At 38.2% G+C, this 576716-nt stretch overlaps 8 protein-coding genes and 2 long non-coding RNA genes across 13 annotated transcripts; 8 read left to right on the top strand and 2 right to left on the bottom strand.

Annotated features, from left to right (window-relative positions):
* Positions 1-13900: 13900 nt before the first annotated feature.
* Positions 13901-14832, top strand: LOC135074284 (uncharacterized). The gene is made up of 3 exons (XR_010257799.1): positions 13901-14033; positions 14167-14333; positions 14670-14832. It is a non-coding gene; the product is annotated as an uncharacterized LOC135074284 (long non-coding RNA).
* A 208-nt stretch (positions 14833-15040) lies between these two features.
* Positions 15041-17970, top strand: LOC135074281 (dynein regulatory complex protein 11-like). The gene is made up of 12 exons (XM_063968563.1): positions 15041-15074; positions 15642-15813; positions 15891-16025; positions 16135-16246; positions 16331-16479; positions 16587-16746; positions 16821-16988; positions 17067-17215; positions 17287-17440; positions 17524-17627; positions 17697-17842; positions 17903-17970. Exons 1-12 carry the CDS (start codon positions 15041-15043, stop codon positions 17968-17970), a joined length of 1551 nt encoding a protein of 516 aa, XP_063824633.1.
* A 147-nt stretch (positions 17971-18117) lies between these two features.
* LOC135074282 (IQ and AAA domain-containing protein 1-like) lies at positions 18118-19860 on the top strand. Its single transcript, XM_063968564.1, has 6 exons — positions 18118-18272; positions 18496-18598; positions 18745-18868; positions 18953-19072; positions 19403-19475; positions 19646-19860. The coding sequence occupies exons 1-6, from the start codon at positions 18189-18191 to the stop codon at positions 19847-19849; spliced, it is 708 nt and encodes a 235-aa protein (XP_063824634.1). The 5' UTR covers positions 18118-18188; the 3' UTR covers positions 19850-19860.
* A 1585-nt stretch (positions 19861-21445) lies between these two features.
* On the bottom strand, positions 21446-31542 carry LOC135074049 (meiosis-specific nuclear structural protein 1-like). Its single transcript, XM_063968356.1, has 9 exons — positions 31389-31542; positions 31131-31307; positions 30493-30723; positions 29954-30183; positions 29073-29237; positions 28067-28145; positions 27782-27985; positions 26588-26772; positions 21446-25324 (listed from the first exon to the last, which is right to left on the bottom strand). The coding sequence occupies exons 1-9, from the start codon at positions 31389-31391 to the stop codon at positions 25093-25095; spliced, it is 1506 nt and encodes a 501-aa protein (XP_063824426.1). The 5' UTR covers positions 31392-31542; the 3' UTR covers positions 21446-25092.
* A 323-nt stretch (positions 31543-31865) lies between these two features.
* Positions 31866-92262, top strand: LOC135074048 (myc box-dependent-interacting protein 1). Its single transcript, XM_063968355.1, has 10 exons — positions 31866-32063; positions 71509-71644; positions 72466-72656; positions 76353-76457; positions 77056-77226; positions 80297-80456; positions 82696-82899; positions 86883-87032; positions 88997-89139; positions 89849-92262. Exons 1-10 carry the CDS (start codon positions 31995-31997, stop codon positions 89927-89929), a joined length of 1410 nt encoding a protein of 469 aa, XP_063824425.1. The 5' UTR covers positions 31866-31994; the 3' UTR covers positions 89930-92262.
* A 7657-nt stretch (positions 92263-99919) lies between these two features.
* Positions 99920-100588, top strand: LOC135074047 (uncharacterized). Its single transcript, XR_010257737.1, has 2 exons — positions 99920-100069; positions 100278-100588. It is a non-coding gene; the product is annotated as an uncharacterized LOC135074047 (long non-coding RNA).
* Positions 100589-118376: 17788 nt separating this feature from the next.
* Positions 118377-163609, top strand: LOC135074041 (fatty-acid amide hydrolase 2-A). Its single transcript, XM_063968348.1, has 11 exons — positions 118377-118567; positions 140746-140914; positions 144264-144489; positions 147786-148003; positions 150501-150612; positions 152489-152667; positions 157812-157934; positions 158525-158626; positions 159254-159421; positions 160457-160636; positions 161718-163609. Exons 2-11 carry the CDS (start codon positions 140747-140749, stop codon positions 161805-161807), a joined length of 1566 nt encoding a protein of 521 aa, XP_063824418.1. The 5' UTR covers positions 118377-118567; position 140746; the 3' UTR covers positions 161808-163609.
* Positions 163610-165453: 1844 nt separating this feature from the next.
* Positions 165454-169337, top strand: LOC135074040 (inner nuclear membrane protein Man1-like). 2 transcript variants are annotated; one of them, XM_063968345.1, is made up of 2 exons: positions 165454-165570; positions 165833-169337. In XM_063968345.1, the coding sequence occupies exons 1-2, from the start codon at positions 165522-165524 to the stop codon at positions 168157-168159; spliced, it is 2376 nt and encodes a 791-aa protein (XP_063824415.1). In that variant the 5' UTR covers positions 165454-165521; the 3' UTR covers positions 168160-169337. The 2 variants fall into 2 exon arrangements, with proteins under 2 accessions (XP_063824415.1, XP_063824416.1); XM_063968346.1 differs by lacking the exon at positions 165454-165570 and adding an exon at positions 165595-165751.
* Positions 169338-173030: 3693 nt separating this feature from the next.
* Positions 173031-186023, bottom strand: LOC135074045 (2-oxoisovalerate dehydrogenase subunit beta, mitochondrial). Its single transcript, XM_063968354.1, has 8 exons — positions 185638-186023; positions 184906-185042; positions 184643-184786; positions 184078-184233; positions 177505-177676; positions 174733-174878; positions 173770-173856; positions 173031-173213 (listed from the first exon to the last, which is right to left on the bottom strand). The coding sequence occupies exons 1-8, from the start codon at positions 185759-185761 to the stop codon at positions 173073-173075; spliced, it is 1107 nt and encodes a 368-aa protein (XP_063824424.1). The 5' UTR covers positions 185762-186023; the 3' UTR covers positions 173031-173072.
* A 12315-nt stretch (positions 186024-198338) lies between these two features.
* On the top strand, positions 198339-572649 carry LOC135074043 (terminal nucleotidyltransferase 5C). Of its 3 annotated transcripts, none has more exons than XM_063968350.1 (4): positions 198339-198428; positions 228969-229406; positions 569832-570781; positions 571087-572649. In XM_063968350.1, exons 2-4 carry the CDS (start codon positions 229041-229043, stop codon positions 571340-571342), a joined length of 1572 nt encoding a protein of 523 aa, XP_063824420.1. In that variant the 5' UTR covers positions 198339-198428; positions 228969-229040; the 3' UTR covers positions 571343-572649. The 3 variants fall into 3 exon arrangements, with proteins under 3 accessions (XP_063824420.1, XP_063824421.1, XP_063824422.1); XM_063968351.1 differs by having other exon boundaries at positions 198339-198543; XM_063968352.1 differs by lacking the exons at positions 198339-198428; positions 228969-229406 and adding an exon at positions 549560-549631.
* The last annotated feature ends 4067 nt before the right edge of the window (positions 572650-576716 follow it).

Raw genomic sequence — 576716 nt, 5'->3', positions numbered from 1 at the left:
GTCTCAATTAAATATTATTTAGTATGAAGGTGACAGAATTGTTATACTGAGAACAGGTTTGCCTGAGGGCGTTTTCTTTCATATTGAATACTCCAAGGAACGATGAATAACTTAGCTTCTGATGGTTAGTTCTTAGCAAAATCACACGCAATCATCTTTGCTAGTTTATTTTGTTAGGCGTTTGTTTGGAAAGTATAACATTTGCTATTGTGATTATTAGGAACTTAATATTAGAAATTCTGTTGATAAATAAATGATCGGATCTTTGTCATTCATGTTATTATGACATAATAAGGAACAAAGATAATATGTATATTTGCATATTTAAAGAGTTCATTGAACGAAGTTACACCTCACAGCTCTACATTGAACTAAATATGCTTTCCTTTTAGTTACAGCATATTAAATTCTGAATCATGGGTCCGTACTCAGGCAATAAAACACGATGGGCTTACTGCAAGATCGGGTTCAAAGAGTGTAGGGTCAATCCGGGGCCGGGGCGGCGATATATCAACGGCCCGATCTTTAAAGGTTTTAGAGACAAATATCAATTATAAAGTACCGTTAGTACTTACTAGAATGTCGAACAATGAATGTAACCTGTCTACATTTCAACGCAGTATTAATAGCACCGTAGATTAAACATAATAAACTCGATCTTGCCTTAACTATCCAACTAGCTATGTACTCAAATATGAAGCATCCTATTAATATTATAAATCCGAAAGTTTGGATGTCTGGATGTTTGTTACTCTTTCACGCAAAAACTACTGAACGGATTTTGATGAAACTTTACAGTATCATTGTTTATAACCCAGAATAACATATAGGCTATAATTTATGACGATCTGTGACAAACTAAATTTCACGCGAGTGAAGCCGCGGGCAAAAGCTAGTTATCTAGTTAAGCTAGCTAATCATAAAATAATAGAAACTATTTTCGTTTCCTAAGGTGTAATGCTATGCGTAATTTAAAGCTCTTTATATCAATAAACTAGTTAGTTACCTACATGTCAAGGTAAATGGGACAACAACATTCAATTCCAGGAAATTTATTTACAGTTACATTGCAGTGGGCTCTACAAAATATGGCAAGCAGTCATTGCATGTCAAAAGCAAACTCTTCGCTATCAATGTGAAACACCGATTACCAAGAACGTATTTTTTCCAAGTTTTCCATGTTACGAGCACTAAACCCACATAGAACCGAATAAAACCACAAGAGCATGGCGTTAACAACATGGTGAATATTCATGAAGGAGTAAATAGTGTTTACGCGCTCGTGAGCAATGATAAAGAAACTTGTCGCCATGCTACGTTTTATATTACAGGAGATGGAAGGTGGGCACGCAATTTCCACGACCTATATTCAGATAAACATGTTGTTTATATACGACTCCACAGGCATTTGACCGCTAAATTCCATTTGAACTTGTTAAATCAAGGGCAAACTCCGCAAGCAAACGTTGCGTTGTGGTAGAAATCAGTGATTAAAAATCGTGGGTTCAATTGGCGCCTTAGGCAGTTCGATTTTTTCAAGTTATTTATAATTTTCAAGTGATTAAAAATGTTCAAGTATATTAGGTAAACATAATATGTAAACTCTATCAAGGGTTGTGATATCAGGACCGTTTTGTCAGATTTATGAGTTTAACCAACGCTAACTGATACAAATACTCGTTCCACCTGTACTACTGATGAGTTACACTTTTAGTGAATTATTAAGGAAAGTCACAATAATAAAAGTAGAAAGAAAATTAATTTTAACCGAATATATCGATCCAACATTATTAACAGAATCAATTTTCACACAGGTCAAAGCTGCATTATCATTAATATTTTTGCAACGAGTGTTAAAACTATGCAAACGCAAAAAAACATAACTAATGTCCACACTACAAGAACACGGACATCAGTAACCCAAATCGCCCCCCTTAGGGGGTGAGTATACAGTGCAAGGTGTCAAGTGGGGAATGAATTTGTCAGATTGTGATTCTTCGCAGCCTGTCGGGCAATATATCACCCGGAGCACTGCGCCTCGGTACGAGAATTGGGGAGGTTTTACCTTGATAAGAGAACTTACCTGAAAATCTAAATCAAAATTATCTTTACTAATTAAATTAGTACTTACAAATCGACAAATGCTCTTAAGGAGCCTATAAATGTCTCATTCTTTTTTCGCTACCAGCGCTTCGAGACAAACATTTGACAAGTGCTGAGAAGAAGCGCCGCAACAAGCTCAGTCACCATTGTCTGCCAGCTTAACCATTGTTCAATATTACAAAACAACTTCTCTTTACAAACATCTAATTCTATCCTACTATTTTCTACTCTATCTTGAAAAATTGTTTTCTCAAAGTCAAATCGTTTGTTCTGCACTTAGTCCCTGGGCCAGGGCGCTTATAATACACGTCCGAAATATAGCTTGCCCTACCACCTTCTGTTTTCTGAAAAAGATTTTTAATGACGTTGAAACCAATGAATAGTCATTTGAGTTCGCGAAACAGAGACGTCATAGCTTCCTTCCGTTACAATATTTGTGGTAGAGTCGCGTTATAACAGCTCATAATAGTATTCCAATTGACTAGCCTACTTGGGTACACCCACTCACTATGATAAGTTTTTCTGTAAATGGGTTTCTCTACAACACTAAATGCAACAAAACCGTTTCTAGTAAAATATTTAAAGGCTACAAGTTTAATACGGTGTTCCCAATTCTTGAAACGCGGCACACGAGGGTGCGTCCGAGAGATTTATCGCGTGATGAACTGCTTCCTTCATAGAACGAGCCGACACATCGCCCGCCCCGGCTAAAAAATGGCACTCGAATGTTTGGGTGACCGCGACCATGCGAATATGCTTCAATATTAATGCCTGTGGCGTATATGCAATGGTTGGTTATGTATGACAAGCTTTGAGTAGAGATATTGAATTTTAGTATCTTAGCTATGAATGAAATGCTAGTGGATGCAAGTGGAATTTCGACAATATGGCTCATGAATCTGACACCAGTGTTGATTTCAATTGATACTAGAATACAACCCACACGATAGAACCGTAGTTAGACAGAATATTTCTTACACAGATTGAATTTAGGCACAGGTCTACTTTAAGACTGGCTTGCACCATCTCACTTTGACTTTGACAAACGTCAAAAATCGTTCAAACTCCATACAAAATACACGCTATCGTTATAGTACGGTCAAAATTAGGTAGTGCAACTCAGCCTAAGTCTAAACTCTACACAAGGATAATATGTTTTGTATGCAGAAAATCTAAAGTCTAATGACGCTTGCTGTGCGCTCTACAAAATTCACCCACCCCTTATATTAAAATCGCGGAAAACTGCTAACCCAACATTAACCGCAGCCCATTAAAAACCCCGTAAATATCTCAGAAAGCGAAATCCATCAGCATACATCAGGCGGCCGGCTAATCTGGCGTCCCGCTCGCGCGCATAACTCAGAGCGAGACGACGTTTTTACGGGCTCTTAATCAACAAATATAGGATTGCACCGACGATTAAGCGCGCGATTTAACGCTAATGCAGTTGTAGGTTGATTCACGGCCGCAGACGCTCAGCAGGCTTGGGGTCTACGTCCACATTTGTTACACATTGACGGCTTGACGACGCAGTGGCCTGATGGATGCCGGGAATAGCAAAATTTATCTTGACGTCAACTATCTATACCATAGAGATATAGAGAGATGCCAACTAATGCGCTGAGTTGGAAATTCAGCCCCCCTAGACAAAACGCACTTTTTGATCGAATCGAAAATCGAATCCGTCAAATTCCATACAAAAAAGGGGCTTTTCGACCACTTTTCGACTGGTTTGCGATTATAATGGCACTTTGTCTAGACCCACAGTGTCGCATTAGAAATTCACACACACAAAGTTATCAAAATATGTGCTCATTACTTATCCACTGGTGGTGTCAGTACTCAACGTTCGAATAATTTTAGTAGGTACTTAAACCTACTACGCAAACAAAGTAAGGGTTCGGCCAAACTAACGCGATCTCACCGCGATCAGCCGGCGTGCAGCGATGGCGACCAGACCTAAAGGTTCGGACAAACCAACGCGTGCAGCGATGGCGATGGCGATGGCGACCACTGCGCGTGCAGAAGTTGTTTCACACTGCCGCGACCGCGATGGCGAACACTGCGCGTGCAGGTTGTCACTGTCACCACAACTGTCAAGCATATTGTCACTTTCGCTGACACGCCTATTCGGCAAAATGGAAACTGAATTACCTAAATGATTATTGTTTGAAGCTTTTGATGCAATTGAGACAGTGGAAACACTTTTTCACTCAAGTTTATTCAATCGGCCATATATTATAGAATAAGACAGGATTACATGCGGTATAGGTAGTATGTATTGGTTACTCATAACCAAGCTTTATTTCTGGCTTCGTTTGTAGTCCCTAGAGCCCTAACAATACCTTTTAATTAGATTTAAAGAAAGGTTTGGTAGGAAGGAGGACTGCACTAAGGCTTTCTTGGCCTCAGTGGGGGAAATGAAACACAACGCGGACGGTTGATATCTGGTTTATTACTGTTATGCTATTGCTATATACAAGATTTACATAATGTACACAATTCAATGTGTCCAGTCCAATGTGCCGTCGGTGTAGAGTGCCGCCTACGGTGCACGTTCGTTCAGGGTTCATGGGCCAGTCGGCTAGCATGTTGTAGGTCGCGGTCGATGCTGACGTGCTCGTACAGTATCCTTGTGGGCAAGTAAGATTATAACCAATTCATCTTTTGAGGGAAAAAATTTGCCCCCATTACGTTTTACCATTGTCGTTCTTATCGTTAAATCGCACAAAACTACACAGAACTCAACACAACATCTATCAAAATCAATTATTTTCATTTTAATTTTTGGTGCAACAGTCATCTTGACATTTACTTTTTTTAAGGCAAAGGAAATTACATTATAGGTCCAAAATACTGAACTGTCCTATGCATGACATTGACAGTGGGGCGCCACCGTCAATACCGGATCGCTGGTTCCGATTTTTGCCATGTTGGAAACCATATAGTTGAACGATGATAGCGCCCCCCTGTCATTGAGTTTGGTGGGACAGTTCAGCGTGGGTCATCTATATGCATGCACCCAAACCACAGAGTACCTACATAATAGTCCAAATATCTTTTTTGTCTTTAATAATAACCCAAAAATACAAAAAGACATCAGTTTTGGTCAACTAGGTATTTCTAGTGGCACTAAATTAATGACTGAGACGTTTGATGACTTTAATTAGGTTTTTATTTATGGCATACTTAGAATTGCTCTAGGGCCTTTGAGAAAGCTGCAGACATGTACATTCTCAATTATTTTGTTCTGCAGATGATAATCGTTATCTCAATTTTATTTATGAAGTTGGAGAAGCAGGTTCTCGAGAAAACTAGAAAAATTTGTTTATTACATAAAAATAAATTCTGATATTGATACTTTTTTCTAAAACCTTTTTTATTATTCAAGTAGGTCAGACTAGTGGTATGTTATGAATAATTCATTTTTATTTGTGTAAAAACTTTTTAACAGATCCTACTTACTATTTATTACATCGATTTTAAAAAACAGAATCGGGACAGTGACAAATTCGCGATTATCGCTGATCGCTGCGTGCAGACGCTGCATAGATCGCCGCGACCAATGACAGGACGCGTTGATGTGAACTCATCGCTACAAATTCATACACGCTGTCTGGTCGTCATCGCCATCGTCATCGTGCACGCCGGCTGCACGCGTTGGTCTGGTCTAACCTTAAATGCATTGATCGCCATCGCTGCACGCCGGTTGATCGCGTGTGATCGCGTTGGTTTGTCCGAACCTTAAACTGTTTACATAATGACGTCGCTGCTGTCATCATTGCTTTCACGAGCACTTCCCCCCTTGTCACATCTCCCTTTAGTTTCTGTGATCTGTGATCTGTACACATTCTTAGGTTATACTACGAAAAGGGCATACTAAATTAACGCCTTTAGCTCAAGATTGGCTCAACAGGATCAGAGCCACATCCACATTTAATTTTGTTACACATTGACGGTTTGCAGTGGCCTGATGAATACTTGTTATTCTTTATTCAGCATTATTTATTTGCTAAGAAGCATCCGCATTGTTCCAGCATCTAAAATTCCCTTGCCTTAACCAGACAAAAGTGACTATATTTCACAGGAACATTCATAAGGAAATATTACAGCCATAACAGAAGCTAAAGCAGTTTTCCCGCCCTATAACGTTGAAACAAAACTGTATTCAGAAGCCGCGGCAATAAAACCTCGGAAGAAAGAAAACTAAGCACATAAATTGTTAGAGTGCACATTGTCCAACAGCGCCGGAGGTAATAAGGTGCACCTAGGGGCTGTATATCACCGCCCACCCCGCAGTAATACTGCTTTTCGGACTTTCTTGCTAACAATTTAGTCAGCGAAATGTTAAGGTCAGGGTTTGAACGGGTGAAGAATTGCTCAACTGTAACATCCAGGAGCAACAAGAATTCTAATTTTTAGGCTTCAATTTAGTATAATTAGTATGCCCTTTTTGTGGTAAGACCTACGTGATAAATTCGTCCAAGCAATCATAACGCTACAGCATCGGCTAGTCTGTCAATGCGTAACAATGTGGATGTGAGCTTCAGACCTGCTGAGCCAACAAGTTTCTTAAAAGCGTTAATTTAGTATGCCCTTCTCGTAGTCTAATCTTCGAATGTATTATAGAAGATGTCATGATAAATTCCGCCGTTCCTGACATTCATCAGGCCACTGCGTCGTCAAGCCGTCAATGTGTAACAAATATGGATGTGAGCTTCAAACCTGCTGAGTCAACAAGGTTCTAACTTGAAGGCGTGAATAGTATGCCCATTTCGTGGTCCAACCTACGAATGTATTATATGACGTCATGATAAATTCCGCCATTATGTAAGTAGTTATAAATTGTTTTTTGTTAACGCAAAAAAAAAACAGTTTGTAAATAATTTACAGCTAGTACATATTTACTCCTGCAGACTGCCACTGCAACCACCGTGTCTCTATCCGGTTCTTAAGCTTTTCATTTTTTGATAATACCTTCAACTGCTGTTCACTAAATCAAAAGCTAAGTAAATTCCTCTAAAAGCAGAATCAGAAGTAAGGCCAAATTTGTCGGCGGGTGATTCGGCTGACGGATGCCCGGCCCGCCTCGCATATTTCACGGGGCCGGCGCCTTCCAAATTTACGAGCCCGGCAAAAATGTGGACTCCCTTGGAGGAAATTTCACCAGTTTTATTCGACCGATATTTTATTTGGGGGAAATGACGCGTCGAGAGGCCGATGACTGTGGGATTTATCTGCCAGATAAAGGATTGGTGGTTGCCGCTCGCCTTAGTATCGAGTGTCATCTTGTTACAGCTGTTTTTATGGTTGTTAGTTACTGGTGCCAGAACCGATTTGTTATTTGAAGTGATATTAAAAATTGTATCCGCGATTAATGTTTTAGATTTAAGCCTGACCGTTCTTTTAGTGCAAGATTGTATCTCGCACTTGCTTGGCGCGTTTTTATAACTCCTTTTACACAAAAGCAAACCGCACTTACCTACCTAAGTTACTTAATAATACAAGCACCTACATTTCACTATCATGTAGGTACTCTGCTCTAAAGTTCCTCCTCTATGAAATATGTATTCGCGGTTAGAAAGAATTCCCTCTGGTGGCTGCCTGATGTAAAATATTACCTGAAAAAGGTTATTTAGTACTTTCTCCGTGTGTTCGGGAGCTACATGATCTTGGGAAGTTTGTGAGTTATCGTGGGAATATGCTCAGGTATACCAGAATGTAATTGAAATCTAAGACCAACTTACATCGTAAATAGGTCAACAAATACGTAGTCGAGTGGACAGAGCAATCACCTGGCAAAAGAAATAATGTGTGTCAAATCCTATCTGAAGCAGGCGATATTAAAAATGAAGAAAAGAATAGAAATCCACTGTCCGTAATCCAAAAACTCGATATCAATTTCGACTGCATAATACGTAATCTCCTCCTGAAAAAAATGGTCTTATTGACAGATAGACGAACCACAAAGTGATCCCATATTGAAATACAATACGGAACTCCGAAAATATTTGCCATCAATTTGCCAGAACACCGAACAATTTGCAAAACAAGCCGATCCTTAATCCGCAAGTGGAAGATGGAAGATTTATCGCGATACCCATTAACGCGTTGAACGGAGCAAAACAACTATAAATGACAAAGATACGGGCGCGGACGCATAATAATATTTCTTCAAAAACGACTTGCCAGACAGTAGCCGTTCTCGGCTAATAAAGCAGATAAGGAAAGCTATATTTCACGGTTCGCGCGGGCTCCGCGAACGACCGAAATGAGGCGTCCGACGTGGGAAGTGCCACAATTTATACACAGCGCCCGGGTATGAGGTGGCGCAAGTTGCAACCGCGGTTGACAAATTGGAACCAGATACCGCACTGATAATGCGCGGCATAATAGTTAGAGTTAGTAGAATTTAGCCGTCGTCGCACCGAGTGGTGAGAACTAGAAGTATCTTTCATTGTATTGTAGACCTGTTTATAAGGCTACTTTTATTTCGTACCTAAGCTACTCATCGACTCAAAACATAGTTGGGTGACCATATTCTTTCCTATATAAAAGCTGATAGAAGCATTGACACAAAAGACATCACTATATTGTAACTTGGATCTATTAAAGCCTTCCTCTATAACATGCAGTATACGCAGCGTTCATTTGCTCCCTGAGCGGATTCATTAAAAGGACTTTCTGTAGTCATGATTATTCATAATCAAGTTTCAGGAGGCTCAAACAAAGAAAACCAGTTGCAACTGCAGTTTGGGCGAGAGACTTTCAGATTGAAAACTTTTTACTTTTAACGTTGTAATCCACTACTGGATAAAGATTTCCAACGCCTCAAAAGATCTTCGATATTTTCGACTACTAGTTTCCCTAATTCATCTTGCTGGAAGGCGGAGACGTTGTAACCTCTCGAACCCTCCCGCTACATGTCCTCCCTTACGCCTCTCCGCTAGTTACAATATTTTACAACGAGCAGACATTTTTATAGGTATTTAGCGAAAACGTCTCTCCTACAGGCAATTTGCAACTTGTTTGCGTGGCTTATAAATCGAGGAGGGCCGCGAATTATGGCCTTTATGGCAGTGACGTCAGCGCCTTTTATTTCAATTATTATTTTGGATGTCGCCCGTATTTTTATTTAGTTTTGGCGATCGTATCTTAAAGGTTGGCCGATTAAGTGTGGTGAAGATGTGAATTTATTGAGGTGAGGTTAGGTTACAAGGTGTTAGGGACAGGTGGGCAAAAACTAAAAATATAATCTGTTTTCACAAAGTTTAGTTACTTGTAATTTTAAATAATATTTATTAATTGAGAAGTAAAGAAGATGTTTTTTTTTTTTCACTTTAACCCTTGTAATAACTGTTAAAGTCTAGCCACTTGTACTACACATTCTTTGTAATGCCTGTTAATAACAGAAATGCAAATTTCACATCAATTAGTTCTCAAACTCAACTGAACGTAAGCACTCGATGATCTTACTACTACGACTTATTTTGTTTCATGCATGCTACGCGTGCTACGAGTCTACGAGCATGGGTCGTAGCAATCGTAGCAGATATTATCAGCGCGATTTATGCTTACACACAACGCCATCTGTTGTCCAGATGGATGGTTGTATTTACTACTGCAGTACACTTTTTATCACCGCAGTTCTGGCTACTTTATTATAAAGGTCATCGCATTTTATACTTGTTAATGTGTCTGCGACTAGATAGGACGATAAAATACAGTCGTCGCACGCACTGAAGGTTTTACTGGCAATTCCAAAGCCAACTATACCAACTAAATGTATAACGTATTATCAGATTAAACGTGAGATTAAGTAGTAAGAACTTAACACCCTTAGAAAAAGAAATAAAATCAACAATCTCACCCATAACCCTAAACTACACAAGTTTTAAAATTAAATGCTTTAGTAACAATAGATGTAAAGCATACTGACATTTTACACAAGCAAATGTATGTCAACAGCCAGGTCATCAACGAAATGACCCATTTGGAAATGTTACTATGCACCAAAATAGATAACCTACATTTTCAAAGATCAAATTTTAATATGCTCACACCTACAGCGTATGAGTATGAACCACGTATCTTTCTGAATATTTCACGCTAACACCGTTAACATACCATCTATTATTTACCGCACTCGCGTAGACATCTTCACATTTTAATATCCCTAAAAAACACTGACGTATTTCAAATTTACACCGGGTTGTTCCCACTACGGCACTCGAGCGTTGAGCCTCGGCTATATTTTTGGGCAATATCACATTATGAGGCCCAGTGGGACGGTGCAACTCGATACACGCGCTTCAAGCTCTTAGCGGGGCGAGAGGATCGCGAAAAATCACTCGAGAGTCGCCTTGGTACAGGGTTTTCCAAACTATGGGTCGCGACCCATTGGTGGGTCGCGAGCGAACATTGAGTGGGCCCTGCCTGTAGAACGACACACCACCCTACCGATCCAACCGGGCAGCGGGCGAGAATTGTACTGAAACTTTGTTATTTGAAAAGTCCTTTATTTATGTATATTGGTAAGGGTTAAATTTCCTATAGGTGAGTCCCGAGTTTGGGAACTTGTGTTAGATGAGTCGTAGCCCAGACAACTTTGGGAACCACAGCCTTGGTAAGAAGAGAGGCCTATCTCCTTCTTGTCGTGTCAACAACACACCTGTCACCTACACGGTGTCAGCCCAAAACCTACAAGATTAGCGTTGTCAGGAGCATTCATTAAATCTTCCTGCGTGCAGTTGTTTGAGCACGCAGGGCACAACATCATGTGCTTCATCGACTGGGGAACACAACCACACTTGCACTCCAAGTTTGAACCATCTGAGAAATCTCACCTGAACAGATGGCAGATGGATGAACTGATGATGCCTATGATATTTTGCCTTCGTTTAAAATAAATACTAAGCAATAGACATCTTGAACTTTGCCTTACTTGTTGAGCCTTTATTGGCGGACAAGCTAGATTTTGAATGCTAGACAGTTACAGCGGTGGAAATAATAGCGGGAATTAATAGACCCGTAGGCTTATTGAAGACTATAATATACTTAGTAAAGTCTATTCAGCGTAAGAAAGTGATTATGACACTTGTTTCTATTTAGTGAGGCGCTTCTTTTAAACCTAATCGATATTTTTTAGAATCGAGAATATTTTCTTAAGAAATCTAATCGACTTTATATTTATTTGATTTTTAATTTTATCTACGAAAAATCAAAATTATATCTACGAATTTTAATTATCTGGATATGGAATAAACGTTTTTACACAATAAATCACAAAGAATTAAATATTATGCATTTTATTCTATAAAAACAACAAAAAACAATGACATACAACTCGTGGAGAAATCGCATAAAACACAACCGGCCATACAAGGCAAACGCACACGTACTGACTGACCTTTGACCTGCCTGAGAGAATAATTGTGATTCGATGGTGAGATGACCACCATACCGATTATAATCGGAATCACAATTATTCTCTGCAATTATTGATTGGTTGCGATAGTTCTTGTCCATCCCTATGAGCAAAAGTTCCGATTAACGCATTATGCATTTCATGTAATATTTTTTCACAAATTTTAATAAATAATAAACGAATAAGTATTTGAAATTCTTGTTTAGGTTAATTGAGAAAGATTATTAATTGTATTTTGGAAGGATATAATCACAAAAAAGTGATTGATTTTTACACCTTAATATTTTTATTCTTAGGAAGTTGGATTCATGAAATGAAATGTTTCATCTGTCTAAATCACCATCATAAGCTGAATGAACTATAATGAATGATAATCGTCTCTTGAATAAACTTATTAACATCAATTGTGGTGACAGTAACAACTAGCCTATTGCTTCTAAGCTTAGAGCTCTTAAGGTCTAGGCTAGGCAATGACTCTATCTAGTAAACCATCTTATCCCCCTCACAGGGCTTTCAACCCATATTATTGCCACCGTATTTTGAACCTTGCTACCTTGGTTTGATAATGAAAAAGTGTTTGTTTTAAAGTATCAATTTTATGATAAGAATCGATTAATATGCAACTACTTTATAAAAATCTTATTTAAAAACTGTTCCAGACACAATTTATTTCTTTGGAATATTTTCACAGTAAGAATGAATATTTCAACAGAAGTATGCCAAGTTTAATATCATAAAATATTTTAATACCTGTCATTTTATTCCACTGCAAAACTTATTACATCACGTGAGCCACTCACAAGAAAATTGAATGAAATATGATATTACTAACCCGATGAAACCTTTCGAGCATGTATCATTCCACATAATATCGGTTGATACGACATAAAGTAATTTCAAATTCAATTCAATCGCGGTCGACAAGCGAAGACATTTTCCAAACACGTCGGCATAACAAATTTACGGCGAGCGAGATCTCTCCCTCGCTCGTTTTACATAAGGGCCACAATAGAATAACAACATAATTCGGAGAATGGGTAAAATAACGTGACAATATTACCCTGACGTCGGCTGTCACGCGTCAAGCCCTTCAATGCCGCTGTTTGATGTAAAATAGATTTTTCCCGCCCTCCCGGCTCCCCGTATCGAATTTTTATAAGACCCCTTATGAGCGGTAGGTTTTCCATTACAGTGTGTCTCAGAAGCCTTCGGGGATGAAGGCGAATTGAAATTTTTAAAACGTTCGGAGCTCTATATTGTGTTACTAACTCGATTTAATACTTAGGAAGGAAGTGACAGGGATATAGAGAAGTGTTATAGGCTATTATCGGAAAATTTAAGTTAAAAATGTTGCCAGTTTTTTTTAAAAACAATGCCAAAGTCGTCTAAGTGCAGACGAATGTTTCTATTAATTTAATCATAATTTAAGTAGGTAGATCCAAAAGTGCCTATGGGTACAATGAAGCTCACTAGTCCCCCATTTTCCATTACAGATCCAACTTAACTCTACATTGAAACATCCCTCACCTACTATTACAACCTACTTCGCTTAAATATTCCCGCAAAATACAAGGTGGAACGACGAGCACTCCGCATTACGAGTACTTCCTCCATTATAAAAAACCCCATCAAGTTAGGAAGCGGCTAACAAAGCGGCCACAAACCGACACGAAAAAAGCTAACAACATTCGTTGAAAATAAAAAGGCTACGCGAAACGCCGACGACACATTCGGAGCGCGCCGACAGGCGGCGCTGCGGAAGGCTTTACTACTTCCGGTGACAAGATGGCCGGGCATTCAGCGCGGCCGGAAACTGTGGCGGGCGCCCAAACACGATAAAACACGTCCCTTTCAAACGCAAAACTCGTTCTACCCTCCGTTTAACTCGCAACCTTACCGCCTGCAAATTAAAAGTGAGATTTGAAAGTGTTGAAACGCAACGAAAGGTGTTTCGTCCCCCAAAGGAAAGCAATGAGAATACGCCGTTCCCGTCAAGTGCGATCGGTTATTTCCCCATCGGGTATGATGTACAGTTTTCCGCTGTCAATGATAACGCGTAATGGGCGCCGTTTGCCCTTTCATGACCGAATGAACAGTGACTAAACAGTAACACAGATTTTAGTGGGCCATCGAGTGGGGGAGATAATTTTGGTTTATGAAACGGCTGAACTTGTACAAATTCAGTCAACGATATTGAGGTCTAGACATTAAGGTTTCCAAACACGCTGAATTATATTTTTCTCTTCAAGCTTTTATAAAAGAGCTCGACATTTAGGTACGTTCCATCAAGAAATATTTTTACCGTTGAAAAGCGTTTACCAAGTAGAACCGAAACCAACTTGATTTCATTGCACACAAGTAGGTAAATGTATTATTTACGCAGTAATTTATTATTTTCTAATATTTTTACAAAATTACAATGTCGTGTGATTATTATTTTATGCAATGGAAAGAAACCCTAAGGAATTTGAAGAGTTTAGTTCTACTTGATCATGAATATCAGGTAGGGGGGTTAAAAATAGCCGTACAATAAGTAACGAAATGAGGTAACAATACCAATACCCAAAGAATAAGAAGACCTCAGGGACAAAAATAATTTTACACTTACACCGTTTATTGGGCTTGTTTTGTTATAGATAACCAAAGCCAAAGACAAGAAACTGTGTGATGCGGTCATACGGTTATGTGGTATGCTCGGAGAATACATAGTGATCTACAATGAAGCGCTGGACTGCTTGCAGCACAATCTACAAGTCCAGAAGACACCGTACCTGCTTGAAATAGTGAGAGCTGTTATTAACAGGTATTATCTAATTATGATCCATGCTTAGACTAAGAGTGAAACACGATTTTTTTTTGTTAAATACTTACATGTGTGATTTGTCTCCATAGTCACAATACGTCATGCTAATTCTTTCCATTACACTGTCATTGATTTTCTTTACTCACAACTTGTTTGGCTACCATTATGCAAGAATGACGACATACATTTCTCGAAATAGCCCTTTGAACTCTACCTAAAACAGGACATTTAGGTATTTCGATTTTCATATAATAATATGAAAATCTGATAGTATTAAGAGAACATTCAAAAAGCTTGAAAGATTGTCTATTTCAGTGACTGGCATTAACTTTACAGAATCCTAGAACTGAAACACGAGCTAAAGAAACTGGAATGCACCAACGTACAGTTCCTAAATCATGGGTTAGCTAATCATAAGTTGACCACTTACAACGTTGAGCTAGACGATGTCCTAATGCATATGGAACGACCGAATAGTGTGAAAACAACTATCACTGAAGCTTTTATAAACGCTGAAAAGAAAAAGGAGGAGCTGAAAACAGGTTCATCATCATCATCATCATCATCATCATCATCATCATCATCATCATCATCATCATCATCTCAGCCATAGGACGTTCACTGCTGAACGTAGGCCTCCCCCCAATGCTTTCCATGCTGTCCGGTTGGTAGCGGCCTGCATCCAGCGCCTTACTGCTACCTTTATGATGTCGTCGGTCCACCTTGTGAAAGTGAAGACAGGTTAATTTATTAATTTATTATTTAATTGCGCTGTTAATGTACATAATTATAAGATGCTCCCTCTTATAATTATGCAGATAGAGAAACTTACATAATAGTGTCTCGGATGGTTGCTTATTAGGCAGTACCTACTCAGCACATTGAGTAATAACCTACCTGAAATAACCAACAACGCTGCTCTTCAGGGTAGAGACTGTACGTGCCACTTCATTTATTCCACAATCTCTGTAATGCTCATTAGTTGCCACGGAATTACCTACTAGCTCGACAGTAAATCAATCGTAATTATAATTCTACTCGTACCATCTGCCACCAAGTTATAATAATAAATAATAAATCTTTGGACAATTTCACACAGCGCCAGCTAGCCCCAAAGTAAGCAACTTAATGCTTGTGTTATGGGTGCTAGCTTAACGGATATACTACTTATATACTTTTTTTTTAAATACATACATCTTATACATAGTCACACCCAGACCAGAAGTTATCACTGACATTATAAATGATACATACAGCAAAAGAGCATAAAATATACTTGTAGGTATATGTATTAATCGTCATTTATAGCTGAAGAAGAGGAAGAGACAGAAAATACTCAAGAAGGACCAGTCCATAATTGGTGGGATGAAGATGTACTTGAAGAAGAGCTTGGTGAAAAAGACGATGAAGAGCCTGAGACAGAAGAAATGATACAAACTAGACTAATGGCTTCATTAATTCAAGCACACGAGAGATCTAGGTGAGATTCTTACTTTTGCTAGCCCTTTTCGCCCTGAATATAATTGATATTGGTACTTAACTAACACATTTCGACAGACAAGTAATTCGTCAAATAACACATAACAAACAAAAGAGAGAGTTATGGGAAAAGGACTTAACAGGAACACTGAACCCACCAGCCCGCTTGGAAATACGTGAACGAGCTGCTAAAATAATACAAACAGTTTGCAGGTAAAGTATCTAATATGATAAATTCCTATTTAGTGGCAAACAAAAGTTAGCAAAAGATAGAAAGCAAATAAGTTTCGAAATTAACTTTAATTCACAACATTTACTGTAGAGCTTATTTCGAAATTAAAAGAAAAAAGAAACTTGAATGCAAACAAGATGAATTATTGGACATAAGACTATGTGGAAAAGCAAACGATGCTCATATGAACAAAACTGCAGAGGTACCTATCTAAAATACATAAAACGAGTAGGTAATCAAAGTAAATTGAATTTTATGTAAACTACTTAAGATGTTATTCTTTTAGCTTAAGCAATTGACTTCAGAAAAGCGGAAAAATTTTGAGAAACAATGGCAAGAATCACGTGAGAAACTCAAACAAGATTTCATAAATCGTAGAGGAGATGATCTTGCGGAAGATTATCGTGATTTGGTTCGAGAATGGCTAAGAAAATGGTAATGAGTAAATTAATATCTTCTGGTTATAAGTTATCCTACAATACCTATTGAAACTTGCGAAAACAAAAATCATAAAATCAAATCAGATCAATTTATCCATACAGGTTTGATGATATTCAGTATTTCTACGATATACCCAATGACGACGAGGGTGGATCGATATTAATTATGAAAGAAGAAACACCGGAGCCCACTGAATGGTGGGAAACGTACAAAACCTATTTAGAAGAGAAAAAAGCTAACAAAAACAAATCTTCTTATCAGGTATACATAGAGGGCACTTAACTTGAAATCTTTCCTAGTATTTAATTTCATATGAGTAATGATTTAATTGTCAGCTAAAACAAGCAAAATTACAAGAAAAGCAAGAAGAGATGATGAGAAAAAGAGAAGAACTAATTAAAAAAAAGATTGAAGCAGAACTGATGGCAAAGATTATGAAAAATCCGACTATGCATCCAGGATTCACCTATCCCGAATCCAAGAAAACTGAACACATATTAGAGGTACTTGATATATTTACATAGGTTATGTAAAGTTACGAGTAATTTTATGACAACTCATCTAAATTTTGCAATTTTAAGGTGATTGAACAGTATCGCAACAATTGGGATGAATTAGATAAATCAGAAGCGTTAGAAGTTAAAAAGTTGTTTGTGATCGATGTTGATAAAAATAACGTATACGCAGACGTAAAACTGGGTATTATGCGGACTGTTGATGAAGATATGAGGTAAGGATTCTGATATAAAATACTCGTAAAAGAGAAACTAATTTAAAATAATGAATCCTTTTTATAAATAGACAGGAGTTGAAGGTGTTGAAGAAAGCGCTGAAAAAAGACTATGAAAACAATGGCGAAAAATTCCCAGAGCCGATGAAGAAAGCCAAAAAGCGACAGAAAAAGAAAAATAAAGTTAAAGCGAAAATGAGCGAGAGCATCGCTGAAAAAATGGAAGTAAGACACACAGAAAATATTTTTTAAACAAATCTAGAGTAAGTCATTCGACTGAATAGTCTTTGATACTGGTTTATTTATAGGACTTGGCTTTCAAAGGAATTCTGAAAGAATATCCTCCTACACAACTTGGTGATTTTCTAGGAGATCACAACTATGTTGGGGATGATCAGCGATTTAACTTGAAGTAAGAATAATTGATTCCTTATTAACTTGGAAATTAATTCAAGAATAAGTAAACCATGTCCTTTTTTAGACGAGCCCTTCAATTTTGCGGCGAAGCAAGAAGCATTTGGTGGGAGAGGTGCCGAGAAGTCACACACGGCTACCACAAAGTACTTCTTGTAGGACCCAGGCATAGCGGAAAGACTTTGCTAGTGCATATTTTAGCTACAATAACAGGTAATACAGTTAAGTTTGTTGATAACCATAATAATATACATATAAAATGTTCAACGTCAGTGTTTCTAATATACAAACGGGTTGTACCAACTGAGGGCACAGTCCAGATGTCCAAATTCGAGCCTTGAGCCACCATAAGAATCAATATCAACACAAATAATATAAAACAAACAAATTCAACAACCTTATGGTTATCAAGCATTGTATCAAAGAAATAGGAAGGCTCTATGTCAACAACGGATCGCTAAAGATTGATAATTTCTTTTTTTCAGATGCTATATTGTTTGAGCTGGACCTTTCAAATATCCACAGCTTATCGCTAACATCGGCTGAGTTGGGACGACTGATGAGTTCAATTATAACATGCACAAGAGTTTCGCAGCCGTCTATCATTTACATTAAGCACATTCATCGGTTGTTCTATAGAAAAGTAAGATGCATGACTCTTAAGAGACTCGTCCATCCTTTAGCCTAAGGCTGATTGTATAATCTACATTCTACATTAAATCACAAAGGGTGGTGTAGGTAGTTAAAGAATTTCCGTAATTAGAAGACAAAAATGTAAAATAGATTTTATGAAAAAAAAATCCATTTTACAGTTTTACGTACTATGTAGATCAAAAATGCTTCTGTACCAAATACAACTCTTCCAGGTACCACAAGAAGATTCTAATATGAAATTAGACGTGATGAAGCGTTTGATAACTAAGAAACTGTTGAAGAGGATTAATAAAAGTGACAAAATAACAGTCGTGGGTAAGCAACAGCATTTAAAACGACGAAAATCGGCTAATAAAGACAAATAGTAGAGCCGATATATTGTAGCATAGCAACAGAAAAAGCCTAGAGAATAAGGAATGAGTATCAGACATTTGAAATATTAAAAGTGACTCTCTTACCAGCCAGCTGTGTGGATCCGTGGCTCACGAAGAGTGGCCCTCTTCTGAAGCTGTTCCCGGTGGCTGTCTTGATCCCGGACACTTCGTACTCTGCTGTCTTCAGACTCCTGCAGCGTTGGATGAATGAGTATACTGCTCACACATACTAGATTAGATTGAATGGGCAAAGAATTTGTCATGATAATGATAAAACATTGTTCACCAATTGCAGCAACCAATCAGTTCCTCGAGACCTGGATATCCATAGCCTAGCCTACGTTTTGCGAGGGTACAGCTATGGACAACTTAAAGAGGGTCTAGAGAGCTTCTTGACTCCCGAACGAATAATCAAGTTAGTAACTTACGCCCGTATTCACAAACATTAATATGAGGTCTGACAGTGCGCGTGAACGCACAGGGTGACATATGAACCAATAACAGAGCTCTATTCAACGCTGTGCGTTCGATTTTCTGCTTCACTTAAGCAAACATCGTTTGTGAATACCGGCGTTAGAATACAACTAAAACAGAAGAGAACGCAATAAAAACAATTGATTTTTAGAACTCGAGTAGGTACCTAATGTAGTTAGGTAGGTACATGATGAATAACAAAATAATTTCACAACTTATTACTCTATGATGTAAGCACCTACTCGTATTATTATTACTGAAATGTTTTCAGAATTGCCGCTCGTGGACTTCTCCCTATGGAGATTTACAATTTCTTTTTAGAAGACGAAACTAAAATTAAAGTTGTGAGTACTTTTAAAATAGTAATAAAATAAGTAGGTATGTGAGGAAATTTATAGAGCAAGATCTAAACAAAAATTATTAACTCAGTTTAGACAGTATAAAGAAAAAATTATGAACACTATTTGATTCGAAAGAATAAAGAAAAATGTTACCTACTTACATTACCTTCCAGGACTACGAAAAGTATCTGAAATGGTATTCGGAGAAAACGCAATGGGGCAAGAAAGAGACGAAGCACATAGCAGAACAACGCGAGTTCAGACTGGCGGCGGATATGTATGCGCAGAGAGCAGAGAAGAAAAAGAAGGAGGCAAATGTCAGAGCCAAAGACGAAGAAACCCTGGAAGAAACGGATGAATCTGATGATGATGAGTAAAGACGAGAGATTAAAATTGTGTCTTCTATAATATGTTTGTTTGATTTGCACTCTAAAGATTCAGCCATACCAACGCAATCACACGCGAATCAGCCGGTGTGCAGCGATGGCGACCAGACTTAAAACATTGAGCGCCATCGCTGCACGCTGGATCAGCGCGTTGGTTTGGCCGAACTTTAAGAAGAGATTTATTCGACTTCTGCTGTCTCATTCAGTGCATTCTTCATGAATCGAGAGAGAGTCAAGAAACTGGTATCAAACCATTAAATAAGGATTCGACCTACTAGAACTTTGCTAAAGTTTGACTCTTTCGACTCTCTTTTCTCGGTTCTAGATTCGATTCAATTAGGTAAATTAGGACATTGCGTACTAAAATTAATCTGGCCATCTGAAATATGGGATTTCGAAATCAGGGGTGGACAACAACTCAACAACAGGACTGCACCGAAATATTTTATGATTCTGTCAAATAGGTAAGTGTCTAATGACGGTTCATTGCACCTGATTCTAAAGTGAACTCATTTGTTAAACAACGCGATAAAATAAAAGAAGATGCAGTCCTAAAATGCAGTGCTCATGAATAAATTAACTTTTTCCAATACCCGTAAACCACCACCTACCATTTTCGTGCAGATCCCTATCTTTAATAAACGACAGCGCAGGTCGATCTAAACTCGTAACCAAACATGATTTTTATGCTGCAAACGGCAGATAAGCCCAAAATGGCGGAGGGCAAATAAAGAGGAGTGGAGTGTCGATGTTACCAGAGATATTATCAGGCTGAGCGCTGGCGTGTGTTCGAGGACCGCTGAGCTGGCAACTTTTATTTCTTTATTGCGTAAAAATGCTAACTTTCACGGGCGGGGTAGGGTGACTATGATTTTGGGAATGCAATGTGACATTTAGGATATTTCTGCTTTTTCTTGTCATCGTAGGTATTATAAAATATTTGTTTACTTTTCCACGACACTTAACGACTGCAGCGTAGTTTTTGTGGTGCAGAATTAGACTGAAATTACTACCTACTTCCAAGGGCAGGCAATAGTGCAGCACATAGTTTGTAAACTAGGTAATTAATACTGCAGATGAGCACGAAAATCACGTACCTACATAATAAACTCCATTACTACGCAGGCCATTCTGATCTAAATCATATAATTATCCTCTTATAACGAGTTACTGACGAGCGACAGCTTTATCACAAAATTGCCGTATGTGATGTTTACCCAGGCCATTTACTATGTTCCCAAACTTTTATTACTAAGTTTAAAGCACTATAAACTAAGTTCCCACCAAATTCCTACCACTTGGTCACCCCACCGTCCACCCCTTTAATATTCGAGCGGCGTATTTGGAATTAATTTCAACCGTTTAAATATTTTCTGCGAGGGAGCGGACCTCTAATTATTGTTTGCCTTTCACTCCACGTCGGGAGGTTTGTCTAACCTTTATTGAGGTGTGTTTGGGTTGGTACTGATTAATTAATTACTAAATTATGCATGTGTTATCGTAGTCATTATTTTGTGTATTACACGAATATAATCTAGTTTAATTGCTACTGGGGAATAATAGTGTGAGTAAATTAGAAGAACGGATAAAGGGTATTATTAATTTATTTCAAGAAATATTTTTAATACATGCTACATTTAAGTACATCACAAAATAGGACGGATTTTAGAATAATACTTGTTAAAATAACATACAAATACAATAGTCAGTCTTACACATTTGGCTTAGAATTTCACATTTGGTTACCAACATTCGGTTACATTTTAACTATGAATAGTTACATTATATTTTACGAACATGTACTAATATTAACATATTATAATAATCCCCTTTCTGTTTAACGGTTATAAAACTCAACCTTGGATATTTGAAGGGTTAAAAAGAAATAAATTACAATTTAAGTATTGTTGTAAAAAAATTCACAAGTCGTCACTATAAAAATAAAAATGGATACTTCGTCGGCTACGGGGCCCTGGTTACTTACCGTTAGATCCAATGGCAAAGTGGGACCTATAAATACTCTCTGATGATGCTGCACTGCGTATTACAATTGTGATGGGGAATAGTAGGGACTTACATTTGAGCTTCATGGAAAAGTGGGGCCTATTAATACTCCCTATTAATCCTGCACTTCTTGTTCACTTCGGATGCGTCTTAGCCTTCCGCGCCGTCACCAACGAAGCTACATCTAATGTCTTCAGCTCGTCATGCTGTTTGTTATTAATGCTCCCTGAAGATGCTTCACTGTTTATTTCACTTTTGGTAACATCTTGGTGAGGCGCTACAGAAAAATGGTGCACTTTGGGTGGGTCATAGGACGGAGTAATAGAAATGCCGTGCCTATTAGTACTCCCTAATGATCTGGCACTCTTAATTACACTTGGGATGAGTCTTGGTAAGGCATAACAGAAAAGTGGTGCATTTTGGGTAGGTCATGGCATGGAGCAATAGAAATGTCGGACCTAATAATGCTCCCTGAAGATGCGGCACTACTTATGACACTTGGCAGGGAGTAGCTCTTATGACAAATGAGAAAGAGAAGCTAGTTAGTCTTGCAAGGCTGTAAATTGGTCTTCTTTGGAAAAACCGGGCCTATTAGTATTCCCTGATGATCCTGCACTGCTTGTTGCACTTCGGATGCGTCTTAGCCTTCCTCGCTGATACCAAGGAAGCTACATCCAGGGTCTTCAGCTCGTCATGCTGTGCGGCGCCGCGCTGGACGGCGGGCAAGTCCTCGGGCTTGACCACGCCGGCCTGCAGGCAGCCGAGCAGGTAGGGACGTGATAGAAGGGACCTAATAGCACTCCCTGATGGTCCAGCATTGCTGGTTAAACTTGAGATGTGCCTTGGTGAGGCGCAATGGAAAATTGGTACGCTTTGGGTGGATCTTGGCATGGAGCAATAGAAATGTCGGGCCTAATAGTACTCCCTAATGATGTGGCACTGCTTATTGTACTTTGGGTGGGTTGACAAGGACCAATAGAAATGTCGGGCCTGGTAATGATCCCTGAAGATGCTTCACTGTTTATTTCGCTTTTGGTAACATCTTGGTGAGGCGCAACGGAAAATTGGTGCACTTTGGATGGGTCTTGGCATGGAGCAATAGAAATGTCGGGCTTATTAGTACTCCCTGAAGACGCGACCCTTCTTATTACACTTGGGATGTGTCTTGGTGAGGCATAACAGAAAAGTGATGCATTTTGGGTGGGTCATGGCATGGAGCAATAGAAATGTCGGGCCTATTAATGCTCCCTGAAGATGCTTCACTGTCTATTACGCTTTAGATAGGTCTTGAGAGACCCCTATTACCAATGGGAAAGTAAACCTATTTAGGGCTAATAATGCTCCCTGAAGATGCTTCACTGTTTATTTCACTTTTGGTAACATTTTAGTGAGGCGCAACGGAAAATTGGTGCATTTTTGGTGGGTCATGGCATGGAGCAATAGAAATGTCGGGCCTATTAGTGCTCCCTGAAGATGCTTCACTGTTTATTTCAGTTTTGGTAACATCTTGGTGAGGCGCTACAGAAAATTAGTGCATTTTTGGTGGATATTGGCATGGAGCAAAAGAAATGTCCCTATTAGTACTCCCTGAAGACGCGGCACTCTTTATTACACTTGGGATGTGTCTTGATGAAGCATAACAGAAAAGTGGTGCATTTTGGGCGAGTCTTGCTTGGCATGGAGCAATAGAAATGTGGGATCTATTAGCACTCCTTGAAGATGCCCAATGAAAAAGTGAGGCTTGTTAGTATTCCCTAATGATCCTGCACTGCTTGTTGCACTTCGGATGCGTCTTAGCCTTCCTCGCTGACACCAGGGAAGCCACATCCAGGGTCTTCAGCTCGTCATGCTGTGCGGCGCCGCGCTGGACGGCGGGCAAGTCCTCGGGCTTGACCACGCCGGCCTGCAGGCAGCCGAGCAGGTAGGGACGTGATAGGGAGGGACCTAATAGTGCTCCCTAATGATCCGGTACTGCTGGTTAAACTTGAGATGTGTCTTGGTGAGGCGCAATGGAAAATTGGTACGCTTTGGTTGGATCTTGGCATAGAGCAATATAAATGTCGGGCCTAATAGTGCTCCCGAATGATCTGGCACTGCTTATTGTACTTTGGGTGGGTTCACAAGGACCAATAGAAATGTCGGGCCTATTAATGCTCCCTGAAGGTGCTTCACTGTTTATTTCGCTTTTGGTAACATCTTGGTGAGGCGTGACGGAAAATTGGTGCACTTTGGGTGGGTCATAGGACGGAGCAATAGAAATGCCGTGCCTATTAGTACTCCCTGACGACGCAGCACTCTTTATTACACTTGGGATGTCTTGGTGAGACGCAACAGAAAAGAGGTGCATTTTGGGTGAGTCTTGGCATGGAGCAATAGAAATGTGGGCCCTATTAATACTCCCTGATGATGCCCAATGAAAAAGTAAGGCTATTTAGTATTCCCTAATGATCCTGCACTGCTTGTTGCACTTCGGATGCGTCTTAGCCTTCCTCGCTGACACCAGGGAAGCCACATCCAGGGTCTTCAGCTCGTCATGCTGTGCGGCGCCGCGCTGGACGGCGGGCAAGTCCTCGGGCTTGACCACGCCGGCCTGCAGGCAGCCGAGCAGGTAGGGACGTGATAGAAGGGACCTAATAGCACTCCCTGATGGTCCAGCACTGCTGGTTAAACTTGGGGTGTGTCTTGGTGGCGCAATGGAAAATTGGTACGCTTTGGGTGGATCTTGGCATGGAGCAATAGAAATGTCGGGCGTAATAGTATTCCCTGATGATCTGGCACTGTCTATTGTACTTTAGGTGGGTTGACAAGGACCAATAGAAATGTCGGGCCTAATAATGGTCCCTGAAGATGCTTCACTGTTTATTTCGCTTTTGGTAATATTTTAGTGAGGCGCTACGGAAAATTGGTGCACTTTGGGTGGGTCATGGCATGGAACAATAAAAATGTCGGGCCGATCAGTACTCCCTGAAGACGCAGCACTCTTTATTACACTTGGGATGTGTCTTGGTGAGACGCAATGGAAAAATAGTGCACTTTCGGTGGGTCTTGGCATGGAGCAATAAAAATGTCGGGCCTAATAATGCTCCCTGAAGATGCGGCACTACTTATGATACTTGGCAGGGAGTAGCTCTTATGACAAATGAGAAAGAGAAGCTAGTTAGTCTTGCAAGGCTGTAAATTGGTCTTCTTTGGATGGGTCTTGGCATGAGGCAATAGAAAAACCGGGCCTATTAGTACTCCCTGATGATCCTGCACTGCTTGTTGCACTTCGGATGCGTCTTAGCCTTCCTCGCTGACACCAGGGAAGCCACATCCAGCGTCTTCAGCTCGTCATGCTGTGCGGCGCCGCGCTGGACGGCGGGCAAGTCCTCGGGCTTGACCACGCCGGCCTGGAGATAGCCGAGTAGGTAGGGCACGTGTTCTTCGACGATCTTCTCGCGTTCTTGGGCTACTTCTGAACGCCTGTAAAAGAATATTTGGATTTGAATGAAGGATGTTTATGTGTTTTGATACCTTAAAATTGACAAAAGAGCCAATTTACTTTTTTTTATGCATAACAAGGCGGGTATTTGACCACAATCGCACCTGATGTTAAGTGGGATGCAGTCTATGATGGTACATAATAATATCTGCCCTGTAAGTGCCTAGTCACTTCACGTGGTAATTGAACCCACGTCTTTTGGTTGGTTTTACAGTGCATTTGCTTCTGACTACTGAGTGAAAGAGACATAGACATAAAAGTTTCGGCAGAGTAAACACCTTTACGAGATGCACGACAAAGTATCTTTCCGTGCATTGTAAACAAGACTAATATGCGAAAATCGCGCGGGAAGTGTAGGCCATATCCTCAATTAGCTATAATTAGCAACTACCTACTGTTATATTGTTATAGAAGAGCGGGGCTTCCTAGCACAAGCAACATCTGTTGCTTAACAGGAAGCTCCAACAACTAACTAGGCTAAGTTAAAGAAATAAACGAATTTAAATTAGGTTTAAATTAATTTACTGCTTGTACTACCAGCGCCCTCTGCGCTGATTTTGGGTAAATTCTCTGATTTGACGAAAAAACTACGCTAGCATACAGAATCTATAAGAGAATCGCGGTTTAATAGCTCATTGAATCATATTACATAGCTAGTGGTATCAGCTATAGTCTGGTTTGTGAGCACGTAGAATTTTGTCCAATGACCCCAAGCTACCCATCCTTATTGCTCGCGGGTAATTATGTTGCTGTCGCGCTCGCACACTCACTGCGGGCGCGCGTCGCACAGTCGCGACAGCAATATAATTATGCGCGAGCGATAAGGATGAGTAGCTTAGGCGGTTATCACACTGCGCCGCGCTCCGCCGCGGAGCGCGTGATTTCATATAAAAAATCACGCGCACGGACGCGTTGTCAGTGTGAAGTGCCGCGCGTGTATTCTATACAAACTGAGGTACTGGCATACAATTATTAAATCTGTCGCCCCGCACTCCGCGACGGAGCGCGGCGCAATGTGATAACCGCCTTAGGGTCATTGGACAAAATTCTACGTGCTCACAGACCGGGCTTTAGCTAACTTATTCCCGCAGGTAAGTACTCACCAGTTCTTGTCGTGGTCCCAAACTTGCTTGGCGCGGTTCTCCTCCAAGACGCGGTCTTTCTCGCGGCGCGCGGCGTTACTCTGAATCTGTTTCAGTAGTTCGGTGGAATAAGCTCGGTTCTTTTCTCACTATGGTACTCACCAGTTCTTGTCGTGGTCCCACACTTGCTTGGCGCGGTTCTCCTCCAAGACGCGGTCTTTCTCGCGGCGCGCGGCGTTACTCTGAATCTGTTTTAGTAGTTCGGTGGAATAAGCTCGGTTCTTTTCTTTCTTCTTTCGCTGTTTTTCGCGCTCTTTCTCGTTTTCAGCGGCCATTTTTGCTTCGCTCTGAAATGAGGAATTAATCTCATAAAATTTTAATATTTATTCCTATGGCATGGAACGACTACGCTCAGCCGAATGAATACTAAAGCCTGGTCCGTGAGCACGTAGAATTTTGTCCAATGACCCCAAGCTACCCATCCTTATCGCTCGCGCGTAATTATATTGCTGTCGCGACTGTGCGACGGGCGCCCGCAGTGAGTGTGCGAGCGTTCTACGTGCTCACGGACCAGGCTTTAACATCACAAATATGAGGTCTCACAGTGCGCGTGGATGCACAGGGTACACACGAACCAATCACAGAGCTCTATTCAACGCTGTGCGTTCGATTTTCTGCATCGCTTAAACAAGCATCGTTTGTGAATACGCGCGCAAGTGTTACTGATTGAATACTATCATACCACTAGGCCCGGGTTTTTGTGAATGAATCCCCACTATTTTTACCCACTTTTTCTCTTACACTTCTAAATAAAGTATCAACTCCTCTATCGTCTTACCTCCTTCCTAAATACAGCTTCTCTCTCCCTCTGTTTTTGCACCAGTCGCATCCTGGTATCCATCTGAGCTGTAAGAGCTGATTTGGTATCCGTTCGCACTCGCTCCTGCTTTTATCACCAGTAGAAACAGTATTGCCAGCCTAATTCCTCTCACCTGACACCAGTGTTGTTTCTCTCACCTCCTTCCTAAATACAGCTTCTTTCTCCCTCTGCTCCGGTCGCTTTCTAGTATCCAATTGCGCCGTAAGAGCTGATTTGGTATCCGTTCGTACTCGCTCCTGCTTAGTTCGCACTACTATTTTGCCTGCTTCTCTCACTACAAAATAGTGTTGCTAGCCTTGTCTTACCTCCTTCCTAAACTCAGCCTCTCTCTCCCTCTGTTCCTGTGCCAGTCGCTTCCTGGTATCCATCTGAGCTGTAAGAGCTGACTTTGTATCCGTTCGCTATCGTTCCTGCTTAGTTCGCACTACTATTTTTTCTTCTCTTACTAGAAAATAGTGTTGCTAGCCTTGTCTTACCTCCTTCCTAAACTCAGCCTCTCTCTCCCTCTGTTCTTGCGCCAGTCGCTTCCTGGTATCCATCTGACCCGTAAGAGCCGATTTGGTATCCGTTCGCACTCGCTCCTGTTTGGCACGCGCGGCGATATCGTCTTGGACGTTCTTTTCTAAGAACTCTTGTTCTTGAAGCATCTTTATTATGTTCTCGCGGTCTTGACGGGCTGCCTGAAGAGAAAAGAAAGTAGTCAAGTTTGAGTCATATTGCTATAAGTATAAGCACCTTAAAATATGTTTGATAGGATTTACCTCATCTGCTAATATTTTGGCAGCAATTTTCTGGTTCAGTTCTTCCTTCATACGCATCTTGCGCTCCCTTTCGGCAATTCTGACAAATTAATAGAAGATTGTTTTGTAATTAATAGAATTGATATCTCAATTAAATTCACTCACACAATCAACTGGAGACGAAACAAGAACTATTTTTGATTATCAAACCATCAGACAATCTTCTTCTAACTTATGATATCATGGTCGTTTACGCTTCTAATATCGCTTGTGGTATCTCTTAAAATTTAGTCAGAAAAATGATGATTTGATCGCTTCTTAAGTAACTTATTCAGCATTCCCTGCTACTCAAGAGAGTAAGTAAGGAAACAGGAGTTTCCTTCTGAAAATTTTAATATTTCTTAGCTCCATTTCTAGAAACTCCTTAACAAAAGGTAGCCTACCTTATTATTTTTACCTTTGACGTTAATGTTAAAATAGTGCTAAAATAGTGTTTTTTTTTTGTTTTTTTTTTTTTGTGTTGATGATTTCTGCAATAAGTCGTCAGACTATAATCAGATTTGTTGAGTGTCTATTTATTATTAAAGAGCAGGTGGCCTATGCCAAGCTGTCTTCTTAAATTACGTGGTTCTTTTTAGCCTCTTAACCACGTTGTCATTCTCCAGTAATCCGTAGGCGAGTGGATTGGGGTGATGAGTAAGGCCCAGAACAGACGGTGAAACGCAACTGCAACTGCTAGTTACTTTTGAGTTGCATCTAAGTTTCTGCCATAGCGTCCGTTGAGAGACCACACATGACGCGACCAGTTTCAGTTTCATTCATCAGAATCATCACAAAGTTGCAGTTTCGTTGCAGTTGCGTTTCACCGTCTGTTCTGGGCCTAAGACGTTCGATGTGCAGTTTCTTATGGCGCTCTATTTCTGTGGCCACGGTTTCAATGTTCAAGTACTCATGTATTTCATGATTCCATGGGGCATTCGCAATAAATATTCGCAAAATATTTTTGGTTTTGAACACCAGCACTTACATAGCAGAGCTTCTGTCAGCAACGGCCTGCCTCTGCTGCTCGATCTGCCGCTCCTCGATGACGACCATCTGCTTCTGTTTCTGCCGCCACGCTTCTCTCGCCTTCTGGAAAGTCACCATCTCGCGCCGCATCTTCTCCATTTGGTCGTGCTTCTGTTGGAGTTCTCTGGAATTTATGTGAAGTGTTTTGAGGGTTAATAAAAACAAAATAAATATAATAAAAAGCAGGCCGCCACCAACCGGCCATTGTGGAAATCATTGGAGGAGGCCTATGTTCAGCAGTGGATGTCCTATGGCTGAAATGATGATGATGAAAAACAAAAAATCCTCTTATGCTAAGGAATGAATTTTTGCGCCCTCAAACATGTACTTTTAACAGAGTAAAAAATAAGGATTTCATTCATTTACATCAGCTCATTTAGTCTCTCTAAGACTAGGCGCAGACCACCAATTTTTAGTTGGCCGATAGTTGTGCCCGATTTTAAATTGTATGAAGAATCGGCCAAATCGAATCGGTGTAATGGCGCACTTCCATATATGCCCATATACTGACTGATCAACTGCCCGACTAAACTATCGGCCGACGAAAAATCTATGGTCTGCGCCTAGGCTAATGTACCAGAAGCGAATGGAGATTTTGGACTACACTCCCCATTTTGGCTGATAGTGGTTTTGTTAAGAAATCTATTCAATAGTTTTGTCTTAAAAACGTAACAAAAGAAATAAGCTGTTGCTTTGGCATTTATAACATTAGTTTCAATAAATTTTGATAATAAATGCAAAAGACTATAAGAAGAAAAGATAAATAAGACATCTGTATTAATGATGTTATCACAGAATGATACAGAAATGTAATTAGCATCAGCCAGTTTGACCCATTACCTCTTATCCTCATCAGATATGGTCCTCATGATCTCATCCAACATCTTCTTCTCAATCAGCGAGTCTTCATATTGGCACTGTTTCTGGCGCTGCCTGTTGACTAACTGCTGCTGTAACTCCTTGCAGTATCGGCTATTTCTTTCCATCTTCTCTCTTTCTTCCCTCTCTTTAGCTTCGTGATCGTTGTACAGAGCGTTGCGGAGAACGAAGTTGGCGTGTTGTTCTTCTGCCTACAGTTTAAGTTACCAGTAAGAACTGGACTGGGCAATAGTGGCAGTTGCAGTAAGATGCAAAAAGAAACTATTTTATACATACACAGAAAGTTCAGACAAAAACAATTCAACTTACCACTATCCATCTTGATAGGAAAGCATTAAAATATAATAAGTTTATTTACTATCACAATTGGGCATGGCATAAAAATAGACTGAAATAACCAACCACTGCCAGATTTATCTTTAAAATGATAGACCAAAACTGTGTTTTTATTCAAAATAATCTCCTAATTTAAATGTAAACTATATGATATCATAACAAACCTTGTCCTGCAGTCTCTTGTACTCATTATTCTGAATCTGCTGTCTCAGATCTCGGCAGACATATCCAGCCTGCAACTTCTTAAACAGCTCCCTCAAGCTGGGGTCTCTCTCCCGCAAGTAGTGCCTCCGTAGGAGTTCGCAGGCCTCCTCCCGACGGACCTTGGCTACCTCGATGCCGAGGGCTGTCTCTTTTTGTGCCCTGGCATTGACTATTGCTGCATGGTCAGTTCTCTGAAATGTTTCAATACTAACTTGAACTATAAACCAAACATGAACAACACACCATGGAGTTGGGGGAAATCTTAAGCTATATCTCACTTGACAAATCCACTAAGTATGACTCCTTTGCTATGACTTATACTCATTTAATTTTGTAGTTGTAATATTTATGGCATAGAGCTGCATTTTGACAGTGAAACATTCTGATTCTTTACTTTACCCAGTCAAGAAAGGGGAAAGAAGTGTTGTCCCTATTATTATATTATAGATATTGGCTAGCCTCAGGGCACTCATGTCAAATACCTTACAGCTTGCCGACTCTACTTTGATATCACTACTGTTTTGATGTCCAAAGGTGATGAAAACGGAATTCATTACCGTTTTAGCCCGTCACATCATAGCCAATAAAAAGATTTCACCTCCTGAAAATCCTTCTCCATCTCAGCCTCGCGTTGTATGAGAGCCAGGCACCGGCCCATCCTGCCGTCTTCCATCCGGCTGTTTAGCCATTGGATGTCCAGGGCTCGCTGGAACGACTCCAGCTCTTTGCGGCGGGCTTCCGCGATGAAGTTCCTTTGTAACTCCGTTTTTCCCTCCTGCCAAAAAGTTATAAAACATCAATACTCCATCCACGATGATACGATTGGTGAATTTAAGTGTTACTCGTAAAAACTTACCATCGCTGTATGATTAAACAACAAAAATTGATACTATTGAACAGGATCGAGAATTAGGAATGTAAACCGCTTGAAAAAACTATGTAAAATTATGTAAAATCTCTGAAAACGCAAATTCTGTGATTACAAACAAAAGTAACAAAAGACAACAACAATGGACACAGGACAGCTGACACATTGACAGTGACAGATAAATGACAAATCAGAAATCAATAAAAAAAAATGAAGACTGGAGAGGACTGCATACTTTTTATTGTTAATTTATTTTATTATAACGGATTTTGATTAGTACCTACCTAAATAAATCTTTTAAAATAAATAAAATGTATTCCACTAAGTAATAAAAACATTAAAAACAGTAAAAGGAAAATAACTTCATAACTGCCATCTATTGCGTAATGACTGTACTACGTTGCAACAAACTATCACAGGAAACCGTCAGCGGGGCGCTAGTGTCCGATTCGCCTGTCATTCGGTGAAGTTCGGCACGGCAACAGCACGCATTTGGAATTTGACGTGTGACGTCTAACAGCTGCAGCCAAAAATTCGGTTGCAGATTGGTGGTGTATAGAAATAAAGACAGTCGGTAATGAAATAGTGATTAAAATGGCAGAAAGTAAAGGTGCGTTAATTGCGAAATCAGTGCAAAAACATGCCGGACGAGCGAAGGAAAAGGTATTTATAGTTTTTCAAATTTGTTGTTTTGAGTGCCCCTACTCGAAGGTTTTGGTGTTTTGAAAACCCTGGTCTGCGAAGTACTGTGAAAGTTGATCTGAGACGGTCATGGGACACTCCGTGTTAGTTCCTCGGACTCATTTATCCGGTTTTCGTGCAAGTGGAATTTCACCTGTTGCTTTTTAATTCCGGGCAGGTGACCTACCTGTATTCGTCTGACTATTTATCTATAGTTCCTCTACTTCTGATAAGCACGAGTACTAATTTTAAATAAGAATCCCGCGCTTCATGTTCCAGGGTAATCCTGATAGCTATTAATAGTCTTTAGCAGATAATTTTGGATTGAACTGTGAATGTTAAAGGTTTTAATGACATAATTACTATTTTCTTGTCCGCACTGTCTGAGCAGTCACCTATTAATTTGCTACAGAGGCTGTGTTATAATAAGAAGCATTTCTAGGGAAGTGGCAGGATTTAAAAATAACACAGCCGGTAGAGACAGTGAACGGGGACACCCGAACACCGTTCTACTTTCGCAGAAATAATGTTTGTGATTTAAACCCATCTATTTTTATTTAAACATGTCTTTGGCCACAATATTTTAGACCTGCAATTTGTCATTGAGGGGAGATCCAAATATTTTATCAAAAAGTTAGATAAAGTTGTGTAGGAATTCAGTGTTATTTTAACAATTTGAAAACAATTTAGTTTGTGATTTCCTCAAAAGATTATTGTCCTCGTTTGTTGGCAGTATTTTCCTTTAGATTAAAACCCATTGAATCAGCCACCAGCTGGTTTAAAACTGATATCAATTTACCTGAAAACAATAATTTAAATATTCACTCTTAATATTTTTTATCTGAATAATTAATTGATATTAAACACTATTTGTTTAATGATTCAAAATTTAATTAAATTAGGTTAATGTTTTTGTCAAATTCCAAATGTTCTCAGTGTGTTTATGCACAGAATAAATACTTAACTACTTTGTTTAAGAAAAATGATGTAAGTACCTACCTACTAATGTTACTCTTCGCAGTATTATTTAATGTTCTTGTTCTTTAGTTTAACTTGAATTTCAAACAGATTTCAATTTGATGAAAGAATAATCCATTAAGTTTGCAATTTAAATTTAATCAAAAAATTTAAATTTTTGAACACTATTTACACAAAAACTGTTGTAGGTAATTGTGTATTCTGTGAATGTAATTGAATTGAAAACAATTGGTTACATATTTCCTACAGTTTGTAGAGTTTACTTGATGGAATCTTTGGAAACACATCCTAATAAGTTTTAAAAACAATTTGTTTTAAATTCAACAATAGGAAATAGTACAATACACCCACGGTTTTCTGACCTATGTCATTAAATTTAAAAGGTCAAGACGCCCTTTTAGCAATTGTTCTTAAGCAATCGCCGTCTTGCAAGTGTCAGTTCTGTTCCATAGGCATAGACAGACATCGCGTGCGTGTTTTTTCTTAATTCAGTAAAAAAAGTTACCTAACCACGCGAACGGAGTCGCAAGCCCAGCCAGTACCGTCCAATTGATTCACACAACCTGTTGTAGTGCAGTGGGCTAATGACCCACGTTGGCAGTGGGCCATTCGCCTCCGGAACGCAGCATTGGTATTAAATGCTCCACCTTAGCATTCGGTGTACACTCAAACCGCTAATTAGCTGGTTTATTGCTCCTTATCCTGCAGTAAGGGCTATATTTGGCTGGAGCAGAAATGCCCTTGGATTTCTGGTCCAGAAAAACCTGACGAAAGGAATCGAGACATACTATTCGGTGTCCGTTTCTTCGCCATTTGACAATGACCAATGACCCTTTCTAAACCATTTCAGTCAATTTAGAATTTGGTCGTCTTTTTTCTGTCTATTTTCGGTCTTTCTGGCAATATTTTGTGTGTGACAGATGGATCGGAAACATTTTTGGAACAGTCTCGTTTCGAGTCTCGAAATTTTCCTTGAAGTGCCTCTTCCTTCTTTCGGCTCTATGTAATCCTTACAAACTGACTAATTTCTAAACACTCCATCCAAGGCCAGCGGAGAGCATGTAACCTTCTATTGTTGCACACATTAGAAAAGAGGACAAAGTATCGCTCTTATCTGAGGCACCTGCTACAAACTCATTTTGCAGAGGCCACCGATTTATCGAATTTAACCATGTGAGCTACAAAGTAAATTTTACTAACACCACTACAATCAAAATTCACTAAAATTCTAATGTCTTCATCACCATCTGAGTAGTCATCATCAGTCTTTACCTGTCTAAACCAAACGGTATTACTTATTCTGTGACCAAACTGTGCCTATAGCTCGATATTCAGCCAATATTTCCTGCCTGAAACTTACCTCCGTATTCACTGATTTTCCCTATTCTTTAGAAAATTTTCTCCTAACACCTTTAAAGTAATAATTTATGACTTATTAACGCACCTTTCGAAGATTTACAGACCAGTTAAAAACCTGTACGGTCTCTCAACAATATAACTTTCCCGTAGACCGTAATGACGTTATAAATGTCGTCAATATATCTATTTTGCGCAGTTGTAAGAATTTCATACTTTAATGGCCGAACCTCGCCGACCATGCTCATAAACAGACGCCAGAATTCCACATGGCGCAAATAATAATATAAAATGTACGATGGCATAACTGTTTGTTTACATGCGTCCATGGCCCAGTATTTCTAATCGTTCGTTGCTGTAAGTTGCAAGAAAACCTCATAATGTTTATGTAAAAATATGTATACCAAACTACACACTGTGTCAGAGGTCCTCAGTTCAGTTTCATTCACGCCCATGAACTTTTATCCTGGTTAAAAAATCTTGAACCGCAAAAACATTGTTTTTGACAAATTGCTTGCATGTATTCATAATTATTTCAAGGCATCTTAGCATTGTATTAAGTAACACTAAAAAACGTAATTCGTATTATTAAAGAGGACTATTCAAGTAACACTGCCACCAAATCTAGGTACTAGACTTTTAGCTGTATTTCGTAGTTTGTTGGAGTCTTTTCAAATTTTTTCTTTCTTTAAAAGGTTCTGCAAATTTTGTAAATCAAATATTTGCTCTTTCACAGCCTTATACAGGCGTTCCTTAAAATATTTCCCTGTACTCCTATCTAATCTAAAAACAAATACTGTGACGTTTTTAATTAAAACAAAATTGTGTACATGCAAATTGATAACATTTCCAATTGTTTCATTCGTATCAGTTCTGTGTGTTCTGGTCGCTTTAACCCAATAAATGGCCCTGTTATCATTTCATTTAGTCTGTATAACCAATAAAAATGGTTCAATGCCATTATTATGATTCATATTAGTCGTAAAGTGTAGTTTATAAGATTATTAGAGCTATAGTCGTACTTTGACCTCACTAACACTAATCGCTAAAGAAGGGGTGTTAGTTTAAAGTTCACACCATTTAATTTTGATGAATAAAACACCGTTTGCCCGGCAGGCAATCCCTAGTTGCATAAGGCCTCTGCACGCCCCTGATATTCTAACTAGCTCTTCAAATAGCAGCCTACCATTATTGTGTCTTGTTCCTTGGCTGACTCCACACTGTTTCAATGAAGTCTGTCAAGTGAAACTTACACGGCTATGATATGAATTACATGGCTATTTTCGAAAATATTGTTTAGTAACTTTCCAATAAACATGGTTTATAGCAGTTGTTCGCCATCACTTTTATTACCGTTTTCACCTATCGCCGAGATGCGGTCAAACATAAAGTTGTTGTAAAAAAGTAGGATCTAGGTTAGTAGTAGTACACACCACTGGCAAATAGAGCTGCAATATAATACTTGACGAGCATACCGTGACAACGACGGAATCGTTATGAGTGTTATTAACACTGATACGGCAGTTAAAGACATAGTAATAGACGTTAAATTAACTATCACGCTTACATGACTTAGTTTGCATTTTTTATTACAACATTTAACATTTTCTACCTTTGACGCCTCCTTGGCTTACTTGACAAGTGAATTAAATATCAAGGTTGCTTCCAGCGTGACTAATGTTGCGTAGCGACATCATACCAAGAGTAAATTCATTGTCAGTCACTCCAAAATTCACTCGACCCATAAACGTACTTTCGGGATGCAGAAAACACAAAAAGTATAGAAAAGAAAAAGAATCAAGTGCATCTGTCACGATTCTAATCGGTATAAGATTGACCACAGTCCTAGAACTGGTAAGTTCAGTTACCTACCTACATTTGAAGAGATCATCTAAGCACTATAACTGTTGAGACAACCAGACTTGTTTAAACAGAATATTCGAGTCAACTTGTTAACTCCTAAATTCCTAACTAACCCACAGCTGAAACTATAATGAACGTTTCTTTAAAAACTGCCATTTTTGTGTTGATTAGTCACGTTTACGAACGAGATGGATAATTTTCTAATTAGATCTGCGAACTAAACCCACAAGCTTGTTTTCTATTCCTTATCCGACTTTATAGTTCTTCTTGTCTTTGGTTCCGCGTTGATATGTTGAATTGAGAAACGATCAACTTTTTGTTGTTGAAGTGCCGGTTCAAGACTCTTATCACATTTATCAGGTATGTTATCTCTCTTCTGGTCTAAGTTTAATTAGTTTCCTACGTCATAACTGTGCCAGTTACCACCAATTTAAACAATATGAAGGTCACGAATACCTACAAACACAACTTTGTGATGTTTCATTGCGCTCAACTAAGTACAATGCTCTAAATCTTATTTCCTCTTTTACTTTTATCTTTCTAAGTAGTACTGCTTAGTCACAAATTCACAATAAGCCCTCCAAAAAATGTGGCAATTACCGTTTTCTGTAACTACATATATTTTTATATCATGTATCAACAAACATGGTCTTGGCTATGTGAACAGCTATAAGATTTTGTATCTTGCTATTTAAGGATTCTGTAAAATTCCTTATCGCTGCCAATAACATTTGTTTGTCCGCCAAAAAAGGCATTCTCCCATTGTGGTGACCAGATAAGAGGTGTGAAATTGGCAATCATCACGTCATACGGTACCTCAGACCGTTAGTAACAATTAAAGAGAAAAAGTGATAGCACCCGACCGGCGAGCGGTATCCATTATTTATCTTTATCTTACCCACTCAATGACTTGAACCCTTCTCTGACCTCGGACCGGTTTCCAAGCATTCCTTGGTCAACTAGTTCTTCCCGCATTTATCAAATATGGATAATCGTGTTATCATTAATATTAAATCCTATGCTAATCCTATGAGTTACGTGAAGAATGAAATATCTGCGTCTTTATTTACTTATCTAATCGTGAGGCTATTTTTATTGCTATACACTATAAAGCATCTTCAAGTTTGCTGTCGACCCGTAAATTTTGCTTTTCATATTTTAAATATCGATGTGCGTTATGCATTCCATCAAATCCCTCAAACAAATGGTTGATCACGTGAACTATACCAATAGCACCTATGTTGCGGAGTACGTACACAACAGTTCAATCTTCGTTAATCTGCATACGGCAAGTGCAGGATGCACCTCCCATTAAATGGGTAGCTCTGATCTATCTGATAACATAACCTTGACTCGAACTCCGACGCGTTAGATTGGTTTGTTATTTCCTTATTATCATTTCGAGTTGACGAGAAATACATTTGAATACCTTTTTATTTCTTAAAATGTTTGAAGATACTTACTTTTACAGTAAAAGTTCCGTTACATTATCTTTAGATGTATTCCTTGTTGTTGGTGTGCCTTTCCAATTTAAATCAAAATAACCATTCATGTGTTGTTTTTATTTCCTACCGTATATTTGGTTTCATGTTTCTAAATTACCTACAACGAAGTTGGAATCAAAGCATAAACAACCTTTTTTCACGAGCCTGTAATAAAAATTACTCTAGACAACTTGTTTACTTACGTCCATCAACGTCGGACGTCGGAAACTTGTGCCATTTAACCAGAATAGAATTACCTAAACGGCCCTTTTTGCTTCTCCCTCCTTCGAGGTGCATCGATGTTTTTCATCGTTTGAAGCACATTATCTCGTCGCTTACTTACTTCTGATTTATCTTAATTTTCAAAGTCAAATAGAGATAACTTATTTATCTTTGTTGCCTGTAAATTCAATTTCCTATTAGATTCTGTCTGATCATAACTACCTACTTTTATCTTTGAGATAGGTGAGTCCTAAGTACGACAGATAATTACTATTTCTTCAACGCATATTGTGCTAGGTAGTAGGTATCTCAAGGTTGACATCTGTTGATCATCAGAACCTTTGAACCTCCAATGAATGCTAACAACGCGCCTCTTCCACACCAATTATCTCAACTCGTTAGCTTATCTGCCAGCTAAAATTCACTGTTTCTACATAACAAAGTTGAGTTTTGTATGCCCTACAAGTTAGGAGGTTGCGGAGGTCGGTACGTGACAATGCCGACTACAAACAGTTGTGCTAACTGTGCAGCCGTCATGGGAACGCCTCTGAATGCACCAACGACATCTATAACTCGTGGTTTTGTTTGTCTATCTGCTGGAATGCTATGATCGGCCTCCGTTGTCAACACACGCACCATTAATTAAACTGCAGCCGAAAGAGTTTTTCTTTAAATCCGTAGAAATATCACATGACGAACATTCTATTGTTAGCCAGGCAAAACCACATTGTTTAGACAACCAACGAATAGAGTAGAATCGAAAGTGGTCACTCTAATAGTATCTTCTTACATTTGTAATGCAAATCCACACCTACACCGTCAATGTATGGTCATTTTTAGCTTTGTCAAGATGAGAGACTTTCTATGTCCCCGATGCGTCGACGGGCCTCGACTGCCAATGGTCAAACAAATGCCACACATATGTTAATTCAGCCACTGTTTTACTTTGCGTACAGGACGTTTCTAATCTATATCCTTTTGTCCCGTGACCCAGTCATTCCCATCAGTCACATGGTGTTTTGTACCGCCGCTGACAGCTCCGCGCCTCTCGCTTTATCTTTCAATTGCCGTCGATAAATCAAGGTCGAACAATGGTCCCGTAATATTACAAAACGCGAGTAACATCATTGCAGCCGTGAACAGATGTTCGGAACAATAAATTAGACGTTTGGATGCCCCGGTTTATTTACATAGCCCATGAATCACCTACCATTTTGCTGGAGTCTCGGTCTGTCGTCGCATTCGTCTTCACGACTTCGATGCATTAAGATTCTTTGGGAGAAAAAACCTGTTGTTTTAGCATACGCATTATCAGTTTAGAAGCAATGTCGAGTCAAAGGATTACCGTCGGTCGTGAATAACATTTCGAGGATCTTCGACCGGTGACATCATGGCGATTCCGAATTTGTAAATTTTTAATATAACGCGTCGCTGGTTGTGCCGTGGGTGTGTCGTCCTTGACAGCTTATGCACCCACATTCAAACGGCTTCGTTCCTGTCCCACGCTACGCCTACCACTATTATGGAGCCAGCACTTTCATTTAATCAGATTGCTTAATAAAACTGTGATTTATGTGGGGAAACCGATGGATGCATCTCACTTGAATCCAAATGGCGATTCCAGTCTATAACGTTGGATTATGTTTGCGTGAATCTGGAAATATTTTGAAGTATCTACCATTTATCAGTAATCTACGATCATCACTCAAAATTATCTTGAAACCAGCAAGGTTATCTTAACCAGAAGTCTCCAACTGAAGTGTGGTTAAATTTTAACCGTTATCTAAAGGCTTCGAAAAATATTTCTCTTGGCACACTTGATCGAATCACTTGTTGTTTTGTAAAATCGATTGTGTGTTACAATAAGTATAAATAGCGTGTGCCACAATAGTTCGGCACACATTTCGCCACAGCTCGTCGCCAGCTTCCTCTGGCGCCTGCCAATTGTAACGCTTTTCAATGCCTACGATACCGTTTCGCCCCATTATTACAAATATATCAAAATCGATTACACGTTGCCCCCGATTCACCATTGCGTGAACCACGGCATACTTTAGGCCGAATTTCTTAGTTACCAGAGAATTCAATTTAGTATGCTTGTTCATAATGGATTTTATGATCGTTTCTTCGTAAGAAGTCACATGTGCAATCTGCATCAAAGGATGTTATTTTAAGTAAGAAGCTTTCCTTACATGATTATAATAAATTAAGACTATAACAGCTAACTCGTAACTTGCTAATCATAAATAATCACTGCAGCAAAAAATAGAAGATTTATTACTATCATAAACAAGTTCATTTCACTTTCGATTTTTTATTACCAGATCTAAAGAATTCTGTGCATTTTCAAGCGAAACCTTCTGAGATAACTGTGACCGACTCGAAGATTGATGATACGGTCAGCAAAATAATAATTTGTGAAAGATTTTTTCTTCAAAAGAGGCCGACGATTACCGAATACTTCCGAAAAGGCAATCAAAAGCCGATGATTTGGCACCGACTCCTGCGCACCGTCCGCGCTAAATTCCGATTTGACCGCGGGGCGTGTTCTGCCTCCACGCACTTTCTTCTCACTGCTTGTACTTTCTCGCGGCTTTGGACCGGACACGTCGCCTTATGTACTGCATCGAAAATAAGACCTGTTTGATATTGAATGGGAAGTATTCCAAAACTCTGACTGGTTGACTTGACAAGCCTCAATTTTCTATAGAACTTCTCTTGAAGATCTTTTACTGTATGTGAAAGAAAATGATCCCACAATAGCCATCGACGTCGTTTTGACAGTTAGAGTAGGTAATGATGAATGAGTAGCCAATTTCCCCTTCGAAAGACATTCCGACACAGTTGTTCCTCGTGTAAAAATTTTTACGATAGGTATAAATCTCAATGGATCAAACTACGGAATGATGTAACCTTTTAAATCTGACCAAGTAAAGTTGTGCATGTAATCTAGCAATAATAAGCAAACCAATCATCTTAAGGTGACGACTGTCATTCATTACCTCATCTTCGATAAAATATGACCTGAAATATCAATGACCATGATATGTATAATATTCTGTGCTAATAAACAGTTTTTGTACTTATACATTTTTCAATTGTTATCTTTACTTACTTGTATCTTTCAAAATGTCTTTAAAACATCGTGTTTATTTTCGCAGGTACGTTCCTCAAGGCCATTTGCTAGTTTTGCAGCGCGTAAGTTATTTTATATTACCACATTGTTCGTACTCTGACGTAGGCATCTCATCTCTGTGTTTTTCCTGTTTTTATCTGATAATATCAGCGTGACACCCGTATCGAGGCGCCCCAGCTTCACTGGTTTGCACACGTTTATAATTAGCAGTGGAAGTTATTATTTCTAAACACACGAGTATTATTATAACCATGCATAACGTTGTTGCGCTTCCTACTTTTGTATTCATTATTCAAAGTTTTGAAAGAAAATTCCTCTTTTCCAAGCCAAACTATATACACGGAATTTATGGAATTAAAATTGTAACAGAATCTGCGAATTTGAATGCATAAGAAAATTATTATGTTGTTTAAATTGCTTGTGTTTACACATCTATGACTAATTGGATGTATCTTTGCATTTACAAATAAATTCAATTCAATGCTAATTAGTAGGAAAGACTTTACGTTTTTAAGTGCCAACGAAAACATTTTATGTGAAATGTTTCATAAATTAATGGCTTGTTTCATTAAAATGGCGAAGGACATTGCAATAGTTATATTTGACATTGCGATAACACTATCTCGCATGTCACCATTGCTCTGGGATTCTGTTTGTTTTCAATACCCTACTGCACTCGGCATTTCTTTGTTCATATTACTATCTAAATAATATTATGCATTGTTTGTATTGTTCTCTTTGCTTCTGTTGACTGACTGTAGTGAAAAGTTTCGAAGCAGTTTGAGTAAAATATTTTTCGTCATTTAATACGGTATTTTTAAACCATTTTACTGTCTCAACTTCTCAAGCCTACAAATGTAATAATTTCAATTATCTTTCGTAGCTGAGCCTGTAATTCTCTCATCTAGGTATGTTGAAATGTCACTTGATACTTCATTTCTTATCCTAAACCAGAACGGTTTACTTTCGATATTTATGTTTCCTGCTTAGTTATAGGAATTCCAAGTACTAGACTCTCAGTACTAACATAATTTAAATTAGCTCCGGTGGTTGAAATTGTTTACGAGACTTGAGAGTAAATTATTTGATTTGTATATAACTTATTATTCAGTGCAATATATTCATATTCTGATATTAGCTTTCCGCCCGCGGCTTCGCCCGCGTGGAGTTTTGTCTGTCACAGAAAAACTTTATCACGCGCGTTCCTGTTTAAAAAAACCGGAATAAAAACTATCCTATGTCCTTTCCCGGGACTCTAACTATATCTATGCCAAATTTCATCAAAATCGGTTCAGTGGTTTAGACGTGAAAGAGAGACAGACAGAGTTACTTTCGCATTTATAATATTAGAATAGTATAGATTCCTTAGTCAATGTATGATATCTTTTCAATTAAAATTCTGTCTTAAATATTCTTGGCGGTTAAATCAGGAATGGAAACTCATCCTTCTGATTCCACAGTGAGTCAAAAGTCGGACTTCATTTGACTAAACAGCAAACCAGGGTCTGCAACGATTTGAGAGGGTCTGCAGGTGAACGGCCCCATAACCCACGCACGTTTGCTAAAACTGCTCTACGCTTCTAAATATGGTGGTCCCTCTGACCACACACTCCCGCTCACCGATATGGCAATTACCGCTTAGACTTGATCAATATCAAGGATCTACAACAGATTAGCTTGAATTCTTCGTATCTGCATGGACATGTTTATCGTAGCCCTAGGTTAAAACACTAATCGTAAAATGTTACGGCACCTCAACCGTATCTCTTTAACGATTTGCGAGTAAAATTTTCATGATTACACAAGGTTTTGGGACGAATTGTGAAATAGTTGTAACGCAAGTGGCCAGTTCCTAATAAAGAAATCACGAACGGCTGACGAAAATGGGTATATCAGGCATCAGTTAGATACAAAGTGCTAATGTGTTACAAACCTTGTGGTTAAAGAAAATTGAGATATCGAAAATTATTTGTTGACACTGAATCTATTTGAATACAAAGGCTAGACAGGAAGCCGATAGTTAATAGTACTTAATAGAGTAGAAATGGATTAATATCAGAACTATTTTTAAAGTACTGACTGAAAATCTTCGTTCTGATCGTTTTTTTCAAGTCGGTGACATTAACTTGTTTTTCAACCGACTTCAAAAAAGGAGGAGGTTCTCAATTCGACCCGTATGTTTTTTTTTTTTTTTTTTTTTTTTTCTATGTTTGTTACGCGATAACTCCGCCAATTATGAACCGATTTGAACAAATCTTTTTTCGGCTTATAGGTAATACCTCAAGGGTGGTCCCATTTAAATTTAATAATAAAAAAAACAACCCCCAAGGGTGGAAAATTGGGGATGAACTTTTTTATACGCAATATCTCCGCCGATTATAAACCAATTTGAACGATTATTTTTTTGTTGAATAGGTATTATCAAAAGGGTGGTTTCATGCGAATTTGAAGAAAATATTTCACCCCCAAGGGTGGAAAATTGGGGATAAACTTTTTTATACGCAATATCTCCGCCGATTATGAACCAATTTTTTTTGGTCTCAGTGTACTGCCTACCTTCAGTGGTAACATCAAGGTAATAATTAGTTAACTAAAAAGCAAGAAATAAGTAAAATTTTATAAAAAAAAAAAACCGACTCCAAAAAACCTACACTAAAACGTAGAAAAATAATTACTAATTACCTACTTATTTATTAGGACGAATTATTAAATTTATGTAGGTATACCATGATTGATACTTTTGGAGTCGGTGCAGGCAAACTTTACATGTTTCATAATCTTGGCACCGACTCCAGAAGTATCAATCATGGTATACCTACATAAATATTAATAATTCGTCCTAATAAATAAGTAGGTAATTAGTAATTATTTTTCTACGTTTTAGTGTAGGTTTTTTGGAGTCGGTTTTATTTTTTTTTATAAAATTTTACTTATTTTCTGATTTCTTAATGCTGTTTTCCGGTAAGACGATCAGCGCACCGTAGCCACAACATTCCAGCCTTTCTCTTGCAGCTGTTTTCCCTTCCACAACACAGGTTGTTAGCGTAGGTTCTAATATGTATATCGTAATCTCAAATATTTCAAGTAAAAAATATGTCAATGGAACGTTAGTCATCTCTCTGGATTCGTTTCAAAAGTTTTAACGAAAATAAAATATGCCATCCGTTTCGCAGAGCGACCCATTATTTATCTTTCAGTTTTATCGTTTCTGTTTCCGCACTAAATATAACGAAGGAATACACACTTGGTATGAAAATCAACATTGAAGTCGTAAATCACTTCAAAACGATCCACTTTAACCATGTGAAATCATCCTAGAAATGGCACGTTAATCACATTAACCTTGCACTTCCCTCTTACCTTTGATTTATCTCGGAAACGTTGGAAGAATAGGTAATAATTCTTCCGGAAGCATGCCTGTGACGTATCGAGTTCATCGTCAACTAAATTACGTAAGGATAAGCGCAGACGCAACTTATATCTGTCTTGAGTCACTCACGGCGCCCCATCTCCTCGTACACTTCACAGAAAAATGAACCTAAAAACTAATATGCAAGATTGAAAGTCGCGTAAGGTTTTGATCGAGTTGGAACTTTTGGGAGTTGTTTCAGACATGGCCGACCGCCAGGCCGGGATGATGTGACTATTCCCGTCTGGTACTGGATACTGTGTCTGTCCGAAGCGCGAACTTCTTTTTGGCACGTGTCATTCAATTCTAGCGCCGTTCTAGTGTCTTTGACACTCAATGTGTAAGAATTTTGTAAAAAAAATAAATTTTTATACCGTTCCTTTACTACGCTTGTTTATTTAAGCCGCTGCGCTGTGACGAATCACTCCACATCGTTTAATGGTCGTGTCTCAATTTAATATGAGCCCGTCCGCGTCAAAATAATGATGAGCATAATCGAATTAGCCGTCATTCACTCCTAAATTGTTCTCATAATCACTGTCATGTAGCGAACTAAATCAAATGTAAAGTGATCTTTATGCGTCATTACCAGAATTAATTTTGGCGCTCTAGCGTGCTCATTAAATTCTTTGTAGCTGTAAATGGTTATGTTTGTTTCAAGTTTTGGCATCGTACGTGTATCATTGTTTTAGTGATCAATAGGTTGACATCATTTAGTGTAATAAAAAGACCTGCCTCTTATAAATGTGTCGTTAGTCCTTTCTAGACGATATGGCCCATAAAAGGGCGGTACTCTCTATCTTTCTCGAGATAAACAAGTTTATTGATATTGCTACCTCGGACCCGACAAAAAGCTTTGGAACCAGCCTTTGCTAGAATCAACACGGCGCTTACCTGATCCAACCGAACAAGTTTTGTTGCTGCATACCATTTTTACTATGCGTCGTATGCGTTACTTTTTATCGTCGAGACATTCTCTAATATCGAATCCTAATGGTAATCCACACACGGATCGTTTCTATAAGAAGAGTATCCCGTGGCTGTAGTCTCAGGTGGTCGCTTTATTTTAATTATACCTTTACGACTGCATACCATGGCTTTTGGTTTTTTCATTTTGCTAGTTTCGAGAACCACGCCTAGTCCGTGTTAAATCAAGATGCCTCTGTTAAACTCCTCCGCGTTCCACATTCCATCATTGCGTTAAGGTTTAATAACGAAGCTTGAAATATAATCGCTATCAGTTCTAAAGCTGTTCTGTACACAATAATTTCAAGCGGAATTGCGATGGCAGTCACATCGCGTAAATCTAATATTGTGGCCGCTTTTAGGTCAAGAACATCTTCAGTGAAATATTTAACGTTAATAAACTTATTAACTGACGTCAGCAAAAAGAAATTAGTAAAATTATTGTTACTTTCATTCAGTTGTTGCTTCTAATTATTCTTGAAGTAAACTGGGTCATTCACTCTACTAATTATGTGGTACTTTGACGAATCATGTAGATAGACACCTAAATGGTTGTGTAATATTTCAGTAATCCTATAACATTCTTATTTGAATTTTATTAACGGGTAGTGTTACTTGTGTTATTTACGTTGACTATGTAATAAAATTTTAATGTGTTAATGATCGATTCACCGGCACCTACTTAATACTGCATAATTATTGGAAAAAAAAAGGCAGGAACTTGATAAAAATACAGTGATTGCAGAAATGACAAGTTTATAAGATTGTTGATATCGAATGAATTATGAAGAACATCAGGGCTACAATGATGTTAAAGATCAATCAAATCAAATGATTCAGTTCAATAGACCCCGGTTTCACTTTTGACTGCCGTGTCAAAGTTTATGGCATTGTTAGTTTATTATGTCATTTGTCTCGTCCGATGAACTGAGCGATCCACAGACAAATGAAAATGAAAACAAGGTCGCCACGGAGACTGAGTATTTGGGGTATCGTAACACCATTGTAATCCATCTAATCTGCTCTTTAATGCTCTTCAGTCGGCCTCGATAACCTCAGCATATTGCATTAATGGTTTAAATCCCGGATTTGTAAAGTCAGATTAGAATAAATTATTTTTCGGATCTGCTTGAACATCTGAAAAATCTGACCCATTTACCTTTACCTTCCCGCCTTATTTTTATTCTGTTTCTAAATTCGTATTAGCAACAAAAGCGACAGTTGTCTAGCATTACTCACGACCCGAAAAAGAAATGAGGTCAAGAGCTACTTTTATTTATGGACTATCTACTCGCATTTCGATGCGGATGATCTAATAGAGTCGATTCAATGTCGTTTTAATAAATGTTATCTTCGACGGTATTAAATTATTCTTAGATAATTTCAATTAGCGTAATCAAAACAATCTCAGTTCCTTGTACATAATTTGTCGTTCGCGAGCGTCTGTTTTCGCAACAACATTCCTAGGAATGCGGCAAGTGAACGTCAGCGTGGCTTCAGGCATCCCGAGCAGTGCCTTTGCCTCAACTATGCACCTAAATGTCATGAAGGCAAGCGTGACCTCCCACAGCTGTGGCGAAACAACCCATTGAATAATTTGAATCATTTGTAAGTAACGTCACATTGATAGTACTTGTATGTATTATCAGCTGTGCAAACGTTCTCTGTTTTGCAATTCATTAACTCAATTAATAATCAATTTTGTTTAATTTGGAAATAATTTATCTTAGTCTTTACGTTTCCTATTATTTCATTATGTACCACCAGTCTTTGCGTAAACGTTTGTTACAGTCCTACGTAATTGGATTCGTCTACTATTGTTCAATCAATACAAACTTCTTCATCAATCGTATCGATTTCCTAATTACGCAGTCCATCAATACATTTCTCTATCTCATTGGAAAGCCAGATGTTTATGTGTGGATCTCGTTAGACTGGCCACTGCCCTGTCCCTTTTCTTTTTGCGTCGAGTCAGTTCCGTCGGTGTTTTATCTCTTTCGTTCCCCTCCCCGCTGCCCGCGATTCACCTGCGCCCGCGTCGCGACACACATCTCGCGTCTTCCATCCATTGCTTTCTATTTTCGCTGGTCGCACTCGACTTGTTTTTGTGTGTGTAATTTTTACACTTACATTTATATTTGTCTGATTCTTTTCCTCTGCAATCAAATGGTTATTAAAAGGCGCTAACGAAAATAAACGCTGCATATTATTATTCGCCGTGTCAAGTTTACGGTCGGGCCGGCCATTGTCTGGGTTTGATGCTTTCGCGAAAATTTTCCCATGTGTCTAATACACCATTGTTTTCAAACTCTTACTGCGCATGATTAATCACTTCAACATGATCTTAACTTTTATTTTTAATAACACCGTTTACTAATTTTCTCACCTCAATTTATTTATAATTGCCTGTAAAATAATTATATTAGAGTATAACTGGTTGTTCTATTACAATAGACAAATGCGAGACCTTGATCATTCTCAAGTTCACCTGTAGTCTTATTTGTATATTATGTACCTACCAACTTTGCACTGTCTTCGCATGAATAAGTAGGTACGAGTATGTATAAGCATTGTATTTAGTTTAGAAATAGTTTCGTGTCCAGAATTTTGATCTTGATTAGTTTAAAGAAACATTGTGTCAGCATCTTTTTCTTGTGTTCCTTAGATATCATGATTTTGTTTAAATTGACCTAATATCTTAGTATTTGCTATATTTTCATAATCTAGTCCCCTATTAAAGTCATTAATCAATAAGGGCGTAATCGCTTTCGAATGTTAATTCTGTACCCCCAGTGAAAAGGGATCTAACTCGACTTAGATCAAAATCGACTTTATAACATAATGTGAATCTCTGAAAAATTAGCTATTTTTGTATCTAATCGGTATGTTTCTACGACGTATAGAAAAGAAAATAATTTTGTGCCAAATGATACAAGTAAGGCTTTGTGAACTTTTCTTTCGTGTATATTGATACATGTCTACTTTTAACAAAGTGTACCGGAGGCTTCTTTCACTTTTTTGTTGTGTCAAGAGGTATCACTCGTGTTACTACTTTTTACACGATTGAAGTTGTGCAGATTGAATTTGTGATTAACAATATAAGATGACGTGTAAAATGTTGTAAGTTACTTAGATCAAAAACATTTGAAAATCGCAACTAATAATTTGGTTAATTATTTGGTGTAAAATGATACAACTTAGCCCAAACGTCAGATTAAAGGAAAAAATAATGTTGTAGTTTATAAATCAAAGAACTTTAGTTAATAGTTTTAATAAATCTACTAGTAAAACATATAATTGAATTCATAGTGCCTAACGTTGTCAATAAAAGTACTTAATAAGTGCATTATCGAATTTACAAGAGCTCCAACTACCAGAAATCTTTATAAACAAAACTCATCACCTTTGACAACAAATTGAACTGGGCGAGTCATGTCGAGAACAAAATAAAAATGGCCTGTATAGCATTCCATCAGTGCAAGAGACTCATTGTATGGCCCTCTTACACATATTATTATGGATCACTTGTGTGGTGGCACAGAACACAACTATCCACAGCAAGATCAAAACTCCAAAACCTGCAAGCATAGCGGGCACTAGTTGTATGAGAACCACTCCATCGACATCACTTGAGTACCTTCTGAATCTTAGATCTTTAGACCTCTTTATTCAGGAGGAAGCGCAAGCAGCCGCCCCAAGACTTAAAGGTAAGAACGGCATATAAAAGCAAAACAAGGAGACAGGACATTCCACGATCCTGCACAAAACCCTAATAAAAGAAATACCTCTCACCGAGGCACCCATCGACAGAATTCCCTGTGTTCACATCTTCGACTGGAGATATAATATCCAGCTTACAACGGAAACGCAAGATTGCTCTGGAATCAATGAAGTTAGGATTATACACTGACAGCTCCAAAATCCAAAAAGGTATGGGAGCTGGTGTCTTCTCGAATTACCTAAATATACTAAGAATATCTACAACACTAGATACACACAATACAATTTTCCAAGCAGAATGCAATCAGAGCAGCACAGGCGATTGCAACCATAGACATCCGAGGTCTGAATATAAAAATAATCTCAGATAGTGCAAGCAATACAAAGCAACTTAATATACTACATTATAATACTTATATTGGAATGCCATGACGCGCTTCTAAGTTATTGCAGACGCAAATGGCGTTACCCTGCACTCCTGAAGTGGATCAAAGGGCACAGTAACTCCTTGAGCAACGACGCAGCAGATGAACTGGCCAGAAGGGGATCGTACAGGACGGTATTTGGTCCGGAACAATTATAATGCCGATACCATAAGCACAGATCAAGACCTGGCTGCGCTCCAAAATAGAAAAATAACACCACACAGAATGGAAAGATTGTGAAAGATGCAGGCAAACAAAAGATGCAGATATATCGAAAAAGTTTTCCCGCAGCCTCATAAAACTAAACATGGACAAAATCCGCAAGGTCCTAAGTGTAATAACAGGTATGTTAAAAAAACACCTACACAATATAGCTGTTACAGACAGCCTACTGTGCAGAAGATGCATGGAGGCAGAAGAAAAACCGCAGCACGTGCACAAGGAGTGCACAAGCGTAGCAATCAACAGGCTCAAATTCTCCAATCACCAGGGTTGCTGCAGAAGGCCTGTAGCGACCTAGATAGGCTGCTGCTACCTGGAGGGATCTGGAGCGGTTGGAATAGGAAGATAAACTACAAATAGCGCACAATGGTCTAATCAAGAGGCTAAGTGCAATATTCGATTGCCCTGAAAAACTAACTACGAAAGTCCTTATGAATGGATACTATGTATAAAGTAAATAATTATGTAAATGGCATGTGTTGCTGGACTTTATCTGCTTAGTTCGCAAGTATAACATGTCTTGTTAATTCATGTCTCTATTGATTTAAGAAGATTCCCGCCGTAGGCAGTTCAATATTTTTTCAAGTAATTTATGATTTAAGAATAGGCTGACAAGGGTGGCTAAATTTATGTCCCAAAATAATTGTAGGGTTCAAGTTATACTAGGACGTGTTAAAGGGCTTTTTAAAAGCCTCTTTGTTGAAAACAAATGCATTTTATGACTTTACTTTTATATTATCCTTCTGTAGCCAAAAGGCAATCAATATTGCTTGACATCACCATCTCTGGTCCAGGGTTTGATTCTTATTAGGGTAATTGTAGAAAACAAACTTTTCTCTGTCTCCTGTCTAATTAGTTGATGTGAAACCATTGTTGTTTCTGGTCTTTACTACACAATTGCTTCAGCTATACTTACTTTAAAATAGGAGATAATGTATGTGATTTAGGCCGATATCATTCATGGTATATGGTGTAATAATTAATAAAATAGTAGTTTCAGATCAGAATAAACATTTAAGGAGTAAATAATTAGAATTCAGTCTCAAATTCTAGCCTTATTCCTTTACAGTCGCCACTTATATCACTTTACACAAAATTATTAGGATACTTAGATCGCTATTATGTAAGTTAGATCAGTTTACACATTTTATTTCTCACCACAAAATTGGTGTTTATTGATATAAGAAATTTTTTTTGGACTATTTACCCTAAATGACCTGAAATAATGATTCCTCATAGTGTAATTACTTATGTTTGTTTTACAACTTTTTCTAAAATTGAAGAAACAAAAAAATATCAACAGAAATGGCGTAAAATGTATCACTTTACACTTGTTAGCGAGTGGTCAATTCAGTGTGGTGTAAAATGATTTATGTCCCATTATATCACTTTACACGAATGTAAAGTTGTCGTGCATGGTGATATAACTAGGTTTTTATTTAATTACGAAAAAACCACATGCTATATTTCCCAAACTGGCACACTGCCTAATCATATCTAATATTACCTTTCACCTAAAAAATATTTCACCCAGTTATCTCTAATAGCGACGAAGCAGGATTTTTTTTAACTTCAAATGCGATTTCCCAAAAATCACCATTTTCGACTTAGCTCCCTTTTCACTGGGGGTACAGAATTGGAATAGAAGTGCGCGCGCGCAGCCAACACTGAATCTAAATTCATTTATTCGTCAAATCAGGTTCAATAATTTACGGGTTTGCTCGCGGCTCCTGTTGATTAAAACTGCTAGTTTGATGGGTTTCCGATTTGTAATAAATAAAGTATCCCCAGGCAAATTGATCGGTCTGTTTTCTTCAGACCCTACACACTTTACTCTAAAATTATTTAACTTTTACATTGACAACAACATGAAATGATAAACTCAGAACAGAGTTACAATTAGGTACCTACTCATTGCCTCCGAAAAGTTCCTGATAATAAGCAAACAACAATCAAACTCCGGTTGACATGGAGATGAAGCACTAGTTCCATTGGCAAAAAGATAAACTTTCTGATGATATTGAAAACAATAATAGCGGGTACATAAAATCGGCCTGAACTTTACCCACAAATGTGTACTTACGTACGTACATTCTTGTAAACATTTCATGAAATTCATTTAATAACCCTGCATTGCAGACAGTGTTAATCACGCTGCGCTGATTAAAAGAGTTTTGTTTTTGTTGGAACGCTTCTTGAACTCATAAAATTTTCATTGACTGTCTAATGTCTTGTAAACATTTTTCGAAACACTCATATTGCACACTCACTTCAACCAAAACGAAAATAAAGAGCAATGTTCAATCGCCAATTGAGTAATCCGTGCAATTTTAACCGTGCATGTTTCGCTCATATTTTGAAATAGCGCTAAATGTTTTTGTGTTTTGTGCAAATTACACAAATTGGATCGTGTTAATGTTGTAACATATTAACATAACACGTGAGTAAGATATAATATGGGAAAATGTGTGCTTGTATCATGTTTCTCGTAAGTAGGTACTTGTATGATGGAATTGTTTTCTTTGAAGTTTGATTATGTTTCTTCAGTTTTTTATACAACATTAATGTTTTAACTTACAAAGAAAAACAAATAGCTGAAGCTGCAAGCGGCTCCCGCAAAACTTGTTGAAAAATTTGTAACACACATCTTTAGAAAATTTCAATTTCACAAAGATAATGTTACTACCATTATAAGCAGTATTTATGCTCCCTAGTTACCTATTCAGTTTAAAGTGTATATGTAAGACGTAACATCCTTTGTGACTGTGAATGTCATGCAGTTATAAGTGTAGGTGCGCGATAACAGTGCATCTAAATTGTCCGTCAGTCCGTAACCACTCAATGCTCTATACAAGTCCTTAACAATGGCTGATCTCAAAACGAGTCTGAACCATTTTGAAACAGGAAACGTTTTAGTTATTGTAAAACCAAAATATGATTAATGAGCTTTGCTTCAATAGCAGATTTACAGGCAATTCAACTCTGATTGCTGTCAAGCGATGAATCATTGCTAATTACTTACCTCAACTCTAAGTGGAAATTGAGTTTTTCCAAATAAGCTAAATTTTATGAAGCCGAAAGGAATATTATTATGTCTAATTTTTACAAAATTGAATCTTGTCGCTGAAAGAGGTGATGAAACGGTTACATTAAACCCATTCATCCCCTCGTCATCCTCACACTTATTTTCATCGCTCTTAACAGACACATGATGTTTTTCATCCATTTCTCCTGTCAAAATGAGACGTCATGTCTATTGTCCAGACCAAGATAGACAATTTCCTTTCATATTTTCTCGAAAGCGACTGTGATGGACCGACGTCTGGCTCTACGTCACACGTCTTATAAATATATATTAATGTTGAGTAAAGAAATTATTTAAATACATTATCCGGTCAAGCGGGTCAACTTTGAAAATATTGGATCAAGGTCTCAAGGTTGTTAGTGTATTCAAGACAGAGTCCATTTGAGTTCACTCACCTGATGGTTTACCTCTAAAGTTTACCAAAATTTTACTTCCGAAATTGTTCGACAAAGATTTTTAATAGAGTAGGCGCCACTCCTTACATTATCCATAATCATAATTCTGTAAAACATAAAAACACAGTGAGTTTAAAGTTAAAAGAAAGTCCTGATTTGAATGCCTGTTTAGCACCTCTCTCTATTAATACTAAGATCTTTACCAACAACTTTACATCCAAATGTAAAAGTGACTTTTGTATTATATTAAACCTCAGCGAAAGTGAACAAGAAAAACGAGACCGGACAACGAATAGCTATTTGCATAGAAACAAAACGTCTAGTTACAGAGACGGCTACCCTTGGCTACCGGCGTCGGGTGACCGAGCGCATCCCTACAAATGCGATCTCGATGCAACTCGACCTCTTTGTCAACAGACACTGCGTACACCTGTGTTGCAGTCGGGTTTTACTTTTAGTTGTCTTATGGATATTGCAATAGAGGCGGAAATTGATATGCTGATTTTTACTGCAGTATTGGCAAGACGTTCTAAAGAATTTATTAGTAGTAGTTACGAAGACGCATAAAATATTATAGCCAATGATAAAGTTGTAACAGAAGCTAATAAATCATTCACGAAACGTAAATTTCCGCTGTAAATTAATCATCAAATTATGCACAATTGTCAGTCATAATAACTTTGCGGCAGTCGGCGAAGTTAACGTAATTACACAGGTAATCTATTAATATTCAAAAACTGGTCATTAAAATTCCTTAAAGAGGATGAACAGTAAAGCTAAATCAGATCTAATAAAACAGCAGGATGGAAATATTAATAAACCCTGTTAAAGTAGTTTATTTCTAAATTTAGCCATTCAAAATATTATAAACCAAAACAAAGTATTTTTGATGAATTAAATATTGATACCCTCATTTTTCAATTTGCAAAATGTAAACCATTACGGATGAACGTAGGTATAAAAATAACAACTTCGTTGAAAAAAAAAACAAGTCTAATAACGCCATTAAAGCAATGGTGTCTTGTTACGAGACTACTAACTTCATCTTTATCTCATCAGCATACCTCATTAACCTGATCATCAATTACTAACAAGTGTGGTTGCCCTCATTCTACGCAGTCTGGAGCAGGGCTTCCAATCCCAGTATCTTTTACGAGATTTTTGTCGATTCGATCATAATGTGGGTGTGCAAGATAAGATTTTCAAAAAACAATTTCCCTAATATGTTTCTTAAAATATGCAATTTCTCCATCTCGCAAATTCCGGAATCCCATGAGAAGAAAAAGCCTCACAAAACCAGAATATAAATTGCGGGATTGGAAGCCCTAGTCTAGTAGTAGTAGTACTAGTAGTAAACCGAGAGTATGTAATTGGTTGTTTGGTGTAGCACAACGTACGCTTCGTAATGATCAAGGTCGTCATGATGACGCAGCAGGTGCACGGTGTTTTCTAACAGTGGGCGATGTGTCTATAATTCCAATAATAGATGCAGTTTGTGATATTATTAGGACATTTGCAGAATATTTGTAAACTGACTCATTTTGGAAGAAATTGCTCCAAATTAGATGCTGAATGCAGGCCGCTACCAATCGATCAACGTGAAAAGCATTAGGGGAGGCCTATGTTCAGCAGTGGACGTCCTATTGCTGACATGATGATGATGATGATGATGAGATGCTGAAATTGCAAGTTCCAAAAATGCTTGAAATTCGAAAATTTAATTACTGCATGGTATACCATTTAAACACTCAGATTGTAGCTGTGAAAAACATATATGAAATTAAAAAATCTTGTACAGTCAAGAATTTAGAAGAAACCATGTGGAAGAGCACATAATATGATACGAGGTAATTCTACAACAGTCATTAGTCATTTCTTAAAACAAAATGCAACTCAGTGTACATTCAAGAATCTACAAAAACCATGTGCTCTTCACGAGGTAAATCTAAAACAATCGCTGGTCATTTCTTAAACAAAATGCTTCTCAATCGACGCGGCGGTATAATAAAGCGCGTTTAAAAAAGACAGTAGTTTTGGCAGCACGCCGAGTCGAACAGATTCCGCGGCGCGCGCGCAAGTCCGTCATGTCATGCGTTCAGCATTCGCGATTCGCACGAAAGTTTTATAGGACAAAATGATTTAGACCAAGATTTGCAAAGAACATTAACTTTAAAAAAAAAAAAACCGACTTCAAATGCGTGAACACAAAAAAAACTAAAAATTAAAAATATTGCGTATAAAAAAGTTCATCCCCAATTTTCCACCCTTGGGGGTGAAATATTTTCTTCAAATTCGCATGAAACCACCCTTTTGATAATACCTATTCAACAAAAAAATAATCGTTCAAATTGATTTATAATCGGCGGAGATATTGCGTATAAAAAAGTTCATCCCCAATTTTCCACCCTTGGGGGTTGTTTTTTCTATTATTAAATTTAAATGGGACCACCCTTGAGGTATTACCTATACGCCGAAAAAAGATTTGTTCAAATCGGTTCATAATTGGCGGAGTTATCGCGTAACAAACATAGAAAAAAAACATACGGGTCGAATTGAGAACCTCCTTTTTTGAAGTCGGTTGAAAATAGCAATCTTATCCCAATTTTCAGAAGTTTCAGAATTTATTGGAATAACTAAATACAACAAAATTCAAATCGGGTCCAAAAACATTGAATTTGGGACAACGAACGTTAGATTAAAAAAAAAAACAAATTTGCTTTTCCTAGAGATAAACATAGATCTGTTAGAAAACTGTACCATGTCATTGTCATGTCGCATTAACGTCAATATACTGACTGTTCCATCCACGCTGCAATACGTTTTAATTTTCGATCACGAGATCGTGACCTTTTTTTCGTCTTGAGATCTAAATTCATGTAACGTAAAAGTAAATCTTTACAGGCGTAATATTGTCAGGCATAGTTTGGAAAACTGTACTGCAGTATAGTTACGTCAAATATAACATCAACCTTGGAGCCTGAGATAAGATGATAAATGCTGAGTCAACAAATTACCAATGTTGTCATGCGAAGTACAATTTTGTGACAATAGAATTGTGCCTTAGACATAGGTTAAGTTAAAATAGGTGAGAAAAATACACTCGCGAGCAAAACTATGGAATCACTTACATGAAGTTGTTTCAACGCGAACTTGTGTACTAACGAATTTGTTAGTAACAAAAAAAGTGGCACCAGTTTAAAGATTAAACTTTTATCTTTAAATTGATACCAAATTCATTTAAATCACACCAGTATTAAAAAAGATATCTCGGCTGATGTGAAGAAGTAACGAAAAGGACATGTATGAACTGTTTGATACGTCGCGAGTTGCGGCCTATTTACCCCCTATAAAAGCACGCGTTTTCGGATTTTTGTTTTCACACGTTGATTCATACACATCTCCGCTTCTTTTGACACTTTACCTGGGATTCTACAGCTTCAGAAGCAGCACATATCGTTGCACTATTGCAAGAAAGGCTCAGCCAGCGGGCTGTCGCACGTCATCGCCACATAAGCCAGTCCTGGGTTTCGAAAGATTCAAGACGCTTTCGGGAGACTAGTGGCTTTATCCCGAGACCAAGTTCTGAATAGCGCCGGTGCACATCGCAGAGGGAAGACCGTTTTTTCATGTTAACCTCTCTATGAAATCGTCATTTGACTGGAATCGATGTCCATCAAGAGATCAGAAATGTTCGTAAGATAGCTGTTAGCGAGTGGACAGTTCGTCTAAGATATAAGCAATAGAATTTGACTCCAAAAAGGCCTGCCACAGGCTCGAAACTGACGGCAGGTCACCGATAAGCACCCTTTCAATTTGCTCGTACACATCTCGATGGGAAGGCGAGTAATGGAGGCGAGTTCTGTTCTCCGATGAATGCAAACTGTGTTTGCAGGGCAGCAGTCGAAGAGATCGGGTTTATAGGCGGCCTGAGGAGTGATTTGTGCAGTGCTGGTTGGCTGAAACAGTGGCTTATGGGGGTGGCTTGCTCGAGATGTGTACGAGCAAATTGAAAGCGTGCTTATCGGTGACCTGCCGTCAGTTTCGAGCCTGTGGCAGGCCTTTTTCTAGTTAAATTCTATTGCTTATGTCTTAGACAAACTGTCTACTCGCTAACAGCTATCCTACGAACATTTCTGAGCTCTTATTGGACGTCGATTTCAGTCAAATGACGATTTCATAGAGAGGTTGACATGAAAAAACGGTCTTCCCTCTGCGATGTGCGCCGGCGCTGTTCAGAACTTGGTCTCGGGATAAAGCCACTAGTCTCCCGAAAGCGTCTTAAAACTTTCGAAACCCAGGACTGGCTTATGTGGCGCTGACGTGCGACAGCCCGCTGGCTGAGCCCTTCTTGCAATAGTGCAACGATTTGTGCTGCTTCTGAAGGTGTAGAATCCCAGGTAAAGTGTCAAAAGAAGCGGAGATGTGTATGGATCAACGTGTGAAAGCAAAAATCCGAAAACGCGTGCTTTTATAGGGGGTAAATAGGCCGCAACTCGCGACGTATCAAACAGTTCATACATGTCTTTTTCGTTACTTCTTCACATCAGCCGGGATATCTTTTTAAATACTGGTGTGATTTAAATAAATTTGGTATCAATTTAAAGATAAAAGTTTAATCTTTAAAATGGTGCCACTTTTTTTGTTCCTAACAAATTCGTTAGTACACAAGATCGTGTGGAAACAACTTCATGTGAGTGATTCCATACTTTTGCTCGCGAGTGTATTACATCGTTCGTTATGCACGGACCTACAGGAACTCTTATTATTTGCAAACTATATGTCTTAAACAACACCTGTTTGTGTATGTGCTTGTCGTTCACCGTTAGAGCCCTAAGTGAACCGCGAAGACGGGAGTCCGTTTGATTGATGGCTGCATTGTGGACTCGACAATGGACAGTGCTGCGTGCCCACACGCCAGTTACAACAGCCAGGGCAGATCTACACGGGATAGGATATCTTCATGACATTGGATATTTAAACGGCAAATATTAAAATTAGTCTTCCTTTCGCATGCCGGTATTCGATGAAGTTCAAGAGAAAGACAATTTCAGTGCTGAAAATTATCAAATCAGGATTTAGACACTTAGAGGACTTGACTTGGACTCTTCCAAACTGAGATTTTGCTCATCTTCTTCTTGTCGTGTCGACAACAAACCTAAACAGCGTCAGCCCAAAACTCCGCCACAAGAGTGGCGTTGTCAGTAGCCTTCATTAAATCTTCCTGCTTCTTTTTATTCATTATGATTCGATTTTTCAATGATACTCCATTACCCATTCAAGTGCTGAACGCAGTATGCTATGTAGTAAGTAAACTACATTTACTGCGTTCATCACTTGAATGCCCAAGCTAGAGTCTCAGTTGCGTGACTATCATGGTACAGATTGGTTCCTTGCCCTTTACGAATCAAATCCATTGCTTATGCATGCCTTTTATGACGCTAATGCATGCTTCTGAACTGGCTCTAATCTTCAGCCTATGACATAAGTAAGACATTATCGCGAACTGCTGTTCAGAATTTGAATACACAAATAGCCTTTTAAGCCGCTGCTCGTGTTGAAACTTTCGCCTCGAGGAGCGATAAGGTTCGTTGGAAATCGGGATTGTTGTATTTGTAAAATTATGTAACCCTCTGTAAGTGTTCCGAGTAATGCTTGTTTGGAAATCTTGTAATGCTTCAGACTTTGTAACGCAGTTTTACTCCAAAACGCATGTTCGTAGAGTTGTTTCAGGTTCATTCACGCCAACAGCATTCAATTGACCCTAAATTGTAGAGTCATACATGTGTTTCTGTAAATTACCTTTGAAATTCTGTATTTTTTTTTCAAGTAGGTCCCTTTGATGTATGCGACCAAATCAATTTCACACGTGATTTATTTACGAATTTTAAAATCCTCAGAAAGATTCATCCATTCATTTTTTTTAATATTTTTACATTATTATGTAAAGTAATTAAATTATTGATTTATTATGCCTGAGTGACTCTATTGTAAAATTGTTAAAACAAACAAGACAGTTCAACAAGAATGTTTCGTTTGCAATCGTTTTAGAATCTTTGAAATTCAATTCAGTACATTCATTGACCCACAGTCTTTGTTTTTGTAATCTCTTACCCCATTGCAGTAATTGTGTGGTTTTCTGTAAGGTGTAACGTTATTTGCCAAGATACCTTCACCAATTGATATTGGATAACAATATCGTATTCTCGCAATCGCTCGTGTTTACTAGCGGTTGCGGTCGGACTTGGTACGAGTAATAGCACATCCAGGTAAACAGCATCTTATGTGAATGCAATAGGTACTGTTTTCCTACACATAGTATAATCTGATGTTCCGTCGACTGTACTGTACTGACTAGTGACTACTGAGCACTTGTATCCTGAGATCTGGAAATATCTAGCTGTTATTATGAAACCTAACCGAGCGGCGGTCACGTTTTCAGTGCTGTATTTGTATTGAAATGAAATGAAATGAAAATACTTTTATTAAATAAACACTTTACAATTACAAGATATGTGCCGCTCTCGTATAAGGTTAACCTGTGTAACGAGAGTCAGGCTCCTCCTCAAAAAAACATAAGACTAAAATTTAGTGTTTAGATTAAATTTTATCTTTTAATTTAAAAAATAATTTAAATAGAAAAACAAAACAAAAATGTGTGTATGATAGTGTGAGTGTGATTTTGTGTGTAAGTGTGATTTTGTGTGTAAGTGAATAAGTGTGCTAAGAGAAACTAGTAATTGTCTGGATTAACATTTCTAAAGTGTCGTACGTATATTGTTCCATCCATTTTATAATAAGTTTTTTAAACGTTACCGAAACAAGTTGTGTGATGTCTTTACTTGTTGCAAGTATTTTGTTGTACAGTCTAGGGGCCATGTGTGAAAAATGCCGTTTCATGAGTCCTGAGTGTGTTATGGGAATAGTGAACCTAGGGACTCTCCTTTTGTCTAATGTTGTATGTGGGACTATTTTGTTGTGGAATCTACATAAGGTTAATAGTATGTATAATTTACGGACTGGGAGAACCCTAGCTTGCTGATACAGATGCTCTGTTGGGAACCGATAAGGAAGACCTAGTGCAACTTTGAGAACGGCTCTTTGAGCTCTTTCCAGCAGAATCATATGAGTCTTCGCCGCGTTACCCCAAACACATAGACAGTAAGTAAGGATGCATTGACAAAGAGCTTTGTAAGTTGAGACAAGAAGATCGTGATCTGCTGCAATACGTAACTGTCTGAATGCAAATATGAGTTTGCGCGCCTTAGCGGAGACTACATTTAGATGTTGCTTCCATTGGAGGTTGTCATCGACAGTAACACCCAGATATTTGATTGTCTGAATGCGGGAGAGAGTAGGACAATGACAGGGTGATTGTATGTTCTGGTTGCAGGGGAATGTGTGTAACGTTAGGCATAAATTGTTGTCTGGACTTTTGGCTTTTGTCTTGCTAAAACAGAGGAATTTGGTTTTTTGGGAGTTAATTGTTAGAAGATTGTGCTCTAACCAGGCTGTTATATGACTTAGTCCTGTTTCTGCTATATGCTTCGCCTCTTCCCATTTTTTACTATGGAATAAAACCACAGTGTCGTCTGCAAACATGATGGTGTCAGCCCCAGGAACACTCAGATCACATAAACTATTTATGTAAATTAAAAATAGTGTTGGACCGAGTGTACTGCCTTGCGGGACACCGTAGTTGCATGGAGCAGACTTGCTGTGATACTCATCCACTCTCACGATTTGACGTCGACCTGTCAGATAGTCCGAGAACCAAGAGTGTACTATGCCCCTAACACCTGAACTCTCTAGCCGTGCGAGTAATATCTGCGAGTAGTAATATTACGACTACTATTTGTGTGGAGTGATGTGTTCCTTTGATTTGCGCCTTAATACCAAAGATAAACAAAACTGATTGATTATACAAATTCGCAAGATTCATCTGATATTTTCTTTCCTAATTATTTAACTTGAATTAGTAACTTAAAGCACACGTAGATACAAACTACAGACCCACCACGTTCATCACGTGTAACAGCGTAACAAAAAAAACAATATCGACAGTCATTAATTAAATATTAATTTATTAACTTCGCAATTTAATTACAGTTAAGGTATCACTTTATTTCCACCGATAAAAATAATAATACGTTTTCGTAGTAGTAAATTAACATCCGCAAAACATTTTATTGAGAAGTTACTTGACGTTTAAAATTAACAGCAGCCCCGGCAATAGTTTCTCCAAGTGATTCATGCAAGTTTAATAATAAGTCATCACCGTTTGCTGATGAGGAGTCGAATTAAAATAAATTAATATCTACTATGTATATTCACTTTGACAAACTACCCATCCTCAAATCGCTCTTCTTTAAGCTCAGAAATGTATTGTCTACCACAGATTCATGCTTGGGCATTAAGCATTGCTGGAAGCACCTGGATGCAGGGTGCGCAAGACAGGTCGTGGGAATCCTTGGGAGACCTTTGGGGAAAAGATGACGTCTTTGGGTTGGAACGACAAAAAAGCTTTCTTGTGAGGAAGGTAGTTGATAAAGTAACTGAAACTTTATTTTTGCTTTCCTTACTGCACAAAAGATGTATTTTCAATCCACCTGTTCAATTTGCAGTTCAAATTGTATCACGCCTGTTGCTAGTGCGACGTCGCGACCGCTTGAGGTCTATTCATGCCGCGGGTTTTTATTGCATGATTGTCGTCCGTCAACTGCTGAGCACTGCAATTACGCGGTCGCCTCGGCCGTGTAGTGACAACCTCTGAGCCATCTTGCCAAGACACAATACGCAAAGTATAGGTTTGCATATTCCACTGAGGTCTGGGATCTGTCATTTTACGCAATTTGCGGAAATGACAGGATTATAGCTTGATTTGAACGTTTGAAATAAGATTTCAATAATGTGACGGAGAAAAGGCTTGAAAATGTATTTATTACAATACAAAAATTTTGTAAAACTAGAAGTAGCGTCACAATCACAAGCAAAAAAAAGAATAATATTGCTGTGTGCATTTATTACATTCATTCAGTCAACAGTACTAATGTTGAAAAGTATGCAGGTTGGAATTTGTGAAAGTATTGTCTCTAAGTAAATGTAGTCGATAAGTAGGTACTAACTAATAAACGTTTTCAACAACTAACAAATTATTTGATGAAAATGATACGATTTTCATCAAATAATTTGCAGTGCTGATTTTTCCAACCCGTAAAATGAAACAATATCTTACCCGTGTAGTGCAATAAATATTCCTCTAATGGAAAGCTATTGCGCAGTTACTCATGAATTATAGCTCCTTTTAAGAAGAAAATGTTCGTATGCAAACAACACTTATTGCATTTGTCTTCAAGTAAATCATAAGACTGGAATAAAAACGTGAGAATGCGAAATGATAATTGCTTGGCTTTCGTGCGTTGAAAGATGGGAAAGCGAGCTTGACCCTGTCTTGGAAGGAAGCGCAATTACTAGATTTCATACACCCGTCCGCTTCACACCTAATGCATTTAATTATGATTGGTCTGTTCTTTGTGTTCCTTCCTAAAACAATCGCGTTAATAGCCTTTTCTAATACAAGTTAATCGATGTTGTCGGTGTCTTGTGAAGATTTATTGAATATCCTGTCAAAACCAGTCGTCCAATCAAGCGTGATTGGTAAAGGAACTGCAATTCTTCGACCCTCCAGTACACGTGCACGCGTGTCATTGCATAACCTTTGCGATGATTCACAAGATATTTCAGTGTTTTGTTTACTGATATGCGTTAGCCCCTTGTTTCTTATATTAGTGTCCTTTGATCCAGCTGGAAGGACGATATATTGTGTTTAATGTTTTGTTTGTGGCAACTGTTATATTGGGTACGTCCGCCCACTTTTTGAAATCAGTAATCGCTTGTTTACATGTGGCTTTGATTGAAGTCAATGACTTTATTCAATTCATTCATCTATCGGATCTGTTGGATCAAGTTTTCGTTCTAACTTCTTTCCAAATATTATCGTTTAGTAATCCCAGAAGCTTATAATCAAGAGATCTGTGTGTTTAGGAATCGTCAAGCTAATGGATTCGAAGTGTAGCAATAAAACATGCACCTTTGTAGTCCATTCTGTTATTAAAGCTAATCGTATAATAATAATAATAAATAATAATAAATAATCTTTGGACAATTTCACACAGCGCCAGCTAGCCCCAAAGTAAGCAACTTAATGCTTGTGTTATGGGTGCTAGCTTAACGGATATACTACTTATATACTTTTTTTTTTAAATACATAAATATTATACATAGTCACACCCAGACCCGTCACAGAAATTAAAATTCATCATTTCAATTTCTGCCCGGCCGGGAATCGAACCCGGGACCTCTCGGCATAGTAGTCCGTTCTGAACCACTACACCAAACGGCCGACAATTGAAGTGTTCTGTCCACTAAAAGGATTATTTGGTAATCCGACCGGTGCAGGTAAGGTTGCGACTTGCGCTCACGCACCGCTCATACGTGCTAATGCAATGGAGGCAGTGAACGCTCTATTTCTCCTTCCTTGTTGGATATTTACACTCTTGATCAATACTTGCAAATTGCCACATAGGCATTAAGTATCCAACACTTTGGACAGGTCCTAATTGAAAATTCTGTTGGAAAAAAGTGACAGCTGGTTTGGAGTTATCGCGATAGCGAGGAAAATAATAACCTATTGTATCGTGCTGTTTCGACAAGACACGCAGTTTCTAAATGATGAATCACGAAAGAAAGAGAACCAGAAAGTCTATCTGTAAAGTTGTTACATAGCCTAAACTCCTTACATCCTAGTCTACTCTCTCAACCCACTATGTTATCTTCTAAAACGAGGAAATCTTTTGTGATAATTTTCCAAATACTACTAGAATTCAAGTAGTAGTAGGTAGGTACCTAATATTTTATCTGTTTATAGCTTTCAACTTATCTCGGATTGCAACATGCATTATAAATCAAAATGTACCGTTAACACGATTTTATTTACTCTAATCTGTACAAAATGTAAGCAATAAAAGTTAACTATTACCATAATACCATAAACTGCAGCCAAGTTTTAGATAGAATCGGCACAAAACGCGCATAAGAACTATCTGTATGAATATGTAGATGAAGCCAAGAAATATCTATTCAATTACCAAGTATGAGATGAGGGAGAACATAATTTATGGATCCGTGTCGATAAATTGATAATTGTGTTCATTTATGAGATGAAAGAATGGAATAATTAAATCACTGTTCAGCCGATGTAAATTATGTGTCTGACATTCTAGCTAGAGTTTATAAAATCATTTTGAATTAATTTATGTCCCTTTATCTAGGGCGATGATGGCTTGAGGCGACTTTTATATGCTCCATCCAGATTCCAGCTTCTGATGTTGAATTTTTTCTCCTGGGTGGCCAAGTGGCACTTTTTCTGAAAAGCGTTTATCTGAAACTATGTATTTGTGGACACTTTGATGTGTGATTCATATTTTTAGTCACACAACGTGATGCGCATGTGTTTTTACGATTCGAGAAGACATGTGCCAATCGTACATTTACCTACACTTGTCAGTTTGTCTGATGCAGTGCTCAAGATAAACAGTATCTCGGTCTTGAAAGATAGGCAAAACAAGCAAAGCGTAAAAATTCGAATGTACCAGATAGAAAACAAAGCGGGTTATCGATGTGTTATTTTTAGATAGCTACCCGCATGTCCTAAGGCCACACAGTTCAGGAATGCAACCCAGCAACTTATATCTGTGACATCACGAAATATGAAAATACCTCTACCTGATTCGACTCCCACCTTAGGCAGTTAGATTTTTTCAAGTTATTAAAAATGTAGTTTAAGATGCGGCTTTTAACGCTAGGAAATTTTAATAGCTATCTCTACCTGACCTACATTTCTTCACACACAACTTACTCTATTCACAATGTGGTGATCTGGCTCTGTATTGCCAACATCAAATTGCATAACAGATTAAAATTATAAATATTGATCTATTTAAATCCATTGTGCTATCATGGCCATTATTCATAGTTTAATATTAGTGTCAGCCGCGCAGTTCTAATAATACTGCTACCTTATGGGGCAATGTACTTCTGTAACCTTGCCTCAATTGAATCGAACATTAACATGTCAAATTCTCATATCGTGAGTCAGCTTAGTAAAAAACATAGACGTGTCTCGCCTCAAATGATCATTAGCTATGTTGTTGACTTACTTTATGTGCTCTTTTTGTTGTTTAACGTTAACTTTTTGCTCTACTTTCATGTTGCATTTTTACCGAACATTTGAGACACGTCTATATATCTTTTTTTTTTTCAAGGTGTAGAGACAGAATTGAGTCTGTCAGTTGTCATGGTTATCAGAATACGTTGGTCTATTGGATTATTGCTATTGCTTGCAATCAAGCAATAACTTACCGTTGGTTTTTTTTTACTGCGGCATGGGTGCGTAGACGCACCCACGCATCACATGCATAGCACGCATGTGATTTACATATTCATTTGTCGTCCGGTCGTCTGGTCATGTCACTCGAGGTAACTCTACAATACTTAATAATAAGCTTTTTATTTCAAAACTAAGTATAATAATTGATTGCATCGTATGTGTAAGTGCTTACAACATAAAAAAGTGTACTGAAGACCTCTACATTATTGTTTACATAATATACCGAGATATCGATGCACTGGCATCGAGTCACGCAAGTAAATAGTGGTTTTGCTTGATGTTCTGCCATCCGTATTTAAGGTGTTGTTAATAGACCCTGCCTGTTAAGCTCTGAATATGACTTGGAATCAGTTGGAAGGGTTAAATTAACTCTAGAACTGAAAATAACTCAAAACTCAACTTTCAAGCATGTGGTTGAATTAATTTAAAGATATTTAAATTCATTCATAATCATACTGTAGTATTGTTTGGAAGGACTCCTCTATACTCTACAGTTTATGAATAAAAATCCAAAGAATGCCATTGCCGTCTATTAACCCCGTAGTAGGTGTGCGCTATGCGTGAGATGCCGGCGGATGCATAGAAACTTAATTGTGATTCTCGTTCGTATCGATTTATTTTTTCCAATTTCCCGGTGATGGGCGATTAGCTAGGTTTGGGTTGCGCTTTCCAAATATTAATTAGGTATTAAAATATCAATGAATAGCTGATTTCAGCCTATGCTCTTGAAGTTTTTAGATCCTAACGACAGTCCCTCACCGAAAGCATTCTCATGTAATGTCAACTATGCAAAATTGTGTAAAATGTAATGGTTATTATTATGATAGGTACCTACCTACATTACATTAAAATTTATATAGAATAGAATATAGAATGTTTATGTAACATGAAATTAGTACCAATAAAAGTAAAGTATTAAGTCGGACATCTACAAAAGAAATAAATGGAAATTGTATTTATAGCAACGTGAAAATATCAGTGAAAATGACAAATCATTTAATTTATAAATCTGAGTTTAAAGTGAAAGTATGTCGTTACGAAATCGTCTCCAAGTTTAAACACATATTACGTTAGTAATATTATCTCTACGAATATAATTTTATTTACACACATCTTACAATAGTTGGACACGTCCAAAATGGTGAGAGAAACGCAAACAAAGTTCTCAAGAATGGCCGTTTTCTCATTGTTTAATTACATTCCGTTTCTAAGATGTATGCAGATATAAATGCTGTAGACATTATTCTTGCATCTGTGAAAGAATCTTTACGCAAAGCTAAAATAATAAACAACATAGAATCAAATTTTGACTCAGCGCAATTAGCCCAAAACAGCCTTCAATATCTTTGATATCCCTTAGATGGAATCTATCTTTGGACATTCTTCAATTTTTTCTACAAAACATAGTTAGCCGACTTCATAATATACTCGAGCGTTTTAGTGTTTCATGTTTCATAAGACTTACAAGCTTAATTGGTATGCATGTTAAAACGTAATAACTATACTATCAAATGCTATTTATTGATCTAGATACTAATCTAAAATATTTTTAATGCACATGCTTATCTTGATTACATATTGAAAGAGTCATTGAACTAAAACAATTAAATTAAATTACGTGTAATCCGCATATCTGATACCTCCAATAAACAAACAATGGCAATCGACAATGATCCTAATTGACAGGGCGATAAGAATGATGGCGATTACGTTGGAAACATTTCGACGCGTGCGCAAAGACAATGGTTGCCATTAGTGATGCGTAACTATCTGTAACCTTGTAAATCACATCGACAGTTCTATCGACGCATGATGAGAAAATCCGTTATACAAATGAATTTTCTTGTTTGGCATGCTATTGTCCTTAGGCATTTGCCGTTGGCTATACTTTCCTTGCATTGTGGAAATAAATTAGGTTAAACTAAATAATAAATCGATTCCTCATTTTTAACTGTCCATGATCTTTAATTTAATCCATGTCATGTGTTTGCCATACATATTCTGTCATACATCGAAATCCATGCGGAATATTTTATTTTGAACGAAACCCATTAAATCAGACTAGCGTATCGACATTAATCTCGAAAGACCAGCAATTTCCCACAACACTACGTAATTAGAGGCCTCGGTCAAAGACAATCGAAAATGAAAGGAAGCGTGCGAGGATGTGACGTCACGGTCGTAATGGAGGCAACGACGTTCACCTGATAGCAACTTCCGAAAATGAGGCAGCTCGTCTTAAAATAGATATGAAATGGACATCATTAGCAATTAGCGTAATCACTTCGCATACATCCTGAAACATGTTCATTGTAGTAAAATATTCAAATACAGTAAATGATAAACATAACGCATAATTATTTACCATTTGAAAAAATTGCATAGCAACATCATAGTTTTAAAAATAGTTAAATACTTCCATTTATAACTGCTGAAGAAATCCATGCGCTTCCCCGTAAAGCAGCGCTCGCGCATCCGTTCGTGGGATCCATTATAATATCGTCCACATACGCTTGAAACAATGGCTCGGGCGATGACACAGCCATAACCCCGTGTCCGAGCCATTCATGGATTAGCGTTATGAATTTTACTACTAGTAACATAGTATAATGTTAGAAAAGGTCGTCAATCCTTCACTATGAGGTATTGTTCACGGTTTCCAATTTCTGTGCGGTGGTTGTTAATTAACTTATGGGCAAATGTATCCATGGATTGAGTGAAATTGTGTAAATATCGTATACTCGTATAAAATTAGTCTGCTAATCACGAAAGATAAAACGCAACACCAAAATCAATCTTTCTAATCTAATCTTTCTAAAAAACTAGCATGTTCTTACATAAATAAACATCAATTCTGGAGTTAAGTGAATAATGTGATCAGACCATCTGTAATTTTGTTGTTGTCAATTTTAGTTATGCTATTTCAGAATTTTATTATCCATAATAATATACTTATTTCTCATTACTAAATGAACAAAGGTAGGTCCCGATGTTAGTAGAGTATTGAGTAGGAATAGTTCTAGAAAGGAATGAATTGTTTAAGATTCACACACTAATAGTTTTGTTGAAGAATTTATATTATTTAAACTATCGTCGTTTCCATCCATTCTGCGAATTGATGACGGAAGTACTATTCAAACCAGTCGTCATTTAAGTGTAATGTACACACGTCATGAATCATGATGGATAGCTATAAGGGTAACTTTCTATACAAGTTTCTACCGTTCCGAGGATGACACCAATAACATTGTAATCTTCATCTAACCATACTTATCATTAGTTTCCGTGCGAATTCTCCAACTGGCTATGATAACTGGACTTCAAATGAATGAGTTTAACTTTAACTCCATTCCAGATGGCGGGAAATACAGTCTGTAATATGAATGAGCTATGGAAATTGTGTAGGAATGTGCAAGAAATAAGTCGCCAAATTATTCGCAAGTATGAGTTTAATAACCGCTTTTCCGTCTGGAGCATGCCAATAAAAACTAGAATTGTTTGCTGAATAACTTCCCCCAGACTATAAAATATAACCTTGTTTTACTTATTAATGTTAAAGCTACTTTGGTAATTTTCATTCTCGCTGAACTGGTCTCTCGTTCTTTCTTTGTTAAGCTCTAGAAAGAGCTTTCCACGTACACTTATCTTATTCGCTTCTTGTCATGCATTAAATGAAAGTCAAACGTCTGTTTCAAAATTTGCGTAACCACGTAGTACCCTCATCGCGTACCCATTCTATCCATTGATGGGAGTGTAACAAGCCGTCAGCGGAACAGCAATTTCGTAAGGCGATCCGTCAACTGGCGACCTTGGAGCAGACAACCGAGGCCTATTGTTCGTATACTTGTTGCACCTGCAAAATGTATGGTTCAGATATTAGAGAATACCAGGATCTTTTAATTCGTCGAAACTCAAAGTTTGTGACCCCATTCATAATAATTCACTGCCAGCTTTAGGAGCTTCTGCGCATGACGACACTTATTACTGTACATGCAAATCTTTATGAATCTATGGCCTTTTATTCCTGAATGTAGGTACCTATGCGTAACCATTGTAATTGACCTTTTTTGACCAAATTGACCAAAATAACGTACCTACCTTTAATTGATCGTATCGATTTAGTAAAAATTTTAATTGTTGTTGTTGGAACAGGTTGGGATTGGACCGCGTAGAATAGAAACAGCATGACGGGGTAATCTAAGTTATCGAGTATCTTGCAATATCCCACCAATTTCGCAATTGGTATTATTGTCTTTAATTTTTGGGTAAAGTAGCAATACCTGAAATTTTAGCAAAATCGTCTGATAAATAAAATTTTTTATAAACATTGTCATGTCAATCAGAATTTCAAGCCACTATATTACTGTTTAACAATGTCTGCGATTGCTAATGGAAACCTGTTCTTTCTATCTGCCATTGCCTTGAAACGACAGTCACTGAAGCATTTGTCCACAACAGACTTCAAGACCTTTAGAACCTCACCGTTATGCAAACAGTTTCTTCCAAACCCCGTTCACAGTTTAACACGTAGGTGGCACAACTGGCAGTCGGCCGGCCACTTTCGCTGCTTCCCACGTGTGGTCTAATCATGTAACGCACCGGGTGACAGATCTCAGTGTTACGTATGATTGATTAGGATCTAATTAGTGTAGTGCTACCTTGATGCAGTCCACTGAGCTGGAACAGTTAGTAAATTAAATTGGACATGTTAAAGTGTTAATTATCGTGTAGTTAGTTATGTTACTTATTGAATAACATTTCTGAATAAGGACCTCATGATAATAATAAAATAAATCCAGTCTTTGAAATCTACGACCACTCCATACTTACCTTTATTTAATGGGCTCTTAAGTAATATCTTCAAAAATGCTTCCAGCATAATAAGATCCAATGACAGGAAAATTCTGTTAGGAATTTGATATGTTTAGTTCTTTTTTTGCACCTGAAACAAACTGATTAGGCATTGGACTCAAAACAATAACATTTTGCAATATACCTACACGTTCCCGGGAACTCTATATTTATCAAGCCGGAACATAGCAATAAAGTTGCAATTGTTAGATTAAACTGTGCCCTGTACACGGTGCATTGAGATGCGTTGTTGCACAGTACAGATTGACCACAGGGCCGTGTTAAATCGGACCATAAAACTTCGTTCTACATGCATTTTAATTTTCCTATTACCCTTTATTTACTATAGCACAACTGTTCATATTTAGAAGGCTATTAATTCAATAACTTCCCCAGTAGCTATACAAATGATATATCAGCACCTAACGTTAATATGTCAGCAGCACCAAATATGGAATTCAATAGACTCCAATGAAATGAGCCCTTGAAGGAATAAAGGGCTGAAGTGAAAGATCAGACACAAAAGCTGGCCGTAATTCATTGGCTTGAATACCAAATAAATTTGCCGTCGCTTGACGTTGTACGCATTGTCTATGGGGATTTCCTATGCCATCAACATCTAAAATACTAGACACCTTTAAGTTCTAAGTAAATTTACAGATCACGCTAAACACAATAGAAAATCCGCTATCTCCATTGACTTATTCGCCATCGTTACGGATGAAACACTCATAGAATCATACTCGTACTCTCAATGTACGACTATAAAGGCCTTGACAATAGAAATTGGTCAGCTCAGAACTATCTATTGTCATCTCAATAGAAACCTTATTTCTATCGTACTAACAGTTGATTCTCTCTTGTTCACAGCTCCTCCAGAACCTGGGCAAAGTGGACCGGACTCTGGACGACATCTTCGAGGAACACCTGCAGAACTTCAACCGACAGCACCAGCAGGCCACAAGGCTACAGAAAGAGTTTAATAACTACATAAGATGTATAAGAGGTGAGGATCCTATTTATTAGCCCATTTACACTAAAATAATACTAAATTACTATTACTACCATTTCCGGTCATGTCGTCTCGTTCTATAGCAAAGAATCGCCATTTGATCAGAGCGAGAGAAAAAACCGAAATGGGTATAGTCTGGTCCGGGAGCACGTAGAATTTTGTCCAATGACCCCAAGCTACCCATCCTTATCGCTCGCGCGTAATTATATTGCGAGCGCGACAGCAACATAATTACGCGCGAGCGATAAGGATGGGTAGCTTGGGGTCATTGGACAAAATTCTACGTGCTCCCGGACCAGACTATAGCTGGCTCACTGTAGTTTCCTATCCGGTCCTGAAAAATACATTAAAAAAATATTATTGTAGGTATTATTGGAATAGCTGATTCATCATTTATCTACAATTTGACGTCACCACCAATAGTAGTAAACCTATAAAACTCCTGTGAATAACAAGATAAGGATAAGCCTGCTTCCTAATTAGATACTAAGATACTCTTTATTGCACACTACACAAAACTGACAAATGATATAAGTAAATACTATTATCAAACGGCAAAATTAGGCAGTCTTAACGCTAATAATTGTGCATCCAAGCAATTTTACATAGTACAATGTATAGTGTATAAACAGCTGCTGCGGCAGTATAAATCACTGACGACTATCCTTACTTACTTGAATTGTCATATTGAAGGAGAGCACGGAATTTGAATTCCTGATAATTACATAGAAATCGTCACAATAGTCCAGCAGTGGACGTCATTTGGCTGAAACGAACGAACGAACGTCACAATAATTTGATCTCTCAATTTCCAGCGGTGCAAACAGCGTCCAAATCCCTGATGGAAGCCATCACAGAAGTGTACGAGAGCGGTTGGTCGGGCCACGACCTGCTGTACGTGCAAGCGCAGAACATGGAGATGCTGTGGCAGGACTTCTCGCACAAGCTCGGCGACCAAGTGCTCATACCGCTCAACACGTACACCAACCAGTTCCCTGAAGTCAGAGTGAGTGTTGACGCTTTGACTTCTATAACTACTGCTAGGTGTGTTGCCCCATACGTCCAGGCTCAGAACCTGGAGATGCTGTGGCAGGACTTCTCGCACAAGCTCGGCGACCAAGTGCTCATACCGCTCAACACGTACACCAACCAGTTCCCTGAAGTCAGAGTGAGTGTTGACGCTTTGACTTCTATGACTACTGCTAGGTGTGTTGGATCCATATTTCTAGGGTCAGCAAAACATGGAGATGCTGTGGCAGGACTTCTCGCACAAGCTCGGCGACCAAGTGCTCATACCGCTCAACACGTACACCAACCAGTTCCCTGAAGTCAGAGTGAGTGTTGACGCTTTGACTTCTATGACTACTACTAGGTGTGTTGGCCCATACGTCCAGGCGCAGAACATGAGATGCTGTGGCAGGACTTCTCGCACAAGCTCGGCCGCCAAGTGCTCATACCGCTCAACACGTACACCAACCAGCTCCCTGAAGTCAGAGTCAGTGTTGACGCTTAGACTTCTATGACTACTGGTAGGTGTGTTGCCCCATACGTCCAGGCTCAGAACCTGGAGATGCTGTGGCAGGACTTCTCGCACAAGCTCGGCGACCAAGTGCTCATACCGCTCAACACCTACACCAACCAGTTCCCTGAAGTTAGAGTGAGTGTTGACGCTTCGACTTCTATGACTACTGCGAGGTGTGTTGCCCCATACGTCCAGGCTCAGAACATGGCGATGCTGTGGCAGGACTTCTCGCACAAGCTCGGCGACCAAGTGCTCATACCGCTCAACACGTACACCAACCAGTTCCCTGAAGTTAGAGTGAGTGTTGACGCTTTGACTTCTATGACTACTGCCAGGTGTGTTGGCCCATACGTCCAGGCTCAGAACATGGCGATGCTGTGGCAGGACTTCTCGCACAAGCTCGGCGACCAAGTGCTCATACCGCTCAACACGTACACCAACCAGTTCCCTGAAGTCAGAGTGAGTGTTGACGCTTTGACTTCTATTACTACTGCTAGGTGTGTTGGCCCATACGTCCAGGCTCAGAACATGAGATGCTGTGGCAGGACTTCTCGCACAAGCTCGGCGACCAAGTGCTCATACCGCTCAACACGTACACCAACCAGTTCCCTGAAGTCAGAGTGAGTGTTGACGCTTTGACTTCTATGACTTCTGCTAGGTGTGTTGGCCCATACGTCCAAGCTCAGAACATGAGATGCTGTGGCAGGACTTCTCGCACAAGCTCGGCGATCAAGTGCTCATACCGCTCAACACGTACACCAACCAGTTCCCTGAAGTCAGAGTGAGTGTTGACGCTTTGACTTATATAACTACTGCTAGGCCCCATACGTCCAGGCTCAGAACATGAGATGCTGTGGCAGGACTTCTCGCACAAGCTCGGCGACCAAGTGCTCATACCGCTCAACACGTACACCAACCAGTTCCCTGAAGTCAGAGTGAGTGTTGACGCTTTGACTTCTATTACTACTGCTAGGTGTGTTGGACCCATACGTCCAGGCTCAGAACATGGCGATGCTGTGGCAGGACTTCTCGCACAAGCTCGGCGACCAAGTGCTCATACCGCTCAACACGTACACCAACCAGTTCCCTGAAGTCAGAGTGAGTGTTGATGATTTAACTTCTATACTTTTAGTTTACGGATCTCCTCATTTCTGATTCGATCTCGTAAAGAAACGCCGAGCATAGCCCTCTCCATAGCACGCTGTGCAACTTTCCACTGTGGGACGTCCACCCACAAGGTGGACCGACGATATCATAAAGGTAGCAAGAAGGCGCTGGACGCAGGCCACTACCAATCGATCAACATGGAAATCATTGGGAGAGACCATGACCGTGGATGTCCTATGGCTGAAATAATGATGATGATGAAACTAAATTATAAAGGCATCTTACCTAAGGTTAACATAACAACAATGTTACCTTCACATTCTTCATTAGTAGTTAATAAATTCAGGTGAAGCTCACTTCCGCTGGCCTGATCATCACCTATCTGGTGAGATGCAGGCCAATAGCTTCTCCTTCTGTAATTTGTACAACTAGGTGTGATAATCCATCCGTAACCATTTTTTTAATAAGGGTGCCACTTGATTGCCACACATTTATGTCGATAGATTGATTGATTGAGTCGAGCATTTTGAACACCTAATATTTAGTCAATTCGAATGTTTGGACCCTTGAATTTTACCTAAAAAATTTACAAATAACCTGTCATCGGAAACGACTTTTCAACCGACTTCAAAAAAGGAGGAGGTTCTCAATTCGACCCGTATGTTTTTTTTTTTTTTTTCTATGTTTGTTACGCGATAACTCCGCCAATTATGAACCGATTTGAAAAAATCTTTTTTCGGCGTATAGGTAATACTTCAAGGGTGGTCCCATTTAAATTTAATAATAGAAAAAACAACCCCCAAGGGTGGAAAATTGGGGATGAACTTTTTTATACGCAATATTTTTAATTTTTAGTTTTTTTTTGTGTTCACGCATTTGAAGTCGGTTTTATTTTTTTTAAAAGTTATTTTGGACCCGTATAATTATTAGAGATGGGCCGACTAGTCGCCGACTAGTCGGGAAAGCCGACTATTCGGCATCATTTGTAGTCGGCCGACTAGTGACGACTATTCGGCAAAATCTGCCGATTATAATCGGCGCATTACAAAATTAAATATGTGAATGAAATAAAACTCATATTTACCAAGATGATTATGAGGTAGACCCAGGGCGTTTGACTGCAAAAAATCAGTAAAAAGTGGTTTCACCTGATTTAAAATTTTGGCAATCAGTCTAAATTCATACAAAGTTAAGATTAGTTAAAATTACCTGGAATCATCAAAAATGTGTAATAATAAATAAATAATAATGAAAACCCCTGAATCTCATTTCTCAAGAAGTTATAGGTATTTATCTCTTTAGAAATCTAAATAATTATTCTTATTTCTTTGAGAAATCTAGATATTATTCTTCGGACAAGTAGGTAGGTATTAGAATGATCGGCATTGCCGACTAGTCGGCCGACTAATCGGCAATTTGAAAACCGATTAGTCGGCTAGTCGGTTAGTCGGCAAAGACCATAGTCGGCCCATCACTAATAATTATCTTATTATTAGCTGCTTGCTGTCTTAAACCCACTTGCTTATCATATTTTTAACTTAATATTGCAAATGATTATTTCCAAGGTTAATGCCACTTTCAGGACTGCCCTCATACAATTATAACCTTTGAGTCTTTGTGTAGGTGTACTTCAAGTTACAAGCACTTTAGTAGTCCAATAACCGGCAGCGATAGGCCATCGCTACCCACGTATTGATCGAAAGTGAACGGGCAATTCGGAACCTATGTCATGGTGTAATTAACTACCTTTTAATCGGAACGTTTTCAGCATTAAGTACCTATACCTACGTTTATCGCTAATGCTGTATGACATCTCCCAGTAGGCCGATAACCGACCTACACCTTTACTAAAACGTATAAATCTTGAAAACTATACCTTAGGTAGGTACCTACTACAATTAAACCGTGAAAAATCAGTAAACTACACGGCATTTAGATACGATAAAGCAATGACATAATCAAATAACCAGTTATGACATTAACATTCATAGTGATAAACTTTAGGTACAATCTGTTGTGATCGCAGCTTTGTTTACATTATTTTTGACATAAAATGTAAATGTTATGTTACAGAAAAAAGTAGAGAAGCGAGGGCGCAAACTAGTGGACTACGACAGCCAAAGGCACAGCTTCCAGAACCTCCAGGCGAACGCGGCGAAGAGACGGGATGACGTTAAGGTAACATTAATAAAAATAATTTAATTGTGACTTAATCACAGGTATTAAACAGGCTACAATAAAATATGACCTGTTTTTGCCTGAAGTTTTGACCGTATTGCACACGCCGTAGTCACATGCTGATCATGCTGTCTGGCCAGACAGCCTGTCGTTAATGTATAATATCATCTTTTATTGTATGTATTATGTATCAGTATCAACCCAGGCACGCCATAATGACCAAAGTAGCTGAACAACTCATTTTATGTAGAGACGACGTCATTAAAGTTCTTCAAAATCAAATTAAATTAAATTAGTTATAAAATCTAATATTAGTTTCAAAATCTTTTATGCTGGTAGGGCAAAAAAAGATTGAGACATGTATAGGCTCCTTAAGAGCATTTGACAATTTGCAAGAACTAATTTAATTAGTCTAAACAAATAAAGAAAATTTTGATTTTGATTTTTTGATTTGATTAGCCAAACACTGTAGCGTCTCACGTGTTTGAAATAGGTGGGAATTTCCAGTAAATATGGATTGTCTACTGCACCTACCTATATTTTGGAATAAAAATTGGATTCGAAAGTGTATTTCAAAAGACCTACGTTTGCATTCCAGGTGACAAAGGGCAGGGAACAGCTAGAAGAAGCCAAGAGGACCTACGAAGTTCTAAACTCGGAGTTGCACGACGAACTGCCAGCGCTGTACGATTCACGCGTGCTGTTCTACGTCAACAATCTGCAGACGCTCTTCTCAGCTGAACAACTTTTCCACGCGGAGAGCTCCAAGGTAGGCTGATTGAAACTAAGCTCTAAATCTATCTAAGTAAGCTATGTTTTACGTAAACAACCTGCAGACGCTGTTCTCGGCTGAGAAGCTGTTCCACGCGGAGAGCTCCAAGGTAAGCTGACTGGAAATAAACTCTATAACTATGAAAGTAAGGTGTCTTATAGCGTAACTCAGAATTGCACGACGAACTGCCAGCGCTGTACGACTCGCGCGTGCTGTTCTACGTCAACAATCTTCAGACGCTGTTCTCGGCTGAACAACTTTTCCACGCGGAGAGCTCCAAGGTAGGCTGATTGGAAATAAACTCTATAACTATGCAAGTAAGGTGTCTTATAGTGTAAAGACTGAAGGAGGCATAATGAATGAACATTGAACATCGGGCATCCCCAAAGTAGTGCGTGCTGTTCTACGTCAACAACCTGCAGACGCTGTTCTCGGCCGAACAGCTGTTCCACGCGGAGAGCTCCAAGGTAAGCTGACTGGAAATAAACTCTATAACTATGAAAGTAAGGTGTCTTATAGTGTAAAGACTGGAGGAGAAATAAGTGAACATCGGGCATCCCCCAAACTCGCGCGTGCTGTTCTACGTCAACAACCTGCAGACGCTGTTCTCGGCCGAACAGCTGTTCCACGCGGAGAGCTCCAAGGTAAGCTGACTGGAAATAAACTCTATAACTATGAAAGTAAGGTGTCTTATAGTGTAAAGACTGAATGATAATTAAGTGAACATCGGGCATCCCCAAAGTAGTGCGTGCTGTTTCTACGTCAACAACCTGCAGACGCTGTTCTCGGCTGAGCAGCTGTTCCACGCAGAGAGCTCCAAGGTAGGCTGATTGGAACTGAACTCTATAACTATGAAAGTAAGGTGTCTTATAGCGTAAAGACTGAAGGAGAAATAAGTGAACATCAGGCAGGAGTTTGGGAGATCAAACTCGCGCGTCAACAATCTCCAGACGCTTCCACACTGAGAGTTCCAAGGTAGGCTGACTGGAACAAAACTATAGCTATAACGGGACTTATCATACCACAACAATCTGCAGATGCCGAGAGCTGAAAGGTAGGGCTTGGAGTATGACTGTAAGACTATTTGCCACCTCTCGTTCCACCACTCCAACTCATCTTTAATGAATTCAAACCAATGAAGGCCAAGTTTATCATCGGGAAAAGTGGTATACTATCATTAGACCGGCATCAAAATAATCAGAAGAATACAGGAAGAATTCGAACAAAACTATAGACAAATGGCGATTGTAGTTTTTATTCTTCCTATATCTGGTAAAAGGTCCTAATAACTCGCCTAACGTGTCAACGTTACATATCACTCACAATCGTAACACTGATTGGTAAAATAATAATTATATCAATTACAAGTTTTCACTTCCATCCAGACAACGTATAAAGAATTGTGTACCTATTTCCAGTCACTTGTCAATGGGCATATCGCAAAGGACATTGGGAACTTTAATATGAGAAAATGCCCCACGGCGGACAAAGATGAAACGTATTTTATTTCAAAGCTTTATACTTGTAGGTATATTCACTTAAGGCGCTATGTTGTGAGATATGGGAATTCTGAGATATGACGAGTCTAAGTTGAAAATATATTTGCCTAAAATGATTTGATATTTTTACATGTTATGTTGTTTAGCATTGCAGAGTAACCAATAAAAGTAAATAAAATAATATAAATAAATAAAAAATATAAATAAAATAATATAAATAAATAAAATATTATAAATACTTAAATTAATATTAGACAACATCTCATATATTACTCCAACCCAAAATAAGTAGCTAAGGCATTTGTGTTATGGAAATCGGGAACGACGAACCACAACACACCCAAACCAGAGACAATGTGAAAAGATCGTTTTCTATATTGTCCCGGCCGGGAATCGAACCCGGGACCTCAGGATTGGCCCGGCACACCTTGAAAACCGGTGTGTGCGCCTCTCCGCCACTGAGGTCGTCAAAAATATTACCTAAATGTAAAATAAAATAAAATATTAAAACTTCATTTTCTCAATATTCCCATATAAGAGAGAAAAAAAAATGCACGGAAATTCATCGGATATTAGTATGTATCATCTGTGATAGGTTTCGTTTGTGTCCGCTACTTTTCGAAAAGTGGGGCAAAAAGTTCCCAATGTCATTTGTTTAAATTGCGGTTATAAGTTATTTTTGCTACGATTATGTCAGTGTCCATTGAATGTCCAATGAATCGTCAAGTCCTCGCGATTCTTTCCTGTTTTGTTGATTTTGTTCGTAATAAAGGAACTTTAGCAAATCTTTCTATGAAAAGCTGAAGTCTACGTACGCGACGTGGAAATCCTGCGTGGCAAGTCTAGGCTAAATCCTCAACTTGCCTGAGGTAAATCAGAGAGGGTAAATAAACAAAATGCAAATAAACATGTTGAAAACAAGCGAGAAAATTCAAAAAATGTACATGGTCTGATTAACTTATCTTTCTCTCGTACGTTTCAGCCGAATGACGTCCACTGCTGGACAAAGGCCTCCCCCAAGGATTTCCACAAAGACCGGTCCTGCGCCGCCCGCATCCAGGCACCTCCCGCGACCTTCACCAGATCGTCGGTCCACCTAGTGGGAGGCTACGTCTGCCAGCTCGTGGTCCCCATTCGAGAACTTTTCTGACTCGGCAGTCATCAGCTCTGCGAGCTGCATAGCTCATTGCTACATGGCTAATTTCTTTCGATTCTGCGGGCTATTTCAGTCACTACTTCTCCTGCGGATTTCCTCTCATCTACAGATATCTCTCGATCCCACATGAATGTCTCATTCCAAACATATAAACCATACCATACCACAGAACAGAACGGTTACCAACTATTTTTGGTTCTACCCCCGAACTGGAAAAAAGTGTATTTTAATATGTAATGTAACGTAGTTTTTATTTTATTCTTAGTGTTTAGATAAGTAACAAAATACCTAGATATAGAAGAGCCTCACTTCCTGGCACAGGTATATTTTTTACCTAAAAGGTAGTTTGGTCAAATTTTTTAATTATTTTAAACCGTTTTATATTATGAAATATATTATTATAAACTTCCAGGTGTTCGCTGAACTGGAAGCGATCACAGACAAGCTGGCCAACGACTGCCAGCGCGGGTCGTACAGCAAGAAGGCCATCGCCAACAACGTGCCGCAGACAAACAACGCCAACGTCAACTCGCACAACGGAAACGCGCCGTCGCCCACCAACACCGTACAGAGTGAGTTAGCCACAGTGGCCACGAAATAAATAGGAGCAGAAGGCAATCTACATACACAGTGGACTCACGATATTGCCAATCTCGCTCGAAGTGTCGCAAACCAGTCTTAGGTCCGGTTTCCACCAAGGCGGAGCGGAGCGATATTCAAAACATTTTCTCGGCTCCGCTCCGCCTTAGTGGAAAGGCCTAAGGCTAAGAACTCATGGCGCGATTTTCACCCGCGGCTGTTGCAGGCCCGCAACTTCTGTAGAATGCAGATTCTGATACTTATGTAAAAACTAATGCACAACCCACGACGCGGTTTTCGCCCGCAGCGGGCGCGGTTGTAATCGGGTCCCGCTCGGCGGTTTTCGCCCGCGCGAAAACGCCCGATCGGCGAGCGACCATTTTGTACCAGTGACTTAGCACGCGTTGCGATTTAAAATCGCGCCGTGAGTTCTTAGAATAACCGCTCCCGTGAGTTTTGAAATAAAACCGCGATTTCACAACCGCCGCGGACGCGGGTGAAAATCGCGCCGTGAGTTCTTTACCTAAACCAGTGCGAGCGCGAATGAAGCCCCCGTGAGACACGCGTATGCAAAATGAAGTTCATACAGGTGATTGTCTTCTGTATCTATCTATTTTGTGCAGTGGCTATGTTATAATGCGAGTGGCTATCGTGTTTTGATGTAGTGCAATGACATTAACAAAGCCCCAACCGATGTTTTTGAAGTTTGAGTGGGTTAGCCATAGCGGCTGATGATGCGAATGGCTATGTGTTTTGACGCAGTGTTAACATAAATTTTGTGTAAGTTGCGCCCTTGCATTGCAAACTGACTCCGTATTGAGTGTGAGTGGTGTGATTGGCTGTTGTGTGAGCGTCTAAGAATTAAATAATTATTAATTAATTTGGCCTCGATACTGACAATATTTGGAATATAAATATGATGTTAACGTGAGTACTGAGTAGCTACTTGCAATTATTATTTTTTTGATAAATTATGTAATGAATGTCAATGGCCTTGCAAAACAAATTGCAAAAAGTAATTATTCAGTCTTGACCTTTTAACTTTTTAATATTTTTTGTAAATAATTATTGTGTTTTTGTGTCTATATGGAAAGTACTGGTTGTTGATGTTTCCTTTATTATTATTACCTATTCACCGCGAGGATAAACTATAAAAATAAATAACCTTTAGTATTCAAAGAATTCCCATTCTAACTCGGGTACCAAAATGAGTTCAGTTGGCACGGAAGCAAATACCTCAGCCCAATAAATCTGGCATATTGAGTGCAATAATGTGGTGCACTCGAATTAAAAATGCAATTTGGCATACTTATAGAGCATTAGCTTATCGCAATTGAATGTAAACATGTGCTCTGTACTATATCTTTTTACACTTTCTATCAATATTGTTTTGATCATTTGTAAAAGTTAGGTTAAACAGTCCAATAACTCATTAGTTTTGCGTCTTAATATTTGGCAATAAGGCGCAAAATAATGTAGCACCTATATTTCCATTGCCTTACAAAGCAACTAACGCCCGTATTCACAAACGATGCTTGCTTAAGTGAAGCAGCAAATGGAACGCACAGCGTTGAATAGAGCTCTGTGATTGGTTCCTGTCTCACCCTGTGCGTCCACGCGCACTGTGAGACCTCATAGTAATGTTTGTGAATACGGGCGTAAGAATATTTTGCCTTTCCATTTTTAACTACCTAACTTATTACCCGACTGCGCCAGAAGGAGGGTTATGTTTTTTCTTTAAAGAATAAGTAATCCGCGTCAACCTAAATCTATACTGATATTATAAAGAGGTAAAGTTTGTGTGTTTGTATATTTGTTAAATTGTAAGGGGTAATCTCGGGATCTACTGAACCCATTTTAAAAATTCTTTCACCAATAGAAAGCCACATTATTGCTTAGTTCCTTAGGTTATATAAAAAACCGAAAAATTCCACTTACATACTTATCTATCTAAAGCAGTGGTTAACCTTTAAGTCATAAGGGACCATTTTACTAAATTTCTGTCTTGTCAGGGACCACCTCATAATCGGTCAAAACCAGTTAGACTGCAAAAATCAGTTAAAAGTGGTTTTGACCAAGGTGTGCAAGTGCACTTCGTGGACCACTTGGAATGCTTCCAGGGACCACCAGTGGTCCGCGGACCACCGGTTAAGAACCACGGATCTAAAGTTTAACTAAAACATCAACGACCAGTAACTCCCTCGCATGTAGTGAGCATGACCGTGTGTGTAGCGCCTCCCTCGCCCGCGCTCAACGGCGACGGGCCCCCCAAGGTGGCCCCCGAGGCCCCCTCTGCCCCTGTGGCCCCCGAGGCCCCCGCAGACACGCCTCCAGATTCGCCCGCGCCCGAGGCCCCCGCCCGACAGAACTCCGAAGATAAGACAAACGACGAACACAACGATAAGAAGGTGGAGGAGTTGTACGATATACCCGTCGGTGAGTATGCGAGCCTGGTACTTTTAGATGGGGTAGGATTTTAGCTAGTTAACTCTAATCTCTGGTTTAAATTGACTTTTAGTATGGAAATGTCATTTTAAACCAGTGTTAGTCCTGGGTTTAACTTTTTTGTAATAAGGCTCTACGGCTTATGTACAGTTCACATGTAAAGATAAGAGGCAACAGGTTTCATGTCCAGTAAGAATGTACAGTTTATACTTGGGCTGTGGTACTGAGAATCTTATACCCGTCGGTGAGTATGCGAGCCTGGTACTTTTGGATGGGGTAGGGTTTTAGCTAGTGTTAAATCTTGACTTGCAATGTGGTATTTTATGGTGAATTTGTAGGTCTGTGTAGCTAGAAAGGTTCACTGTCTAGAAAAATATAAAAGTCTAATTTTTATGTACAGCTAAAGCCCGGTCTGTGAGCACGTAGAATTTTGTCCAATGACCCCAAGCTACCCATCCTTATCGCTCGCGCGTAATTATATTGCTGTCGCGACTGTGCGACGGGCGCCCGCAGTGAGTGTGCGAGCGCGATAGCAACATAATTAGGCGCGAGCGATAAGGATGGGTAGCTTGGAGTCATTGGACAAAATTCTACGTGCTCGCAGACCAGACTATAGAAATATGTCAGTTCACGTGTATAGACAACGGGCATCAGGTTTCATGTCCAGTAAGAATAACAATTGTTATGTACAGTTTTTACCTATATGGGCTGTGGTACTGAGAATCTTATACCCGTCGGTGAGTATGCGAGCCTGGTACTTTTGGATGGGGTAGGGTTTTAGCTAGTGTTAAATCTTGACTTGCAATGTGGTATTTTATGGTGAATTTGTAGGTCTGTGTAGCTAGAAAGGTTAACTGTCTAGAAAAATATAAAAGTCCCATAAAAATGGGTAATATTTCTAGCTGTACCTACATAAAAATGTACAGCTAGAAATATTACAAAAATACAATTTTATGTACAGTTCACGTGTATAGACAACGGGCATCAGGTTTCATGTCCAGTAAGAATAACAATATTGCTATGTACAGTTTATACCTATATGGGCTGTGGTACTGAGAATCTTATACCCGTCGGTGAGTATGCGAGCCTGGTACTTTTGGATGGGGTAGGGTTTTAGCTAGTGTTAAATCTTGACTTGCAATGTGGTATTTTATGGTGAATTTGTAGGTCTGTCTAGCTAGAAAGGTTAACTGTCTAGAAAAATATAAAAGTCCCATAAAAATGGGTAATATTTCTAGCTGTACCTACATAAAAATGTACAGCTAGAAATATTACAAAAATACAATTTTATGTTCAGTCTACGTGTATAGACAACGGGCAACAGGTTTCATGTCCAGTAAGAATAACAATACATTGTTATGTACACTTTATACCTATATGGGCTGTGGTACTGAGAATCTTATACCAGTCGGTGAGTATGCGAGCCTGGTACTTTTGGATGGGGTGGGGTTTTAGCTAGTGTTAAATCTAGACTTTCAATGTGGTATTTTATGGTATATTAGTCCAGTCAATGAATGCCTTAACGACGGTGTAGAGAGAAATCCGTGGAACACAATTTCTGACCTCGGGACTTTATTTAGGTTAGTTAGGTGGTGAACATAGCAAAAGTCCCCACCCTTAGCCCTTGAGCCGGCGGGGAGAGGGGGGTTTTAAGGTACCACTTTTCGGTTTTTCGCTTAATCCTCGGAAACTATGCGTCCTAGTGACATGACTACTATGAACCAAAAAAAGCTTATTCAATTTGCTACAGGTGAGACCGTCAAGTTTTTCTATATCTTGTATAGTTTTTGCGGCATCTGCTCTAGAAGGTCTGTAAAATTGGAAATTTTATTGTTGTCTTACATGTTCCTTTCAGGAGAAAATCGACTAAATCAACATTGAGCAAACACTATAGACATGCGGGAGCATGTTAAGCCTAGTTCCAGGGAGGGGACTGCACCGTGCGTATATTTAGACGATCCAATTAGAGCCACTTTTGACTCCTCATCATTCAAAAACTGCTGTGCATTAACACTTCAAATTTGGCTCATGTATTGAGACTTGCAAGATATACATCAGCTTCAAATTTCATAAATATACCTCAAACGGTTATTTAGGTATTGACGTTCAAAAATCGATATTTAGAGCACTAAAATCTATCTATCACATGTGAAATGTTAAAATTTACTGGTTTTTTATTTGTTCCTATGTATTTACATAACTACCTTTCTGGATGCCAAATTTGAACCTTCGAGGTCATCTGGAAGTGGTTAGAATTTGGTCTATAGGTCAGACATGTAGATTTTTGGACGTCAATATCTAAAGAACCGTTTGAGGCATATTTATAAAATTTGAAACTGATGTATATCTTGCAAGTCTCAACACATGAGCCAAATTTGAAGTGTTAATGCACAGTAGTTTTTGAGTGATGAGGAGTCAAAAGTGGCTCAAAGTGGTTCGTCTAAATATACGCACGGTGCAGTCCCCTCCCTGGAACTAGGCTTAACATGCTCCCGCATGTCTAGAATGATTGCTTAATGTTGATTTAGTCGATTTTCTCCTGATGGAAACATGTAAGACAAATATAAAATTTCCAATATTACAGACCTTCTAGAGCAGATGCCGCGAAAACTATACAATTTATAGAAAAATTTGTCTATCTCACCTGTAGCAAATTGAATATGCTTTTTTTGGTTCAAAGTAGTCATGTCACTAGGACGCATAGTTTCCGAGGATTAAGCGAAAAACCGAAAAGTGGCACCTTTAAACCCCCCTCTCCCCGCCGGCTCAAGGGCTAAGGGCGGGGACTTTTGCTATGTTCACCTCCTAACTAGTCTAAATAAAGTCCTGAAGTCAGAAATTGTGTTCTACAGTTTTCCATCTATAATGCTTTATTGACTGGACTATATTGTATTTACGTGTAGCTAGGAAAGGTGCACTGTCTAGAACTAGAAAATTATAAAAGTCCCATTTTCATGTACAGTTCACGTGTAAAGATAAAAGGCAACAGGTTTCATGTCCAGTAAGAATAACAATGTTATACCTATATGGGCTATGGTACTGAGAATCTTATACCCGTCGGTGAGTATGCGAGCCTGGTACTTTTGGATGGGGTGGGGTTTTAGCTAGTGTTAAATCTAGACTTTCAATGTGGTATTTTATGGTGAATGTAGTACGTGTAGCTAGAAAGGTTCACTGTCTAGGAAACATTACAAAAATACATTTTTATGTACATAAAAACACGTTTACAGTTCACGTGTAAAGTTAAGAGGCAACAGGTTTCATATCCCAAAGAATAACCCTTCAATTGTTATGTACAGTTTATACCTATATGGGCTGTGGTACTGAGAATCTTGTACGGCCGATGGTGAATTATTGTGGTGCCGAGAATCTTATACAGCCAATGGTGCATTTATAGATTTTTCTACAAAAATCCATAACACTCATATTCTAAGCATAACATGTGTATGCACGCTAGGCTGGACTAATACGTTATTGTCAAGTAGTTAGAAGCTTGATGTTCCGTATCCGTTCCTACAAATATGTATGTACCTACCTATTTCTAATACTCGTAAAAGGCTGATTGGAGAGCTTGCTAGTTCGAATCCTGTCAACTTCTAGACATTTTTAGAACCCAGAAGGATTAACAAATAAGTTAGTACATAGGTAATTGGTATAACACAAATTGACCTACAAAATAAATCACAACACGGAAGTAACATTATAGAATGCGGTGCCCGTAGCACGATACTAGCGGCTTCTTTTGTGAGGATTTCGATAAAGCCTTTGTGCTCCCTTTAACAGTCATAACATAATCAAAATTTTGATTGTTTTTGAACCTTAACCTATGCGAATAAGTATGGTTCAAAATATAGTGGGAAGTATATTCCCACAGCCTTTCAAAGGCTTCACAAGTTTGTGCGTGAAGTACACAACATTCGCGGTTATGCGAATGCACACGGCCGTCGACTGTAAACATTCTCGCACCAAAACAGGGACAAGCTCGCCCGTCGCGCCAGAGAAGCTCAATAATAACGGCGAGGAGCGCCCCGTAGTCGAACCCAAACGGGAGCCGCGGGACAAGGACGGAGATAACAAGCCTGAGGGAGCGAGCAGGACGGACGAGGTCTATGACATACCTGTCGGTGAGTGGATGGATAAAAGCCTGTTCATGCTACGGTTGGAAAAGGGGATTTAGAGATTATTAATAAATTAATCTTATTTATTTTATTGTCTCAATAAAATTCTAAATAATATGATGTTAATGTTGTAAGGATTAGGACACATTTTACGTATTACAATGATAAAATTAATATTAGTAAAAAACGGGTTCTTTGCCGATTTTCTTTTTGGCCGATTTTTCCATCCCAAATTAGTTTTTATTTTGTATTTATTGATGTATTTTATAATGAAAATTCAAAATTATCTATATTGGAGAAAAAATAATTTAAAATAATTGCAGATGTTTATAAAACTATGGAATCGTATTATTTTAAAACCTAGGTGTATTGAAATGAATTTGAATAATTTACCTTAGTTTGAATGGGCTTTTAAAACATAGCATCTGTTATACAGTTGTAACAAATAATATGTTATTGTTATGAGAGAAGCAAATACACAGATGCTTTGAATATAGGTTATACTAATAAATTATAATAATTAGGTAAGTTTATTGTATTAATAGAATAATGTACTACATACTTATTTCATTCTATTGTAATTTATTTTCCTTTCTTATTGTAAATATTTATATTATTTTAATCATGTATGCTTTTTTATGTCTATTAGGTAATTATGCTTGCCAGGAAGGTATGATGTATCTCTGTATGTATTTGTAACGCTATGTTTCGCTTTACTAATATGTGAAGTTTGATTTGCTTTGCTTTTTATGGTGTTCTAACATAATATTTTTTCTATTTTACTGTTCTATTGAATGAAAAGTTTTAAATTGTATTTTCCTGGTTTTGTTATTTATTATTAGATATTTATAATCTTATGATTGTATATTATTCGGTTTTGTTGGGCCTTTCCTACTCTAAGGGACAGATGAATACTGGTTGTTCTATAAATTGCAAAGAAAAAACATTATCTGTACCTTGGAAAGATAAGGCATTTACGTTATTATTTTACACACTAAAATAAAGTAAAAGTAGCATATTGTCAAGTTCAATTTCGCGGTTGCTTCGCTACGTCTTTTTATACGTAGGTAATAACTTTGCTACGTTTAGGCCCCTCCCTTCTGGAGGGTGAGACCCACATATCCCGTTGCAACTCAAAAAGTACTGACATTTCTATTCGTACCCAAAAAAAGCTTTGCTACATGAAGCGATCGTCAAATTGAATTCATGGACGTCACGAATATTGTTTTAGCTTTCTATGGGGTATACCTATGTCCAGTAACTATCAGATACTCGTATAGACCGTTGATCGTTTTTGTAACGTTTTGGCCAGTAGTCATTTTTATCCCGAAGCAGTGGGTTAATATTATTTGGCCAACTTACCGAATCAGCCTATTAAGGTCATAGCAGGCTTATCAACTCGGAAAGGGATCAACACCGTATCGCCTTACGCGAGGTGTCATCGCCTTTCGCACGCTGTCAACTGCGAGGCGAGGCGTTTATAGATGACCTAAACTGAACTGTCCCACCTAACTCATTGACAAGGGGACGCCACCATCGTTCTACTGTAGTTTCCAACATGGCAAAAATCAGAACCAGCGATCCGGTATTGACGGTGGCGCCCCGCTGTCAATGTCACGGATAGAGTTCAGTATATTGGGTCTATACCTACGTTACGGTGCGGATAAATGTGCGTTGCAGTATGGAATTTCATACAAAGAATACTGACCGCCTCGAGTTGATACGGTTACGGTCCCTTTCTGAGGTGGGATTGTGTAAAGCAATCGTAATCATTTGACAGTTCATAACGTACGATTATTCTGTCAAACGCTTTGTTTAACTGACTTTATCGTACGTTATGAACTGTCAAATGATTACGATTGCTTTACACAATTCCACCTCTGGTATGATAAGTGTGCTACGTCCGTTATTCGGCACTATTTGGCCTACAGTTTGATTTGAGGAGGTGTAACCAAAGCGTATACTTGCAGGGGCGACACTGGCCGGGCTGCCCGCGGGCACATTGTACCGCGTGCGCGCCACATACCGCTACACGCGCGAAGACTCCGACGAGCTGTCCTTCGACGTGGGTGACGTCATCCGCGTCGTGGAGTACGACGACCCTGATGAACAGGTGAGATGTTATTACAGTCTGTCGTTAGACATAATTCCGAGATCAAAGTAAAGCTATTTCAATCACAAGAGTTGTTAAACAGTCTGTTGTTCTCGGTTGCAAACTGAGTTTTTTAGTTTTATGACTCCGATTTTCGCCTGGCCTTGGTTTGGTTTACAGGCGTACTATGCCAGAACCAGAGGTCATGACTTCCATTATTTCAACTGAATTCCTTCGAATGCTAGACCGAAGCCTCTTCACGGATTTTCACAAACCGGTCCTCCGCTGCCCGCGTTCTGGTGCTTTCCGGGACCTTTACCAGATCGTCGGTCCACTCAGTAGGAGGTCTGCTTGCACTAAAATTTCTGGCCCGTGAACACTCAAGAACTTTTACCCAATTCCCCAACGACCGTCAGTTCGTCTCTGTGGGCTATGTCGGTCACTTCGGTTCTCCTACGGATCCCGATTGAAATGTTATTAAAGGTTTTATGAAAACTTTATGAACAAGTTTCTACAGTAATAATTCATATGAATCTGATCAACACGAGGTCCAAATGCTGCATGATTGGTTATTTTTGACATGACATTGACAGATATGTCAAAATCCACCAATCATGCAGCATTTGGACCTCCTGTCTACGTATTTCCATCTGGCGGATTTTTCAATCGCGAAAACCCTCATTGTGTTATAATGTGTTATCGATTCTTATTATTATTAACACATTTACAGGAGGAAGGCTGGCTAATGGGCATCAAGGAGACGACGAACGAAAAGGGAATGTTCCCGGCCAACTTCACGCGGCCGATATGAGCCACCGCGAGCCAACTCCGCCATGCCCCGTAGGAGGCGCTTACGAGATGCGAAACGTACACGTTAGTACCCGATGTAAGTAGATGACTTGACGACCACACTTCAAAGTAAAATTGCATCTGTGTAATGGTAATAAGTGCGATTTTGCTACCGTCGCTGTACCATCGTTCTGGTTAGTCACTTAATGCTGCAAATTGAACCTTAAATTAACTAGAATTTAAAACTCAATCAAATTAATGTATGGGCGTCGTAGAAACGCCTTTAAATGAGCAATAATGTTAATCTTAGGCTGAGTTGCGCCACCTAACTAGTCGACGATAACCGGTGGTTTTTTTATGGCGTTTGACAGATTTTTGACGTTTGTCAAAGTTAAAGTAAGATGGTGCAACCCAGCCTTAAAAACTAGAAGCGTACCTTTGGCATCTCGTCTAAGCAGCCTGCCCCACAAAGGAAGTGTTCCGCGATTTCACCAACACTATTCCCGCCAAATAATGACACTATCATTATTCCCAATAATGACACCGGGTGTCATTATTTAACTATAATGAAACTATCATTATTCGACGCTAAACGCCCAACACTTCAACTTTTTAGTCTTTAGTTGTTGAATGTTAATAGAAATCTATTATTTATTATTATTTTGTGTTGTATCGCAACGAATTATGAATAATGTCTTACCCGTTATTTAACAATTTTGAAACGATTTATGATTTTGTATATACAGACTATACAGTGTTTATCAACAGGTAGCCACTACGCCAGGTGTAGGGAAACATTGTAAATCGATTTTATTTATGACTTCATTTCGATCAATTTTAATGAGCAATAATTGTGTTTAACGAATGTGGCTTAAATCAATCATAATCAGGTGACTCGTTTCGACTTTTATGACATGTTATTATAAAAAATAAAATGTAATTTATATTTGAATTAACGCTCAATGGCTTATGATAGATTTAGTCAATGTTATGACAATAAAACATTTTGTTCGTTAATGATTTGGGCGAAATTTTAAAAGTAAATGCTCACCGAATAAAGATTTTTATATTATTGTAATTGGAAAAGTGACCTTATCATAAAATATATGAGCATATTTCTGTTGTAATTTCTACCAGTATTATATTTATCTGACACTTTTGACGACTTTCAACTTCAGTCATATAATATACAAAAATCAACTTTAACATACGAAAAATAGTTAAGTATTGTATTTATTTAACTAATACATTGTTTCTTTTTCAATCTAAACGTATATTCGATGCGAGAACAATCATTAACTTGTCGAAATTCAACCTTCTGTCTACATTTCCATCGATACATTGCATTTCATTATGAATAGCGATTATAAAATATGCATTTCGAAAATATCTTTTAAACACATTATCTAGCTGTAGATACGTATCCAAACCCCTAACAATGACGTCTTTACCAATTTCATTATCATTAATCAGCTAAGTTTCAATGTATATAAATATCGTAGAGATTTTTGTTGACCCTTATTTTTATTGTTAATACATTTTAACATTAGTAAGTAAAATAATTCGAATATATTATTATACTCCATAGAACAAGTTTTGTTTATGTAAGCATATTATAATTTTTTTGTTAAATTTTAACCGTATTATTGAACCATTGTACTAACTTGTACTGTAAGTATGCTTTTGATTAACGTCAAAAACAATTTTAAGGTTTTCCAAATTAATAATATCGACACAAATCATTGCTTGCTTGCCGAAAAGCTTAAATATAAAGTACAATAAGTCGAGTTCTGTGGCAAACAATAATCATTTTATATTAAATTCCGTACTTTTCATCACTATTACGAATTTATTGATTTGGAAAACCTTAATCCGAGTGATTAAAATGATTGTGCCCAGAAAACGATTGATATTACAACGCCTGTGTCAAAAACGGTGCTTTGAGATGTGTACATAATTTATATCGCGTATTTTACATTTTTACTCCATATTAGAATAAGGAGCGATTCAATCGTGTGTTCTGTATTTCATTCAATTTTTTCCAAAACATTATTTGTGCCTGTTACTGGTCGTAATAGCTGACCGGTAATCGATTTTTGAAGTTCTTTTAACATATCGCTTAAATCGATTCTAATTGGAATTTAATATCAATTGTTAATATCAAAAATATTGACTGATGTTTTGTAGAAAATGTTGAAAAAGTAAGTTGCAACATAGTTTAAGATACTGTCCAATGTATTGAGAGCTGTGGCTTATGTCAGCTGTGCCATGCGAAGGTCCATAATATAATGTTAATTTATAAGTTTGTTAGGACTTGTACAGTTTTTACAACTGCAAATAAAATGTTTCTCACAACTTGGCGATTTTTATTTTATTCCTTCGCCAATATAATTACGCGCGAGAGATAAGGATCATTGGACAAATGGATCATAAGAGCTTGGGGTCATTGGACAAAATTCTACGTGCTCGCAGACCAGACTATAGCTATTTAAGCTGCCCGTGCATGGAGGGGGCCTTAACAAGATGAGGGCTGCACTGAGCGAGCCGAAGTCAAGCAGGGAACGCGGACGAATGCTCCAGGCAACAGTCAATGGCGATGTCCCGCGTTCTCCACTCATTATAAGGCTCATGGCGGAAACAGTCAGGTTTTTAGTTTGTTAGGCCCTGGTAGGGAGGGCCCCATTTTTTAGGGTTCCATAGCCGAATGTCAAAAAACGGAACCCTGTCTGTCTGTCCGTCCGTCAGTCCCTCCGTCCGTCTGTCTGTCTGTCCGTATGTCACAGACACTTCCGAAACTAGAGCTATACTGTTGAAACTTTGTTAGATGTATTTTGTGAACCGCATTAAGATTTTCACACAAAAATGGAAAAAAAGCAATAAAAGACAATGCCGGAAATTGGCGTCTTTTTTTTTTCGCGCGGCCATCAACCAAACCTTGCTTTTTGATTACAAAATAGTGTAATAAACCAAACTTACTATGACATGTATATCTCTAAACTCAGTCTGAACTGAGTTACGAGCATTAGAAGTTTGATGATTTTCATACTAGATTTTGCTTTTTGCGCGCAAGTTTTGTAAGAAATTCCAACAAAATAGTGACATTGTATGTGTAAACAAACAATACCATCCATTAAAGGCTCCAGACATCAGTGTGGAGCAGAATCAGCGCAAAAAAAAAATAGCGCAATATTTTGTTGCAATTTCTTGCAAAACATGCGCGCAAAAAGCAAATCTAGTATGTAAAATCATCAAACTTCTAACGCTCGTAACTCAGTTCAGACTGAGTTTAGAGGTATACATTTCATAGTAAGTTTGGTTTATTACACTATTTATAATAAAAAAATAAAGTTTGGTCGATGGCCGCGCAAAAAAAAAAAGATGCCACCTTCCATACAAAATCTGGCATTGCCATTTTAGGGGTACCTACTTAGAAATAAAACTAAAAATTTTTTTTTCACCAAACCCACGTATGGGGTAGATAGGTCTTCAAAAATGATATTGAGGTTTCTAATTTCATTTTTTTCTAAACTGAATAGTTTGCGCGAGAAACTCTTCCAAAGTGGTAAAATGTGTGTGCCCTGTAGTTTTTTTATTACTAGCTAATTGCAAAGGTTACCAGTGTTGTCTTATGGTTCGGAAACGTGGCCTCTCACTATAGGCCTTAAACAGAAGCTCAAAGTTGCACAGCGTGCTATGGAGAGGGCTCTGCTCGGTGTTTCTTTACGAGATCGAATCAGAAATGAGGAAATCCGTAAACGAACTCAAGTCGCTGACATAGCCCAACGGATTAGCAAGCTGAAGTGGCAATGGGCAGGGCACATTACTATGCATTACTACTACTGCGTACTCGCAGAACTGACGGCCGATGGGGCAGCAAGGTTCTGGAGTGGAGGCCGCGTACCGGAAAACGCAGCGTGGGACGTCCACCCACAAGGTGGACCGACGACATCATAAAGGTAGTAGGAAGGCGCTGGACGCAGGCCGCTACCAATCGGGCAACATGGAAAGCATTGGGGGAGGCCTACTATGTTCATGTTCAGCAGTGGACGTCCTATGACTGAGATGATGATGATGTATTGCAAATGTCGCTGCGGTAACGTTTTGCAGATTTCCATATTATCTTCGGAAAGACTTGATGGACAGATACGTTTTTTTATTAGCAGGTGGCATAGGCAGGTGGATTAGTGCCGCCCATTAGTGTCATAGTCATTATTTCAAAAAAACGTATGGCATATGAATTAGATGGGTTTCTGTGAAAATCTAAAATAGCCTCTAGCTCTTCAACCGCATAAGAAAGGCACTAACATTTCCATATATGCACATCTTGATCAGCGTCACCATGTCGCTGAGGTAACGCACACAGCATATTCACCTGGGTGAAATGGTTCCGAGGTGAAATGAGTACAATAACAAATCTACTTTGTTCACCCAGGTGAACAAAGTGGAATAAATCCCTTTAATCGCCACCAAACAATAAATGTAAAAAATGTGACCAATTTGCTCGAAAAAGTAGTTGACGATAGGACCATAGATAGAGTAGGTAACTAATAGGGATAGTATAGTCAACATCCTGGTTACTCCACAGTTGAGCCATCCTTAAGCCCGTAATCATTTTTAAGCTTAAAAATGGCATTAGAATATCTTTTAAATAAAATCAATAATGAAAATCTATTTTTACATATTTGATTTCGTTTCAAACTTTAAATAAACCTCTAAAAAACACCATTTACAAACAATAATACTGTAGTTTCATCAAAATCCGTTCAGTACTTTTTGCGTATTTTAGGTTTGGTTTGGTGAATATACTTAGGTATTAAGTTAATTAGCCAGTTCCTCCGTGGTTGAGGAGGTACTACTATTATTTATTCTGTGGTTGAGGATTTCGGGTGAAGCTCGCTTCGACCTTCGGCCTGATCATCACTTACCTACCATCAGGTGAGATACAGGCCAAGAGCTTCTTCGTTGTGGATAAAAAAAAACTGTGTGCTCCTCCTCCTACACTCGTAAGATGGAAAAAATGAGTAAGTACTTATGAAGCTATGCGGTTTGTATTAGCGGTGTTTCCGGACGGATACGACCTGCAAGCTTTCAAGAGAAGAGCGTATCTTCACCTTAAAGGCCGGCAACGCATCTGTAACGCGGGTCTGCGGGTGTCTATGGGCGACGTTAATCACTTACCATCAGGTGATCCGTCTCCTCGTTTGCCTCCTGTCACATAAAATAGGCGTTTTTTTAAGCAAAAGGCAGGTATTTACCTGAACATTCCTTTCTTCTGGGGTTCAACGTGTCTCACACACTCGACTACAAGCGGCGTCTTCCACATCCTCAAGCGTGCAGCGTGCAAGCGTTCAGAATAAGCGTTAATGTTAATGTGCATTTCCATCACATGAAAGCGTTCAAACTCTTGCAGGTTCCGATGTTTGCGAACAAGAAGGAAATGCGAATAGATGATAGCACAAGATGATAATACAATTAAAATTATAAATAAGGTTTTACAAATTTGTAAAACCCCGCATCTGAAACGAAAATACGCGTGTCAACATCACATGTGAAACGGTTCATTAGATTACAAAAGCCGCTTAGGGATCCAAATACTTACGAATACCGCTACGTAGTCTTCAGCATCCCTAACCCTCAGCCAAATGCATAATCATTGAAGTAATATTACTACGTATAGAACAGACATCGCGAACAAAATATGTACAGTGCGGGGTGCGGGGCGGGAATTTGACGGACAGCTGTCAGTCAAATCCATGACTATCAAGTTTCATATTTATGGCGATAAAATCTGCACCAGAAAATGTCGTACTTCATTGACAGGATTGAACGAATAGTAACGTTCCTGCGGTCGCCTCATAGAGTTATTAACCAACCAGTAGGCCTAAGATGCGAGCCGCGGTAAGCGGTTATCACGCCATTTTATCGATTTTGCCCATACATTTTGACGTCGATAAAAATTATCACGGCGCGCATCTTAGGCCTACAGGAGTAGCAGCGCGCGTTTATTTCCATACAAAAAATTTCGCCATTTCCTGAGGGGGACGAGGTAATGACCATAGAGAAAAGTAATACATAGGAAATAGAGAACCCTCTCTGTCAAATTTTTGAGCCTACTAATTGACAGCCTGGTGTTAAATTCCCTGTACTTACCTACGTACGTAACGCTCACATACATACATAGTACACGCACACATACATACATAAAGTCCACGCACACATACACATAGTTCACGCACACATAGGCCCTCATAACCTTCAAAGAATTATTGTTTTTATGATGTACAATGTAGAATTTTTTCAAATCCATTATTTTGAAAATATTTATCTTTATGGTGTACGTATTGTATTATTTTCAAAACAATGGATTTGGAAAAATTCTACATTGCACATGGAAATGCAAATAAGTAAACAAACACTTTTGAATTTAATAATTTTACTTTATTTATGAACACACATATTATACACCAAAAGCGTCTTTTCGCAAAGTTTTCAACAACACTAAAAAAGCATTTGCACAATTTGAGAAAACTCAGATCACTTGTGAACATAACAGAAAGTTTCTTCGCGATTCACGAAGGAACGAACAAAACTCCGATGAACCAGAACAGCAGCAGGTACGAAGGAATGAACTTGAATTTGACTCGACGACTCTTCAATACTTTAATAGGGCCACAGAAAACTTAAATGATGGCTAAGAAAACAAGAATGCATTTAACACATAACAAAAACAACACCGGCCATTTTGGAGGAAAAACAATGTTGCCATATGTTAAATAGTAATTTCTACTACTCTATTATGTAAATTATAACAGAAATATCAATGTTCAGTTTTAAATTAAAACAAATTAATTTCATTTAAAAAAAGTTTTCACATTGTAATTAACAATATTCTCAAATATATTTTAATTAAGAAAAAAATGAAAATATGAAGGAAACAGGAGCAGCGACATCTAGAGCGTTTTAGGGTAGTTAAAAAGTATTTGAATTTATTCACCGATGTCGCTGTTTGGAAGCAAGTTTCACTTCGATGACCGTTGTATGGAAGTTTCCACACCCTGGTAATGACATTTGTGTAACAGCTGATGGCGCTGGGACACTATCGATATTTTTGTCGATGAGAATCATTGCTCTATGGTTCATAGTCTATGGTTTTTGTTTTAAATAATATGAATTAATTTATTATCATAAGGAAGATTCAATGTTTCAGATCTCTATTTACAGGAAAATACGCAGAAGTTTGGCATTTCTTCCTTAGCACCAATACGAATTGTGAAGTTTATGAGTTACATGAAAAAAAAAAACTAACAAGCCATTTATTTATGCAAGTAGGGCTTTTAAAAAGCAATTTAAAACGTCCTAGTATTAACCCTACCACCATTACCCTACTACCCATGAAATAGGTACCTAATATTTATACAGCGTGTAATCTTTTGATATCCCATTACTTTAAGGGTTTATTCTGTACATAAAAATAATTTATAATGTCCAAGAATCATGTGTCCCAAAATGCATATTTTCGAAGATATTATCATCATTTTTAGTTCTTAAACTGTCACCGCTATGACTGGTTTTTATAATTGCGACGTTTAAATAATTACACTAGTACAGACCACAGTACAGTAAGTGTAACCGTTCCAATGCAATATGCGCTTTTATTTTGTAGGATATAAAGACGATTTTTAAGTCAACATGTCGTGAGGTTTATTCTTTGTTTGTATTATTCATAATTTAAAAGAAATGTAACGGTGTTTTACATAATAGTCGTATTTTTGGCGAATGAATTTGCATGAAAAATGAAAAAGAAATAATGAATTGAAAAATATTAAATATGCCATTCGATCCTATTATGTGGTCGTATTAATACCCTAGAGTTATGGGATATCAAAAAGAAATATTTAATTATTTATATGTTTAACTTCTTATTTGGTTTGTGAATTAGCTATTTCGAAGAATTTACTAGGAGATTTAAATCAGGAGATAGCAATACTACAGTCCACACTAAAAAGAGAGGTCGGCCCACAGAAAGCGAGATAGAGATAAGTAGGTATTTGACTCAAGTTTTTGTTCCAAGTCTGGCCTCCATTTTTATCTTTAGCTTCATGGGAGCGGAGTGGCGATGAGCAAATAAGGGAATCTGATTGGTTATTCAAAAACTTTTCTGCTCCGCTCTGCCTTAGTGTAAACCGGACCTTAGAGGATGAACAGGAGGTGGTATTTGGAGTATTAATTCTCTTTCAATATTCAATATTGAATTTTGACGTTGAGAAGGGTAGCTCAACGTCGAAATTCAACTTTAAAAGATGGTATGGAACTCTGTTTCAATTTTCTTTTGTTCGGTTTATACGTAAAATTATTTACAGGAGAAGTGCGACTCTTACATTTTTCTAACAATACAATCACCAAGTCGATGTCGATATCGATATTTCATATTGTGCTGTACCACACTAAAATTTCCGCTGGGTGGCCAGCGTATTGAAATAAAAATGTACACTTTTGGGTTACCAAACACTGACCGTACTATGTAATAATGAAATAGGCAGATTCGACGAACATTATTTTATTGTATTAATACAAACGTTTGGACATAGGATTTATTTACATTAATTAATTAGGATATTGACCAAATAAAAAAAAACTTTCTTTTCCAAATACTTACTTCCTGCCAATAGGTAGGCAGTATCAATTTTTTAACATAGAATCTCGATTATATTCGTAAGTACACAATTCTTAAAAATATTACAAAATTAGGAATTTGTGCTTTCCAGTGGCAACACTTCTTGAAATTTAGTTTTTTGCAAATTTAGTGTATTAATTAATGTAAAATAAATAAAATAATATTTACTGATGGAAGGTAATATTGTCCTTTTCAAGATTTGAAGTTTCAGATCTCTTTTTACAATAAAATACACTGCAATTCACCATTTTTGTCTCAGCACGTTACTCTCTATGTGACGTTACTCACACGGGGTGGAAACGCCATAGAGTTTGACAGCTCCATAGAGAGTGAATTTTTTTGACAGTTCCGAGAGGAAGTGACTTTTTTTATAGTTGTCCTTTATGCGACAATGGCAATGGTCTTTTGCGTGTCTGGAATCAAGTTAGTAAACATTTTCGAATTACAACTTCAACTTTTATTTATAAATTATTTTATTGAATCTATTTGCATTCTATAAATGAAATGTTTATTTAAAAGTATATTAATTCAAAGTCGTAATTTTCACTTTAATCAATTTAGTTCCGTCTCAAGTCTGCAACTGTGACATTATTAAAAAAAAAAACGTCAAAAATTTTCATCGAAAAAACGTGTTTTTCTTTAAACAAATTTTATCTAAAATCAATAATTTCTCAATCAATATTAATAAGAACTACATGTGCATGGATTGCCAGTTGGATTGATGTTTGTTTTAAGAAGAAATATCTCTCAAGTAAGATATCCACTCGAGAAAGGTTATTGCAGCTTGCAGCAACATCATGTTTTATCAAGTATTGAACCACACAAAGGATTAAATCTTCATTACAATATCATTCATAACTCCATTTAAATCAATGGAAACTAAATATGGATCGTTTCATGGAGTAACAACATACTTTGGAGTTTGGACCCAAAATACAATACACGTAGGTACATTGCAGGCATAGATTGCAGGACACAGTGAATGATGATACGTGTTTTATACAGTGAATCTAAGTACCTATTTGTTTCAGGTTAATATCAAACTTATAAGGTGTTAAGCTGCAATTACAATAAAAGTGCTTGCTATGGAATCACCGGTGCTGATCATTATTGTCAACTGTTACTTAAAATCCAGATGAACCAACCTTTACTTCCTATTCAAATAAGTTTAGAAGAAACCTATATAAGTAATAAAACCAGACCAAGAATGCTTGATTACAAACGATGAACTCATTTCATTTGCAAGTTATGCCATGACATAAATGCATTAAATTAGGAAGATTTGTATTAGATGAATATTAACTTCTGTTAATAAGAACATTTGGTAAGTACCTTTAAAATTTAAAACACCCTCAAAATGATTCTAACACTATCCTCTGACGCTTTTCGACTAGGATCAAATAAAAGTTAATTATTTAATTACAGATTGGTGGAATCCAGATTCTGTGAATGTACATGTAATTGATTGACAAGTACACATTTGACAAGGTAAATTAATTTTATTTAACAAAGTAGTGCAAATCTAGAAACAAAACAGACAGTAAGATAGGTATGGTAGATAAGACAGATCACTTGTTCATCTGCTGTACTCTTTATAATATTAGTGTAGAATGTAGATGATGTAGGAGATTACAGTCTTACGGTGACATGCGCATCTTTTTGCTCTTAATTTACAAATATTTCATATATTTTACAGGTGGTGAGAAACGTGTAGATCTGGCCTGCTTACAGTGGCTATTGGATTGGACAGAACCAAAGTGAGAGTGAACGTGTGAATTTATGGAGAACATTAAAAACTATTTTACTATAAGTCATAACGCAACTTATTTTGTATGAGTTACATACAAATGTCAAGCCGTGAGTACATTATGTAAAAACTAAAACAATGTACCTACTGTAATCACAACAGTAACTGTAATCTTTTAAAATCCAATAGTTTTAATGCTTATTGATTTTCGTAAACAAAATATTTCATGTTATATTTCATCAATAAAGTTTCATTTGATACTTCAGTAGTTTTATTTTTAACCGCAATACATGAAAAGGAACGGATCATAAAAAAGTATGACAGGTATATTTAATCTGTGGGCGGCAGGCGCCATATTGTATTCAGCGCCACCTACTGGACAATCTAGCTCGGTACCAGTTTGTTTATCGTTTAACCAATACTAGGGCCGTTTCCTATCTGTCTTTAGACATACTCTCTAATCTGTGGTTACTCATCAATAGTGACATTTGGAATATGTCATTGGTGGTGGCGCTGCAACTAGTTTTTATAAACTGAGTGAACCACTGGTCCACTCACATTGCTAGAGGGGATTGCCTGTCAGTTCCACTCCTGGGTTAATAACTCTATGGGTCGCCTCATCATAGACATTGTGAATCAATTGTGAAAATAAACAAATCGGCTAAATTGTGTTAAATTTTCATGGTGCTCAATAGCAAAAAGGTTCAGCTACTTACATTATTTTCTTTTATTATATTGTGCGTTTCCTGTAATGTAATCTAAGCACCCCTCCCTTAGACTAAAATTATCCCTCCTAGACAAGTGACAAAACGTGGCAGTTGAAACATTCGAAATCACTTCGCTCTGCCGTTTTTTGGTGTTAGTTACTTCACTCTGTGAATCGATTTAAAAATTACAACTGGCGATTCCGAATTCACAACTGAGGGGACTGAGGCTAATCGTGTTTCTTGTGCTACAAGTGCGTATGGGCTTCATACTGATGCTTAAGCCATTAATTATTTTTCGTCCCGATTAAAATCTAATGTAATCGATAATCGCCTTGAGAATCGGTAACTGGTGTTTTCTAATTCGATTATCAAAATTACCCATCTCTAGTTTAAAACTGTCATCTAACAGCGCACGAAATACTATGAGTTATAGATAATGATACCATTACAGAGGCGACACTTCGTTTACGTTTAGTTTCTGCCTATTGAATTGGATACTGTAAGGAAACATCATCATCATCATTTTTAGCTACTGGACGTCCACTGCTGAACAAAGGCCTCCTTTAATGATTTCCACATCGCCCACGCGTCTTCCTGCTATCTTAAGTCAGTCCATCTTGAGATTTTAGAAAAATTTCCACTCGTCACGGTAGGAACAAAGCTAGGGATGACCCACGCCTTCACTCCAGAACCTTTCTGACTTTCAGTTATTTTATTGTCTCTATTGTTAACTATCTCAGCGGTTGAGTACACGTATAATAGCTGTGAGGTAGAAGTTACGGGACTAATCCCACCTCTCCTTTCCACCGCTGCATCTCCTGTGTAGCTAGCACCTAGATTAGTTGATTTAAAGCCAAGGTATTATATCAGTTTTTATGTAATGACTTAGTGCATCTAAAAATTTAAAACTTTCTAGTTTTTTTGTAACATTGAAAAATCTAAAAAGAAGCATCATTTTTTTACGTTCAAATTTAAATGGAAGCTTTTGGTAAACTTTTTGATGACAACGTATTGCTTACTTTTTCAGCTGACGAACGAATTCACTTTTATACTCATAGGTCCTGTACATTGGTAGATTTGGTAAATAAATGAATCCATCCGGACTCAGAAACTAAAAAAATTAAAATAGCTGTAATTTTTTAATAGTGGATTTGTCGATTAAATTGATCATATTACTGCGCCCTAACGGGTCGGACACTGGTGACCAGACACACTGTACAATTATTATAATTTTAGCCTATCTCGTGAGCTAGGTGTCAATAATTAGGGTGATTTACTAACTAACCAGTTGCATACGAACAACAGCAGTGAGATTCAAACAAGTTTGATCTATGATGCCGCACGACTATTGTGTGAGCCCACCCGTAACCCAAGCTTATTTAGCTTAACACGAGGGGCTGGACGGGACTATTAGTAATTTGTGCAATACAAAGTGCTTATAATCTTTAAAAAAATCTTTTTATTGCTGTATTCAACCTTCCTTTCGTTATATTAATTTATGCGTCAGTGTCAAGTCTGCGATTTTTATTCTTTGAAATTTTCGTAAAATGGCTGCCGCCGCGGTGACGCCTTGTAATTAACAAATTAAAATTAAATTAGTATTTTAAAGTGCATAAATGTACAACTTAATGGTAAAAAGTCATTCCTTGATTTTTACTTAATATGTTTCTGGAGTTATTTGAACAGTATTTTCGTCTATAGGATGGCATATTTCAAAAAACAAAACTGCACTCAAGCGTGTTGTCACAGCAACCGCTGAGAACTGCTGAGAACAAACTAATTGAAGATCGGTCCGTGGACCTGTTTGCGTGCCAGAAACAGTCTAGTTGACATGTCTTCTCTAGTACGTAGTACATTATAACTCACAATGTGCATAATCTGGGGGCACGGCAGTGCCCCCACCAAGTCGAGCAAAAAAGCGGCACGGCCGTACCATCCTTTTCTCGAAGCAACTCAGGCCATTTTCGACCGCCTGTAACTTCGTTGTGGATAAAACTAGAAGGCTGAATTTTCATTAGCTATGCAGGCATTGTAAAGACACGGTATATTTAAAATTTCATTCAATTTGAACCAGTAGTTTAAGAATTATAACGGGTCAAAGTTACTTAATTTTGTCACTCACTGACTGACTCACTGACTCACTGACTCACTGACTCACCGATCATCAAAACTCTAAGGCACTTCTAGCAGACCTAGAAGCTTCAAATTTGGAATATAAGTAGTGTTTGGTGTATGAATCAAGGAAAAACTAAAATATTTGGGGGCACGGTGGTGCAACCGCCAAGTCGAGTAAAATTTTTCAATTTCGGTCCAGTTTTCTAGATACATAACTGCTGTCTACAAAATACAAAAAGAAATGATATTTGGGGGCACGGTAGTGCAACCGCCAAGTCGAGTAAAATTTTTCAATTTCGGTCCAGTTTTCTAGATACATAACTGCTGTCTACAAAATACAAAAAGAAATGAGATCCCATCAAAAACAATACTTGTCAAAAAAACCAAGTCTCGCACCTCAGTTGTTCTACGGTAAAAAGTTGTGAGATCCATGTAATACCAAGTCCAGGCCAGGAAATCTTTAACGTTTTACATAAATATATTGACTTGGCCATCGCATGAAAACACGTGTAAATTAAATTATTTAGTGCGATGGCCAAGTCAATAATTTATGTAAAACGTTAAAGATTTCCTGGCCTGGACTTGGTATTACATGGATCTCACAACTTTTTACCGTAGAACAACTGAGGTGCGAGACTTGGTTTTTTTGACAAGTATTGTTTTTGATGGGATCAGGAATTTCTGAAAGAGACGATCACATGAAGCATCAAGTAGGAAATAACTGGAAATAATGGAAAAATATCAATCCCCGAAAATAAATAATTTCTCTGAGGGGAACTTACCTCATGTGTGTTTAAATAATTTAAATCGTATCTAAAAAATGGTCTTCGATGCATTTTGCATCGCACGATCCAAAACGGAATCCCGAAAAACTGTTAAAATGCGGCTGCGACTAGGGTTGCCAGGCGTCCGGCTTTAGCCGGACATGTTTGGCTTTTTAGGGACTTGTCCGGCCTGTCCGGCTTTTGTTAGGCTTTTTATTTGGTTGCCGCGCCAGGCGAAAGTCGAGCCACAGAATCATGTGAAGCGCACGCATCACGATGTTGGTTAGCAACCGATGATGATAGTACTCACTCATGAGCGGACACTAATTGCACCCCCCCCCCCCGGTCACATGTCCGGCTTTTAGGGTAAAATGTCCGGCCAAATGAAGCACAAAGTCCGGCTTTTGTGATTTTGGACCTGGCAACCCTAGCTGCGACCAGTATTTTATTTTTCAATGTAATTTGACAGCTCCCACGACCTAATAAAAGCTCTAAAATTTTTTTGGTGGGTTTATGACAAATACAAAAACATACGAATTTCCGAACGAAAGTAGAACTACGTTCCGTTATACGAGCTTAACATGCTTTGGATTGATACCATTGTTATTTTTATGAATATTTTATTTAATAATAATATATTATGAACAAAAATGTTTACCAAATCAGAAAAAAAACTTAAAGAGTATTAAAGAATTAAATGAAATGTTTAAAAATCAATTTATCAAAAATTTATTATTTCCTAAATTTTTATTGCATGTGTAACGGAACGTGGAAAATTTGATTGATTTGTGTTTTGTTGGGTAGATTAATTTTTGAATGAAGTGCAAAATTGTGTTTGTTTATTGTATTTAATTATGCTTTGGCAATTAAAATCTGTGTTTTCTAGTACAAAAATATCTAGGAAGTTGTTCTAATTGTTATTATTGAACTGAGTGCCATGTTATATGTGCTAAATCCTTGAAGATAGGAGGTAAGTCTACTTCGGTTTTTCACTCATCCTTTTCACATCTTAGTTTTTCTGAAAAAAATCAGTAACTCACTATATTTTTTTGCATTTTAGGGAGCTTTGGTCAGCCATCAACTATAAAGAAAAGTGAGTTTCTTTTTTAACTTAATCTGTATGTCAGAAAAATTGGTAGTTTATTTGTATTACGTTTTTGATTTTATTTAAATTTCGGCTCTTCATTTTTGTTTTATTTCTTTTTCAGTGAACGATCATTTAGAGATGTTTCCAGTAGCTTGTTTTAGTTTTGTAAGTATTTTATTTTCCCACAGTTATTATTTTATTATGCTTTTTGCTTTTTTACAGTTTTAGTTTTAATTTGAAACCTAGTACTATGCTGCCTCTTCTTTGCACAACTATCTTCCATTGAGTTATAATGTACTACGTACTAGAGAAGACATGTCAACTAGACTGTTTCTGGCACGCAAACAGGTCCATGGACCGAAATTCAATTAGTATGTGCTCAGCGGTTGCTGTGACAACACGCTTGAGTGCAGTTTTGTTTTTTGAAATATGCCATCCTATAGACGAAAATACTGTTCAAATAACTCCAGATACATATTAAGTAAAAATCAAGGAATGACTTTTTACCATTAAGTTGTACATTTATGCACTTTAAAATACTAATTTAATTTTAATTTGTTAATTACAAGGCGTCACCGCGGCGGCAGCCATTTTACGAAAATTTCAAAGAATAAAAATCGCAGACTTGACACTGACGCATAAATTAATATAACGAAAGGAAGGTTGAATACAGCAATAAAAAGATTTTTTTAAAGATTATAAGCACTTTGTATTGCACAAATTACTAATAGTCCCGTCCAGCCCCTCGTGTTAAGCTAAATAAGCTTGGGTTACGGGTGGGCTCACACAATAGTCGTGCGGCATCATGGATCAAACTTGTTTGAATCTCACTGCTGTTGTTCGTATGCGACTGGTTAGTTAGTAAATCACCCTAATTATTGACACCTAGCTCACGAGATAGGCTAAAATTATAATAATTGTACAGTGTGTCTGGTCACCAGTGTCCGACCCGTTAGGGCGCAATAATATGATCAATTTAATCGACAAATCCAGTATTAAAAAAATACAGCTATTTTAATTTTTTTTGTTTCTGAGTCCGGATGGATTCATTTATTTACCAAATCTACCGATGTACAGGACCTATGAGTATAAAAGTGATTCGTTCGACATCTGAAAAAGTAAGCAATACGTTGTCATCAAAAGCTTCCATTTAAATTTCTTAGAAACACTTGAACGTAAAAAAAATGATGCTTCTTTTAAGATTTTTCAATGTTACAAAAAACTAGAAAGTTTTACATTTTTAGATGCACTAAGTCATTACCTAAAAACTGATATACCTTGCCTTTAAATCAACTAGTCTAGGTGCTAGCTACACAGGAGATGCAGCGGTGAAAAGGAGAGGTGGGAATAGTCCCGTAACTTCTACCTCACAGCTATAATACGTGTACTCAACCACTGAGATAGTTAACAATAGAGACAATAAAATAACTGAAAGTTTCTGACTTTCAGTTATTTTATTGGTTCTGGAATGAAGGCGTGGGTCATCCCTAGCTTTGTTCCTACCGTGACGAGTGGGAATTTTTCTAAAATCTCAAGATGGACTGACTGAAGATAGCAGGAAGACGCTGGGTGCAGGCCACTATCAACTGGGCGATGTGGAAATCATTAGAGGAGGCCTTTGTTCAGCAGTGGACGTCCAGTAGCTAAAATGATGATGACGATGTTTCCTTACAGTATCCAATTCAATAGGCAGAAACTAAACGTAAACGAAGTGTCGCCTGTGTAATGGTATCATTATCTATAACTCATAATATTTCGTGCGCTGTTGGATGACAGTTTTAAACTAGAGATGGGTAATTTTTTTATCGAATTAGAAAATACCAGTTAACGATTCTCAAGGCGATTATCGATTACATTAGATTTTAATCGAGAAGAAAAATAATTAATGGCTTAACCTTTAACCGACGACGTGCGGTCTCACAGACCGCTCCGGTTTTTGAAATTTCTGGATTGCAATGTTCTACTTACTCCCGTGTCCCGAGCGTCTCAGTACCTTCGAGTTTAGTTGCCCAAACGCCATTACAGGTAGTGGAAACATCGACGAGGGCAGTTTTAATAAGATAATTCGATTTAAAGTTCAACAGCGGTCTGTGGGACCGCACGTCGCAGACTACGTGACATTTTTGTACCATACTGAAAATTGCGTTTTTGTTTTAGACGATTCATTTTTCGTAAAAATGATGGATCCTGGGCCACCACAACCTAGGAAAAGACAATTCCTAATGATATATTGATATTTGAACATAATATTATGTAAAAGATGGTAGTCTGTAAAAAAATACCGCGAAATGAGTGTTAAAGCAAACAGTGACATATATTCTAGGCTCTGACATACCAAATCAGCCTGATGTCATTGCACCAGCTGCAAAAAAGACGTACATTTTAGTCCATCTAAATTTAAAACGAAATTATCTTACAGGTGTTACCTATGCATACCGAAAATGCTTGGTATGCGGTAAAAAAAAATGTCCTGATTGTGCCTAAAGTTTACCCTACGTCAAATTTTTATTTTATTCATTATGTTCAGTATATTTAGGAAGGAGTATAGTTTTTCTCGATTTAATTAAAATTTACAAGTTAAAATTGTATTGTAATTTCAATGAAATTAAGGGTCAAAAAAGTTTTAGCCATATTTAAATAAAAAATATACATTGATTCCTCGCAAATTATACGTATGTTTATTTGTAATACTATACTGTTCTCAAAAAATATGAAACCAATACACTTTTATGCATAAAATGATTACTTTTTGAGCAAACAGTATAGCGGTCCCACAGACCGCACGTCGCAGACGGCGTGACAAAAATATCACGTCGTCGGTTAAAGGTTAAGCATCAGTATGAAGCCCATACGCACTTGTAGCACAAGTAACACGATTAGCCTCAGTCCCCTCAGTTGTGAATTCGGAATCGCCAGTTGTAATTTTAAAATCGCATCACAGAGTGAAGTAACTAACACCAAAAAACGGCAGAGCGAAGTGATTTCAACTGCTACGTTTTATCACTTGTCTAGGAGGGCTAATTTTAGTCTAAGGGAGGGGAGCTTAGATTACATTACAGGAAACGCACAATATAATAAATGAAAATAATGTAAGTAGCTGAACCTTTTTGCTATTGAGCACAATGAAAATTTAACACAATTTAGCCGATTTGTTTATTTTCAAAATCGATTCACAATGTCTATGATGAGGCGACCGCAGGAACGTCACTATTCGTGCAATCCTATCAATGAAGTACGACATTTTCTGGTGCAGATTTTATCGCCATAAATTATGAAACTTGATAGTCATGGATTTGACTGACAGCTGTCCGTCAAATTCCCGCCCCGCACCCCACACTGTACATATTTTGTTCGCGATGTCTGTTCTATACGTAGTAATATTACTTCAATGCTATCTTCTTACATTTTAATTATTTATTTCATTGATGTTCAAAGAGTGCAACTTGTTGCATAAAGTCTTGTATAATGATTTTATTAGTGATGCTGTTTGGTTGGTACTTCGTAGTTTATATTTCAATTATTATTCTAGCTCATGAAAATATCAACTAGATAATTTAGAGTACCTAGTATAGTTTGCACAACCTTATTATTAAATCTTACACAACCTTAGATGTGACAAATGCGACAATAGTGAATAGACCAATGGTGTTGGGCCATTCTTAATATTGTGCCAATTTTTTTTTAAAAATTAAAGATTTTTTTTTAAAACTTTTTGCGATGTTTATCGAAAGTATAAACCAAAAGCATACTTTTGATGTATATGGACAACCTTAAAGCCCTCGGAAAGGAAACAAAATAGCCTACGTAAACACGGCTGTGACACTGCATGACACGGATGTGACAGTTTTACATTTTTACTGTAAATAATAATATTTATGTTGTTAAATTTATATCATAATAGTTTAAATTGATTAACAATAAAATACACTAAATTCGTTTCATCAACAAAGGTGTTATTTGGTAATAATTATGTACTTTTTTCTGAACATCCAAAAATTTAATTAAAATTGAGATCAAAAATACCGTCAGGTAGTTAATATATCTACTAGATAATAAAAAAATAGACTTTTTATTATTGGCACTATCTGATCATGCTTCCGATATGCTACCTACATGGTTTCGATATGATATGCTTAAGAAATTAGTAAATCTTAAACACAGTACCTAATGAGTATCAAATGATATTTCTGTAGGATTCACATAACAGTTGGTTTTGACAACTTAAACATGTTTCATAGTCACCGTACCACTAAAAATATGGTTAATAGCAATTCCTTTTAAAACAACTCCGACTACCTCTGCAGGGCCTTTACCGGGAGCTGTCTCAGTAAAATTTGATATTACTGCAGAAATGAGAAAGTGCAATAATTTTTCCTTCGTGGCATCTAGAAAATCATACTAGCGAAAAATAAGTATACTTACTAAAAGGCTACTCCTAAAAATTGCACAATACACAAAATAATTTAGCAGAACAACAAAAACTATTAAAATAATAAAAATAGAATGTCACAACCACGCGTTGTAACGTCACGACCATGTACTTAAATAGTTTGCGGTAGTGACACATTTTTAATACCATGGCCGTGACAATTTGGAACGTGTCCGATATATCCAAAAAACTATCTGTGAATTAGCAGATCTAGTACAATTATCTGAAACTATACTGCATGAGGTACATAATTATGTTTTATACAATAGCGTGACATTGATACCTACCTTTAAAAACCGTACACGGGATGGACGTGTTATGGTTGTCCCTTTTTTTCAAATAAATAGGAAATATTTTTTTGCGGCTCACTCACTACGTTCAGCCATTTGCAAATCTAATAAGATGACAATGTTACTGTTCTAAAAAAACTTAGCAAGGGATGTCAATATCAAAGATAGTTTTTTACCGAGTTACGCATATTTAAAGTGGCGCACGTGGTTGTGACACAAAAACTGCTCACACAATGTTTGGTGTTCAAAATCAAAAATGGTAATTATTATTGATATAAATGTTTAAAAGTCTTATATAACATGTATTAATCTTGCATAATTACTGTAATATTTATCAAAATAACATAACATCTCTTCAGAAAAAAATATTGTATGTCCAAATCCGGGAATCTCACACTACACGGTCCGTGACATTTTGGACTTGCAACTTTTTTTTAATATTCTTCTAATAGTTTTATGATAAAAATGATATTGGGCCTAGTTAATAGAGGTATTTTACTAAGTAAATTAATATACAGTGCACTGATTTTCTTTAAAAACATATGCTATTCTTACATCTCACACAAAAATGCGTAAGAATAAGAATGGCCCTGTTAGTATCGAACTGCCCATTTAAGATCTGAGGATAGCTGGTTTTGAAACACATAAACTGCCGTAAAAAAACTGGTAAAACCATTCCAAACAAGCATAGCTTAGCTGAAGGAATTATCAGGAAATTACCAGGGAATTAAGCTTTGGTATAAAAAAAGGGGGGTAACAAATTTTTCATATAAAATATCTTGTAAATCTAACCACTAAATTCATCCATTGCAAATGCATGCAATAAGTCCATTTATTTCTAAAATGCCAACATTACTATCTAGAATACAACCAACAGGCTAAGAGCAGAAATTAGTTGAGCTTTCTGCCATTTTTATATTTTTATAGCTGCGCCAGTGTGACTTCATATGTATGAAAATCCTGTATTGTCACCCAGCGTTATGAAAAATAGTCAACATCTTACTGAAAATACACATACAATTTCATGAGAATCGGTCAAGCCATTTGGAGGAGTTTTATCTCTAAATAGTAGGAAGTTGCTAGTTTCTTTAAAACGATATTATAATTTTTATTTGGGAAGCACTTACTGATCAGTGTCTGATAACATTTTCATTAAGGATACAAATCGCGAAATCTTTCGGTTGACATTGATTTGATAGCAGAGCGAAGTCTTGCGACTACAAATGCAATAAAGCACTGAAGTATAACCGAATACTTGGCTACACACATTGCGACAGCGAGAATCTTCGGGTTATCGCGATGTGTGTGGCTGGCTCATCATGGGTTAGTTAGACAATTTGGCTTTTGATGGACGTGCGCTGGTAGTTTGTCCAGCTTCACTAGAGGTTGCGCCATGGTGTTGGACAGTTTTTTTTTAAAGATTATTAGTAATTACTCATATCCCAAGTAACATTTTACTCCATTTAAGAGTTCACATTTAGTTCCAATGTGTACTTAAAGCATTAGTACAGTTCACTCGTGATGTATAAGCTGTATTATTGCAATTAATTACACCTATACCTGTCTAAGGGACTTATAGGAGTGTAGACTAGTGTAGAGTTATACTTTTATACGATTGTTGGTGTTATAATACTCTAACAACTATCCTTTAGTCAGCCATCTGACTAAGAGCATTATAGGAGGGTAGAGATACGGCAACCGCTGTTTAACGGCCTACTTGTACGATGTTATAGAGCTAGCATTTTAATAGAACACACGTGGTCATTTATAAAGCCAAAGGCTGTTATGTTTACTTGTTTTAGACTGTTATACAGCTAGTAGCTGTAGTAGGACTTGTTTGTGATAATTAAAATAACCTTTTTTTACTATCTGTACAAAAGTGTTTCAATGGTTCGCATGTACACTGTAGGCTGTTAAAAGGACTATATGTGTTGTCCATCAACATCAATAGCAGTTTATTTGTCCACAAGTACTACTCTTATTTGCTTTAAGCTGAACACGAATGTGAATGTGATATTCTATTACACATTTCCCCAAGCCTGTTTTTAGTTGTTCATGGTGGTTCTGTACATGATGCAGAGGAAAATATTATGCCTGAACCTGAAATTTCCCTTCAAAATATACCAGATATCAGAGTGTGATGATTGCAGTTCTTGTGATAGTGAATACCATTTTGATTTGGACAATTATTTAACCTTTCGCAAAAAAAAATAAGAACATGGGCTATTGAAAATCGTATTCCTCATTCCGCTTTGAATAAATTGTCAAGCATAATAAACGAATTTAAACCGGGAACACTACCGTCTGATGCTTTAGGTATTCATACTTGACTATTAGTACCTGGACTAGGCGATTTAACGGACATTAATAATTTTTATTGCGGATCTCTAAAATTTCAGTATTTGAAAGAATTAAAGATACACAATTGACCTGAACTAGGTACATCTTAAAGCTGTACATAAGTTCACATTAGAATAAATTTATAGACATTAGCGCTGTAGTGGTACAAATGTGGAACTTCATATAGATAACAGCATTCTAACAGAACACATGTGAACCTAATATACGCTCACCGCATTAAATTGGAGTTATAACAGTTCACATAGCCATTTTCATTTCCAACATTTTGTTCTACATAACCTAAAATATTTACCAAATAAATCTCCAAAATTAATGCAGATTTATCACAAAATTCGCAGATAGAGCGATTGAGTTTTGGTTTCATGTTATAATTAATTACCGTAATATAATTATAATGCCAATCCAATATCAAAAACTGAAAATTGTAGATTTCCTCTCAGCCAGTTTTAAATATTTTAAAATGAATATCGCGTTTTTACAGAGGCGCGTAAATATTTTAGCTGTAAATATGTATACATTTCACGATAAAGTTGCATTCCCAATGGCATTAACATTATTAAGTATTTAAAACCCATGTTATTATTTGCATAAATGATTATCCGCCCGAGTTGTTTCCCTCTTGGCACTCACGTACAAATACCAAACTAATATTAAAATGTGGAAATAATTTAAGACACACGTGAACTTTAGGTAGCATTGGAGTACTTTTGTCGGACTTTATAACTTTGAAAGCTGTGCATTTAGCCACTTGTTACTCTTTATTGTCCTCACGTACGTTGTATGGTTCACACTGCGTCCCATATAGTGCCGTAAGTCAGCCTTAAGTACGATGTTACTACTTAAACTGCTATTATAATGCTATTATACTGCTAATGTACAGCCATAGTGAACTTAAAGCTGTCTAATTTGTGCCCAAACTGGTTCTATAAAAGCATTATAGCAAGCTATACAGCTCGTATACAGCTGACATACACAGCTTGTGGAGTACATGTGAACGACTATTGAACTCTTAAATGGAGTAAAATGTTACTTGGGATGTACTCCCGTTAGCCCCTCGTACTAAGCTAAATATGCTTGTGTCACGAGTGAGCTCACCACAATAGTCGAGCGGCGGCGGGGACCGATTCCGCGTTCCCCGGATCACGAGTCGGCCAGTCCGACCCCTTCACCTTTCGGCTATCGTGGTTTCAAGTTGAAGTCCAGCCTTCGACAGGCCCTCTCTAGTCGGACGTGGGCCCGATCGCGCTCAAGTTAACCCTACACACGTCTATGGCCCACCTTCCAATGTCATTCTTTATGGAGGAAACTGTGAATGGCGGGCGGTTCAGTCCTGGATCTGTCAATAGGCCGTATAGGCCGCGGCCTAGGGGCGGCAGCGTCATAGGGGCGGCAGATTTCAGATGACGCTTACTCGATTTCAGAAGATATAAAAAAACTACATTTTGTAACATGCATTGCACTGATGGGATAGAAAAATATTAACTTTTTAAAAAAATAAAACCGACTTCAAATGCGTGAACACAAAAAAAAACTAAAAATTAAAAATATTGCGTATAAAAAAGTTCATCCCCAATTTTCCACCCTTGGGGGTGAAATATTTTCTTCAAATTCGCATGAAACCACCCTTTTGATAATACCTATTCAACAAAAAAATAATCGTTCAAATTGATTTATAATCGGCGGAGATATTGCGTATAAAAAAGTTCATCCCCAATTTTCCACCCTTGGGGGTTGTTTTTTCTATTATTAAATTTAAATGGGACCACCCTTGAGGTATTACCTATACGCCGAAAAAAGATTTGTTCAAATCGGTTCATAATTGGCGGAGTTATCGCGTAACAAACATAGAAAAAAAAAAAAAAACATACGGGTCGAATTGAGAACCTCCTCCTTTTTTGAAGTCGGTTGAAAAGTTAAATAAATCCAACCCCACCCCAGCCTACGGGCGGCAAAACTGTAAATCCGCCACTGGGGCGGTTCGTGTGAGTTGGTCAACTCTTTTGATGTGGGGTACGATTTACCGCGTCAACACGACCCAACATCGTCAATACACGAACTACTTACCTCTTCACACTTGAAAGGTTTGACAAACAGTTGAACTGTTGGATTCAGAGCCGGTATTAGACCTCAATTATTTAAATGGCCAACTCCTTAGTGCCGAACCTCTTGTGTACAAACTGCATAGGACATGGAAGGAGAGTGGATCATACCCTTCATACCTTCGGAAATTCCTTTCCTGCCGCTTTAGCCACTTAGCTTTGATGATCGGAATGTAGGGTGGCTAGGCCCAAAACCACAAAAACCGGACTCGGTACTTAATTTGACTGGACATACCTTTTTTAAGCATCAATTATTCACTTGTCGTTGGTTAAGTAACAGTATCGCAGCAATACTCGTAAATGAATGAGAAAAAAATAAAGCAATAAGTAAGTCTACCTAAGTAGGTAATCCAGTTAAAAATTTACGTTTTTAATCTCTGGCCCACTGGGGCAGGGTAGGGTCAGTCTCTTGGTAATTTCGTTGCTCTGATTACATTTTCCTTAATATACCTTTGTTATAAACAATGACTGAAAGACGTGAGAAGTACACATCTTGAGGGTTCCTTATGCTTGAATGTAATGAAACTGTATATTGAAAATACAATTGAGTCTCTGTCTCAGTGAAGACTCTTTTAATTCTTAATTATGTGCCTTCTACTAACAAATAATTCCAATATGATGATTAATACCAACTAATGGTACACCTTCCTATTAATCTTTTAAATTTCCATAGCTCATTCCATTTTTTATTAATTAAACCATTAACGTAATGACCGCGAATTTGCCGCAATTAATAGACGGGTTAACGATTACCATAAAAATCTTCCGTAACGTAACGAAGAAACTTTTCTTGTAATGGAGTAATGATTAATAAGTTAATTGCCAATAATTTTAAACGATTTGACTAATGATACTCACTGTCCTTGCTCTGTAAGCATGGTAATTAGGAGAAGGTAGCGCTTTTGTATATCAAGTGACTAGCTTTTGCCCGCGGCTTCACCCGCGTGAAATTTAGTTTGTCACAGATCGTCATAAATTATAGCCTATAATGTTATTCTGGGCTATAAAAACCGTTCAGTAGTTTTTGCGCGAAAGAGTAACAAACGTGCTAACAGACATCTAAATTCTAAAAATCCATACAAACGCATTTATAATATTAGTAGGATGTAGATACTTGTAAGTAGGTTCATTAAATTCCAGTTCTAAATACTTGTGTGCCCGCTACATACTCGTAGATTAGGTATCTGTTACGTATTAGTTTCAGAATACTTCAACAAATTCATCACAAAGGTAAAACCCTTCCCGTATTTCCAAGGGTCTAAAATGTTTCAGGTCTGAATTCCTCCTGAAATCTCTCCATATTGCAACATTAGCATAATGTAGGCAGGTGAATGAGCTAGAGTTGGGAAACTGTCGATACTTTATCGATTCTTTACCTTTTTAGTCAAATCACGTTTCGGTCATTCTAAATATAGCAGTAGTAATAGTTATTTTATTGACGCGTGGCGATTAAAAGTACACTGACCTTAATTGTACTTACTCGCAAGTTAAGTAATACAATATAGGTACCATCACAAAGACGTGTGCGAAACTTTCTTTGTTATCTTTTCCTCAGTGCTAAGGATCGTGCGTGACTCCATAATTTGTTTACACTTTCAATGAGCTCAGTTTACGCCACAACTCCTTGTCCAAAGCTTTCACCTACACTACAGTATGATGTATCATCGTTAGAATAAAGGAAAATAGCTTCCTAATTTGTAACTGAGGAGCTATCGTAATCGTTTTCATGGCATCTTATCTTATTTGCTGTCTCTACATTCATTGCTGCGTCATGCAAAACACTGCACAGTCAAGTCTGTTTTTATGATTCGACGAATGTTGAACTAGACCAAACAAGGATTTAACGACTGCCTGCGAAATCGTAAGACAGTGATAGACGTGTGCAATGTGCATGTATTGCCATTTTGAATGCGTTTGTAATGAATGTTGATAAAACCATTAGAGCTCCAATCTGACTAATTATTTTTTTATTCGACCACCTCCTAATCTCCTATTTCAGCGATTAATTAAATACAGTTAACTCTACCCTTAATGTAGTCTAAGACACAAATTACGAAACAAATCCCCAATTCAAACTCAATCATAGATTCAAGCCTGTGATTGATTGAATTTCAGTATCTAGAACAATCACAGACTCACAGACCATCTATCCTTGAGTGTTCCCATAAAAGGGCCTCGGTTTATCGACATTACGACCATTGGTGGCCACTTTCAGAGGTCGTAAAAACATCGATAAACTATTCCGGCGACACTAGAACGTGTGATATTGCCCGGGATCGTTTGCAGCCGTTCGTTGCACTCGCGAAATTACTATAGGGACATAAATATGACATATTTTGCCATTTCATGGCTGTGATTGAACTAGCTGTAATCTGCATGTTGTCAAATAATTTTCAAGCAGCATTTTTTAAATTTTGAAGCGAATTAGAGACTAATTTGGCGTGATAATGTAGTGGTGCTAGTTAGTTGCTACTTGCTACAGACCTACGCCCTACGCATCGCTTGCAGTCTGGCGTACAAATCAATAAAAACTCGATTGGTTATAAACTACACCGATGGTAAACTTCGCCTCGTGGATCCATTTAATTAGTTGTAACGATGTTTGCTAGAGTAACATGTTTGTCGTTTTTTATATTTCAATGTTTGATCGTTTTATAGACGCCTCTATATATGCCTCTATTGTTGATGAAAAATACTAAAATAGTAAGACACGGGTCTGCTTGTGACCACGGCTGCAGCATAGCAGCCGAAACGTCAAGCCGTGAGTACATAATGTAACTCATTAATAAACGTCGCGTTAAGACCCGTGTCTTACTATTTTAGTTGAAATGGTACGCGAAAGTATAAAATGTGATGGAAAATAGGTACGTTGCTTTTTTTAGCTATGTTCATGATTAGAGTTAATTACTATTTTTGAAAGCTAATGATGCAATTATAGTTAATGTAATGACATCATACAACAATTTTTTTATCCAAGACAAGGCAGGTATTTGACCACATTTGCCCCTAAAACGTAATTTGAACCCGCAACTCTATGAGATTTTAGCCTGGAATACTGTATTCCGAATACGAACCTCGGTACAAGTCCGTTAGAGCCCTCGTCTTATTTGGCATTAAAGCCAATTATAAGAAAACAGGGGAAATGGGAATTCCTTGTTTTCATGATTGCTAATTCTATTTCTTTTCCTATTTAAAAATACATTCATTTACTACGCAAAGAGCTTGCCTTTGCTTTATTTTGATTAGCTTTTCCTGTAAAACTGGTTTATAATGTTTTTCTTTGTAAAAACTAAAATTAAAATCCTCTGTGTACCGAAAGCAATATCCCACATAACTCAAAGCGCAATTTCATAAAGCACGCGTACGATCTCATTCGCGTATAAATTGAAAGTTTAAAGGAAAGCTCGAGTTTTCCGAGCGCGTAGATAACTCGGACCTTTAGTCGTCAGTCGGCTCGTAGCTACGGGCGAACGCGCGCGTTTATGTTTACGCACGTAACGTAACGACACACGGTTACAGACTCTCTTGTTTTTGTAAAGTTCAGGAGCAGTTCGTTTGTTTTGGTGACGTAATAGAGGACGCGTAATGTAAGTTAATACTTGGAATACATTTTTGTGGTCGTTTTTGGCAGTAGGTAAGCTTGCTTTCAGCTGATAAGAAAGTTCGCAGTGCTTAAGTTGTTTCTTACGTTTCAAAAGCAGGCCTAAATAAAATAATTAAATCAATGAATTTATTTTGATGAATTTTCATTATTGTTAAATGTTTGATTAAGCTCTAAAGATTCATATAGCTTACCTTTGAAGTATTTATAATTGTAAAGTTAATAAAACTATGAACATTTTATTGTGTTTTTAGAAAACGACTGTTCCAGAATGATTAAACATTTTAGGGACGCGATGAAAACTTTCCATTACGAACCAAAATCCACGTGTGGGCGAAGTTGCGCATAGAATTTAGTATAGGTTACTCTGTCTCTTTAATTATCACATTGAATCAAATATTAATTTAAATTCAAAGACACATTGTATCTTAAAAAGCATAGGCTAATTGCTCGCAAAGCGTATCGAAGGGGATGAAACAGGGCTTAATAGGGGATGCAAGTTATTATTGCAACGATGACCGATATCAAAGGGCGGTCGCGCCGCGCAGATAACCTGTCAGATCTCAGTCTGTCCATCTGTCTGTGAGTCCGTCAGTCGGCCCGCGGACGTCGAGCGAGCGAGTGGTTTCGACTGCGTGTTACCAACTTGCTGTTTACAATACATTCGGAGTTTTTGTTTTTATTGTTTTCGACTGCGTGTTACTAAATAGTTTACTTGATATACTTTCGGACTTTTGTGTGGTTATTGGAGCTTCATTTGTTTTGGTGGACGTAATAAATAGTAGCGTAAGTATTATTTTCATCACCTAACTAACTGTTGCTTTTTGGTTTTATTAGCTTTTTGGTTTTTTTTTATTGATGGACGTTTAAGTTTTCTATGTTTGATAAATTTATCATGTTTTTTTTTGCAAAATACGCTTTGTAAATTAATTTTTATGTGTAGGTAACTTTTTATTTTAATACGAAAGGTTTGTTTAATGTGAACCCATATAGTGTTGTCGTAAATATGTATAATATTTATTGCTCTTTTCAGCTACATATTATAACTGTGGTAACATTTGTGGCATACCATGAAAATAGCATTTCACATGAAATTGTTTTCGTATGTGAACTTTTCAATTTAATTTTATTCAAGTTTACCTGTTTTTTTAAAGTGTAGAGTTATTGTATTATCATTTTAAGCAAATCCTTTTCATCCTAGTTCCAGTAAATCTAATTTGCTCTGATTATGCTTATTCCTACAACTTTTCAACAATTCATTTACCTTCTGCTGTGAGTCTAGAATCTAGATCTAGGTAAACTAACTACAATCTAAGTTATCACTTAGTTGCCGAGTGACCTATTTCAGCTGATTGAAAACATCCATATTTTGCATTGTAACGTAAACTTAACAGAACAACTAGTTGTAGGAATCGTTTATTGAATCAACATAATTAAGCTCTTTTTCTTTCTGGAAAATTTCCGTAGAGCGATATGAGTAGCTTTGGCACGGAATGGAAAATATTATTTTCTTTTACAAATGTGCGTAGATCTGTATTGATCGCTGCCCACTTGTTGAGTTCCAAACAGTTGTTTTTTAATATCGTTGCTGATGTGATGTGTCATAATTGTTTGGTTGTTACATAAATCGTATTATTACATATTTAATTAAATATTATTTCCTCTAATAAGCTATACCAATGGTCACCAAATAATTTTATTACAAAAAGTGTGGTACTTTTACCTCATCTTCTGTTAATTAAAATATTTTACCTTTCTCAATTTTTCACTAACTGCTTCTATGACCCTTGTTTGTTTAATGTTAAGCGTCATTACATATTTTCAAGTGGCTTTGAATGGAAACAAACATTTTTGTCATGACCACACTAATTCTTTTATACTTTGTAATGTATGACGCTAAAAATGATTAACATGTTTTATGGTTTCGCTTTGTTGACCCTTTGTGTTAACGTTTGGCTCATAACAAGTTGGACATCCTCATAGCTTTTAGGATCGTATCACGAAATGATTCTCAAAATTCGGTTCAATCTTAAGAAACACTTTGATGAATCTATTATTTAAAGTATATTCATATTTGAAGATAATACAGCCCGTAGGCCCAATTTCAGGCTTCTTTTTGAGGGATAATCATTTATCGTGAAAGAATCTATGCTTGAATTTAAATTTGGGCTTAAAGTATAGAGTCACCAGTCATCGAACTTTCATACCTTGTCATCGCGAAACGAAAAATAAGAATTGATTGTACATTTTCACACTCAATATGAATTCATCTGAATGCGCATTATAAAAACATTTCAATATTTCATTCACTGAAAATTCCCATTGTTCTCTAAAAATTGCAGCAACAGTTCGAATAGAACTCAAAGCTCGATCGGCGATGGAGAGAAACAAAGGGAATTTAACATTGCCTATCTACATAATATACAGCTTGGCTAGATTGTGTTACACAGATCGATACGGCACGTTGCGATGCGTTGTCCTGCACAGCCAGACAGAATTCGTGTTTATGCCTTCGAGCTTCGGTTCATTGATCATTCACCCTCTATTCACTCCGCCCAGGTAAACCCGGATATGGATTATGCGCGGGAAATTTGAAAAATTGAACCGTGCATTCGATTTTCCAATCCAGCGTTCCAAGCGGAAATTCGCAGGTTTTTAAAATACAATTTTAATCACGTCCTGGCGTTTTCCGCCCTGCCAGGATGCGGGGCGGGCGAATAGGTTTTTCTTTTGCTTTTACCTTTTTTTTTCATATTTGCTGTTGCGGCCAGTCCCGTTTCTGTTTATTTGCGTTTGTTCCGGAGTAAAAACAAATTGAAAACTTGGATCATATTTTTTGTAACAGTCCATTAACTGAATGTTGTAGATTTGAGCTTTTAAAAGATTGCTTTGTAAATATAATGTTTCTTTTTTCTTTGCCAGTGAACATAGTAGACATTATTATGGTTATCATTTTGGTTGTGTTTGTGTCTGCAAGTCTGGGTTCATTGTACGTCTCTTCCCAGGGGACATAAAGGCCGCCTAAGGACATAAAGTTTGTTTCTATGAAAATACAAAAATAGGGTGTGCCATCTGGGGCTAATCTATCTAATAAATTAAAATTTTAGAGACTCCGGTTAAAAAATATGTTTATTTGTTATGATGGATACAAAATGTTTTGCTTGAAGCGACAATGACATTAGCCTTCAAGCTTTACATCAAATATCGAGGCAAGCCAATTTCAATAAACCTGTATATAATTTGATTAAGGTCAAGTTTGCATGCATCTAGAATGTTAGCTCTGTAACCTTGACAAAAACACATTTCATTAACTATGCCTGCGACTTCGTATGCGTAAAAATTGTTTGGTAGTTGGTTGAGGTTGATCAAGCCTATCATAATTATATTCATTTAACGCTGCATCCAGCAAAGGGCTCAAGCTAACATCTGTCAAAAGATCTTTCAAAATTAAAAGCATCTTAGGGACCTTGCCGCATTTCAAATTTTTCGCTAGCTAACCTCGTAATTAGAATATTAATCCGTTTGGAATTAAAATAAAAAATCCACTATAACAGCTTATAAAGACCTTACCTTGATAATCACAAGTCTGTCACAAGTTCCCAACCTCAGGAAAGATTGTAGAAACATGATGGAGTCGTTTTGGACTACGTCGCGACGTTGCATACTTTCAATGTAAGGTAGTACTAATAAGTAAATGTCAGCGAAAGTAATATCGCCCGTATTCACAAACGATGCTTGCTTAAGTGAAGCAGCAAATCGAACGCTCATCGTTGAATAGAGCTCTGTGATTGGTTCGTGTGTCACCCTGTGCGTCCACGCGTACTGTGAGATATCATAGTAATGTTTGTGAATACGGGCGTAAATGAATATGATAGAGAAAGATTATTCTTAGTAACTCTATAATTTTTCAAAGCAAGCTAATCTTATCTTTTCGTGCATTTTTCTGCAGTTGCAGTGTGTTGAAAAATTGTTTAAAGGTAGAGCTTTATCACGTTAACGCTTGCTTTTTCAAGTGAAAATTAATAGTCATCTACTGTTTCAAACTAAGCTATTTGTTTACATGTTTTCCCAATGAAGTTAAAAGGAATTAAATTCCTTTCCAGCGTCTGCCTTGATTAAAAATTCAGCTTAAACAAACTGATTGTGATATAAATTGCTTTGTTTTGCATTTCTTTAAGCTAGAGCAGTACCAGGATTTTTTGATTGTAGTTCAGATCCGAAGTATTTAGTGCCTGCCTATCGTTCGTTCATGACGTCCACTGTTGGACAAAGGCCTCCCCCAAGGGTTTCTAAAACGACCGCCTGCCTATAGTGTAGTCCATATCTTGCAAGACTTCTCAAATTAATACTCGTCCTTGAGTCTCAATATAGTAAATTAGTTTTCCTCCCACAGTGTCACAGAAAAACGCGCGCGTCCACGTTTAAAAAACCAGGATAAAAACTATTCTATATACTCTCCCGGGACTCAAAATTTCATCAAAATCGGTTCAGTGATTGAGGCGTGAAAGCGACAGACAGAGTTACTTTCGCATTTATAATATTAGTAGGGATTATTTTCCGAAGTAGCTTCTGTTATTCACATACACAATATACAAGCATGCAACGTTTATTTTGTATGAGTGACGTTAATATAGGCAAATAGCTGCGGAAAATACAACACACGTCTGATGGAGATTGATTCGGATTAAGGCTTCTATGTTGTATACTAGCATGTAAATACCATAAGGCAGTATAGTATCAAGCCTATCAATACAAGGCTTGATTTTTTTTTTGAAAAATAAACCTGGGTAATGTTCATTTTGCAAAAACAAAAATGTGGCATGTCTGCTGTTGACTGTACAACAACAAAAACCGTGTTAATTAATTAAATGAACACCACAAATAATGATGTTAATTTATTTTATTATTCGTATTTTTACATCCGTTACCAAGTTTTAAATTAATGTCAGTCATCACACCGGTACACTTCGCTCGCGGTATAATGTGAACTTGCTAACTAACTGAACCAACAATGACATTTTGTGTAGGTATTAACTAAAGTTTTGTAATAAGTTGGTTGTTCTTTGATTTAATGAAATCTGCCATAATTTTCATCGCAAATCAAAATTAAAACAAGACAGTAAAATATTTTAAAATAGTAGGTATTATAGTTTCTGAGGTGATAGTAAAGTATTCTAAATAGGTTTCCGAGGTCATTGTGATATCTTTTTCTATCGTCTCAGTACAAAGCTATCTTTATGGCAAACTAGAGGTTTTATGCAATCGTAAAAACTACCTCATTAGTAAATGAGGATGAAAAACACTAATGTAGAGTAGGTCATTAAAAACAATAAGGAATAATTTTAAAATTATGCCATTGATTGATATTTTTCAATGATTGCATTGTTCTCTTTTTTATTCAGTTTTATTATTTGACTCATTCGGCGAATTAAATTATTATTTTTGTTGTAAGAATAACTTTGATTAAGAGGGACCATCTACTATTTGTATTTAGCTCAACCTTTGATAAGTTAATCTCTTTTAATTCTACAATTTTTATTGTTTAATTTGTATTTTTTATACGTAACATCACAAGTCCTTTTTGTATCAGCACAAGTAAGCATTATCTGACTAAAAGCATCAAGCTTCCTTCGGTGTTTTTCACCTAAAATAAACTTTTAAATGGATTCACTAAATCCCTCGTGTAGAGTGAATTAATTTAGAAGTTTACAGTGCAAAATTTTATCGGGCTGGACATAGCAAAAACTGACCCGAGCTTCAAAATCCAATTCGCATTAAAATTGGTTTATCCGTTCCATCCTTTCATGCCCTTTGCAAACACAGATTAAACTTTGTAGAGCTTCTAACGTCTATGAGAACTTACCAATTTTTAGTACCTCGGTTATGTCGAAATAACAGCTTCTTTCAATGCGCATATCAAAGTAATATTTCCGGGTGAAGCTCGCTTCCACCTTCGGCCTGATCATCACTTACCATCAGGTGAGATACAGGCCAAGAGCTTCCTCGTTGTGGATAAAAAAAAATTACGTCTTCATCATCATCATCATTTCAGCCATAGGACGTCCACTGCTGAACATAGGCCTCCCCCAATGACTTCCACATCGCACGGTTGGTAGCGGCCTGCATCCAGCACCTTCCTGCGCCTTTCCTATTTACGTCTCAGCAAAAAACATTATTTTAACATTGATTATTTTAAGCTGATGTCCTATTTTGACGAGATTGTCGAATGTTAGGAGTAACTTGGCTATTCCCATCCTTCGTTTCCACTTCTGCAACTCCTATGTAGCCAGGATCTACAGCTTGATTGCCAATAAAAACTTAACCAGTCAAGTAACTCCATGAAAGATACGGTGACGGAACATCTAGATCCATGCGGGCCCCATTGGCTGTACATAAAAAACATAAAACTGTCGCTTTCGCGGGCAGTTTCCGCCACCAGGCAACTAGGTGTTGGAATGACTTGCCCCCCCCCTCTTAGACGCATTCATTGTAAGAACACCTTTAAATCAAAATTTAAAACAATTATACTTGATGCACAAAAAGAAATGACGCGGATTAAGTTGCCTAAAGCACTTGTGCCTGGGAGGCGGAGTTAGTCTGTGGTGGCTTGAGTGGATATGATTTAATTATTTTATTATTGTTATTAATCATAAACATAGATGTGGGTATATCATTCATTATCATACACCTGCACACTGAATGCCTCATTATTTTGTATTTGTTATTTATGTAAAAATATTATATTATATTCATCGTCATCATCATTTTCAGCCATGTAAAATTATTGTGGATATAAAGTAGGTAACTAAATTCTCCATTTTACACTATTAAGTCTCATACTCCTTTTCATAGACAGATAGTATATGTATGTATAAACCATATAAGGACAATAGTTATAGTTATTATATTTCCCTAATTTCTGATATTTATGTAGGTTTACAATATTACAACATTTTCACCACCTTATTCTCTACCATACACGTGCGTCTTCCTTCTTTTTTTTCCTTCTTTTTTTTTTTCAAGCAAGAGCTAAAAATCAGTGTTCTGCTCATTTCAGAGCAGTGTCTACACTGAGCTCTCTGCTTTTTTGCATCGCTGCGGCACACTTATACCTTAGCGCAGGATTTTCTTTCTTTCTCTTTGTAATGTACTATATCTTTCCTGCTACTCCTGTGTTTATTAATCTTACGTTTTGCTTCTTGTGTGTCAATGTGTTTTGCAAATAAACCATTTATCTATCTATCTATCTATCTAACTGGGCTGTTTTTTGTAAAGATTAAGGGTAAAACTAGAACTCATAATTATATTGTGAACACATATCACAATCCGAGACAGAAAAGCCAGCCATGAAATATGGTATGATGAAAACTAGATGTTTATTTGATCTGCTACGAGGGCGAAGCCGATTTCTCATCCATTAAACAACTAAATCGAAAATCGCGTGCATTTTACATTGCAATTTCATGCCCGAGGCATATCGTAAACTTTTACACCTGGCAGCATAGTGTTTCATCAGTGATTTAAAAATTTACACCTACACTGGAATGGGGATGTCGGGTCTAGAATTTGATAGTCTATGAACCAACGTGACAGTGAATACGAACGAGTTATTATTAGGGATGTGAGGACGGTATTAAACCATTACCTACTACTTTAAAAACATACTTTTATGCTGGCATAATAAGTATGTTTAGAACACTGGGGAAAAGGCAAGTGCTTAAGTTCAGGATTTCTGATACAAATCATTAAAAAAATACTGAGAAAAGTAACGAATGAGTATGTCCAGTGATGAAGCTTTAAGCTAGGGAATAAGTTTAATTGCAAGTGACGAGAAGTACAAATTGTATGACTCGTCTGAAATACTAAATTAAGAAAGTTGAGCTAAGCTAAATGTATCTACTGCAACTTTTATACAACCATTAGCCAGGATGGCATGACCGTCTATTATACCAGCGGTTCCCGAATGGTGGTCCGCGGAACCCTGGGGTTCCGTGGAAAGGCCGCAAGGGTTCCGTAAAAAATATTATCCCACGTTTCGTGACCGACGCGACGTTGTTCGCTCGCACCGACTTGTTTACGCACAAGGGAGGGGCAGGGCGTGCGGGCGGAGTAGTACGGGGGTTCCGCTAGGAAAAGTATAATCAATTAGGGTTCCTTGGCAAAAAAAAATTGGGAAACCCTGTATTATACAACTCAGTGATCCAGGGTCTCAAGTGTACCCTAGGATTCTAGCTATACTGTGATAATAAGTAGAGCTGAAATATCGGAATTGTTTGTAGCGCAAAAGTTATATTAACCTAGCAACCCTGGAGCAAGGTGTGCCTGAAACGAAGGCGTGCCTCAGTGTTTTAGCGAAGATTTGACAGCTAATCAACAAATGACCTAGTTAGTTTCCCACCCATTTTCCCATGTGACGTAGCTACTCTTCTCTGGTATTTACCAGGAACCGGTATACAGTATTTACTCGCTTTTGGTCCCTTGAGATGAGCGATAGTCTTCCTGCAATAAATTCAAACCCCAGCGAATCCTTCGGTCCTTCGAGGAGGCGAGTACATAGTTCAAATCAAAAATGGTTTTCAGACTTATAACTGATTTCACGGGCAAATTATTGTTCCACCCAGTGACCCAGTAGGTAGCTATCATAATTAAATTTCATTGTTTACGCGAAACCAAGTGAATTAATAAATTGGCACATATTTTATTCATTATCTGCTATTGTTTGTTGATGTAGGCACCAAATGCCAATCAGTGGAATTATCAGAAAGAGAAATTCTGCTAATAATATTGTTGTATCTCTATAAATCAATACCAGCATCCTGCTACGGTGATAGTCACGTACATGGATATTTTTGAAATACATTTCGATAGGTTATCACGAGATCCGTATGGGTGACCTTTACTTTTCGTTTAATAATATGCTCGTATTAGATATCTATGTCTTAGTAAATGGAAAGTTTCTTTAGGCCCGGTTTCCACCAAAGCGGAGAGAAGAGTTTGAATAACCAATTAGGTTTCTGAACCGAAGCTGAGCGGAGAGGTGATGTGGAAATAACGAAATCTGTTTTTTTAAAATTCACAACGAGGAAACTCTTGGCCTGCATCTCACCTGATGGTAAGTGACGATCAGGCCGAAGGTGGATGCGAGCTTCACCCGGAATCCTCAACCACGGAGGAACTGGCTATCTTACCTCTAACTGTCGTAACACAACAATGCTGTTAACATTGTTGTTATGGCGACAGACTTAGGTAAGATAGTGGTAGCTAGCCAGGCGGACTTAGAACAAGCCTTAGGGGGCGTCCATAAATTACGTGAGGCTTTTAGGGGGGGGAGGGGGTCAACGAAAACCTCACTAAATCTCACGTGGGGGAGAGGGGGGGTCTCGGAAAATATCACGTAATTTTTCCCGCAAGAAATAGAGTAAAATTGCCAGAAAACTGGGTTATTGAAGTAAAAAAAATGATTTTTTTTATGATGATTATGACAATTTATTCCAAACCGTCTAATCAAATTAAACTAAAAATGGCTCCATCTGCATTTGTGAACACTAAAGATGCAGAATAAATGTCGAAATTAAGAAAATTCGAAATTAAAAACAAAACGTCATCGGCATCGCTATTGCGTAATAAATTGGCCAAGTGCGTGTCGTCCCACGCGCAGTGTAGGGTTTCGTAGTTGTCTGTCGTTACCACAATATATTTCAGAAGCAAGCAATTACTTCATCTAAAGTCACTTTTCATATTTTCTTCTAAGGAATTTTTACTGGTTAAGAAATTGTGTAAAAGATACATGAGTCAAATGACTATTACTATTAAACTAAGTAATGTATCTTAACCGTTATAGTTTTCCTTGAAAAAAATCATCCCCACTTTACATGCAGGGGAGCTACCCTAGAAATTTTATTTTACCGTTTTGTCGGCGTGATTAATATACATACCTTCAGTACCTTCACAAAATTACAGCTCCCCAGTGCCAATAGTTTTCAAGCGAAACCTCGGACAGACAGACAGACATATCGAAACTATAAGGGTTCCTTGTCAGGACTACGGAACCCTAAAAATGACATTACATAAGTATGAAAATATTATGTATTCGTAGTTAAAGTAACCAGTCAAATTTGACAGATGTCAAATGACAAGTGGTTAATTAACAGAAAAAAATGTTTTTTTAACAATGTTTAACTTGACTTTTAGTACATTTTTTAACTATTAGTTTACATTTTTCATTAATATTTAACCATTAGTAGCAAAATTTAACAATTACTTATTTTAACTATGAATCAAAAAACTGGTCTTAGGTTAAAGTAATTGCTTGTCTTACTAAACGACGGGAAGCTACGGAACCCTGCACTGCGCGTGGCACGACACTGGGTTACTGATTTTTTCATATAAATCTAATATACTCGAAGCATAGACATTGCAAAATAGGCATTTTATTAAATATCACGTGAGATTAGGGGGGTGGGGGAGGGGGTCAGGCAAAATCTCACCAAATCTCACCAAGGGGGGCGGGGGGGTTGAAAAATGTCCAAAATTGTCTCACGTAATTTATGGACGCCCCCTTACCACCAACCAAACCGAACAGAAAAATCTGCCCCCACTGAGAATCTAACCCGGGACCTCTGCGTCTGAAGCAGGTGGTCTTACCACTAGACCACTGATTGGTTATTCATCAAACACATCTCCTTTCCTCTCCTCTCAAGTCTTCTCTACTTTTGTGGAAACCGGCCTTACTGACCCGCAAAAAACAAATTGTTCTTTTGTGGCAATGGTCGTACTTATATGACCATTTTGTGACTTTTGGAACTTCGATAAAATATGTAACTCGTACATCAAAAGTAATGTCACGATAAGAACAATTTACATAAAGTGAGCGATGGTGAATATGTCGTCTGCGACAGGTTATATCGATCGGGCGAGTTGTATAATCTTTGGTATGGTATGGTGGCCTAGTTAGACGATACTAATTAGTGGAAGAATAAATTATTATTGACTTTCTATTTATGGTATTTTGTAATCAATGGACACTATCCTGTTTTTTTTTGAGTCACAAAAAGTTTACTCGAGAATTTTATTTCTTTCTGCCTTTCAAGCACATGAGTAAAGATCTTCACTCATGTGCTTTTGCTTTGTATCCTGTCTTATCACGAATTAGAGAGCAGATTGTTACATTCGCATTTTATATTAATAGTTGAATTTTATAAGCTATGACGACATATAAAAAAATCTGCATTACTTGCGTACTTAATTCTTTAACATCTTGTGTCTATATCAGCTCATAATTGGTTAGTTCAACTTATGCAAAGCCAATTGCACTCAGAAAGTAAACAAATGCAACGCATCTTAACGTAAGTGGGGTAATTTTACCATTGTCTCGTCGCTCACGTACAATCTACATATCCTTCGTTCATTCGAACAGTTTATCACTGTCCACCTGGGGGCCACAGCTGAATAGGAATCAATGGGTTGCGCAATGGTAACACTTAAACACTTAATCAACCATAGATGGAAAGGTTGAGAGGATAATGTTGCCATTTTAAAACTCTAATAGCCTACATGTGGAACTTAGAAATCCGGTACTTTAATTGATACATATTATAATAAAAATAAAGGAATGTGCTTTTTAGCGATGCGTGCATAACTGGTAAAATTAATTTAATGTCCGGGTCAAGTCCAAATGGATGGCCCAAGGCCAAATATAACGGGACGAAGACTGTGTTTATGGAAGTAATAATGATGGTAGTAGGTAGAGACAGTCGACAGCACATCAGATCTACATTTTGATTGCAATATGCATTACAACAGCATTTTTTGGCCCCAAAGGTCCTTGCTGTGGCACCTTTAATGTCACGACTAATGCTGAGCCTGGGACCTTTTTGGCACAGGGCACTCAAATCTATTTTAATTTTAGTTTAATTGTGTTAAGGTTTTTTTTTTGTTCATTTATGTATCTATTCATCTTCTATTGTGTGCTAAATAAAAATATTCTTTTATTACAATAATAGAAGATTCCACTGGGGTTTAATCCAATTGATACGCTTCTCTACATCGAACTGTCAGGCTAAAACTGTGTTAGTTGCTAATCAACCAAAATGTAGAGTCTGATTGTAGGCTTAAAAACTATAACTGTAAATTAACAAAGATATTAGATGCGTAAATCTAAGGTTACCAACTAGTATACTTACTATCGTGGTAATTGAAATGAGTCACCGCGCGTGCTTCGCATATAAACGGCGAGATTATTGATTGAATGATGTAAATACGGTTTTGTGGATGGTCGTTACGTTTTATCACGTTGATTGAGTTTTGAGGCTTTTGTTGAATGATATCTTATAACTGGTTTATTATACCACACATCTGGTTAAACAATGTGTTTATGTTTGTAATAGGCGCGAGAATGTAACAAATATCTCAAGTTCTGGCAACTGACGCCCGCATTCACAAACATTACTATGAGGTCTCACAGTGCCGGTGAACGCACAGGGCATGACACACGAACCAATCACAGAGCTCTATTCAACGCTGTGCGTTCGATTAAACAAGCATCGTTTGTGAATACGCAATACGGGCGTGTGCCTCTTATTATATTTACTAGCTTTCGCCCGCGTGGTATTTTGTGTGTCACAGAAAAACTTTATCGCGCGATCCCTGTTTCTAAAACCGGGATAAAAACTATCCTATGTCCTTTCCCGGGACTCAACTATCTCTATGCCAAATTTCATCAAAATCGGTTCAGTGGTTTAGGTGTGAAAGCGAGACAGACAGACAGAGTTACTTCTGTGCCATAGGATTTCGAGTGTTTGGCAAGTGCTAAAAAGTAGTAACAAGCTCAGCTACCACTTAGCGCTACTTGTCAAACGGTGCAAAACAATTTTGTGGTATGACGTTTGAGTAAATATACATAGGTCATTCACTCAGAAGTTATATTCTTGTTAAAAGTCTCAGCGGACCTTATGATTACTTTAGAGCAGTGATTCTCAAACTTCAAGTTCTATGTGCCCTTGTTTTACTGCAATTTTTATTTAATAAAAACAAAAAGATTAGTTTCTTGCCCCAAATTGAACCTATTTACAGATAAATTTTCGTCCGATACTTACCGTGCATTCAAGAGCTTACAACTCAAACGTTTCCCTTGTCACGAATCCTTTACGACCACTGGTGAAGGCGAGCCCCTGGGTTTCAAATACCCCAGTTTAAGTAACACTGCCTTACATAGAGTGTCTCGACGCCACGTTGTTGAACTCAAGGGAATTGCAACTCAAACAAAAGAAACCTGTTTGCGTGTCACTAAGTTCACCTAGCCTACTTAATTTAAATTAGGCTAGACGTTATTTTCAGACTAAATTAGGTACGCCACCGTGCATTTCGAGAGCTTATTAGCAACTCACACGTCACAATCACAATATTATGTCAAACGTTCATCTTGTCACGAATCCTTTATGACCACAGGAGGCTAAGATGCGCGCCGCGATAAGCGGTTATCACGCCATTTTATCGATTTTGCCCATACATTTTGACGTCGATAAAGTATATCACGATGCGCGTCCTAGCCCGGCTGGCAAGGATAAAACCCTGGGGGTTCATTTCCAATACTCCAGTTTTAGAAACCCTGCCTTACATACAGTGTCTCGACGCAACGTTGTTGAACTCAAGGGGATTGCAACTCGGAATCAACCTGTTTGCGTGACACGAGGTTAGGCAAACGATGCATGTTTCACCATACGCCTGGGAATTATTCAATTTGGAATTTAAGTACCAAATGCAGCCGTTTGTCTTCCTGTCTGTTCTAAAACAGATACTTGAAGCACTCAGGAGGATTCACTGTGAAAGAATCTTCTCGAAGCAATATTGCTTTGACCAGTTTCTTATCTCAAAGAAGATTGTTCGAACAACTTTGAAACATTGTATCACGCGTGTGACACGGAATTTTGCATGTATTTCTTTGCTTTGTCCCCCTCTATGGTGAACTTCAGAAGATTGAAGACCTTTGGGTTGACTTTTGAAAATTGACTTTTCGTCTTCAAGGCGCGAGTGAATAGTCACACTTATAGTGCATGTACCATACTATACTTTCACCTAATATCAAATACCTGCTTTGTGCTGCATAAAAAACCATAACTTTATTCTACTCGTCATACTAAACAACTAATATTCTTTTACGTTGTTCATACGATCAAAATCCTGATCCTGGAGGCAAGATGACGATATTTGTTTGCCTGGTTCGAACCTGAGCAAATAACCAGTGTTTACCTACTGTTTATGCCTGGCTTGTTGGAAGTGACATCATGTAACTTTACTGTCGTCTTAGAGCTGCTCAAAAAATTTAATGCTAATATCATATCACGAAGTAGGTACTTTGGTGAAGTTGCAGCCGTAAGGTCAAGGAGAAAATCTTATATCGTTTTGATCCTAATTTTAAATTTTACTCAAATGATAGTCTTTGACTAAAATAATTTAATGCTACCATAAAGTTTATCTTTAAAATGGCTCAGTCTCTAGAACTTTCTCGTTACAATCGGAGCACCTTTTTAAATTTAATTAATCAACATTAATTGATGACTAAAGTGAACCCATTCGGATAATGTGCCTCGACAAGAGCTTGTTATATTCTAATTTGATTAATAGAGAGCGATAGTTTGTGAGATATTACTCCATCGTAAGCTACATCTGGTGCTAAATCCAATGATCTATTTGTTTATACAATAGCGCGTATTAACGTGATAGATCTCTACCGTTCTTATTATTGTAGATAAATTACGACGGATGATTCTGACCAGTGCAATGTTATTTCTTAATAATGGATTACTTATTTATAGCATACCTCACGGTCAGCGTTAAATAGTTCGTGCGTGACACCCAAAGTGGCCAAAATGTTGACAACACAACCTTGCGACCTTTTTGGCTACTTTGGGTGTCACTCTATTTGACGCTGATTGTACATCCATATAGCTGTCAACGTAAAATTGTGAACTCTGTCAGTTTATAATATAACGCGTTAGATTGTAAACTAACAGTGAGTTAGGTTAGGTTAGATTGTAATTTGGGGTGCGATGGTGAGGGACCTCCTCGTGGTGCACCCTGGGCAACGTCCGCGTGGTCTGTTCACGCGGGCGGCTAACTTCTCACCTGCGCGGCAGGTCACGTCAACTCGGCGGGCCTGTCGGGCAACCCGTAACCCACAATTGAGTGGGCCGGGGGCCGTCGAGGCATTTGCCCGGGCCACGATGCAGGGGACATCTTTAAAAACCCCCACAGGTGGGGGCTGGCGGGGCGTTTGCCCGGGCCCATTCTTTGGAGGGCCGCTCTCGGTACCTCTCTGATCAGCAGAGCTGACCGAGCAGCGGCATAGAGCAGACCGTAACCCGCTACGGCGGGCCGGGGGTCCTGTTTTACCAGGGCCGCGAGGAGAAAACCTCTATAAAAAACAACTGGAGGAGGGGATTGGGGGTTCCCTCGAAGCCAGAGAGGCTTGCTCGTGAGCGAGCCTCTAGCCTGAGGCGGAGCTGCGGACGAATGTCCAACCAGGACAATAACACGCGGCTCCGTTTCTTTGGGCTCTGGTGGAAACCGTCGGGTTTTAGTGGGTAGGCCCCGCCTTTAGTGGGTAGGCGGGGAGAGTCCCACATAACCCACTGGCCGTCCCCATAGACCAGTGGGTATGCGCAAAGCAGCATTCCCCGACGAAAAAAAAAAAAAAAAAAAAAAAAAAAAAGGTTAGATTGTAATTTAACTACGTCAGATTATAATCTGACGGAATTCACAATTTTACGGTGACATAGCCAATAGCTAATTAGCGTATGAAACATGAAATATTTGTCTGTGTTGGCCAATATTTTTGCCAAAGAAACATAATGACTTCTATTTATCCTTTTATGTACAATTTAGTTTAATCACTTGCCCGATTAACTTTTAATGCTATTAATCTTGTTATTTCGCTTACTAAGCTCATTTGCCGGCATAATACATCAGTGTTTGTTGACCCCTCGTTGTTTATTCTGTGTAATTGAGGAACAAAAAGTCGTCGTGCGGTAGTTGTTCGGAGAGCACGTATATTTCAATTCTCCGTCGATTTTAGTTCAAAGTGGTAGTAAAAAGTGATCATATATCGTTTAATTTCCGAGTAATACACAGCCAATTAAGTTCCCCATTGTCTGAAAAAAACCGTTTTTCGATATTCAATGTCGTTTCGGAGTAATAGAAGAATTAAGTTTGAATTATTTTAAAAACGGCTACCGATCGCTCGTCGGCGCAATAACAACAAGCGCGCTGCCGATGAGTCACCGTCACGGCCGTCACCGCCGCCGATTCAAGCGAGCGGCTAGCCCGTGCTGCGTTTACACAGACTGGACGGTCACCGTGCTTCGTTCAAGTGTCATTTTTGTGCAAGTCAAACTGTACTCTAATTGCTGTTTGTGCTATTAAGTGGACATTTATATAGAAGAAAAATGTCTCCGAAATGCAGTATATGTACCAAATGTCGACGAAAAATCGAAAACCGACGTTTCCTGAACTGTACATTATGCAAACAAACATTTGATATTGAGTGTGCAAACGTGTCGGAGAAGCTGTTTTACCTTATGGACCATTCACGTAAATTACTATGGACATGTGAAAAGTGTAAACAAAAAAACAAACCTACAACCAGCACACCAATTGACAAGCCTCATCCACATAAAACAACAAGGACTTCTATTGCAAACAAGAAGCCTGACCAGAAGTCGGGAACGGCCGCTAAGTTGTACAATAAAGGTCTGATTCTGAAATCTGGTGCAGACAAAATAACTGCAAACAAAAAATCAGCAAACATTGAGCAAGAGTCGACTCTCAACAAACCACTGAGACGGCCATCTTTGTCTCCTTGCCGACAGCCTTCACCTGGGCTGCCAACTACTTACCTGGAGGAAATGGCCTCCCGAGAAGAAACATCAGTTATGGACATCTGTCATGTTCGAGAAGTTTCATCACCTACAGAACTACGTGAGTCTCCACTTGTGGCCCTGTCATGTGCTCCCACATCACCGCGTATTACGGGCTTAACATCCGGGAGCTCTATGCCTCACTTGTTGCCATCCACGAGCCCGACACCTACCTTGACTTCACCCACATGCGCTGAAAACCAAGGGTCTGATTATTCTGTTTTTATTACACAAAGAAGAAAAAGGAACTACCTTGAAACATCGCTACCAAATATTGAAAGTGCAGATTCTTCTTCGTCCGGGTCGGAGTCTAGTGGGCTGGCAATGAAAAGCTTGCCGGACTTATCAACACTTCAGAATCACGAAGAATTGGTAATCATGAAAAATCAAATAAGCGAACTAAAGTTGAAACTTGAAGCTACAGAGAATGAAATGAATAATCTGATGTTGGAAAACAAGACTATGGCTACAAAAATCAAAGAACAGGACCAAAAAATCAAAGACTTAATAACTATATGCTCAACTCCTTTAAATAACAAAAACAAAAATAATAAAAAATACGGAAAGAAAGATAAAGCAAAAAACCATAAATCGCATCGTAGCCTACAGGATCATGATTTAAGTGAACACAACACAAATAGTGCAGATAAAAGAAAAGATCAGGGGAGACCATTCGAGCTTAAGGAAGAGACTGAGACAGTGACAGCTATTCCAAGGAAAATAAAAGTTGTGGTAATAGCTGACCAGCAAGGACGAGGCGTACAGCGAGCATTACAACGACTTCTGAATACAAACTATATAGTGACATGCTTCTGGAAGGATGGCGCGTGCCTAGAAGAAGTTCTAAATACCTGCAAAACCGAACTGTGTAGTCTTACATTGCATGACTTTGTTGTAGTTATGGGAGGCTTAAACGACAATAACCCACTTAATTTAAAAATCACACTTTTAAAATGGTTAAGTTTAACACGACACACAAATGTTGTTATGTGTGGCCTGCCTTATAAAGCGAATTTAAGTAATTATCTTAATAGGGAAATAGAACTTATATGTAAGGGCTTCACCTATTGTACTTTTGTGAGACCTAATTATAACAGATCTCATCTTGGCTCTAAATATTTCTTGGACTTATGTTTTGGTATATTCCGAGACATTATACATGTATCCTATCGCAATCATGAACCATTCTTGACTGACTTGCGAAATCATGGGGATGTAGTGGATCACCTACAATCACCATATTCACCAAATCCATCAATATCAGAGGCATGTCCATACCATGAAACAGACCTAAGATCCGACACACTTCCTTTTTTATAAAAAATGACTCGATCTTAATCATGCACCAAAACATAGCTGGTTTTCTTAGTAAGAAAGAACTTATAGAAATAACTCTAACTGAAATGTCGGAAAATTACGAAATCCCGGACCTGATATGTCTAACTGAAACGTTTGTCAAAAGACATTGTGAGTCAAACATAAATCTCAAAGGTTACAGGTTGGGCGCTTCGTTTTGTAGGTCAACGCAAAAACGCGGAGGTTCCTGTATCTTGCACAGTAGAACACTTACAACAAAAGCCCTTCCTTTTCTGAATGAATTGGCATCTGAACTGACTTTTGAATGTTGTGGTTTAGAACTAGTAGAATATAAAATAATCCTCGTGTGTATTTACCGCACACCAACAGCAAACTTGAAAATATTTTTTAATAAACTTAATCATCTTCTTGACAAATTAAAATCATTTAAAAAACATATAATTATTACAGGGGACTGGAATATTGACACCCTAAAGAAAAATAGTTTATCGGACGAATTAATTGAAACACTTATTAGCTACAATCTGGATTTGCATATAAAAACTCCTACTCGAAGGGAGACTTGTATAGATCATTTCGCAAGCAATATCAGGGAAGCATGCGGATATACCAAATCCATATACTTATCAGACCATAATACAGCCCAATTATTGACTGTACCAGTTGAACTACGTAAACCACAGCTTGAATCTTGGTTTGAAATGAGACGTGATTACAGTATTGACAACCTGAACAAATTTAAATATGTTTTGACGAGCTACCCGTGGCGAAACCTAGTTGAATTCAGGGATGTAGATATAGACTTCACGCTAGTTCATAATGAATTGATCCTCTTGTATGATTTATGCTTTCCTCAATATAGAATTAAAATGTTTAATACAGCACATAAAAAATCTAACTGGCTAACCAAGGGCTTAAGAACATCATGTCAAACTAAAAGAAAACTACGTTTATCCTATTATAAAAAATATGCACCTAATAAAAAAAAGAAATACCGACAGTACTCTAAAATTCTTAAAAAATGTATACAATATTCCCAAAAAATTACAAATGAAAATTACGTAAATACAGCTAGAAATAAATGCAAAGCAACTTGGAATGTAATAAATAACAAAGACAATACTAATAACAAACATGATATAGACTACTTGAAGATAAATGACAAAATAATAGATAATCCCTTAGAAATAGCAAACTCTTTTAATAATCATTATATAGACTCAACTAACATTCCTTGTAACTATAGAGGTAATCCAAGTAAACTCGAGTTCATTGATAGTACTTCGGTATCACTATTCTTGAACCCTACTGACGAAAATGAAATAATTAAAATCATAAAATCTCTTAACAATACAAATTCTACAGGCTATGATGCGATATGCACTAGAATAGTTAAGGCTTGTGCGAAGGAGTTAGCGCCATTGCTAGTACATTTTGTAAATCGTTGTTTTGTGGAGGGTAAATTTCCTAGCACTCTTAAGCTATCCATTGTCAGGCCACTATTTAAACGCGGAGATAGGTATGATATAAATAATTACAGACCTATTGCCCTTATCTCAGTTTTGTCAAAGATTTTTGAAAAGGCAATGCAGGCCAGATTAATTTCATTTCTAACAAAACATGCTATAATTAGGGAGGAGCAATTTGGGTTTCGCAAGGGAAAGTCAACAACACTGGCGTGTTACTCTCTTATTAAGAATGTATCGTACCATATGGACAAGAAGGTTCCCGTTTCCACCATTCTTTTCGACATGAGTAAGGCCTTTGACTTTGTCAATCATAAAACACTCCTGAACAAGCTCGAACGATATGGTGTACGGGGAGCTGCCTATGGTTGGATAGAAAGCTATCTCGGTGGGAGGACACAGTTTGTAGAAATACCTAAACTAGATAATAGGTTCCAGAGCGTGACGTACAGATCAGAGAGTAGGTTAAATACTTCAGGTGTACCTCAGGGCAGTATATTGGGTCCATTACTTTTCATCCTTTACATTAATGACCTTCCAAATTGTACGCAATACCCGGTCACACTTTTTGCCGACGATATTTCTATAACAATACACAAAAAATCGAATATTGACTATAATGATGAAATAAATAATGAAATAAGAAATATAACAAATTGGTTGGAATGTAATGACTTAAAAATTAACACAAATAAAACAAAATACATACAATTTTACAACAAAAATGGTAAACCTCAGCAATTATTAGTGCAGCATCGCAACAATCCTATTGACATGACTACATCGGCAATCTTTCTTGGTATTGTAATCGACTCCAAACTTACATGGCAAAATCATGTTGACATTGTGTGCCAGAAGATTAACAGGTTTGTTTTCGCTCTGTATCGTCTTACGAAATTGTCTAACCTTAAGACAGCTCTGATGGCATACCACGGATACGTAGGCTCGGTGTTAAGGTATGGGCTAATCTTGTGGGGAAACTCGACTCACGCAAATCGTGTCTTCATTCTACAGAAGCGATGTATAAGAGCTATGTGCGATGTTGGACAGATGGAATCATGTAGGCCTCTCTTTAAAAATCTAAAAATCATGCCATTACCCTCCTTATACATATTTGAAATCCTAATATTTACGAAAAAAAATGCAAACCTTTTTATAAAAAAGTCTGATATTTGTAATCGTGGTGATACGAGAAGATACCCTTGGAAGCTATCAGTACCCCCAGCAGCCACAACTTGCTTTACTAAAAATTGTTATAGTATGTGTATACGATTGTTTAATTTACTTCCAAATCACATTCAAAATTTACAATTCAATCTCTTTAAGAGAACTATTTTCCGAATTCTCACTGAAAACTGTTTTTATGACATAGATGAATTTATAAAATTCTGCCGTGGTAACCATATGCGAATTGCTAATTTATGACATTCTTGTAATTTTGATACTGACATTGTATTCTCACATTTTACTGTGATCATAAAATTGTTTAATTTATTATAATTTATGTGACATCCTAAATTTTAATCCTTACCTGAATTACCTAATTGTTTTAATTGATATTGTAATTGCATTGTAATAAATATTTTTGACATTTAAATTCTATTGGAGGTAGATCATGTAATATTAATAATGACTATTAATAATTTAATAATAATACTGCATGACGACTAAATGTTTGCATATCGCTATGTCGATGAAACATGTTGTTCTCGTAACAAGATAATAACTGAAATGTACCATGTTTTATGCAAATAAATAATTTTGATTTTGATTTTGATTTGATTTGAAACGCCTTACGTTACTATGAGGTGAAGGAAATTTCCACTGTTCCTGAATATACTTATGTAATCAAAGCTTAGAAAGTTCGTACTGTAAATATTGTTAGTGTACGGGGCCACTTTCCACTGTTGACCAGTTTCTTGCTAAAATAAAGTCCACAGAAACAGGATTCATTTGCGTAAAATTCAGGATTTTATTTGCGTAAAATTTAATTGAGAGAAAGCACTTTCACGTCCTTTAGCAATAACCCTTAGTTTAGTTACAAATGGGAAATTCGCAATTGGACTTCTTATTGGAGTAAGTACTCCAATTAAATAGCACCAAGTTACAAAATAGCACACTCTTCGGGTCCTAATGTTAGTAGGTATTCTTCATATCGAAACATACCTTAACCAACAACTGATCAGTGTCTGTTCTCCAGCTGCTGCATACGAAAAAGCCTTTAAAAAGAGGCTGACAATAGTGTGTGAGTTTCTTGCGTTGCTTCTTCTCAGCATTGGCCCATTTATTGTCTTGAAGCAGTGGTAGGGTTAATACTGGGACGTGTGAAAGTGCTTTTTACCCGACTACGGCAAAGCAAAAGGAGGGTTATGATTTTGACAGGCTATGTATGTATGTATGTATGTTCATCTGTTCCCTCGTAACTTCTAAACTACTTATCAGAATTCGACAAATGACATATCATTAGAAGCGTCTTAATTGTCCGCTGGTTATAGGCTATATGGGGTTTCACAAAATCTAATGTGGCGCCCTTTAGCGGACAAAACATACAGAGTAAAAAAATAAAGTTAAGATAAATATGCCGTGTTTGGTATCATTTGAAAGCGTTTTACTTGTACATTTCGAATATATATATATTACTAGCATTTGCTTGTGACTTTACCTGTATTCATGGGCTGATTGCATATAATTCACATGTTTTCGTTCATAGCTTCTTTACTACTTATTAGTTCATCAATTTAACGTTTGTTAATATTATGCGCCACTAATACACTTTAACACCAAAATAGTACAAATAATAAATAAAAATTTAAAAAAACTAAAACCCAACTACGACAAAAAACGACGCTGAAAAAGTATAAAACAAGATTTTCAGAATACTGAACTGAACAAAGTTGCTAATGTAGTTGCATAGTAATTTTCATGTTTGGAAAGGCGTAGTCACACGTTACATATACCTACCTACCGTAGCACTTTGACAACGTGTGACTGCGGTTTTCCAAACATGAAAATTACTATGCAACTACATTAGCAACTTTGTTCAGTTCAGTATTCTGAAAATCTTGTTTTATACTTTTTCCGCGTCGTTTTTTGTCGTAGTTGGGTTTTAGTTTTTTTAAATTTTTTAAAAGCCTACTTGCATAAATTAATGAGTTTTATATGAGTTTTTATAGTTGAGGACTATCTTTTTAACACACTCAAAAAGCGTCAATGCGTGCTAACGCAACCATACCTCTTGAAAACAACTGACTGGTCTCTTCTCTTCCAGCATGGAGGTGGGAGTCCGGCTGCTGGGCATAGTGCTGCGACTGCTAAACTTTCTGCTGGCACCGCTCTTCTGGTTTCGTACTCGCAACCGCCGCGCTGTGCCGCGCCCACCGCACCCGCTGCTCTTGCGGAGCGCGAAAGAGCATGCCACCGCTATACGATCGGGGGAGGTGAGTTGTAATAGACACTTAGATTTAGAAACCAGGCTTCTAAAACTTCTTGTGGACAATAATGTCGGTTAATGCTGGCTGAGTGAGCAGTTCAGGAAATTAAGACACTTGAACTTCTGGCAGCGCGAAGGAGGATACCACCGTTATACGATCGGGGGAGGTGAGTTATAAAAGTCATTTAATTTTTACAGGTCTTAAAAGACCTGCCACATTAAAATGCTTCTTTACTCCTGTATTGTGGGCTAATGCTGAGTGAGCAGTTCAGGAAATTAAGACACTTGAACTTCTAGCAGCGCGAAGGAGCATACCACCGGGAGAGGTGAGTCTTAAAAGTAATTTATTTGGGAGTCCGGCTGCTGGGCATAGTCTGCATAGTGTTGCGCCTTCTCAACTTTCTGCTGGCGCCGCTGTTCTGGTTCCGAACCCGCAACCGTCGTGCTGTGCCGCGCCCGCCGCACCCGCTGCTCTTGCGGAGCGCGAAAGAGCATGCCACCGCTATACGATCGGGGGAGGTGAGTTATAAAAGTCATTTAAACTTTGCAAGTGGGCTTTTAATACTTCATCTGGACAGTATTGTGTGCTAATGCTGAGTGAGCAGTTCAGGAAATTAAGACACTTGAACTTCTAGCAGCGCGAAGGAGCATACCTCCGGGAGAGGTGAGTCTTAAAAGTAATTTATTTGGGAGTCCGGCTGCTGGACATAGCATAGTGCTGCGCCTTCTCAACTTTCTGCTGGCACCGCTGTTCTGGTTTCGAACCCGCAACCGTCGTGCTGTGCCGCGCCCGCCGCACCCACTGCTCTTGCGAAGCGCGAAAGAGCATGCGACGGCTATACGATCGGGGGAGGTGAGTCTTAAAAGTAATTTCTTTGCGAGTGTGTTAAGCGCGAAAGAGCATGCGACTGCTATACGCTCGGGCGAGGTGAGTTAATAATGTAATTCGGGATATTGCTTCGTTCGTTCTTTCGTTTCGGCGAAATGACGTCCACTGCTGGACAAAGGCCTTCTCTGGATTTCCACAACGACCGGTCCTGCACTGCCCACATGCAAACAGTGGAAGGCGAAGAAGCAGCGCAAGAAACTCACTGTTGAGTTTCCCGTATCATTATTAGTTTCTTCTCGGGATTTTTGACGATATTGTGACAGTGTGTGGTTTAGTAGAGGGTTGTGGAAGTGAAGTGAATGACTTTTCATAAGTATGCAAGCGGAGATTAAGTACTAAATCTAATTTTCCATATTTTTATAAGAAATTTTTTTTATGCATTCTTCACTGTCTTCCACTTAAATAACTAAATTAGATATTCTATTTTTGTGTTCATTTAGAAATGCGTCTGCTTTTGATATAATTTCACTGATGAATAGAGCTTACCCTTGCTCGGAAAACACCTATTCACTCGGTATTCGGTAATTGCCGCTCTTCAAGGATTCATCAAGAAATTTCTAGATTATGAATTATGACTATTATTAAATTGTTATTTCGTCGCTTCACGACACGCTTAATTAGCCACCAACGAATATTACGAAATGGTTGTCAAGTGATCGTTTAATCACCATTCCTGTACTGTATAATTCATTATTAATAAATTTTTAGTCTGCATTATGTATGCATATAACTGTGGAAACTTTGCTGGTTTCCGTCCTATTTTTTGTGTGACTGTTTATCAGTGTATGATTGAAAATTGACCCTAATATTGATAAATAAAATAATAAATAAAATTCCTGCTTGTGCCAGATAGGCAACGGCTGTCCAACCATTAGCGATAAGTACGCAGTATTAGCAAACTTGCACGGCAAATAATGGCATGGGTTTCTCACAAGCACGCCGGTTGAAAGCAAATAACAGGATTCGAGGAGCTAAATATGATGGTCTGCAATCTGCAGTGTCTAGAGACGCGATCCTCTCAGAAGATAGGTTTGCCCGGTCTGAAAATCAAAAGTAATAATTTTCTGTAGTAATTCAACAAGTAAACTATTCACAGCTCGCAAAGTCACAACCGCAAAAGTCATCTATCTATATAAATAAAAATGAATTGATGTTCGTTAGTCTGATTAAAACTCGAGAACGGCTGGCCCGATTGAGCTGATTTAGGTTTTAAAATGTTTGTCGTAGTCCAGGGTAGGTCTAAACGGTGAGCAAATACGCGCGCGATATTGTTTTTCTGTGACAGACAAAATTCCACGCGGGCGAAGCCGCGGGCGGAAAGCTAGTAAGAAATAAAAAGGGTGCCATAATACGGGCTAAAATATGACCACGTTTATGTTTTTATCAAACTAAAAGTCACAATAATACGGACAAGTGACTAAAAATTCTTGTCCTCTTACTGGTAGAGCAAGGGTCCAAAGTCAACAGTTTAGCGTCAAAAAACCAAACCCTTAAATCTCAAACGTATAAGAAAAATGATTACCTACTTTTCAACCGACTTCAAAAAAGGAGGAGGTTCTCAATTCGACCCGTATGTTTTTTTTTTTTTCTATGTTTGTTACGCGATAACTCCGCCAATTATGAACCGATTTGAACAAATCTTTTTTCTGCGTATAGGTAATACCTCAAGGGTGGTCCCATTTAAATTTAATAATAGAAAAAACAATCCCCAAGGGTGGAAAATTGGGGATGAACTTTTTTATACGCAATATCTCCGCCGATTATAAATCAATTTGAACGATTATTTTTTTGTTGAATAGGTATTATCAAAAGGGTGGTTTCATGCGAATTTGAAGAAAATATTTCACCCCCAAGGGTGGAAAATTGGGGATGAACTTTTTTATACGCAATATTTTCAATTTTTAGTTTTTTTTTGTGTTCACGCATTTGAAGTCGGTTTTATTTTTTTTAAAAGTTAATTATCTTTCAAATATAAGCGACTGGGTAACTAAGGTATCAACAGGTTCGCCAGCTTGTCATATTTAATTTGTAATTTCAGTTGCGTGAGATTTACTTGCATTGCTATTTTAAACACTACTGTTAATGTTAGTTAATGGTGTTGACGCCTGCCCCTTCGGAAAATTTTGAAATGTTTAGAAATTTCTGCCAGAACAGGTTTAACCAGTATTGCTGTAGGTAACGAAGTTCTTTAATTATGATTATAATTTTAACCAACTTCCAAAATGGAGGATAATCTACTTATGTTCTTCTGTATTTTATGTTTTCGTTGTGGCTCCAATAAACGTCCAGTGATAGTTTAATTTTCTCTCGAGACAAACATGGCCTTCCCTGATTGGGGTTTTTATTGGTGGTCAAGGTGTAGTTCCTAGCTACACAGGAGTTAACAGGGAACGAGAGGTGGAAATAGTCCCTTGTTTTATTATTTACTTGCCAACAATCAAATTAAAATATTAATTCCTTTTCTCAGATAACCAGCGAAGAACTGGTCATCGCCTACATAAACCGAGTCCAAGAAGTGAACCCGCTCCTAAACGCTGTGGTGGAAGAACGCTACAGGGCAGCTTTGGAAGATGCGAAAGAGGTGGACCGGTGCTTGAATGAGGCGATCAGGACTGGCACCTTGGAAGAGCTGGTCGCAGCGAAGCCTTTGCTTGGAGTTCCTTTCACGGTGAAGGAAAGCTGCTCGCTTGCTGGTGAGTGGATTTGCACGAATAAGCGCTTTCGTTATGTCGGTTTTAAAAAGTATACAGGGTGTCCCAGAATGGGTGAATCAAACTGCTAGGGGAGGTAGCTGTACTAATGTGCCATCCCTAAAAAATATGAAAAAAAAAATTGAGTTCGGAATTTTTTTCAAAATAAAGTGCTCTAAACTCGAAATCTAGTCATTATTTTCAAAAGTTAGTTTACAGATAAACGAAGCGATCATGTACAATTAATATTAGTAAGAAAAAAGTACAAATAAACTCCAAACGCAGCAATTATAGCCAGATACTTAGGCAAAGCTGATATATTTTCACTTAAAAAAAAAAATTTTTTTGTGTCCTTATGCGCTTTATTTTTTTTTTCATATTTTTTAGGGATAGTACATTAGTAGAGCTACCTCCCCTGGCAGTTTGATTCACCCATTCTGGGATACCCTGTAGATTGAGCGATGCGATCTCATGATCCTTTTAGAGTCAAGCTACTTCTATGACCGCTGAGCTACTGAGACGTTTGTATGTTAGTGTAGTTTAATGTTGTTCTTGTGACTGAGCCGTTTTACCAACGTATACACTTGTGTTCGCAACACAAGTTATTATAATTACTAGTTTTATCATCGTCCGTGACTTAGTGCGTCTCCTTTGATGAATCAGTAAGCTAATATTAGATTAATTAGATTAGAAATAGCTAATAATAGTTTTATTCCCCTTCGGATCGAAGATAAATTTTTATAGCCTGTTATTTTTGTCATTTTAAGATTAACACTATGTTGCAATAATAAAACGACACTGTCTCACAATGTAAAATACACTTGAAAAGTACCAATTGCTTTGTTTCCGTTATTTATTACGAGTCAGAAGACCTGTCAGTATAGAAATCATAATACGAACAGTGTGCTTACCATGAGTTTACACACACTCACATGTTCACACTTAGGCCCAGAACAGACGGTGAAACGCAACTGCAACGAAACTGCAACTTTTGAGTTGCATCTAAGTTTCTGCCATAGCGTCCGTTGAGAGACCACACATGACGCGACCAGTTTGAAACTTTCAGTTTCAGTTTCATTCATCAGAATCATCAGAAAGTTGCAGTTTCGTTGCAGTTGCGTTTCACCGTCTGTTCTGGGCCTTATCGTGTGCTTGCTAGCGACTGCGGCAAAAAAATCTATGAAGATTTTAGTTCTTGAAAGTAGCCGCTAAGGGCGCTGTACAATTTGTTATTCATTGTAATTTTTTTACGTAGTCGCTAGCGAGCACACCTAACGTAAACTCATGGTAAGCACACAGATATTTTGCATTCGAATTACGCGGGAAAGTTAATGAAATTGAATGCCAGGCTTGACACGTGTTTGAATTTTCAGAGGATCAAATTAGTGCGGATTTTGTGCTAGACTTGACATACCTGGTAATAGCCGATGGCAGTAATCCGTACCCTGATAAACCAATAACGTCGCCTGCCAAATGCAGTTATGTTACCGGCGTTTACCTGGGCAAAGCTTGTTTGCTTATTTGGTTTGCAATACCTAAAACATTATGTACGGTAGGTAGGGTATTTACCTTAACAGTATTTATTCTGTGCCTTAACTGCCTTTTCGAGCAAAAACAGTGAACATTTTATGGTATGTTTTAAGTTTAACACGTTGGGCGCCACGCGCTCAGCGGTATGCCTCGAGCAATATTTCTATTGTGTCTTGGCAGTCAACGACTTAACTTGTGATGTTTTTTTACTATATTAATAGACTTATTGAAACAAACACCATGTATAACGCTCTTATTCTTATTTAAGACTAGCGGCCGCCTGCGACTTCGTACGCGTGGATCCCGTTTTACCCCCTTCATCTATCTTACGCGGTTTAGATGTTTTCATACAAATGTTTTTTCACGCTAACTCCCGTTCCCGTGGGAATTTTGCAATATCCTGTTGTAACTAAGCTTTAAGTTTACTAAGATACCTGCATGCCAAATTTCAAGCGTCTTACTTAAGCGTTTTAGATTTTTTCATACAAATGTTTTTTCCCGCTAACTCCCGTTCCCGTGGGAATTTTGCAAGATCCTGTTGTACCTAAGCTTTAAGTTTACTAAGATACCTGCATGCCAAATTTCAAGCGTCTAACTTAAGCGGTCTAGATTTTTCACACAAAAGGATTTTCCCGCTAATTCCCGTTCCCGTGGGAATTCCTAAGTATACTATAACCTGCCCAGGAGTATGAAGAATAATTGTACCAAGTTTCGTTAAAATCCGTCGAGTAGTTTTTGTTTCTATAAGGAACATACAGACGGACAGACAGACAGACAGACAGACAAAAATTTTACTGATTGCATTTTTGGCATCAGTATCGATCACTAATCACCCCCTGATAGTTATTTTGAAAATATATTTCATGTACAGAATTGACCTCTCTACAGATTTATTATAAGTATAGATAGTGTTTTAACACAATGATGATCATATATGAATCTGTTAGAAATCATCACTTTTATAGGTGAACAAAAGTGCCAAGTACCTCATACAGCTTAAGTAAATCTAAACAAAAGTTTTCATACTTAACAAGTTTTCCTTATGACGCATATTGAAGTTTTGGACAAAACAAACCCTTTATACTTACATAGCCACTCGTCGCTTGTATAAACATTACGTTCATAACACGCACCGGCGAAAAATAGCGACGGCTCACTAATTAATTTATATTTAGCCTAAAATAAAACAGTCCTAGACCACCCTGCCTACTACCCACCTAAACACCTTTAGCTTTAAAAGGTTCACATTCATTGCCGTACGTTAGTATAATAAAGAGGATAGATTTGATTGTTTTACGGGATTAGGCTCCTAAACTACTGGAGCGATTTTAAAAATTATTTCATCATTCGAATCAATTTTTTTGCTGAAAATTTATTTTTTTGCTAAAAACTTCGAAATTTACTGCTTAATAAATAAAATATTAGGTATTTTCTCGGCCATTTTCGTCAATTTAGTACTTCATAGACTAAGAGCTAGTCTGTATGATTGCAGGCATTTATGCAAAGACTTACCCAAGAGCAAACAAACTTTTGTTCAAAATTTTATAAGGGAGCTATTTAGAGCAACAACGCATTTTTGAAAATAAATAGAATTGCAATCGATGCAATTCTCTTTCTTTTCAAAAATAAAGGATTTTTTTTTCTTTCAGTAAAATTTTCTATGTAGGTACAGTATTAAGAGTACTTTTCCTCCAGGTGGCATTACAAAATTCCACCCTGTATAATACAGTTAGATGATGTAACTGAATGTAATCCAAATTCTCTTCCAGGTCTTTCCAACGCAGTAGGCTGCCTAGAATACGCCGGCCGCAAGGCGACAGAAGATGGCGGCGCAGTCCGTTTGGTTAAAGAGGCTGGTGGAATTCCGCTCTTGGTGTCCAACACGCCGGAACTATGCCTGGGCTGGGAGACCAACAACCTTCTGAAGGGGACCACCAACAACCCTTACTGCTTGAGCAGGACGCCTGGTGGCTCTTCGGGCGGAGAGGTGAGTCGAGACGATAGTGTTATCATACGGCGGTGCTGTCAGATAAGTGGGGAGATGTCAGAATTTTAGATGGTGGCACAGTCGGACTAGTGAGGAGAAGTGAGCTGTATTAGACGGCAGTGCACTCAGAATAGTGAGAACAGGTGACATATATCAAGGCAGGCGGCATTCCGCTCTTGGTGTCCAACACGCCGGAGTTATGCCTGGGCTGGGAGACCAACAACCTTCTGAAGGGGACCACCAACAACCCGTACTGCTTGAGCAGGACGCCCGGCGGCTCTTCGGGCGGAGAGGTTAGTCATTGTGATAGTATTGTCATATAGCGGCTCAGTCAGACTAGTGGTGGGATGTGAGAATATTAGATGGTGGCGCGCGGCGGTGAGAATATTAGATGGCGGCACAGTCGGACTAGTGAGGAGAACTGAGCTGTATTAGACGGCAGTGCAGTCAGAATAGTGAGAACAGGTGACATATATCAAGGCAGGCGGCATTCCACTGTTGGTGTCCAACACTCCGAAGCTATGTCTGGGCTGGGAGACCACCAACCTTCTAAAGGGGATAGTCAAAATGATAGAATTGCGCTATGATTTGGTTATAAACAAGGAAAAACAAATAGTTTACACTTTATTTTCCCTCCCAACTTCGAACTCCTCCTATGTTCTTATTAATTTCGTTGCGGGTCCAGTGACGGTTTAACTGTCCCTGGGGACGAACTTGACTTTCACTGGTTGGGTTTTTATTGTCAATCAAGGTGTAGATCCTGGCTACACAGGAGTTGCAGCGGTGGGAACGAGAGGTGGGAATAGTCCCGTTCATTTTCGCTTTAATAAGGAAAAACATTCGTTTTCATTTAGCTCCCTTTTTATATTTAGCCATTTTGAATTGAGGGACCAACCTTTTTTAAACACGTTTTGTTTTTGAAACGGCCATTTCTTTTTCGTAAGAACTTTTCTGTTTACGACAAACAAATCTATTATTAGGATGTTGATGTTCTTACATGGATTCCTCGAAATACAATTTAAGTCTTTCCAAGTAACTTAATAATAGTTCGTGCTTGTGGACATAAATAACAACACGATTGATTACAGTAATAATTTATGATAGTACAGCTACGAAGGTAGTTCTGATTTTATCAAAACCGATTGTTATAGAATATCTATAGAATCAGAATCACACAGTACTTGAATATTTCGCAGTTATATCATAAGTAATTGTTCAAACTTATGGAACAGACTTGGCAGATTACAATCACACATCGCTGTTTGCCACGGGCACTCCGCGCTCTCGTGCTAACTGCCCGTTTGTTAGCTTTGTTGCATAACGTGTGCCTGAGTACAAGGTTCAACGATTTTTACATGTATAAATAAGCCCTGGAGTACCAGACTGTGGACAAATATGATGTAACAATTATTTTAAATAATTATGCAAACATCATCAGGCCTCACTGCGTAAGCCAAATCGTCTATACATAAATTACCTCTGGTAACTCAGACAAGTTCGAGCTTCTGCAGTCTTGATGATCTGTGGACTGAGTGTGAGTTTACATCAAACGCGCTCACTAGTGAGTGCGTTTAAAAAATGTATGAAAATGTTAGTTTTTGAACGTTTTCCGCTAGGGGCGCTGTACAATCAGCCATACATTAAATGAAATTTTTTGACGCGCTCACTACTAGTGCGCGTTTGATGAAAACTCACACTCAGCCCTCTGAAGTTGATAATAATACAGAATCTATAGAGTCGTGTGCGTTGTGAGCTATCAAAAGCTCATAAAAAGTGAAGTAATGCCAATGTACAGCAATGTCACAGATCTAGCGCCTTAATCAGTACCTGAGGTAAAGGAGAAATGAAAGTGAAATTTGACATAGATATTGCATGAGTCCCGGGAAAGGACATAGTATAGTTTTTATCCCGGTTTTTAAAACAGGGACGCGCGCGATAACGTTTTTCTGTGACAGACAAACTTTCTATATGTAGATGTATTCAATGACAATCCCTCCTCTATGTCCCAGAACAGACGGTGAAACGCAACTGCAACGAAACTGCAACTGCTAGTTACTTTTGAGTTGCATCTAAGTTTCTGCATAGCGTCCGTTGAGAGACCAGATAGATTTTTTTTTACTGTATTCAGTCTTTTTTATAATGTGTCAATAAAACCTATTCTATATGACGCGACCAGTTTGAAACTTTCAGTTTCAGTTTCATTCACTTATATTAATTCTAGTATGTGAAATGAAATTTTAGGGTTAAATTAGATTAATTTTATTTTAATTGAATTGCAGATTGTGTGAATTTTAATGTCTAACTAATTTTCCTATACAATGTGTTTTGTTTTTGGAATGAATAAATTGAATTGAATTCATCAGAATTATCAGAAAGTTGCAGTTTCGTTGCAGTTGCGTTACACCGTCTGTTCTGGGCCTTAGTCTTTCTATATGTAGATGTATTCAATGACAATCCCTCCCTATGTGAACCCTTATAATTCCTCAACGTGTTTCAGGGTGCGCTGCTGGCGTGCGGCGCTTCAGCGGTATCAGTGGCATCCGACATCGCGGGCTCAATCCGCGTACCAGCCGCTTTCTGCGGCGTCTTCGGACACAAGCCCACGCCTGGTAAGTGCTGCGAAAATAACTTTATAAGTGTTTTGGTAATAACTTTTCTTTTTTTTATGCATAACCAGGCAGGTATTTGCCCACAATCGCACCCGATGTTAAGTGGGATCAGGGTTGCATGATTTAAATCAAGTTGATTTAAATCACGATTTTTATTGCATGATTTTTTTAATAAAAATCACTTATTTAAATCAATTTACTAAAATGGAATTAATGCAACGCTGGGAGTGCATATTAATCAACTGTAATGTTCAAAACAATGTTAATATTAGGTGTTCAAGTATAAAATAGACGTTCTGTATGGAAAATTGGAAAAAAATATTTTTACTATAGATTTTTTGCGAAAAAATAAAATTGATACTTGTAAAAAGATATTGGTGTTTTTGTAATGGAAACAGACACCACTTAGGACGAGCTGTTTTTGACGAGTTTTTTCTTGTTTCAGTAAAAATATGACATACCATCTTACATAATTTAACTTTTTTGGCTTGTTCCCAGTACTATACCTCAATTGGACCTAAATAAACATGTTTTCCGCATGAAAAACTAAGGCAATGATTGCAAAATCCAAAAAATCAATATAAATTAAATAAAACGATTTATTCAAAAAAATCTGATTTTTTTTATTAAAATAAAAAAAATCATGATTTTTTTTCACCCTGGGTGGGATGCAGTCTAGGAATTAATAAGGAATAAGTCAACTGTGCGAATCTAAGGTGGGTGATGTACTCGCTGTTGATATTTATGCCGAATCTGCTCCAATCCAGAAGCTTGAAGACATCTTCCAGGGCGGTGGTAAACAGTTTCGGAGATATGACGTCTCCCTGTCTTACCCCTCGCTGCAGCTGGATAGGTTTCGAGTCCCGATCCTGGAGGCGGACCGACTTTGTGGCGCTTTTGTACAAACCGAAGTCTTGAACACTTCGATATATCGATAGTCAATTTGGCAACTTTGGAGAGACTGTAGCACTGCCCAAGACTCAATCGAATCGAAGGCTTTCTCATGATCCACAAAAGCGGCTGATTATACTTCGTAAATGACCGTATAAGTGCCCTAAAATAAGAACTGGTAGAACTGACTTTTGGGGCAGAAAAGTTCAGGAGTGGCGACCAAGCACCGGAAGATTTATGTAGGCAGGCCTCCTACTCGGTGAACTAATGAACTAGCAAAGTTACCGAGGACTTTGTCCAGCTGTAGACATGTTTTAGTAGAAACGAACGAAGTACATTGAAACGGGACTACATTTAGCATAGCGTTCAGAGTTTGATTGAACCTCTATTTTCAACCGACTTCAAAAAAAGGAGGAGGTTCTCAATTCGACCCGTATGTTTTTTTTTTCTATGTTTGTTACGCGATAACTCCGCCAATTATGAACCGATTTGAACAAATCTTTTTTCGGCGTATAGGTAATACCTCAAGGGTGGTCCCATTTAAATTTAATAATAAAAAAAACAACCCCCCAGGGTGTAAAATTGGGGATGAACTTTTTTATACGCAATATCTCCGCCGATTATAAACCAATTTGAACGATTATTTTTTTGTTGAATAGGTATTATTAGAAGGGTGGTTTCATGCGAATTTGAAGAAAATATTTCACCCCCAAGGGTGGAAAATTGGGGATGAACTTTTTTATACGCAGTATCTCCGCCGATTAAGAACCAATTTGAACGATTTTTTTTTTGTTGAATAGGTATTTTGTGTTCACGCATTTGAAGTCGGTTTTTTTTATTTTTAAAAGTTAATTATGTAACACCACTATAAATTGTAACATGCAATAAACGTTTTGAATTTGAATTTAACCGAGATATCAATCTTGAATATCCTCTGCTCAAACTACTATTTGCTCAAATGTTCAACAGAACTTTCTCCTTACAGGCATAATCCCGATCGATGGGCATATCCCAACGCTCAGCGATCCGAAGTTCCCAAACTTCCTGACGGTGGGCCCCATGGCGCGGCGCGCGGAAGACCTGCCTCTACTTATGAACATCATGGCGGGAGACAACCGGCATATGCTCAACTTGGACGAGCCTGTCGACCTTAGCACCTTGCAGGTAAAGCCTATAAGAGTAGAATAGAATAGAAAGTATTTATTTGTCTCAAAACAAGTTTCTTTTACAGTTTATCACAGATACAAAAAAGCATAAGAGACAAAAAGGTCTATGACTCAGTGATTGCAGGAGACCCACAAACCCTGTTATTCTGCCATAGCCAAAGTACTGGGTACCTAAATAAGCCACCAAACTTTGCACCTTATTCATTTACCATGAGGTCGAAAAACAATGACTTTTCTAACAGCGTTTCTTATACGAGCGTACGCGAACAGCCATGGGCTTGTCAGCGATCGTAAGGACTCGCTATAAGATTTACCATATGACAAACACACATAATGATATGATGACATAGCAACAATACGATGCACGACAAGAATTTAGGCTGAATACTACACAAACATCATAAAGTTTCGAACGAGATCGCTATTAATAATTTCTAAGTTCAACCAACCGTTGAGTGATAACACCTGAGGGCCTAGTGTGAGTTTAAATCAAACGCGCTCACTAGTGAGTGTGTCAAAAAATGACGTTAAATGTATGACGGAATGTACAGCGCCCCTAGCGGGAAACGTTCAAAAACTAAAATTTTCATACAATTTTTAATCGCGCTCGCGCGTTTAATGTAAACTCACGCTCAGCCCATTGCTCTCAATTTAATACTGTACAAGTATTTACAAGAACAAAGTTCGTAAAACTACCAATAGATGGCGCTGTGCTTACTTAGCTCTCGCAAGTGAAGTATTCGGAGGGCCCTTTATATAGTAAAATCTGTTTGTATGAAATCTCTTTGGAACAATATACCGTTGTTTGCGAAGTTGGCTTTTATTTAGCCTAGCATTCCCTCGACTGGACCTGGGGTATGTACAAATACGGTATTCTTACCCTGGGCGTTCTGAGGTTAATTTGAATACTGTAGACGATGTAGGTCGATGGGTGAACGATGATGATACGTGAAATGAAAGTCCAGGTAGGTACGTTGAAAATGAAGGCGCGTCCGGGTGTGCGCACTAGTACGTTCGCAGAGGGTGAGAGTTCGACGACGACTGGCGGCTCTCGGCCGCGTGTGCGGCGCGGTGAGCCGCTAGAAGCTTCGATAACCATAAAAGGCGAGAGGCCTCCGGCCAATCAGCGGGCCGCACTGCTAACGGCTAGCTCGGAATGTTCTAGGCGCGCGATAATAATATTACCTACGCGCGCACCCAGATTCGCTTAATATTTTAATTATCCAAAATCACATACACACAGTGTAAGTTCGACATGTTCAATTTACAATTGACATAGTTAAATATATTATTATTACGGTGCAAATATACCTATTCATTGATAGGTACATAGGTACACACACATAGATACATAGTTAGTTTCAGGTTAAAGGCAAATTAGATTCATAAGTAACTACATTTACATAATTAACAATACGTAGGTCTATCAACTACCTACTTCTGGTGGCCATCGTCAACATCCTCCCCCCTAGTGTCGCTTTGCGACACTCATAACCAAAATTATACTATGCGCGTCACTGGTCACTTCATCACAGCCATAGCTGTTGGTCCCAGACCTTAGTGCCAGTTGGCTCAAGCACGGCTAGCGTTGCGCGGTTCCAACAAGTTTCCATAAGTAGGGGGGTATTAGGATAGGGCAATGTCGTAAAAACGCATACACAAAATAACATTGTCAAAAGCACACAGGTAAATTATTTTAACAATTAATATTTAAATGAAATAAATCAACCTTTACAAAATAATCACTACTCGTCAACTTACTACAGACAATTAACTTTCAAATTTCAATTTAAGTCAACTTTCAAATTCAAAACGGATTTCAAAACAAGCATTTGGTAAGAGCCATACTCTCTAATCTGTGGTAAGAGCCTGGCAAATCAATGACGTCACGCGTCAATGGCAAGCCTGCGGTCTAACAAAGACCGTCAAACAGTTTACCTAAACTTTCTAGAATGTTAATTACAAGTAAATCATCCTTATGTTTACACTGTTTACTAATTATTCCTATCGATTCCAAAGACAAATAATTGTGCACTAACTCTTGCAACTGTAGCAAATCATGTTCATATTGATCGTGTTGTAAACAAAATAAACTTTTATTATTAACATAAAATTTAGTGGATTCGACAGAAGGTTTATTTAGTACGCGCGGCAACGAACTTTCCATTCGTACATTTGGTAAATAAACTAGTTGGTGAATTCTCTACATTGCCTAAAATCTCGTCACAAGTAGGAACGAGCGCGCGCGCCGCCGTAGGTATGCAAGCGGCGTCGGCAGCAGCGTGGGGCCCGAGTGGGGGCGGCTCGCACGCACCGAGTGCGAGTGAGACCGCGGTATCGGCCAGCGCGTCGCTATGCGCGCGGGGCCCAAGTGGGGCCTGTTCGCACGCAACGAGTGCGAGCGGGACCGCGCTACCGGCCAGCGCGTCGGTATTATTACAACAGGCAGCGGCGACGTTTTGAGTTGGTTCACGGGATTCATAACACAAGTTTGTGGTAAAGCAAACAGATGACTTATTTACCTTTTTCGTTGTCCCGTGCACGCACCATCCTAGGCTCGTTTTCGTCATGTATGGCTCACCTGGTTTTCCCCTTATGCACTCAATAGGAGCGATTAGGTCGCAATTATCTTGCCCGATTAACAACATAGGCTGGGCATTACACTTACACAAATCGATATTTACACAATTATATTTACAAAAATCAAGATTATGTACACTTTGCAATGGCAAATTGAGTTTAGCAATCTTTCTGGCTTCTAAACTAAAACGCTTATTGTCTCTATTTGCGATTTCAAAGTTCACTATCTCGGTCTCACACGATAGTTCATTGTCCCATGCACCACGAGCGCGCATGGTATGAGGCGCTCCGTGCAGTCCAACCTCATCCGCGAGTCGCGACGCGATTAACGACACGGTCGAACCGTCGTCTAGCAAGGCGTGCGTGTGAATACTGCCTTTCGGACCGAACACTGTTACCGGCACTATTTTCAGTAGTACTTGGGGCTCGTTGCACTGAAGCGCGGTAGTGTGGTTTACGTTTTCACATTCACTATCACTGAGACGCTGTTCGTCGCGTTCTGATGCCGTCTGCAGCTGGGGTCGCGGGTTCGACCAATGTAGAAGGCGATGGTGGCCGAGCCCGCAACCTTCGACGTCACACTCGGGGGCTGTGCACGTAGTATCGGCGTGTCGTGGTAGTAGGCATTGAAAACACAGTTTCTCTGTACGTGCGAAGCGCCAGCGATCTTTACGTAGGGCTCGCTTGAACTTTAGGCATTGTTCAAGTGAGTGTGTTTGTGTTTTACAAAACTTGCACTTTTCGTTGTTCTGCTCGTTGTTCGTAAACACAAGTACATTGTTGTGTGAGCTTCTGATGTACTCTGGCTTACGTCTGGGCTCCGATTGGTTGTTGTATACGAAGCTAACACCGGCCGCGGCTACTTTTTGTGCTTCTAGGTATAGAAAGTCCGATAGGCACTCTAACTTGGGGTTTTCGTGTAACTCACGGTTGGCGTAAGCGTAGTCAGCCCACTTGGTCACGAGTAGTGTAGGTAACTTTGACACGATGATGTTTACGAGTTCGGGGCTCTGTAGGTACTCGCGTTGCTTTATCGCTCGGGCGGCTGCTACGTGGTTTTTGATGGTTATTGCGAACTGCACTAATTCGGTGTGGTAACTTTCAGGTAGTGGTTTTACTTTCTTTAACTGTGACACAATTTTGTTCATTATAATTTCGGGTCGGCCAAACCGAAGCTCCAACATATCGATTATTTCGTTTGGTGACGTGCAATCGATGAGTAGCGAAGATACTGCGTCTTTAGCTTCGCCTCGTAGGCATTTACGAAGGCGCCACATGTTCTCGGTGTCGGTGTATTTACAGATCTCGGTGGACTCGAAGTAGGCATTCCGGAACTGTAACCAGTCGAGGGGGTCACCGTAGTAGATTGGCAAGTCTTTGGAGGTGGCCAATCTCGACAACAGTTGGTCGTTTTGATTAATTGCAGCGGCGTTGGAGATCGCAACTGTGAGTGCAGCCGCCAGCTCTTGAATTTCAGTACGCTGCTGGGGCGCGGTGTTTACTTTCTCCTCCCGATGTGTCGTTGCAATGTGGGATGTGTCAATCCAGGCCTCAACTTTCTCCGACGATGATATCACAGACCTCTCCGAGCCGAGCTCGGCAAGGTCGGCGTTCAGCTCAATGTCAATCAGAGACTTACGGATCGCCGCCTTCTTCGCGGCGGCTTCCGCGGCGGCTTTCGCGGCGGTTTCTGCGGCTGCTTTCCTAGCGGCTTCTGCGGCTTCGATCGCTTCGATCTCAATTTCCGCCCTCTTACGTGCAGCTTCAATTGTGAGTCGCCGTGCTGCAGACGATGTGCGCGTGGACTGGCTGCCCTCACTCTTCAACACTTCACTAGCGACTTTCACTTTGTTTGTCTTGTCTTCGTCCATCATTTGTCGGCGTGTTTTAACAGCGGCGCCGCGGGGGGAGCGAAGCAAAGACATGTTGGCGGATCACTGTGTTCACAATTCACAATCGATGATTCGGCTCGTAGGACCACTTTGTAGACGATGTAGGTCGATGGGTGAACGATGATGATACGTGAAATGAAAGTCCAGGTAGGTACGTTGAAAATGAAGGCGCGTCCGGGTGTGCGCACTAGTACGTTCGCAGAGGGTGAGAGTTCGACGACGACTGGCGGCTCTCGGCCGCGTGTGCGGCGCGGTGAGCCGCTAGAAGCTTCGATAACCATAAAAGGCGAGAGGCCTCCGGCCAATCAGCGGGCCGCACTGCTAACGGCTAGCTCGGAATGTTCTAGGCGCGCGATAATAATATTACCTACGCGCGCACCCAGATTCGCTTAATATTTTAATTATCCAAAATCACATACACACAGTGTAAGTTCGACATGTTCAATTTACAATTGACATAGTTAAATATATTATTATTACGGTGCAAATATACCTATTCATTGATAGGTACATAGGTACACACACATAGATACATAGTTAGTTTCAGGTTAAAGGCAAATTAGATTCATAAGTAACTACATTTACATAATTAACAATACGTAGGTCTATCAACTACCTACTTCTGGTGGCCATCGTCAACAAATACGTTCATTATTTTCTTGCTCTACAGGTATACTACATGACCGAGGCGGCGAAATCCCTGGCTCTGTTGAACGTGGACAAGTGCATCAAGGACAAGATCAAACGGGCTGTCAAGTACTTAAGGACGGAGTGCGGATCCAAAATATGCAAGGTATGGTGATAGATAATAATATGGGAAAATCTTTATTCGTTGTTCACTCTATTTTGCTTGTTATTCTACTGCTCCTTAAGAGAAGATATATCCAGCAGTAGTCTGTTTTTTTTTATCCATAACGAGGAATGCTCTTGGCCTGTATCTCTCTCACCTAATGGTAAGTGATGATTAGACCGAAGGTGGAAGCCATCTTCCACAGAGTTATTAATGCCTGTTTTCACCATCAATCCCTAATTTTTGAGTGACCCCTATGAAAGCATAGGAGTCACTTAAAAATTAGGGATTGATGGTGAAAACGTGCATAAGTGTAATAATTTTGTGTTCTCACTAACATAACATAACCCATCAAAAACAATACTTGTCAAAAAAACCAAGTCTCGCAACTCAGTTGTTCTACGGTAAAAAGTTGTGAGATCCATGTAATACCAAGTCCAGGCCAGGAAATCTTTAACGTTTTACATAAATTATTGACTTGGCCATCGCACTAAATAATTTAATTTACACGTGTTTTCATGCGATGGCCAAGTCAATATATTTATGTAACGATAAATCGCTGAAATATTTTCATCCATTTATTGTTGTTTCAGGAAAAATTTAAGGACTTAGAAGACTCTGTAGAAATGTCAGTTTCAGTGTTCTTCTCGATGAAAGACATTCCCAACATGCTGCAGGATCCCAACGACCCTAAAGTGAGTTAGCTTAAATATATTTTATCTTCCAACCCAAGAAATATTACTTAGAAGTCTCGTGGCTCTTTTCAAACTAACTTTTTTGGTCATAAACAGTGAAAACGAGCTGAAATTCTCGAATAGTGCCGATTCGAATTCGCCACTATTAGTAAAAATACAAGTATTTTTAAAAAAGTATAGGCACTATAATGCATTAATTTTTTACTGTTCAAAGTTACTCGGACTGCCGGACATTCAGTTCAGATTACCCAAAGTAACTGTATTTAAAAGTCGCCCTTTCCTTATGACCTGTACCTCTAGCACGAATAACTTTCGACTTCGAATCGTTTGCGTATTCGAATCGCCACCAAAAGATTTAGTACGAAAACTAAAACAGCGCCCATGTGAACGTGTCGTAAAGTGAACTTAGTATGAGAAATGGTTGCACGAAACTTATTTTGACAATCAAAATTGTCACGTTATCGTTAAATTCGAGCTTGAGTATCGAATATTGTCGAATACGCAAACGATTCGAAGACGAAAGTTGTTTTTGCTAGAGGTACTGAGCCTGACTCTAAGGTCCCCTGACCTTTGGTCACGTGATTATAAAACCTGTATTGATTTATCGATATTTCCTCACATTCACAGCTCAACAAAAGCCTGTTCGTGGAACTAGTGAAGACAATGTTCGGCGGTGCCGCGCGATCGCTGCAGGGACTCGGCTTTACCGTCATAGCGCGGAATAATCTCTTCATCCCTGCGGCAAGGCGGGAGCATTATGAAGAGAAGGCGGCGAGGCTCAAGGAACAACTCATAGTGAGTACCTAATGCTTCTTCGAACGTCGTATGGATGAGAACAATACCTCACAGTTGGTACTCAGTAACTACTCAATAAAACTCGCCGGCGAAAGGTGTTAGTTACCGTGAGTAGGGCTGACATAGCGCTACGTCAAAAATCTGTCAAACTCCATACAAAATACACTGGTTGTCGTTAAAGCTACGGTCAAAGTTAGGTGGTGCAACTTAGCCTGAGTCTTCAGATAAAAGTTAACCGACTATTGAAAAATCAGCCGTTAGGCGACAAAAGGCAATATTTTAGCGTCTTCTCATTATCCTTGGGTATACCTAGGTGTCAAAACTCGACTTCAGTTATATTATTATTATTTTATCACTTATAAATCCACCACTCAGAGGAGGACTAGACAGATTGGCTATGTATTTTCAGGATGATAATGTTTCACTCGATGTGTATACCGCACATTTACACAGCTACCCATCCTTATCGCTTGCGCGTAATGAGGGCTATCGTTTTTATACTTAACAGTTGGCACCCCTGGCGATTGACAGGACTTTACTCTACAGTGGCGTCATCTTGATGAGTGCAAATACGATAGTCCTCCTACCACTTTAGCGCTCACAAGTTGGCGCCACTGTCTTCGCTACTAGCAAGTGACAGGACCTTACTCTACAGTGGCGCTAACTGGTGAGCGCTAAAACGATAGCCCTCATTATATTGCTGTCGCGACTGTGCGAGTGCAACAGCAATATAATTACGCGCGAGCGATAAGGACGGGTAGCTTGGGGTCATTGAACGAAATTCTACTTTAGCTGATAATATTGAACGACAATAGGCTAGTTTCCTAAAAAAATTTTTTTAGTCCGTAATGTTTAATATCAAAAAATATTGGACACATATTTTTATTTGTCAATCTAACAAATAATTACATAGTTATGCGTGTGTGTATATTACGCGTGAACGATAAGGACGGGTAGCTTGGGGTCATTGAACGAAATTCTATGCGCTCGGCGACCGTACTTTAGCTGGTGATTGAACGACAATTTTGTTCCCAGGAAACGCTCGGCGACAAAGGCGTGCTGCTCTACCCGGTGTTCCCGGGCGCGGCGCACGCGCACGGCCGCGTGTTCGTGCGCGCGGCCGGCGTGCTGTACTCCATGCTGTTCAACGTGCTCGGCTGCCCCGCCACCGCCGTGCCCGTCGGCACAGACGGCCACCTGCCCGTCGCTATACAGGTTTGTATATCTTTCGTTCGTTCGTTTCAGCCGAAAGACGACCACTGCTGGACAAAGGCCTCCCCCAAGGATTTCCACAAAGACCGGGCCTGCGCCGCTCGCATCCAGGCACCTCCCGCGACACTCACCAGATTATAAATAAATAAATATCCTTGGACATTTTACACTTCGCCGCTAGCCCCAAACTAAGCAAAGCTTGTGGTATGGGTACTAGACAACGGATATAAACATACTTAAATACTTTTTTTTTTGTAAATACATACATATTATAGATAGAAAACACCCAGACCCGTCACAGAAATTAAAATTCATAATTTTAATTTCTGCCCGGCCGGGAATCGACCTCTCGGCATAGTAGTCCGTTCTGAACCACTACACCAAACGGCCGACAAAACCAAATTGTCGATCCACCTGTGGGAGGCCTGCCCAGTCCCACGCTACGTCTTCCTCGTGGTCGCCACTCAATAAACAATATCAATACCCTGATAATAAACAAGTGACGTGACGTGATGAGTCGAGTCAACACAATGCAAACGGCGCACAGTGGGCGAGAAATCGACCTCCCCTTTCGGATCGGATTTTGAAAAAAAAAAGTGGTCCCTGACAAGACAGAAATTTAGTAAAACGGTCCCTCGTGACTTAAAGGTTAAGAACCACTGCCCTAGCTGAACCATAAAGTTAATATTCCTTTGGAATAGAGCAACAACCACGAGCTGTCAAACGAAATCAATTTTGGATGACACTGGATGGCATTTGTGTGTCAGTGATCAGGATTGACTGTTTTGTACGAATTTAGTAACTGACTACACCAGTCACCACGTTTCTGAAGCACTATTTCTCATAAACATCCATTCATTTCACTCACGTAAAATGTGAAAAAATCTTAGAACTCATATTTTCAGCGTACCAATGAGTGACTAACGAGTCCGTCTTAAAAATAGACTCAAGTCTCGAAATGAAGTCTAAAAGACTCGCGTCTTCGATAAAGTCGATTAAAAATCCTCGTCTCCAGTTCTTTTAGTCTGAGCAGGACTGAACTTTTTACACGGTGGTTATTAAATAATCTATTTGATTCTTCCAGGTCATAGCCGCTCCAAATCAAGACAGACTGTGCTTAGCCGTGGCCAAACAACTTGAAATTGGTTTCGGCGGCTGGTGCCCGCCACAGTAATCCATCCCACTGCGAAGGTCGCCGCGATGGACTAACCTATGACGTCGGCAACCACAATATGATGACAATCTTCTCACCATTCCTCGTGACCTAGTATAAATATTGGGACGTGCTAACGGCCAAACGTAGGTTACTATTAGGTCAGAGGCTTTCAAACTCTTCTATGTACTTGGTGTAATAAAAATATCTTGCATTTAACTCTACTGTGGTGACTAAGACTAGGTTAAAAATAAATCGTTGACTGATCTTTTATCGATCACAGGCATCTTTTTTATTATAATCTTACTGCTGCATAGCCAGTGTAGACGTAGAAAGAAACATATTTTTGGTCCGAAATGTACATTATTATATCAGCCATACTTAACTAATTTGATCAGATAAAAATACTCTTTGGAATGGAAATTTAAATAGAAATTTTAAGATTGTGTCCCCCTATACATACAAAACTTTTGGATACGGTAATAGGTTGATCTATTGTATTTTCTAACATTTTCATACTATTTTTTGTGAGACGGTAATTTAGTTTGGGAACCGCTGTACTACTATAAATATTACGTATAAGTAACTCTTAAATTATATCTGAGAAAGGAAATCTGTCTATCTGTATGTTAGATTAGCCTAAAATTTTGATGAATTTTGGTGTAAGAAAGGTTGGATTGGACTAAAGAAGGACAAACATTGTCGCAAAAAATTTAGTAGGGTGAAATTTGAAAGGGGCAAATAAAGTGTGATAAGGAATCCATAATTCGTAAAGAAATGAAAATTAATATCTAGGCTACTGATAAAAAATTAAGAGTGCTTCTGAATAGTTTAGATTTTATAGCCATTGATCCCAAGACGCGGGAGAAAGATTCAGAAAATATTGAAATTCACACGAACGAAGATCAGAAGTTCATTCCAAATATTATATTACAGTAGGTTAAGTGTATATCAACAAACCACATGTATGGCGTGGTTGATTTTCTACCGAGGAACGACTACTTAGTATCGTAACTAGGCTATTTTAGAGTTAATAAATGTTTTGTACGACTGTATTTCAATGGTCGCATCAATGAAATTGGTGTCTTATAATAATTGATGTGTAAATTAATAAATGTTGTTTTATTTATGATGGTCATCGGCGCACGCCATTTAATTTTTTATTATAATTCGCTCAAAACATCTTGCTATTTATTGTAATAAATATTTCTATTGGTTAAGGACAATTTCTGTGATTGATGTTATTTCATTTATTCAAATAAATGTATACTTTATAGTAATATAATCGTTAATCGTTAGCCGTGTGGTGACGGCAGAGTAGAATACATTTGTCACCAACCCCTACTCTTCCCGCGGGTGTCGTAAGAGGCGACTTAGGGACTACACATCAAACAGAGAATGGGCAGCAGCGCTCTCTGAAAAACATCAATCTTTTAAACTGCGATCTCCAACCCGCCTGCCAAGCGTGGAGATTATGGCAAAACCCTCCACTATAGTGGAGGAGGCTCATAGTCCAGCAGTGGACTGTAAAGGGCTGTTGATGATGATGATGATGAATCGTTAAAGTGTGTTAGTTACCATTTTAAACTTAATGATAGCTAAAAATAAATGTTATAAAAAGTCAAGTTGATAAAATCTACTTACCTGATTGTTTAATTTCAAATCACCTCACAATATGCTTTGTTATGGAATATTTAGTGTAAACTGATAAATCAAATCATGTCCTCCTTCAATTCAGTTTGCAGGTAGATATTTTTTATAAACATGCTGTTTATTATGTAATTTTGTTGAATGACACAAATAAACGATGTTGTACTAATAAATTGTTTTTTGTTATTCCTTTCGTACAAAGATAATTTTGTTTCTTCCTTAATTTAATTAATATATTGTAACTACTTTATTAACTTCATATAAAGTTTATATGAAGTTAATAAAGTAAGTAGATAATGTAGTACAAAACGAAAGCTTCCTATTTCGAGACAAAATGACGTAGGTACTGCGAGAAAAGTACGCGAACAAAGTTTAAAATTTCCCGCCAAAAGTTAATGGTTTTTTTTCTGGTTATAATCTAGGGATGCCAGCCTAAAAATTGGAACTGCTTTTCGGAAACATTAAAATCCTATTCACAACAACGTTAAATTAAAAAACGTTAAAATTTATTATTTAATAATTTATTGCTTAAAGTCCAAAATAAAAGATCGATTCCACATCCACTTTGAACAAATTATTTGGCACTCGTGCATATTCCATGACTATCGCGAGTAAAATTTTTTTTAAGCTCTTAGTGTTAAAAAGCACGTGGGTATTTCGCCAAAAATGGTCAATTTTGCCTAATTTCCTTGGTATGAAATATATTTTTGTTTTTAACTATTTTTAGTTTCCCATTGTATTAAGTAGCAAAAACTAAGCTAATATATCTAAAAGGGGTGTCATAATTAGTTTTAGAAACAAAGTTATAAGGTCATGAATTTTTGGTAGCCAAGGAAATTATTATAAATATTTTTTTCTCTAAGTTTTCTTCTGTGGTTTGCTTTTTTTTTGTTCGACCCATTTTTGTGTACCTTCGCAAGCAAACATACCAATGAATATTGTATCATTACGACCTTTTTACACAACTAAGAAAGATAAATTCAGTAGATTGAGTTAAGAGTTAAAAACAAGTTGTTCTATATCTATTCTGATACCCATTTCTTAAAATGTAAATTTCAAACTTATTCCAATAAAGAAATACTCAAAATTTGACTTTATGCCGAATTAAAAATGGTCTTTTATAATTTCCTAGGCCATTTTATGCCACGGAAAACAAGGAAATTAGGGCCAAAGAAATTAGATTTATGCCTAAAAGACACCACAGACAAAAACCTATTTACCCTATGCATTTACTATTTAAATCATGGGTTTACCCCTACAGACACTACATCTGTGTAAATAAACAATAAAATTAATCCATTGTTTAGCTGCAAAAAACCGTCCAAAGAAATTGACTTTTTAGTAAACAAAAACCCAAGTAGGTCCCCTACTTATGCGATTTTTCGCGAAACTGATCAACGAAGCACTGTCCTGCCTCGATGGCCTCTTGGGACGAAATGGTCGAGTGTAACGGTGCAGTGCATTACATTCTAAGTTCTTTCGTTTCGTTACTACAATGGTCGAAAAGAAGACCCAGGGAAATTATACTTTTGACTCGGACAAGAACTTAACTTCACTTTATTTCCTTCGTTTAAGTATTAGACATTTAAAGTTTTCATTTTCCGATAGCCAAACGTTTCTCAAATATAAAGAGAGTGCTATTAGAATGAAATTACGCTTCAATTTGTTATAATGTGCCTTCATTTTGGCAAACAACAGTAATGGACATACCAAGGAAATTAGAAAAACGACTTTTGATTAAGTTTTTCTACTGTATTATTTGTAGTTTCTGCTATTGTAATAGCAAAAACAAATAAAACTTTTGATTAACTTTCCCATAAAAATAGTTTTATACATATAAATATAAAAAAAACATGTGTTCGCCTGGCTGGACACAGAAAATTTACTGTTTCGGCGAAATACCCACGTAGAGATTTGGTAGAGATGTATTAAAAAAATGTTAATTGTCAATTTTGATGACGTCATGTTTAATGTGCTAAAAGTTTATGCAATATTGTGTAAGTGTGGTGAAATATTTTATATGGGTCCTCCGACTGATCTTTGTTTTTAGGCTTAGGGATTGTAACATTTGTAACAAGTGAGGCTATGTGTTATGTTACGCAAAATTATTTTAAAAACGATGAGAAAATGTCAGGTAAACATTAACGAGTTTGTACAAATAAATAACGTTATACCGGTAAGATATAATATAAAAATTTGAATAATTCTTATATGGCAACACTAAATAACGACGTTCTTGCAAATGCGTGCGACATGACGCGCCGGTGAATTTTTATAAATTTGACGTAATTTTTCTACATTGACTCCAAAATAAGGTGGATTACGTTCGATACTCGTGTTTATTTATTGTTTATAGTGTGTGAATTCGTGAATAACCCGTGCAATCGTTCTTGCAGATTTCACAATGGCCGATCAAGTCGACTCAATGTCAGATGCCGAGCTTCGGACAAAATTGGCCGAGCATGGATTCCCTGTGATGCCCATAACCGCTTCGACGAGGAATCTGTTAGTGAAGAAGCTGAAACTGGTGCTGGACAACAAAAGTAAGCCGCGAAACAGTGTAGACAACAAGGTGGAGAGCAGGCGGACACTCGCTCAGTACTCGAGCGGCGAGGAGTCGGATTTGGACACAACCAACAATGCCAAGGAGCGGCGGGGCCGTCGTGCCACTACCGGCGGCGCTATGCTGCCGCCCGTCACCAATAAAACGAAGCGCCAGCCGCCTCCGAAGAAAGGATCGCCAGCGAAACGCGATTCTGATAAGGGGTCCGAGTCAGAGGAAGAGAAGTCGCCCGTGCGCACTCACGAGGAGGTGGAGACCGTGACGACCCGCCGCGTCACGCGCACCTACGCCGCCAACGACCAGGACGACTATGAAACGGGCTCGGACAGTGATGTTGACTCGGGGAAAACAAAAAAGACCTCCTCTCCGTTCAGAAGCAGCTCACGTTCAAGTGACTACATTTCTAGCACGCTCCCGACCGTGGACGCCGCCACGAGCCCGCCTAAGACGTCAATATTCTCTCGTCCGTCGATATCGCCAGGTTTCTCATCTTCTCTCTCTTCCTCTGATCACCTCAATTCAATCCGTTCACGTTTGGGCTTGACGTCCACTCTCGGTGATCGCCCATCAAGCAGCACATACACGCCTAACTTCACACCGGCTTTCCAGCCATCGACTTCCAATGTGGATGAGATTGAGTCTCCATATCTTAGCAATTTTACACGTCGCCTGTCAGCGCTTAAGGCCGATCCCAAACCTACTTCGTTCATAGACCGTGATGCTAACAATGGAACCACTGTGCTGCCGCGCAGATCATACATAACTGGTGTCTCTAGATCTGACGTAGTGGACTATAAAACTGCTAATGACAGGAAATTCTTGAAGAATAACCTGGTATCTCTGACCCTGGTGGTGTTAGTTGCACTTTTTTTTTTTTGCTTATTTTTCATGTATATAGTTAAGAAAAACGACATCACTTCAGTGGTGGACGATCAGAACAGTCTCATACCAATATGCCAATTAAACATACCGGGCAATAGGCCAGGGATCAACTGTGTGCCTAAAGAGCAAGTAAGTTATGCTAAGGACCTTTTAAAAGTTATTCACCCAGAGTTGACAAGTAGAGCTGCCGCATTCAAGTGTAGCAAGCCTGGAGCGCTGCCGTACCTGACTGAGAGGGAGATTATTGACATCGCCAACGCCAAAGCTGGGTCCGTAGACATCAGCCAGTGTCGCACCGATCTTAACAACTTACAGGTGTTGATAGTCAACAACCCCCGCTGGGGACTTAGTGTGGTCCAGCTAAAGAACCTTTACACCAAGGACGCTGATTATGTTCCCATCACAACAACAGATGCGGTCGTTCAACAACGCAACAAGGGAAGTGTAGCTCTGGTCCTCAGTGATCCATCAACTCCAATAACCTGTCTCTTAGTCAACACTATGTATTCAGCTGGCTCTACTCTAATAGTTGTCGGCGTTATGTCTTTACTGCTTCTCGGGCTACAAAGAGCCTACAAATACTATGTGACATATCAGAAACGTAAGAGTGAAGAAGTCTACTCAATGGTGGAGCAGATTATTCAAGTGATTTCTCAGGAGACAGAGGACAGCGGCGAGCCGTACATATCCGTAGACCACGTCCGTGACACACTAATATCGCCGCAAAACAGGGAGAAAATGTCATCAGTTTGGGACGCCGCTGTTAAGTTCATTCAGAGGAACGAAAGTCGAGTGAGGATGGAGGTTCAGTCTGTCGACGGGGAAGACTGCAGGGTGTGGCGCTGGATATCGCACAACAGCCCCAAGCGCACCGCGGCCTGGCAGGGACAGGCTTTCGAAACCCAGGAGGGTTCGGTGAACAATCTGACAGTGTCGCCGACGCCCTGCCTTAAAATCCGTAACATGTTCGACAAGAATGACGCGAATCCGAATCTGCGGTCGGTGATTCAGGAGGCGATCGTCGAGAAGTGTGGGGACGTTTGCAACATCTTGCACGTCGACATCGAGAGGACGTCTTGCTGCGTGTATGTGAAGTGTGCGTCGCCTTCTGACGCGGGAGTGGTGTACCGCAGTCTGCACGGCTGGTGGTACGAGGGCCGCCTCATCACCGTCAAGTACCTGCACTTGGAGCGCTACATGCAGCGGTTTCCGAACTCTCCGTCCATCGGACCCTACCTGAAGTCGAACCGCCAGCGACGAAGCAACTGGGAAGAGTAATTTGCACTAACACTGAGACATTATTCAGTAACTTGATTGAATAATTTGGTGTACTTTCATAGACGCTTGTGGATTATTTATTGCAACTAATTGTTATGTCAAGTAATGAAATAGTTATCAGACTTTTATCAATTTATTTTATAATTTGTAACTAAAGTATTTCTTGTAGCAACTGAAGCGAAACACGCACGTTTTTTGTTCATAATAAGATTTAGCATAATGTATGTCTTTGCCCGATTGTCACTTCAGCTCCATTTTCGTCCCTTAGTTCATAAGTGACCAAGTTGAAGCTACATAGTTTTGTTCAATTTGAAACTTGTAATGTTTTTATGGTTTCCTCAAGGTATCATTAGCTTGGACATATCGTCCAATATGTTAGAGAGTATGTTTTTATTCCAATTTATTTGCAGCACTATTTTAATACTTCTGTGTATTCAAGTACTTAAGTTTAACAGTATAACATTATTTCGTGACAACTTAGCGATTTTTTCTAGATATTACTAAGAAAATGGTTGCTTATTTTAATCCATTGTTGTAAATTTGGTGGGTGAAAGCTATAGATCGTATTGCCTGTATTGTTGGCATTTGATTTATAAATTTCAAATTATATTTAATGTTTGTATAGTCATTGAGTCACACTGCCCTGGCTATTGTAAACTAGGTAATGTATTTTAACACAATTGTGGGCATTTTAATGTAAAATTTCGTCTTAGCGACTGATCTGATTTCTCCTGTCGTTAGTAAGGTGCTGGACTATGTAATGATTGCCTTATTGTTTTGAACACTTGAAATTTTAGATTTTATATGAATAAAATTCTGCTCAGTTTGACATTTTGTAAATACCTGACATCACAAGGGTCGTAATAATTATCACTAAAGGTAAGTTAGTTGTAATGGCTTGTATTTGTTACTGAATTTTACTAAAATGTTTTGAACAAATTGTTGAAAGAGATAGACGAGTAAGACTAGCGTAAGTTTCATAGGATATTTCCGGTAATGTACATTTTATTCACATAAACTGTTCTTATTTCGTCGGCACAACTTAACGTTATCTAAGTGTGTTATAATTTCTTAAGATTGACATTTATTTTAAGCATTTCTGCTAACAATGTTCTTAATTTCTAGCTTTGATTTATAAGGTTTGATTTTCATTTTTTTTAATAAATTGATGTAAGTAATCTCAATTGTTTTTATTTGTGTAGAACTGTAAATCCTGTAATATTAGAGTAGTACCAGTAGTAGTCGCAAATCTTTATTTATTTGTCAAGTTATTTTCTATGTCATATCTAGAATAGTTTTTGAGTATTATTAATAGTATCTCATTTTTGCATATTTTGTTCATAAGAACAAGGACAACATACGATAACAAGATATAATACATTTCAAGAAACTGGTATCCCATCAAAAACAATACTTGTCAAAAAAACCAAGTCTCGCAACTCAGTTGTTCTACGGTAAAAAGTTGTGAGATCCATGTAATACCAAGTCCAGGCCAGGAAATCTTTAACGTTTTACATAAATTATTGACTTGGCCATCGCACTAAATAATTTAATTTACACGTGTTTTCATGCGATGGCCAAGTCAATATATTTATGTAAAACGTTAAAGATTTCCTGGCCTGGACTTGGTATTACATGGATCTCACAACTTTTTACCGTAGAACAACTGAGTTGCGAGACTTGGTTTTTTTGACAAGTATTGTTTTTGATGGGATCTCATTTCTTTTTGTATTTTGTAGACAGCAGTTATGTATCTAGAAAACTGGACCGAAATTGAAAAATTTTACTCGACTTGGCGGTTGCACTACCGTGCCCCCAAATCTCATTTCTTTTTGTATTTTGTAGACAGCAGTTATGTATCTAGAAAACTGGACCGAAATTGAAAAATTTTACTCGACTTGGCGGTTGCACTACCGTGCCCCCAAATATTTTAGTTTTTCCTTGATTCATACACCAAACACTACTTATATTCCAAATTTGAAGCTTCTAGGTCTGCTAGAAGTGCCTTAGAGTTTTGATGATCGGTGAGTCAGTGAGTCAGTGAGTGACAAAATTAAGTAACTTTGACCCGTTATAATTCTTAAACTACTGGTTCAAATTGAATGAAATTTTAAATATACCGTGTCTTTACAATGCCTGCATAGCTAATGAAAATTCAGCCTTCTAGTTTTATCCACAACGAAGTTACAGGCAGTCGAAAATGGCCTGAATTGCTTCGAGAAAAGGATGGTACGGCCGTGCCGCTTTTTTGCTCGACTTGGTGGGGGCACTGCCGTGCCCCCAGATAATATGCCTAGAAAATTCTATGAATTCCTATCAAGATAGTCTGACCCATAGTCTGATCAAGTGAAACATTTGAAATTTTGAACATATTCCTCCACAACATCAATCGTCACTGCGTGAGTGCATGGTAGCAGCGCCAGACTTTGGACAGGTAGAAGAGCTCGAAGTCGCCTGGAAATCGCTTACTTCTAATGAGAGCTACCGATCGTCGCACCATTGACGATTGAATTGAAATGACCCTACTGTACAGTGGCGCCATCGCGTCTTTCCGTTCTATACATGGCCAGAACGCACCCATAGGAAACTGCTCGTGTATATTTTGGAGTGCTCCTTTGTAAATCTGTTCCTACAAACTATACACGAATTTTGCGTACTGGCTGTGTATAGTTCGCATTGTGGACGCTTGCGGCTTCGATCCAAACTATACTACACTACTTACACTTGACATAAATAATATTATGAATTTAGTTTGATTTTGATGTAGTACCTAAAATATGGAATTCTATTTAAAGTGAAATGTATTTCATGTAACACATTATTATTTTACTGAATCAATATGAAACTATTTTTTTAACACTTGTAAGTAGTTTTTAACCAACTTAAAAAAAAGGTTTTCAATTCGATTTTTCTGTATGTACGTTACCGCAGAACTCCGTCAATTATGAACCGACTTTCAAAAATTTTTTTTTGTTCTATAGGGTATACTCTTGAGGTGGTCCCATTGTCACCAAGTCAGGGTCTGATAATGGGATCCTAGGGAAATCGAGGGCAACCCTCAAATTTTATAGGCACGTATATCATTTTTCATGTTTTATCTTAAGTCCTGAAAATCATCATCTCATATTGATGAGCTTCACTTATATTTACCACTTTTTATAAAATTAATTATGCAGAAACCACAGCAGAGAAGAACACTTAGATTATTGTCTGTCATTCGTTGCACTGGTCTGGCCTTTCGAAAGAGCGCATGTCACAAATCAATTGAAATCCAACCTTATCAAAAGGCAATATGATTTAAAGCTAAAATCTTGTTTTACTTACATTATTGTACTGCTACTCATCACTAGGTGACACTAAACACATGATTCAGTGTATACAACATCTAATGCAAAGTAATAAGGACCATAGTTGAAAATCACTGGGCAAATTACAAATTCCGAAGTAATAATTCCGCTACTCTACAGTAGATGTCACTAAAAATTTAATAGATTAAATTGATTATCTATTACAAATGACTTAAGGTTCATAATTCAATGATCTCGGCGATAGAATGAATGTTGGGGTAATACACTTTATAAAAGGAGTATCGATATTTTACAAATACTATTTTGTTTGCTATTTTAGATAAGTATTGAGCTCTGTCTAAAAGAGTTTTCCATTTCCTTTAAAATTATGTTAAATAATAGGCCTGAAATTATTACTGCAATTTAATTGTCTGGATCTACGTATGGTCGAAAAATCGTTTGCAAGTTTTGAAAATTTACATTTATACGTACAAACGAATAGTGAAAGTTAAATAAAAGCTATTAATAAAAAACTTAACATAAAAAAGTTCAACGTAATAGGAAATGATTTGAATATAAATTTATAAGACACAAAAATTGAACTAGGAAAATTTATCTTTTAAGTCTGTCGTTACATTCTGAATTCTTATTCCTCGCTCATTTTGCTACTGCACCATAATAATTAAAATACATCACTTTATCGATAATTTGACGGGATCTACTTTAGGACATCCCTGGCTGAGTAGAGTAGCGAACGAAGCAGAAGTAAAAAAAATTTACATGCTTATCACATTTTTTAAGATAGTCTATTTCTAGTGAGTTAAGAGAAGATTATTTTTTAAACGTGTGTGTAACACACTATTTGTCGTGCTTCCTTTACTAATTTTAATAAAACAATAAATTTATTATGTTCATTTATTTTTTACATTTATTTTATTTTATTACTACCTACTTATATTTATTTTAAACTTGTATGCACATAAAACAGTGTACATAAGGCGGACTTAATGCCTTTCGGCATTTTTAACTAAAAACCCTCTATCAAAATAACGGCACGTGCCGAAAGATGATTCAGTGTTTAAAGAAGATACGCGGATATTAATTACCATGTAATAGAAAGAGAGGTCAATAAATCAAAATGTCGAATAATACAACTACATACTCACATATTGTAATAGCGCACTCATTCCAACATTTTACGTCACGCATGATCAGTCCGTATGCGTACTGGCTATGTATATTACGGAATACGATCATTTACCTACGTCACTACAAACTATACACGGGATTTTGCGTACTGGCAGTGTATAGTTTGGAGGAGCTTAGTAAAAAAAGTATATTCCAAACTATACTCGATTAGTTTCACACCCTTGCGTTCTGGCTATGTATAGATTGGAAAGACGCGGCGCCATCCGTCCAAGGTGCCAATGCAAAAAATAGTCTTCTTGCCACTTCAGTCTTCAGTGCTCACCAGGGCGCCACTGTCTTCGCCATTAGCGAGTGACAGACAGTGGCTCAGTAACTGCAACTGGTGAGCGCATCGGGAAAGCCTATCCATCGTCCCATGAAGTAAGTAAAACCACATTTGAACATAATTCTAGTTTATTCCTCCACAGTAATCAGTCGTCAATAGTCAACCAGCTGCGTGAGCGCGTGGTAGCATCGCCAGACGGTGGGCAGGTAGAAAGGCTCGAAGACGTGCGGGAAGGGCGCGTCCCAGCCCGCCACGCGTGCCACCGGCGCTTCCAGGTGCAAGAAGCATTCGTCCTGGGGAAGAAACGTTAGATTGAAAGTTTGCTTTTTTAAAATAGAGGGCACCATTGGAGCCTCCAGAGCCCCGATTACGGTAACTTTTATAACGTCTACAATCCAGACGCGTTTCTGATTCTGCGATACGATTGGTCAAAACAGCTGACGTACGCTGTTGAACGACCAATCGTATCGCAGAATCGAGAAGCGTGTTTGGATTGTTGACGTTAAAAATTACCGTAATCGGGGCTCAGGTCATCCAGGTGTAAGAAACATTCGTCCTGGGGAAGAAACACATTAAGACTGATCACTGGCTTCAATAAAATTTATTTATCTTTGTGGAGCTTCCTGAGGATAGATGGATGTTTGAACTCTCACGCAAAATTACTGAACGGATTTTAATAAAATGTGTGGCGCAGTGAAGCAACTCAAGAAACTCAGTATTGTATTCTTTTCAAAATTATGACGCATCCATCCACCAACGGGTGAAGTCCTACAGGATAACTGAATGCGGAACTAAACAAGGCATTCAAAAGAAGTCCGAAGACTAACAAACTTTAGATTATGTATCTACCTGTATAGTGGCGGCGAGCTCGGCGCCGAAGCCAGCTGTGAGCGGAGCCTCGTGCGCGATGAGGCAGCGGCCTGTCTTCTTCACCGACTGAAATAAAATAATAGAATTTCATCATCATTATCTTAGCCAATGGACAGTTCACTGCTGCACCATAGATTTTTAACAAAGCAGACAGTTGAAGTGGAATATTGTTTATGCAACACAGCTTTTCTCCTCTCAGCCATGATGGAAAACGGGTCTTGTTGAACAGTTTTTGTAAATAAATTCCCAGTTGCTCTGAGAGGGCGATCCTTGAGGGGGTAAAGGGTATAAACCAAAGTCGATAACGTTACAGCGCAGGCTGAATCATCATCATCATTTCAGCCATAGGACGTCCACTGCTGAACATAGGCCTTTTTTTTTTTTTTTTTTTTTTTCGTCAGGAAAATACATTGATTTGTATACCCACCAGCCGCGGGGGCGGTTAGTGGGTTATGTGGGGTTCTCCCTGCCAGAAGGGCAGGGCCTACCCACTAAAAACCTGACGTTGCCCTCGGTAGCCATATGAGTCGGGAACGCGGGCCATCACTATCGGCATTTTGCCTCAAGCATTCGTCCGCGTTCCCTGCTCGGCATTTCACTCGCTTAAACCAAGCCCAGCCTAACCAAGGTGTTATTACGCCTTCAACCTCCTGCGAGCGGCACGCAGGACACGTGCTGCGCCGTCGCGGGCTCTTTGCTGAACATAGGCCTCCCCCAACGCTTTCCATGTTGATCGATCGGTAGCGGCCTGCGTCCAAGCCGCCAGGCCTGGTGCGGCAGGCTGAATGGTATTTTGAAACGTGGTAAAGACATAATAATATATTGGGACGTGTAGAAGTGCTTTATATAAGCCTATTTGCAAAAATAAATGAGTTTTATGAGAGTTTTTAATCATGTGACGTAACAAGTTCAAAGAACTAAATTGTCTTCAAAGCTACTCACATTGCAAACGGTCTCCTCGTCCCACGGCAGGATGGACATGAGGTCGATGACGTCACAGGCGAGGCCGAGCTTGTCCTGCGCCAGCTGAGCCACTTCCAACAGCACGTGGATCTGCGTGCCCCAGCCGATCAGGGTGGCCCCGTCGCCTGGAATAGACGTCATGTTGACACCACCAATCAATTGACGTACTTTTTAAAACTGTCAAAACGAAACCCATAGATTTTGTATGGCACTACAAATTTTGTCAACTCAATGAGGGCTATCGTTTTAGCGCTCACCAGTTAGCGCCACTGTAGAGTAAGGTCCTGTCACTTGCTAGTAGCGAAGACAGTGGCACCAACTGGTGAGCGCTAAAGTGGTAGGAGGACTATCGCATTTGCACTCATCAAGATGGCGCCTCTGTAGAGTAAGGTCCTGTCAATCGCCAGGGGTGCCAACTGTTAAGTATAAAAACGATAGCCCTCATTGAGTAAATGGCGACATATTAATGAGGGTTTTCGCGATTGAAAAATCCGCCAGATGGCAATACGTAGACGCGAGGTCCAAATGCTGCGTGATTGGTGGATTTTGACATATCTGTCAATGTCATGTCGAAAATAACCAATCATGCAGCATTTGGACCTCGCGTCTACGTATTGCCATCTGGCGGATTTTTCATTCGCGAAAATTCTCATTGGATGAATTTGTCAAAATGCGACTGCCCCATAGATTTTGTATGATGACAAATAATGATTCAGTAGTGGTAGTCTTTTAATGATTTTTTTGTCATTTAAGTCAAATGTAATTTTTATACCGCCTACTTTATTTTCAGTTTGGCCCTAAGGTTGACTGGAGGAAAATGCTGAAAAGCATTAAGTCCGCCTTATGTACACTGTTTTATGTGCATTCAAGTTTAAATAAATTTAAAAAAATAGATAATCTACATAATGATCGATTCCGTGAAGGGTAGTTGAACGGAAAGCATGGTTGATCTGTTTTTTTGTGTATAGTGTATTATTTAATGGACTGTGTACAAATAATGGTGTTGTTTAGTGTCATAACGTCGTTTGTCGGCCGTTTGGTGTAGTGGTTCAGAACGGACTACTATGCCGAGAGGTCCCGGGTTCGATTCCCGGCCGGGCAGAAATTGAAATGATGAATTTTAATTTCTGTGACGGGTCTGGGTGTGACTATGTATAATATTTATGTATTTAAAAAAAAAAGTATATAAGTAGTATACCCGTTAAGCTAGCACCCATAACACAAGCATTAAGTTGCTTACTTTGGGGCTAGCTGGCGCTGTGTGAAATTGTCAAAAAAAAAAAAAAAAAACGTGCAGTGAAGTGATAAATAATAGGGATGATGACTGGGTAATGAAATCGAAATTCTATTTAGTCCGTCAGACAGATAATTAGAAAATATTAGACTCATATTTTTTATATTTTTCCATAATCGAATAATTACAGTATTATATTGAGTTAAAAATGTCGCGTGACGTCACTTTTGTAGTCCGTCCGACGGCATAGTAGTCCGTTCTGAACCACTACACCAAACGGCCGATGAGTCTAATATTTTCTAATTATCTGTCTGACGGACAAATAATTGAAATTTTGTCATCTAGCCAATTATGAACATTGAAAGACTTCGATTTTGAGCGCGCATCGAGTGTCTAGTTGACCTTCCCTCAAGATCAATGATGGAATGAAATGTGCCTGGCATGGCATCTCCCTGCTTTCTCTCAATACCGCACGGGTACCGGATGGCCCACCTTCCTTCAGCACCAATGATGATGCTATGTAACAATAAGATGCCCCACAATCTCTCATGGTTAATGATGACGCTATGTGCCAAGAAGATGCCCCACCTTTTCTCAAGATCATGATGACGCTATGTGCCAAGAATATGCCCTACCTTCTCTCAACAACTGCGCTTTCCCCAGAGGCAGCGTGTAGTCCTCGACTGGGACTTCTTCGGCCGCGGCGCGGTACAGCACCTTGGGTTCTAAGAACACGCACGGGTCGCGCTCGCGCACGCACGATAGAAGCAGGCCCTTGGCTGCGATAAGCCGCGAGGCACTGATGATGTGACGAGACAGATGTTCCACCTTCCATCAAGATCAATGATGCTATGTGTCAAGAAGATGCCCCACCTTCCTTAAGATCAATGATGCTGCAATGTGCCATAAAGTTGCCCTAGATTCCCTCAAGATCAATGATGCTATGTGCCAAGAAGATGCCAAGACCAAGCTGTTTGTTGATCCTGGCTATACAGGAGTTGCAGTGGTGGGAAAGTTCCGCGTAAATTATGTGACGAGACAGATGTCCTACGTTCCCTAAGATCTATGATGATGGTAGGTGCCAAGAAGATATCTTCCCTCAAGACCAACAATGATCCAGTATGCCAAGATGATGGTCCACCTTTCCTCAGCACCAATGATGATGCTATGTAACAAGAAGATGCCCCACAATCTATCATGGTTAATGATGATGCTATGTGCCAAGAAGATGCCCCACCTTTTCTCAAGATCATGATGACGCTATGTGCCAAGACAGATGCCCTACCTTCCCTCAACATTTATGTTGCTAGTATGTGCCATAATGCCCCTTCCCTCATAATCAATGATGAAGTGTGCCAAGAAGACGCTCCACCTTACCTCAAGATCAATGATGCAATGTGCCAAGACAGATGCCCCAATATCCCTTAAGTTGGTATGTGCCAAGAAGTTTCTTCCTCTCCTCAAGATCATGATGACGCTATTTATGACTATGACTATGTGCCAAGAATATGCCCTACCTTCTCTCAACAACTGCGCTTTCCCCAGAGGCAGCGTGTAGTCCTCGACTGGGACTTCTTCAGCCGCGGCGCGGTACAGCACCTTGGGTTCTAAGAACACGCACGGGTCGCGCTCGCGGACACACGATAGCAGCAGGCCCTTGGCTGCGATAGGGCCACGCGGTACCACCACCTGAGACAAAGTGAGTCACTTAACACCAGTACATAATACCCTATTTAGGCCTGATTCGACCAAACTTTTATCCGAATAACTCCTGGTAAAGCTGACACATTGACATTTTCAGTATGGGAAATATGACGATTTATTCTGAGATTAATATTTACTCTTGTTTGGTCGAATCCACCCTTAGGAATTTGAGACGACAATATTATGTCAACGTCGGTGAAGGTGTCGAAATGGCCGACTAGAGATCCGAGGAACGCGAGTTTGAACTCCGTCGAAACTGGACTATTGTGTCGAACCCACTCTTAATACATACAAGCATTATTACTTAAGGCTTGGTATTTCTGCTAAAGTATGTATTTCGCGCTGTCAAAATCTGCGCGCGCAATACTTCGCCGAAGACAGCGCGCCAAAGAGCTCTCGCGGCTACACAGTATAGAAATACGCAGTTGGTTAGGTTAGGTTGACTTCCTTCCGTTCAAATTAAAACAACTTTCAAAATTTTTGGGAATATATTTTAGAATCGAATAAATATAGAATATAACTGCCAAAGTAAACACGGTTCAAGAGGCGTGGCGTCACCCGACCTTCCGGAAGTTCCGCGCCGGCTAAAAGAATTTCAAGATTACGTCACCCGACCTATCGGTAGATCCTCGGGAGCTTGAGCGATTGGAAAAACATTTTATGAATAGTTACTCGTAGTAGCGATTATTTAGAGCTTGGATAATAAATTATAGTTGTTGCAATTCACAAAGCTTTGCATGTGGTTAATTACATTAATCAGTACACGCATCAATTTTGTTCAGTCTTTTTGTTTATTAATAAATAAAAATATCATACTAAAATTGCATACATATTTGTTTGTATTGGTCTGGGTGTTTTCTTTCCATAATTTATGTATAACGTATGTACGGGGCTCTGTATCGAAAATCACTATGAGCAATGAGCATCACACACTGTTACCTGGAGTGCATTACCGCAGCAAAATTTTTATAAATGTTGTGCTTTACAGAGTCGAGAGTATAGCAGATAATTAGTCCATCGTGAGCAGAAATTTGTCCACTAATAGCAAAATTCGTTCAAATTATAGTTTTAAAGTTATTGGCTAGAAGATTATTTTATCTTGCTGCTTAGACCTTTAGCTACAGACCTTAGACAGTATTTTTGAAACATTCTTACGCATGGTGGAGGAAGGGACGCTCTAGAGCAGTGGTTCTTAACCGGTGGTCCGCGGACCACTGGTGGTCCCTGGAGGCATTCCAAGTGGTCCACGATGTGCACTTGCACACCTTGGTCAAAACCACTTTTAACTGATTTTTGCAGTCAAACTGACTTTGACCGATTATAAGGTGGTCCCTGACAGACAAGGCAGAAATTTGGTAAAATGGTCCCTCATGACTTAAAGGTTAAGAACCACTTCTCTAGAGACTCAAAACTACAAGGATACACATGAACTCCAGTTTTAAATCCGTTGATATCTGCTGCATCTGCCATGTTTTTGGCTATAAGATTCTTCTATCTTACGGCTTAGACCTTTAGCTACAGACCTTAGACAGTATTTTTGTGAAAATTCTTACGCATGGTGGAGGAAGGGACGCTCTAGACACTCAAGTCTACAAGGAGTCACATCAACTCCAGTTTTAAATCCGTTGACATCTGCTGCATCTGCCATCTTTTTGGGTAGAAGATTCTTCCATCTTGCAGCGTAGACCTTTAGCTACAGACCTTAGACAGTATTTTTTTGAAAATTCTTACGCATGGTGGAGGAAGGGACGCTCTAGACACTCAAGTCTACAAGGAGTCATATGAACTCCAGTTTTAAATCCGTTGACATTTGCTGCATCTGCCATCTTTTTGGGTAGAAGATTCTTCCATCTTGCAGCTTAGACCTTTAGCTACAGACCTTAGACAGTATTTTTGAAAAATTCTTACGCATGGTGGAGGAAGGGACGCTCTAGACACTCAAGTCTACAAGGAGTCATGTGAACTCCAGTTTTAAATCCGTTAACATCTGCTGCATCTGTCATCTTTTAGGCTAGAAGATTCTTCTATCTTACAGCTTAGACCTTAGACAGTATTTTTTATTATTTATTTGTGTCAGTGTGCTCTTCTAAAGAGTGTAAGACGATTGTATGTAGGTCCTATTAAAATGTAATTTTAACTCATTGGTTTTGTCTCATATTTGAGGAATGTACTATGTATCATGAGTAGAGTCTTCGTTTAAAAGGATGCGAACGATTTAAATTTCAATAGGTAGACAAAATTGCTTTCAAACAAATTCTTAATTATCAAAAATTTTAGCTTTCTCCAGTAACACTGATATTATTATACTGTGACTCATCAAAGTCATCATTGTCAAAAATATTGACAAATCGCGAACTGTCACGACCAAAAAACTGACACGCGTCCGTCCTCCGTAAGCGCCACCGCGCGACTGATTGAGATTGTCCAAGCCGTCATGGACGATTTTTTCCACATTTTTTAACATAGTAACTAAATAAGACGCAATATAAAAATTTCATCCGTTAAAAGCCCTCAAGTTATTTCTGAACTTTAGTTTAGTAAAAGATTTAGAATTTCAAATCGCTTATTTTAAAAATAAAACCATAAATAGAAAACGAATAGAGGTAACTTTGGGAATATATTCTATCGAGTCAACTTCATCAAATCGTGTTTCCATCCGTTAATAGCCCTAGAAAATATCCTCAACTATGCCCAATAAAAATCTTAGCCTTTAATTTTACTGTTTAGTACCTCAAAAATGAAAAATGAAAACCTCATTTTCGCCATTTTCTCTGCTACCCGGCCTTAACATAGCATGAGGGGTTCACCTAATAGATAGAACCACGTCTATATTGGATTATGCTCATTTACTTCCCTTGCAAACTCAATAATCATCTTGTATGAGTAACACTTGGTTAACTGATTAGGTAACAATTATTATTATTGAATCTGAATCAGTTTTCTTATCACAACAATATTAGCTTACTTACATAATTTTAAATCTAGATAGTGAAAAAGATAAGTAGTACACATTCGAGTATAATGAAGACGGAGGTGTGTCTCATTATGGATTTTATTATACTTTTAAGTGGATTTTAATAAAAATTATAAAGCATCAGCAGTGGTACAGCAGATGAGATGAGAGAAAAACAGGTTACCTTGAGTCCGGCATCAAGTGGCAGTGGGCGAGGCACATAGCTAGTAGAGACGGTGGCCGTTGGGGCAGAAAAGTTCTCGAGTGACGACCACGGGCTGGGAGACGTAGCGTGGGCAGGCCTCCTACTAGGTGGACCGACGATCTGGTGAAGGTCGCGGGAAGAGTGGATGCGGGCAGCGCAGGACCGTGAATGAATAGGGATGATGACTAGATTTTGAAATCGAAATTCTATTTTGTCTGTCAGACTTTTCTAATTATCTGTCCGACGGACAAATAATTGAAATTTTGTCATCTAGCCTATTGTGGAAAACCTTGGGGGAGGCCTTTGTCCAGCAGTGGACGTCATTTTTATTTAACCGCCTCTGTGGTCTAGTGGTAAGACCACCTGCTTCAGACGCAGAGGTCCCGGGTTCGATTCCCAGTGGGGGCAGATTTTTCTGTTCGGTTTGGTTGGTGGTAGGGCTTGTTCTAAGTCCGCCTGGCTAGCTACCACCATCTTACCTAAGTTTGTCGCTATAACAACAATGTTAACAGCATTGTTGTGTTCCGGCAGTCAGAGGTAAGATAGCCAGTTCCTCCGTGGTTGAGGATTCCGGGTGAAGCTCGCTTCCACTTTCGGCCTGATCGTCACTTACCATCAGGTGAGATACAGGCCAAGAGCTTCCTCATTGTCAACCGACTTCAAAAAAGGAGGAGGTTCTCAATTCGACCCGTATGTTTTTTTTTTTCTATGTTTGTTACGCGATAACTCCGCCAATTATGAACCGATTTGAACAAATCTTTTTTCGGCGTATAGGTAATACCTCAAGGGTGGTCCCATTTAAATTTAATAATAAAAAAAACAACCCCCAAGGGTGGAAAATTGGGGATGAACTTTTTTATACGCAATATCTCCGCCGATTATGAACCAATTTGAACGATTATTTTTTTGTTGAATAGGTATTATCAAAAGGGTGGTCTCATGCGAATTTGAAGAAAAACTGGTCATGGTAGGTACAACTCCTTAATGCTTAGGAGTTGTAGGATAATTCTTTAAATATTATAAGTACAAATAGACCAACAGTTGTATTCTTTCATGTTTTTAAGGTGGGCTGACGGTTTAAGGTCTTTTTAGGTTTCCTATATACAAAATACAGGTTACCACCTGTATTTTGTAGAGAATATTATTTTACACTAGACATGAAGAATATGGTCTCAATGTACTGCCTACCTTCAGTGGTAACATCAAGGTAATAATTAGTTAACTAAAAAGCAAGAAATAAGTAAAATTTTATAAAAAAAAATGGTAGAGCCTCCCGTGGCCCACGGCGCTGCAGGCGCGCGGACCGTGAGCCCGCCGCACTCGAGTGGCCCCCGCGGGCTGTGGCCCCTAGTTACCTTGAGGCCGGGCGTGTGTGCGAAGTAAGCCTCGGGGCTCTGCGAGTGGTAGAGCCCCCCGTGGCCCACGGCGCTGCAGGGCGCGCGGACCGTGAGCCCGCCGCACTCGAGTGGCCCCCGCGGGCTGTGGCCCCTAGTTACCTTGAGGCCGGGCGTGTGTGCGAAGTAAGCCTCGGGGCTCTGCGAGTGGTAGAGCCCCCCGTGGCCCACGGCGCTGCAGGGCGCGCGGACCGTGAGCCCGCCGCACTCGAGTGGCCCCCGCGGGCTGTGGCCCCTAGTTACCTTGAGGCCGGGCGTGTGTGCGAAGTAAGCCTCGGGGCTCTGCGAGTGGTAGAGCCCCCCGTGGCCCACGGCGCTGCAGGGCGCGCGGACAGTGAGCCCGCCGCACTCGAGTGGCCCCCGCGGGCTGTGGCCCCTAGTTACCTTGAGGCCGGGCGTGTGTGCGAAGTAAGCCTCGGGGCTCTGCGAGTGGTAGAGCCCCCCGTGGCCCACGCCGCACTCGAGTGGCCCCCGCGGGCTGTGGCCCCTAGTTACCTTGAGGCCGGGCGTGTGTGCGAAGTAAGCCTCGGGGCTCTGCGAGTGGTAGAGCCCCCCGTGGCCCACGCCGCACTCGAGTGGCCCCCGCGGGCTGTGGCCCCTAGTTACCTTGAGGCCGGGCGTGTGTGCGAAGTAAGCCTCGGGGCTCTGCGAGTGGTAGAGCCCCCCGTGGCCCACGGCGCTGCAGGGCGCGCGGACAGTGAGCCCGCCGCACTCGAGTGGCCCCCGCGGGCTGTGGCCCCTAGTTACCTTGAGGCCGGGCGTGTGTGCGAAGTAAGCCTCGGGGCTCTGCGAGTGGTAGAGCCCCCCGTGGCCCACGCCGCACTCGAGTGGCCCCCGCGGGCTGTGGCCCCTAGTTACCTTGAGGCCGGGCGTGTGTGCGAAGTAAGCCTCGGGGCTCTGCGAGTGGTAGAGCCCCCCGTGGCCCACGGCGCTGCAGGGCGCGCGGACAGTGAGCCCGCCGCACTCGAGTGGCCCCCGCGGGCTGTGGCCCCTAGTTACCTTGAGGCCGGGCGTGTGTGCGAAGTAAGCCTCGGGGCTCTGCGAGTGGTAGAGCCCCCCGTGGCCCACGCCGCACTCGAGTGGCCCCCGCGGGCTGTGGCCCCTAGTTACCTTGAGGCCGGGCGTGTGTGCGAAGTAAGCCTCGGGGCTCTGCGAGTGGTAGAGCCCCCCGTGGCCCACGCCGCACTCGAGTGGCCCCCGCGGGCTGTGGCCCCTAGTTACCTTGAGGCCGGGCGTGTGTGCGAAGTAAGCCTCGGGGCTCTGCGAGTGGTAGAGCCCCCCGTGGCCCACGGCGCACTCGAGTGGCCCCCGCGGGCTGTGGCCCCCAGTTACCTTGAGGCCGGGCGTGTGTGCGAAGTAAGCCTCGGGGCTCTGCGAGTGGTAGAGCCCCCCGTGGCCCACGGCGCACTCGAGTGGCCCCCGCGGGCTGTGGCCCCCAGTTACCTTGAGGCCGGGCGTGTGTGCGAAGTATCCCTCGGGGCTCTGCGAGTGGTAGAGCCCCCCGTGGCCCACGGCGCTGCAGGGCGCGCGGACCGTGAGCCCGCCGCACTCGAGTGGCCCCCGGGCTGTGGCCCCTAGTTACCTTGAGGCCGGGCGTGTGTGCGAAGTAAGCCTCGGGGCTCTGCGAGTGGTAGAGCCCCCCGTGGCCCACGGCGCACTCGAGTGGCCCCCGCGGGCTGTGGCCCCTAGTTACCTTGAGGCCGGGCGTGTGTGCGAAGTAAGCCTCGGGGCTCTGCGAGTGGTAGAGCCCCCCGTGGCCCACGGCGCTGCAGGGCGCGCGGACCGTGAGCCCGCCGCACTCGAGTGGCCCCCGCGGGCTGTGGCCCCTAGTTACCTTGAGGCCGGGCGTGTGTGCGAAGTAAGCCTCGGGGCTCTGCGAGTGGTAGAGCCCCCCGTGGCCCACGGCGCTGCAGGGCGCGCGGATTGTAAGCCCGCCGCATTCGTACAGTCCTGCTGAACGGTAGCGGGCTTTGGCTGCTTCGTTTACTATCTGTAATCGTAATTAACAATATTAAGGCTGGGTTGCACCATATTAGTTTCACTTTAAAAACTTCAAAGATCTATCAAACTCCATACAAAAAACACCGGTTAAAGTTACGGTCAATCAAAGTAAGTTGGTGCGACTCAGACCCAAAACTTAGCAAAGGTTAATATTATGACTAAATAGCAGACAATATAAAAATTAAATAAATAAAATAGTTAAAAAAAATTAAAGTACATAAAGATACAAATATGATAACAATATCACTACTACACTTTGGTATCTCATCTTGAGCCATCAGTCCAGTCATCAGTACCAAATAGAGTGCTTTGGAATGACATTTCAATGGCAAACCTAGCATTATGTAAAAAGTGCATAAAACATTTTCTAAGAAAACAATGTAATCTTAAAAAGTAACCTGATCAAAAGCTGGGAATATGTAGTCTGCGAACTGAATTTCAGCTATTGCAGTGGCTCCTGCTGTAGCCAGTCCAATTCCAAAGCCAGCGATGCCTTGTTCACACAGTGGAGTGTTGAAAACTCGATCTTTGCCATATTTCTCCTGCAAAAATACAAAATATTTGTAATCACATGTCCAGACCATACAACAAAAATGCCAATTAGTTTATTAGTGAAAAAAATCTTAAATAAAAAGTTAAATACTAATAATTATCTGCTTACTTGTAAGCCTAAAGCGCATCTGAACACTCCACCGAATCCTACATCTTCACCGAACAATACGGCTGTCGGATCATTCTTCAACGTGATGTCCATCGCGTTGTTGATGGCCTGCATCATGTTCATCTTTGTTGTTTCCCCTGTAATAGATAAATACATTTTCTAAAATAAATATAGCACACTAAATCATTTAAAACGGCTGGTCACTGCAGGGGTAGATCACCATCAATTAAAAACCAACAAAATGATAGGGAATGGTGGAAAATGATGGAGGAGGCTTTTACCCAAATGGGGCCACAAGGGAAATATGGATTAATGAATAAAACTGTTTAAATGTGGAATGTAAAGCTATAATAAATAAAATAGTAAAATCATTTAACATGACACCACAAAATTATTAGTTATTTACCTAAATATGTTAAATATCTTATAAAGACCTTCTTATTGAAATAACATTTTGTAACTTATGAATAAGCAGTTTTTTTTTATTTTAAATCTATGAATAGATCTATCAATGAAAATATGTTTCTAATGATATCTTGCAAGTGATAACATTTATGGATTAGCTGTGTTTTTGAACTGTTACAATGTTCATGTATCTGACTATGAATGGGCATTATTTACATCATAGCTGAGCATTGAGCTGTTCATAAGTTAAAGGGCAATAAACTACAAAATGAACTCATACAAATAACCTGCTACGGTTTTATGAAATATTTACATCTATTTACTTACCATTTACAGGTTTTTCATTGTCAGGATAGTAATTGAAGTGCGAAGAAAGTCTTTTCGAGTAATTGTTCACATGCTTTATAAGTTTTGTGAGTAAAATTGTATTTTTTGTAATTACGCTCGACATTTTCTTGAAGAGCTCGCGACGTAAATGAAGCGCCGTACGACAACTGATTTAAAAAACACATCTTATCTGCAATTGTAATTAGCAACGCTGTGATTACGTTTACTGATAACGACTGTGACGAAATTGTTTTCTTGATAAATTCCGGTTTTGGGTTCGTTCTTCTTCTTCTTCTTCTTTTTTTATGGCAACGGCTTGGTTTTGAGAACCATGATTTCGCCAATGTCACGTAAACAGTTTTGACAAAGTAACAGGGTTTACAAATAAACAAAATATTTAACGTTTCTAATAATAAGCAAAATTATTAATTGTGTACCTATAACAAAAAAGACAACACAAATTGAGACACCACAAATAGATACATAACATAGAAATTAAAATGTAAGGAAGGGGGTAGGTGGGACGAAAGATTGGGAGAGGAAAGAAAAAAATTCGGTTACCTACAAACGAATTTTGCGGGATTGAATAAGAGGTTAGAATTTTGTTATTTACTAGCTGTCAGTGTCAATGTCAAAACTGACAATCAGTTTTACTTTTTATTTTTCTAGGAGAGACTATAGTCTTTTTCACGTAAGATGATCCGTATGACACTTCAAGGTTATCCATATTACGCATACTACATATGCAGAATATTTTTGAAAAAATATTTGTATGTTATTAGCAATATAATAAAAAAACCATTAACTACTTGTCTTGAAATATATAGTAAAATCTGAGTCTATTGATTATATTTCGATTAAATACGATGTAAAAATATTTTTTGTTTAATGTACGCAATGTGTGAAACGGAATAGATTTAGTGCTGGGGTATTTCTTGTATGATAAAATCGATTATTTCCGCGGTTCATTAATCGATTGCAGAGAATACTTAGTTATTAGAAGCATCACAAAAATCAACTATATTTTTCGATTGTTGACTTTAATAAACGCATTGAAAATAAATTAGTAGTTTTTAATTTAAAGAAACGGAACCAGTACTTTTAAGGAATCGTTTTTTTTGAACACGAAGTCCATGGAATTTGAATATTATCAATAAAAAATTGTTACAATAATATTTGTAATTAAAAAAAAACATGTTTTTTGTTAAATAACACCTATACAAAATATTTCTCTAAAAGTAGGTTTTACTAACTCTTCGAAAAAAATCGATAGATAAATCGCTATGGTTTAGTTAAGTGACATCTCTAAATCTTTCAAACTCGAAACGTCATACGGATCATCTTAGGTGAAAAAGACTATAGGATAAAAACAGAATTAATTATGCGTTATAATACAATAACGTTATGACGGTGATAACTTTTAGGAATTTAGTCTCACTCAATAAATCAATAAAACACTTTCTTGAATATTTAGCTACCTATATCTTCAAGCACACCCAGCGCCAAACCGACTTGGAGTCGAGATGGCCATGACCAAATCGGTCGTGGAAAATACCTCATAGCACTAGTGGCTTCGGGACCACTTAGCCAGTTTTATAAGGCTTTGGAAACTTAAAGGCGTTAATGTAGACAACTGTATCTTCATTGTACTCCTAAGTACATAACAAAAAAATAACTAATAAGTGCAATTTTCGAATGCATTAATCTCAAATGTTGAATCACCGCAGTTGTAATAATTTAATTGCGTTATTTTTTAGTGCCGAATGCAATTTATTACTTGGGCAACAAAATACTTACCTAAGTTATTTGCTTTTGGAAATCTCTTGCAATACTTACTTAAGTTGGCTAAACATTTGAAAGCATGCTATGTGTTTTCATGAGTAGGTATATAATATATTAAAAGTAGTTGAGTAGGTAGTATCTCGTCATGCACCCGAATTCGAACAGGACCTGCATTAAGTTATTTTTAAACAAATATTAACTATAATATAAACAATTCCTAGGTCTACTTGCAGTCTATAACTGTTAGTTTGTTTGAAGTTGAGCTAATACTGAACCAGCAGTCCTCAACATGTTAGACGCAGAGGGTCCGTTATATCATGAAATTAATGAAAGGCTGACCTTTAACACTAAAGAGTACAGTGGCGTTATTCAGACTCTACGTTATTCTATTTTTTGCTATTAACTACCTCGACTTTCATCTCGTATGATAAGAACAACTGAAGTAATGTTTAAAAAAGTACATATGAAAACAATTGCGGTTTGTTAAGTTTCGCCACTTAGTGCAAGCGATTCGTACTAAGTAAAGGGCTACTTCACTAAAGGATGAGCTCATGAACCATTATTACCTAACACTGCAAGTTTAGTACAAATTAGGAGTAGGCTACGTTTATTAATTTCCATGATAAAGTAGGCGAGAAGTTTGAGATCCTCTGTCCTAGACTGTGCAATGGATTGTTTGCCAATATCTGCAGTATTTCACCAGTGCATCGTCTGCAGTCGGTCGACGGTGACTGTGCTGCATTCCGATCTCACGTAACGCCTATAAATCTGCGCTTGGGCCGTTACTCGTGCGCAGGCGGCTGCGGTCGCCAGCCTTTTGCTGGGACAAAAAAGATTCACTAAGTAAGAAATCGTGCAATGAACATAAGTATGTAAGTAGTACCTAGTACTTTTTTGTAGTAAAATTGAATTGATAACATGTCAAAGGTGGCGTGTAAACCTCTGAGGGTAGTTTCTTAGTTAATTAAACATGAGGACATAATAATTTACATTACTTTTCCATACAAAATGTAGGGGAGAATAACATTTGTCAGCTCTAAAAAGTATGTCAATTGACTAGTGGACGAGAGTAACTAGAGGTGGCTAAAACACGGTTTCCAAAACGCAACAATTTTTCCCTTTAATAAAAAAGAAGTGATTTATTATTTTTTACTACCTACCAGTTTTATAAAATTTTGCCAGCCAGATTTAATGTAATTTAATTTTAGAGAACTTATAAAAGGTGATTTTAATTCGAACGTTCGAATCACGGTAATATCTCAAGGCTGCAAGTCGTGTGGTCGCCCCAGTGGAGTCGTCGGCCGCTCGTGATCAAAAGTAAAAGTGTCGGCGGGACGAGGCTCACGTGGGCCACGTGCGTGTCCCACTGAGGCTGCAGGCTACAGTCTGGGACGAACGACATCCCTAACATTTCAAGTGAGTAGCTAACCGATCTTTTTTCTTGTAACAAGGTTTAACTACAGATAATTTTATTGTAGAACGTATCTACAATTCAATTTTCCAGCCTGCAGTGAGACCGTTTGGTATCTGTCTGTAACATCAATGAGTAAGCGCACACCGTTGATTTTTCATCGGCCGATAGTTTAGTCGGGCAGTTGATCAGTATGGGCATGTATGGGAGTGCGCACACTACGCCGATTCGATTTGGCCGATTCTTCATACAAATTAAAATCGGGCACAACTATCGGCTAACTAAAAATCAACGGTGTGCGCCTACTCTAAATGAGAAACTAACCCCTCTTTTTACCTGACAGCGCTAGAAGGAGGGTTATGTTTGTCGAGTATATTATACACCTAAGCTTGTCTAAGTGATGATACAGGTTACTTTTCATTGAATTCCCCATGACTGAAAGATTAAGGAAAACGCACCACTTAGTTAATTAATTTGGTTCGTTTTTTTTACCTAATTTCAATAACAAAATCGTAAATTACAAAGAAGAAGGAAAAAAAATGGTTTAAACACAGTTAATTCGCATCTGTTAAAAGTTAAGTTTAGCCTTTAGTTTAAATAACAAGTTGAAACACATTCTGTAACAGACACTAAACTATTTTGTATTGTCTTATCTAACGAAATGACAAAAGAACTTAGGATTAATAAAGCAAAAGAAAAACAATGATTGATAGCACGTAGTCCAGTAATCCCCTTTACAACTCAATTGCAGTTCAAACGAACCAGTTCCGACTAACAATGTAGAATTAAAGGCTGCAGCGTGTCATTAGCTCACTGCAGATGTAACCGGAGTGCATCCTCACCTTTCGAAACGAGAACCAGTTGCTCGTGACCTTTAGTGACCTCGCGTCTTTTACTTTCAAAATTGCGGGCAACTTGATCGGAAACTTTGATAAGCTTTTTTTTTCTGTCTAACGCCGACTGGCTTGTCGAGCTATTAGCAGACAGTGCTAGTGTAATGAGGATCTAAAAAGTTGACTGAAGGTTTTAGACGCACGGCTTATTGAAATTCAACCAATCATAAGGCTTGAAACTGTGTAAATAAGTTTAAGTAAGTTTCAATAGTGCTGAGCTTTTTTCTTTTCGTACTTTTCTGTAACTTACTTCGCTCCATGAAACGATTGCAAAATTGAATCTGTTACGAATGTTACCCATTTCAGTATTATAAAAACCTTGGATTTGATTATTTCAATTAATCTGGGCCCTAATTTTACATTTATCACGATCGCTTTTCCATATGAATTTATCTAAAACAGGATCACTTACTACCTAACGAAAAATAGGTATTGTTTTAACAATTTTCGATAGCATTTTGAAATTACTTTAAGTTGGCTAACTATTTAAATCATTACTATTAACGAGATGTGATTGATTACAACTTATTACATTTTTTTAATTACATGATTTTTGACAGGAGATCTGCTTTAACATTACACACCTGTCACGGGTTACCCAACAGTTGACCTTTTTTGGTATAATTTCTCAACAAGTGAGATGTTACTGTTTGTATTTGTGTAACCGCGAACTTTTCATGTGTAACTTCTATTTAATCTTCAATTCAAAATTAGCGTCAATGGTGATGACGTAAAGTAAATAATAGAACGCAAATTTTTGGCAATCAATTGGTAGGTAACAACATTGCTAAAAATTGTGATAAAATTAAATATCATGCTAAAACGTTATTTTATAGTTTTCTATTTAAAACCTAAATTTTTTAGAAATTTAAAGAATATAAACATATATTTTGTTCCAAATACTCTCCTGATCATCAAATAATTAAGATCTTCTAACTAATAACCGTGATTAGATAACCAATAATTACGTACTTTTTATTACCATAAAACACACTTACTTTAAAATCTACGAGAGTACCTACAATGTGCATAAATCATGTTGCATTAATTTGTCATCTGAGGGTCTATGCTCGTTTCACCATCAATCCCTAATTTTAAGTGACCTCTATAGTACCGTAACACATAACAGGAATTTTGTTTACATAGGGGTCACTTAAAAATTAGAGATTGAGGGTGAAAACGGGCTTTTTAAAAATGCGCTAAGTCCAAGTTACTCAGAACTTAACAAACCTACTTACAGAACTCCCGTTCCATTCTCTGCAACTCCTGTACCAGGAACTTTTTCGCCAATAAAGCCTTATCAATAAATAAAGTAGGTTAGCCATTAATTAGTTATTTAGTAAGGTATTTCACGGTAGTAATGCCGGCGTAATTCAAACAGCGTGAGCGATCGCGATCTCAAATGGCTGTATTAAAGATTATGTAAACCTTTTTAGTTTACACGTTTTAATGATCAACACTCCTGTTATTGGCTGTTAGACGTGTCTTTTAATAGTCATTAAACTTAAAAGCTGTGGGTTTTGTTAATATTGAAATCAAAAGCTCTGAGGGCCCTTTCTCTGAAATATAACCTAATTTACTTGAATTCTGAAACAAATTTTGCCTTATAGTTAAAGCTTGTATTATTTTTTAATAATACCCCAGGATCTAATAACAAAACCGCACGTTGAACACTTGCTTAAATTTACATTTAACACGCTGAGAAGTCATTTAAACCAGTGTTCAACGCGTTTAACTTGTTTGTAATAAGGCCCTAATAGTTTTATGATTCTTCTTAAAAAATTAAAATAACATTTTGCGTATTAGTAGTTCACTTATGAAATCAAACTTGAACCTTCGTAGCTTTATGATAATAACAGAGGAAACAATTCAAACAATACATTTGATGCGCATCGTAACGACAAACCGACAACTTCAATCCGCGATGACCTCAGACCGCATAATAATATCTTCGGATTCGACAGCGCATCCGCGATGCAGTTTTTGCAATGCTTTTTGCAATTTTTTCATACTTAACAGCTGTTAATACGTGACATTGTTTTTGAGTCATGCAAAAGTCCGCCCACCATTCAGAGTCGCAGCAAATAGGATGTTTTTTTCCACACATTTGTATGTATTACTTAACAAGTTAAAATGTTCACTTGTTTGTAAAAATACTGTAATTTCATTTCATACTGTTTGACATTTTATAAAATTGACATTGTATTTATTTGACATCTAGAAATTAATGTATAATTTATTACTATTTAATTAATTTTTAGTCTGCACTCTGTATTAATTTTAACTGTGGAAACTTGCTGATTTCTGTCCTATTTTTTGTGTGATTATTTGTCTGTATATCAAAATTGTTTGTTTCCCTAATATAAATAAATAAATAAATAAAATAAATAAATACTGTTATTCAATTTGTAAATAGAACTAGGAAACAAATCACGTTCTATAGATGTCCGGGTTTGTTGATGTCCTGTGGTTGATTGACAGAGAATGCCACCCGGCATTAAGGCTGAGTGGCACGTAACCACCTCATTTTAACAATAACAATAACCGGTGCTTTTTATAGAGTTTGTTTGACAGATTATTGACGTTTGTCAAATTTAAAATAAGATGGCGCAACTCAGCCTAAGTACGCCACTGTACAATAATTTACTGCAAAAAGTTGAGTAAATAAATTGTTCCTTTAGACAAGTTTCAGCCTGATTGTGAAATACTTAGTTAGGTATTCTTCTGAGCACTTACAAGGTAGACTCAGATTGCGCTATGTCAAACGATACTTGCTACTTTCATCTTCGGATGTGAACTTAGGGAAAGAAAAATACTTAGGGTGGGTTACACCATCTTACTTTAACTTTAAACAAACGACAAAAATCTATCTAACTCCATACAAAAAACACCGGTCATCGTTATACTAGTTACGGTTAAAGTTAGATGGTAAAACTCAGCCTTATACTAGTCCGAGGTGTGGGGAGTGCAGACGTATATTTATGCTGAAATTGAAAAATGTTTGTGACGCGATATAATTCGTGAAAATAATGAATTTTCCCATTGATATAAGGAGTTTTACTGTAGTTTTACCATCTCCATCTGTTATTATAGTGTAAGCTATGTGCAAATTAATTCGCGCGTGCTCTTATTTTTGATCTACATTAACGACCTCCCCAAAATCATGGAGGAGCCGTGCGTTTTATTTGCAGATGATATTTCAGTGTTAACGTCTTGTAGAAATAACATTAATGTAAAAGATAAACTAGATAAATTATTTATTAATATATCCAATTGGATGGAAGCACATAATCTGGAAATTAACTTTGAAAAAACTAAACTCATGACCTTTAATCCGCACCAAAAGACACCACTTACCCTTAACTATAATTTTAACAACATTAAAATGGAACAAGTTAAAGATTTTAGTTTACTCGGTTTAACAATAGATACACACTTAAATTGGAAGATACATATACAAAAAATTAAGTCCAAACTATCAAGCTTTGCATACGCTCTTCGAGAGGTTAAAAAAACAACTAATTTAGAAACAGCGCTTGTGACCTATTATGCCTACGGCTACGCCTGGCTAAATTATGGGATTATCCTATGGGGCAATAGCACCGACGCTCCCTCACTATTCATCAAACAAAAAAAACTAATCCGTATATTAGCCAATATTAAGCCCAGAGACAGTTGTAAGCCTTACTTTCAAAAGTACAAAATATTGCCCTTGCCTTGTATTTATATTTTAAATATTTGTAATTTTGTCCGTTCCCACTTTGAGTTTTTTACAAAACGTGAAGAATCATGTCCACAATACCATTTAAGAAATAAAAATAAGTTAATGATACCAACCATCCGCCTAAATTTATCCTCTTCAAGTACTTATAATATGGCCATAAAGATTTATAATAAATTGCCCAATTATCTATTGAAAGAAAATAATGATAACAAATTCTCTAAAGAACTAAAAGAGCTTTTAAGTACAAAATGTTATTACACTATAAAAGAATATCTAGATGATAAAATAAGATGAGTCTATTAATCTAATAATTAAAAAAGCCTCCTCTCTTATATTTTATATTTTAAATTGCAGCGCCCAACAGGGTCCATAATTAACTGTATTATCACACTGTAACACCTATATTACCTACTATGTATTATGGAAGCAATAAACATATTGAGTATTGAGTATTGAGTTAGAATAAAATCTATACTAATATTATAAATGCGAAAGTAACTCTGTCTGTCTGTCTGTATTTTCTTGCTTTCACGCCTAAACCACTGAACCGATTTTGATGAAATTTGGCAAAGAGATAGTTTGAGTCCCGGGAAAGGACATAGGATAGATTTTATCCCGGTTTTTGAAACAGGGACGCGCGCGTTAAAGGTTTTCTGTGAGACAAAACTCCACGCGGGCGAAGCCGCGGGCGGAAAGCTAGTTGGTAAATAACGGGATTTTCTATGCAGGGCCAGTAACAGCAACAGCATAAAATTCCCATAATATTTGCAGAATTCAAATGGTGCAGAATGAAGTAAACGCGTTATATTAGTATCGCTCCGGGTGATTATTACACGTCGAGCAAGTGATCTTTAAAAGTTTAGCTGCATACCAGTGTTGCCATAGCACGCTCAGTTTACCCATGGGGTTCTACGCCACGTCTCTAAGGTTTCTTTGGAGAATTATAGATTAATAGATTACTAGCTTTCCGCCCGCGGCTTCGCCCGCATGGAATTTTGTCTGTCACAGAAAAACTTTATCGCGCGCGTCCCTGTTTCAAAAACCGTGATAAAAACTATCCTATGTCCTTTCCCGGGACTCAAACTATCTCTATGCCAAATTTCATCAAAATTGGTTCAGTGGTTTAGGCGTGAAAGCAAAACTGACAGACAGAGTTACTCTCGCATTTATAATATTAGTATAGAAGTATAGGTATAGATTTCAGGTTTTCCCGGATAGAAAGGACGAAGATATTACAATGACATTGGTCAATTTAGTACGGATGTTAAATGATTGTCAAAATGCTAAACGGTTACATTTTTTGGCTACCATTTTTCATTTTGGGGAACGAAACGGGAAACGTCTTTAGCTGGTGGTTTTCAAGTCTGATTTAATAAGATGTCTTGTCTTGCAGAAAGTTATTTTTTAATTCATTAGCAGCTCAAAAGTTCAGTGATATATTTTTCAGGTGTTTTCTTCTGAAAACTAAATCTTCTTGTAAAGAATTTAGCTTCTAACAAGTTTTTTTAGTTTTGATAGCTCTTCCAGTTACTAAAGTTCAAGAATTGTTTTTAATTTCGTTGTGAATAAAACATTTACAAGACTTAGTTACAAAATACATAGTTGTACCCGACTACCCGACTACCCGTGTCACCTTAATTACCCCAGAATCCGGGGTAAATCTCCCCGAGCGAGCACACAGCGTCGCCGCGATTAGCATATGGCTTTATCGTGTAGCTCACAGGGACACGGTTTCGCAATAACAAAATGTAAGAGAAACACGCCTAGTATCATGTTCAATGGCGCTGGATTTAGGAAACACCTACCAATAAAACTGAGTATTTTATTGTGTACCTAGTCTGCATTCTTAGAATGTTGCTTGAATGATGCTCCTATCTAAAAGGAAACTCAAGTTGAAAAACCAATTGTAATGCTTGAATCTATAACTATTTAAAGTCGAAACTTTTATTCAGTTCGTTTATTCGTTCGTTTCAGCCAAATGACGTCCACTGCTGGACATAGGCCTCCTCCAAGGTTTTCCACAATGAACGGTCCTGCGCTGCCCGCATCCAGGTTCTTCCCGCGACCACCACCATACCACCAGACCACCACTTAGGAACAACATTTATGGGCTGGTGCTGAGAAGAAGAGGCGGAAGAAACTTAGTCACCCTTGTCAGCCTTGTCTTTTTCAATTAGGTACTTACAGTAAATACTTTTATTTACCATCAGGTGATCCGTCTGCTCGTTTGCCTCCTGTCCCATATAAGAGAACAATATACAAGATATGTAATAATTATTTACGAATTTTATGGAACTACCTATGTGCTTTCAATTGTCTTCTTGTACCTTATATTGTTAAGAAATATCCAGTCGGAAAGTACTTTACTGTTTCCAGTAGGACTATATCTCAAAATAGAGCCTTCCTTAAAGTTTAGCCCACGTATACTTATCGGAGGTAGAGCTGTCTAGCTTTCAAAGGCTTTATCTAATTGTCTTGCCGAACTTGCGTGTAGGTATAGTTTGAGTTGACTTAGGACTTGCCCGAAGAAGGTCGACCAAAAGTAGGGCCATTAGTCTAATAAATGGCTACATAAATTCCAGAGATTTTTCACTCTTGTACATGTAAATTCTTACCAGTTTTCATTTCGTTGGATCCACCTGCTCCAATTTCTTACTGGGATTTTAATTTAAAGCAAGTCGAATGTCATATTAGTTAGGTCTCATTAGTTATTTCAAAACGAATTCGATTATCCATATAACCGATAAACGGTTAGTTGGTACTTGTGTTAATTACGCTAAGTAATGTTTTTGTATCCGATAACTCATATTTTTCTTTTATTCTTTCAGCTAATGTTCGATTATTATGAATATCAAATGGGGAAAGTTGATCGTAAAGATTTTCCGTTGCATAGATACTTGTATTTAGAATTAATATTTATTGATCAGTAGATACAGTTATGTTAACAAACCATTATTAATATCCTACAAATACTCATGTTTATCAGTATCAAACTGTTTCTAACCGTATCTCGTACCTACTATAAGAAACTACGTAGTGTTTAATTTTTCAACTAAGTTGAAAAGCTCATCTCAGGTTTTCTCTAGAGATTTGTTATTTATACTTATTACCAACAACTGTGTTAAAATTCAATATGTGCAATCTTTTGATTGAATCAATCCAAAAATAGTACACTATCAAAAAATAGTTTAAAAAACAAATCTTGGGTAAAAAAGATTCTTCTAAAGCCCTGTTGTTTTTGCTTTAGCAACAAGACTCAACGGATTCCACGAAATAATCTCATGGAAGTTTTAGGTTTTATGGTAAACCCGGGCATGGTCGGTGATATGTATCAAATCCGGAGTGACTTTTCATCAAGAAACTTGAATATTCATAGCGGCGACCATTTTTGTTGTCGCTGGGAGCGGATAGCTGAGCTTGGAAAAGTTCTAAAAATATTTGATAAAGCTCTATTTTACAGTCGTTTAATGAAGAACTAAAAAGCAAGCTTTAATTAAAAGTCACTTATTTATGTACAGTTGACTGATGGTCAATTGATCAAAAAATTACAAGTTTCACCAAGAGTAGGCTCTTGTTTTCATTAATTTAAAAGAGGTTCAAATTCTAAAACTATTTACTAGCAACTGTTACTACATATTATCGAATTCTTTGTGCTTACAATTTAAGATTTTGGCAACAACCTTAAAACCTTATTTAAAACTAAACCAACTACAAGGTAGATAGAGAACTTTTTCAATCTCATCGATTTTCGAAATAGAAAATGCATATGAAAATGCAAAACATTAACTTTTGAAGATATAGAACAAAGTTACGAAAACTCAAGATATAAGCAAATAAATGGTTCTGATTCGGATGTGAAAAACCATTTAAACGCAGCAGGAGAAAACGTTCTGGCAGATAGACAAACCATGGAACAAAGACTAAAGCCATAGTTCCTTTAAGTAAATATACTGGGAACCCCATTGACGTGGGAGGTGTGGTTGTGTGGGAGGAATTTTTCAGCAGAGACGTCCGAAGGCTTTGTATGACGGAGATGAAGCCTTTAGCCATAATAAAAGCTGAAAATAGAGTGTTAATACGTCATACAATTTTAGTCTTAAGAAGGTCCAAAATATGCCTTTTCAGAGAAACGAATAATGACGCACCGGAAAAGGAAATAATGAGGTGTCAGTTAAACTCCCTGAAGACACCTCTAAGCAAGCATTTTCTTAAATGACTACGCGTACATGAAGTTCTGGAGTTTAAAATTCTTATTCGCATTTTCCCAAAGGCATAATAAGTAGCTAAAATTCACCTGCTCTTCCAATGCGTTGGTTTTTTATTGATCATGATTGTTGAGTTTCTTGTCAAAGGGAGAAGAATTCAATAACTAAAATGGGATGAAGAAAAATTGTACCTATCTCATTACGATAATTGGCTGGCAACTGAGAGATTACATGTTGTGTGTGATCGCTTTGCTTATCCTTAAATTGTAGGTCAAAAACAGTAGGTAGATGCCGACTTAAGAAATTGATTCTGTCATGAAAATTGCAGTGTCTACAGGAACTGCTTTGGAAAAGTAATCCCAGGATTCCATAAGTGAGTGAAAAGTGCCGATTAAGAATGGGCAATCAGATAACGGCCTACTGACGTGCTCGTACTGGGTAGGTACGTTCTGAGCACTCGAGCTAGCTTGACGCGGCCATACGTGAGCTTTCAAGTCCCAAGGCTCGCTCCCGTCTCCCGAATCGTGACATCGATTAGAGTCGAACGGCGCACAGTAATCGAGTAGCACGCTTACGAAACTATAAAATATTATGGAGTTAAGTTACGTTACGTAGGTAAGTATCCGAGTTGCGAATTGTCCGCTCGCCGCGTAGCGTCGACTCGCGGCTCGTAGCCAGTACCGCGACGGGCGTCGGACGGAGCACACGCGTGTTGTGCGGCAGTCGCTACCACTCGTGCTACCTGTGAACCTGTGTCCTGTGTTATACCTCTAAAAGTACGTAAACAAATCACATTAACTAGCAGTGTTGTCAAGTGTGCCGTGAGTGAGCAAGCGTAAGGACGGGCGCACACCCCGGCTAGCCGAGTGATACTTAATCCGTTGCAGTCAGGTGTATGCTGGTTCTTTATTAATTGAAAAGTGATTGTAAAACGGTCACGGCCGCGGCACATATGTCCGGCCCAGTTTTCACGATCGTTGCCTCCGTCTTGAGAATTCCAATGGTTGTTTCTTTGTTTACCGCACGGGAGATCCCGCTGGATGCACTTGTTGCTTCGGGCGATTGCACGACGAGTCGCCGCTTCACACTTTTGCTTTCCCAATTCTTCTGCGTTACACTTCATTAACCAACACTTGAATCTCATGGTGAATCTGCCCTTCTGATATTACGCACTTAACATTTCGTAACACAAACGTTAGAAATGACGACGCACCAAATTCAGAACTCATCGCGTAAAGTGATTGAAAGTAAACCGTTCTTGATGAATTTGTGAGCAACGTTATTTCAATTTGAAATCTTATTTAAGACGCTCATTACGCTTTCCGTTTAAATTTTAGCGAAGAACCCGCGACGTCGTACAGTCCTCGGCTAATGAAACCGAAAACTATTGGACCTACATAAGCCGGGAATTCCCCTCGAAAGTCTTATTTGCCAACCTCAATAGTTCAGCCTAATTCAGTTACTGAAACGTAATATCTAATGGATGTGATGAGGTTTCAAGCGGTTGGAATTGACTAACGAAGTATCCATAAAGTTAGGGTTGATTATGTTTACATTAGTGAAGGATTTCGTGCAATACCTACCTACCCGCCATATACAATCGGTAAATTCTGTTCATACCCTTTCTTTTAAATTAAATGAATGAAGCTTCTTGTAGAAAAAGAGGTTGCTTTGTATCTACTTAGTCCGTGGTTGATCTAAAGCACGACGCATTTAGAACCTCCGGCTTCTGGTGATGTAATCTTATTAATTAAAAAAATGCTTTTAACGATTCGCGTTATTATGTTAATATTTGATGCGTACCTGCAGCAGGTTCTTACGGAATTACGGCTTCTAAGCTGCAGACGTTCAAGAATTATTATTGCACTGCCTTTTTTAAACATACGGCCAGCTGTAGACTGGTTCCCCTGCAACTATGTGTATGTGACTCTAAATTGCGTCGCGTATCCTTTTGCCGTGTGAAAGTCGTTCTATGGACGCTTATTGTATAAATCGCGACAATGTCTCCATGTTATTCTTACATCTTAAGGTTGTTTTCAATACATCACAGAATAATTGTCGACGACTCGACGACACTTCCTCTCGAGCAAAGTGTTATTACTAAAACATCTAGTGTCATGATGACGCTGCCATGATTTTTCGAGTCGGCCTGCCCCTCATTACGACACGCCACTTTGATTGTCTTGGGCCTAACTTGCACGTTTTCTGCGACATTTTGTGTAGAGCCAGAGGTCCGAAACTTTGCTTTCTCTAGTCCCAAACTAATTTGGTTACAAGTTACACGACCTACTCCCACGATTCACCCTTTTTGGGGTCCTTATTTTATTATCCCATGAAACTATTCTGTACCATGTAATTATGTTTGAGCAGTGTGATACTGCGATGGAAATAGAAAGGATGCATCCCATACATGTTCCAAACGAGTTTTAAATAATTGCGTATTAACTTGAAATGAAGATGCGGATGCTGCAATAATTATGGAGGTAATGTTACGTGCGCTTATTAGAGATAATTTTAGAGGCGATTACTTTAATGTCAGTGCTGTCAAATCATTGTCATTGGACGATACATTTGACAGAAATAGTATTGTAACGTTAATCAAAACATAACTGGATAGAACAATAATATAATCTTTCAACGTGAAAGCGTCTGGAGGATAAAATACCTCGGCTCAATTTATGTACTTTGCGGGTTTTGTTTGAGATAGGAGCACTTATTTCAACGTTTTCAATAGATCCTTTATCGTTTGTGGAGATAGATCAGATGTTATTGTGAAATAAAGACCCGTGCGTCGTAATACGCGGGACGACGTATAATCCGTGGATATTCCGAGGCGCTGGGAAATGTGGATGAGTAAATTAGGTACTACGGAAATTTTGATATTCGGTACACTTTGATATTTCTAGAAATTCCATTTAGCTGATACCTAGGTTGATTGAAGTGATATACAAGACATCTCGAATGAAATGGTATTACTTTCGAAGGAAACCTGGATATTTTATCAATAAGGTGTAAATGGATATCTTCCATTCGTCTGGATGATTTTAGATATTTTCACCTCGGTTGGTGTGTGAATGCATGTTTTATAAATGTGTCTTCATAAATAAAATATTATATGCCCCCGCTCTTTGCACAGTTTTGATTATTGACTAGCATTCGCTAGCGGCTTCAGCCGCATTCAGTTAGTTTTCTAAATAAAATAGCTATTTTATAACATTCGTTCGGATGTATTCTAGCTTTTAGTTTTTATTTTTAAAATTATTGATGGCAATTGCATATTAATCAATTATTGTGAACGCGTGCGCACACCGTTCGATTCCTTACATTTTTTCAATTAACTTCGCGATTTATGCAGTTTCTATGGCACACAACTTTAGCCTTTCACGGTTATTAGGCCTTTTATTTAGCTAAGTGTTTATTGCTTATGAACTTCAATATTGAACAATGGTGGATTCGATCCGCACATATAAAAAATAATAACAAATATTAGAAACATTTATTACTTATATTTAATTTGCCGATGATATAACGCACTACAATTATTATTGAGAAGGTCGTTTTAAATTGCATTCGTAGTTTTATTTTGACCGAGTTTTTCTTTGTTTTATCATAGATTCTTTTTTCTTTTGTATCGTTATTTTTAAATTACTTTGGCACGCTTATGTAATAGGCGATAAGTAAAATACTTGCATTTGCCTATTTGTTAAAGTTATTTTAGAAAAAAACTAGAATATTTTAAATATTGATTGTATGAAGATGGGCATAGGGGTCCCCTATGATCATCATACTAAAATATTCACTGGTTGTTTAAGCTATGCTCGAATGTTGTAGACTTTTAATCACAGAATTTTTCGCAATTCCAAATAGGGGAGAAATTCAATTCGACAATCCAATGAGGAATAAGAGCATAATGGCTCTTACACTTTGTGATAAATGGCCGGTTAAATATACCACATGCTAAAAATAAGACTAAAAACTTAAATTTATCAGAAAAGATAAACAAATAAGTCATCAGCGGCCTAATTTGACACAACCTAATCCCCAACTTGATTCGACGTCGAAAAATAGATTTGTACAGTCGATAGCACATCAGACTCTACATTTTGTTGCAAAATAGCTCCTAATACAACTAATTAAGGTGCCAGTGTTTAGTTTGATGTGCAGTCGTTACGGACATTAGTCGTTTGATTTATGCAGAGTCGATGCGACCGATAAGCACCGGCGACAATCGAGAATGCGAGGCGATTGCGTTCGTGTTGGCTACAGCTGTGTTTTGTGCATTAGGTGAAAATTACCAAGGATTTCTGTTTTAGATAATTACTATTGTGATAAACTAGCTGTGCCCCGCGGTTTTACGCGCGGTAAAACGTAGCCTATGTGTTAATCCAGGGTGTCAGCTAACTCCATACCAAATTTTACTAAAATCGCTCGAGCCGTTTAGACGTGAAGAAGTAACAAACATACACACTTACAAAGTTTCGCCTTTATAATATTAGTGTGATTAAGTAGGTACCTAACGAACTTATCCTGGCCACCATGTGACAAAAAGTAACGAACATCTTCCACAAGTTTTTTTCCACTAGGAGTCCTGGACTTTGACCTTCACTGGTTGGGTTTTTATTAGTAATCAAGCTGTAGATCCTGGCACAGGGAACGGGAGGTGGGAATAGTCCCGTTCCATAGTCTCCTGTACAGCCAGGATCTACAGTTTGCCCGCTACTCATCAGTGAAGGTTGAATATAATGTTTTGGAATCTGCAATGAATTACGTCAAGTAATGGCTTCTTCCATCCTTGTCTTTCTGTTTCCAATCGCTTCCAATCACCCTGGCTTGTCATTGTTCCACCTTACTCGAGAACATTCCAGAATCAGGTTAGGCTGCTTTCTTCAATTCAGAATTTGTTGACATTATGACAGTACTCAGTTCCACAGTTCTCAGTGCTCAGTTCCAGTTCTGATTATTGTTAGGCACTGCGTGATTGTGTTATGGTACTAGAGAACTTTCCAACACCATTTTTAGGAGATACTCTTCTGTTTGTTTCCTTAATAAAGAAAAATAAAAATAAAGCCAATGGAAAATCATCATTATTTATTAGATAAAGCATCAGTAAAGTATGAGTAAAGCTGTTCTACTACAAAATTAGTCAGCCTTGGGGAAATGTATTAAACTTCCCATACCTATAACCATACCATGGTTTGATATGAAGTTGGTAACCATAATACAATATTGTAATACTTAATAATACAAATAAGGAAACAATATAATGTAAATAGGTACGAGTATCAAAGTGCATGGATTTTACTTCCACGTTAAATATAGTTGTCAAGATAAATTAAGGAAGGCGTGTCTAAGCGCCCTAATAAGGACGAAGTAGATATGCTAATATGGTATTCGAGTTACAAAACAAAGACATCTTTAAAATGACCAAAATACTCCAAAAAGGACCAGTTTTGCGACTTCGTAAGATTTCGGCAATTACAAAAGTTGCGTAACCGTAAGTCTGGTTCACTGACCCCGCGTAAGTAGGCTCGCTACAAGCGCAGGCGCAGATCGCGGTCGATACGGCGTGGGCGCAGATCCCATCGGTGGCTAACTATTTATCGGTACAGATAAGAGCTAGTCTCATTTTTCCTTATGAATACTAAATCAAAGCAAGAAAGAAAGAAAGAAAGAGAGAAACATTTATTACGATGAAAATCACTTAGTTAAGGACAAAGAAGGTAGAGAAATAGCACATAATTAAAAGAAAGTAAAAAGTGAACTGAACAGTGCTACCCTGTCGCAACAGCGATGCCCATCGCAATGGGACTAGTAGTAATGTGTTGTACTTTAAGGAATTTAATAACTTGTAAGATACCAGTAGTTCTGTATTATTTGAAAGAAAAAAAAATTTTATTTGGCACAAAACAAAAAAGAAAAAGAAATAATACAAAAAAGATCTCAATAAAATGAATAAAACAAAATAAATAATGTGTAGTGTGCCAAAAAGGTCCTTGACTCAGCATTTGACAATGTATGCCAGTGTATATTTGAGTAAAAGTTATACTAAATCGAATAATAAATGAACTCAATTTTTTTCTGTATGTGCAGTGGGACGCATTGAAACATTTTGAAGGCTTCCCGGGTTGTAATCCCGGTGGCGTCAATTTATACAAAAGCCTTATTTCTCTTGGCCTTGGTTTCTGCCAGAATTGTCCTGACTATACTGGTAGTAGAACATAAAACATTGTAAGAAAAATACTTATTGTTTAGGTATTTCGCTAAGTAAGAGGTCAAGAGGTGAACTACTTATTCAATATTTAAAGAACAATATTATACCTATCGCAATAAATACTAATTCTATTGATACATGTTTTATTGTATTGTGATATTGACACTTGTGTTAATATGTGAGTAATTTTCTTTATAACCTAGAAGACTACAATGTCCTACTAAGTTTATACTTAGGTACAACTTGTATGAAATAATTGATTGTTTTATTTTTGCAAACAAAGAGAAAAGAACAAATGTAAGTTACTTCCATAGGATATTCGCTTCCATTTCACTATTGAGTTTAATTGTTAGGTAATTCAAAATTATTTGTGGTAACCTACTAATTATAAGCTTAGTTCCATTTCACCACAATACACTTTAAAACATTTTGTGCGCAAATGGTAAAGTTGAGATGGTTTTTTCTGTCGCTAAAGCGACACAAAGCCACATCATCACAAATATCAAACCACTGATTGGTAAGCACTGTTTTATTGCTCATAAGCAATCGAACACCTTATTTTCTAATAATATTCTGAAATTGGTTTTCAGTGGGGTTAAACCAAACCTGAAACTTCGCAAGAACCCACTAGTTATTTGTTAGTACAGTCAGTGTCATATAATTGTTACACCCAAAGTAACCAAAAGTTCGCAACACTTCTTAGGCTGTGTTGCACCATCTTACTTTGACAAACGTCAAAAATCTGTCAAACTCCATACAAAAAGCACCGGTTATCGTCATAGTTACGGTCAAAGTTAGGTGGTGCAACTCAGCCTTAGTGATGTAGTGTTGTCACTTTTTGGCCACTTTGGATGTCACAAACTATTTGACGCTGAGTGTACTATTTCTTAAATATTATGCAGTGTGTACATTCTGGCCCTTAGGTTAGCTCGGCTCCCGAATAGTGTTATGTATGATAAGATCAGCTGGACAATTATTTTGTCACCGCCCACTCATCCATTTTGTCACTCACTACTTCCCGGCCGGTCTATAAAAGCGATACAGATCTTTGCGGACTTATTGGTTTTCCTAACTGAGTAAATAATAATACATAGACTTTTATATGATGAAGTTTTTCAAGCACCTTTAAATCTACTTTTGATACTTTTTAACATTGATCTTTATGGGACACCCTATACATAGGTAATTATAAAAACTTCATATCAGTAGAAAATAACCTTAAGACATCTTCAATGAGACTTTTAGTCCTGAAAACCTTGTTAGTTTTCCATTTGCCGTAAAAGATAATTAATTTGGAATGAATAAATAAGTATACTATAGTTCGTCAATTGAGTTCGCGCACTAGTAACTTCATTTTTACCTTTCCACACAAGATCTAAAGTCGCATTTTCCTGAACAAAAGCTGATATAAAGTGTTCTAAGTGTATAAAGCTTAACTTTTCCCGGAAAATTAAACCTAAATAATTCCGTGCAAGCCGCACATCACGTAGGTGAACGTAAAGTTGCCGTTAACTCGTTAATTACAGGTTTGGCATATTCTCGGTGCGCCATCCACTTCTTAAGCTGGGTCCACACATGTTGACACATGTAAGGCCCGATTTCCACCATAGCGGAGAGGCGAGAAGGTATATCAAAGACTTATCTCCGTTTTGCTGGAAACCGGGCCTAACGTATAACGTATCGTTTAATGTAATGTAGGCTGTATTTAATGTTACATGTTGCACAGAAGCACTCGTTGTGGAAATCCTTGGGGGAAATTTTGTCCAGCAGTTTCTTGGCTGAAATGATGATAGAGATAGACGGTACTGAAAGAAAAAAAGAAAAATATTTTATTTGTTTCAAACATAGTTTCACACAATATCAGATTATGTTTACTACGAGCACCTTTGTGTTGTGAAAAACTGGCAACCGACTCTCTCTCCGACCCTCCACACGCAGGGTTCGCGTCCAACCTTATATTTTTTTTTTACATTACGCATTACAAACGTCTGTTCCCGGCCTTACATATTTTGTTTCTTTTTACCTTACGCGTTACACACATCTGCGGGCCTAAAAAGGCCGCTTTGAGCAATTCTTATTAGATTCATAATATGATTCAGATTTAAAAACACAAAATGGCCACTTGTCGGCAATTCATATTATGATTCGGATACAATTCATATTCGGCAATTCATTTATTTGACAGTTTTGTATGAGAAATCGTAAAATGGTCCACAAAATAGGAATTGCTAATGTGTCAATTAGCAGAATCATAAGAAGTTACTCGAGAGCAACATTTTACAATTCAGCTAGTTTGTAATTTCAAAAAATAAATTAATAATGGAAGATTTAGGCCTTTATGTAAACTTTTGGGAGCACGCCCGTATTATGGAAAGTGTTTTACATCGTCTAGGCTAGTATGGGGTGTTTGCAAAGGGTGCTTTTGACTTAGAATTGAGTAATATAATTAGAAATAGAAATGCAATAAAACTTCAAAATATTTGTCGAAAAATGTGTACCTATACATCGACTGAGGTATAGTCTTACAAGTATTAAGTAGGTACCTACCTAATTTAAATCCTATAGTAAATAACTATCAAGGTATGAGTCCACGATTTAGGGGGAGGGTTGAGGAGGGTAGGGAGAGGGTAGCTATATAAAAGCAAAAAATTAAACCGACTCCAAAAAACCTACACTAAAAGGTAGAAAAATAATTACTAATTACTTATTTATTAGGACGAATTAATATTTATGTAGGTATACCATGATAGTTCGTGCCAAGATTATGAAACGTGTGAAGTTTGCCTGCACTTGCCTTTTTTTAAATAAAATTTAACTCATTTCTTGCTTTTTAGTTAACTAATTATTACTTTGATGTTACCACTGAAGGTAGGCAGTACATTGAGACCATATTCTTCATGTCTAGTGTAAATAATATTCCCTACAAAATACAGATCGGCAACCTAAAAAGACCTTAAACCGTCAGCCCACCTTAAAAACATGAATACAGCTGTTGGTCTACTTGTACCTATAATATTTAAAGAATTACCTCCAACTCCTAAGCATTAAGGAGTTGTACCTACCATGTTCATCATGATGAGATGGATGCAAACACTTGAATAACTTTAGTAACTATACTTATCTATAAAATTAAAAGAATTATCCTCTAACTCAAGCATTAAGGAGTTTTGCCTTCTATCATCAGCTCATCAATATGAGATGATGATTTCCAGGAGCAAATACTTAAATAACTTATGAAAAAGTTTGAAAGACGATATACGTGCCTATAAAATTTGAGGGTTGCCCTCGATTTCCCTAGGATCCCATCATCAGATCCTGACTTGGTGACAATGGGACCACCTCAGAAGTGAACCCTATCGAACAAAAAAAGAATTTTGAAAATCGGTCCACAATTGACGGAGTAATCGGTGAACATACATAGAAAAAAAAAACATACAGTTGAACATAATATTATAACCTCCTCCTTTTTTAATTCGGTTAAAAAAATATAATTAGCTGGATCACTATTCAATATTAAGAGGATATAAGTATTTTCTTTTATGTTTGAGTTCTATTTTAAGATAAATAAGTGCATAATTTTTTGAAGGACACTGAGTTTCCACAACAAAATGCATAAACGAAACCTTGCACAATCCCTCCCTATCACACTAAGCGAATATTGTTTCTTTTGTCAATAACATAAAATAACGCTTGGAATGTATGTCAACCACTTAAAACCTTGATTTATCGCCTAAATCATAAGAGTTTAGTTCAAGCATAATATTCCGTGTCTTATACAATGGTATTGTTTACATTAACTTGACCTTCATTATGTCGACACCTAACTTGTTGCCAGTCGTAAATAAAATAGTGAATGATTTTTCATTTCTCATTTTTGGCTTCTAAACTATAATATTTTGATGTTATTAAATTACTTTTATTAATTTAAAACAAGATATGAGGTAATTGTTCAAGATTTTCAGTTTAAAATGTAAAAAAGTCGTAGAAATGATAACCGGTAAAGTACGGTTTTTATTATTCACATGTGGCAACATAGACGCCGAATATGAATCTGCGGATGAATTGAATTGCGGCAATTCTGCCAAAATGTAAGACCATTTTATGAAAATTAGAGGAATTGCTTATGATCTGCTATGAATTCTGGAAATGAATTCCTTTTAGCAATGTTGCGTGATTTGGCCTTTTTAGGCCCGCTGTACTTAGCTTTAGAAAATCAATGGCGGGCGCTCCGAAGGCTGCACGATAAGGCCGATAAAGAACGCCCACGCCGGCCATTATCAACGTGTAAGCCTTTATATTATCTCTGCTTTTATATTGCGGGTATTGGGGACAAACTGTATCTATGGCGAAAATATTTGCGACTCTTTTACAAAATCATATTCACACGATTAAAGAATTATTGGGTACCATTTACACCACCATTTACGATTCATAGCGAACTTTTTTTTAAAAGGAAACACATAAAAGCCCTAAAGGAGAATTCTCCTGTGATTTCGAAATTACTGTAAACAAAAATATAGATTTTCAGTGGCAGTTTCAGGATTGAAATCAATAGATTATACCTAGTCAATTGAACACGTGACGTCTTATTTTCCTATTACTATAAAAAAAAACCAATTTTCAGTTAAAATATTTTCCTTTTCAAAAAACCTTAAACATATTTCTGCCTCTACTTTTATTGCTTTTAAAAATTCGAATTATTAACACTGAATTAATGAATGAATTGAACTTTTATATGTATGCAAAAGTGATATTTTGACTTTACAAAATATTAATTAAAATTTTCCTGTTAAACTTCTCACAACTGTATGACGATAATTACACAAAGTCACATTAAATCCCATATACGGAGAGTCTCAGACACTAAACGATTGCTAAACGACCGGCCAGTACATTGTGGTAAAAACTGCACACGAAAGTGTGCCGCAGAAGACATCAGTGCATAATCGTCATCTGATCGTGACGTAATCACGGCGCGTTTGTTTCTAAGGCTCAATGCGCTGAGAAGTAAGAATAAACCGACGTCAGATTCTAAGAATGCATTTTGAATTCACAATTTATTAGATGACTAGCGACCGCCCGCGACTTCGTTCGCGTGGATCCCGTTTTACCCCCTTAGGGGTGGAGTTTCGTAAAATCCTTTCTTAGCGGATGCCTACGTCAACATCTACCTGCATGCCAAATTTCAGCCCGATCCGTCCAGTGGTTTGGGCTGTGCGTTGATAGATCACTATGTCTGTCAGTGAGTCAGTCACCTTTGAGTTATATATGTATATTTAGATAACTGACTGAAGTGATGTTGCTTAGCTATGATAAAGGTGCATTCTTCTTCTTCGACGCTATACTCTTGGCAGAATGATCGTGGTCGTCCCACCTGGTTTGGTGGCAAGCTTCACACGCGCGCTCTTGTGCCTGATAAGGATGATAAGGTGCATGCATAGTTCATTGAATCAATTCAGGGCATTTTTGCCACTGAAATGTAGGTCAAACGCGCTGAAAAAACTTACTGTTACTTGAATCACAAGAAAAGTACACACGTTGTTGTTATATCTAGATCAACAGACAGAGGAACCATTTTGTATACTAAATTACATTAAATGTCGACAAATATTTGGTTGCCTATAATAGCTATTAAATAACATAACCACCAAACTAAAAAGCTGTTACCTTGCATAATTTAGTATAACAATAGGAAATTCAAACGCAAAGTATTACTGGGATATTGTTTTACTTCGATTTGACAGAAATTCCATTTCAGAACTTAATAAACTCGAATAATTGAAACCGATATAAATGAACAAAGAATTCGACAATGACGGTTCATTGTTTACGTTTTGATCTCAAATTAAAATCCATACTTTTGTGCGGAGAATTGAAAGGGCAATGCTACCTAGTAATAATAAAATCTTTAGTACTATTTTTAATACGCACTTCATTAAAACAATAATATTAGACAATAAATGAGCAAAAGAATGTGCAAGATTTTATAAATACCTAGTAAAATATGTGATTTTGAATGTTCACCTACCAGGTGTGACTCTTTCCTTTTAGTTTGGTGAGTTAATCTTAACTATATTTACGTCTCTGCTTTTGTCTATCCTCCAGAATTAATATAAAATGTAATAACTTTATTATTTTCTTCCTTCTTTCTTGGAGAGTAGGTAACTTATTAAATGAATCTGCTAATTGGTCATTGATTTAAGATAATTACGTTCAGTTCAACCCGTTTGAATTCATCCAGCAAAAATGTTGATTAGTCCTATAACCAAGCACTGAAAGAGGCCTTCTTCAACTTATGAAAGCTGTTTTTCAGCAGGTCGTGAAATTAGTTTTATTCTTTCACAGTTAAGTATTTGAAGTTTCTTTTCCTACTGTATGATTTTACGATTGGGAAAATGAAAATTGAATTTATTCACAAACATTATTATGAGGTCTCACAATCCACTTGGACACACAGGGTAACACACGAACCAATCACAGAGCTCTATTCAACGCTGTGCGTTCGATTTGCTGCTTCATTTAATCAAGCATTGTTTGTGAATACGGGCGTAAGAATATAAATTACACGCACTTCTAATTCTTGTATCATCATGAAACTTGGCAATTTTTCAGATTAGATGACAATACAATATTATGGTACTGGAAGGTACTCCTAAACGAAACTGCGGAATCACATCGAGTTTGGGTTCATTGAATTTGTCTTTTCGAGCACTTTAGTGCTATCTAGATGATGTCTAGGATCCTGCCTTTTAGTGCAGTGATTAAAAGCTTTTAGTTTTTAAACTATTTGGACTTATTAACAAAGTATTTAAGTATGTTTATATCCGTTGTCTAGTACCCATAGTACAAGCTTTGCTTAGTTTGGGACTACATAGAAGCGTAGTGTATGATGTCCAGGGATATTTATTTATTTATTCTCCCATAGACCGGTGATCGTGATAGACCTGTCCTGTCACTGTAAGTAGGGCACAGGGCTACCTGCAGACGGGAGCAGTCAGCTGGCCGGTGCACTTTCACCGTGGCGCAACGCTGCCCGCGCGTTGTCTATGCCGAATGTGGGATACAGATTTGTTATGCCGTTTCCTACTTTTCTACATTCTCTTTGGTCACATTTTAAAGACTTTGTAAAAGTATCTGAGTAGGTAGGTTTACATATTTTTGTAATTAATTTGTTACTATCTTTTAATGCTTTCTGCTTACTTTATAGAATTTTCTAAATATGTGCGCATTTTTATTTGACGCTTGTTTGTAAATTCATGATTTGAAATGCTTCGCGCGTTTCTTATTATTAGCTCATTGATTTATTGACTCGTCAATGGATCTCATTTATTGCTACAAAGTATGACGTCACATGTAATAAATGTATCCTTTTTACGAACGTTCCTATATACCTGTCTTTGAAGACACTCGCTCAATCATTTTATATCATTATTATCGTCCACTTCTGATTTCAGCTGTAGCTAGCTCGATAAATTGGTGATATATTGTTTAAAGAACTATTTATTGTATCAAATTATGTATAACATTTAACAAATACATACTAGGTTTTTTGAATTGAGTGTCATCTCATCCTACGCTTACAATTTTAAAGTCTGATCGGTATTTTAACTTGCCATTAAAATACCACAAAACTTGTAACCAGCACGCCTAAAATTCCAAAAAACGCAACTTAGCTCCAATTTAGATCGTATCTGCACAAAATTAAAACTGCTAATTCCAATTTGTTGTAAAAAACACAAAAGAATTTAACACTCATGATTAGTTCGATTTCAAAATGTCAATCAGCACTGCCCTAGTTTGTGTTTTGCGGCGTGTGTTGACGATTTTCAACTTTTTGCTGACAGGCATAAAACTGTATCGAGTGCAGACACTAGTTTGTAATTCCACAAATCAGTATTCATAATAAATAAATGGTTATATACAAAAGTGAGTGTTGCAAGGCTAACCGGTGACCACGTTATCTGTACAAATTTTGTGTTGGTCTAAACTGGTCTTTATTTGTTTGCGGTTAGATGTTAGGCGTATTTTGTTGTTAGTACTTTTTGTGTGTAACACACCACTGTGTTACCGTTTATAGAAGTGGCTTTCCTTGCTGCTTTGTCTACAGTTTGATTTATGGTGCCGTTCTATAAACCTTATCACGAATCATTGGGATTCGGTTTTGAGCGATACGTTTTTTTGGGGGCAATTTACGAGATACAAAACGGGGGTGTTTGGGAATATCGCGTTTATTTATAGCGCTGTAAATTCGGGTTTACCGTGGAAGTTATTTATTAACACTTTTAAGGTTCTTGCACTAAATACTGTATACGGTTTATAGTTTGACTATTACGTCTAGTTTGTGGACAGCAAACGTGTTAAGATTACGATCCCTTCACAAACCATATACCTACCTAAAATACATACCTTACACAATATAAAATTCGTGGCACGTCCTACTAAAATACAAAAAGTGGCCGGATAAATTACTCAATAAGTTAAACATATAGATGCTAAAACTCTAATAGGTATAGTACCTTTATTTAACAAAAAATAAAGGAGGAAGAGAAATTTCTGGTTAAGGTTTTCAGCATTTAGGAAATTGAGTAATAAAATGGAGGTTCATGTTTCAAAGTGGTGAAGTCGGAAAATTTAGACTTTTTATAAGGTAGGAGGTAGCTTACTTTTTTCCTTCGCGACAAAGAAAATTTTAAGTGTTAGTTTTGTTCATAAAATAATCATGATTGCTTTCTGTTCATTAGAAACTATAAATTATATTACTGACATTTATTTCGGTTAGATAACATCCGCTATTAATATTAAGAACAGCTGTATTTAATGGATCGAAGTTGTCTATACTACACTCTTATTGGATAAATTAGTTCGTTTCGTTTATGACTTAGAGCCTAGAAATAAACTTAGAATTAACTTGCAACGGCTGGACTTTTAAGCTGTGACATAATAATCTGTAAGTTGAGAAAGACAGGTGTCAGTAAAGCAAGAACACTAAAATTTATTAAACTTATTATACGGACAACTTATTATGGTCGACTACACATTTCTATGGCAGCCACAGTTATAGTAAGTATTGCAACTCTACTTACGTAATAAAGAATTTGGTGCAGTCCTGTTGTCCCCCCTGGTTAGCCCCCCTGGGGGAGCTAACAGGATTTCGAAATCCTATTGTCCCCCCTGGCTAGGGCAATTTGGCATTCATTCAGGTATTCCAGTCCTTCATAAATGTTATAAAAATATATGGCTTTTAAATGTTTGCCAGGAGGGACAACAGTCCTCAAATCATTGAATAAAAATCCAGCCCTGTTGTCCCCCCTGGCTAGGGGATTAGGATTTCGAAATCCTGTTGGCTCTTTGTTGGGGGGCCAACCAGGGGGGACAACAGGACTGGACCAAGAATTTAGGATTTTTCTTGTTTGCGATAACAGAAACTGTCAATTTTGTAACATGTAATGTTAAATTTCGTCTGTATCAAAGATTTAAATATGTCTGAGTAAGTGTCTCTTGCATAGCTAACACTTTGCAACTAATATGAGTTGGCAGCAGTTGCAGTTGAGCAGTTATAATATGACTAGGTTAACTCAAACCTCCACTATAAGTCTAGGCGCAGACCACCGATTTCTTGTTGGCCGATAGTTGAGTCGGGCTGTTAATCAGTACGGAGATGTATGAAAGTGCGCACATTACATCAATTTGGTATCGGCCGATTCTTCATACAAATTAGAATCTGGTCCAACTATCATCCAACTAAAAATCGGTGGTCTGTGCCTAGGCTAAAGGTGACAATGTTAATCAGGTTTATTATTTTAGAAAAATTGTCAATTTCTTTTACCGCGAACCATGCTTGATCTGCCATCGTCCATACAAGACTGGCACTAATCCCTACTAATATTATAAATGCGAAAGTAATTCTGTCTGTCTGTCTGTGTTGCTTTCACGCCTAAACAACTGAACCGATTTTAATGAAATTTGGCATAGAGATAGTTTGAGTCTCGGTAAAGGACATAGATATACTTTGTGTCCCGGTTTCTGGAACGCGATATAAATGGACGCGCGCGATATTTTTTTTCTGTGACAGAGAAAATTTCACGCAGGCATAGCCGCGGGTAGAAAGCTAGTTTTGTATAATTTTATTATGCCATCGTATATAGAACTGATAGAACATCTAATACTGTCTCGTGTGACATCCGACTAAGTAAAACCACACGATAACTTAGTACCACGACGCGGAACAAATCCACTCGCGTGATTCGCCCGCGTTCATCAAATGTAAATGGAAAATAGAAATGAATCGATAAATATTATCAGTTTCTTGTGATAGATATTAAGTGGGTACGAAGAAGTTATGGCGCCTTTACGAGTTGATTGTTTTGTGATGGTTTTACTGGCTTCAGTCGACCTTCAAAATATTTCAAGCGTTTCGTTATTATCAATGTAGGTAGGATGTATTTTGGAGCCATTAGCCATTATGTACAAATTCGTATAAATGGCAAATATGACGAACAATTCTAAATCTCAACTTTTCAAGTCCTGAAAACCAAATAGATTTTTATTTTAAAATCAATAAATACCTACTACTCAAATGGGTCGAGGAATAAGTTACGTCATGGGCATGGGCTTATGTTGCAAAATTTTCGTAGGGGATGTCATATGATTGGATGATCTCATCATCGTCTTACATACAGTCAAGTTGATAGAGTCACCCTTTTTATTTTCATTGCGAGTTGTGTTGTAAGTTTTTCAATCCTGAAACGAAAACACCTTGCAAATTAGTCTAAACCTAATCAACTTTTCTAAATTAAAACATAATCGCGATCACAATGTTATCGTTATTACTGATACGCCGCAGTCGCCCATGACAGCGATTATGTGTTTACAAAATGGCCGCGGTTTAAAAAATACTAAATATGGCGGCCGGCAGCGTGACGCGTGGCGAATGGACACGTGCCGCGCGATGCGACCGCTCTTTGGCATTCAATCATCTTCAATAAGTAACGAATTAGTTGCTAACTGGAAAAAGAGAAAATTCTACGTTACTTTCGTAATTAGATCGATCGCGGGCCGCGGCAATATGGCTCCTCAGTTACTTGAATACTCGTAGAGTTTTTAGATTGTCAAAGTCAGACGAGGACGGTTAATGACATCCTGGTCGTCTGTCCATCGGACAGGAAATAGCCTCGTTTACCACTAGCACCATGCCCGTTGGCATTTTAGTTTATTGTAGAGTTTTTTTAAACTTCCTTCGTTCGATACTAAGTAGGTAAATGATAGTGAATTTATTAGTACTAAATCCTCTATGTATCATATATGTAGGTAGGTAGTATGATTAGGATTCAAAATGATTCCTAAGTCATTTTCTTTAAAGACTGAAACTCACAGGCAAATTGGTTAAATGGATAAAGCCCAAAAAATTTTTCTTTTTTATCCACAACGTGGAAGCTCTTGGCTTCAACCTCATCTGATGGAAACATGGAAAGTGATGAGCGAAGGTGGATTTTATGTTAAATTATCTTGAGATACATTAGGTACGTACACATTAAATTAATCACGTTTATGGATTTAAAACTCGTCCACTGACCTTTTGGACAAAGTATTGTTTGGTTTTCGAAAGAATAACATTCACGGTAAATTGATTTTGTCCTTGTCAGTTGAATTGTTGTTATTATTTTTATATTATTTAGTTGGGAGTCTACAGCCGATGGCAATGTCAGTAGGCTTTATCAGACACAGTATTTCCAAACGTCCGACATAGCTATTTAAAACTCAGTTTGTAACTACCGTGCCCTTTGATCAGTCAGTCTGCCAATCAGTATTAGTTTCAGTGGTTAGTTCCATGGATTTTTTCAACAAATTGTAACTCAATATTAGTTTAGATGTTAAGACATGTCTTTTGGATTCGATTCGTGTTTTTTCGAGCACCCACGCATCGTAACTTTCAGTGCGAACTTTGTGTTTCTTGCTGAACAAATCTAGCGAAGTTTATCCCGAGCTCCACATCACAAGTTACATACTACGTACGTTAGGGTTCCTACATACATAAGCGGGCCGGCATTAATCCATATAGCAATCATCATCCGGGGCGTTAAAATCCTATTTGCTACTAATAGTAAAACGCGAAAGTTTGTATGGATGTTTGTTACTCTTTTTACGCAAAAACTACTGGACGTGATTTGATGACACTTTTTTATACATCAAAATAACTTAAGGCTACAATTTATAACGACCTGTGACAAACTAAATCTCACGCGGGTGGAGCTGTGGGCAAAAGCTAGTCGAATTCACACACACTAGCCAATGTATTACCGAACAAGTGGAGTAATTTTTCGCGTTGACTTTGTTGTTCAACCAACACTGCTGACAATGCCGCTTACGTGTGTACTAACCCTTATTCCGCAGTAACATTTCATTTGTAATGGAACGTTACGCGATATGAGTTTTGTGAGCAAAATGTGACGTACCGTCCTTAATCAAGGGAATATGGGAAATACGTGTTTTGGTCACGCGCTTATTGCGTATCTTTATTTCAATTATAGCGTGTCAAAAAAGAAGCATAGAGCTCTATATTTTGTTCGTCATCATCATGATTTCAGTCATAGGACGTCCACTGCTGAAAAAGAAGCATAAAACTCAATTTTTTTGTTCAAATTCTCTAAATGAAGTTCTCGCTCAATTTAAATTTGTCATAATTTGCAATAAATAACCATCAAGCTCAATTTTAGTTACTTAATTTGAATCTTATCAAAATTTGCATCAAACAGTCATTCGAGTCTACATTCATTTTGTTTGTAACCAACTTGATGAAGTATTCATCGTGAATCTTTACATTAATAAAGTCATAACACAAAAATCTGCAAAATTTAGTGGATTTTTAGTTGTCAACTAAATAACGGTAATTGGAACATATTATTTATAGTGGACTAGCGATTGATTGTGTTCATGTACTGAATCACTTTGTTTAAAAAAGATAAAAAGTTTTTGGACATTTTATCACTTTTAAATGAACTTAATCTATCTATACTTCTTGTAATATGACGCCAGCGATCTCTTGGCTTCCTTTAGGAGGTATAAGTTAGCTATATTTATGACTCAAATATCAATTTACTTACCAAAATAACCTCTAAGTTTGGCCATTCGGAGAGCTAGCGCTGTTATTTTTCTGGGCACTATTAATATCACAAAGGAGATGAATGATGTACTTGTTTTATACACTCCATTTAGTCTCTACTACAGAGCACATCCCTCTAATTTATCAGGGGAAATAGAGTAAATGGTCTGCACTTCCCACGCTGGTACTTGTTTGTAAATACCATCTCATCTGAAATCAACATTTTCGCCAAAAGATCATAATTGGAGAGCCTTTCAACTGATCCCAATAGTAACGGTAAGAAGAACCAATTTGTTTACAGTAATTCAGAAAGGTCTGAACAAACAATGGACCGTAATGACCACTCCGGCAAATGAACTGTACGGCTAGCACGAAAAACTTTCGAGTTCGAATCGTTTGCGTATTCGAATCGCCATCAAAAGATTTAGTACAAAAACTACAACAGCGCCCTTGTGAACGTGTCGTAAAGTGAACTTAGTATGAGAAATGGTTGCACGAAACTTATTTTGAGAATCAAAATTGTCACGCTATCGTTTAAATCGAAGGTTAAGTATCGAATTTTGTCGAAGACGAAAGTTGTTCATGCTAGAGGTACTGAAGGTTCGCATGCTCCCGAGGGCTCCGATATGCTTCAAATTAGGGACTGTGTTGGGTGGGCTTTATAACTGGATGTAAACTAAATCCCATCAAAAACAATACTTGTCAAAAAAACCAAGTCTCGCAACTCAGTTGTTCTACGGTAAAAAGTTGTGAGATCCATGTAATACCAAGTCCAGGCCAGGAAATCTTTAACGTTTTACATAAATTATTGACTTGGCCATCGCACTAAATAATTTAATTTACACGTGTTTTCATGCGATGGCCAAGTCAATATATTTATGTAAAACGTTAAAGATTTCCTGGCCTGGACTTGGTATTACATGGATCTCACAACTTTTTACCGTAGAACAACTGAGTTGCGAGACTTGGTTTTTTTGACAAGTATTGTTTTTGATGGGATCTCATTTCTTTTTGTATTTTGTAGACAGCAGTTATGTATCTAGAAAACTGGACCGAAATTGAAAAATTTTACTCGACTTGGCGGTTGCACTACCGTGCCCCCAAATATCATTTCTTTTTGTATTTTGTAGACAGCAGTTATGTATCTAGAAAACTGGACCGAAATTGAAAAATTTTACTCGACTTGGCGGTTGCACTACCGTGCCCCCAAATATTTTAGTTTTTCCTTGATTCATACACCAAACACTACTTATATTCCAAATTTGAAGCTTCTAGGTCTGCTAGAAGTGCCTTAGAGTTTTGATGATCGGTGAGTCAGTGAGTCAGTCAGTGAGTCAGTCAGTGAGTGACAAAATTAAGTAACTTTGACCCGTTATAATTCTTAAACTACTGGTTCAAATTGAATGAAATTTTAAATATACCTACCGTGTCTTTACAATGCCTGCATAGCTAATGAAAATTCAGCCTTCTAGTTTTATCCACAACGAAGTTACAGGCGGTCGAAAATGGCCTGAATTGCTTCGAGAAAAGGATGGTACGGCCGTGCCGCTTTTTTGCTCGACTTGGTGGGGGCACTGCCGTGCCCCCAGATATTTTTCCTCATAAAGGTAAATCAACAAGAACATTTTATTGATGAAGAACCATTTATCTGCCTTTTTGTAAATTAAATCGCTTTTGGTATGTTTAAAAAGGGTTGGAAGTTTCAGTCTTTTCTTCAGTAAAAGTAACACAGTTTACAAAATTAGGTTGTAAAACCGAAAGCGCCCTTCTGTATAAAAAAAAAACATGCAACTTGGTACTTTTATCAATCTTCTGCTTTTTTTAATTGAAATGTATTTTTTCATAAAGAAAAGTCTGAAATGAGCTATTTCCTAAAAATAAAGCTAGGATGTGGGTCGCCGCAGACCCGCCTGATCGCAGCGTGGGCGCTCAGAGGAACGTTTTCTTTGGCTTCTAGCTAATAAACTCGCTTCTTTAAAGCACTTATAATAACGGCATGAAAGGCCCTGAAGTACCCCTGAATTGCCTGCCGAAACAAACTAATTGGAAATACTGTCTGGTTAGCTTTACCTCAAATTGATTTCGCAAAGAGGATTCCGCGGAGTCAATAATGTTGAGTACTTATTATTGGCCCAGTTGATTGAACAGGTAAAAATAAAACATAAGTTCTAATCAACCGTTCGGCATTCTTGACGGCTTTTATAATGTTAAATAATAATTATAAGCTTAGAAATAATTTTACTACGTAATAGAAAGGCACAGTTGACTACTTATCAACTAAACAGATTTATATGACAAGCTTAAATTGAAAATGAATAGCATAAATTATTATTACTTAATAATTAAGTCGCTAATCTATAATCCTGAACATTTTAGCAGTTTAGAAGTAGCTGGTTTTTCAGCATTTAAGAATTTAAATTCAGCACATTTCTCAATGATCTAAATACCATACCACTCACTGATTAAATTTGGCAGGTAGGATCCATCCTTATAGGGTGTAGACATCAGCTAAGAACGGATTTTACGAAAATCCATCCCTAAGGTGGTTAAAAGGGGTTTAACCAACTCTACGCGTAAAAAGTTGCGGGTGGTCGGTAGTATTCTCGTAAACGCATTTGTACTATTTTTCAACGAATCTTTCCCACAATACCACTTGTAGTATTGAACGTCGTATTTACACAAGCTCGAGTGTGCACGAAGTTTGGAAAAACTTGTCGACCCAACTCTAGCGGGCACATTATGTGGGTTGCTGAGAACTGGTTACAACTTGTATTGCGAGCAGGTGGACGAATCGACCAGACCAAATAAACTGTAGAGTTGGTTACTTATTGGGGGAGATGACAACTCTTGTATAACTTAGCTTCTATATTTAGAAACAAGTGCGAGTTACAATGGTTTTCTTGTAGAGTGGTCGTTTTAAAACATCCTTCTTTTTTGAAGTCGGTTAAAAAGAGTTTCAAAGACCTTTTGTGCTCATTATGCAAAGTACAGACTAAAGGAGTGAATGAGAAAGTGAGAAATAGGAATATTTGGAGTGTCGATCCAGGATAAATGGGAATAATGATATCAAAATTTTGAAAATGGCAATCGCAATTGAAATGCTATTTGCGACCGTATTATGTATTTGTTTAACTATCTTTTTGCCACTTGTGGATTTTGCTAAGTAGCTATTTAAAAGTAGCTCGCTTTGGATTTCGACATCACATTATGGGCATTGTGATCTTTGATCCTCTTTCTCACCTTTGTTTTTTGTTGCTATATTAGTTAACTCACTTTTTGTATTTGTTATTGCTTTTTTGACGGTAGTTCCTTGTAGTGACGTCTAAATTTAATCGATACGGTTCATATTACAACGAATTATGTTAGAAGATTTAATTTTGGTTATCAAATCAAAAATAAAAATCGACTACAACAATTTAGTTAATTTTAACCCTAAAAACATGCACAAAGAAATAGTTAAGCCATCAAGATTTCATGGCACCTTACAAAATAAGACTCTGTTCACACATAGCCACAACCGCGCGGTCTCTGGCCAGGTTCTAATTGACTTTTGTATCATAAAGTAACCGATGAGCTACCGCCACGCGATGACAACTCAGGAAGCGCTCGATCATCCGCGTCTGAACAACGCCTAATTTTATTCTCCACCCGAACTAGTTGCATGTGGTGGGGTGAATGAATTTGCTACAACTGGCGCCGCGCCAGCCTCAACAAGTGGCTTTCGTGGGCGTTTTTGTGTTCAAGTTCACGGGTGTTTATAGACTTATGTCGTCTGTCGTGCCGTTTATGGCCGGCTTTATTTGGGCTAAGAGTGCCGTTTTATGTCATCCTCATTTTATGTATATTCTTGTCAGATGTAATTACTTTTTACCTTTCATTTGGAATACTTATGTGCTGTGGCGCTTTGGTTGGCTTCCCAAAGAAAGAAAATTGTTACTCTCTCTCTTTTATTACCTTTTCCTCGATTCTCCAAAGATTCGATCTCTCTCTTTTTCCATTCATCCACAGCCAGCTTCTTCTTAATGTTTCTTCTTCCCTCAATCGAGCACTCGGTGAGAACCTGTTTACACCACCTCCGTTCGTCTTGTGACAGATATGATCTTTTGCGGAATAAACTCGTTCTGTATTTTATCTTTAAATCAGTGTGAAAAAATCTGCTTCTTCAATCGAACATCGCATCATCACGACTTAAAAAAAGCAGGTAAATAATTCTAAACATGCTATTATCACTTCGTAAATCTCCGCATCGCACTACAGAATCTAGAGATCTAGATTCTGTGATGTAGTGCGATGCGATGCTGTATTTAGATAAATACAGGTGCAAAATCACCCGCGAAAGCAGTCTTTAGCACTTGTCGATTGCATCGTGGCTCCGTGCCAACCGATGCGTTCAAAACGTGCTAGTTTACCAAATGATCTCTATTGTGATCGTGGTAGAGTTCAATGAGATATGTAGGGTAGTTCCACGATTAGTCGTTTGTTGCCTAAATGACAACGAACTCGCTGGCCGATCGCCAAGTGCAGTGGACAGGTACAACTATTGTATCCTATTGTTTAATAGGTTACAGCTAGCCGGTATGGTCAAACGATTCTGAAACCTCAGGTGGTAAAAATCGGAACAATTGACCCAGGATTGAAAGTAGCGCCTGCCTGACAATGTCATAGCTGGGACGGCTCAGAGTTGAACAACTATCTGGGGGCACGGCAGTGCCCCCACCAAGTCGAGCAAAAAAGCGGCACGACCGTACCATCCTTTTCTCGAAGCAATTCAGGCCATTTTCGACCGCCTGTAACTTCGTTGTGGATAAAACTAGAAGGCTGAATTTTCATTAGCTATGCAGGCATTGTAAAGACACGGTATATTTAAAATTTCATTCAATTTGAACCAGTAGTTTAAGAATTATAACGGGTCAAAGTTACTTAATTTTGTCACTCACTGACTGACTGACTGACTGACTCACCGATCATCAAAATTCTAAGGCACTTCTAGCAGACCTAGAAGCTTCAAATTTGGAATATAAGTAGTGTTTGGTGTATGAATCAAGGAAAAACTAAAATATTTGGGGGCACGGTAGTGCAACCGCCAAGTCGAGTAAAATTATTCAATTTCGGTCCAGTTTTCTAGATACATAACTGCTGTCTACAAAATACAAAAAGAAATGAGATTTGGGGGCACGGTAGTGCAACCGCCAAGTCGAGTAAATTTTTTCAATTTCGGTCCAGTTTTCTAGATACATAACTGCTGTCTACAAAGTACAAAAAGAAATGGGATCCCATCAAAAACAATACTTGTCAAAAAAACCAAGTCTCGCAACTCAGTTGTTCTACGGTAAAAAGTTGTGAGATCCATGTAATACCAAGTCCAGGCCAGGAAATCTTTAACGTTTTACATAAATATATTGACTTGGCCATCGCATGAAAACACGTGTAAATTAAATTATTTAGTGCGATGGCCAAGTCAATATTTATTTATGTAAAACGTTAAAGATTTCCTGGCCTGGACTTGGTATTACATGGATCTCACAACTTTTTACACCTCATGTAATACTCATGTAATACCAAGTCCAGGCCAGGAAATCTTTAACGTTTTACATAAATATATTGACTTGGCCATCGCATGAAAACACGTGTAAATTAAATTATTTAGTGCGATGGCCAAGTCAATATTTATTTATGTAAAACGTTAAAGATTTCCTGGCCTGGACTTGGTATTACATGGATCTCACAACTTTTTACCGTAGAACAACTGAGTTGCGAGACTTGGTTTTTTTGACAAGTATTGTTTTTGATGGGATACATTATACATAGAGCGATTATAAAGAACGAGTTTTTTTTGCTTTGACCTACGTTTTTGCAAGTTGCATAAGCCTTCATAACTGAGTCGATACCTTCTCTTGCGGTAGTGGAGAGGTGGAACGGCTAAGAAACATCTAATCTATAACATAAAAATGAATCTCAAAATGTGTTGGTAAGCGCATAACTCAACAGCAACGCCTGGACCAATTATACCAATTATTTTTTTATAAATGTTCGTTGAGGTCCAAGAATGGTTTTTACGGCGAGAAAAATTCGTATAATTTCCAGGAAAATTCTAAAAACAGAACTTTTTTCACGCGGGCGAAGCCGCGGGCGGATAGCTAGTTATTAATATTATTCTTGAGTACCTATTTAGTTATCAGAGAAAAAATCTAAGACTGAAAAACTAGAATAGTACCTCTAATCCTCTTCGATTATTTCGTTTCTTTACAATCAATGTGCCTAGTGCCTACCCTCTTAAAGATTAAGGACGTCTGCGAGTCATTTGTGTTCTCGTTCCTTTATAGACATCGAACGTTCTCGAAAATTCCGATAGCTGTGCCCTTGTGGAACTTTCCTTGGGACTTTCATCGCCTGCACAAAGACCGTCTTTACACGAGACGATTCATTGTATTTTTCTTCAAGAAAAGTAGAATTAAACATGCGTAGGTGTATTTTCCAATTCATCAATAGCACTTTGAATGGTTGAAAGAAATTAAATTACATTTCTATCTTTCTCCTTAGTGGTTGAAAACAAACTATTGAAATGAGTGGAATTTTATTATTAATTTTTCTTTTTGTACTCGTATTGAGTGGGTTGTAGGAACTGAAGAAGAACACCATCTAATTCAATTTTCCATTTGTAAACCATTAAAGACATTTAAATATTTATAAATAACTAGCTAGACCCGTACCTTCCTCCTGAAAACTGCATTAAAATCCGCTGCGTAACTACGCACACAACAAAAATCTCACAACTTAGATATTTTTAGTTAAAAATCTTTTTAACTACGCAACAGTAGGAGCGACGCGATGTAAAAATAAATAACATTTAGAAAATTACCACTAAGGTTCGTAGTTTTTCAATTTTCAAAGACATAATGTAATGAAACTTTTAATGACAAACTATTTTATTTATCGTTTGGGATAACAAACAATTGCGCAATATTGCAAATACCTACAACTGCTGCATACATAAGTAAACATACTACCTACTACATGTAGTGGTTAAGTGGAATTTTAATCTTGTTGATTGACCTCACACTTAACCAGCGTATATTTAGTACACCGCGGTTTTAACCATTTGCATGACACACCTGGTTAATTAACCCTTAAATGCATGATTTTTTATTTAGTTATGAAAAAAATATTTCAATTAGATTTTTAGTCACAGATAGGGGGAAAAATAATAAAAAAAATCTTAGTACGAAAAAAAAGTATATTTTTGAAAATTAACAGTATGTAGCCAAATGTCTACACCATGCGTTTGTATGCCGTAAAATTGTTCTATGGTTTGTTTATTTGGCTTTTCTTTTCAGCATGTTTGGCTCGCTATCTGAAAAGGAAATTGAGGCAGCTCTTGCTGCTTTAAATGATGGTGCAGTCTCAGAAGATGATGAAAATTTAGATGATGATAACATCGATTATTACCCAAACGTACGGGATTTGTTGCATGATCGGGATGAGGAGTCCATAGATCATAATCTACCCTTGGAACATAACGAAGATCTGATCTAATATATGCTCCTCTTCATAGACTATGGGAGGGTTATGTTCCAGGGTCTTCGTTATTTTTCAAGGGTAGATTATGATCTATGGACACCTCATCCAGATCATGCAATAAATCCCGTACGTTTGGGTAAAAATCGATATTATCATCATCTAAATTTTCATCATCTTCTGAGACTGCACCATCATTTAAAGCAGCAAGAGCTGCCTCAATTTCCTTTTCAGATAGCGAGCCAAACATGCTGAAAAGAAAAGCCAAATAAGCAAACCATAGAACAATTTTATGGCATAAACGCATGGTGTAGACATTTGGCTACATACACAAAAATCAAGTCGAAGGTACATTCGGGATAGATTACCAAAAAAATAAGTTATAATAATGAATTCTTACATTATTTCTAACACGTATGTATTTTTTTCCAATCGTTTTAGCAATTAATTCTCACTGAATCCGAAATTCAAATACCACAAATTTTAACACTACCAATTTTTTCTCTTTCGCAATCGCTACGTCAAATATCGGTTAATTTTTTTTCAAATCTACCTCCATTTGCGTTTTTTTTATTTTTATTATGATGTTTTCTATGATTTTAGCGTACGTTCAAAAACGCTTATAAAATGTGTTACTTTTTATAATTAAAAAAGTACTTCGTAGACATATGGCAACATTATGCATTTAAGGGTTAAGGCAATAAATAGAGAACACGCAAGATTTATTGGTATGTAGTAATGTTAAATTTACCAGTGTACTAACAAGCTATTAATGGCAATCAAATTTCTGAGGCTGTATTGCTCAAATTGTAATAAAATTTTCGTTTAATGCGTGCGATAAATTTCACCAACCTTTGTACGAAATAAGTTATTATATACCTAAGTAATTTTATTACCGAGTTATGTCCTTTTTAGGAAGTCACACAATCTATGATTTATACCAAAACAAAGCGTATTGTGAGGATGGAGGGATGTTTAATACTCCTTAACGCAAAACCTACTGAATAGATCTTAATGAGACTGCCCAATCTTATGGCTTACAATTAGAATATTACATGATTTATCAAGTTCACGCACTTGCGTGAAATGCATGGAATGCGTGCATGAAAGCCTCTGAAAATTTATTTGTTTCATAAAACCCGTGACTTTTATCTTTCCCAATGTAAGTGTAAATACTTTACACAAGGCTTTCCCCAAATAGATAGAAATTGGTGACGTCTCTACCTTTGAAGATAAATCAACAGCCATATTAACATACAGATCCAGCTTTTAAGGTCAACTCAAGCGCCCCAAGTCGTTCCATGCAAACGCTTCCCCATGCAACAAGTGAGCCAGATATGGGCCAAGGTCATCGCAACAAGTGGGTGTCGCCCCCTGTTTTCGTCTCTCATGGCGTTCACTGCGCGCGCTTCGTTGTTATGGTAATTCCTGCCACGGTTCGATAGCTTTTGATGTACGTCGTTCGATGTTTACGTTGGTTTTATAACTCCGTGTCACTCATTCCATGTTTACGGTATTGCTATTGTAGTTTGCCTATGGGTCAAACGTAAAAAAATAGCAGTTTTACTCAGGTTTAACCTTAAATTTTTGCCTCAGAACTAGATCTTACTTACTGGTTTTTTGAAGAAAATATGCAAAATATATTTTTTTGCCACAATCCTCATATAAAATATATTTTTATGCTTAAAAAAATCTTTAGTCTATTTTGTGCCAAACGATGTTTTCTAATCCTTTCAATAAAATTATTAGATTCAGATAAAAAACACGTGCAAAATCTACAAAAGATTGCAAAAGCCTATTAATGTAAATAGCCCTCAAGTCCACACCCATTAATTCGGCAAATATAGAATCGATTGATGCGTTATATCATCCTCAAATATTTGGTCCGAGATTGGAAACCAGTCGTCCGGGTTCTCAGGTCAGATAGGCCCGTATGTATACGGCGGACAACGTTCACTTGGTTTGAGTTCTCTTGAAAATTGTTTTTGGACTTGCGATTCAGTCACTAACCTGCCTGTCGTTTTAAAATTTATCCATATAGCAATGGGCTGTAGCTTTGAATCTGTTTTAAGATCTTAAAAAAAATGCAATGTTTTGTAGAAATACTGCTAAAAGTTCGAAGGACTATTAATGATGTCTATTGTTACATAACAATTGGTTTAGATTTAATAAATTGTATTCAATCAGTAATTAATTAATTACCTTTCGAGCCTTTGAACCTTTTGAGTTACTAGTTATTTTACTTATATCAAACATATAATTTTTGTCGGACTTGAGGACAGGGAACGGGCCAAGGATCGGTTCAGTGATAAGAGCCTCAGTAGTTACCTGCCGAATGAGAGCGAGAGTCAACTTCGATTTCGTTTCGGCGATAGTGCAGCGCCCTTACCGAGGTCTACACAACATCGCCATCGATATTTAATTTTATGTAACAGTGCCTTTTTTGAACCATTTGACCGCAATCTCTTGAGTTCGTTGATATAAGTGATGGTTTGTTTATGTAAGGAGGAATATTACAAAGAAAGTTATTGTAACAGCTTTACGGTACTAATCTTTCTGCGTAGCTTTGTCTACTTGGTATTGAGAACTTTTCTAATTACTGTTTTATTTAACACGGTGATTAAATTTGCCTGATGCCAATAACAGCAATGCCTTGTGTTATAGATAAATGTACTACTAGATGATATTCTTACAAAGTATCATATCGTGTGGGTGGGCAGTAGATAAACCTAAAGACGTAGCTAAATTAATTATAATTTTTGAGATAATTACGAATCTATTAACTAATACTGCAAAATACAATGATTTCCTAAAATCGTATTTGAAATTACTTATTTGAAAATCTGGTCTTTATTTTATCGCAGTTTTTTTAACAATACCGAACAACCCTAGCTTTAAAAATATCTGAAGTTGTGTGGTGTCGACGGCTGACCCCGGTATCGACAGAACTTTAGGAATAGTTGAGTTATTTTGTTGAAAACTGCTCACAACTGTGTGGATATAGGATGTAGAGGAAGGAAGTAAGAGGTACAGAAACAGTAGGATAAAAATATACGTTAACTTTAATGTTACACTAGCTTTCGTCGGCGACTTCGTTCTTGTTGATTTCTATAAATAGACGAAATTAAAGCTTATGTGCTACTCTTTCAGATGTATAAAGTGAAACAACTCAGAGTCTATCTAGTAAAGTGGCGCATAATATCTAAATACCCACATAAAATACGTGTAGACACATTTGACCATTATTATCCACGACTTTATGCAAAGCTCTATGCGTAATGGAGGTCCTGAAAGAACTTTTGTCTATGCCTTAGAAACTTTTGCCATTGGATTATTATTTTCACATGTTTACAGCAAGTTTACTTTTCAGTCTGTAAAGTAAATAGTTGACGACAAAAAATAATTATTAGTTATACAAAAATAAATAAATAATCTTCAAGAATATTTTATTTTATAATAACCTTCTTGAAAAGCGGATCAAATAGCGTGCTGACGTTTGACGTGACAGATTGACAGGTCAATATCAGCTGTCAATAGGTACAGGAAGCTGAAAATATTTTCTGAAAGTGTTTTATTAATATTTCCATGAAAATCGTATAATGTAAACAATCAGAAGTATATTCTTTGACCACTGGTATGTTCCAGTTAATAATTTCAAAGGTTTGATTGTGAAAATATAACATATCCAAGTCTACAGTGTTAAGTCCAAACACCAAGATTTTGTGTATTTCCTGGGAACCGAACTCAGCATCTTCGTTCGAAAGACCCCATGATTCGTGTTGTATTTGGGTATGCCTACTCAGTTTTCTCTACTTTCATCGTAGCCTTCGAGCCTCTAGTACCTACTTAAGTCAGTCTCAAATGAAAAGCCAGGCTGTTAGCAAGTGGGCCAAGGACTCCGAGAACTAATCTAGAAAATAAAGAATCTAGTTTTTACGTAATTTACCTTTCAAACTTGTCCTTTTTTGTTACGAGAAAACTGATTTGGACTGGAATAATTCTTCACCTTTTCACCCTTTGTTTATAATAGTAGATACCTTATAAATTCTAACTTAAATTTATTTCACTTTAGTCAAAAAAATGCTTATGAATGGCAATCTTTTGTTTACACCCCCATTTAAAAACTTTTCACGTTTTCTTTATCCTTTCAAATCTTGAAAAGCTTTTGTTATATTGTTGGTGAACCATCACGTTTATCATAAAAGTAGTACACGCACGTTTACTTGACAAATTTTTCCATACTCATATTTGCAATAACTATTGGAATTCTTATAAGATTGGCCACCTGTTTCTTTCTGTAAACGAATGGGGTTTCAAACATGGACATAATGAAGTGTTCTTTTAGAGAAGTGGTGTAAAATAATAATAATGGTTAATAGTATTACTTATCGACTGGAATATTTAACTTTAAGTGAAGTTTACTACTTTTCTTCTTTTGTCCCAGATTGTAGGTTCAATTCCAAAAAACTAACCGTTTATTTTTGTTCACAGGGCGCAAACATTCCAGATCGAACAGCATGTAGTGATTTGCGACTGCGAACAAGTGTGAACGCGTCCAAAAACATGGCCGACCTGTACGAGAACGACGCGACCGTCGACGACGATGTCGGCTACGAATACGACACTACAAAGATCCCGGAGATCGTCACCCCGGATGAGATGAACGAGTCTGGCTACCAGGAGGGTTCGGAGCAGAGTTACGGGGACCGCCGCGATTCTAAGGAGGGTTTCGGTGGGGAGGTCGATTCGGACAGTGGTGTGGATGGTGTGAGCAGTGGGTGTAGTACCGCTGATGACTGCCCGGTGGTGTCCATCAACGATGTGGTGGCGTACTACGATGACATACGGCCTCGGAGGCGGTATGTGCCGCAGTTGAACTTCTACAGTGTGGACATCGAGAGGATGGCGCTGGACGTCGCTATTGCTCAGGTAAGTCTTCTTTCGTTAATTAGCAAAGCAGGTGATGGAGATATTGTTTAAGTTATTTTACAATTTAACTAACATTGCTCCTTGCGAGTTTGAATTGCATCCGCTGTATTTCGAGAACACTTAGGTCCGTATTACAGAACGACGCTCAATATTCGACTCAATCTCGTCATTGAGGCTTCTGATTGGTTGAATTTCAATGTTTAGATTTCAAACCGATCAGTTATGATATTGAGTTGAGTTTTAGAGTTGTTTTGGATACGGGCTTTAGTCCACAAATAAGACACTATAGTAATACGATATAGCGTGTGATAAAGGGACTGTTAAACCGCTATAAGGTTTAAGACTTGTAAGAGATCTTTATTAAGATGTGGTGCTAATAAAAATTAAAACGAACACTTAACTCAAGTAAACACTATGTCATAATAACGCAGAGCTGTGGAAGTTGTTATTTTTGTTTACTCGGAGTGTTAAAGTGTAATGGTAATGGTTTTTAATAAATCCCCCGGCAATAGTCGAGGAATGTAGAATTATTTCGTAGCGTCATTGTATAATAAGCTTAGGGCTGTCAACTCCATCATGACTCAAGTTACCTGGAGGTACTTATCTTGTTTTACCAGTAAATTAAAAAAAGATCTCACATTTTTTGTGGCAATCATTTGAAGCAAATATATATATATGTATACTCGTATGTTTTTTTATAAAAACAGTGCGTCAGCAAATGAGGTGTAGTTTGAAGTTGTCAAGACTATACTTACATCAAATTAAACGTTTTTATGAGAGTATTGAAGTAGACATACCTACAGTCAAAAAGACTATCTAAGGGTGGCTCAGACTGGCTTCTAAAGAATTTGGGACTTCATTGAATAGTGAAAAGCAAATGACAAGAATAATCTTTTCGGTTTTGAAAATTCAAAAATAGTTGAAGATATTCCTTAGAATAGTTACTTATAACTGGGTACTTTAACAAATTAAAAATTTGATTTTCTATTCGTAGAAGTAAGATGTATCAACGTTTCTGTGAAGGATAAAATTTAACATTTCTATAAAATTGTTTAATAGCGTCAACGACCCAAACAAATATTTGGAGATCTTAGTAACTATCAGGGTTCTTACAAAAAATAAAAACTTATTTTCGTATAAGTAAGATACTCGTATTTCGGCGTCTCTTTGAAATGGTATAGATCGTTTCATCCACGAAGACGCGCCCCACCACTTTTTGGTCGAGGGAAGCGTGAGGTGCGGGCAGTTTGATCCAAGCAATCCAAGCGTCATTATTGTAGTGTGCATGTAATGACCAAAAAGTGGTGGGGCGCGTCTTCGTGGATGAAACGATCTATCCTACCAACCTAACCTGCATGAAAATGAAAGGATAATTTCTTCATATTCTATTAAACTGGCAACCCTGAGTGAGCTTTAAGCGGCAGAGTGGCGCTAGATTCCTTTCACTGTTAATTTTACAGATAATTTTACGTAATTATTGGGTTAATGTTGCACCCAGCCGGTAGCGGCTTGGGCAAATTTGATTAGGAACCGGTACGGATCTGAGGGTTTCGTAAAGTGCCTAGGTTGTACTTAGGAAAAAACTACAGCTTGATTAATGAAGGTAGTTAATAATCTTATGTTGTTTAAAGCCTATACCATATTTTTGCGTCTTTTAAGAGTGTATTTTTTACGCTTCATGACATAACTATCAATCGATTAATACTTATGGTTCACAGTTTGATATTATCTTGATGATAAAGTGCATACAATCTTCATAATCTCATGTTGCTTATAGCCTTACTATACATATTTTTCGAGTTTCACACATAGAGATATCAAGAGAGATGTCAACTAATGCGCTGAGTTCGAAACTCAGTGTCGCATTAGAAATTCACACACAAAGAAATCAAAATAGGTCCTCATTATTTACTGCGGTTTCAGTACTCAATGTTCCAATAATCTTTAGTACTACGCAAGCAATGTAAACTGTTTACATTATGACGTCGCTGCTGTCATCATTGCTTTCACGAGCAATGTGTTCTGTTTTTGGGCATATTGCTGCGACACTGGCCCCGCCCCCTTGTCACATCTCCCTTTAGTTTCTGTGATCTGTGGGTTCACAGTTAGACATGTTTTTTACTAAATATTCTTGTAATATAACAGCACTATTTACTAGAAAATAATGTCCTGCTCTGCAAAAGAATGCCAATATAATCCTTCTTTATTTAGTCCTCACAAAGACAAAAGCCAGAGGGAAACGTCACGAGGAAAGGTTCGTTTGTTGACAAGCAAGCACGGGGAATGGAAAAGGCCTTCATTTATATTGTTTTCGACGGTATTCATTTGTTTCAGTCGATGTTCATTTGTTATTTACCAAACAATAACGACTACTTACTTTAGATAATAATGCCTGCTTTAAATTTTGAGGAAGTGTAAATTTTTATGTGTGTTTTATGTCCGATATAATAATACTTTATAGTGTTTAATCAAGACAAAGACCTTATAGTAAAAGTGAGAACTACTATCTATTTAAAGAGATGAAATGCTGCCAGCTGAATCACTCGTTTAATAAACTTAAGTAATGAAATTTCGCAATCATTCTAAAAGTAGGTACTTGAGTTTGAATAACGGAGCGAGAGAAACTATGATCCACTCCTCGCAACAGCTTAAAGTACAAGAAGTTTTAACAACCAGATTTATTGTTATAAGGATAAGTTTCGCTTTTGATACAAGATACCTTCATTGGGTACAAACGAATAGCTAAAATTGACTTGAACAGGAAAATGCGGAGCGAAGGGCCAGGGGCGTATGAAGGGCGGGGCAAAAGTATCAGGTTACATATCGATAAAGTTGATATCGATATGACCGGAGCTTTAGAAGACTTTCAAGAAAGTATTTTTATTCGGAAGTATTTGGTTGGATTCTCGGAAAGGCATGCTAAGTGTAAATGTAGGTATTTGTTCCCAGTTTGATCAAAATAATTGGAAGGGTGAAGTTGTTACCTTCTGTAATCAATGTGATAAGGCCAAAGAGATAATGACTTTAATCGACTGACTGAAGTGTTAACTTTGACCTTCGAAAAGTATAGATTGGGTTAGCCAAAGTAAAAATAGTTGAATTAACAATTTTGAGATCCTCGTAACTCCATTATTATTACTTAAGTTTTGTATTAGAAAACCACTCCAAATTCGATTCGATTAGTTTCAAATTCAATACCTAGACTAATCATAGAGTTGGAACAAATATTTGAGGTTCGTTGCAAAATATTGGCCTTAAACTCTAAAAAAAAAGGTGACGAAGATGTTATGCAAGTAGGTAGTATGTTCTCGGCATGTAATTTGCTTTTGCCTAATAACACTGCGTTACAAATGGAAAAGAAAATTAAGTACCCGCTTTGAAATGTCGCGTTTTCTTATTCATTCCTATCGTTTGGGGATATTTTCACATGGATATTTTCTTCCCATCACGTCTCATTTTTTTCCGTAAGGATGTGCCAAATTATGCTTAAAACTGAAAGAACCGAACATAATTTAAAGAAATCTAATAAAATATACCAGACTTTTATACATCAATCGAGTTAATTTTTTATCATTTAGGTATAAAAAATATAAGAAAAATAAATTCATACAATTTAAACCAAAAATACCTTTAAATTTTTACTTTGTCTTTTGTGTTTTGAAAAATCTTCTCGTTTTAGATGCCAACAGTAATCGCCTAGCATAGTTGTGTACCAACGGCCTTGAAATCGTTCTTAAAGCTTCTTTACATCTTGGTGGAACTTCTCTCACCCTGCTCATCACTGACAGCACCAAGATTAGATTGAAAGAAAGAAGTGGGAATGAAGAAAGTGAATTTTTAACCTCATTCTACAACCCAACTTTTCGTATGCTTTTAACATGTTGTTAACTAGCTGTTCAGCATTTTCGGCTCTATGGTTTCCTAAAAACCCTTTTACAACTGCTTTCAGTGATGACCAGGCATCAAGTTCCTTGTAAGTAAGCTTTTTGTCAAAATTTAGGTATTTCATTAATGTGCGTATTTGTGGTCCCATGAATGTCCCTTCTTTGAGTTTTGCGTCACTTAACTTTGAAAAAAACGTCTTCAAATATATAAATCCATCTCCCTCTTTATTCTTAGCCTTAAAATTTTCTTTCAACAGACCAAGTATTATGTGGAGTGGTGTTTACCACAAACAAAACTTATTTGGTGCATTTTTGCAGTTGCGACGGCCACTTACTTCAGTAGTCATGATGGATTTTCAAATAAATATGCTCAGAGATATCGAGGTTATCGAATGGAAACGATTTTATATGAAATAAAACAATGAAAAAGTATAATATCATCGAAAACCTCAACTGTTCTTATACGCCTAAAGTGAGGGTAGTTAAAATAATGATTGACTTGTACCTCGAGAACTAGACGTGATGGATACCACATATATTTGGAACTTTTTATCTATGACTAATTACCTATTCATTCCAGCTATCAGTTTAACGGGTACCAAAATCGTGTAACGCAGTGTAATTTGGTTAGATTTTATCTTAGTCCGAATATGGCGCGATAACTACCTTAATTGCGACTTTGATCGAATCAAATTGAGGCTAAGATGCAACCGACAAAAGAAAACAGAAAAAATAAGATATTTTATGTTAAGTAACACTTTTGGTATTAGGACGTGTAATGTACATAATTTTAGTCAATTAATGTTAATCGTTTTTACCTTTTCAATTAATTGAATAATTGCATACAGATTACCGTTTTTATTTATATTAATTACTTTTGAATTACGCATTACTGTTTATTCGTAGTCGTGATTCGTAAATTTTGTGTCAGACTTAATATGCCTATAGATACTTCAATCGTCTCAATCTATCAAATTTTAATGTTTAAATTACCTTCAAACTAACCTGAATCATCCTTGTAATATAATTCCACACTGGGTGTCCAGTCATAAATCTAACTCAGCATCCTGAGTCAGGCCAGTCAGGCGGTGTAAAAACAGTTTTAAAACCGGTTCCCAAGTCCGGCCCTGACAACGCGAGCCGGTTAAGTGCCCCTTTATCCCGGTGTCGTGGAAAAATACCTGCGATCCGCTGTACAACAGGCTAACTTACGGCTTGGAGCCTGCGCTGTCGTCTTACGTAAAGGTTAGGAATTTGCAGGGGCAACTAATCAGCTAGTTAACTGAGAATTGGACAGTAGAAACTAGAATAATTAAGTAGTTTATCTTTTTACACTTCCTGGTTGAACCACGTAAAAGAACATTTACAGTGGCCCTAACAATGTAGGTAGTTTAATACGTATTACCACAGAATAATAATAAGTACTACGTACAGAAGTTTTACTTCGCGAAGGTATTTAAAAAAATGTATGCTCAATGTCATTAACAATATGGTGTAATTTAGCCTGTCTCAAGAGTCAAGCACCGTTTTGTTGACAAACGTCAGTGATCGGCACTGCGCCGAAGCTATAGGGCTGACTTCGGTAAAATGATGTGACGTGAGGTGCCAAACTGCGGAAAATGGCGGAGGAAATACATGATTTAGCATGAATTATCATGAATAATATTAACTACTTATTTACCTCTCAGTGTCTTGAGGCAACTTAAAAAAGTAAATTCTGTGTTTTTATTATTATTTAGGCAGTTAAATACTGCACAGTATTTAGTACACCATTTTCTTTATTATCTTCCATCATACACAAGAATACGCGTGCGTGAGTCAATGTTCGCTCGTATGTGAGGGCTTGTCGAATAGTATCCTGTAGGTGGGCCATCGTGCGTGTTTTGTTTTCGATGTAAACTCGCGGAGATGAACAGGCCTGGTATTACCTTTAACGTGTCGCCTTTAATATGTCGTCAATGGTGGTTAAAAACCCGTGGAGAGTGTAGGCCAAACCCTCCCCATTTATGCCTTTGGTAAATTGGAGATGGTCATGTGCCTGCAGTGGAGACCAGAATGATATTTTAATGATGACGCGTACGTAATATTAAGGTATTTTCATAATATAGTACGATTGTTGTAGTTTGACATAAGATAACTTTGTGGTATAGTTTCAAACAATGATTTTAACGATCTATAAGCAGTCACGTGTCTCACTGTTTCTCCTAACAATACAATAAAACAAAATCAGTTCATATTATACTGACGGTATTGAGCCGTTCGAAAGTTAATATTAAGACAAACAGTTGTGCAACGGATAACTTTGTTACAAAACTTAGCAACCACTGGATGGTGCACCTTTCTCTTGCGTATTTATAAATAGGATCTCGGTTTAGAATACTTATTAATGGAAACGGATTCAAGATATTGTAAAAGTTCTAAAACTATATTTCAAAATCTATTTTATTTATTTACAAGTTTTCTAGTTCGCTTAAAGTTTAATGTCAGTTTTTTTGTTAGCTTAGACTATTTAAGTTCTGTTATGCTTAGAAAATAAAAATGTAAAGAAAATGTTACCCTTAAAAAGTCTTTTTGTCCTGTTAAAGTTTATATTTGGCAAGTGTTGAGACTGGGAGGGAAAAGCTAGCATGTCGGGACAGCCTCCGTCTTTGTGTGTAAAAGCACTTTTTAAAAGTAAAAAAATAATAATGAGTTGTCAAAATAGGGCTAGTTTTTTAATATGGAGCAAAAGAGGTAAAATTTTGCAAATAAAATACTCTTAAGTGTCGACTACATCGAAATGGGGACATTTAAAAGAGCTTAGGCATCCAGAAACCCTGTTCTGGCGCAAAGAGAATGCATTGTGCAGTGAGCACACATTCAGTTCCTAGTCTATGGTTCGTTATTTACCTTGTTTAAATACGTTAGAGTTTCTTACGTTAGATAATCTTTAAGTTTATTTTTCTTTATTTAAATACTGACCTGATTGGATGTGAAGAAAAAGTCCGCTAGTTGAATGAACTATAGTAGAAGTTTGGAGCTAAGGAATTAGGGTAATAGTCGGAACTATTAATTACAATTACTTTGCAATGAAACAATACTGCAATATCATTCTGCTGTCATCAATAGAGTGTAATAAAGATTTCGTCTCTATGTCATACGAAACTTAATTAAGATAATGCTAATGTAACCTATACTTATTGTGTTTTATTTTGTTAAAAACAGAACGTGGGCCATAAAATGTATACTAGAGATCTAAACTGGATAATTAATTAAATAGATGACAATTGATAAACACAATCGAAATATTAAAATAATATTTAAAAAATATTCACTCTTATAAATCGTTGTACTCTCACAAAGTTAAAAAGATAATGTTCCATAAAGTGCATTAAAAGTGCACAACAGATTTGATCCGAGCTCGTGGTAAGAAAGCCAAGTCAAATGCAATTATTCAGATTTACTTCGCTAACAAGAAAGCAGTGGAAAAAGAACGGTCATTGCAAAGAATCTAACGCCCGTATTAAAACAGCATTACTATGAGGCATAAACATTACTATGAGGTCTCACAGTGCGCGTGGATGTACAGGGTGATATACGAACCAATCACAGAGCTCTATTCAACGCTGTGCGTTCGATATGCTGCTTCACTTAAGCAAGCATCGTTTGTGAATACGGGCGTAAGCTCGTTAGGTATTTACTTTAATTGTGCGTAAATTATCGATAATTTTATCAAAATCTTAATACCTTTTTTATGAAACCTGTTTTGAGACAAATAAATGCTATCTATCTATCTATTAATAACATTTTCTGTTGCCCGAAAAAGGGTCTGTTTACTATCTGGTAAGATAGCGACAACTTTGTGCTGGCGATTCTTCTTGCGCTTCTCAGATCCGACGGACAATTCACTTTGGTCTTGAGTAATGCATTCGCCGATCGCTCGCTTGCGCAACTCCTGCGCATCATTACTATTACTTTTGCGTTCTTTTATGGTTCTTTGACGACTTATTATGTTGCTCATAGAAAAATATTTGCGGCGATGACTCTGGCCGTATTGTTTTGTTCTTTGAAATAGGTTTATGGTGTCTGTGTGAGTGGTTATTACAAAATAGGTTTAAAGATGGGTTTAATTGCTTTCAAGACACTTCAATTAATAGAATAAAACAGAAATTGTTGAATTACAACTCGTAATTAACTGTATCCTTTCTAGTATTAGCCGTAAACTTTTCGTGCAATTAAGTAATTCAAATCCTACTTTGTTTTGTAACTGAAAGAAAGCTCTGAATCATCTGAAAGTTAAATTCTAGGATTGGCTCACTTTTCCAACTCAGAAATAATTGACAATGGCTACAGATTACAGTTTAGGTTTCAAATTCAAGCTTTTTTTATGTACCTACCTATTTGTAATAGGTTTTCACTACATAGGCAGTTTAATCAAAAGTGTTGTTAACTCTATATGTACATATAAGTATGTGAATTTTTTATAGATAAAGGAACTCGGAAGTCGTGAACAACTCTCAATCTCAACATTGACACTCTAATATCACTATTATTGTAATAGTGACGTAATCTTGTTATCTCAATCAAGCACCTCTCGTTTTTGGATCTCAGCAAACAGACGTTGAGCTCTCAGTTGTAAGAGCCAAAGCACACGATGCGTTGCGAAGCGGTGTCGCTGCGTCGTCTTAGGCTGATTTTCGTGTCACGCGGACCGTCCGGTGCGGACCCGCTCCGCACGGCCAATCTGTATGAACTTCTAGGGAGGGTTTTAGAGTAATGCGGTCCGAAGGAACCGCTCCGCTCCCTAGCAGTTCATACAGATCGGCTGTGCGGAGCGGGTCCGCAACGGACGGTCCGCGTGACACTAAAACCAGCCTTACATAGAAATAACTGTGGCGGGTACATGAGCAATAGGGCGAAATACACAGCGAAATACGCAGTGCGGCGCCGCAATACATCGTGTGCTTTGGCTTTAACCTAATATTGCTTGCTGTAACATACCTTGCTGTTACATTCACGTCAATGTGCCAATCACCTGATAAGGTGGTCGTTGCGATATTCAGAAGTTCAAATGTCAAGATACAGTTTGGTGTTAGGGCGTTTGCACACTCAAAAAAATCAAGGCTGAGTAAACATTAAATTAACTCGTTGTCGTTGTACGATATTCAATTTTAACAACATCCTTTTTTTAGTCTTTAAAATTTTGTATGCAACTTGTCCACTATTTATACAAGTCGCTAAAGTAGCACCTATTACATACAACGATATTTGATGCCTGTACATTCGAATTCAGAGTGCTTTTTTATGTTTTTATCAATCAATTCACTATACTTTAGTTAGAACATAAACTATGCACGGCTCTATTAGAGTTAAAAGTATTAAAGCGTCTCAACAGATTATCTCTTTCTTTCTGTTCAACTAACCTCCACAAAATTATAGCCAGCCAGCTACCACAGATCAGAAAATCAATAAAGAGTATCCCAAGCCCCAATTCATATGCTAAGGAGTTTGCCAAAGTAAAAACTTCGGCTTCTTTTTGAAGTGGGCTAAGTTGTACACACACCCTAAGTGTAGGCGCAAATCACCGACTTTTAGTTGGCCGACAGTTGGGTCGGGCTGCTAAACAGTATGGACATGTATGGAAGTGCGCACATTACACCGATTTAGTATCGGCCGATTTTTCATACAAATTAGAATCGGGCCCAACTATCGGTCGACTAAAAGTTGGTGGTCTGCTTAGTCTCGGCTGAGGCAACTAAACGCCTATTCTTGACAATTTCCTAAATTAGCCCATCGTCACAACTCCGCGGCTCTGACGCCAAATGTGCGAAGCTTTGAACAAATAATATGAAATTGTCGATCGCAGCATGTCGTCGCGTCTAAGTCGCGTCGCTGTCGCTGTCGCGTGTCGCTTAGTGTGCGCCTACGCTAATGTCATTACTTTCTGGCCTAAAGTTGTGGCATTTCAGCCGATTGTTTGCGTCTGAAATGTAAAAGTAACCGCAAGTTACACAACGCAGCGTTAATGCTTGAGCCTTAGACCCTGCAATGTTAGCTTAAAGTTTAGCACTAAGAACAGTTAAGTGAGTAATGCGTGTACATAAATTAACGATTTATCTTTATAAAGCACATTGAAGATTGTTTTGGATTGACTCTATTTCATATTAGATTTCTTTGACAAATAGTAATTTGTTTCTTTACGAAATAAGCCGTTCTTCGACTACCTAAATCCATATTCCAAAGTTATCCTCCTCATATGTTCTTCTGATTAATTTCGTTGCGGGTCCAATGACAATTCAACTTTCCCCTGGTTGGGTTTCTATTGGCGGTCAAGCTTTAGATCCTGGCTACACAGGAGTTGCAGTGGTGGGAACGAGATAAGGAATTCCTAAGTTATGAAATTTAAAAATTATATTTAAGGCATTTCAGGTATTTCATATTCGATGTTATTTATTCTTTACGGTGCAGAGATATGTAATATTATCCAAGAATCCGTTTATGAACCTGATTTTGAAGTGTCATATTGCACAGAAAGGAATTTTTAATAGGAATTTCATATTCACACGTTACACGCACATTATGGGAGTGATAAAATAGTGCCACATCTTCAATGTAGCACGGTGCACGAATACCTTCTTATTTACCTGACTACGCCAGAAGGAGGGTTAGGTTTTTAAATCCCTCGAACTAATGTTCTAATCCTTGCTTATTGTTTTTAAAAGGTAGAAGCTACTTGCGAAATATGTTGAGACTAATCTAGCAATTTGCTAATTTACTTTACATTTTTGAAATTGTACCAGAAACATAGTGTTCAGAACATAGTTTCGTTTTCTTTATGCAACAGCAGGTGAATCATATCATATTCGTTTTACACCAGTCAGTTTAACCTACATAAGACTTGTACGTATTAATACTTTGCTCCCACTTAACTATATTGTTATTTACGCGTTTATAATCTGTTCTATTGTCAACAAAAGCTTAACGGATCTAAAACATTGTTGGTAATCCTCACAGGGCACGGATTTGCTTAAGCCAGCGATTCTCAAATTTGTTTCATAGTATCGTGGATATTCAGATTCTAACAGTTGGTTCACTTGGGCGATCTCAATATAGTTCAGTCGATATTAGCACATCACTATGCTTACAGTTTTGTTGCAAAGCAACAGCTATAAGATGAGATGAAACTGTTAACCTTGATTTATCGTTTGTGATTATTAGGGCAATCGATTTATATTAACCGGCAGACAGTGGTGACTGAGTTTGTTGCGGCGCTCCTTCTCAGCACTTGCCAAATGTTGGTCTTGCAGCGCTGGTAGGGTAAAAAGATTATGAGACATGTCGAGGCTCCTTAAGAGCAAAATATTTGATTATTTGTAAGTACTATTTATTAGACTATACAAATAAAGAAATTTTGACTTTTACTTTGACACCTTTTAAAGTGCTTACTTTTACACGTGCTTAAATATAAATTCTAAACATGAACTTCTGCCCAGAGACTGTAAATGGTGTAAAAGAGCATTTAGATCTATGCGATTTTATCGACTCTATCGAACTAGCGATTTCACCTCAACTTCATTTGGAATCGATTGTTCACTCTTCGATTCGCCATTCCTAGTCCTATTTTGCTAACGATATCACGTTATTGTTGTTTAGAAAGGATCCGCCATTTAAAATGATTACAGAGCAGATAACCAGGATTAGGTACAAACTCCAAAACTACTTCAATTTTAATCACAACTCGCTATTTGCTATCATTAACCCTGTTATAACAGTTTGAGCTGACCCTTGCTTTCATGAAAACTAAGAGTCAGTAGTTTTGTTTTATTGAACACAAATTCAAATAAACCAACGGAAGACCGCGATTTTGGGTACATAAAGTAAACTGACATCAAAATCTGTTCCTCTTTATAAATTACAGCCTCAGAATACAGAACAAACCAGAAGGAGTGTTCGATAACATTTCTACGCGGCAACTTGTGTCCAAAATACTTCCCCTCCCGCGCCCCTCTACCCCCTTTAGTGTTACTAGCGCCGTGTGACACCCCCATTTTTGGGGTAAAATTATGTAATTTTTTAAAGAGATGTTAAACAAGTAAAAAATAAGTAAGTGAAATAAGTACACACGGCCAGTGTTAACTATCCATTTCCGTTTTTGCTCTCGCTCTTATCAAATGGTGATTCTTTGCGATAGAACGAGACGACATGACTGGCCATAGGCATAGATAGTATAGTAGTAGTAAGCAATAATTAATTACTTAAAATTATTATTAAATATACAAATATTGCTGCTGCTGATCTGTTGATACCAATGCCTTACTTTTGAATAAATTCACGATAGTAATTTATTATCTCCTCATTATTAGGGAGTAATATTATAAATTAATTCAATATATTGAAATCAAATCAAAATCAAAAATATTTATTCAGTTTAGACCACAAGTGGCACTTATAATTTAATTAATCAGGTTGTCATGTCATGGATGAAATTACACTAAAAACTAATTAAAACAAAAAGGATGGGGAAAATATTCCATTATTCTGTGGTAACGCTAACAAAATTAACGCGTGAATTTTTTATAAGTAGACAAATGTAATTCAATATAAAAAAGTAGGGTAAAATATTCCGTTGACCTGTGGCAACACTTACAAAATACAACCGTGATTTTTTTTGAAAATTATTATTTAATTAAAATGAATTGGAAATGTGCTACTTACGGATAAAACATGATCCCATGCACTTTCTTCGTAATTCCAGTAGCATTCTTACATGTTGGAACGGCACAAGACGGCATAATTTAATTATAAAGTGTCAATCTGACGGATATGTAAACAATGCGCGCGCCGGCCATTGACTGATTGCTCTAAAGTCAAAGTAGTGCGATTTGGAGTACTTTATATGAATACACATTTACGCCCGTTGACGGTTTCTGGTTTGTTCCGTATTCTGAGATTACAGCTTGTCTTTCTGTTGTAAAAGTGTGTTTCTGTAAAGTTTCGTCAACGTTTTTGTGATAAATGTAAGTTGTAAACATCAAGATAATAAATAATTATACAATGTGGCTTCTTATGTAAGATAATAACAGCCATATTACAACAAAAAATATAGTCTGATGTGTATCTATTGCGTGCGATGTGTGACGTATTTATAGACAGCTCATTCACGATCCATTATTAGATAAAAAATGTTTTATAAGCAAATAGATTGTTCCAAAGAGTTCTTTACGCTTATATTTACCATTCAGCATAACTGCTTTACACTTAATTTATACCTATGTAGGTACTTTTGTACAGAATCCACCAGCATTTTAATCTTAGGTAAACAGGTAAACGGTGGGCTTTTCACATTTTCGATAGTAGGTTAACTGTGTATAAATTAAGGCAAATATAGTTAGAAAACGAAGCATTACAAAATATTATGCGTATCATTAAATCCACAGAAGAAGCGTGGCGCCTCACTATTAGCGGTTTAATAGTGAAAATTCTTCGCCTGCATAGTTCCAAGTAAGAACAAGCATTGTAGTTCATCAAAATTCGTGCAGTAATATATGAAGGCTTATATGAAGGAGTAAATGTCTGATTCATATGTTTCATACATATTATATTTTGTTTATTTAATAGATTAATCTATTTTTTCAGGGAAATTGTTTAGTTAGTCCACTTTTGAAGTCCAAGCAGACTATTTTGGAATAATATTCTTTATATTGCATGCTATAACGGCCAAATGTAGCTAACTCAAATTATTTAAAACTCTTTTACCTTAATTTTGCAATTAAAGCACATGAATTTGATACAGCTCGCAGTGAGCCCTCTCCTCGTAGAGCAAACTCGATCACGATCCGTTGACGTAATGTAAAAATCGTGATCCGCGCCGTCGCCGAGCACACGTTTATTTTATTATATGTGTATAATCCACCATTATTTTAATAAGCGGTAAAACCTATACGCGACAAAGGATACACCTCAAACGAAAATCGCACACATTCTCCAAGACTTAAGCTACAAAATTTAATGACGCGAAACCGCGTAAAAGATTTATATGTGTTTTTATTGAAATACATTACTCGTGGTTACCGATTCTTTGACTGTTTTCTAAGAGCTTGTTATACCCGAGATTGTGGTTACAGTTGATCGGTATTTATGTTTACCGTCATAAAATACAGTGTGCAATGCGGTCATATACCACTCCTAATATGACCACAAAAGTATTGGGCAACGATAGGAGTGTTGCAAGTGAATGAGCTGTTTAACAAAGACTCTTTATTTGTAAACTAAAGTTAAAAGTTACAGGTTTATAAAATATAAAATTTACAGTACCTAACTAGGGTATAGTAAGTAGAAACTTCTCAAAACTTGCGTCTTGAGTATAGTAGAGTCGTAAAAGTTCCGATAATTCAGGTTTTTCAACCGACTTCAAAAAAGGAGGAGGTTCTCAATTCGACCCGTATGTTTTTTTTTTTTTTTCTATGTTTGTTACGCGATAACTCCGCCAATTATGAACCGATTTGAACAAATCTTTTTTCGGCGTATAGGTAATACCTCAAGGGTGGTCCCATTTAAATTTAATAATAGTAAAAACAACCCCCAAGGGTGGAAAATTGGGGATGAACTTTTTTATACGCAATATCTCCGCCGATTATAAATCAATTTGAACGATAATTTTTTTGTTGAATAGGTATTATCAAAAGGGTGGTTTCATGCGAATTTGAAGAAAATATTTCACCCCCAAAGGTGGAAAATTGGGGATAAACTTTTTTATACGCAATATTTTTAATTTTTTTTGTGTTCACGCATTTGAAGTCGGTTTTATTTTTTTTTAAAGTTAATTATGTTCGTTACCTACAGACGCTGACTGAAAAACATACCTTTAGAATTTGAAATATGAAATTAAACAGCTAATAATTTAACTATTTAGTCAATGTAAAACCTTTCTAAATCTATTTCTCTGATGAACTGTTCTGTGTACTGCATATAAAGTTCAATTTTATTGTTAGTCGCCTTATTTGTTTCACGCTTGCCAGTCTTTTAGTGCAAGCTTTACTCGTAGCTAAAGACAGATTTTCTAGAGCTGTACCTCTCCACGTAAGCAAAATGCCAATTTATGTCATCAATTATAGTAGGCGCACACCGTTGATTTTTAGTTGGCCGATAGTTGTTCCCGATTTTAATTTGTATGAAGAAACGGCCAAATCGAATCGGCGTAGTGTGCGCACTCTCATACATGCCCATACTGATCAACTGCCCGACTAAAATATCAGCCGACGAAAAATCAACGGTGTGCGCTTACTCTTAGGTAGAATTCGCGTATGTGACCTAGTGAGTAGTAACCAATTTATGTCAGTAGATGTCATGGGCCAAAATGCGATAATAGACAACAAATCTTGAAAACGCACGTGCGACCTCTGTTGCTAATCTCTACGAATCATTACACTGCCAAGGCTGACGCTTGTAGGTTTTCTCCAAATTGACAAGCAAACGAAAATTATACTTATTGATTAACACAATTTTTTCTCTACTTTTTCTTTAGTCAGTCAGCAGTACGTAGTAGTTACGTTCATTATATTTTTGCATGAGGTTCTTTGCAATTGATTAATTAAATAAACAATTAGCGATATCTTTTTAATGTATACGTAACATTAAAATTGAAATGTCAACGGGTACGTCTGTACAAACGAAACGACACATCCATTTTTATGTCCACTCACACAATAATACATGTTCGTTGTCAATCGGCCTATTGTGATGGCTGACGTGGTGTCAGTTGCAAGTATTTCACTTTGATGTGCGATCAAAGAGCATAATATAATATACAATAATGTTTTATTACATCGAGAGAGAGCTGTAGTAGGGAATTTAGTGCAATGATTTGTATGGAGACCCCTCCACTTTGGTATAGAAGGCTCATTTTTGCAACAGTGTTTCTTTGGGTGCTCCTGAGTGGATTTCCGTCGGTAGACATCGGGAGCCCCCCTGTGGTAGCAGGGGGAGGGGGGGCAAGTTTCCTTCCGCCGCGCTTCACTTTAAGGCCCATATCTTCAAAACTATGGGTATTAGGGCAAGTGTGGTATCATTTTCGGATAATTAAAGGATGGCGAATTCATTTCTAGAACAAACTTTTTGCCTTTTCATACAAAAAAAATTGAAATATTGAGTAAAATTCACAAAAATCAAAAAGTATTTTTTTAAATAAACGTCGTTTACTTTTAAACCACTGGAGATAATCTAATAAAAAAAAATATGACCTGAAAGCTACATTTATCAGGATTATAAAAATATAACATTGTATGGTACTATTTTCGCAAAAAGTAGGTGAAAAAAATTTTTTCTTCAGGACACACCGGGCGAATTTTATTGCGCATCGAAAAAAAATATTTATTTTATCCATGAATTCATACTATTTGGTTCATAAGCAAGCAAGAATTATTATTTTAGAATTTATTTAGAGTTGCTGGCACATCAATCTACCATGATTTGTATTTTTTCGTCAATTGATTTTGAACTCTATGTGTGAGACATAAGGTTGAAAATAATTTAAATACATTTTAATATTGAAAATATCATAAGAAGAAAGCACTAAATAAAGAACTTTAATTTGTCTAAACGTCTTAATGATTATTATTATTTTAATTAACACTTTTATTTGTACATACTATTGTACCAGTGATTTAACGGAAAGGTAAGTGTGAGGAAAATGAGGTTTCACAATCATAGTACGGGAGATATTTTTAGCACAAAGGTTACGGCTGTGACCTATTTAGTTGTTTTTTTTCAGACAGCACCAGCTTCTGCACTACTTCTTGCACTTACATCTCACCATTTCCAGGCAAGCCTCGGCAGCTACGGGCAAACCGGTCCATGTAGGCTCCATCTTGCTATCGGCTCTGGTCCACCCCCAACCAGTCGGGTAAAGGGAAGACTGAGTTGGTTGCTTGCAACTAATCCTATACGCGAACCCCTTGGATTGATCTAATAAGTAAGTGGATAGATCTTGAACAAGGGACGACTAGAAATGAGGACCAAAATCCCAACAGAACAGCCTAATCTGGTTTACTGATAGCTCAAAGATGCAGTAGCGGCGTAGGGGGGGGGGGGGGGGTGCCAAGCATCAGAGGGTGACACATGTCGCACAGATAAGTACTCACAGGCGCATCTGCATAGCAAGTCTGCGGTCTATGTCATTGTCTTTCAATCTTGGAATCGGTAGGTAACCCCAAAATCGTGGGGGTTACCAGGGGGTGCCTTAGGACTTACGCCGCCACTGTAAAGATGGCCTTGGGAACGGGAACGGGCGTCTACTGTAAACACTTCGAACATAGTGAACGCTTAAGGAAGTTTGCTACAATGTTTCAAGCTGAATTCTACGCTATAATATGTGTGCACTAAAGAACAGGGGTGTAAAAAACGCAATATTTACATCCTGATCCACAGCCAGGCAGCACTCAAACAAAAAGCCATCGCCTCAGTGAAGGTTGAGTCTAGAATTATTCTAGGTGCAATCTTAAAGATGAACAAACTCGGAAGGCATGAAAGTGTCCCTGATGTGGGATACCTGGACATACACGGATCAAATGCAATGGGAGAGCCGACAGTCTAGCGAAACTAGGGTCAGAGGCGATACCTATTGGGTCAGAACTGATACTTACCTTTATCTAACGGCATACCTCATGGCCATATCCAAGAAGCACAGTGCTGAATGGGAAAGCTCCAACGATATAAGATAAGCCTCTCCAAATCATTCCTAAAGGGAAACACAGGGTCATGGAGAAAACTCATTAAGCATTAAGGTATCTAAGCCCAAGCAATTACTGGTACGCAAACTGGGCATTATGGAACGAACCACATGTCCCACAAAATGGGCCTAACAACAGAAGACAGCTCTCGAGCATGTGGAATACATGTGGGGTCCATGAATCAATACTGTAAGGATGGGTCTGCTTGGGTCAGCATATCCGGCGTCAGAAGACTTAGAAGGCTTTCACTCAGACGCTTAATTCACCTAATGGATAGGATTTTTTTGGACGATAGCGAATAAAAAATGGAGCATAAAGATCCTAATGGGTCGCTGTGGACTACGCTTAGACCTAGCTTAGCTTAGGCCCTACATAAGATAACCCAGACAGCAGCAGCAGCTTTGTATCAAGGTGCAAGCAACCGACTCGAGTCTTCCCTTTACCCGACTGGTTGGGGGTGGACCAGAGTCGATAGCAAGATGGAGCCTACATGGACCGGTTTGCCCGTAGCTGCCGAGGCTTGCCTGGAAATGGTGAGATGTAAGTGCAAGAAGTAGTGCAGAAGCTGGTGCTGTCTGAAAAAAACAACTAAAACGGTCACAGCCGTAACCTTTGTACTAAAAATATCTCCCGTACTATGATTGTGAAACCTCATTTTCCTCATACTTACCTTTCCGTTAAATCACTGGTACAATAGTATGTACAAATAAGTGTTAATTAAAATAATAATAATCATTAAGACGATTAGACAAATTAAAGTTCTTTATTTAGTGCTTTCTTCTTATGATATTTTCAATATTAAAATGTATTTAAATTATTTTCAACCTTATATCTCACTCATAGAGTTCAAAATCAATTGACGAAAAAATACAAATCATGGTAGATTGATGTGCCAGCAACTCTAAATAAATTCTAAAATAATAATTCTTGCTTGCTTATGAACCAAATAGTATGAATTCATGGATAAAATAAATATTTTTTCCGATGCGCAATAAAATTCGCCCGCTGTGTCCTGAAGAAAAAATTTTTTTCACCTACTTTTTGCGAAAAAAGTACCATACAATGTTATATTTTTATAATCCTGATAAATGTAGCTTTCAGGTCATATTTTTTTTATTAGATTATCTCCAGTGGTTTAAAAGTAAACGACGTTTATTTAAAAAAATACTTTTTGATTTTTGTGAATTTTACTCAATATTTCAATTTTTTTGTATGAAAAGGCAAAAAGTTTGTTCTAGAAATGAATTCGCCATCCTTTAATTATCCGAAAATGATACCACACTTGCCCTAATACCCATAGTTTTGAAGATATGGGCCTTAAAGTGAAGCGCGGCGGAAGGAAACTTGCCCCCCCTCCCCCTGCTACCACAGGGGGGGCTCCCTATGTCTACCGACGGAAATCCACTCAGGAGCACCCAAAGAACCACTGTTGCAAAAATGAGCCTTCTATACCAAAGTGGAGGGGTTCTTGCACTAAATTCCCTACTACTGTGATACAAATTAAATAATACGTTATTTAGTTGCAGTATGTCTGTCGCCCGTACTCACGAATATGGAAGGAACGCACAGCGTTGAATAGGTAGAGCTCTGTCATTGGTTCGTGTGTCACCCTGTGCGTCCACGCGCACTATAAGAACTCATAGTAATGTTTGTGAATACGATGTGTGTCATTTTGTCAGTGTTTGTCACTTTATTGTTTTGCTTTTCCTCTATCCTTGATTCCAGAAGTTTGTGTCTTTGTGGGGTTGGTCACCTTTTAGAGGTTAGTTTTAAAGATAATAATGATTTAATTTACTTAACATGTGTAAAGTGTGGGATAAATACTAACCTATCAATATGTTTTAATCAATAATTGTCACAATCAAATTCTAAAATTCAATTACTATGTTGCTTTTTTTTTACAATATTGGAGTACAGTGAGTCATAATTTGAATGTATATTGTCCAAAAGAAAAGGAATTTATTCAATCAATTAGTCACCTTTTCGAATTACATTTCAATTGGTTAGTCAGCACTTGAAAACATGCCGGAAATAAATTTCCTCATCGTGCGTAGTTTCTTTGTACCACGTTAATTTAATTAACTGCTTCAGATGTCTTAAAAGCTAGTAAACAGCCCTCGTTTTGTCTGCTTTTTCATCTAATACATAAAATTCTCTTGTCACAGGGTTTGTTACAAAACTCCGAAACGAATCGAGCGATTCTTATGAAATTTTGTGTGCATATTCAGTACTGAAAATAGGACGTAAACGATTTTTCATACCCTTAGGTGCAAACAACGTTTGATGGGTCAGATAGTCGCTAGCTAAATAATAATTGTTCATTAGGTCATTACATAATAACATGACCTAAATGACGTTTCACAATATTTTAATTAAAGACATAAATGTAACTTCAAACTTCTAAAAAAGTTTATTTGTAAAACCTTACAACTTTTGTCCTTGTATGGTGATACAAGAGCAATTCTCTCTTAGGAATTTCTGTAACAGGATTCCCACTCTTGACGACCTGTCAAGGATCCAAAAAGCAAATATTGAAGTTCAACCAATAAGAGTTCGCATAAACACTGCTGCCCTTGAGGGAAGACATCCGCTAACGCAATATCGATTTTCCATGTACAGTCAGCTCATTAAACTAGCTATTTTTGCTGCAAAATAGAACCTATTAGAACTACATAAGATTCTACAATGCTTAGCTTGTAGTTGTCTGTACATAGATTCGTCTACAATAGGGCTTCTTCGTCCACAACACCTTTGTGAGGCATAACAGATGGCGCTGTCAAAGGAAAATAAACTTTATGTTTACGTGAAAAGATAGTTGATGACTTGAAACGAATTGTAGTTGAGACGGTGTGTCAGTAGGCTTTTGCCAAGTAGCGGCGAGTGGCAGTAATTAAGTATGTGGGCATTAGTATAGCGACCTTGTGCGAGATTCGATTGCTATGACGTAGTAGGTAAATGGAAGACACGTGAGACCGTTGAACCTCGAAATCTTCGTTAAAATAGAAATATATTAATTTACTTGTTGAAATATGGTATTTATAGATGTTATAGTGCAGCGTAGAGTCTTCGTATTATATCAAGGTAAAAAACTTCTGTGACTTTCGACTTTTCAATCACCATAATACAGTGTGAGTCACGTTAAAGTGTACATATGAAAATAGATGAAACTAGACCTATTTTTATCGACAAAAAAGAGGTCAAAAAAATTTTAATATTTTTTTTTAATTTTTTATAGAATTTTTTTTCTTCCAGTTACTTATTGTAAAGAAAACGTAATAACTTTTAAACTAAGCGGTATATCCTGATAAAATAAAAACAGTAATAATGCTAAATAACAGGCGATACTAAAAAAATACATAAAATACACAAAAAAGGCCACCAAATAATAAAAAATGATACTTTTTGAAAAAAATCTGCTTTTAAATTCGTGTTTTTTTGGTTATTTGATAAATTTCTCCAAAAAATGCCCCTATAACAGGTGGTTTTTATTACTTTGTATTATTCTCTATCGTATTATCTTTGTAAAACCAAAAATCGTTTGTCTCTATCCCTATCACAACATTTGCTATGAGCGTTTGAACAAAGGCCTGCCACAACATTATTCTCCGCTGCAGGTAGAGAAAATTTTAATTTTAACTAAAATGCTTATTTTACTTCGAAATCTTTTGTTTTTATTTGAAATTTAACTTGTCTTTATCTAAATTACAAATCTAGAGCCATTTTCAGTTTCGTTGTTAACGAAGCGTTGAATAGCGCGCCCGGAGAGGCTTAGTTCAAACGATCATTGCAAATGTTGTGATAGGGATAGAGACATGCAATTTTTGGTTTTACGAAGGTAATACGATAGAGAATAATACAAAGTAGTAAAAATCATCGGTTATAGGGGCGTTTTTTGGAGAAATTTATCAAATAACCAAAAAAACACGAATTTAAAAGCAGATTTTTTTCAAAAAGTATCATTTTTTATTATTTGTTGGCCTTTTTTGTGTATTTTATGTATTTTTTTAGTATCGCCTGTTATTTAGCATTATTACTGTTTTTATTTTATCAGGATATACCGCTTAGTTTAAAAGTTATTACGTTTTCTTTACAATAAGTAATTGGAAGAAAAAAAATTCTTTAAAAAATTAAAAAAAAATCTCAAAAAATTTTTGACCTCTTTTTTGTCGATAAAAATAGGTCTAGTTTCATCTATTTTCATATGTACACTTTAACGTGACTCACACTGTATAGTGTTATTATGACTGAGGTATTTGTAATCTAAATACGTCCAATAGTTGGGAAGGTGGTATTTTTGACAAAGATCATGTAAGAAAGAAAGAAAGAAATAGACTTTATTGAACACAGAATCACAAATTATAAAACAATAACAACACAAAACGAATAAAGAAAATAGTGGGCCACTGTGTCAATAGCCGCTCAGCATTTATCCTGACATGCTCGTAAGGGCATGTTGTAATTGGTTGGTGCGACAGGTCTTTCTATTAAGGCAGTCCATAAAGCACCGGGATTATTTTAGTGGATGTGCCTCATCCTGCCGATGATGATTATGCCAAATAACCTGTCCTGTCCCCAAAGGGTACGTATGCAATTTCATGCATATTTACCTCAAAAAAAAACTTACAATCTGGAGTCTCAGTAGTCACCCAATTCACTTTTAAACCCACTGAGAAAGAAATAAGCTACAAAAGTTCCATTCATTCAAACGCAGCTCCTCTAAAAGGTGTTCGATGAATGTTGTGAATTTTGTTTTGGCTTAACGAGAGTTAAATTCCATCTCAGCGCTTCCATTCGGGCTCATTCGAGGAGGAATTATCAATATTTTCACACCTGACGGTTTTGAACAGAAATTAAAATGAAATTTCAATATTCAGTCGTATTTAGCTGAAACAGATGCCAGTCATGTTTAGCAGACGTGCTTTAATTAAAATAGGAATTTTATATCACTGATGGACTACCTATAATCCAAATTAACTGTGTTATTGTGAAAATCTTTTTGATGGATAATTGGACACTAACTTTTGCTTATTGTTTAGACACATACATAAACCTGGTGATGGAATAATTTTAAAACTGGGAACACCCAGTTAGTAGTGAACAAAATTATAACAAAACTTTCCCTTTCATTACATCAAATTCTGTGTAATGTCCATCTCTACATAATAAAGATTATTTAAAATACTCGTAGATTATAATATTTCTTAATAATATTACGAGTTAAAACAGACTTGCCTAATTAATGCTGATTAAATTATCGAATTTGGACATTTGCTCCTTGGATTAATGTCATAAAGATAAACTTAAATAGAACTAATGTAACTAATTCAGCGAATGATTTCACCATTCTAGTAAAAGAGGAAAAGTCATGGGCGCTACATAATTAAAAGTTGTGGGTCGATCAGTAACGAGAATTATAGCAAACGTTTGCGATCGTTTTGTCCAAATGTCAAGGGAACTTCCTTTGGTGACGCTGGTCCAATAGGTAGCACGGCCTTTGTGATTGAGGTTTTAGAAAGCTTATGTACAAGCATTATAAAACGTTCTTCTTTATGAACTTACATTTGGGTCCCTCATAAACTGTAGCTGTGAGGAATGTCCCGGGAATATATTTGAATCTTTCAAAAGAAGATGTAAAATTATGTCAATACTTCCTTATTGCAACGAAGCACTAATACTTTTATGTGGTTTATCTGGTTTACTCATTAGATATTTTATACGTGGGGTTTTAAATCATTTTACAGAATTTGTGATTTATGATTTACATTAACAAATAACCAAACATTTGCTCTTTGACATAAGTATCCCTTTCAAAATTAATTACGGGAAAGATGTGCGCAAAAACAACGAATCCTTTTTCGGTTAATTTTTCGTTTTACTGTGACCCTCGTCACGCGAGGCTGCCTTGGTGAAGGACGTAAGTGAAAATTTTCCAATTTTAAGTTTGAAACCCACTCACTGTCCATAGAGTTATTTAATTCATATGAGTATGTACGATGTACAGGTCACGTTTATTTACATAGTTACATGTTATGTCAATTATTATTTAATTTTATTTGAAAAAAAAAAATTAAAGTCATAAAAATAACAATTGTTTAAAAAATCACACTAGCTGTGATTTTGGAAATTTTCTACTAACCAAAACCACAATTACAGTGATATCGGCCACTTATAGTCAATGAAATGACAGTAACGACAGGCTGATGAGTTGATGACGGATGTGACGCGCGCGCACAAGGACGACAAATGTCGTCGCTTGACGAATTTTACGATGTCACGATGCGTGGAGGAAAAGTTAAAAGTGTATTGTTTTAAATTAATTCTGACTCAAATGACGACATAAAATATACCCTACAATACGACGCCATAAATGACGTTTTCAACAAATTTTCCGAGACATGAAAAGTTATTGTGATTGTGGCATTAATTGCACAAGTAATTGGCTTTGCATAATGTGGTCCTATTTAATATTTAAATTATGATTTCTAAAGTAGAACTTTACTGTAAAGTAAGTCATAATTTAATCCCTCTTTCTAAGTTGATATAACATTGATTATTCTTTGAAACAAGGTCCAACTTATTACATATTTCTATCTAATACTAGCGGCCGCCCGCGACTTCGTACGCGTGGATCCTGTTTTACCCCCTTTTCCCGAATTTTCTTTGCTATAAACCTCACGGAGCCCGAGACCTTTCCAACGAATGCAAAACCGTGGAAATCGGTTCGTGCGTTCTGGAGTTATAGCGTCAGGGAGGAAAACCCGACTTATTTTTATATAGTAGATTATTACGATTGGTGAAATCGTGGGTATATTAATTTCTAAATGAAAACACACTGAGAAAAAGAACAGTGGTAATTATTATATAAATACGTGCATTAATTTCATGTTCTTGTCGATGACTATATTATAATTATGCATGTCAATCGAATTGCATGACAGTCGTTCAGTCTCGTCGCATTCGTACAATTTAGCAGCACTGCACATGTATACTCGTATCTTTAGTAAAACTGTCAACCGTAGCATTATATCAACTCTAGTCATAATACGAAAACCATAAACTAGAAGGCAATCCCACGGGTCGAAACTGGTTTAGTAGCGTTGCACAAAAAAGTTAACACAGCAAAAACATGAGCCCATTGACAGTTAACATGATGTTGTGTTGTAGAGGCGGTTGTAGACGTGCTGGCAGCTGTTAAGTAAGTGCCTACATGAAATTATGACCTCTAGAAAATGTTTTTAAACGTTCTTATTATAATAAGTCTGACTCAATAGTCAGATTATTCTATACCAATTGTTTGAAAATCATTATTTTTTTTCACCCATTGTATTTTGCGGGTTTTTTTGACTCGATTTTTGTTCGAAAAGTACTTTTCCAGCCCCCCTACAAGCATTTTTAATTCCGAAGTAACTACATCTAAAAATATAGTAGCAAAAGCATTTCGAAATTACAACTGTCATGTTTTACCACTTAGCTAGGGGGCAGAACTCTTGTTTATAATATACACCATTATTTGTTACGCCTCTTTTATCACGTTACATTCTTGAGAGATATGTATGTGTTCTGTTCTCTGGGTCATTCATTCCTAGGACTAGAAAAACTAGAAAAACATTTTTTTTCATCTAAGAACTCTAAAACACAAATTGTTGCCTCGTGTGAGAGATGGTACTCGTAATAATATAGAGTTACCTCGCACGACATGTCATTGTACAGCTGTAGTACAGCGTCGCTGAGCATTGATTACGGAACCAAAACAATGATTAAACCGTGGTTTATTCCACACTATCTGTATGGGTATTGACATGCCATCCTGCTGGTATGATTAGCCTTGATTGACACATTGTAAAAGTGGAAATTGTACTGTGTAACTAAAATAAGTGTTATTAACTTAATTGACATAACATGACAAGTGACAAGTTATTCATGTTCAGTTACTGCCTTTTATGTTTTCACCATCATTTCAGTCTATAGCACTGTTACTGTGGACTGTGGACATAGGTCTTCCTTAAGGAGCGCCATAAATCATAATTTTGCGCTCTTTCATCTTCGGCTAGCAATTTTCTGAGATCTACTATTCTGATTAATGCTACTTTACTTCGACACAGAATCATGCACATTGTCTAATTCACTTTGACCCATAGCACCACGTGCGTGCTACAAATCACCAAGGGACACAGAAGACAAATACGCCGGTGCGGCCGCATAACGAATGTTTAGACATAGTAAAACCGACCGCCTTTCACGGAACTGGGCGCAAGGCCGTACGACGCTGGCGTCGTATTGCCGATAGGGTTGCTCGTTTTTGGTAATTTTACACTTATACTGTTTGTGCCGTCGACCTTTTTTAAGCTAACGGCTTCTGTAGTTTTGGGATAGTATTATTTGTGTTTGGTCGCCGATTTAGGTGCAGTCTGTAACAGTTTATGATGCATACACCTACGATTAACGCTATACATGGACATAGACAAAAAAAAAGCATAGTCTTATGTTGGAATTGGACGTTTTCAAGTCTCAGTCGCCACTGGAGAACCGTTCATCCCTAAAGAGTTTTGTTATCTCTGCCCAAAGGTAATTCGTTTAGCGAGCGATTTGGCTTGCTCGCAGAAAATATGAAATGATATAAAGATAAAATGGCAGCCCTAAATATGTTGCGTGCGTGCGCCGCTCTCGCCGCGGCGGCGTGCCCGCTGTAACGTGCAATTGTTTATGTTTTTACTGCGTCTTTAGTTTTGTCCATTCGTTTTTTAGGTATTGCATCAAAATATACCGTTATCGACTCATGATTTCTCTGTTGACCGTTCTTATTAAGTGGTGGAAAAAACGAGAGTTTCATTAATACCGATTAAGAGCATTTTTATAGGTTTTATGGAATTTGATTAGCAAGGGTGCAGTTTTAGATGAATAATAATCAGCATGCATCTCTTGAAATAGCCAAAGAAATGTTCCATTAATCTCAATCCTGCTTCTGTTAATCGCATGGTTTTATGTTAATCCTGTCCTTTTTAATCACATGGTTTTAAACTGATTCTGAGAGTAGAAGATCTTGCATTTCAGACAAAAAATCAGCAGAATATTGTGTCTACTTGGTGATGTTCGCTGCCTCAGTAATCGGTTTAGCATTTAACTCGGCGCGCTGTCGTTAAAATCAAATATAGATTTAATGATTGGCTTTGGCTGCTGTCTACTTGTAAATTTTAATTGTGCAACGCTACTGTTACAATACCAATGTCTCTATAGACGTTTGTATTTGAAACTTTCGGTTTGAAAGTAGCAATTATAAATTCCAAATAAGGAGTACTAGTGTATCGAAACCGATTTTAATTTGGTATTTAGAGGATTGTTTTCGTAATCTTTGATGTTTTATTTAAGTAAACTAGTTTTTATTATTCTTTATCGTGATCATTTTTCATTGACAAAATTGAAAAATTAAACTTGAAAATCTTCTTAAAACGTAAGCATGGATGTGTCGTGTGTGATGGAGTGTCACCCTCAATCAAATCAAATCATTTATTGCATTACAATTTTTCTTTATCCAATTAAAAACGATACCACTAACATTAAATAGTATGTGGAGTTAAATACAAGGTGAACCGACGACCTCACAAAGGTAGCAGGAAGGCGCTGGATGCAGGCCGCTACCAACCGGCCATTGTGGAAATCATTGATGGAGGACTATGTTCAGCAGTATAAAATAATCTCTGCACTATGTAATTTTTTAAATGCCACAAACTTCTTAGAACTTTTTATACTACTCTAAGCTAAAGGGCAGAGCTTGAAAAATAAACTAAGACCTTATTTCGATGAACCTGTTTATCAACGAAGCGCGATGCGCAGGCGTTGAACGTACTATTGGCACAGTACACTGAACTAAAACAGTAAATTGTGCCAGAATTCAGCCAAGAAGACTTTAGCCACTGGTAAATCAGAAATGGCTCGTGCTCCTGTAATAGAGACAATGATCTGATGATAGTGATCCTAATTTGTAGCACGTCATGTCCAGTACAAAAACATTGCACTTTTGTGGGATTGTTCTTAAATGGATTTAACTTGTAAGTTGTTACCAGATTAATTAAGTAGATGAATACCACATGTATTCAATCATTTTGCCTTTGTTTAGCTTATGAAGATGCCCTGTTGTAAGATTACTGGAGCCAACGTGAAATACCTAGTATTTTGTTCTGTCTCCTTCCGAGCTCTTGCTGTAAGTTCACTGTCCTACAAACGAATGATGACGCTTCAAAATTATTTTCAACTGTTAATATTTCAGGGCAGTTAAAAAGTGAAAATAGAGTATAAAATTGGACAATTAATTTTTTGCACATAACACTAATGTCACTAATTCATTCACTCGTGTTATTTTTAGTAGTTGTCTTACTGTTAACCAATCTGCGCTGTGTCGGCGCTATTAGTGTGTTCGCTAGCGTTACAATGCCAAGGTCGCGATGAGACACGATCCGATTGTTTTGTCATCTGTTTGTTTTGTTCAATTTTAACTTTCGGTTTTGTTTCTAACCACACATTGAGGTTAGTTGTTGGTGACTCGTTAACACCCTAATCAAGCTTAAAAAAAGTTATTGTATCTTATCGTATCGTATGGTATCGCAGTAGTATCGTATCTTCACAGCATAAAGTTCAAATGGGCTCTATGGCTACCAGAGCCTGGTTAAGGATTAAAAGTGGTTGTATTGTATAGTCGCCAGCATATCAAGCTAAATACAGTGGCTCTTATCTCGGTGTAATACAAGCTATTTTGCAATGAAAATGTATAATCTGCGTACAATGTGCCTTGCCCATTGACAGTTTATCTTGCTAATCCGTCGGGCTATGTCAGCGAATTTAGTTCGTTTAGGTACGGGTCTCCTAATTTCTGATTCGATAGGGCAGCAAGGTGGACCGACGACCTCATAAAGGTAACAGGAAGGCGCTGGATAGGTAGAAATCATTGGGGGAGGCCTATGTTCAGCAGTGGACGTCCTGAAGCTGAAATGATGATGTATAAATAAATAGTCTGCTGTGCTCTCGATTGAAAGTCACATTAGGCTATACATTTTTGCTGCAAAATTGAACCTATTATAATCACATAAGATGCCACAGTGGTTAGCTTGATGTGTCATCATGCGTCGAAAGTTTATGTCTAATACACTTTACTATTCTAAATACGTAACGGACAATATAATGCTCTTTACTAATACCGTCACACCTGATGCCATCTATCTTGTTACTACGCCTACATAACTTTTTCTACTTAAGAAATGGTATTGAATTGAGACCCGATCTATCATTAAGATGACCTTTACAAAAATTTAAATTAGTGAAACGAAAACAAAAAGATTCATAACTATATTATACTCCACTAAAGAGGTCACTGTAAAAAAGCAATAAAAATGATTTCAAGGATTTTCCAACGAAAACTGACCGTCATTGAAAGAGGTAAATAAATATGCATAAAACTAATATTATTGTAACAACTTGCGTATAAAAAACACTTGCAAATAAGTAGGTATGTGATCACACCAATTTTTATTCTGTGCGCAACACAATTTCGCTATATTTCGAGCGGTATGATTTGTTCAAATAGCATAATCGTGACGCGCTAAATGCTCTGTTTGCGACTAGCTACGTAATTGGACCTTTGATCAGTAAGGGGCATGACTAAAAGTCGATATCGATTTAGTTACGATAAAATAAAATAAAAAAACAATCATTTTTAGGTTAGTAGAAACGCTAGGGAAACGATGGGAGAAAATAGAGTGACACTCTCAATTCGGAGGTTCTAAATTAGATCAACAGCGTCATCCCATTTTCTGTAAAAGAAATAATATGATCCCGGCTTCGGAGAGCACGTTAAGATATCGGTGGTATGAGTATGAATGTACACATATATTACCATATCACACTTATTAGGTCTGCTGTCTGACACAGAATATGGAAGAAGGGCATTAGGAATCAACTGAAAATAATCATTTCGCTATTTGCTTTATTTTATTATTTGATTTATTTAGGTAACCTTGAATCGTGACTCATTCACTGACCGTCAACACAGATAATAGAACTTTTCCATTATTTTCGTACGGACCAGTGCTCATCAAGCTGTGTACTAGTATTCTATGTAGTTGCTATGTTTTCAACAAAAATACACATAACATAAGACACATAGTCTTCTATACAGTACGAGTAACAGAAAAGCACGATAAAAAAGTATGGAGTCTACACGCAAATACACCTCAAATTTGACAGGGTTGAACGAATGCCGCATTAACTGAAAAGTGATTGATCGATATTCATAATATCGATAAAAATCTGCACAATCGATCGCCCCTACCTGTCCGATGTTGATTCAGCAAACACCAATAAATGATGATGGACTCGCGAATAACGTTGTTTGTTTTTTATTTATGATTATTACAGGGAATAATAATCTGAATGGATACAATGAAACCACGTTAACCACATTTTCCTTTTTAAACTATATTCTACTGTAGGCATATTTGCGTGGTGTCAACAAGGCGCACGATTCGGTTAGTTGTCGCACGTGGCGGTCAAAAACGTGATTCAGTAGAAAATAAAATTATCTTTAAAAATATTTCTTCACTGAAAAACTGTTTTTTTAGTTCTTGTCATTTTTATGTGACCTTTAAGCGAAGCTGAGTATTAACTCTGTTAATGCAGTTATAGTCATGCCATTGGCGATTAGATGTCGGATAATCATACTTAGGGCTGATTTTTCAATCGTCGGTTAAACTATTAACTGAAGAATAAAGTTTAGCATATTGACAGTTTTAACCGCTTGAGTCCCAGACGGCATTAATTAATGTCATAACAATTGATTATTATCTATTGTGTCTAGATTCGCGGGCCTTGAAGGATTAATATAGAAAATGTGTCAAAATGGCAAGTTTATTCTTCAGTTAAAAGAAATCTGACGATTGAAAAATCAGCTCTTAAAATCATAAAACATATGAAACATTATCCTGTAAACGTCCATAGCTAAGTCATAACACTTTTATTTTATTTATACTGTGCATCTTCACTGACAGTATCCTCGGCTTATCAATTAGTACAAGAATAAAAAATATCACACTAAGTACTGATATGAATGGCCATTTTTTAATGATCAAAATCAAAATTATCTTTATTTGTTTAGACTAATTAAATTAGTACTTGCTACTAGTCAAATGCTCTTAAGGAGCCTATACACGTCTCTTTTTTTTTGCCCTACCAGCGCTTCGAGATAAACATTTGGCAAGTGCTGAGAAGAAGCGCCGCAACAAACTCAGTCACCACTGTCTGCCGGTTTAAAAATATAATTGATCCTCCGCTCGCCTAGGTATAAATAATGTATTGTATTTTTTGTTTAGATTTTTTTTAACAATCATGTACCACTAGGCGCCTTTTAGTATTTTTTGTTAAGTACTGCTACTAATGTAATGTTGAATGCGTAGTATCGCTAACTCAGGAAATCAGTAAAAACAATCTACGCAACCATAGTACATCGTACATACCACTGCGTACTTCGACGCAATTGTATTTTTCTCCCAGAGCGTATCAGAAAAACTAGAAATAAATCATTAACATAGCGAAGCTAGTGATAAGGCATATTATACTTCATTAAACAATTGAAAACGCTCAGCATTGAAAACATAGTTGGACGGAATTCTACAATGATATCATAGTATGCAATTAACAATCTAAATAACTATATCACGAACTGTTTTATGTTACGATGCGTAATTAAATTTGAAATGTCAACTATGCGTGGTTCAACATTACTTGAGGTTTAATATTTGAAGCTATTTGTATTGTTTCATTGTGGGACTTTTTGCACGTTTTTAAGAATAACGAGTTTGTTTTTAACAGAAGTATTTTAATTAAAGTACTGACAAGATTGAATTCTTTATATTTATGTGACATCAAAAGGATCGAATGACAAATTGATAAACTTTTAGTACATTAAAAAAATCTTGATCACGTACAAGCACAGAATAATAATAAGTACTACGTACAGAAGTTTTACTTCGCGAAGGTATTTAAAAAAAATTATGCTCAATGTCATTAACAATATGGTGTAATTTAGCTTGTCTCAAGAGTCAAGCAAGTTTGTCAGAAGTTTTGTTGACAAACGTCAGTGATCGGTACTGCGCCGAAGCTATAGGGCTGACTTCGGTAAAATGATGTGACGTGAGGTGCCAATCTGCAGAAAATGGCGGAGGAAATACATGATTTAGCATGAATTATCATGAATAATTATTAACTACTTATTTACCTCTCAGTGTCTTGAGGCAACTTAAAAAAGTACATTCTGTGTTTTTATTATTATTTAGGCAGTTAAATACTGCACAGTATTTAGTACACCATTTTCTTTATTTTTTTCCATCATACACAAGAATACGCGTGCGTGAGTCAATGTTCGCTCGTATGTGAGGCCTTGTCGAATAGTACTCTTGTTGCAATCGTGCGTGTTTTGTTTTCGATGTAAACTCGCGGAGATGAACAGGCCTGGTACAAGTATTGAAACACTAGAATTTAGTAAATGTCAAGTTACCACAGCTCCATTGAGAATGTGCGAGCAGTTCTCTGCTTCGTCAACAGATGGCGTTACCTATATTGGATTGAAGTATATGACTCTATGTTAAATACAAACCTTGTTAAAACAATGAAGAAAAGGTACAAATTAATATGGTAATAATTTTGCACAGTTCCAAGAAATAAATAATATTAAGAAACAGTTGAAAATGAGAAAACCTTAGTTGCGCCCTTTTGCGCAGGGGTCGCTCGTGACAAATTGGGTAATTTTCAGCGAAGAGTTGATACAGTAAATATTAATTGGATTCGAGTTCCGGGCGTGACACGCATACATTTGTGAAATATTTGTTTTAAACGTAAAGAATACAAAATGGGTTTTTAATTTTTAAAGCAATTTCTGGGCACGCGCGTGAGGCAATTAAGGCCGTGAAAGAAATATGTTTTAAAGAAAATACTTCAAAATCCGTCTGTGTTTTATTTTATTTCTTAATTACCAACAAAAACGGAAAAGCTGTAGGACTGTAATAAATAAACAATTGACATCAAGAATTTTCAGAATAGTTAAGTAAAACTCCTGTGAAACAAATAATTGATGAATAGGGAAAACGATTTCGTCTCTATATTAATCACAGTAACTACTTAAAGGCTTTATTAATGTTGATGACAGTATAAGGTATAAATGAAAGCTGTTTAGAGTTCAACTAAAATCTGAAAAAAAAAAAAAGAAATCTCTTAACCATTTATGTCCATTGAAGTAATATTACTACGTATAGAACAGACATCGCGAACAAAATATGTGCAGTGCGGGGTGCGGGGCGGGAATTTGACGGACAGCTGTCAGTCAAATCCATGACTATCAAGTTTCATAATTTATGGCGATAAAATCTGCACCAGAAAATGTCGTACTTCATTGCTAGGATTGCGCGAATAGTGACGTTCCTGCGGTCGCCTCAACATAGACATTTTGAATCGATTGTGACAATAAACAAATCGACTAAATTGTGTTATTTATAATTTTCATGGTGCTCAATAGCAAAAATATTCAGCTACTTACATTATTTTCTTTTATTATATTGTGCGTTTCCTGTAATGTAATCTAAGCGCCCCTCCCTTAGACTAGGTAATAATTAGCCCTCCTAGACAATTGACAAAACGTGGCAGTTAAAACATTCGAAATTACTTCGCTCTGCCGTTTTTTGGTAGGTATTAGTTACTTCACTCTGTGATGCGATTTTAAAATTACAACTGGCGATTCCGAATTCACAACTGAGGGGACTGTGGCTAATCGTGTTACTTGTGCTACAAGTGCGTATGGGCTTCATACTGATGCTTAAGCCTTTAATTTATTTTTCTTCCCGATTAAAATCTAATGTAATCGATAATCGCCTTGAGAATCGTTAACTGGTATTTTCTAATTCGATAAAAAAATGACCCATCTCTAGTTTAAAACTGTCATCCAACAGCGCACGAAATATTATGAGTTATAGATAATGATACCATTACAGAGGCGACACTTCGTATACGTTTAGATTCTGCCTATTGAATTGGATACTGTAAGGAAACATCGTCATCGAAGATTTTAGCTACTGGACGTCCACTGCTGAACAAAGGCCTCCTCCAATGATTTCCACATGGCCCAGTTGATAGTGGCCTGCACCCAGCGTCTTCCTGCTATCTTTAGTCAGTCCATCTTGAGATTTTAGAAAAATTCCCACTCGTCAAGGTAGGGACAAAGCTAGGGATGACGCACGCCTCCACTCCAGAACCTTTCTGACTTTCAGTTATTTTATTGTCACTATTGAACAGAAACCATCTTAACGGTTGAGTACCTACTCGTATAATAGCTGTACCTCAATTCTATACAAAGTGAGGTAGAAGTTACGGGACTATTCCCACCTCCCTCTTCTCCTTTCCACCGCTGCATCTCCTGTGTAGCTAGCACCTAGATTAGTTGATTTAAAGTTAAGGTATTATATCAGTTTTTAGGTAATAACTTAGTACATCTAAAAATGGAAAAAAGGTAAGTTCATTTACTAGTTTTTTGTAACATTGAAAAATCTAAAAAGAAGCATCATTTTTTTACGTTCAAGTGTTCCTAAGAAAAAATGGTAGCTTTTGGTAAACTTTTTGATGACAACGTATTGTTTACTTTTTCAGCTGTCGAACGAATTCACTTTTATACTTATAGGGCCTGTACATCGGTAGATTTTGCTAAATAAATGAATCCATCCAGACTCAGAAACTTAAAAAATTAAAATATGTAAGCTGTAATTTTTTAATAGTAGGGATAAAATGTTTTATCGGTGGATTTGTCGATAAAATTGATCATATTACTGCGCCCTAAGGGGTCGGACACTGGTGACCAGACACACTGTATAATTAGAGATTAAACGAACTTACCTGTAAGTGAAGTTCTATCCTAATTATACGAAGGCTTCGTTCGAAGAGATTAGCATATTAAACACTTGTAGTAACGTGTAGCACTCACCATTCCACAACACTATTTGAGAATTTTTATTTCACACTTTTTTTTTTTTTTGTCGGGTAACTCGATTTTTCCCTTCCCAATAACTTCATTCCGCCATTTTCATCATTCAGTTTAGAGTTATGCCGTTTATATTTTACGACTTTAAAGGGTAAGAGAGACAGCGATTGGGTGGGAGGGTTGCTAATCTCTTCGAACGAAGCCTTCGTATAATTAGGATAGAACTTCACTTACAGGTAAGTTCGTTTAATCTCTAATTATACTTCATGCTTCGTTCTCGAGATTAGCATATTAAACACTTGTAGATATTTAGAGACATAGTCGTAAAATATGTAAATGAAAGGCTATATATAATCATTATTTATGTTGAAACTTTAGAAAACAAAAAACAATTAGTTTACTTATTTGTTGAATCATTCAATATAGTTCTGGCCATACAATTATCTGACATATTATTAACAATTGGCCTATTATAAAACTTGGCAAAAGTATGGGAGCTAGGGCTCCAACCCGCAGATTTTCTGATTTGATCAATATTAATTCCAAGCCTTTTTGCCGCTGATGTCGCTGCGTGTCGGGTGCTATGCGCAGTGAACGTAGAAGTATCAATTCCACTTAAGGATAAGACATCCTTAATCCATCTAGATAGGGTTTGTGTACCAACGGGATTATGAGGTCTATGAAGACTTAAAAACAGATAATCATGATTCTCTCTATAACAATTAGTTAATTCAATATAAGAAAGCAAACTTTTTGCGGGACAAATCTCTGGTCGTTCATTAAAAAATGGTAAGACCAGTAACGGTTGAGCTGATCCAGGCTTGGATGTCTTTATCAAATCTGGGATTTTGATTTTGATTTCCTGTTCATTTACATGTATGTTACTAATTTTAATTTTAGAAAATGTTTGCACTCTATGTGCAGTGACAAGGGCTAAAAGAGTAATAAGCTTTTTTGAAATTTGTGAATTATTCAGTCCTTCGTTAGGGTACCATTTACCAAGATAATTTAATACCAGAGATGTATCCCAAGTTTCGTTATATTTAGGTTTTGATGGCCTAGAGCGGAAAACCCCTTTGAAAAATCTTTTAATGCATTGATTATCAGAAATGTTATTTTGCATTATTAATGCCAAAGCTGACCTATATGAATTTAATGTACCGTATTGAGCTCCCTCATTGTACACGACAGTGAAAAATTTAATTATATCCGGAATCGATACTTCATAAATGTTCAACTTATTCTCATTACAATAAGTGAACCACTTTTTATAGCACCCTTCGTATTGTTTACACGAGTTTTCTGACAGAGAGTTTAATATAATGTCCAATGATTCAAGTGGGATTCCTCTTCTTATCATCGCCTCCCGGACAAGACTCCTGCCACCAGGGTAATCGTTGTGTGCATGGGGCGGCGGCGACTGCAATCATTTGATATAATTAAATTCTCTGCCGCTTTGAATACTATAAGTTCTGACACTAAAAGTTGTTTAAAAAGTGGATACCACGGTTGCGCAGGCCATTGCGGTACAACCATTATACCCCTGGCTTTGTCAGAAATGATCTTTCTTAAGGATTTTAAGATCATTGTAAAGGGAGGAAACGCATAAAAATAATAACTTGACCACGAAATTGTAAACGCATTTATGGCGTACGCATCCGGGTCTCTATGCCAAGAGGCATAGATGGCACATTTTTTGTTAGCTCGACTTGCAAATAAATCTATATTTGGGGTGCCTAATTTATGAACTATTTCATTATATGCATAGTCTGCAAGTTGCCACTCAATGTCGGGATGGATTCGCCTTGACTCTGCATCGGCGATTACATTTTCCGATGAGCGAATGTATGAAGCAAACACAAACAAACCATGGGACTCGCACCACTGCCAGAGTTGTTTTGTAACTTCTGTCAAGTGTGGAAACTGGATACCTCCCATACGGTTAATGTAGGAAATAGCAGTGGTATTATCAATGCGAAGGAGGATTTGACAGTTGGAAAGATGTTTGGCAAATATTTTTAGGCCAATAAAAGCGGCCATGATTTCTAAGAAATTTATGTGCTGCCTGCTTTCTTCTAAACTCCAAAGACCGCTAGCTCTCTGATTACCACATGCTATACCCCACCCCGTTGTTGAGGCATCCGAAAAAATTTCCAGGTCATACTTGTCAACCTTAATTTTGCAACTCGCATGGTGGATAGAACATTTCCACCAGTCAATATCCGAATCTAATGTCCTTGGTATGGACATAATTTTATCATAATTAAGTGTATTTTTTAGATTAAGATATTTACATCTTTCAAAAAGTTTCGTATAAAGCCACCCATATTCTACAGCTGGGCAAGCTGATGTCAATAGTCCTACAAAACTGGCAAAGGTTCTAATTTTACAGCATTTAATCTTTGAAAATTTTGTTAATTCCGATTCAATTTTTAAAACTTTTTCTTTTGGCAAGGTGACCTGGAATTTTTTTTGTATCTATAACATATCCTAAAAATGTGCAAGTCTGTGATGGTTCTTGGCTACTTTTTTCATCATTGATGATAAAGCCCAAAGCTGTGAGCAGACTTTTAGTTTCTTGCAAATTTTCAAGACATGTCCAAAAGTCATGTCCTATTAAACACAAATCGTCTAAGTAAATGGTTGACATATGTCCAGCGGTTCTCAACAATTTTACAACCGGTTTCATGACCTTCGTAAATACATATGGAGCGGTGTTCAATCCGAATGGAAGAACATTAAATTCAAATAAAGAATCTTCAAATTGGAACCTGAGGTACTTGCGATAATCCTCATGTATTTTGATTAAAAAGTACGCGTCCTTTATGTCGATTTTACATAAATAACTATCTATTGACACAAGTTTTAAAACAGTCCTCAAGTCCTCCAATTTGAAATGATTCGTATCAATAAATTTATTTAAAGACTTCAGATTCAAAATAAATCGCATTGTGCCATTTAGCTTGGGTATTAAAAAAATATTTGATAAATACTGGTCCTGATGGGCACAGCACTTCGATATTGCTCCTGTTATTAATAACTTATCAATGGCCTCAATAAAAAGAATTCTTTCCGACTCGGAATATTTCCTATTAGATCGGTTGGAAAGATTGAACTGGAGGCCTCGAAAAAGGGATTTCGTAGCCATTAATATATGAAAGAACGACTGGATCTTGTGTAACCATTTGCCACTGATCGTAAAATGCGCTTAGTCTACCTGCGGTTTTTACCGAGTCTAGCGACGATTGTAGCCCGGTCGCTGCTGATGATGCTGCGACGGCTTTGATGAGCTGTTGGGCCGACTGTGTGTCGAGGTCGATGCAGGCTGCCTCATCCTTGGTGGACCCGTTGGCCTGCGGCTCGGACCCGGGTTCTGCCAGTTTAAATTCCTAGTGGAATTAGAGGTCGTTGGTTTCTTAATAGGGTTCTTAGGTGCAGGTGGTTTTAAATCTGTACCAGTTTTGCAAATTGTTTTTGCTGACTTCAAAGTTTCGGCTAAATTTTCGCCAAAAAGAAACTTGTCTATATTGGTGTTTTGCAACTGCTCTTTGATTTCTTTTTTAAGACCACCCATAACAAAATTTCTTCGCGTGGCACTGTCACTATGTTGGCATTCACAAATTATTCGAATTGCGTCCATCAGCAACTTTATAAGATTGGTATCCTTGTCTTTAGATGGTAAAAGAAGCGTAATAGCTTCTCCTAGACAGACTATAGCAGAGGTAAGTACCTTCTGTTTAGCTTCAATAGCCTTATCACGCTTAACATTGATGTCAGAAATAGCAGCTTTCATTTCTGCATTCAAAATTGGTGGATCAATCAATTTGCAATTTCCGGGCGTTAAATATCTATCTTTTAACTCCTTTTTAAGGTCCTTGTCAAGACCAACAGTGGTCCAATGTTGTAATCTAACGGAAAGATCTTTGTGTAAATCTTTACCGTATTTCTTATCAGTGGTGGGATCAATCCCCAGTATGTCCAATAGATCGTTGTCTAAGTTGGAGGAGTCTTCGACTGCAACTGCCACTGGTTCGGCTGACGTGGAAGGTTCCGTAGTCGTCGAAGTCGATGGAACGACATTATTCGATGGAACTGTTACGGCAGAGGGTATTGACGAAGTCATTTCAGTTTTGTTCTCATCACCAGATTCTGGTGGCCTTCCATCGGTTTCCGACTGTGGCGCGGGTAGATCTACATACGCATCCTCATCATCAGTCAACCTGATGTAGTCGTAGTCTGAAAAGACATACCACTTCTAAGCCACTGTGCTGAGAGACAGTCCCCAGTTAAAGTAACACGTACTGTCCGCAGAGCACGTAAAGCTAAGTAGGTAGAATTCACGGCAAGAGACAGTCCCTAGTTATTTATAACATGTACTGTCCGCAAACCACAATTAATATATTTAACAATTACTATTTCGCAGTAAGAGACAGTCCCAGGGCATAGCAAGTACTGTCCGCAAACTGATATTTCATAATATTATGTACTTGTAAGAAAATAACCTGTTAAAAGTAAAGAGACAGTCCCACTGTACTGCCCGCAGTACTAATATTTCAGGCATTTAATGTAAATGTACATTAATAATAAATTATTTTTATATGTAGGTAAATTGGGTAAGTCAAAATATAAAATATCATAATATTGTATTACGATAATAATTATAAGAACTACGTATATTACTGCATAATTCAAAGGTCTATCATACTTGTTTCGACGTGAATAATAGTAGTGTAAGTACCTTGTTTATTTAACGACGATCGACGTGATGAAGAAGATGACGATAACTCCTCATCGGAACGGCTATGACGTCGACGGCGCCTTTTGCGCGCTAATTTTTTCTCCAACTTCCTAATTTTTCGTTGTATGCGATCACAATCGTTATTACTTTTACGTTTCGGCATATTTTTCCGTAATAAACAAATGAACTAATTAATACTAGTGGTGACGTGTATAACTTTCACTTTTAACTTTCACTTTTTATTACGACGAGCGCGTGTGGAACGGCAAAGCACTGGAACACGAATGATGAAAATGGCGGAATGAAGTTATTGGGAAGGGAAAAATCGAGTTACCCGACAAAAAAAAAAAAAAAGTGTGAAATAAAAATTCTCAAATAGTGTTGTGGAATGGTGAGTGCTACACGTTACTACAAGTGTTTAATATGCTAATCTCGAGAACGAAGCATGAAGTATAATTATTATAACTTTAGCCTATCTCGTGAGCTAGGTGTCAATAATTAGGGTGATTTACTAACTAACCAGTCGCATACGAACAACAGGAGTGAGATTCGAACAAGTTTGATCCATGATGCCGCACGACTATTGTGTGAGCCCACTCGTAACCCAAGCTTATTTAGCTTAACACGAGGGGCTGGACGGGACTATTAGTAATTTTTGCAATACAAATTGCTAATAATCTTTAAAAAAATATTTTTATTGCTTTATTTAACCTTCCTTTTGTATACTAATTTATGCGTCAGTGTCAAGTCTGCGATTTTTATTCTTTGAAATTTTCGTAAAATGGCTGCCGCTGCGGTGACGCCTTGTAATTGACAAATTAAAATTAAATTAGTGTTTTAAAGTGCATAAATGTACAACTTAATGGTAAAAATTCATTCCTTGATTTTTACCTAATATGTTTCTGGAGTTATTTGAACAGTATTTTCGTGTATAGGATGGCATATTTTCAAAAAACAAAACTGCACTCAAGCGTGTTGTCACAGCAACCGCTGAGCACATACTAATTGAAGATCGGTCCATGGACCAATTTGCGTGCCAGAAACTATCTAGTTGACATGTCTTCTCTAGTACGTAGTACATTATAACTCAATGTTTATGTCATTAAATACTTCCCGCAATACTTGCCCTCAAACTTGCATTGTTAGTTCGTTGTAGATGGCGCCACGATCGATATAACCTGTTGCTAAAGATGGCTGCTCCACTGACCTGAAACTCTGGCAGCGACACGCAAAAACAACTCCTAACACGACACTAATAAAATTGAATCTTATGCGACACCTCCCCTGGGAGCGTATTACAGCATCACAACCAATTTTATACTCTACTGCCCTTTAAATAGAATTTATGTTCAATAGCACGCAGTTATCGTAATACGGATAAATAGGAGCCGTCTGGAGGGAAAATTGTTCAAATATGGCGGAGGATTATTTTTTTATTTGAAGATCAATTTTTTTCTAACACTGCAAACACGGGAGGAAAGTAAATTAAAGGAAAGTGACTGAATCATTGTGATGCCTTTAAGCCTATGCTGTAAATGGACAAACAAATAATAATAAAGGAAAGGAAAATTATAACGAAATGTAGTTCGAAGTCGTTTACCTTCTCAGCTCTTTGACTGATTCGAATGTAGATCCTGCAAAGGTTAATTAGAGAAGTTTTGATAGCATTGGGTTACAATGACCCGTGATCATCGCTCACTGAAATAACTAAGAGAAAATGGCGTTACCACGTTTCATAGCATTCAACACAAGTACCAGTGCTTGTGTATTAGTGCGAATTTGTGTGAAAATGCCGGTCCGTCATGGCCCGATGGGAAAGCGTGCGTGTGCGCGGTCTCATTAATGCTCGCTTACGTCATTGGACACAGAGATTCGATACGCACACCCTGATGTAATGGAAATAGATTACAAGAAAATCTTTTTAATCAAAACTGTGAGTAGTAGAGTTCAATGGAAATTCAGTAGCATGGGTCTTTCAGTATTGTGTTTGAACGGGTTTGACGCAGACCATCCCATTCGCAAAATGGTAATCAATCGAATCACACTCAGATAAAAGTAAGCCTACCAATTTTGAAACAATAGTTCAACTTTTAGGTTGAAAATGTTAAACAACTTTTACCTGAGTGTGACTTTTTTGCGAATGGTACACAATGATTTTTTAATTCGTGACAAAATGCGAATGGGATGGTCTGCGTCAAACCCTTCCATTCTGAGAAAAATCTTATCTGATACAATCTCGTCAATAATTATAATTACTTCAGATTGCTCTACTAATTGATCTAGATTGATCCGTAACATGCAATCAATACTTGCATTGGATCTTGCCCTGCAAGGGGGTATAAGCTACCAAGTCCCTGCGATTTCTTTTTGATAATGAGAATATATTTGTACTGGAAAAATATTAAGGACCCAATTAATTGAATGATTTATGTCTGATCTTCTGTTTTCCTATCGATTTCATTACTAGCTTACATCCTAAACACCACATGTGAAAGTTAATAGATGATGGCTTACGTGGCTAAAGGACTGCAATGTACTTTTGTAGAGCTTCGAGTAACACCCATTAAAACTCAGTTCGAGAAAATCAGTTTCGACACAAGCCCTGGCGCTCTCGATGTATGCTTTATGATGCCTTTTTAACCGACTTCAAAAAAGGAGGAGGTTATATGTTCGACTGTATGTATTTTTTTTTTCTATGTATGTTCACCGATTACTCCGTCAATTGTGGACCGATTTTCAAAATTTTTTGTTCGATAGGGTACACTTCTGAGGTGGTCCCATTGTCACCAAGTCAGGATCTGATGATGGGATCCTAGGGAAATCAAGGGCAAACCTCAAATTTTATAGGCATGTATATCGTTTTTCAAACTTTTTCTTAAGTTATTCAAGTATTTGCTCCTGGAAATCATCATCTCATATTGATGAGCTGATGATAGAAGGTAAAACTCCTTAATGCTTAGGAGTTGGAGGATAATTCTTTTAATTTTTTAGATAAGTATAGTTTCCAAAGTTATTCAAGTGTTTACATCAGATATTCATCATCTCATCATGATGAATTGGTCATGGTAGGTACAACTCCTTAATGCTTTGGAGTTGGAGGATAATTCTTTAAATATTATAAGTACAAAATTAGACCAACAGTTGTATTCTTTCATGTTTTTAAGGTGGGCTGACGGTTTAAGGTCTTTTTAGGTTTCCTATATGGTAACCTGTATTTTGTAGGGAATATTATTTACACTAGACATGAAGAATATGGTGTCAATGTACTGCCTACCTTCAGTGGTAACATCAAGGTAATAATTAGTTAACTAAAAAGCAAGAAATAAGTTAAATTTTATAAAAAAAAAAAAAACTGACTCCAAAAAACCTACACTAAAAAGTAGAAAAATAATTACTAATTTCCTACTTATTTATTAGGACTAATTAATATTTATGTAGGTATACCATGATTGATACTTTTGGAGTCGGTGCAGGCAAACTTTACATGTTTCATAATCTTGGCACCGACTCCAGAAGTATCAATCATGGTATACCTACATAAATATTAATTCGTCCTAATAAATAAGTAGGAAATTAGTAATTATTTTTCTACTTTTTAGTGTAGGTTTTTTGGAGTCGGTTTTTGTCAGAGGCAGTTATCTATCCACTTGTCTATTTTACCTTTTTCCGTTTTTTTCTCTCGCTCACATCAAATGGTGATTCTTTGCGATAGAACGAGATGACATGACCGGAAATAGGTAGCTGGAACTGTGGCCGATACCTATGTCTTGCTTGCTTGTATACCTTTCTGTCAAGTAAAAAGGTTTCTACTCTATTTTTAAACTGTCAGGTGCTTCTTGTCAAGCGAAGACGACATTATTTCCTTTCTTCTCAGTATTTAGGCTGCTAGCACAATGACTTTCAAAGGCAACTCCTTTGTTTCGTCGCCTGTCGCAAGGTCGCCGGATTTGCATGTAATTGCCCTTTTTGCTTGATGTCGTGCCTGTAATTAATTATGTTTTTGCCATCTCCCATACACGTGGACGGCTCTGTGGTGCTGTCGTATGGCTTCGCGAAACGGACGCCTCTGTAAACAGGTTTTGCTGGTGCGTTTAATATTTTCTTTGGTATACAATTACCTGGCTTTTACCTGGTATTGCAGTTATATCCATCTGTTTTGGGTGTGTTTTATCTTGCATTCCAGAACGAGGGATTTGGTAGTGTAATAGCTGTCTAAAAATAATTATAAGGAGACCACCTTTTCTCACCTTTGTTTTCATATTTTCAGTATGCAAACAACTACTTTGACGGTATTTTATAAACCATTTTTATATTTTGATTTTTAGTTTCAGTTTTTTCTAAGCACTAATACTACCGCAATAATGATGAAAGTAGAAAATAAATCACTTTTAATTAATTACACTAGTTTACAAGGTTTTTTACCCAGAGATGAAACTGATATGTATCGTTAGAGTTATTAACCCTTACTTAAAAACTGAACATAGAAAAAATTTAGGACGTCAAATTTTGTAAATATTGATAATATTATTTTTTATCATTTTAATACATTTATCTCTAAAAACAACCAAAAATGAGTCGTGTTACTCCTTCTTTTATACTAGTTAGTATCAGTTTCCCTTATTATAGACCAGCAGCAATCCGCTAACATATTTTTATCCCCAATTCCTTAGTATCTTTTCTCAAAAATCTTCAAATCCTGGTGAAAACTTTCGCCATGCTCAACACTCACGCTTCCCAGGTTCTCAGGAAAAAAATCCAGATGAGAATGTAAAAAATGAATTTTTAACGACTTATTCACACCCATTCTTTGGTAATCCTCAATAATTTGGAAACAATTTCTGCATAATTCTCAGATTTTATAGTTTCCCAGGAAACTTTTCACTACTGCTTTAAATGAATACCAAGCATCTTTCCCTTACTGGAATTGCTGGGTAATGACGGATAAAGAACTCCTTCAGATTGCAGCACAGGTTTTGTGACTGATGCAACATCAGGATTGTATGTTCTTGGTGTTTGTTGATAAAACCTGTAGTTTTAATGAGGCAGAAGTAACAGTCATTAGTGAGATTTGTTGGTTCTCTCCATAACATTGGGGTGCCGAATCGTATATGTTTTCTTTTTCCTGCAGCCTAGTGCAATAATATACTTCTCAAATTTTCGCACACTACACCAGTAAGGCCTAAGATGCGCGCCGCGATAAGCGGTTATCACGCCATTTTATCGATTTTGCCCATACATTTTGACGTCGATAAAAGTTATCACGGCGCGCATCTTAGGCCTACTGGAACCCATTTTTTATCAGGTTTGTTACCGAAATTAGAAAGTAATAGAAATAGGCCCGTTTTACGGCCTTAGTGATTGGTCTCTTCTTTTTTGACAATAATAATATAATTTGACCACAAACTTAGCAAAAGTTATTTGGGCATAATTTACACTGCCTTGGTGACATTTTAAAACAAGTAAAAATGTTAAAATAATACTTATACGCAATTAAAATAAAGTAGAAACTCTGATACGGCTAACAAGACAGCTTACTTAGGTTAATGTGGATATCTCAAAAACTTGACGTGATAAAAATATAAGACATATATTTTTGTAATAAGGGGGCTTGTAGAAAACACATCCAATATGAATTATCTTTGGGTAAAAGAAAAACTTTTTTTTTGTAAACTAGTGTTATTATCATCATTTTATACATTGACACATTAAAAAGTGCTTGAAAGATTTATAGGTTTTCTGTTATCTGATAAAAAAGTACAAAACATTTTCCATATTTTCTCCTTGGATAACTTCTGAGCTGCCGTACATAATCATATCACGATTATCATATTAAACCTACGCAGGATTAACAAGTTAAACAGAGCGTAATAAATAAGCACGTACGAGGACATCACAATAATCAGGCGATCAGGTGTGAAATATTCAAGACGTCATCTTTCATGTCACGTGACCTCAAGGCCTGCTATAAACTCGTTTAGTGCCCCCCCACCCCCATTTTGTTATTATATAAGACACACGTCCTACCACAACAAATGCAAACACAGACAACCAGTGTACCTTGATCCCGCTACTGTTAACGCGCCGCAATCTCGGTAGATCTAGCAGTTTGGCTTAAGATATTACTTACGAGTTACTTACACTTGTCTAGCTGGATTTTAAACCTTGTGCGGAGGTGTTATAGGTTGTTTAGTGCGTAGATGTAATTTGGCGAGCGTGGGTGGATGCATCGTGCGTAAGATCGCAATCCTTGATGCGTGAAGTATGTAAATGGAACGGTACGTTCGCGGAAAGTTATTAGTTGGCTATAGTTAGTGCCACGTCGGATAATAGAAAATATCCGATAATTTTAGGCTGAGTTGTACTTTAACTATAAAAAACATCGGTTAAGTTATAGTTACGGTTAAAGTAAGGTGGTGCAACTCGGCCTCAATTATTCACAATCTTCATAGTTCGCACGTGAAAGTTTGTTGTCTAATTTGGCAAGAAAAGGTAAAGTTTCTTGATACTTGATGCGGCTACAAAGTTCGACGAAGATCTAATTCAGGTTAAATATTTCAGAACTTTACGAAGTTTCATCATCGTAAATCGAATCTTGTGCGGTATTAAACTTCAATTGTTATAAATAGATATTTGCAATCGCCTCAGCCAAAACCCGAGCTTAGTTCTGTGCTAAAAATAAATAACAATAAACAGATTGCGTAGGCAAGAACAATGCCACTGGAGATATTAGTATCTGAATTTGAAGTTGAATTCTTTGAAAAGAAAAGGCGGTCGGAATATGAATCGCAAAAAAATATACATTTAGAGCTGTAATAACGAGTATTTAATAAATGCCTTCTCGTAAAATCTAGTGCAAAGCAATCAATCAATTAAGCATGAGTAACTGTTTGCCAGTAATCGTTTCGCGCCATTTACCTACATTGTAATTTATAATCTTCGAATAAGTAAAGATATACCTAAAGCTCAAATATAGTGTCCATTTCTTCGACATTTTTAGTTAGAATCTCCCGATCTCGATCTCCTGCCATCTCTCTCTATTGGCAGACTGTCTGGTGCAGCAACACACATACGCCGTCTCCCACTGCTGGATTTAACTTGGTCGGTCCAGCGCATTGGTGACCTGCCACGCGATCGGGTTCCTTCGACTTTTCCTTTGGACGACCAGTCGTTCTATGGTTAAATTACTTGACTGTATTTAACATCAGGTGTGATTACGGTCAAATATCTGCTTTTTTCTGCAAAAAAACCAGAGATGATCGTACAGCTAGATCAAAATATCGATTAGTAAAGTGGTACCTTTGTCGGCTTATATGATTGTTTAAACGCCCACAGCCTTGTAAATGATTATCTTACCATGTCATAAAATCAATTGATCAAAACTTTGACGTCATAATAACAACGATAAATATTGTATTTACCTAAGCACTATTAAGTAGAGAACATATAAAACTGGGGTCAGATATAAACTATTTTATTACTACGTAAGTACTATTAGTTATTATGTTATATTACGCGTATCACACACCCATTATATTATAGTACTTCATTACGTAATGGATGGATTTTCAGCCTTCCTTCAGCGGTATCTGTTTATTTCACTTACCTTTGGATAAATTCATTTTTGACGAGTATTTTAAAAGTTACATTTAAGATTATTTCTCACTCAGTCTCAAGTCAACGTGTGCTTTGTATAATGCATGTATTTTTTTATTATCATATTGATAAAACTTCATTAAAAATACATAATTATCAGTTTAAGAAAGATGAAAGAATTAAAAATAAACTAACATTTACTGATTGTATTAAATATCAAAATATCCTTAACCTCTCACTTGCCGCTCTCTATTACACCAGACGTCGATTGTGACTAGGGTTGCCGCCATTTTTGTGCCATTAAAATACATTGGTCATTAGGCAAAATAAAAGAAAAAATGTATTTTATCGCTGGCGAGTGGCGCTATCGATTCACCACCAATCGATAAATTTTGTTTACCGAAAAAAATACTTACGAAACTTTTCAAAATCCCGAAGAAATCTCAAATGTGAGGTCTCAAATAAGTAAACCTGAAATAACGTACTATCAGCCACACTACAGCTGCCCATTTCCGTTTTTTCTCTCGCTCTCATAAAATTTAATGGTGATTCTTTCCGATAGAACAAGACGACATGACCGGAAATTGGTAACTGGAACTGTCACCGATAGTAGGGACAATACTTTATTATAAACGGGTGGTAGCCCTAAACGTGACCTGCCGCCATTTTTGTTGTGCGATGCGTTCACAATGCGCCGACGCAACGCATTCCGCACGTCCGCAGATCATGGATCAAACCTCAGAAAGATCAGACGTTCGCTGCCGCTTTACAATGGAAATGTTAACACAAATGTTTTCGTTGCAATATATAACCTACTAGCGGCCGCCCGCGACTTCGTACGCGTGGATCCCGTTTTACCCCCTTAGGTCTGGAGTTTCGTAAAATCATTTCTTGGCAGATGCCAACGTCATAACGTCTACCTGCATGCCAAATTTCAGACCGATCCGTGCAGTGGTTTGGGCTGTGCGTTGATAGATCACTATGTCAGTCAGTCAGTCAGGCAGACTTTACATTTTTGTTATAAGGCACCACAGTCCATAGTTTGATGCGTCTTCGTCTGTCGTACAGTCGGCGTCAAAATTCGCTACACCCGAAGTGGCCAAAGAGTTGTAAGACAACCTTATTCCAATTGTAACAAAGACGTGTTGCGAACTTATTGGCTACTTTTGTGTCATGAACTATGTATTTGACGCTGATTCAAAAGATAGTTGTCGAGATTAGGCGTCAATTGCCACCTCTCAAAGAGCACTAAAGTAGACTTGCTTGGGGGCTCCAAAATGCCTCGTTTACAACAGAATATAACAATAATTGCTCGTCACGAAAAGTGGACCAGTGTTACTTGGCAACAGTGTAACACGCGCTATATTATGTAGAAATATGAGTCTCTTTTTTCTGAAGGACTCTTTAACAAAATGCTATATGCCTATAAATAGATATTATATTCTATTACATTTTGTTACGTTTCATTGGGTTTTTACCTTATGTATTTGCTACAGGCCTTAATAAATTCATGATATAAAATATGACACAATAGGTAGGTCTTTAAAAATATGTCTTTTAGGTATTTAACGATTAAATGACGGCTGCAAATTTCCCTAAACGTTGATGACTAAGCAAGCCGATTCATTGTTCGGATGATCGTTTGGAATTATTTACAATTGGTTTCAACTAGTGTTGTTTGGGATTTTTGTCGATATTTGCTGCTATTTTCAAAGGAATACAGTAACCGCTTGAAAATGTTTGGGATGTTTAACTGCCTAGCTCGCATCAATATTTATAATATAACTATGTATATTTTAAAGACTGTAAACCCTTGAAAAAGAGGCTGACAATAATGACTAAGTTTCTTGCGCTACTTCTTCTCAGTACTTTTAATGTCCCGAAGCAGTGCGTAGGGTTTACAGGGGCATGTAAAAGTGCATTTTAAAAGCTTACTTACAAAGTAAATGAATATCTAATAAGTTTTTTCGTGAAATATTTTTAAATAATTTCTAATTAAAGGAATAAGAATCCTATTAACACGATCTTACCTAATCAAAGATTAGCTCTTATTTTCTCTTAGAGAGCGAACTTTCCATAGCCGTTTAGCATCAGCCCTAATTTAGATTGGCATAATATAACTTTTTGTGACGCTGCTTAAGTAATTCTATGCCCAGGTGGGACACACAAATTGAAAATGTACATTGTTTAATCCTTTCAATTTTTACTAAGAGCAGGCACGAAGTAATCTGTCTGAAGAATAGCTACATTATGTTTTACGTGCTGAATAATAGGTTTTGAAGGGCTAACAGTCTACTCTGCCTTTTATTTAATAGAAAATGTTTGCATTACCAACTATTTTTTTCTAAAATATGTAGAGTCGACCTATCATCGATCATTTTAACTGTTGATACGACTGTGACAGACTAACAACACTAACAAGGCGTGTTACCACATTGTCTTCACATCACTTGTAGTGGACGTAAATAAAGAGGGTCCGCTCCATCAACTATGTAGACCGTGTCAATCCGTGTAACTGAAGTTGTGCTGAAATACGGCCCTGAAAGTTTGACTTAATGCACTCATAGTATTTTAAAGTACACTGTGTGTACTCACTATACGTTAGGAGATATTAAGTGACAATTTGGCGTACTACTGACTCTATATCTTAGTTTAGTAACTTTTCTTAGACATTGTATAATATTTTAAATGTATCTGTCACCGTAAAATTGTGAATTCTGTCAGATTATAATCTGACGTAGTTAAATTACAATCTAACCTAACCTAACCCACTGTTAGTTTACAATCTAACGCGTTATGTCATAAACTGACAGAGTTCACAATTTCACGTTGACATATCTATGCTACTTAATATTATAAAGCTGAAGAGTTTGTTTTGCTGGAACGCGCTAATCACAGGAAGTTCTGGTCCAATTTGAAAAGTTCTCTCTATGACAAGTAACTATTTCACGCGGACGAAGTCGCGGGTAGAAGCTAGTTTTGTATAACAAGCGAAACAGCCTTTTATGCGTTGTGTGTCTCTAATCTCTACAGGTGTTAGGTAAATGGGTATATGTGCCGACACTAGCCCATGTTAACATATGCATATAAATGGTATGGTGAAGTTAGTGATATCATCATTTCAATTTTTTAAATGTTCATACAAAATAAAATTTATAAAATCAGATTTGTATGAAAATTAAAATAATTAAATTGATTATATCAATTTTCTGACTTCACCATACTGTTTATATGCATATGTTAACATGGGCTAGTGTCGGCTCATATACCCATTTACCTAACACCCTGTATACTGTGAGTAATATTGTGCGTGAACATACTGGATGCATCTCCTATGTGTGCATTAATGTTATACCAATAAACTTGTGGCCATAAACGCGTTTTGAAATACCTATTACTTCTGTAATAAGGTGAATGTCGGCAGTGATGATGTCAGACGATGGATATTGATTGAGACATGCTCTTTGGATTGAACAGTAGACACCCAAATTGTTCAATTACATTATTTTAGACTTCACATGTTACATTAACGGGTAGTTAACACAAAGAGGTTTTAGCTTACTTATTTTTTACTTAAGAGCTCTGTAATTTACTGCCCGCTCTCCTCGCCATTTAATTTCGAAATGACAGTATGCAGTTCAATATTCTCGTGATTTTCATCATTATTATCATCATTATTTTGTCCCTTAATGAGATCTGAACCATTGACCTTTCTAGTGCTTGAAGTACCTAGTCGGTGGGCTTGACTCTTATGCATACATTAACTAGCTTTTGCCCGCGGCTTCACCAGCGTGAAATTCCTTATGCACCAGAAGGATAAATTATAGCCTACTAGCTTTCCGCCCGCGGCTTCGCCCGCGTGGAATTTTGTCTGTCACAGAAAAACTTTATCGCGCGCGTCCCTGTTTCAAAAACCGGGATAAAAACTATCCTATGTTCTTTCCCGGGACTCAAACTATCTCTATGCCAAATTTCATCAAAATCGGTTGCGAGGTTTAAGCGGGAAAGCGTAACAGACAGACAGACAGACAGAGTTACTTTCGCATTTATAATATTAGTTGGGATATGTTATTCTGGGTTATAAGTTATAATACTGCAAAGTTTCATCAAAATCCCTTCAGTAGTTTTTGCGTGAAAAAGTAACAAACATGTTAACATCCAGACATCCATACAAACTTTCGCATTTATATTATTAAGTAGGATAGCCATAACACAGGCCATAATGTAAATAGCTGATTTACGACAGCACTAACCAGCAAAAAATAAAAGCAATAACCAATTAAAATTGTCACGAAGCAAACACCTCGAATGATATCCAAACAAAAATGAAACGCAACTGCAATTACAAATGAAATATGAAACAACAATAAATGAAAAATGGCCGCGTTTTCAGCGTGATTTAAACGCCCTCTGGCGGTGCGGGCCATACATCAGGCGTATCTTATTAGTTCTCTTTCCTATATGGGGCAAACGTTTTGCCGTTTGATAAATCGTTTGCAGATATGAAATAGTTCTAGATATTGTCATATTTTCCCAGCAGTGGGTCGACAGACGACCCATCGCGCTACACGTGGTCAAAACGTAACATTCAGTCATTTGTTACAGTTGAAAGAATTGGTTTACTATCAAATTACATTTTATTAGTTGGACAACCACTACTCGTTAACCTGTACGTGTAATCGTTCTTAGCTGAGATAGATTTCCTTTCAAATTTTACCATTTTGGCGGCATATTCATTTAAAGTTTTATTGTGATAAATCAAAATATATATTTTTTGGCTTGAAATGTACAACCAAATTATAATAGCAGCTGAAATGAAGCCAGAAGAAACTTTAAAATTGTGTCGTAAATATTTCGTTTTGAGTTAATGTAGTCCAATGAGCATCATTCATCACAGAGCACATTATTTATGCAGGGACATTTTCAAGAACGACGAACGAACGGAATGGCGTTTTCAGTAGGTACCTCTAGCACGAACATTCGTCTTCGAATCGCCATCGAAAGATTTAGTATGAAAATATAAACTTTAACCAGGCTCAAAAAAGGCGTTGGTTTTCAATCTTCACAGCATAAAGTTCAAATGGATGTGTGCTCTATGGCCACCACAGCCTGGTAAATGGTAAACAGTGTCCCTACGGTCGCACAATTGTGACATTTGCTTTCGTATCGAGATCAAATAGTGAACGTGACGAACTTAAAGTGAACTTGAGAAATAGTAGCATGAAGCTAATTTTGACAATCGAGATCGTCACGTTATCGTTGAATTCGAAGGCTGGGTATCGAATTTTGTTTCACCGTCAATGTTGTAGTGACAAGGTTGAATAGAATACGCAAACGATTCGACGACGAGTTTTCCGTGCTAGAGATACAAAAGTACAGATGATATTTTTCAATTAAGCCTTCCAAGTTATCTTTAATTACGACCATCGGGCAGTGAGAGTTATTACGTTCCTCAAAGGAGCTTTTATTCAATTCTGTATTAAAGTATATTGAACGGCTAATTTTGTACGAGCAGCTCTATAAGTAGTAATTTTCTTGGAATGCGGCATCAAACGATGGAATCAGATACGTATTGGTTATAGATTAATTAGATGATAATAAAATATGGCTTTTGATAAAATTTATCTCAATAGAAGGTTGGTAGGGGTCGTGGGTTCGGTTTTAATTAAAGTTAGTACCTATTTCAAGTGAAAATATTTATCAACTAGCTTTTGCCCGCGGCTTCACCCGCACGAAATTAAGTTAGTCACAGATCGTCATAAATTGTAGCCTATACGTTATTCTGGGTTACAAAGAATAAATAAATAAATAAATAAATAATCTTTGGACAATTTCACACAGCGCCAGCTAGCCCCAAAGTAAGCAACTTAATGCTTGTGTTATGGGTGCTAGCTTAACGGATATACTACTTATATACTTTTTTTTTTAAATACATAAATATTATACATAGTCACACCCAGACCCGTCACAGAAATTAAAATTCATCATTTCAATTTCTGCCCGGCCGGGAATCGAACCCGGGACCTCTCGGCATAGTAGTCCGTTCTGAACCACTACACCAAACGGCCGACAAACAATAAAATCTAGAAGAAAAATACTGTAAAGTTTCATCAACATCTTTTCAGTAGTTTTTGCGTGAAAGAGTAACAAACATCCATCCAGACATCCAGACATCCAAACTTTCGCATTTATATGATAGGCCTATCTTAGATTTTGAACACGAGTAAGATTTTTTACACTCGCTGGGGAATCAGGGATGTTATATGTTTGACCTGTACCCCTATTCCACATATCCCTATTGAGATATCCCCACCGGTAGGGATTGATTGATTTTAACTAAGATGTTTATCCTTTATCATACCAAGTTCTAGTATCCTAGACTGCATCTCCCTCAACACCAGGTGCGATTGCGGTCAAATACCTGCCTTGTTATGCATAAAAAAGTAAAACACTCACTGGCATCTTATGTTAGTTGTAATAACTGTTATGTGTAGTTTAATGTGTTAGACTGAAAGAATACATAAATTACTAGCGTTTGCTTCTTCCGGGACTCGACGCCGCATCTTTAGCTGTCGTGTCAGTCCAATATGAGAACATTCACAAAATAAAAACAATAAGGTGCTCAATAATATGATTACTAAAAGTAATTAGACTTGAATTATTGTGGTGTGGCGTGTAAATAGCCACACCAGGAATATTTGCGGAGAAGAGAGATGATGCGGGGGTCGGCTGGTGACTCCAAACAACTCAAAAATACAGCTGCATAAAACGGAAACCACCAACCTGCGGATCAGGGGACGGAGACCAGGCTTCGAGGGTCGATATTTCTTGCGGTTTGATTATTTCAGTCTAAATTCAGCGGATTTTTCACATTTGACAGACGTTCAAAGACAACGAGTGAATAAGAATAAGAATAAGAATAAGAAAAACTTTATTTGACACAAAAAGGGAAAAATAAAAAAACAGAACAAAGGGACTTAAAACTATACACGCATATTTTGTGCCAAAAAGGCGCCCGCTCAGCATTAATCGAGCCACGCGTGCATGCACGCGTGCCCCGACGCTGGTTTTCAGCGGGTGCCTCTCCAACCAACATTATAAATTTAAAAAAAAAAATAACATTAAACAAAACAAAACAAAACATTGACAAACATTGACAACATTGACAAAGAGGGCGCCACTAACTCACCGCACAACATTAATAAGAAAATTAATAATATAGAATGACGTTTACCGCTACAAAATTATTTTGATCCACATTCAGACTAGCTATAAATTTACCAAATTATCAGTTTTATCGGAATTAATTAATTATCAAATCGAGTCACACGACATCGCTCTGCGTCTCAGTGCGGTTTTTCTTCATAATTTTCTATTGAGGTTTCTCGCTTGACACTTAACACTGGCCACTTGGCTCCTGCGAAGGTGCTGGCCCCGAATCCGATAAACAGATAGGCGGGATAATTTTGAGAGTTGGAGCCACCGAAGAAAAGGAAGATAAGAAATTTGGGCATAGGCCCAACCATATTGTATGTCTGTTTAATTTCGTTTTGGTCCCACGGCTGCTCGCAATCTTCCGGGCCAACAAAACCTCGTAAAGTAATTTAAACTTGTGTTTGCTGGTCTATTATTATAGTGCCATATCCTTGCATTATTATTTAACTCCGTCTATTATGATCCGTATCACTGCAATCTAACCTTTGGGGTTCCTGCGCATCCAGACCCGTATTACCGAACAGATCCTGTTTTTAGGTGCCGCGTAAACATACTCTTAGATTGTATTTAATTTTATTAGTTTACGTTTTTTTAAAATAATGTAAAAATACATTTGTTTAACAAGATTTGACAGTAAAATTATCATACTGGAGATGACACTGCTTTTTGATTATTTATTGCTAATTCTATCACAAAATATGTAACCATAATTTATAAGCCGTTTCATTATTACTTAAAATTATGTAAATACTAATATATTTGCCTTATGACTAATGCTAAGTTATACAAATAATATCCATTGATAATTTGTTGTAAATCATGATGCTACGTTTTTTTTTTTTTTTTAATTTATTTAGGAAAACAAACAACTGAACAATACATATTTTTTCTGAAGATAGTTCAATAAATATACAGACTAATTGGACAGTCAACACCGTTATCCTAGTTTAATAAAATGAACATGCAATGTACGTACCCTACAGATACTTAATAAATTACCACTACTAATAACATAAATGCGAAAGTGTCAACAAAACGCAAAGGCCACATGGAACTTCATGATACCTTACAGAACCAACTGTAAACGATCTGCGGCAAACAAGAGAGTACCAACACTAAATCGGACAACAACAATGAAACCCCACGCATTCAAGTGTCTAATCTGTTTCTCTAGTTTTCAAATTCTAGTCACATTAAGTAATTTTATCGTAATCGTAAGCATGCATATTACAGACCCACTCCAAAGTTTTAGTACACAAAATAATAATAATTAAAGTTTTTCAATAATTCGCTTTTTGAATGCGCTCGGCGTTAAGGAAAACATATCCTCCTCATAAAGGTAATGATTATACAACGACATCATTCTGTAAAACGGCGCACGTTGTCCTGCATTAGTTTGTGTGTTTTTTAAATAAAAGAGCTTATGCGGACGCATACTACGTATTCTCTCAGAGCGGCTCGGAATTTGGTAATATATACCATTTGTTAACTGACAACAATCAAAGGAATTATGAATGATTTTATATAGGGTCATTGAACCAAGCATGATCCTGCGTGTCTGGAGACTTTGCAAAGAGTATCTATTTAATGAGTCACTATACGAACATTTTGGCAGCCGGCATTTGTAATTAACTCTTCTTAAACGTTGGTCCTTGTTAGCTCGTTATATTTAGTAAACGATGTATCAAAATTAAACCTTATTTTATATAGGATGTCTGTGTCTGAAAATCCAAGAATTATTGTGAGGTTATTACACAATATTAAAATCACAATACACAATCTAGAAATCATTGAGGGAGAGTTTATGTTTAGCACTGGTGAGGTGACTGATTAATATCATTGTTAGATGCTCATGTTCAGCAGTTGCTGAAATGGCGTAATGTAGCTGAAATGATGATGATTAAACTAAATAATAAATCTGTCATCATGTCTATTACCTTCGTGCGTACATCCACTCTCATCCGGGAGCTTTGACTTGACGTGGGCGTCCCGTAGGAAGGACGTGCGTCAGTCGCTGATAAGATGATAATGGGTAATCTGCCTAAGTACACGTTGTCTGTGCGTAATATTCTCGCAAAAGAATTACTAACTTACGCCCGTATTCACAAACATTACTCTGAGGTCTCACAGTGCGCGTGGATGCACAGGGTGACACACGAACCAATCACAGAACCCTATTCAACTGTGCGTTCGATTTGCACTTAAACAAGCATCGCTTGTGAATACGGCCGTTAGAATTTATATGTGTAGAACACTACAGATGGCTCATTACATATGAAAGTTTTTTTTATGGTTCTACTTACTGAGATTTAAAGGATTTTGGTTATTATTTTGTCCTTGTAATCAATGTGTCGATAGATCAGTGGCTATAGCAGCCGCTTGATTCGCGAATGAATATGGATTTGTTTCCCACCTAAGGCAGTCACTTTTTTAAAAACAATTTTCTCCTAATACACTCAATTTTCTTGGCGCGTATTTAAAGTACTGGCTTCATAGATTAAAAGTAAATTAAAACTGTATCGGTATTTCAAAATTCAAACCGGGAGGGGTTCTGTCATTTCTGATCAATTTCGCAATGGGTTCCTAAGTTCCAACTCAGTTTAGAGTTTAGCTTTCCTTCGGGACTATCTGAAGTTTGTCAAGTTCAATCAATCGTGTTCCGTATTAAATTGGATGGGAAAGCCTTCTTTTAGAAGATGATTCTGCTGCTCTAATGCAAAACTTTTCCCTTGGGGCCGACGCCGTAATCAATTTGTTTTCACTTTCATGGTTACTAAATGTTTAGTTGTTTTTTATGGTTCCTCAAGGAAATGAAATAAATATGCGTCCAATGAAAAATGTTTTATACATCGCAGTAAAATAAAAATCTTTATGAAAACAACTTAAATTTATTTTTATTTGGTTCGTCTACATACTGGTCTTGATTTATTGAAGTCATCGCATACTTAATAATTACCTAATTCATTATGAAAATGACATAATCTTATTAGTTTATGAATAAAAAAGCCATTTTGAAGCGTTAATTGATTTACTTCGCATACAAAGGTCAAAATCTGCATTTTTGCGATTTCGCACATAAATTCCAAATCTTGTACTACAAAAATGCTTCTAGTGCAATAACTCTATAATGTACTCATTAATAACCAAATAACTGTTATCATTTATTCCTGACGACCGACCGACGACCTGATAAAGGTAGCAGGAAGGCGCTGGATGCAGGCCGTTACAAATCGATCAACGTGGAAAGCATTGGGGGATTTTAAACACCATGTTTAAAACCCAATTTACAGCTTCGGGCTGGAATTGAACCCACGACCTTCCGCTTGCCGGGCGACTGTTCTTCCAACTGAGCTACTTAGACACTGGAACCTGCCGATTTTTAAATCTTAATATTTTTTTAAATTGTAAAAATATCATGCTAGTATACAAGCCCGGATTATAAATACGGGTCCAGGACCGGCTCGCGGCAAGTAGCGCGGCTCGGCGCCGGCGCAGGCATTGTCTGAACGCACGCGCCGCCACGCGCCAACACCTCGCGCTATTCTGTTCTTTATGGTCCAACTGGACTTCCTTTTGAGGGTACTTTTTGCTTGGGTTTTGTTGGCGCCACATCACTTATTCTTCTATTTTTAATGGACTTTATCATCATAATTTCACCCACAAGACGTCCACTGCGGAATGTGTAGGCCTCCCCCAATGGTTTCCAGATTTGCTGGTTGGTATTAGTAGGTCCTCCATTATGGACTTCGTTCAAGGCAACTCTATTTTAACTTCAGTTGTTGAAACCTTAAAAAAACGTGGATCTTTGACCTATTTATTACATTGGCGGTCGAGATTATGACTGTAGTTTGTAGTTACCTATATCACAGAATAATAATAAGTACTACGTACAGAAGTTTTACTTCGCGAAGGTATTTAAAAAAATGTGTGCTCAATGTCATTAACAATATGGTGTAATTTAGCCTGTCTCAAGAGTCAAGCACAATATTGTTGACAAACGTCAGTGATCGGCACTACGCCGAAGCTATAGGGCTGACTTCGGTAAAATGATGTGACGTGAGGTGCCAAACTGCGGAAAATGGCGGAGGAAAAACATGATTTAGCATGAATTATCAAGAATAATATTAACTACTTATTTACATCTTATAATAGATTAGCCTAGAGTTTAAACTGTCAAATAAGATATTCAATAAAGAATTTATTTATTTTATTTATTTATCTCAGTGTCTTTAGGCAACTTAAAAAAGTACATTCTGTGTTTTTATTATTATTTAGGCAGTTAAATACTGCACAGTATTTAGTACACCATTTTCTTTATTTTCTTCTATCATACACAAGAATACGCGTGCGTGAGTCAATGTTCGCTCGTATGTGAGGCCTTGTCGAATAGTATCCTGTAGGTGGGCCATCGTGCGTGTTTTGTTTTCGATGTAAACTCGCGGAGATGAACAGGCCTGCCTATATGGAGTTGCAGTGATAGCACGTATATGGACTAAATCCACACATTCTCGGCTGTATATTTTTTCTTGTATCAATCAGCTAATAGCCTGAAAAACCCTGATCTTCAAAGGGATGTTGAATCAATTCGCGCTAAATCTGCTCCAACATGTGTGGGTTTACCATATCGACGTATGGGCCGGGCAAAACTGCGATTCGGTTTGGCGATCTAATGGACGCCCGGCTTAATGCCGAGCCAATCGGCCGATATGCCATTTGGCTAAAAGCAGGCTCGGATCATTCGCTCCGGAATTGTTTGCGCTCAACAAAAGTGTTTACTGTCACATTATGTTAAGGGGTACTTCTGCCCTTATTGGCGGTTGACAGTAGTTCTTTGTGTGACACACTATATTATTGACGTTTGTTATCACAGGCATAAATGATATCAGGATCAGTATCTTTATAAACATTAAATACACAGGTTTTCCCCTTTCTGATAGCTGGCTAGCAGTGGTTGTTAATAAATAATGATTATGCTCAGTGTCGTGCATTGGGGAAAGCCCGAAATGGGTTATGCTAAAAAAAAAGGTTTTCCAAAAAAACGTAGCAGATTTGTTTTTTTTTTGCTAATTTCTAAGAACGTCTCTAAGTTTGACTTAATATTATTTTATTCTACAATAACCCTCTGTATAATCATATTGATATTTCACGCAGAGAATCACCAGTATGCCAAAGATGTGCGCCGCGATAATCGGTTATCACACCATTTTATCGATTTTGCATATACATTTACAATTTATAGTACAAACTTTGCTTAGGACTAGAAGCGTAGTGTAAAAAGTCCAAGGATATTTATTTTGACGTTGATAAAGTATATCATGGCGCGCATCATTGCCCGGCTGATGCTGCATCGCTTTATTTGAACATTGCTAATCTACGATACGATGCTCAAAATAGTCCACTATGACCCTTAGAGAATATGCCTTGCTATTATATCTGCCAAGCTATCGATTTGAGTGCACCACAAAGACCCTTTGTCCGCTGTAGCGAGGATCTACAAACAGACGGGACGCGGGCATTTTCAGCTATTGTATTTTTATACAGCATTCAATGGAAAGTGAAGCGACAATCTTCTGACGCATTCTGTGTAGATAATATAGAAACACTATTAAGCTTGTTTAGATTCATTCAGGTAAGTATTGAAAGAGTGAGGTGTCTTTTATTAGTAGTTGATCTTAAAACTCTGGCAATATAAATAAGATCGGAATTGTTATGTACCTACCTACTTAATATCATATCACATACATAATAATATAGTCGACATTACCTATAGGTATATTTTGCTTATTCTTAGCACACCCAGAACCTAGTGTCTGAAAAAATTCATTGACAAAATATGTACACACACTGTGCGTTTCTGATTTCATTACTAATTCATTACTAACACGCCACTGGGTCATTAGGTTGTCAAGATTGATGATTTCAATTTAAATTACATATTATACAAAACACTCCTGCCCCTTTCAAGGAATAAGAGCTAGTTTTCCATCATTATGTTTAATTAACCACCACTTACGTAACAGGGAAACCATACAATGTACACTTCAGCCTTGCGACAGTTAAGGGAGAGTCCGCTAATTTGGACCAGTTTTTTTCAATCCCATTTTACACATAGTTTTCTTTTGTTTTTGCTAATGTCCATGGTATATAACAAAAGATACATTATTCAACTTACTATTTCATAAGTATTAATTAATATGATTGTTGTATATTTAGCACAAATCCACAAAGTACTAGTTCAGAGCTTCGGTCCAATTTAGCCAACCGGTTCGATAATTTGTACCACAGGGTTACTAAATTGGATTTCAATAAATTTCAAGCCTATAAAAAAACTATGGCAAAATATTATGCGATACATTCTTAACAAATTAGGAAACGAAAAGGAACAGTAGTTAATAACATAGACAATCGATATTGTTTTACACGTTATCACGATTTTGAGTACAAGTTTTGTAATTCCAATTATCGTAACGCACACTTGTACCTAATCTACTTTGCCAGTCTTTTGCTTTCATTTATTGTTAGTCAAACATAACTACGCTATTATAACTTCAAAATATGATTTACTAAAAAAAATTTCAAAATCCTTTCGTAAAGTTCCATACAACTTGATGTGGTACAATTTAGCCGACTAGGTGATAGTGCTTTTAAAAAATAGGTAAAAAATATAGCTTATAAATACCGAAAAATGTTTCAAATAATTGTAATCCACACTAATTTACGCTTCTAAATAATATATTAGAAACACCCTGTGATTAAATTTAACAAAATTACAAACTAAACATGTATTGTCAAAAGTTACTTGAAAACAATGACAAAATACTTTTCAAAATAAAACACACGTGTTTGTTGTCACGGCAAAAACCACATGGCCGATATTAATTGATTTTAGTTGTGTATTGCTGAGTGTTGCAATTACAGACATTCAATGAATACTTTACGAAATATGAGGGTGGTACAATTTACCCGGCGGTACAATATACCGAACTCTCCCCTACAACACGTTTGCAACTGAACGCGCACTAGATTCTTTAACGTAATGGTTTTAGATTTTACTTTTTGGAACTGGTACTGAATAAGTTTAGTAACCGAGGTTTCTATATCTCATGTAAAAATTTGATTGCAACATCAGTTCTACGATCATTCTTATTGTTTTTGTAAAATGGGTAGAGAAAAGAAGTGGTACAACAGAAGAGAAAATAAAGGAGCATTTTCGCAGAAACAGACATGAGTTTAAATGTTGAGATGTTTTCAATAAATTAGTCAGTTCAGACGAAGTCTGTATATGAAAGGAATCACAAAACTCAATTCAAACTCAAGCATGTGATCTTCTTTATTACATCTTTATTGTCCATTATTAATCCATTATTGTGTGTAGGTTTATACTTCAGAGTCGTTTTATAATACGGGTCACACATTCTGGTACAAAAGGTTTCTAACCTCAGTTAGAGACTAAAGAAAATAATACAAAATTCGTATTAAATCGATTTCTTCTCTCAGATTATTATCGATTCGCCAATTTTTCCAAGCGACCCTTCCAAGTTGTTTGTGCCCAATGTAAAGGTAACAGGAAAAGAAGTGACTGATTGCACAACAACAGCCGTGACAGAAGTTCGTTTCCCAAACTCAATGTTGTTTATGACGATTAATAATGTAGGTAAATACGGTTTTTTCTCTACAAAAAATGTAACGGATGTTTTTATTGTTTTTATATTTAATTCATGCCTTTGTCGGCTTAATTAATTACGCACTTCGTATTGTATTACGGAAGTAAGAAGACTTGGGTTGTACCAAAACATAATAGACCGTTATAATCATATTACGTCCATCATGTTATAGTAGGTAACATCAACTAGCGTCAAAACTATTTGATATAGGACTCCATTATTGTTTATTATGTTTGGCAAGACAAAATAGAATAATTTGTAAGTGACAAAATATGCGGTGATCATTATTTACAAATCCTGATATTTTTACCTGAAGCCTATCGATTTTTTGGACACCCAAAATAATTGTTCATGCACGTGTGCACAATTATTATGCTTCCTTCCGTAAATTTTGTGAAAGGAAAAATAAAGCTTGTCTTGGATAAGTTACGAATATTCCTGTAGGTAATAATAAAATAGGAAAGAAAACTGAATTATTTTTCTTGTCAGCATTTTCAGAGACTGCCTTCATTATCATCTTAGCAAGTATATAAAATAGAGATATATTTTAATAGATTTTCTAAATAATATGAGAATTGGCTTATCATTCGTAAGTACGAGTAATAGTAGAGGTGACAGATCGGTTAGCCCGCGGCATAGATACTGCGTGACCGCAGGTATCGAGTGACAGGTGTGATCGTGTAAAATTCCGACAGTGAACCAATTACTAATACATACCTACTTTACTAAGTAGTTATTGGAAACCTCAAACTTTTTCTTAGATAGATAGTTAGTTATTAAGTCGTATACATCATCATCATCAACAGCCCTTTACAGTCCACTGCTGGACTATGAGCCTCCTCCACTATAGTGGAGGGTTTTGCCATACACATATCAAGTTGTAATGTTACATTTAAGTCATACCTAATATACTTATATCAATAATGTGGTACATGTACTAATCCAAACCTTTTTTTGTTACAGGTAAGCTTTACTCTATGGCTCTACTTGGTAAGGAACTACGATTTTATGTTCGTTTATTACTACTTAACGTTATTTCGTTTACGTTAGTGAAAAGCTCCAGCCTCAAGTGAGCTTAAAGCTTTTAGAATAAATAATAATTACACAAAGTTATTAAGGCCACCGCTTATTAAAAAGCTCTTTAAAAGCTATCCATTGGAGTTGAACAATCACTTTTAGAAATTGGAGTTCTGTTTGTTTCGAATGCATAGGTTTTGAATATGTTTGCAAAATGTTCTCGTACAAATGGATAAAGTTTTGGACAGAATGTACAAACAAACTTGCCGCGAGATGCATGAGTTTGTTTTACGCTTCAATTGTTTTCATATTTGTAAGTAAATGTGTTGATACATAATAATTAAAATAATGATTTTGATTTAGAGTTTATTGATCACTAATAATAATACTACTAGGGCCTTTTGTAATTGCTTTTATTCCTTCATATGTAATGTTATCCCACTCACTGCTTTGAGACAATAAAATATAAGCATTATGTAACATCGAATGTAGCACATTCTGCAAATAAATAATTTTCATTTTCAAGCCAAATACTGAACTTTAGCTTAAAGTAATCATAGAAATTATGCTAATCCCAAAACTATTTTGTTGAAAAATACCGAGGGAACTTTAATCTTAATTTGGAAACTTATTAAAGAAAACACGCAAAATTATGCAGGATTCATGAAGGGTCTCTTCCTAGAGGTATTCTGAAACTCACAGAGACAGGTGGTAAATATTCATGGAATTTGAATTAAAAACTGTAATTCGCTGCACGGCCGCCTGATCAAAGGCTCGATCAACGTGAAAACTGAAAACTCCGCGAGGCTGAAAACATCTGGTTCGCAGCAATGGGATTCCCATTATTTATATTTTGCTGGCATTCAGCCCAAGATTTTTTACAGTGAAAGGCCCAGTTTCCACCAAAGCGTACCGAAGCTGAACGGAGAATGATAATTGATGTTGAAATAACGAAGTATTATTGGTTATTTAAATTCTTCTCCGCTTTGGTGGAAACCGGGCTTTATTCTCGCTAAACCCTCTAAGTTAAGCTAAGCTTGATATTGTACCTACATGCCTGTGTTAGAAGTGGGCTTACTACAATAGTTCAGCGGTTGACGGTTAATTTTATTTATGATGTTTCGATAGAGGCTGACGTACCATCTGTTTGTGGTATTTTATCTTTCATCTTATCTTTTTATGGATGAAATAAATTAAGACGTTTCACAAATTATAGAAACAAATTAAAAATGCATAAGTTACAAGGCAAAATTAACCCCTACCACCTATTCCTTCTCATTTATGCGCTATACCCGTAATGTAATGTACAATACATATTGTATACACTTACTTATACTCGTAGCTACGACTTGAAATCGCCTATTTCCATTCCGACCAGTTTAATCCCAGGGGATATTGCGGGCCATTTTCGTCAGTACGCCAACATGAAAATAATAATTTATCATTCCGTCAAACGTGGCAACAAGATTAGGGTGAAGGCTGGCAACCCTGGCCACTGATTACACGCTGGCGTAGGAGGCCCATTGTGTAGGGTAGGCTAAGGAATTCTGATCATCTATTTTCATATGGATACAATTTTATAAATGTAGTGTGTTATTTAGTATGACATACTTCAAATAAACTTTATGATAGCATAGGTAAGAGCACCTTTTCAAATATTTTAAAACACTTATTAAAGATGATAATTTATAAAAATATAAAGCTATTTTTTGTTCACAAATTGTGGTACACAAGAGATAAAAATATAACCGTGGTCTTTGTTAGCGTATTCATTCGAATCACATAATAATTAACATTACAAATTAGATATGTAGCAGGTTTATAAAAAGGATTATAATTGTTTGAATAATTTGTTTATAAAATCAAGTTAAATTATGATATAAACATAATTATACAAAACTATTTCAGTTAATTAATTACATATTTATTTTAATAAAGAAGTTTGACAACTTTTGGCTCAAGTAAACTGTAAGTGGCTTCATACATAATAAAACAGTATGCGTAACGCATTCTTTCCGCTCACTTCCCATACCGACTCCCATGCTACGAAATCGGCTACGAGGCTACGGCCGACTACGACGTTTGGACGGCAAAACGGCGTCGTAGTTAGGCGCCGCCCGCCTACGCGCGTCTGTAGCAATATGGTGAACGTTTTATGTGTGTGTGTTACAGACAAGCTTTTGGGGTTAATTTCCATGAAGTACTGACAAAGTGCTAGAGGAGTATTGTGAATGAGGTCGGTGTCATTTCAGTCATGAAAGGTCTATTCAGTATTTGGTTTCGTAAAAGCTTTTTGGTTTACTATTTTATGTGTATTTTCAAAAAGCTAAAAGGCTGGTTGAATAAACTTTTGTATAAAGGATGAAATTAAGGATTTGTAGTAGTTTAGTAAATGACAGAAATATCTACGAGTTTATTAACCGATCCATAGTTACAAAGATAAACAATTTGTTAAATGAAGTAACTAATACGAGTTCGCGCTCTGTATATCTTTTCTTGTTCAATAAATTTGGCATTGCTAACTTTAATGGTTCGTAAAGATGTTTAATTGTTATAGAATAAACGACGCTGTCAAAATACGAGTAGAAACGCCACAGACTAATAGAGGTAACTCCCTCGAGCCACACTATAATGTGCCTAAGATGGACTGGATCTAGTTCGTTAACGTCTCGTGCCGCAACCCAATCCAAACTCCGGAGCAATTAGCGGTCGGAACGCTTCACACGACACACTGTGTATGTCCACATCTAACCATCTTGTATATTTTATACGCACTTACTACACTCGCGAGCAAAAGTATGAAATCACTCTACTTGTTCCGAGCGATCGTGAGAACTAAATGACTAATAGAAGATAAATAAAAATGTTACCATTTTAAAGGTAATATTTTATACTCTAAATTGATACTATAGATACATACATAGTCATTCGGTTGTTAAGATGGCTTGGAACCAAACACAACGGGATGATTCCATACTGTTGCTCGTAAGTATAGATCAGATTATGGTAATATAACAAAAGTAATAATAATAAAGGTAAAAGTAGCATGTTTTTTTTTTCAATCTGCTCATGCATTTCTTCCTGGAAAAATTATGATTTCATGTTTACGAGGGGCTCGATTAAAAGGTTTTTGATTTATTTTTTCAATATTATGTATTCGTTTTAGCCTAAAGCCGTCTGCTGGACAAAGGCTTTGAAACCAATAAAAAAATTCGATTTATACTTTTTGATCTAGATACCATATCATCAGCAACAAATAGAACTACTCAAACCGATTAGGAATCTCATATAAATGTTGGTGACTAAATGAAAGTTGTTGTTCCACACAAAAAAGTGTCTATTGAATTGATTACTCTTATTACGGAGATCAAAATTCAAAGAATCCTTTTCAGACTGTAAAGGCGGCAATAGAAATAGTTGAAGACAACGGCGTCATCGGCCCGGCGAATCAATTTGATTGCAAACGATTTGCTCAGAATTTCATTTGAAAGCCTCTTTGGAATGTCTGACGTTGGTGCTAATCTTAATGTTGTACTATTAATAGTCGGTAATTTATTATTTGCTTTTTATAATATTAATACCCTTTTCGAAAACCCAACTTTTCATAACCTAACTCTACTAAAACCTAACCTTTGAAAACTCTTTGAAAACCTTACGAGTTTTTTTTTAATCAAACTTAGGTAGGTAGATATTTCAGTCCATTGATTGGTAGTATTTACCAAATTCATACCTAATTTCACTTGTCGTAGGTGAAACCAATAATTTTATCTTCGTTCTCATACTTATTAGGCTGCTAAAATTGGGATAACATTTTGAAAATTTTCATCAAAAGGTTTACACACTTGAAAATCCTTTGAGCTAGCATTAACAGCGAATATATTCACATAAATTTAAAAACCTGCCTTCGTACCTCTCACCTTACATCGCAGGCCTACATTGCGAAAACAATAAGCGTATAAAAGTGTTTTCCTTCAAAGTGGATCAGGGCCGCAATCGCACACCGCGCGCGGGTGTCCGGTGTCATTTAGACTCGAGAAGAAAGCGTATCGACAGTACTTTACTGTACTGTATCTACGAGTGTGAAGTTATTACGTCATACATACTTAATGTTCATTTAAGTTAGTACGGGAATTAACACGATTCTATTAAGTTTTGGGAGTGAGTAGTTAAATAGTTAAACCCGTCTGGCCATCATGGGGAGTGTAGGCCAAATTCTGTATTTGCCTCTGGTAAATTAGAGAGGACCGTTGGACCGTGGTCTACTAAACGACCTGTAGACGTTAATACTGAAGATTTACAAGTAAAATGACCTTTAAATCAGGGTTCGAAAATATCCGATATTTATGATATATATCCGATATATATCGGATATATATCATAATATCAGATATATATCCGATATATATCGGATATATATCATAAGGATATTTTCGAACCCTGCTTTAAATTGACCTGCTCTACATATATGTAGCAACACATATCGCGAAAACTTACAAGTAATTTATTATCTTAATTTAAGCTAACAGCATGTGTATGTATAACCTAACGGAACCCAGAGGTTTTATTCTATAAATGTCTGAAATAAATATTCTCTATTACACTCGAAAGCAAACAGATATAAAATAAACGGTTGGCGCAGAACAATTTACGTTGTCTTTATACATCATTAAATATTCATAACTGTTTTTGTACGGGATGAATAGCGGTAAAGTGTATATTTTTAATATCCGTAATGAAAATCGGCTGCTGGCACTACCTTACGGATAATATGGCATATATTTTATAAGTAAGTAAATTTCTATCCTCCGCTAAAATAATTTTGGCGGTGTAAATAAGTTTTTCATTGCGTAAAGCGGTGTTAAGTGAAAATTAATTGTTTTAGCTTTTTTCAACACTATTAGTAGTAAATATAGAACTTCGCATGATTTTCCGTCTATTACCTAACTGTTTAACGAGTGAACTCTTGAACTTTGCTCTTTCAAGTACACTGACACTGAGATACTGTTTTCATTGAGCGAAGGAAAACGGCAGTTAATAAATCATCCTGTTTTCGTTTCTGGGTTAGAGGGTAGTGATATTGATTGCAGGAGACTAACCTAAATCCTTGTTTCAGTTATTATTCAGTCCGAAATTAATTCTTATTTCTTATTGATTAATAATAAAACTAAATAGACAATATGGTAGAATATCAGCGATGTTTAGTTCTCCTGTCACTTACTAAAAGTGGTTAGTCTAATCTTAAAATAACATATACAGTGTGTCCGGGCAATTAGTGATCAAACTTTAAGGGCGTGATCTATGGACAATTTTCTCGATGAAAATACGTACTTTAAATCAGGGATTTGGCTCACTAATTTCCCGGATACATTGTACAAAGTGTGCGATTCGTTTTTGTTTATTACTTAGGTACTTTTTCGGTCATGAGACTTAATTTTGTTTCATAGAGCATTCAGATAGACGCAGGACTGCAACGAACGGAGTCTCCTACTAGATTCTTTATTTTCAACTTTAAGGGACCGACTAGGGAGGAGGGGGGCAGCCTCTGTCACTTTATTAGTTGCCAATAGTCCCTTGCACCCTGTATAAAGTTGTGGCACTTTGCAGCACGTTGTCTGCAATATAGCGCGCGCGGCGGGGCGCACCATTTTTCATTCTAATGAAACGGCGGACACGGATCGGAGGAGTTCCCTTTAGTAAGACTGAATTTTAACCAGGGCCGTACTGCGTTTAGAGGGCCCTGGGCTAATACTACCTAGGGCCCCATCTACTTAATTGCAAGAATGAAACAGTAAAATATTTGACTTGACTTGAATCCACAAGGCCCTGGGCTGAAGCTCAAAAAGCATTAGGTAGATTCGGCCCTGATTTTAACGCCTTGCTTGCTTTTGAAATAGAATATGTATAAATCTGATAAATAAAAATATCTTTATCTTTATAGTGGAATTTTAAGATGATGGTGAAATTATTTTGTTGTTTGCATCCAGGGTCGATAGCGGGTCCTTTTTATGAATGAAACAGCCTTAGTTTTTCAGCCACTTTGAATCAATTGAAAGAGATTTCACCCTTATAGTAATCCTCATCCACTACCTCTCATGCACTTTGCAAAACAATAATAGTAACATTACCACGGAACCATAACAATGTCTTTTTATGTAAAAAGGGGGCAAACAATCTTGAGGCTCTCTTCTTGGTAAACGACCACCTTTATTGATATTCGGAAAAATTGTAACAGTTCCTGTCGGAATCGTTTTAAAAACAACACAAAGCGAGTGAAAACATTACTGTCACTAGCCTAGAATACTGTCACTTCTAAGAAACTAATTATGTTTTGGCTTATTATCCTACCGGTATGACTGATACTGAAGGTCAACTACTGATAGTATCAATAACAAATATCTATGTTACTTTCAAGACAGACCTCAGTAATCCTCTGTCTATAAGAAAAACAAAGTCTCTAGCTACTAAAGAAGTACCAAACTATTCGATTGGTTTGTCACTTCTCAGAAAGACAGACCATCGTCGTCACGCGTGCGCCGCGTGAAACGCGGTTGGTTCCGCCGCCTGCCCTGGTCACGTGGACGCGGAACTAACTGTGATTGAACATTACTATTATCTATGCCACAGTAAAAATGAACAGTGTGCTTATCAGTTCGTTCAGTGCAACCCGATCGAGGTAACTGCGCACCCCGCTGTAATACGACTCTCCTTCGCACTAAAAGTAAAGTGCCCCATAAGGGCTACATTTTTTTATTTACTTTATTTTGACGTTCATAAGTGCCACCAGTGCTCTAAATTGAATAAAATATTTTTGATTTTGACTTGATTTGAACTCACCCGTATTCGCCACGTGCGTACCAGAGCGTTGATAAGACGTCATGGCTGCCAGGTGCGCAAGTAACTTGATTGAGTTGTAAATATTTTCGCTAGCAACTGCGTAAAAAATGACATGACATGTATGACAGATTGTATAGCGTCCCCAGAGCGGTTATTGTCAAGAATTTTGAGACACTCGTTAGCGGTTACTTAAAGTAAACTAAAGCGATAAAACGCTCCACTCAACCGTTATTATCTCTTGCACATTGAACTTACTATGTTCTTTTTACTGTGTCAAAAATATCTATGATTAAGCGTTACAATTACTTATCTTTGGTTATGTTAACTTCATTGATGATATTCATAGCTAACTCATTTATAAAATCATTTTCTGTGCGTCATTCGAAAATTATAACATAGGTACCATAGAGCAAAATTGTCTATGATGAGTCAACGTTAGGAATAATCTCTATTCAAATTCACTTAAATTGTATTTTCTTCTTAAAGACTTGTCCTAAAACTGCTACTACTCGTATACCAATATACGAGTATCTTTAGAATTATCTAATCTGACGTTATACCTATTATGGTCGACAGACGAAAACGGTATATCGCAAAATATACTCAAACGAAAATAAGAAGATTATATTCCTATTTCTGTTCGTAGCGGTGAAAATTCCCTGCAACATGATATTTATAAAGACCTAAGAATAGACAGAGTTCATCAACTGACCAACGTTAATAGACTAGTATTTTCTGAACAATAGCAACGACTCCCTATTAAATGTATAGTATACAAAGAACTATGAAATGACATAATACTCTGCATTGTGGGATACACATTATAAAAGCAGTTTTCAGTACAGTCTGAAGCAAAAATTTCTGTATTTACAGCAAATTTTATGCTCTTGAATATATTGCCTAAAAGTCAATATACTTTTTTGTCCGTAGTTAGGTATTGGGTAGGTATTCAGTATTGTAGGTGTGCTTCCGCCCTTAATCACAAACGATGCTTGCTTAAGTGAAGCTGCAAATCGAACGCAAAGGGTTGAATTCAGCTATGTGATTGGTTCGTGTGTCACCCTGTGCGTCCACGCGCACTGTGAGACCTCATACCAATGTTTGTGAATACGGGCGTTAGAATCGCAAGGTACTCGTAGATCGTAGGATTTATTGTACGTATTATGTGTAGTTAGTTAATCTAAATTATGTAGCTGTGATTTGCAGCCAGATTGGGTCCTGCCAGATTAGACGATGACATAATAAGCACGAAGCCTGATTGCCTGCTATAAGTCCTATCTATCTATTATAGCAGCTTTTGGGGTTCGTCTTCGAACATAGGCCTCCTCTTCAACCTTCCACCTACCGACTTCTGTCCCTGGCCACTTACGTATCCAGTTTATTCCAGCTTGTTGCCTGATGTCTTTCCCCCGGGACAAACTTGACCTTCATTGGTTGGGTTTTTATGGCAGTCAAGCTGTACATCCTGGCTACACAGGAGTTGCAGTGGTGGGAACCAGAGGTGGGAATAGTCCCGTTTGTTGCCGGATGTCATCTGTCCATCTTTTAGGCGGTCTTCCTCTACCGCGGGTGTTATTGTGGGGTCTCCACTCAAGGTCTTTCTGTATTTATGATGTAAGTCCTATATCTTTGCGATTGTATCTCTTTTCCCATTGCATTCTTTAAAGTTCCACCTCCAATGTATTCATTGATACTTTATTAGTTCAAGTGTACTGTTTGTTATTGTGCCGTTATGCAGCGGACAAAAAAAGAGCGCATGAAACTACCTGCGACAACTTCGTGTGGTTTTGTCCGCGCTAAATGTACTGTGTTAGTTTAATTCCAGAAAAGTTTGCTCTTTTTAATGCACATTCCCAGTTGTGCTGTTTCTCCGTGGAATGAAGATTTACAGTATTTTCTACTTTTGTAGAGCTTGGTTCATTGAACACGAACCGGCATGTTTTCGATATAATATGCCAATAAGTTAGGTGATAAATAATAATGTACCTAATTCATTTACCAGTGACTGAAATTATCTAGCGGCTAGATCTGCTTACTTTCAGGCTAGATTCTAGCCTGAAAGTAAAACAGAGCGTGTAGGTTCTACACATAGCGACTGATAACGGATACATATATTCACATCTATCCTAAACATGCTATCATCGAACGACAATATGGTCCACAAACGCTACTGTGATACCAAAATAAAGATTAGATCCTGGTAATGATAACAAAGGATACCAGGCAGGTTGATGAATAACAATGCATGACATAATTTTTTCAAGTAGGCTGACAATAACTTCTGTTAGAAGTTCCATGTTCTGTTCTACATATTATTGAAGGTTCTTGCAAACACAAAATCATCACCGCCAATTGTCCAGTAATAACGGTAAGTGCAGCAGCCCTGAACAAACACCGGCTTCTGTGATTGGACGACTCGGTTGACATTCCGGCCACCACAGGTGGGCTACACACCTGGGTCCTGGGTGGTGGGACCGTACATAATACCAGAAATAGCCATTTTTTTGTAGTTTCGGCCAAATCCAAATAATTGTTCCAAGCTTAGCACAACTTTTCTGAACGTGTGCCATGGAGCTTGTCTTAGTATCGTGACGTGTAGGTCACCTCTCGTACTGTAAGATTTTAAACTTTCGCGTTCCATTAAAATTAAAGTAGAGAAAAATGGGTCTGAATGCGAGATTTTTATATGAGTGACACACACATAGTAGCAACACTGATGAAACGTCAAGCTTTGAGTATAACTCACATAAAAATTTTCGCTTTGGGTCCCATGTTTCTTTATTTTAGCCGTACATTAAAATTGTGTACTGGTTTAACAGAACTCACTATACACTGTTGTTGACACAGTAATCTAAAATGAGAATCAAAATGGATATTGAGAAATAATTAAGTTACAAGTATTTTGCTCTGAGCTCTCTAGTTGTGAATTTTGGAAAATCCATAATCTAATCTCCAGATTACTTAGTTGCCCACGCTTTTGATACAAACCTTTATATTAAATTCGTGGGCAAAGCAGCCTATTTTGAAACGAGAAAAATCATTTAGCTGTCTATTTTTGTCAGCACATTTGCTGATCCCTCAGACAATCAGTCATGCCAAAATGACTTTACAATGAATCAAACGTCTCTCCGTGATATTAATGTTACAGTTCGCAGCTTTAGTGTGTAAGCTCCCTGCCATGTGTGCCTTCGCCGAAGTGTTGACCGAGTGTAATCCAACTGGTCTAATGACTACCGAAGCACTGTGCTCTAGTTAGTACATTGGTATAGCTGTAAATACAGGGTGGCTATTATGTCATTTGCCATAAGGGGTGAATTCGCCTGAAAATGTATAGTAAAATTACCTTTGTGTTTTTTAAAAGTCAATCGACCTTCCACGCTCTTCACACATTAAGTATCGTCTTTCTTTCAGTTGTCAGGTCAAGTTATATTTAAGTAGTTTCGGTAATAATAGATGGTCTTCTATCTGACCGACTTGACAGTATAAATGTTTCTAACCTTGTACGAAACTTAAAACATATTAAGTTACACAGTTTAGATAAAGTCTAAGGTATATTTGGATAGTCTAGATTTAATTTCTAGTCTCTAAATTTAAAATAAGGTTTTTTAAACAGAGTTAGGGGTAACCTAAAAAGGCTACACGGCACGTGTACCAAAAGAATCCATTGTAACAGCTGGAGACGAATTTTCTAGGTCGTGAGTGGGTTTCGTATGAACATAGCGTCTGAAAATAGTCACAAAAGGAAACATTTTGGCTTCAGCGTAAACACAATTAAACTCCACGTGTAGGCCTTCGTGTAAAATAACCGCATAAATGATGGTAAACAGTGAAAAACTGACATCGGGCTGGTGTTATTCAGTTGAACAAATTTCAATGTTTGCCGTGAATTGCGCACGTAATCCAAGGTGACATTGCCGGTTCAAATTGGCGAATTTATTGAGGTTGAGGAAAATAATCGGCTCACGAACCAAATATTGATTGATCTTGTTTCGGAAACATTTGTGATACGTTGTAGACCGTTTAGGCCCTATTTTTTGCATGAACACGTTATTTTATGGATTTGTCTCGTACGAAACTTTCGGGGTAGTTAATTAAGTTGCCACCAAATCATATTACACAATTTTACATACAAATAATGCCAATTAATAGTGACACAAAAAGCCTTTTAGCTGTAATGGAAAAATCTGAGAGGTGAAAACCACCAAAACATTTCATCATCATCATCATCATTTCAGCCATAGGACGTCCACTGCTGAACATGGGCCTCTCCCAATACTTTCCATGTTGATTGATTGGTAGCGGCCTGCGTCCTGCGCTTCCCTGCTACCTTTATGATGTCGTCGTCGGTCCACCTTGTGGGTGGACGTCCCATGCTGCGTTTTCCGGTACGCGGCCTCGATTCCATAAACTTGGTGCCCCATCGCCCGAAAACATTTATTTTGGCAAAAATTATATTATCTGTAACAAAAGTCAGGCAAACATATTTAAATTTCAATTCAGTTAAATTTGAAACTTGCCAGGGGTTGTTTTAACCTTCAGTAAAATACAGTAGATTGACGCCCTGTATGATTTTCATATCGTTTACACTATAATTAGTCCACCAATCAAGCAACCATGACGCATATTGGCTCAGATCGTGGGAGTGGCAATCATCTCGATGAGCCTGACGTCACTCAGATTACCCATAAACCTAACGGTTTAGGTATTCCAGTTAGAGCGAAGGCGAGAATACCTAAAATTAGGTGTTTTCTGAGAATACGTGTCATATCTAAGATCTCACCATCCCTTACCATTAAATTATATTTCAGTTTAAAGTCGATCTGCACTTGACTGTCTGATTTGGATCATCGTTATATTTATATTTGTATTATAATGATGTAGTTTAACTATTAGTTTTCATGATGAAATTTCTATTATTTTGATGAATGACTATTTCCTTAGGTCATCGCATCACGCGTAAACGGCTGGACCGATTTCTCTCATTCTTTTTTTGTTGTTTTTGTTACTGTCAGAAGAAGATTCTTATGTAAAAATATAACATAACGGTCATATTAACTATTCTTACAACAGGACAACCAGTTAAATATAATAAAGAAAAATTCATAGTCAGCATTTAACTTTCACAAAGAATATTTTGCGAACGAATTATTCAGATGTATATAAAATTCTTTTGTGCTGTTAGTTTTTGAGCAAACCTCGTTATTTTTGCATTCCGTTGAACGAAATTGCTTTCTGAAATTTCAATTAGGGTATGTCCTGAAATGCAGTTTTGTTGGAAGGAAGTTTTATAATGAAAATTGCTAAAGCATCTTTAGTTACTTTATAAAAAAAACTGACTCTTTATTTATTTATGTGGAATGGCAAGTAGCCTATTTAATTAACTGAATAAAATAATGTACGTTGTACCTTTACTAGTGGCATTGCCCTCTTCCTGAAGCGCTGAAAGTGAATAAGAAAAAGAGAAAAGATAAAATGATTAAGATGTCCTTGTGTCACGCACGTTTTATATCAACCATATTTGTTTATAGCCTAAGTGACTGTAACACATTTTAGGGCGGGCGGCGTCGCTGTCTGTAGCGCTGGTGGCAACAGCTTTTATAGAGGAGGAAAAGTTATGGCGTAAATTGTTTAACATTAGGAATCTCGTGTTTATTTAGGAAAGTAAAGTATAACTTAATAACTTTATCAAATGAAAACAATAAGTAATATATAATCCAGTAAAATGAAAATTTAGTGATCATTTACTTAATTTCCATCTACGACTTATGTATTTCAATAGCTCTAGCTAGATTATGCGAGTAGGTAGTATTGTAACACCGGCCTCGGCGTCTCTGAAGGTGTTATTTTCTAAATTGTGCTATCAAATCACATAGTACAATTTGATTTCGACAAACAAATGAAAGAAAACTATTATTCAATAAAAATAATTTGTTATTTCTAAGTAGTCCGTCACACTCGATTAGTCCAACATCTGTTCCTAACCCAAATGTCTACCATGTTGTCGAGTTGGGCGGCTTGGGCGGGCGGGATCGCGCCGGTAGCAACCGCCCGCCGGCGCCGCGCCGCCGCCGCGTTGATTACAGGCGCCGACACTAGCCGGTAGGTATAGTACATCAAGATAAACACTGTGGTGTTCTGTGTAATGGTAATAGGCGTTATATTGCGCCAAAAATGTGGTCTGATGTGCTGTCTCTACCATTCTCGTGCGTCTTCCTTCTTTTTTTTTCAAGCAAGAACTGAAAAACAGTGTTCTGCTCATTTTTAGAGCAGTGTCTACACTGAGCTCTCTGCTTTTTTGCATCGCTGCGGCATACTTACAACTTAGCGCAGGATTTTTTTTTATTCCTTGCAATGTACTATTTTTCTTGCTACTCCTGTGTTTATTACTTTTACTTTTTGCTTATTGTGTGTCAATGTGTTTTGCAAATAAACCTTATATCTACCTATCTATCTGTCAACTGGCAGATAAGCTTCAACATTCTGGCATCTGATGTAGTTGTTGTTGTTGCTAAGTTGCAACAAATTTGTTTACAGACTCGGATTTTTTTATAACTTATTAAATACACCACTAAATTTTTATCACCGAAAAAATTTTAACAGGTTATGTAGAAACGTGTGAAAAATTAAAAGCAAAAGAAAAATAAATGTTTTTCATAAAGTTTTTTTTTTTATTAAATTTTCTTTAGTCCATATTTTACGCGTCACAGCTGGGTCACTCCGCTGCTCGCTAGAGTAATCGTACGCGCTCGCACGTTGCATCGATCTGTCTGTCTCGCTCACGCCTCGATCACGCTTCCAGTGTTATTATTACATACTTTGCTAACTTAGACCCTTTTGGAATTCTAATAAGTGTTACATTATCGTACGTAAATAGTGCTAGCGACGCGTGTGTCAATAAATTACCAATTTTAGGAGGATATTTTAAGTCACTTTATTTTACTCTTTTTTTTGCACAAATGGGATCAGTATCAATAACTCATTAACCAGAATTTTTTTTTTCGGTGATTAAAATTTAGTGGTGTATAATTTTATTTAGTTAGGGATAAATTGGTTTTCTTAGTTTGTCAAGTAATAAGAATTAGAGATAATAAAAATTAGATTTTATACCCGAAAATATAAATGACGATAAGTATTTATCTTGCGTGAGATAATTTAAACAACAAGAAAAATATTTCTGCTAAATAATCGAATAAACTTTCTAACGACTACAAAAACAGAGCTATTAACTTATTTCATTTGTTTATCAGGAAGTCATTCCAGTAATACAAAAGATAGCAATATAATTAATATTTGAAAGTAATGAATGAAAAAAAAATTTTTTTTACTGGCTTAGATACTAAATCAACATATAAATCTAATTTTTAGTCTGACATATTGTAAATTTCCTGATAAGGGCGCCATATATTTCCATACAATGACACATCAATTAGGTCGCGGGTAAAATTAACACTAAGGCATGAAACCGAAAGCCTGTCGGGTGTAATTGAGGCTGTCGCGACTATTCGTAGCTCAAATACAACGGGCATGCTTTTGGTTGTTTATTTTTCATCACACTAACTAATAGTGATGCTGAACCTCCTAAGGTGTCTGTTGGGAACCGATACGTGGACCAACCTCTTTTGATATTTTTATCTATGTTTTTGTACTTTTTTTACTCTTTTTGATACCTTTTGTTCAGAGGATGTTTTTGATAGCCGTTGTGGGCATATTTTGCAGGAATACATCTTCATTTTAACCGAAGGTTTTTCTTATTTCCGCAAGCCCGAGCGGCTGTCCGCCACAGTGTCCTAAAGAAGCGTCTTTTTAGTAAAGAGAGCTGATGTGATTTGTTACACAGACTGATGATGACATAATTGGAACTATACTAGCAAAATCGTGATTTGATCATTAGAGATTAGTATTAAATTAATTTGGGCAAGTGCTCAAGATCGCGACGAAAAAAATGGATAGTAATACCATGTTATATTGTGAGCTGGCTGTTACATTTAGTCTGTATTTGTATGGAACGGTCACAGTGTAAATTATATGCCAGTCGTTTGTATATGACCTCGTTTCGTATGGACAAATAATTGAGTTACGCAGAGACTATGGGTAGGTACACGGTAGACTATACTCGAGACTTGCAATGTTACCCAGTTTTTGGGGATTTTTTTAACAGGTTTTACTATTGTAAAATATGTGATGAGTTGACTATATCGATGAACGAATCCTTAGCATAACAAACTTGACAAAAAAATATATGCCCCAAACTTTGTGTCTGTGCTGAGACGAACTACCAGTCCGGAAATATTAAGAAGCGCCTTTACCCAGCTCTATCAATTAGATCAAGGTAAAAATGACTAGACCGATTAACAAATTGTAATGTAACGAGTGTACAGATTAATTGCGCATTAAAATAAACCATTTAGTCTCTCACGGAAGCGCCGCGTGCCGCCGGAAGTACAAGTACGTCCATTATAAAACAAAATGGATAGCGCTAGTTTCCTTTTCCCTGTTAAATTAAAGCTAAAACTCGACCATCATCATCGTCATTTCAGCCAGACGTCCATTGATCGACGAAAGCCTCCCCAAGGATTTCCACAATGATTCTGCGCTAATCTAGGTACTTCCTACCAGATCATCAGTGAGACATTTTGACATAATTTATATCAAATCTCACAATGTCTTCATCATCATCATGCTTTAGCCACAACACCCTACTGCTGGACATAAGCCTCCCAATCATTCATTTTGCCTGTATTTTGCTTGTAGCATTTTGATTCTGCCAGCGTTTGGCTAGTGCCACTCTACGATGCTAATATGTTAGGTGGAAAAATGCTACTTAAAATATTGTATGAAAACTACATACCGAATTTCATTTAAACCTAAACCTAAGTAACAGTAGGTATAAGCATATTAGTGATGATTTGAATGCCAAGGTCGATGCGCATACGCCGCGAAATATACCATTTCCAGTAATGATGCGGTTTAGTGATCACCACCCGTGACTCGAATGTCATAGTACGTGTTATGTGAAATTACCATACGTACCCATGGTCATCATTAAACTTACTTATTATGGGTTTTGTTAATGGTTATGTTAACTATAAAGAAAAAAGTTCTCGAGTGACGACAATGTACTGTAAGACGTAGTGTAGGCTGTAGGCTGCTCCCATTAAGTGGACTGATGATTTGGTGAAGGTCGCGGAAACCACCTGGAACGGGCAGTCCAAGATCGATAGCTATGGAAATCCTTGGGGGAGGACTTTGTCCAGCAGTGGACGTCATTTGGCTTAAACTAACTTCTTCTTTTTCTTTTCCCTAGCCCCTTTTCCCATTATTTGGGGTCGGCACTCCTGTTCCGAGGCGCCAGGACAGTGTCCTGGGTTGTCGAAACATTTGTCAGGGCACGCTCCAAGTCCTTGAAGCTGAAACGAACGAATATAAAAACATATTTTTTAGAAATAAGTCAGTACTTACCTACTGGAACATCATCTGAAAGAGTTAAAAACTGATAAAACTTATTTATATTTGCAAGTGGGCTTCTAAAAAGCACTTTTACACGTCCCAGTATTAACCCTACCACTGCTTCGGGACAATAAATGGGCCAGTGTTGAAAAGAAGCAGCGCAAAAAACATGAGTAGACATGCAGAAGACAAAGGAACTATACGATACTAGCGGCCGCCCGCGACTTCGTACGCGTGGATCCCGTTTTACCCCCGTTTTGGAAAATGCTTTCTTAGCGGATGCCTACGTCATAACATCTACCTGCATGCCAAATTTCAGCCCAATCCGTCCAGTGGTATGGGCTGTGCGTTGATAGATCACTATGTCAGTCAGTCAGTCACCTTTGAGTTATACGTATAATATTAAGATTTGCTTGTCACATGGAACTTTACGATATACTCGTAGTCCACCATGATTACGCTATCATGGCTTTGATCCCTATTAGTATCTTTCCGTGTCTATTAACAACCGCCCGAACAAATAAACATTACTTATCTCGCTATGGGAGGCAAAGGCAATAAAAATTAAGTGCCTCGGACAGAGCCTTAATGGACTCGTCGTTGGTGTAAAAACTAAACGTTAGCCTACATTTGACGGCTGTTATTTATTTGTACGACTGTTTTAAAAACATACATTGATTTATTAGACTGACAATCTAAAAAAATATTGAGTATTAGCCAGTAATTAGAGTCGCCATTTGTTATTCCCTTTGGTAATAACTTTTCTCATCAGTTCTTCTCATCTATCAGTTAACCAACGCGATAACAATTTTATTTATTTATATTAAGGAAACAAACAATTTTGATACACAGACAAAAAATCACACAAAAAAATAGGACAGAAATCAGCAAAGTTTTAAAAGGATTTTAACATAAAGTATGGTTGACCATGACCAGTGCTTTAAATTACGTATCTAGGTACTGCCTTTTCTCTCGACTTATATTTATAGCCTTCGTGCTATACTGATCCTAAGCTTTAACATCAAAATCTGTAGGTTATCTCGTGTACAACTTGCTCTTGTAAGAGTCAATCAATTTATATCAATACATCAACCGGCATTAACACAAAAATGTAAGAATAAGAGAAAGAGCCAAAGAAAAAATGATTATTAATGACCAGTTTAATAAAAAATACTTTGTTATCGCTTTATCAATGAATTCCTTTACGTAACGGCTATTGATCGTTATAATATTATCTAATAGTGTACAATCGTAATATATTCCGATATTACCACTATCGTTTAACACTTTTTAGTCCACTTTAAACAAGTTTTTTAATGAGTTATCAATCTCTCTAATGTTTTTTTCGGGTTTTGTTAATGAATTTAACGAGGTACTAAGTATGCCTATATTTTATACGAGGACTCGACAGTGAATATTATTTAACTAAGGCTGGGTTGCACTATCTTATTTTAACTTTAACAAACGTCAAAAGTCTGTCAAACTCTATACAAAAACACCGGTTATGGTTAAATAGTCACGGTTAAATAAGCCTTAAGAGTGGTTTTATTCTACGTGCGATCTAGGGAGCTAGGGTGGCTAGATCGAATGGCCCTCGGGAGAAAAAACAATTGTAGGGAATTTTGGGACTATTATTTTTCATTGTTGCATGATTTATTACCTCATAAACCATGATAATATGAAGGTCGTTCTGCTTAAACCGACAACTTTACTGTGTCGTCTTATGCACTTCTAATAAGAGCGATATTGTGACAGAAATAAGGTCTAGTATCTGGTGTAAACTGATTTAAATATTCAATTATGGCTAATGGCTCTACATTGCATAATGTGCTCCAATTACGTACGATTGTATATCAATAATGAAAAAATAATAATTACCGCAAACCTGTATGTCCACTGATAAGCAAGTGCTAAGCGACACTTACGCTGTAGGTCAAGCTTAGAATTAATTAAGGTCAATTATTTTAATTTATTGGATCTGTGAATAAATTACAATCATAGTTACGTTATGATTTACCTGACCTGATGTTTGGATGTGAAAAGTCAACTGTCCAATTTTATGTAAACGTCAAAGGTTGGGGGTCCCATAAAACCCTTATTCTATAGGACGGGAACGACTTATACCTAAAATCTTATAAATCTTATAGGGAACGAGATACCGTTGTCAAACGTGACTGATGGTCGCGTGGTCAATCTGTAGACCCTGGCTACACAGGAGTTGCAGTAGTGGGAACGAGAGGTGGGAATAAACGTGACTGATGGAATTCAATGGGGAGGTTACTTAAAAAAAAATCAAAAATATTTATTCAATTTAGACCACAAGTGGCACTTATTAACGTCAATAGAAAATAATAAAAAAAGAAAAGGTAGCCCTTATGGGGCACTTTACATTTGTCTCCTTATCTTTTGGGCCCTACCAGCGCTTCGAGACGAACATAATATATGGCAAGTGTTGAGAAGAAACGCCGGAACAAACTCAGTCACCACTTATTGCCAGGATTATCCTAGACCTAGCCAGATCCAAAAGAAGAAAATGAATATGATAATCTAAAAACTGGGTCAATACATTCTGATTATTAGAGGAGAATCAAGGAATTCTTTGAAATGAGAGAAACTAGCCTTTGAAATGAGCCTTCACCCAATGAAGGCTATTTTTATCATCACTCCACATATCATACTCGTAGCTTTCTCTACTTAGTCGCCCTTATGTCGGCGAGATGACAAACACATGCTTGTGCGCGCGCGCAGGATGCGCACCAAATACCAAGGCCGCTCCGAGGCCGATCGCTACGATCACGTTATCGATATTTACTTATTCGATTGTTATTGCAGACGATTTGTTGTTGTTGTTGGAGATTGTTTATGGAGTTATGGACGTCAAATCGAGATAGATAGAAAAGTGTACCTCTTTATTTGATCACACAAATTTTAATAATAAAAGAAGTACAAGTTTGAAAAGGCACATCTCAGCTAGTCGTTTCGTTATGCTCTTGCAACGAAAATGTTACTGTACAGTCTAATTTTTTAGAAATCAGCAGAAATGTCATCAAAAATGGCCAACTGACATAAAAATATTTTTAGTCTGTGAACTAGTGATGCGACAAAACTTCTCGTTAATCGCGAAGTGAAATTATTGTAGTACTTGCGTATCATCGCCGGGTGATCGTCAAAATACTAAAAATATGCAACAAAGTCGCAACATTGAATGTGAACTGATTATGAAATTTTCGAGAACGGAGCCCCGATTACGGTAACTTTTAACGTTTCCAATCCAGACGCGCTTCTGATTCTGCGATACGATTGGTCAAAACAGCTGACGTACGCTGTTGAACGACCAATCGTATCGCAGAATCGAGAAGCGTGACTGGATTTTAGACGTTAAAAATTACCGTAATCGGGGCTCAGGAAACAAACTGTATGCACAGATGTAATCAAAAAACACACTGGACAGTAAAACAATCAATGATATCCGTAAAGTTATTAAACTTCAAATAGTTGCAAAAAGTTCTGTTTGACAGTGTTGCCACTAGTGACATCTCGCTCGCTCGGTTCTTTGTTGCTCTATTCCGCTAGGGAGGTAATTTAAGATGCTATCAATGAGGGTTTTCGCGATTGAAAAATCTGCCAGATGGCAATACGTAGACGCGAGGTCCAAATGCTGCATGATTGGTTATTTTTGACATGACATTGACAGATATGTCAAAATCCACCAATCACGCAGCATTTGGACCTCGCGTCTACGTATTGCCATCTGGCGGATTTTTCAATAGCGAAAACCCTCATTGAAAGAAGATTTTTATTTTCTTTTATTTTATTTACTTATGTAGGAAAATAAGCCATGGAACAATTCGTAAGCATACTTGCATAAAAAAGTAAAATAATTTCGTTTAAATAAAACCGACTAAAAATTAAACTGACTCCGAAAAAGTATACACCAAAAGTAGAAAAATAATTTTACGTTTTCTCCAATATTGTCGAAGTTATCGCTGGAAAACTAAACAAAGTATTGTATATTTTTTATTTAAAATTAATCAGTAATCGGAATAAGTGAATACTTAAAATAATATCGATTAAATTTACAGATTATTGTCTATGACTCACAGGTTACAGCACTGATGTGTCAGAGACATGTCATAGACAATATGGAGATAACACATGATTTTAAACGTCAAGTCAATTTGACAAGTCTCGCAAATTTTCATCGTCCACGTATTTTGCTAAAATAATTTGTTTCAAAGATTGATTTCAAACTTGTATAAACGTGAAAATAAAGTTGGTTTCATGGGCTTGTTAAATAATGTGTATGATATTATGAACACGTAAGTGATTATGGTGTAATTGTGTATGAAAGTGTTTGTTTACATCTCTGCTAGATTCTAAAAAATCAAGGTATATGTGTGTTGTAAACTATGTATGTAATGCGCCAGTCTCATGAAAAGGTCATCACTTTTTTATGTTGACTGTGATAAATATTTTTTAATAACGCGTTTTGAATTTGTTTTACACACTGTTGGGCCAATTCCAGTTTAAGCTTTCTAACTAATATAATCGCGTGTCAATGTGACCAGTCGTTAGAATTTTTATTTTTATACATGCCATTGTCACAAATAAGTGAAAGTTCTAATTTTTGTTAAGAAGAGTCTCGAAGATTCCAGCCGAAAGTCACATCCGTGTGTGAAACTTGCAGTAATTATAACTTGCCTCGCTCGGGAACCGAACTACCGAACTTACTTCGCGAAGATTACTCGAGTTTGCCGAGTTATCGTCTCGGTCGTGTTCTTGAATTTGATACCTTCAACGCTGCATTTTGAGCAATTTGTTCTTAGTAATAAATAAACCTATGTTTTAGAATTTTATAATTTAAAAAACACTTTTGTCAAATTTACTATCGGGACTATTCCCACCTCTTGTTCCCACCGCTGCAACTCCTGTGTAGCCAGGATCTACAGCTTCATCATCACCATCATCATTTCAGCCATAGGACGTCCACTGCTGAACATAGGCCTCCCCTAATGCTTTCCACGTTGATCGATTGGTAGCGGCCTGCATCCAGCGCTTCCCTGCTACCTTTATGATGTCGTCGGCCCACCTTGTAGGTGGACGTCCCACGCTGCGTTTTCCGGTACGCGGCCTCCATTCCAGAACCTTGCTGCCCCATCGGCCGTCAGTTCTGCGTACTATATGCCCTGCCCATTGCCACTTCAGCTTGCTAATCCGTCGGGCTATGTCAGCGACTTTAGTTTGTTTACGAAGACCTTAATAGAGTTTCCCAACAGGTAGGCCTGAGGATGAACATGGACAAAACGAAGCTTATGTCGAATGTCCATGTTGCGCCCTACCCAGTTTCAGTTGGGAGCTCAACTCTCGAGATCTACAGCTTGACCGCCTTAAAAACTCAACCAATGAAGGTCAAATTGAGTATCTATTCAATTTCCTATATATATCTAGGTATTTACATTCTTCTAAAATAAATTGGTGCAGTAAGTTCAGGCGGGTGAATGTTTTAAAACAATGCTTTTTAAACTTATCCGCACTTATAACTTAAAACCGGTTTGTCCGGTTTCTCTTAGTCGTAGCTAACTATAATAAAAAAACTTTAACTATAGATATTAGAGCAACTAAAATAAGCGAGGCTTGTATTCTGGGTGACTACATCAGATAGAATAAGAATACAAATACCTATAATACCGTTCTAAATGTTCATAGAACACAATTTATAATGAACAGTCTATTTTAAGTGTCTATCAACTAAACTAATCATTTTAACTCAATTAAGCATCGACCCACTTGTGTCACCGACATTGTAGTATGCTAATTCGGCGGCTTATATGCCGTAAATTATATGCTTGTCAGTTTACAGGGCGAGAAGTTGTCATATAAATATGTAAACGCGAGCAGTTTGTGCCAGTTTAACAGGTATCAATATTTCTTTACAAATTTTGTACGCATTAGGTTACGAGTATTTAAGTAGTTGCATTCAGAGCGTTGGAATCTTTTGCATTGACTCTTTTGCTTTGACAGACTTTTCAAGAAGCAAAAATTTTATTTTTATTTTAAAAGAAATTTCAGTCAAATTCGATTCACGATCATTTTATGTAGCAATAAGTTTAGTTGAAATAGATGTAAAGTCAAATTCGACTCAAGGGACTTAAACATTGTATTCTTTTGCTGCATTTTGTCTAATGTTTATAAATCTACTTTTTTTTTTTAAGTATAACCTACATCTTTCTTGAGAATAGTTTAAGTTTTACTGATCTCCATCATGTAGCCTTGACGAATTTTTTTAGAAGTTTACCGTTAGTAAGACACTTTGTGCAATAGCTACTTTTAAATATGTATAATAAGTTTATAAATAAATAGGTAGGGGAGGTGAGCCCAAAGCGGGTATACCGCCCAAAGCGGGTAGCCTTCGTTATTCACGTATACAAGCCGATTGGGCACATGTGTGCGTTTCGTGGCAACGCCCGAACTCGTTTCGACACGAATCAGTTTGGCCGAAACATCGGCGACGCGCGGCGGAGCTCCGAGACGCGAATGTTTTTATTTGCCTGTTTCACAAAAAAATATCAAGATATGTGAATATGAATTACTCATTCTGTTTAAAGTTGTGTTGAATCTGTTACTTGTGTATTATTCTGCATTAAAACAGCGTAGAATTCTTATTGTTTGAGCAACATTTCTGATAAAGATTTTGAAATTATTTTACAAAACGTGAAAAAGTATCTTTTGGGCAAAGCGGGTATGGGTAAAACGGGTAACCGCTTCTTATTCTTATTCTAATTATATATGGATACAAAAATGGTACTTTCATAGGTAATTTTTGTTGTTTTGGCTGAACAAGAATATGAATTGATAGAAGTCTTGTTTCACATGGATAATCTTTTTTTTTGGTCTGACAAAATCGGATTTTTATCTCACGTATATCAATATGCAGAGAGCAATAGAATTCCGCACCCTTTCAAAAATCAAACTGCTGGAGAAGATTGGTGTAAAGCCTTTGAAAAGAGATATAGAACTAACATTAAGAAAGCCAAAGCCAACGTCAGTACCTCGCCTTGCCCAGTCTCGACCCGTTTTGCCCCAGCGGCCATACCCGCTTTGGGCACCCCCTGCGGGCAAACCGGGTAAAATGACCGACTGATTAGTTCTTAAATTTTTGAAGTGATTTGTTACAAGAGAAGTGATTTTTAGTTTTTATTACAAAGTTTAATACATACTTGTACGAATTATTAAAAATATATAACTTTGCAACTGCAGTAACGTCTTTTTTATTGACACAAACCTTAAGTTACCCGCTTTGGGCCCATCTCCCCTAGGTACGTAATTGTACTCATATCTCTCACGTGTAAACGTGTTAACGCCTCATTGACTCCTCCGAGTCCATGATACAGTTTAAGATAATAACAATAAATAAATACACGTTATTGCACTAATTTCGTTAGCTGCAACCGGAGGTTCCAAGAAAAAGCAAACTTTATTTAATTAAATTTAATTTAAAAGAAAGAAATTACAAAAAAGTAAAATTAGGTAAGCTAGTGATACCGTCTCGAAGTATGAAACAAATATGATTATAAAATAATTAGTAAAATTAATGAAACGTCGCCGCTGTCGTCATGAGAGGCGCATTTTGCTGATGCTGCTCCTCGCGGTCCATAGTGCAGTTAGTTGCAATGTTGATTTGGGTAAAATGGGTCAGCGTCGATGCAGCGATCTTCATAGATTAGGCGTACGTATTAGTGTAACAACAATAAGTGAGTGAGTTGAGTGATTTGTCTAACTATGTTTTCTTTTTTACAGGTATGTTCTGATGAAAAATGGAGTTCGGAGTTCACAAAAGGTAACTTTTTATTTCGTAGTTTCATCGGTCTTTTTTTCTCCGAGACTTGTGAAACCAATTTATCTGATAGATAAGTTCATGATACGCTATCAGAGACTATTCGTAACGCGTTAAACCGGACCTAACCCTCCTGGATTTGTGTGCTTTATCGTTACCTCAAAAGTTTATAGATAGACTAGCGGCCGCCCGCGACTTCGTACGCGTGGATCCCGTTCTAAGGGGGTACCTTAGGGATTGAGTTTCGTAAAATCCTTTTTTAACGGATGCCTACGTCATAACATCTACCTGCATGCCAAATTTCAGCCCGATTCGTCCAGTGGTTTGGGCTGTGCGTTGATAGATAACTATGTCAGTCAGTCAGTCAGTCAATCAGTCACCTTTGAGTTAATATGTATTTAGATTTAAAACTTTTTGTAAAGGCAGATTTAAGACAGTCTGATAAATTTAAATTCACATCTGGAAATCAATTTGTCATAATAATCATGATAAACATTACACTAGCTATAAACTGTTATCAACAAGTTTAATACCAATAATATCATTAAATGCATCGTTTATTAGCATTTAATGTACTATTAAATGATTACTTAGATACCTATACTATGCCATTAAACCATCCAATTATTGCATTGAGCATAAAATTTAATGCAATCTAGTAACCATGTCTTAAACCAACCATCACTCATTAACTTAATGTAAATTAAATACAAAGAAAATAATTGAAATACCTTGGTTATATGGTTACTTATTTTATGTAGTAAGTAAATTAATCCCGGTTTCCACCAAAGCGGAGAGATGGTCTAAAATACAATGCGGATTTCTCTTAAAATGTAAAGTACGTTAATATTGGAATTGAACTGTTATAAATGGTGGTGCACATAACGTTTCTATTTAATAGACTAATTTTAAAAAGTCCTAATAAATATCCAGATTTTACAATAAAACACAAAAATAATACCTTTCAAAAGGTAATGTTATGCATTAAAATAACTTTAATAAAATAAAAATAGCTTTTTAAATTTTCACTATACCTACATACGATCTTATCTTAATTAACATCTTATTTTTGGTGAAACATCTTATTTTAATTAAGCTCTATTCTTATTTGTATCGAGATGGACTAATCTTTTCTTCAACATTTCTTTCACAAATATCCAAAGTCAGATCAATCATCAGAAATAATATAATTCCCCCCCAATAAACACCCCATTAGCGGGGAAAGCGATCGGGCTCGCTCCCCGAGGAAATACATCAAGATATGTTGCGTATTTTGTAACCATAACACAACTAGATACAGTAGTCTCACTGCGAACTATGAAGCGACTCTTGTCTGATCTTCTTTTTTTCGTGTCGACAACAAACCTACACAGTGTCAGCCCTAAACTCCGCCACAAGAGTGGCGTTGTCAGTAGCACTCATCAAATCCTCCTGAGTGCAGTTGCTTGGGCATTCAGGGCATGGCATCAGGTGCTTTATCTACTGGGGAACAAAACCGCACCTGCACTCCATGTTTAAGCCATCCAAGAATCCCCACCTGACCAGATTGTCCTTACTACGGCCAACCTGGGTCCGAAGTCTATTTAAAGACTTCCAGGTAAGCCAGGGGAGCTCTTGTCTGATAGTGACATTATTTTTATTTTCAAACGAAGCAACGATATGATCAAAAAATCATATTGTTAAAAAATGCTAAATTATGTAGAGTAACAGAAGTTAATTTGAACCACTGCACTTGGACAAATAATTTTAATTTGAGTCACCTCTTTCAAATAACTGATCCTAAAGTGGAAACATTTACGTTAATGATTCTGTTTTACCTTTGGTTTTGGTCTCTTATCGTTGTTGATCTTGAACTTTATTGTATTTTATATAATAGTTAGGTAGGTACACCAACAATAATTAATTAAAACAAAACATGAAAATAAAAATAATGTTTTCTCTTATTGGATGTGTGGGCGCGGGCGGTGTGTGGGTGGGTCTTCTGCATCAACCTTTCGTACTCAGCATGGTATATAACTGAACTCCGAACTAATTTGATTGCTTAATTAAAGGAACATTACAGTCAAACATCACTAATTGGCTGAACAAGATGACACGGCGGTAATTTCATGAGCGAATTACACAACTTAATCTAATATTATATTGTCGATTTAGCTGAGGCAATATATTACGTATTATGTATTATTAAGTCGTCGAAGAACCAAGGTTGTCGAGGTTAGCTTAATGGATAAGCTAACTAAAGCGAACCATTCATTAGCTATTTTATGATGAGCTAGAATTAGTTTGATGTACAATATTTATTTAATATTTTAGTCGAATCACAAATGAGGAGATCCGTAGGAGAACCAGGGTGGCTGACATAACCCGCAGAATCGCTAAATTCAAGTGGCAGTGGGCGGGGGGACATGACTCGCAGAGCTGACGGCCGCTGGGGCAGGAAAGTTCTTGAGTGGCGACCACGAACCGAAAACCGTAGCATGGGCATTGGGCAGGCCTCCCACTAGGTGGACCGACGATCTTGTGAAGGTCGCGGGAGGGGCCTGGATACGAGCGGCGCAGGATCGGTCTTTGTAGAAATCCTTGGGGGAGGCCTTTGTCCAGCAGTGGACGTCTTTCGGCTGAACGAACGAACAAACAATATTTTTAGGAGCTACTGGTTACAAGTTGTAATAGATTTTTTGCGTAGGTACTCAATAGATAGAGAATCCTGTATTTGACAGCTCTGAAATATTATTCTTACCCAATAGGTGGTATAAAACTTGATATAATAGATAACATAGTAGTAATAGCAATAGTGATAAGTTGAAACCGTATGACTTGTATGTATATTCTTCTTATTATCTGTATTTGTATTACTACAATACCAAAAAAATAAAACTCCTGAATACTTAGTAGTCGTCGCTTATACTGATTTCATTCCAAGGTTTTTAGAAACATTGCTGTGACCAAAACTTTGGGACTACGAAAAACTAGTAAAGAGGCTCGTGATTAATTACGTTCTTGGTATAAATTTTTAAATTTTCCGCTTTTAGGAAAATAGTGGTTAAGAAGTCAAAAGAGTACATAAACAATACACTATTTTCAATACAGTATTTGTTTTGGCTCTATGAAAGGTTGGAGTCAGAAATCAAATTATTTAAGTTCAGTCAAAATTATTTGTAATGTTATCAACATCAAACATCAGGTCATTTAACTCCATTGCAATGGCACGGGCCTCTCTAACTGTATGTACCTATTTTTTTATGCATAACAAGGCAGACCACAATCGCTTCTGATGTTAAGTGGGATGCAGTCTAGGATGGTACATATCTAACCTAAGTCTGTCGCCATAACAACAATGTTTACAGCATTGTTGTGTTCCGGCAGTTAGAGGTAAGATAGCCAGTTCCTCCGTGGTTGAGGATTCCGGGTGAAGCTCGCTTCCACCTTCGGCCTGATCGTCACTTACCATCAGGTGAGATACAGACCAAGAGCTTCCTCGTTTAGGATAAAAAAAAAAAAAAATATCTGCCCTGTAACCTCTATACACATAGGCTTATTTACTAAATGGGTTGTGATTTACTCTATTATTTTCCGTGTTCGCTTACTCGCTCTCTCATTACTCGACCCACAGTCCAACAGCCACGACTATTGATGTGTAAATTAAATGAAATAATTTTCCTCGAAGCGTTTTTGTGTTTTCTCTAAGTTCAGATGAGTTTGCAGAAACTTTGTTGGTATTATTAAAACAGGGCCGTATAGTTAGTGGATATAATTATACGCCATGACGGTAAATACTAGAATTATCGTTTCCGATTGTGATTTCTAGGTATTTTTGATGATGCAAAGTCTACATTCAAGGTTTCCAGTGAAGTCCAAAGTATGATTTCAATCAAGGTCAATGAAAACGTCATCATAACAATGAGCACCAGAGATCATTATCATCGGTGCTACTCTAGGAAAATCACTTTGTATTTATGCAGCACTGCATTTAAAAACATACGTATTTGAGGTGTAACTAACTAAGGTCCGATTAGACCAAACTTTTATCAGAGAGTAACTCCTGGTATAACTGGCACATTGACAGTTTCAGTATGGGAAATATGTCTAAAACTGTCGATTTATTCTGAGATTAATATCTGTTTGGTCGACACCCTAAGGCGTTTTTGCCATACCGCTTTTATAATTCACGACATAGTTCGTGATAAACCCCCAATATTACCACCATAAAGGCTAATATTACCCATGTGAATCCTGAAAGAGCTGATGGAATTAGATGTGGGAAAGGGATTCAGGAATCGATTATATCCTCCATTTGTGTGATTAAAACAATATTTGACATTAATTTGTAATGTAAAGACTACACGTAAATTAATTATGACAGTGTACAAGTTATTCATGAAGCTGAGGTTAATGCGATCGATGAAAAAGATCATTTACGTTTTGAAGACGACTAGTAAATTCTGAAACAATTTTGACCTTCATTATTCAATCGTTTAAAGAAAACTGAAAACATTGATTGCAATAGACAATTTAAATATCAATAGACTACTATTGTTAGAGTCATCTTTTCACTATGCATTCAGCATTGCAGACATGGCAGATGGCATAGTTCTATTACAGGTCCCGTGATGTGAACTAGCGCCACCTAGCAACTCTGTCACATGTGAAATACTTGGCAACGGCCCGGTATCTTTGGATTGCTTGTATATTTAGGACTTTATTTGTATAGGAATAGGCACTTCCATAAGTGATAAGAGGGGCTTCTTGATAACTCTTACGGATGATTGACTTGTTAGTTTTAAGCACTTTTTCAATTAGACTGTAGGGACACATTGTATTTCGTTGAGTTTGCAATATTGTACCTATTTCATGCGAGTCGCATTCTGTGGCGCCACGCTCGCCAGTCGTTCTCTACATCGCAATTGTATTGCCCATTGTGAGATCAAGCATATATTTCTACAGTGACCGGACTTTCATTCAGTAAACGTTCTGATAGAGTAAAGTAACACCCGCCCATAGACACAGATATAACACACTACACAGCTGCCAACTGGTGATACACAGGTGCCACAGAGGTGACAGTAAGGTGTTACAAGACCATTTGAGCTTGACGTTAGTTGTTTGCAGGAACCATACACGAAAAATTTTGTCAACTGCGTTGAAATAAAAAAATACAATTACCTACCAATTTTACCTACTTTACGATCTTGCAAGCGCACAGATTACGTCCTGCTAAAAACATTTAATTTGAATGAGTCCTAAACTCTTGTTTTCGAGAGAATACTGAGATTAAAAAATATTAATAACTAAAAAATCTACCTGATAGAAAACAGCTCTAGGTAGAGAAAAGCATTTTATGAAACTTATCAAGGTGAAATTCTTCAGAGAATTTGCGACCTTTGAGAGGATCAGATACCTTATTTTTAAAAGGAGGTAACAGTTTTAGTCTGTAATTTAACTGAATAAAAAGATCTCAGGTTAAAGATAATAATAATCTATCTATATAAATTAAAATGAATTGATGTTCGTTAGTCTGATTAAAACTCGAGAACGGCTGGGCCGATTGAGCTGATTTTGGTTTTAAAATGTTTGTCGTAGTCCAGGGTAGGTCTAAACGGTGAGCGAATACGCGCGCGATATTGTTTGTCTGTGACAGACAAAATTCCACACGGGTGAAGCCGCGGGCGGAAAGCTAGTAAATAATAATTATATTTCTTTATTGCACAAAATTGTTATTTAAATATCATAAACATAATTTATTCAACTCGTTTGGTTCTTGTAGCGGGATAACTTGTACTAATAAAAATGCATAAGTTTAAGATTTATAAAAATTACTAACTCTACCAATTAGCATTTTGATCGGAGGTTGTTATTTACGTTTATAAACATAATTATTCTTATGAAAGTGTAAATTGAAATGGCTTTCATGTCATTTGGATGTTCCATAACGTGATACTAAACTGTTATTACACGCAGTAACTCGGCCGGTGCTAAACTTGTTACAATGTAAATGAAGTTAGCTTCAAGTTGTCATATTTTGTTGCGTTTACGATACCTTTCGATGCTGTAATCAACAAACAGATTATATCTTCTCGTAAAGACAGTTAATTTAATTTTGACTACCTATTGCCTGTGCCTTTGCCTGCGTAGATTTCAAATAGTCAAGCGTCCTCTCATCGAAACACTTTTTTGTTATAATTTTTTTCATCCTTAAGCATTTCCTCTACTCCTATTTTGGTGTCTTAAAGATCTAAGTTTTTGGCTTTATCAAAATCCGTTGAAATTGATTCGGTGGTTTAGGCGTGAAAAGGTAAAAACAGTTAAAATCCAAATAGAATTACTTTCGCGTTTTCATACTTAGGTCACATGAGTTTATAAGCTAAAACTAATTGTTTATGTTTAATCCAAGCTGTCGATAGTTCACACTTAGTATTTTGTCTTAACTCAGTTCAATGTTATGTATTGCTAACTTTTAACGAACACTAGCTCCGCCTAGCTCCACCTATTGACAACAAAGTTGTGAGTGTGACCATTATTCAACTCTAGTTTCTATTTCAATAGTTTCTTCAGATCGCCCCTGGCTAGTTTGAAAAATATTTCACTCGCTCAAAAACTAAATATTTATCCATATTTTACAATATTTATCGATTCAGTATAATTTTTATGACAGTAAATAATCAAGTTAGATAAACGGTTAAGGAAAAAGTGGTTATATTTGGCGCTATCAGAAAATCAAATCAATTATTGGTTAATTACTTGTTTCAAAACGGTTCATAATTTAGTTTGAATTTTCTAAATGGCTGAATCCTTTTGTAATAGAGCCGCTGTAGTTAGTTTTTAATGTGTATTAGATGTACCTAATTCAGATCTTAAAGCATAACTAAAAGGATTAAAGAAAGAAAGAAGAAATGTTTATTCACATCCTCGACAATTAACGATTAACGATCTCTATAAGTAAAGTTTAATGTAGAGATGCAGCTATGATGTTCAAGACTCCCCGCAGACAGACTTTTTGTCTCCGATAGTTTAGTCGGGCTGTTAATCAGTATGAACATGTATGACAGTGCGCACACTACACCGATTTGGTATTGGCTGATTCCTCATACAAATTAAGCCGTCCAAACTATCGGCCGATTAATCGACTAGGTATCGTAACTGCATCTCTTCATCAATTTTATCGAAGGAGATTATGAATGCTTTTAGACAATATTACGATTCGTTTTAGGTTACGTTAATCGTTATCATTTCGCTTATTCTACTCTCAATTTTAGCATAAACTAATTTCAGGTTTGTGTAAATGAATGTCACATTACCCATTTCCCTAATTCGTCACATTCAAACATAGTAACATAGTAATCAGGCCTGTATTTATACAACGATAACTCGATTATTCGACATGTGATGAGTTGAATACAGTGATTAAACCATTAGAAGGTAGAATTCATGCTTGATTTAGTCTTGTTTGGAGCCTTTTTCAAATATTCGTAATTTGTTACTTAAATTACAGTCAATAGCATGCATCCTCTGTAAAGGAGAGTCTCTAAAAGGAGTCGTAATTACATAATTCGCCGGACTCGTAAATCCAATGTGAGAACATGTGCTTTGAAACCTAAAGCAATCCGACTACATCTAGACATTAATATTAATCAGCCCATCTTTGAGCGGAGTAAATAAGGAGTTCTAGGTACAATCAGCCGCTTAAGCGTTGACGCTCGTATTCAAAAATATAACTATGAGATCTCACAGTGCGCGTGGACGCACAGGGTGACACAAAAACCAATCACAGACGAAACACACCAGAATTCAACGCCGTGCGTTCGATTTTCTGCTTTACTTAAACAAGCATCGTTTTAAATATTTTTTCTTCCAGCAAATGGGCCCATTTTAAGATTCTAGAGTAGATTTTTGTTGATTTGGTGTTTAATTTATTAATTACATTGAAGGTGGACCCAGTTGCCGGAATAAAAAATATTTTAAATTCAAACCAGTGACCCGTGGTCTGTGGACCAAGCTAAAAGTAGGCCAAGTAGCTGGAAGACTAAGCGTTAATACAATTTGATATACCTAATTGAATGAAAATGCCAAAACTGCCTGGTTATTCTTGACTTGTCTTGATAAATATGTATGTGCCAGAACTGCCAGATAACGAACGTTTTTCATATTACCAGATGTTATTTTCTTGGCTGGGTCTGCCTTTTGTTGTTATTTGGTCATTATAATACAGTCAAAGGTCAGTGCACCATGTTGTCTTCAAAAACCTCTTATGTGATGTGTCTGGATAATTACATCATTTTATTTAACTGGCATTTGTGTGACTTTGTTCAATTATAATCCAGAAGTGTGTTGAATATAAAATACTGTTTAGTATGAGAATAAATACACAAATATTAGGTAATAAGTAAAAACGAGAAATACCGCTGACAAACTGCTGTGTCAATTGTACTCTTTGTTTGATTGTAAATAAACCAATAATATTTTTGCACTAATTGGTCACAGACGCAGGCTTTTTAAAGACAACTTATGACTTGAACAGTTTATCTAACTGACTAGTATTTTAACAGCGTAGATTAAACATTAAACGTTGAATGTTTTTTCGCAGCTGCTTGTACAACGTTGAAAGCATACTTCACGAGTTGATTCGGCCAGATTAGGTACACTTGCGGCCATTCTTTATACACTTTATTTAATAAAACGTCTATTAATATTAAAGTTTAGTTACATTGCGGGCTGGTTGCGTATTCCGACAGATCAGATATTCAGTGGTCATATCTAACAGTTGTTAACAGGCTCAGATATGGCAGTATCGATCGTAAATAGCAAATCGATATCAATCTTGGCCTGTGGAGTTATATCATTAGATTATCAACGTACAAAATGGGGTTTGGTAGAGCAACGCCTTGTGGTAACGGGCAGTTAGTAATTGTGTTAATGTGTCCCTTTTGGCAATCTATATAGTATCTTTTAAGCAAGGTCTTGACAGATTAAAGCCAGATACACCGAGGCATAGATCGGCTTTAATAAGATACGGAACAACGCAAAATCTACGCGAACTCAGCCAGTTTTTCACGAGTCAGTGTTGCGAGTTGCGAATCACGCGTAGTGTTAAACTCTAGATTGAGTGACTTTCCTAAATTTCCATATCGCCCAGTTGGTAGTGGCCTGCATCCAGCGCCTTCCTGCTACCTTAATAGGTCGTCGGTCCACCTTGTGGGTGGACGTCCCACGCTGCGTTTTCCGGTACGTGGCCTCCACTCCAGAACCTTGCTGCCCCATCATACTTAAAATCAACTTTTATATCTAGATTGGTAAAATAACAAATGATCGTAATAACTTTCAGCAAACAACTTTCAATGTAACGAACACAGCCTAAGTTAAAGCCTTCGAGTTACTAATTAGTGTCGTAGTTTGCGCCGACACATCCTCCCCCCTCTGGGTTAAACTCGCTAGTTTAACCCCTCGAGTCCCTATTGTCATTGAGACGAAGACTAAGCCTAAAGGCCTATTCAGACCTAAGCGGTATTCGCTACCGTCTGCGGCAGAGAAAACCCAGTGGGTATGCGGTAATAATACTGTTCAGACCTAAGCGGTATTCACTACCGCGTGGTATGTACCTCTACCCACAGGGCAGCGAATATCGCTCAGGTCGCTCTAGCCGCGATACTTGATACAAATACCTAAGCGAAACCCGCGCGGTTTGTACCTCTACCCACAGCGGCAGCGAATATCGCTCAAGTTTGAATAGGCCTTAAGCGCAGACCACCGACTTTTGGCCAATAGTTGGGCCCGATTTTAATTTGTATGAAGAATCGGCCGATACCAAATCGGTGCAATAATGTACGCCCTTACATTATGTCCATATTGATTAACAGCCCGACCCAACTATCGGCCAACAAAAAGTGTATAGTTAAGCATAATTTGAATTTGGTTGGCAGTGAGTCATCTACATATAACAACAGCAAAATACACTAATGTATTGCCAGTATTCTTGTAATTGTAAAAAAGTTAACTTTAAAAATAATGGTCTATTATTATGCCGGCTGCGTAATCAGCGTTTCAGCACCCAATATTTATTAATAAACAATACCGGTTTGACCAAGTAAAAGTGGTATTAATGGGCGAATCATAGTAACCGGTTTCTTCACTCGTGCAACTTTTCGACGCGCGCAAAAGGGTTAATAAAAAGGCAGCGTTTTTACAAAGTCATCAATCACAATATCATGCGTTCAGTGAACTTTCTTTAAGGGTGTAGGGTTGACACTACTGCCATGTATGTATAAATGTATAATTAGACTAGCGGCCGCCCGCGATTTCGTACGCCTGGATCCCGTTTTACCTCCTTAGGGGTGGAGTTTTGTAAAATCCGTTCGTAGCGGATGTCTAAACACTATATAAGGAACCTGCCTGCCTTTCAAGTTTGTAGTGAGTGGTATTTCGCGTTTAATAATATAGAAGAAAAAGATAAAATGCACCCACGCACATAAGCCTTTGACTCTGACCAAGTGGTCAGTGTTTCGTAGCATGGCTCAGTCTCAGTATTTTAATTGAATACTGGATGCCAGTGTATATTTAGCAATTTAGATAAAATGCTCTAGTGACCCACCCCGCAATTGCCCGGGTCGTGCCAATATCTGTCTTAGCCTAGGCGCAGACCAGCAACTTTTAGTCGGCCGATAGTTGGGCCCGATTCTAATTTGTATGAAGAATCGACCGATACCAAATCGGTGTTATGTGCGCATTTTCATACATCTCCATCAACAGCTCGACCCAACTATCGGCCAACTAAAAGTCGGTGGTCTGCGCCTAGGCTTAAGCTGACATTGACGTAGTATGAACATAATCCAAGTTCATCTGAAATATTTGAAAAAGCTTTCACTACCATAATAGTGGTTCTTATACATATTACTATCATTAATTAACTACCTGATATGCTAGAACTATACCTACCTACCATTAAGCTCCTTTGTTAAGCTCTCATTGCAGCATGGGAGTTAAAGTTGCCCAGTTATAATGCAACGTGCAGCGTGTAAAACGGAACGTTGCATACGCTGCCCGGGGGACGCCGTTACACGCTCATTCAGATGCAAAATATAAAGGCCTGTTACACCACTCGCTGATACAGCCTCTGTAGCTTGAGCACGAATAACTCGTAATCGTATAGCAGTTTCTTGTACTTAGCGGCACTGTTTTGGTATCATAAAAAAATAAACTATTACCATACCATAACGATTATATCGATACTAGCTTAGCTTAGCCGCCCGCGGCTTCGCCCGCGTGGAATTTTGTCTGTCACATAAAAAACTTTATCGCGCGCGTCCCTGTTTCGAAAACCGGGATAAAAATTATCCTATATCCTTTCCCGGGACTCAAACTATCTCTTTGCCTTTCATCAAAATCGGTTCAGTGGTTTAGGTGTGAAAGCAAGACAGACAGAGTTAATTTCGCATTTATAATATTAGTATAGATAGTAGTAAGATTGATTCATGCGTCATAATGATAGACAAGGGAAGGAACTTTGTCTGTTTACTCGTAGATAGTTAGAAACTTTTGAGAGTTTTAATTCGCTTTGCTCCGCCTGTATTGCACCTACTTAACTAATTCGTTCTACTGAGATCGCTCGATTTATCGCGAAATTTTTGGTCTCTAAGTTTTTCTACAGAGTCTTCGGTCTGACTATAAATCGAACTAATAATAAAATGTTATAACTGTATAACCTGCTTTAAATGCTTTGTATGTTATGGTTGTATCCCTATTTTGTGCACCAAAAAAATTGTCGGCACATCAGATCCTACTCTTTCTATATATCATGAGCTGAGTGCTATATTGATATCCTATTCTCGCGTTTAAACAAACAAACATTAGGCACAATTCCGCATAAAATTCTCGCTGTCATTCGCAAATACCACATAACAAATTCTCATACAATAACCATGAAAACGTTCCTCCCACGCGATATAAAAACAATAAGAGAAGTGTGCCGATGTCTGTCTGTGCCCCACTCGATACTAATAAGCGGTTATCTAGTGACGTCACTCAGCTCCGATGATCATTTACCAACCTACTGGGAGGTTTTTCAATCAACTGCGAGCTAGGGATGTGGTGGTTACTTTGTCGATACGAACTTTCTGAGCGAGGCGATAATTTCGTTACTATTTTCCTGCTTTATATTCGATTAGTGTTCCTTAGAATTTTGTCCGAAGTATTTGGTGGATGGCTCGTCTGAGCCTTTAATGGTGTCAATTATTATAATAGGCGATGGTTGTCTAAAGTTATTTACTGTATGATATGATATGCAAATGTTGTTAACTGAATTCATTAAACGTAACTGAGTAAACGATAGTACCTAATTATTCCATATAACATTACCCCTACAAAGTTTGTGATATCGATATCCAGTAGTTAAATCTAACCACAAGTTGCAAAACTAATATACGTCCATCAACGCCACTGTTTGCGTATCTACCCTGCTTACCTATTTCACTGTATTATATCCATCTTTCTCTCTCACTCGCTTTGCATTTCTGGTATGAGTGAGCAGGATGAACTAGTCGATACAGCGGAATCGTTTTAAGAGTAGATTCTCACCGCAGCGTAGACGTTGTATTGAATCTAATGCAGTACAAATCTCAGAGGAAATTTGGTTAGTTGCGGCGGGGACCGACTCTATTGGCTGGTTACAGCGTTCGTGAGCTAGATCGAGTGAGTGAACTCAAATGTAATGGACGTAACATTGTTATTTTGAGTAAGATAATGTTGTTGTTGTATTGATGCTGAATTTGCTAAATTATGTGAAGGGGATAATGTGGCGTAAGACGTCCACCCACAAGGTAGACCGACGACCTCATAAAAGTAACAGGAAGGCGCTGGATGCAGGCCGCTACCAACCGATCATTATGGAAATTATTGGGGGAGGCCTATGTTCAGCAGTGGAGGTCCTATGACTGATATAATGATGATGATTAAGTACCAAATTGAGTTAACTAACAATAATTAGTTACATAAGTTTTATATTGCTATAAAATAAATAACATAAAATTGATCGGAAAATCTCGTTTTGACATTCGTAAAATGTATTTTAGGTAATTAATTTGATGTCAACTACTCAAAGGAATATTAGATTAGTATCTTAATTAAAGATATTTAGTCCAGTCAATGAATGCCTTAACGACGGTGTAGAGAGAAATCCGTGGAACACAATTTCTGACCTACAATTATACAATTTATAGGAAAACTTGTCTATCTCATCTGTAGCAAATTAAATATGCTTTTTTTGGTTCAAAGTAGTCATGTCACTAGGGCGCATAGTTTCCGAGGATTAAGCGAAAAACCGAAAAGTGGCACCTTTAAACCCCCCTCTCCCCGCCGGCTCAAGGGCTAATGGCGGGGACTTTTGCTATGTTCACCTCCTAACTAGTCTAAATAAAGTCCTGAAGTCAGAAATTGTGTTCTACAGTTTTCCATCTATAATGCTTTATTGACTGGACTATTACTCTTCAATCACCAAATGAATCAGACGTTGAATACACATAATAAATGCTATCGTTGCCAACAATTTGTCTGAAAATTTTAAGCTGAAATATCTAGGTCGTCGGTCGCTGTAAGTGTGAAAAGATGATAGATGAGAACTTTGGATTATTTCGCTTTTTTGCGAAATCTTGCGAGAAAGGCGACTGAGACGATCTGTTACTGGACATTTTCTTTTATGAAGAATATTACAATAGAATTGATATTTATTTTCATAGTATAAAATGAAGAAGTGTATAAATATGTACTTTAAGCTACACGTGAAAGTTATCTAATACTACAAGATTTTAGTGTAGACTATTTCATAGAACCTGCTGAAAATGATTTAATAGTTCTATAATGTAAGGAAAATATATTTGTTAATGAAGGTGTTTAATCAATATCTGATTTATTTGTAATACTTATCGGAATTATTGTTTGTGTACAAAGAGGAATATTGTTTTTGTATTAATTTGACTTTACTTATCAAAATTTAAACATGCGTGTAAAGCACATCCCTACATGGACGCCATTATCGGGTCATCGAACTTTCGAACCTTCTCGTTTGAGATAATCATACGCATACGAGGAAAATACCCTTCGATGCAAGCGATACTGTAGTTTTGTGTCTTCTCTCTTTCTACACTAAAATCGGTATAAATCTCTTTGAATGAGTGCAACTTGACGCCTCTTTTGTATAGTAGTTAGGGGAACTATCTCTACTTACCTACACAAAAGTTCTGGATTCGATTTCTAGATGTGTCATATTGCAATTAAATAGTTTTGTGTGTATGTTCTCAGGTTGGTAACTAACTAACTACATTACCGGCTAAATAAATAAGTAAATTCATTGTCTCTATTTCTAGCTTCATTTCATTCAAAAATGTTATTCTTTAAGTTAGAGTTTGGTGGATAATAATTTGTTAGTAATGGTTTATTTAATTACTTCACCGTATTAAACTGTACAAATAATGAAAGCTATTTCCATAATCGTCATTGTATATTTACCCTATAAGGAAATCCTAAATGCCAAAGGTCAGTCCCAAAATAATTTGACTAATTTAACATCTTTTATTAGAACTCTGAATACAAGGTAAATACAAAAATTATACCTACTAGTAAAACGTAGCGTGTGATTACAGAAACAATGGAAATTAACACAGTACTGGGGTCTGTAATTTTCAGGAATTATAATCGAAAGCTGTAATTTACACCCGTAATGATATTACTGTTGCGTAATTCAAATATAATGATGCCTTAATTGAGGTGGTTTTTATGAACTTTGTAAGCAGTTTTTTCTTTTGTTAACAAGCCTTTTATTTATCACCATTACTTTCATGGTCCACTATTAGAGTAGGCGCACACCGTTGATTTTTAGTTGGCCGATAGTTGTGCCCGATTTTAATTTGTATGAAGAATCGGCCAAATCAAATCGGCGTAGTGTGCGCACTCCCATACATGCCCATACTGATCAACTGCCCGACTAAACTATCGGCCGACGAAAAATCAACGGTGTGCGCATACTCTTAAGACTTACTCCCGTATTCACAAATGAGGTCTCACAGTGCGCGTGGCCGCACAGGGTGACACACGAACCAATCACAGTTCTATTCAACGCTGTGCGTTCGATTTGCTGCTTCACTTAAGCAAGCATCGTTTGTGAATACGGGCATTAAACTCTTTCGATTCTAAGTTTATCTGAGCTACCTACTGCCAGTTGGTACAAACTTGGTGTCATTATCATCATTCGCAAGTATTGTCAGCTACTTTCTTGAGCCATCGGTCCATCGAGTGGACGAGCGTCTTTCACTATAATTGCTGACGTGGTTTTTCATTTTACTCTTGATTTATCTACATAAAATTTACGATTATGTAACTTTTGACCTGACCACTAAGTTACAGAGACATTGATATATCAAAATGTTCAAGTGTATTTGCGCTACATGCTGTCGGCTTGTCGGTTTTCTAAATATCAACGTTTAACTGTCATGTTTTGTTGCATAATTGAATATTGGCAAATTTAATAAAACCTCCGTTTGGGGTGACGGTTATCTAACGGAGTAGCGGAGAACGGAGCGTCAGGTCCGCAAGATGGCTCCCGCAGCGCGCCACGGGGGGCAGTTGTATAAATCCTGTACCTCTAGCACGAACAACTGTCTTCAAATCGTTTGCGTATTCGACAAAATTTGATACCTTTCGAATTCAACGATAACGTGACGATCTTTATTATCAAAATTAGTTTCGTGCTACAATTTCGCGACTAAGTTCACTTTACGTTTACAGGGGCGTTGTTTAGGTTTTCATACTAAATCTTTTGATGACGATTTGAAGTCGAAAGTTTTTCGTGCTAGAGGTCCAGACGACAGCACGTCAAGCTAAATTCTGCGAGATCTTGTGTACTTGTAATAGGTACTATTTTGCAAGGAAAATGTGTAGTCTGATGTCCTGTACTTTCACAGATATACCAATGCTAATAAATACCAATGACAAACGAAATCACGTTTATTGAAACTTAGGAGTTGAATAAAAAGATAGCGTCAGTTAAGACTTGGTTGAATAGTTTTAGAATTAAAATAGTAAGACACGGGTCTTAACGCGTGGCCATGCATGCAGCATCGCAGCCGAAACGTCAAGCCGTGAGTACATAATGTAACTCATTAATAAACGTCGCGTTAAGACCCGTGTCTTACTACTTTAATTGAAATGGAACGCGAATAGTTTTAGAATTATCTTTATTTTTGTGATGAGACTCGAGTCAACTTCTTCTGATTCCGTAGAGAGCTGGTGAACCAACTCCTAACCCAAGCATGTACATTTAAATTGCTTAGCTGAAGAGAGAGAAAGAATTAGAATTACCTTCGAAGACTCTTACAAAAACAAATAAGTCTTCAGCTTTAAGAACATTAATGCAGTTTAAAAGGTACTAATTTGAAGTGTAACCAATAGTTACACAGTGTTTCGAATTTTTAAAAACCCAATTTTCTTCGTATCCGACCGTATTGTGGATTTCAGTGTGGTTATAAAATAAACATTCTAAACCTAAAAGCACTAGCGGAGGGATCGTCGGAATAATACCGATGTTTCGTTTTCGGTCCACGTTTGAACAGGTCCGATTAAAATCTCATGCGGGCTTTAAACAAACGGGTCTATCTACATCTATTTTGTTTAAAAAGAGCAATATATTCGCCCAGAGATTATTCAGCTCGTAACAGTTCGATTTACTGGGATTGAGGTAATGTATATTATGTAGATAGCATTTGTGTCGAAGTTGCCGTAACAAAAGGCACTTTTTTGGGGATATTGAGGTTGATCGTATAAACGTTGACAGTAATTTGACGTGTATGCTTCCTATTGCTACAAATTAGGTTCAATAAAAATTTATTATGAGCTACGCACAAAGAACTAGACTTTTCGGGTTTTGATAAAAAGGTAATAATTCCACAGTAAGTATTACCAGGCATAAAAAGGATTTACTACAAATTAATGTTTGTTTACTATGAATGTCACTTTAAACGATTAGGTGTGTTAAATGATGTTCATCATAAGGTACAAATCACAACAAGTTCGTACCTATATGCGATGGCGGAACGAACCCACCGAGTTGACATTTGGCGTCAAATGTCAGTGCGTCGACGTCAAAATAAAGTACCCGAGCAACTGCACTCAGGAGGATTTAATGAATGCTGCTGACAACGCCACTCTTGTAGCGGAGTTTTGGGCTAACACTGTATAGGTTTGTTGTCGACACTAAAAAAATATCTACTACATCTTGTCTCGCTAATTATGTTACAATATTTTCTTGTCTAGATAGGCAGATGTCCTTGTCACACTTGCCAGTATTACGGTACGAGTGAAAAGGATGAATTGATCCAGAAATTTAGAAACGGCTGTCTTTAAAGCGAAACGAAGGACCAATTTTAATTGTTTACGATCAAGGATGGGTCGATTGCTACCATCGTAACTTTCCAACTTAAAGCCTTAAATAAAAAGCCAAAATAAACAAGGCGACAGATTTACGTGATACCAAACTTAATAGCAGCAAGTAAACAGCCCAGGGACACTGCCCGGACGGCCCGGACGGCGGACGCTGTCCGGTCACGTACGGACCTTAATTCGTACGGGGTCGGAAGAACGTTTGTACGTTACGATCAGAGTTAAATAAATATACGATCTAGTTTTGCTCTGACTTATCTAGATAAGATTTGATATATTCTTTCTTGACTTTGTGACTTGTAGGTACTCGTACCTCCTTGTAGACAATTGAATTTTGATATCAATTTCGTGATCGCTTCGCTACGTCTTCAAGCTACATCTATGTAATTTACCTTTATCGAACGTTTCATTTTCTATTGACACTGATATATAAAATGATATGTAAGATTTTTTCGTTGCGCTTTAATTATAATACTTAAGTATTATGGAGTAAGATGTTTCTCTGTATTTTTATGTGAGATTAAATACCTTTTTGGCTTCTAATCCTATTCTGAAATCCTTTTATAGAAAGCTATTTAAAATCCAAATGTCCTAGGACGGCTAGGACCTAAACTAACATTTAAAATAGATCTTTTGTATTTATTTAGTAGACTTTTTTTAAAGCGAATTTGAACAATACATCCCACGTAATTTATGACAAACCAACTTGTCCAATGACAATAAACGACAAAAAATACAAAAGAGTATACAAAGATCTTACTTAGCCTAGGCGCAGACCACAGACTTTTAGTTGGCAGATAGTTGGGTCGGGCTGTTAATCAGTATGGGCATGTATGAAAGTGCGCACATTACACCGATTTGGTATCGGCCGATTTTTCATACAAATTAGAATCGGGCCCAACTATCGGTCAACTAAAAGTTGGTGGTCTGCGCCTAGACTTACTTACTACAATGGCGATCAAATGTGTGTCATGGCCTCCGATAGGTGATTTTTTTGCCATATAAAGATCTAATTATATCAAAATAATCATCATTATCAACAGCTATTTACAGTCCACTGCTGGACTATGAGCCTCCTCCACTATAGTGGAGGGTTTTGCCATAATCCCCACGCTTGGCAGGCGGGTTGGAGATCAAAATAATAGTACAGTGTAAACCTCACTTCAGTACCGCACTTCTAATGTGTAATGGCGACAGTCGACTCGCGGCCAAATTATGGGCGAAATGTTTATTTCATTTGCCAGTCCCTTTCATGGGGTGCTATTTTTGTGCCCCAAATGAAAATCTCTCACGCAATTCCTTTTGTGCTTATTCCCATGGTGATGATGTGTTTGACATTCGATAAGAGCACAAATCTATCCTGTGAAAACGAGGAAAATGGAAACTTGGAAAACAAAATTAATTTGATTTGAAACAGTAGCAAATAAAATTTAATCTGTTGATTTCATATTGATAGGATTGACGTGATGCACCATGAATTTCGGCTGTCACAAAAATATGTTTAATTTTATCGACTTTTAGATTTATTCTTTGAGAAACCTTTCATTCATGGAACAACAAATTCAATCCCTATTCTCACCTTCTTTCCTAGAAGGTCGTGTCTTAAGCTCTATCTATCTTTAGGTATACGGAATTCCATCAAAATTGCTACAACGGATTAGTTGTGAAAAGGTCAGGAAACCGACAAACCGTTACATACGCATGAAATTGAGTTCGCCGCGGATGTTATTGTACCCACACCCATCTTTCTCCCTACTTTTGAGTTTGTCACTCTTTAGTGCCGCACCATTATTATAATCTAGCGAATAATCCCAACACATCACTAGTATGAAACAAACGCTGCACTTTAGCAATACTACCAATGCTCAATGTGCAATACTCTCAAATCAAAAAGGAACTCATCGCTGATTCAGAAACAAGAACGCGAAGGCCGAAGTTTTGAGCAAGAGAGCATTTTGCACGGGTTTGTTGACGTGCTATATTGATGCTTATTGCGATGTAATAAGGTGGATGCGCACGCGCATGTCTCCTGAAATCGCGGCGAGGCCGGATGGCAGAGCGCAACGCGGCCTCGCGAGGTTGCCTTTCTTCTTCAAACGCTGCTGCGACACTGCGGGCGAAGATATACTATGAGATAAATTGACTGATAGTCCAGTCATTATAGTAAGTTCACCTCGGAATTCGAGATACCCAGCTGTAAGTCTGTAAATACGTGTATATTGACACCCTAAAAGTTGTCTCAAAACCTACATATGGTAGGGTGTAAGCAACTATTAAATTTCAAGGTCAACGGTCACAAAAATCGGTTTTTTGCGCTTTTTTTAGAAATATCTCATTTCCTGTGGGTTTTTTGCTATTTGTATTTATTATCAATATTGTAGAATACTAAATTCTCTACAAATTTTGTTTAAAAAATTTTTTTATACGGTGAACCGTTTTCGAGATAGAGGGCGGAGAGCGCGCGGTCACTGCATCACTTCAGGTCTACTTAAGCGGTTTAGATTTTTCATACAAAAGGATTTTCCCGCTAATTCCTGTGGGAATTTCGGGAATTCCTTGTTGTAACTAAGCTTTGAGTTTACTAAGGTACCTACATGCCAAATTTCAAGCGTCTAACTTCCGTTAAGCGTTTAGATTTTTCATACAAAAGGATTTTCCCGCTAATTCCTGTTCCCGTGGGAATTCCTAAGTATACTATAACCTGCCCAGGTGTATGAAGAATAATTGTACCAAGTTTCGTTAAAATCCGTCGAGTAGTTTTTGTTTCTATAAGGATCATACAGACGGACAGAATTCTATACATGAAATATATTTTCAAAATAACTATCAGGGGGTGATTAGTGATCGATACTGATGCCAAAAATGCAATCAGTAAAATTTTTGTCTGTCTGTCTGTCCGTCTGTATGTTCCTTATAGGAACAAAAACTACTCGACGGATTTTAACGAAACTTGGTACAATTATTCTTCATACACCTGGGCAGGTTATAGTTTACTTAGGAATTCCCACGGGAACAGGAATTAGCGGGAAAATCCTTTTGTATGAAAAATCTAAACGCTTAACGGAAGTTAGACGCTTGAAATTTGGCATGTAGGTACCTTAGTAAACTTAAAGCTTATTTACGACAAGTAATTACCGAAATTCCCACGGGAATTAGCGGGAAAATCCTTTTGTATGAAAAACCTAAACCGCTTAAGTTGACCTGAAGTGATGCAGTGACCGCGCGCTCTCCGCCCTCTATCTCGAAAACGGTTCACCGTATAAAAAAATTTTTTAAACAAAATTTGTAGAGAATTTAGTATTCTACAATATTGATAATAAATACAAATAGCAAAAAACCCATAGGAAATGAGATATTTCCAAAAAAGGCGCAAAAAACCGATTTTTGTGACCTTTGATCTTAAAATTTAATAGTTGCTTACACCCTACCATATGTAGGTTTTGAGACAACTTTTAGGGTGTCAATATACAAGTATTTACAGACTTACAGCTGGGTATCTCTAATTCCGAGATTCTTACCTAATTTAAGCTTAAATGACTGGACTATGATAATAAGAGAGATAAGATATTGATGCAATTACTATAAAGGGTTCGCAAAGATAGTGCACTTATTATAAAAAGTGTTTGCTATTGCCATTTAAATGAGTGGAAATAGGATCGCAGGTAAAAGTCATAAACAATCATTTACATTTCTTTCTTTGACTGTAAGTAGGTACTTCGCTTGTTAGACAGCGAGCTACCGACTCTACCAAAATATGGGTAATTGTGTAGTATTGATAATTATTAGTAGTTTTGGCGAATGTATTTAAACCTGAATTACTCGTACTTTCATTCAGAATTACCGCACCACTTCACTTTAACCGAACAAAACAAAACTGAAATAAAATTAATGCACTATGTAATGCTATAAATTATGTCTGCCGAAAACAATAATTTATGTACTTCAACCTTGATTTTTATTTTAAATTGCAATTATGTTTCGTTTTAACTTATTGGTTTCATTGTTTCAAAATTGGATATCAGCTAATTGGCGTATTAACAATGCAATATTTAAGTATTTAATAATGATTTAATGACTGATTTTACGCACCGCTGGGAATCTTTGCCTAATATTTGCCTCATTTTGATTTGTAAAAGATAACACTGAGTAATATTTTGCACGCTGCACAATGTCCGTTTGCACATTGGGTTTTCTTCACGCAGATGTAATTATCATGTTTCATTTTGATTAGTAATATTTTACTCATCCTAAAATATTTTGATATAATGTGGTCGAGTTATCTACTGCAATACTAGCGTTGCATCAATTCTTTACATTTCACTTCTCTTCATTACCTTTGTCTTTACGATCTTTGCTGAAAGACTCCAGTTTCAGCAAAGAAACTTCTAATACAATAGCTTAGTCTAACATTTTTACCCGCACATTTTTTCTGATGCACATTTCTCTATGTTATGGACGAAATAGCGCTAAAAAACTGTCTCTAATGCCCCAAATTTCGTGCTTTCAGCTCCACGTGAGCAATTTAACTTATGTAATACCAGGCCTGGCTCACTCCGCGCGGTACATCCGATAATTACCTACAGCGAAGCGCCCCGCCGGCGGGTATTATATCAGTCGAGTGTCACGCGCGCGCCCGTCAGGACGCTGACGTGCGTTGTAGTATGATTATAATTCTATGATCGAAGTATTATTTAAAAATGGACATAAAGAGAAAGAAATATTGTGCGGCGCTCGGGTGTTTAAATTCGAAAAGAAATCTACCGGATTTATCTTTTTTTTTCGCTTCCCAAAGATGCTGAAAGGTATGTTGGCCATGTAGGTAATCAATAATTCTTAGGATAGTATAGGAACCTAACCTACTATGACTACTGCTCAGAATGCGTTCGTCCGTTTCAGCCAAATGACGTCCACTGCTGGACAAAGGCCTCTCCCAAGGTTTTCCATAATGAATGCATACTTACCTACATACGTATCTCATTAAAAATAAGTAGATTTATTATTTTTTCACTAGACAGCAACCTTAACAGCGTAAGAAGAGTTCAGAGGCACGCGATAGAAAGAGACAAAACTTGTAGGTGAATAAAATTGTAGGTACTTAGTGCTGTGCGAGCTGAATTCCACTGTATCGCGTCGCAGCAAGACTCGCATTTATTTAAATCGTCTTGCGGAGTAATCCTTCTGTACCTGTACTATTACTTATTCTGTGGTAATACCACTACAGCTTTATCAAGCTTAGCTTCCATAGGACCTAAGCCCTGTCCATCTAATGGGTGCCATTTATAGCTCCGAAACAGTCCAGCTTCTGGTTGGTGGCGATTGGCCACGGCGATACATTCAGCATTGTCTCAAACATCCGTAACTCGGACAAAGAAATGACAATGAGTTTCTAAAACTGCACACCCGAAAGTGTTACGCGATGTCGCAAAATCACAGTCAGTCTGGTGTATAATAAGTATTGGATAACGGAATTAACTACGTCTATACCACCATACAATTAGTTTGGGTCGTGCGTGCATTGTCTTAATCAAACTGGTAATTGATACACAACGTGATCTTTATAAGTCGTGTTAGGCCCAGAACAGACGGTGAAACGCAACTGCAACGAAACTGCAACTTTGAAAGTTTCAAACTGGTCGCGTCATGTGTGGTCTGTCAACGAACGCTATGGCAGAAACTTAGATGCAACTCAAAAGTAACTAGCAGTTGCAGTTTCGTTGCAGTTGCGTTTCACCGTCTGTTCTGGGCCTTAGAAGTGTGTCTTACGCCCGTATTCACAAACATTACTATGAGGTCGCACAGGGTAACACACGAACCAATCACCGCTCTATTCAACGCCGCGCTGTGCGTTCGATTTGCTGCTTCACTTAAGCAAGCATCGTTTGTGAATACGGGCGTTAATCTAGGATTTGAAGTTAGGTAACATGTTGAGGGATCTCTTCCGCAAGACAGATATCATCTGCCATAATGTTATACTCTATCCTACCTGAATTTTGGTCCAAATTTTGTTTATTTGCCGGTAATGGATACCTACAAATTTTTTGTGCATAGCCTTTAGGTATTTTATTTTCTCGGATAGTTTGGTGACCAGCAACTAATATTTCTTAGATAACGCTATCTTTTTCTTTCTCTTTATCCACCCAAAACTTAACGGAAACTGTTGGAACTGGCTCTTTATTGCGTGATCCTTAAGTATCAAAATCTTTTCATCCCCAAATTCATAACAACATTTTGAAGACTTAACAACATAACGATTATTTATTTCTCTGTCCCCAAACCCTGTCCATTCTGTCACAACACGGGCGCTATTCGGGTCACGCGCGTCCTCCAGGAGTCGATCCCGCGCTCGTCACGGCTGACAACGCGGGTAATGCTGTTATAAGACTCAAATCTGTGCTGTGCGTCACTGGGAGTAGGGACAAACAAAAATAGATTTGACGCGGAACTATGAATTTTTCACTTTACGCCCCTATTCTAAAACATTGTCAAGAACGGAATCAAGTTAATAATATGATTTGCTTCATCATCATCATCATTTCAGCCATAGGACGTCCACTGCTGAACATAGGCCTCCCCTAATGCTTTCCACGTTGATCGATTGGTAGCGGCCTGCATCCAGCGCTTCCCTGATACCTTTACAATGTCTTACGATGTTACGATGATGATTTGCAAACTAAAAATTTATGATTACGCAATAAAATTCACGGCCCGGAAGACATAGTATGGGTGGCCCCCCACTAAGTGGACCGACGATCTGATGAAGGTCGCGGGAAGAATCTGGATGCGGGCAGCGTAGGACTGGAATAGAAATCCTTAAGGGAGGCCTTTGTCCAGCAGTGGACGTCATTTGGCTGAAACGAACTAAAATTCTATAACTGAATCAAATTTTCGATCTTAAAGTCAAGTCTGTGAAATGTTGAAATTCAACCAATCAATAAAATCTTGATTTGATTCTCAGTTAGTAAATTAATTTGTTCTACTCGGTACTATTCCACACAATGAAGGAAAGGGCAAATAATAAAACTGGCACGTGTAACTTTTCCTCAAAAGAGGGTCAATTTTCGTGTTAAAACGACTCTCCGAACTTAAGGATTAATTTTATACATTTAAAGGTAGGATTAGGATATTTTGTTAACTTTATTCGTAAACAATAATTTTGTACACTTACTTATTACAAGCCTCTAAAAATAGTTATAAACTAATACTAGTGAGTAAACTAAAATAGTTTGAAATATTAAAATTTCTTAGCGATTAGAGTCGTGGGTTTGATAACCTGCCTTAGGCAGTTCGATTTTTTCTAGTTGTTTATATATAATTTAGTTTTAAATATGTTTTGGTTTCATCGCAACATTTAGAAATATATTTCTGGGCGTGCCTACAAGTAAAACTATTATGAAACAAAATAAATACGTGTACATTTTCAGAAAAAGAATAAAATAATGGCCGCCACATCAACAACCATCGGCGACGCGAAACAAGCGCCCTCCCGCGGGAAATCTGTGGGCGACGGGATTCAATCAGAACGCAATTCTGCCCAGTTTAGTGCAACTATTTATTTATTATTTGGACGAAAAAAATTATGATTTAATCAGGGCTTTTCAGTTCTTTGAATCTGTTGAAAGCACGTGTTTTGGGTCTACGGTTCAGAAATTAGGAGTTATTAGACGTTTTACTTAGTTAATTTTTGGGTTGAGGGTTTTGGTACTGAACTGATATTAAATAAAATTAATGCATAACGTATTTTATAATTTATTTTATTTAAAAAACGATGAAAATTATAAAATTATTTTCTTGAACCAAAATCATATTCTATGTAAATTCCTTACAAATGTTGATTTGTTGGAATCGAATTGAATAATCATCATCCAATTTTAATAAAAAAAGCCTGTCTCCAATCATGTCTTAAATGGGTGTCTTAATCACATCAGCATATTTCCAATTTGCCTCCAATTTAGTAGGTACTATATTTGGCTAAAATTCGAAATAAATTTTTATCCCTCGAAACAACTTGAGTCCTTCAGAGCTGAAACGCATGGAAAATATGGTAATCCATGGCACACGCAATCTGATTATGCAAATATTAATAAAAAGAGAAGTTAAGCGAAAACGGAACATGAATAAAGTATAACCTCTTTAGAACTGGCTGCGTCAAGTGTGAGGGCATCTTGGATAGTGCTATGCTGTGAGTGGTTAAGGCATCTTGGAGTTTGAAGAATATGCAATGAGCAGAGGTTGCAGGGAAAAACAGATGTATTTATTGATTACCAAAAATCAATGAAATGAACAAATAATAATTATCAGCAGAAAAGCTGCTAGTACTCGGTGATGATACGAGAAAAAGCTCGATATTTTTACCACTTCGACCACTTCAAATCTGTTCAACAAGTTGTTTCTGAATCAAGTGAGTTAATAGACAGACTGATTTATAAGTACGGACAGCAAAACACAATAAATGTGGCATCTCAAATAGTAGTAATGTGATGCTATTTTCCTACAAAAATTCTAGTGTACTGTCTGTTCATAACAATAAGGCTGAGTTGCAGCACCAAATTTTAACAGTAACTATAACGATAACCGGTGCTTTTTGCATGTATTTTGACAGATTTTTGACGTTTGTTAAAGTCAAAGTAAGACGGTGCAACCCATCCTAAAATTTCAATTGTCACAAGAACAATTTCAGAAGCTGTATAACAGATTACCATTACTTATGCAACTCCTGCGCACGCCCCAGTACAACCAGCAATTAACCGCGAATTTCAATCCACGTTTGATTACATTTACATAGCTCTCCCATATTGACTATGTATTAGGTATATTACGCTGAACATTGTTGATAGGGCTAATTGCAGTTTAAATGCACTTGCACATTCTCTATTACATATTTGATTTATGGCAATTATGACTGTGGTTAAATCACTTGTCAACGGCGAAACGATTTTATAATAGGTTAATAAGAACTAGGTTACAATATCCTGTGTAGTTAAATGCAATTAGAAAGTTTAGAATGATCCCTTTTTAAGTATAGAAACTCCTTATTTGTCAATTTCTCTCCGTCTCTAATTTACCAGGAACACTAAACTGCCTACGCTCTGGCCAGACGGTTTAGGAGGCATGATGTTCGCACAATAGGGATGTTTCCTGAGTAAAAAAGCATGAGTTTTATAATTAGTCCATAAGTTAACTTATCAAAAAATACTCAACATGTATTTTTCACTTTTCCAAACTAATGAAAGAGATAAAGCGCGGCAAAGTTCAAAAGAAGAGGCCCGTGACTTCAATGAGCGCTTAAAAGTGCAGCACTTTGAGACGTCGCGCGAAACTTAACCGCACCATAACTTTGTAATTATTTGTTTGATTGACAATTAAAAGTATAAGTACGTGTCCAATATTTTTTTATGTTAAAATTGACGGACTGAAACATTTTTTTAAGGAAACTAGCCTGTTCTCCTCTAGTCTTCTCTTACAACATACACGAGAAGAATGGGTTAGGCCAATTTGAATAAAGTGTATTATTGAACCACGTAATATTTTATAAAGTAAACGTAATAAGTCTCAGTTTTGTTCTCTTTTGCAACTTGACTGATGATCCTGAGTTTCAATTCGACGGCGAATGCTCCGCCTTCTTATCTAACTTCAAATAAATCCTGCCGCGTGTGCTGCGGAGTCTTGCTGGCAATTAGCCGGCGATTTATGGCCGCATATAATTATACGCCGATGTGGTGTAACGGCGACAGGTGATGTTAGGGATGCCACCTTTTTGTTCCTTTTGTAATGCACAAATTACTTATCTTCTTTGCCTGGCCAATTCCCATTTTATTTGGGTTCGGCTCTCCAGGCGACTCGGTCCTGGTTCGTCTCTTTATTTATTTGGACCTCTTATTTACTTAATGCACAAGTTATTTATATTCCCGTTAAACCCTTCTCTATCCAGCTAAGCTAAATCTATGCTTATTCTGGAATAAGATCACCACAATATTCCAGCAGTCGGCGGGGGTCAATTAACGAATCGGTGACATCGACTCCATTGGATATAACTTTACATACTCATCCTCACGCGAAGGATATGATTTTATTTTACTTTCATCATACGGGCTGCAAGAGAATGGAACTCTTTCACAATTGACAATTATCATAACTATAAATAAATACTAAAATAATAAAGCAAATAATATAAGATAATCAATAAATCGTAGAATACCTTTAGCTGGTCGTCAACCCTGGACATTACACATGGCCGTTAATATGTGCTTTCTGAGCATCGCAAGGTCGCCGCCGGAGAGTGAAAGGGACGCTCATCTCACTGTCCCACAGCATAACTAGCGAAAGTAAGCTCAGTTTGAATGCAAAACAATCTTACTTAGAGTTTCAGACAAGACTATAAAAATTCGTCGTAAATGTCTCGTGCTTGCTTAATCATCTTACTGATTCTCAAAGAAATAACTGTCTTAGATAGGTAAGTAACTGACTTTGTGTGACAACATATTTGTTACTATTACTCGCCTAATTGACTTAAAACTTAAACCTATATGGAAGCTAAGCCCAATTGAAAAGGATCGAGTGAAGACATTATATAAATTTCATAACAAAACGAAAGCGAAATTAAAGAGTTTCAATTCCTTTTTTATTCTGAGTTTATCTAAGTACATGGCAAATTGGCAAAGGGTTTCCTGAAATATGCGATCCCATCAAAAACAATACTTGTCAAAAAAACCAAGTCTCGCAACTCAGTTGTTCTACGGTAAAAAGTTGTGAGATCCATGTAATACCAAGTCCAGGCCAGGAAATCTTTAACGTTTTACATAAATATATTGACTTGGCCATCGCATGAAAACACGTGTAAATTAAATTATTTAGTGCGATGGCCAAGTCAATAATTTATGTAAAACGTTAAAGATTTCCTGGCCTGGACTTGGTATTACATGGATCTCACAACTTTTTACCGTAGAACAACTGAGTTGCGAGACTTGGTTTTTTTGACAAGTATTGTTTTTGATGGGATCTCATTTCTTTTTGTATTTTGTAGACAGCAGTTATGTATCTAGAAAACTGGACCGAAATTGAAAAATTTTACTCGACTTGGCGGTTGCACTACCGTGCCCCCAAATATCATTTCTTTTTGTATTTTGTAGACAGCAGTTATGTATCTAGAAAACTGGACCGAAATTGAAAAATTTTACTCGACTTGGCGGTTGCACTACCGTGCCCCCAAATATTTTAGTTTTTCCTTGATTCATACACCAAACACTACTTATATTCCAAATTTGAAGCTTCTAGGTCTGCTAGAAGTGCCTTAGAGTTTTGATGATCGGTGAGTCAGTGAGTCAGTGAGTCAGTCAGTGAGTGACAAAATTAAGTAACTTTGACCCGTTATAATTCTTAAACTACTGGTTCAAATTGAATGAAATTTTAAATATACCGTGTCTTTACAATGCCTGCATAGCTAATGAAAATTCAGCCTTCTAGTTTTATCCACAACGAAGTTACAGGCGGTCGAAAATGGCCTGAATTGCTTCGAGAAAAGGATGGTACGGCCGTGCCGCTTTTTTGCTCGACTTGGTGGGGGCACTGCCGTGCCCCCAGATACCTACGTACTGCGTTGTTTGATAAAGCCTACTGGTGTACATCTGTACTGTACCGTGACTTATCACTCATCTCACGCGCGAGCGAAGCGATGGCTGAAATATCAAACGGATGAGGTAATTTGTGAAATGTCGGCTTTTTTGTTCGAGGAGCACTGACTACTAATGCCCAGGTGGAGAGATCGTGGAGATGCGATATCGCTGTTGCGGAATACGTTGAATGTTATTACAGAAATTGCTTACTTACTTGTTATTTTTACCGTTGCATAATTATTATTCTGTGGAAGCCTGTTTCTTACTTTAAGTTTTGGTCTGTCATGAAAATTCGTACGATTTTTTTTTGTTTTTTTGACAAAAAAAACCTTTCCTTTGCCAGTTCTTACCAGGTTGACTTACCATTGAGAGCCAATGTTGAACATAAATCTACGTTCTTAATTTATTTCCTGTCATCAGTCGGCTATGTAGTTTAGGTTTATACTTAGTAGGTTTTATTTTATTTTATGAATTTAATATTCGTATAACCATTATTACGCAATCCGGTAAAATTATTGTCAAAATAAAGGATGACCATTTTGCAAAAAGTTTTTTATTCTTTATCAAACCTAAATCAATGTGACTGTAATTTTTATTGGATTACCTACCCAATTATGTTTATAGAGTGATCAATTTAGAAGAAACGATGTGTTTACAGCAGCCTACGTATCAGATGGTACTGGAACGTGATCTGTGCCTGCTCCGTGCGTTTAATCGCAGCGTTTACGGTTTTTTGCGACGTCCGTAATTGCACCATTGTTGCTCATGCATCATGCGATTGTGCGCACTCGGTTAGATGGGTGGATTGAGTTATTGAGCCGGCGGTTTTGGGTTTGAGTTTATCAGGGTCATTTGTTTATACAGAACAAGGCAGGTATTTGACCGATCGATCCAATCGAACCTGATGTTAAGTGAGATGCAGTCTACGGAGGTACATACCCGCCTAGTAGATTCCTATTTCATCATCATCATCGTCATCATTTCAGCCATAGGACGTCCACTGCTGAACATAAGGCCGGTTGGTAGCGACCTGCATCCAGCGCCTTCCCGCTACCTTTATGAGGTCGTCGGCCCACCTTGTTCCTATTTACTCTCACCTTAAAGAAATAAAGACAGCAAAATCATTTTAAATATTTTATACTCTATCTACTGATTTCTGTCCTATTTTTTGTATGATTATTTATCTAGACTACATTTTATATTCTCAGTCCCACTGGTGATATATTATGATTTATTCTTTCACCAGCGGAACCAAAACTTCATCTTATCAGCTTATCTAATGAGGAAAATAATAGTAAATTAAAGTTCTAAATAGTTCCATTCCATTGCCAATTTGCCAATATCCTATTAATTTATCGCTATTACCCATTTATTAATTTATTACCATACTAAAATATCGAAAGCTCCAATAATTTTCAGTAATGAAAAGCCTCCAATAAGGAAACACTACGGAAACATTTTTCAAATATGTCACGAACATAATGCCAATAATAATTATCGCTTTACATAAACCTTATTAACTCCGGATCAAAGTGGACCTTTCTTGAAGAGTTACTACTAATTTATTAAAACATACGGAACCGCGCGTAACTGGTCGTCAACGTTATAAATTAGGGGTCTGTACGCGAATAAATCACCAACTTAACTGTACGGGATCCACGGCGCAGTCTACTGCAATGTATGAATATTCAAAGGGACTTCATACAATCCACCTTTGAAACCCACCACTTGAAACTTTAAGTCCGTAGTATAAGGTATAAAATGCAGGAGATCCTTTTGGGGATGCTTGTACACCTTAATTACGTTGTAAGCTTGATTTATGAGTAGTAAAACCATTGCAGTATCATATGTGTGCAAGATTAGTTGAGCCTATTTGTCCATATGAAAGACTTCATCCAATATTCTAAAATCTGGTTTGTGATATAATTAGTAGCTTTCCATTAAACTAACTACATTGATAATTACATTCATCAGCCAGGTTGTTATCTATAGCAATCTTATCAATCTATCAATCAACATTTGACTAAATATCTTTTCTGATGCATGTTATTGAGATTGATCTTTGCCTATTCGGCGTAAAGTAATATTCACATAATAAACTGAGTTTTTTGATGTATCTTTAGCAAAGTTGTTTTTAGGCAACATCTTCAATTTTTTTTCATTAGTTATTACCGTCCTGGTCACCATTTTCTAAATTAGTTAGCTATCATCTAAGGTTTTGACTCCCCATCAAGTCTAGTGAATTTATGACTTGACGTTTGACTTACTACCTATTTTTTTTATTGCATGGCAAGGCAGGTAAGTGTTTGACCGCAATCGCACGTGGTGTTAAGTGAGATGCAGACTAGGATGGTACCTACCTAATAAACAAATATCCCTTATCACCAACAAACTTCTGAACCGGGGGCGTAGTGTGAATTTACGTCGAAACGCATTCGATGTCGATTGCATAAAAAGTGGCATTAAATGTATGATGGATTGTAAAATGTTAAGAATTGGGATAGAAAAGGAGTAAAAATGATACTCAGGCTCAAGGAAGGGAAAGCGATATAATAAAAGGATTAAAGGAAGATACAGGAATACAGGGATATAGAAGAGAGCAGAAAGATGACAAGATGACATATAGAAAAATATAAAAATATAAAACCATAAACTATCAAAAGAGGCCGTTCGTAACATCTCAGAGCGCCCCTAGCGGAAACTTTCAAGAACTAAAATCTTCATTTTTTTTTAATGCGTTCGCTAGTGACGACGTTTGATGTAAACTCACACTAAACCCTCAGTGTGCTTACCATGTTAGGTGTGCTCGCTAGCGAGTACGTCAAAAACATCTATGAAGATTTTAGTTCTCAAAAGTAGTCGCTAGGGTCGCTGTACAATCTGTCATACTTTTAATGTCATTTTTTTACGCAGTCGCTAGCGTGAACACATTGTAAACTCACTGTTCTTAACAAAGTTAGAAGCGAATACGCTAAGAACGCAACCTTCGCTCTCTCATCCGGCCCCGATGCGTCTGTAATATAGCAATTATCGATGTTTACCGGATAATTACCAATTCATTATCATGATAAATTAGCATGGAAGCCGCCAATCAGCTGTTCAACACCTCGGTACTTTCTTGGGTTATGTAATGATGTTAATTCCAGGAACGTCGTGCGGTTATTAGGCCCTGCAGTATCTCATGAATTTGTGAGTTGTATCACAGAATAATAATAAGTACTACGTACAGAAGTTTTACTTCGCTAAGGTATTTAAAAAAAATTATGCTCAATGTTATTAAAAATATGGTGTAATTTAGCTTGTCTCAAGAGTCAAGCACCATTTTATTGACAAACGTCAGTGATCGGTACTGCGCCGAAGTTATAGGGCTGACTTCGGTAAAATGATGTGACGTGAGGTGCCAAACTGCAGAAAATGGCGGAGGAAGTACATGATTTAGCATGAATTATCATGAATAATATTAACTACTTATTTACCTCTCAGTGTCTTCAGGCAACTTAAAAAAGTACATTCTGTGTTTTTATTATTATTTATGCAGTTAAGAGCGTTTACGCCATTTGGCGCAAAAACAGTACTTTTTCAACTCGTTACAATCATTAACCAGTAATACTACAAATATGTTATAGGCATAAATAGTTAGGCAATTTCGTCGTCTAAATAGTTAATTGAGAAAATATTGCGATTAGTTTAGTATTTAAGAATTCTATCAAGATAAGTCCACACAGGTTTTGTAAATTTCCACTTTAGCGTCAGTTTACAAGCTGAAATTTTTATAAAAATACTGTGAAAACGATTTAAAAAACATTTATATCCTATAGCATAGATCCTTGGGCAAATAGTTATCTGAGAAAATTTTTAGATTTAAGCATTTTACAATAAGAAATCACAAATTAAAAGAACGTGAAATACCCAAAAATCAAAGTGATTTTTTCACCAATATTCTTCCTTTATCTACACTAATATTATAAAGAGGAAAACTTTGTTTGTTTGTTTGTTTAGTTGTAATGGATAGGCTCAAAAACTACTGGACCGATTTTAAAAATTCTTTCACCATTCGAAAGCTAAATTACTCACGAGTAACATAGGCTAAATTTTATTTTGGAAAAAAATAGGGTCCCGTAAAATATTTGGGATTTTCATAAGACGTGGAAAAGCGCCATCTATCGTCATTGGTTAAAATCTTCTCGCGCCTGACAAAAATTTTTGAGGTTCGTAAATATTCATGAAGGCAAAGCTGTCAAACGCCATCTATCGACAGCATTAGTAAATTAGTAACTAAATATTAGGTGCATGTACTATGAATAGCGCTGTTCGTAAATAATACTGAAAATTTAATAAATAAAGATATTTTATGTAATTGAACCATTCACTGTATGTACCTATTTGAATCATTCACTGTGTTTAAACGAGCAAATCAAAGTGTTAATTAGTGACTTTTTACAAACTTCCTTGCAAATTCTTACTATGTGCCGCCATCTACCGAGATGAATATTAGGGTGCGGTTCAGCGGCGGACGAATGGGTTGGGCGCGTGGGCGATTGTAGTTAAATATAATAAGAATTACTTCGTTTTTATTTTCTTTATGTAATTTGTTCATTTTTTGGTAGGGTCTTTATTTTAATTACTTAGATTGGTAGGTACCTACCTACTTATTTGATTTTAATGATAATTACTATAGGTACTACGTATAATTTTAGTAGAAAGAAAGGTCATTGAATGACTAACACCCGTATTCACAAACGATGCTTGCTTAAGTGAAGCAGCAACTCGATCGCACAGCGTTGAATAGAGCTCTGTGGTTGGTTCGTGTGTGACCCTGTGCGTCCACGCCCACTGTGAGACCTCATAGTAATGTTTGTGAATACGGGCGTAAGTGACTCACTCACTCATCACGAAGTCTTAGAAACTACAAGTCTCAAAAGAGTTCTCATAGGGGTTAGTAATGGTCTATTCCACTTTGATCACCTGGCTTTGATCACCAAGATGATCAAAGTGGACTCCAGTTAAATTATTTTTTTAGTGTCCTTTGATCACCTATAAATAAATCATACCTCTAATTGGTCCCATACATGTCCGATTTTTTTATTGCGGTTTTCAGAGAATATCAAAAATCTTACAAAACAAAATATGTGGTAGGTACAACAATTGGACATGTGACTATTCAGAGGAGGTGTGATTGATTTGTTTTGTAGGTGATCAAAGGACACTAAAATAATAATTTAATTAGAGTCCACTTGGATCACCCAGGACATCGTATCCGTGGGTGATCAAAGGCACAGAATAAATAATGACACTAAATTGTCGCTGGAAGTCCACTTTGATCACCTGGGTGATCAAAGCCAGGTGAACAAAATGGAATAGACCTCCTTTTAGAACGTAGGTGGTCACTAAGACGAAATTTTGCAAAATTCAACCCTTATGGGAGTTAAAAAAGGGGTTGGAAGTTTGTATTGCAGTCCTCAGTTTTTAAAGTAAGAGACTTGAAAGTTAAAATGTATGCTCACTATGATCTCTAGATATTGTGGAGGTGTACCTACATATACTAAAAATGTATCATTAGAAATCAACTACGGGGGCTAAGGAGATGAAAGAAGGGTTGGAAATTTATATTATGAAAGTCCTATGTATTTAAAGTAAGAGAGTTGAAATTTAAAATGTATACGCTATAGATGCTAAGAGCGGATTTTACGAAACTCCACCCCTAATGGAGTAAAACGAGGTCCAAAATAAATTTTCAAAATAACTATCAGGGGGTGATTAATGATCGATACTGATGCCAAAAATGCAATCAGTAAAATTTTTGTCTGTCTGTATGTTCCTTATAGAAACAAAAACTACTAGACGGATTTTAACGAAACTTGGTACAATTTATTCTTCATACTCCTGGGCAGGTATACTATAATACTTAGGAATTCCCACGGGAACGGGAATTAGCGGAAAAAACCTTTTGTATAAAAAATCTAAACCGCTTAAGTTAGACGCTTGAAATTTGGCATGCAGGTACCTTAGTAAACTTAAAGCTTAGTTACAACAAGATATTGCAAAATTCACACGGGAACGGGAGTTAGCGGGAAAAAACATTTGTATGAAAAAATCTAAACCGCGTAAGATAGATGAAGGGGGTAAAACGGGATCCACGCGTACGAAGTCGCGGGCGGCCGCTATTCAACATAAAAATAGCTTTATATAATAAAACAACATCTTCTTTAAAATATTTACTTTGAAACGATATTTAATTCATTGTTATTGTTTTGCTATAAACATTTGAAAACTATTAAAAAACGCCGCGCGCGAATTATTTCCAATGATGCCCCTTGAAACGCCGCGCCTCGCGTAAACGCTCTTAAATACCGCACAGTATTTAGTACACCATTTTCTTTATTTTCTTCCATCATACACAAGAATACGCGTGCGTGTCAATGTATGTGAGGCCTTGTCGAATAGTAATCCTGTAGGGGGCCATCGTTCGTGTTTTGTTTTCGATGTAAACTCGCGGAGATGAACAGGCCTGGTTGTATATCTTAACTGTTGTTACATCATACACAACAAGTTGCGCTTTGTGGAGACCAAGAATACTTGTTAGAATCACAATCATCATCATCATCTCAGCCATAGGACGTCCACTGCTGAACATAGGCCTTCCCCAATGCTTTCCATGTTGCCCGGTAGGTAGCGGCCTGCTACCAACTTGCTCGTAGAGTCACAAACTGCTTCTGAATCAACAATATACCTACTACCGTTATTTTTATTTAATTTAACCGGCAGTCACTGGTAGCTGAGTTTGTTGCGACGCTTCTTCTAAGTACTTTTCAAATGTTTGAGTAACTGGTATGAGACATGTAAGAACTCCCAGAATACTAAGATACTTTGGTCCTTTTCATATTCAATACTAATTGCACTCCAGAATGGAATTCTGGAGTGCAATTAGTATTGAATATGAATTCAAACGGACGTTATAGTAGAGTCGCCAGCATATTATTATTAAACTACTTACACATTTTTAATACAATATAAGTAGCACCTATCATAAATACGAGTACATAAGATGCCACTTGCCACAGTACGTGATTGTTTATGTATGTTCTTATTTTCTAATGTAGGTCACTATTTCGGTCAATTAGGAGGTAATACCTAGCATTATAAATAATGCCTAAGTAAATAATGAACTAGATCGCTAATCTGATATGTCTTAATGCCAGTCCTTGGCCTTTGGCTTCACTAATGCTTTGTTCAGCAAACAACAACATGTACCCATATTACTTGATCTTAATCTTACAGTTTTGTTGTTGGATTTACAGCTTTATTTTTGAGAAATTTAATAAAAGAGACACACTGGTAATTGGTAGGTAGTTATTATGTAAAAATATTGATATCTGATAATAGCTCTACCATTATTTTATCATTTTATTTGAATAAGTTTACTCAGCTTTTTATGCAACCATTTTAGAAGTGTCAAATATATTGAATTCTATGGTAATACAATTATCATGCGATATAATACATATGAAATGGCCATTTTCAGTAGTGTCTGCATTGAAACATGTTTGAACAAAAACCGCATACATTTATTTATTTACCACGCGATTTATTTACAAACGGTCCAAGCATACTTTAGTTTGAATTTCACGCGACACTCAGTTAACTGAAACCGCAATAGTTTTGATTAAATAACCGTGGTCTGTATTTCACACGCGGTGTATGGAATAATCATGTAGCTGTCCCATTTATATTTGTTTATCCCAGGAATCCAACTTGGTTAGTGCATAACTTAGTGAAAAATTTACGCGTTACAACTCTAAGGCTGGGTTGCACCACCTAACTTTGACCGTATCTATGACGTTAACCGGTGTATATTGTATGGAATTTGACAGACTTTTGACGTTTGTCACAGGTAAAGTAAGATGTTGCAATCCAGCTTAAGCGCAGCAACCCAGCTTAAGCTTATCATTGTATATTTTTTTGCCTGATGGTGAAATTAAAATGTGAAGTAAAAATATTTACAAACTAGTTAAAAATAATAAGAGGAAGTTTAACATGTTAAAAATTAGAGCTTCCTTTATAAAATTTATCAAGGTGTAAGGAAACTGTTCAATACGAGTATATCAAAATAAAATAATTGAGTTATTAGTGAATAGTTAGGCCTAAAATATTCCATCCGATTGGAGTAGGACGTTGGAATTAATAGGTTCCCTTCGAAAAAACTGCCAGCGTCGCTATTAGGGCTACAACACACATGCTACTTTAGCATCGGTAATCGGCTATCGGCGATTTTGCGACTGTATCGATGAAGCATCGCGATTTCGCGACTTCATGCGCTCGGACGCTGTATCAAAATCGTTCGTTTTAAAGACTGCAGTCGCTGCGTCGAGTTTCCGAAAAGCGACTCAATCGTTTGGCGTGTTTAAGTATGCGATATGGAATGGGTGGTCGCTGCATTCAGCTTCTAAAAAGCCGCTAAATCGCCGATGCTAAAGTAGTATGTCTGCAGTGGCCTATTATACAACCCATAGCCGCTCAAATTGATCTCATTAATTCATTGCGCACATCCGAATTAGCTGTGTAAAGCAAAATTTCCCGACAGCCAAAAATCTACATAATCATAAGCATTCACTTTACGCCCCAATAAGTCGGCAGTAATGGCTCAATACTGATTAATTTGCGGATGTGTTAATTCTCCAATAAAAAATGTTGCCCCACGGTTGCTGGGCGATCTCGGTCTGTGTACTTGGCAACAAAAACAATATAAGGCTGAGGTTTTCAATAAAACTTAAGGACAAAACGTGTAGGTCTGTGTTTGCGTGGACGACTAGCAGAGGGTAATTTGAAAACTAAATGAAAAACTATTAAGAAATTCCGATTTTGATTCCGTCAATTTTGATCAAAACAAAATGGCAGTTATGAAATAGACTTTTAAATAAAATAGTTATTTACAAATTTTGTTTTGTTTTTTCACAATCAACGAAATCCAGAAAATAAACAGTTTATTATTAAACTGTACTAATCTATATTTAGTCTACAAGTACTGATAAAGGAAAACCTAGCGAGAGCCGCGGGGGTCCAAAAAACCATTGAAACAAAAGAAAAGTGATTAAAATCTTAATTTGTGATACCCACTTTTTACAATTGCCTCTTAGCCGCTCTATTTTTAGCATTTTTATTTAGCACAATAGCCCGGAGCTCTAAAACGGTAACCGCCCCGTTCTACCTTCACCTAGTAAGTAATTACATCGTTGAGACCTACATTTTCCTTTATTATTCCTTCTAAGTTAATCAAATAAACGTAGGCACTAATTGGATGAGATCCGAGTTACTGGTTAATGTAGAGTTATGTTAATTTAAACTGAGATTACCGCGGAGTAAAAAGAAAAGGGTTATGAAACGGGTTAGTTAATGTATTCTGGAGTAATGTATTCTAGTTAATGTAATCCTGCCACACGTTTAACCAGTAGTTGCTATTGGTTAAACATTATTTTGTTTTCTTATTATTCCTGAATACTTTATTGTTGTATTATTTCTTTTTATAAAAACGTTAATGACCATTGGTTAATACGAGTATATAACGCTGCCTTAATACAGAATTAACTTAAGTTTTTATATGGTTACCTTTGGCGTACTTCTGTGAAGTTTCGAATAAAGCTAATATTGTTACCTCATACAAACTTTGGACTCCCGTTTCAATTAGGATTGTTATAAATCCTATCCCCCTAGACCTCAAAGAAAGTTACGAGCTAAATTCGGAGTCTCTAAGATTCATATTTCCAGAAACTTAGGCTGTGCATTGTATGTCAGTCAGTCAATCAAAATACTTCAGTTTCAAGATCGCCTTTCGGCCACTTACGCCATTTCTGATACCTATGCGCAAATCTTAGGTCAGCCTTGAGCTTTCTTTTCCTAAATTAAATCAGTCCCTTTGGGATTTTGAGACATAAATAATTCCTTCAGCCAGAGACTTGTTTCGGAACTGCTTTAATTTAGGTCCCTTTTCAATGTACAGTCGCACATCAGACTATATATACATTTTCATTGCAAACTCGCTCTTATTACAACGGTATAAAATGCAGCATTTTAGCTTGAAATGCTGTCGTCCGTACCGAGTTAAAACAAACGGTGAATTATTACAAGGGCCAATCTTTTACTGACTGGCTAGTGGGTAAAAATCACAAACAGATTTTTAAAGTATTGTTAGTTTTTGAGATTGGCTGAAATGCCTCGTAAAAGATAAAATTAACATAATATTTTTGTGTAAAGTATGACTAAATAAACACATCTATCTATACTAATCGCTTATCTCATCTGCTGGTCCGATTTAAAACAATATTTTTGTGTTGGATAGCCCATTTATAGAGGAAGCTGTGTGTCATCACGCCACGGCCAATAGGAGCAGAGCATCAATGAAAAATGTTTCGAAAACGGGAAAAATCTTCAAACTATTTTCGCACTACGAAGTCCCTGGCACAGCTAGTAAATAATACTAAATTGTGTTGTTTCTTGAAATGTAATCTAACAAAAGTACATAATACTACTTCTTGTAACTTATTCAATTTTATCTTTAGCGTGGAAGGAAACAAGTTCTTAGTACCCATTCTTTGATAGTTAAAACAGGAATCCTAATTATGTATTACATTGAATCATATCTCTGAGCCATGGCGGATTATTTTCTAAGAAAATTGTTTTGAGGTAAATGCATAACGTTAAGAGTTTTCAGTGTAATGCTCCTTTTCCTTTATACGTTTCCAGTTAACTTTAACGAGGTCTAACAAACTGAAATATTTAATAAGATATTGATTTGATACAAACTTTGTCACGTTTGAGAAAATTCGTTTATTCTTTTACATAGATCTCGAGCAAGAGCAATTAGTCTTAAGATTAAATATCTAAATCAACTAGTTTGTGTGCACTTATACATAATTAATGACGACAAATAAAAAACACTCAATAGCTTGTAAAAATTATCAATTCATTATTCTCTCATTATGTATGTCAATCACTGTCTCAGTGACCAGTAATTAACTCACTTAGCTCGAAATTGGATCACCATTGTCTCGCTAAGCAGCCATTGTACAAATAGAACAGCAATTACACTCTCCGATTAGTTTGATCTGTTAATCTGTCATTTTTGTTCGAGACCATGGTCTTGTTACCATTCACGCGATTCCAGCGATTATATTTTCTGACCTTTGTTACGTCATGAACAATTATAAGCAGACGAGAACGGCCAGTCTTCTTGAGAGTAGCAAAGCTTTCAGTATTTTCTTTACAAAACTTTGATGCTTTTATGCTACTTTAGTGTACTGTTTTAAAGTTGTGATAATGTATAGATACGCCTTATTTCTTCAGTATGACATTAGGTTAGGTACCCTTGGGTAATCCAGGTGTTAATTAACAACATTTAGGACCTTATTGAAAGAAGTTAAACGCGCGTTGAATACTGGTTTAAAATTACATTTCCATAACAAATGTCAATTTAAGCTAGTGTTCAACAAAGGTAAATAGATGAAATACGTTTTATATCACTGTCTATACGATATATTTAATTAATTAAGTAACAAACACTCATGAACTTATTTTTAAAATAGAGTACAAAGAACTCCATAGAAGAAGTAATCAAAGAAATAATGTTCTATCTGCTTTCATTGAGCTAGAACGAGCTAGGCAAATGAGCCATTTCTCATAAAGGCAATACTGTGGGAAAATTTCTCAAAAACGATTTAGATAAATCGACTCATTTACGAAGAAACATTGTTTTTTCTAACAGAATTCACAGGAAACGCGATGGAAAAAGATTTCAATTAACAAAAGGATGCGAGTGATTCAGTTTCTAAATTTATTTTTTAGTTATATAACTGTCAAGTGGGCTAAAGCCTTGACTACACTAGGGCATGAGTGGAGCAAAATATGACGTGACGAAAATGTGACGATCGCTCAACAACTACGTGGAATTTTTCAGAGACAAGTCTCTCAGATAATTATTATTACTGACGGGATTGCTACCATGTACCTTAATTTTTAATTTATGTTAGTGACCATGAAAGTTTAAAACAATAATGCCAGTTTTCACCATCAATCCCTAATTTTTAAGTGACCCCTATGGTAACTCATAACAGGAATTTTGTTTTAATAGGGGTCACTTAAAAAATAGGGATTGATGGTGAAAACGGGCATAAGTCTCTCAGAATTGCTTGAAGAGACCAGTCTCTCTACCTACATGGAAAATGTTGTAGCGTGGAATACCTACTTACTAATCGAGTGCTGCTCATTATTAGGAAACATTTTGTTCCCTAGTGTATTCGAAACTTTATGTTAATTCATTGTGACGTTCATGAAGTGCAAAAATAATCAATGTAGAGTCATAGATCTACACTCAGTAACACGTTTGTGTGCAGTCTCGACGTACCTATAGTTACTGACATCACATCATGTAATTACTGGGACCTTATACTTAGGTATTATTTTGCAATATAAATGTAAAGTCTGTGCTATCGCCTATCTATTCATACTAAGCTCTCGATTAAGGGTGGATTCGACCAAACAAGAGTAAATTTTAATCTCAGAATAAATCGTTAATTTTGACATATTTCCCATACTGAAACTGTCAATGTACCAGTTATACCAGGAGTTATTCTCGGATAAAAAGTTTGGTCGAATCGGTGTAATACAAAAATTTGAAAAGCAGTTATTTTCTCAGTAACCGCTCTTGTGTCGCCTGACAGTGTTATGACGAGGTTGGTAGGTCGCGGGCAAGAATTTAAATCACCCATCACCCACCCCCTACCCACCACATTTGCATCCCTTTGAGCGGTAATGGAGGCGACGCTAGCGCCGCCATGGAATTACGAGCGAACGTGTCGGTTGTGGTTTGCGGTGGTTTTTGAAATATGACATTGACGGTAGTCTGGAATTTTCGATCACTATTCTATAGAAGAGTGTTAAAGGTGTAATTATCCGGTGACAGCGGTTATACACGCGTAGGACCGTATTATAAAAAAATCTTTAATGTGATTGTAAAGAGAGAAAGAAAACGGATTTCATATGATTCAGGCCCACTGGTGTCCATCGTTTGTGAGAATGGATATTTGTTACTCTTTCAAGCAAAAAGTACTGAACAGACTTTTAAATCAGAATTACATTAAAGTTTTGGGAGGCCCTTGTCCAATGGACGTCATTTATCACATTATATTATGACAAACTGAATTTCATGCAGGCGAAGCCGCGCACTAAAGGTAGTTAGTATAATAATATGTGTGTGGATACAACTGATATAGATAAGTACTCAATTCATGTGTAGAAACTAGGTATGTTTACTTATTAAGTTGGTAGGTACTTAATTCATGCATAGATAACGTAATAAGATTTACCGACCCTAAGCTTGACTAATAGTATTTTTTGAACTATTAGTTTACATTTTGTTAATATTTAACCATTAGTAGCAAAATTTAACAATTTGCTATTTTAACTATGAATAAAAAGACTGAAGAAGAATGGGCTAAACTCTAAAATATTAGACACCTCACACGATCAGATAAGAAGTAAAGCTAAACCGCGTTTTACCCAAGGTCGTCTATTTATAGAATACCCCGGGTTATTTTCACGAAACGTTCGTCCAATGACTCGTGTGGATATTGTTCGATGGATTATGAAACGAATTACATCCGATACTAAACGCCCCCGCCTTGCGATTAAGTGAAAGATAAATTATTAAGGCGCTACTTCGCGCGAATGTGTTTCCGTGACGTTATACAATGGCGCTATTATTTTTCCACACAGAGTTAATCTTTATCGTTATTTATGAAAATAAATTGTCTTAACCCTAAACTAAAAGAAAAGCTTGTTTCAAATCAAATCAAATCACTTTATTTGTATAAATGTGGGTAAAATGTTTATGGAGGACTCTACGTCATTTCAGACACAATTTAAACTATATGCACAAAATTACTTACATAATAAACCCCCAATCAACTAAGCAAAGATCCTAATCCGACTAAAACGGTTTAACATACTGAGATACATATGAATAAACAAAACATACACATTATTATTATACTACTAAAAAAACTTACACGAATCTCTGATCTTTCGTGGACTTATCACAGTAATGGGCCTCTGAAAATAAAGCAATTGATTGGGAACAAATCAGGCATTTGTAAAAAAACTAGATGATATTGACAGTAGGATCTCCTTTGTTCTAAACAACGCCTTAAGCTTCGTTAATTCAGCATAGATAGTTACATTGATGTTTACTGAAACGAACTAACAATTATCGAGCTCAAATTCGCGTCTTTCATTCGAATAGTTTATGCCTTTTATCAGAAACCAAGTGATCTTGATACTTGACTTTATAACGCGGGCGAATATGCGAGCTTATGCTTGTGCCTGCTTAGATAATTATTTGTGTTAATTGAATAATAAGTTTTAAACCAATCACTGTTTTATTTCAATTTATTACAAGGGAATAAGGTTCTTTTTATCTTGAAATAGAAAAGCCGCTAACAAATATTGTAAAAAATCTTCTTTATCCCTATCAATAACACACAAAGTAACAAAGGTATGTCAGTTACAGATGAAAGGTATTTAGAATACAATGGAAAATGACAGAATAATAAACCGTGGAATAAAAACCTATCGGTTTGGTAAATGCGCCTATTACCGCCAGTTTAAGCTGACTTCGGATAAACGTTAGAAAATTAGATATAAGACGTGGTAATAGAAAAGACATTTTAATTTATTCATAACAATGATGAAGTAATCTTTGAATTCAAGTAGTAACAATGAGTATTCAATCACACAATAATTAATAAATAGCAATTTAATCTGAAAAAGCAGTTGTTTCTATTACCGACCTATAGACGAGGTGTGTTTCTATTAACGTTTTTTCTGTTTCTATTACCGACCGCTAAGAATATTGCTCTTCAATTGGATATATTCCAAGAGGCACGGGTTCGATTCCTACTATACCCACTTGATTTTTTCAAGTTAATTTTGTTTTGCTTTTAGTTTTAGTTATTTGTTTTTTTTCAAGTTATTATTTTTTTTATTATTAAAAGAGAAAAGGCACGCTTCTCGAAAATAAATAAATAATCAAGCAAAAATAGTAGAATAATAAATTCCTCTATTATACTTGATTACGCGGAACCCGGTATTCTAGTGAGTAGTGGGGGTCATTATTTAAACTATATTTGAGTTTTAATAAAAATTAATTTTCATTTAATATTTTATTGTTATTTTTAATTTGACTATAATTTTAAATTAGTTTTTGACCTATGTTTTTTGATTTTAATTGTGTGTAATTGTGTATTTTAATTTAAACTATGGACAATTGGAAACTGTCTGTATAATTATTTTAAATATTTTTTTTTATTATTCAAAAGATCTGAAAAAGTTACATAGTAGTTGTGATAATGCATGATTGGTTTGGTGTCATGTCATAAATGTTAGTTATATACAAAATACAGGCTTATAAGTCTTCGTAGGTGGCGTTATAGTTATGAGGCGGTAATAGAATTAAGTATGAATATTACTTTATTCTATTAGCGACCGTAAAAAAAAACAGTAACCAGCTAAAATATCTACTTTAAAGAAGACGTAATCAGTGAAGTATCATTTTTATTAGGTTTATTTTATATCAAATAGGTACTAATTAGAATTTAACAGGTTTTTATAAAATCTATTGTCATACATTATTAGAGATATTCCTTAATGTTCATTGCAGTTTTATGCCAAAACTATGACAATTAACGTATGGCGTTAATTGATTTAATTATGTGAAATATTCTTATGAATCGATCAAGACAACAAAATGGAGGTTAAATGCGTAATTAAAGATATAAATACTAAAACAAAAAACTTTATCAAAATTCTAACAACGCCATGGGTCGTTATTAGGAACAAAATTATGAAAAGTGTTTCTATTACCGCCCTTATTTAAAATTGTATTTAAGCCACAAAAATACAGCGAGAGGGCTATATTGAGGGTTTATTAAGGAAACTAAAGTACGAATTAATATTGTTATGCAAAAACATGTTGGTATACTAATTTTGAATGTGTTAAAATCGCTAATTAATAACAAGGTGCACCTTAAGTAGCTGGGAGCGCGTCAGTATGAAAAGTGCGTCCTTTGCGGGCGCGTCCCATTTAATGTCAAATAACTCCGTTTACTGGTTATTTACGAATACAAACTTTAATCGTTTTGATAGTCAATAAACATATCTAGATATTTTTTAGGTAACGTGTTTTCTGGAACCTGTTATTATGTCTTTTATGAAAGAAAGAAAAATAGGGCGGTAATAGGATACAAATTTTGGGGGGTCGTTAATAGGCGCACTTACGTTATTGTTCTGAAAATATAATTTTTAATTTTGATATAGACTTTTTGATGTCTGCAAAAATCTATTTTTAACCCTTTAATCACTCGGCGATCCATTATGAAGTTGTTTGGTTGGATCATACAGAACGGCTGGTTACTTTGAGAGGAGCGCTTTGGCGCGGATTAAAATGAGTGCCCGGTTTAATACTTTTAATGGAATTATTTAAATGGACGTTTAGATTTTACATGAATGATGGTGGGTGGTTTAAAGATAAGTATATTAGAGTACGTTTGTAATTTGGTAAATCCACTTCATGGTGGACCGACGACCTCATAAAGGTAGCTGGAAGGCGGTGGATGCAGGCCGCTATCAACAGCAGGAAATAATTGGGAGATGTTTATCTGGACGTCCAGTGACTGAAATGGTGGTGATTAAAGTTACTTCAAACATTTCTTTTTTGCAAATTAAGACCGTACCACTGGAGTATATATTGAAACTCATTTAAGCATAAACAAGAAACAACACAGTAACATTTTAACAAATAAAAAACAAAAACAACTGCAGAAATCAAATCGGAATTCAATTAAAAATGCGAAAACGATATACGTCCTTCATTTGGCGGGGGCCAATTGGTTAAATCCCCGGGCGTGGGTCGGGTGGCGGCAAATTGATATTTATTGCCTCAAAACTGAGTATCAGATTTGCATGTGGATGTTTTTAATGACAAGATGAATTTGATACGCCATGAAGTGTCAGATAGATATTCAAAATTACGTCTATTTTTGTAATAACTAACTTATGCTTTCAACCTCGAAAAAATTAGATACTAAAGTCACATAGTGCTAGCAGGAAGGCGCTGGATGCAGGCTGCTACCAACCGGCCATTGTGGGAATAATTGGGGAAGGCCTATGTTCAGCAGTGGACATCCTATGGCTGAAATGATGATGATGAAAGTCGCACAAGTGTAATGATAAAAAGAAATATAGTACAGCATGGTTGGATTGAACTGTAAAACGTAAACGACCTCGGTCAAAACAACATTAATTTAGGCCGAGTTGCACCAACTTACTTTAACCGTAAATTTAACAATAACAGTGCTTTTTGTATGGAGTTTGACAGATTTTTGACGTTTATTAAAGTCAAAGTAAGGTGGTGCAACCCAGCCTTAGAATTTTAAGAAAGAGGATTCAGTGTGTAATTTTTTGACCCTGTAATGTAAATAGGTAATAATTTATTATTTCTATTTAAATTCTGTCTAATTTTGACTACCTACAAAATTTCTTTGTTCTGTTATCTACTTACTCGTATTTCTCGTTGTAACCTCGCTTGTCTTTTTCCAGGTAATGTCTGGCTGAGGGCTGTCACAACAGATAAGCAAGTACATACGTCATAATTAGCACCTATGCGCGCGCGCTTATCTGGGCGCGTGTTGCCTAGAATTAAACGCACGCAAATGGGGGAAATGGCACAGACGGTGGTCGATTCCAAGAAAAATAAAGAAGAAAAAACATATACTATGGGGAACAGTTCCAGATACCCTTTTCCGGTAATGTCGTCTCGTTCTATCGCAAAGAATCCATCCATTTGATGAGACCGAGAGAAAAAACAGAAATGGGCAGAACTGTGGCCCACTGTACGTACATAACATAGAATTAAAAAAGTATTTAAGTTGTTAGATCCAAAATGGCAACCACTACTAAGCATAGATACTATTAAGGCTCTAAGTGAAATCCCAGAACAAAACGCTGGTATTCTGCGAAAGCAATTATTAGAAAGAGCGACATATCCAATAGGGGTAGGTACTCTTCTTTTTCTCCATCGTTTTGCTCTTGGAAAAGCGGTCGTATTTACGTTGAGGCAGTGGTTGATGATGGTAGAGGACACAGTTTTCCGCACGTCTTTCCCTGTTGATAGACTGTGGTAGGTAGTCAGATACGCGGTTTCCCACTGCGGATTTAGATCCTAGATCGTATTACAAAACAGCGCTCAAAATTATATTTAGTGTCCGACAGAGATTCTGTTGTATCATAATTATTTAAATTCAAACAATAAAGAATTCAAATGCCGAAATTTATGCTTGAAATTGAATCGAGCTTAGACCTTCATTCTATTGCAAAAAAATGCTTTAGCAATTTTTTGGATTAACTAAGATCTATTTTTAACTAGAAAAAATAAAATAAATCTCGAGGTTACCTTTTCTTACAGTAATTTATTCTTTACTGGAGCTACCTTGTATTATAGCCAAGATTTGCCAAATATGAATCCTTTTACGCTAATCCTTGGAGATATCGACTAGTGACAACCAAGCGAGGAATGTTCGAAATAACGTCAATTAAGTATCCAAATATGATTTCACGCTCCCACGTGCTCCGGCTATGTGCCCCGACAGGGTTGACACGCTATATGAACATGTTAATTGTATATTTACTGATTCTGTACCCGAATTCTCGTCTAAATATCAGTTTGGAGCAAGAACTAATTTATAATTATAATGTACTATCAAACAAGAAATGGGGGATTACATTCAAGCTCAGTATGAACATTCGATTCATGAACGAAAGATTATTTATTTTGAAGCTTTGGGCAAAAAGAACACACACAAAAACTACAACTAATGTCATTTAGGTTAACTTTCTACAACAACGCACAAAACTAGATTGTATTTCAATCATACATTTATAGGTACCTATTTACCTACATCTTGAGAATCATGTTGTTCGATGATTCGCTATTTTTTACATTGCATTTCAATTGATGGCGACATTGACCAATGTCTTGGTAGCTCAGTGGTTAGAATGTTTAGCTCAGTAGTCAGACCTTGAAAACAAGCTCCCTTGGGATAGTTAATTTTGTCAAGCGAATGTCTTATTCGAACTTCGTACTCCTTCTATGTTCTTCTGACTGATTTCGTTGCGGGTCTAATGACAGTTTAACTTCTCCCCGGAACAAACTTGACCTTCATCGGCTGGATTTTTATCGATAGTCAAGCTGTTGATCCTGGCTACACAGAAGTTTCAGCGGTGTGAACGAGAGGGGAGAATAGTCCCAAAATATGTAACACCCGTATTCACAAATATTACTATTCATAGATCAGTCAGTCACATGTCTTCGACCTTCTTGGCCGGTTCGGGCGTCGAGCTTGTGCTCATGGCCCGTGCAGCATCTCGACTGGCTACTGCCAGTCGGTGGTTTGACGTCGCTTGGCGACGGACTGCCTGGGCTTCTACCTGGCACCACTGTCCCGCCCTCGGCGCGGTACCAGCCCACCGGGTGAGTCGACGTTGGTCGAGGCCCAGTGAACGACCAGCGAGCGGGCGGTTCCTGGATGCCAGGGAGCTTTCAGGCAGTCACATTTATGTTCTGGTGTTGGTTTCTCTTAGTGCGGGCGTTGGGCCGTCACTATTTTGAAGCGGGGCTTCGGTGCTGCGACAGCTGGTGCTGTGACTGCTGGTGCTGTGGCGGCTGGTGCGGAGGCGGGTCTCGCAGGCGCCGCAGGCTGGGTGGTGTCGGCGTCCTCTGCTTCTGGCAGCAGGAGGTCCCGGGGGAGGGGGCGGTTGCCCGGGGGGCGGGCTGGTGTAGGCGCGATGTTGTGGAGATGGCAGTGGGGGCCGTTGTCCGCGCGGTCATACATGACCCGCGCCAGGCGCGTGATGAACTCCTCCACTGTCTCCACTTTGATGTCCCGGGCAATGACGTCATTGCGGACGTATCGCCCCGCCCCGGTGATGACGCGGAGGGACACGTTCTGCTGCGCCTGGATCTTCTCCTTGTTGGTTCGGGAGATGAGGGGGGTACCACGCTGGGGCCGCGTAGGTGAGGCGCGACCGGACATACGTCTTGTAGACCATCAGTTTGGTCCTCAAGGGGAGCCGCGAGCTGAGCACCGGGCGCAGGATGGCGCGCGCGATTTGGGCCTGGCGAACCACATGGGTCACCTGTGGCCCCATGCGCAGCGAGCGGTCGATGCGGCACCCGAGGTAGGTCACTGTGGTCTCCCAAGCGATGCCCTGGTCACGTAGCGTGAGGTGTGGCGGTGGTTTCCCCGACCCGAACGCAATGGCGGCGGTCTTGCCCACATTGACCGCGATTCGCCAGCGGTCTAGCCAGGGGGGCAGCAGGTCGAGAAGGCGCTGCATCCTCGCAGTCGCCACGTTCATGCTGCGCGATGAAGAAATGAAGGCGCTGTCGTCAGCAAACAACGCTAACGCCACATCCCGTTCTCCCTCTCGAAGATGGTCGCGGAGGGTGGGGATGTCGTTGGTGTAAGTGGCGTATAGCGTCGGCGACAGACAGCTGCCTTGAGGAACGCCTGCCCTGATGCTGCGCGGCTGGGAGGCCTCTCCCTCCACGACCACGGTGAACGTGCGGTCGCGGAGGAACGAGGCGATACAGTCGCGGAGGAACGAGGCGACCATTCATAGATAGTACCTATCTGAGTGGCGGAGTGACACATTATTCAACGCTGTGCGATCGACTTCACATAGCGTTGCTGCTTTACTTTAGCAAGCATTCACACATACATTAGGTACATACATTCTAGACTAGACGTTAGTTTAGCTAGACCGGCTAGCAGCCCTATGCACATGCACCTAATTGCATAACACTCATGCTGTGAGCGGCCGGCGGCCTTGCCACGCCCTGCTTGCAACATGTCGCTCGCATAATCAATGTACACTCAAGTTCAGAAACATTGCACTAGCTCTGTTCGTTTTAAATGCATTTAATAAGCACGTTGCGTTGTTTAAAGCCCCCGTCACGTCGGAGAGCCGTTTTCTGTTGTAGGCTCGATAATCAGACGAGATATAGTCTGTCATTGTGTAGTGGATAGTAAGCAATGCATTGCCCTATCCAAGTCCCTGTTTGGATGGCTCAGTGGTTTAACTACCACACCAAACAATAGCTGAGGATGCGGGTTCAAATGCCGTTGGGGACTAAATATCGAAACCATAACATATTTTCAAATTTCTGTTAAACTAAGAAATGATGGCTACACAATTCAAAACTCTACCATTTGAGTATTTCACCCCTTCAAGGATTTTTGTGATTAATGTCTATGTTCTTTTATAATTCAATGAACTCTAGGTACCTAAAAAAAACACAAATATTGGCTCAACGATTTAGGCAAACACAGACCGACAGTTGACCTTCTGTATTTTGTTTGTTTAATTTCATCATCATCATCATCATTTCAGCCATAGGGCGTCCACTGCTGAACGTAGGCCTCCACCAATGATTTCCATGTTGATGGATTGGTAGCGGCCTGCGTCCAGAGCTTCCCTGCTACCTTTATGATGTCGTCTGTCCACCTTGTGGAATTAATTTAGCATGTAATATAACAATTTTATTGTTTTAACTGTTTCTGAAAATGACTGTACACAGGTTTGGGCCGAATTAACGCGAAATATGAAAGTAGTTTCGGTATCGGCTCTATTAACTTGCCTGCATGAATACTTGAATACCAAAACCAGCGGATACCGCTTATGGAATGCATTAATTAATTATAAGGTATCCGATTTCAGGGCATAATTTTAAGCTTTGTACAATTCTAACCTCTATGTTATAGGTTATACTACAATAGTGTTTAGTTTTATAATATAAAAGCAAGTAAATATAAAAACAATACGCCTCTTATATACCTTTATTACCTCCCCCCCCCTATTAATAAAAAGTTACACCTAGGATGAACTTTGGATTAAAATGACATTTCCATTCTTAATGAAAATTTAAACCAGAGTTCAACTAGGGTGTAACTTTTATTAATAAGGGGGTTAAAATTATAGTCACGAACTAAGTAGAGCTTGTACTATGTCGACTTGATAGCGGTTAAACGTACATGAATAATACCTACTTAAGAATATACTACTACTTATTATAAGCTACATGGCTCCAGGCTGTTTGCTTGCTTATGCTAATATTTTCCTCCAAATAATCCACAACCACCGATGTTGTTCGCGCATAAATAACGTGGTTGCCTTTCCTTCAATCCTGAGCTTCAATAACTTTAATACATTTATTTAGCTTCAGTAATTAGGTGCTAAGTACTTTTTTTTATTGTTGCGAGAAGTACCTGGATGTATGCAGCGTAAGACCGGTCTTTGTGGAAATCCTTGGGGGAAGCCTTGGCGCCGACCACTATGCGGCAGAGGGAACACCCCAGGTTTTTAGTAGGTTCGAGCCCCACATAACCTGCCGCCCCCGGCGGTAGGTATGGATAGGACATTTTCCTGGGTAAAAAGGCGTTTGTCAAGCAGTGTATGTCATTTGGCTGAAACTAACGAACTTTTTTAGGGTTCCGTACCTCAAAAGGAAAAAACGGAACCCTTATAGGATCACTTTGTTGTCCGTCTGTCCGTCCGTCTGTCAAGACCCTTTATCTCAAGAACGCGTGAACGTATCAAGCTGAAATTCACATGAAATACTCAGGTCTATTGTCCCTTTAAGCTGTGAAAATATCAAACTTCTAAGCCAAGCCAATCAAAAGATACAGCCGATTATGTCGATATTTTCAACAAATTTTCGACACTCGCAAAGGAATCAAAACCTACAGGATACTTCCCGTAAACTCAGAATCTTGAAATTTGGCATAAAGCATTGTCATATAATGCAAATATAGGAAAAATTGCGAAAATTACTTTTTTTTAGTTATATAATATAATAAAAATATTTTAATAAAATGAAACTTACTACCTTATTTCTCACGAACGAATAAAGGTATCAAATTGAAATTTATACCAAATACCTAGATCTATTGTCCCTTTAAGAAGTAAAAAAATCAAACTTCTAAGTTAACGCGATCAAAAGATACAGCAGTTTATACCGACACCTTAGACGAATTTCCGTCACACGCTAGGGAATCAAAACCTACAAGGTACTTCCTGTGAACTCAGAATCTTGAAATTCGGCACGAAGCAACGTTATATAGTACAGATAAAGGAAAAATTGCGAAAATGATAAATTTGAAGTTATATAAAATTTAAAATATTATTTTTTGCTTACATGACATAAAATATTTTTTTAATAATTATAAACTTACTACCTACCCTTTTTCACATGAACGCGTAGAGATATTAAAGTTGAAATTCATATCAAACACTTCTTAAATCTAATTGCCTCTAAACTGTGAGAAATTCTAAATCAACGCAAAAATTCAAAACGCTGAGGTAGGTACCTACCTATAATGCAAATATAGGAAAAATAAATAAATAAAAAATAATCATACCGCATATTTTGAAATTCGCCACTACTCGCAACGGAATCAAGTAAGTAATTTGATTTAATACGTCATAAATTGTAAACCGCTACGTTTGTACGGCGGAACCCTCGGTGTGCGAGCCCGACTCGCACTTGGCCGGTTTTTTTCTATAATATAAAACTCAACGGTGACTGACTGATTGACTGACTGACATAGTGGTCTATCAACGCACAGCCCAAAACCACTGGACGGATCGGGCTGAAATTTGGCATGCAGGTAGATGTTATGACGTAGGCATACGCTAAAAAAGGATTTTACGAACCTCCACCCCTAAGGGGGTAAAACGGAATACACGCGTCCGAAGTCGTGGGCAGCCGCTAGTTTTCTATAAGGTACTATTTTATTCCCTTATCTTTGATATAAGAACATAATAAAGCCAGAAGCCCTGACATCCGCAAACACCCAAACACAACGACATTGACACGATAAAGTATAATGACTCATCTATTAATAGTTCCAATCAAAATCTCGTACATGATCTTTTAAGGTTAGGAAAGCCCAGTGAGTAATGAATTTACATACAATGTGATCACCATAACATGATGGTTGGTCTACTATATCAAGCTAAACATTGAGGCATCTTATGTCATTGTAATAGCGGTGATTTTACAGCAAAATTGGGAAGTCTGATATGCTCTCGTCTGTTAAAGATGTAGGAGTACACACTACGACGTACACAATGTCAACATGTGAATGAGATGTTTAATGAGTTACTAGTGAAGACTTCTATGTACGATTAGACAGGCTGTGTTAAACAGGGTTATTGCTAATTAATCGATTAAATGAGTTGTTATCGATATTATTTTAATCAATTAAGTGCTGCGAGCACAGTTACTATCGTTCTTTCGCACGTATTCACAAACGATGCTTGCTTAAGTGAAGCAGCAAATCGAACGCACAAAGTTGAATAGAGCTCTGTGATTAGTTCGTGTGTCACTCTGTGCGTCCACGCGCACTGTGAGATCTCATAGTTATGTTTGTGAATACGGGCGTAAGTTCTGTGACTGCGAGTGAAGCACAGATATAGATATATCTATATCTCTGCCGCACAATTTATAAACGCAGTAAGTACCACTTACTGCATTTATGATTGTTTTGAATATTCTGAATCCTGACATCGCGATCTTTAAGAATCAAAGACCCGTTTTTTTCTATCTATCTTAGAACGGAAGATACATGTTATCATAAACGCAGTAAAGAGCAGATTGTAGGTTTCTTCACATACTATGTTAGCAGTAAGAGCACATAATAACTTAATATTACGTGAATACTCGCGCTTACTTAATTTGCTACACAGTAATAGTGCAGTATGTGCCAATTACATCATTCTTATTATGTTTCTACAATTGTTAAGTTCACCTTGCACATAGTATATGTGCAGTAATTCCACTTAAACACACACTGATATTATGTTTCCATAGGAAAAACAGATGACTTGTACTTAATATTAATGCAGTAATTACAATTATACTGCGTACATACTAAGGATTGTCAGAGTGCTGCCTAGGTGTTAACATGTTATGAACGCAGTGGTTGACTCTTACGTTATTGGAAGAAGTTGAAAACCTGTCCAAATGACAAATCTAGCCGAAGACCCAAGAGCTAGATTGACCCGACACTATACCGAAGATATCCCGGACGTGTCTGTACGAGATTAGAATGGCTCTCAAACAGCTGAAACACAACAAGGCACCGGGCGATGATGGAATCACGGCTGAGCTTCTGAAATCAGGCGGAACGCCGGTACTAAAGGCTCTTTAGAAGCCATTCGATTCCGTCATCCTTGAGGGAAAAACGCCTACGGCATGGCACAGAAGTGTGGTAATACTCTTCTTCAAAAAAGGCAACAAAACCTTGTTGAAGAATTTATTTTATACCCATCTCACCATCACTTCTGATTCTGTTTTTGAGAGTCACGCGACATCTAGTCTCCCGAACAAATCGGTTTCCGATAAGGCTTTAGTACGATAGACCACATACTTATCTATCTAGCAGAAAACTGAGGAGAATAATCAGCAACTTTGTCTGGCATTTGTGCTCTATGTATGAGAAAGACTTCTCTCTTCAAGCTACAGTCTCTCCAACGGTGCCAAATTTACTATAGATATAATCGTTGAAGGGCTTGTACGAAAACGCCACAATGTCAGTCCGTCTCCGGGATCAGGACTTCAGTTGCAGCGAGGGGTCAGACAGGGCTGCCGCACAATTTATAAACGCAGTAAGTACCACTTACTGCATTTATGATTGTTTTGAATATTCTGAATCCTGACATCGCGATCTATAAGAATCAAAGACCCGTTTTTTTCTATCTATCTTAGAACGGAAGATACATATTATCATAAACGCAGTAAAGAGCATATTTTAGGTTTCTTCACATACTATGTTAGCAGTAAGAGCACATAATAACTTAATATTACGTGAATACTCGCGCTTACTTAATTTGCTACACAGTAATAGTGCAGTATGTGCCAATTACATCATTCTTATTATGTTTCTACAATTGTTAAGTTCACCTTGCACATAGTATATATGCAGTAATTCCACTTAAACACACACTGATATTATGTTTCCATAGGAAAAACAGATGACTTGTACTTAATATTAATGCAGTAATTACAATTATACTGCGTACATACTAAGGATTATCAGAGTGCTGCCTAAGTGTTAACATGTTATGAACGCAGTGGCTGACTCTTACATTATTGGAAGAAGTTGAAAACCTGTCCAAATGACAAATCTAGCCGAAGACCCAAGAGCTAGATTGACCCGACACTATACCGAAGATATCCCGGACGTGTCTGTACGAGATTAGAATGGCTCCCAAACAGCTGAAAAACAACAAGGCACCGGGCGATGATGGAATCACGGCTGAGCTTCTGAAATCAGGTGGAACGCCGGTACTAAAGGCTCTTTAGAAGCTATTCGATTCCGTCATCCTTGAGGGAAAAACGCCTACGGCATGGCACAGAAGTGTGGTGATACTCTTCTTCAAAAAAGGCAACAAAACCTTGTTGAAGAATTTATTTTATACCCATCTCACTTCTGATTCTGTTTTTGAGAGTCATCACGAATGGTTTCACGCGACATCTAGCCTCCCGAACAAATCGGTTTCCGATAAGGCTTTTACGATAGACCACATACTTATCTATGGCAGAAAACTGAGGAGAATAATCAGCAACTTTGTCTGGCATTTGTGGTCTATGAGAAAGACTTCTCTCTTCAAGCTACAGTCTCTCCAACGGTGCCAAATTTACTATAGATAGGTATAATCGTTGAAGGGCTTGTACGAATAGGCCACAATGTCAGTCCGTCTCCGGGATCAGGACTTTAGTTGCAGCGAGGGGTCAGACAGGGAGATGTCATATTTCTAAAACTGTTCACTACCACTCTGGAAGATGTTTTCAAGCTTCTGGACTGGAGCGGATTGGGCATAAATATCATCAGCGAGTACATCACCCATCTTTGATTCGCGGACGATATCGTAGTCATGGCTGAGAACGTGGAGGATCTAAGCTCAATCCTCGATTGCCTCAATAGAGCATCTCAACAAATGGGTCTTTAATGGACAAGACAAAAATCATGTCAAATGCCGTGCTGTACCCACTCCTCTGAAGGTTGGAGACACTATAAGTTGTCTGATGGCCGCTGGGGCAGGAAAGTTCTTGAGTGGCGACCATGAGCTGGAAGACGCAGCTTGGGCAAGCCTCACACTAGGTGGACCGATGATCTGGTGAAAGTCGCGTCAGGTGCCTGTATCCGAGCGGCACAGGACCGGTCTTTGTGGAAATCCTTGGGGGAGGCCGTTGTCCAGCAGTGGACGTCTTTCGGCTGAAACGAACGACCGAGTCTTTATTTTATTAGATTGGTATATTTAAGATCTAAAAGTGGGTGCCATATCTTAATTTTTGATTGAATAACAAGCGATCTCAGCAATTATTTTGTAATACTTGTTTCATTTACCCCTTGATTATTTGGGAAAGTTCAACATGAAAGCGTTATTGGCTTATGATAAGTGCAGTATAATTGTATTATTACTGCACATTTAAAGTTTTGATAAATTATTTTGATTCACACTCCCACTCATAAATGCAGTAAGTTGTAAAGATACGGCGCATATATTACGTTGTAAGAACTAAAATTTAAATCAATCATTTAACACATGTACCGTAAGTAACGAAAACTACTGATAAACGCAGTAAGGAACAATCATACTGCATTCATGGGTAGTAAGTATCGAACGAAAACTTAGTTAATCCATAACATAAACAGTTTTTTAATAATTTTAAATACAAAATATTAATTAAAATACAAAAACCTCATATCAAAATAAACTTTGAGTTTAGCTCTATAAGCCCATATATTTTTTTTTACAAATATTTGCGTAACTAATTGTAGACACCCCAAAATAAAATTTCAACTTTGATCGCGTTTTTCTCGAAACTGTTCACGTGTTACTTACTGCGTTTATAAATTGTGCGGCAGAGGGAGATGTCATATTTCTAAAACTGTTCACTACCACTCTGGAAGATGTTTTCAAGCTTCTGGACTGGAGCGGATTGGGCATAAAAATATCATCAGCGAGTACATCACCCATCTTTGATTCGCGGACGATATCGTAGTCATGGCTGAGAACGTGGAGGATTTAAGCTCAATCCTCGATTGCCTCAATAGAGCCTCTCAACAAATGGGTCTTTAATGGACAAGACAAAAATCATGTCAAATGCCGTGCTGTATCCACTCCTCTGAAGGTTGGAGACACTATAAGTTGTCTGATGGCCGCTGGAGCAGGAAAGTTCTTGAGTGGCGACCATGAGCTGGAAGACGCAGCTTGGGCAAGCCTCACACTAGGTGGACCGATGATCTGGTGAAGGTCGCGTCAGGTGCCTGTATGCGAGCGGCACAGGACCGGTCTTTGTGGAAATCCTTGGGGGAGGCCGTTGTCCAGCAGTGGACGTCTTTCGGCTGAAACGAACGACCGAGTCTTTATTTTATTAGATTGGTATATTTAAGATCTAAAAGTGGGTGCCATATCTTAATTTTTGATTGAATAACAAGCGATCTCAGCAATTATTTTGTAATACTTGTTTCATTTACCCCTTGGTCATTTGGGAAAGTTCAACATGAAAGCGTTATTGGCTTATGATAAGCGCAGTATAATTGTATTATTACTGCGCATTTAAAGTTTTGATAAATTATTTTGATTCACACTCCCACTCATAAATGCAGTAAGTTGTAAAGATACGGCGCATATATTGTTGTTGTAAGAACTAAAATTTAAATCAATCATTTAACACATGTACCGTAAGTAACTAAAACTACTGATAAACGCAGTAAGGAACAATCATACTGCATTCATGGGTAGTAAGTATCGAACGAAAACTTACTTAATCCATAACATAAACAGTTTTTTAATAATTTTAAATACAAAATATTAATTAAAATACAAAAACCTCATATCAAAATAAACTTTGAGTTTAGCTCTATAAGCCCATATAATTTTTTTTACAAATATTTGCGTAACTAATTGTAGACACCCCAAAATAAAATTTCAACTTTGATCGCGTTTTTCTCGAAACTGTTCACGTGTTACTTACTGCGTTTATAAATTGTGCGGCAGATCTGTATTGTAGTGGAGTGAAGCAAACAAAGCGGTTGTAGGCGACATAATGACATTAATATCGATTTACGAAAACAATAAAATGTTGTCATTACAGACGTGATTTGATGTTATTTTAAGGAAAACGCACGACCCCGCTGTGTCAATTTTTATTGTGCCCTTATCTAGTAGTCTATTTAGAAGTCTATGGTTACTACAGTTGTTTATTATGATCGTAATGGTGTACACACATGTTTCGGTAATTATTATTAATATACGAACAGTTTTCTTAATGTATTTTTTACTTAGGTACCATACTAAATCGTTGTACCAAAAACATAGAGTCGAATTAAGAACCTCCTCCTTTTTTGAAGTCGGTTAAAAGTGGTCTGTACCAGACTAACATAAGAGTGATCTTGTAAGGGTTCCGTGTTTGCAAAACTTGTAGGGATCGCTATCAAAACACCATGATTAAACCCTTTCTGTAGTGGTTGTTTAGGACATATTGCAGGTTTGCATCAACAATATAATCCTGGAAGAAAAATGGTTACTTGTTTTGAAAGGGTGCTTAAAGTAGTTCCAGTTGGGACTAGGAGGTAACAAAAAGAAAGAAGAAAGAAAATAAAGTCTAGAAGGAAGAAATTAACTTTAACTTAACTTCTGTAATATGTGACTGAAATTCACTGCCTGCTGTCTTTACGGAACTCTATAATCCGGGCTTTTTCAAGGCGAGAGTGAATAGACGCAGGGCAGGTATGTACCATCCTAGACTGCATCTCACTTTTTAACATCAGTGCGATTGCGGTCAAATACCTGCCTTGTTCTGCATAAAAAAATCTTTAGCTGTTGCCTAGGCTGTCATATACAAGCTTTGACAAGTTTTCGAATTCAATGATATTTATTTTGCACGTTGCCTATTTAGAATAAAATGACTGCTTGTCAGTTTGTGTTTGTCCTCAATCAAGTTCTGCTACTGATACAGATGATAAAGTATAGCTATACTTGAGCTATATTGTCAAATTAAGCATCATGTATTAAGATCAGGCGTGGGATTATACGCCCTCACACACTGTCGCGTATGGTAAGTGTATCACTCCTAAAATAGCCCGAATCAAGGACTTATCGAAATATCAAACCGACTAAATAATTTTGATTCGATAGGCCACACATGTTTAGTAGTTCATTAAAAGGATTTAATAAAAAAACGGTTAACCCCTAACAAATTCAAAGTTCTCATCAATCCATCGTATAGAAATCGGTTCAGTGATGCATGTACAGGGCATAATATTTATCTACATGTTTGTTGGAAAAAAGTGCCTTTATCAAACCACATGCGTTTATCACACGTATTCACAAACATTACTATGAGTTCTCACCAGGGCCGGATCTACCTATGGGCTGATTGGGCTGCAGCCCAGGGCCCCGGGGTTACAAGGGGCCCCCAGATCCCGCTAAAAAGTAGGCAAAAATTGGAAAAAAAAAAATAGTTGTCTGTAAAGTCGGTTTACGGACGATATTTTTACGTGACAACGTCCATAAGAAAATATTGATTAAAAATTGCATACTTTTATGAATGTAGTTGAGGGGGGAAAGACGTGTAAATAGGCCAGTAGAATTAAACACAAAAATGAATTAAATCGGAAAATAATAATTCCTACTAAAGATTTTACGGCCGAATACTGAAACGCCATTTAAATATTTGACGGCTTCTCAAATAGTTAAGCAGCTCCTAAACTTACATTTCGCATACTCAAAACAATATCTGAGCAGTTCTCAATTTATAAGCACCTCTCAAATTAAGTTGCACTCAAACGCCACTCAAATGAATTTTCGCATACTGAAACGCCATTTAACGCTAAGCATTACTCAAACAACTGTCAAATCGTCTTGAGCAGCCGTTAAATTTGAGAGTGCTTGCGCGGTATCTTAAATCCTATTCTTATACCTAAATCGACCTAAATAGTGGTAAATAATGTCTGTGTCATCGTTATCATTTCTTTCGAGTCTCGAGGAGATACCTAGATCTAATCGCAGGAACGCAATAAAGCTGAACGCTATTGAAAAATATTATTATAATGACATGCAATTCCGAGCGAGGTTCCGCGTCTCAAAAGAAACGGTGTTGTTTCTGGATTCATAATTTGGAAGCTCTTTGAAACCCCTCACCAAACACCATACAACCAGTCAGGGGTGATCTGTGCAACCAGTGGACCAAATACTTATTATAACCCTACGGTTCTACGCAACGGGAAGTTATGAACGTGTACTAGGTGATATCTTCCACATCGAACAGCCAACTGTGCATCGTATAGTGACCAGCGTGCCGCGCGACCAAATTCGCCCAGTCTGGACGCACCATTACATAAACATGCCTATTTCTGAGGAATATGGGGACATCGCAAATGGATTTAAGCTATAGCAGCATTTCCAAGAGTTGTTGATTTGTCTTGTCAATTTGATGCTCTGTCAACAATGATAAATGTCAATTGTGGTTACGTTTCGGTCCACGATCGCCACTTAATAGATTTCAACAATAAAAAGTATCACCTTTAAAATTATTTATTTTAATTAAATAAAAATGCAAGCATTAATTTTTTTATATAATAAAACGAGATTTAGATATAATAGAAACTGAAAATAAATTGTTCTATGTTAAGTTGATTGAGTATATTTCCATAAAAGACAATACATAACCAAACGATGCTGCGTGTAATGGATAAAAAACGTAAAGTAATCATTTGTGTAAATGAAAACATACTTTTTTTGGTAAATGTTGCCATTATGTAAACATTTGAGAGCTGCTTAGCTGATCACGGCTTCAAATCCGTTGAGTAGCGTTTGAGAATACCATTTAAAATTGAAGGATACTTAAATTTAGGAGCCCGTCAGCTGAGTGAAAGATTTGAGTAGTGTTTCAGTATTCGGCCGTTAGTGCTTTAATGGCTTCATTATTTGCCCATAAAGACTCTCCTAGGTTTTCGACTTCGACGGAGTTGTGCTTAAGTGGTGGGGGCCCCCGAAAGGGGCCCTTTTTCGGTATTCCGGTTATACCGCGTAAAGGACTTACCCTATCGAAAAGTGGTCTTCCTGACGGTTGAAGGGCATTTAATCCTGCATTAAATAAGACCAAATTCATATGTTTTGAACAAACCTTCTCTCGTGCAAATGTTCGGCAAAGTAGAAAATATGTGTATAATTAATGACCCTCTCCACGTCCAATGGCTCGTTACCCGCAGGCTTCCAAGTCTTGAAAAGGAGCGCCTCAACCAGTGTAACCCTATCAAGGCTTACGAGCTGGATGCGCCTATGCTTGTTCGTCCCAGCCGTTCCTTAACTGCGGTTGCTGCACCTCTTCCTGGCACTCACCTAAACGACTCTGTGTTACCTACTGTGGCTGCCCCTCTTCCTTGTATCCTCCTGCACGACTACGTTGCCTAGCCGTATGCCTGGTCTAAGGTTCGACGCCAAAAATTAACAACAACAAGTTCATATTAAAAAACTGAAGAGTTTTTTGTTTGTTTGTTTGAACGCGCTAATCTCAAGAATTACTAGTTTGATTGAAATAATTATTTTTGTGTTGAATAGCTCATAAATTGAGGAAAGCTATAGTATATATACAATCACTCTACGACTAATAGAGGCGAAGCAGTAAAGAAAAATGTTGCAAGCACGGAAAATAGTATTTAAACTATTTTCACGCGTACGAAGTTGATTTTGTGGCGTCGAACCTTGGACCAGGCATATGGCTAAGCAATGCAATCGTACAAGAGGGTACAAGGAAGAGGGGCAGCCACATTAGGTAACACAGAGTCGTTCAGGAGAGTGCCAGGAAGAGGTGCAGCAACCGCAGTTAAGGAACGGCTGGGACGAACAAGGATAAGCGAATCCAACTCGTGAGCCTTGACAGGGATACGCTGGTTAAGTCGACCTTTTACAAGGCTTGGGAGCCTACGAGTGACAAGCTAGAGGACGTGGAGAGGGTAATTAATTTATACACATATTTTCTACTTTGCCGAACATTTGCACGAGAACGGTTTGTCCAAAACATATGAATTTGGTCTTATTCAATGCAGGATTAAATGCCCTTCAACCGTCAGGAAGACCACTTTTCGATAGGGTAAGTCCTTTACGCGGTATAACCGGAGAACCTAAAAAGCGCCCCTTTTGGGGGCCCCCACCACTTAAGCACAACTCCGTCGAAGTCGAAAACCTAGGAGAGTCTTAATGGGCAACCAATGAAGCCATTAAAGCAATAAAATCTTTTGTAGGAATTATTTCCGATTTAAAATCTAATTCTACTGGACTAAAAAGGTTGTTTTCATGCTGTTTTTCGTTTTGTTAGATTTAAAAGGGACACGTTAAATGTGGCGTTGGATAAGCTAATTATGGGCTTCTATGAGACATGTAGCAAAACATTTTAATTTTTAATGGATTTGCAAGACAAAAATATCAAAAACATAGATTTGGAAAGTGCACGTCATATTTTATTGATTACTATCCAGATGACGTAGACGAACATTTAGTGCATTCAATTAAAATCATACTTACTCCAATCTAAGCCAAAGTCTTACAACTCTTGCAGTGACATTTTTATGATCATGTGTGAAAATAAACTAATTGACGTGTTCTCTAATTGCTATACCATTTTAAAGATTTTTCTAACTTTACCAATAACTAGCTGTGAAGCAGAACGCTCCTTCTCAAAGATGTCCTATACAGTGTGAGTCACGATAAAGTGCACATATGAAATTAGGTGAAACTAGACCTATTTTTATTGACAAAAAACAGGTCAAATTTTTTTTGAGATTTTTTAAATTTTTTTATAGAATTTTTTTTCTTCTAATTACTTATTGTAAAGAAAACATAATAACTTTTAAACTAAGAGGTATAACCTGATAAAATAAAAACAGTAATAATGTTAAATAACAGACAATACTGAAAAAATACACAAAATACTCAGAAAATGCCAACAATAATAAAAAATGATACCTTTTGAAAAAAAAACTGCTTTTAAAATTCGTGTTTTTTTGGTTATTTGATAAATTTCTGCAAAAAATTAAAAATGCCCCTATAACAGGTGGTTTTTACTGCTTTGTATTATTCTCTATCGTATTAGGTACTTGTATCGTTTGAACTAAGCCTCTCCGGGCGCGCCATTCAACGCTTCGTTAACAACGAAACTGAAAATGGCTCTAGATTTGTAATTTTGATACAGACAAGTTAGATTTCAAATAAAAACAAAAGATTTCGAAGTAAAATAAGCATTTTAGTTAAAATTAAAATTGTCCCCACCTGTAGCGGAGAATAATGTTGTGGTAGGCCCTTGTTCAAACTATCTTTGCAAATGTTGTGATAGGGATAGAGACATGCGATTTTTGGTTTTAAAAAGGTAATACGATAGAGAATAATACAAAGCAATAAAAACCACCTATTATAGGGGCATTTTTTGGAAAAAATTATCAAATAACCAAAAAAACACGAATTTTAAAGCAGATTTTTTTCAAAAAGTATCATTTTTTATTATTTGTTGGAATTTTCCGAGTATTTTATGCATTTTTTTAGGATCGTCTGTTATTTAGCATTATTACTGTTTTTATTTTATCAGGATATACCTCTTAGTTTAAAAGTTATTACGTTTTCATTACAATAAGTAATTTGAAGAAAAAAAATCTATAATAAAATTTAAAAATATCTCAAAAAAAATTGACCTGTTTTTTGACGATAAAAATAGGTCTAGTTTCACCTAATTTCATATGGACACTTTATCGTGACACACTGTATAGAAAATAAAAGGACAACAATAGCGAACTCTCGACTAAACCATTTATCACTTCTGTCTATAAATTGACAAAAGACTTGCAATGCGATGACCAAATAAAAGAATTTGCAGCGCAAAAATGTAGAAAGGTTAATTTAGAAATTATACTTAATTTTTTTCTTTTGGAGGTAACTTGTAAGCTTTAGATAAATAAAAATACGTTTAGAATAGTAAACGCAATGAGTAATTCACGTAATTATATTAGAAGGAATCACATAACCGTGTGTCGTCTTTTAAGTTAAAGGTAACAAACGTATTGAAACATGTTTCCTTCAAAATCCAGATAACATTATAATATATTGTTCATATCTGATCAATTACAAAGCGCTGTATTAAGGCTCAGTGTTGTTTATTATTTGAGTTAATACCCTACCTTGAAGGATACCTAGTCGCCAACAAAGTGGCCAGTGTGCAGGTTGGTAACTCCTGCGCATGGCTTATACACATAGATCTGTGCTGTGATATGTTACATAAAAGGATTAACTTCTACATAAAAGGACAAATGATTGTTTATAAGAGTGGTCGTTATTTTTTAAATAAGTATTGGAAAACCGAAAATATTTTACTGATAATTTTATTAAATATTTTAAATCGCACAGCAATATTCATAAAAATATCAATACGATCATAATTATTTATTTTACAAATAAATACACGTCATTTATTTTTGTGTAGAAATGTTTTACAATTTCATTCACTCCTACTTGATTTGGACTAATATCAGTGTGCCTACCATGAGTTTACGTTAGGTGTGCTCGCTAGCGACTGCGTAAAAAAATGACATTTAAATGTATGACATATTGTGCAGCGCCCCTAGCGGCTACTTTCAAGAAATAAAATCTTCATAGAATTTTTTGACGTATTCGCTAGCGAGCTCACCTAGCGTAAACTCATGGTAGGCACACTGTAGGCTTTGAACTAACTATATGTTCTGATCTAAGTACCTCAAGTGATTTACTTTATTTTTTTATTAATCCTTATAATTTATATCCCCTAGAATTTTTAAATCTAACTGAAATAAACACTTTGTTTAAAATGACTCAGGTACGATTTTCTTTAATATTGCAAATTTAATTTGTTTAAAAACAAAATAAATATTTTATACTTCGAAGTCAACATTTACTTAACTTTTTTACACTGAAATTCGACCACCAACACAATCAGCCACTTGGCGAAGTTTTAAAAATATTTGCTGCTGAAACTAAAACGTTTTCTCTGAAACTTTTAAATTATGAATTACGTAGTACGAGATTAATTTTGTTAAATTAAAGTCAAGTTGATAAAATTAACCTTACTAACTTCAAATAGGATTATGAAGGTAAAAATGTACAACAAAATATTTTTTTAAGTTGAACATAGTATGATTGAACAAATGTGATTGAACCGCCTCTGTGGTCTAGTGGTAAGACCACCTGCTTCAGACGCAGAGGTCCCGGGTTCGATTCCAAGTGGGGGCAGATTTTTTTGTTCGGTTTGGTTGGTGGTAGGGCTTGTTCTAAGTCCGCCTGGCTAGCTACCACCATCTTACCTAAGTCTGTCGCCATAACAACAATGTTAACAGCATTGTTGTGTTCCGGCAGTTAGAGGTAAGATTGCCAGTTCCTTCGTGTTTGAGGATTCCGGGTGAAGCTCGCTTCCACCTTCGGCCTGATCATCACTTACCATCAGATGAGATACAGGCCAAGAGCTTCCTCGTTGTGGATAAAAAAAAATGTTTTTGGAGTAATTTTTTTTAAACTTATTAGTCTTTAAACCAAAACTCTAATTTTAATTTGGTTACGCGTTTACTACAACATTTTCGCACCTAATCTAAATATAAACATGCGAACTAATGTTGACGCGTAAAATGTCAGTCATAACTCATCTGGAGGCGTCGCCTTGACATTCAAAACTGTCCACCTCGGCCGGACCGGACTGGCTCTATTAAAATGTACCCTAAATATACATTAGTAAGTTACATAATTACTCGGCGAAATGTTTGTATCCGGATTCTGGCAACAAAGCCTAAGCTGAGTACTTATGATATTTGTGTTTTTTTTTTGTAAGGTGCCAGTGACAACAAAATTAAATATGCGTCATAGGAAATCAAGTGCACTGCAACCTTTTTTTATTACATATCACGCTCAGTGAAAGGAGGTTTAGTGTAAGGCTGGGTTGCACCATCTTCATCATCATCATCAACAGCCCTTTACAGTCCACTGCTGGACTATGAGCCTCCTCCATTATAGGGGAGGGTTTTGGCATAATCCCCACGCTTGGCAGGCGGGTTGGAGATCGCCGTTTAAAAGATTGATGTTTTTCAGAGAGCGCTGCTGCCCGTTCTCTGTTTGATGTGTAGTACCTAAGTCACCTCTTACGACACCCGTGGGAAGAGTAGGGGTTGGTGACAAAATGTATTCTACTCTGCCGTCACCACCACTGCCAGCACCATCTTACTTTGACTTTAACAAACGTCAAACATCTGTCAAACTCCATACAAAAAAAACTCCGGTTATCGTCAAAGTTACGGTTAAAGTTAGCTGGTGCAGCTCAGCCTAAAAATTTATCAACAGCAGGAAGGGTGTGTATGAAGGCCAGGGTTAAGAAAGGTTATATTGTAAACAAATGTTAAGTATTTTATTATTACATCTCAAGGTTGAAAGTAAATAACAATATAACATTTAAACTTTGCAAGGGACGTTGACTCCTGTCATACCTACAAAAGGTGGTTTTCCTTTAAATTGAGGATACTCAAAACCAAATTCAAATAGGTAGATTGCCAAAGTGGATTTGAATGAGGTTAATTTAATGTTTTCGTCAATTTCCCTCACAAAGAGTGCTTCACGTTTCAGTGTTAAGGCTTACAGAGCGTTGCCCTTTCAGTAAGTTGGGTAAATCAACTAATGGCAAAAGTTTATAAATGACTTACCTGGAAATTTAGCGAACATTGGATAAGTCACTTAGGATCTCTATTGATGAAAATGTGTAGAATTCATCGAACTGTTAAGACTCTGAGACCTTTGACATCTAAGTATGATACAGAAGACAGCACATCAGGCTATAAATATATTTTTGTTGCGAAATCGCTCGTATTGCAAATCCATAAGGTGTCATAGTGTTTCGCTTGATATGCTGTTGTCTATACGACATGAAAATTATAATTATCTCACCCGATAGAGGTTCACTTCTGGACGTTTTGCCCATGGAACACTGAACACAATCTCTCATGTTTTTCATCTCGTTATAAGAAAATCCGGATTAAGTCCTAAAAATAGCAAAATGGGGCATTTAAATAGTCAATTTTTGGTCACCATAGGTACTTAGATACACATGCTCAATACGAGTACGAAAGTATACCATTATTGAGAAATTGCTACTTAGCTATGTAATAAGCATGCTCAATTTGATGCTCATATTTTTTCGGGCACGCTTGTTAATAAGCATGACATTTTATGAGCATGTGCACCTTTACTTACACTAATGTGGCTGGTCCTGAAAAAAACAACAGACTGTTCACAAACTAAAGCCACAACAATTTAGTTCCAAGCATCTCTATTTGCTTCCTGTTAAACCAACGCTAGAACAATTCCGTGGCCTCGCCGGATGGCACTGGACGCGACACTATTTGATTACAACTGCCGACCGCAGCCACCGGGGTAGTTTCAGCAAAAAATAAGCACAATAGAAACGGGCTTTTGTATAGAATAGGCTTTGCGAAAGAGTTTGTTCAGACAACAAGATATTTAAACTAAACTGCTCATTAGTTAGACTATTTCTAAATTTTTGTTGCAAAAAACTAACTGTTACTTCAATGCTTAACTTGCCAGTAACGTGTCTTGATGTGCCAGAAGTAATAAGTTAATTTGTTTCTGGATATCTTTGTACGAAAAGTAAATTGAAGAAAGAGCACCTTTTCAGGTTTTCAGTTTCCAAAACTAACGCTGTAATTATAGTAACTAGAGCTGTAATTTTAGCTAAGAGATTGCCGGGATCATTTTCAGACGGGTCACAAAAAATATGCAAAATATTACTCAGAGCGGATTCCCAGTTGCCTAAACATTTTATTTAAAAAAAATGTATTTACTTCCAATTGAAAAACCAAAGCAACATTAATGATACTTTAATGCACACGAAAATACTATAATTTTTAACGAAACATGTTTTTTATTATCCTCTACTAATAATGCAAAATAAATAATAATCATAATATCCCAATTATTGTAACAAATGCGTTATAAAAACTACAGCAAAAAATATAAAACAAAAGAGTGTATTTAACGACGAACATAAAAAATGGCACTATCAGTCGTAGCACGTCCATTTTTATTACAATTTATTTCCAAATACATTATTATGTTAGGAACAATTCACACCGACATAGGATCAGATTGTGGAGTATAACGCCTGTGTTCACAAACATTACTATGAGGTCTCACAGTGCGCGTGGGCACAGGGTGACACACGAACCAATCACAGAGCTCTATGCTGTATTGTGCGCTGTGCGTCCGATTTGCTGCTTTACTTAGGTGCAAGCATCGTTTGTAAATACGAGCGTAAGTGGTATTAAGTATTATTTCAAGGAAGGCAGGAATACTTAGGATTAGGAAATAGGAATAAAAATTTTGTTTCTTTATACTCCACTGAATTTCGAAAGAATTATAATGTCACAATATGTGGAAGTTAAGCGTGAATGTACAATAAGTTCGTGTTACTACAAATGTCATGGGATAGGGTAATTCCAGGATACATGCCCCAGTGGGATAGGTGCCGCGATTTTAAGTACACTATGTTACAAGCAACTTAGCCTAAAGTTATAGTACGTATAATAGAAAGGGACCTCCCCGTACCACTTTTCGCCTCGCAAACCATCAAAGAGTGCGTTCGTTTAGCCAGTGAGAGCAAAAATCTTCCGCGGCCAAACCTTAGCGAGCGTCGAAATAAAATTGGTAAGTATCTTTTAATGGAGAATTTTTTTGTCAGCTGTAAAATGAAGCAGATTTTTATATAATTTGATAGACTATCTTATAAATTAGACGGGATAGCTATGTTTAATTCGATTTTTAGTGTTATTATATTTTTTATTAAAAAAGGCACCTATCCTATGCTAAAAGGATAGTTACCTAATTTTTTTTGGGTATAGATGCCCTTAGGGCCATGTCCCATGCTCCTAAGGGCATCTATCCTAACCTGCTTTTTTTGTCACAAGTAGCAATTAAGAAGAAAAGAAGAATGTAGTACGGCTAACCTTAGTAAAGTAATAAATAGGGTGCCCTTCTGATCGAATTACCTCTTTTCCCGACTTCGGGTGGATGTACTATGTACTATTTTTAATAAAAAATATTAAATTTCATATTTAATTCATTTAATAACAAAGAATCTTAAATAATAATACTTGGCTTGTTTGATTTCAAAAAGCATTTGATCCTTAGAATTCAAAAACTGTATTAACGAGTCATCTATCCCTGCATCAGGCATCTATCCTTTGAAGCAATCATACAGTGAGTCTTCTATCCCCCACATTAGGCGTCTATCCCACTTTTTAGAGGTCAATTAAAATGGTATTTACTCAGAATCGGTATAACTTAAACTAAAATAATTATAGTAATATCATAGACGAAAGACCAAAGTTTACAGATACTAAGGTCAAATTGTTGATAAAAACTTACTGACTGAGTTACAGAGCTGTTTCAAAAAGTGGGGCATCTATCCTGGACTTACCCTATATTCTGAATATACCGGAAAATACTCGTTTGGTTTTATGCTTTATCCCAAAGTAGTCTCTTTATGTCTGCTAAATTACATCCAGGAATCCAACATAATATTTTATATATTACTTCTGTGCTTCGACAATTTTCTTCCGCACCCTCGGGCTAGACTGAAGTGACAGGTTCTTTCAGAATTTGTGAATATTTTTAGAATACAGATTAGTTTGATTAATTAATGTGACTTACTTAATCCCGATAATAATAATTACTTTTCTTGCATTTTTCCCAAATATTTCAGTAACAAAAATAATATGGTGGGAACAGTTTGACAGCTGATTTGATTGCCCTTGGATTTTTATGCAATTTATAATTAATTTAATGTATTCATTCAGTATGAATCCACCCATAGGCCCAGAACAGACGGTGAAACGCAACTGCAACGAAACTGCAACTGCTAGTTACTTTTGAGTTGCATCTAAGTTTCTGCCATAGCGTCCGTTGAGAGACCACACATGACGCGACCAGTTTGAAACTTTCAGTTTCAGTTTCATTCATCAGAAAGTTGCAGTTGCGTTTCACCGTCTGTTCTGGGCCTTACTTGCAGCTAATTTCCAAACACGTTGCATTAGTCACATTGCAATGACTTGTTGATTTTCGAAACGCTTTCCGCTGCGCGCGCGCCTCAGAATAGAGAGGTTTTAAATATTTATACGTTCGATTTTAATTGGTAATTAATAATTTACTCACTGACATTTAAGTAACCTCACTATCACTTTTGTAAGTATTAGTTATGTCTTGCGTAAGCTTTATGTGAAATTATAGATTCTGGAGTGAATGCTCAGTTAGATGAATCGTTAACTAATAACTTTTAGTTCTTAGTTAAGTTATATTAAAACCTTAATTTGTAGCACTAAGTTACGAGGTCCATCAATATTATCAAACTTTATGCGCAGCTTTTAAAACAATATTACCTTAAATAAACACAGACAAACAAACAGACAGTGGTGACTGCGTTTGTTGACAGTCCATCGAGAACAAGCACCTTCTCGATGAGTTGTCTCGAAGCGCTGGTAACGCAAAAAATCCTGTGACTTGTAAAGGCTCCTTAACAACAAAATTTGACCATTTTTAAGTACATACTAATTGACAAATTCCATACAAATAAAAAATATTAAGTATCCATTTTGATTTACTTAGACACTAAACTAACAGCAGAATTTGACGATCAATTTACTCATGTACTCCACGTTCCCTGCAACACAACTTCATTAACTCTTGGTTGGATTCGAACTCTTGACTGGATTACGTAAACCACCAGGTAATGCATAAATAATTATTTTACCAATTTAGATTAAAATAAAAGCCTTAAAGGACAGTTTTCATCTCAACAGTCCTCCTGCTAATAAAGTAAAAGAAACTATCTTAATTAATATGACTTAAAGCCGAGGAATGAGGAGATCCGTAAACGAACCAAAGTCGCTGACATAGCCCGACGGATTAGCAAGCTGAAGTGGCAATGGGCAGGGCACATAGTACGCAGAACTGACGGCCGATGGGGCAGAAAGGTTCTGGAATGGAGGCCGCGTACCGGAAAACGCAGCGTGGGACGTCCACCTACAAGGTGGACCGACGACATCGTAAAGGTAGCAGGGAAGCGCTGGACGCAGACCGCTGCCAATCGATCAACATGGAAAGCATTGGGGGAGGCCTATGTTCAGCAGTGGACGTCCTATGGCTGAAATGATGATGAATGATGAAAGCCGAGGTTTTATAATTTTGTAAGTAATGGCTAAAAATAATTCCACTAAAGTCTCTGACAGACTAACAATAGACAGATAAGGCGCGTTTAGACGTATGTAACTAATTTGGATACAAGTGATATACTCGTAGCGACTAATATTACTATTATTACTAACGTATCGAATTTTTTATTATATTGAGCTTAAATTGTGAGATTCCTTGTCTCTATATCTACCAACAAATCATAATATGTGTTAATTTTACGTTAATTATATGATTAATTATAACCTTGATGAGGTAACAAACATTTCACGAGGACCCTGTCACCGCTTAAATACATTGAACTTATTCAATAGCTACCATAAAATAAAGATAAACTTTCTTTCAAAGCTCCAATAAAATAAATTCCTTTCAGCGTCCAATATCACACTTAATTTATGCAACTTTGATAAATTCCACGATATTGAGCCACTATTAAAAAGCCCGTGTAAAAGCGCCCTAACTCAGGTCGGCGATAAGCTCCGAAGCTTTTTAGTTAATTGTAAAAGCTCGCATTGTCGAAGAAAGGAAATGGAGTCGTCGCTTTTTCTTTCTTTTTGCGTTTTTTACCAACTTGAATATCCGGGGGTATTAGGTTGAAAACTCTTATATTTTACAGTCATATTTCCAACGATATTTCTAGTGTTTGGAACGTTTTCTCACTGGCCATATTTCAAGTAATAAACGATGCCATAAAAGAATAATGAATGAGTTGGGAATAGAAGAATTCAGGTCCTTAAAATAGTGAAGCTAATTTTAAAGTTTTCGCTTTTAGAAGTTCCTGTTATGACTCTTTGAGCCAAAAAACCTTTTAAGAGTATACTAGTATTTATCGTATACCTACAACAAACAAAGAAAATCCTGCAAGTTTTTATACTTGTGTTTTATCACTTTACAAAAATCCAATGACCTTGGATGAGACTAGAGAGACCAGCTTTTCTAAAATCTATCGCGGGCGTCAAGGATTTTATTCGTGGTAGGCAGTACTTAGCTACACCAAACTTACAAACGACAGATTTTCATCACTTAAACAGACAAAAACAACCGACATAAATTCTAATGCATTTGATTTTAAATTTTAACTCAAAAGCAATCTAAAATCTCCCAAAGATAAACTAACAGATGCAATATCTCAAAGATTAAGATCTTAGATCCATATAATCCATCGATTTGCATTTATCATAATATTCCCATTTGGATCATTTGCGGCAGAATCTTGTACCAAAAAGGATTACTTCATACATATTTTATCGGTGACCCTTTGAACATGTTCACACATTTTTTCTTAAGAAACACCGACGCTGTACATTTTGTGAGATCCAACCTTTCAGTGAGACTTTTAATAATGGACTCTGCTACAGAAGTTTATGGTCGAGAATAGAATAAAGGTAGAGCTTTGTGTCTGCCTTGAAACATATTTTAATATTCAAGCTTTAGATGCTGTTACTCATTTTATTCTTCCTTCGTTCCTTATTCATCGCCGTCTGTGTGAGGAGACCTATAGCGCAGTTATGAAAGAATTGTTTTCTTTCTCACTGTAAGTATTTATACACTTTCTGTATTTTATATTGATGTTTGATATGTAATACCTTTGCCAACTTGATACTTATTTATTTTAATGTGGGTCGAACCGAAGTACGAGTCGGTAGAAGAACTTCTTTACTACATACGATTGGCGATTATTTACTACTTACTCATTGGTTACCATAGTAAAATCATGAAAACGAGCATACGTAATCAAAGAAAGAGTCCTAAAGCCACCGCACTGCAAATGCAGACTGATATAAAATGGGACCCTGGATCCTCCATACCTGAGTCCGAGACATTTGCTTGGCGTGGTGGATTCAGAAGTGAGGAGATCCGCAGGAGAACCAAAGTGACCGACATAGCTCGCAGAATTGCTAAAATCAAGTGGCAGTCAGCGGGGCACATAGCTCGTAGAGACGATGGACTTTGGGGCAGAAAAGTTCTTTGACATATTTAAAAATATTATCTTGATCGGTGAAGGTGGATAAAACTCAATGTAACTGGTTTTTGAATAAGTTTCTTTGTAAATGTTTGGAACCCAGTATGTGTAATTAATAACTAGTTTAGTCCAAGTGCTATAATAATACTAAAATTACTAACTCGATCGAGGGAGGGAGGCAACTTACCATGACTGTTGACTGGGTTTGTAAATTACGAGCTTTAAACCTATCATCGAGGCCAATTAATGTTTGTTACGAAGTTATTACATTAGCCTTTACGTATTTAAACACTACAAAGTTTTATAGGTCATCTTTTTGTAATTGCTAAATTGCTAGAATAATTATTAATCGATACATAAAGTTTACATTTTACGACCGCATTCTATAACGTTTGGAATTAAGTAGTGATACGAAATACTTAACTAACTATCGCTGTTAATATTTTTATTTGAAAGATTCTTTTATTTCTTACATTGGAAAGAAAATGTGAAAATTATCGTCATATTTCACCTTTACAAAGAGTTACCTGATTGAACCTTTACTACCGAGGATTTATCAAAAATAAGATATCCGGTGGTGTGATAATCGTTCGATTAAAATGAAAATGTTGTATTTTATAGATTTATTTTAATATAAAAAATCAACACAATACATTAGATCCTCACCTGTGACGTTTCATTTAACTTGAAGCGTAACTGTGGAGTAAAGAATTAACTTAATTATTCCTCTGTTTGTCAACCGTACAAATTAATCTCAGTCATAATAAAACTCATTAATATACAAAACACAAAGGTTACGTTAATTAATTCAGTTTTTGATTATGTAAATCCGCCGCTGCTTTGAGCTGCGAAGGGACTGAAGATATTGTGCGTCCCACACTTGTAGGGTCATAAACAAAATTTAAGGTCATAATTAAGAATGTCAAGGAGCCCTTTTTGTTTGTTTGAATTTTTAATTAATTACGTTATTTGATTTTGAAGCTCGAGCTTCCGTAGCTTAGAGGCTATTGGGCCCTTTCAACTGGTCCTAGATTTGATGTCCAGATAGAACACAATCGATTTTTTTCTATATTTCTTGTTTGTTTATGACATAGCAGACTTCAATTAACCAAATATAAACCTGCATGTGCTTCTAAAGCTACAACGTAGCTTTAAATTTTTCCATCTCATTCTGATGTCATCTATTACGAGAACATAATATCCAAACACACATCAATTTATAAACTGTATCCATATTAATAAACAAGATTTCAGAAAGTTCAGATTTCTATGCCGTAATCAAATTTCAGGCACTGAAAGTTCATTTTCACTCGGCATCTGCGATGACGCAGAACGTAACTTGACGACTGAGTATTCCGTCAATTTGCCATCACAAATCGAGTTGAAAACGTCCAAATTACCGAGCCAATTGAAGTCTGCGAAGTATCTGGTCTCCTGGGCCATGTTCTTGGCTAACTACGTAATCGAGATCGGGCGAACTCTATCCGGAACTTTTCCGTTTGATCCGGTTTAGGGTTGTCGAAAAGGTAAAGAGAGAAAGAAAAAATATTTATTTGACAACTAATACACATCAAAACAATGGAGAGAAAAGAGAAAAAAAAGTTGTTAAAGAGTCACCCACTCTGTATCATCTTGACAGTTTACATGTTACTGCCAAGTGCCAAGACCCTGGTTTTCAGTGGATAGCAAGAAGAATCAGGTACAAATAACGTATGTACCTACTTAGATATTTTCACTTAACTTTGTCTAGATATTTGTCCGACCAATTGCGTAGTTGATACCATGAATCTATTGACACAGCTTTTGTTAGCTATTTACTAAATACAAAATCACATAGCCTTTTAAGTTATGAAGTAAGTATGTTTTACAGTTTCAGCAATAAAAACAACTCTACAACAAAATCTTTTCTTCCATTATTTTCTACTTATATCTAAAAAGTCTTCCAATATCTTTTCAACTTTCTTTTCTTATTTTTATCTTAGTTTCAGCTTTCAGAGACGCTTAGCTGCTGTCACTTTTGCATATTTCTTTTGTTTTTTCCGAAGCTGAATACACAAGCAGCTTCTGTCCCTGAAAATTATAATCGAGAAAGATTTATTCTTGTTTAATTCAAAAATCTCTTTGGATATTGCTTGTGCGAAGAGAATTTTCATTTAGTGAAGATGAGGTGCTTTTTACATAGTGATGTGAAATATTGTGATACTAAGTATTAATATTTATGCAGTCACGACATCCGCGAAAGAAACGCATTTATAAATAGGTATTTTAATCTCAAGGAAACAATGGAAAACTGTTTTTTTTTAATTATATATTTTATTTCATGTTGTAAGCAGCCCTAGCCATTTACATAGAACCCGTTACCCGTGGAAAGGTTTTCACGGGTAACTAATTAGTGAATTTCAAATGTCATTTAAATGCGGTTGTTTAATTTAATATTTAAACAAATATCAGAATTACTAGTCAAATCACTAGCCCTTGCCCCTTTTGCCTATCTCCTTTTAAAATAATTATAAATCTTCTTTTAAAAATGCCGTTTTTTCTACAGTAATTGTAAAACACGGCGAAACTACCTGATTAATTTGTAAACTTAATCAACTCTAATTGGGAGCGCTGCTTAGTATTCACCGGACCGTACTCGAGTTAGCTAAAATACTCAATCAGACCCAGCCCTTTTAAACTAATTTATTGCAGAGATGTTAGCGCTAGTCGAGTGTTCTTATTCTTCATCGTTCTTACTGAGGATAACCCTCGTTGAAGACGTGTTAATCCGTGTTTCGGCAGAGTATTGACTGAAATATTCTAATAGTGTACTTACATAAGTTGTATTCTTCAAAATAAAAAGGATACTCAGTAAATTGGCTTTTAATAAGCTCTTTAATACCTATGTACTACTTAGGTGATGTTATGACATTACAACACTTAAATCACGAATGACACTGTTCTACACTGTTGACACATCAATATAAAAGGCACTTTGATGTACTTACCTTGACGTCCTTTGTACAAATTACGAGTAGAGTGAAGAATAGAAGAATTGAAGTGAAAAATACAATGAATGAACGCTTCATTTCATTCCATAACAAAGATAATGTATTATCTTTTGTATCAGTAAAAGTTTCTAATCTTATTGAAATAGATCGCTAATTTTAGATTCATTTATTGAAATACCTCTGAGCAAGTTTTCAGCTTAAGTTTCGACACGGCTTATATTTGACTGTACTTTAAACGCCAAAGTTTGATCTTTATTTCTTAAGTTGTATCATAAACATCAAAATGAAACTACAAGACCTTTTTCAGTCCAAAGACCGACAAGTTTATAAAGTTTAGAAATCCACGCCGTGCTCCCGAACTGAAAACTAAAAGGTTCGACCAAACCAACGCGATCAGCCGGCGTGCACGATAGCGATGGTGATGGCGATCAATGCGTTTAAAGCTTCAACTTATAAACGCGTGCAGATCGCCATCGCCGACGCGATCATAGGCCAATGACAGGACGCGCGACCTGTCATTTAGTCTGATCGCCATCGCCATCCCGCATCGGCTGATCGCGTTGGTTTGGCTGAACCTTAATACAAGGCAAAACACATTTCTATTCCGCGTCGCTTCCATTTGTCCATAAAGTACAGTCAGGCCCGATAAAATCAGTTTTTTATGCGCGCTCACTGAGCAGCGAGCATAAAGCGGCAAACAAGTTTAAAGTAAAAGCTGGCAGTAACTTTTCCTCGTACGGACAGCAGAAAAATGGGGACTGTTTCCCTATGTATTATATTAAATGCTAATTATAAATATCTTAGAAAAAATAGAAACTTTTGCGTTTCATTTCAACTAAAATAGAAAGTCTTTCTATTTTAATCTTAGAAAAATGACAAATATACTTAACTTTTGAATAAATTGTGTTACCAGGATCTGTACATTTACCTTGCCGTATACTAACTCTCACACCGAACTACAGACACATTTTTTAACCTGTTTACACATTAGTGACATAGCATTATATTGCCAATCTTATAAATTTCACTAAATACATTTAAGTAGAGCTTTTTGAAATGACTCAAATATTTATTTAGAGCCCATTACCTTAATTTTTAGTTCCATAATGGATCGACTGGTGAGGATTCGGCTGTACCGGCATTCACCACATCAGCCTATTTGTTGCCATTTTTTATAAAAGCAACAACTTTTATTCTATAGCTGCATAGTAATTAATTATAAGAATGTATCATGAAGTTGCATTGTCGCTTCTATCAGTACTTGGAATCATGCAGATCCCCGATATTGCGGAAAATTTAAAATGGCTCTCAGTAAAAAATTTTGTTCACTCAGCAAACTGTTGCTCGGACAAGTTTACCGTGGCTTTGTACGACTTCGTCCGCCGACATAGTTCGTAACTGGTGCTTGATGGACAATCATCCATAAGCTCCATTATTGGAACTTTGACCCTATTCTGTGAACTCAAAATAATACCAAATTATGTAATACAATATCTTTTCAAAGTACACTCGGCATCAAATAAATCGCACCTCCCGCGACAAGCACTTATCAAACGTATGCATCCCCACTTCCCACCAACATTGGTACCATTTGAAAGCCTAGTTCTAAACTTCATATCATTAAAGGAAAGGTTTTTACCCCACAAATGTGTTTTTACAAGGATCCAGAGTCACTTCTTCGAAAAATAGGTAGTTACGCTATAGCCATTTTTATGACTATAAAACTGTTAAGTTGGGATTAATCGCTATCCATCTGTTAAAGAGGACACGTGAGATCATTATTTGGTTTTATAACCATAAAAATTGGTCTAATTGATCCCAGAGGTGAGCCCAAAGTGAGGTCTATTTTCAAGTCACATTTATGGTATATGTTAATCATTTATTTAGAAATGAAATGTATTTTTCTTTAAGGATATTTATTGGGCTTTCAAATAACACCAATATTGTTGGGGTGCCATGATTGTGTCAGAAGAAAATCTTTAAAGTTCGCGTCGCGAAAGGTGCGGTTTATTTGATGTTGAGTGTATGTCGAATCTCACATTTCAAGGCCCCTCTAATATTTAGACTTTAAAAGTCTGTCAACAAAGTTAATGTATGTTTATTGCATTGATTTTAATAAGCCAATCATACTACTCACGTAACATTTTAACTTATAGGAAGCAATCTGACATCTTTTAATGTAATAAGTAGTCAAAGTCAAAAAAGTACTTACGCCCTTTTCAGAGCGCTTAAACATGCCCCAAATTGCTTGCTAGTAATTGAAGGAACTTCTCTATAGAAGTGAGATACCAACTGATTTAACTGATGCTATGAATAGCCACAACCACGCAGAATGATTCGATCGATCGAGACTGTTTTGCGGACGTCGAGACACACACAATCACAGTATACACAAACGCACTTTAATACATTACAATTTATTATTATTATTATGTACACACACACAGTTTTGTTTTTTAAATATTATCTTTTTATTTATAAATATCTTATCACATCTTTTCTACTTCGTCTATATCGTATTATTATTATTTTCTACTACGTCTGTATATACATTTAAAATTTATACGCGCACTATTATTATTATTTATGTACTAGCTTTCCGCCCGCGGCTTCGCCCGCGTGGAATTTTGTCTGTCACAGAAAAACTTTATCGCGCGCGTCCCTGTTTCAAAAACCGGGATAAAAACTATCCTATGTTCTTTCCCGGGACTCAAACTATCTCTATGCCAAATTTCATCAAAATCGGTTGCGAGGTTTAAGCGGGAAAGCGTAACAGACAGACAGACAGACAGAGTTACTTTCGCATTTATAATATTATATTAGTTGGGATGTATATTTTATGCAGTATAGGTTAGTGTCCGTGACTCTCGCTCGGCATGGGGCACACTGAAAACCAGCGTCGTGGCTTCCCTCACCGGGGGCCACGGCATATGCTGAGTGGGGTCCCATTGCGATGGGCATCGCTGTGCGACAGGGTGGCACTGCTTAGTTTATTCATTCATTCATTGTATGTTTTATGTCACCTCTGTCTTATTTGCTTTTTTTTTTCATTTTACCTCTTTTGTCTTTTGTGATGTCCATGGCAATAAATGTTTCTTTCTTTCTTTCTTTCTTTCTTTCAAATCTAGAAATAAAGTTTATATTACAGTAATAATATTCGTAGTTGTTATGTGAAAAATCTCGTAAACATGATCATCATTCTCTACCTATTAAATGGAAAGAACTTAAAGAATATTAAAAGAAAGAGCCAAGGCTATAAGAAGTACAGGGCTTCTTACAAGCGGTGTTCGTTACGCGAACTTGACATACGATCCTACCTGGGGTCCTACTCGAATAGCGATTTACGTTTTCGTACAGCTGTCCATCTCTTTCACCCAATCAAGTCCATGCCATAATTATCACATAAGCTTTAAAAACTTTTCACGATCTTTATTACACTGTGTGTGCTGTATTTCCAGTAAGTATCTGATACAGAGATACACTCAGCGGCACGAAATTTGGCCCAAGCCTAAACAACCAGATATGAGGTCAAATAAGTGTTGTATACCTAAGTTTCGTGTGACATACTAACAGAACATTTGATTTTGTTCGTTTAAGAGGCCAGATTAATAAAAAAATGCGTCTGTTTAACTTTTCTGACTCTAGAAACGCATTTCGTTGTTGGAGCGTAAAGAGTACGGGTAAGTTTAAATTCGATATTAAATGTTGTAAGGGTTTGGCGTTTTGTTTTTTGTTTTTAAATTAATCTTAGGGTTATTCTGGTTTCCATAATTTGAGAATAATGTCCATTACTTCAGCTCAAGTTACTCAAATAGAGTTGCTTAGAAGTCAAGGGCGTATGCAGCGTTAGATGGCTGAAACTTTCAATTTATGGCGTACAAACTTAAGATACACGTTAAAAAGGCATGACCAGACCGCCTTTTACATAAGAAGACCAAGAAGTGGGGAATTAAGAAGTAAATCAGCGCGCGATGACCCGATAATCGTGCTTGCAATATCAAGAAATCGGGTTCTCACTACGTTTGAGATACGCCAGCGTTTACAAACAGCAAGCCCAGTGAATGTCAGTGAGCACACAATAAGAAGAAGGATGGAGGATCATAACCTGCATACTTGAAGACCAGCTCGAGGACCATAACTTCTCCGATACCTCTGCGAAGTGCGACTTACGTTTTCCAGAGAACATGCAAATTGGACGCAAGGCTAATGGAGTAAAGTTCTATGGATCGATGATTGTAGAGTCACCTTAAGAGCTCCAGACAGCCGTGGAAGTGTATAGAGAAGCCTAGGTGCGGAGAAGAGTTACTACGCAAACAGACAGTTTTCATAAAAATTTTACTCCATTAGTCTAACGTACAATTTACATGTTCTCTAGAAAACGTAAGTCGCACTTCGCGAAGGTATCGGAGAAGTTCTGGTCCTCGAGATGGTCTTCGAGTATGCAGGTTATGATCCTCCATCCTTCTTCTTATTATGTGCTCACTGACATTCACTGGGCTTGCTGTTTGTAAACGTTGGCGTATCTCAAACGTAGTGAGAACCCGATTTCTTGATATTGCAAGCACGATTTTCGGGTCATCGCGCGCTGATTTACACCTTAATTCCCCACTTCTTGGTCTTCTTGTGTATAAGGCGGTCTGGTCATGCCTTTTTAGCGTGTATCTTAAGTTTGTACGCCATAAATTGAAAGTTTCAGCCATCTCCCGCTGCATACGCCCTTGAATTCTAAGCAACACTATTTGAGCAACTTGAGCTGAAGTAATGGACATTATTCTCAAATTATGGAGACGAGAATAACCCTAAGATTAATTTAAAAACAAAAAACAAAATGCCAAACCTTTACAACATTTAATATCGAATTTAAACTTACCCGTACTCTTTACGCTCCAACAACGAAATGCGTTTCTAGAGTCAAAAAAGTTAAACAGACGCATTTTTTATTAATCAAGTCTCTTAAACTAACAAAAACAAATGTTCTGTTAACATGGTACACGAAACTTAGGTATACAACACCTATTTGGCCTCATATCTAGGTGTTTAGGCTTGGGCCAAATTCCGTGCCGCTGAGTGTAGTAATGACAACCGCTTGATTCGGTAATTTTATTTGGCTGTACTTTTGAAGAGGTGCGAGTTGACGACAAAAATAATAGGTAAAATCGGAAATTCCCCCCAATGCTTTCCTTGCCCGGTTGGTAGCGGCCTGCGTCCAGCGCCTTCCTGATACCTTTATGACTTTAAATACGCAAGTCTATTCAGAGTAGGACCCTGGAATTTACAAATTAGTTGTGCTCCTGCTGGGAGCACTAACTTTGGCTATTAAGCTCTAACCGCCAATTCTGGAGCGGTGTTTCGTTGTAAATAAGCACTGCTGACAGCCCCAGGGTGGAGTTCAAGATTGCGTTCAGCTGAAGCAGCTAACTTATCATTGGCATACGGTCACATAGTTAGTGGAACTTTCGGTCAGTAAGCTAAGAAATATGTACACGTGTCCAGCGTATAACGCTAATTGTGTTAACCCGTTAGTTTAAGGGGGACAGGAGAGTTGTAACAGAGGTGTGTTGTAACAAATTCAATTTAACCGCCTCTGAGGTCTAGTGGTAAGACCACCTGCTTCAGACGCCCCCTATACATGGTAAGTGACGATCAGACTGAAGGTGGAACCAAGCTTCACCCGGAATCCTCAGCCACAGAGGAACTGGCTATCTTACCTCTAACTGCCGGAACACAACAATGCTGTTAACATTGTCGTTATGGCGACAGACTTAGATAAGATGGTGGTAGCTAGTCAGGCAGACTTAAAACCCCTACCACCAACCAACCAACCAAACCGAACAGAAGAATCTGCCCCCACTGGGAATCTAACCCGGGAACTCTCGGCATAGTAGTCCATTCTGAACACAAAACGGCCCACAATTTGACAGCACAACATACTCGTATTACACACATTTTATTATTTCATAGAGGCCACAGTGTTAACTTGATATACTACCATCCGTACGTCAGATCCAACCACGTAAAAATGATACAACGGTTGATGTATTTTATCAATACATACTATTGAAATATCAACTGATTTTGTTATTTTAGACCCTCAATTTATTACATATGCCACCAAAAATATCCTCTCTTTGTGGGTATTACCAGGCCTGTTCATCTCCGCGAGTTTACATCGAAAACAAAACACGCACGATGGACAAGGACGAGCGAACATTGACACACGCACGCGCATTCTTGTGTAATACACATAATGTACTTTTTTAAGTTGCCTTAAGACACTGAGAGGTAAATAAGTAGTTAATATTACCATGATAATTCATGCTAAATCATGTATTTCCTCCGCCATTTTCCGCAGTTTGGCACCTCACGTCACATCATTTTACCGAAGTCAGCCCTATAGCTTCGGCGCAGTGCCGATCACTGACGTTTGTCAATAAAATGGTGCTTGACTCTTGAGACCTGACAGGCTAAATTACACCATATTGTTAATGACATTAAGCATACATTTTTTTAAATACCTTCGCGAAGTAAAACTTCTGTACGTAGTACTTATTATTATTCTGTGGTATTACACACTAAATTAATAAATAGTTACTTCATACTGGGCCACACAGAAATTAACTACGACGAGCGCTACCTGCTACGAACTACGACGCCTCGTAGCATGTTCTGAATTTCATATTAAAATCTTTGATGAAATGTCGCGTCAATTCAGGGGATGGTCAATAAACTTTGTAGGTATAGAAAAGTCTTATGTATTTTGGGAACTGTATTATAGAAAATTGTAATTTATTATTAGCGGAAGTGTTTTTATTTTTTTATTTGTTTTCGTATCTTATTCAAATCGATAACTCTTTCATTCGTTGAAACAAATGCATTTAAGATAATGCGTATAAGAATAAAAAGTCGTTTCAAAAGATACTCTTTTGAGAGATATTGAGAGTAAACAAATAAATACATAAAGGGTGTGTTTGACGACTCTAACCGAAGAAACCACCACAGTGGCACCACTCCACATATGAAGTTTCCCCAATCCCCTGATCGATGCTGTTTGCCCAGGCCTAAGGCCTTAATTTACACGGGTGATAATTAATGTAATCATTCATTAGCGCCGTGTACCGGCCGCTGTTTGCTCGCAGATAGGGTTGCCAGGTCCTAAAACACAAAAGCCGGACTCTGTGCTTCATTTGGCCGGACATTTTACCCTAAAAGCAATTAGTGTCATAGCTTACGAGTGAATTCTATTATCATCGGTTGCCCAACATCCTGATGCGTGCGCTTGATATTATTCTGTAGCTCGACTTTCGCCTGGCGCGGCAACCACATAAAAAGCCTAACAAAAGCCGGACAGGCCGGACAGACAATTTTTGGCCGGACACGACCGTAAAAAGCCAAACATGTCCGGCTAAAGCCGGACACCTGGCAACCCTACTCGCAGACACAACTTCGCCTATTACGCGCTGAAACCACGCTGAGATAAAACGCCCAGGCTGTAGGGGTGCCTACGAGTGTACGTTTAAAGGTCAAAGTTGTTAATCAAGAGGGACAGGTTTGTAATATAAGAAATTAAACTTTCGTGTTCCATTTAAACTACAATAAATTCGCTGCGTGCTGCTGTCTTTCCCGAAAACTATAATCCGGGCCTTTTCAAAGCGAGAGTGAATAGGCACTTACAGGGCAGATATGTACCATCCTAGACTGCATTCCACTTAACATCAGGTGCGATTGTGGTCAAATACCTGCCTTGTTATTTGACCACAATCGCACCTGTTTTTCACCAATTGTGGTCTTTATTATTGTGAATGTGCAAACATTCAATGGATAATAATGAATGAAATTAAAATGATAATAATGAATTAAAATATTTAGCTGACAGGTGCGTAAGAATAACATCCGCATAGAAGACAGTTTAATTTCTTTCTTTGTCAGGAAACATTGTAATTTAAATTATAATAATATGACGTAGAACGCACCATAAAAATATTTAATTAGCTGCTAAAGACATTTAAACCAGGGTTCGAAAATATTCGATATTTATTATAAATATCAAAATATCGGATATTTATGATATACAGGGTGTTTGGCGCATCGTGTGCCAAAATGATTTGGCGGATAGAATGGGTCATTACCTATATTTTCAGCCCCCATAACACGTTCCATGCCAGGCGGCTACTTTTAAATTATTATTTTTAGTAATTTCACCAAAATACCCAAATCGCATCATTTAATGTCGATTTAAAAAAAAACTACTAGGCGTAGCCTCAAAGTAAATATTTTGTTTTGATGTGCGTTGATGTAGGGTTGCATCAAATCTAAATTTACTATCAAATATCGTCTAGTTTTTTTTAAATACAGCTTTGAAGTTTTCCGAAAAGTTTAAAATGGGCTGAACATTTAAGTTTACATGGCTATAATTTTTTTTTTAAAAGAGATAGCGATCTTCGGATTTTATCAAAACTTCTCTAGTATATCCCCATTCAAACGGTATACTAATCTTGTTTAAATAATAACAACAACTTCACAAATTCCTTAAATTAGTGAATTGACTCTACTCGGATCGATTTGCGAAATTTGTGTGTAAAGCCCCTTTTTGTGTGAATAGCACGTTAAACACCTAACAAGTAAAAATTATTAATCTTATGCAATGTAAAAACCTTTTCCCTATCGTTTTTCAATGTGGATTTCTTGAAATTAAAGACGAAAATAATTATTTTGATCGTTTATTAATTATTACAAATTTTGTTCAAAATGACCGCCTCGGCAACGTATACACTCACGACATCTTCTAATTTCGACTGTTGTCGTATGCAGCCACATTTTTCTTTTTATTACTACAAAGGCGTCTTCTACTCGTGGATTGGAAAAGATGGCCCTATACAGTGGCCTGCACGTTCCCCAGACCTAACTCCGTTAGATTTTTACGTCTGGGGACAAGCTAAAGAACTGGTATACGTAACGGATTCAAACAATAGAAGAACTACAACAACGAATAGAAAACGCCTTTGTAGTAATAAAAAGAGAAATGTGGCTGCATACGACAACAGTCAAAATTAGAAGATGTCGTGAGTGTATACGTTGCCGAGGCGGACATTTTGAACAAAATTTGTAATAATTAATAAACGATCAAAATAATTATTTTCGTCTTTAATTTCTAGAAATCCACATTGAAAAACGATAGAGAAAGGGTTTTTACATTGCATAAGATAAATAATTTTTACCTGTTAGGTGTTTAACGTGCTATTCACACAAAAAGAGGCTTTACACACAAATTTCGCAAATCAGTCCGAGTAGAGTCAATTCACTAATTTAAGGAATTTGTGAAGTTGTTGTTATTATTTAAACAAGATTAGTATACCGTTTGAATGAAGATAGACTAGAGAAGTTTTGATAAAATCCGAAGATCGCTATCTCTTTTAAAAAAAAAATTATAGCCATGTAAACTTAAATGTTCAGTCCATTTTTAACTTTTCGGAAAACTTCAAAGCTGAATTTAAAAAGAACTAGACGATACTTGATAGTAAATTTAGATTTGATGCAACCCTACATCAACGCACGTCAAAACAAAATATTTATTTTAAGGCTACGCCTAGTAGTTTTTTTTTAAATCGACATTAAATGATGCGATTTGGGTATTTTGGTGAAATTACTAAAAATAATAATTTAAAAGTAGCCGCCTGGCATGGAACGTGTTATGGGGGCTGAAAATATAGGAAATGACCCATTCTATCCGCCAAATCATTTTGGCACACGATGCGCCAAACACCCTGTATATCCGATATATATCAACTTTGATATATATCAATTTTGTATGAAAGCCATAGTATTATTTTATTGCATTATTCATGAATACTATTGCATATGTGTTACATAAACATGTTTTTAATGTTTTTAAAACTTAAAATCAGACAAATAAAACAAAAATATGAAATATCTTTGAAATACGGCCAAATCACCTAAAAAAATAAAAATCTTATGTCAAAAAGTACAAATACAGTAACAAATTTTAAAAGTTGATATATATCATCAAAACCGGCTTGATATATATCGGATATATATCCGATATATATCTTGATATATATCCCTTGATATATATCCTCGAACCCTGATTTAAACTAATATTGAATTGAAACTGATATTTTCGTCAGTTCGATTTTCACTTCAGATATTCGTGACATTTAATTTAAGCATCCATCATTCACAAGATATCGAAGTGATGAAAATTCGTCGACGGCTCCGACCAATTTACTTTCAATCCGACCCAAATATTGCCAGATATATCATTTTGGAAGCACACCCCTACGGCGGCCGCCCACGCACGGCCCGGAATAGAACCTCACACCCTTTACCGCCCAGGGGGCTGTGTATGCAGAAATCGTAAAGTTGGCTCTCTCAGGAAATGTAACAGTTAGGCTCGTTTTATTACAGACGAAAATAGAGACGGCCAGGTTTTTCAGCGTAAAAATCGGCATAAAAATGAGTGGGTAAACTTAGAACAATCGTGTCTATGACCAGTAATATTCCTCAAACAAATGAGGGGCTGGCCATTGATAGTCTTTTAATCGCCGTTTTGTAATGTAATAATATTCGTTATCCAGTTCGAATCAATAGTCATATACTAATCTGTTTTGTTAACTTACAAAAACGCTGCGTAACAATCATGAAATATTTGTCTAAAAGCACCGGTTGAGGCAATTATACTTATCTCATTAAGACAATCTAACTTTCTTAGGTGTATAACCTTTGATTTATACAAACTTGACCTAGAATAATTTTCTCAATCTAGATTTCTATTGTACTAGTCAAATGCTTGAGCCAAAGGCGTAGAACCAGCGTATTGCGTCCAATTAAACTTAGATGGATTACCTAAGTTTAAGCCCGAGGTATAAATAGGTAATACCTAGCTCCTCCTTGAATAAAATATGCTCTAAGCCGGCTGAGAATACCAAGTATGCTTAGCTCGTGAAATATTTAATCTTAGACACGATAATAATTAAAAATAATTTGAGATGGAAAAGGCACTTTGCATAATTTAGTTCCAGGACATTGTTAGGTTGAATCAGCCTGATTGTCTGAAAAGAAATATGATTTCACGCTTGAGTAACCAAGTTAAGCTAAGATAGTTCGATTGAGCCCTGAAAAAAATCTGTGGCGGTTCCGGAAATTTGACAGCAGGGCTGTGTCCTTAGTTGTCAATGCCCACGCAACAGATTAAGCTAAAAAAATACAAAAAATGTCTTATTAATCTCAGAATATTATCACTTAATTAATTCAAATTAATTCAATGAAAGCACACGTCTTTGTTGTCACTCCAACCAATCATAACGGCTCCTTTTACCAAAGCTCGTACATTGTTGACTCTCAAATGTATCTAAATGTTGAAAAATACTCCGTATAATCCAATTTCATCGAATTTTCTGTAATCTAATCTAGTCGGTGGCCTTTCCAGTATCTCGTCTAATTAAGTATAATCTGATATTTTGCGCGCTTTCACTTTGACGATAAAGGGCATGCCAATAAATTACTCATTAAAAAGGCACAAACACCTGATAAGTGTTTTGAAATGTTTGCATTTAACTTGACCCTGAAGCTGAAGGTTAAAAAAATAAGTAATTTTAGACATAGTAAGTACTCGTAGATTCGAGTAATAGAATACTTTTTTGTTGAAAAAGTTTTACTTATTACATGTAAATTTCTACAATAACTTGTCATGAGTATTTTCAAGACAAGGTTAGCTATAGACATTTACTACTGCGCCAGAAGAAGGGTTATTTTATTTAGGTACCCCTTTTGTCTTTTTTTTGTGATGTCCATTGCAATAAATGTTTCTTTCTTTCTATGTTTCTTTCAACGGCAGCAATTTGTGTCGGGTTTGTGTGTTATTGCCCCAAGCAAATCGTCATTCCGACAGGAAAATCAGATTGATTCAATGCTTTAATTATTTTTTATTGGAGTAAGGAGTAGCCTTAATAAACAAGAAATATTTGTCAGGGAAGAAGCAAGCAATATCTCCTGGAACTTCCAGGAAGGACCCCCATTTTCCACCGTGCGCAATATTTAGGCGAACGTTCGAGACGGCAATTTGCATTTGTTGGTGCAAACTCGACCTTATTCCATGTCTTTAAGGTCGACCGATCTGGCTTCGCCGTCGCATAATTGTCCCTTATTAATTTCGCCTTCTCGTTAACTCATTGTGTCGCTAATCTCGTTTTAAACTCGCTAAACGTCAGCCGAACTTGCAAGACAACGACAAATGAATTGACGAAACTTTAACCGACGCTCTCACCGGTTGTGACAGCAGGGCTGCCAGTGCAAGCGTCGATGTTGCTAGTTCACAATTTAAATCCTTGATAATGGGTGAAAATACCACGATAGATGGAACCACTAATTTTGAGATTATTGTTCTTGTCTGTGGAGGAACACTATCTGTGGTCGCGATCCTCATCAGTGAGGGACCGAGGAAGAAGAAGAATGTACAGGAAAAGATATCCAAGGATTTAGACCTACCAGTATCGTGTCCAAATTTTGTACGCCCCGTGGACGGTTTTAAGAAATCTATCAAGCTCACACTAAGTCATGTGCATAGCCAAAAGTTGTTAATTGAAGGCTCAAAAAGATAAGGAATAACATGCAGCGCTATTTTTTTTTATCCACAACGAGGAAGCTCTTGGCCTGTATCTCACCTGATGGTAAGTGATGATCAAGCCGAAGGTGGAAGCGAGCTTCACCCGGAATTCTCAACCACGGAGGATTTAGGAATAGGGATACGAAGATTATACACATTTTACACGACTGACTGAAATGACAGAGGAAATCATACTTAGTAACCTCGAGTTCAGACAGGCAATCAGTCATACTTAAAAATATTAGCCACATTACAAGTTACAAACATATTTTCGTGGAAACTTCGTGAAAATTCGTGGCTTTCCTAGAATTTGGGTTTTAAATTTTGACGATTCATGTAAACAATTTCGGGGGCAGCGTTCATTAGCTGGCATCCCTGGTGACGTCGTAGGGGAGGGAGGGGGTCACTCAAGGAGATCCTGAAATAGAACCTCACCCTCCTCCCGCTAAGCTTGGGGAGGCGCGTTTATCGATAACAGACTCGGGATAATGCCCGAGTAGGGTAGAGGTTAATCGACATTGTTGTATTGTCGTAAATCAAACGTGGGATTTGATGGAATTTGTGCCTTTTATTAATATTGATTTGGGTCAATAATCTTCTTAAATGATGACGTTTTGCAAGTTTCATAAATTATTATCTTTAGGAGTATGGATCAGCGTACACAAGTCTAGGTACTTTTGAATGTGTTATCTAGGCAAGCCTTCTGAGATTGTGACCAAGAACAAGCATTTAATAAATGGTAAAATAACACTGTTTGTTAGTTAATTATAAAGCACATTAACATAATAAAAGCATTAATTAAATCAGTCATTCAGAAATCATCCTTTAGTCAGAAATTGAAGCCTTCAGATATCGATAAATCAGTTGCCCATCACTATTCCGAGTATCCGTGACGCGGAGACGTAGATTCCTTTATTCGGGACGTTCGTATTGAGCTACGGGAGAACCTGCGATTGTCTTGGAAAAGTCCTATTGTGCCCGCACTATTGATTGAAACGCACTGTTGACTGAAACGCAAACCGAAACGCAAACTAAACTACTTGCTAACAAACTGATTAAGTAGGTATCGCTGCTTTGTCTTTTTATTTTGGGTTTGTTGTAAGAATAACGCATCCAGGTGCTTTCCGCGACCTTCACCAGATCGTCAGTCCACCGAGTGGGAGGCCTACCTAGACTAAGTTTCCTTGGTCACTCGAGAATCTCATCGGTTTTCGGTTTATTTTGCAAACAAAAAATACGAAGAAAGCAAATGCATTGAAAAAACGGCAAAACAATTTAGTGATCCTACTAATATTATAAATGTGAAGTACCTTTTATGAGGATGGATTGTATGTTTGCTACTTATTTACGAAAAAACTACTAAAAGGATTTTGATGAAACTTTACAGTATTATTGTTTATCATCATCATCAACATCAAAATAGATAACATATAAAAAGCTATATTTTATAACAAACTGAAATTTACGCAGGCGAAGCCGCGGCCATAAACTAGTGTATAAGGATTGTATATGACTTGCGAATGAAAAGGATCATAATAATGGAGTGATAAGGCCTACTAATATTATTTGGGTTCCTCGAAGAAAGACGCCTCCCTTAGGAATTTCTTCGGCGAAACAAAAAGTAGGTTAATAAGAAACACGTGGATCGGGTAGTTTTCTGTAGGCAAAGTATTGAGGAAAAATTCAATTAGCAATATTAGAGATCAAAAAATGAATGAATGAATGGCTATTACGTCGTTTACATTAAAATCCATTATTAATTTAGTTTTTCGTTTGTTTTCCAAATATACTAAGTAAATAAATGAAAAGCTATTTAAAAAAACTTAACCATACGTAATTTTATATTAATTTAACATTAATATTCATCGTTAAAAATATTTTTTAGCAGGATAGTCTACAAAAATACAAAATTGACAGTGAAATACTGTAAATAACAAGGTAGTCTTTCTTATTTATTTAACAAAAATACTTTATAAACAATCATACAAAATCTTTCTACAAATTGATTCGCTATCTTATACCAATTTAAAGAATAGATATCACTAGCGAAGTCATATTCAAAACGCCCACGCGTCCAGCTCAAAGACTGGCCTCCAAGGAAACGGGCACACATAATAGAATCAGCCGGGATTGGATCCTAATGGCGGCCGCAGATGTGCGGGATCCAGTTATCTCGCGGGCTGAACGCGAATTTGTTGTAGATAACTTCGATTTGCATCTGTGGTCTGCACAGACCTGATGAAATAAAAAAGTATTTTGTAGCGGAGCGCTGTATGGTCTGTGGTAGAAGGCTGCAACTGTCAATTGAAATTGATAGTATTCGGGCGGGTGCATTTCGCGCCAAATTACTGTTTGTTTGTAAACAATTTTTTTAATGTTCTGTGTTTATAAACACAATATTTGAATAAATATTAAACAATTTTAAATGCAAGACAAAAATATCAAAGTTCGTAATATTATTATGATAATAAATTCATTTGTCATAATGTGACTTGACTTTTATAACGTAATAAATCGAACATAATATTACACCTACGTCACATTACACAGCTCGGTGATCCGTCGTCCAATGTTTTATTTCCATTGACGACTCCCATTGTCTTCTAAATCTACCATAAATAGTGTTGCCCCAATTCCATCGGCACAGAGACGGGGATTAAGGCTCTCGTCAATTATACCCATAGATTATACCCTTAATAACACAATGCCCATCCCGAATACCCCGACATAGCATAGGTATATCCATACTATGTCCTACTTTGGCTTGGGATAATTGAGTTGTGCCACCCGTACATTGTGTTATGACGGTCAATTCACACATCGTCCTATTCGTATGACGTAGGTATGTAGAAAGACCATGCATAGTTTGTTTTTTAATGTAAGGAAAGTGTGTTGAAGAATATTTGAACCAAGCTATAAACAAAGATGGACCGTTTTGAATTGACGTAAATGCTGTCCTATAAAGTACAACAAAGATAATATACGTACCTCATGTTTGTTTCTTCAAATAAACCTGTAGGCCTAAGATGCGCGCCGCGATAAGCGGTTATCACGCCATTTTATCGATTTTGCCCATACATTTTGACGTCGATAAAAGTTATCACGGCGCGCATCTTAGGCCTACTGGTGTCGAGTGTTTATTATAGCTATAAAGAATAAAGAAGAATAAGGCTTCAATGTTCTTCAGACTTCATCATCTTAAAAAAACCTTTTTACCTAATCTCTTAACCTGTTTAGGATAAATATGTATAATATCAAATGTAAGTTATAATGGCCTATATGTCATATCAATTACTACTAAGTAAGTGCCTTCTTGCCGTTACCAATCGATCAACATGGAAATTATTGAGGGAAGCCTATGTTCAGCTGGCTATGACTGAAATGATGAAGTGCCTTCTTACCACTTAGCTATGAAAAATGAAAGCAATTTTCGCAAAAAAAGCATCAACGAATTACACACTGCCTCTATCGTATGTAGTAAAACGTATTTAATTCAATGCCCCAGTCAAAGTTCACGACCGTTTATAAACAAACACACACAACCTCCGGCTGCCCACGCTAACGCACACATGCAAAATTTACAGGACCGTCAATGAAATAGTGAAACGTCCGATGCACCTAGATATTCCTGGAATTCAGTCTAGATTTTCAGTCATGTACGGATCACGGTTTATTTTAAACACGTTCTGCCTTATGTTGTTTGTAATTGAAGCTATTTTGCTATGAATTACGTATGGACTGATGTGCGGGTGACTGTACTATTTCCAATATTCTCGCTGAAGGGCTTATGTCAATGGAATAAGGTCGAAAATTGGTCACGGTTTTTGAAGGAAACGAGTGGTGTATAAAATATTTTCGCTGAAGTTGCATGGAGTTTTCAAAAGAAAAAGAAAGTCCACTAACTCTTCAAACATTCTAATCCCTATTATACGATAAGGTTGCATACTTAACAAATGAAAACGATCTTGCATCAAAAATCTAGTTTGTAGGTGCAACCTCTGAAACACAGTTTTGATAGTCTAAAATGTAAATTCTAAACGTTACTCTCTTAAGTAAACACTATATTGATAATATGTATTATTATAATCTTCATCATTTCGCATTCATTATTTATACATAGTACAGGTTTCTTTTTGGGTCCAAACTGATATTTCTTTATCTAACATCAAAGGAAAATACTCTCTACTGAAACTGTCGTGATTTATTCTGAATACCATTATATTTCATAGCCTATTAGAATAAATAGGTCTATGTAGAACCTTATTTTTGTCTCTCTCGTTTTTTCAGTCAAAAATTTACATTTTTATCGTCATTTTCTAAAAATAACCGTGACCTTGTACGAAGGTCTCACGAGCCCTTGATGGAGGGAAGGCGATGACGTGCAATGACGTCACACGCGGTGACGTCACAAAAGACGCATGCGTACTGCGTAAATGCGTCGTAGAACATGTAACTATTCGAAAATGAACTCTATATTTCAGCATGTAATGTCGAGATTCGTTTGAACTGACATGTAAAAACATGGTTATATGATCGTCAATAAAGTGTAGACCGTACTCCTTGGATCTTGCGTACAATTTTCACTCAGTATATGAAACGAACGACGTAATTTTGTAAATTGACTTCTGATTTCGGGACTGTATTATGTAGAGCATAAGATATACTTTTGATTGACGTGTTAGGGCGTAGGGTTGGCACAAACAAAGTCAATCACAGTAACCGAAGACCCACAGCGGCAGAATATTGACATTATTGGCTCAGGAGGCTTATTATAGGTATGTGTTATCCGATTTGCGAAGTCGTTGTGTTCACTTCCGAGACGCTAGTATAACGTAGGTATATTAAATCGTTTTAAAACACAAACTAGCAAAGCAAAGCGTCCTCACTTACATTTTTAATTCAGGTTAAAATGCTGAAAAATAATAACGCAAAGGCATATTCATTGGGCAGCTTACACAGCGCCATCTAGTCCCAAACTGCAAAGATTTCGATGTTTCATGAACTTAAACTCTTCTATAGTGATTAAAGTAAATTGGCTTATTTTAATTTATGTTACAGTGAAGCTAACGATTCACACTCACCTTTTTTCTTAGTGACTCGTAAGAAACCGCATCAAAATCCGTTGCGTAGTTTTAAAGATCTAAGCATACATAAGGACAGACAGATTGATATAGGGCTTCAAACAAAAACAAGCTTCAAAATCTTAACTGAAACTTACTATGTAAAAATGATACAGCGTATGATTAATTCTAATACATGTAGTTAGATTAACTGTCGTGTTTATATGCCTGACGATTTATTTGCCTACGACTAAAGGACGTCGCACATTTATCAACCCGGAAAGGGATCGTAACCGTATTAACTCCAGGCGGTCAGTATTCTTTGTACAAAATTCCATACTGCAACGCACACTTATCCACACCGTAACGTAAACGCCTCGCCTCGCAATTGACAGCGCGCGAAAGGCGAATGACAGCTCGCGAAAGGCTATACCTACGGTGTTGATTCCTTTCCGAGTTGATGAGTCTGCTATGATCTTTACTCGTATTGTCAATGACGTAAACCCTAATTTCACCCTCATACTCAACAAACTAATTTCAGGATCTATGTCTAAGATCTATGTAAATACACAGTGTACTTGATAGCATACGGTATTAGGCTTTATTCACAATATTTTGATATAAATAAATAAATATCTTTGGACAATCTCACACAGCAAATATAAGCAATTGGTTATGTCGTCCTCTGCGATATTTTAAGCCCAAACAAATCTAAAGGTTTAATCACAACTCGTATGTTCGTAGATGTCTCGATGTATTGTGACGACGCGAACAATGGCAAGATTTTTTTTGCAAACAGCCACAAAAAATCCATAAAGGTAATGGTAAGTAGGTTAGATGACGGTAAAAAAACAAACAACAAACAAAAATCCTTCCAGAATTCTAGAAGATCAAAACACTCGCCTACACACTCAGCACAAACAATGTATGTCCAATTCCCTCCAATCTTTTAAAAAAGATACACAATAGCTAATCCGACCCAATATGCGCAGTTCCAAGCCACAATTCGAAACAACCGGTAAAAAAGTATACGCTCAAGCGGAGCAACAGTTCTGCGTCATTCATAGACCCTCCATTGAGAGCGTGGGCGGGAGCCACCCTCCCTCCCCCCGTATACCCGTCTCCCTCCCTCGTATCGCGGCATCCCCCTCGCCCGCCTACGCTACGCCTACGCGCCCTCATTCAAGATTGTTAGGGATGCCCATCACTCGCTCCAACGAATTATTTTGATTAATCTCACTTTATTTTGTGACTTGCGAGGCAATTTAGGGTAAACGTGGCTTTGGCAATATAATATTGATAGGTTTACCGATTAACTTTTAACTGTGGCCGTTTTGGTGATCGATCGTTTGAATGTTATTTTTTGAGTGGAGCGATTCGTAACGCGGTTTTTAGCGACCCTACTTTAGAACGTACCGTACGAATCCTGATTGTAGAAAAGTAACTAAGAAAACTTCATTTTGTGATTTATTGACACAGCTTATTCTTTGTTTATCTATGAACAGTTTGAACAGGTTATATCAATACCTTCGAGTCAACAATTTTAAAGAGAAATGACACTTTATTTAGTGTGAAGAAGGGCGATGTTAAAATTTTGTTATGCTTGATGTCTACGGCCAAGCACTTTAGAATGTCTTCGTCTCCAGCTGGTGGCTTTTCCATCATTACAGATCTATTACCGCCTCTTGTTACCACTGCAACTCCTTTGTAGAAACAATGAAGGGGATAGTCAGAGAGGAAAGTAAAACTGGCCAGCATTAAATAAAAAAAACATAGCAGTTTTGAAACTTCTCGATCATTTAAAAAAATACATTTTATTGAATTATGAACTACCTCGCACAGTAACAAAGATACACAATACACATACACAACGATAACAATCCCCATGACGGTAAAGGCTGCCAGCTGATCAATCGAAGCACAATGAGATTAGCATACGTTTGCACTGCTCGGCAAATGGCACCCCGGGCAAACACCGCGAGTGACGTCAAATCGCGCGGTATTTACAGAGATGAGTATGGAAAATGGTGGAGAAATAACACTTTTTCAATGTCAGAAAAATCTTAACATAATGTATTTCAGGTTTTCAGGCCAGATCCGTAACATTATGAAACGGCGTGAGGAATCTGTGATCTGTTGCATATTGACGGGCAAAAAATTGCTGAAAAATAAATAGCTTTATAAGACAGACAGATACTGTTCATTTGGTGTTCTTTGTCCGTTTTGAATTTTCAGTCTTCTCATCTAACTGCTGGTTAGCTATCTTACGTATATTAAGTTCATTTTATTCCATTACTTATATTCTTAGTACGTACAGACAGCATATTAACTTAAGCACTGTCATCTTATGCAATGGTAATAGACGCTATTCTGCAAAAAATATGGTACAGTCTGACGTGCGGTCGACTGTACACGAACAACGCAATATTCAGCTGTTTGCATACAGCCGGATTGTAGCACATTTGTACAGCGATGCTGCGTTATACCGCGGCTCAAGCTGAAATGAAAATACGGGGGATGTTATTATGCAAATAACGGGTAACGATCGGTTATGGCACAGCCCGGGGAATGCAGCCAGTACGTGTGGAAATTCGAAAAGAAATATCGGAAATTTTGTTACTTATCTAACCACAATTAAGAAGCTTAGGGCTTGCACCTCATCTTATAGAAAGTGATGATCAGGCCGAAGGTAGAAACTTCTTTCGCCGGGAATCCTCAACTACAGACGATAGACTGACGACAATCTTACCTCCAACTGCCGAAATGTTAGTATGGTGATAGACTTACGCCCGTATTCACAAACATTTTTATGAGATCTCACAGTGCGCGTGGACGCACAGGGTCACACACGAACCAATCACTGAGCTCTATTCAACGCTGTGCATTCGACTTAAGCAAGCATCGTTTGTGAATGCGGGCGTTAGATAAGATAGTGGTAGCTAGCCAGGCGTACTTAGAACAAACTTAGGATTGGAACTCGTTCATTGATGACCTTTGCTACACTTAAAAAAAAGTGACAAGCGTGAAAAAACAGCATACCTAAAGTTTCATAAAGAAAATCGTGTTTTCTTCGCTGTTGTGTTAGCTGTTTTCTTCGGGTTTTGTGCGTCGGCGCCGCTGCCCCCTCCCGAATTAGGAGTAACCTCGTTAGCGCGGCCGTTAATTGAGTCTATGCAAATTACTACCCTTCAATTTATGGGCCGAAGAACAAGAGTTTTTAGGCTGAGACCTCGTTAACGCAGACATCGGTTATCAGCGCTTAATGCCTATAAATAAAGTGATTAGCGAGCGAAGATTCGATCTTATGGGTCAGTGGATTCTTTTCACTTAGAGTTAGTAGGCTAGTAGCGTCATAGCGTGGGACGTCCACCCACAAGGTGGACCGACGACATCTTAAAGGTAGCAGGAAGGCGCTGGACACAGGCCGCTACCAACCGGGCAACATGGAAAGCATTGCGGGAGGCCTATGTTCAGCAGTGGACTTCCTATGGCTAAGATGATGATGATGATGAAGATGATGATGATAGTAGGCTTATAGATTTGACAGCATCTCAGAAAGAGAACAAGCAACTGATGGATCTGAACATCTAGGCATTGCGTTTTTGTTCAATTCCCGAGTAGTGGGCACAAAGTGGTATAGAACGCATTGGAGTTGTTCAACATAAGTGTTATGCTGTTCAATCGGAGGATACATTGTGTAAGACATATTAACTTAAAGTTGTAGTATTGAAGTTTGACCCGACTAGGGTCAGATATTCTGCCGCACAATTTATAAACGCAGTAAGTAACACGTGAACAGTTTCGAGAAAAACGCGATCAAAGTTGAAATTTTATTTTGGGGTGTCTACAATTAGTTACGCAAATATTTGTAAAAAAAAATATATGGGCTTATAGAGCTAAACTCAAAGTTTATTTTGATATGATGTTTTTGTATTTTAATTAATATTTTGTATTTAAAATTATTAAAAAACTGTTTATGTTATGGGTTAACTAAGATTTCGTTCGATACTTACTACCCATGAATGCAGTATGATTGTTCCTTACTGCGTTTATCAGTAGTTTTCGTTACTTACGGTACATGTGTTAAATGATTGATTTAAATTTTAGTTCTTAGAACGTAATATATGCGCCGTATCTTTACAACTTACTGCATTTATGAGTGGGAGTGTGAATCAAAATAATTTATCAAAACTTTAAATGCGCAGTAATAATACAATTATACTGCGCTTATCATAAGCCAATAACGCTTTCATGTTGAACTTTCCCAAATGACCAAGGGGTAAATGAAACAAGTATTATAAAATAATTGCTGAGATCGCTTGTTATTCAATCAAAAATTAAGACATGGCAGTGCCATGGGTGCCATGATGGCACCCACTTTTAGATCTTAAATATACCAATCTAATAAAATAAAGACTCGGTCGTTCGTTTCAGCCGAAAGACGTCCACTGCTGGACAACGGCCTCCCTTAGGGATTTCCACAAAGACCGGTCCTGTGCCGCTCGCATACAGGCACCTGACGAGACCTTCACCAGATCATCGGTCCACCTACTGTGAGGCTTGCCCAAGCTGCGTCTTCCAGCTCATGGTCGCCCCTCAAGAACTTTCCTGCCCCAGCGGCCATCAGACAACTCATAGTGTCTCCAACCTTCAGAGGAGTGGGTACAGCACGGCATTTGACATGATTTTTGTCTTGTCCATTAAAGACCCATTTGTTGAGAGGCTCTATTGAGGCAATCGAGGATTGAGCTTAGATCCTCCACATTCTCAGCCATGACTACGATATCGTCCGCGAATCAAAGATGGGTGATGTACTCGCTGATGATATTTATGCCCATTCCGCTCCAGTCCAGAAGCTTGAAAACATCTTCCAGAGTGGTAGTGAACAGTTTTAGAAATATGACATCTCCCTGTCTGACCCCTCGCTGCAACTGGAGTCCTGATCCCGGAGATGGACTGACATTGTGGCCTATTCGTACAAGCCATTCAACGATTATGTCTATAGTAAATTTGGCACCGTTGGAGAGACTGTAGCTTGAAAAGAGAAGTCTTTCTCATAGACCACAAATGCCAGACAAAGTTGCTGATTATTCTCCTCACTTTTCTGCCATAGATAAGTATGTGGTCTATCGTACTAAAGCCTTATCGGAAACCGATTTGTTCGGGAGGCTAGATGTCGCGTGAAACCATTCATGATGACTCTCAAAAACAGAATCAAAAGTGAGATGGGTATAAAATAAATTCTTCAACAAGGTTTTGTTGCCTTTTTTGAAGAAGAGTATCACCACACTTCTGTGCCATGCCGTAGGCGTTTTTCCCTCAAGGATGACGGAATCGAATAGCTTCTAAAGAGCCTTTAGTACCGGCGTTCCGCCTGATTTCAGAAGCTCAGCCGTGATTCCATCATCGCCTGGTGCCTTGTTGTTTTTCAGCTGTTTGAGAGCCATTCTAATCTCGTACAGACACGTCCGGGATATCTTCGGTATAGTGTCGGGTCAATCTAGCTCTTGGGTCTTCGGCTAGATTTGTCATTTGGACAGGTTTTCAACTTCTTCCAATAACGTTAGAGTCAGCCACTGCGTTCATAACATGTTAACACCTAGGCAGCACTCTGATAATCCTTAGTATGTACGCAGTATAATTGTAATTACTGCATTAATATTAAGTACAAGTCATCTGTTTTTCCTATGGAAACATAATATCAGTGTGTGTTTAAGTGGAATTACTGCACATATACTATGTGCAAGGTGAACTTAACAATTGTAGAAACATAATAAGAATGATGTAATTGGCACATACTGCACTATTACTGTGTAGCAAATTAAGTAAGCGCGAGTATTCACGTAATATTAAGTTATTATGTGCTCTTACTGCTAACATAGTATGTGAAGAAACCTACAATCTGCTCTTTACTGCGTTTATGATAATATGTATCTTCCGTTCTAAGATAGATAGAAAAAAACGGGTCTTTGATTCTTATAGATCGCGATGTCAGGATTCAGAATATTCAAAACAATCATAAATGCAGTAAGTGGTACTTACTGCGTTTATAAATTGTGCGGCAGTATTCTCTTTGTTGGTGGTAGGGCTTGTTCTAAGTCCGCCTGGCTAGCTACCAACATCTTACCAGTCTGTCGCCATAACAGCATTGTTGTGTTCCGGCAGTTAGAGGTAAGATAGCCAGTTCCTCCGTGGTTGAGGATTCCGGGTGAAGCTCGCTTCCACCTTCGGCCTGATCATCACTTACCATCAAGTGAGAAACAACAGGCCAAGAGCTTCCTCGTTGTAGATAAAAAAAATCTTACCCACTAGGAACCTTTAGTAGAGCCAAAATACTGAGAACAAATGCTTTCTTTATCAAATCTTATCTCTAAGACACCAACGCCACTTAGGTGAATGATTCACGCCTCATAATAAATTAATTGTCCGGGGAAGTAAAGTACTCAGCTAGTCAAGCCTTTGAAATAACGGTTAGTTTATTTTAAGGGAAAATTTTCATCTAAAAATATCACAGGCAACATTTAATTTCATCTAAAATTCTCTTTAGTACTTTTCCCTTCGTAGTCGTCTGATTTTTAAATACTTTCAGTATTTTTAGAATAATATTTTTCGCTGAAACAAAGTAGCTGAACGAAAATAGAACTTTATATGCGATGGGTATGTAAATGTTGATTCAATAATAGATGAACTTTTGAATTTCATAACTCTAAAAGCTCTACATAATGGAGTGTGCTTTGAAAGTCATCGTAAACCTTATTTTAGTACCTTCATAGTTTTATGAATGTATGTCAACAGTCTTATTAACTTTTCAACAGTGTTAGAAAATCTTAAAGTGTCATAAATCACTCGGGTAGGTTAAAATTATGTAATTAAGCTTCAAATGTTACCTTATGAACAAATGTAGATAGATTTTAGAACTTTCAAAGACACGATCTTCACTAATGAAGTACACGACTGTAACTTGCAAACAACTTTTAAAAATAACACATTCAAAATATTATTTCAAAACTCAGTGCCAACCCTGCGCTATTCATTATCTGTGGCTGTATGTGATGCGGGTAGTAGCCAGGTGCATTGTAAACCACCCCCACCCCTCACCCCCGAACTTTGTTATTTGGGCGCGTAGGCTGGTCAAGTTGAAGGTCGGAGGTCAATGCATTTGCGCTCTTCCGGTGTGCGGGTAGTAGGGGTGCAGCGTATTGATTTGCTATTATGCCTTTGAACTTTGGAATTTCGAGGCGCCATTTTCCGTTTGAATGGCATTTCAGTTTCAATTTCTAGTGATGCGTTTTTGTTTTCGTAACTTGAGAGCTGGTTATGATAACGACTTTGAATATTCATCCTATTTATGTCATTCCAGTAAATTACGTTGAGAGAAAAGATCTATTTTTCACATACCTTAAACATAAATAGTGCGGCAATAAGTTTTGTAGGTATCAGGAAAAGATAACTGTTTCTGAATCTAGATTTTTGAGCTTGAGCTTTCTATTTTCTACGTAAGTATAATTTTTTACTGAATAAATATTACCTTTTATTAATATCAATTCGATAAAAACATACTACTATTTACCCTCTTGACCTTTGGCTCGCTTAATAGATAGAGCTGCCATTCACGATGCTCTCCATTCCTCTCAATTTGGACCAAAAGGTCAAAGTTTGGTATAATTTGGCGCATCGTGGGCGGTCATCGAGGTGAAGGTCGGAGGTCGGTGCAATTGCGCAAAGTAGCTCTAGTTTTGAGGGTGCAACGTATTGATTAACGCCCGTATTCACAAACGATGCTTGCTTAAGTGAAGCAGCAAATCGGACGCACAGCGTTGAATAGAGCTCTGTGATTGGTTCGCGTGTCACCCTGTGCTGCTCACGCGCACTGTTAGACCTCTATAGTAATGTTTTTGAATATTACAAAAGTAGTGACTTGACTTAGACCTCTACTTCTTTGGAGTTTACAAGTAATAGCACAGAATAATAATAAGTACCTACTACGTACAGAAGTTTTACTTCGCGAAGGTATTTAAAAAAATGTATGCTTAATGTCATTAACAATATGGTGTAATTTAGCCTGTCTCAAGAGTCAAGCACCATTTTGTTGACAAACGTCAGTGATCGGCACTGCGCCGAAGCTATAGGGCTGACTTCGGTAAAATGATGTGACGTGAGGTGCCAAACTGCGGAAAATGGCGGAGGAAATACATGATTTAGCATGAATTATCATGAATAATATTTACTACTTATTTACCTCTCAGTGTCTTGAGGCAACTTAAAAAAGTACATTCTGTGTTTTTATTATTATTTAGGCAGTTAAATACTGCACAGTATTTAGTACACCATTTTCTTTATTTTCTTCCATCATACACAAGAATACGCGTGCGTGAGTCAATGTTCGCTCGTATGTGAGGCCTTGTCGAATAGTATCCTGTAGGTGGGCCATCGTGCGTGTTTTGTTTTCGATGTAAACTCGCGGAGATGAACAGGCCTGGTAATAGTCGATGAAGCTCCTGAGGTAGTATAATACCTAAATATAGATTTACTAGCGGCGACTTCGTACCTACGCGTGGATCCCGTTTTACCCCCTTATGAGTAGAATTTTGCAAAATCCCGTCTGTGTGCACCTACGTTCTAAAAGGAACCCCCATGCAAAATTTGAGACACCTAGCACTTGTAATTTCTGAGATTGAGAGTGAGTGAGTGAGTCAGTCAGTCAATCAGTGACCTTTCGCTTTTATAGATATAGAAGATAGATATTCTAAAGATTTGGAGGTCCTACTTTGATTTCCTAGACAGATGGAACTACAATCCAAATTGTCTGCCAATACCTTACTTACAAAAAGCATTTGAATTGAAATAGGTACTAATAAATTCTTGTTAAGTTAATTATTGTAATGTGTGGGTATTACCGCACGTGAGAAAAAACGTGATGAAATAGAATACTTTAGACATTTACAATTTATTCATTAGCGGTTTTATTACTTAGTTGCTACGGATTTTATTACACCTGACAGCCCAATTTAGGTTTTATTTATATAAATGTCTCAAAATAAGACTTGAAATTGGAAGAAAGATAGAAAGAAAAAAAATATAAGTATTTGAAAGAAAGAAAGAAAGAAAAATCTTTATTTGATAACAACAATAGTAGAAAATAGATACATTCATAACATTTTAGATCACAAACATCAAAAGGAGAAAGAAAAAAGGAAAAAATAATAATAAGACACTGATTTTCAGTGGGCGATTTGGTCCAAAACATAAAATTATAGAAATACAGCAGTACTTGTACATGTTGTGAACCAAAATGGCATCCGCTCAGAATTGTGTCCTGCTCTGAAGTAGACCCCAGAACATGACGCTGTTATTTTAGATTATGTAGAATGTAGTCAAGTTTCATAATATTAGTTTCCTAGAATTTCCCGCTTTTCTTTCAAATACCTATTCAACAAGTGATTTGTATGAAAATTCAAATTAATTCCTACTCACATTATCACCTTACTAAACATTTTAAAAGGTCAAGAAGTTGCCTAAAATTTTAATCAGCGCTTACAATGTTGTATCAAAATGCTAGCCTTATGGGCAAGTTTCGAGTACCGTGGTATTTCAGATTTGCCATATTTAAACTATTATGAATGGAAATGCCAGCGTCATGAATGGAAGTGCAGACGACAGCACATTAGGCTATGCATTTTTGTTCCAAACTCGCCTCTATTACAACTGCACAAGACCACGCAGTGTTAAGTTTGATGTACCCGCCGTCTATGTACCCGCCGTCTGTGCCTTGCAAATGGCACGTTAAACATCGCTTTTTAGAGACGACTTGTGACCTTCTCAACATTGCGCAAGGAAAACAGCCAAAACATCCGAATAATTACATATTTCCTTCTAATAGTAATGTAAATTGTAATTGAATATGCCTTGACAAATACGCGAGGCAATTCATAATTTGTCACTTGTTTTTACGTTTGTCATCGCTTTAACAAGATGTCAACACTTTATTTATAACTAAATAAAGTGCCAACCAAATAGGTTTTTATTGGTTAAACTGAATTGGAGATTTATTTATTTATTATTTTATGCCATATACCTAGTTGTAGTCAACCTATTTAAACCGATCATTGGGTTGACCCATAAGGGCTACCTTTTTTTATTTACTATATTTTGACATTCATAAGTACCACCAGTGGTCTGAACTGAATAAAATATTTTTGATTTTGATTTGATTTTGGTCCTTTCATTTTTGTAGTAGGTACTTATTAATCTCAGAGTATCGCACTTACTACTTATCAATTAATCAGCGCTAATAGAACAGCTACTATTCATAATTTCACACTACTGCTGGTAATATGTATAAATTTTTGGAACCAGAAAAGTAAATAAGTATTAGTAAGAGTTAGCGTACACTTAAATTCACCTTTCAGTTTCTTTCAAACGAGCTTGCTGTTCTACTCCGAGCTGTGGTGTCGCGGCTATTTTTAACCGTTAAATAGAAAGCGATTGTTTCAGTGTTTCCCATTGTAATCGCGTTTCAGTGAATGAATTATGAATGTAAATAATCGTGGTCCAATTCACCGGGGTCTTATTAAACTGTTGTTGAATTAATTCGAGTACCTACGAGTACTGTTGAGATTCATTTACCTACTGTTTCAATAGGAAGGAAAGTAATGGAAAAATTCAAATCAAAGCTAGACTAAAACGAATGTTGTGTTCAGCTACAATCGGAGTGCAAATTAATTGTTAATCTTTGTTCAATGTACTTTATTTTTAAGCCATGATTTGCAATCTAAATAAATATAAATTATTTAATCTAATAAATTAAATTAAAATAAATTAATAAATAAATTAATAAATTAATTCGTATTAATTTCTAAATAACTTACTACAAGAAAAAAATGATAAATTTTTCAGGGATAGTTCTTTGCTTAATTTATGTACGCCGTTGAAAGTATCTCCCAAGCGAGAAGTATTTTAAGTATATTAATTTCTCATTCCAGGACCACTGGTGCCGCCGCCATATTTAATTTAGAGGATTAAACTCCTGTCACAGAGCTTTTATTAATAAAGCTGTGATGGACACTTGTAATACAGTGTTATTAATAGTGTTACTTATGTCACTGTATAAGCTTAAATTGTTCATCGACTTTTCATAATAGATCACTATCGATGGAGTATGATAGGGCAAACTGAGAGTGATGACAATCTATCGATAACATTCCTATGTAGGTACTACTATCTATAGTACCCGCTTATGAGCAAATACTATAGATAAATAGAGATATTACTAAATAAGACATAATTTATTCATTGGGGACATTTTTAGGACGATTATAAAGTACCTAGATACACTTGAAAAAAGTTTGGTTACTGCTTACACAACAAAAGTGACCACCGAACACTTTGGTTATGAGCAACAAAATGTTGTGTAAATTAAACAAATAATTCTGTAGTGAGCTAGACTTAGTTTGGTTATAGTTAACACTTTTGTTGTGTAAGCAGTAACCAAACATTTTTTTCAGTGTTGTGAAGCAAAACGTTTTGCGTCTCTCTAAAGTAGAATGAATGCCTAATATAGATTTAATTATAATTTAGTGCCTATTCCTCCTATAACTTTTAGCTTGTTATCTTTTTAATTACTAACAAATTAAAAAGCTTGTACCTCTAGGTAATTTACCTTGTTGTTTTAAATAATAAATAAATATCCTTGGACATTTTACACTGCGCTTCTAGTCCCAAACTAAGCAAAGCTTGTACTATGATATAAACATACTAGAATACTTTTTTTTTGTAAATACATACTTATTATACATAGAAAACACTCATACTTATTATACATATTAAATATCATATTCTAAAATCTATTTTTGCTTACAGGTAAATGCTGCTACCGAGTCCGGGGGTGAGTAAACGTAGTCTGTAGTAATTGAAGGATCCAATCAACGAGCACCCTTGACGTTAATTTCGACTTTGATAAAGCTTCAGTACCTAAATTAATTATCAAATTGAGTAATCAAGCTTTTTTCGACTTGAGTCGGATTTTCTAAAAAAACTGTATTACTCGTAAGAGAAAATCTTTTTTATAGGATCTCTGAAATGGAATAGGTATATTTTTAGTTGAAGAGGCGACTAAGATAAAGCGTCAAAATATGCCATGGTTTCTCAAAATGGAGTATGTGAACCTCTAGGATTCGCCATTAAAGGTAGGGGGTTCGCGACAAAATTTACGTAATGGTGCCGGACTTAAAATTTTCCAATATTACTCCTAAAACGAACGAACGAACGAACTCCTAAAATTTACTCTATTTGCGACAAGAAACAGTGCTTGTTTCTTCACATTCATATTAAAAAGACATTTATTTCGCATTTTTTTTAAATTAAAATCTTTTTTTTAATAGTAAATTTTATTATTTTCATTGGCCCCCCAAACCCCCCTCCCCAGGGGGGTTTTAATTAGGTAGTTTTAAGGGGTTCGTAGAGGATAAAAGTTTGAGAAACCCTGAAATATGCGATCATTAAGCGTCATCAACCTGTCTGGCCAGCGTGAGGAGTGTAGTCCAAACCCTTCATTAGCGTCTGATAAATTAGAGGTCGTGCTTCTGCAGCGGAGACCCTGTTCAATGGTCTTAAATGGGAGATATTCTTTGTAATTAGCAAAAGAAAGAAAGTTATATTTGGCACAAACACTATAAACAATCCGTTCCTGTGTGTAAATAAATAATGTGCCAAAAAGGTCATTCTGTTATGACTTTAATTTTTGGGCAAAACATCTACTGTTTTGTTATTGTTTTGCATTGATGAGTATTTTTGAGCTGTATTCTCTTGAGTGGAAGAAGTTTTAAAACATATATTTTAGCATATCGGAACCAAACTTAAATAATATGAAAAGTAAATAAAACGACTATTATGATTTTTATGAGTTGCCACAAATAAAAACAGTTAAAGCAAATACCTCTAGAGAGAGAAAAACAGTTGTTCACGGAATATATTTTACATTCCAAAGCAGCTGCAATAAAACGATAACCTTATTATATTATTATTGGCACTCAACAGCTTTTTATAGTGTCGATAAAACGATATAAATAATGCTACATTGACAACAACATTAATATAAAAATCGCCTATATTTTTATTACAATTGATTGACCACTCTATTAACACCAATAATATAAAATAAGCCGCCTAAAATTAACATTTAAGTCCATAAGGACTAGTAATTTGAGGCTGGGTTGCACATTTAACAAATGTCAAAAGTCTGTCAAACTCCATACAAAAAACACGGTTATGGTAATAGTTATGGTTAAAGTAAGAACTCAGCCTAAGATAGCATAAGTAGACCTGTATTTGCCTGCTGAAATAATGTTAAGATCACTGAGACAGTTTGGTCTCTGTTTCAGTCAACTTTTATTACAATCATAATAATATCTTAAATGCAAAAACCACCTTCAACTATTCGCGCGATATGAAAACCTCAAATGACATTGTAAAAGATGTCTCTATTGATTATTATTTGCCGTTTAAAAACTTGTTTCTTTAAAAATGCTGTCTAAATCAATTTCGTTTATTTGGACCATTTGCGTTGGCCCAGAGGTCATCGCACGTACGTCACCTCTGCGGTCTATTTGTGTGCGCGCGCGCATCGCGACCGATACGATGCAATAGTGCGGCCGCGGCGGACAATGCAGTTGGGTGATGTACAGTCAACATCGTTCGTTAGTTACAGCCAAATGACGTCCATTGCTGGACAAAGGGCTCCACAAAAGATTTCCAGAATGACTGATCCAGGATCCTCAGCCCAATGACGTCTAAGTATTGCTGGACAGAGGCATCTCCAACAGATTTTCACAACGACCGATACTGCATTGCCCGCACCCCGATGCTTCGATCGTTGATCCACCTAGTGGGATTCTGTCCATATTACGTATTCTTGCTCGTGGTCGCCACTCTAGAACTAAAGACCATCAGGCCTTAAATAGGGCAGTAAAGTTCTAGAGCTGATGCTCTACGAGCTATGTGCCCAGTCCACTGCCACTTAGTTTGGCAATTCTTCGGGCTATGGTTACTTTGGTTTTCCTGCGGATTTCCTAATTTCTGATTCAATCATGCAGGGAAACTCCGAGACGGAGCACGCTCCATCGCCCTTTAGGTAACCTTGAGTCACAGTAAGCAACCACACGGTACAGTCAACATCACCTCAAGCTAAACGCTGTTGTATAGCTTTGTGTAAAGAGCGATTTTGCAACAAAAATAACTACATAGTCTGTGTGCTGTCGTCTATACCAGGGTATCTCAATCTTTCGGCTCCACGAACCCCTGTAACCACGTGCCTGCCAGTCATCAAGCCACCATTACGTAAACCTTTTTGCGAACCCCCAGCCGTCGAATGCCACTTTGAGAAACCCTGGTCCGTACAATCGACAGCACATTAGAAAATGACACTTATTAAAACAGCATAAGATACTCGTATGATGCCAGTGTTTACGTGATGTGACGTCGCCTGTACTTTGATTCGCCAGTGTTTTATTTTAGTGTCTGCATTTTTAATTGATAGGTGTTTAGTTGCTAATTGAATTTTAATGTTTTAAACTTGTTCTAAAGGTCGGTAGCCTACGCTCGCGATTCCACTCGTCACAGAAAAAAATCAACATTCATTCAAAACTATTTAAATTGCCTCATAGCAATTTAGCAATTTGTGGTATAGGTACATGCCTTGAAACTATTATCACCGATACCCATTATAATCTAAATACGGCATCTATTTCACCTTAAATAAAATGGCTTACTTAATATCTTAATACTTATTCAAGCTTGTTAACACATTCGCGGACAGTATTCCAGAATTTCCAGAGTCTTAAAACTTTTGTTCTCACGGTCACTGTCCACGAAAGTGTTAACATACCTACATAAAATAGTAAAGAACGCGAACCTAAAGGTTCGACCAAACCACAGATCACAGAAACTAAAGGGAGATGTGACAAAGGGCGGGGCCGGTGTCGCAGCAATATGCCCAAAAACAGAACACATCCCTCGTGACAGCAATGATGACAGCAGCGACGTCATAATGTAAACAGTTTACATCGCTTGCGTAGTACCTACTAAAGATAATTCGAACGTAGAGTACTGATACCGCAGTGGATAAGCACATTTATTTTGATTACTTTGTGTGTGTGAATTTCTAATGCGACAATGAGTTTCGAACTCAGCGCATTAGTTGGCATCTCTCTGTATCTCTATGGACCTAACCAACGAGTTCAGCCCATCGTGCGATGGCGATGGCGATCCAACTGATATCTACTGATCGCCATCGCGATGCGGGCTCCACGCGTTGGTTTGATCGAACCTTAAGGTTTAAATGTAAAGTAATGTAAACATATCAATCACCGTCGCCTGTGTATATTTCAATTTGTTACAAAGGGATTACGATATCGCGCTCGCGGGAAATTATTTTCAATTCAGGCTCTGGCCAGTGTTATCAATTACACCCAAATCTAGTCAAGCGCAAAAAGTGACCTCTTTTTGATAAAAAAAAATAAAACGTAGCTATGATTTAGCTAATGAGAGAGGTGGGATTTTACGAGAAGTGTATAAAAATGTAGAGCCTAGAAAAACAGTTTTCATAATAAATATAACTAGGTAATGTATATCATTAGCATCTGTTACAAAATTACGCAAAGGATAGACTTGATAGAGACTAAACATTAACATTTAAAATCAGCTAATTGAGAATACAAAATAAGATGATAACTAATTATAACACGATGTTGGCTCCCTTTTGTTAAAAAAGTTAACATTTTTGTGATCGATAATCAAGGGAACATTTTCAATATTTTTTTTAATTAAACTCATCCAGTTACCAAGTGTACGCCATACCTAATAGCAATTAACACTATCTCACAATATATTAATTGCGGTCAAGTTCTTTAGATCAGTTCAACGATACAAATAAATAAAATAATACATCATTTTTACATATCAATTTCTCTCAACATTACCTTACGCTGTTATCGGAAAAATATTACGAGTATATTATAAGAAATGACGTTTATGTCCTGTTAGCGACGTCAAGAATAGTCAGAATTAATCATGTCAATTAGTTCAAATCAACACACCTAATCTGTTTCATAATTAAGAAAATGAACATGAAATTTTCGCCAAAAAGGCAATACCGTAGCGAAAACCATCAGGCTCTCTCGCTTACTCACTCGGTAGGCCTCTTTCTTGCATTATCTGATCTCTCACTTCCACAAAATAGCTTCTCTTTCACACTTTTCTGGAAAATCTGGAATGTTCAGGAAAAAATAGAGAAGAAACGAGACAGAAATATCGGACCTCTCGCTTCGAACATTCTAGAGCGTGAGATAGCAATATGTTTTGTCCTTGTCTTGCACGGATGGTCCGTTGCGCGAGGCAATACCGTAAAGAGAGCCGTTTTAGGTTTTTTGTCAATAACTTCGCCAATTTTGGGAATTTTGTGATGAAACTTTTTGTATAATGTAGATAATTTAATTACGCATCTGTAGAAAATAAGAAACCATTGTAAAACTACCTGCCAGTTGGAGAAAATTAGCAAAAACTGTGGATTTCCCGAAGACAGGGATAGCAATAGCATGTGAAAGCGGGATGGAGATAGCCGCTCCCCATAAATACGGAATGAACCGCTCCAGCTGGCATGTTCAGTTCAGAGAACAAGTGCTCCAAGCAACAAGTGATCTGAAGAAGCAAGAACTGAGAAAAGGAAGCGAATAATAAACGCGAGAAGTCTCAGCAAGTGAAATAGTGGTTTTATTCCTGCAAGTAGCACCTACTACGCCTGACATAGTAAGGGCAAGCTCTCAACGGCAGTCATCATCGTCCGGTCAGCGCTCTCGAACAAACACAAACGCATACAGTCCACTGCAATCCACCACATTTTCCTGGTCCTTCGAGCCGGATTACGGGAATAGCGAAGATGCCTGTCACCAGGTCGGAGAAGCTACGAGGTGCCGCCGCCGCGGCTAGCGCCGCCGCCGCAGGGAGAATTACGTCGCCGCCGGTTCATGGAGGAAGTACTCCGACGGAAACCACGGATACTTCATCAACGCTGACCCCGTATCCCGCCGGGGGCGCGTCCTCACCGCGCATCGCCAGGGACCACGCCGCGCCGGCTGTTAGCACCCGGGTTATGGGAGAGCCCGGCGTGCATTTGGGAAGAGGGGAACCAGCACCGCGCTCCTACACAGAGGAGATAACCGCCGACGTCACGAAGCCACACGAAGCACTAAGGGCCCGTATCGCGGAAGCAGAGAAGAGACGTGCCGCCGCCGCTGCCGCCGCAGCCGCCGCCGCCGCCTCCACGCCCACCGCGGCCAATGTTGCCGCCGCCTCCGTCGCCGCCGCCAACGCCGCCGCCGCGACTCCCGCGACTACGGTGACCACCGTGCCGACTGTTGAAGGACAGTACGCGCCACCCACGCCGCAAGTGCATGAACAAACGCCGCGACTGTCACGAGTGAATCAGGACACGCGCTCCGTCCGCTCGTCAAGAAGAAGGGCAGAAATAGAGGCCAAATTAAGAGTGGCCCGCCAGGAACTGGAAGTTGCCAAAGCGGAATTGGAGTTGGCCCAATTGGATTCCGACATGGAAGAGGATCCAGAAGAAGTGCAGTACAGGCAAATGCAGGTCGAAAATTGGTTGGACCACTCGAACACCATCGCCGAGAGGGTCCCGCCGGAACTACAACCGATACCGCCGCCGCCGCCACAAGTTCTACCGCTGCCGCCGCCACCGCCGCCGCAAGTGTTGCCACCGCCGCCGCCACAGCCGCTACCTACGGAAGGGAGAACAGACATTCAAGAGTTAGCCATGGCCATCACCAAGCTGTCACAGAGGGCAGAGGGTGGCCTCACGAGACAACTGGTCGACCTCCCAAGTTTCAATGGCGCATGTGAAGAATGGCTCGCGTTCAGAAGGTCATATGAAGACACCGCGCGCTCCTTCACGCCGGCACAAAATTTGGCGCGACTACGAAGGTGTCTCCAGGGACACGCGAGGGAGGCAGTCAAGAGCCTCCTGTTCACCGCCGAGGATCCAGAAGAGCTGATGAAGAGCCTGGAGGTCCGGTTCGGCAGACCTGGAGCCATAGCCCTGGCGGAGTTAAAGAAGATGGAAAGGCTGCCAAGGGTCAACGAGTCATCAGGGGAGATCTGCATGTTTGCCAGCCGAGTCCGCAATGCCGTGGCCACCATCAGGGCACTCGGCAAGACAGAATATTTGTGCGCACCAGGGGCCGTGGAGTGTCTAATAGAGAAGATGCCGCCGACCATGAAGTCTCGGTGGCTGATGTACCAACGCGAGCGCCGGGCAGAGGGAAAACCAGCGCTCGAACTCATGTATGACTTCATGGAAGTTGAAGCAGATATTAACAGTGATTACGCTCCCCCGGAAGTGTCCTGGGACCAGAAGAGAAATATGTTCAAGAGGCCGGTTCACCATGTCCAACAAACAGAAGGACGCCGTGAAGAACCGAAGACTGACGCGAAGAAGTGCCCAGAGTGCCGTGAGGACCACTGGTTGTACGAATGTAAGAAATATAAGGAAGCTAGTGTTGAAGATAAGTGGGAAATGGTGAAGAAGGCAAGAATGTGCTTCAAATGCCTGCGCTTCAAGCACTCAAGGAACACGTGTCGGGCACAACCATGCAAGAAGTGCATGAGATGGCATCACATCAGTCTTCACTCAGAGAAGCCCGCAGCGGCGAAGACTCAAGAGAAGCCCGCCGAAGGAGTTGTATCGTCGGTACACACCACGAGCTGCGGAAAGGCCTACTTGAAGATGACGCCGGTGAACCTCTACGGGCCCAAAGGGACAGCAAAAGTGCTCGCGCTCCTGGACGAAGGGTCCACCGTCACGCTGCTGGGCTCATCAGTGGCAAAGAAGATTGGGGCGCAAGGAAAGCCGGAAGCCATCACCATCGAGATGGTCGGGGGGAACGGTATGCAGAAGAGCAACTCCCAGAAGATCAACATGAAGATCAAGGGGGTCCATTGCAGAAATAAGCTCAACATGGAAGCAAGAACTATCGACAACTTGAAGCTGGCGAAACAAGGGGTCGAAGAAAGAATGCTTCAAAAGTGTAAACACTTACAGAAGATCAAGGACAAGCTGGTCTACGACAAGGAAGAACCACAACTACTGATCGGGCAAGATAACTGGGGGCTCATAGTCACACGGAGACTACGCAAAGGGAAGGCCTCCGAACCAGTTGCCTCCTTGACCAGCTTGGGATGGGTCTTACACGGATGCGACGCCGGAGGAAGTGTCCCTGTCAAGTTCGTGCACCACAGCAGGTTGATGGAAGACGAAACAGAAGCCCTGGTCCGCCGGCACTTCGAGATAGAGTCGCTCGGGGTGCAAGCACGTCGGCCAAGTAATGACGCCGACAAAAGGGCACTCGACGTCCTAGAGAAGACCACGAAGAGGCTACCAAATGGACGGTTCGAGTCTGGGCTGCTGTGGAAAAATGAAAGGGAAACTCTACCGAACAACTACCATCAGGCACACCAGCGTCTCATCAACATGGAGAAGAAATTAGACAAGGACCCAGCACTGAAGACTTCGTATGAAGAACAAATAGAAAATCTGCTGAAGAATGGATATGCAGAGAAAGCTCCAGAAACCACGACGCCAGGGAGAACATTCTACTTACCTCACTTCGCGGTGATGCACCCGATAAAGAAGAAACCAAGGATAGTTCTCGACGCCGCCGCCAAGTTCAACGGGAAGAGCCTCAACGATGCGCTGCTGCCTGGGCCTGACTTATTGCAGTCTCTCTTCGGAGTGCTTCTCAGGTTCCGGGAAGGTCCAGTCGCCGTCGTCGCCGACATCAAGGAGATGTTCCTACGCATCCAAATGAGGGAAGAAGACCGGGACAGTCTGCGGTTCTTATGGCGCGGCAGCAAGAGGAACGGCAAACCGGAAGAGTACCGCATGGCCTCAGTGATCTTCGGGGCAACGTCATCACCGTCTACGGCAATTTATGTCATGAACAAGAACGCAGAAGACTTCAAGGAGGAACACCCGGCAGCCGTGGCAGCAATACGGAGGAACCATTATATGGATGACTACTTGCAAAGTTTCACAACGGTAGAAGAAGCCAAGCGGATCGCGAAAGAGGTACAGACGATCCACAACAAGGCGAGCTTCCACCTGAGAGGATGGGGGAGCAATCAACCAACCGTTCTCGAAGGAATTGAAGATCAGCGACAGGAGGAAGTCCTCGAACTGGGCAAGGAAGAGAAAACCCTGGGGCTGAGATGGCTAATCACAGAAGATGCACTCGCCTTCAACGTGGGCTTCAGGAACACTCCGCCCGAAGTACTCGCTGGGCAAAGAGTACCAACGAAGAGGGAAGTCACCAGCGCCGTCATGTCTACGTTCGACCCCATGGGCTTCGCGACGCCGATCCTAATACAGGGCCAGAAACTCATACAGGAGATCTGGCGTACCAAGATCGACTGGGACGAGAAGATTCTCGAACCACAAGTCGCCGCATGGATCGGATACTTGGAAGACGTCGCCGTACTAAAGGAACTGAAGATCCCAAGGTGCCTGTCGCCGAGAACCAGAAGAGGGCAACTCCACACGTTCTGCGACGCGAGTGAAGAAGCGTACGCCGCAGCCGTCTATTGGCGAGCGGAAGACCCAGACGGCACGATACGCGTCGCATTGATTGCTGGGAAAGCAAGGGTAGCTCCTAGCAAACCGGTGTCTATCCCACGGTTGGAATTGCAAGCAGCATTATTGGGCAGCAGGCTTGCCTCATCGGTGGAGAAGGAGCTCGATTTGGAGATTGAAGAAAGGACCTTCTGGACAGACTCCAGCACCGTCCTTCAATGGTTGAAAGCAGACCCGAGAAAATTCAAGACGTTCGTGGCCCATCGCCTCGCGGAAATTGAAGAACTGACGCGAATTCAAGATTGGAGATGGGTGCCGACAAAGGAAAACCCCGCAGATGATGCCACAAGAGGCACTCCGAACGAGTTTGATGAAAACGCAAGATGGTTCAAAGGTCCCGCCTTCTTATATGGAAATAAAGAAGATTGGCCGGCGAGACGCTTTGAAGTCAAAGACGAACTCACCGGAGAAGAGAAGAATCCCCAAGTTGTTGCCACATTGAAGGTCATACCACAAGTCACTCCGGACCCGAAGAGATTCTCCGACTGGACTCGACTGCTACGCAGTACAGCGCGCATATTCCAGTTCATCGACCTGCTAAGAAAAAGAGTAGCAGAAAAAAGAAGTGTCCACATCGTCAGGAACCGAAGATGGAAGAAAACACCGAGTCACGTTCCCCGGGAGAAGAAAGAAGAAAAGGTCTTCTTAACGCTGGAAGATAAGTTCATACATAGGGCAGAAGAGGAGCTTATCAAGAGGAGCCAGCAGGAGAGCTTCTCCAAAGAACTTTGCTGCCTCGAAAAAGGGAGGCCATTGGAGAACTCGAGCCGACTAAAGAAGATTGACATATACCTGGATGGCCGCGGAATCCTAAAACTGAGGACGCGCACCAGGAAGATTGGTTCGGGAGAAGGACGAACCAACCCGATCATACTGGACGGGAAAAGTCAAATCTGCCGGCTCATCATAGGGTTCTATCACAAACGGTTCTACCATGGCAACTCCGCAACGATAATCAACGAAATAAGGCAGAAGTTCTGGGTACTCGGCTTGCGCACCACCACAAGATGGATCACACATGGGTGTCAATGGTGCAGAGTCCACAAGGGAGAGCCCCAAATACCACCCACCGGAGACTTGCCGGCCGAACGATTGCAGCATCATCAACCACCCTTCACCTGCACGGCAGTGGATTACTTCGGCCCGATGCAAGTCACGATCGGGAGGAGAACTGAGAAGAGATGGGGAGCCCTGTTCACCTGCTTAACGACCCGAGCGATACACCTGGAGCTGGCTAATTCATTAAGCACCAGCTCCATGATCATGGCCCTGCGAAGAATGGCCGCACGAAGAGGGACGCCGAAGATAATCTTCAGCGACAACGGGACTAACTTCGTGGGGGCCAATAGAGAATTGCAAGAGGCCGCCTCAAGGGAAGGAATCACATGGCGATTCATCCCACCTGGATGTCCGAATATGGGAGGCGCCTGGGAAAGAATGGTCCGCTCGGTAAAGACATCATTAATGACCGTTCTTAAAGAAAAATCACCACCAGAAGAGGTCCTACACACGCTCCTCCTTGAAGTGGAGCATATCGTGAACTCACGTCCCCTCACCCACATCAGTATGGATCCCGAAGACGAAGAAAGCCTAACGCCGAACCACTTCCTCATCGGAAGATCCTGCGGAGCAATGGCGCCGGGCGTGTTTGAAGACCACGATCTCGTCGGGAAGGCGAACTGGAGGACAGCGCAGCGCTTGACGGACCACTTCTGGCAAAGGTGGCTGAAGGAATACCTGCCAACTTTGATGCCGAGGAAAATAGCCGGCCGGGAGACCGAAGACCCTCAAGTCGGCGACATCGTATTAATAGTCGACGCGACGCTACCAAGAAACACTTGGCCACGAGGGGAAGTGCTGCGAGTGTATCCTGGACCGGACGGCAGAGTAAGAATCCTCGACGTGCGAACACCCGGAGGAGTGCTGCGGCGACCGACGCGACGAGTGGTAGTCCTGGTTCCTGCCAAGACGTCGCATCCGGAGGAAGGAGTGCTTCGCACTGCGGGGGAGAATGTTAGCGACGTCAAGAATAGTCAGAATTAATCATGTCAATTAGTTCAAATCAACACACCTAATCTGTTTCATAATTAAGAAAATGAACATGAAATTTTCGCCAAAAAGGCAATACCGTAGCGAAAACCATCAGGCTCTCTCGCTTACTCACTCGGTAGGCCTCTTTCTTGCATTATCTGATCTCTCACTTCGAACATTCTAGAGCGTGAGATAGCAATATGTTTTGTCCTCAGTCACATGTCTTCGACCTTCTTGGCCGGTTCGGGCGTCGAGCTTGTGCTCATGGCCCGTGCAGCATCTCGACTGGCTACTGCCAGTCGGTGGTTTGACGTCGCTTGGCGACGGACTGCCTGGGCTTCTACCTGGCACCACTGTCCCGCCCTCGGCGCGGTACCAGCCCACCGGGTGAGTCGACGTTGGTCGAGGCCCAGTGAACGACCAGCGAGCGGGCGGTTCCTGGATGCCAGGGAGCTTTCAGGCAGTCACATTTATGTTCTGGTGTTGGTTTCTCTTAGTGCGGGCGTTGGGCCGTCACTATTTTGAAGCGGGGCTTCGGTGCTGCGACAGCTGGTGCTGTGACTGCTGGTGCTGTGGCGGCTGGTGCGGAGGCGGGTCTCGCAGGCGCCGCAGGCTGGGTGGTGTCGGCGTCCTCTGCTTCTGGCAGCAGGAGGTCCCGGGGGAGGGGGCGGTTGCCCGGGGGGCGGGCTGGTGTAGGTGCGATGTTGTGGAGATGGCAGTGGGGGCCGTTGTCCGCGCGGTCATACATGACCCGCGCCAGGCGCGTGATGAACTCCTCCACTGTCTCCACGTTGATGTCCCGGGCAATGACGTCATTGCGGACGTATCGCCCCGCCCCGGTGATGACGCGGAGGGACACGTTCTGTTGCGCCTGGATCTTCTCCTTGTTGGTTCGGGAGATGAGGGGGTACCACGCTGGGGCCGCGTAGGTGAGGCGCGACCGGACATACGTCTTGTAGACCATCAGTTTGGTCCTCAAGGGGAGCCGCGAGCTGAGCACCGGGCGCAGGATGGCGCGCGCGATTTGGGCCTGGCGAACCACATGGGTCACCTGTGGCCCCATGCGCAGCGAGCGGTCGATGCGGCACCCGAGGTAGGTCACTGTGGTCTCCCAAGCGATGCCCTGGTCACGTAGCGTGAGGTGTGGCGGTGGTTTCCCCGACCCGAACGCTATGGCGGCGGTCTTGCCCACATTGACCGCGATTCGCCAGCGGTCTAGCCAGGGGGGCAGCAGGTCGAGAAGGCGCTGCATCCTCGCAGTCGCCACGTTCATGCTGCGCGATGAAGAAATGAAGGCGCTGTCGTCAGCAAACAACGCTAACGCCACATCCCGTTCTCCCTCTCGAAGGTGGTCGCGGAGGGTGGGGATGTCGTTGGTGTAAGTGGCGTATAGCGTCGGCGACAGACAGCTGCCTTGAGGAACGCCTGCCCTGATGCTGCGCGGCTGGGAGGCCTCTCCCTCCACGACCACGGTGAACGTGCGGTCGCGGAGGAACGAGGCGATCAGGTGCACCAGCGCAGGAGGGAGCAGCGGCTTGAGCTTGTACAGCAGGCCGACATGCCAGACCCGGTCGAAGGCCTTCTCGACGTCGAGGAACACCCCGACGGAGCGGTGGCCCTGGTTCTTCTCGTCGGCCAGCATGTGCAACACCCTTACCAGCTGCAGTGTGGTGGAGTGGCCGCTGCGGAATCCGAATTGCTCGTCTCTCAACGGGACGAGCGGGCGGACACGGCGCAGCAGCAGGCGTTCGAAGAGCTTCGCAAGGTGGGACAGCAACGTTATCGGCCTGTAGCTGGCCGGGCTTCGGCGGTCTTTGCCAGGTTTGGGCAGCGTGATGACGCTGCCGGTTTTCCACGCACTGGGAAAGTGGCTGGTGCGCAGGATGCCGTTGAAGATGCGCGTCAGCGTCACCATCGCTCTCCCAGGCAGGTTGGTGATGGCCGCGGAGGAGATGTTGTCTGGGCCGGGAGCCTTGCGCTTGTTCAGCCTCAGCGCAGACTTGCGGAGCTCAGCGGGGGAGATGAAGTCGTCCCCGCTGAGCGGAGGCGGCGGAGAGGACAGCATCTCCTCGACGCAGCGCCGCACGTGGTCGTGGTGGGCGGTCGTGTCCGCGTCGGTGGCGGCGGGGTGCGGGGTGAACTGCACCTCCAGGTGGTCCGCCAGTAGGCGGGCGCGGTCTGCCGCCGCGTAGTGGCGGGCGCCGGTGGCGTCCACCAGCGGGCAGGTTGATGTGGGCGGCCTGGAGAGCTGTCTGTTCAGCTTGAAGAGGTCAGCGGTGCTATCTGTTACACGGTCTATGTGCTTCTCCCAGCTAGCACCGCGCCATTCCTTCACCGCTGCAGACACCTCGAATGTGAGGCGGTTGAGTTCCGCCTTGATTCTGGGGCAGCGAGTTGTTGCCCACAGGCGTCTGAGGTCGCGTTTCTTGCGCAGGTCCTTGGTGATGTTGGCGGGGAGGTCGTCCCGCCGGTTGCTGGCCCTCGTGCAGACGGTGGTTGCCGCTTCTTTGGCTGCCAGCACGCGCGAGGTGAAGTGCTCGACCGCTGCCTCCACTTCCTCAGCGTTAGAGAGGCGGCCCTCGAGAGTCAGGTCGGCCAACTCCGCCTTAAAGGTCGCCCAGTTGACCTTGGCGGGTGGTTTGCGGGGGTTTATGGCGTCAGGGCGGGGCGCCAGCGTGACGAGGATCGGCAGGTGCTGCGTGTCCAGGTCGTATAGCGCCTCGACTTCAATTGGCCAGGGCACGTTGTGGGACAAGGCTATGTCCAGCACGTCGGCTTTCCGGGCCTCGTCGGAGGGTATGTTGGTGGGGGCCTGTGGTCCGTGGGTGGTTATGTTTCCCCTCTCGCATATCTCCAGCAGTCGAACGCCCGCAGGGGTCGTCATGAGCGATCCCCATACGGGGTGTTTGGCGTTGAGATCGCCGACCAGGATGGTGGGTGTTGTGCCGGAGAGTGCGGAGAGGAAGTCGCTCTCCACTACTTGTGATTTGGGGGGGCGGTATGCTGCATACAGGCGCAGCTCTTCGCCTCCCGCGTGTATCGCTACTCCTACTGTTCTTGTGGAGGAGTAGGATAGGAGCTCGAGCTCCTCGTGCACGATGTCGCGCCGGACGAGTGCTGCGACTCCTCGGTAGGGTCGACCCTGGTCCGAGATCTCGTCGCGGCGGTACACGAAGTAGTTCGGGACCTTGAGTGAGTACGCTGGGGTTAGGATGGTCTCGCCCAGGAGGATTACGTGCAGGTCCTGCGACTGGGCGAGAAGGCGGAGCTCCTGTGTCCTGTTTCTGATGCCCCCCGGGTTCCAGTACAGGACACGTAGGCCGTCTAGTGGCGTTGGCTGATGAGCGCCAGTCCTTGGTGTGCTACCCCCCTCATGTCCTCTCCGTTGGCCATCGCCAGTAGTATTGTCTGCAGGATCTGCAGGACCAGGAGGAGGAGGGGGGTTTCGGCGTTTGGGGGCATCGGTGCGGCGGTGGGGGCGGTCTGAGCTGACCACTGTGGGGGCTGCGCGTTGTTCTTGGTGGGCGCCTGTGGTCGCACGCGTGCGCGGGGGTCCTGCAGTAGTACCGGGCGCGGCTGAGGGGGAGCACGCGCGAGGGGTTGGGGGCCTGTCGTGGGCCACGGGACGCCATGCCCAGAGTGGGTGGCTTGGTGGGTTGATGGCCCCTGGGTAGGAGGTGGGAACCTCCATGCTGGGGCCAATTGCGCGTGGGGGTTGGGCGTCCTAGCGCGGTTTGAATGGGGCGCCTGTGCAGCGACAGGCTGACCAGGGGTGGAAGGGGGAGGCTGATTTGGCGCGGGTCCCACCATGGGTCCGGCCGCTGTTTTGTCCTTGTCTTGCACGGATGGTCCGTTGCGCGAGGCAATACCGTAAAGAGAGCCGTTTTAGGTTTTTTGTCAATAACTTCGCCAATTTTGGGAATTTTGTGATGAAACTTTTTGTATAATGTAGATAATTTAATTACGCATCTGTAGAAAATAAGAAACCATTGTAAAACTACCTGCCAGTTGGAGAAAATTAGCAAAAACTGTGGATTTCCCGAAGACAGGGATAGCAATAGCATGTGAAAGCGGGATGGAGATAGCCGCTCCCCATAAATACGGAATGAACCGCTCCAGCTGGCATGTTCAGTTCAGAGAACAAGTGCTCCAAGCAACAAGTGATCTGAAGAAGCAAGAACTGAGAAAAGGAAGCGAATAATAAACGCGAGAAGTCTCAGCAAGTGAAATAGTGGTTTTATTCCTGCAAGTAGCACCTACTACGCCTGACATAGTAAGGGCAAGCTCTCAACGGCAGTCATCATCGTCCGGTCAGCGCTCTCGAACACACACAAACGCATACAGTCCACTGCAATCCACCACATGTCCAATAAATAATAACCACACCTACTGACAACAATGTCATAAATGTCATGTAAAAAATACGTAGGTATCTGGTTTATTATCTCGGTGATGAAAATATATGTTGGTAAAGAAAATGAAGAAAAAATAAACAGTAAGCTCATAACTAAACCCTTATTCACAAGCGATGCTTGCTTAAGTGAAGCAGCAAATCGAACGCACAGCGTACACGTTACACCCGTAAATCTAGATAAATAATGTGACATTTGTCGTACAGATTTCGATTCGTTATTATTGCATACATAGTACAACGTTTTGTTTGAGCGTAGCTTGGGAATATGCGAAGCGATTTTATCTCAAATCTAAATCTAGTGTTCTGCCTGCCAATATGGAATTTAAATTAAAACTAAAAATAGTATTCTTTCCATACTAGTAGCTTTCGCCAAGTAAACATTGATTACATGAGTTTTGTAACTACGCATTACGTGTAAAAGCGTAAATAACATAATTAACTTTTTTAAAAAATAAAACCGACTTCAAATGCGTGATCACAAAAAAAAAAACTAAAAATTAAAAATATTGCGTATAAAAAAGTTCATCCCCAATTTTCCACCCTTGGGGGTGAAATATTTTCTTCAAATTCGCATGAAACCACCCTTTTGATAATACCTATTCAACAAAAAAATAATCGTTCAAATTGATTTATAATCGGCGGAGATATTGCGTATAAAAAAGTTCATCCCCAATTTTCCACCCTTGGGGGTTGTTTTTTCTATTATTAAATTTAAATGGGACCACCCTTGAGGTATTACCTATACGCCGAAAAAAGATTTGTTCAAATCGGTTCATAATTGGCGGAGTTATCGCGTAACAAACATAGAAAAAAAAAAAAAAAAAAAAACATACGGGTCGAATTGAGAACCTCCTCCTTTTTTGAAGTCGGTTGAAAATTCCAATCAGTAGAGTCATTTGGTGTCCATTCACGTGACAAATTTACAATTCAAACCGTCCAAATATACCTCTAAATGGTCCTTAATTGCAGATTAAAAGAGTCACTAACTATGACCTAAAGAGTTCACTTTGGGTTAATCAATGATGGCAGTTGTAACTTTTTTAAATGGGAAGTGAATCAGGCTCAGTGCCAAAGAACCCACGTGAGCTAGCCGGTGCAAAGATATCTGATGTACCAGTATAGTAGAAATCTAATTGTATTCAAGTATAGGAGCCAATAAGTCACAAATCACCAGCATAGTTGCACCCATCTGAATTATGGTAGGTCATGGACTAATATCCTAAGTGATTGATTTATTTGTTGTATTGTAAAATTTATAGTGTTTGTAATATGTGGGGTTCATAGTAAAGTTGTTCGCGTTAGCAATATTTGACAATACAAGAGCTGAAACTACTGGTGGGATTGACGGTTATACCTGAAGTACAAAGGCATAAAACCGAACCACGACAATGATCATGAATTTCAAGCATTCGTACGTATCACCACAAATAATATCACAGTCGTGATACGTTTTATAGTCATCGTCTTCTTTATTTACGTTTGGAAGAAAGTAAAAAATATTTTTATCTACTATTGATTGACACTAACACTATTTATCCAAACTTTTCTCGTAATAAAAACAGTGCTAAAGTAACATGTGAATTAAGAAATGAATGTTTTTACAACATAAACACTCGTACCTACGTGCTTATGCCAGTAGCTGAACAGTGACCTAGCCGTCATATGTTAAAATTATCGTGTTTACACTAGCGTTACTTACCTATCTTACGTTAACGAGTATAAAGGTCATACCTACTCATACGCTAGTAGAATCAAAATAAATAGTCTTCATTACTATACTTAAAACCAACCACCAGTCAACTTACACTAAGGCTGGGTTGCACCCATCTTGCTTTAACTTTGACAAAAAAGAAGTCTTTCTAACTCCATACAAAAACACCGGTTATAGTTACTGTTAAGGTTAAATAGTGCAACTCAGCCAAATTTTCAAAAAATTGAACCATTGTATTTTGCCGCTAAATTTATGTTCTCTACTCTAGATATATCGAGCTGGCACCAGAAGTTTCGTGTGTTATTGCAATCCAAACTAATAAATACTTGCATTAAATAAATAAGTAGGTACCTACCTACTTTACTTTTTTCTTTCTAAATTAGTATAAAAGCAAAAACAATTCTGTCTTGCACATTGTAACCACTGAACCGATTTATATGAAACTTGGTGTAGAGATAGTTAGAGACCCAAGGAAAAACATATATGGGATACTTAGTTGTTATCCCGGTTCTTGAAACGAGGACACCCGCACTTTACTCATTCTGTGAGTCTTTCTTACACCGAAACTCTAGCGGACGAAGCCGCGGGCAAAAGATATTGTACCTGTAAAAGCATGCTGGGCTTATATTTAATCTTCTTCAAATCATCCTTCATTGATATTTTTCTTTGAAGGGCTTACTAGTAATCTCTCAAAAGTCTATAATGAGATTTATATAAGATTAAGATAAACTCGAAATAAATAATATAATTATTGATAAAACTTTGTGGTTTTTCCGTTATTATTATTATTTACGTGTTATCGAATCGTCGTTATCAAATTTTTTATCATTATTTATTCAAAATGTTTTTGGCACATAGAAATGTAAATAGCTCATCCTTTGTGTATGTTTTCTTTCTTTCTCTCTAAAATTATATTTTTTGGCAGCGAAAGGAAAGCATGGCATATTACTTCTTAACATTACGTGATAACATGCATGAAATATTATTTTTTCAAGTGCGTAAAATGTATTTTATTGCCTTAATTTTATTAACATTACACTATTTTTCTAAAATGCTCAAGAGAATAGAACCCTATAAAATGTAAATAGGGACGACTGCAGATCAAACTAAACACTGTATTGAAAGGGCAATAAATATTTATGTTTCTGAGCGGGTGAATAAAGGACGTAGCACACTTATCAACCCGGAAAGGGATCCTAACCGTATCAACTCGAGACGGTCAGTATTCTTTGTATGAAAATACTGCAACGCACACTTATCCGCACCGTAACGTAAACGCCTCGCGGTTGACAGCGCGTGAGAGGCAATGACAGCTCGCGAAAGGCGATACGGTGATGATCCCTTTCCGAGTTGATAAGTCAGTTATTACCTATATGCTGTGAAAACACATTATTTAAAAAGAGGCACATAAACAACCTGATTTTTTGTCCTCATTCTCATAACTTTTTTGATAAACTGGACAAAAAAGGGGAGTACCTCGACATATCATTTTTCCATTGTTCCTTCATAGAACTACTTTCAGATCAACTTTCGCACCCGTAAGTCAACTCGCCCAAGGTTGTGCAAACATGACCTTTATCTCGTTGTGATAGAGTGGTAATTGTGGTGCGTTTATCTCGAAGGTCGGTTGATGAAAATTGTCGCATGCCCTTGGCTTGGACACCGCAGCCCGTAACAGTCCAGCCAGCACATAACTTGGTACTAGTCGTAGTACATTAAGGCGATTAGAGTCCTCAATCCGCGCCAAATGGGCATTTTGTAAAGCCTACTTCTCTTTTACTGCTGGACAGAAATAGTTGAAAAAAATATATGTTATACAACAGTTCAAGGACTACATTTGTGACGTTTGAATTTTCGCTACGTCTCTTTGTTTTGGATTAAAAAAATAAATACGGGACATCGATTTTTTACTTAAATTCCCTACTCCTCCAAAATGGCTATGTTAATTTAAAAGATTTTTGCACGAATAGATTAGGAATTCTTTAATCTTTAAATGACACGTTGCGTTTTTCAATCGAACATTACTTTCATTCATAAATTTTACTTTTGATAAATTCCGAACGTTTTGCTGTTGAGGGGGCCTTCGCGGGGTGCGGGCGGCAGTCGGCCGCTGGCCTTCAGACGGGGAGGTTGTGTCACTCGCTGCAAACTGACATTAGCGATCAAAATGAATTTTTTCTTTGGCTGAGTTGCACCACCTGACGTGACCTAACTTTGACCGTAGCTTTGGCGATAACCGGTGTTTTTTGTATGGAGTTAGACAGACTTTTGACGCTTGTCAAAGTTGAACTAAGATGGTGAAACCCAGCTTTTGTTCGACAATAGATTTTATGTCAGAATTGTTCATAGAGTACGTGCAGTCAGACGATACAATTGAATTATGACGCGCTCAGACGCTATTTTCTACCTGAATAGAATCTATTAGTGTAAAAAAACTATAATTGACTCCAAAACAACTGCACTAGATAAATACAAGTAGAAAAATTATTACGTTATTTATTTACTAGGCCTTTGCAATCAGTATCCAAATTAGGAGCTAGTCAGAATCTGTAACTTAATCGATTTACGTGAAGAAAACAATTTATATTTTTCATACTTATTAGAATTAGATTTTCAATATGTTTCTTCGCGAAAATACCACAATGAAAAATAACACCTGTAACGCCCCTGGGTCTGCGGGTGTCTATGGGCGACGGTAATTATTTACCAACAGGTGATCCGTTTGCTCGTTTGCCTCCTGTCACATTAAAAAAAATTAAGATAAAGTGGTATTGAATTGTTCTATAGAGCTTATTAAAAAATTTGGATACTGATTACAAAATTAGCCATTTTCGGAGTCGGTGGCAGCCTACCTTTTTGTGATTCGTTTTGGAGTTGGTTTTAATTTTTAGTGAAATTAATCTATTTCATGCCTTTAGTAGACTATAGGTACTCAGTAGACCTTGTTGTTGCCACTGAAGGTGCATAGGTACACAGTACATTGATACCATATTTTTCATGTTAAGTGCAAATAAACTTCCCTAAATTACCAAACCATGAAACGTACCTATATTATTAAAAAGTTTCGCAGATAAAAACTGAAATCCTCTTATAAGGTGATGAATTTTAGGAGCATGTCATGAAACCAAAATTATTAGCATACAAGAGCTTGTTTTAAAAAAAATATTTTTATTTATTTTTTTATTTATGATGGGGAATTTACTGCGGCGTAGTAGCAGAGATTTTCCGTTTGTAGATCGTAATAATTTCGAAGAATAGGGATGTTTCGTGGATAAAGCAAGCAAGTAGCAAGAGTTTGAATTAGTCCGTCGGTGAACTTACCAAAAAAAAAACTCTAAATGTATTTTTCACTTTTTTAAACTTATGAAAATTTAAAAAGAATGAATGAAGCGCACCAAAGTTCAGAAGATGAGGCACATGACGTCAAGGCATGCTTAAAAATGTGGCGATTTGTGTCGTCACGCGGAATTTCATCGCATCATATCTTCGTAATTACTTGTTTCGTTCGTTCGTTCGTTTCAGCCAAATGACGTCCACTGCTGGACAAAGGCCTCCTCTTGTTTAATTGACAAATAAAAATATCCTGTGTCCAATATTTTTTGATAATGTAAAATTGACGGACCAAAAGTCTTTTTTTAAGAAACTAGCCTATTCCTATGGCTACATTCCAGCTCCATCATCAGACCCTGCAGTTTACCTTAGAGAATTGAAGACTCGTGATTTTCAAAGTAGCGTACTTACATAACATTAGGTACTTGCTTATACAGGGTGTCCCAAAAACAATGATAACCCTTCAACCATCGATATGCCTCGCCATGGTCTCCCTAACGTCCAATTTTGACCCCAGTAAACATATCACCGTTTTCAAGATTTTTAAGTTTTTGTGCATTTTTAGAAAATTGTAATGAAATTATTTAGGTATAATTATAAATAAATACAAATCAAACGAGCCTAAACTCGATGGAATCGTTTAATCCCGGAGTTGCTATGGGGCCACTGGCATTCCAGCTCTACCATCAGATCAGCTCCAAGTCATCACAATATTGCATTGTCACCCGAATCACATGTATATCCGAAATTTTAACTCAATTAATTGATGAAGGATTTCTAATAAAAAGACAAATACATTTTCAGTTTATTCTTCTGTTTCGTACCGAAATATATTTATTAGTTTCTTAATTATAGTTTAAGATAAACCAACACAAACTGGAAGGAATTTGCTCTTTTTCTTAATTGCATTTTTTAATCACAAACTGGCAACATTCTTTCCAATCCTAAAGAGCTAGGCTCGCGATTGCGATTGCGACGCCCCCCAGTGACGCAAGAGTTTTGAGTTCGGAAGGACGCCCGTGCGCAACAGCGGTGTGTTCTTTAATTCGGCAACCACATAAGCGTTTGTCAATTTCCAAAATCAAGTGAATCTAATGAGTGCGGGATCCAGCCCCTATGGAACTATGGTCTTTCTCATCAATATGTGCTAATACTTCACAAACAAACTGCATTTCGGAGATACGCCGGGCCCGGCTGAGCACGCGGCTGGCACTGTGGAAAAGAGGTTTGTTCGCCGTTTGTTTTGAAAATTTAGTATAGCTAACATATTATTTGTTGGTCCTTCGAGCCGGATTTTCATTTTCCTTCCAATTGTGTAGTTTTATCGTAATTTTAGCGTACATACGTACCACATTTTTCATTCCACGTGCGACCATCTTTGTAACGCAAAATGGCGCAATCGAAAGTGGAAAATGATTCCAAGACCTCATTAGATTCCAATAGCGAGAGTAGTAGTTCATGTGTTCAGGATATTTTCGAGCGAGATTTAATTTTGGACGATTTAAAGAGAACATTACAGTTTGCAACTACAGATATTCAAAAATTCATTTCACGTACCAAAGATTTGTCAGCTCTTCAAAGAAAGTTTAGCAAATTGCAAACTAAAGTCGAAAAGTCTCTCATTAAATCTAAATCATTCAATAAAGAGGAACAAATCAAAATTAGAAACGACTTCGACGATTCGTATTATGCAATTGTCACTCAAGTAGATAAATTAAAACAATGTCAGGAGCAAAGCAGACGAATGAGTCGTCCCTTTGCTAATTCAGAATTTTCTAGTAATGCTAAATTACCTACTTTGCCTTTGCCCAGTTTCTCTGGCGAAAGCACAGAATGGAGTTCATATTTCGATTTGTTTTGTTCTCTCGTTCACCACAATACTGCCTACACGGATGCGGAAAAGTTTAGGTATTTGCTTCTTACGTTAAAAAATGAACCATTCAACCTTATAAAGTCCATTCCAATCACTGATGCTAATTATTTCGTAGCAATACAAATATTAACTTCACGTTATGAAAACAAAAGAATCATAGCTTCGAATCATCTTGATAAAATACTCAACATTCCATCTTGTAACGTAAAATCAACGAGTGATTTACGTAACTTATTAAATACATTCCAAGAAAACATTAAACCTCTTGAAGTAATGAAGTTTCCCACCAGTGAATGGAGTTTCGTTTTGTTACACATTTTACTACGTAAAATTCCCGCATCTGTTCGTAAGCAATTCGAGTTATCATTGTGTTCACCTTCAGACATTCCAGAGGTCAACACATTCATTTCATTTTTAGAGCGTGAACTTGTCGCTGAGGAGTTTTCTAACGATAACTTCGGGCAGTCGAGTAAAATTATTAACAATAAAGGCGGTAGATTTGGCTCACAGTCTAGCTCGCGAGCGGCGCCCCCTAGCGGCAATATGGCCGCCGGCCAGCGACAAGCCTTCGCGGCGAACTTCGCGCCGCAATCCTCTGACGTGTCAGGCAACACTCAGCCTAATCGGCATAGCGATAAGGCACATTGTTTGTTATGTGATGCTCAACATACGTTGACGAAATGTTCTAAGTTCTTGAATCTTTCAATAAAAGATCGATTTTCTTTTATTAAAAACAAAAGTGTTTGTTATAATTGTTTACATCTCGGCCATAACGTGAGCCAATGTAAATCCAATTTTTCGTGTAGGAATTGTCAGAAGCGCCATCACACATTAATTCATTTTGACAATAATGTAAACAAAGCGTTCGATCCGAGTAGCGGTACTAATCAGTCCGTCCCGCTCCCGCTCACGGCGGAGTGTAATAATGTTGTCTCTGTTTCTACGACTGATGCCCAGCTGACTTTAACGTCAACTCGAGATAAGGAAAACGATTCTATTGTGCGTACGAGTACGGTGCTATTGTCTACGGCACTTGTCGATGTTTATATTGATGATCACAAGTTATCAACCGTGCGCTGTTTAATTGATACGGGCAGCCAGGCTACTTTCATTTCGGAAGCGTGTGCGCAACGTTTAGGTATTTCACGTAGACGTGTGAACGTTCCGCAAGTTTATGGAATAAACAATAACAAACCGGTTTACCCTAAGGGAGTGGCTTCTTTCTTCATTGCGCCTAGAAATCAATCGCAACCTTCGATTCATGTTGATGCATTGATTTTGCCCAAATTAATTACAACACAAATGCCTACTTGTCAATTACCTTATACAGGGTGGTCTCATATTCAAAACTTAACTTTAGCTGATCCGAGTTTTCATACACCACAACCAGTGGAAATGCTTTTAGGTGCTGACATTATTCCGCAAATTTTATTGCATAACACAATCACGGGTCTACCAGGTTCACCAATTGCTATGAATAGTATTTTTGGTTATTTATTGTTGGGTAAACTCGATTTGAATTCATCGATTGAGGTTTCTCTTCCGGTCCAGGTGTGTCACAGCTCTGTTAACGACGACTTTGACCTCCAGCGATTTTGGGAATTAGAAACAATTTCTGAACAAAAGTCTCTCACTCCTGATGAACTTTTGTGTCAATCTTTTTTTGAAAACACGCATACGCGTAATGAGTGTGGGCGATACGTGGTCGCTCTTCCCTTCAAACCTGACGCACCGCCCCTCGGCGAGTCGCGGGATATTGCTATTTCTAGATTTCGTAAATTAGAGTACAAACTCGAGCGCAATTCGCAGCTCAAACATGATTATCACGCGTGCCTCCAGGAGTACTTAGAGCTCGGCCACATGGAGCCCGTCGATAGTCCAGCAGCTGCAGGTGGTAGCTATTATATACCGCACCACGCCGTGGTCAAAGAATCTAGTGAAACCACCAAAACCAGAGTAGTTTACGACGCAAGCTCTAAGACTACAAACGGTTTTTCTCTAAACGACAATTTGTTAATTGGTCCAAAGCTTCATTTAGATATTGTTGATGTGTTATTAAAATTTCGCATTCATTTAATTGCTTTCACAGCTGATATCAAACAAATGTATCGTAACATTATGATTCGTGAATCGGATAGGGATTTTCAGCGTATAGTGTGGCGCACCTCGCCCGAGGAGCCCCTACGCGATTATAGACTTTGCACTGTGACCTTTGGAGTTAGCTCATCGCCCTATCTTGCTCTTCGCACCATTCAGCAGCTCGCTCATGACGAGGCCGCACGCTTCCCGCGCGCATCGCAGGTCCTCATGCGCGACGTATTTGTAGACGATGTCGTATCGGGTGAAAGTGATGAGTCACGGGCTCTCGACCTACAACAAGAGTTGATAGGTATTTGTCAATCCGCAGGTTTTGAGTTGCACAAGTGGCATAGTAATTCTCCCGCCTTACTTCTCGGTTCTCAGCCGACAGTTTCTCATGGTGAGCGGTGCGAAAGTGTGCCCTTCGCACACATGGAGAATGACTCATCCACTAAGGTCCTAGATATGCAGTGGGACCCGAACTTAGATACTTTTGGTTTCAGTGTGAAAAGTTACTCTGAAAAATGTACAAAGAGGTCCATTCTTTCAGAAATTGCACGTATTTACGACCCTCTCGGTCTTTTATCTCCAGTGACTTTATTTGCGAAACATTTAATTCAATTATTGTGGATTTCTTCTGTGGACTGGGACGAAACCCCACCACAAGACATAGTCGATTCGTGGGCTAGCTTTACAAGTCAGCTTCCAATATTATCTAAAATTAGCTTTCCGCGTCATGTTTTCCCTCAAAATTGTAAATTACAGCTTCACGGCTTTTCAGACGCCTCCGAAAAGGCATACGCAGCATGTGTTTATCTCCGCGCGCAGCGCGAGGATGGTAGTGTGTGCGTGTCCTTATTGTTAGCGAAGACACGCGTCGCGCCTACGCGTCGCGTATCTATTCCTCGTCTCGAACTGATGGGAGGTGTTTTGTTATCACAACTTATTAAAAAGGTGTTACAAAATTATAGTGATAAAATACAAAGTGATCAAAGGACATCATCCATTTTGGTCCAAAATCAAAAGTGCCGGCCAAAAAATAAAAGTGCTGTATTCCGATAGAATACATCCGCCTTAGCATTTATTACTATGGCACCAAAGCTGTAGCACCACTGTGCATCGTAGTATTTGAGTTCTAAAAATATATGAAACGATTGACTTTGATCTCAAATACTACGACGCACAGTGGTGCTACAGCTTTGGTGTCATAGTAACAAATGCTAAGGCGGACGTATTCTGTCAGAATACAGCACTTTTTTTTTATTGGCCGACATTTTTGATTTTGAACAAAAAATGTATGAATCGTCGATGAATTTTAGATCTCAAATACTCGACGCACAGTGGTGCTACAGCTTTGGTGCCATAGTAACAAATGCTAAGGCGGACGTATTCTGTCAGAGACAGCACTTTTTTTTATTGGCCGACACTTTTGATTTTGAACAAAAAATGTATGAATCGTCGATGAATTTTAGATCTCAAATACTTGACGCATAGTGGTGCTACAGCTTTGGTGCCATAGTAACAAATGCTAAGGCGGACGTATTCTGTCAGAATACAGCACTTTTTTTTATTAGCCGACACTTTTGATTTTGAACAAAAAATGTATGAATAGTCGATGACTTTTAGATCTCAAATACTCGACGCACAGTGGAGCTACGGCTTTGGTGCCATAGTAACAAATGCTAAGGCAGACGTGTTCTGTCAGAATACATCACTTTTTTTTGTTGGCCGGCACTTTTGATTTTGGACCAAAAATATATGAAACGTGGATGATGTCCTTTATACTTGGTCGGATTCAAGTATTGTTTTAGCATGGTTGCGTTCACCGCCCCATGAATGGAAAACATTTGTTTCAAACCGTACTACGGAGATATTGAATATTGTCCCCGCGGATTGTTGGCGGCACGTCCCGTCGGCCGACAACCCCGCGGACGCTGCTTCGCGCGGCATGTTACCCGCTGCTTTCTTGCACCATGAGATGTGGTTTCATGGGCCTCGCTGGTTGAGCGAGGATGAAAGTATGTGGCCTGTTCCAAAGCCTGTTCTTCCTACTGATGAAGAAAAGCGTAATGTTGTGTCGTGTTCGAGTACTTCTACTCCAAACGAGGACGTAGAAATTATTTCACGTTTTTCTTCACTCGGTAGACTTGTTCGTGTTACGGCTTTGATATTTCGTTTTTATCACAAGTGTAGAAAGGTCAATATTTCGAGTTCAAAACACATTACTGTGTCAGAGTATAATTTCGCTTTGAATCGACTTATACGAGTTGTTCAACATTCAGTTTTCAATGATGATATTTTGAAGATTTGTAATGGGCAATCACCATCAAATCAATTAAAACGTCTTAATCCTTTTATAGATTCAAACAAGTTGCTTCGCGTTGGCGGTAGAATTCATAAATCGCTTTTATCTTTTGAGTCAAAACATCAATTGATTTTACCTAAAAAACATCCTTTAACTTATTTACTAATTGATTTTATTCACGTTTCAAACTTGCACAGTGGGGCTCAAAGCACCCAATATACACTTTTACAAAAGTATTGGATATTATCAAGTCGTGACGTCATCCGCCAACGCATTCATCGATGCGTCCGTTGTGTTCGTGCGCGCCCCGCGCACACGCAGCCGTCAATGGGTTTGTTGCCCGCAGCTCGCTTGCGACCGGCCAGACCATTCATAAAAACTTCGGTAGATTTCGCAGGTCCATTTTACGTTCGGGCAAATAAGGTTCGTAACGCTAAAATAGTTAAATGTTATGTAGCAGTTTTCGTATGTATGAGCGTTAAGGCTATACATTTAGAGATCGTTTCGGAGCTTTCCACAGAAGCGTTTTTAGCTACACTTAGGCGTTTTGTTTCGCGACGCGGTTTGTGTACCGATATTTATTCAGACTGTGGAAAGAATTTCGTGGGATGCGATAGGTATCTTACGGAATTGTATAGTTTCTTGCGTAATGACGTAGTACAAACTACGCTCAATTCAAAAGTTCTTGGTCAAGGCATCACTTGGCATTTTCAACCCCCATACGCTGGTCATTTTGGTGGACTATTCGAAGCGGGTGTTAAAAGCTTTAAGCATCATTTTCATCGTGTGGTCGGCACACGAACTTTGACATATGACGAGATGCATACGCTCTTATGTCAAATAGAGGCGATTCTCAATTCGCGCCCACTTTGTATTTTAAGTGCAGACTCAAGGGATCCTCTCCCTTTGACTCCATCACATTTTTTAATAGGTGAGCCCTTAACGTCAATTCCTGACATTTCTTTAGTGGATGAGAGTCCTAGCCGCTTAGTAAGATGGCGTCTCATCCAACAGTCCACTCAACATTTTTGGAAGAGATGGAGTCTTGAGTATTTACATCATATTCAACAAGCAACCAAGTGGTTTAGTAATCGCGGTGCCCCGATACGTGAGGGCATGATTGTGGTGTTACGCGAAGACAATGTTCCTCCCTTGCAGTGGAGACTTGCGCGTGTTCACGCCTTACACCCAGGTTCTGACGGGATCTGTCGGGTCGTTATTTTACAAATTGGACAGTCGTTCTTCAAACGAGCTGTTGTTAAGATTTGTCCTCTTCCTGTTGAGTAGGGAGTAGGTACGTTTTGCATCTAAGTAAAGCTAGAGTAGTTTTAGGTTTATAGATAGGTTTCACTCTACAAATAGCTTAGATACTTGTAAGTTTCTTATCGTAGGTTTTGTCTTGTTAAAAGATACTCGGTACTTTTAAGGTGAGCGGTATGTTTCGTACCGAAATATATTTATTAGTTTCTTAATTATAGTTTAAGATAAACCAACACAAACTGGAAGGAATTTGCTCTTTTTCTTAATTGCATTTTTTAATCACAAACTGGCAACATTCTTTCCAATCCTAAAGAGCTAGGCTCGCGATTGCGATTGCGACGCCCCCCAGTGACGCAAGAGTTTTGAGTTCGGAAGGACGCCCGTGCGCAACAGCGGTGTGTTCTTTAATTCGGCAACCACATAAGCGTTTGTCAATTTCCAAAATCAAGTGAATCTAATGAGTGCGGGATCCAGCCCCTATGGAACTATGGTCTTTCTCATCAATATGTGCTAATACTTCACAAACAAACTGCATTTCGGAGATACGCCGGGCCCGGCTGAGCACGCGGCTGGCACTGTGGAAAAGAGGTTTGTTCGCCGTTTGTTTTGAAAATTTAGTATAGCTAACATCTTCATAAGTGACACAGAGAGAATGACAATAGACAAAAGCAGAAACATTTATTTGCTTTTTTAGGCCATAGACAATACTAGGTACTAATGCGTTCCAATAGGGATGATGACTGGGTAATGAAATTGAAATTCTATTTAGTCCGTCAGACAGATAATTAGAAAACATTAGACTCATATTTTTTATTTTTTTCCATAATCGAATAATAACAGTATTATATTGAGTTGAAATGTCGCGTGACGTCACATTTGAGTAAAAATTCTACTCAAGCGTGGCGTATCGCGCCATTTCAACTCGATATAGCACTGTTATTATTTAATTATGAAAGAAAATAAAAAAATATGAGTCTAATATTTTCTAATTATCTGTCTGACGGACTAATAATTGAAATTTTGTCATCTAGCCTAGTTGTCGTCAGGAAGTTGGTCTAGCTTGCAAGATTCCACCCGAACAAACATTTATGTAATTACCTACATACATCATAAATTGCAAGCTTAATAAAAGCTTGTAATAAAGTCGGGTTTGTTCAAATTTCGAGAACGACTGAACCGACAAAAGCATTAGTGTACGCGCCAGCATTAAAACCTCATACATTTCGAACTCATGTCACACTATTCTATCACTCATTCTGACAGTCCTTTTCCTATCCTCTCCCTCCCACCTTCAGTCTCGCTCTCGCATCGCAACGCGCCGCTTCGCCTACCTATCTGGGCGTTAATACTAAATAAGTATCCAAAATAAACCAATTCAAATAAACCCAAATCGCGCGCTAAACTCATCTCAATAAAAATTCAAGTGTTTGTGAAAGTGAAAGAAGAACCAAGCTTGGACCGTCCTGTGGAGTCTGCTCAATCGAAGGTATCCCATCCCGTTCCTATCCCAATCTCCTACAACTCCTTTCTGGTCCTACCGAGCCGCATGGTTCATTTCCTATCCTTTACACTTACAGAAAATCACAACTACACATTTTCACGCATCCGTCATTTTGACAACTCTCTAGAAAATTCTAGAAAATTCGCTCGTTTGACACATTCTTTCTGGAAAGTTCGATTCGTTTGACATTTGGCACATTCTAGAAATTGCTATTCACTCAAACGTCAACTCGTTGTTTGTAAACACGTATATTTTTTAAATTCAATCTTTTAAAATTTTATTTCAATTCAATTTCAAATTCGCTTACATACGCTACGCATTTTATTTTCCTACTGGATTATAAATAAATACGCACAACTCAACTCATTTTTAACGCTAGCTCTCGTGCGTGTGTTTGCTCACCTACAATACAATGGAGGGAGTAAAACGCAAAATTAATTTGCTTGAAGCTAAAAAAGAAGCGCTTTTTCAGAGGGTTCAGGAATTATACGACCTCAGCCTAAAGGTCTCCGACCCTCAGATTGAACAAATTTTCATGTCTCGCATGCATTCGATTGAAAAAACAAGATCGGATTTTCTTGATACTATTGACGAACTTAATTTGTGTTATATGAAAAATGATGAGGAACTCAAACCTACATTTGCCGCACTCAACTCGTTTGACGATTTGTACTGTAACATCCTTTCGGTGCAAAGCTCCATCGCACAACTAAAGGCCAACACAGAGCGTCGCAAACAGGATTTCGTAAAAAAATTACCGCCTTTAGAACTAGTCTCTTTCGACGGAGCCCCTTCCAAGTGGCCCGTTTTCTACCAAAATTTTAAAACGCTTATTCATGAGAACACTGGTTTGTCTCCAGGTGAAAAGGCTCAATACCTTATAGGGAAACTTTCCGGAAAAGCACTTACAATTTGCTCGGGTATTCCACCGACTGGTGAGAACTATTACATAATTTGGAACAACCTATTAGAAAAATACCAAGACATAAGAGTACAAGCCTCTATGTATTTGGAACAGTTAATAAACTTCAAATCGCAATCTTTAGATGAATTTTTGGAACAGTATTGCTCAGCTGAAGCTGCCTTACGACGTTTACAGATTGATGACCTTTCCGATTTCATTTTGACTCATATTGCTCTCAGTAAATTAGACAAAGACACTCTAAATTTATTTGAACAATCCATTAAGCACGTAAAAATGCCTACGTTTAATGATCTCAAGACTTTTATAAAAGAACAGAATAAAATCCATGCTTTACGCTTATGTTTTACGCAGAATAAGCCGTACGTTAATAATAAAACGAATTTCGCATCGCAGTCTAAAAACTCGAAACCGACACAGTCGTTTGTTTCTAATACAGCTTCTGGAGTAAAACCCAATCAACATTACTTCCAATCTCAACCGAATTCGCAAGGCTCATACACTCCATCCGCTGTACGCAAGAATTGTCAACTTTGTAAGACGGAACCTGAACATGCCCTGTTCAAATGCAGTTATTTTCGCTCGAAAAATGCGCCAACTCGCTACTCTTTAGTGAAAAAATGTAACTTTTGCCTCAATTGTTTGGGCTTTCATAATGTTAAATATTGCAAATCTCAAAATCGTTGCTCAGTTTGCCAACGTAAACATCACACTCTTATTCATATAGATAACTTTAACGTGAATAGACCTATGACGTCACAACAGCTGACTTGCAGCGCTACGTTTTCGCCGACCGACGCATCCATGTCCGCGCCCGGTCCGGTCACGCCGCCGTTGCAATCGATGCCAACCAACAATGTATCTCTCTCTGCAGTCACGCCGTCGATCGCTGATGAATCTAGTACCACGGTCTTATTACCCACCGCGTCAGTGTATACTTATGACAATAATAAGACGTGTCAAAAATTACGCGTGTTTCTAGACACAGGTTCGATGAGCAACTTTATCACAAATAAATGTTGTGCGCGACTGAACTTAAAAGTCAATCCGCTACCTACCACTATTAAGGGCATAGGTCAGTCTGAAAGTGTGTCGCTAGGATATGTATCTTTCACAATTGCCTCACGCTTTGATCCCAGGTGTAAATACACTATTAACGCACGCGTCATTGATACAATAACCGATTATTTACCTAATGTAAGGGTTGACATAACCCAGTTATCGCATTTACAAGGTCTTCCTATGGCTGATGACAGCTTCGATATCCCTGCTGAAATCGATTGTTTGTTAGGCAATGAGATATTCCCGCTTCTTTTAGGTAGTAATAAAATAACTTCACCGCAATCCTCTGTCATCGCTATCGAAACGACGCTCGGATATCTCGCTATGGGACGCGCTCAGTGCTACTCAACTCATTCACGCAATGATAATAAAGCATTCTTTTGCAATGTAGACTCGCACTCATTAGAATCACTCACGCAACGCTTTTGGGAGCTTGAAAGTGTACCTACTAAGAGACACATCAGCCCTGACGACGAAATATGTGAAAACATTTTCCAATCAACTCATTCTCGCGACGACTCTGGGACGTATACCGTTTCTTTGCCATTTAAACTCGACCCATCAGAACTCGGCGATTCTTACTTTACTGCTAGGCGTCGCTTCTATAACTTAGAGAAAAAGTTAGACTCAACTCCGGGCTTACGCACTAACTATAATGAAAATATTCAAGACTGTATCGATCGCGGTTTTCTGTCAAAAGTCGAAAACGCATCGAATTCAGAGGAAAATACTCCAAATTATTATATACCTCATCATGCAGTATACCGACCAGATAAACTCACTTCAAAAACTCGAGTCGTTTTAGATGCAAGTTGTAAAACAACCTCTGGAAAGTCGTTAAATGATGTTCTTTACACTGGCCCAAACTTACAAAGTAATATTTTTGATCTTTTAATTAACTTACGCATTTTCTCAGTCGCTTTATCTGCTGATATTGAAAAGATGTATTTCTGTGTGAAGCTTGATCAAAATCACCACCCGTTTCAACGCATATTATTTCGATTTGATCCTGAATCACCGATTGATACTTATCAATACAATAGGGTTTCTTTTGGCGTTTCTAGCTCGCCTTACCTCGCTATGCGTGTCGTTCGCCAACTCGCTGAGGACGAGCGCGCGAATTATCCTATCGCCGCGTCTGAAGCTCAATCCTGTATGTATATGGACGATTATGTCTCATCGATGGACGGGTTAGAAAAAGCTGAACAATCTTACCATCAAATGGTTAAGATGTTCATGGCCGGGGGGTTTAAAATGGTTAAGTGGATCTCGAACAACCCTGAGCTTATAAATAAGATTCCCGATTCGCATAAAAATCCACAGCTCGTCGATTTTGACACTGACTCAGAAATTACGACAAAAATCATAGGCATGCAGTGGCTTCCTAATGATGACGTTTTTCTTTACAAAATTAACTCTACTAACTCTGACCAATGCACAAAACGCACGATTCTTTCCGCAACCGCTAGATTATTCGACCCTTTGGGTTTGCTAGGCCCTGTGACAGCGTTTCTCAAACTTTTAATTCAAGAATGCTGGCAGCGCGAACTTGAATGGGATCAGCCAGTTCCAGACTCAATAAAAAATAAATGGAATCGGTTTGATAGTGAGATTAACTATTTATCGCAATTAAAAATACCTCGTCACATAGGAATCACCGCGGGTTGTCACGTCACTATCATGGGCTTCGCGGACGCCAGCGAAGTATGCTACGGAGCTGTAGTTTATGTGCGCGTGAGCTCTGATGCAGATTCACCCGGTGAAGTCTTTCTTATCGCATCCAAATCGCGCGTCGCGCCTTTAAAGAAAATATCTCTTGCGCGGCTTGAACTGTGCGCAGCGCTGCTCTTGACAAATCTTTTATTATCGGTTCGCGATAGTATAGAGAATCGTTATCCTGTTAACTCAATTTACGCATTTTCAGACTCGACTGTCACTCTCACGTGGATACATTCTCCCGCGTACAAATTTCACACATTTGTTGCGAATAGAATTACTGAAATTAATTCGAAACTCAACGCAAAAATTTGGCATCATGTTAATGGAAATGAAAATCCTGCAGATGTAATATCGCGACCTGTAACTCCTAAAGCGTTATTAAATCAATTAAATTGGTTTCACTCTCCTCAATGGACAGCTCAGCCAATCTCGCAATGGCCTATCGAGCCATTTCAAGTTTCATCTAACAGTGTTCGACTGGAAGAGAAAACTATCGCTCTTGTTTCAGAGACAAGCTCTCAATCGAACTCTCACCCTTTCGATCGATTAATTGATCGCATTTCCACGTTCCCAAAATTATTACGCGCTACTGTGTACGTGTTACGCTTCGCTAAAATACTACGTTCAAACAGAGTGGTTACATCCTCTGATTTAGAACTCGCTGAACTCTATTTAGTACGCCATATACAGGCATTATTTTTTACTCAAGATATGCACGCAATTAAAAATAATAAACCCTTTAACAAATCGCTTCTTAAACTTAACCCTTTCATTGACTCTGATAATATACTTCGTGTCGGAGGTCGACTCACTCACTCTCAACTCAACTATGGACAAAAGCATCCAATCATTCTATCGCCTAAACATCGCATCACTCAACTTTTTGTTGATTACTTTCATGTATGTAATTTACATACTGGTCCTTCACTTCTACTCAGTCTGCTTAGACAGAAATTTTGGATACTTTCCGCACGTAACTTAGTACGTCAAAGAGTGCATCAATGCAATATCTGTTTTCGTTTAAACCCTAAATCTACAAACCCTCTTATGGGCGACTTGCCATCATTTCGCGTTTCAGAAGCTAAAGCCTTTGTTTATACATCGGTCGATTATGCAGGTCCCTTCTTTATTACTCACATTCGCCGCAGAGGTGTTAAAAGCCAGAAGGCTTATATTTGTTTATTTTGCTGTCTTACAACTAAGGCTCTACACATAGAGTTAGTTTCAGACTTAAGCTCTGATCTATTTCTCGCCGCTTTTCGTCGATTCATTTGTAGAAGAGGCCCCGTTTCCATGATATATAGCGACGGAGGTACTAACTTCATTGGCGCTAAACGCAAGCTTGACGAAATTTACGCTCTTTTAGAATCTGACTCTCACAAAAATTATTTAAGTTCACATTTGGCTGAACAACGCATTAAGTTTCTTCATAGTCCACCATATGGTCCGCACTTTAACGGCATCACGGAGATAAATGTTCGTTATGTAAAAACGCATCTTTATAAAGTTATTGGTCTTCAAGTGTTAACATACGAAGAGTTCAACACTGTACTTGTACAAATAGAAGGCTTATTGAATAGTAGACCATTGTGTGTTCTTAGCTCTGACCCATCTGATATATCCGCTCTCACTCCCAATCACTTTCTCAATATAACTCCACTGAAATTCTTACCAGTAGAGGATGTCTCTGATATTTCTGACAATCGGTTAACGCGTTATCAGTTAGTCAATAAATTAGTGCAAAGCTTTTGGCGTCGCTGGAGTCAGGAGTATTTAACTTCTCTACAACGCCGTGAAAAGTGGAATACGGTGACCAAACCGATAGATGTGGGCTCTGTTGTTGTTATAAAAGATGACAATGCGCATCCTCTTTGTTGGCCATTGGGTGTGGTTGTGGAAGTATATCCCGGAAAGGACAAAATCATTCGCACCTTAAAGATTCGCACTGCAACCGGTACTTATGTTCGGCCTGTAGTTAGAGTTTGTCCTCTTCCTTTACAGTAACTCAAATAATGTTCTTAACTTTATTTTAACATTAACTTTAATTTAACACAACTTTAACGCTAATTTAACTCGTTTAGTTCTCTCTAACGCATGTTTTTTTACGTTTTTAACTTTTTTTTTACAAACGCTACTCAATCTAGAGGAAGACCTCTAGGCCGGGGGAGTTGTACGCGCCAGCATTAAAACCTCATACATTTCGAACTCATGTCACACTATTCTATCACTCATTCTGACAGTCCTTTTCCTATCCTCTCCCTCCCACCTTCAGTCTCGCTCTCGCATCGCAACGCGCCGCTTCGCCTACCTATCTGGGCGTTAATACTAAATAAGTATCCAAAATAAACCAATTCAAATAAACCCAAATCGCGCGCTAAACTCATCTCAATAAAAATTCAAGTGTTTGTGAAAGTGAAAGAAGAACCAAGCTTGGACCGTCCTGTGGAGTCTGCTCAATCGAAGGTATCCCATCCCGTTCCTATCCCAATCTCCTACAACTCCTATAATGTAGTAGTTAAAAAGGTTTTAATGCTGGCGCGTACAACTCCCCCGGCCTAGAGGTCTTCCTCTAGATTGAGTAGCGTTTGTAAAAAAAAAAGTTAAAAACGTAAAAAAACATGCGTTAGAGAGAACTAAACGAGTTAAATTAGCGTTAAAGTTGTGTTAAATTAAAGTTAATGTTAAAATAAAGTTAAGAACATTATTTGAGTTACTGTAAAGGAAGAGGACAAACTCTAACTACAGGCCGAACATAAGTACCGGTTGCAGTGCGAATCTTTAAGGTGCGAATGATTTTGTCCTTTCCGGGATATACTTCCACAACCACACCCAATGGCCAGCAAAGAGGATGCGCATTGTCATCTTTTATAACAACAACAGAGCCCACATCTATCGGTTTGGTCACCGTATTCCACTTTTCACGGCGTTGTAGAGAAGTTAAATACTCCTGACTCCAGCGACGCCAAAAGCTTTGCACTAATTTATTGACTAACTGATAACGCGTTAACCGATTGTCAGAAATATCAGAGACATTCTCTACTGGTAAGAATTTCAGTGGAGTTATATTGAGAAAGTGATTGGGAGTGAGAGCGGATATATCAGATGGGTCAGAGCTAAGAACACACAATGGTCTACTATTCAATAAGCCTTCTATTTGTACAAGTACAGTGTTGAACTCTTCGTATGTTAACACTTGAAGACCAATAACTTTATAAAGATGCGTTTTTACATAACGAACATTTATCTCTGTGATGCCGTTAAAGTGCGGGCCATATGGTGGACTATGAAGAAACTTAATGCGTTGTTCAGCCAAATGTGAACTTAAGTAATTTTTGTGAGAGTCAGATTCTAAAAGAGCGTAAATTTCGTCAAGCTTGCGTTTAGCGCCAATGAAGTTAGTACCTCCGTCGCTATATATCATGGAAACGGGGCCTCTTCTACAAATGAATCGACGAAAAGCGGCGAGAAATAGATCAGAGCTTAAGTCTGAAACTAACTCTATGTGTAGAGCCTTAGTTGTAAGACAGCAAAATAAACAAATATAAGCCTTCTGGCTTTTAACACCTCTGCGGCGAATGTGAGTAATAAAGAAGGGACCTGCATAATCGACCGATGTATAAACAAAGGCTTTAGCTTCTGAAACGCGAAATGATGGCAAGTCGCCCATAAGAGGGTTTGTAGATTTAGGGTTTAAACTAAAACAGATATTGCATTGATGCACTCTTTGACGTACTAAGTTACGTGCGGAAAGTATCCAAAATTTCTGTCTAAGCAGACTGAGTAGAAGTGAAGGACCAGTATGTAAATTACATACATGAAAGTAATCAACTAAAAGTTGAGTGAAGCGATGTTTAGGCGATAGAATGATTGGATGCTTTTGTCCATAGTTGAGTTGAGAGTGAGTGAGTCGACCTCCGACACGAAGTATATTATCAGAGTCAATGAAAGGGTTAAGTTTAAGAAGCGATTTGTTAAAGGGTTTATTATTTTTAATTGCGTGCATATCTTGAGTAAAAAATAGTGCCTGTATATGGCGTACTAAATAGAGTTCAGCGAGTTCTAAATCAGAGGATGTAACCACTCCGTTTGAACGTAGTATTTTAGCGAAGCGTAACACGTACACAGTAGCGCGTAATAATTTTGGGTACGTGGAAATGCGATCAATTAATCGATCGAAAGGGTGAGAGTTCGATTGAGAGTTTGTCTCTGAAACAAGAGCGATAGTTTTCTCTTCCAGTCGAACACTGTTAGATGAAACTTGAAATGGCTCGATAGGCCATTGCGAGATTGGCTGAGCTGTCCATTGAGGAGAGTGAAACCAATTTAATTGATTTAATAATGCTTTAGGAGTTACAGGTCGCGATATTACATCTGCAGGATTTTCATTTCCATTAACATGATACCAAATTTTGGCGTTGAGTTTCGAATTAATTTCAGTAATTCTATTCGCAACAAATGTGTGAAATTTGTACGCGGGAGAATGTATCCACGTGAGAGTGACAGTCGAGTCTGAAAATGCGTAAATTGAGTTAACAGGATAACGATTCTCTATACTATCGCGAACCGATAATAAAAGATTTGTCAAGAGCAGCGCTGCGCACAGTTCAAGCCGCGCAAGAGATATTTTCTTTAAAGGCGCGACGCGCGATTTGGATGCGATAAGAAAGACTTCACCGGGTGAATCTGCATCAGAGCTCACGCGCACATAAACTACAGCTCCGTAGCATACTTCGCTGGCGTCCGCGAAGCCCATGATAGTGACGTGACAACCCGCGGTGATTCCTATGTGACGAGGTATTTTTAATTGCGATAAATAGTTAATCTCACTATCAAACCGATTCCATTTATTTTTTATTGAGTCTGGAACTGGCTGATCCCATTCAAGTTCGCGCTGCCAGCATTCTTGAATTAAAAGTTTGAGAAACGCTGTCACAGGGCCTAGCAAACCCAAAGGGTCGAATAATCTAGCGGTTGCGGAAAGAATCGTGCGTTTTGTGCATTGGTCAGAGTTAGTAGAGTTAATTTTGTAAAGAAAAACGTCATCATTAGGAAGCCACTGCATGCCTATGATTTTTGTCGTAATTTCTGAGTCAGTGTCAAAATCGACGAGCTGTGGATTTTTATGCGAATCGGGAATCTTATTTATAAGCTCAGGGTTGTTCGAGATCCACTTAACCATTTTAAACCCCCCGGCCATGAACATCTTAACCATTTGATGGTAAGATTGTTCAGCTTTTTCTAACCCGTCCATCGATGAGACATAATCGTCCATATACATACAGGATTGAGCTTCAGACGCGGCGATAGGATAATTCGCGCGCTCGTCCTCAGCGAGTTGGCGAACGACACGCATAGCGAGGTAAGGCGAGCTAGAAACGCCAAAAGAAACCCTATTGTATTGATAAGTATCAATCGGTGATTCAGGATCAAATCGAAATAATATGCGTTGAAACGGGTGGTGATTTTGATCAAGCTTTACACAGAAATACATCTTTTCAATATCAGCAGATAAAGCGACTGAGAAAATGCGTAAGTTAATTAAAAGATCAAAAATATTACTTTGTAAGTTTGGGCCAGTGTAAAGAACATCATTTAACGACTTTCCAGAGGTTGTTTTACAACTTGCATCTAAAACGACTCGAGTTTTTGAAGTGAGTTTATCTGGTCGGTATACTGCATGATGAGGTATATAATAATTTGGAGTATTTTCCTCTGAATTCGATGCGTTTTCGACTTTTGACAGAAAACCGCGATCGATACAGTCTTGAATATTTTCATTATAGTTAGTGCGTAAGCCCGGAGTTGAGTCTAACCTTTTCTCTAAGTTATAAAAGCGACGCCTAGCAGTAAAGTAAGAATCGCCGAGTTCTGATGGGTCAAGTTTAAATGGCAAAGAAACGGTATACGTCCCAGAGTCGTCGCGAGAATGAGTTGATTGGAAAATGTTTTCACATATATCATCGTCAGGGCTGATGTGTCTCTTAGTAGGTACACTTTCAAGCTCCCAAAAGCGTTGCGTGAGTGATTCTAATGAGTGCGAGTCTACATTGCAAAAGAATGCTTTATTATCATTGCGTGAATGAGCTGAGTAGCACTGAGCGCGTCCCATAGCGAGATATCCGAGCGTGGTTTCGATGGCGATGACAGAGGATTGCGGTGAAGTTATTTTATTACTACCTAAAAGAAGCGGGAATATCTCATTGCCTAACAAACAATCGATTTCAGCAGGGATATCGAAGCTGTCATCAGCCATAGGAAGACCTTGTAAATGCGATAACTGGGTTATGTCAACCTTTACATTAGGTAAATAATCGGTTATTGTATCAATGACGCGTGCGTTAATAGTGTATTTACACCTGGGATCAAAGCGTGAGGCAATTGTGAAAGATACATATCCTAGCGACACACTTTCAGACTGACCTATGCCCTTAATAGTGGTAGGTAGCGGATTGACTTTTAAGTTCAGTCGCGCACAACATTTATTTGTGATATAGTTGCTCATCGAACCTGTGTCTAGAAACACGCGTAATTTTTGACACGTCTTGTTATTGTCATAAGTATACACTGACGCGGTGGGTAATAAGACCGTGGTACTAGATTCATCAGCGATCGACGGCGTGACTGCAGAGAGAGACACATTGTTGGTTGGCATCGATTGCAACGGCGGCGTGACCGGACCGGGCGCGGACATGGACGCGTCGGTCGGCGAAAGCGTCGCGCTGCAAGTCAGCTGTTGTGACGTCATAGGTCTATTCACGTTAAAGTTATCTATATGAATAAGAGTGTGATGTTTCCGTTGGCAAACTGAGCAACGATTTTGAGATCTGCAATCTTTAATGTTATGAAAGCCTAAACAATTGAGGCAAAAGTTACATTTAGTAACTAACGAGTGGCGAGTTGGCGCATTTTTCGAGAGAAAATAACTGCATTTGAACAGGGCATGTTCAGGTTCCGTCTTACAAAGTTGACAATTCTTGCGTACAGAGGATGGAGTGTATGAGCCTTGCGAATTCGGTTGAGATTGGAAGTAATGTTGCTTGGGTTTTACTCCAGAAGCTGTATTAGAAACAAACGACTGTGCCGGTTTCGAGTTTTTAGACTGCGATGCGAAATTCGTTTTATTATTAACGTACGGCTTATTCTGCGTAAAACATAAGCGTAAAGTATGGATTTTATTCTGTTCTTTTATAAAAGTCTTGAGATCATTAAACGTAGGCATTTTTACGTGCTTAATGGATTATTCAAATAAACCCAAATCGCGCGCTAAACTCATCTCAATAAAAATTCAAGTGTTTGTGAAAGTGAAAGAAGAACCAAGCTTGGACCGTCCTGTGGAGTCTGCTCAATCGAAGGTATCCCATCCCGTTCCTATCCCAATCTCCTACAACTCCTTTCTGGTCCTACCGATTCGTTTGACATTTGACACATTCTAGAAATTACTATTCGCTCAAACGTCAACTCGTTGTTTGTAAACACGTATATTTTTTAAATTCAATCTTTTAAAATTTTATTTCAATTCAATTTCAAATTCGCTTACATACGCTACGCATTTTATTTTCCTACTGGATTATAAATAAATACGCACAACAACTCATTTTTTAACGCTAGCTCTCGTGCGTGTGTTTGCTCACCTACAGTACAATGGAGGGAGTAAAACGCAAAATTAATTTGCTTGAAGCTAAAAAAGAAGCGCTTTTTCAGAGGGTTCAGGAATTATACGACCTCAGCCTAAAGGTCTCCGACCCTCAGATTGAACAAATTTTCATGTCTCGCATGCATTCGATTGAAAAAACAAGATCGGATTTTCTTGATACTATTGACGAACTTAATTTGTGTTATATGAAAAATGATGAGGAACTCAAACCTACATTTGCCGCACTCAACTCGTTTGACGATTTGTACTGTAACATCCTTTCGGTGCAAAGCTCCATCGCACAACTAAAGGCCAACACAGAGCGACGCAAACAGGATTTCGTAAAAAAATTACCGCCTTTAGAACTAGTCTCTTTCGACGGAGCCCCTTCCAAGTGGCCCGTTTTCTACCAAAATTTTAAAACGCTTATTCATGAGAACACTGGTTTGTCTCCAGGTGAAAAGGCTCAATACCTTATAGGAAAACTTTCCGGAAAAGCACTTACAATTTGCTCGGGTATTCCACCTACTGGTGAGAACTATTACATAATTTGGAACAACCTATTAGAAAAATACCAAGACATAAGAGTACAAGCCTCTATGTATTTGGAACAATTAATAAACTTCAAATCGCAATCTTTAGATGAATTTTTGGAACAGTATTGCTCAGCTGAAGCTGCCTTACGACGTTTACAGATTGATGACCTTTCCGATTTCATTTTGACTCATATTGCTCTCAGTAAATTAGACAAAGACACTCTAAATTTATTTGAACAATCCATTAAGCACGTAAAAATGCCTACGTTTAATGATCTCAAGACTTTTATAAAAGAACAGAATAAGATCCATTCTTTACGCTCATCTTTTACGCAGAATAAGCTGTACGTTAATAATAAAACGAATTTCGCATCGCAGTCTAAAAACTCGAAACCGACACAGTCGTTTGTTTCTAATACAGCTTCTGGAGTAAAACCCAATCAACATTACTTCCAATCTCAACCGAATTCGCAAGGCTCATACACTCCATCCTCTGTACGCAAGAATTGTCAACTTTGTAAGACGGAACCTGAACATGCCCTGTTCAAATGCAGTTATTTTCTCTCGAAAAATGCGCCAACTCGCCACTCTTTAGTTACTAAATGTAACTTTTGTCTGAATTGTTTAGGCTTTCATAACATCAAAGATTGCAGATCTCAAAATCGTTGCTCAGTTTGCCAACGTAAACATCACACTCTTATTCATATAGATAACTTTAACGTGAATAGACCTATGACGTCACAACAGCTAACTTGCAGCGCGACGCTTTCGCCGACCGACGCGTCCATGTCCGCGCCCGGTCCGGTCACGCCGCCGTTGCAATCGATGCCAACCAACAATGTATCTCTCTCTGCAGTCACGCCGTCGATCGCTGATGAATCTAGTACCACGGTCTTATTACCCACCGCGTCAGTGTATACTTATGACAATAATAAGACGTGTCAAAAATTACGCGTGTTTCTAGACACAGGTTCGATGAGCAACTTTATCACAAATAAATGTTGTGCGCGACTGAACTTAAAAGTCAATCCGCTACCTACCACTATTAAGGGCATAGGTCAGTCTGAAAGTGTGTCGCTAGGATATGTATCTTTCACAATTGCCTCACGCTTTGATCCCAGGTGTAAATACACAATTAACGCACGCGTCATTGATACAATAACCGATTATTTACCTAATGTAAAGGTTGACATAACCCAGTTATCGCATTTACAAGGTCTTCCTATGGCTGATGACAGCTTCGATATCCCTGCTGAAATCGATTGTTTGTTAGGCAATGAGATATTCCCGCTTCTTTTAGGTAGTAATAAAATAACTTCACCGCAATCCTCTGTCATCGCCATCGAAACCACGCTCGGATATCTCGCTATGGGACGCGCTCAGTGCTACTCAGCTCATTCACGCAATGATAATAAAGCATTCTTTTGCAATGTAGACTCGCACTCATTAGAATCACTCACGCAACGCTTTTGGGAGCTTGAAAGTGTACCTACTAAGAGACACATCAGCCCTGACGACGAAATATGTGAAAACATTTTCCAATCAACTCATTCTCGCGACGACTCTGGGACGTATACCGTTTCTTTGCCATTTAAACTCGACCCATCAGAACTCGGCGATTCTTACTTTACTGCTAGGCGTCGCTTCTATAACTTAGAGAAAAAGTTAGACTCAACTCCGGGCTTACGCACTAACTATAATGAAAATATTCAAGACTGTATCGATCGCGGTTTTCTGTCAAAAGTCGAAAACGCATCGAATTCAGAGGAAAATACTCCAAATTATTATATACCTCATCATGCAGTATACCGACCAGATAAACTCACTTCAAAAACTCGAGTCGTTTTAGATGCAAGTTGTAAAACAACTTCTGGAAAGTCGTTAAATGATGTTCTTTACACTGGCCCAAACTTACAAAGTAATATTTTTGATCTTTTAATTAACTTACGCATTTTCTCAGTCGCTTTATCTGCTGATATTGAAAAGATGTATTTCTGTGTGAAGCTTGATCAAAATCACCACCCGTTTCAACGCATATTATTTCGATTTGATCCTGAATCACCGATTGATACTTATCAATACAATAGGGTTTCTTTTGGCGTTTCTAGCTCGCCTTACCTCGCTATGCGTGTCGTTCGCCAACTCGCTGAGGACGAGCGCGCGAATTATCCTATCGCCGCGTCTGAAGCTCAATCCTGTATGTATATGGACGATTATGTCTCATCGATGGACGGGTTAGAAAAAGCTGAACAATCTTACCATCAAATGGTTAAGATGTTCATGGCCGGGGGGTTTAAAATGGTTAAGTGGATCTCGAACAACCCTGAGCTTATAAATAAGATTCCCGATTCGCATAAAAATCCACAGCTCGTCGATTTTGACACTGACTCAGAAATTACGACAAAAATCATAGGCATGCAGTGGCTTCCTAATGATGACGTTTTTCTTTACAAAATTAACTCTACTAACTCTGACCAATGCACAAAACGCACGATTCTTTCCGCAACCGCTAGATTATTCGACCCTTTGGGTTTGCTAGGCCCTGTGACAGCGTTTCTCAAACTTTTAATTCAAGAATGCTGGCAGCGCGAACTTGAATGGGATCAGCCAGTTCCAGACTCAATAAAAAATAAATGGAATCGGTTTGATAGTGAGATTAACTATTTATCGCAATTAAAAATACCTCGTCACATAGGAATCACCGCGGGTTGTCACGTCACTATCATGGGCTTCGCGGACGCCAGCGAAGTATGCTACGGAGCTGTAGTTTATGTGCGCGTGAGCTCTGATGCAGATTCACCCGGTGAAGTCTTTCTTATCGCATCCAAATCGCGCGTCGCGCCTTTAAAGAAAATATCTCTTGCGCGGCTTGAACTGTGCGCAGCGCTGCTCTTGACAAATCTTCTATTATCGGTTCGCGATAGTATAGAGAATCGTTATCCTGTTAACTCAATTTACGCATTTTCAGACTCGACTGTCACTCTCACGTGGATACATTCTCCCGCGTACAAATTTCACACATTTGTTGCGAATAGAATTACTGAAATTAATTCGAAACTCAACGCAAAAATTTGGCATCATGTTAATGGAAATGAAAATCCTGCAGATGTAATATCGCGACCTGTAACTCCTAAAGCATTATTAAATCAATTAAATTGGTTTCACTCTCCTCAATGGACAGCTCAGCCAATCTCGCAATGGCCTATGGAGCCATTTCAAGTTTCATCTAACAGTGTTCGACTGGAAGAGAAAACTATCGCTCTTGTTTCAGAGACAAACTCTCAATCGAACTCTCACTTTTTCGATCGATTAATTGATCGCATTTCCACGTACCCAAAATTATTACGCGCTACTGTGTACGTGTTACGCTTCGCTAAAATACTACGTTCAAACGGAGTGGTTACATCCTCTGATTTAGAACTCGCTGAACTCTATTTAGTACGCCATATACAGGCACTATTTTTTTACTCAAGATATGCACGCAATTAAAAATAATAAACCCTTTAACAAATCGCTTCTTAAACTTAACCCTTTCATTGACTCTGATAATATACTTCGTGTCGGAGGTCGACTCACTCACTCTCAACTCAACTATGGACAAAGGCATCCAATCATTCTATCGCCTAAACATCGCTTCACTCAACTTTTAGTTGATTACTTTCATGTATGTAATTTACATACTGGTCCTTCACTTCTACTCAGTCTGCTTAGACAGAAATTTTGGATACTTTCCGCACGTAACTTAGTACGTCAAAGAGTGCATCAATGCAATATCTGTTTTCGTTTAAACCCTAAATCTACAAACCCTCTTATGGGCGACTTGCCATCATTTCGCGTTTCAGAAGCTAAAGCCTTTGTTTATACATCGGTCGATTATGCAGGTCCCTTCTTTATTACTCACATTCGCCGCAGAGGTGTTAAAAGCCAGAAGGCTTATATTTGTTTATTTTGCTGTCTTACAACTAAGGCTCTACACATAGAGTTAGTTTCAGACTTAAGCTCTGATCTATTTCTCGCCGCTTTCCGTCGATTCATTTGTAGAAGAGGCCCCGTTTCCATGATATATAGCGACGGAGGTACTAACTTCATTGGCGCTAAACGCAAGCTTGACGAAATTTACGCTCTTTTGGAATCTGACTCTCACAAAAATTATTTAAGTTCACATTTGGCTGAACAACGCATTAAGTTTCTTCATAGTCCACCATATGGTCCGCACTTTAACGGCATCACGGAGATAAATGTTCGTTATGTAAAAACGCATCTTTATAAAGTTATTGGTCTTCAAGTGTTAACATACGAAGAGTTCAACACTGTACTTGTACAAATAGAAGGCTTATTGAATAGTAGACCATTGTGTGTTCTTAGCTCTGACCCATCTGATATATCCGCTCTCACTCCCAATCACTTTCTCAATATAACTCCACTGAAATTCTTACCAGTAGAGAATGTCTCTGATATTTCTGACAATCGGTTAACGCGTTATCAGTTAGTCAATAAATTAGTGCAAAGCTTTTGGCGTCGCTGGAGTCAGGAGTCTTTAACTTCTCTACAACGCCGTGAAAAGTGGAATACGGTGACCAAACCGATAGATGTGGGCTCTGTTGTTGTTATAAAAGATGACAATGCGCATCCTCTTTGTTGGCCATTGGGTGTGGTTGTGGAAGTATATCCCGGAAAGGACAAAATCATTCGCACCTTAAAGATTCGCACTGCAACCGGTACTTATGTTCGGCCTGTAGTTAGAGTTTGTCCTCTTCCTTTACAGTAACTCAAATAATGTTCTTAACTTTATTTTAACATTAACTTTAATTTAACACAACTTTAACGCTAATTTAACTCGTTTAGTTCTCTCTAACGCATGTTTTTTTACGTTTTTAACTTTTTTTTTTTTTTACAAACGCTACTCAATCTAGAGGAAGACCTCTAGGCCGGGGGAGTTGTACGCGCCAGCATTAAAACCTCATGCAATTCAAACTCATGTCACACTATTCTATCACTCATTCTGACAGTCCTTTTCCTATCCTCTCCCTCCCACCTTCAGTCTCGCTCTCGCATCGCAACGCGCCGCTTCGCCTACCTATCTGGGCGTTAATACTAAATAAGTATCCAAAATAAACCAATTCAAATAAACACAAATCGCGCGCTAAACTCATCTCAATAAAAATTCAAGTGTTTGTGAAAGTGAAAGAAGAACCAAGCTTGGACCGTCCTGTGGAGTCTGCTCAATCGAAGGTATCCCATCCCATTCCTATCCCAATCTCCTACAACTCCTTTCTGGTCCTTCGAGCCGGATGCCAAATGAAAGGAGTTGTAGGAGATTGGGATAGGAATGGGATGGGATACCTTCGATTGAGCAGACTCCACAGGACGGTCCAAGCTTGGTTCTTCTTTCACTTTCACAAACACTTGAATTTTATTGAGATGAGTTTAGCGCGCGATTTGGGTTTATTTGAATTGGTTTATTTTGGATACTTATTTAGTATTATTTAGTATTAACGCCCAGATAGGTAGGCGAAGCGGCGCGTTGCGATGCGAGAGCGAGACTGAAGGTGGGAGGGAGAGGATAGGAAAAAGGACTGTCAGAATGAGTGATAGAATAGTGTGACATGAGTTCGAAATGTATGAGGTTTTAATGCTGGCGCGTACAACTCCCCCGGCCTAGAGGTCTTCCTCTAGATTGAGTAGCGTTTGTAAAAAAAAAGTTAAAAACGTAAAAAAACATGCGTTAGAGAGAACTAAACGAGTTAAATTTGAGTTAATTGAGCGTTAAAGTTGAGTTAAATTAAAGTTAAAGTTGAGTTAAATTGAAGTTAAAGAAAAATTAAAGTTAAAAGCATTATTTGAGTTACTGTAAAGGAAGAGGACAAACTCTAACTACAGGCCGAACATAAGTACCGGTTGCAGTGCGAATCTTTAAGGTGCGAATGATTTTGTCCTTTCCGGGATATACTTCCACAACCACACCCAATGGCCAACAAAGAGGATGCGCATTGTCATCTTTTATAACAACAACAGAGCCCACATCTATCGGTTTGGTCACCGTATTCCACTTTTCACGGCGTTGTAGAGAAGTTAAATACTCCTGACTCCAGCGACGCCAAAAGCTTTGCACTAATTTATTGACTAACTGATAACGCGTTAACCGATTGTCAGAAATATCAGAGACATTCTCTACTGGTAAGAATTTCAGTGGAGTTATATTGAGAAAGTGATTGGGAGTGAGAGCGGATATATCAGATGGGTCAGAGCTAAGAACACACAATGGTCTACTATTCAATAAGCCTTCTATTTGTACAAGTACAGTGTTGAACTCTTCGTATGTTAACACTTGAAGACCAATAACTTTATAAAGATGCGTTTTTACATAACGAACATTTATCTCTGTGATGCCGTTAAAGTGCGGACCATATGGTGGACTATGAAGAAACTTAATGCGTTGTTCAGCCAAATGTGAACTTAAATAATTTTTGTGAGAGTCAGATTCTAAAAGAGCGTAAATTTCGTCAAGCTTGCGTTTAGCGCCAATGAAGTTAGTACCTCCGTCGCTATATATCATGGAAACGGGGCCTCTTCTACAAATGAATCGACGAAAAGCGGCGAGAAATAGATCAGAGCTTAAGTCTGAAACTAACTCTATGTGTAGAGCCTTAGTTGTAAGACAGCAAAATAAACAAATATAAGCCTTCTGGCTTTTAACACCTCTGCGGCGAATGTGAGTAATAAAGAAGGGACCTGCATAATCGACCGATGTATAAACAAAGGCTTTAGCTTCTGAAACGCGAAATGATGGCAAGTCGCCCATAAGAGGGTTTGTAGATTTAGGGTTTAAACGAAAACAGATATTGCATTGATGCACTCTTTGACGTACTAAGTTACGTGCGGAAAGTATCCAAAATTTCTGTCTAAGCAGACTGAGTAGAAGTGAAGGACCAGTATGTAAATTACATACATGAAAGTAATCAACTAAAAGTTGAGTGAAGCGATGTTTAGGCGATAGAATGATTGGATGCTTTTGTCCATAGTTGAGTTGAGAGTGAGTGAGTCGACCTCCGACACGAAGTATATTATCAGAGTCAATGAAAGGGTTAAGTTTGAGAAGCGATTTGTTAAAGGGTTTATTATTTTTAATTGCGTGCATATCTTGAGTAAAAAATAGTGCCTGTATATGGCGTACTAAATAGAGTTCAGCGAGTTCTAAATCAGAGGATGTAACCACTCCGTTTGAACGTAGTATTTTAGCGAAGCGTAACACGTACACAGTAGCGCGTAATAATTTTGGGTACGTGGAAATGCGATCAATTAATCGATCGAAAGGGTGAGAGTTCGATTGAGAGCTTGTCTCTGAAACAAGAGCGATAGTTTTCTCTTCCAGTCGAACACTGTTAGATGAAACTTGAAATGGCTCGATAGGCCATTGCGAGATTGGCTGAGCTGTCCATTGAGGAGAGTGAAACCAATTTAATTGATTTAATAATGCTTTAGGAGTTACAGGTCGCGATATTACATCTGCAGGATTTTCATTTCCATTAACATGATGCCAAATTTTTGCGTTGAGTTTCGAATTAATTTCAGTAATTCTATTCGCAACAAATGTGTGAAATTTGTACGCGGGAGAATGTATCCACGTGAGAGTGACAGTCGAGTCTGAAAATGCGTAAATTGAGTTAACAGGATAACGATTCTCTATACTATCGCGAACCGATAATAAAAGATTTGTCAAGAGCAGCGCTGCGCACAGTTCAAGCCGCGCAAGAGATATTTTCTTTAAAGGCGCGACGCGCGATTTGGATGCGATAAGAAAGACTTCACCGGGTGAATCTGCATCAGAGCTCACGCGCACATAAACTACAGCTCCGTAGCATACTTCGCTGGCGTCCGCGAAGCCCATGATAGTGACGTGACAACCCGCGGTGATTCCTATATGACGAGATATTTTTAATTGCGATAAATAGTTAATCTCACTATCAAACCGATTCCATTTATTTTTTATTGAGTCTGGAACTGGCTGATCCCATTCAAGTTCGCGCTGCCAGCATTCTTGAATTAAGAGTTTGAGAAACGCTGTCACAGGGCCTAGCAAACCCAAAGGGTCGAATAATCTAGCAGTTGCGGAAAGAATCGTGCGTTTTGTGCATTGGTCAGAGTTAGTAGAGTTAATTTTGTAAAGAAAAACGTCATCATTAGGTTGCCACTGCATGCCTATGATTTTTGTCGTAATTTCTGAGTCAGTGTCAAAATCGACGAGCTGTGGATTTTTATGCGAATCGGGAATCTTATTTATAAGCTCAGGGTTGTTCGAGATCCACTTAACCATTTTAAACCCCCCGGCCATGAACATCTTAACCATTTGATGGTAAGATTGTTCAGCTTTTTCTAACCCGTCCATCGATGAGACATAATCGTCCATATACATACAGGATTGAGCTTCAGACGCGGCGATAGGATAATTCGCGCGCTCGTCCTCAGCGAGTTGGCGAACGACACGCATAGCGAGGTAAGGCGAGCTAGAAACGCCAAAAGAAACCCTATTGTATTGATAAGTATCAATCGGTGATTCAGGATCAAATCGAAATAATATGCGTTGAAACGGGTGGTGATTTTGATCAAGCTTCACACAGAAATACATCTTTTCAATATCAGCAGATAAAGCGACTGAGAAAATGCGTAAGTTAATTAAAAGATCAAAAATATTACTTTGTAAGTTTGGGCCAGTGTAAAGAACATCATTTAACGACTTTCCAGAGGTTGTTTTACAACTTGCATCTAAAACGACTCGAGTTTTTGAAGTGAGTTTATCTGGTCGGTATACTGCATGATGAGGTATACAGGGTGTCCCAAAAACAATGGATAACCCTGTAACCATCGATAGGCCTCGCCATGGTCTCCCTAACGTCCAATTTTGACCCCAGTAAAAATATCACCGTTTTCAAGATTTTTAAGTTTTTGTGCATTTTTAGAAAATTGCCACCTGCGATCACTTTTTCTCATGCCATTTCTACAAATGAGGATATTTTTCAATCTAATTTTTTTTCCTTATCACAAGGGATAGTTGGGCTATCAAAAGAAATGATTAAAATTCAACAAATTAGTTTAAAAGTATGAAAATTTTAAGAAATTGCAGAGAAGAAGGAAAAATTAATTCATTGTCGTGCACTTTTGATCAGCCATCGTGTAAAAAAAATGTACGAAGACCATCGTGCCCATTATCTTAAAAACTTCCTTGGTTAATCGAGATTCTAAAAAGGTATCATAAGCCTATGTATTCTGTATAATTTTTATCTTATGGCTACTTGAATAGCAACTAGTATGAAAACTGCAAAAATGAGTTTTTCTCGTTATAGTTAAACTAAGACTGCATAGTGGCATTAAATACAAATGGATAATTTTTAGCGTAGGAATTTTAATAAAGCAACATTTTATCATCATCATCATCATCATTTCAGCCATAGGACGTCCACTGCTGAACATAGGCCTGTACCCCAATGATTTTCATAATGACCGCTTGGTAGCGGCCTGCATCCAGCACCTTCCTGCTTACCTTTATGAGGTCTTCGGTCCACTTTGTAGGTGGACGTCCTACGATGCTCTTTCAGGTACGTCGCCTCCACTTGAACCCTGTCGCCCCATTGGCCGTCCGTTCTGCGTTTTTGTGATTACTTAATTTTTGTTTTACCTAAATGTGCCTATAGACAGATACCCGTGATGATACATCATCATCATCATCATCATCATCATCATCATCATCATCATTTCAGCCATAGGACGTCCACTGCTGAACATAGGCCTCCCCTAATGCTTTCCACGTTGATCGATTGGTAGCAGCCTGCATCCAGCGCTTCCCTGCTACCTTTACGATGTCGTCAGTCCACCTTGTAGGTGAACGTCCCACGCTGCGTTTTCCGGTACGCGGCCTCCATTCCAGAACCTTGCTGCCCCGTGCGTGATGATACACGGCTCGGAAACGTGGATTTTTTGCACAGCGTGCTATGCTCGGGTTTCTTTACGAAACCGTATCAGAAATTAGGAGACCTGTAAACGAACTAAAGTCGCTGACATAGCCCGACGGATCAACAAGCTGAAGTGGCAAAGGGCAAGGCACAGTAGTTCGCAGAATTGAGGCTGCAGGGTTCAAGTGGAGGCTACGTACCGGAGAGCCCATCGTAGGACGTCCACCTACAAAGTGGACCGACGACCTCATAAAGATAAGCAGGAAGGTGCTCTATGCAGGCCGCTACCAAGCGGTCATTATGAAAATCATTAGGGTACAGGCCTATGTTCAGCAGTGGACGTCCTACGGCTGAAATAATGATGCTGATGATGATAAAATGTTGCTTTATTTAAATTCCTACGCTAAAAATTATCCATTTGTATTTAATGCCACTATGCAGTCCTAGTTTAACTATTACGAGAAAAACTCATTTTTGCAGTTTTCATACTAGTTGCTATTCAAGTAGCCATAAGATAAAAATAATACATAATACATAGGCTTGTGATACCTTTTTAGAATCTCAATTAACCAAGGAAGTTTTTAAGATAATGGGCACGATGGTCTTCCTACATTTTTTTTACACGATGGCTGATCAAAAGTGCAAGACAATGAATTAATTTTTCCTTCTCTTCTGCAATTTCTTAAAATTTTCATACTTTTAAACTAGTTTGTTGAACTTTGATCTTTTCTTTTGATAGCCCAACTATCCCTTGTGATAAGGAAAAAAACTAGATTGAAAAGTATCCTCATTTGTAGAAATGGCATGAGAAAAAGTAATCGCAGGAGGCAATTTTCTAAAAATGCACAAAAACTTAAAAATCTTGAAAACGGTGATATTTTTACTGGGGTCAAAAATGGGCGTTAGGGAGGTCATGGCGAGGCCTATCGATGGTTACAGGGTTATCCATTGTTTTTGGGACACCCTGTATAATAATTTGGAGTATTTTCCTCTGAATTCGATGCGTTTTCGACTTTTGACAGAAAACCGCGATCGATACAGTCTTGAATATTTTCATTATAGTTAGTGCGTAAGTCCGGAGTTGAGTCTAACTTTTTTTCTAAGTTATAGAAGCGACGCCTAGCAGTAAAATAAGAATCGCCGAGTTCTGATGGGTCGAGTTTAAATGGCAAAGAAACTGTATAAGTCCCAGAGTCGTCGCGAGAATGAGTTGATTGGAAAATGTTTTCACATATTTCCTCGTCAGGGCTGATGTGTCTCTTAGTAGGTACACTTTCAAGCTCCCAAAAGCGTTGCGTGAGTGATTCTAATGAGTGCGAGTCTACATTGCAAAAGAATGCTTTATTATCATTGCGTGAATGAGTTGAGTAGCACTGAGCGCGTCCCATAGCGAGATATCCGAGCGTGGTTTCGATGGCGATGACAGAGGATTGCGGTGAAGTTATTCTATTACTACCTAAAAGAAGCGGGAATATCTCATTGCCTAACAAACAATCGATTTCAGCAGGGATATTGAAGCTGTCATCAGCCATAGGAAGACCTTGTAAATGCGATAACTGGGTTATGTCAACCTTTACATTAGGTAAATAATCGGTTATTGTATCGATGACGCGTGCGTTAATTGTGTATTTACACCTGGGATCAAAGCGTGAGGCAATTGTGAAAGATACATATCCTAGCGACACACTTTCAGACTGACCTATGCCCTTAATAGTGGTAGGTAGCGGATTGACTTTTAAGTTCAGTCGCGCACAACATTTATTTGTGATAAAGTTGCTCATCGAACCTGTGTCTAGAAACACGCGTAATTTTTGACACGTCTTATTATTGTCATAAGTATACACTGACGCGGTGGGTAATAAGACCGTGGTACTAGATTCATCAGCGATCGACGGCGTGACTGCAGAGAGAGATACATTGTTGGTTGGCATCGATTGCAACGGCGGCGTGACCGGACCGGGCGCGGACATGGACGCGTCGGTCGGCGAAAGCGTCGCGCTGCAAGTCAGCTGTTGTGACGTCATAGGTCTATTCACGTTAAAATTATCTATATGAATAAGAGTGTGATGTTTACGTTGGCAAACTGAGCAACGATTTTGAGATCTGCAATCTTTGATGTTATGAAAGCCTAAACAATTGAGACAAAAGTTACATTTTTTCACTAAAGAGTAGCGAGTTGGCGCATTTTTCGAGCGAAAATAACTGCATTTGAACAGGGCATGTTCAGGTTCCGTCTTACAAAGTTGACAATTCTTGCGTACAGCGGATGGAGTGTATGAGCCTTGCGAATTCGGTTGAGATTGGAAGTAATGTTGATTGGGTTTTACTCCAGAAGCTGTATTAGAAACAAACGACTGTGTCGGTTTCGAGTTTTTAGACTGCGATGCGAAATTCGTTTTATTATTAACGTACGGCTTATTCTGCGTAAAACATAAGCGTAAAGCATGGATTTTATTCTGTTCTTTTATAAAAGTCTTGAGATCATTAAACGTAGGCATTTTTACGTGCTTAATGGATTGTTCAAATAAATTTAGAGTGTCTTTGTCTAATTTACTGAGAGCAATATGAGTCAAAATGAAATCGGAAAGGTCATCAATCTGTAAACGTCGTAAGGCAGCTTCAGCTGAGCAATACTGTTCCAAAAATTCATCTAAAGATTGCGATTTGAAGTTTATTAACTGTTCCAAATACATAGAGGCTTGTACTCTTATGTCTTGGTATTTTTCTAATAGGTTGTTCCAAATTATGTAATAGTTCTCACCAGTAGGTGGAATACCCGAGCAAATTGTAAGTGCTTTTCCGGAAAGTTTTCCTATAAGGTATTGAGCCTTTTCACCTGGAGACAAACCAGTGTTCTCATGAATAAGCGTTTTAAAATTTTGGTAGAAAACGGGCCACTTGGAAGGGGCTCCGTCGAAAGAGACTAGTTCTAAAGGCGGTAATTTTTTTACGAAATCCTGTTTGCGACGCTCTGTGTTGGCCTTTAGTTGTACGATGGAGCTTTGCACCGAAAGGATGTTACAGTACAAATCGTCAAACGAGTTGAGTGCGGCAAATGTAGGTTTGAGTTCCTCATCATGTTTCATATAACACAAATTAAGTTCGTCAATAGTATCAAGAAAATCCGATCTTGTTTTTTCAATCGAATGCATGCGAGACATGAAAATTTGTTCAATCTGAGGGTCGGAGACCTTTAGGCTGAGGTCGTATAATTCCTGAACCCTCTGAAAAAGCGCTTCTTTTTTAGCTTCAAGCAAATTAATTTTGCGTTTTACTCCCTCCATTGTATTGTAGGTGAGCAAACACACGCACGAGAGCTAGCGTTAAAAAATGAGTTGAGTTGTGCGTATTTATTTATAATCCAGTAGGAAAATAAAATGCGTAGCGTATGTAAGCGAATTTGAAATTGAATTGAAATAAAATTTTAAAAGATTGAATTTAAAAAATACACGTGTTTACAAACAACGAGTTGACGTTTGAGCGAATAGTAATTTCTAGAATGTGTCAAATGTCAAACGAATCGAACTTTCCAGAAAGAATGTGTCAAACGAGCGAATTTTCTAGAATTTTCTAGAGTTGTCAAAATGACGGATGCGTGAAAATGTGTAGTTGTGATTTTCTGTAAGTGTAAAGGATAGGAAATGAACCATGCGGCTCGGTAGGACCAGAAAGGAGTTGTAGGAGATTGGGATAGGAATGGGATGGGATACCTTCGATTGAGCAGACTCCACAGGACGGTCCAAGCTTGGTTCTTCTTTCACTTTCACAAACACTTGAATTTTATTGAGATGAGTTTAGCGCGCGATTTGGGTTTATTTGAATTGGTTTATTTTGGATACTTATTTAGTATTAACGCCCAGATAGGTAGGCGAAGCGGCGCGTTGCGATGCGAGAGCGAGACTGAAGGTGGGAGGGAGAGGATAGGAAAAGGACTGTCAGAATGAGTGATAGAATAGTGTGACATGAGTTTGAATTGCATGAGGTTTTAATGCTGGCGCGTACAACTCCCCCGGCCTAGAGGTCTTCCTCTAGATTGAGTAGCGTTTGTAAAAAAAAAATAAAGTTAAAAACGCAAAAAAGCATGCGTTAGAGAGAACTAAACGAGTTAAATTTGAGTTAAATGAGCGTTAAAGTTGAGTTAAATTAAAGTTAAAGTTGAGTTAAATTGAAGTTAAAGAAAAATTAAAGTTAAAAGCATTATTTGAGTTACTGTAAAGGAAGAGGACAAACTCTAACTACAGGCCGAACATAAATACCGGTTGCAGTGCGAATCTTTAAGGTGCGAATGATTTTGTCCTTTCCGGGATATACTTCCACAACCACACCCAATGGCCAACAAAGAGGATGCGCATTGTCATCTTTTATAACAACAACAGAGCCCACATCTATCGGTTTGGTCACCGTATTCCACTTTTCACGGCGTTGTAGAGAAGTTAAATACTCCTGACTCCAGCGACGCCAAAAGCTTTGCACTAATTTATTGACTAACTGATAACGCGTTAACCGATTGTCAGAAATATCAGAGACATTCTCTACTGGTAAGAATTTCAGTGGAGTTATATTGAGAAAGTGATTGGGAGTGAGAGCGGATATATCAGATGGGTCAGAGCTAAGAACACACAATGGTCTACTATTCAATAAGCCTTCTATTTGTACAAGTACAGTGTTGAACTCTTCGTATGTTAACACTTGAAGACCAATAACTTTATAAAGATGCGTTTTTACATAACGAACATTTATCTCTGTGATGCCGTTAAAGTGCGGACCATATGGTGGACTATGAAGAAACTTAATGCGTTGTTCAGCCAAATGTGAACTTAAATAATTTTTGTGAGAGTCAGATTCTAAAAGAGCGTAAATTTCGTCAAGCTTGCGTTTAGCGCCAATGAAGTTAGTACCTCCGTCGCTATATATCATGGAAACGGGGCCTCTTCTACAAATGAATCGACGAAAAGCGGCGAGAAATAGATCAGAGCTTAAGTCTGAAACTAACTCTATGTGTAGAGCCTTAGTTGTAAGACAGCAAAATAAACAAATATAAGCCTTCTGGCTTTTAACACCTCTGCGGCGAATGTGAGTAATAAAGAAGGGACCTGCATAATCGACCGATGTATAAACAAAGGCTTTAGCTTCTGAAACGCGAAATGATGGCAAGTCGCCCATAAGAGGGTTTGTAGATTTAGGGTTTAAACGAAAACAGATATTGCATTGATGCACTCTTTGACGTACTAAGTTACGTGCGGAAAGTATCCAAAATTTCTGTCTAAGCAGACTGAGTAGAAGTGAAGGACCAGTATGTAAATTACATACATGAAAGTAATCAACTAAAAGTTGAGTGAAGCGATGTTTAGGCGATAGAATGATTGGATGCTTTTGTCCATAGTTGAGTTGAGAGTGAGTGAGTCGACCTCCGACACGAAGTATATTATCAGAGTCAATGAAAGGGTTAAGTTTGAGAAGCGATTTGTTAAAGGGTTTATTATTTTTAATTGCGTGCATATCTTGAGTAAAAAATAGTGCCTGTATATGGCGTACTAAATAGAGTTCAGCGAGTTCTAAATCAGAGGATGTAACCACTCCGTTTGAACGTAGTATTTTAGCGAAGCGTAACACGTACACAGTAGCGCGTAATAATTTTGGGTACGTGGAAATGCGATCAATTAATCGATCGAAAGGGTGAGAGTTCGATTGAGAGTTTGTCTCTGAAACAAGAGCGATAGTTTTCTCTTCCAGTCGAACACTGTTAGATGAAACTTGAAATGGCTCGATAGGCCATTGCGAGATTGGCTGAGCTGTCCATTGAGGAGAGTGAAACCAATTTAATTGATTTAATAATGCTTTAGGAGTTACAGGTCGCGATATTACATCTGCAGGATTTTCATTTCCATTAACATGATGCCAAATTTTTGCGTTGAGTTTCGAATTAATTTCAGTAATTCTATTCGCAACAAATGTGTGAAATGTGTACGCGGGAGAATGTATCCACGTGAGAGTGACAGTCGAGTCTGAAAATGCGTAAATTGAGTTAACAGGATAACGATTCTCTATACTATCGCGAACCGATAATAAAAGATTTGTCAAGAGCAGCGCTGCGCACAGTTCAAGCCGCGCAAGAGATATTTTCTTTAAAGGCGCGACGCGCGATTTGGATGCGATAAGAAAGACTTCACCGGGTGAATCTGCATCAGAGCTCACGCGCACATAAACTACAGCTCCGTAGCATACTTCGCTGGCGTCCGCGAAGCCCATGATAGTGACGTGACAACCCGCGGTGATTCCTATGTGACGAGGTATTTTTAATTGCGATAAATATTTTATCTCACTATCAAACCGATTCCATTTATTTTTTATTGAGTCTGGAACTGGCTGATCCCATTCAAGTTCGCGCTGCCAGCATTCTTGAATTAAGAGTTTGAGAAACGCTGTCATAGGGCCTAGCAAACCCAAAGGGTCGAATAATCTAGCGGTTGCGGAAAGAATCGTGCGTTTTGTGCATTGGTCAGAGTTAGTAGAGTTAATTTTGTAAAGAAAAACGTCATCATTAGGAAGCCACTGCATGCCTATGATTTTTGTCGTAATTTCTGAGTCAGTGTCAAAATCGACGAGCTGTGGATTTTTATGCGAATCGGGAATCTTATTTAAAAGCTCAGGGTTGTTCGAGATCCACTTAACCATTTTAAACCCCCCGGCCATGAACATCTTAACCATTTGATGGTAAGATTGTTCAGCTTTTTCTAACCCGTCCATCGATGAGACATAATCGTCCATATACATACAGGATTGAGCTTCAGACGCGGCGATAGGATAATTCGCGCGCTCGTCCTCAGCGAGTTGGCGAACGACACGCATAGCGAGGTAAGGCGAGCTAGAAACGCCAAAAGAAACCCTATTGTATTGATAAGTATCAATCGGTGATTCAGGATCAAATCGAAATAATATGCGTTGAAACGGGTGGTGATTTTGATCAAGCTTTACACAGAAATACATCTTTTCAATATCAGCAGATAAAGCGACTGAGAAAATGCGTAAGTTAATTAAGAGATCAAAAATATTACTTTGTAAGTTTGGGCCAGTGTAAAGAACATCATTTAACGACTTTCCAGAGGTTGTTTTACAACTTGCATCTAAAACGACTCGAGTTTTTGAAGTGAGTTTAGGTCGGTATACTGCATGATGAGGTATATAATAATTTGGAGTATTTTCCTCTGAATTCGATGCGTTTTCAACTTTTGACAGAAAACCGCGATCGATACAGTCTTGAATATTTTCATTATAGTTAGTGCGTAAGCCCGGAGTTGAGTCTAACTTTTTCTCTAAGTTATAGAAGCGACGCCTAGCAGTAAAGTAAGAATCGCCGAGTTCTGATGGGTCAAGTTTAAATGGCAAAGAAACGGTATACGTCCCAGAGTCGTCGCGAGAATGAGTTGATTGGAAAATGTTTTCACATATATCATCATCAGGGCTGATGTGTCTCTTAGTAGGTACACTTTCAAGCTCCCAAAAGCGTTGCGTGAGTGATTCTAATGAGTGCGAGTCTACATTGCAAAAGAATGCTTTATTATCATTGCGTGAATGAGCTGAGTAACACTGAGCGCGTCCCATAGCGAGATATCCGAGCGTGGTTTCGATGGCGATGACAGAGGATTGCGGTGAAGTTATTTTATTACTACCTAAAAGAAGCGGGAATATCTCATTGCCTAACAAACAATCGATTTCAGCAGGGATATCGAAGCTGTCATCAGCCATAGGAAGACCTTGTAAATGTGATAACTGGGTTATGTCAACCTTTACATTAGGTAAATAATCGGTTATTGTATCAATGACGCGTGCGTTAATTGTGTATTTACACCTGGGATCAAAGCGTGAGGCAATTGTGAAAGATACATATCCTAGCGACACACTTTCAGACTGACCTATGCCCTTAATAGTGGTAGGTAGCGGATTGACTTTTAAGTTCAGTCGCGCACAACATTTATTTGTGATAAAGTTGCTCATCGAACCTGTGTCTAGAAACACGCGTAATTTTTGACACTTCTTATTATTGTCATAAGTATACACTGACGCGGTGGGTAATAAGACCGTGGTACTAGATTCATCAGCGATCGACGGCGTGACTGCAGAGAGAGACACATTGTTGGTTGGCATCGATTGCAACGGCGGCGTGACCGGACCGAGCGCGGACATGGACGCGTCGGTCGGCGAAAACGTAGCGCTGCAAGTCGGCTGTTGTGACGTCATAGGTCTATTTACGTTAAAATTATCTATATGAATAAGAGTGTGATGTTTACGTTGGCAAACTGAGCAACGATTTTGAGATCTGCAATCTTTGATGTTATGAAAGCCTAAACAATTGAGACAAAAGTTACATTTAGTAACTAAAGAGTGGCGAGTTGGCGCATTTTTCGAGCGAAAATAACTGCATTTGAACAGGGCATGTTCAGGTTCCGTCTTACAAAGTTGACAATTCTTGCGTACAGCGGATGGAGTGTATGAGCCTTGCGAATTCGGTTGAGATTGGAAGTAATGTTGATTGGGTTTTACTCCAGAAGCTGTATTAGAAACAAACGACTGTGTCGGTTTCGAGTTTTTAGACTGCGATGCGAAATTCGTTTTATTATTAACGTACAGCTTATTCTGCGTAAAAGATGAGCGTAAAGAATGGATCTTATTCTGTTCTTTTATAAAAGTCTTGAGATCATTAAACGTAGGCATTTTTACGTGCTTAATGGATTGTTCAAATAAATTTAGAGTGTCTTTGTCTAATTTACTGAGAGCAATATGAGTCAAAATGAAATCGGAAAGGTCATCAATCTGTAAACGTCGTAAGGCAGCTTCAGCTGAGCAATACTGTTCCAAAAATTCATCTAAAGATTGCGATTTGAAGTTTATTAATTGTTCCAAATACATAGAGGCTTGTACTCTTATGTCTTGGTATTTTTCTAATAGGTTGTTCCAAATTATGTAATAGTTCTCACCAGTAGGTGGAATACCCGAGCAAATTGTAAGTGCTTTTCCGGAAAGTTTTCCTATAAGGTATTGAGCCTTTTCACCTGGAGACAAACCAGTGTTCTCATGAATAAGCGTTTTAAAATTTTGGTAGAAAACGGGCCACTTGGAAGGGGCTCCGTCGAAAGAGACTAGTTCTAAAGGCGGTAATTTTTTTACGAAATCCTGTTTGCGACGCTCTGTGTTGGCCTTTAGTTGTGTGATGGAGCTTTGCACCGAAAGGATGTTACAGTACAAATCGTCAAACGAGTTGAGTGCGGCAAATGTAGGTTTGAGTTCCTCATCATTTTTCATATAACACAAATTAAGTTCGTCAATAGTATCAAGAAAATCCGATCTTGTTTTTTCAATCGAATGCATGCGAGACATGAAAATTTGTTCAATCTGAGGGTCGGAGACCTTTAGGCTGAGGTCGTATAGTTCCTGAACCCTCTGAAAAAGCGCTTCTTTTTTAGCTTCAAGCAAATTAATTTTGCGTTTTACTCCCTCCATTGTATTGTAGGTGAGCAAACACACGCACGAGAGCTAGCGTTAAAAAATGAGTTGAGTTGTGCGTATTTATTTATAATCCAGTAGGAAAATAAAATGCGTAGCGTATGTAAGCGAATTTGAAATTGAATTGAAATAAAAATTTAAAAGATTGAATTTAAAAAATACACGTGTTTACAAACAACGAGTTGACGTTTGAGCGAATAGTAATTTCTAGAATGTGTCAAATGTCAAACGAATCGAACTTTCCAGAAAGAATGTGTCACGAGCGAATTTTCTAGAATTTTCTAGAGAGTTGTCAAAATGACGGATGCGTGAAAATGTGTAGTTGTGATTTTCTGTAAGTGTAAAGGATAGGAAATGAACCATGCGGCTCGGTAGGACCAGAAAGGAGTTGTAGGAGATTGGGATAGGAATGGGATGGGATACCTTCGATTGAGCAGACTCCACAGGACGGTCCAAGCTTGGTTCTTCTTTCACTTTCACAAACACTTGAATTTTTATTGAGATGAGTTTAGCGCGCGATTTGTGTTTATTTGAATTGGTTTATTTTGGATACTTATTTAGTATTAACGCCCAGATAGGTAGGCGAAGCGGCGCGTTGCGATGCGAGAGCGAGACTGAAGGTGGGAGGGAGAGGATAGGAAAAGGACTGTCAGAATGAGTGATAGAATAGTGTGACATGAGTTTGAATTGCATGAGGTTTTAATGCTGGCGCGTACAACTTTTAACCAGAAAGGAGTTGTAGGAGATTGGGATAGGAATGGGATGGGATACCTTCGATTGAGCAGACTCCACAGGACGGTCCAAGCTTGGTTCTTCTTTCACTTTCACAAACACTTGAATTTTTATTGAGATGAGTTTAGCGCGCGATTTGGGTTTATTTGAATTGGTTTATTTTGGATACTTATTTATTATTAACGCCCAGATAGGTAGGCGAAGCGGCGCGTTGCGATGCGAGAGCGAGACTGAAGGTGGGAGGGAGAGGATAGGAAAAGGACTGTCAGAATGAGTGATAGAATAGTGTGACATGAGTTTGAAATGTATGAGGTTTTAATGCTGGCGCGTACAACTCCCCCGGCCTAGAGGTCTTCCTCTAGATTGAGTAGCGTTTGTAAAAAAAAATAAAGTTAAAAACGCAAAAAAGCATGTGTTAGAGAGAACTAAACGAGTTAAATTTGAGTTAAATGAGCGTTAAAGTTGAGTTAAATTAAAATTAAAGTTGAGTTAAATTAAAGTTAAGAGCATTATTTGAGTTACTGTAAAGGAAGAGGACAAACTCTAACTACAGGCCGAACATAAGTACCGGTTGCAGTGCGAATCTTTAAGGTGCGAATGATTTTGTCCTTTCCGGGATATACTTCCACAACCACACCCAATGGCCAACAAAGAGGATGCGCATTGTCATCTTTTATAACAACAACAGAGCCCACATCTATCGGTTTGGTCACCGTATTCCACTTTTCACGGCGTTGTAGAGAAGTTAAATACTCCTGACTCCAGCGACGCCAAAAGCTTTGCACTAATTTATTGACTAACTGATAACGCGTTAACCGATTGTCAGAAATATCAGAGACATCCTCTACTGGTAAGAATTTCAGTGGAGTTATATTGAGAAAGTGATTGGGAGTGAGAGCGGATATATCAGATGGGTCAGAGCTAAGAACACACAATGGTCTACTATTCAATAAGCCTTCTATTTGTACAAGTACAGTGTTGAACTCTTCGTATGTTAACACTTGAAGACCAATAACTTTATAAAGATGCGTTTTTACATAACGAACATTTATCTCTGTGATGCCGTTAAAGTGCGGACCATATGGTGGACTATGAAGAAACTTAATGCGTTGTTCAGCCAAATGTGAACTTAAATAATTTTTGTGAGAGTCAGATTCCAAAAGAGCGTAAATTTCGTCAAGCTTGCGTTTAGCGCCAATGAAGTTAGTACCTCCGTCGCTATATATCATGGAAACGGGGCCTCTTCTACAAATGAATCGACGAAAAGCGGCGAGAAATAGATCAGAGCTTAAGTCTGAAACTAACTCTATGTGTAGAGCCTTAGTTGTAAGACAGCAAAATAAACAAATATAAGCCTTCTGGCTTTTAACACCTCTGCGGCGAATGTGAGTAATAAAGAAGGGACCTGCATAATCGACCGATGTATAAACAAAGGCTTTAGCTTCTGAAACGCGAAATGATGGCAAGTCGCCCATAAGAGGGTTTGTAGATTTAGGGTTTAAACGAAAACAGATATTGCATTGATGCACTCTTTGACGTACTAAGTTACGTGCGGAAAGTATCCAAAATTTCTGTCTAAGCAGACTGAGTAGAAGTGAAGGACCAGTATGTAAATTACATACATGAAAGTAATCAACTAAAAGTTGAGTGAAGCGATGTTTAGGCGATAGAATGATTGGATGCTTTTGTCCATAGTTGAGTTGAGAGTGAGTGAGTCGACCTCCGACACGAAGTATATTATCAGAGTCAATGAAAGGGTTCAGTTTGAGAAGCGATTTGTTAAAGCGTTTATTATTTTTAATTGCGTGCATATCTTGAGCAAAAAATAGCGCCTGTATATGGCGTACTAAATAGAGTTCAGCGAGTTCTAAATCAGAGGATGTAACCACTCCGTTTGAACGTAGTATTTTAGCGAAGCGTAACACGTACACAGTAGCGCGTAATAATTTTGGGTACGTGGAAATGCGATCAATTAATCGATCGAAAAAGTGAGAGTTCGATTGAGAGTTTGTCTCTGAAACAAGAGCGATAGTTTTCTCTTCCAGTCGAACACTGTTAGATGAAACTTGAAATGGCTCGATAGGCCATTGCGAGATTGGCTGAGCTGTCCATTGAGGAGAGTGAAACCAATTTAATTGATTTAATAATGCTTTAGGAGTTACAGGTCGCGATATTACATCTGCAGGATTTTCATTTCCATTAACATGATGCCAAATTTTTGCGTTGAGTTTCGAATTAATTTCAGTAATTCTATTCGCAACAAATGTGTGAAATTTGTACGCGGGAGAATGTATCCACGTGAGAGTGACAGTCGAGTCTGAAAATGCGTAAATTGAGTTAACAGCATAACGATTCTCTATACTATCGCGAACCGATAATAAAAGATTTGTTAAGAGCAGCGCTGCGCACAGTTCAAGCCGCGCAAGAGATATTTTCTTTAAAGGCGCGACGCGCGATTTGGATGCGATAAGAAAGACTTCACCGGGTGAATCTGCATCAGAGCTCACGCGCACATAAACTACAGCTCCGTAGCATACTTCGCTGGCGTCCGCGAAGCCCATGATAGTGACGTGGCAACCCGCGGTGATTCCTATATGACGAGATATTTTTAATTGCGATAAATAGTTAATCTCACTATCAAACCGATTCCATTTATTTTTTATTGAGTCTGGAACTGGCTGATCCCATTCAAGTTCGCGCTGCCAGCATTCTTGAATTAAGAGTTTGAGAAACGCTGTCACAGGGCCTAGCAAACCCAAAGGGTCGAATAATCTAGCGGTTGCGGAAAGAATCGTGCGTTTTGTGCATTGGTCAGAGTTAGTAGAGTTAATTTTGTAAAGAAAAACGTCATCATTAGGTTGCCACTGCATGCCTATGATTTTTGTCGTAATTTCTGAGTCAGTGTCAAAATCGACGAGCTGTGGATTTTTATGCGAATCGGGAATCTTATTTATAAGCTCAGGGTTGTTCGAGATCCACTTAACCATTTTAAACCCCCCGGCCATGAACATCTTAACCATTTGATGGTAAGATTGTTCAGCTTTTTCTAACCCGTCCATCGATGAGACATAATCGTCCATATACATACAGGATTGAGCTTCAGACGCGGCGATAGGATAATTCGCGCGCTCGTCCTCAGCGAGTTGGCGAACGACACGCATAGCGAGGTAAGGCGAGCTAGAAACGCCAAAAGAAACCCTATTGTATTGATAAGTATCAATCGGTGATTCAGGATCAAATCGAAATAATATGCGTTGAAACGGGTGGTGATTTTGATCAAGCTTTACACAGAAATACATCTTTTCAATATCAGCAGATAAAGCGACTGAGAAAATGCGTAAGTTAATTAAAAGATCAAAAATATTACTTTGTAAGTTTGGGCCAGTGTAAAGAACATCATTTAACGACTTTCCAGAGGTTGTTTTACAACTTGCATCTAAAACGACTCGAGTTTTTGAAGTGAGTTTATCTGGTCGGTATACTGCATGATGAGGTATATAATAATTTTGAGTATTTTCCTCTGAATTCGATGCGTTTTCGACTTTTGACAGAAAACCGCGATCGATACAGTCTTGAATATTTTCATTATAGTTAGTGCGTAAGCCCGGGGTTGAGTCTAACTTTTTCTCTAAGTTATAGAAGCGACGCCTAGCAGTAAAGTTAGAATCGCCGAGTTCTGATGGGTCGAGTTTAAATGGCAAAGAAACGGTATACGTCCCAGAGTCGTCGCGAGAATGAGTTGATTGGAAAATGTTTTCACATATTTCCTCGTCAGGGCTGATGTGTCTCTTAGTAGGTACACTTTCAAGCTCCCAAAAGCGTTGCGTGAGTGATTCTAATGAGTGCGAGTCTACATTGCAAAAGAATGCTTTATTATCATTGCGTGAATGAGCTGAGTAGCACTGAGCGCGTCCCATAGCGAGATATCCGAGCGTGGTTTCGATAGCGATGACAGAGGATTGCGGTGAAGTTATTTTATTACTACCTAAAAGAAGCGGGAATATCTCATTGCCTAACAAACAATCGATTTCAGCAGGGATATCGAAGCTGTCATCAGCCATAGGAAGACCTTGTAAATGTGATAACTGGGTTATGTCAACCTTTACATTAGGTAAATAATCGGTTATTGTATCAATGACGCGTGCGTTAATTGTGTATTTACACCTGGGATCAAAGCGTGAGGCAATTGTGAAAGATACATATCCTAGCGACACACTTTCAGACTGACCTATGCCCTTAATAGTGGTAGGTAGCGGATTGACTTTTAAGTTCAGTCGCGCACAACATTTATTTGTGATAAAGTTGCTCATCGAACCTGTGTCTAGAAACACGCGTAATTTTTGACACTTCTTATTATTGTCATAAGTATACACTGACGCGGTGGGTAATAAGACCGTGGTACTAGATTCATCAGCGATCGACGGCGTGACTGCAGAGAGAGACACATTGTTGGTTGGCATCGATTGCAACGGCGGCGTGACCGGACCGAGCGCGGACATGGACGCGTCGGTCGGCGAAAACGTAGCGCTGCAAGTCGGCTGTTGTGACGTCATAGGTCTATTTACGTTAAAATTATCTATATGAATAAGAGTGTGATGTTTACGTTGGCAAACTGAGCAACGATTTTGAGATCTGCAATCTTTGATGTTATGAAAGCCTAAACAATTGAGACAAAAGTTACATTTAGTAACTAAAGAGTGGCGAGTTGGCGCATTTTTCGAGCGAAAATAACTGCATTTGAACAGGGCATGTTCAGGTTCCGTCTTACAAAGTTGACAATTCTTGCGTACAGCGGATGGAGTGTATGAGCCTTGCGAATTCGGTTGAGATTGGAAGTAATGTTGGTTGGGTTTTACTCCAGAAGCTGTATTAGAAACAAACGACTGTGTCGGTTTCGAGTTTTTAGACTGCGATGCGAAATTCGTTTTATTATTAACGTACGGCTTATTCTGCGTAAAACATAAGCGTAAAGTATGGATTTTATTCTGTTCTTTTATAAAAGTCTTGAGATCATTAAACGTAGGCATTTTTACGTGCTTAATGGATTGTTCAAATAAATTTAGAGTGTCTTTGTCTAATTTACTGAGAGCAATATGAGTCAAAATGAAGTCGGAAAGGTCATCAATCTGTAAACGTCGTAAGGCAGCTTCAGCTGAGCAATACTGTTCCAAAAATTCATCTAAAGATTGCGATTTGAAGTTTATTAATTGTTCCAAATACATAGAGGCTTGTACTCTTATGTCTTGGTATTTTTCTAATAGGTTGTTCCAAATTATGTAATAGTTCTCACCAGTCGGTGGAATACCCGAGCAAATTGTAAGTGCTTTTCCGGAAAGTTTTCCTATAAGGTATTGAGCCTTTTCACCTGGAGACAAACCAGTGTTCTCATGAATAAGAGTTTTAAAATTTTGGTAGAAAACGGGCCACTTGGAAGGGGCTCCGTCGAAAGAGACTAGTTCTAAAGGCGGTAATTTTTTTACGAAATCCTGTTTGCGTATTAAAAAAATAATATTAATAATATTTAATATTGTACGCGCCAGCATTAAAACCTCATGCAATTCAAACTCATGTCACACTATTCTATCACTCATTCTGACAGTCCTTTTTCCTATCCTCTCCCTCCCACCTTCAGTCTCGCTCTCGCATCGCAACGCGCCGCTTCGCCTACCTATCTGGGCGTTAATTACTAAATAAGTATCCAAAATAAACCAATTCAAATAAACCCAAATCGCGCGCTAAACTCATCTCAATAAAATTCAAGTGTTTGTGAAAGTGAAAGAAGAACCAAGCTTGGACCGTCCTGTGGAGTCTGCTCAATCGAAGGTATCCCATCCCATTCCTATCCCAATCTCCTACAACTCCTTTCTGGTCCTACCGAGCCGCATGGTTCATTTCCTATCCTTTACACTTACATAAAATCACAACTACACATTTTCACGCATCCGTCATTTTGACAACCATCTAGAAAATTCTAGAAAATTCGCTCGTTTGACACATTCTTTCTGGAAATTTCGATTCGTTTGACATTTGACACATTCTAGAAATTACTATTCGCTCAAACGTCAACTCGTTGTTTGTAAACACGTGTATTTTTTAAATTCAATCTTTTAAAATTTTATTTCAATTCAATTTCAAATTCGCTTACATACGCTACGCATTTTATTTTCCTACTGGATTATAAATAAATACGCACAACTCAACTCATTTTTTAACGCTAGCTCTCGTGCGTGTGTTTGCTCACCTACAATACAATGGAGGGAGTAAAACGCAAAATTAATTTGCTTGAAGCTAAAAAAGAAGCGCTTTTTCAGAGGGTTCAGGAATTATACGACCTCAGCCTAAAGGTCTCCGACCCTCAGATTGAACAAATTTTCATGTCTCGCATGCATTCGATTGAAAAAACAAGATCGGATTTTCTTGATACTATTGACGAACTTAATTTGTGTTATATGAAAAATGATGAGGAACTCAAACCTACATTTGCCGCACTCAACTCGTTTGACGATTTGTACTGTAACATCCTTTCGGTGCAAAGCTCCATCGCACAACTAAAGGCCAACACAGAGCGTCGCAAACAGGATTTCGTAAAAAAATTACCGCCTTTAGAACTAGTCTCTTTCGACGGAGCCCCTTCCAAGTGGCCCGTTTTCTACCAAAATTTTAAAACGCTTATTCATGAGAACACTGGTTTGTCTCCAGGTGAAAAGGCTCAATACCTTATAGGAAAACTTTCCGGAAAAGCACTTACAATTTGCTCGGGTATTCCACCGACTGGTGAGAACTATTACATAATTTGGAACAACCTATTAGAAAAATACCAAGACATAAGAGTACAAGCCTCTATGTATTTGGAACAATTAATAAACTTCAAATCGCAATCTTTAGATGAATTTTTGGAACAGTATTGCTCAGCTGAAGCTGCCTTACGACGTTTACAGATTGATGACCTTTCCGATTTCATTTTGACTCATATTGCTCTCAGTAAATTAGACAAAGACACTCTAAATTTATTTGAACAATCCATTAAGCACGTAAAAATGCCTACGTTTAATGATCTCAAGACTTTTATAAAAGAACAGAATAAGATCCATTCTTTACGCTCATCTTTTACGCAGAATAAGCTGTACGTTAATAATAAAACGAATTTCGCATCGCAGTCTAAAAACTCGAAACCGACACAGTCGTTTGTTTCTAATACAGCTTCTGGAGTAAAACCCAATCAACATTACTTCCAATCTCAACCGAATTCGCAAGGCTCATACACTCCATCCGCTGTACGCAAGAATTGTCAACTTTGTAAGACGGAACCTGAACATGCCCTGTTCAAATGCAGTTATTTTCTCTCGAAAAATGCGCCAACTCGCCACTCTTTAGTTACTAAATGTAACTTTTGTCTCAATTGTTTAGGCTTTCATAACATCAAAGATTGCAGATCTCAAAATCGTTGCTCAGTTTGCCAACGTAAACATCACACTCTTATTCATATAGATAACTTTAACGTGAATAGACCTATGACGTCACAACAGCTGACTTGCAGCGCGACGCTTTCGCCGACCGACGCGTCCATGTCCGCGCCCGGTCCGGTCACGCCGCCGTTGCAATCGATGCCAACCAACAATGTGTCTCTCTCTGCAGTCACGCTGTCGATCGCTGATGAATCTAGTACCACGGTCTTATTACCCACCGCGTCAGTGTATACTTATGACAATAATAAGACGTGTCAAAAATTACGCGTGTTTCTAGACACAGGTTCGATGAGCAACTTTATCACAAATAAATGTTGTGCGCGACTGAACTTAAAAGTCAATCCGCTACCTACCACTATTAAGGGCATAGGTCAGTCTGAAAGTGTGTCGCTAGGATATGTATCTTTCACAATTGCCTCACGCTTTGATCCCAGGTGTAAATACACAATTAACGCACGCGTCATTGATACAATAACCGATTATTTACCTAATGTAAGGGTTGACAAAACCCAGTTATCGCATTTACAAGGTCTTCCTATGGCTGATGACAGCTTCGATATCCCTGCTGAAATCGATTGTTTGTTAGGCAATGAGATATTCCCGCTTCTTTTAGGTAGTAATAAAATAACTTCACCGCAATCCTCTGTCATCGCTATCGAAACCACGCTCGGATATCTCGCTATGGGACGCGCTCAGTGCTACTCAGCTCATTCACGCAATGATAATAAAGCATTCTTTTGCAATGTAGACTCGCACTCATTAGAATCACTCACGCAACGCTTTTGGGAGCTTGAAAGTGTACCTACTAAGAGACACATCAGCCCTGACGACGAAATATGTGAAAACATTTTCCAATCAACTCATTCTCGCGACGACTCTGGGACGTATACCGTTTCATTGCCATTTAAACTCGACCCATCAGAACTCGGCGATTCTTACTTTACTGCTAGGCGTCGCTTTTATAACTTAGAGAAAAAGTTAGACTCAACTCCGGGCTTACGCACTAACTATAATGAAAATATTCAAGACTGTATCGATCGCGGTTTTCTGTCAAAAGTTGAAAACGCATCGAATTCAGAGGAAAATACTCCAAATTATTATATACCTCATCATGCAGTATACCGACCAGATAAACTCACTTCAAAAACTCGAGTCGTTTTAGATGCAAGTTGTAAAACAACCTCTGGAAAGTCGTTAAATGATGTTCTTTACACTGGCCCAAACTTACAAAGTAATATTTTTGATCTTTTAATTAACTTACGCATTTTCTCAGTCGCTTTATCTGCTGATATTGAAAAGATGTATTTCTGTGTAAAGCTTGATCAAAATCACCACCCGTTTCAACGCATATTATTTCGATTTGATCCTGAATCACCGATTGATACTTATCAATACAATAGGGTTTCTTTTGGCGTTTCTAGCTCGCCTTACCTCGCTATGCGTGTCGTTCGCCAACTCGCTGAGGACGAGCGCGCGAATTATCCTATCGCCGCGTCTGAAGCTCAATCCTGTATGTATATGGACGATTATGTCTCATCGATGGACGGGTTAGAAAAAGCTGAACAATCTTACCATCAAATGGTTAAGATGTTCATGGCCGGGGGGTTTAAAATGGTTAAGTGGATCTCGAACAACCCTGAGCTTATAAATAAGATTCCCGATTCGCATAAAAATCCACAGCTCGTCGATTTTGACACTGACTCAGAAATTACGACAAAAATCATAGGCATGCAGTGGCAACCTAATGATGACGTTTTTCTTTACAAAATTAACTCTACTAACTCTGACCAATGCACAAAACGCACGATTCTTTCCGCAACCGCTAGATTATTCGACCCTTTGGGTTTGCTAGGCCCTGTGACAGCGTTTCTCAAACTCTTAATTCAAGAATGCTGGCAGCGCGAACTTGAATGGGACCAGCCAGTTCCAGACTCAATAAAAAATAAATGGAATCGGTTTGATAGTGAGATAAAATATTTATCGCAATTAAAAATACCTCGTCACATAGGAATCACCGCGGGTTGTCACGTCACTATCATGGGCTTCGCGGACGCCAGCGAAGTATGCTACGGAGCTGTAGTTTATGTGCGCGTGAGCTCTGATGCAGATTCACCCGGTGAAGTCTTTCTTATCGCATCCAAATCGCGCGTCGCGCCTTTAAAGAAAATATCTCTTGCGCGGCTTGAACTGTGCGCAGCGCTGCTCTTGACAAATCTTTTATTATCGGTTCGCGATAGTATAGAGAATCGTTATCCTGTTAACTCAATTTACGCATTTTCAGACTCGACTGTCACTCTCACGTGGATATATTCTCCCGCGTACAAATTTCACACATTTGTTGCGAATAGAATTACTGAAATTAATTCGAAACTCAACGCCAAAATTTGGTATCATGTTAATGGAAATGAAAATCCTGCAGATGTAATATCGCGACCTGTAACTCCTAAAGCATTATTAAATCAATTAAATTGGTTTCACTCTCCTCAATGGACAGCTCAGCCAATCTCGCAATGGCCTATCGAGCCATTTCAAGTTTCATCTAACAGTGTTCGACTGGAAGAGAAAACTATCGCTCTTGTTTCAGAGACAAGCTCTCAATCGGACTCTCACCCTTTCGATCGATTAATTGATCGCATTTCCACGTACCCAAAATTATTACGCGCTACTGTGTACGTGTTACGCTTCGCTAAAATACTACGTTCAAACGGAGTGGTTACATCCTCTGATTTAGAACTCGCTGAACTCTATTTAGTACGCCATATACAGGCACTATTTTTTACTCAAGATATGCACGCAATTAAAAATAATAAACCCTTTAACAAATCGCTTCTTAAACTTAACCCTTTCATTGACTCTGATAATATACTTCGTGTCGGAGGTCGACTCACTCACTCTCAACTCAACTATGGACAAAAGCATCCAATCATTCTATCGCCTAAACATCGCTTCACTCAACTTTTAGTTGATTACTTTCATGTATGTAATTTACATACTGGTCCTTCACTTCTACTCAGTCTGCTTAGACAGAAATTTTGGATACTTTCCGCACGTAACTTAGTACGTCAAAGAGTGCATCAATGCAATATCTGTTTTCGTTTAAACCCTAAATCTACAAACCCTCTTATGGGCGACTTGCCATCATTTCGCGTTTCAGAAGCTAAAGCCTTTGTTTATACATCGGTCGATTATGCAGGTCCCTTCTTTATTACTCACATTCGCCGCAGAGGTGTTAAAAGCCAGAAGGCTTATATTTGTTTATTTTGCTGTCTTACAACTAAGGCTCTACACATAGAGTTAGTTTCAGACTTAAGCTCTGATCTATTTCTCGCCGCTTTTCGTCGATTCATTTGTAGAAGAGGCCCCGTTTCCATGATATATAGCGACGGAGGTACTAACTTCATTGGCGCTAAACGCAAGCTTGACGAAATTTACGCTCTTTTAGAATCTGACTTTCACAAAAATTATTTAAGTTCACATTTGGCTGAACAACGCATTAAGTTTCTTCATAGTCCACCATATGGTCCGCACTTTAACGGCATCACAGAGATAAATGTTCGTTATGTAAAAACGCATCTTTATAAAGTTATTGGTCTTCAAGTGTTAACATACGAAGAGTTCAACACTGTACTTGTACAAATAGAAGGCTTATTGAATAGTAGACCATTGTGTGTTCTTAGCTCTGACCCATCTGATATATCCGCTCTCACTCCCAATCACTTTCTCAATATAACTCCACTGAAATTCTTACCAGTAGAGAATGTCTCTGATATTTCTGACAATCGGTTAACGCGTTATCAGTTAGTCAATAGATTAGTGCAAAGCTTTTGGCGTCGCTGGAGTCAGGAGTATTTAACTTCTCTACAACGCCGTGAAAAGTGGAATACGGTGACCAAACCGATAGATGTGGGCTCTGTTGTTGTTATAAAAGATGACAATGCGCATCCTCTTTGTTGGCCATTGGGTGTGGTTGTGGAAGTATATCCCGGAAAGGACAAAATCATTCGCACCTTAAAGATTCGCACTGCAACCGGTATTTATGTTCGGCCTGTAGTTAGAGTTTGTCCTCTTCCTTTACAGTAACTCAAATAATGCTTTTAACTTTAATTTTTCTTTAACTTCAATTTAACTCAACTTTAACTTTAATTTAACTCAACTTTAACTTTAATTTAACTCAACTTTAACGCTTATTTAACTCAAATTTAACTCGTTTAGTTCTCTCTAACGCATGCTTTTTTGCGTTTTTTAACTTTATTTTTTTTTACAAACGCTACTCAATCTAGAGGAAGACCTCTAGGCCGGGGGAGTTGTACGCGCCAGCATTAAAACCTCATGCAATTCAAACTCATGTCACACTATTCTATCACTCATTCTGACAGTCCTTTTTCCTATCCTCTCCCTCCCACCTTCAGTCTCGCTCTCGCATCGCAACGCGCCGCTTCGCCTACCTATCTGGGCGTTAATTACTAAATAAGTATCCAAAATAAACCAATTCAAATAAACCCAAATCGCGCGCTAAACTCATCTCAATAAAATTCAAGTGTTTGTGAAAGTGAAAGAAGAACCAAGCTTGGACCGTCCTGTGGAGTCTGCTCAATCGAAGGTATCCCATCCCGTTCCTATCCCAATCCCCTACAACTCCTTTCTGGTCCTACCGAGCCGCATGGTTCATTTCCTATCCTTTACACTTACATAAAATCACAACTACACATTTTCACGCATCCGTCATTTTGACAACCCTCTAGAAAATTCTAGAAAATTCGCTCGTGACACATTCTTTCTGGAAAGTTCGATTCGTTTGACATTTGACACATTCTAGAAATTACTATTCGCTCAAACGTCAACTCGTTGTTTGTAAACACGTGTATTTTTTAAATTCAATCTTTTAAAATTTTATTTCAATTCAATTTCAAATTCGCTTACATACGCTACGCATTTTATTTTCCTACTGGATTATAAATAAATACGCACAACTCAACTCATTTTTAACGCTAGCTCTCGTGCGTGTGTTTGCTCACCTACAGTACAATGGAGGGAGTAAAACGCAAAATTAATTTGCTTGAAGCTAAAAAAGAAGCGCTTTTTCAGAGGGTTCAGGAATTATACGACCTCAGCCTAAAGGTCTCCGACCCTCAGATTGAACAAATTTTCATGTCTCGCATGCATTCGATTGAAAAAACAAGATCGGATTTTCTTGATACTATTGACGAACTTAATTTGTGTTATATGAAAAATGATGAGGAACTCAAACCTACATTTGCCGCACTCAACTCGTTTGACGATTTGTACTGTAACATCCTTTCGGTGCAAAGCTCCATTGCACAACTAAAGGCCAACACAGAGCGTCGCAAACAGGATTTCGTAAAAAAATTACCGCCTTTAGAACTAGTCTCTTTCGACGGAGCCCCTTCCAAGTGGCCCGTTTTCTATCAAAATTTTAAAACGCTTATTCATGAGAACACTGGTTTGTCTCCAGGTGAAAAGGCTCAATACCTTATAGGAAAACTTTCCGGAAAAGCACTTACAATTTGCTCGGGTATTCCACCTACTGGTGAGAACTATTACATAATTTGGAACAACCTATTAGAAAAATACCAAGACATAAGAGTACAAGCCTCTATGTATTTGGAACAATTAATAAACTTCAAATCGCAATCTTTAGATGAATTTTTGGAACAGTATTGCTCAGCTGAAGCTGCCTTACGACGTTTACAGATTGATGACCTTTCCGATTTCATTTTGACTCATATTGCTCTCAGTAAATTAGACAAAGACACTCTAAATTTATTTGAACAATCCATTAAGCACGTAAAAATGCCTACGTTTAATGATCTCAAGACTTTTATAAAAGAACAGAATAAAATCCATACTTTACGCTTATGTTTTACGCAGAATAAGCCGTACGTTAATAATAAAACGAATTTCGCATCGCAGTCTAAAAACTCGAAACCGGCACAGTCGTTTGTTTCTAATACAGCTTCTGGAGTAAAACCCAAGCAACATTACTTCCAATCTCAACCGAATTCGCAAGGCTCATACACTCCATCCTCTGTACGCAAGAATTGTCAACTTTGTAAGACGGAACCTGAACATGCCCTGTTCAAATGCAGTTATTTTCTCTCGAAAAATGCGCCAACTCGCCACTCGTTAGTTACTAAATGTAACTTTTGCCTCAATTGTTTAGGCTTTCATAACATTAAAGATTGCAGATCTCAAAATCGTTGCTCAGTTTGCCAACGGAAACATCACACTCTTATTCATATAGATAACTTTAACGTGAATAGACCTATGACGTCACAACAGCTGACTTGCAGCGCGACGCTTTCGCCGACCGACGCGTCCATGTCCGCGCCCGGTCCGGTCACGCCGCCGTTGCAATCGATGCCAACCAACAATGTGTCTCTCTCTGCAGTCACGCCGTCGATCGCTGATGAATCTAGTACCACGGTCTTATTACCCACCGCGTCAGTGTATACTTATGACAATAACAAGACGTGTCAAAAATTACGCGTGTTTCTAGACACAGGTTCGATGAGCAACTTTATCACAAATAAATGTTGTGCGCGACTGAACTTAAAAGTCAATCCGCTACCTACCACTATTAAGGGCATAGGTCAGTCTGAAAGTGTGTCGCTAGGATATGTATCTTTCACAATTGCCTCACGCTTTGATCCCAGGTGTAAATACACTATTAACGCACGCGTCATTGATACAATAACCGATTATTTACCTAATGTAAAGGTTGACTTAACCCAGTTATCGCATTTACAAGGTCTTCCTATGGCTGATGACAGCTTCGATATCCCTGCTGAAATCGATTGTTTGTTAGGCAATGAGATATTCCCGCTTCTTTTAGGTAGTAATAGAATAACTTCACCGCAATCCTCTGTCATCGCTATCGAAACCACGCTCGGATATCTCGCTATGGGACGCGCTCAGTGCTACTCAGCTCATTCACGCAATGATAATAAAGCATTCTTTTGCAATGTAGACTCGCACTCATTAGAATCACTCACGCAACGCTTTTGGGAGCTTGAAAGTGTACCTACTAAGAGACACATCAGCCCTGACGACGAAATATGTGAAAACATTTTCCAATCAACTCATTCTCGCGACGACTCTGGGACGTATACCGTTTCTTTGCCATTTAAACTCGACCCATCAGAACTCGGCGATTCTTACTTTACTGCTAGGCGTCGCTTCTATAACTTAGAGAAAAAGTTAGACTCAACTCCGGGCTTACGCACTAACTATAATGAAAATATTCAAGACTGTATCGATCGCGGTTTTCTGTCAAAAGTCGAAAACGCATCGAATTCAGAGGAAAATACTCCAAATTATTATATACCTCATCATGCAGTATACCGACCAGATAAACTCACTTCAAAAACTCGAGTCGTTTTAGATGCAAGTTGTAAAACAACCTCTGGAAAGTCGTTAAATGATGTTCTTTACACTGGCCCAAACTTACAAAGTAATATTTTTGATCTTTTAATTAACTTACGCATTTTCTCAGTCGCTTTATCTGCTGATATTGAAAAGATGTATTTCTGTGTGAAGCTTGATCAAAATCACCACCCGTTTCAACGCATATTATTTCGATTTGATCCTGAATCACCGATTGATACTTATCAATACAATAGGGTTTCTTTTGGCGTTTCTAGCTCGCCTTACCTCGCTATGCGTGTCGTTCGCCAACTCGCTGAGGACGAGCGCGCGAATTATCCTATCGCCGCGTCTGAAGCTCAATCCTGTATGTATATGGACGATTATGTTTCATCGATGGACGGGTTAGAAAAAGCTGAACAATCTTACCATCAAATGGTTAAGATGTTCATGGCCGGGGGGTTTAAAATGGTTAAGTGGATCTCGAACAACCCTGAGCTTATAAATAAGATTCCCGATTCGCATAAAAATCCACAGCTCGTCGATTTTGACACTGACTCAGAAATTACGACAAAAATCATAGGCATGCAGTGGCTTCCTAATGATGACGTTTTTCTTTACAAAATTAACTCTACTAACTCTGACCAATGCACAAAACGCACGATTCTTTCCGCAACCGCTAGATTATTCGACCCTTTGGGTTTGCTAGGCCCTGTGACAGCGTTTCTCAAACTTTTAATTCAAGAATGCTGGCAGCGCGAACTTGAATGGGATCAGCCAGTTCCAGACTCAATAAAAAATAAATGGAATCGGTTTGATAGTGAGATTAACTATTTATCGCAATTAAAAATACCTCGTCACATAGGAATCACCGCGGGTTGTCACGTCACTATCATGGGCTTCGCGGACGCCAGCGAAGTATGCTACGGAGCTGTGGTTTATGTGCGCGTGAGCTCTGATGCAGATTCACCCGGTGAAGTCTTTCTTATCGCATCCAAATCGCGCGTCGCGCCTTTAAAGAAAATATCTCTTGCGCGGCTTGAACTGTGCGCAGCGCTGCTCTTGACAAATCTTTTATTATCGGTTCGCGATAGTATAGAGAATCGTTATCCTGTTAACTCAATTTACGCATTTTCAGACTCGACTGTCACTCTCACGTGGATATATTCTCCCGCGTACAAATTTCACACATTTGTTGCGAATAGAATTACTGAAATTAATTCGAAACTCAACGCCAAAATTTGGCATCATGTTAATGGAAATGAAAATCCTGCAGATGTAATATCGCGACCTGTAACTCCTAAAGCATTATTAAATCAATTAAATTGGTTTCACTCTCCTCAATGGACAGCTCAGCCAATCTCGCAATGGCCTATCGAGCCATTTCAAGTTTCATCTAACAGTGTTCGACTGGAAGAGAAAACTATCGCTCTTGTTTCAGAGACAAGCTCTCAATCGAACTCTCACCCTTTCGATCGATTAATTGATCGCATTTCCACGTACCCAAAATTATTACGCGCTACTGTGTACGTGTTACGCTTCGCTAAAATACTACGTTCAAACGGAGTGGTTACAGCCTCTGATTTAGAACTCGCTGAACTCTATTTAGTACGCCATATACAGGCACTATTTTTTACTCAAGATATGCACGCAATTAAAAATAATAAACCCTTTAACAAATCGCTTCTCAAACCTAACCCTTTCATTGACTCTGATAATATACTTCGTGTCGGAGGTCGACTCACTCACTCTCAACTCAACTATGGACAAAAGCATCCAATCATTCTATCGCCTAAACATCGCTTCACTCAACTTTTAGTTGATTACTTTCATGTATGTAATTTACATACTGGTCCTTCACTTCTACTCAGTCTGCTTAGACAGAAATTTTGGATACTTTCCGCACGTAACTTAGTACGTCAAAGAGTGCATCAATGCAATATCTGTTTTCGTTTAAACCCTAAATCTACAAACCCTCTTATGGGCGACTTGCCATCATTTCGCGTTTCAGAAGCTAAAGCCTTTGTTTATACATCGGTCGATTATGCAGGTCCCTTCTTTATTACTCACATTCGCCGCAGAGGTGTTAAAAGCCAGAAGGCTTATATTTGTTTATTTTGCTGTCTTACAACTAAGGCTCTACACATAGAGTTAGTTTCAGACTTAAGCTCTGATCTATTTCTCGCCGCTTTTCGTCGATTCATTTGTAGAAGAGGCCCCGTTTCCATGATATATAGCGACGGAGGTACTAACTTCATTGGCGCTAAACGCAAGCTTGACGAAATTTACGCTCTTTTAGAATCTGACTCTCACAAAAATTATTTAAGTTCACATTTGGCTGAACAACGCATTAAGTTTCTTCATAGTCCACCATATGGTCCGCACTTTAACGGCATCACAGAGATAAATGTTCGTTATGTAAAAACGCATCTTTATAAAGTTATTGGTCTTCAAGTGTTAACATACGAAGAGTTCAACACTGTACTTGTACAAATAGAAGGCTTATTGAATAGTAGACCATTGTGTGTTCTTAGCTCTGACCCATCTGATATATCCGCTCTCACTCCCAATCACTTTCTCAATATAACTCCACTGAAATTCTTACCAGTAGAGGATGTCTCTGATATTTCTGACAATCGGTTAACGCGTTATCAGTTAGTCAATAAATTAGTGCAAAGCTTTTGGCGTCGCTGGAGTCAGGAGTATTTAACTTCTCTACAACGCCGTGAAAAGTGGAATACGGTGACCAAACCGATAGATGTGGGCTCTGTTGTTGTTATAAAAGATGACAATGCGCATCCTCTTTGTTGGCCATTGGGTGTGGTTGTGGAAGTATATCCCGGAAAGGACAAAATCATTCGCACCTTAAAGATTCGCACTGCAACCGGTACTTATGTTCGGCCTGTAGTTAGAGTTTGTCCTCTTCCTTTACAGTAACTCAAATAATGTTCTTAACTTTATTTTAACCTTAACTTTAATTTAACACAACTTTAACGCTAATTTAACTCGTTTAGTTCTCTCTAACGCATGTTTTTTTACGTTTTTAACTTTTTTTTTTACAAACGCTACTCAATCTAGAGGAAGACCTCTAGGCCGGGGGAGTTGTACGCGCCAGCATTAAAACCTCATACATTTCAAACTCATGTCACACTATTCTATCACTCATTCTGACAGTCCTTTTTCCTATCCTCTCCCTCCCACCTTCAGTCTCGCTCTCGCATCGCAACGCGCCGCTTCGCCTACCTATCTGGGCGTTAATACTAAATAAGTATCCAAAATAAACCAATTCAAATAAACCCAAATCGCGCGCTAAACTCATCTCAATAAAAATTCAAGTGTTTGTGAAAGTGAAAGAAGAACCAAGCTTGGACCGTCCTGTGGAGTCTGCTCAATCGAAGGTATCCCATCCCGTTCCTATCCCAATCCCCTACAACTCCTTTCTGTTGTACGCGCCAGCATTAAAACCTCATACATTTCAAACTCATGTCACACTATTCTATCACTCATTCTGACAGTCCTTTTCCTATCCTCTCCCTCCCACCTTCAGTCTCGCTCTCGCATCGCAACGCGCCGCTTCGCCTACCTATCTGGGCGTTAATACTAAATAATACTAAATAAGTATCCAAAATAAACCAATTCAAATAAACCCAAATCGCGCGCTAAACTCATCTCAATAAAATTCAAGTGTTTGTGAAAGTGAAAGAAGAACCAAGCTTGGACCGTCCTGTGGAGTCTGCTCAATCGAAGGTATCCCATCCCATTCCTATCCCAATCTCCTACAACTCCTTTCTGGTCCTACCGAGCCGCATGGTTCATTTCCTATCCTTTACACTTACATAAAATCACAACTACACATTTTCACGCATCCGTCATTTTGACAACTCTCTAGAAAATTCTAGAAAATTCGCTCGTTTGACACATTCTTTCTGGAAAGTTCGATTCGTTTGACATTTGACACATTCTAGAAATTACTATTCGCTCAAACGTCAACTCGTTGTTTGTAAACACGTATATTTTTTAAATTCAATCTTTTAAAATTTTATTTCAATTCAATTTCAAATTCGCTTACATACGCTACGCATTTTATTTTCCTACTGGATTATAAATAAATACGCTCAACTCAACTCATTTTTTAACGCTAGCTCTCGTGCGTGTGTTTGCTCACCTACAATACAATGGAGGGAGTAAAACGCAAAATTAATTTGCTTGAAGCTAAAAAAGAAGCGCTTTTTCAGAGGGTTCAGGAACTATACGATCTCAGCCTAAAGGTCTCCGACCCTCAGATTGAACAAATTTTCATGTCTCGCATGCATTCGATTGAAAAAACAAGATCGGATTTTCTTGATACTATTGACGAACTTAATTTGTGTTATATGAAACATGATGAGGAACTCAAACCTACATTTGCCGCACTCAACTCGTTTGACGATTTGTACTGTAACATCCTTTCGGTGCAAAGCTCCATCGTACAACTAAAGGCCAACACAGAGCGTCGCAAACAGGATTTCGTAAAAAAATTACCGCCTTTAGAACTAGTCTCTTTCGACGGAGCCCCTTCCAAGTGGCCCGTTTTCTACCAAAATTTTAAAACGCTTATTCATGAGAACACTGGTTTGTCTCCAGGTGAAAAGGCTCAATACCTTATAGGAAAACTTTCCGGAAAAGCACTTACAATTTGCTCGGGTATTCCACCGACTGGTGAGAACTATTACATAATTTGGAACAACCTATTAGAAAAATACCAAGACATAAGAGTACAAGCCTCTATGTATTTGGAACAATTAATAAACTTCAAATCGCAATCTTTAGATGAATTTTTGGAACAGTATTGCTCAGCTGAAGCTGCCTTACGACGTTTACAGATTGATGACCTTTCCGATTTCATTTTGACTCATATTGCTCTCAGTAAATTAGACAAAGACACTCTAAATTTATTTGAACAATCCATTAAGCACGTAAAAATGCCTACGTTTAATGATCTCAAGACTTTTATTAAAGAACAGAATAAAATCCATGCTTTACGCTTATCTTTTACGCAAAATAAGCCGTACGTTAATTATAATAAAACGAATTTCGCATCGCAGTCTAAAAACTCGAAACCGACACAGTCGTTTGTTTCTAATACAGCTTCTGGAGTAAAACCCAATCAACATTACTTCCAATCTCAACCGAATTCGCAAGGCTCATACACTCCATCCGCTGTACGCAAGAATTGTCAACTTTGTAAGACGGAACCTGAACATGCCCTGTTCAAATGCAGTTATTTTCGCTCGAAAAATGCGCCAACTCGCTACTCTTTAGTGAAAAAATGTAACTTTTGCCTCAATTGTTTGGGCTTTCATAATGTTAAATATTGCAGATCTCAAAATCGTTGCTCAGTTTGCCAACGTAAACATCACACTCTTATTCATATAGATAACTTTAACGTGAATAGACCTATGACGTCACAACAGCTGACTTGCAGCGCGACGCTTTCGCCGACCGACGCGTCCATGTCCGCGCCCGGTCCGGTCACGCCGCCGTTGCAATCGATGCCAACCAACAATGTATCTCTTTCTGCAGTCACGCCGTCGATCGCTGATGAATCTAGTACCACGGTCTTATTACCCACCGCGTCAGTGTATACTTATGACAATAATAAGACGTGTCAAAAATTACGCGTGTTTCTAGACACAGGTTCGATGAGCAACTTTATCACAAATAAATGTTGTGCGCGACTGAACTTAAAAGTCAATCCGCTACCTACCACTATTAAGGGCATAGGTCAGTCTGAAAGTGTGTCGCTAGGATATGTATCTTTCACAATTGCCTCACGCTTTGATCCCAGGTGTAAATACACAATTAACGCACGCGTCATCGATACAATAACCGATTATTTACCTAATGTAAAGGTTGACATAACCCAGTTATCGCATTTACAAGGTCTTCCTATGGCTGATGACAGCTTCAATATCCCTGCTGAAATCGATTGTTTGTTAGGCAATGAGATATTCCCGCTTCTTTTAGGTAGTAATAGAATAACTTCACCGCAATCCTCTGTCATCGCCATCGAAACCACGCTCGGATATCTCGCTATGGGACGCGCTCAGTGCTACTCAACTCATTCACGCAATGATAATAAAGCATTCTTTTGCAATGTAGACTCGCACTCATTAGAATCACTCACGCAACGCTTTTGGGAGCTTGAAAGTGTACCTACTAAGAGACACATCAGCCCTGACGAGGAAATATGTGAAAACATTTTCCAATCAACTCATTCTCGCGACGACTCTGGGACTTATACAGTTTCTTTGCCATTTAAACTCGACCCATCAGAACTCGGCGATTCTTATTTTACTGCTAGGCGTCGCTTCTATAACTTAGAAAAAAAGTTAGACTCAACTCCGGACTTACGCACTAACTATAATGAAAATATTCAAGACTGTATCGATCGCGGTTTTCTGTCAAAAGTCGAAAACGCATCGAATTCAGAGGAAAATACTCCAAATTATTATATACCTCATCATGCAGTATACCGACCAGATAAACTCACTTCAAAAACTCGAGTCGTTTTAGATGCAAGTTGTAAAACAACCTCTGGAAAGTCGTTAAATGATGTTCTTTACACTGGCCCAAACTTACAAAGTAATATTTTTGATCTTTTAATTAACTTACGCATTTTCTCAGTCGCTTTATCTGCTGATATTGAAAAGATGTATTTCTGTGTGAAGCTTGATCAAAATCACCACCCGTTTCAACGCATATTATTTCGATTTGATCCTGAATCACCGATTGATACTTATCAATACAATAGGGTTTCTTTTGGCGTTTCTAGCTCGCCTTACCTCGCTATGCGTGTCGTTCGCCAACTCGCTGAGGACGAGCGCGCGAATTATCCTATCGCCGCGTCTGAAGCTCAATCCTGTATGTATATGGACGATTATGTCTCATCGATGGACGGGTTAGAAAAAGCTGAACAATCTTACCATCAAATGGTTAAGATGTTCATGGCCGGGGGGTTTAAAATGGTTAAGTGGATCTCGAACAACCCTGAGCTTATAAATAAGATTCCCGATTCGCATAAAAATCCACAGCTCGTCGATTTTGACACTGACTCAGAAATTACGACAAAAATCATAGGCATGCAGTGGCAACCTAATGATGACGTTTTTCTTTACAAAATTAACTCTACTAACTCTGACCAATGCACAAAACGCACGATTCTTTCCGCAACTGCTAGATTATTCGACCCTTTGGGTTTGCTAGGCCCTGTGACAGCGTTTCTCAAACTCTTAATTCAAGAATGCTGGCAGCGCGAACTTGAATGGGATCAGCCAGTTCCAGACTCAATAAAAAATAAATGGAATCGGTTTGATAGTGAGATTAACTATTTATCGCAATTAAAAATATCTCGTCATATAGGAATCACCGCGGGTTGTCACGTCACTATCATGGGCTTCGCGGACGCCAGCGAAGTATGCTACGGAGCTGTAGTTTATGTGCGCGTGAGCTCTGATGCAGATTCACCCGGTGAAGTCTTTCTTATCGCATCCAAATCGCGCGTCGCGCCTTTAAAGAAAATATCTCTTGCGCGGCTTGAACTGTGCGCAGCGCTGCTCTTGACAAATCTTTTATTATCGGTTCGCGATAGTATAGAGAATCGTTATCCTGTTAACTCAATTTACGCATTTTCAGACTCGACTGTCACTCTCACGTGGATACATTCTCCCGCGTACAAATTTCACACATTTGTTGCGAATAGAATTACTGAAATTAATTCGAAACTCAACGCAAAAATTTGGCATCATGTTAATGGAAATGAAAATCCTGCAGATGTAATATCGCGACCTGTAACTCCTAAAGCATTATTAAATCAATTAAATTGGTTTCACTCTCCTCAATGGACAGCTCAGCCAATCTCGCAATGGCCTATCGAGCCATTTCAAGTTTCATCTAACAGTGTTCGACTGGAAGAGAAAACTATCGCTCTTGTTTCAGAGACAAGCTCTCAATCGAACTCTCACCCTTTCGATCGATTAATTGATCGCATTTCCACGTACCCAAAATTATTACGCGCTACTGTGTACGTGTTACGCTTCGCTAAAATACTACGTTCAAACGGAGTGGTTACATCCTCTGATTTAGAACTCGCTGAACTCTATTTAGTACGCCATATACAGGCACTATTTTTTACTCAAGATATGCACGCAATTAAAAATAATAAACCCTTTAACAAATCGCTTCTCAAACTTAACCCCTTTCATTGACTCTGATAATATACTTCGTGTCGGAGGTCGACTCACTCACTCTCAACTCAACTATGGACAAAAGCATCCAATCATTCTATCGCCTAAACATCGCTTCACTCAACTTTTAGTTGATTACTTTCATGTATGTAATTTACATACTGGTCCTTCACTTCTACTCAGTCTGCTTAGACAGAAATTTTGGATACTTTCCGCACGTAACTTAGTACGTCAAAGAGTGCATCAATGCAATATCTGTTTTCGTTTAAACCCTAAATCTACAAACCCTCTTATGGGCGACTTGCCATCATTTCGCGTTTCAGAAGCTAAAGCCTTTGTTTATACATCGGTCGATTATGCAGGTCCCTTCTTTATTACTCACATTCGCCGCAGAGGTGTTAAAAGCCAGAAGGCTTATATTTGTTTATTTTGCTGTCTTACAACTAAGGCTCTACACATAGAGTTAGTTTCAGACTTAAGCTCTGATCTGTTTCTCGCCGCTTTTCGTCGATTCATTTGTAGAAGAGGCCCCGTTTCCATGATATATAGCGACGGAGGTACTAACTTCATTGGCGCTAAACGCAAGCTTGACGAAATTTACGCTCTTTTAGAATCTGACTCTCACAAAAATTATTTAAGTTCACATTTGGCTGAACAACGCATTAAGTTTCTTCATAGTCCACCATATGGTCCGCACTTTAACGGCATCACAGAGATAAATGTTCGTTATGTAAAAACGCATCTTTATAAAGTTATTGGTCTTCAAGTGTTAACATACGAAGAGTTCAACACTGTACTTGTACAAATAGAAGGCTTATTGAATAGTAGACCATTGTGTGTTCTTAGCTCTGACCCATCTGATATATCCGCTCTCACTCCCAATCACTTTCTCAATATAACTCCACTGAAATTCTTACCAGTAGAGAATGTCTCTGATATTTCTGACAATCGGTTAACGCGTTATCAGTTAGTCAATAAATTAGTGCAAAGCTTTTGGCGTCGCTGGAGTCAGGAGTATTTAACTTCTCTACAACGCCGTGAAAAGTGGAATACGGTGACCAAACCGATAGATGTGGGCTCTGTTGTTGTTATAAAAGATGACAATGCGCATCCTCTTTGTTGGCCATTGGGTGTGGTTGTGGAAGTATATCCCGGAAAGGACAAAATCATTCGCACCTTAAAGATTCGCACTGCAACCGGTACTTATGTTCGGCCTGTAGTTAGAGTTTGTCCTCTTCCTTTACAGTAACTCAAATAATGTTCTTAACTTTATTTTAACCTTAACTTTAATTTAACACAACTTTAACGCTAATTTAACTCGTTTAGTTCTCTCTAACGCATGTTTTTTTTACGTTTTTAACTTTTTTTTTACAAACGCTACTCAATCTAGAGGAAGACCTCTAGGCCGGGGGAGTTGTACGCGCCAGCATTAAAACCTCATACATTTCAAACTCATGTCACACTATTCTATCACTCATTCTGACAGTCCTTTTCCTATCCTCTCCCTCCCACCTTCAGTCTCGCTCTCGCATCGCAACGCGCCGCTTCGCCTACCTATCTGGGCGTTAATACTAAATAAGTATCCAAAATAAACCAATTCAAATAAACACAAATCGCGCGCTAAACTCATCTCAATAAAAATTCAAGTGTTTGTGAAAGTGAAAGAAGAACCAAGCTTGGACCGTCCTGTGGAGTCTGCTCAATCGAAGGTATCCCATCCCATTCCTATCCCAATCTCCTACAACTCCTTTCTGGTATTCTTATCGCATCCAAATCGCGCGTCGCGCCTTTAAAGAAAATATCTCTTGCGCGGCTTGAACTGTGCGCAGCGCTGCTCTTAACAAATCTTTTATTATCGGTTCGCGATAGTATAGAGAATCGTTATCCTGTTAACTCAATTTACGCATTTTCAGACTCGACTGTCACTCTCACGTGGATACATTCTCCCGCGTACAAATTTCACACATTTGTTGCGAATAGAATTACTGAAATTAATTCGAAACTCAACGCAAAAATTTGGTATCATGTTAATGGAAATGAAAATCCTGCAGATGTAATATCGCGACCTGTAACTCCTAAAGCATTATTAAATCAATTAAATTGGTTTCACTCTCCTCAATGGACAGCTCAGCCAATCTCGCAATGGCCTATCGAGCCATTTCATCTAACAGTGTTCGACTGGAAGAGAAAACTATCGCTCTTGTTTCAGAGACAAACTCTCAATCGAACTCTCACTTTTTCGATCGATTAATTGATCGCATTTCCACGTACCCAAAATTATTACGCGCTACTGTGTACGTGTTACGCTTCGCTAAAATACTACGTTCAAACGGAGTGGTTACATCCTCTGATTTAGAACTCGCTGAACTCTATTTAGTACGCCATATACAGGCACTATTTTTTACTCAAGATATGCACGCAATTAAAAATAATAAACCCTTTAACAAATCGCTTCTCAAACTTAACCCTTTCATTGACTCTGATAATATACTTCGTGTCGGAGGTCGACTCACTCACTCTCAACTCAACTATGGACAAAAGCATCCAATCATTCTATCGCCTAAACATCGCTTCACTCAACTTTTAGTTGATTACTTTCATGTATGTAATTTACATACTGGTCCTTCACTTCTACTCAGTCTGCTTAGACAGAAATTTTGGATACTTTCCGCACGTAACTTAGTACGTCAAAGAGTGCATCAATGCAATATCTGTTTTCATTTAAACCCTAAATCTACAAACCCTCTTATGGGCGACTTGCCATCATTTCGCGTTTCAGAAGCTAAAGCCTTTGTTTATACATCGGTCGATTATGCAGGTCCCTTCTTTATTACTCACATTCGCCGCAGAGGTGTTAAAAGCCAGAAGGCTTATATTTGTTTATTTTGCTGTCTTACAACTAAGGCTCTACACATAGAGTTAGTTTCAGACTTAAGCTCTGATCTATTTCTCGCCGCTTTTCGTCGATTCATTTGTAGAAGAGGCCCCGTTTCCATGATATATAGCGACGGAGGTACTAACTTCATTGGCGCTAAACGCAAGCTTGACGAAAATTACGCTCTTTTGGAATCTGACTCTCACAAAAATTATTTAAGTTCACATTTGGCTGAACAACGCATTAAGTTTCTTCATAGTCCACCATATGGTCCGCACTTTAACGGCATCACAGAGATAAATGTTCGTTATGTAAAAACGCATCTTTATAAAGTTATTGGTCTTCAAGTGTTAACATACGAAGAGTTCAACACTGTACTTGTACAAATAGAAGGCTTATTGAATAGTAGACCATTGTGTGTTCTTAGCTCTGACCCATCTGATATATCCGCTCTCACTCCCAATCACTTTCTCAATATAACTCCACTGAAATTCTTACCAGTAGAGGATGTCTCTGATATTTCTGACAATCGGTTAACGCGTTATCAGTTAGTCAATAAATTAGTGCGAAGCTTTTGGCGTCGCTGGAGTCAGGAGTATTTAACTTCTCTACAACGCCGTGAAAAGTGGAATACGGTGACCAAACCGATAGATGTGGGCTCTGTTGTTGTTATAAAAGATGACAATGCGCATCCTCTTTGTTGGCCATTGGGTGTGGTTGTGGAAGTATATCCCGGAAAGGACAAAATCATTCGCACCTTAAAGATTCGCACTGCAACCGGTACTTATGTTCGGCCTGTAGTTAGAGTTTGTCCTCTTCCTTTACAGTAACTCAAATAATGCTCTTAACTTAATTTTTTTCTTTATTTTTAATTTAACTCAACTTTAACGCTTATTTAACTCAAATTTAACTCGTTTAGTTCTCTCTAACGCATGCTTTTTTGCGTTTTTAACTTTGTTTTTTTTTACAAACGCTACTCAATCTAGAGGAAGACCTCTAGGCCGGGGGAGTTGTACGCGCCAGCATTAAAACCTCATGCAATTCAAACTCATGTCACACTATTCTATCACTCATTCTGACAGTCCTTTTCCTATCCTCTCCCTCCCACCTTCAGTCTCGCTCTCGCATCGCAACGCGCCGCTTCGCCTACCTATCTGGGCGTTAATACTAAATAACTAAATAAGTATCCAAAATAAACCAATTCAAATAAACCCAAATCGCGCGCTAAACTCATCTCAATAAAAATTCAAGTGTTTGTGAAAGTGAAAGAAGAACCAAGCTTGGACCGTCCTGTGGAGTCTGCTCAATCGAAGGTATCCCATCCCATTCCTATCCCAATCTCCTACAACTCATTCTCGCGACGACTCTGGGACGTATACCGTTTCTTTGCCATTTAAACTTGACCCATCAGAACTCGGCGATTCTTACTTTACTGCTAGGCGTCGCTTTTATAACTTAGAGAAAAGGTTAGACTCAACTCCGGGCTTACGCACTAACTATAATGAAAATATTCAAGACTGTATCGATCGCGGTTTTCTGTCAAAAGTCGAAAACGCATCGAATTCAGAGGAAAATACTCCAAATTATTATATACCTCATCATGCAGTATACCGACCAGATAAACTCACTTCAAAAACTCGAGTCGTTTTAGATGCAAGTTGTAAAACAACCTCTGGAAAGTCGTTAAATGATGTTCTTTACACTGGCCCAAACTTACAAAGTAATATTTTTGATCTTTTAATTAACTTACGCATTTTCTCAGTCGCTTTATCTGCTGATATTGAAAAGATGTATTTCTGTGTAAAGCTTGATCAAAATCACCACCCGTTTCAACGCATATTATTTCGATTTGATCCTGAATCACCGATTGATACTTATCAATACAATAGGGTTTCTTTTGGCGTTTCTAGCTCGCCTTACCTCGCTATGCGTGTCGTTCGCCAACTCGCTGAGGACGAGCGCGCGAATTATCCTATCGCCGCGTCTGAAGCTCAATCCTGTATGTATATGGACGATTATGTCTCATCTATGGACGGGTTAGAAAAAGCTGAACAATCTTACCATCAAATGGTTAAGATGTTCATGGCCGGGGGGTTTAAAATGGTTAAGTGGATCTCGAACAACCCTGAGCTTATAAATAAGATTCCCGATGCGCATAAAAATCCACAGCTCGTCGATTTTGACACTGACTCAGAAATTACGACAAAAATCATAGGCATGCAGTGGCTTCCTAATGATGACGTTTTTCTTTACAAAATTAACTCTACTAACTCTGACCAATGCACAAAACGCACGATTCTTTCCGCAACCGCTAGATTATTCGACCCTTTGGGTTTGCTAGGCCCTGTGACAGCGTTTCTCAAACTTTTAATTCAAGAATGCTGGCAGCGCGAACTTGAATGGGATCAGCCAGTTCCAGACTCAATAAAAAATAAATGGAATCGGTTTGATAGTGAGATTAACTATTTATCGCAATTAAAAATATCTCGTCATATAGGAATCACCGCGGGTTGTCACGTCACTATCATGGGCTTCGCGGACGCCAGCGAAGTATGCTACGGAGCTGTAGTTTATGTGCGCGTGAGCTCTGATGCAGATTCACCCGGTGAAGTCTTTCTTATCGCATCCAAATCGCGCGTCGCGCCTTTAAAGAAAATATCTCTTGCGCGGCTTGAACTGTGCGCAGCGCTGCTCTTGACAAATCTTTTATTATCGGTTCGCGATAGTATAGAGAATCGTTATGCTGTTAACTCAATTTACGCATTTTCAGACTCGACTGTCACTCTCACGTGGATACATTCTCCCGCGTACAAATTTCACACATTTGTTGCGAATAGAATTACTGAAATTAATTCGAAACTCAACGCAAAAATTTGGCATCATGTTAATGGAAATGAAAATCCTGCAGATGTAATATCGCGACCTGTAACTCCTAAAGCATTATTAAATCAATTAAATTGGTTTCACTCTCCTCAATGGACAGCTCAGCCAATCTCGCAATGGCCTATCGAGCCATTTCAAGTTTCATCTAACAGTGTTCGACTGGAAGAGAAAACTATCGCTCTTGTTTCAGAGACAAACTCTCAATCGAACTCTCACTTTTTCGATCGATTAATTGATCGCATTTCCACGTACCCAAAATTATTACGCGCTACTGTGTACGTGTTACGCTTCGCTAAAATACTACGTTCAAACGGAGTGGTAACATCCTCTGATTTAGAACTCGCTGAACTCTATTTAGTACGCCATATACAGGCACTATTTTTTACTCAAGATATGCACGCAATTAAAAATAATAAACCCTTTAACAAATCGCTTCTCAAACTTAACCCTTTCACCAACTCTTTCAGCAAATACTTCGATTGAGCAGACTCCACAGGACGGTCCAAGCTTGGTTCTTCTTTCACTTTCACAAACACTTGAATTTTTATTGAGATGAGTTTAGCGCGCGATTTGTGTTTATTTGAATTGGTTTATTTTGGATACTTATTTAGTATTAACGCCCAGATAGGTAGGCGAAGCGGCGCGTTGCGATGCGAGAGCGAGACTGAAGGTGGGAGGGAGAGGATAGGAAAAAGGACTGTCAGAATGAGTGATAGAATAGTGTGACATGAGTTTGAAATGTATGAGGTTTTAATGCTGGCGCGTACAACTCCCCCGGCCTAGAGGTCTTCCTCTAGATTGAGTAGCGTTTGTAAAAAAAAAGTTAAAAACGTAAAAAAACATGCGTTAGAGAGAACTAAACGAGTTAAATTAGCGTTAAAGTTGTGTTAAATTAAAGTTAAGGTTAAAATAAAGTTAAGAACATTATTTGAGTTACTGTAAAGGAAGAGGACAAACTCTAACTACAGGCCGAACATAAGTACCGGTTGCAGTGCGAATCTTTAAGGTGCGAATGATTTTGTCCTTTCCGGGATATACTTCCACAACCACACCCAATGGCCAACAAAGAGGATGCGCATTGTCATCTTTTATAACAACAACAGAGCCCACATCTATCGGTTTGGTCACCGTATTCCACTTTTCACGGCGTTGTAGAGAAGTTAAATACTCCTGACTCCAGCGACGCCAAAAGCTTTGCACTAATTTATTGACTAACTGATAACGCGTTAACCGATTGTCAGAAATATCAGAGACATCCTCTACTGGTAAGAATTTCAGTGGAGTTATATTGAGAAAGTGATTGGGAGTGAGAGCGGATATATCAGATGGGTCAGAGCTAAGAACACACAATGGTCTACTATTCAATAAGCCTTCTATTTGTACAAGTACAGTGTTGAACTCTTCGTATGTTAACACTTGAAGACCAATAACTTTATAAAGATGCGTTTTTACATAACGAACATTTATCTCTGTGATGCCGTTAAAGTGCGGACCATATGGTGGACTATGAAGAAACTTAATGCGTTGTTCAGCCAAATGTGAACTTAAATAATTTTTGTGAGAGTCAGATTCTAAAAGAGCGTAAATTTCGTCAAGCTTGCGTTTAGCGCCAATGAAGTTAGTACCTCCGTCGCTATATATCATGGAAACGGGGCCTCTTCTACAAATGAATCGACGAAAAGCGGCGAGAAATAGATCAGAGCTTAAGTCTGAAACTAACTCTATGTGTAGAGCCTTAGTTGTAAGACAGCAAAATAAACAAATATAAGCCTTCTGGCTTTTAACACCTCTGCGGCGAATGTGAGTAATAAAGAAGGGACCTGCATAATCGACCGATGTATAAACAAAGGCTTTAGCTTCTGAAACGCGAAATGATGGCAAGTCGCCCATAAGAGGGTTTGTAGATTTAGGGTTTAAACGAAAACAGATATTGCATTGATGCACTCTTTGACGTACTAAGTTACGTGCGGAAAGTATCCAAAATTTCTGTCTAAGCAGACTGAGTAGAAGTGAAGGACCAGTATGTAAATTACATACATGAAAGTAATCAACTAAAAGTTGAGTGAAGCGATGTTTAGGCGATAGAATGATTGGATGCTTTTGTCCATAGTTGAGTTGAGAGTGAGTGAGTCGACCTCCGACACGAAGTATATTATCAGAGTCAATGAAAGGGTTAAGTTTGAGAAGCGATTTGTTAAAGGGTTTATTATTTTTAATTGCGTGCATATCTTGAGTAAAAAATAGTGCCTGTATATGGCGTACTAAATAGAGTTCAGCGAGTTCTAAATCAGAGGATGTAACCACTCCGTTTGAACGTAGTATTTTAGCGAAGCGTAACACGTACACAGTAGCGCGTAATAATTTTGGGTACGTGGAAATGCGATCAATTAATCGATCGAAAGGGTGAGAGTTCGATTGAGAGTTTGTCTCTGAAACAAGAGCGATAGTTTTCTCTTCCAGTCGAACACTGTTAGATGAAACTTGAAATGGCTCGATAGGCCATTGCGAGATTGGCTGAGCTGTCCATTGAGGAGAGTGAAACCAATTTAATTGATTTAATAATGCTTTAGGAGTTACAGGTCGCGATATTACATCTGCAGGATTTTCATTTCCATTAACATGATGCCAAATTTTTGCGTTGAGTTTCGAATTAATTTCAGTAATTCTATTCGCAACAAATGTGTGAAATGTGTACGCGGGAGAATGTATCCACGTGAGAGTGACAGTCGAGTCTGAAAATGCGTAAATTGAGTTAACAGGATAACGATTCTCTATACTATCGCGAACCGATAATAAAAGATTTGTCAAGAGCAGCGCTGCGCACAGTTCAAGCCGCGCAAGAGATATTTTCTTTAAAGGCGCGACGCGCGATTTGGATGCGATAAGAAAGACTTCACCGGGTGAATCTGCATCAGAGCTCACGCGCACATAAACTACAGCTCCGTAGCATACTTCGCTGGCGTCCGCGAAGCCCATGATAGTGACGTGACAACCCGCGGTGATTCCTATGTGACGAGGTATTTTTAATTGCGATAAATATTTTATCTCACTATCAAACCGATTCCATTTATTTTTTATTGAGTCTGGAACTGGCTGATCCCATTCAAGTTCGCGCTGCCAGCATTCTTGAATTAAGAGTTTGAGAAACGCTGTCATAGGGCCTAGCAAACCCAAAGGGTCGAATAATCTAGCGGTTGCGGAAAGAATCGTGCGTTTTGTGCATTGGTCAGAGTTAGTAGAGTTAATTTTGTAAAGAAAAACGTCATCATTAGGAAGCCACTGCATGCCTATGATTTTTGTCGTAATTTCTGAGTCAGTGTCAAAATCGACGAGCTGTGGATTTTTATGCGAATCGGGAATCTTATTTATAAGCTCAGGGTTGTTCGAGATCCACTTAACCATTTTAAACCCCCCGGCCATGAACATCTTAACCATTTGATGGTAAGATTGTTCAGCTTTTTCTAACCCGTCCATAGATGAGACATAATCGTCCATATACATACAGGATTGAGCTTCAGACGCGGCGATAGGATAATTCGCGCGCTCGTCCTCAGCGAGTTGGCGAACGACACGCATAGCGAGGTAAGGCGAGCTAGAAACGCCAAAAGAAACCCTATTGTATTGATAAGTATCAATCGGTGATTCAGGATCAAATCGAAATAATATGCGTTGAAACGGGTGGTGATTTTGATCAAGCTTTACACAGAAATACATCTTTTCAATATCAGCAGATAAAGCGACTGAGAAAATGCGTAAGTTAATTAAAAGATCAAAAATATTACTTTGTAAGTTTGGGCCAGTGTAAAGAACATCATTTAACGACTTTCCAGAGGTTGTTTTACAACTTGCATCTAAAACGACTCGAGTTTTTGAAGTGAGTTTATCTGGTCGGTATACTGCATGATGAGGTATATAATAATTTGGAGTATTTTCCTCTGAATTCGATGCGTTTTCGACTTTTGACAGAAAACCGCGATCGATACAGTCTTGAATATTTTCATTATAGTTAGTGCGTAAGCCCGGAGTTGAGTCTAACCTTTTCTCTAAGTTATAAAAGCGACGCCTAGCAGTAAAGTAAGAATCGCCGAGTTCTGATGGGTCGAGTTTAAATGGCAAAGAAACGGTATACGTCCCAGAGTCGTCGCGAGAATGAGTTGATTGGAAAATGTTTTCACATATATCATCGTCAGGGCTGATGTGTCTCTTAGTAGGTACACTTTCAAGCTCCCAAAAGCGTTGCGTGAGTGATTCTAATGAGTGCGAGTCTACATTGCAAAAGAATGCTTTATTATCATTGCGTGAATGAGCTGAGTAACACTGAGCGCGTCCCATAGCGAGATATCCGAGCGTGGTTTCGATAGCGATGACAGAGGATTGCGGTGAAGTTATTTTATTACTACCTAAAAGAAGCGGGAATATCTCATTGCCTAACAAACAATCGATTTCAGCAGGGATATCGAAGCTGTCATCAGCCATAGGAAGTCCTTGTAAATGCGATAACTGGGTTATGTCAACCCTTACATTAGGTAAATAATCGGTTATTGTATCAATGACGCGTGCGTTAATTGTGTATTTACACCTGGGATCAAAGCGTGAGGCAATTGTGAAAGATACATATCCTAGCGACACACTTTCAGACTGACCTATGCCCTTAATAGTGGTAGGTAGCGGATTGACTTTTAAGTTCAGTCGCGCACAACATTTATTTGTGATAAAGTTGCTCATCGAACCTGTGTCTAGAAACACGCGTAATTTTTGACACGTCTTATTATTGTCATAAGTATACACTGACGCGGTGGGTAATAAGACCGTGGTACTAGATTCATCAGCGATCGACGGCGTGACTGCAGAGAGAGACACATTGTTGGTTGGCATCGATTGCAACGGCGGCGTGACCGGACCGGGCGCGGACATGGACGCGTCGGTCGGCAAAAGCGTCGCGCTGCAAGTTAGCTGTTGTGACGTCATAGGTCTATTCACGTTAAAGTTGTCTATATGAATAAGAGTGTGATGTTTACGTTGGCAAACTGAGCAACGATTTTGAGATCTGCAATCTTTAATGTTATGAAAGCCTAAACAATTGAGGCAAAAGTTACATTTTTTCACTAAAGAGTAGCGAGTTGGCGCATTTTTCGAGCGAAAATAACTGCATTTGAACAGGGCATGTTCAGGTTCCGTCTTACAAAGTTGACAATTCTTGCGTACAGCGGATGGAGTGTATGAGCCTTGCGAATTCGGTTGAGATTGAAAGTAATGTTGATTGGGTTTTACTCCAGAAGCTGTATTAGAAACAAACGACTGTGTCGGTTTCGAGTTTTTAGACTGCGATGCGAAATTCGTTTTATTATTAACGTACGGCTTATTCTGCGTAAAACATAAGCGTAAAGCATGGATTTTATTCTGTTCTTTTATAAAAGTCTTGAGATCATTAAACGTAGGCATTTTTACGTGCTTAATGGATTGTTCAAATAAATTTAGAGTGTCTTTGTCTAATTTACTGAGAGCAATATGAGTCAAAATGAAATCGGAAAGGTCATCAATCTGTAAACGTCGTAAGGCAGCTTCAGCTGAGCAATACTGTTCCAAAAATTCATCTAAAGATTGCGATTTGAAGTTTATTAATTGTTCCAAATACATAGAGGCTTGTACTCTTATGTCTTGGTATTTTTCTAATAGGTTGTTCCAAATTATGTAATAGTTCTCACCAGTCGGTGGAATACCCGAGCAAATTGTAAGTGCTTTTCCGGAAAGTTTTCCTATAAGGTATTGAGCCTTTTCACCTGGAGACAAACCAGTGTTCTCATGAATAAGCGTTTTAAAATTTTGGTAGAAAACGGGCCACTTGGAAGGGGCTCCGTCGAAAGAGACTAGTTCTAAAGGCGGTAATTTTTTTACGAAATCCTGTTTGCGACGCTCTGTGTTGGCCTTTAGTTGTGCGATGGAGCTTTGCACCGAAAGGATGTTACAGTACAAATCGTCAAACGAGTTGAGTGCGGCAAATGTAGGTTTGAGTTCCTCATCATTTTTCATATAACACAAATTAAGTTCGTCAATAGTATCAAGAAAATCCGATCTTGTTTTTTCAATCGAATGCATGCGAGACATGAAAATTTGTTCAATCTGAGGGTCGGAGACCTTTAGGCTGAGGTCGTATAGTTCCTGAACCCTCTGAAAAAGCGCTTCTTTTTTAGCTTCAAGCAAATTAATTTTGCGTTTTACTCCCTCCATTGTATTGGTAGGTGAGCAAACACACGCATGAGAGCTAGCGTTAAAAAATGAGTTGAGTTGTGCGTAGGAAAATAAAATGCGTAGCGTATGTAAGCGAATTTGAAATTGAATTGAAATAAAATTGAAAAAGATTGAATTTAAAAAATACACGTGTTTACAAACAACGAGTTGACGTTTGAGCGAATAGTAATTTCTAGAATGTGTCAAATGTCAAACGAATCGAACTTTCCAGAAAGAATGTGTCAAACGAGCGAATTTTCTAGAATTTTCTAGAGAGTTGTCAAAATGACGGATGCGTGAAAATGTGTAGTTGTGATTTTCTGTAAGTGTAAAGGATAGGAAATGAACCATTCGGCTCGGTAGGACCAGAAAGGAGTTGTAGGAGATTGGGATAGGAATGGGATGGGATACCTTCGATTGAGCAGACTCCACAGGACGGTCCAAGCTTGGTTCTTCTTTCACTTTCACAAACACTTGAATTTTATTGAGATGAGTTTAGCGCGCGATTTGGGTTTATTTGAATTGGTTTATTTTGGATACTTATTTAGTAATTAACGCCCAGATAGGTAGGCGAAGCGGCGCGTTGCGATGCGAGAGCGAGACTGAAGGTGGGAGGGAGAGGATAGGAAAAGGACTGTCAGAATGAGTGATAGAATAGTGTGACATGAGTTTGAATTGCATGAGGTTTTAATGCTGGCTACGTGACAACCCGCGGTGATTCCTATATGACGAGATATTTTTAATTGCGATAAATTGTTAATCTCACTATCAAACCGATTCCATTTATTTTTTATTGAGTCTGGAACTGGCTGATCCCATTCAAGTTCGCGCTGCCAGCATTCTTGAATTAAAAGTTTGAGAAACGCTGTACACAGGGCCTAGCAAACCCAAAGGGTCGAATAATCTAGCAGTTGCGGAAAGAATCGTGCGTTTTGTGCATTGGTCAGAGTTAGTAGAGTTAATTTTGTAAAGAAAAACGTCATCATTAGGTTGCCACTGCATGCCTATGATTTTTGTCGTAATTTCTGAGTCAGTGTCAAAATCGACGAGCTGTGGATTTTTATGCGAATCGGGAATCTTATTTATAAGCTCAGGGTTGTTCGAGATCCACTTAACCATTTTAAACCCCCCGGCCATGAACATCTTAACCATTTGATGGTAAGATTGTTCAGCTTTTTCTAACCCGTCCATCGATGAGACATAATCGTTCATATACATACAGGATTGAGCTTCAGACGCGGCGATAGGATAATTCGCGCGCTCGTCCTCAGCGAGTTGGCGAACGACACGCATAGCGAGGTAAGGCGAGCTAGAAACGCCAAAAGAAACCCTATTGTATTGATAAGTATCAATCGGTGATTCAGGATCAAATCGAAATAATATGCGTTGAAACGGGTGGTGATTTTGATCAAGCTTCACACAGAAATACATCTTTTCAATATCAGCAGATAAAGCGACTGAGAAAATGCGTAAGTTAATTAAAAGATCAAAAATATTACTTTGTAAGTTTGGGCCAGTGTAAAGAACATCATTTAACGACTTTCCAGAGGTTGTTTTACAACTTGCATCTAAAACGACTCGAGTTTTTGAAGTGAGTTTATCTGGTCGGTATACTGCATGATGAGGTATATAATAATTTGGAGTATTTTCCTCTGAATTCGATGCGTTTTCGACTTTTGACAGAAAACCGCGATCGATACAGTCTTGAATATTTTCATTATAGTTAGTGCGTAAGCCCGGAGTTGAGTCTAACTTTTTCTCTAAGTTATAGAAGCGACGCCTAGCAGTAAAGTAAGAATCGCCGAGTTCTGATGGGTCGAGTTTAAATGGCAAAGAAACGGTATACGTCCCAGAGTCGTCGCGAGAATGAGTTGATTGGAAAATGTTTTCACATATTTCGTCGTCAGGGCTGATGTGTCTCTTAGTAGGTACACTTTCAAGCTCCCAAAAGCGTTGCGTGAGTGATTCTAATGAGTGCGAGTCTACATTGCAAAAGAATGCTTTATTATCATTGCGTGAATGAGCTGAGTAACACTGAGCGCGTCCCATAGCGAGATATCCGAGCGTGGTTTCGATAGCGATGACAGAGGATTGCGGTGAAGTTATTCTATTACTACCTAAAAGAAGCGGGAATATCTCATTGCCTAACAAACAATCGATTTCAGCAGGGATATCGAAGCTGTCATCAGCCATAGGAAGACCTTGTAAATGCGATAACTGGGTTATGTCAACCTTTACATTAGGTAAATAATCGGTTATTGTATCAATGACGCGTGCGTTAATAGTGTATTTACACCTGGGATCAAAGCGTGAGGCAATTGTGAAAGATACATATCCTAGCGACACACTTTCAGACTGACCTATGCCCTTAATAGTGGTAGGTAGCGGATTGACTTTTAAGTTCAGTCGCGCACAACATTTATTTGTGATAAAGTTGCTCATCGAACCTGTGTCTAGAAACACGCGTAATTTTTGACACGTCTTATTATTGTCATAAGTATACACTGACGCGGTGGGTAATAAGACCGTGGTACTAGATTCATCAGCGATCGACGGCGTGACTGCAGAGAGAGATACATTGTTGGTTGGCATCGATTGCAACGGCGGCGTGACCGGACCGGGCGCGGACATGGACGCGTCGGTCGGCGAAAGCGTCGCGCTGCAAGTCAGCTGTTGTGACGTCATAGGTCTATTCACGTTAAAGTTATCTATATGAATAAGAGTGTGATGTTTACGTTGGCAAACTGAGCAACGATTTTGAGATCTGCAATATTTAACATTATGAAAGCCCAAACAATTGAGGCAAAAGTTACATTTTTTCACTAAAGAGTAGCGAGTTGGCGCATTTTTCGAGCGAAAATAACTGCATTTGAACAGGGCATGTTCAGGTTCCGTCTTACAAAGTTGACAATTCTTTCGTACAGCGGATGGAGTGTATGAGCCTTGCGAATTCGGTTGAGATTGGAAGTAATGTTGATTGGGTTTTACTCCAGAAGCTGTATTAGAAACAAACGACTGTGTCGGTTTCGAGTTTTTAGACTGCGATGCGAAATTCGTTTTATTATTAACGTACGGCTTATTCTGCGTAAAACATAAGCGTAAAGCATGGATTTTATTCTGTTCTTTTATAAAAGTCTTGAGATCATTAAACGTAGGCATTTTTACGTGCTTAATGGATTGTTCAAATAAATTTAGAGTGTCTTTGTCTAATTTACTGAGAGCAATATGAGTCAAAATGAAATCGGAAAGGTCATCAATCTGTAAACGTCGTAAGGCAGCTTCAGCTGAGCAATACTGTTCCAAAAATTCATCTAAAGATTGCGATTTGAAGTTTATTAACTGTTCCAAATACATAGAGGCTTGTACTCTTATGTCTTGGTATTTTTCTAATAGGTTGTTCCAAATTATGTAATAGTTCTCACCAGTAGGTGGAATACCCGAGCAAATTGTAAGTGCTTTTCCGGAAAGTTTTCCTATAAGGTATTGAGCCTTTTCACCTGGAGACAAACCAGTGTTCTCATGAATAAGCGTTTTAAAATTTTGGTAGAAAACGGGCCACTTGGAAGGGGCTCCGTCGAAAGAGACTAGTTCTAAAGGCGGTAATTTTTTTACGAAATCCTGTTTGCGACGCTCTGTGTTGGCCTTTAGTTGTACGATGGAGCTTTGCACCGAAAGGATGTTACAGTACAAATCGTCAAACGAGTTGAGTGCGGCAAATGTAGGTTTGAGTTCCTCATCATGTTTCATATAACACAAATTAAGTTCGTCAATAGTATCAAGAAAATCCGATCTTGTTTTTTCAATCGAATGCATGCGAGACATGAAAATTTGTTCAATCTGAGGGTCGGAGACCTTTAGGCTGAGGTCGTATAATTCCTGAACCCTCTGAAAAAGCGCTTCTTTTTTAGCTTCAAGCAAATTAATTTTGCGTTTTACTCCCTCCATTGTATTGTAGGTGAGCAAACACACGCACGAGAGCTAGCGTTAAAAAATGAGTTGAGTTGTGCGTATTTATTTATAATCCAGTAGGAAAATAAAATGCGTAGCGTATGTAAGCGAATTTGAAATTGAATTGAAATAAAATTTTAAAAGATTGAATTTAAAAAATACACGTGTTTACAAACAACGAGTTGACGTTTGAGCGAATAGTAATTTCTAGAATGTGTCAAATGTCAAACGAATCGAACTTTCCAGAAAGAATGTGTCAAACGAGCGAATTTTCTAGAATTTTCTAGAGTTGTCAAAATGACGGATGCGTGAAAATGTGTAGTTGTGATTTTCTGTAAGTGTAAAGGATAGGAAATGAACCATGCGGCTCGGTAGGACCAGAAAGGAGTTGTAGGAGATTGGGATAGGAATGGGATGGGATACCTTCGATTGAGCAGACTCCACAGGACGGTCCAAGCTTGGTTCTTCTTTCACTTTCACAAACACTTGAATTTTATTGAGATGAGTTTAGCGCGCGATTTGGGTTTATTTGAATTGGTTTATTTTGGATACTTATTTAGTATTATTTAGTATTAACGCCCAGATAGGTAGGCGAAGCGGCGCGTTGCGATGCGAGAGCGAGACTGAAGGTGGGAGGGAGAGGATAGGAAAAGGACTGTCAGAATGAGTGATAGAATAGTGTGACATGAGTTTGAATTGCATGAGGTTTTAATGCTGGCGCGTACAGTACAATGGAGGGAGTAAAACGCAAAATTAATTTGCTTGAAGCTAAAAAAGAAGCGCTTTTTCAGAGGGTTCAGGAATTATACGACCTCAGCCTAAAGGTCTCCGACCCTCAGATTGAACAAATTTTCATGTCTCGCATGCATTCGATTGAAAAAACAAGATCGGATTTTCTTGATACTATTGACGAACTTAATTTGTGTTATATGAAAAATGATGAGGAACTCAAACCTACATTTGCCGCACTCAACTCGTTTGACGATTTGTACTGTAACATCCTTTCGGTGCAAAGCTCCATTGCACAACTAAAGGCCAACACAGAGCGTCGCAAACAGGATTTCGTAAAAAAATTACCGCCTTTAGAACTAGTCTCTTTCGACGGAGCCCCTTCCAAGTGGCCCGTTTTCTATCAAAATTTTAAAACGCTTATTCATGAGAACACTGGTTTGTCTCCAGGTGAAAAGGCTCAATACCTTATAGGAAAACCCCCCGGCCTTAAAATTTACGAAAAATAAAATAAAATTTTATCCCGTACAAAATGTTCATGGATTTTGTTATTTTTATTAAATACCTTTACGCCTGAGTTAAATGACACCGACATCAAGGTTCATCAATTTAAGTTTAAAATAATAGGCAGTAATGTATGAAGAAAGAGCTTCTATTCTGTATCTACCTATGCCCGTGTATTTTTGATCGGTGTCAAATCGGAGTTTTTGGTGCGGGGTACGCGGGTGTTGCTCGCGGCGTGAAGGTCAAACGCCCAAGGTCATTGAGGACTCTAATCGCCTTAAGATTGTAATATTATCTAATCGATGCTATATGGCATTATAAAAAATAAACATGCAATAACAATCAAATAAAGTACATTTTGTTTATAAAAATCTGTTACTACGAATATCAATATCTTAGATTCATATCTGGATAAATTAAGTGACGAATTTAATCGGCTACAGGTGCGAAAATTCTAGATATTGTAGCCTGTTGGAAGAGATTACTTAGTTGAAAATATTTCCAGCATCCTCAATTTCAGCTATCACCTGCTAATTGTCATACAAACAATAGTTTTTGCTACAGCGCGTTCTATCATGATATATCCTCCGTGGTTGAGGATTCCGGGTGAATCTCGCTTCCACCTTCGCACTATGGAGCGAAATTGCGATTTATGGACATAGCGATTTTTTTCACAATTTCTATTTGAAAAAAATACCTATCGATAGGTTACGTTATTCTGATGAATAAATGCTGCACAAGTTTTTCTCTAAAACCAATAGTTTGACTGGAAAAAAATATTTTCCATTTTCGTTGTATGGAATGAAACATAAAGTGGTCGATTTCGACTAAGCCTTGACAGATCTTGCTTTGAAACTACTTGAGCCTTGTTCTATGGCTTGTTGACTGTAATCCTACGCTATCAGCGCGCATCCAAAGTTGCCCGTTCACAAGTTATGAGGTTCTGAAAAATTAAAAAAAAGTAAGTAAAAGTGACTTTTTTTTGGAATATCTTTAAAGATTTAACAAAAATATAAAGATTTTATACGTTAATAATGTAAATTAACCTTAAATTACTGCTAAAAACACATTTTAATAAACTTAAAAGGAATTAAATCAGCGATTTATTTTTCACAATTTCTGTTTAAAAAAAATACCTGTCGATAGGGTATGTTATTCTGATGAATAAATATTATGAACGTTTTTCTCTAAAACCAATAGTTTGACTGGAAAAAAATATTTTCCATTTTCGTTGTATGGAATGAAACATAAAGTGGTCGATTTCGACTAAGCCTTGATAGATTTTGCTTTGAAACTACTTGAACCTTGTTCTATGGCTTGTTGACTATAATCCTAGACTAACAGCGCGCGCACAAAGTTGCCCGTTCAGAAGTTATGAGGTTCCGAAAAATGAAAAGTAAAGTAAGTGAAATTGACTTTTCTTTAGATAAGACGACAAGAGAAAGGTTAATTACATTACTAAAGTATATAATTTTCATGTTTTAGTTGAATCTTTAAAGATTTATACCCAAAAAAAGATCCTTTTACTTACTTTAATTTTCATTTTTTGGAACCTCATAACTTCTGAACGGGCAACTTTGGGCGCGCGCTGTTAGTGCAGGATTATAGCCAACAAGCCATAGAACAAGGCTCAAGTAGTTTCAAAGCAAAATCGGTTAAGGCTTAGTCGAAATCGACCACTTTATGTTTCATTCCATACAACGAAAATGGAAAATATTTTTTTCCAGCCAAACATTGGTTTTAGAGAAAAACGTTCGTAATATTTATTCATCAGAATAACATACCCTATCGATAGGTATTTTTTTTAAACAGAAATTGTAAAAAAAAAATCGCTGATTTAATTCCTTTTATGTTTATTAAAATGTGTTTTTAGCAGTAATTTAAGGTTAATTTACATTATTAACGTATAAAATCTTTATATTTTTGTTAAATCTTTAAAGATATTCCAAAAAAAAGTCACTTTTACTTACTTTTTTTTAATTTTTCAGAACCTCATAACTTGTGAACGGGCAACTTTGGATGCGCGCTGATAGCGTAGGATTACAGTCAACAAGCCATAGAACAAGGCTCAAGTAGTTTCAAAGCAAGATCTGTCAAGGCTTAGTCGAAATCGACCACTTTATGTTTCATTCCATACAACGAAAATGGAAAATATTTTTTTCCAGTCAAACTATTGGTTTTAGAGAAAAACTTGTGCAGCATTTATTCATCAGAATAACATAACCTATCGATAGGTATTTTTTTCAAATAGAAATTGTGAAAAAAATCGCTATGTCCATAAATCGCAATTTCGCTCCATAGTGCTTCGGCCTGATCGTCACTTACCATTAGGTGAGATACAGGCCAAGAGCTCCCTCGTTGTGTATAAAAAAAATGTTGAATGTAGACTTTCTGGAACTTCTAGCGCTCTACATTCAACTCGCGCGTATATTTACGGTAAAGATACGTGCTGTGCTGTCTGTTAAAATTGAGCTATGTTCAGGCCGTAGGTGTAATTGTGGATTGGCGTTATCGCCAGAGCTGTGGCGTGTTATTAGTGAAATTACTTTGCGTAAGCGCAGAGGTCGATAGAATAATGTGTCATTTCGTATTGAATGTATACGTACTTATTTTAATACTAGCATGATCTATCGGATATATCCTCTTAAATGTACTATTTTACTGTGTCTTTGGCTTGACGCGTCCAGTTTCTTCATCAGCTTTCTCAGGCGACATTCCACTCACCAGGACTAGGACTTCGATCTGGTTAAGCACAGTCCAGAGACCTGGTTTTCTGAAAGAAATCGCTTCCCAATCGATGGATACGGATTTCATTGTGCTACTCCATCAGTTTTATGTGTAGCACAGTAAATAATTTGTCGTTTAAAAGTATGAATATTATCATTTAAATTGTATTTGTGTCCGTTTTGTTCATTGTTATAATTTTATTGCCAATTCAGTTAGTTTTAGACCTCAAAAATTCCAGAGAGTACCTCCTTCTTTTCCCTACTTTGTGTGCATTTCCGTATTTAAACTTCTTGTGGAAAAGGTTTTTTAAGCTTTGACATTAATCTAATAAGCTTAGGCTGAGTTGCACCATATTATTTTAACCGTAACAATAACCGATGCTTTTTGTATGGAGTTTGACAGATTTTTGACGTTTGTCAAAGTTAAAGTAAGATGGCTGAGTTGCACCTCAGCCTTAGAAGTGTACAAGATAATATTTATGTAAAAGTAATATTAATACTTATGCAGATCAATACATCATAACAACTACTACTACAGCTGAGCTAATCAATCTCTATTTAATTTGTTTACACTCCACAGTAATGCGTTACATTATAATCGTAACTAATAATACTGTAATAGTTTAAATGATTTATTGCATGACATCCGAGTACAGTCGACAACACGTCCGACTGTACATTTTTATTGCGAAATAGGACTTATCACAAGCACATAAGAGGCCATAGAGTTCACCTTGGTTTGCATGCTTCAAGCCTACATAATGTGGAAAATAACTTCATACATGTTGTCAAGGTAACATTCTTTAGTAATTTAGATAAAAATGGAATTTACTATTTCTTAATATTAAAATATTACATTGTATAAATAATCTCACAGCGTAAACATCACTAGTGTAATATTTCGACGGATTTATCAAATGTATTCGTAGCTCATTGGACTGAGCATTCTGCAAGTGAAAGGTCACGAGATCATGTCTCATTTAAGACAGACAAGTAAAATAATGTTTCAGAACATGACACTTTTAGTTGAAAAGAAAAAGCTAGCAAAATAATAATTCAACTGTAAGCGTTAATATATCGCGTTAAAGATACGCCGCGCTCGAAAACTGATTACCATACGCTCCGACAAATCACCTGTAATGTCAACGACATACTGATGCGTTCGACCGGGCCCGCATTATTTCGCAAGCCCACTAATTACCATTGCATAATAAGAGTTCGTCGACCGACCCGACACCACGTGCCATCCGATAACTTGTTTGTTTTGTGACAAACGAACTGCGTGTGTGTAGATTGATCAACGATAATCATTGGAAGTGGTGGTGTGAGCAGACTTTGCCCTCGTTATTCTTATCAAGCAGAAAATTATCTATTCCGGTCTTTGCTAACACGTGATTCTTCTTAGTATAACCATTGAAGTTCCTAGATTGACAAGTATCTTCCGGGATCACTCTATCTCTAGTAGTTATTTCATAAGCGACCCAACAAACTGTTAGGGTTTTGTGAGAAGTTTGATTACTTCCGATATAACCATCCAGTGAGATTTTGGTGCACCCATATCTTATTAAATTAACTAGATCCACTACAATCATTAAAATATCACTCTCTGTTTTTATGTTTTCTTGTTCTTTCTTGGTTGATTACTTGTGAAATTTTCCTTACGTTGCCCTCTTTTCAGAGTTTATTTACATGTCCCCTTCCCCGACAGCCGAATGACCTAAATCAGCTTGCGGGGGTCTGAAGAAAGTACTAAAATATGAAACGGGGAAATGATAAAGTCATGTCTAAGATCAATCATAGGTACTGATAGAGATGTTTAGTAGTTTGTTCAAGTATGTACTTATTATTGATATTTATCAGTGATAAAATGGAAATATTTTGAGTCATACTTTATCTGCCTATGTGACTCAATTATTTTATGTTGTAATGTGCTAAGTAGGATAAAAAATACCCCTATTCCTGCTTAGTTTTTAGTTCAACGCACTTTATTAAGTGCCTATTTATTCTTTTCCTCAATATTTATTCTTTTCCTCTATAAATAGGTGATTGGCCTAACAACTCATCAGTTTATCATCGTACATAATAGTGGTTAAACCACGGAATCTCCTAAAGGAAACTTGCCTTTATAGCTCGATATACATTACAAATTGGAGACAAATTGCGGCTTAAATCCTCGGGAATGTCTGCTCATTAAATAATGTTAAGTATTGTAAGTGTATTGTCGATGATACTGAATAAACATTTTTTCTTTCTTTCTTTCAGTAAAATATTACAAGCAGACGACCTCTTCAGCTTTTTGTCACATATTTATGAATGTTAAAGTCAACTAAATGAAAAAGACACATTAGGGACTTAGTATTGGAATTCAAGATTTACACACACATGTATCCTATTCAAAATAAATATTTTCCTGTGGATTTTTCCAAATTCCCTCTCGACTTTTAATAAATTGGTAACCTAAGCATGATTACAAGCCATGATTATAAAATACTTTTTAAATTCGAGCATGACAACAGTGAGAGAGGAAAACCGACCATTACAGCGCACATCTTGTAATGATACAAGTGTAATATATCACTAAAGTTAAATCTAATGTTACATTACACGCTAATGCAGCCGGTCAGTGAGCACCTCTATAAAAAGACCGCACACGTAGAATTAATTATTGTGACATCTCAGGTCGACAGGGACATAAATGTTTAGTGCCCAAATCAATCGCAGCCACTGATTCAGGATGCTTCATCAGGATTTACCGTCCCATTCATTGGTAAGTCAATAAATTAAGGCAGGTTTCTTTGCAATGTTTTCCTTTGCCTTACAGTATAAAGTGTAGTACTGACATACATTTGTATTTTTAGGCAAGAAGACAACACTGTGGTATGTTGTGGTTGTTATTAGAGCTATGTTACAACAAAAATGTAAGTCTAATGTTCTGTCAGCTATTGTTAGGTATATAGTTATTTATCTGCTAATCCCTCAAGCCCTACCATACAGGTTATTACTTAGCTTACCATGAGTAAGCTCTAAATACATAAATTGAAGTAAATAGTTACTTGACGTCACGACACGCAACGCAGACGCATCAGCGCTGACTGTTTACATAATGTAAAGAGATGCAGTAGTTGTAATATTTATTCTAAATCACAATGTAGATACATATTTTTTCTAGATCCTTAATAAGTTTTATATTTAATTCATGGCCTTGCTTGCATACCATTGACCTCTTTGCGTCAAAGCTTGTTACTTTTTAAAACACGTTTTTTTTACTTTCAACACATAAAGCATGTTACCTGATCACGTTGAGAAGGACATGGCTGCCTTTTATCGTAAATAAAAAAGGGAACTGATTTTGCAATAAACTAAGGCTGGGTTGCAGATTTGAAAATCTAATCTGCCAATCTCCATACAAAAACACCGGTTATCGTCATAGTTATCGTTAAAGTTAGGTGGTGCAACTCAAGCTTAAGCGTTTTATCAATGTCAAATTAATAGTATCAAAAACGTCCGTTGTGGCGCCACTGTTGTTCATGTGTGAGGATTAAGTTAAGCATTTAATATTGAAATTAACAAGCCCATCTTTTATTATCAATAACCTAACAGGTTGTTCCGCTAATTCTCAGACCCAGTCGATGTGTAATCCCGTTGTGGTAGAGTAAGCTAGGATATTTCGGACGCGTATAAGTGCCCCAAAACGAGCTTCTGCACTAATAAAGAATTTTAGTTTTTACCTTCATAAACCTTACACAAAGCAAGTCTACTTCACATAACTGTGGTGTGGAATACGCGCCTGCATCGATGCGTCGAGGCCGCGTTTGCAATTGAAATGTTGAGGACGCTTCACACCTGCACCATGCGTGACACTTGACATAGGCTGTCACATTGACGTTAATAAAATATTACCTTCACTTGACGGCATGGAAGTGATGATCAGCTGTGGCATGTTACTTCGAGGTAAAGTAGTACTTACAAGTTTATACTGTCGAGTTGCATAAATAAATATGTACTCAATTGTACTCATATAACTCAGTGACTCTATTGCCAACGCCTTTTTCTAAGGTCGGAAATCCTCAAAGATCTTAGCACTTTTTCTGACACAAAAGTGAATCTTTAACTATTATGAAAACGCATACACACCCTATAATATTGACCAACTGTACAGATTTCCGAGCTATCTCTAGTCTAGTCTCTGTTAAAATTGACATATCTCTAGATCTGGCCTATTGTAATTCGTCGAGAATACTATAACTACCTACATTAAACAAAAGAAACGAATTTAACTCTTTTTTAAACGCACAGTCAATTTAAATTTGTCACGAGACATTAACTGCACGCGTAAGTGATTCAAAACATAATGACTCATCATCATCCCATTTCGAAGACATGAAGCCATTAAGTATTCCATTCTCACGTATTTAAAACAAAGGACACATGTAGAGGGCGTCCTTGTGGTTGCCTTTCCCTTCCAAAGTTCAGCAGGGATCAATTTGTGGCGCGCGATCGAATATACAGCGAAATGAGTGGACCACCTACTTTGCAAGGGCAGAATGCAAACACCATGAGATTTACCATAAAAAGTAAAAGACTTTTCAAAGAAATCAAAGGGCGTCAATCGCCAGAGAGTTCACAGTAACGCACACTATTAGCACTCTATTCTTCAAAAATTAAAAAATAAACCACGGAACCAACGCTTGCAGAATCGAATCGTTTTGATAACCTATTTGTTTACTAATTAAGTTGTGTTTTGATAAATTTTTTGCTCTATCTTATCACAACTGTATGGCTCTGTAGTTTTGCATTTTTATTGTTCATCGTTGTTATCATCATAGCTGGGCATTAACTCGTTAATCCGTTAATCGTTAATTAACGAAGTTAACATTTCTATTAACGGATTAACTTTGAAGTTAACTTTAAAAATTGTTAACGGACTCGTTAACTTCCGTTAAATTATCCTAAGTCCGTTAATCGTTAATCCAGTACCTACTATTTACCAAAAAGATACAGCAGGCACGCTGAAAACGCTATAAAAACGCGTTCTGACAAGTACGTTCGGGCTTCCAGAACTTCCAGAACCCAAAACAATAGTTTTTGTAACCAGAAACCAGATCACTAACGACACTTGTTAGTATGTATGTGTGGGACAACTCTTGCAACTGAATTTAAGACCAGTTTTCCTCAACCGATTGAGCTGAAATTTGGTATACTTATGTAAGTACGATGACAATGCAATGTTATGGTACTATTCAACCTGGTCTGATGATGGAGTCATGAGGTGGCCATAGGAACTCTTAAATGAAACGGCGGCATCGCGTCGAATTTGGATTCGTTGGATTTGTCTTTTCGAGCACTTTAGTACTAGATGATGTCCAGGGTCCTGATGATGGAGTCGGGAGGTGGCCATAGGAATTCCTAAACGAAACGGTGGAAGCTTATCTAAGCTAAGCTTAGGGTGATTTAACTTATTTATTTTATTCACTGTTAATGAATTTGATTGAATTGAATTTATTTATTTATTTGGTTTTAATTGATTGAATTTAATTTGATTTTTAATTTAATTACATTTTAATTGATTTAATTTAATTTGATATTTAATTTTTTTGGTTTTTAATTTAATTATAATATTGATATTATGTATGTACATTGGAAAATAATAATCGATTGAGATACCTACTACTAAAAAGTGTAAAATAAAATTATAATAGTTAATTAAAAAACTTTTTTTAAAACAAGCTTTTATTCTGAAATGCAGTTGTACTAAAAAGAAAAAAATAATTGTACTTAAGCAAGGTTCAAATAATTTCGAAAGCTTGTAGCGCAAACATAAAAGAGGAATAAATTCCATGCGCGATAGGTACAAGCTTTCGAAATTATTTGAACCTTGCATACAATTATTTTTTTCGTTTTATTATTATGTGTTAACGGATTAACGATTAACGTTAACTTGCGTTAAATCTTGCGCAATGTAACGTTTTAACGTTTAACGAAGTTAATTTTTTTATTAACGGTTTAACGATTAACGAAGTTAACTATTTGATTAACGGTGCCCAGCTATGGTTATCATCATTGATGTTACGAATCAAGGCACTTAATTTACAGGTGACACATCATTATTAATAACTACTTTACATCATCAATAATAATTCAAATAATTAATTAACTTCTCAAACTATTGTACACCTTGTTAAAACTTTTTAACGAGTATAGTTGTCATTGTGAATCGAGTTGATGTTTCCATGGTTCCTTTTCATATTAACCCTTATTGTGCACGTCCCTTATTTGCGGTGACAACTTCAGAGAAGGGGATAATAAAGGGTCTCCCATAGGGAAATATATTAGTTGTCTTTTGTTCTTTTGTTGGTTGCGGTTGTGGAAGTTTGTACGGAAAGTTTCATTATTATTTAATATAGGTACTACGAGTACATTGTAACATATAATGAAGTACTTACCTACTATGTTGTAACACTTGTAACCAAATAGGCATTGTTTTTATTCTTTAGTCTTTGACGTTCGATGTATATAAATAAGAAACGAAATGGAAAATTTTCCGAAAATAGCTACAGCCTATTTATAAAATCTTAGCTTTAGGCAGTACATGACAAGTCAATTTAATTGCACATAATTAAATTAAACCACCAACTGGATTGTACTTGAGTGCGCTCTTCTTTTTATTATTCAACTCTTGAGACGAATATAAATTGTTTTCGGTTTTTTCCAGTGTTTACTCGCGTTTAAATGTGAGCTACTACAGGTTATTGAGTTCATTACTGTAGTAAGTATGTATTTATTGTACAGACGATGGTATTCAAGGTAAACATTATGGCATCATAAATCAGGTTGCAATACGTGCTGTTTTGGAAAAAAAATGTCTGACGTGTTGTCGATTTAATTTTCCTACTTCTAAAGATTTTGATAATTAATCTTCATCATCATCATTTCAGCCACAGGACTTCCACTGCTGAACATAGGCCTCCCCCAATGACTTCCACATCGCACGGTTGGTAGCGGCCTACATCCAGCGCCTTCCTGCTACCTTTATCAGGTCGTCGGTCCACCTTGTGGGTGGACGGTGGATTAATACTTACCACCCGACTATTCTATATTCCCGTCTATTTCTGCTTGACCCAGTCGTCTGGTAGAGAATGCTTTGTAACTTTAAGATCGCTCATTGCCGTTTTTAACAAGAACGGTGTATTTGTAACAACGGTATGATATCTTTATATACATTAGTAATCATGCTGTAAACAAACTATTCTCTTCTAATAATATTGTACAGCATAATAATATACAGTCCAATTCCTGCTACTGTACCTTTCCATAACATTTGTCACCGAATTAATTCCACAAAATAGCAGTCAAATGTTGCCGCAACAAAAACGATGCAGTCAATCTCAAGGTAACGCACCAGCGACAAGTTTAGCTTATCGGTGCGCGGACGCATTTCATCGCATTATCATCCAAAATTTCCTATTAACCTTGAATTTATCGTATAAAATGCATTCATGCGTACATGACCGATTATTTCAATTTACAGGGTAAATACGTAATACGAAAGGAAAAGGAAACCTTAGTATGGAACACTATCATTCTGTGAGTCACACTATCAGTACCTATCTGTTAAGACTCTGAACCAAACTTCTAAAATACTACTTCCTGTTGACTCATAATAATTTGTCGCATAAGATCTTACAGCGCTGTTAGTGGGAAAAAAAATAGTTTAAATCACACTTTGTCGTTACAATCTTATATTTGCATCAAAAGAAACTTATCCTAAAAAAGTTTAACACAAAATTATTATTTTCATCAAAGGAGACGTGTGTAGTTCAACTGAAAAGTCATCTTTGTTTATAAAGATACACTCGACGTCAAATAAATCGCACCTCCCGCGACAAGCATTTTCAAACGTATGCATCCCCACTTCCCACCAATATTGGTACCATTTAAAAGCCTAGTTCTAACCTTCATTTTATTAAAGGAAAGGTTTTTACCCCAAAAATGTATCTTTAGAAGGATCCAGAGTCACTTCTTCAAAAAATGGGTAGTTACGCTAGAGCCAACTTTTATGGCTATAAAACTGTTAAGTTGGGTTTAATTGCTATCCATCTGTTAAAGAGGACACGTGAAATCATTATTTGGTTTTATAACCATAAAAATTGGTCTAATTGATCCCATAGGTGGGCCCAAAGTGAGGTATTTTTTCAAGTCACATTTATGGTATATGGTAATCATTTATTAAGAAATTAAATGTGTTTTTCTTTAAGGATATTTATTGGGCTTTCAAATAACACTAATTTTGTTGGGGTACCATGATTGTGTCAGAAGAAAATCGTTAAAGTTCGCGTCGCGGAAGGTGCGGTTTATTGGATGTTGAGTATAGATAAAATTAAGCGTGTTGTCCAACACTCCTGATGTAAGGCCTTTTGAGATTTGTTTTGTGTGTTTTATTCAAACGTTTCTGCCGAATGACGTCCACTGCTGGACAAAGGCCTCCCCCAAGGATTTCCATAACAACCGGTCCTACGCTGCCCGCATCCAAGTACTTTCCGCGACCTTCACTAGATCGTAGTTTTATTATTTAAAGGAAAATACCAACATCGGATTGAGTATTGTTACGGAGCCGTTAATAATGTGTTATCGGATCGCCGGGCTCTTATCAACGCACGTTTGAAAGTCATGGACGGTTTTAATGTTCGCCTGATGTTTCTATTAGCTCGTGACTGCTTGTCCGCACAGAAATATAAAATTAGTTCAGGTTGAAATGTTTAATATAAAATAAAATATGTATTTTCAGTGTTATACCACTGATATGACTTATACATGCTTCTTAGATTGTATTTAACTTGTTTCATAATTTTTTGGCTACCGGTGCATTGGCTGCATCACATCACAAATACTATATTTAGATTTTTTTTGTTAACAAAATAATGTAGGTAAAATGTAAACTTTCTCTCATTACACTAATGTTATCATACACTGCTTTGATAAGAGGGAATCGAGTGTTGTTTTATTGATTTTATCGTCTTTTATAAACATTGATGTAAACTGTAGCAATCCTGAAATGTTCTAAAATAAAATCTACTCGTAATAGTTTGCCTATCGCCAAATATTTTTATACTCGTTCATTTCAGCCAAATGGCGGCATTTCAGCAAATGGTATTGTTAATTAATGACAGACACAGCATATCTGACGCATACTTTGATATTGTCTTTGTAGTTTAGTGTGAAATCTATACAAATATTATAAAGCTGATCTTTGAGTTTGTTTGTTCACTTGAACGCGCTACTCTCAGGAACTACCGGTCCGATTTGAAAAAATATTTTAGTGTTAGATAGCCCATTTTTCGAGGAAGGCTATAGGCTATACTATACATATACCATCACGCTACGAGTGCAGAGCAAAAATGAAAAGTGTTGCGAAAACGCGTAGAACCAATTTCTTCCCGATTTATTTGCAATGGATATTCTTATTCAATAAGCTCAGCTATATAATAGCTTCATATCCTAGTAGTTATCTTTTTATGTCGTTCAATTAACTGTATATTGCAAAGCAAATATTTGATTAGACTCAACTTTATGTGCCTATGCAGTATTATCTTTAGGACGGATGTTATTTTAATAATACTTGTAACATTAATATAACGTTTCCTGTTTTTAAAAATGTTCCTTGTGTATTGCCTGACGTTAAAAAGGAAGGCAATGTTTTTCTTATGCATTATGGCCTTCCTTTTCCTGTATTTTTAACGGGATACCTATTTACGGTTGGATTCAATTTTTTTGCATCATTTCTTCTCTGTATCATAAGTATTTATTAATTAAAAGAGATCTGTTGTATGTTAGATGATGATTAATAAAAACATTTCCGTCTGTTATCCGATTTTCAGTACCAGGAAATCTATAAAATATCGTACTTGTAACTATGTGTTTACATAATGTTTATTTAATGCCAGTATTCACTACGGGATAAAAGACAACACGAGTCATATTTATGCCTGGTGAAAATACAAGCGATTACTCTCTCATAATATTCAAGAGGTTGTCCGACAAATCGCATATTCATTGCAATGGATGTAACATTGTCATGTGCTGTTGGTGTACAAATAAATAAACGGATACAATGTTTGTGGAAGATGAGAAATAAGGAATAGGGAAGCACAAAATATCCCAATGGGTCGAGTGCACTACGCTTAAACGTGGCCCTATGATAAATAATTCACGTGCCATTATGGCTCGTTTAAGAGGGCTAGCGAGATAGCTCGATCGCGAACAATGTTTTCGCCAATCGAAACGTTATCGCCACGTGAGTGGAGTAGGTATCAGCTGTTATCACACCGCACTGTCATCGTGTCTGACAACAGACTATGTAGGTGGTAATTAAAATCGCTAACCAAAATAAATAATTAAAAAAATAGTTTATCAAGCAACTGAAAAGGCCTAGTTAGGATAGATTTTTGTATATTGTATTTAACTCCTTTGAACCAATCTAAATCAACTTAAAGCAATTATGGTCTTCCATTCTGACATTGGCTAAAACTCGTATTCACAAACTATACTTGCTTAAGTGAAGCAGCAAATCGAACGCACAGCGTTGCATAGAACTCTGTGATTGGTTTGTTTGTGACCCTATGCGTCCGCGCGCACTGTGAAACCTCATAGTAATGATTGTGAATATGGGCGTAATTGTTTTGAGTTTAGTTGGGCCATTACAGGCTTGACCGGCAAACGGATTGTCGTTATAACATCATCATCATTATTATTTCATCCACTTTACACAGACGTCCACTGCTGAACATAGGCCTTCTCTAATGATCTCTAGATTGGCTGATTAGCAGCGGCCTGCATCTAGCGCCTTCCTGCAACCTTTATGAGGCCATTCTGCCTACCTTGTGGGTAGACAGATTGTCGTATCAGAATGATGATTTAGTGATTAAGACCTCGATGTTATGGTTACGCTGCTTCAACCTTGAACAATGTAGGTAAAGTACGGCCAACTAGCATCGATACAAAAGGTCGATACGACTGTCTAGTTGACAATATATTCTGTCTCTTCCCATCTTGTGTATTTGTCGTAATGTCTCGTTCTCCCGCCAAAATATTTCAAAGTCAGACGGGTTCACCCATGACATTGGGTTTAATTACATTTGGTATCGCTTCTCGTTGGACGTACTTTAGGTATTTGCATTTTATTTCGTCAAATGCTCTATTTACTAAAAGGAAAACAAGGAAAAAACTCATTTCAATGTACGCAGATAAAATTAGAAAGTCTTACGTAAAAGGAAAAAATATTGTCAGTCATTGCACATACTTAGCATTAATTATTTTCATTGCTTTTTTTAAAGCAATGACTATGAAAGAAAGCATTAGTACAATGAGAAACGATAATATCTCTCTCTCTCTCTCTCTCTCTCTCTCTCTCTCTCTCTCTCTCTCTCTCTCTCTCTCTCTCTCTCTCTCTTAAGTTTGAAGTTATAATTATGATATTGCCTATTTATTTTACTTACCTATATTGAAACATCTTGTGAAAGATGACAATAATAATACATTGTTATTTCTATTAAATACCACTTACTTACGTCATACATCTGCTATGTTCTATTTAAAGGTAATATAATAATTATTCAGTATAATATTATGTTACCAAGTGTATTAATAAAAGGCGGACTTAGGCATTGTATTGTGCCTAGTTAAGAATAAGTAGGTCTGCAGTTTTCCTGCTGTATTAGTTGTCTGTGTATATCTAAACGCAGTGGCATGATTCTTCTTTAGATATTATTATAGTATATTAATTAATCGTAATTTTCTAAGAAAGCATATACTGCCTGAACAGTCTATAGATACAGAGCACATTATAGGTACCTCACTTTACATAAAAATATATAAATTTTTACTATATTTATGCGTGACAAAGGTATGTCAATAATTAAGAGCGATTTAAAAATACCAAATTAACCTCTAATTTGTTTATTTTAGATATAATACGTACGTAGATGTCAAAATACTGACACGTAACTCGTAAAAATTAGTTTAACCTTTATACCGTATTGTTTTGGTTCAAATTACCTCGGCAATATAGAGATAGCTATAATAAGGTGTTGTCATGTAAACAAGTATAGATAAAGTGTGGATGAACCGTCATTGTTATCTAAGAATGTTACTATGTTAAGTTACCTATAAGGTTTTTTTGAATTTTGTAAGGTTGGCAATTTATAGAGCCTATATTAGCAAAGAATTGAAATAACTAACTTATTTTCTTATCTCTATAAAAATAATAATTTACATTAAAGGGTGGTACATTACTTGCTGAGCCTGCTGATGAATAAAATATTGCTATTTCACACATATTACAAACATTGCACACTAAAAGATAAGATTTTAGCCCATAGTACTTATTGGTATTTTAATTATATTATTTGTTTTAAATTAGACCTCTTATGACTCTTTTAAGTGGTACCGTTCTTCTAATAGCACAGTACATCAGAATGTACTTTTTTTTTAAATCGTCTCAATAACAACAATTTAAGAGGTTGCATACAATCACTCATCTCAAACTCCTAACACAGGCTCGTGTTTGCTAATTGCTGTATTAAAAAGAAATAAAATGAAAATTTAAATTTGTTTTTGGCTTCAGAAGAATAAGGAAACCAAGATGGATGGTAACACGACATTTCCATTTAAGGAAGGAATATAAATTCTTAGGTGCGGCGTTAACTTTTTTTGTTTTGACATTTCTGTGATAGGTAAGTATTTAAATTAGGACAATTATTTAGACCAAATCGATAAATATTGACGTTTATCGATTAGTCATGTGCTTTAAGAAGGTCATTATTCTTCCTACTAGCAACAGAGGACAGTGCTGATTTTGAAATGATGATTTTGATTCTGATTCTGTTTCTGCATCTGGCTATAAATTGTCGTTGCAAAGTCGCACTTATTAGAGCTAAATAAACGCTTCTTAAGTTTACCTTTATTTGCTGTCGACTGTATTGAGTATACGTTTGTGATCACATAACTAAAAAAACGAACTTCGAAAACAAACAAAAGATAGACATATCTAAAACGGATTGAATATAAAAGACATACTTACATTATTTCGAAACACGAATGATAGCGGCACTGAACTTAGCCTATCTCTGCCTATTACCTGTTGGACTTGGCACCGATTTCAAGTCTACACAAATAAATAAAATTCAATTGTCTGTTTGCATGTTAAAATTTTACCGTACTATGCCAAAAAAAGCATATATGGTAGTTTACGAAATGGCTGGACATATTCTGATGAGACTTAGTACTTAGACTTACACCATAAGGTGTTAGATTAAAAATTACTACTCCTCTTTTAGAAAATAATAGAGCTCTGCATAATACCTTGGTACTATTACTTATTCTGTGATAATACTATTAATTAAACCCATAAAATTGCGATTCCGTTACCTACAGATGAAAATCTACTTAGTAAAAGTTGCGGGCAAAAGCTAGCTTTAAATAAAAACTGAATCATATCAATAATAACTAAAGATAACCCCCTACAATAACATTTACACAATTTCATATATTTATTTGCCCACATACGAATTACTTCTATCTTTTATCAGTAAAGTTCAGATAAGGCGACAAAATCAATTGAATATCTACTTTCAAGATAAATATAAATGTACTTGCTCGAAATAAAGATTGAGATCACACAAGTAGACGCCGAAAATGTATTCGTCCTTGCCTCATAAGAATGTTGTAGAACTAGTTATATCACATTACCAAACATTTGCATTCTGAAGCGTATTAAAATAATTGGCTTGTACTTTAAATAGTACATCTACTTTCCAAAAATGCATAAACAGCATTCCATGTACAGACACGCCTATAATATCTTTTAGGATTCTATTTTTATCATTACTTAAAGGTACCGATAATAATAAAAACCTTAATCTAAGGATTGGATAATGGCTTGCAATAATTTCATTTTCCAATTTAATATAAACAAAACAATAGGATTATTGCTTATGACTTCGGGTTTTTTAGGATTATTGAAAATAACAAAGGAAAAACCCATTTTCACTTCTTAATATGAAATACCTACATTAATCGAATACTTAGGCTGAGTTGCACCACCTAACTTTAACGGTAACTTTAACGATAACCGGTGCTTTTTGTATGGAGTTTGACAGATTTTTGACGTTTGTCAAAGTTAAAGTAAGATGGTGCAACCCAGCCTTAGTAGTTATTTGACACTTACCAGCTAAAATTGTGATAGATGTATTGTGCCAATCACCAAATCTCTTTAGTGTGGTCCCACTGGTGACTGATCTGGTGACCGAAAGATGAAGTTTCTTGCGCTACTTTTTTTTCAACAACGGCGCATTAATTGTCCCGAAGCAATCCCAGGGTTAAAATAGAACTAGGACATTTAAAAGCGCTTTTTTTAAAGTATAATATTTCCAGAAAATAAATGAATTTTATGATTATATTGGCATTGTTTTCGTACATATAACCTTGTAACTTGCACTAAAATAAAATAGCTATGTAATGTGATCATCGCTTCCCTTTCATAACTTCGAACAAAGGGCGTTACATATTGAAGCCTCAAGGAAAAGTACTTCACGGTCCGTGATTTTTGCCCTTTACGAAACAGAATATCGACATAAACGTTACTACTACAGTTTCTATATTTTTTCGATAGTGCAGAGAACAGACTAAGAACCAAAAGCACACGATACGTTGCGGCGCGCCGTTAATAATGTTAACAGCATTATTGTGTTCCGGCAGTTAGAGGTATAGCCAGTTCCTCGGTGGTTGAGGATTCCGGGTGAAGCTCGCTTCCACCTTCGGCCTGATCGTCACTTACCATCAGGTGAGATACGGGCCAAGAGCCTCCTCGTTGTGGATAAAAAAAATCACAAAGATTTTGCCGTATCGAGCGGATATTTTCTATGTAAGGGTGAGGCCCCATTAATCCGGTGCACTGCGTCGCGTCATAAAAAAATATAGAAAACGACGCAGTGTCGCAGTCGCACCGCCGCCGCAACGTCGCAATGCATCGTGTGCTTTGGCTCTAACGTATTAGATATGTCTGCGACGCGCAAGCACACGTTGCGTGCAAATAAATATAAATAGGCGCCAGGCAACACAATAATAGATAAAGTGTCGTAGACAGTGGACTACTTTGTTAGACGAGTTCGTCTTCATTTGATGATTGATTTTTGTGGAACGCGAGCGTTTTTACGATGCGTCATATTTTTTACTTTTTTCTGTTCGAAGCCAGTTACGATCATTATTAGGCAGACACTAGCTGTTAATAAAATGCATATTGCAAAGTTATAATTATGCACACGTAAAAGATTAGACACGTTTTATTGGTATATGAGTGTTATTATATCGACTACAGCCTTCGTGGGCCTTGCGGCACATCTGCTCACTACAGAAGCACTTAATAAAGCTATAAAAGCTTTTTTTAAAGCCAATTTGCAGAAAATAAATTACTTTTATGACCTTGTGATTTTAAACTCGCTCGCAATGGGCTAAATGAGTTATTGATAAACTGTCTGAAGAGTAGTAACTATTTCAAGTCGAAACAAACGTATTTCATCATCATCATCATCATCGTTTCAGCCATAGGACGTCCACTGCTGAACATAGGCCTCCCCTAATGCTTTCCACGTTGATCGATTGGTAGCGGCCTGCATCCAGCGCTTCCCTGCTACCTTTACGATGTCGTCGGTCCACCTTGATTACGTACCAAACAAATAGGAGAGTTATGCTCGAAATATCCGTATTGCGAGTATCGTAGGCGCGGCTGCAAGTGCAAGGACGCGCGACATCCGTGTCCTGCACCCGGACCTGCTCAATCCAGTTTGACGTTATTACGAGTACCAGTTCGTATTTAATGTAGCGTTCATGCTAGTAACACACCGTCGTAGCGAAACTATGGCAGCAAAACTCTAGCAATAGGTATTTATAGATCTCTGCGTTCGTTTTTAAGGATTTGTGCTGCGACTGTGACAAGCGACCGAGACAAGAGACCAACACGGGAGACTGCGACCGCAGAGACCTATCAAGTAAAGCCATGTATTCATTAGGCAACATTTGTTGATAAATTGTCTATGACTAGTGTGAAACAAGTCTACCATAAACACAGGTTTCTGAAACTTGGCCGTCCACACTTGCTCTCCACTCATAGCGGGGAGCACGGCAACATGTATCATAAACAATGTTTCATCACCTATGTTTATGGACTGTTTATAAACTGTTTACAGAGATTATGAAACATTGTTTATGAACAGTTTATAAACAGTGTTTATCAACAAATGGTGCCTAATGAATACATGGCTTAACGATCGCGATCTAGCGTCTCGGTTGTCTCTGTCCTTTTAATGTCTTAAAATGGACGTCTAATCTGAAAACGGAATTGTGTTCGTGTGTGCTATGTATGCTATTAAATTCTAGTCGGCCGTTTGGTGTAGTGGTTCGATTCCCGCACAGTACAAACATATGTGTGCATGGACATATTTGTTTTGTATTGGACTGGGTGTTTTCTATGTATAATAAGTAAGTATTTACAAAAAAAATATATTTAAGTATGTTTATATCCGTTTTCTAGTACCCATAGTACAAGCTTTGCTTAGTATGGGACTAGAAGCGCAGTGTAAAATGTCCAAGGATATTTATTAATTATTATTATTATTAAATATGAAGAAAAGTATGGCTAATATAGCTTTTCTTTTGTTTTCGACACTTTTAATCTACATGTAGTTAATTAACAATGTCTGCAAATCAAAATAATTGACATTTGATAAACTCACTAGGTGCCTAAATACTCATCACAGATGTAATCGAACATTGTTTACAATATTCACAATAACAATAATCTTCCACTGCGTTGCGGTAAGGTAAGTGACCAACCTCACTGTCAGCTGATAACTATGTGATAACGGGCGTGGCTTGACGACAATGTGAAATAATATCGGGGAACATCCGGGACGTTCATCGTCTTTTACCTTCGATAACGAAATGGAGAGCCTTACAAAAATACAAATATTTTATCCTTAGAAAATAAATATTTGATTTCGGTAAATAGGTAAACGTCTTTATGAAATAACATTTTTACAAAATTATTTTAGTAAAAGAACATTTCCCAATAAAAACAAAAGTTTTGATCGTGTTTTGTTTTTATTAGGAATGTGTGCATTTACAGTAATTTCAGGGAATTTTCCCTGATTTTATCCCCTCAACAAGTTTAGTTTTGATAAAAGTTTTTTGCTTTGTTTCGGCTAGTGAACAAGTTCCATCATCATAATATTATAATGGAGAAATCTCATTTTTACAGCGTATGAAAATTATATCAATTGATCGTCTTCATTTATCCAAGAAAAAACAAATTTCAGCAGCCAGTATCCGTTGTCTGTTGAAGAAGGCCGAAACAGATAACATAATTAGGTGTATTTTAAAGTAATATACTTACTTAATCCTATCTAGCAACCCTATGAAGGGCACATGACATCCGCAAAGTCGTGTTCCGGCCCAGTTCGGTTTATCATCAAAAGGGCCGCGTGGGACTGCGCCCGCGCCTTACTTGCAACCTACATTTCAATAGGATTTGACCGAATTGTAAAACTTATCCTAGCTATGGACATTTTGGTCTAGATAGGTACATTTTGATGTGGCACTAGGGACATAGATGGCACATGATTACAAGCCCTATAGTCTAGGCATGGCCAAATCTCTAATGAATAGGAAAAATTGTTTTTGCAAAGAAAGAAATCATGGTTTTAGGCTCATCACTCCTTTATAAGAAGACGCGTAGGAAAGAACTAAGTACCTATCTAAGGAAACGAACTGTAGCCTTATTCACGTAACAAAACTTCAACGACAACAAATCGCTGAGTTGCGATCCTATCGAGTAATCGTTCTATCGAAATGACCCTTGTGAATACGGATTTAGAACTGTTTTTCAATACGACGACTTCTAAATATCAACGAGATTTTGACTGTGTCAAAATACGTGGATTAGGCCACTGATAATTGCCCTTATTTTTAATCACTCTTGGCCTGGATCTCGCCTAATGAAAATCGATGATCAGCTTATTCTCATCAATTTGCAAGCAAAATGCTAAATATAAAACCGCAGTCATAACAATCTTCCGCCCGAACTAACGTGTCACGCTCGCGTCTCCGAAACGTGCGCCCGCGTCAATATCCGATCTCATATCTCGCCTTGACTCGGCAATGACCCAGATACGGCACCACTTTTCATTTCGTTTGCTCTGCAGCAATGCTTTTGGTATAATAGAGGTATATCAAGTAGAATCACTCGGAAGTGTGTGGAAGCTTGAAACGAAATGCATACGATAAACACAACGTTTACTTATGAAGCGTAGGTAAGTAGGTATACATCTCACTCACAGGAATCGTCATTTATGAAATGAAAATAAAGAAAAGGAAAATAGGTGTAAGCGAGAATATGAGAAATGACAAATATGCGAACATATCTGCCTAACCCGAACAGCCAGCATAGGGAGTGTAGGCCAAATACTCTATTGCCTTTGCTAAATTAGAGAGGATCATACTGTAGTGGAGACTTCATGACCTGAAAAATGAACTCAATGTAGTATCTATATCAAATGACGCCCAACCTTGTATTGTGTGAATATTATTTTGTGATAAAGTCAAAGTAATTACACACCATTACACTTATTTGGGAATTATGTTCAATCCCATTTATAATTTTTTCGGCCTTACTGGTCCTTTATGTATAGTATTCTGCACTTGTCCGCACTTTCCATCTCGTTTGGGAGCCTGTAAATAAAGTTACGTTCTTCCGATCGCAAAGCGCAGACAAAGACAGTTAAGCTTAGTTAGATACATAATGATACTTTTAAAAAAATATTATTTTTAATAATTTGTTATTTCACAAATTACTCAAATTCCCGTTAGCCCCTCGTACTAAGCTAAATATGCTTGTCTTACGAGGGAGCTCACCACAATAGTCGAGCGGCGGCGGGGACCGAACTCGCGTTCCCCGGATCCCAAGTTGGCCGGATCCGATCCCTTCACCGTTCGGCTATCGTGCTTTAATACTTCTTCAATCTACGAAAATTATCCCCTGCGATTTATTTATTTATTTAGAAAAAGCTCTATTTGACTAATAACAAGTCTTAGGAGAGCAACAAAAGAAGAAAAAATAAAACCTAGCTAACAAAAATTTATATGAAAAACTAGTTTTATCTTGTGCTAGCTAGCATCAATGTATTTGCATAAATTATTTGCAAACAAGCATTTAGACACAAACTTATGCGTACTAAATCAAATCGTTATTGCCTAGTTTACGAGTACAGTCAGCAAATATGAAATGACAACGAATGTTTTAAAACTATTTTGCAGTAATTCAGCCTGGCTTGACACATAATGGGCTGACTCGATGATCTACATACCAGTTGAACAAATAAGCTGCAGTAAATGTATTAGTTAGGTCATCTATAGCAATGATTATTATTTTGCTTGCGTTTGTAAAATACTGTTTTTCAGCACTTGAAAGCATTATGCCAGGAAAATTTTAACCATTAGTGTGGATGAAAATGTGGAAGTGATTATTAGTTTAGTATAATAACACCCGTATTCACAAACATTACTATGAAGTCTCACAGTGCTCGTGGACGCACAGAGTCCCAAAAAGCAATTCATAGATAGACAATACGTGAGTGGCGCGATGGCGGAGTGACACACGAACCAGTCACAGAGTTCTATTCAACGATGTGCGTTCGACTTCGCATAGCGTTGCTGCTTCACTTAAGCAATCATCATTTGTGAATACGGGTGTATCTTAACGAAAAAAGTAAGGAAATTATTGCAAGCTTATATCCGTTATCTGATACTCATGGTACAAGCTTTCAAAGCTTTGCTTTGTTTGGTGCTGGATAGCGCAGAGTACAAGTGTTAAAAGATATTTATTTATTCATGCATGTGACAGTCAGTTAATTTTATCTATAAATCGGTCAATCACCACCTAAATGCGTTTACATTATGCTAAGTTTTAAACTAACTGTTTGTCGTCGCTTATTAATCGATGCGTTCTTCATTAAATCATCTAGTAGCGCTTATAAATAATATACAATTGAATTTTCGATGATCTAACGTGACCTCTCAATGCTAAAGCTATTATGTATATGTTTTAAGGCTAAATTAATCGACCAAAAGTAAACCGTTAGGATTATGTTGACCTTACATTAAGGGTCACCGATATTACCTTCGTTTAAGATATGTACGCCCGTATTCACAAACATTACTATGAGATCTCACAGTGCGCGTGGACTCACAGGGTGACACACGAACCAATCACAGAGCTCTATTCAACGCTGTGCGTTCTATTTACTGCTTCACTTAAGAGTAGGTACACACCGTTGATTTTTAGTTGGCCGATAGTTGTGCCCGATTTTAATTTGTATGAAGAATCGGCCAAATCGAATCGGCGTAGTGTGCGCACTCCCATACATGCCCATACTGATCAACTGCCCGACTAAACTATCGGCCGACGAAAAATCAACGGTGTGCGCCTACTCTAAGCAAGCATCGTTTGTGAATACGGGCAGTAATCTGTTTCATAATACACTAGCTATCAAAACTTTATAATAAACTTTCTGTAGTTTAATAATCTGTAGATGAATATTTTAATATCGATAGTAAGTTAATAATATACAAAATAATACTTAAATGGTTTATTAATATTCGGTTTCATTACATAATACTCTATTTATATGATAAACATTATTTATTTATTTACAAGCAGAACTAATAATACAGAGCTGGTTTCTTCTAAATATGTACAACTTTTTGCCAAGTTAACAGTCAGTCCCACAAGTAATTCCGTAGAAAATAAATATCTATAGATTTACTGCGCATAAGATAATTCCTGATATATAAAAATAAACTAACCTAACCACGCAAAAAATTGTTGAATAACTAAAAGTGGTCCGATTTCGGAAAGTAGAAATCAAAAAGAGGTTTGCGTCCCATTCAATATCGGCGCCAAACCTGTCGCGGCGGTTGTTGCTAGTAATTTTAAATAAAGAACGCACACGCTCCTTGATAAGTTCAAGGTCACGTGACCTTTCCCATATGACTGACTCTCGTTGGAACATGTCTCGACCAACCTTTTTTGTTGCACGCGTCTCTACGCCATCTCTATAATCTATGGTCTAACTGATGCCTGTTTCGTGACTTTATCCAAAAACTTTTGGTCTTTTTTGTGGTTGCCAATCGCATAAAACTCTAATGTAACCAAATCACCGATCGTCTAGATAATCTTGTAATAATACCACATTATTTTATTTATCGATGGATGCGATTACTTATTTTTTATTGCGTGATGATAACATTGTAATGACTCTTCATTGGTTTGACTAAAGTCAACAAAAAGTGCTTGATAAAAATCTGTTAATTGCGAAAACATTGTCTTAAAAATCTGATTATTACTGTGTATATCATGTCGTCGAAGGGTGGTGGGTTCGAGTCCCACCTTAGCCCGTTAGATTTTTTCACGTTATTTATAATTTAGTTTGAGATGCAACTCTTGACGCAAAAATTTTTAATAACTATTTTTATATCATGTCAAAAATATTAAAATCCATTAACAGACGTGTAAAAGAAGCGCCTATTTACAGAAATGTATTTTTAAAAATCACCTTGAGCAGTCGAACTAATTATAAGTTATGCAAATCATAATAATCTGGCGAGGCAATCTTCTTTCGGGTACCTATGGCAAATTGATTTTTGAAAGGCTTCATGACGTTCTGAGGTCAACCTGTACCATCTATTCGTGCAAAAATCGTTTACACTTCAATTAAGTGTGTGCAAGTAGCAACTGAGAATCATAGATTAATTATGTATACTCTGCAATTTAATTAGAGTTGTAATCATCTAAAAGTATAGCTTAGTCAAGTTAATTTTGCGTTTCGCAACACCTGTGCTCGACAACTAATGTCAGTGCTTACGCCTACATTTTCAAACTTACTTTTATCGTATTTAAAATTGTATCATTTACATTTATGATAAGGCTAAGATAAGCAAGAAATGAAATCATTCAATGTTATAACTTGTTGAATTCATAAAAAAATATGATTTGTCATGCACACTGAAACGAACGTGAATAAAATAAAAAATTCGTTTCGTAGTTTCGTAGCGCGCCTACACGGAGGAGTCCCGCTACGGTCGTAACGCGGCGGGACCCTTCTACGTCACCGCTACGAAATTTGCGTCATCGTAGCAAAGCGTCTACGAAATCTTCTTCAGGGGATGTTTCGTTTCAAATGCGTCATCCCCCGCGTTGTTTGCTCGCCAACCTTTATATAAACAGAACACCTATTTAAAATAAAATTGTAACGAGACATTTATTTTAAAATGCATAACAATAAAAAAGCTAAAGTAATGAGGCACCCAACGACCCAGTATTGGCACTCGGTTTTAAAGGTCATTCATTCTTTGTTCATATTAAATGAAAAATAGCAAATGTGTTGAGTGCAAAACGCGTATTCTACACCAATACGCTTAATCAAACTCCTAGGTGTCGTATTGTGGGGGATCGAGATGGCGCTATGTGTGTGCGCGTGAGTGCGAGCGAGAGGGATATAGTAGCAACAAGTCGGCGGGGAATGCGGCGCGGTGGGGGGCGCGCGTTATCGTGCGCGTGACGTCAGGACCCTTTCACTGTCAGAAGTTGGCGTACTCCGCCGCGTCAGTCCGCGAGGCTCGGTCACAGCGTGAGTACGTCTCGCGCGTAGTGTTCCTAAAACTCACCGACTCACGCGTCACTCGCTAGACATTCGCAGTTCGCACGGGTCTACTTTCGACGGGATATATAGACACACGCAAACGGCCCGCTCGGTCCTCCGTGTGATCGAAACTCCCTGGTTGATCGTGGGCTTTGTGACACCGGCCGCACCATGGGCATCATCGAAGTGTCTGCGTCCCTCTACTCCGCCTGCGACATGCTCGACGACATGAAGGTAAGCGAAGATCATGTGACGATCGTGGTGGCGCCCGTCCAAACACGGCCAGTTCCGTATTAGTGAAAAACGCGTTTTCTTATTATTTAGCCGCGTGGGCGGTTTCTATCGCGGGTATTCGCGCAAATTCTCGCTTTTACGCGTAGGCATTCGGCGCGGCGGGCGCCGAGCGTGTCTTATGCATATCGTGCGTTTTCTACGCGGTGAAAACTCTTCGTATCGTCGCGGTCAGCGGAAGCGGTGCCCTTATCAGCTGTTTGTGACACGATTGCGCCACCGCAGCGGGACCGCTACGTGAGAACGCTCACATTATTTCGAGCGCACGATAATTGTGATGCGATTAGCGCGCGTAGGCCGCGGTTTTGTTTAATGTCGCAATTTTCGCGGATCGGTTCGGATCTAGCCGGAGTGTTATCTCGATGCACCCGTCCAGTTCCCACGTACAATGTGAATCATCGCAATAAAACCATTACGGCCGCTAGCACAAGATGCGCAGACGTTCAAATGACGCAACTTATGTCGTTAATTTTGTTTTGGTTTTAGCATTACGCGGCTACAGCGGGTTATTTCGATAGCAGGTGTTGTTTTCGTTTATTTTCGTATTGTCAATGATATTGGTGGATGTGAAGATTCTGATGCTTGGTTTGAGCGTGCGTTATTGGTACATAGTAACAATGTGATATGCGCAAAGGCAAGGAATCCATAAGTCAGCGTGCCAGCGCAGACACGCGAGGGTTCCGCTAGAGTGAGCGCGCGCCGCCCGCGCTTGTTCAGGATTCCTCGGCTTGATTGTCTCTGTACGAGCACTAATTTCGAACGGTTTATTGTATATCGGTTTTAATCACACCGTCCATAGCGGTTCTAGTTTATCTAGAGACGAAAGCAATCGCACAGATTTTCAGTTGCACATTATTTCAGAAATATCTATGAATCAGCTAAGTACTAATGAACTGGCGTAGTTGTAACTAAAATTGCCAAAGTGAAAAATTATGAGCTCATAACTTTGCGTCGTCTATTCCGAACTTAATGGAACTTAAATGAACTTATTTCGATGTTTAATTGAAATTCCACCATTATTTAAGTAGGTATCTTATTTTTGAATACGAATTTTAATTAGTTGCGAACGAAGTGCAAACTTGTTTATGTCGTTATCTTCGTTTATCTCCATATCAACTTAATAGATAAGGTAACGAAATATTATATCACACGGAGGTATCATGTTAGTAATTAAGTTTCGTTACAATTTTTCTTTGTTTGTTGGCGCACAAGTATTTTTTCCGAACGTTTTATTGTTGTTTTGAGTGACCTCGCTCTTCCATTTTAGATCGGCGCTATTCTCCGGTCTTGTTTAGTTAGAATGTTGTTTTTAAATATCTTGCCGCGTTTCATTGTGCGTTTCAACCAGTTTCAACTTTCATTTGTTCGTTGGTTGATAACAATTAATACAGCATTAACGTCTATTGATCTAAACAATATACATTATTTTCATTTCATAAAACAATGTAAACGCTTTGGTTGTCATAAGTATTATTGGAAACAATATCCACTTAACGTAACATTGTTTATATTTGTAAGCATTTTAATTGAAATCACTAATAAATGGGTTTTATGAAACAACAAACTTAACATTACCTATATTTTACCAAATCAAGGTAGGTATTTCAACAAAGCCTTTCATTGTCTATAGCTTAAATACTAGTGTGGACACTACTGCATTCATATTGAATAGATGCTTGAAAATAACTGTAGTTTTTAGATGACTTTTGAACTAGGTATATTCATATAATATGACCTAAACAGTGAGTATTAAATAATAAAAATAATTTCACAGTGGAAATATTTGGTCCATATTTCACATACTTATTTGGCGTTCTTAATCCATGCCCATTAATGCACAAGGATAATGATGCATGAAAATACGATTAGTCAAACCGACGAATGATTGCTCGTACATTCTCTTATAATCACTTTTCGACAGTAATCCTTTATTTATAGCGGCATTAAGTTTAATGCTTCGATAACTCACTTTGAATTATCGGCAGATTGTCCGCGACGTCCACTGGTCGTGATTCTCGTACCCTTGGCAGGCGAGGGCAGAGTTTTCTATAAGAACGGTTTGCACTGTCACATGATACGATTTTTGGAAGACTACAGTCTAAAGTAAAAAGGTTGCTTGTAAAATATAGCCTCTATATTTGATCAGCCTAAAATTAAACTGGTTTTACCAATAATAGAGACTATTTTTGATCAGACTAAAGAATGTTAAACAAGTAGGTACTAATTTGCGACATGGTTTCCGTGATTCTCCAGTGACAGCAACTCGTTCTTTTTATTGTTTAGTTATTTTTAATTTTTTGGTTATTTAGTTTACGATTAGGTTATGATGGGACTGACATACTATGTAAAAGTCCCTAAATTAATAAATAGAAAAAAAAAGTAGGTACTAAACTTTGAGTTTAGATGGCATTTATGTTAGACGGTATCTAAAAGATAACAGTCTGTATATACTGCGGTGTAAATAAGGAATTCTAAATATTATTTAACTGTGAGTTTTCACACATTAAAAACTAATTAATTTCCCTTTAAAAACTTTCGAATCAAATAGTTTGGGCCTAATTAGGTGTGAAGTGATTGATAGTGCATTGTCTTAATGACATTCATTAGCCGACTACACGACTTTTAATCGTCCTGATAGTGTGAACCCACAGCTACACTAGTAACGGATGCGCTCGGTATGTCGAACACAAGCGTTTTGAACCTCTCAATGTCGCGTTCGAACGGCCTCGTGTGCGTCGACCCTTTTATTTTTTATCTCTTCTAATTAAATTATGGTGCCTGATTCGGTCGTAGATTTGAAGATTTCGTTTAAGGATTTAAGCAAAATGTTTATCAAGTAATGGAATTAATGAACGAGGCAGGAATATTACTGACAAACAGAGTAATTATTGTGTTCATATTATTGTTAATGTGCAGTCATATTAAATCAATCGCTGTTGGCAAACATTTGTTTATACCTACTCCATACTTCATAACTCGATGTGGCTAAGCTATTGTCGTAAATAAGTTATACTTTATCATTGTTTGTATTCTCCCGAGAATCCAATGCACTTTATTGTAATGCAAAAACATTTCAATAAAATTGTTATTTACGCTTACTAGGTCTTTAAAAGAAACTGCTAACAAAAGCATTTGAGAAGCTCCTTTGTAAAAAAAACTGTTTTTCTTTATAACAAAACAAATTTTTCATTAAAAAAATATCATTTTAAGCAAATAATTTGTTTTAGGAAATACATGGCTAATTTACGCGGATTGTTTACATAAACTTAATTTATTAGATGTTTTGTACTTCGACAATCCGGAAAATCTTAGGTAACTTATATTTATGGCAGTTCACTGAAACTTTTCGTAATTAATGACAACTGTACGTATTAAATCTAATTTTTTCGAGCTATAGTAACATATGTACTAAAAGAGAAATTAGAAAAATCGTCCATCAATAAATACACTTGTCCAGAAATCGAACTAGAGCCTCGCGCCAGCGCGCTGTCATAATATATTTATGGACAGCATTCTGGCCGCTGCACTGATAACCGCGTAATTTGTATGTTATAGTAAAATATATCCCTCAATAATACACTTGTCTTGTCCAGGAATCGAACTAGAGCCTCGCGCCAGCGCGCTGTCATATCTGGGGGCACGGCAGTGCCCCCACCAAGTCGAGCAAAAAAGCGGCACGGCCGTACCATCCTTTTCTCGAAGCAATTCAGGCCATTTTCGACCGCCTGTAACTTCGTTGTGGATAAAACTAGAAGGCTGAATTTTCATTAGCTATGCAGGCATTGTAAAGACACGGTATATTTCAAATTTCATTCAATTTGAACCAGTAGTTTAAGAATTATAACGGGTCAAAGTTTCTTAATTTTGTCACTCACTGACTGACTCACCGATCATCAAAATTCTAAGGCACTTCTAGCAGAACTAGAAGCTTCAAATTTGGAATATAAGTAGTGTTTGGTGTATGAATCAAGGAAAAACTAAAATATTTGGGGGCACGGTAGTGCAACCGCCAAGTCGAGTAAAATTTTTCAATTTCGGTCCAGTTTTCTAGATACATAACTGCTGTCTACAAAATACAAAAAGAAATGAGATCCCATCAAAAACAATACTTGTCAAAAAAACCAAGTCTCGCAACTCAGTTGTTCTACGGTAAAAAGTTGTGAGATCCATGTAATACCAAGTCCAGGCCAGGAAATCTTTAACGTTTTACATAAATATATTGACTTGGCCATCGCATGAAAACACGTGTAAATTAAATTATTTAGTGCGATGGCCAATTCAATAATTTATGTAAAACGTTAAAGATTTCCTGGCCTGGACTTGGTATTACATGGATCTCACAACTTTTTACCGTAGAACAACTGAGTTGCGAGACTTGGTTTTTTTGACAAGTATTGTTTTTGATGGGATTATATTTATGGGCAGCATTCTGGCCGCTGCGCTGATAACCGCGTGTTTGTGCACAATCTGTGTCAAGGTGCGCAGCGACTTTCACTGATAATAGGCGTCAATGTAATGTCACTGTTATCCTGTTCAGTGTTCGCTACGTTCGTGTTGGTTGATAACTTATCGTGTGAAACAATTAACTCCCGTTCGATCGTAAATGTAGCTTGTAAATTAAAGTAATAAGCATTTTTTTGCCCACAAAAGGTACACAGACAATATTGTTCGATCGACTGCTGCACTAAACTGTGCTCGTGTCGCGACACCCTTAAAACAAACTTACCAATACAGAACTGTAATTGTGAGAGTAAATATTTGAAGAATGACCAAAGATAAAACAGAAGTTTGATTTTGATTTTTTGTATCCATCTGGGAATCGGACATAGGACATCCGGTCGAAATGATCCAACTGTTTAACCATCGAGGCGTTAAAGTAAGAAATGAAACAATGTTTAAAAAACAGTTATTCTGTCTGTCTTTAGCTAGCAACCGAACGAACAATTCCCACCGCTGCAACTCCTGTGTATTCAGGATCTACAGCTTGACCGCCAATAAAAACCCAACCAGTGCAGGTCAAGTTTGTCCCGGGGGATAGTTAAACTATCAATGCACCCGCAACGAAATTAATCAGAAGAATAAGGCAGACTTTTATGTTAAAGATCTACTAGCAACCGAACGCCAAACAATAAATCAATTTACTTTAGTCATCATTATTCTGTGGTGTGATCTTCTGACATTGAAAATCATGACAATACCGAATAGGTACCCAATAATCCCAAGTCCAATGTTCCAATGCTACGATTTTCCGGCAATAAAATTAAAAATATCTATGACCTTATGCGCAGCAAAGAATTTAAAAAATACCTGTCTTATCTTTTATATGTAAACGATGCCTGTAAAACATTCTTACACAGGTATTACATAAAAATGTGTGCTTGAAATATGTTTGCGTAGCTTATCTATCGTATGGAAAATAAGTAGGTACTATTAACACCGTTTGAGTAGTATACTTATGTTGTATTTTAGCTTATCATTACTTGTTGACATTGATGACAACCAGCCATAAGAAAAATTGCTCGGCCAAGGACGTGAAGCCGGGTTTTATTATATGTATTTATAATTAGCTTTTCCATGATAATATTTTTTCTAACAAACTTTTTTCTGTAATCTAATCTAATATGCAATCTATTCCTATCTTATTTTTAATGTACAATTTCATTCTAAAATAGATGTAATTTATTAGGTCCAGTTTATCAAATGCCTATCTTTTACATTTAAAATCGATTGAATAAAAAATGCATAGATATAGCCTAATTGAAAATAAACGGGTTTAATAATGTGTTACGGTTGTGAATGATATTCTTAATTAATATCATATTTATGAATGGCTACTCGTACTATCTATCAAGATGCATTAATTTAGTCACGCATTTAGTGTGACCTACAATTAAACAAAATCAAATAATCTCTCGTTCCTCCCAGTCTTTATTACACCGCTAATGAGTGACAAATATACTTACTTGAATTGTGGAGTCTCAAGTCACTATAAAAACCAGAGTCTCAGTCTCTATGAGTCGCAAGTCTGCCATATCCAATCTGAGATCTCTACGAAACCCAGAGTTTTAGGTCTCTACCAAACCCAAAGATTGAAGTCTCTACCATTTCCTTATCATCAGGCCTCTACAACACTCAATCTTAAGCCTCTACCACACCCAGGGTTTCAGTCCCCTACGAAACTCTAGAGCAGCGGTTCCCGAATGGTGGTCCGCGGAACCCTGGGGTTCCGTGGAAAGGCCGCAAGGGTTCTGTAAAAAATATTATCCCACGTTTCGTGCCCGACGTTGTTCGCTCGCACCGACTTGTTTACGCACAAGGGAGGGGCAGGGCGTGCGGGCGGAGTAGTACGGGGGTTCCGCTAGGAAAAGTATAATCAATTATGGTTCCTCGGCAAAAAAAAATTGGGAACCCTGCTCTAGAGTCTCAAAACTACACCCAGAGTGTCAATACTTTACGATGCCCAAAGTCTCAAATCTATAAACCAATCCCAAAGTCTACGAAATCCAAGTCACGATCAAAGGATAAACCAAACTCCATGCGTATTTACCTCCGTCCGTCTGCCAGCGATTGCCCAAGCGCTAGGACGCGTTTAGTATGCGCGCGCGCACCTCGCGGCGTCGCAGATAAAGGACATTTTTCCTTGTTATCGGACCCTTGATCTAGAATGGAAGGACTTCATAGTATTGTCACGCGGTATTTGTATGTTAATTGTCAAAATAACAGGTTTCTAATATATTTTTTTTATATGGGAAAGGAGGCAAACGAGCAGACAAGTATTTCAAAGTCAAAAAGTTTTTACATTAAAGAGTAATTTATGTGACTTATCAGTAAATATAGTGATTAAAACATGCCACAAACTGATAGTATTCCAAAACTGGTTTAAGTAACGAACTGTAATAATTGGAATCTTTAATTTATCGGTTTTTTATTATAGGTACTTGTGGGAATAATGCTAATGTTAAATTCATTAAAATACACGTATAAATATATTTTTCAAATTTCAACAACGATTAGATAACCTTTCGCGAATAATTTGTATTAAGTTTTCACGGTTTCATCAACGTGGAAAGCATTAGGGAAGGCCTATGTTCAGCAGAGGACGTCCTATGGCTGAAATGATGAAGTATTCACTGAAACTGACGTAATATGTACGGATAGAAAGATTACAACAAAATAATAAAGATACTGTAAAACGCGGATACGCTTAAACTTACATTTACAAGTATAAATATTAAATAATAAATTACTTTTCTGACTTGAAAGTATCTGACAATTTCCGAATATCCGACAAAATCCGACTTAGTGACTAAACATTTGAAACTTACATTCCACGTTACCGTGTTCCTTTCCTTCTTTCAATTTCTTTAAATCACTAATAGTACTACATTACGTTCTTAACCTAAAATCAGTTTAAAAAAAGTATCGACGTTTTCACAATCGGTCAAATCTTTTTTCGGACGTTATCGCATCGGTGAACAGACTGGCCGTGACACCGGCTACAGTTTAAAAAATAACCGGCACAAAGGAGGCGGGTTAGTGACACTTAATATTTCACAAAGCGCGCGAAATTCTATACGCGCGCACAAAATTTTTATTGTATCTGTGACTTCATCAAACAATGGATTAAAACCGCGTGAAATAACAAAAGAACGCTGTAAATGGCGGACAGTTAATTTTTTGAACTTAGACTGGCAATTAGTGTCAGAGAGCAATTTAGATGATAGTTTTTTTTTTTATTTCACATTTTAGGAAATGAAATATCATCATGTTGTATAAAACCAAAATAATTGTGTTCAGATTTCGTGATCGCCGATCATTTGCAAGTATTTAAAAGCACAAATAATTTTTAAATTCTTAATGGCATTTTAAAAGTTATGAGTCAGTTAAATAACAAAAACGAGCTCATAGTAGCCGAGTGCAAAATACCAGTTCTAATTACGTATCAGACGGTAAATGGCTGGGCGGTATCTCGATTAGCGTATGCAGCGGCAATAGACGTAAATGTCATGACAAACAGACGAATAAAACAGTCCCTGGCCACTACTTTAATCGGCTTTACAGTCGGGTACATAAATTGCTATCAATGTAGATCTAAGTTTTTGAAGATATGTATAGTTTAGTCCGATCTGATAGCCATTACAGTCTGTTTTTACTATTTGTATTAAAGGCATATTTATACATTCTGATTGAAGTCAAATAGTTTGATCATAGACTATAGACACCTCAATAAAACAAAATAGTCTAAGTAACAATATGTGAAAGATCGGAAAAGTAATTAGAATGTAGTTGCTACTTTTAAAATGTCTAAATTGTTTACTAATGACATTCCATGTAAATATGACGTTAGCGCACAGAATCCGTTCTTCGGAATCCGTTTTGCAGTTTCGTAGCGAATTTTAATTTACGTATATGTTTTCGCAGCCGACCATACGCACATGCAAAGTCGCGTCTAGCTAGTGGTCAATCTAGTTTGGCTGCTAGAAACCTGCCTTTTGATCAAATTTATGAAAAGACAGGATAGCCCGCCATGGTGGCTCCATTCCATTAGAATTCAAGGTTACTGAGGACCTTGGGAAAAAAGACTGGTTACAAAAACTGGACCTGCAATTAAAATAGATTATTTTTTAGATATGACGTCTTTAAAGCTATACTACTATACATATAACTACAAAAATTGCAATTTGTAGAAGAATAAACATAAAAACGAAGACACCGCAGAAAACAAAGAATATGCCGACACGCATGATTAAAATCAACGCATTGTGCGTAACTGTTCTCATTGTTGAAGCAATTCCACGTCGCCAGCAATATCAATCAGCTAATTCGAATTTGGAACGTGAAATAAATTAAAAGAAAGTGAAAATGGCTTCCTTCCCTCACTGGCCAGCTACTGCTACGTTCAAAAACGCGACAGGCGCGGGCAATCCCGCGTGAGCGCGAGCTAGTTCCGTTCCGTATTACGCAGCGCACGTATGCCGAGGCCATGCTAATTACTGGCCTCACGAAATCGAAAGTACGAACACTCGTGGTCGTCTAGATGTGGGTTGCGCATAAAGGAACGTAACGTATCCTATTTCTAAATTAGGATGTCGCTCGCACCACAATCAAATTTTATTACAAACGATCAATCATTCATCAATCGCTCCAATACACCACGCATTTATTCGAAACACATTTTCAGTCAGTAAAGATATCATTTGCAAAGCGAACGTTCGGAAATATGAAACTGACCTTTCTCCTCGATATTCAAGTCGCGTCGACCACGAATCGAATGCTAATGCAATCGTGTTGAAATCGAAAGCATCTATCAGAGTACGAGAATTCAATATGTGAACGTCGACCTTAATTGCGGATTTCCGATCTCATTACATAATATTTTTTTATTGTAAATTGAGTTTCTGATCGGGGCAAGTGATTCAAGGTCGCGGTCGGATTTTTTAGGCAAAGGCGTCGTTTCGATAAATGATTTGGAATGTGGATCGTTTCGAAAAGTGCTCAATAGATTCGAGTGCGCGGACCGTGACGCGATCGCGCGCATGATTTAACATAAGCAGCTCGTTAATGTATGCTGTATTAGCATAAGCATTTTGCCAGTGTAGCGTAGTGATTTCGTTTTCGTATATCCGAGTGTGAATGCCGATGATAATGACCGAGAAACGCGAAAAGCGTGACTTGGGGAGTCGACATAAATGAGAGACGACGCGTTCAATGTTAGGTCCAGTCCAGTTGTTATTGTGCGTGTCGTGACTGACGTGAACGAAACACAAAGGAGTATTTGCCTCCTCGAGCCCCAGTCCCCTTTGCCAGTCATTTCCAGATTAACTAACGTAAACCAGCGAAAACTAACAAGCTACCTAGCAGGAAAATTGTGAACATCTGCCACTATAAGTTCTCCAGCGATTTTCCGAGTAAATATTGACGTTATTTATAGTTGCCTGTTGACTCCGCTCGTAACTCAATTCCTTCGCTATATTGAGTTTGTGTTTTGTAATAATTCAAAGTATGCGATCTTAATGTCTAACTAAGCGGCCAATTATAACTAATTGGATGTAGTTTTGACTAATGTCTTCGAAGAATATACAATACGTCGGTAACATTTTAAGACAACCAGTAGAAACGATGAATAAAAATAATGATAATTAAAATTGATATCCAATCTCAATCTTTTATAAAATATTGATGGATTTGAGGTTGCTCTTTAAAAGCTTAAAATAAGGCTGCAAAAACTTTCCCGTAATATGAAAACATCTTATATTTCCACGTAAATTTCAATTTTTACGCTTTCCCGGAAATTTTCATCTGTTTTCACAAATATTTGAAAAAAAAAGCCGAATTTGTAAAGCTTAGCATCATATTTCATGAAATTCATTTTCAATTATATTACAATTTTTGTAAGTAGGAGACAATTTAAAACAATGTCAATTTTGCTAATGCCCCTATTCTAATTCTGTTATCTATCAAGTCATTGACCTTTTAATGCGTATATTTTAACTAAATATTTTGGCATTGAAATCTTTAATTGTTAACTAATCACTTTGCATATTAAAACTGGACTGATATGCAATAGCAATATTAAAAAACGTCACTCGACTACATTTAACGATGAAAACAATAAACTTATAATGACTAGATGTGGGTAAATTTATTTTGTTTACTCTCAGTTATAATTTAACTCTGTTTGTTTTTCGACAACTGTTTTTTTCACAACACGAACAAGTGTGCTGTTAACGTAAGACCGCGACAAGGTGTTTTATATGTTATACAAATAAATTATAACTTTATCGTAACCATCGAAAATGATTTCGATAATAATGATAAAAAAACCCCAATGAATATTAAAAATAATCATAGTACCTATCTGATAAACGATAAACATTCTTAAAAACATGTGCAATCAGGTGTTCCTTTCCTACTATCCTTCCTATTAATGTATTAAGTAACGTCAAAGTTTGTAATAAATGTAAGTACTCGTAGAATGTTTGAGATTCCCACAAAATTAATACTGAGCAGTCAGTATAGTATAGAGTTGAATTTCGATAACATGAAGTATGTTTTCGAAATTCTACTCGACTCTTACATCTGTACCTCTAGCATGAACAACTTTCGTCTTCGAATCGTTTGAGTATTTGACAAAATTCGATACTCAATCTTCGAATTAAACGATAACGTGACAATTTTGATTCTTAAAATAAGTTTCGTGCAACCATTTCTCATACTAAGTTCACTTTTCGACACGTTCACAAGGGCGCTGTTGTAGTTTTCGTACTAAATCTTTTGATGGCGATTCGAATACGCAAACGATTCGAACTCGAAAGTTTTTCGTGCTAGCCGTACTGAAAACAAATTAAAAATGTAGTTGTCTTATCAATAACTAGCAGAACAATAATTATGCGGCTCATTGACGCATTTCCCTCTGTTGTCACTCGAATTCACTTTAACATAAGCATTGCACGTTTTCCAGTGTGTGACAGGTGTTTTGTACTTACTATAGAATAATTTACCTAAGTGTAGGTACGTCTATTTAGATACACTTTAATGCAACAGTTCATTCTTACAAACGAAAAGCTTTTCTTCTACGTTTATTATTCGGAGTGCAAGGGAATGGAATTCTCTTCCACCATCTGCCTTCTCGCAATCTTATTTTAAATTGGATAGATTTATTGGGTTTAAACATATTATCATCATCATCATACTTACTATGGTGTAATTATGATCCAACGGAGACTTGGTCTTACATACAAAGGAACCTAGTTGGTATTCAAGTATTGTCAGCCCATAAAATTCTTCTATTTTACGTTAAAGAGACTCGTAACTATCTCAACAAAATAACGATCCTTTAGTTAGATTCACACTAAAGTGTTCCACTGATTAAATAATTTAATTCGTCTCTAAAACGACATAGGATTAAAACATAAAGCTGGCTTATTGCCAAATTTTCCGCAATCATCTACAAACGATGACCAAATAAATACACTCAAGTTATTAAGCCGGACTATATTAGGATATATGATCGATAAAAACAAAGAACACACAAACATAAAGACATTGAACGTGGAATGTGTTTGGCAAAACAAAAAGATCCATTTGCAACGTCAATCACCTTTTGCCCAAACAAGTGAACAATTGTAAAAGAAAAAAATGTTCATTAAGGAGTTTCGAAATCGAGAAAAGGCTCAAGGTCGCGCAAAGTGTTGCGAGGCCGAGGTGCATTCCGAGATGGCTGCGGAGTGTGTGGCTTTAACAGTTTCGTCATTGCAATTGCAATTGTATACCACGCTGTCTAAGGTAAAAACTTTGAAATTAGATTCAAAGAAAAGTAAGTTCAAGTTATGTGAGTTAGGTCTTGGGCCCGTATTGTGAAATAAGACTCAAGTCAAGAATCAACGCAGGCCTGACGATTAGGTGGTTCAATTTCAATATGAAAACCAATGAGCTCGTCTTCATATTCTTCAACATTATCAACCTTAAATACTTACATCATTTTTATGGATTATCTTAGGCTCAAAAACATTTTTATTAACATTATGATTTACTTACTCGTAATTTCACTGTTGTTCTTTACCTACTTAAGAGTTTGTGAGTCTTCGGTGATTTTTGTGACTGAATCTGCCCTGAACACCTTTTTATGATTTTGAATAGAATCTCTATCTCACTCAATAAGAAATATAAAATTCAAATCTCTTATTTATAAATGAATTTCATCTCACGACGCCAATGTAAATAAGCTTGTCAAATATTTGTCATCTCTTACTTAATGCCCATGTTTTATTTGCTATACTTTCTCAATGCTTTATATTTGCTTATGTACTTTTAGTAAATATTATTTTTATACTTCCACGTTTATTTTAGAACTAATTAATTCTTTTAACTACTTATTTAAAATACCTGCAGTTTATTTTAATTTGATAGATTAATTAATAATATAATATACGTCTTATTTCCTGTGTTAGTAGATATATGAATCAATCAAAATCAATCCAATTATAAAATTATTATGAATTAATTTATTTATCGGACTATGTTAATTGTGCTACTTAAAAAGTGCTGCACTACTACACTACACTTACAAATAGATATTACCAGCAAAAATTAAATTCTCATAAATTATTCAAACATTTCATACAAATTGCAATACTAATTACTTAGTTACAATATCATTATGTAGAAGTTTTTAACGTTTAAATTAGATATGTTTATCATATTTAACTGCAATGGTACTTACGTTAGAATGATATAAAATTTCATCATCTTATAAATTCACAAAGAGTGTATCAATTATTGTATGTACTTGATTGCTTAAATATCATAAAATTAACGACAACACTAATTAGTTTATTAATACAAATTGTCAAAATAACGATTATTTTAAATAGGCAAATGGAAAGCCAATAAGTGAAGAAATTAAATTACCTACTATTGCAAATAAATAAATAAATAAATACGAACTTAGACTAAAATACCCACTTAAAAATATAGACGTAGTCTCTGATTTGTTTGAGTTTCGAATTGTTTTCGTGTTTCCTTCAGTTTAGCCGCCCACTGCTTTTTGTTGCAAATCGAGATTTCCGCGATACACTTCTTGCAATACTTGCATTAGCTGTCAATGTCAAATTGCAGTGATGCCGGCAAAAAGTGGCTGATGCAAATAAATAATTCGTTGCAGGTTTTTGTGGATTAGAAAGACAACGAGGCACAACACTATGAGTGATGCAATCCGACTAGAGATCAGTCGACCTTCTACGATAGGGCGTTTGCCCCGCGAGTTAGGTCACGGATTTTTACCAATCTATAAATACAAATCCTTTCTAAACGCCGAAATATAGTAATGAAGACTATTAAAAAAGATTTGCGATTGTTTTTATGAAAGGAACTTCATTATTTTCGATTGAATTGTCTAATGATGAAATATTAGCTTTTCGACACATCAATACTGATTGTGTTCTTACGAAACTAGTGTTAACTGAAACATTTTTACAATATCGTGTTAGTATAAGAGAGCTTTGTCAAGAGTATTTAATTTTCGGTTTCCGTACATAAAAATGGAAAATCTTGAAACTTGACCGTCCTCTTTTTATTGTGGATTGAATTATTCTGACGTAGGCATGCCCATATGCCCAACTCAAGATAATTTTACATTGATATCAAATAGTTAAGTATAAAACGTGACGTGAAAGTTTTTTAGATAATTTTGTTTCTGGATTTTATGTCATCCTACTTAAAGTGTGTAAAAATGGGGAAATGAATCAAATTTAACTTTTCTGAATGATCATTTTTCAGTCAAGGACTTGTAAAGCTAAATAAAAAGTCTTTAAATCACTTGAATCTTGATCCAAGCATCTGCATAACCGTATATGATCCACACACCACGGTCAATAAGCGCACACAACAATGTAACTTGTGAACTTGTGATACGGTACAGTCGTTCGGCACGAAACACGCGACCTTGCGGACAGCTGATTTCTCGTCTAAGTAAAAAAATACTACTACTTAAAGTATACAAAATAAATTATCACGGTGCTTATGTCACTAAAATAAAACCTTTTCTATGTATTATTGTAACATGAGTAAGTGTGTTAGGTAGGTTGTATTTAATACTTTCTGAACATCAAATATCAGACGTTTTAAAACTCATCAAAATATTTCAATTCGATCGTTACTTCTACGTCTTATGACGCGTTCAAAAGAAAACCATCAGCGGACTTTGGAAAGAAGTAGGTACAAGGATGTTTATTTTTATATAAATTATCTGAAAAACTCACTCATAAAAAATGTCGTAACGCTAACAGTATTCCGACCACGTCGTAGTTGCAAGTCAGTTTTCCCACTAAAGAACGGCAAAGGTTACGATTATTTTTTGCTGTCGTTCGGTTGCGCACGCGCTTGTACAAAACAGCTGATTTTGACTCGAGGAAAAACATCTAACGGTGGGCCCTGACAGTGACACTGGCTTTCAGTGACGCCCAAGGCTTTTGACACCGGCCCGGTGAATGGTAATTGCTTTTTTGTGTTTGACAGGCGTGCTAATCACGATGGGCCTTCCTGTATGCATAACATGCGCATGATTACTCAATGTCTGTATGTCTTCTATGTCCATGACAATATTGTGTTGTGTGTTGGTTTCTACACCTAAACCAATAGAGATTATCTAGACCTGGAAAAGGATATATATAGGGTATCTTTTTGCCTACTTGAAGATGTTGATGAAAGAGACGAAAGATTGTTCTATTTGAAACCCATCATATCTTTAGATGTGATGATTTAATTACAGTGATTTTAAAGAGAGATAAAATAAAATCCAACGGACGAAGCGGCGTGTAATATTTGTTATTAATTTAATGAATGAGAATATCTAAAGACTCTATTTTTTGTTATGATATTCAAGTCAAGACACAGGTAATGTGCAACATTTTCCTTGTCACTTTAATAAATCAATTTGTTGTATTGTACAATAAACCAATAATTAATCAACTCGCACTTCAATTATCTGCTTAAGAAACTACGCTATTGGATGAAGATACTTTAACTGGTAGGTTAATTATTTTTGTTTTACAATCGCCGCAAATGAGGTCTTATCTAAATTAGTATGACTTTAATTTAAAAATATAACCTGTTTTGTAAACACATACATGTATAAATGTACATGTTTTATATGTGTTAGAGGTGAATGATTCCCGTATAATTTCATTTTCAATTGACCCTATTTATTGTTAGGTATTTCTTTTATTGCAGGTACATACCTAGTTATTTTTTGTTCTGATTTATACTAGTCATGCAATAGCTAATTAATAATAAAATAAATCATAGGTGCAATATAACTAATATTTATTAGCTTATTGACATTTTTATTGGTATTTTACTGTCACGATAGAATTTAGGTTCTACTTTTTCAAGTATCTCATATTAATGACAATTTATCCAATAATGCTTGCAGACAGAGGAAAATCACTACAGAACACATACTTAGGTATGATATTATAGTTTATTTTCCTTTAAGCGACACTCACTATAATACCTAAAGCAATGTTTTCAATGTGTAATTGGATCTAGTTTTCCATCAATTTCCTCAATTGAATAATATTTAATTAATATTGTAGTAACTTTCGAAAAATATTGAACATACATTACATTTTGACTTTAAATTATGACTTGTAATCTAGCTATTTAATGAACATATAGTTAAATTCATTTTTATGTAAGGTTACTACAACAAGTTTCAACTTTTTAAACGCAGTGCCATCATAACTCATTTTCGTAATGTAGATAACTAGCGACATCAATTGAGGCCACTTTGTTCTTGTGTCATGCCCCTAGCAACAGGCAAAACTGCAACGCTGCCAAGTTACTGTACGTCACTCGCTGAGCCTTCAATGTTGCCAAGTGAGCATTTAAACTACATATATTGCTTACGTAAACACAATGCAAAAGTGTTAACTTAGGCATCGTATTGTTTAGGCACTTATTAATGACTCCAAGTATAAACGCTCGTCGCTCTTCTTAACTCCACTACACCTACATTTGTACCCAACAACAATCAAAACCGCGGCAGGTGTTGTACTTAAATCATTAATGCTAACCATCGAGACAAACGGTCATCATTCAGACTAACTAAGCTAAGTTACTTTAGCTTAGTTCAAGTAGCTGACGTAATTTTCCGTAGATGTACCTACGTATGCAAACTACAAACTATTCCCTCACTATGGGAAACTGCATTAGCTAAGTATACCAGCTTAGCTCTTGGTCAGCATAAGTTACAGTCAGCGTCAAAGAGTTCGTGACACGAAAAGTAGCCAAAAAGTTCGCAACACATCTTAGTTACAGTTAGAAGAAGGTTGTGTTGAACTTTTGGCCACTTTGTCTCGAACTATTTGACGCTGACTGAACTTGATACTTGAAGTAATCAGGCGCCGTAGCCTAGGCGCGACCATCGAGTTTTAATTGGCCGATAGTTGGGTCGGGCAGTTGATCAGTAATTGGATCGGCCGATTCTTCCTACAAATTAAAATCGGGCCCAACTATCGGCCGAAAAAAGTCTATAGACTGCGGATTATTGCCAGCTGACGCATCCGTAGTAGTTTCCCCATTGAAGTGCTTGTAGCGGCCGGTGACATATTTCATAACGATAAGCCGATGCCAGTGTCAGCAGGGCTGCCGCTGACGTAACCAAGTTCAAGTTTATATTGCGACAGAAGGATTTCCTTTTCATTTTCTATACCTCTAATATTATAAGGTGACCATAATCATGAAAGTTGCTATTAACATTTAGATCTTTGAGGATTTTTTTTGACAGTTTGCAAGACCAATAGAATCGGCCAAACAGACTGTTTTTTTTTAAAATATGTAATGTAGTTGTATAGTGACTGACTGTGCAAAGAGACAGACACTTTCGGTTGTATCGGTGTCAAACTTCGTGAGTTGCCATGACTGTACGGATTATCATTCTAATACGAGTATTATGAATCATTATCAATATTATCAAATTGCTTAATAACTGATATTGCGGGAATTCCCCCTTATCGATAAAGGTACTTTAGACAGGTGCTCGCACATTGAAAGAACGTGATATTGAAATATTTATGCAAATGCTTCTTACTTAATTAAGCTTTTTTTTTCACACTACCCAGCTTATTTTTATACAAAATAAATTTAGCAGTAAAAAAACAAAATAATTTCGAAAAAAGAACTTGTCAGAAATGTCTTTTTTAAACCATATCTGTAGATGACACTGGCCAAAACGGTTCAATATACATATTCCGACTAACTTTAAGCTGTCAGCCCTATCAGTCCACAGACCTTATCGGCAAAGGTCCGGTTCCTAAAGCGGCTTTAATTAAATTGTTTGGCCAGTGTCCTGGTATGCAGCTCACTTCCTAATTCCAGCATTTGGACTTCCATTCACTAGTTCATTCAGACGTTTGGTTTTGACGCAATTATTAAAATTACATGAACGATTTGAGTCTGATCCACCACCAGATATTTTTAGTTTTTTTTACGTCTATGGACAAGTATTTCAACTTGGTGCATTGTATAGGAGTAAAACCTTATTTAAATCGTTTATCAAGTTAAGATGGAAGTTATGAAGAGCAGATGACTTAATGTACCATAATTTTAAATATTTCAGGATTTTCAGCAATATTGAAGGGACTCTTACGCATATTAGTTTTCATTTCGACTTCTTTAGCTAGCTGGTGGCATTCTTATGTAAGAGTTTTGAGATAAGCGACAATATAATCAAAATGATAACATAATAGCAAACAACTTAGATATCAAAACAGTAAACAATGAATCATTTCTAAATAAATAATTTGAGTTCATTTTGGTCGCACTTCAATTTGACCATAACCTAATGTTATCCTTTATTCCCATCCACCCCCTTTAAGCTTGCCACCGGGGTGGTGGTTGCCACTAAATTGGTGGCGTTTACCACCATAATATGTTATTTGTCACGGATATCGTGGCATTGACAAGCAATTTGATATTTCAATGTTAATGTGAAAAGTCCGAAACAAGATATCGCAAGACTCTTTGGAATTTATAACTCAGATAACAAAATAATGACACTAATGATAATTCAAAATAACGTAATAAAAAATAATTGCTGTACAATGTCAATCGGCTAATAAACTTGAACACAATCACTTTCAATATTTTAATACGAAAGTAATCTATAATATTCCATTATATAACCCCAATAAAACTACCTAATGTGCAATATAGTTTACCTTTTGCTTCCTCGACTGTTTTGTTTAAATTATACCAAGTTTGCGGAATAGGAACCATTATTTTCTTTATTACTTATCTCACGCATTCTCAGTATGCATACAAACACGATTCTATTAAATTATTTATTAGATACTGCTTCATAATTAATATTCAACTCCTGTTTTTTGGGGAAAAATAGAGCACAAATCACCAGCGCGGTTTCAGGCCTTAAAATAGCGTCAAATCTGAACTCTACTATGTTCATATCCCTGAATTAATCATGCAAACATGTACCTATTCTTATAAGGCTAGTGGACTTTAAAAGACGATAACAAACTCACAACCTAAAATAGAAACAAATGCTTTTTTCGTCATAAGACATATTGACTGATGGCACGACTGACGTCGCCCCTTTATTGTTTCTTGTTAGCCTGACAGGATTCCACGTTCATTTCTCTTTTCTTCACAATCGTATGACGTTCGTAGAAATACCCCATCTACATTGTTTTCGCAAAAAAATAAAGCACTATGTTCACTTGTTTTTAAGTGTTTATCAAGTAAAGGTTTAATGACACATTTACGAACTAAAAGTACGAGGTAACGAGTATTTACAATAGGTACTTATTCACAAAAGAACTTTTACGAAAACGATTAATGTTTATACCTCTAATGTTAACAGTTCTGGCACCAAGATATGGTTATGGTTCGTCAATATTATCTTCAAATACGAGGCGGCTTTACCTTCTACATACTCTTAACAGAATGACTTCGATATTTATTACTAACCACGATCGAATGACATTTAGTAACCTCGCCCAATCCTCTATTTATGTATTTGATGCACTTAACTCCGTATTGAACAAACACCCAGCGTTTGCCGTGTAAGCGCAAATTGGCTGAGCCTTGGCATACTCGCAGCTTAATGCTCCTCAAAATCATCAAGTTTACGTCATGCCACTCCTATGGCCGACCATCCATTATTGTCGCGGCCTGACAACTGGAACCGATGCTGTGTTTGAAAAACTGCGGTGACAAATCGAAAAAAGACCATAGAATCATTCATTAGCCATTGTTCAAACCAATACTGCAATCCCGTTGGAAATAGCAAGTCGGCCAAGACCTACCTACTTCCAGCGTCAGACTTTCCGGTTGCCTAATGTCACCCGAACAAAAGGCTCATCGTAACGTCCAATAGGTATTGTCTCTCGGTCTACAAACTCGATGAAATTATTCTCGATACAATAGGACATTACTAGCCGGAATTGTATTAAAAACCTAAATTGGCAACTGCTTTTTAGATTTGTTCTCATTAGCTCATTAGCTACGTAGATAAATCTTACGACACCTTTAAAATTCCTCAAGTCTTTTTGGGCCGCAGGAAATCTAATTAATTTACTGCTGTAAGAAAATAAAGATGTTGACCAGCTCTCTCCTTCTTTTGCAGAGTGAATCGAGCTACACGTCCTCGGAGGAGGGCTGCGGAGGCGGCGAGCGGCACGCGGTGCTGAGCTACGAGCAGGTGCGGCGCCTCAACGACGTCATGGACGAGGTGGTGGCCATCCACGGGCGCGGCAACTTCCCCACGCTGCACGTGCGCCTGCGCGAGCTCGTGGCCGGCGTGCGCGCGCGGCTTGAAGCAGCGCCCAGCGCGGGCGGCGCCGGCGTGGCCGTGCGCGACGTGCGCCTCAACGGCGGCGCCGCCTCCCACGTGCTCGCCGACCGCGCCCAGCCCTACTCCGACATCGACCTCATCTTCACCGCCGAGCTGCCCACGCACCGCCACTGCGACCGCGTCAAGGCCGCCGTGCTCGGCCACCTCGCCACGCTCATGCCGCCCACCACGCCGCGCCGCCGCGCCAACCCCGCCGGCATGAAGGAGGCCTACGTCTCCAAGATGGTGCGCGTCAACTCCGACGGCGACCGCTGGTCGCTCATCTCGCTCGGCAACTCGCGCGGCCACAAGTCCGTCGAGCTGAAGTTCGTGGACACGATGCGCCGCCAGTTCGAGTTCTCCGTCGACTCGTTCCAGATAGCGCTGGACTCGCTGCTGGCGTTCCACGAGTGCGCGCAGCTGCCGATCGGGGAGAACTTCTACCCGACCGTCGTTGGGGAATCCGTGTACGGAGACTTTGGAGAGGCGTTGCTGCACCTGTCAGAGAAGCTGATCGCGACGCGGCAGCCCGAGGAGATCCGCGGCGGCGGGCTGCTGAAGTACTGCGCGCTGCTGGCCAAGGGCTACCGGCCGGCGCGGCCGGACAAAATCAAAACCCTCGAGCGCTACATGTGCTCGAGGTTCTTCATCGACTTCCCGGAGCTGGGCCAGCAGCGCGCCAAGCTCGAGGCCTACCTGCGGAATCACTTCGTCGGCCGGGATGAAGAGACGCTCAAGCCCAGGTGAGAGTCATAACCTTTCTATAATAAATGTACCTATTGTATAAATGTAGAGTCCTTGACATCCTTGTTATTTCTGAAATAATTGTATGGATTTCATTGTATGGATTCAGTAAGCACCAAAAAATACAAGTGAAATGACTTATTGCAAAGTCCGGCAATAAAACTGAATGACTAACCAATTTATCCCTTCTTGAACTTGAGATTTTCTGTGTCAAAAAGAATTTTCCTCTAAGATTCAAGACTGGTCAATATCTTCGAACCAGTAAGAAGACCGACAGCAAATGTGACACCCTCGTTGCTTGCAGGTACCTGAACCTCCTGCACGGCGTGGTGCGGGAGTCGACGGTGTGCCTGATGGGGCACGAGCGGCGGCAGACGCTGGCGCTCATCGAGGCGCTGGCGTGCCGCGAGCTGTGCGCGCGCACGCTCGTGCTGCCGGGCTACGTGCTCGCGTGCGGCGTGTGCGCGGCGTGCCCCGTGTGCCCCGCGTGCCCCGCCTGCGCCGCCGCCGCCGCCGCGCCCTGCTGCGACTGCTACCGGCCGGCGCTGTGCCCCGCGTGACCCAGCGCGACCGCCCTCACGCCCACGAATCGACGATGAATTTAGTGCCAAATGTATATAATACAAATAAAATATATCTGTACGATTCCCAGCTGTACTAGCGAGTGTGACTTTGTGATTCTAACGCTTCGTATCGAGCCGTGTTCGCGGTTCGGCTGATGCGAGTGCGGTGTTCGCCGATTGAGCAGCATGGAGTGTTATGGTTGATGAGTGACGATTGGTGGATCAGGGAGATTATTTGATGGCAAGTACACGGCACGCTCAGTTTTGTTCACACGCAGCGGGCTTCAAATATGGAACTGCACTAAGCTTATGAGTTGGAACCGAGTGGCCGCTCACTACCGCTTGACACTCGCACTCGCAACAGGCCAGGCGCGAACACGGCTCACCTCTCGGCCCGTTTTTCTTTCGGCGGAGGGCGGGTCGGACCGATCACGATTAAGACGCGGACTCTGTCAATTCGCATTGCTCACTCTACACGATCAATTCGCACGTCAATTGTCGCCGGCTCCGCTCGACTCCGCGCCGCGCTCGCCCGCGCCGCTCGTGAAATAATTTCTAGTCGTACTCCTTTCGTGTTGATAACTTAATATGTTAGCAGTACGAAAATTATTATTCACGCGATTAAATAAATTATAAAACGGACGCGCCGTAAGTAAGTCCGAGTCGATGGTCTGCCTATAAAAAAGACTAGTTAGTTATTTTTAAGCTTTTTTTATTATTAATAATTATGTCTCCATAAAAGTAGTGGCATGTCTCTCGCAGTCAAAATCACAAGATTTGGGTTATTCTCGTTTGGATGCACCGTTGAACGCATGATTATTTTTAATTGGCTTGTGCACCGAAGCAAGTATCGCGCTAATTGTAACCAAATGGAAGATTTGTATATTTTTGCAAACGAAATTTTGTAGTAAAAGAAACAAGTCCGGCCTTGTCCGATGGCCTTTACGCGAGAAATTCCGTTCTATTTGAATACAACGCGATCGCAACGACCGCAGGCCGCGCGGCCGCCCGCAACTCTGTTCCTATGGGGATATAAAGAACTATTTTACTACGTATTTATTAAATCTCAAAGGATGTATGTATACACTTCTCTTTTTCGTGATCGCTCTAGTATTGTATACGGCTTGGCATACGAAGTAACAAATTAAGATAAATATAAACATAAAAACATAAAACCCAAAAAAATATTTAGAACTAAGGTGTGTACAATATTAAAGTTCACTCTTAATAATAATGATAAAACTATATAAATATTTTAAGAACATTTACAAGTAGCAGTCATGTTAGTAACAGAGTACTTATGAACATGTGTAACGCGGCAACGCTATTTCATAACGTTTATAACGTTATCGCGCGCGAACAACGCAACGTTAGTGTTATCACGCCATCTCGTCTAATAGCGAATCACGCGGAAGTATGGTGCCGCGCCCTTCCCTCGGCCAATCGGCGCGAGGCAGTCCCCCCGCGCGTCTCGCGACTCACGCGGAAGTTCTAGAAGTTTCCTTCTTCCCGGTGCGCGACGCCAACGTGAACGGTCGATTTTGAGCTAGCCTATTTTATATGTGGAAATATGTAAATTCCCATGATTGTTTGCCACGAAAAGTATGTTTAGTCGTAAGCTTGAGTTCAATAAATGATTATTGTGAAATCACGACTAAAATGACGCCCAACTCGAGGCCTTAACCTACGAACAGTACCGGCAAAGTACCTACCGTGAGTGCAGCAACGTGTCGAAACCTGTTTTTACCGGCGTGAAAATAGTGCAATCTCGAACTGTTACGAGTGACGATGGCTTCCGCGACGCGATCCAAGTGTGGGGTCGCAGGCAACCGCGATGACCACGACGACCACTCAGCGGCAACGGCATCGGCAGCCGCGGGCGACCAGGGGGTCGCTCAGCACGGCGCCGACCGGCAAGCGACAGCGGCTCCGACCGCGCCCGGCGGCAGCGCCGCGGGCCCGTTCATGACCGAGTCGCAGGTGTCCTCCCTCCTGTCGGCCTTCGCACGGTCCCAACAGGAGGCCAACCGCATCCTCTTCGAGAACCTACTGACGACGCTGAGCACCACGAGCACGACGAGCACGGGGCCGGCAGTACCGCCCCAGTCGCCACCGATGTCGACATCCGAGTCGCAGTTCCGAGGCGGGTCGTTCGCAAAATGCACGGCACGCTTCGATGGGCGAGCGGACGACGCCGACAAGTTGGAAGCATTTCTGGACGCCGTCACTACATACAAGGAGTGCCTGAGCGTGAGCGACGAGCACGCGCTGCGCGGCCTCCCCATCCTGCTGGTGGATGATGCAGCTGTGTGGTGGCGAGGGGTCAAAAACTCCGTCTACACCTGGGACGACGCGGTCGCGCGCCTACGAGGCATGTACGGCGCCGCACGACCGGCCTACAAAATCCTTCGCGAAATATTCGCGCAAGAGCAAGGACAGCAACGATGCGACGTGTTTATCTCGAAGACGAGAGCGTTGATAGCTAAACTTCCATATGAACTGAACGAGTGTCTGCAGATTGACATTGTTTACGGTCTACTTGACCGACGAGTGCGTAAACGCGTAACCCGCGAAAGTGTTGTGTCGTTAGACGTGTTGGTGGATAGGGCCCGCGATATCGAGGAGTCTATCGCCGAGGTAACGCAAGGGGACTCAGGTAAAGGTCCACGCGGCACCACAAGTACCTATTCCATCCAGAAAACCGTAAGTAGTTCTCCGCTAACTGATAACACACCTACACACTCGCCCTCTAGTTCAAATGACGCAAAAACACAGGGACGTAATCGTTTACGTTGTTCTTTTTGTAATGTATTTGGTCATCAAATAGATAATTGTCGTAACCGTGAGCGAAATAACAAAACTTCCACGAGCAAAGACAACTCCGAACGTAATTTTAATAATAATAGTTCGCGTAATAATAGTACAATACGGTGTTATGGATGTGGCCAGCAAGGCGTAATCAAATCGAAGTGTGAGACGTGTAGTCCGAAGTCTCAATCGGAACTCCACACTTTAGGGTCCCGTCGTACTTTTTACAATAATTGTAAACCCCCCGTAACATTATTATCATCACGTAACAAGACGAAAACTCGTCGTAACTCATCACGTAAAATTCCCGTCATGCAGGATGAAAACGGGAATGTTTTTACAATACGGGGTGAAACCGGGTATTTGTTCACTAAAAATTGTAAGCCCGGGAATGTTAATTCAGTGCGGTATGGTAACCGCAGTTCACCTGTAACACAGGGTGGCAACCGGAATTTTTCGGACACACAGGGTGGTAACCGGAACTTTTCTGGCATAGTACAGGGTGGCAAATGCGACTTTTCTGGGATGCAGGGTAACGCATCCGAAATGTGTCACAGTGGTAATTGTGTGCAAGATAGATGTGAAATGCCTATCTCACCCGATGTTTTACGCAATTTTCGAGAAATTGCCGATTTTGAGGCGAAAGCCAGTTTTTCAGGTGGTAGTGAGCTTAATTCCGCCCAGGTGAAGGGTGAGCCTCACGATTTTTGTTTCCTCCCTAATCTTACTTTTTATACAGCGGGAGTTGACTTCGACCAGTTCAAACCGACGATCCGTATCAAGATCTTGGGTCATAGCGGTGTTGCTGTCATGGACACAGGGGCTACGAACTGCCTCGCCAGTCCGATGCTGTACCGGACGTTGGTGGACGGCGGCGTACGCTTCATGGAGACGCAGCGATCGATCGGGTTAGCAGACGGAACACGACAGGTACACGATGTCCTTATAGGTGACGTGACTGTCGTCCTGCAGGGTCGAAAAATATTTACCACATTCATGGTGATCCCTGGAGCTGATACGAGGACGCTTCTAGGACGCGATTTCATCCGAGATGCAGGTATTCTCATCAATATCCAGCAGGCAACGTGGAGTTTTGCCGACACACCAGGCCGGCGGTATGCCTTTGTAAAGGACCATGTACCTACCCCTACCGCCGATGCAGAGCTGATGCGTGTCGAGGCCACCAAGCTGAAGCTGAGGGATGATGAAGGTGTTCACCTGAGTGATGAGCAGCGCGACAGGCTTAATGAGCTGTTGGTGGAGCACGCTGATCGCTTCGCTCCCGATGGCAAGCCTACGGATTTCGCGACGCACCATATTAAGACTGACGAGAAGCAGGAGCCTATCGCTTCTCCACCTTACCGACTGTCACAGGGTAAGAGGCAGCTTCTGGAGCAGGAGCTGGATAAGTTGCTGAGAGACGACATCATTGAGGAGTGCGAGTCACCTTGGGCAGCAAACGTCGTACTTGTCACGAAGAAGGATGGCGGCGTACGCCTCTGCGTGGACTATCGCAAACTCAATGCCGTGACGGAGCCGGACCGGTACCCTCTGCCGAGGATGGATGATGTCCTGCACGCCGCGAAGACCAGCAATTTCATGAGCACGCTAGATTTAAGATCTGGCTACTTCCAAGTGAGTGTCGCAGAAGAGGACCGCGACAAGACCGCCTTTATCACACCCGTCGGTACGTACCGATTTAAGCGGATGCCCATGGGTTTGCGCAACTCTGGCGCTACTTTCCAAAGGCTTATGGACAGGTTCAAGTCGAACATCCGGGGCGACGTCTCCGTGCTATGCTACCTCGACGACCTGATTGTCTTGTCTGACACGTACTCTCGACACCTGGAGGACCTGGAAGCGGTGTTTGATAGACTCGCATTATTTGGTTTGCGCATCAACCGCGAGAAGAGTTTTTTCGCCAGAGATTCGGTGAAGTTTTTAGGTCACCTGATAGTTCCAGGAGGAATACAGGTGGACCCAGCCAAGACCGAGGCCATTACGTCCCTGCCGCCGCCGAGCAACCTGAAGCACCTGAAATGTTTTATTCAGACGACGAGCTGGTTCCGGCGGTTCATCCCCAACTATGCAGAGATTGCCCGGCCTTTGACGACGCTGCTAAAGAAGGACGCCAGCTGGAAGTGGGCGCCGGAGCAGCAGTCTGCCTTTGAACAGCTGAGACAGCTACTCGTGACGGCGCCGATATTGCGGCAAGCCGATGAGACCCAGCCGTACAAGCTACGAACCGACAGCAGCGGCTATTGCCTCGGGGCAGTTTTGATGCAGGGGGAGGGGCCCGACGAGCGCCCCATTGAGTACGCTAGCCGCCTCCTGACTGCCGCCGAGAGGAACTACACGACAACGGAGCGTGAAGCCTTATCAGTTGTGTGGGCTGTCACGAAGTTCCGGGGATACATCGAGGGTTCCGAAGTAGTTGTCGTTTCAGACCACCAGCCCTTGAGATGGCTGATGAGTGTCAAGTCGCCCAGCGGAAGACTCGCAAGGTGGGCGCTGACACTGCAAGAGTACAACATGCGCATCGATTATGTGCCAGGTAAGTCCA

This window comes from Ostrinia nubilalis, chromosome 8, assembly GCF_963855985.1.
Source record: "Ostrinia nubilalis chromosome 8, ilOstNubi1.1, whole genome shotgun sequence".
NCBI lineage: Eukaryota > Metazoa > Arthropoda > Insecta > Lepidoptera > Crambidae > Ostrinia > Ostrinia nubilalis.
This window is presented reverse-complemented; position numbering and strand designations above follow the sequence as displayed.

Bases quoted from the DNA above. Each gene is read 5' to 3' on its own strand.
- LOC135074281 (XM_063968563.1), top strand. From the start codon at position 15,041: ATGTCGTCGGTCCACCTTGTGAAAGTGAAGACAG. The intron at 16,480-16,586 runs GTAATGAGTAAA...TTATCCATACAG, and splicing joins CGAGAATGGCTAAGAAAATG to GTTTGATGATATTCAGTATT. The intron at 17,628-17,696 runs GTAAGAATAATT...GTCCTTTTTTAG, and splicing joins GATCAGCGATTTAACTTGAA to ACGAGCCCTTCAATTTTGCG.
- LOC135074282 (XM_063968564.1), top strand. From the start codon at position 18,189: ATGAGTTCAATTATAACATGCACAAGAGTTTCGCAGCCGTCTATCATT. The intron at 18,273-18,495 runs GTAAGATGCATG...CAACTCTTCCAG, and splicing joins ATCGGTTGTTCTATAGAAAA to GTACCACAAGAAGATTCTAA. The intron at 18,599-18,744 runs GTAAGCAACAGC...CTCTCTTACCAG, and splicing joins TGACAAAATAACAGTCGTGG to CCAGCTGTGTGGATCCGTGG.
- LOC135074049 (XM_063968356.1), bottom strand. The intron at 29,238-29,953 runs GTAATGGGTCAA...CATAAATTCCAG, and splicing joins ATATCTGATGAGGATAAGAG to AGAACTCCAACAGAAGCACG. The intron at 27,986-28,066 runs GTAAATCCTATC...TTTTCTCTTCAG, and splicing joins CCAAAATATTAGCAGATGAG to GCAGCCCGTCAAGACCGCGA.
- LOC135074048 (XM_063968355.1), top strand. From the start codon at position 31,995: ATGGCAGAAAGTAAAGGTGCGTTAATTGCGAAATCAGTGCAAAAACAT. The intron at 72,657-76,352 runs GTGAGTGTTGAC...GTTATGTTACAG, and splicing joins ACCAGTTCCCTGAAGTCAGA to AAAAAAGTAGAGAAGCGAGG. The intron at 82,900-86,882 runs GTGAGTATGCGA...GCACCAAAACAG, and splicing joins GTTGTACGATATACCCGTCG to GGACAAGCTCGCCCGTCGCG.
- LOC135074041 (XM_063968348.1), top strand. From the start codon at position 140,747: ATGGAGGTGGGAGTCCGGCTGCTGGGCATAGTGCTGCGACTGCTAAAC. The intron at 140,915-144,263 runs GTGAGTTGTAAT...TCCTTTTCTCAG, and splicing joins CCGCTATACGATCGGGGGAG to ATAACCAGCGAAGAACTGGT. The intron at 148,004-150,500 runs GTGAGTCGAGAC...AACGTGTTTCAG, and splicing joins GTGGCTCTTCGGGCGGAGAG to GGTGCGCTGCTGGCGTGCGG.
- LOC135074040 (XM_063968345.1), top strand. From the start codon at position 165,522: ATGTGTTATGTTACGCAAAATTATTTTAAAAACGATGAGAAAATGTCA. The intron at 165,571-165,832 runs GTAAACATTAAC...TCGTTCTTGCAG, and splicing joins AAACGATGAGAAAATGTCAG to ATTTCACAATGGCCGATCAA.
- LOC135074045 (XM_063968354.1), bottom strand. From the start codon at position 185,761: ATGTCGAGCGTAATTACAAAAAATACAATTTTACTCACAAAACTTATA. The intron at 184,234-184,642 runs GTTACTTTTTAA...TTACGATTACAG, and splicing joins TATTCCCAGCTTTTGATCAG to ATAGTAAACGAAGCAGCCAA. The intron at 173,857-174,732 runs GTGAGTAGCTTT...ATTTTATTTCAG, and splicing joins ACGAGGAGACCGTTTGCAAT to TCGGTGAAGAAGACAGGCCG.
- LOC135074043 (XM_063968350.1), top strand. From the start codon at position 229,041: ATGGCCGACCTGTACGAGAACGACGCGACCGTCGACGACGATGTCGGC. The intron at 229,407-569,831 runs GTAAGTCTTCTT...CTTCTTTTGCAG, and splicing joins TGGACGTCGCTATTGCTCAG to AGTGAATCGAGCTACACGTC. The intron at 570,782-571,086 runs GTGAGAGTCATA...CGTTGCTTGCAG, and splicing joins GAAGAGACGCTCAAGCCCAG to GTACCTGAACCTCCTGCACG.